The sequence below is a fragment of the Balaenoptera musculus genome, chromosome 19, assembly GCF_009873245.2.
Source record: "Balaenoptera musculus isolate JJ_BM4_2016_0621 chromosome 19, mBalMus1.pri.v3, whole genome shotgun sequence".
NCBI classification, from domain to species: Eukaryota; Metazoa; Chordata; class Mammalia; order Artiodactyla; family Balaenopteridae; genus Balaenoptera; species Balaenoptera musculus.
Window position 1 is genome coordinate 29,608,362 of NC_045803.1, and position 576,716 is coordinate 30,185,077.

At 40.6% G+C, this 576,716-nt stretch overlaps 3 protein-coding genes across 5 annotated transcripts; 2 read left to right on the top strand and 1 right to left on the bottom strand.

Moving 5' to 3' along the window:
- Nucleotides 1-23,285: 23,285 nt before the first annotated feature.
- Nucleotides 23,286-121,259, bottom strand: RPGRIP1L (RPGRIP1 like). Of its 2 annotated transcripts, XM_036835103.1 has the most exons (26): nucleotides 121,194-121,259; nucleotides 118,492-118,583; nucleotides 116,604-116,748; nucleotides 110,034-110,332; nucleotides 106,677-106,779; nucleotides 105,220-105,363; nucleotides 96,164-96,269; nucleotides 94,048-94,194; nucleotides 92,668-92,741; nucleotides 86,645-86,784; nucleotides 81,835-81,941; nucleotides 81,566-81,616; nucleotides 80,705-80,884; nucleotides 80,070-80,187; nucleotides 73,571-74,023; nucleotides 70,610-70,761; nucleotides 66,092-66,470; nucleotides 62,700-62,887; nucleotides 62,504-62,584; nucleotides 61,097-61,198; nucleotides 60,500-60,662; nucleotides 59,385-59,458; nucleotides 41,707-41,890; nucleotides 32,643-32,727; nucleotides 27,184-27,317; nucleotides 24,023-24,706 (listed from the first exon to the last, which is right to left on the bottom strand). In XM_036835103.1, exons 2-26 carry the CDS (start codon nucleotides 118,574-118,576, stop codon nucleotides 24,594-24,596), a joined length of 3,807 nt encoding a protein of 1,268 aa, XP_036690998.1. In that variant the 5' UTR covers nucleotides 118,577-118,583; nucleotides 121,194-121,259; the 3' UTR covers nucleotides 24,023-24,593. The 2 variants fall into 2 exon arrangements, with proteins under 2 accessions (XP_036690999.1, XP_036690998.1); XM_036835104.1 differs by lacking the exon at nucleotides 32,643-32,727 and having other exon boundaries at nucleotides 23,286-24,706.
- On the top strand, nucleotides 66,905-68,197 carry LOC118885911 (heterogeneous nuclear ribonucleoprotein A1-like). Its single transcript, XM_036835105.1, has one exon. The coding sequence runs from the start codon at nucleotides 66,905-66,907 to the stop codon at nucleotides 67,889-67,891; it is 987 nt and encodes a 328-aa protein (XP_036691000.1). The 3' UTR covers nucleotides 67,892-68,197.
- Nucleotides 121,260-121,409: 150 nt separating the features above from the next.
- On the top strand, nucleotides 121,410-485,786 carry FTO (FTO alpha-ketoglutarate dependent dioxygenase). 2 transcript variants are annotated; one of them, XM_036834210.1, is made up of 9 exons: nucleotides 121,410-121,619; nucleotides 219,419-219,496; nucleotides 233,740-234,367; nucleotides 249,964-250,107; nucleotides 270,124-270,203; nucleotides 277,475-277,618; nucleotides 283,728-283,847; nucleotides 327,465-327,589; nucleotides 485,463-485,786. In XM_036834210.1, the coding sequence occupies exons 1-9, from the start codon at nucleotides 121,533-121,535 to the stop codon at nucleotides 485,614-485,616; spliced, it is 1,560 nt and encodes a 519-aa protein (XP_036690105.1). In that variant the 5' UTR covers nucleotides 121,410-121,532; the 3' UTR covers nucleotides 485,617-485,786. The 2 variants fall into 2 exon arrangements, with proteins under 2 accessions (XP_036690105.1, XP_036690106.1); XM_036834211.1 differs by lacking the exon at nucleotides 485,463-485,786 and adding an exon at nucleotides 330,414-330,461 and having other exon boundaries at nucleotides 121,471-121,619.
- The last annotated feature ends 90,930 nt before the right edge of the window (nucleotides 485,787-576,716 follow it).

Below are 576,716 nucleotides of genomic sequence, written 5' to 3' on the forward strand. Positions count from 1 at the left end.
CTCCATAGAGTAGTATCTACTGATACATTTTTAATCTCACTCTTTTGTTATCTACAATCAGCTGTCCATTCTTAATTTTGGATTTTAATTCTTGGTTCTAGAATTTCCACTTGGTTCTTTTTTAATCGTTTCTATTTCTCTGCCTAGATTTCCTATTTGTTCCTTTGTTACACAAGCACACTTTTCTTTACATTACTGAGCATAGTTATAATAGCTGCTTTAAAACCCTGTCTGAGAATCCCAACTTCTGGGTCATTTTAGGGTTAGTGTCTCCATTGGTTACCTTCTCTCTTGAGTATGGATGACATTTTCCTATGTCTTTGTAGGTCTGGTAATATTGGATAATATCCTGAATATTATGAATGATAGGTTGTAAAGACTGTGAATTCATTATATTCCTCTGAAGATTCTTGATTTCTTTTTTGTTTGTGTGTCTACTTAATGAGCAGTTAATTTGGGTGAATTCAAACTCCAAATTGTATCTCTTCTGTGGTGGACAGCAACTGAAATCTCAGTTTGGTTCTTTTATCCTTAGTTGGACTGCTTGAAATCTGCCCCATGCGTGTGTAGGTCAGAGGTAGCCAGAGATCTGAGTAGAGTTTGTACACTAAATTTAGGGCTCCCCCTCTGTGGATCACTTCTTTTCATGATGTTCCCCCAACTTCCCGCTTTCTTTTTTTTTTTTTTTTAACATCTTTATTGGAGTATAATTGCTTTACAATGGTGTGTCAGTTTCTGCTTTATAACAAAGTGAATCAGTTATACATATACATATGTTCCCATATCTCTTCCCTCTTGCGTCTCCCTCCCTCCCACCCTCCCCATCCCACCCCTCTAGGTGGTCACAAAGCACCGAGCTGATCTCCCTGTGCTATGCGGTTGCTTCCCACTAGCTATCTATTTTACGTTTGGTAGTGTATATATGTCCATGCCACTCTCTCACTTTGTCACATCTTACCCTTCCCCCTCCCCATATCCTCAAGTCCATTCTCTAGTAGGTCTGTGTCTTTATTCCCGTCTTGCCACTAGGTTCTTCATGACCTTTTTTTTTTTTTTCTTAGATTCCATAACTGCTGTGGTCACCCTAAACTCCTCTGATTATTCATGCCTCTGAGACTAAGTGTTTGAGGTTTAGCCAGATGCATAGTAGCTGACTAAGGCCTGCCCTCAGGCAAAGAGCTCTCTCTCTCTCTGTGTGTGTGTGTGTGTGTGTGTGTGTGTGAGAGAGAGAGAGAGAGACAGACAGACAGACAGACAGACAGACAGACAGAGAGACAGAGAGAGAGACAGAGAAGAGAGAGGGATATTTCTCTAGTTTTTACCTGCTTTGGGACTTTCTCCAGCGCATTCAAATATTTGGGTTTTTTAAATATATTTATCCAGAGGTTAGTTTAGTTGTTATTCTGCCCTTACCACAGTGTAATCCTCTTTTTACCTTTTAAGAATATAAAATCTGATAAACATTCACAGTTCTTTTTCCTTCCATTTCATAAAGATTTTCTCTGTGTGTCTTGTGTTCTAGCTGTGTCCCTTCAGAATATCCATACTGAATCATTCGATTCTTCCCTTATTGGGGAGGAATGTGTGCTTGAGAACCTCTCTGTGTAAATCACAAGGGATCTTCTGTCAGCTCTGAGTCTCTCCTCTGCGGAGGACAGGGTGCTGCCAGGTTTGCTGGCTAATGTCTCTGGTCCTGCAACATCTTTCCTCTTATTTATCCACTACAAGTTACTGCCTGTCTTCCAAAGTTAAGTTCTCTCTAGATTACTTGGGTCCAGTGTGACAATGGCCCTGAAACCTTACCAGCTTCTGACTGTGGAAATAAAAAATGGAAAATAAAAATAAAAGAATCACAGTTTCAAGGTACAGGTAATTTGAGAACCATTTAGTCAAATATGCTCATATTCAGGTGGAGGTGAAATGTCCAGGAAGTTGGGCTAATTACGGACATGTGGTCAGTTAGGAGCAGAAGTGGTGAACCTCGTTCAGTGGACTCAGCTGTCTCTGTTTTCATACAGTTTGAAGCTATACTTTTCTACTGTCACCCAAGACTCTTATATGAAAGAGCTTCTTAATAACTAAACAGCTCCAGGGCTTCAAAGAAGCAGAATGTGAAGAAAAAATGGTAGGCTATTCCATAGTTTTAAAAATAGACTTTATTTTTTAGAGCAGTTTTGGGTTCATAGCAAAATTGAGTGCTAAGTACAGAGAGTACATAATTGTCTTCCCCCATTCCTCCTGCACATGCACAGTCTCCCCTGCCATCAACATTTAGCCCCTGAGTGGTACATTTATTACGTTCGGTGAACTTACATTGACACATCATTAAGTCCATAGTTTACATTAGGGTTCACTCTTGGTGTTGTACATTCAATGGATTTGGACAAATGTATAATGACATGTGTCCACAATTATAGTATCATACAGAGTAGTTTCACTGTGCTTAAAATCCTCTGTACTCCACCTATTCATCCCTCCCTCCCCCCCAACTCCTGGTAACTACAGATATTTTCTCTGTCTCCATAGTTTTGCCTTTTATAGGATATCATATAGTTGGAATCATACAGTATGTAGCCTTTTCAGATTGGCTTCTTTCACTTAGTAATATGCATTTAAGTTTTCTTTGTGTCTTTTCAAGGCTTTCATGGTTCATTTCTTTTTAGTACCGAATAACTTTCCATTGTCTGAATGTACCACAGTTTATTTATCCATTCATCCATTGAGGACATCTTGGTTGTTCCAAGTTTTGGCATTTATGAATAAAGCTCCTATAAACATCCGTATGTGGGTTTTTGTGTGGACATATGTTTTCAACTCACTTGGGTAAATATCAAGGAGCTTGATTGCTGGGTTGTATGGTAAGAATACGTTTAGCTTTGTAAGAAACTGCCAAACTGTCTTCCAAACATTCCACCAGCAATGCTTGAGAGTTGCTGTTGTGTCACATTTTTGTTAGCAATAGGTGCTGTCAGTTTTCCAGATTTTGGCCATTCTAATAAGTGTATAGTGGTAACTTGCTGTTATTTTAATTTGTTGTTTTATGGTAACATATGATGTAGAGCATCTTTTTGTATGCTTACCTCCCATCTGTCTATCTTCTTCGGTGAGGTTTCTGTTCAGATCTCTGGCCCATTTTTAAATTGGGTTGTTTATTTCCTTATTGTTGAGTTTTAAGAGTTCTTTGTATATTTTGGATAACAGTCCTTTATCAGATAACTCTTTTGCAAATATTTTCTCCCAGTCTGTGGTTTATCTTCTCATTCTCTTGACAGTGTCTTTCACAGAGCAGAAGTTTTAAATTTTAATGAAGTCCAGCTTATCAGTTATTTCTTTCATGGATCATGCCTTTGATGTTGTGTCACTGGTTTTAGTAACAAAAACAATGACAATAATAAGACTAACCCAAAGTGGGAATGTCAACTGCCATAAAAGCAATCATTTTATATCAACTAGAGCTCCATGGTAATGTTTTACTTGGCATTTGAGGATCCTTCCATGCAAATCATTCCCATGGACATGTAATGTGAAAACATATATATTTACAATTACTTTGTAAATACTGTAGCTATTTCAAGTGAGATGTCTGCAGTAGAAATAGATTAGGCTGCATACATGAGTCCTGACTTGGGATTAGCAGGCAGAAACCACTCTTTGAGCTGCTGTCCCTGACATTTCGCTTGAACTGAAAGCCAGGTAGTTCTCAACACAGGTGTTTTTCCATTCCCTTGGAAACTAGTAATAGTGTTCTATAGAATGATGCCCTCCTTCACTGTTCCCAGCAGCAGAGACCACAGCTGCTAATGACTGTACTCTGCAGACATGTTAAACGTGAGGATTTGTACTAGGAGTGGCTATGCCATGGCAAGAAATGACGATGATAGTAACAAGACAGTCACATTCCAAGGAGTTGGACTCCAGTGAAACACATGTCAAGGAGAACTTTGGGAAGAGAGACTGGCATTCCTGATCCAAGAGGTACCACAGCCGGGGTGTTTATCAGCCAGTGAGCTCAGATGGATCAGTTACGTGAAGAAGGACTCCAAGGAAATGGGGGACTTCTTAAAGGTGACATCAGGAACCTCCAGAGCAGCACCTTCACGGTATTCTCCTGGTCAAAGTAGTCACAGGCACAGCCCAGATACAAGGGGGAGGAAAAATAGATCCTATCTTTATGGGGGGAGTTTGTGGCTATCATTAACCTACCACATTTAGTAATTTCTTTTTCTTTTTTTTTTTTTTCTTTCTGCCTATTAAGAAGAGCCCAAAATAATGGCACACCTGTGGTTTCAGAGGGACCTTACTGTGTTGGGTGAAATGGTTTCCCTCTCAGGAACCAGGACCTCACAGACATGGGAAGCACATATTCTGCAATCGGGTTACGGGGAGTGGTGGTGAAGGGGACACTCCTGCTTCTACCTTTTGGTTTCTGGAGTCACATATTTTAGCCATTGGGGACAGAGGGCCACACTAGCTAGAGACTCAGTACATAATTTGTATCCCGGAGGACAGTACCTCAACTTGCTCAGTTGTCTCTAAGAAGGAACTTCAGCTGGGCCTGCAATAGGGCATTCCTTCGTTCTCGGAGGATCGCTGCCTCTGGGCACTGCAATATTTGGTAGAAGCAGTCACCCCTCCTCTTCTGTGAAAGGAATCCCTTGAGCGGAGGCAATGCGATGTGGGATCTCATCTGGTAAATCACACATTCTGTTTTTTTTTTTTTTTTTTTTTAATTGGAGTGTAATTGCTTTACAATGTTGTGTTAGTTTCCACTGCACAATGAAGTGAATCAGCCATATGTGTACATAGATTCCCCTCCCTCTTGGACCTCCCTCAACCCCGCACCTCCACCCCCATCCCACCCATCTAGGTCATCACAGAATACTGAGCTGAGCTCCCTGTGCTATACAGCAGGTTCCCATTAGCTATCTTGGTAAATCAGACATTCTGTTATCCCTCCAATGGTGGTACTGGTGGAGGCATTGTGGACAGGGAAGACAAACACATATCCAGAGGAGACAGCAATTCCAGGAAGAACAAATTCCTGCCCCCTCCAAAGTGGAAAGAGTCCATCATAAGCAAGTTGCTATCAGTGGCTGGCTGGTCTCCTTGAGAGATGGTACCATATAGAGGGCTCAGTGTTAGTCTGTGCTACCGGCAGCCTGAGCAGTAGCCAGGACCAGCTGTGGTGAAGGGAGGCCATCATTTGAGCCCACACACATCCATCCCTGTCCTTTGGGGCATCCTGAAGTGAGGCTTGGTGTGGCAGCAATCCACTTTGAGCTCACATCAACAAACTGGGCCTACTCATCCATAAATCAAACTCAAGATTTTTTTCTCCCTGATATCTGGTAGTAGCAGAGGCCCTTCCTGACCCATGAGACCATAGGTGTGAGTCAAGGACATGGCATTGGTGTAACCCAGTCAGGTGGCATGGGAGTTTGGGCCATTTGTTTGTAGATCTTATGAGCACTCTCTGGATTGCCTGATCCCAAAGGTATCATTTCAATCATGCAGTGGATTGCTGTAGCATGTGTACAGGCTAAGTAAACTCCTACAGGTGTTCACAGCTTTAGAGAAGTCACGGAGCACACAGCAAAGAACACAGTATACACCTCAGGCAAAATGCTGTTACAGTGAAGTGAGTTTCAAGCTGTCACAGAACTGGCCACCAAAGCCACAGCTGGAATCTGAGATGCGGCAGCACGGATGTGAGGTGGGGCCCCAGAGGCATCCAATGTCTTTGCACCCCATCTGCTTTGGTTCTGATTTAGATTCTCTGCCCCTGATTCTATCAATTTTTGGAGAAAACAGAAAGGTCAGATGGGGAAAGCAGAGCAAGAGATCTTGGAGGATCTCTAGACATTGAAAAACCACATGACACCCATCATACATTCCCTCTGTTAGGACACTTCATGTCAAGTTTTACTTTGTTGTTTGTGGTTCCCAACTTGTGAAGCTTTTATTTCTATATAAATGCCCGATTTTATCCCCTTTTGTATTCCTGTAGAATGATTTTGGAGCTCCAAATTATACTCTTTTGCAGTTCCTACTGATTTTTCTTTAAATTGAGAAATCTGTTCCATTTACTGTAGATCACTATACTTATCAGTATAAAACCCAAGGACATTCAGTTGGTTCCTGACATCAGTCTCCAAGTCTCCAATTCCTCATTCTTAAGAAACTGATAATAACTCTAAACCAACGTTACCAAGAGGTAAGTTATACATCCTCCTTTAGTGTTTCTCACGTTGGCCTTGTTCTACTCAATGTATGCTAGAATGTGTCCTGGTTTCTGGGTTTAGTTTCTGAGTCCTTAGTTGTGGTTTTAATTAATGCATCCCTCTTATACTCCCACCCACCCGCCTGCCCTTGTCTTCTCCCTCCACCCTTCCAAATCATTGTTAGCACTCTGATGTGCATCCTTCCATACATTTTCCCATTCTCCTATAATCTTTTATCTATGTATACATAGTGTCAGACAATGTTCCCATTCTTCTTTGCTAGTGGAATCCTGATTTTATTTGCAATACAATGTGCTTAGTCTGGCAATGGGTCATGATTGGCCCAACGCAATAATGATAATCCTTTCCTCATATTTCCTGGCTTACCTTGGAGCTAGAGGTAGCCACGTGACCCAATTTTGGCCAATGAAATGTTAGTGGAAGTTAGGTGGGTTTTGCTGACTCATTTGCCCTTTGCCCACACGCCACAACTAGAGAGAAGCCTGCACGCCGCAACGGAGAGCCCACATGCTGCAATGAAGATCCCGTGCCGCAACTAAGACTGGATGTAGCCAAAAAAAAATTTTTAAAAAAATCACTTAACTGTATAATTTAAATGGATGAATTTTATGGTATGTGAAATATACATGTGCATGTGCCTGTAGGTGCTATTGGCATCTTGTGGCCTTGCAGTGATAAATCAACATATTAAAGACGGCGGAGTAGACATATAGAAAGGATCTGGGTCTTTCAAGGCCATACTAAGCTACCAAACCAATGCTAGAAGCTGTCTACGTCTAGACTATCAATCATGGAAGAAAAAGAAACCCCTATTTGTTTAAACCACTGTTAGTCTAGTTTATTGTTATCTTGTAGGCAAAAGCATTTATGACTGATACAAGTTGCATATGGGTGAACACACAAATCTTTTGCTCTTCAATTTATAAAAGTATGATCATATTATATATATTTCTCTTACTTTATGGTATCTTGCTTTAGATCCTTCATAACACATAATATAAATAAATAAATAAATAAATAAATAAATAAATAAATAAATAAATAAATTCTTTGAGAATTCCCTGGCAGTCCAGTGGTTAGGAATACGCGCTTCTACTGCAGGTATGGGTTCAATTCCTGGTTGGGAAACTAAGATCCCACATGCCATGCAGCACGGCCAATAAACAAACAAACACACATAATCGTGATCCAGTGGCTAAGATTCCACGCTCCCAATGCAGGGAGCCTGGGTTTGATACCTGGTCAGGGAAATAGATCCCACATGCATGCCGCAACTAAAGATTCTGTATGCCACAACTAAAAAGATTGCACACACAGAAACATGATCCCGCATGCCCAATGAATATCCCGCATGCTGCAACTAAGACCTGGCACAGCATAAATAAATAAATAAATAAATATTAAAAAATAAACATAATACATAATAGAAATCTCTCTAAGTCAATGGGTATAGCTCTAATTTATTACTTAATACCATTTTATTAATTATTTTGGATAGATAATACTAGCACATGGTTCAAAAATCCAAAATGTATAAATGGAAAATGGTGTAGCCGCTTTGGAAAACTGGTAGTTCCTCAAAAAGTTAAACATAGTTACCATACAATCTAGAAATTCCACAACTAGGTATATACCCAAGAGTAATGAAAACATACCTCCACAGAAATACTTGTACACAAATGTTCATAGCAGCATTATTCATAATTGCCCAGAAGTGGGAAAAAACCTAAATATCTATCAACTGATGAGTGAATAAACAAAGTGTACTATAGTCATACAATGGAATATTATTTAGCAATAAAAATGAATGAAATACTAATGCATGCTACAATGTGAATGAACCTTGAAAATATGTTATTTAATGAAAGAAGCCAGTCACAAAACCACATATTATGATTCCATTTATGTGAAATATACAGAATAGGCAAATCCATAGAGACAGAATGTAGATTAGTGGTTACCTGGGACTGAGGGTAGGGAAGCTGGGAATGGAGAATGATTGTTATGTATTGGGTTGGCCAAAAAATGCCTTCGGTTCTTAAAAATAAAAGACACATCTTTCATTTTCACCAAGAACTTTATTGAATAACGTATCCACCCTTTTCTTCTACTACCTTCTGCCATTTTTCAGGCAACTTCATAATTCCATCTTCCCAAAACTTTTTATCTTTTTGAGCAAAGAACTGTTCCAGGTGCCTTTTACAATCTTCCAGGGAATTGAAATTTTTTCCATTAAGAGAATTTTGTAAAGACCGAAATAAATGGAAATCCGAAGGTACAATGTCTGGTGAATATGGCGGATGAATCAGAACTTGCCAGCCAAGCTGTAACAGTTTTTGCCTGGTCATCAAAGAAACATGCGGTCTTGCGTTATCCTGATGGAAGATTATGCATTTTCTGTTGACTAATTCTGGATGCTTTTCGTGGAGTGCTGCTTTCAGATGGTCTAATTGGCAGCAGTTCTTGTTGGAATTAATTGTGTGGTTTTCTGGAAGGAGCTCATAATAGAGGACTCCGTTCCAATCCCACCATATACATAACACCACCTTCTTTGGATGAAGACCGCCCTTTGGTGTGGTTGGTGATGGTTCATTTCGCTTGCCGCACAATCTCTTCTGTTCCACATTGTTGTACAGTATCCACTTTTCATCGCCCGTCACAATTTGTTTTAAAAATGGAACGTTTTCATTACGTTTAAGTAGAGAATCACATGCAGAAATACGGTTAAGAAGGTTTTTTTTTGCTTAACTTACGTTGAACCCAAACATCAAAGCGATTCACGTAACCAAGCTGGTGCAAATGATTTTCAACGCTTGATTTGGATATTTTGAGTATGTCGGCTATCTCCCGCGTGGTATAACATTGAGCATTCTCAATTAATGTCTCGATTTGATTGCTATCAACTTCAACTTGTCTACCCGACAAAGGAGCATTGTCCAGTGAGAAATCTCCAGCACGAAACTTCACAAACCACTTTTGACATGTTCGATCAGTCACAGCACCTTCTCCATACACTGCACAAATCTTTGTTTTGCGTTTTGGTTGCGTTTTTACCTTTCTTGAAATAATAAAGCATGATATGCCGAAAATGTTGCTTGTTTTCCTTCCATCTTCAATATTAAAATGGCTACACAAAAATTCATCAATTTTGGTAAGTCTTTTAAAATTCATGCTGATATGACAGCTGTCACATACAATCTAACAAAATTGTTTCAATGAAGTTAAAGACAACTAAGTGCTACTAGAGCCATCTTACAGAAAAAATCGAACAAACCTTTTGGCCAACCCAATATATGTGTTTTCTTTTTGGAGTGCTGAAAATGTTCTAAAATTTGATTTTGGTGATCATTGCAGAACGCTGTAATATGTTAAAAATCACTTAGGGACTTCTCTGGTGGTCCAGTGGTTAAGAATCCGCCTTCCAAGGCAGGGGACATGGGTTCAATCCCTGGTAGGGGAACTAAGATCCCACATGCCGCGGGGCTACTGAGCCCGCGCGCCTCAACTAGAGAGCCCACGTGTCGCAAACTACGGAGCCCACGCACTCTGGAGCCCACACGCCACAACTAGAGAGAAGCCTGCACGCTGCAACGGAGAGCCCACATGCTGCAATGAAGATCCCGTGCCGCAACTAAGACTGGACGTAGCCAAAAAAAATTTTTTTTAAAAATCACTTAACTGTATAATTTAAATGGATGAATTTTATGGTATGTGAAATATATCTCAATATAGCTGTAAATAATATACAAATGGAAGCAAAGTAAAAAGTAAGGTTTTTTCCCACCTCTTCCCCTAGCTGCCAATTCCGTTTCCCAGAAGCTACCACTTACCAACTTCTTATAGTTCCAAAGATATTTTACTTATATTCAAGCACATTTACATATGTGTTTTCCTTTTTTAACATCTTTATTGGAGTATAATTGCTTTACAATGGTGTGTTAGTTTCTGCTTTATAACAAAGTGAATCAGTTATACATATACATATGTCCCCATCTCTTCCCCCTTGCGTCTCCCTCCCTCCCACTCTCCCTATCCCACCCCTCTAGGTGGTCACAAAGCACCGAGCTGATCTCCCTGTGCTATGTGGCTGCTTCCCACTAGCTATCTATTTTTACATTTGGTAGTGTATATATGTCCATGCCACTCTCTCACTTTGTCCCAGCTTACCCTTCCCCCTCCCCGTACCCTCAAGTCCATTCTCTAGTAGGTCTGCATCTTTATTCCCGTCTTGCCCCTAGTTTCTTCATGACCGATTTTTTTTTTTTTTTAGATTCCATATATATGTGTTAGCATATGGTATCTGTTTTTCTCTTTCTGACTTACTTCACTCTGTATGACAGACTCTAGGTCCATCCACCTCACTACAAATAACTCAATTCTGTTTATTTTTATGGCTGAGTAATATTCCATTGTATATATGTGCCACATCTTCTTTATCCATGCAGCCACTATGGAGAACAGTATGGAGGTTCCTTAAAAAACTAAAAATAGAACTACCATACGACCCAGCAATCCCACTACTGGGCATATACCCTGAGAAAACCATAATTCAAGAAGAGTCATGTACCAAAATGTTCATTGCAGCTCTATTTACAATAGCCAGGACATGGAAGCAACATATGTGTTTTTACGTAATTTATTGCATAAACTGTTCTTTACCTTACGTTTTCACTTAAAACTGTATTTTGAACACATAGACACAGAGAGGAGAATGCCCTGTTAAGACAGGAGCAGACTGGAGCGATGGGTCTACAAGCCAAGGAATGCCAAGGACTTACCAGTGACCACCGGAAGCTAGGAGACAGGCATGGAACAGATTCTTCCCTGAAGTCTTCAGGGGGACTATGGCCCTGCCAACACCTTGGTTTCAGACTTCTAGCCTCCAGAACTCTGAGTAAGTTTCTGTTGTTTTAAGCCAAAAATCAAACAAAAATATATCTTGGAGAGCATTCCATATAAGTCATCTTTTAAATAGTGGCATAATATTCAGTTTCATGACCATAAGATCCATAATTTATTGGATGAATTCCCAATTGGATATTTAGGGCGTTTCCAATTTTTCCTTTTTAAACAAATAATGAAATAAAAAACGTTGTCCAATATTATTTCTTATATTTGCAAGTACATCTCTGGGATAATGTCTTCAAAGTGGAATTACTGGATTAAAAGACATGTATGTTAAATTTTGATAGAACTGCCAAACCGATCACCACAGCGTTTGTGGGAAATTACCCTTCTGCTAGTGATATGTGAGTGTGCCTGTTTCCTATAGCCCTGCTAGCACTATAAAATTTTTGATCTTGTCAATCTGGTAGTTGAAAAATTATATCTCATTGTGGTTTTTATTTGCATTTTTTTTATTATGAGCATGTTGAGTATCTTTTCCATGTTTAATACCATCATCGATATCATTACATTCAATAATGTTATACTCACTTCATTAAGTCAGTTGAAGTTTCTTTCCTGTAAATTGTTCATAACATTTTTACCCATTTTTCTACATGTTGTTGTTCTTTTTCTTACTGTTTTTAGGAGCTCTTTATATATTAAGAAAATTAGCTATTTGCTCCACTTTTAGCAAATATTTTTCCAAGTTTTTCATTTGTCTTTTGATTTTATGACTTTTTTTCTTTGGCTATGAAGAAAATTTTATTTTTGTGTAGCAAATTTATTATTGTTTCATTTCATAGCTCCTGGATTTTGTGTCCTACTTATAGAGGCTATCCCCACCAGAGATTGTAAAAATAATTATTTATTTACTTCTAGGGCATTTATGGTTTCATTTTTTACATGTATATATTTATAGAATCCATTATGCTTTAACATATGAGTAGGGATCCAATAATTTTTTTTTACTAGATGCCCTTTCATTGCTTCCAACATCATTACTGAATAGTCTACCTCTCTCCATTAATTTAATAAGCCACCTTTGCTGTGCCAACTTCTTGTATGTATTTGGGTCTGTTTCCAGATATTCTGAGCCACACTGCATTTCTGGAATAAACACCTCTTGATCATGGTGTATTTTATATATAGTTAAATGTGGTGGTCAATTCTATTTGGTAACATTTTACTTGGGATTTTTGCTTCAATATTCATAAGTGAGATTAGTTTCTAGTTTTCTTTTGAGTATGTGTGTGCAGTGTTTATTGGGTTTGCAAAGCAGTGATATATTCACTTCTTTAAAAGATTATGGAAATTTTCATTCTTTTTATATCTCTAAAACATTTTGAATAGCATTAAAATTATCTAGTCTTTGAAGGCCTATGAGAATTCATCTGTAAAACCTTCTGGGCCTAGTGCTTTTTTGGGATTAACGCTTTAATAACTATTTCTTCCATGGAAATTGATCTTTTAAGCTTTCTATCTCTACTAGGGTTAATTTTGTTAAGCTGTATTTTCTAGAAAATCATCCACTTCATCTAGGTTTTCAAATGTATTTGCATAGAATTGTGCAACTTAGATTCCTGACATTTTATCAATAGAATAGCCACTGATTCAGTAGTTAATCTCCAGTTTTCATGTTTTAACCTGTACTTGTGCTTTCTCTCTTTTATAAAAATTAGATCTATTTTGTTGATTTTTTTCAAAGAAAGATCTTTTTATTTATTTCTACTATTTGGTTTTAAACTCTTCGGTTTTATTTATGCTTTTATCCTTGCTATTTCCTTCTCTCTACTTTCTAGATTTCCTTTTTGTTCCTTTTCTAATTTTTGAGATAGATATTTAATTCATTTATTGTTACACTTTCATTTTGATTCTTATAAATATTTAATCTATTTTAAATAGATTAAATATTAAATTTTAAAGAGAATTGCATTCTTTTTACCTTTGCTTTAATTGTATCTCAAAGACTGATATATAGTGTTCTTATAATCATTATTTTTAAAAGAAATTGTTCAGTTTCCATTTATATTTCCCTTTTGACTAAAGAATTGTTTGATAATTTAAAATTTTCCAGATGGAGAAGACCTCGTGCCTTTTGATATTGATTTTCAGTCTAATTGCATTGTGATAACATAATGTTGTTGGTTTGCATTATTTTTATTTGAAAGAACTTACTGATGTTTTCTTGGTGACCTCACATATGGTCAATTTTCATGAATGTTTCTTGTGTATTTGAAAAGAAGAAATATTCTCTTTAATAAGGGTGAAGAGTTCAATATATATTGATAAGATTTACCTTGGAATTATGTTGTTTAGATTTTCTATATATTTATTTATTTAGCCCATTTGCTTTGTCTTCAACTAAGAATGGATCTTACAAGTCTCTTCTAAATGTATTTCCATGTGTTTCTCTTCTATATTCTGTATGAAGGCTGCTGCTATGTTCTTTGATACATAGTTATTAGTAACTTCTATATCTTCACTGTGAATTATGGCCTTTAGTTTTATAAAGTGTCCTTCTTTGTCTCATTAAGCCCTATTCCCTCCATGAATTTCATCTTGTCAAGATAACAAGTTCACAGTCTCTGATTTCTTTATGTGCATTAGCCTGGTTATAATTTTACCTACCCTTTTAATTTTATTACACTTTGTTTTAGGAGTGTCTCTTACAGTACAGAGTTGAATTTTGCCTTGAAGGACAATCTGAAAATCTTTTCTTGTAAGTTAGTTAAGACCATTTACATTTATTGTTACAACTTAAATACTTGATCTTATCTCTGTCTTATTGTTTTATGCTATGTTTACTATGTGTTTTTCATTCTCTGGGTTTTGTTTTGTTTTTGGTTTTTTTTTTTTTCCTTTTTAGTTTAAAAAAAATGTTGGTGATTAGATGATTTGTGGTTCTTGTTTTAGTAAGTATCTTTCCACTAATATCGTTATATAATGCCCGTGTTTTCTTTATTTAGGTTTCAACTATCTGATATGTCTGCTGTAAGTGATATCTTTGACTCTCACCTATAATCTATGTGAAACCAAAATGAATTATTCTACTTTCCCATTTCTTTTTCCCTTTTCCCCTCTTAAAAAAATGGTGTTATATCTACTTTGTCAGAGCACATAATTATTTGCTACATACTATTCTTCCATCTTGTCCCCACCTGTGGTTGGTCTAAGATCTATAGTTAAATACAGTCAGTGCTTACCACCAGTCTTTTAAACAGTTTCCTCATTCATCTCTTAGTTGGACAAAGGTGGTCTTCCAGTAGATTCCTCAGGAAGGACTCATTAGTACAATATTCCCTGAATCCTTGTCTAAAATTGTTTTTTCTATAAACAAGCACATGAAAAGATGTACAACATCATTAGTCACTAGGGAACTACAAATCAAAACCATAATGAGATACCACCTCACACCTCACAAGAATGACTATTAAGAATTTAATATTTTAAATCTTTGCAAGTGTTGCAAGGATGTGGAGAAATTGGAATGCTTGAACGTTGCTAGTGGGAATGTAGGATGATGGTTCAGTTGTTATGAAAAGCAGTTTGTCAGTTCCTCAAGAAATTACGTAGAATTGTCACATGACCCAGCAATTGCACTTCTAGATTTATACCCCAAAGAGCTGACAGCAGGTACTCAAACAAATGTTTGTACCAAAATGTTCATAGGAGCAATTCTCACTTAGCCAAAAGGTAGAAACAACCCAAATGTCCATCAATGGATAAATGGACAAATAGTGGTTATTAACACAATGGAATATTATTCAGCCTGAAAAAAGGAATGAAGTACTGATACATGTTAAAATGTGGATGAACCTCAACAACACTATGCTAAGTGAAAGAAGCCAGACACAAAAGGTCACATATTGTATGATTCCATTTCCATGAAATACCCAGAAGAGGTAAATCCATAGAAACAGAAAGCAGATGAAGGGTTGCCAAGGGCTGGGGAGAGGGTAATAGGGTATAAATGCTTAATGTATGCAGGGTTTATATATTGATGGAAGCGTTTTGAAACTCTATAGAGGTGGTGGTTGCACAACACTGTGAATGTATTAAATGCCACTGAATTGTTCACTTTAAAATAGATAATTTTATGTTATGCGAATTTCACTATAATAAAAATTGGTTTTCTAGAGCCTTGATATTTGAAGGATAGCAGAGTTGGATTAAAAAAATCCTTAGTTCACACTTCATTTGAGTTTTTTGATGAGTATTTCACTACTCTTGCTTTTGTGATTTGCTCTTGCAAAATCTAATGCGAACCAGATTTTGTTTTCTTTATAAATGACTTTTTTTTTTGCCTGGAGGACCAGAGGATATTCTTTCTTTAACTTTAATGCCTCCTTGTTTTGTTAGGATATGTTTCAGAGTTGACTGTTTTGAAACAATTTTCATACATGGTGGACCCTTTCAGTATGTAGATTCAGGTCTTCTTTTATTTCAGGAAAGCTTACTTATGTTTGCCTGTCTATATTGTAGCTATCATTTTCTCACAGATTCTACCTATTTCTTTAATTTCATTTTCTTGGCTCCTTTCATTTCTATCCACTGTCATCCTTAGTCTACTTTCAGTCATATTTATTTTCCCTTAGGTACATTATAATTTAGTCATTTCAAGGTTAATTTTTTTCTTTTTCTTCAATTTCTTTCCTAACATCAGTTCCCATTTTATAAGTTTGTCTAGTTTGTTTTTAAATTCCTGATCTGTTTTTTTTCCTATCTGCAATTGCTTTTTAAATTATATTTAATTCATGTTGGAATACTGTATTACATTTTCTTTTGCATCAGGCCTGGCTTTATTTCTTCTGGAGTTTTGTATCTACTGAAACATTTTTCTTAAACTTAAAAAAATTGAAATATAACTAAGTTCAGAAAGTAAATATCAATAGCTGATCACCATGCTTCACTTTTTCCCCCCACCATCTTAATCCACCATCATTAAGAATCTATCACATGCTAGGGTTTATCACAACTTACCATAAATCATGTCATCCTTTTTGCCATTTGATCAGTGAGTGACCCAGTTTCACAGTCCGATCCTGATGTTCCACTTTCTAGGGCCATTTCTGGTATCTACCCTTAGCCTGGGTTCCCCCAAAGCAGGGTCTGAAACAAGGGCTTGCATGCAGGTACTTTATTTGGGAAATGATCCCAGTGAGAGGAGAGAGGGTCTGGGAGGAGTAAAACAGAAGGAAAAGCCAATGCAAAATTGTATTATCGGGTTGTTCACTTCTATGAGTGATGGGGCTTATTCTTGCTGCAATCCTATACAATGCACCTCAGGGTTTTCCATCAGAAGGATGAAAAGGGGGAGTATTTATCCACTGGCTCCTGACTCCTATTGGCCAAGAGTTCCCCTGGGGAGTTAACTTCCTTGGTTGTGAATAAAAGATGGGAAAGGAGAACATGAGGTAGGGCCCAAGAAATATTTCATACTATTTTCTAATGGCTTCCACTCTTTCAGTTAAGAAGTCGGCTCTCAGTCTTAGTGTGTCTTTTGTCTCTGACTTTTAAGATTTTGTCTTGTCTTTGGTTTTCAACAGTTTTTCTATGACGTGCTTCAAGTAACTTTGTTTATCCAGCTTGAGTATACAGGATTAATTCATTCTTGTAACTGTGTAGTCTGGAAAATTCTTAGCTATTATTTGTTGGAATATTGATGCTAATTCTCTTTTTCCTCTATGGGACTTCAATTATGTGTACAGGCCTACTTAGTTTTTTTTTTTTAACTGTGCTTTGCAGATATTGTTTCTTCTTTTTTTTAAACAAATTGAAGGTTTGTGGCAACCCTATATTGAGCAAGTCTACTGGTGCCATCTTCCCAACAACATCTTCTCATTTCATGTCTGTGTCACATTTTGGTAATTCTCACATTTCAAGCTTTTTCATTATTATTGTATTTGTTATGATGATCTCTAATCTGTGATCTTTGATGTTACTATTGCAAAAAGATTATGGCTCACCGAAAGCTCAAATGATAGTTAGCATTTTTTAGTAATAAGGTCTTTTTAAAAAGGTATGTACATTTTTTTTAAGACATAATGCTATTGCACACTAAATAGACTACAGTATACCGTAAACATAATTTTATATGCACTGGGAAATCAAAAAATTTGTGTGACTCACTTTATTGCGATATTCACTTTATTGTGGTGGTCTGGAATCAAACTTGCAAGTATCTCCAAGGTATGCCTATATAACTTTCCACACAATCCCAAGTCTATTAACTGCCCCCTCTTTTTTTCTTCAGTATTTTCCATTTTTCTTCCCATGCATCCAAATTGATATTTTCTTTCTTTTTTTTTTTTTACAGTTTCCTCTCTTCAATTGTGTCTGATTTGCTGTTGGATACTGACCTAATGAATTCTTAGTTCATAGATGAAGTTCCTGGATGATGATTCCATTATCTGAATTACTTATGGGTGTTTCACTTGTCTGCTGTCTTAGTCTTCAGTCATGTGGTCTTGTCTCCTTATGTGCCTAGTTAATTTTATATGTGTACCAAGCACTATACATAAAAAAATGTAGAAATAATTTGAGCCTGGGGGATTTACTGGGGCTCCTAGTCCTCAGTGGACCCTAAATTACAACTTTTATTCTTCAAAGCCCTGTGAGTCTGTTGGAAGCTCTATTCAGCTTCTTAGCCTCTTACCCATGCTTTTAGATTGCAGTTGCATCTAGGAGAAAATCAGCCTTCCTGACTGGCTCACCTTCCCAGATCTTGTTCCTGTAATTCTATTTATTTATTTGTTTATTTATGTATTTATTTGGTTGCACCAGGTCTTAGTTGTGGCAGGTGGGCTCCTTAGTTGTGGCATGTGAACTCTTAGTTGTGGCATGCATGTGGGATCTAGTTCTCTGACCAGGGATTTAACCGGGGCCCTTGGCATGGGCAGTGCAGTCTTATCCACTGTGCCACCAGGGAAGTCCCCTTGTTCCTGTAATTTCTTATAGCCTAGGTAAAATGAGCTTTCCAAGTTGTTCTTAACAAGAAGCGTGATCCAAACTATCAAATTTACAATTACTGGGGCTCCATCCTGCTGAAAAGTTTTCTCATTTTTGTTCTCTTTTTGTTCTCTTATGGAATATGGATGCAGGATTCTATTTTTAATTAAAAGTTGTTTTGGATTTTCCTGTACCAGCCAGGGCAGATAATCATATGGGTGGGGGAGGGGTTTGGGTGGCTTATAAGATTTCTTAGCTCAAGACTGTCCTCTTCTGTTGTTACAGTGAAGTGCAGTTTTTAAAATAAATGACCTTCTATTAATATTGACACCATTTAATGATACTATCTTCTTTCCCTGGGGCCCACAGTTTCAGCTGGTTCCTTCTTTATTTTACTACTATGCCTCCAAGGGAGACTTCCCCCTTCCAAAGTGCCTCCTTCTCTTCCAGAAGAGGTGTCTTTCCAAGGCTGCTACCTCTGGTCCTCTGCATTTCCAAGCCCCTTCCATTCACTTCCCCAGTAGCCAGCACTCTGATCCACCAGGCCACAGACCCATCCCCAGCATTTCCTCACTCAGGGTGGACCGTCTCCTGGGAGAAACTTAGTTGATATATTATCTGTGTTCTGCCACCACTAAAATCTTGTCGCAGGCTCCTCTCTTACACGTAACCCTTGCCTTTCTCACCCTCTGGCGTGGGCTTCTGAGCTGATGTTTAATTATGTTCCCCACTTACACATAAAGTGAAGTTTGTAGGATTTTCTGTCTTCTGGTTATGATGTAAGAGTGGGTTATCCCTTGTCCTACTAGAATCCCAAACAAAGATAACACATATTTTTAACTTTTAGATAAAATTATTTTTTAGCTAGCCTTTTACTACCGATTTCTAATTTCATTGCATTTTGCTCAGAGAAACAAATTATAAGGTTTTGATTCTTTGGAAATTGAGGCTTCCTTTGTGGCTGAGTGCACGGTTAGTTTTTCTTTGAATGTTCTGCCTGCGTTCTACATCCATTTGAGCTTAGTGATCATACGAAGCAAATCTTCTAGACTTTTTCTTATTTTTTGATCTCTCACTCTCTGAGAATTAAACTATTCAAAAACATGTAGTCACTATAGTTCTGTCACTTGTTGCTTCATGAATTTTGGGGCAATACTGTGAGATACATTTACTCAAGTTCACTACATCTTTGACCTGTTGCTCCCTTTACCAGTATAAAATCTTCCTTTGTCCCTTGTTTTCCACCTTGGATTCGATTTTGTCTGATATTAAAACTGTCACCCTACCTTAATGTTTACATATTTAATACATCTATGTCTTGTTTTATAGCTTGTCTTCCCTCTCTTGGTTAGAAAAGTCTCCCCAACCTCTAGGTTGTATTGTAGTCTCTTAAGTCTTCTTCCAAAATTTCTATTTTCCCTATTGTTAACGAGGCCGTGTAAACTGCGACAAAACACATTTACAGAAAATACAGCTTGATTTTAATGATACATTTCCTTAAAATTTCTTAAAAACTCCTTATGCTTCAGCTCCTTACCAGTGATTCCTGAGAGCTTTCTGAGTTACAGCCTCTGTTACTTCACTGTAAAAAGGTACAAAAGAAGCAAAGACACAAAAATTAGCTTGCTGTTTGTTTCCTTAGTTTCATGATGGCTGACTAAGAGTGCCCCTGTCATGTTAAGGGAAGTCTTAACACAAAGGAACATTTTGGGAAGGTCACAGATGACCTTCCAAATTTGGGAAATTGTCATAGATGCTGGTATCTAAAGAAGTGGTTATAGCACCAAGAAAAGAGGAAGGAAAAAAATGTGCTTTACTAATAACTAAAAATGAGTAGGGGGGGCTTCCCTGGTGGCGCAGTGGTTGAGAATCTGCCTGCCAATGCAGGGGACACGGGTTCGAGCCCTGGTCTGGGAAGATCCCACATGCCACGGAGCAACTGGGCCCGTGAGCCACAATTACTGAGCCTGCGCGTCTGGAGCCTGTGCTCCGCAACAAGAGAGGCTGCGATGGTGAGAGGCCTGCGCACCGCGATGAAGAGTGGTCCCCACTTGCCGCAACTAGAGAAAGCCCTCACACAGAAACGAAGACTCAACACAGTCATAAATAAATAAATAAAAGAACGTGAATTTCTAAAAAAAAAAAAAAAAAAAAGAGATGCCTTTTAAAGAACTTTGCCTCTGGGCATCTTTTGAAAAATGAGTAGGGGGATAGACAGGTGGGAGGAGATGTTGCAGCTGAATATAGGTGTGAAGAGAATAGATGACAGAAATATAAAGATCAAGATGTACATTTGGGGGCTTCCCTGGTGGCGCAGTGGTTGAGAATCTGCCTGCCAATGCAGGGGACATGGGTTCGAGCCCTGGTCTGGGAGGATCCCACATGCCGTGGAGCAGCTAGGCCCGTGAGCCACAACTACTGAGCCTGCGCGTCTGGAGCCTGTGCCCCGCAACAAGAGAGGCCGCGACAGTGAAAGGCCCGCGCACCGCGATGAAGAGTGGCCCCCGCTTGCCGCAACTAGAGAAAGCCCTCGCACAGAAACGAAGACCCAACACAGCCAAAAAAAAAAAAAAAAAAGATGTACATTTGATTTAAAAAGAAAACTGATGATGTTCAATGAACAGAGAGGTGATGCTGCTACGGGGATGAGAAAGGTGAATCTCAATAAAGAGTGAGAGAGGGCAAAAAGCAGAGGAAAAGCCCAAAGGTATCTACCATAGAAAAGAGGTCATGTTCTAAGTCTGAGGGACCCAGATTTTACTTCAGAAAAACTGAAGGAGAAACATGGTTTAAACATATTAATCAATGGTATATGGAAAACGAAAGGGCAAGAACAAAAGGTGTGATGACAACAGGAACACGGGCCCAATTTCCCAGCAGGTCAGACTGTAAGGTGCAGTCCACTGGTGGTACTTTCCTTTGAAATAGAAGTGAAGATTCTATCTTGCAAGATAAAAGAGATTAGGATGAGGAGATGTTTTCTAATTCTGTATTTTCAGTTTTTAAAACACTTGTTTCCATAGCTTTGATACTTTTTAGCTTTCTGGTTGACCTGCAGGTTGTTTTTGTTCTGAACAAAGGGGAGGTAAAGCTGCATTTGCTCCCATTCATGGATCTAATTAGGCATGTTGCCCAAACTATAATAAATCATGGATTTAGTTTTTCTTTGTTAAGGTAGTCAGAGGCCTTCAGGCATGAGTGACTTATTAAAATGTACTCTCATAGTTGGGGATGAATGATCACCCTGGTATTGTCAATCACTCAATAATTTTATATCCCCAAAGCTCTCCCTTGGTTGTTCTGTACTACCCAAAAATGACATTTTAGTCTCGTATTATTTGTTCACAGACGTGATTCACATTTTGCTATCTAGAGCATAAGGAAATCATTCTAAATTCAGCAATAGTGCCAGTTTGACTGAAAAAAAGTTATTTTCCATATCCACCGGAATGTTAATCGGATTCTTGTTAGAACATGTGTAAGAAGTGGTTTTCATTGTCACAGCTCTTGATGTCAGATTACTAAAACAACTTATGTTTTGCTGTGGGAGCGCGGGTGCACGCAGAGCCTCCCCAGTCACATGAACGCTCCCAGCCCACACTTCATAATACACAGAAATTATTTGTGTTTTGTGGTAACGACTGAATGGCAGGAACAGCAGAATTTCAACGTGGCTGTTCTTTATTTGATTAAATATATTCTCTATTTATTCTTAAAAAAAACTAATTTAAGTTAAACGGCAATAAACCATGATAATTTAGAAAACATGTTGAAACTGAGAGTGAAGAGAAATGTTCTCTACGTAAACCACACTGTAAACCATAAAACTTATTTTTGTCAACTGCTTCTCATGACAGTGGCTAGGAATTTGACATTTCTACTACAGTAGGCAAAAAAACATGTAAAATATACTCTCCCACATACCACATCACATCTCTATTTATATTTCCAAACTAAAAGCATTTCAGCCCCCAAAAGTGCTGAGTGTACTGTGTACGTTTACACCAAGAGCTGTAAGTTCGTACAAGCCTTACCTTAAACCGGTGTATTTGTCTGGCCAGGCCCCCTGCCCAGCGCCAAGCCATACTTAATGGATCAGGCTTAGCTCACCAAGAGAAAACTGTTGCTCTTGGTCCTAAAAGGTGGGGAACTTTTCAGTGAACTCTGGTCAACACAAGACAAAACAAAAAACTATTCTCGGGCAGATTATGAAAACCATTTGAAGCATCCAAGACCACTTATCCACTTCAAAACGTGTCAGCAGCTATTCAACTACTTATGAAAATGAGTTTTGTGAAAATTCATGTAGTTTGAGGCCGAGTATTCTAAAACTAGAAAAGGAATCTTAAATAATCTGTTACGGTACACATGAAAGTGACAGAAACATGGCTAATTCTCTAACGTTAGCTGAGGTATACATGCTATACAGTTGACTAGATCTCAGAAGATTTATAATAAAAACTTCCCCTTTCCACTTAAAGATCATAAGAAGTCAGCACAATCTGGTCTTCTCCCTGCTGAAAGGGTATTTAGTTTGGGATGTAATGTTTTAAAACAATAATACAAACCTCCTGGGAGAATACCACAATAAATGTCTCAAAAACCACTCAGTTAATCCCAGGGTATAATCCGGCTGTTTTAAATTACTGCAGGGAATATTACGGGCCTTAATGACACTGTAACTGCTTAAAGCCAAAGAAAGCTAGAAAGAGAGGCCAAAAAGATGAGCTCAGAGCCAGCTGAAGTGACAACAAACATGTGGCTGTTTACTAGGATTGGAGAGGTTTAGTCTGCAGATGTTTGTGGTCTCTAGAAGGTTCCAGAGGAATGAGTTGTTATGAAGATTTGCAGAGTTTGATGAGAGCAAGATTATTCTTGGAGATGGCAGGCCCCAGACAGGGAGGCCCAATGGTAGAGACAGAATTTATAGATTTCTGTGGTCAGATCATACTCTACTGGTTCCACAATGTACATCAACAAATTAATATTGTACGGATGTCATTTCAAAGCCTCCTAAAGACGAGAGTCATTATTGAAGCCATTAGAGCACAGATGGTTCAAACTATATGCAGATATTCATACTTGCATTTTTTGCATTATAGCTGCTTTTTTTTTTTTTTCTGTTGAACTGTAATGAATTGTCTCATAATCTATTCCATCTTCTTGCCATTAGCAGGCTTTGAATGTTCACAAATAGGAGCAAAGAACTCATTTTCCAGAGCTTTAATCACACAAAGAGGGAATGCCTAATTCTCTAAATGAAATGGTCTGTGATCACTGAAGCAGAGATTTAATATATCACGGCAAATTAGGTAGATTTTAATAAATTACTTATCTCCCTGAATACTTTACATATGCTTAAGAAGGAACATAGCCTGTTTGCAAACAGTGAAAACCCACAGCCTATAAAAATCCTTTGAAGAAAATGACAAATAAAAAAGTAAATTAAAAAATGAAATGCATTATATCCTAGACCTCTAGAGACAATTCCTTTGCAGCATTGATTCACAGCTCCATTAAAAATATCAATTAAATCCTTCAGTGAGATTGAGTAAAAGCTAGAAAATTAACTTTCTGAGCTGCTTTTCGAGGATCTGGTTATCCAGATACACCCTAGCATTGTACAAGCTTGATGTAAATTTAAAAAATGATAAAAAGATACTCCTTTCAGGTCTAACTAAGCATATCAGAATTTGAGGCATATTTTTAATATTTTCTTTCTATGTCATAAGCTAAGTTTTCAAAGTGTAAATTTCATGTATCTGTCTCTTCTTTACATACACACATTCCTGGATCCCATATTACCATTACAAATACATGAAAACAATACAAATAAGAAGAACTGTAATTTTTAAGAAAGAAAAACAAAAAACTTGCAGTAATTTAATAAGTTGGTGCCAAGTCTCATTCTTTATATTTAATTGATAGAAATGGCATGCATCAAAGAAAATGCATACTGAGCTTTAATGTGCATAAAATGGATATTACCATTTTAAAGAGGAAGATTAACACATTAATCCAAGTAATTTTCATATATTGCTTCTAATAAAATCTTCACAGTGCAAAACTCTTAATGAGGCTAATAATACACATTCCATTTAGTGGGACAATTAGGGATAACATAAAAGTATTTCTTTTTCATAGGTTTTCTAAGATTTATGCTTTTTGCTTATTAAAAATAAAAATGGGAATTGCATTTCAGTTCTTCATAAGAAAATGTTGAAAATGCAAATAGCCTTTCTCATGTTATCATGTAGGTATAAATTATTGAGAAGGTGTTGCCCACTGTGCAGAACTTAAGTCCTGAGGGGGTGGCAGTCATGGGAAGGAGGGAATAGAAAAATAAACAAATGGAAAAAGTATACAAAACTTGAACACTTCAAACCCAGGCCTCTCCCCTCCCAGCTTCCCATGAATTATAGATTACATACACCAGAGTAATTACGAAAATCTCATCTAAGTGCTTTCATGTGAGCATTTACTCAGGAGTAGGAGATGCCTCTGGAGCAGTTTCTTTCAAGCCTCCAAGTCATCTCTGTATTGCTCGTAGACAGACCGTAGGGCATGGAGTGCTTCGACAGTTACCCTGAGCTTGCCAATACCTCCACCATCTGCTCGAGCGTCCAAAACTAGGGAGAGGATAGCAGAAAAGTGTTAATATCATTCAACAGATATTTCTTCAGAGAGCCTAGCTGAAACAGTAGTTGAAAAGATGAAAACAGCTCTACAGAAGTCCAAAGTTCACTGGTATCTCAGAAATCTAAAAATCAAAGCTTGTCATATGTGTATGAGTGTGTATACACATTTCAGATGTACTGCATGTATGTATACATATTGCTTGTAGAGTTAAAACTAATGATCTAATCCTGAAGTTTACCCAGTGGAAAGGCGATAGGATAATGATTCCCACAGAATCAGAGTTTCTTAGTAGGAAATAAAAGTCTAAAAGGGATCAAGATAAGACAACGAAGAATTTGTTCTAACATACCGTGTTAACAAATATCAGAATGGCAACTTACTGTAAAGAAATTACATGATCATAATTTGAAATGGTTATTTATATGTTTTTAAAGATTTTTTTTTGATGTGGACCATTTTTAAAGTCTTTATTGAATTTGTTACAATATTGCTTGTTTTGTTTTGGTTTTTTGGCCATGAGGCATGTGGGATCATAGCTCCCCAACCAGGGATTGAACCTGCACCCTCTGCATTAGAAGGTGAAGTCTTAATCACTGGACCGCCAGGGAAGTCCCCTGGAATGGTTATTTATCTTTCTAAGGAAAACATTCCATTTAAAATAGATTATATGTGAAATTAGAAAAAGTTAAACTGGCAGACCCAGAATCTTAAGGTCTATGGATTGGCTTTGAGGGTCTATGAACTGATGTTGCAAGAAAGTAGATGTAAAATTTTGAGCGTCTGTGGGCTTTTCTGGGAAGGAGGCGCAGCTTTCAGTGGTGTATCAAAGGCAGACAATTTGATAATTCTCTGAGCTCAGTGGTGGGGGCCAAATGGGATGCTGATTCAGACCCCAACCCTCTGTGAACGGTGATACCTACTAGTGACTCAAGGCCAGAATTTTGGACTTTGTAAGTCTTGACAGCACTTATGAGTCTATATAGTTTCCTATGTATTTTCCTTGTGGTTTTCCTTGAACTTTTAGTATGTGTGTGTGTTTAATTCCAAGAAAATTTGTAAGGAAACCTTCAAATAAAACTTAGTATACAAAGACTTAGGTGGAGAAATGAGCAGGCAGGGAGATTGCAGGGGCACAAATGGTCCCCAGCGCACTGCCAAGCCTTCACCTCTTCTTTGGAACGTCTCACTTCTATGTCTGGCACAGAGCAACGCATTAAAAGCCCAACCTGACCAGCGTTTAATTTTCTGACTCTTTCCCAGAACAAGGCCACAATAGCTGTCTCTATCAGACCAATATGATCATTTGTGGTCTTGCAGAATGAGAAGATGGCTTTTGAAACAGCACTGACTGTAGAAAAGATAAAGAATATAAAGCACAGATAATTTTGAACATTTTTGTCAGACTCTCTTGGTTCTGGGTGTTTTTAATAGGATTTAGGTTCATATTTTAATCCTCTCATCTTTTTCTTCTGTGCCTGCCAAAGTTGTGATATGTATAGTTTATAAAATTTCCCAGAATAGGTTTCTAATTTGGTTACTTGGTCTAATTTGGTTAATTATTTGGCTTGATCCTGACTTTTGAGCACTTGACACACATCCAGGACAAGCAGCTTGACATGTGAACCACAGCTGAACTATGGTGTAAGCAGAGTGCCTGGTACTTAAGAGGTGCTCAGTTAAGTGTTCATTTAATGCATGAATAAATGAGTAAACAAACCGTGTACATTTTTCCAGTGATGGATGGCTCTGCTGACTTAAGAAATGAGATTAGGACTCAGCCTCGTTTCCTCATTTACTGTACAGCCCAGGCCATCCCTGATTATTATTTTTAAAAGTCTTGATTTCATAAAGTACAGTGCCTTCAGCATGTTCTAAATATGTTATATAAGGATAAGGGGTAGAAATTAGGCATTGTTGGGACTCACACCTGGTGAGGTGAAAATCTAGGAGAGCACTTTTTGTCAGGAATCCCTAACTCCTCCCTGAAGCCTGATGAGAAGCAAGTGACCAAAACTACTCAGTTATTTGCAGTGACTATATCACGGGACTGTAACACTGAAGTAAAGAGAAGCCTTGCAGAACACACTATAATGATCACTCAGAATAACATGCTTTAGCTGAAATAAGGGTTGACAGCATGAGGCTTCTATAAACAACATTAAAAAAAATCCAATGTCCACATTTTTGTCCCCCACAACCCCCCCAATACTAAGAAAATGAATAATTCCTTGAGAAGCGCAATTAATTATTTTTAAATTTCTGTTGATTCAAAGGAAGGCAGAGAAGGAGGGTAAGGGGGGGATGCAGGGAGAAATTCCAGCCTCAACAAAACATCAGCTTGAGTTGCAAAGGATTCAACCAGTGTGTGACTCAACGTCCCTGCAGCCAGCAAAAAGAAGGTTTTAATAAAGAATTTGGATTTCAGCAATTGCTGGTTGTACAGATTGAGCAATACTTCCACCCATACCATCAATACTTTGCTCGATGATGTCTCTCCCTTCCCGAAACATGTCAGCGAGGTCAACGTTAGCAATGCCGATGTCCTCACACTCCAGATCCTGCTCATCCTCTGGAGGGTCACTGACCACAGTGAAGCGAACGCTGAGAAGGGAAAGAACAGAGAACACCACTACAAAGTGAGAAAGAAAAATCACAAATGAAACAAAACTCCTGAATGGGTTTTTATCACAAACTGTGAAATCTCGGAGTTTCCAATTATTCCAATAAAAAGAAAATTATATAAGTTATTATATGAACGATTAGATTTATTATAGCACACCCAGACTTCACATGAACACTAATTCACTTTTCTAAGCACTGATTATCATTTATCACTAGAATCTGAGAAAATTACTAGGCGAAGAGAAGAACCAGATGTTCACTCTATTATACATTATCTGATCATATTTTGACATGTCTACTTTTAAGGCTAAAAGGATCAAGTGAATAAAGACCAGGGAGGTTAGGGAAGCTTTTTCAACAGAAATGCAACATTTTCTATAGAAATGCACAACTTTGGAGTTTCTACTAAGCAATTTAACCAACTGTGTTCTATATATTCTTAATTATGTTAGCTAAATGTTGTAGCTCTACCCAATAGCTATGCGAAATGTTTGTATTAGTTCAGCAATCTTTCAACTTACAATCATAGCATCCAAGTTTTATTTTACTTTTAGACATATAATTGGAGGGTTCTGATGGAACTGATTTGAATTAGTGGCTTGTGTTGAGGCCAAACACACTTGGACTGACCAAATGACAGGAATTTACAGTTAAGTACTCTTTTGATATGTCTTGGCAGCATAGCTTAAACCACGAATGCTTGTAAACGACCATTTTAACCATTTTCAAAATCTATCCATCCCAAATCAGAAACAAAACAAGAAACTTGTTTCTTAGATAACACTGTTAGGTAAAAACCTAAGTCTCTGGGATGTCATGCCGTGAAAAATATGCACGATTAAAATCCTTTCCAAATGCTTACAGGTAAACATGACAATATTTTAAAATAATTTGCTAAAAGTATTCAACATTTCATTTCTTTACTAAGTCTCTGTTTTTCGATAGCAATAAATTCCGATCAGGAAATAGAAAGATGGATATTTTATATGATGCATAAAATAGAGAAATTAAGATTAAGTGGTTAAGGGCATCCGTTCTGGGTTCAAATTTCTGCTTTCCTATTTATTAGCTGTGTGACCTTGTACAAATTACTTAACCTCTCTGATCTCGGTTTCCCTATCTGTAGAATAGTAATGATTCGCTGGGCTCTTGTGAGGATCAGATGAGATGATACATGTAAATGGTTCCTGGAACACATTAAGCACTGAGTAAATGTTTGCTCTTTTATTATTACTATTTTTAATCTAGGTAGAGCTCCTTAAGCTTCTACATTTCTAAGGGGAGAGAAAAAGAATGCATGAGAAAGGCTTGTCTCAATTGAAAACCGAGACACCCAAATTATACAATGACTGTATCACTCATTAAACAAGAAGAATGATGATGAAAGATATTGTCCTAAAAGAAGGAATTAGAAGTGATATTTCATGCACATTTTACACCCACAAGACTTACAGAAAGGATGGAGGCTACAAGATTGTAATAATAATGTTAAGTGTTATCCTTATATAATGTCTCATATCTGAGGATAATTATCTATATACTTTACAATGCATACCATTACCTCCACTGAATATATGAGAATTCTGAGACAAAAACAAAAACAAAAACCTTCCAAATGCCAGAGAAAGGGTTAAAAACAAAAAATGCAATATTTCTGGTTTAAATTCTACAGAGAGCAAAATGAGATGTCAAATACAAAAGTAAGAAACTAAAGTTAGGCTCTAAAGGGAGGAAGGTACACTAAAATAATTTAAAAACTACAGCTTGGCTTAGGCTAAACTGTACATACACATACATGGACACACACAGACACATCTTATCTTACCTTGAACCCTGCCAAAACAAAGAGACGGAGCCTTGCTTTACGTGCTGAAGAGGCTTCACTAACCAGCTTAAATGTCATCTCCTCAGGTTTGCCTTCATGTTATTATTACTTTTTTTATTCCTACTTTTTGTTTTTGGCTGCGCTACAAGGCTTGTGGGATCTTAGCTCCCTGACCAGGGATCAAATGCGGGCCTGGCAGTGGTACCGTGGAGTCCTAACCACTGGACCGCCAGGAATTCCCTTTATGTTATTTTCCATTTTAGCAGCTTGTTTAGCTTTCTCTTAGTACCTATTGTAATATGTAATTGGTTGATTTGTTTACTTGTTGTCTGTCTCCTCAGTGGAATGTATACTCCATGAGTGCAAAGATTTCCTCTTGTTCAGCATTTTAGTTCCTGATACTTAGGTAGGGATCATAAATATTTGTTGAATTACTACATGAACTGCAAAATGGAAGTCCTAGTTGAAGGCTGGCTCATTTGGGGAAGGTTGACTGGAGAAGGCAGGCCTTGGGCTGGGCCTCAAGGTTTAGACCTCAAATGTCACCTGCTGTCATTTAGGAAACCAGAAGGCACTGAAACTCCTTAGATCATTTAGCATTTTTGATTCTTTCCTCATTCTGAAATAGTTCGTTTTTATATGAAACAGGATAGAAGAGCCTAAGGGCTCACCTGTGAGTTTTACATACTAGAGTGCTGATAGTTATGTTGGATCTGTACAGTAGAACACCGTGAAAGGGAAGAAATGAAACCAAAAAGGAACGTTAAGTCGGTGTCAAAACCATGACTTCAAATAAAGAATTTCCAGACTCCCGTCTCAATGTGTTGCCTCCCTTTTAAAGGGACGCTTGTATATTTGCAAATATAGCATGGGGCAGAATGCAAAGGTACTATATGTGATTCATTATACAATGCACATCATCTTATGCGTGTCAGAGAAGATTGGCCAAACTTATCTAACTGTGGCTCTATAAGTTATCACCAATGTTCAAGGGGGCTACTGTCTGAGAAAATGAATTCTTATAAACTAGGAGGTACTTTAAGTAATGTGACCTCAGAGTACTTAAGGTGAGAACACTCACTGGAATAACAGTTGTCTTTTGGTTGTGGAAAAATGTAAATGTAAACTCCTTTTTTTTTCCCCTTAAGAAAATGATACTGTCAAGGGAGAGAAGTGGGACAGGGCTGTTCTCCCATGACGGCCCCATCCCTCCCCTGGCAGTCCGAGGAGCATGTGGCCGGAGCTCCAAGCCCTCAGCTGTCATCAGCCCCGAGCCAGTCACTCTGCACCTGCAGTGCCTCTTGCAGTATCTCTCTAAAATGACATGAACATTTGTGCCTCTGTGGGCATTAAGAAATTTTTAGGGAAACAATGATGGGAGAGTGGGAGCCATTACAGCTATGATGGACTTTTTTTTTATTTTTAAAGCTCAGTTCTGGGCAGTGATGACCCAGCTTCTTGACCGCAGAGAATCAGATGACATGGCCAGTGCTGTTTAATCACTAGTGACCTGGGATACCCCAGGGGGCTGGTGGTATTTGAGGTGGCCTTGAAAGAAGCTGAAGTATACAAAGTAAGTAAAACCTGAGTGATTATCTACCGTCCTGGGAAAAACAGAACCTCAGGGCAATTAATAGGGTTTTCCTACTCTTTCTTCAGAATCAAGATCCAAGGAGGGACTTCCCTGGTGGTCCAGTGGTTAAGAATTCTCCTTCCAATGCAGGGGACACAGGTTTGATCCCTGGTCGGGGAACGAAGATCCCACATGCTGCGGGGCAACTAAGCCCACGTGCTCTAGAGCCCACACACCACAACAAGAAAGCCCACGTGCTGTAACTACTGAGACTGAGTGCTGCAACTACTGAGCCCGCATGCCACAACTAGAGAGCCAGCACGCCAACTACTGAGTCCGTGCGCCACAATGAAGATCCAGCATGCCGCAACTAAGACACGACGCAGCCAAATAAATATATATTAAAAAAAAATCCAAGGAAATAATACCTGTATTTCAAGGAGTTAAAGAAAAAGCCACTGTCAGATCCTAAGAGCTAAGAATTTCAGTTTCATTTCATGAAACAGAAGATCAGATGCTAGTTTGGAAGCTCTTTTGAAAAATATAATGTCATTAACGTTCACTTCCTGACCTCTAGGAAACAGATGAACCTCAGTCTCTTTCTCAGGTGGGGGAGGGGTAAGTGCTGGTTTGAGGCAGTGAGAGGCTGTGTCACTGATGGGCCATAAAGGCAAGGAGAAGAGGACAATGGGGAGATAAAGGGTCCACCCAGGCCAACGGGGACAAGCCAGCAGAGGGGCGTTGGCGAAGCCCAGCTCAGGGGTTGATGGGCAGCACTTCGATAACTCCTCAGACTGCATGGATGGGAGCTCACTCAAAAGCACGAACTTATTTATTTATTTAAATTTATTTATTTATTTATTTATGGCTGTGTTGGGTCTTCGTTGCTGTGTGCGGGCTTTCTCTAGTTGTGGCGGGTGGTGGCCACTCTTCATTGCGGTGAGCGGGCTTCTCATTGCGGTGGCTTCTCTTGTTGCGGAGCACAGGCTCTAGGCACATGGCCTTCAGTAGCTGTGGCTCGCGGGCTCTAGAGAGCAGGCTCAGTATTGTGGCACACAGGCTTACTTGCTCCGTGGCAGGTGGGATCTTCCCGGACCAGGGCTCGAACCCGTGTCCCTTGCACTGGCAGGCGGATTCTCAACCACTGCGCCACCAGGGAAGTTCAGCAAGAACTTATTAAGATCAGGTTTTTTTCCTTCTCGAAAGGGTATAATTTCTCTACTGACCAAAAATGCAAAGTGTCCTGTTCAAGTTTGCCCCCAAAAAGCATTAAAAATAACATGAAATGATGAACTATTAAAAAGTGCTAGTGAGGTAAAAATTAACATGAAAGGCTGATGAGCTATTACAAATAATAATATTACTACTGCTTATAATGACTGCAATGAATACTTACTGTGCACTTACTCTGTGTCAGGTGCTATTCTATCCATCTTACACATATCATCTCATTTAATCTTTACAACCACCCTGTATTATCTCCATTTTACAGATGCAGAAAGTGAGGCACAGGGTGGTTGTCTGAGGTCAGACAGCTAGTAAGTGATAGAACAAGAATTTATATTCCAGCCATTGAGTCCAGAGCGCCCCCTCCTGGCAATCACTGTTAGGTGCTTTACAGTTATACTTGACTGACAATGGGATACTTTATATACTACACTGTACAGTCTTTTGGTTTGCAAAGCACAATAGGATCTTTACAGTTACTCTGTATGATAGGCAGGGCTATGATATTTCTAGGAGGAAAGAGACCCAGAGAGGTCACATACTCATTCAAGGACACTGAGTGAATCAGGGAAGTCAGGTGTTCTGCTTCCTCATCTTGTGCTTTTTTTTTCCCACCACACTAGGCTACAGAGATCTACTTTGTATAAACCACCAGATAATTTAGAATGCTTAAATGTACCTTCTGTTAGGCATCTCTTGTTTAAGTAGTATAGCTTTTAAGATGTCTCTCTTGGCTTGGTTGTTTTCTTTATCCACGTAGATCACTAAACCAAAAAAAAAAAAAAATCTGCAAAAAGTCACTCAGGAATATGCTACATTAGTACCATTCTGTATTTGTATAAATACCTGTTTTTAGAGACGCAAGTCATACCACCTCACTTGTACGCATGGGAAAAGAAAGCTGCGCTGGAATCCAGAATCAAATCTGAATAGTCATGTGATCTAATGTCATGTCACTGGCAGGTTTACGTGCACACTGTCAGAAAAGATACAAGCAACATCTAAGAGTGCCACATCGCTGTCACTGCCTGTTAATGGCAGTGGCAGTCGTGACAGTAAAAGCCAGCGGTCTTTATTGCTTTGTATTTGAGGGATTTACTGCATTTTCTTTCACACAAGAAGCGAGTGATATGATAATGTATGGCAGAGAGCTTGTCCTTCCTGACAGTCCTGGTAATTTAATACTTCTCTCCTGCCACAACATGCAATAAAAGAGGCATCCTAGCGCATTGGGTTGAGGAAATCCACAGGCTGGCGCTTGCTGGTGGCTGGGTGTGGGGGTACGGGAGAGACCTGTGGTGGAAGCGAGAGGCTTTTTTAGGGTGTGAAGTTTGTCTTTGGTTTTCAAAGGTTCATGCTGGCATGCAGGAGTGTGGTTAGACTTTACTTGGCTGAAATATACGATTAGGTAACTCATCTAAAGACCCACCAGGAAGAAGACAGTGAACACATTAAACTGTAAATGTCTGCACTTTGGGAAAATGATATCTCAGAGTGTGAACACTCTAATTTTCATTCTGATTATTTTTTCTCAGCTTGGCAGCCTTTCAGCCATGCGTTAACTTCTGAAGACATTTCTTTTTCAGGTGCCATTTTGGAGTTAAAGTCTCTCCTGTAACCAGATCTCAATTTAGCGATAATCCCTGATCAAAAACACACAAAGGGTGAAAGATACCATGACAGTTCCAAAGCCAGGTTCCGTTGGGAACAAACATATTTCATACTGAGAATGTTTCCCTGGACGATTTGAGTTCAATCTCAAATTATGATGCTATCAACTCATTTAATCGTTGGCTAGTTGAGCAAATATTAGCCGAGGGCCAGGGATGGCACATGCGGGGCACTGAGTGAGGCACAAAGGTCTGCGTGGAGGTGGGCTGGTAGTTTAAGAGAAGGAAGAACCAAGGTCAAACAGCAGCTCTTAGCTTTTTGCTCTTTGCACGATACCATATTAGTAAATGTGACCGATGATACAGGTTACTGAGATTTACAGGAATCAAAAAAGACAAAGGGTCCTTGTAAATTTTGTAAATATAGCGTTTTACTTATCAATGCTAAAAAGGCATGCTTTTTAAAAAAGTCATGCTTTTCCACTAATGCTGGGAGATGGGACCTCATTTGGCCACCAGTACACCAAGCTAAATTTGAACTTTTTTTTTCCAAATCGGAATTTTTTGTTTTTGCTGTTAATTACCAATTCAAGATATGGTAGACCATATCCTTTCTGACTTCAGAGTTCTAAAGCTTTTAAGCCATAGTGGCCTACATTTCTTTTGTGATCATTTTTCTCAGTTTTACTGAGATATAACTGACATATCACATTCTATTAGTACTAGGTGTACAACATAATGATTTGATATATGCATATATTGCAAAATGTTTATCATAGTGAGTTAACATCCATCACCTCACATGGTGACAATTTTTTTTACTCTCTCAGCAACTTTCAAATACACAATACAGTGTTGTTAACTACAGTGGTCTACATTGCTTGAAGACAAGGGTAATCTCAGTGATTTAAAAAAAAAAAGACCGAATTCAACATCTAGCATCCAAATAGTCTTTCAATTAAACTAGACCAGTTCTGATGGATCTCAACAGCTTGAAAAAAATTTTTTAATGTGGTAAAATATACATAACATAAAATTTACTATTTTAACCATCTTTAAGCATACAGCTTAGTGGCATTCAGTACATTCACACTGTTTTGCAGCCATCTCCACTATCCATCTCCAGAACTTTATCATCATCTCCAACTGAAGCCACACGCACTGAACAGTAACTTCCTACTCCCTCCTCCTCTCAGCCCCTGGTAACCACTATTTTACTTTCTGTCTCTATGACTGTGACTATTCTAGATACCTCTTAAAAGTAGAACCATATAATATTTATCCTTCTGTGTCTGGCTTATTTCAATTAGCATAATGTTTCCAAGGTTCATCTATGGCATGTGTTAGGATTTCATTCCTTTTTAAGACTCAGTAATGTTCCTGTAGGTGCATGTATATACACATACACACACATACATACAAACACAGCACATTTTGTTTATCCATTTGTCTTTTGATGGATATTTAGGTTGGTTTCACCTTTTGGCTATCGTGAATAATGCTGTGATGAACATGGTGTACAAACATCTGTCAGAGTCCTTGCTTTTAATTCTCTGGGGTACATTTCCAAAAGTACAATTGCTAAATCTTTGGCAATTCTATGTTTCACTTTTTTAAAAAAAATCTTTACCATTGAAGTTGGTAAAAAAATGGTAGAGTTGGGACACCTTCTGCTTCATCCAGTTGACCAGCACACTGTATATCCTATTCTCTTAACGAAGACAAAAATAGTGACGGCCACCATTTATTGAGCGATGTTTATTATGTACTATGTACTACACTCAATACTTTCCTTACTGCAATCACATCTGTTAAGAACCATGCTGACCCACATTTCACAGATGATTAAGCAGACCCAGAGAAGGTAAGTAATTTGCCTCAGGTTACCTAGTCAGAAAGTGGCAGAGCTAGAATTTGAATCCAGGAAGGTCTGCCCCATGGCCTGCCTTCTTAACCTCCATGCTATACTTTCTCCTTCTTCCACATGAAGCCAGAACTCTTCCTGCTGTTTAAGCTGCAACCATGTTGTTAGCACAGACTGGAATGTGAGAGAGAATTCCATCACTGTATCAAGAGAAGCCAGCTCACCCTCCTTTCACTCTTTCTTAAAGGGATATTGCTTTAGATATTTACATCTGGTCCAGGTGTGTTAACCAATTCTCTTGACTGAACACTTTCAAAAATTCCTTTTCGACAAATAATAAACGCTGGAGAGGGTGTGGAGAAAAAATAACCCTCCTACACTGTTGATGGGAATGTAAAATGGTACAGCCACTATGGAGAACAGTATGGAGGTTCCTTAAAAAACTAAAAATAGAGTTACCATATGATACTGCAATCCCACTCCTGGGCATATATCTGGAGAAAACTATAATTTGAAAAGATACATGCACCCCAATGTTCATTGCAGCACTATTCACAATACCCAAGACATGGAAGCAACCTAAATGTCCATCGACAGATGAATGGATAAAGAAGATGTGGTACATATATACAATGGAATATTACTCAGCCATTAAAAAGAATGAAATAATGCTATTTGCAGCAACATAGATGGACCTAGAGATTATCATAGTAAGTGAAGTAAGCCAGAAAAAGACAAATATCATATATTGCTTACATGTGAAATCTAAAAAAAAAGATACAAATGAACTTATTCACAAAACAAACAAACCCACAGACATAGAAAACAAACTTATGGTTACCAAAGGGGAAAAGGTAGGGGGAGGGATAAATTAGGAGTTTGGGATTAACAGATACACACCACTATATATAAACAACAGGGACCTACTGTATAGCATAGGGGACTATACTCGATATTTTGTAATAAGCTGTAGGGGAAAAGAATCTGAAAAAGATATCTATCTGTCTGTCTATCTATCTATCTATCTATCTATCTATCTATCTATGTATGTATAACTGAATCACTGTGCTGTACACCTAAAACTAACACAACATTGTAAATCAACTACAAAAAAAAAAAATTTCCTTTTCGAAAAAACTCAAGCTACTTACTGATGAGTTTGGTTCTCCAAAAGTGTACCAAATTAGAACTACACAGCTCTCCTGCTTGCACAAACAAGGCCTAGACTGGGGATCTTAATCTATCCTAATGGTTCTTAGTCTTTAATGCGCATCAGAATCCCTGGAGGACGTGTTAAAATGCAGATTACTGAGCTCATCTTCAATTTCTGATTCAGTAGGTCTGGGGTAGGGCCTGAGAATTTGCATTTCTAATATCTTCCCAGCTGCTGCTGCTGCTGGTCAGGATACCATTGAGAACCAACGTTTAGGCCCAACACTCCTTTGCCTGATTTTTGAAAAGGATCAGGAACTAGTAAACATTTTTTGTGTGTTAAACATGTGGGAGATAGAGACACTTTGGTTATCCTCTAATTAGGTCATGATCCCAAGGACATCCATTTGTGTTCTGAATTAGATGGTTAAAAAAAAATCTATAATTTCAAAACTTGAAATACATCCTTTAAAAAGCAATTCTGGGGTTTCCCTGGTGGCGCAGTGGTTGAGAGTCTGCCTGCCAATGCAGGGGACACGGGTTTGAGTCCTGATCTGGGAAGATCCCACATGCCGCAGAGCAGCTGGGCCCGTGAGCCACAGTTACTGAGCCTGCGCGTCTGGAGCCTGTGCTCCGCAACAAGTGAAGCCGCGGTGGTGAGAGGCCCACGCACCACGATGAAGAGTGGCCCCCGCTTGCCACAACTAGAGAAAGCCCTCACACAGAAACGAGGAACCAACACAGCCATAAATAAATAAATTAAATAAATTAAAAAAAAAAATGCTCGCCTTCAATTTAAAAAAAAAAAAAAAAAAAAAAAGCAATTCTGGGGCTTCCCTGGTGGTGCAGTGATTGAGAATCTGCCTGCTAATGCAGGGGATACGGGTTCGAGCCCTGGTCTGGGAAGATCCCACATGCCGCGGAGCAACTAGGCCCGTGAGCCACAACTACTGAGCCTGCGCGTCTGGAGCCTGTGCTCCGCAACAAGAGAGGCCGCGATAGTGAAGAGGCCCGCGCACTGCGATGAAGAGTGGCTCCCGTTTGCCGCAACTAGAGGAAGCCCTCGCACAGAAACGAAGACCCAACACAGCCAAAAATAAATATAAATAAAAATAAATAAAAAGATTACTATAAAAAAAAAAGCAAAATTAAAAAAAAAAAAAGCAATTCTGGTGAATATGAAATGTATCAGAACTCTCCAAAAGTTAAGCTATTTACCTTTCATTCTCATCAGAAATCACATTTGTTTAGGACTTGCTAGATTTTGACATAAATTTACTGAAAGCATATGTCTCAAACAAGATACAAACCAGTAGTCCAAATACTTGAGTTGATCTTGAATTGTCTACCATTAAAAACACATCCCTCACTTCTGCAGGCTGGAGAAATCCTTATTTTCTTTATCAATGTCATTTGGCAGAAGAAATGCAGATGGTTTAATTATATAGAGGGTTGATAACCTTGAAGATAACTTTTGTGTTAAAGTGTTATCATCCCCCCAGTCCTTATCTTTGCCAAGTTTTTCCTCCCATTAGTAACAAAATCTAAAGTTCTGCATCCTTTTCATCTTCTGCATTAAACTTTAATTGTTCCAACAGATAGACCGTTCAATGCTCAGAGACTAAAGGCCTAGATCTGTATGAGTCTCATAAAAACTTTGGATGATTTCATTAATCTTTTTTCTTTCCACTGTCAACTCCCTAGAAGACTTTATTCAGCCCAGACAACATTCTGTAGACCTACCATTAATCTTATTCTTTTCCAAACTATTTTCTTGCTTTCTCAGCATTCTCCAAGCAAATTTTTCAAGCCCAATAAAATACAAGTGTTTTGTTCTTGCTACCAGTGTCTAGCAAGTTAATTCAACGTTGATTTTTTTTTTTCTTCTAGTATTAGTAGCCCTAAGAAGATATATATTTTGTGTATGTGAAACTGGTATTAACACCTCTTAACAAAGAGACTGAATTAGGCTATGAATAATCCTGGGGATCACTAGTCTAAATCTCTCATTTTATGTACCTAATTTAGGCCTCAGTATACAAATCCCTTTTGAATAGATTCAAGTCATAATGCAGGGTAAAAATCATTGCAAGGTTTGGTTAACCTCTCGCCTGGTATGGTGTTCAAATAGGAGACAGCATGTACTAACTGTCCTTTAAATTTTCTGTCTCAATTATAACATCAGTTTGGAAATAAAACTACTTTCATTAACATTTAATAAGATTTGGAAGATGTAAGCCTACATTTATATTGACCTTTTATATCAAATAACAAGTGAATGGTTAATCATTACAATAATTAGATGAGTGAGATAGTTACTTATTAACCAAAGATTTAAGGAGCTTCTCCTGCAATGAAGGAGATGCAAACATAGTAATTTAAAAATAAACACTTTCAGTATGTCCTACTTAAGTGAAAAATAAACCTTCTCCAAGGTTAATGTTATTTCTCAGATTTGCTGATGATCTAGGACTTCATTTTTTCAGATACAGTAGATATAAAACAGCATTAATTTGCTTCTAAGCACAAAGTACATTCCTCTCCCTTCCCACCAGATAAATATCCTTAAAATTCTTTTCAATTAACCTTGAAAATTCTATATAGTCAAATCTCAATAGGTAGGAATAGAAGCTGCAGAAAGGTACAGTAAACACTTCTAATGAATTAAATTCTAATAGATTACTGGTTTCCTTGTTGCTATCAAATGACTAATTCATTAGAAACATAAGCAACTCTTAAAATACCGTTTAGATAGTAGGGTATCTTGCAGTAAAAAGAAAACATTTAAAACAACCATATCAATGCCAACCAACCAACCAATAAACCAACAAAAAGCCCCAAACAGACCTAGGTCACCATGTGAGAATGTACAAAATTCAGGATACTTGAGCATGTATCACAGGTTTCATCCAAAGAATGATTTGCTTTGCTCCTTAAGCAAATGGAAACCTCTGTTCTGCTGCATGGCCAAGCGTCTCAATGTACAACCAATTTCTAAAAAACAATTTTGTTGTCAGTCCAACCAAACAGTCTACTGCTGCCCTTTACAACGAATAATACAAAAACCAGAAGAGCTTGTCTCTTTTCTTGGGTGGTACCTTTGTTAAAATTAGTTGACTAGGGACTTCCCTGGTGGTCCAGTGGTAAAGAATCCGCCTTCCAATGCAGGGGACGTGGGTTCGATCCCTGGTCAGGGAACTAAGGTCCCACATGCCGTGGGGCAACTAAGCCCACGCTCAACAACTACTGAGCTTGCGCGCCTCAACGAGAGAGCCTGCATGCTGCAAACTACAGAGCCCACGTGCCACAACTAGAGAGGGAAAACCCGCACGCCACAACTAGAGAGAAGCCTGCACGCTGCAAGGAAAGATCCCACATGCTGCAACTAAGACCTGACGCAGCCAAAAAAAAAAGAAATAATAATTAAAAAAAAATTGAGGAATATTTCAAAAAAAATTAGTTGACTAAACAGTTTTTTCATTACTAATAATATTGTAATTATGGCTTACTTTTCTGCTACTTTGCAGTTAAAAGATCTCTAGGAAGCTTGAGAAAATATTTTTGGAAATGTTCTATTAGATCAAGTCAATGATAGGAAGGAGAAATCAGATTCTTGTCCTGACCACGTTACTTATTTCCCATGTGACTTCTCAACCCACCTGTTATCACAGAATTATAGAATCTGAGCTGGAAGGGTTCTTAGCACCTTATTCAATAGATAAAACAGGGAATCATGAAATTGAAACACGTTGGCCAAGTTCTCGTAACTAGTAAGAATTGTAGATACGAGGAAGACTAGACCAGATCTCTGGATACTCATGATTACTGTCTAAAGCAATGAGCATGTTTCTAAAAATGCCAACTGCAAAACAAACAAACCAACCATGAGCATTTGTAATCCTAGTGGTACAATAGCATGATTATACATGTTGATTAAAATGAAATTTATAAAACTGGTGAGAAAAGAATATTGGTGTTCAACTAGCATGAGATGGCCTGTTTTGCTAAAGATAATGCAACACTCCATCTTTCTGGTTTGTTTTAATATAGGGCTTTTGAAGAACTTAATAAGCACTTTTAACTCAGGGTCATGGCAGCTTGATATGATTTTTTTACTCCCCTCTAATTATACACTGATATATACTGTCCTTAAAAACGTCTTAAAGTTGGTTGATCTAAGAATTTACAGGGTGCCTATTGGGTCTATACTGGTCTAGCAGACTTTCATATCAACTAGCTGATAGGTAAAGCCCTAAAAGAGGAAACCTGCCTGCTGCTATGAAGGGATGTGTGGGCTAAAAAATGAAAAGGTATTGTAAGAACTTATATCACTCAATTAAAATCCTGAGCATCTAGACTCTGGGAGGGATATACATGTATATTGTAAAAACATCTATGTGATGACATTGAGCAGAAACACAGAAATAATTAGGCCATTAAATTGTTAGAATCATATGATAAAAAAACTAGTACTTTTATTCTCCTTGAAATATCATATTTTTCGATTAAATTCAGTTGTAGACACAGGTGGCATTTTTCTATGATACAGCAGGAACATCTAGAAACATTGTTTTCCCACTGTTTTCGTTTTCTTTTAACTTCAGCATTACAGCTGTCCCTCAGTATCAGAGGGGGATTGGTTACAGGACCCCCGCAGATATCAAAATCTGAGGATGCTCCAGCCCCTTATATAAAACGGTGTAGTATTTGCATATATAACCGGTGTACATCCTCCTGTATGTTTTAAATCATCTCGGATTACTTATAAAACTTAATACCATGTAAATAGATGTAAATACAATGTAAATCCTATGCAAATAGTTACCGATGCATGGCAAATGTAAGTTTTGCTTCTTGGAATTTTCTGGATTTTTTTCCCCAAGTATTTTCCAACGTATTTTAGTTGAATCTGAAGATGTGGAACCCATGGATACAGAGGGTCAACTGTACCTTAAATTTAATTTCTTAATCCTTATGCTACAGGTTTGACTATTATTAATCTATTCTGACAACACTTTCATGATTTTATGTGAACATTAGAGAAATGTACTTTTTCCTTGTTCCTTTGGCTTCCTTCTTTCATAGATAAAAGTTTATATTATAAATACCATACCTACCATTGCTATAGTTATAGTAGACCCACTGCCCACTCTTGGGTTTTGGAAGTGACACAGGTGTCTCTTCAGCAGGAAGACTGTAGAATCGGCACTCAATGAATAGTCGCTGGATAGTATCATCTGCAGTTACTGGAGAATCATTAAGGCTTAGAGCTATGATCTCAATCCGAATTTTTTCTGATGGCTGTTTAAGGAGCAAAAACAAAAAAAGATACAGAACAAATAAAACGAACAAAAAATCCTTCACTCTTTTCCACTATCAATTTTAAATAAAACATAAAGGCAGTGGCCTTCACTGATTTCTTTTTTGGAAGGTATTGTACCCTACTGTCTAGTTACACATGATAGATTATTCACGACAGAGAGAGAGAGAATGAGCTTCTAATGCCCCAGGGTTTGAAGTTAACAGTGTCATGGCAATAGTCTCCTGATTTACATTTGAGGCTATAAATACCACACTAGTAGTCCATCAGGAATGAAGATTATGAGATCTTCATCTCCGATTACTTTCAGAATGACATGTATCAGTTGGCCTTGTTTCAAACTATGTAATGAAATACATGTTTATCACTGCTTTTATTTACTCTACGGTACCTGAGAAAGTTTTGGTTATTCAGAGATCAAAGCCTGTTGAATACTTTATAGCTACTATGCTAACATAAGTAGCTATATGAATCCATATTAACTAGGGCTACAGTTCATTCTCATATATTCTGCCATAACATATTTCATTCAATAAGTAGTAAGTTTTCAAACAAAAGAAAGAAAATTTTTATCAAATTTAACACATTTTCTTGTAATTTATTTTTATCTCATTTTTACAGAATTAACTAAAAATATATATTTGTGTAATTTTCATCTCAATCCTTATTTAATAGATTTTGGTGTCACAAACATTATATGAGAGTCACATATGCTTCCTTGAGTAATAATTTAAAACAAATGATAGACTATGACTTAAAAATTAGATCATACCAAGATAATTCCTCAGTTAAATGTTTACATTTAATTTTAAATGTTTACAATTTAAAATTTGTTCTTTATTCCCCCTTACTCAATCTCTCTTTATTAAATTCAGAGGCATCCTACTATAAATTATATAACTTAAAATAATAATTAAAAATCCTGATACTAAGACGTGCTTATATAACCAACTTTTAGGAATTCATTGTCAGATGTAAATCAGTATATAAATTCACCATAGTGATTACTATTTTGATATTTCAAAGTATATAATATAATTAATCAAATTGAAAAGCATAGGTACCCTATTGTAAAAATATTCCCATAAAGAACAATTTCCATTGCTAGCAAACCCCCTCAATATTTGATGAAGTAATTTTACCCCCTTCTTTCAAAAGACATTTTCTTTTATTATGTATTCTAAGACACTTTAACTAAAAACCTAAATCTGAATATTTCAATAAGGTTATTTTATTATTCAGTAGATTCATGGAAATTTTACTAGGATGACAGAGAAAATTCCACACCATTCTGTCTCCACTAATACAGGTACAAGGCTGCAGCTGGCAATATTACTAGGATTAGCATAGTATGATGAAATATTTAAAGGAAAATTTTTTCTAAAACCTAATAAATCAAATGACTGCCAAATGTCATTAAAGTGATGGTCTTTGACTTGAATATGCTTTTCATATTCAAATTTGAAAAGAAAGAGATGAAAGCCTGGAAAGGTTACTCGGTTTCAACTAATAACCTCAAGCCCTCTCCGTTCACGTGCATAAAAAATGAAGTTGGCTCTATTGTCTAATCTCACTTCAGAAAAGCCCTTCTCTGCTTGCCAAAGACTAACATGGTAAAGAAAGTATTTTAAATGATATTATTTTTCCTTAAAATGTATTGTGGTTGTCAAAATAGCATGCACACACATATTTTATAATTCTGGCTCAACTGCAGCACAGTGCATAATTAAGTCTTTTACATAACTTGTAATTTGACAAACTTAGAATTGTTATGACAATAGCATAAAACATTCCTGCTTCTGCACAAAAGAATCATTTTTAGAAAATAGCTATAAAAAGGCAAAAGAGGTATACATGGTTATTTCTACATTGTGAGGAGAGGAATTTAAAATTTATCACAGAACCCAGTGAAGAGACAAATTAACTTTTAAATAGCAGGGGAACCAAATTTATTTAAGTGGTTTTTAAATTAATAATATATTAACTGTACAATCCCCATATGAAAACTTGCATTACTGTAAGAACGAACTTGGGCTGTCAAATAAGCCTACATACAAAATATAATTCTAAATAAATGTAGATACCTGGATCACAGTCAGACAAACAAAATACCAAAACCAAATAAATAACCAAAAAGAAAAAAAAAACTTTAAAATTATTTTTAGGATGTCTATCTTCTTTCTGGTCTAGATTTTTTTTTCTGTTATTCCCCCCACCCCGACCCAGCCTCATTACCTCTAGCATATGTCCTTTTTAATTCTCTAACTTAACTGACAGAGTTATTAGTTATCATTTCTTTGTTCCTTTGATGCTACATGAATCAAACTAAAATAAATCCAAAAAGGGATAAGTTCCAAACAGTATATATCTAGGGAAGCACACCCTGAATAAACAATTTCTAAACATTATAAATTTTGGCTAATTGGGCTAGCCAACTTATTTTTCAACCCTGGAACAATTCTGGTTGTTCTCATGGCTCTGTGAATCAAAAGTTCAACTAGATTATATATGAAGATTTTCAAGATTAAGAAGCACATCAACTGACTAGCAGACAACTCCAACTTAGTGTCAGAGATGAACTCATGATCTCTTCTCTCTCCCAGTCTCATTCATCCTCTAGATATTTGTTATCTCAGGTGATGACATCACCACCATCCACCTGGTCACCCACAACCAGGAGACCTTGGAGCCATTCTTGCCAATCTCCATTTTCACATCCACCATATCCTATAGATCACTCATTCCTGTTCACTTTAATTCCTAAATATTTCAATGTTTCACTGAGTTACAGAAAGCTTAAGATATTTCAACATTGTGTCAGCTACTGGAGATATAAACACAAAACAAGATGTGTTTTTTTTCCTCATTTTTATCTCTAGAGAAACTCCTTCTTTATGTTCTCACATGATCTGAGGAAGGAACGAATTCAACAGTTTCCTAGTATTAGAAAGTAGTTTTATAGAGTAAGAAGGGAGAAATCAGAAGGAATCATAAAGAATAACTGGTTGGCAGAACTGTAGGCAGACAGGTGGGTGGTACGAGGCACTAAGTTCAGTTACAGAGGGACTATCATCTTGTTTATGGCATCACTGGTGTGGTGTGCAGTACACACTCGAAAAATAAGTGGCTCCATTCTCATGGCTGTAAGAGAGGTGAGGCACTCCTTCCTCTCTACTTGCTTGCCTGCAGCCTCAACTCTTCTTCTGGTGGCAGAGTTCTTTCCCTAAAAACAAATCAGATATCACCTTTCTGCTTGAAAACCTACTACCCCTACACTCTCGCCATTTCCCCAGACCTGTGGTGTACTGTTAATATTGCTGAGCTTTTGCATCTGAAATCTTCTCTATCAGACAAAATTCCACTTATTTGAGGCCCTGGGCCATGCATGTACTCCTTTTATGAGAGCGTGACTGATTTCCAAGACTGAGTTGCTTCCTCTTCTGGGCCCTCACTGCACTTTTTAGTCACATTGTATTGCATGGATTTGTTTACATATGTGCCTCTCTCTGTAGACTGTGAGTTCCTGGAGGCCAGGACCATAACTTATTCATCTTTTGCTATTTAACATCCTCTCTAGGATCTGGCTCTCAATACATACTTAATGATATAGAGTCAAGGGACGCTGAATGTCCTCTATCTATTCAGAATATCTTTTATATATTGCCAGAAATATGTGAGGCTGCAATTATTAGTGTTTTCACCTTTAACAAATATTTATTGTATCTACTACGTTTTGGGAAGTTGGTGATTATTAACTGTTGAAAAGTGTATAGAAATCTTGTCATTCTAGATTTTAATTAAATAACACTATTACAAACACCGATCAATTTTGTAGAATCTAGGGGTAGGGTACTGTTGTTAGCTCAACTTCTCTGTATGTTTGAAAATTTTCATAATAAAACACTGAAAAAAGTTCAGTTAGGAGAATTGGAAGGGGTAACAATATACTGTTTCAAATGACAGTGACTGAAGCATAGCCTTTTAGATGGATGCAGAATAATGTCTGTTGAGGATTACTAGAGGAATACAACTGGTCACACCTCTGTATTACACCCTGCTCATACATAGGTTAGCCAGCCAGTATAGGCTTTGGGCTTTTCTTGTTTTGTTTCTTTCCTGTGCGTGTGAACATGTTACTAGGTGTGATGCTACTTCTCAGTACTGTTTTTGTCCTCTTCACCAGTTATCCTATTAGCTTCCCTAGTTAGCGAGATGTCAGCATCAACATATAAAAAGAGCATTTAAAATTTCTGATTGTGGTGAACAGCAGTAACAGAAATCACTCAAATAAGAACTGTGTGCAACTTCTTTTCAGTTGTCTGTATAGATGGACACTATACTTTATGTGATTGAATGATCTAGAAATGTGATGACAGCTTGTATTACTCTCAGAGAAAAAAAAACATTAAGAGTTCTCATGATTTTGGCTCAATTCCACTACTGCTTCCTGACTGATGTTATAATTCACATTTTAGGCCATATTTCTCTATAGTATTTACTTGGGCTTTTATTGGCATGCTTAAATTTTTTATGTTGTACTTCAGAAGATCATGCTGAATTCTTCCTCTGGTTTCAACCATCACAGCAGCCACAATGGGGTTGGATTGTTAGGCTCCTAAAAACTAATTCAACTTGACAGCCCTTAAACACAGTATTGCTTAACTGAGAATAGCCTCTGATAAAGGTTTGGAACTTGCTTCAGTCAGTTAGATTTAAATCTCACTATGGTGAGATTGCATGTGAGTTTTATTTCATTCTTAATTCCACAGTGAATAAGCATTTCTTTAACTTTTTAAACTATAAAGAAAATAATTTGGCATATTCAAGTACTCAACATCTTAAACAGATGTTACCTTTTTGCTGTATCTGATTTAAATCTTTTTGCTGTTACTGTGGAAGAAATAAAATATTTCGGATACAGGGAAAAGCGCCCCCTCCCAATTCCTTTCCCCTTCTTCCTCATTTCCCCCAGAGGTAACCACTATCCTGAAGTTGGTGTGTATCATTCCCAAACAAGCTTTTATATTTTCTACTATGTATGTATATATATATAAACAACATATTATTTTCTGTTTTTAGATTTTATATGAATGGTATCATTGTCTATTAATCATTCTGCAATTTCTTCACTCAATACTATATTTTTGAGATTTATTCATGGTTATAATTAAAATCTAATTCATTAATATTAACTGTTGTATAGAATTCCATTTATATTGTCTATATAATCTCTAGTCTATTTATTTCTCTATTGATGAACAATTAAGTTGTTTAAAATTTTTTGCTATTACAAAGAATGTTGCATTGAACATCGTTTTATGTTTTCTTGTGTATGCGAGTGGTTCTCTTGGCATTGCTGGGTGATAGGTATGAGAAAGTCAACTTCGTAGGATTATCAAGTTACTTCCCAAATGGTATATAAGTTTACATGAGTATTATTTTATCAGCATAAAAATACTTTGTAGGGCTTCCCTGGTGGCGCAGTGGTTGAGAATCTGCCTGCCAATGCAGGGGACACGGGTTCGAGCCCTGGTCTGGGAGGACCCCACGTGCCGCGGAGCAACTGGGCCCGTGAGCCACAACTACTGAGCCTGCGCGTCTGGAGCCTGTGCTCCGCAACAAGAGAGGCCGCGATAGTGAGAGGCCCGCGCACCGCGATGAAGAGTGGCCCCCACTCGCCGCAACTGGAGAAAGCCCTCACACAGAAACGAAGACCCAACACAGCCAAAAATAAAAATAATAAATAAATAATAAATTAAAAAAAATACTTTGTATATGTGTATGTGTGTGTGTAAATAAATATAATTAAAGCCTACCTATAGGAGCCAAGGTATGTAGAACTTGGTACTTTATAACAAAACAATAGACATAAAATGGAAATGCAAGGTGATGATCTATGTCTATGCCCTTTAAGAATAAAAGTTTAATTGAAGTGAGCTCTAAGACAAGCTCAAAATAGTTGGTTCAAAAAGTCAAACTGGGACTTCCTTGGTGGTGCAGTGGTTAAGAATCCGCCTGCCAATGCAAGGGACATGTGTTCGATCCGTAGTCTGGGAAGATCCCACATGCCACGGAACAACTAAGCCCATGCGCCACAACTACTGAGCCTGCGCTCTAGAGCCCATGCGCCAAAACTACTGAAGCCCGCACACCCTAGAGCCCGTGCTCCGCAACAAGAGAAGCCACCGCAATGAGAAGCCCGTGCACCGCAAGGAAGAGTAGCCCCCGCTCACAGCAACTAGAGAAAGTCCGTGCTCAGCAACGAAGACCCAATGCAGCCAAAAGTAAATAAATAAAATAAATAAATTTATTAAAAAAAAAAAAAAAGTCCAACTCTCCATTGGTACTGACAGAGCCATACGTAAGTAGGGTAGGATGCATAACGATTAATGGCCATTCTTACAACTTTTCTTCAGGCTGGGGGCTGGCACAGTCACCTCAAAGACTCAAAAAAAGTCCCCTAGACCTCACAGTAGGCTCCAAAGCTTCTACTTATTGGGAATCAAATCCACTCTTCATACAAGTTTTGATTGAAAAGTCTTTGATTTTTAAAAAAAAATAGCTCTTTGGGAGAAATAAGAGTAAAGAGAAACTCCAACTGTTGAAGTAATAATTTTTTTTTTTACAGAGATTATTCCATTTTCATAGTTTTAATAGTTAAGTATTTATTTATTTATTAAGTGACACCTGAGCAGCTGATAAAATGACACCATAAAACAACAAAAATCATACACTGCATGTTGAATAATCTACCATTATAAAATTAAAACACAACAATTAATACAGAAGTAGTAATTTAATATATATTTCCGACATACTGCTTACTATTTCTGTGATACTTTAGATCCCTACTTCACTTCTCAAATTGGGAATTAACACACACACATACAAATAATGGTAATAATGTTTTTAACAAACAAAACAAACCTAATCCAGTTTCCATTGGTGACAGTAATCTTTCTTTTCTCATGTGTTCTGTTAAAAGATACTATGTTGAACAAATAATATAAATAGTGAAAACTTCAGTAATGGAGATCAGACTCGTGCTAGGGTTAAGAATACTTATTTTTAGAACACTGTCTCCCTTATATACCATGTAAATTACTGTATCTGTAATGGTCAGCAAATTACAGAAGCTTGTTACCGCATGTTCTAAAGCGATGATTGGAATATTTTTTCCTGTCCTAATACACCTGAGGGATATGACACATTTTCATCATTAAAAGTGACTTACTATGGCAGTACTGTGAAGGAAGGAGAGAATTTAAAAAATGACCCTCAATTTCAGGTTATTTTGATATGCTATTCCACTTTTACCATCATTGAGAACAGATGTTATAGAACAGTGGTTCTCAATTTTTGTTGCACATTAGTACCACTGGGGGAGTTTTAAACAAAATTCTGATCTAACTGATCTGAGTGGAGCCTGGGCCCTGGCATTTAGAAATGTTTCCTAGGTGGTTCTAACATGCAGCCATGGTGAGAAGTACTGCCTTTCCCTAAAGCTGTGGTTCTCAGATTTTAGCACACCCCAGAATGACCTGAAAGGCTTGACAAGACACAGATTTCTGGGCTCCAGTCTCAGAGCTTCTGATTCATTTGGTCTAGCGTGGGGCCCAGGAATTCGCATCTGTCACAGATTCTCAGGTGATGCTGGTGCTGCTGGTCTGAGGACCGCACTTGGAGAAGCACTGCTCTAAACCAGAAAAGACTCGCCCTGTATTTGCTGGCCCTTTCTATTTATAGAAAAGCTTCTACAATTCATATTAAACTGTTCTTTAGTTACTATTTAACATTTTAGTACAGAATTAGCTAACAAATTATTTCCTTTTTAGAAGCAATCTATATTCATCACTAAAAACAATCCAACAATATAAATCCTAAAAAGTAAAATATAAAAGTTCCTTGTTTCCACCCATTCTTTAACTCAGGGATTCGCAAATTTTTTTCTGTAAGGGCCAGAGAGCAAATATTTTTCGCATTGTAGGCTATATGGTCTCTGTTGCAAGTACTCAACTCTGCTCTCGTAGAGTGAAGTGGCCACAGACAATATGTAAATGACGAGTGTGCTGTGCTCCAATAAAACTTTATTTATAAAAATAGGTAGAGGGCTGGATTTGGCACATGGGCCATAGTTTGCTGACCCTTGCCCTGACCCATGTCCCAGAGATACTCATTGCTAACAGTATTTGGATTATATACTTCCAGACATTTTCTTTGCTTACATAGACCTAAATGTTATATCTGTATGCTCATATAAAAATACATATGTATGGGGCTTCCCTGGTGGCGCAGTGGTTGAGAATCTGCCTGCCAATGCAGGGGACACAGGTTCGAGCCCTGGTCTGGGAAGTTCCCACATGCCACGGAGCAGCTGGGCCCGTGAGCCACAATTACTGAGCCTGCGCGTCTGGAGCCTGTGCTTCGCAACAAGAGAGGCCGTGATAGTGAGAGGCCCGCGCACCTCGATGAAGAGTGGCCCCCACTTGCCACAGCTAGAGAAAGCCCTCGCACAGAAACGAAGACCCAACACAGCCATAAATAAATAAATAAATAAAATTAAAAAAAAAAAAAAAAGACTGTAACCTTAAAAAAAAAAAAAAAAAAGTATGGATCCAGTAATCCCACTACTGGGCATATACCCAGAGAAAACCATAATTCAAAAAGACACATGCACCCCAATGTTCACTGCAGCACTATTTACAATAGCCAGGTCATGGAAGCAACCTAAATGCCCACTGACAGACGAACGGATAAAGAAGTTGTGGTACATATATACAATGGAATATTACTCAGCCATAAAAAGGAATGAAATTGGGTCATTTGTTGAGACGTGGATGGATCTAGAGACTGTCATACAGAGTGAAGTAAGTCAGAAAGAGAAAAACAAATATCGTATATTAACGCATGTATGTGGAACCTAGAAAAATGGTACCGATGAACTGGTTTGCAGGGCAGAAGTTGAGACACAGATGTAGAGAACAAATGTATGGACACCAAGGGGGGAAAACCGCGGTGGGGTGGGGATGGTGGTGTGCTGAATTGGGCGATTGGGATTGACATGTATACACTGATGTGTATAAAATTGATGACTAATAAGAACCTGCAGTATAAACAAACAAACAAACAAAAAAACAACTAATACTAAACTTTCTTTGGGTTATTTGTATGGAAATATGTTAACATAAACGTTTCAGACATTACATGAAATTTCTAAAAATCTTGTATGTTCTGGTATAATGTTATAAGTCATAATTCTAGTTATTACTTTAAAATGTATACCTCAGAAATAACTAAATTTCCTTGTCAATTGCATTATTATGAACTTTCATCAAATCTTTAACCGTGGTCATTTTTAAGTCTTTTGTCATTTACAGACAGTTCTGGGTGTACTCTGATGCTTTTGCAAAAATGTTCCTATAAAAGGGTTTCATCTTCAAGGAATTCATGGGAAAGACTCTGACAAGTACAGGTTTCTGGTAACTGACTATACTGCTGAACTGAATGAATAAGCATTTTCAGAACTCTAATGGAAAACTGATGAATTCATAGAAGTGCTAACAAAAGATCAAGATGAAAAAAAAATTAATTACATGGGACTGAGTGAACTGATGAGGATCATTATAATTTTTGTGACTTTCTGTTTGAATAAAAAAAAAAAATTCCACAAGGACTCAGAGGCAAAAAATATACAAATCAATTTTCACTGCAAAGTAAAGGAGCTGTTACAGTGGAAGATTCCTGGACTGAATGTCAATATTATGTCATAGTATGAGTGTGTTTCGTGTTTGGTAAATGCAATCATTGTTGCTTTTGTTGTGGTCGTCCACTTACAATGCTTGGTGTCAGTTTATCTCTTGTAAAAATAAAATACAGTGTGTGTGTGTGTGTGAAAAAAAATACATATGTATGTATGTACAAATATACTATGTATGAACAAATATACCTTTTTGTTTGCTTCTTTTTAAATGGAATCATCAGTGAGATATTTCTTATTCATAAATTTGACAAGAAGTGTGATATGAGGAAACAGTAATTTCTACACGTTTTGTGTAAAAATGTTATGTATAATAACACTTAACCTGGAAATGTCTGTATTAGCAAAAACTGATAGAAACCAAAGGGTCCACCAAAAGGTGCTTATTTAAATAAATATGGTACACCTATACAATGTAATATTATGCATATGCGAAAAAAGAAATAGAGTATACTGCTATGGAAAGATGTCCGTGGTATATTAGTAAGAGATAATTAAGTTACAAAATATAAAAAATAGTTTTAAAGGCAATTAATATCAGGAGAGTAATCCAGCATTGCTGGTTATCTAGCTTAAGCGTCCATATGTAAAACAGTGGGAGGGGCTTACTCTACCCACTGATAGGATATCATCTTTGATTCTGAAGTGATTTAACAACGTATAATACCCTAGTGCTAAAAGCGGTGAGCTGCTTTATGCATTTTGCTTTTCAAAGCTTTAAAACATATTTTGCTGGACATCATTACTGCGATCACCTGGGAATGCCAGCTCACGTTGTTCAAGAGAACCTGGCATCCAGGTGGAACTGCATTTTAGTCCGATTGAATATGGCAGCTTTTACAAAACTGCTATTAGTAGGAACGGAGAAAGATGTAAATGTGCATTGCACAAAAAAGATCATTACTCTTTAGCCTGTGATATCCCATTCTCACCTGTGGGCACACTTTAAGAAATCTGTGAGTTGAAGGCAATATATTTAGTTGTAAAAATTGAAAGCTGCATTGCTTAAATGGTAAAATTAGGAATAATGTGAAAGAAGGATTGATAATTCTTTTTTTTTTAATGCTATGGCAGATGCAAATTTTCGGTTTTGATGTCTATTTTGAGGACCTAAAACAAGGCTTTTAATCAATGTATTATACATCAAATTGATACTGTTAACTTCTGATTATTCAAATTAATAAAATATTCATAGAGAAATGTCCAAAGTTTTACATTTCTCAGACTCTCCACCCCCAGTAATTATCATGCCTAGAAGCTTTTTAGTAAAAGCAGCAGTCATCAGGCTGACGGAATCTGACAGGCCAGCAAGGCCCAATTACACTGGTGCTCTGTGGCACTTTGATGTCCTGGAAACGAAGAGAGATAGGGGCAAATTGGGTGGCACATTATGTTAATGACTTGATTTAATCCAGCCACTAAACTTTATGTAGCCTGTTAAAAAAGATGCTAACACTAATTATGCCACTTTGGAAAGGAACGGAGGGGACAAGCATTTCATTCTGACAAAGTGAAGCTCATAAATGTTGTAAATGAAATGAAACAAAATGAAGTAATCTATGATTAATTATACATCACAGACATGAAGAAAAGAGGAAGAACCAAGTAATATGTCTAAGTCCTGGGAAATCTGTTAGATTCCATTTAAGGATCAACATTTCTAAAACATAACTATGAGCTGTCAGATTCTGTAACATGAAAAAAAGAAACTGAATAATCTTAAGTTGCTTACACAGTGTAGTAGATAATTGAAATTCATAGCGTAATTGGCATAAATGATGTTTATCTAGGACACTACTCTCCCTCTCAATTTTGTGACATTATAGCTATAGGTAAAGGCAATTTAAAAAATTTCTACAAAGTGGAGGTCACCACAGAGTGGGGTTATTTAATTACTTTTTAACTAGTCCCTGTGCCTCTAAATCTATTCTTTACTTTATTGATAGCATGATCTTTTAAAATGTGATCCAAGAGTGCAAGCTCCACGAGAGCAAGAGACTTACTCCTCTTATTCACTGCTAAATTCCCAGTCCCTAGAATAAGGCTCGGGACACAGAAAATGCTCACTAACTACCTGTTTAATGAATGACTGATCTTCTTCCTCCTCCCTTAAAAATCCTCATTGGCCGCTCGTAGAACTTCAGGATAGACTTCAACCTCCTCAGATAATACACAGAAGCCTCAATGCTCTGGACATGACTATCTTTTCAGCATATTCTCCTGGGGCTCCCCATGTGTGCCATAGGCTTGGCCCATCCTAAAACCGCTCTGATTCTCAGAACAAGCCATGCTCCACATTCTCTCAAATTCTTATGCTTTTGTTTCTTTGGCCTATAATGTCGCCTCCTCTGCTTCCACTAATTCCTAATCATCTTCAAGTCTTGGCTCAAGCTTCACTGACCCTAGGAAGCCATCCTTGATGAGGGTCCCTCATGCTGAGTTAGGCACTCCTCCTGAAGGCTCCCACAGTAGCTGTGCATTCCATTCTCCTAGCGCTGACCACTGCATTGTAATTGTGTTTGCCCTAGACTGTGAATTTTTTGAGGCTAGGGATTGTTTCTCGTATAATACACAGTAGATGCTAATGAATAAAGAATTGCTGTGAGAACTATAAGGAGATATTACATAGCATGTGCTTAGCACATATTAGACATTCAGTAGTACCTTCCCTTCCAAAGAAAGCTATGTATTCCTGTCCTGAGCTTTGTACCTGAAGCAGTTCTTAAAGAGGAGACAAAAGAAGAAACTAATGAGCCACAAGTATTTTTAGGCTTAAAAGTTAATATCAACAATCAGATAAAATGACATCCTGTGTCTCCTGGTATCATGCACTGAAAAGGACACAGCGTTGCTCCTGTAGTATTCCTACCAAAACGAATAACCTGAATCACACAAATCCAAATTGAAGGACATTTTACAATATAAATGGCCTGCATTCTTAAAAAATGTCAATGTTACGAAAGACCAACTCAATGGAAGGCTGAGGAACCATTACACATTAAAGGGGGCTAAAGAGGAATGAAAACTAAATGCAATGTGTGATCTGGATTTGATCCTGGACCAGATTAATAACATGCTATAAAGGATAATACTGGGACAACTGGCACAATTTTAATAAGAACTGTAGATTCCAGTATTATTGTTCTGAAGTATTTAGGGGTGAAGGGGCATGATCTCTGCAACTATCAAATGATTCATTACAACTATGTATGTAAGAATGTGTGTTTATGATGTATACATACTGCATATAAGCATATATAGGAGAGAGAAGAGAAATGATTAAAAAAAGAGTATAAGCAAATGTTAACAACTGATGAATCTGAGTGAAACGTATTCAGGAGTTCTTTGTACTGTTTACGGAATCTTTAAAGAAAAAGGTTCCATGACTCATATTAAACGATTTGTAAAAGTAGCACACAGAAAAACTGGTACAATCACTAGAAAATGCTATATTTCAACAATATGATGATCTCTTATTTTGTTCCTGTGCTTACAGATTATACTATTTTACTGTATTTGTTATATAATTTAACAAAACTAAATTTCACCTATGAACATAAGATTCTGGTCATTACCTTCTACTAAAAGTAGAATTTTTAAAACCACATGGGAGCTGATTAATAGCTACCAAGGCATAAAGCATTGCTTAAAATAGCTGCTTGCAGCCGCATAGCACAGGGAGATCAGCTCGGTGCTTTGTGACCACCTAGAGGGGTGGGATGGGGAGGGTGGGAGGGAGGGAGATGCAAGAGGGAAGAGAAATGGGAACATATTGTTTATGTATAACTGATTCACTTTGTTATAAAGCAGAAGCTAACACACCATTGTAAGGCAATTATACTTCAATAAAGATGTTTAAAAAAAAAATAGCTGCTTGCTTTAAATGATATTCACACTTCTGAGACAGCATCTAAAACCATTATAGGAAGTCACATTTTGGAATGGTAGTGAAGGCTGTATTAGGCTGTAGCAAAGTAACACAAATTACTTTTCCGGAAGTAAAAAGGAAAAAGCCCAGTTTACTACAAAGGAAAAATATATGTGTACATTAGAATTAATTGAATATTTTAGAGGAATAGCTCTTTCACTAAACTTCTTGGTTAAATCAAAGTTCTTTATTCTTAGTTAAGAGCACTGTATAACTGCACTGAGATGCTAGCAATGTTGTCAATATATACATGATTCTGTTGAAAGTCTGATACAGGACTTCTCAACCTCAGCACTACTGACATTTTAGGCCAGACAGTTCTTTGTCGTGGGTCCTACGCTTTGCAGCATGTTTAGCAGCAACCCTGACTTCTAACCACTAGATGCCAGTAGTAGTCCCTCCCAGTGTGACAACCAAAAATGCCTCCAGACGTTGCCAAAATGTCCCTTGGGTGGCAAAATTGCCCCCAGTTGGAAATCACTGGTCTAAGATGACATAATTTAGATAACATTTCTCCATACTTTGAAAGTTATTCTTAGATGATGAATACAATGTTTAGAAAATAAAATTAACTGTTGCAATGCCTCCCTAGTCTCTCTTGGATAAAATCCAAAACATTTAGTCTTCACCATTGTAACTGAAGTCTTCTATCCCTTTCTACAGAAAGGCTGCTCCAGTTAGTGTATTCTTGACTTCTGAAACATAATGTGCATCCCTGCCTGCAGTAAAAATGCACATGATTTTCTCCCTGCTGCCATATATCCGCATCTTTGAGTTGTCACAGTTAAAGCAGGACACTCCTTTCTACTGTGTGACTGGCCACAGCTGAATGGGTCCAAGGAGCACAACTGATAAAGATGGACCCAATCCAGAGGCTAGACGTGGCTCATCAGATCCTTCTCCTTGGGGCTGGGCGTTCTGTGTGGCTATCTTTGGGCAGTAAGCAAGTGAAGCAGAAAAGGTCAGCTTAAAATGAGAAAAAGCAGACACGAAACTATGAGAAAGAGGGTGGGTGAGCCAGCTTGTGGGCATATCCTTAATGAAGTCTATTGAAAAATCACTCCAAATTTCTCCTTCCTCTGAACTTCCTTAATTAGTGGCATGATTGTCAGCAAGTCAGCTTATTTCAAAATCTCAGTTTACTCATTTGGAAAATGAGGAGGATAGGCCCCAAACAGCTTTATTCTTTAGCTCAAATATCTATTAGTCATTGGTACTGTCTCCTGACATTGTTTTATATTGTAATTTAACTGCTGAATTACTACTTGACTTTTTCATGAAAACATCTTCCCAATGAATGTAATGTTTCCTGAGGGCAGGGCCGGAATACTGTATCTACCTCCTTAGGGAAGAGTGATCACAAACTGCAGATGGTGAATCCCTGGGAATCGCTGAGTTATAACAAGAGAGATAAGTACTGTTTGTAGATTGGCTAGATAAATATACCCCTTGGTACTAGTCCTGTAGACCCTAGGACTGATTCAGTATCTCATATGTTATATGTTATGTTCGAAAGGCTAAACAATATAGCCTTTCAAAAATCGTGATGAAAGTAAGCAGAGTCTTGCAGAACTACTGAGAAAGAAATGTGAACCATGTGAGAAAGAGATATCTGAATCAAGCTTGCAGGCTTACTACTCTTGATGTAATGAATGGACTGTTCTTAGTAAAATGATGTGATGGTTAAATTTATATGTCAACTTGTTTGGGCCATGAGGTACCCAGACATTTGGTCAAACATTACTCTGGGTAAGTCTGTGAAGGTATCTCTGGATGAGATTAACATTTGAATTGGCAGACTGAGTAAAGCCGATTATACTCTCTAATGTGGATGGGGCCTCATCCAATTAATTGAAGACCTGAATAGAACAAAAAGCCTGAGTAATAGGGAACTCTTCCTGCCTGACTGCCTTGAGCTGGGACATTGGTCTTTTCTTGCCCTTGAACTGAACTGAAACATCTACTCTTTGTAGGTCTCCTGCCTGCCTGCTTTCGGACAGGAACTCACACCATGGGCTCTCCTAGTTCTGAGGTCTTCCAACTCAGACTGGAACTAAGCCATTGACTTCCTTGGGTCTCCAGCTTGTAGACTGCAGATCTTGGGACTCCATACTCTCCATAATCACGAGAGCCAATTCCTTTTAGTAACTTTCTTTCTCTCTCTCTATAAATATATCTTATTGGTTCTGTTTCTTTGGAAAACTGACTAATACAAATGGCTAGACAGCTAAATTCCACACAAGAGGCTCATTTTCCCATTGATTCCCATTATCAAAAATTTCCAGTAGAGGGTAGAGAATTTCTCTTCACTGAAATAATTTGATTTATTTTGATAAAATAATTTAACAATTTCAGATTTGATAAAGCAAACGAATTAAACTGAATTGAACTAAATGCTATAATTAAGTCTTCAGGCAACCATATGCAAGATTCCTTTTTTAATTTATCAATTTTGAACAATAATGATTCCATATATCAGTACACTATATGTTAGATGATGTTATTATAATTAATAATTATATAATAATAATTATAATAAAACTTTGGACAGATGAGTTCTGTTTATATTTATAATCATCTGTTTGTATTTGTCAATCACAGAAACAACGGATTTCTCTATTTTATGGAGGCATCTGTGACAGCGGAAATGTTCTGTTTTATGGGTTTGATCTGCAGAGAGATTAAGCTAAGAATGTGAGATTTTAAGAGTTGAAATAAGTATTGCAATTCTTAAAAATAGAGTAGGGGCTTCCCTAGTGGCGCAGTGGTTGAGAATCTGCCTGCCAATGCAGGGGACACGGGTTCGAGCCCTGGTCTGGGAAGATCCCACATGCCGCGGAGCAAATGGGTCCGTGAGCCACAACTACTGAGCCTGCGCGTCTGGAGCCTGTGCTCCGCAACAAGAGAGGCCGCGACAGTGAGAGGCCCGCGCACCGCGATGAAGAGTGGCCCCCGCTTGCCACAACTAGAGAAAGCCCTCACACAGAAACGAAGACCCAACACACCCCAAAAAAATAAAATAAATAAATTTTAAAAAATAAATAAATAAAGTAGAAATTCTAAAGAAAAGGAATACAATGAATCATTTCAGGAAAATTAATGTAGATGAATAGAAAAAGCTAGCACTTTACTTACATTTACTTTATAAAAACTTTTTCTCCCCTTACAATGAAAAATGCTCTGGTAAGTGGGACACTTCCTATGTAAATTAAAGTATAATTTTCTTCTCAAAATTTCAGTTTACATACTACTTTTCAGCAACGTGCTACAAAACAAGCGAAGTATACCTATATGAAATTAATTACCTTCTAAGGGTTTAATTTTTTGGCAGAATGAAATAACTTTAATAGCTTATCAGTGACATATTTAGATAACTTACACATGTGAATAGTCTATGAATTCACATGTGTAAGTTATTATAGTTTTAAATGCAATCTCACATTTTGAATTCTTTAAAGTTCAGATTTGATTTAATACATCTTTGTATAATGGTTCTGAAAAGGAGTCAGAGAAGTCAGCTGGTTTTAGCAAGTAACCATTGAAGCTGCTGATGTTAGGTACTCTTAAACATGTAAGCAAAAATAACGCTTACATGTTATGGTCTGTTACATAATGAAAGTGTAAATAAAATTTTCTTGCACTAGATGATTACTTGGATAAGATTATGATAACACATTAAAATTTTTCCAGAAATATTCTGCCTTAAGAGTTTCATACATGAAGACTGATAAACTATGAATGAAAAGCAGCTTTATTTCAGAACATTTCTGGTTGATATCAGGTTACTGACCTGTTTGATGCTCTTGGCGATAGGACCTGGAATAAAACACTCATCACTGTCAGAAGCTGATCTGTCTTCTTCATCTGTTGAAAAATAAAATTTTATTGGTTTAAACCTGTTAAACCAATTATATTTGCACCTTGTGACATGGAGAGAAATAAGCATACATTACAAGGATAACCTTAAAAGAACAATATGGTAATCATGTCTGGATTTTTTTAGCAGTAAAGATATTTATATTACATTTTAGAAAAGAGAAAAAAATGACTGAAAAATTCCAGGTTTAGTTTTAGCAGAAACAAAGGAAATAAGAATGTAGCTTGTTCTAGTACAAAATTAAAAAAAATTTTTTTTAAAGAGAAGAACATGGTAATAATGTCTAACAGTCTAACCAATACTACTGTGTAAAAATCAAGTTATTCCTACTATTTAAAAACATTTTTAAAGGTTTTACAGCTTTGTTGCAGTAAACTGACATAAAATAAACCACACAAATTTAAAGTACAAAATCTGTATTTACATTCTGAAACTATATATTTTGACAAATATGTGACTCTGTGAAACCACCACCACAATTAAGATAGTGAACATATCTATCACCCCCCAAAATTTCCTCATGCCCCCTTGTAATCTCTTTCCTTCTGCACCTTTCTATTCCCGTTCGTCCTTCCCTAGGTAACCACTTAAATGCTTTCTGTCACAACAGATTAATCTGTTTGCCTTTTCTAGATGTTTATATAAATTAAATCATGATGCAAGTTGTCTTTTATAGGTCTGAGTTCTTAGTTTTAATTTTTAAAAAGTGAAGTCCTCTAGAATAACCCAGATAATAGTACTGAACCCAAAGAGGCTATAAAGTCACTTAAAATATAAACTGGGAACATGGTCAGCCACAATACTTGCATTCTGTTGTGGTGCTCCAAGTTGAAATAAGAAGATATGCAACAATTCCACCTGACCACAGCTGACTAGACTGACCTATATATCCCATCATTTCTGTCAAGAAACAGCTGTCAGGAAGTACAGTCACTGTTAAATGAAGATGTTCTATGAGGCATGCACACTCTAACAGATTAAATAAAACAGAGTTAAGGAAATAATGTTAATTTAAAAAAGAAAGTCACCTTCTGGTTCCAGTTCTTCAGTTATTTCTGTTTCATCTTCAGAAGAAGTCAAAGTTCGTTCTGCAAGCTGACCCTCAGAGAGTAAAGACACATCATCATCTTTTCCTTGTTGCACTTTCTCTGTATTCTCTTTTACCTTATCTACACTGCTTTCCTGAGAAACCTGAAGAAATAAAAGCACGCTGATATATTATTGCTTAGATCACATTTATAGCATTCTTGCTGAAGCACTTGAATGATAATTAAGCACGTAAATATGCACTACATGCACTATATATATGAGTCATTAGAAAATAATCACTGAAGCTGTATGAATGAAAATATGCAGATAAATTAAAATGTGATTATAAACTAAGAATAAAAAAGCATTAATCTCAAAATGAATTTTACATTATACTTTAATTCACATATGTATTTACTACCTACTAATGTCTGCTTAATTGTAACTGTTATACTTGTCTTATTTTTGACATTTCTATTCCAAGGAAGTCATGTATAAAAATAGGATCAACGATATGATTTCTTGATCCATGTCAATGCAAAGACAAAGTCTTTAAAAAATAAACCTTTCAAGATAATTTTAATACAAACACATACCTCAGGAATATGTGAAACAGTTGGCATATTAATTTCTATTTCTGGCGTATGTTCCACTTCTGGTGAAATTTCCTTCGTATCTTCAGGAGGAGTACAGGTCTCCTTACATTAATGTGAAAACATGCATGTATGTTATTTTGTATTTATTATTAAATCCCAAATCATGATAAGACTTTTTCACACACACACACACACACACACACGCACATGCACACTTAGGATTTACTCTCTTAATGATTTTCATATATAAAATATAGTAGTGTTAATTATACTTATCATGTTGGACATGACATCCCTAGTACATCCTTAGTACTTATTTATCTTATAACGGGAAGTCTGTACCTTTTGATCACCTTCATCCAATTGTCCCTCCCCCATCCCCTGCTTCTGGTAACCAGAAATCTGATCTCTTTTTCTATGAGTTTGTTTGGTTTTGAAGTATAATTGACTTACAACACTATGTTAGTTCCTGTTACATAACACAGTGATTCTCTATTTCTTTACATTTCAAAATGATCACTACAATAAGTCTAGTTATGATATGTCACCATACAAAGATACCACATAGTTACTGACTATATTCCTCACATTGTACATTTCATACCTGTGACCCATTTATTTTACAACTGGAAGTTTGTATCTCCTTTCCTCTTTCATCTATTTGTTTCTCCCCCCCTACCCCTCTCTCCTCTGGCAACCACATTTGTTCTTTCTATCTGTAACTCTGTTTCTGTTTTGTTATGTTTGTTCATTTGCTTGTTTGTTTTTTTGGATAAGATCTCTTTACTTAGATACAGATTGAGAAGAGAAGAGGTCTAGGTCTGAAGTTTGACTGCTGAGGTACTTCAACATTTAGAGTTATGGTCCAGGAGAATGAGAAGAATAACTGGCTAAATTGGAGGAAAACTAGGAAGGCATGGTATCCCAGAGGCCAAGAGTAAAAGGAGCAAGTATTCCACTGTGTCAAAAGTTACTGAGATATTAAGATGGAGACTGAGAATTGGCCACTGTGAAAAGTGGCAAAGTGAAAGTCATTGTGACCTTAGCAAGAGTGGCTTTAAGGAGGAAAAGTTTTACTAGTGTGAGCAAGGAACAGTATGAGGAAAGGAAGATGGAATTAAGACAACTTTTTGAAGAGTTTTGTTCTGTTTTGCTTTATGGTAAATGGGGGCAGAGGATTTGGGCAGTATCTGGAGAGAGATATGGGGCCAAAGGAGGGTTCAGATCAAAGAGCAAGAACATTTAACACTTACATACAGTGCCAAATTACAAAGGTAACATTTTAAGGGAAGAAGAAGTATTTTATTTATCTGTTTCCATTTAAATCAGGGAGGGTATACTATATCATTTATTCCGAATATTTGTTATGGGAAAAAAAAATTAGTATTTTGAGTGTTTACTACTTACAGAACGCTGATATGGTGTGATATCCACAAAAGATACCTTCTTATCTTTAGGTGTTAAACGTCTTGGCTTAGGTGTTGGTGCCTAAGATAAACCAATATGTCAAACTGAGAATGATGAACATAGCTTTCAGATTTTTTTTTTTCTCTTTTATGTGGCTATTTACTTTTATAGGAAATTCAAAGTCACTGTTACTCACTACTAGTGTGCTAACAGAGGATGTTGGAGGTAGTCTTTGAACAACTTCAGACTCTTCTTTGTGTATGAAATTCCCTAAGTCTTCAGTTGTTATGGATCCACTTGGTGGAAGGTAAGCAAATTTCCATTTCAATATAACATGGATGCTTCCTGCAGGATGCTTTTTATGATCTGTTAACTCAAATATTCCTGTCAAATTACAAAAAGAATTTTAATTAATGCTAGAGTGAAGTTTTATTACCACAAAAATTAAAGAAGAGCAAAAAGAACTACCCACAACTTATTAAAAATAAGTCTGGCTTTTACTCACAAGTCAAATGACTTGAGAGAATAAAATAAGACAAAAAGATCTATGATAGGTTCATCTCTCAAGCAGACTGCTTTCAGAAGTTAAGGCCTCAGAGATAATACTGATTCAAAGATGAGATAATTGACTTATAAATATTTTAATTCACTGAAATTAAATTCAGAGATTCTTCAGAATTCTTAGCCTTCCACTAAGATATTATCTGGGTTATAGCTCAGATAACAAGCTTCATTTTGACTTGATATTCTTGTGTGTCTGTAGAAAAATATATTAAAACTTCAAAATTTCAAATAATTTATGTATCCTAAGGAGTCTTTATATTACTACATAATTCTAATTTTAAATACATTTTACTGGGATTTGTTAAATTATTCCAAATTAATAGTAGCACAGCAAAAAATGTCCATAAAATAAACAAACCACCCAAAACATATAGCAGTAACAAAAAGTATCACCTAGCTGAATACATAATATTGAGTCACAAATTTTAATCATTATACTAGAGTTTTCAGTATGAAAATCCCTGACGTGAAAAAAACAAACCTATATTTCAAGCATAACTTTTGTTTATGGGTATCCATTACTTGGTTCTCAAGTGTTTGACCCTTCTTTTAATGGCTGGCTAGGAAAGAAAAAACTAAACAACTCTAGACTTTAGGTAGCAAAAAGGATATAGGTGGAATATAGGGAGGTGAGAAACTTCTACTGCAGGCACAGGTGAGACTTACAGAATGGCCGAGTGAAGAGATCAGTAAATATATTCCACAAAAAGCAATGATAACACTGGATAAAATGAACAGAAATAATCATTTAAGAACTCTGGAAACTGATCAAAGGTGTACAACAAATTAAGAAGCATTTATTTAAGAAAATCTACTGAACCTCAGTAAAGACAGTGGGAGTCAGAAAAGACACTAGTACGCTACTTGTCCCTGGCTGAATGTGAGACTTGTAGACTGTCTGAACTTTGAATGCATTACCCAAGCCATACACTGATCCACAGGCAAAGGGTGGAAGCCTGCCAGCTCAAGTTGTTTAAACACAACTCTCAACAACCACTGGCTGACCACTAAACTATGTTCAGGCTTAAAACTAAAACAAGAATAAAACAAGCAAACAAAAACTTAGCAGAGACATCAGTGGCTATAGTGAGGGAAAAAGACTACAGAAGTAGTCCAGGTGAGTCACCAAACAAACAACAACAGCAACAGGAACCCTGTGGAGGGCTGCAATCTAGAGATGCTACAATATAGTGTCCTAAATGTCCAATTTTAAACAAGAACAAAAATTCATGAGATATGCAAAGAAACAGGAGACAAAATGTCATCCACAGATACTTTCTGAGGGCATCCAGATGTTAGACTTAGTAGACAAAGACCTCAGAGCAGCTATTACAAATATGTTCAAAGAGCTAAAAGAAACCATATTTAAAGAATTAAAGGAAAGTGTGATGACAATGACTTATAAAACAGAGAATATAATAAAGAGATAGAAATTATAAAAAAAGAGAACTAGAATATATTGTACAACACAGGGAATATAGCCAATATTTTATAATAACTATAAATGGAGTATAACCCTTAAAAACTACAAATCACTATGTTGTATACCTATAACATATAATATTACATATGAACTATATCTCAATAAAAAAAGAGACAGTTAAAAAGGAATTCTGGAGTTAGAAAGTATAATTACTGAAATGAAAAAATTCAACAGAGGGGCTGAGTAGGAGATATGAGCTGCAGAAAAAAGAATCAATGAACCTGAAGAATGATCAACAGTGATTATCCAATCTGAAGAGAAAAAATGAAAAAAAATCAACAGAGCCTCAGAGACCTGTAGGACACCATTAAACATATGAACATGTGTAACAGGAATGTAAGAAGGCGAAGAAAGGGCAGAAAAAATAACTGAAGAAGTAAGGGCAGAAAACTCCCCAAATTTGGTGCATAACAGTACCCTACACATAAAGAAGCTCAAAAGATTCCAAGTAGAATAAGCACAAAGGGATCCACACCTAACTACATTAGAGTTGAATTGTCAAAAGCCAAAAAAAAAAAAAAAAAAAAAACTTGAAAACTGTATCATGTAGAGGGGAACCATAATAAGATTAACAGATGATTTCTCATTAGAAACAACGGATGCCAGAATCAATTGTCTGATGTACTCAAAGTGCTTAAAGAAAATAAACCTGACAACTAAGAATATGATATCCAGCAACACTATCCTTCAGAAAATAAAAGCTAAAGTATAAAGACATTCCCAAATAACAATGATTAAGTGAATTCATTGCCAGCAGACCTGACTTACAAGACATATTAAAAGAGTTTCTTCAGGCTAAAATCAAGTGACACCAGATGGTTACTCAAATCAACATGGAGGAACAGATGTGAATAAAGGTAATTACATAGGTAATTATAAAACACAGTATAAATATGTTTTTCCTCTTAACTGATTTAAAAAACAACTGTATAAAACAATAATTAAAAAATTATAATCCTGGACTTATAACATGTAAAGATAAAAAAATATATGAAATAGTAACACAAAAGAGGGGGAGGAAATAGAGCTATTTGGAGTAAGAAAATGACACCAGACAGTAACTCAAATCCAAATTTGGAAATAAAGAATACCAGAGATGGTAAATATGTAAGTTAATATAAAAGTCTCCTATAATTATATATATTCTCCCTTCTCTTAAAGGACAAAGTTATATAAAGCAATAATTATAACATTGTACTGTTGGGTTTATAACATATACAGGCATATTATGTACATATATATGACAACAATATCACAAAGGAGGGGGGAGGGAATGGAATTATACTGGAGCAGACTTTCTAAATTTTAATGGAGTTATTAGCATTAAGTTTGACTGTGGCAAGCTGAGGTGCATACTGCAATCCCTGGAACAACTACTAAGAAAATAACTAAAACAATATAGTATTATGGGCCCAAAGTTTAAGATTATCTGAGAAGGTTAGGAAGATTGTTACAAACAGATCATATCCATAACACTGAGGTATAATTTAGGTGGTGTTTTCTTTTTTAAACAATTTCATGGATTCAAGAAATAGGCTTACCTGAAATACACCTGTCATGTGCCAATGAAATCAGAGGCACATTGACTTTTCCTATGTAAATATCCTCCTGGGTATCACTATCATCAAACACATAAAAACTCAGAGACTCTGACTTAAGGTATCGATCCAAATCCATATTCATTGGCACTGGGAAACACATATGATCATCAAACTGTGGATCACTGCTACTGGGAATGATGGCTGTGTCATGGTCTGCAAAGTCAGAAAACTTGTACACAACATATGGGTGTGGCTGAAGGTGGCTTGCTCGGGACTGCAGGTGGCTGCAGCATCTCACTGTAACATGAAGTTCATTTAAGTTGCCATCTGTGGAATCAGTAGAACCGAGCTGAGCAGTTTTGGGTGCTTGCTGACTTAACTGGAAAAACATACATATTTATATTATAGTAATAATACAGTGAAAAGTAAACAACAGCTGCCAACCCCCAAACAAAATAATTTTGTAGATGGACAAAAAGCTGCAGATTTTCACTTCAAAGTGAATTTCTCAGTAAAAGACTCTTGACTCTTATTTAAAACCAATATTCTCTAGAACGTATGTACGGATGCTATTAGCAGCAAATATAGAAGACTGAGCATACATGTAGAGATTGCTGTTAAAACCAAATAAAGCCAAGAAAATAGTTAATCTGATGTTCTTTAATTCTATTTAATAATTAACAGGTGAAGTGAGCCGTTAGGTCCAAGACAAATGTCCCCTAGTTCACAATTTTATTAAGAACTACTCCTTCCTTTCTGCCCGTGGACGCTGCCAGGTAAGCATCGTTGATGTCTCCCCCCTCCACTGCCGTCATGTCTAAGTCAGAGTCACCCAAAGAGCCCAAACAGCTGCGGAAGCTCTTCATCAGAGGTTTGAGCTTTGAAACAACCGATGAGAGTCTGAGGAGCCATTCTGAGCAATGGGGAGCGCTCACAGATTGTGTGGTAACGAGGGGTCCAAACACCAGGCGCTCCAGAGGCTTCGGGTTTGTCACGTATGCCACTGTGGAGGAGGTGGATGTGGCCATGAACGCAAGGCCACACGAGGTGGATGGGAGAGTTGGGGAACCAAAGAGGGCCGTCTCAAGAGAAGATTCTCAAAGACCTGGTACCCACTTAACTGTGAAAAAGATTTTTGTTGGTGGCATTAAAGAAGACACGGAAGAACATCACCTAAGAGGTTATTTTGAACAGTACGGGAAAATTGAAGTGATTGAAGTCATGACTGACCGAGGCAGCGGCAAAAAGAGAGGCTTTGCTTTCATAACCTTTGATGACCATGACTCTGTAGACAAGATTGTCATTCAGAAATACCACACTGTGAATGGCCACAACCGTGAAGTAAGGAAAGCCCCATCTCAGCAAGAGATGGCTAGTGCTTCATCCAGCCAAAGAGGTGGAAGTGGTTCTGGAAACTTTGGTGGTGGTCACGGAGGTGGTTTTGGTGGGAATGACAACTTTGGTCGTGGAGGAAACTTCAGTGGTCGAGGTGGCTTTGGTGGCAGCTGCGGTGGTGGTGGATATGGTGGCAGTGGGGATGGCTATAATGGATTTGGTAACGATGGAAGCAATTTTGGAGGTGGTGGAAGCTACGATGATTTTGGCAATTACAACAATCAATCTTCAAATATTGGGCCCATGAAAGGAGAAAACTTTGGAGGCAGAAGTTCTGGCCTCTATGGTGGTGGAGGCCAATACTTTGCCAAACCACAAAACCAAGGTAGCTATGGTGGTTCCAGCAGCAGCAGGAGCTATGGCAGTGGCAGAAGGTTTTCATTACTGCCAGGAAACAAAGCTTAGCAGGAGAGGAGAGCCAGAGAAGTCACAGGGAAGCTACAGGCTACAACAGATTTGTGAACTCAGCCAAGCACAGTGGTGGCAGGGCCTAGATGCTACAAAGAAGACATGTTTTAGACAATACTCATGTGTATGGGCAAAAAAACTCGGGGACTGTATTTGTGACTAATTGTATAACAGGTTCTTTTAGTTTCTGTTCTGTGGAAAGTGTAAAGCATTCCAACAAAGGGTTTTAATGTAGATTTTTTTTTTTTTGCACCCATGCTGTTGATTGCTAAATGTAATAGTCTGATCATGATGCTGAATAAATGTGTCTTTAAAAAAAAAAAAAAAAAAAAGAGCTACTCCTTCAACCATTCCAGTTATTCTGATCATACCGCATTCTTAAGTGAGAAACCAATGAATTTGATGGTACCCACCCAGAGAGTTGATTTTGTTATATTTGGGTTGGCCCTCATCCTGAACCAATGTGATCTGGGGAAGCAGATACCTGAGGCCAAGGAACAAGAAAACAGAGTGAGAGATAAACCTTGGAGGGGTAAAACCTTGGATTGGAAGGACATTTCAGAAGAGAGATGAGCAAAGGGAGTTGTCAGGCAGGGTCAGAAACTACTCTATGGCCCTTTTTGGGACTATTACTCAGGCAGTCAGTGCACAAGTATTCTAGCAAACACCTGCATTGACTAACTGCTAAGCCTTCCATAGCTGATGTGATCTGGGACAAAGAATGTAGTGTTGCAGTGCCTTGTGGTGTTAGATAATTCTCTACCTTCCATATAGGGACCCCTCTTTCACTGCATTTTTGAATCTGGATTGAACATCTGGACCTTTTGATTCTAGAGAAGTTTATTGGAGAAGGAAAACAGAACCGAAGTCATAATCTCCTTGGTGGAGACATCTGGTGGTGTGGAGAGGGGAAATCTGAGAAGGGAATCACAACACTGCTTTCCCAGGGCTCGTTTGCATCCGGCTATAGAAGACTGAGTGGAAGGATTTACAAAGTACCCCCTCCGTTTCTCCCCCCCACCGAGTCTACCCACAAAAGCTGAAATTCCAACAGTAAATGACTCATTCAACCCATAAACTGGGAGTCTAAAACTCTTTAAACCACAAAAATTAATAAATCATGTGGTTTCTCTATCTCTAATTCCCTTTTCCATAACAGTGTTTCCCAAAGTGTGTTCTGAAGAATACTAGTCCAGAAGGATGATCTCTGGGAAACGGGTGCCATTCTTTAAGTTTCGGAATCAATGTGATATTAGTCATGGTTCTTTTAATTGAAAGTTATGGAAACTAATTCCACCCAGCAAATACAATGAAAAGAGACTTTTATATAAGGCTACAGGGTTATTTCATAGAACTGTGTAGCAGAAATGTGGTCGTATCCAAGGAAGGTAACGGGACTGGAAAACTACAGGAATTTACTCTCCATCTAGTTTCCGTTTTTCTCTGTACGCTTGCTCATTATTCTCTTTCCAGTCCCATTTTCTTTCCTTTGCCATTTAACATGGTAGCAGATGGCTGTCCCACAGCTCCCAACTTTACACGTTCCAGGCATGGAGAGTCTTGCTTTCTCTTGATCTCAGAAAGCAGAATCTGATTCGCTCAGCTGGGGGCAGGTGGATATTCCTGAATCATTACTCATAATTGGGTGGAGTGGGAGAGAACAGGATCACCCAACGTAAAGCTGGCCACTGGGGGCCCAGCCCCATGGATTAGAAGAGGGCAGGTCCAAATGAAAAAAGAGAATCATGACTTGAACAGACATTCCAAAATGTTTCTACTATATTCTATCCGTTTGTTACTTAACATAAGTGTATACTTTATGCTTCTTCTTGAGATTCACGTTACACATGAGAAGCCCTAAAGTCTAGGATCCTATTTAATGCTTCTCAATTCAGTGTTTTCTGCATTTATTGGATCATGGAATTCTTTTGGAAATATGGCTATTAAGACTCCATGAAACATAGTTTGGAAAATGCTGCTCTGAGGAATTGCATTCATACTTCTAATTCTCAGGAAAAGAATATTCATTTTATATTTTACTCTGCATTTCAGAAACCTAAAAGTTTCTGAAACAGCTTGGAAGAAGTTGGAAACAGTTGGAAAAAAGGAGAATAACTGAAAGTCCAATAATAGCTATCCATTTCCTTAACAGTAGAAATTGTAATGAAAGTCACTTGATGTGTAATAATAGTATTGCAATTCTCTTTTTCGAAAGTGTCCTGGATAGCACAAGGGAGTTCCTTTGTGGTAAAAGAGCAATTCTGTATCTTGATTGTGGTGGTAGTTACATGATTATATACACATGATAAAACTGCATTGAACTCTGCTTCTTCCTACACACACACACACACACACACACACACACAAGTAGTCGTGCACATGCATGCGCACATAAGTGCATGTAAAAACTTACAAAATCTGGATAAAGTCTGTAGCCTAGTTAATAGTACTGTACCAATATCAATTTCCTGGTTTTGATACTACACTATAGTTACATAAAATATTATAATTGGGAGAAGCTGGGTGAAGGCTACATGGGACCTCTGTACTATTTTTGCTACTTCCTGTAAGTCTATGATTATTTCAAAATAAAAAGTTAAAAAAAGCCACTTGATGGCTGTGAAAGAAAATGATTTCGGTTTAAAGCATGATAATATAAAGAAATACTATAAAATTTCTGTGTCATAAAAGGGTCGTAAAGTCAAACAAGCTTACCCATTGCATTTGCTCTGGCCCCTTAAAATTTGATGTTATATATCCCAAAGCCTTTGCCCGTTCTCGATAAAGTCGAATTGCTTGATCCATGGGAACTCTTAATCGGAACCAGTATTCCACCGTGCCAAAATTGGGGATGTCTCCTTTAGTTCCTACAAACCAATACATAACTCACTGTTAAAATAGTCCCATAAATCACAATATATACCAGTAAAAAATACATCAATGGTATTATACATTAAAACTATAAATTTTATACTGAGTAAAATAATATATGACTTGCACAAATGATGTGTGATTGGCAAATAACAGAGATAAAGAAAATAAAGTTACTTCTGCAAGTACGAGTTCCACCGTATGTTAAATATTATTAAAAAACTATGTCAAACTACATTTGAGGTAGTCCGGTTTATACTATTTCAATCTTTCTAAAATATAAAGAAAAATCTAAACATTGAGTCAAATACTCCACGGATTCTTTCTGATGCTTTTTCTTTTTTAACAAGTTGCACTCAATGTAGTCTGACAGATACAAAATGAAACCTCAAAATTATGAATGGAATATGAATTCAACTTTCGAGAAATCTTTGGCACCTTCCCATTTTCCTACTGTGCCGTAAGTATAGGGAAAAACACCATAGCTATGTCAAATCTATACCGTATGTAATATACCCTCGCATGTCTGCCCTGTACACCCTCTTGCTGGGGTTGTAGTTGTAGTACGCCTTCTAACTCAGGCAGCTCTTTCTCTTCCTCTGTGACGATTTCCTCTAGGGCTCCCAGGAGACTTAAGAGCTCTATGCTTCCTTTGCAGAAACGAAGAAAGATGTCCTCATTAGGGCACTGACTGCTTTGGCACAATTGGCAGTTCACCAGTCTACTTCTCCACCACACTAAGTTTTTTGAGGGCAAGTTCTTCTGAACCATGTGACTATACCACCTATGCAATCAATAAAATAAAATCCCTCCCCAGAACCTGAGTCACCTTCCTTCCTTTTTTTCTTGGTCACTTAAAAAAGTTTTCCTTTTTAAAAATTTATTTATTTTTTGAATTTTATCTTATTTTCTATACAGCAGGTTCTCATTAGTTATCTATTTTATACACATCAGTGTATACATGTCAATCCCAATCTCCCAATTCATCCCACCACCCCCACCCTCGCCACCCCACCTTGGTGTCCATACGTTTGTTCTCTACATCTGTGTCTCTATTTCTGCCTTGCAAACCGGTTCATCTGTACCATTTTTCTAGATTCCGCATATATGCGTTAATATACGATATTTGTTTTTCTCTTTCTGACTTACTTCACTCTGTGGGACAGTCTCTAGGTCCATCCACGTCTCTACAAATGACCCAATTTCGTTCCTTTCTATGGCTGAGTAGTATTCCATTGCACATATGTGCCACATCTTTATCCATTCGTCTGTCAATGGGCATTTAGGTTGCTGCCATGACCTGGCTATTATGCACCCTCCTTCCTTCTTGAAAAGGTTTCTTCACTTGGCCTCTAGGATACTGTATACTCTTGGTTTGTCTCCCACCTCACTGGCCACTCCTCAGTTTCCTTTGCTGGCTCTTCCTCTTCTTCCTGAACTCTAAATTTTGGAGTCTCCCAAGGCTCAGTCCTTGGTCACCTTCTCTTCTTTATGTATACTCACTCTTTACGTGAAATTATATAGGCCCAAGGCTTAAAATATATTCTGTATGCTAATGAATCCCGCTTTTATATTTCTATCTCTGACCTTCAGACTAGTATATCCAACTGCTTAGGTGACATTTCCACTTGGCTGTCTAATAGGCAGGTCAATCTTAACCTGTTCAAACACAGTTCTTAGTTTTTTTCCTCAAATTTGTTCCTTGCCCAGGTCTGTCTCGATAAATGGCCTCATCATTGTCCCGGGTGCTCACACCAGAAATTCTCGCCTCCTTTGTTTCCCTCATTACTCTACATGCAATTGTTGAGCACGTTTTCAAGGAAGAGTTAATCAAATAGACACTGAATATAACCAATTCTTATCACTACTTTCATTACCGTCGTAATCCAAGCCACCAACATCTTTCCACAGATTAATGCAATAGCCTGATAATGGTCCTATCTTCTTGCTTGGCCCATACAGACTGTTCTTCCCACAGCACCCAGGGCGATTTTTCTAAAACCTATGTGTGATCACGTTACTTCTCTCCTCAAAACCACCCAATGACTTGCATCACTCAGAGGAAGAAAAAGTCCAAACACCTCACCATGACCCACAAGGCTCTACAGTGAGATCTGGTCCCTGCCTATTGCTTTAATCTCATCTCTGCTCTAGCCACTGGCCTCCTTGCTGTTCCTCCAACATGGCAGGTCTGTTCCTCCCTCAGGCCTTTGTACAATACTTGCTGTTTCCTCTGCTGGAAACATTCTTCCCCTGGATCCTGACGTGGATCTTTATTCAGGTCTTTACCAATGGCACCCTGTAGGGAAGCCCTTATCTGAATTAGCAACCTTCCATCTCTCTCTTTAGCCTCTTGCCCTGATAATTTTTCTTCATATCTAATGATATGTTTATTTGTTTTATGGCCCATCTTCCCCTCTAGAAGGTAAGCTACATGAAGGTAGGGGCTCTGTCTTATTTACCACTGATCACTGTATTCCCAGTGCTTAGTAACAGTGATAACATGATAAGCTCCTTAAAAAACTTTGATAAATGTACTACAATTAATGTTTAATCAAACAAGGATATCAACATGGTAAATAAACATTTGTACTAATAAGCTTTAAAAAATTAATAGCCATTGTACTGACATTATTAGTGACATTTAAGAGAGTCCAATCAACTGTGGGCAGCTATATCAGATAACGCTGTCCTTACACTAAAGGCACCTTGAATCTGAGAGAGAAGATACTAATGTGGAACACCATATTAATGTATAAACCAATCAGTGCTTCAAACAGCCAAAGTTTGTAAGATTGTACTCACCAACCAAACTTGCTGTGCAAAATATTCGACCGCTTTTTTCTAGAATTTCATGGAATCTCAATTGACATGCCGCGATTGTTTCATAATCTGTGCTGTAAGCCTGGTGGACCTCAAGAGTAATAGTATTTTTCTGAATGTATTGTAAGAATAAGTCATTAACATGAACGAGATATTGAGAAGTAAAGTTATATTCTGGGTGAAGGCCCCGCACTATGGGAGTTGTCTGTAGTTCAAAATCATAGAAAGCATAGGTACAGAAGGTGACAGGCTCTTTATCTCCAGATGCCTGTAAAACTTCAGAAGAAAAGGTTACTTTGTTGATATGGATTTCAAGTAGGTTTTCGCCTCGTTCTAAGTGAATGGTTTCATCAAACTCATCAACGGAGTCATCTGGCATGATTTCTGGTTTAAATTTGTACTGCTTGGTGCCATACGCAATATCCTTTAATTGGGCTGCAAGAGAAGACACACAGTTTCGAGGTTTTAAAGTATTGACATATAAAGATACAAACTGGCTTTTGAAGTGGTAGGAAGTCTGAGTGCTTTTGGTGTATAGTCTCAATCTTAAATTCTATGACTATACTGTTTTTCTGTAAATGATGCTGTATTATAAAGAAATCATCATTTATTTTGACATCACTTATTAAAAAAAATTACAACTTAAGGGGTTATTCAGGCTATACCAGAGAAACAGAAAAAGAAAAAGAAAAAAAAAAAGGCCCTTGAATGAACAGCTGAGGTAAATATTTAGATTTCACTGCTCCTTTGCCTCTGCTCTATTATCTTCTCTCCTATAAAGTCAATTCCTCTTTCCACTAGCTCCTTCCCTTCAGCTTATTAAAATATATATTTTTCTACTTTTGGGGAATGATGGATATATTGGTTATCTTGATTATGGTGATGGTTTCATAGGTGTATACATAGGCCCAAACTCACCAAATTGTGCACTTTAAATAGTGCAATTTAAAATGTGTTCATTATACTTCTAAGAAGCTGCTTTGAAAAAAGATATATCTCTTTATAGATTAGAACATTCCCTCATACCATATAGAAAAATAAACTCAAAATGGTTTAAAGACATAAATGTAAGACCCAAAACTATAAAACTCCTAGAAGAGAATAGAGGCAGAACACTCTTTAACATAAGTTGTAGCAATATTTTTTTTAGATCTGTCTCCTAAGGCAAGAAGTAAAAGCAAAACTAAACGAATTGGACCTAATTAAACTTAAAAGCTTTTGCACAGCAAAGGAAACTATTGACAAAATGAAAAGACAACCTACTGAATGGGAGAAACTATTTGCAAATGATACGACCGACAACGGGTTAATATCCAAAATACATAAACAGCTCATACAACCCAGTATCGACAAAACAAAAAACTCAGTCGAAAAATGGGCAGAAGACCTGAATAGACATTTCTCCAAAGAAGACATACAGATGGCTGACAGGCACATGAAAAGATGCTCAACATTGCTAATTATTAGAGAAATGCAAGTGAAACCCACAATGAGATATCACCTCACACCTGTTGGAATGACTGTCATCAAAAAGTCTACAAACAGGGGCTTCCCTGGTGGCACAGTGGTTGAGAGTCTGCCTGCCAATGCAGGGGGCACGGGTTCAAGCCCTGGTCTGGGAAGATCCCACATGCCGCAGAGCAACTGGGCCCGTGAGCCATAATTACTGAGCCTGCGCTCTGGAGCCTGTGCTCCGCAACAAGAGAGGCCACGATAGTGAGAGGCCCGCGCACCGCGATGAAGAGTGGCCCCCGCTTGCCACAACTAGAGAAAGCCCTCGCACAGAAACGAAGACCCAACACAGCCATAAATAAATAAATTAAAAAAAAAAAAGTCTACAAACAACAAATGTTGGAGAGGATGTGGAGAAAAGGGAACCCTTGTGCACTGTCAGTGGAAATATAAACTGGTTCAGCCACTGTGGAAAACAGTATGAAGGTTCCTCAAAAAATTAAAAATAAAACTACCATATAATCCAGCAATTCCATTCCTGGGTATATACCCAGAAAAAAATGAAAACACTAATTCAAAAAGATAGACGCACCCCAACGTTCACAGCAGCACTATTTACAATAGCCAAGACATGGAAGCAACCCAAGTGCCCATCAACAGATGAATGGATAAAGAAGATGTGGTGTAATACAAAATGGAATATTACTCAGCCATAAAAAAGAATGAAATTCTGCCATTTGCAGCAATGTGGATGGACCTAGAGAATATTATACTTAGTGAAGTAAGTCAGAGAAAGCACATAGTGTATGATATCACTTATATGTGGAATCTAAAAACGATACAAATGAATGTACAAGTAAAACAGAAACAGACTCACAGATATAGAAAACAAACTTGTGGTTACCAAAGGGGAGAAGGAAGAGGAGGGACAAATTAGGAGTATGGGATTAACAGATACAAACTACTATATACAAAATAGATAAACAACAAGGATATATTGTATAGCACAGTGAGTTAGAGCCATTATCTTGTAATAACTTATAATGGAGTATAATCTATAAAAATACTGAATGACTATGCTGTACACCTGAAACTAATAATGTAAATCAACTATGTTTCAATAAAAAATAAAAAGATGTATCTCTTTCTAGATACACATTTCCCTCGCCATGTTACATCCAAATTTCTAAAAAGAGTAATGTATACTTGTGTCTACAATTCCTCATCTAACAGACTCTTCAACTTCCTGCAAAAAGCATCTGCCTTATTTTTCTCGTGAAACTACTCTAGAAAAGGTCACCGATAACTAACCAGTTTCTAGATTGAATGGTCCTTGTGTTATTTGAGTTCTTTGCTTAATTGACACTGATGACCACATCCTCTTTTGTGAACTTTTGTGAGCTTTCATGTCATCGTCTGCCCTGCTTCTCCTCCTACCTCTCTTATTCTTTAAGGGTTTCTCTTTCTCTGCTAGTTTGCTGGGGTTCTGTTTTTATCCTCTTTTTAGTCTACATATTCTCATGAGTAGTCACACCCCCTTTTATTTATTTGAAATATAGCTGATTTACAATGTTGTGCTAATTTATGCTGTACAGAAAAGTGACTCAGTTATATACATATATACATTCTTTTTAAAATATTCTTTTCCATTATGATTTATCCCAGGAGATTGGATATAGCTTCTTGGGCTACACATTAGGACCTTGTTGTTTGTCCATTCTAAATGTAATAGTTTGCATCTACTAACCCCCAACTCCCAGTCCATCCCTCTCCCCCTCCCCCTTGGCAACCACAAATCTGTTCTCTACGCCTGTGACTCTGTTTCTGTTTTGTAGATAGGTTAATTTGTGTCATATTTTAGACTCCAGGTGTAAGTGATATCATATGGTATTTGTCTTTCTCTTTCAGACTTACTTCACTTAGTGTGATATTCTCTAGTTGCATCCATGTTGCTGCAAGTGGCATTATTTCATCCTTTTTTATGGTTGAGTAGTATTCCATGGTATATATGTACCACATCCTCTTTATCCATTCATCTGTTGATGGACATTTAGGTTGTTTCCATGTTTTGGCTATTGTGAACAGTGCTGCTATGAACATAGGGGTGCAGGTATCTTTTCGAATTATAGTTTTGTCCAGGTATATGCCCAGGAGTGGGACTGCTGGATCATATGGTAGTTCTGTTTTTAGTTTTGTGAGGAACCTCCATACTATTTTCCATAGTGGCTGCACCAACATACATTCTCACCAACAGTGTACACGGGGTCCCTTTTCTCCACACCCTCTCCAGCGTTTGTTATCTGTAGACTTTTTAATTATGGCCATTCTGATCGGTGTGAGGTGGTTTCTCATTGTAGTTTTGATTTGCATTTCTCTAATAATTAGTGATCATAACCCCTTTTATGACTTCTGTTACTATCAATATACTGAAGACGCTCATATTTCTATTTTTAATTCAGATTTCTTTCCACAATTCCAGACCCACACATCTAGTGGCTTGCTGAGCCCTCTATCTAGATATCCCCTAGGCACAACAAACTCAATATACCCAAAGCAGAATGGCTCATATTGTCTTCTAGTTATTTCTGTACCTTGAATTTCAAGTGATGATGTTAGCCTTCATCCAGCTGCCTAAGCTAGATATCACAGTGTCATCCTAGGTTCCTCTTTTTTTTTTTTTTACTCTCCCCACATCTGTAGGGTCACTGCTATTCAAAAATATTTCCTAAGTCTTCAGCAAATTTGTCCCTGTCCTCTGCATCTCCACTGATGCTACCTTACTTACACCCTCAGTGTTTATTACCCAGATTATTAAGGGAACCCAATTCCTTCCTTCCTTCAAATTTTACTCATTTTTCCCAATACCTATAGCATAATCTCCAAAATGAAGTTCTGGGTGTACTACTCCCTACCTAAAAAATTCCTTGGTGCTTCTCTAGGTTAATAAGGTTCAGACTCATCAGGGTGGCAAACGGGGTCTTCAGGATTTGGTTCTTACCAGCCTTAAACCCAGGTTCTTCTCCATTTACTAATCCTGAGTTCCAAATAGACAGATCCACATGCATTTTCTCAAATGAATGGCAGTGCTTCACATTTAGGGCATTTTTACCTGCTTCATCTACTTCCTGGAAAGCCTTTCATTGTTTTTACTTAGTGGTGAATTCTGTCATCTTTAAAGCCTCCAAACCTACTGTGTAGGGTCCTCCCTGAATCTTCAGGTATAAATAGGCATTCTCTCCTCAGTGTTTCCTTGGTAGCTTTTGCATTTTTCTAACTTCACACTCTTCACAGTAAAGTATAACTGTCTACTTACTTGTTCACAACTTATAAGTTCCTGGAGGAAAAAGCCCGAGCTTTTTCCCTGTTTGTATTCTCACTGCCTAGCACTTTGCTTAGGATACATTAGGAACTTGAGCATGTTTATGGAATCAATCAATGAATTTAGCACACAGATAAAATATATTGGTAAAGACCTAGTGAGGCTTGAAAGGAATGAAAATCTCAAACTATGTGACCTCCCTGTTATTCAGGAAAATTTCATTAAGTGAATTTTTATTGAGTACTACTTGAGATAAAAGGGACACACTGCTCTTTGGCTTTGGAAAACCCTGTTCAGTCAGATGAAGATAGTCACTGAACCCTTCTACTTAGAGCAGTGGTTCTCAGAGTGTGGTCTGGGAACCTCTGAGGGTCCCTGAGACTGTTCTGGAGGTCTGTGAGGTTAAAACTATTTTAAAGATAATACTAAGATGTTATTGGCCTTTTTCATTCTTAGTCTCGTACAAGTGTATAATAGAGTTTCCCAGAATCTATGTGATGTGTGATATCATAACAGATTGACTGCAGAAGCAGATATAAAAACCCAGCTGTTTTCTATTAAGACAGATGCTGAAAAGATTTGCAAAAATGTTAAACAATTAAACAAATTTAAAACCATGTCGCTTGTCTACTTCTTTGGTATGGAAAATATACCTATTAAAAAATAAAACTGTAATTTATGTTAACATGTAATGGGTTAATTATTATTATTTTAGCATGCCAAATATTTTTTAAATTTCTCATTTTTAATTTCTAATATGATAAATATCATGAATATAACCCATATAAACATAAGGGCTTTTGGATTCTCAGTGATCTTTAGGAGAGTAAAATTACTGCTGGCATAGATCACTGAATTTAAGTACTGTATGGCAGGGAACATGAAAGAGAGACAAAGTACTTATCACTGTAGAACTTACTATGTTGCAGTCATAGAGAATATGCAAAACTGCACCGGTGAAGAACACTTACATAATACAATCCCTAAACATATTTTTTGAGTACATGAGAGTAAAAGTGGCAAGTGCTGAGGCAGTGTTTTTCAAAGTACAGTCTTACACCTGCATCTGAATTGCTTGGAATTATTTCTAAATATATAGAATCAGAGACCTCAAGATCTCCAGGGGTAGGGCCCAGGAAGCTACCTTTGAAACAAGTTCCCCATGTAATTTTCTTACTTGCTAAAGTCTGAAAACCACTGTAAGGGCATTTCAAGTAGAGGGGTGGCTAGCAGTAATTGGAGCCAGCTTTCTGGCATGGGCATGCATTTAGTTAGATTTTGAAGCAGGGAAGGGTATATCTTGGAGTCAGAGTAGAAAGGAGGTTCAGATGGAGCAGACAAAGCCCTGGTGGTGGGACTGAACAAGATGAATCTGACAAAGAGCAAGCAGACTTGTTTGGCTGAGATGCCTAGCTTGCTTAGAAGAGAAATTAGAAATGATGTGGTTAAATTTAGTCTGTGGTACTTTATGAAGTACTTTGAAATCTTGCCTGCAACACCGAATTCAAAAAGCAGTAGTGAATTACTAAAAATTCTTGAGTAGAAAAGTATCAGATAAAAACAGCCTTTCTGATAAATTATTATTATAGTTAATAAACTGGGAAAAAAAGAGCAAAAAGAAAGTGTGAGTGTACATTTGGATGACATTTTCAACTGTTGTAAAAATCCACTCCTCTAGTTACTGTGGACAAAGAATTGTGCACGTTGTACCTTCTAGTTTCTGGATGCGTGCAGCCCTGATATCAAGAAGGTGGACATACTGTTCCACTCTGAGTTCATAATCTTGCTGCAAATTTTCCATCTTCTGGGTCACTGCCTCAACTTCCATCTAAAAAAATAGAGATAACAAGTTTCATTACTCAGGATTTGTTCCATTTTCATTTGTTAAAGCAACTATGATTCAAGCATTTTTTAGATCCTGGGGATACCGGGAGCTATAAGCCGTTGTTTCCTGACTTCAAAGAGCTTACAGTTTAGAAAATTATGCTTGGCAGTGTTCATTAACCAGGAGTAAAACCCACAAAACTCTGGGTCCCTTTTAAGGAGTGGTGCCCCATTTGTTAGAAGCTAATATAACAGGCGGCTGTGGCAGGACCAACTGCAGAGCGTGCCGGCGTTGGTGAATACGTCGCCATGATTCATTCTCTAAAACCAGGCACTGAAAAAATTACTTGTTTTAGAACTCGTTAGTCGGGAGTATCTAGGTACAAGGCTAAATTCCAGGCATGTGGTAACACATGATAATAGATTATAACAGACGCTAATACATGATACTGCTTTGAAATGTAAATCATCAGTAGAATATTATGGGAAACCTATCCTCCCGATTTAGTGTATTATATTACCTGATAATCTTTATTAATTTTATGTTGCATAATTAGCATGTTTCTTGTCTTTTCAAGCTCTTGCACTGTTTCTGCATGAGTTGCTTGCAGCTCTTTCATGGAGCGTTCTAGATCTTTATTAATTTTACTGTCTACTTTCTCTAAAAAAGAAAGGTCTCCATTTTTTTGTGATTTTTGAGCCTAAAACAAAAACATATTTTATTACCAAAACAAGAGTTTCTAAAATGTAACTGTGAATTAATATGGATATAGTAAGAAACAATCATTAATTGAAAACAGATATATTTCCATCTTCCATTAGGAATAAAGCAGTCCTGATATAGAATACATATTTGGGTAGACATTTGGGACAATTACAGAGAAATAAAAAAACAGTTTATTACTTCACAAAGTAAAAAAGAATCATGTACGTTTATTTCTAGTCTTCATTTGATTAAAATCTATACCATGATGATCTAAAAGGAAAGAAATGTACTTTCTGTGTCTTCTTGTAAATAACAGAATATTCTAGAACTGGAAAATATCTTCTGGTGACATATATAATTCAATATTTTACTTAAGATAATAGGGTGCACCAAGGTCTCTTAGGACAGAAAATTGCTGGCTAGTTTTATAGTGGGGCATATAAAAGTAAAATGTTTGTTATAGTTGGGGAAAGTGCTTTAAATAAGAGTTTTTGAGGTCTACTTTAATGTAATTTTGATGTCATTATGAAATATGTATATGCTGTAACTAAATGTCACCTGACCACTTTTCCTGAATAATTCATTCTCCAAGTATAAAGGTTACAGATAAGGGTCATCATTATGCTGAAACAGTTATATGTAGACATGAAATTCATGATGAAGTTTAGAAAGTTACCTTTATAAGCAGGAGAGCTTCACTCAATTCATCAGCATTAATATCACTCTCCTGCAAAAGACAGATAAGTAAAAGCTCACAGTGGAAAGTGCAAGAGACATTCCAACTATGTAGATTACCCTCATGGAACATAAACTGCAAGATACCATGAATTAATAAACTAAGTTATCTATTTGTATTCCTTTGCTTTGTGGTATAGTGTTTTCTTTACGTATAAAATATTTAGATAAAAATCTGGAGTTCGTTTCCTAAATAAGAAAATAGTTCACCTGGTTGTAAAACTTCATGCGGTTTTTAAGTTCATCAAGTTGTTGCTTTTGTTCCAGGTACTGTAACTGTAGTTCTCTATTTTCTTGAATGATTTTCTCATTTTGGTCTTAAAAATGAAGTAGACACAATTTGAAAGGTAAGTGAGAATGAGGTATAAGAACACATTTTAAATTGACTTAATTCATGATACACAGCAAGCTCGATCTAGCATTGTTCTGGCCAGAGAGGAAATTGAGCTAGCACCTTAGACTAAGGCAGTGGGGAAATGAGGAACAAATGAACACTATCATGTGTCTACCATATGATTCACTTGCTTATCAAAAACTTAGGACTTAGTTTCACAGTATTAATGTAAGGAAATTGTGGCCTCTGGAACTTCAAAGGAACATTCTATCTAAAATACCTAAGAAAATATGCTTCTAAATCTATGATTTTTACTTACTTATTAAGGGTCCTGAAAGGCATGCAAAAAATTTTTTTCTCTTTTAGTTTTTTCTAATTGACTTCCTTGAGTTATCTTTTCCTAATTCAGCATAAAGTCTTTTTATTAAAACAAGATAATTTCTCTGATAATAACTCTGGAATTATGGAATTATAATCAACCCCATTTTTAATAAATCTGTTAAGAGAGGAGAAATGGATTCTCAACCAGTGCATGGTAGTATCAATAATAATTCATGTGTGTTCTTTATTCACAGAGTTCACACTATAAATTAGGAATGGAGATAGGTTACGTTTGCCTATGTGCTCATTTGCCATGACCCACAAGCAGGCGTATAGGGTAGAGCTACAGAAGATGGCAAATCCATAGAGAGACTAATTTTTCACTCTCTGCATTAAACATGCTTAACTGAAAAAAAAGAAAGCATAATAGCTAGCTAACAAATCTACTCTTTAGTCCTATGTTCTTAAGTGTACTTCTTTACTAGAGTTCATTGTGGTGGTCAAGTATTCTCCTTTGTTGGCTCCCTGTGGACTGACTCTAAACCATGTTATCCAAAGTGTCTCTACTAATTTCATCGTGCTCACAAAGATTTATGATCATCATTCCTTTTCTTAAAAAAAGGGAAATCAACGTATTTGCCAAGAATTCTTTACATGAATACATTTGCACACTGACTGCATTTTATACAAAAATATGTTTCTGACTTTTATAAAGCTTTGTGTTCCCAAGCCAGAAATGCTATATGTAAGTAAAACCTGTAAATTACACAGTTAAGAAGAAATGAACTAAATTTGAATAGTTTTAATATAACATACTTCTGGCAAACTAAAAAGTAAAAAAAAAAAAAAAAAAGTTACCCTAGGGTATGTAGAGCCATTTTAATATCAAATATGTAAATATTTTTCTTATTGATAAGAGGTTAGAAGGTTATCCTAGAGTACAAATTACTAATATTCAGTGAATTAAATGAAAGAATTTCCAAATGTGAACAATATTTGGAAATTTTTAAGGGAAAGATCAAACATTTATCTCTAAACTAAAAATTAGGATTAATAATAAATATGAATTCTTATGAGATAAACTTGCTCTTTTGGTTAGAGAGTAGAGTAAGAACGTGGAACCCTTTATTTGATGTTGATTAGGTTAAAACAACATCCAGATAGAATGACTAGGTAACAAAAAAGGAGGTGAATGTAGTCAGCAAGAAGTAAAACCAAGGTCCTGAGGATAATGTAATTTCCTTCTCTGGCTAGTGAAACTTTTAGGGGTTCTGAGGGGAACCAAAAGTGTAAGGACATGACCGTTCCATCTTCATCCAGACACAGTGTATATTATTCCTATGCTGTCTTCTATGCTTTCAATTTTTCAGAGCAGGGTCCTGAGAATAATACGCTACTGGTATAAATAAACTTACTCAAATATTTCTTCCTTTTCTGATTTTTCGTTCAACAACTATGTTCCCACTTAACTGGTATTTTTAAAACCAGGGCTTTATTAGTGGGAAAATAACTTATTAGTGGGAGAAGATATTACTGAGCACCAGTAACTTTCTCTCTACTGAATTTTATGTAGAATTATCTACTACATTTTTCCTTTCTTAAACTGTTTACTGGGGATGTCACTCCTGGGACTTTAAAAAGTATGGAGACATTATAGTTCAAAGAGGAAATAGACTTGCTGAATTATAATATGAAAAATCAAAGCACCCTGTACAAGATGAAAAATAACCTCCTTACCTTATGATTTGACAAAAAGCAGGTTAAGCTAAACAGCATTTTATTCAAATGAGATAACATTTCACTCTTTTAAAATTATGTTCTTCAAGCACACCATTAATAAGCAGAGTGCAGAGAACAATTCAACTAAACAATTTTCAGAGCTCCTTTGTGCTAATATCTTCAGCTGTGATCAATATAACCATATGCATTATGCTGAATTATGCATTTCAGCTAAAGATAGAAAGGAACTTTCAAAAGCAGGCCCTTAAACACATGCAGTTAATTTAAGCATTAACCAAATGCAAACTGCATTTACATATCCTTCCCCCACATATTCGCACAATCTGAAACTAATTTGTACCTTGAATAAAGAGGTGAGTATTCTCTAAAAATAATTTGCCAGTTAGATGAATGACTACAAGAAGCCAGGGAAACATCTTCTGGCAGAGAACACTTGATACATGAAAAGGTAAATGTGTGAAGAGACTTCAAAGTAAAATTAAACAATTTTGAAATCTGTAATACAAAAAAGCAACTTTCTAAATATTAAAAGATTTCCTTAAATAGACAACTTCAATTTTTTGTTTAGTATTTTCCTGGAAAAAATTGTTTAAAGGCTGTATTATTTTTCTTATAATCTATTTTAGCATTTTCACAAAGAAACAAAAACTGAAATTATTAGACCTGTAAATTTCAGGTATGCAAGCAAAAATAACTAAAATAACAGTTGCATTAAAAAGAAAGATTCAGTTATAGCAATTTTTCTTAAGAAAATAATCAGATAAATGTGTAAAGATTTGTGTAGAAAGATGTTCAGGGTACTTAAAAAAGCTGAAGCTATTTAAAAATTCAACAAGAGAAGATTGTTAAACAATCTATGGTACATCCTCACACTGGAAAACTATGACACCCATTATAAATGATGATGATGCGGATTTATATTTTTACTGAAGGAACGATTTCACAATACAGTAAATAAAAAAGCACATTATAAAATTGTATGTATACATATAGAAACAACTCTGGAAGGACATATATAAAAATATTAATAGTGATAACCTTGAGGGTTGTGGGACTGAAAAGAACCCCAGAATTAATCCAACAGTAATAAATAGGTTTTAAAAATAAAAGACCACCAAGATTCTATCCTCTTAAGAGTTTCTTACCAGAGACCAATTCAAATGTGTAAAGATAAGAGTTTTGGAATTTTTGATATCTAGGGAAGTACAGAAAGCACAGAAACAAGAAAGGTTTATTTCATTTCTCTTTCCTTAAGAAAGAAAAGAGAGAGGAAATACAGAGCACTTCCACTTCAGTGGAAGAATTTATTGAGCAACTACTAAACAAAGCACTGTGTTAGGTATTTAACACTACATATTAAAGTTAGGAACTAAGAATCTTTGACATAAAAACTTTAAAATATCCACCCAGTCAGAAATCATGTCATCATTTTATTCTACTCACAGTCTTCTGGAGAAAATTTCATAAACCGTCTGTCATCATTTAAACCACTTGGTAAATAAATACTGCACACATATTTCATTGCAATTAAGACCCCATTGATTATAAGATGTGTTCCAATTTCAGACTTCTTAAAATGATAAAAAAAGTTACACCATAATTTAAAAAATTTTATCACCTATAAGATGCTTCCCAATTTCAGAGATATTAAAATGGGAAAAAAAATCTTTAGAGTTAACGAAATATGGCATTGTGATCTAAATCAATATAGAGAGTACTGACTAGATATGTAATTGTTTTTTTAACTGAGTCTGCATTAAACTTTTAAATGTTCTCATGCAACTGAATTGCAAGTGTTCAAAAGGAGCAACCTTATTATCACATCGCTGGGTTTACCTACTGGCTGAGCAAACAGATGCAACACTTGGAGCAATTAATTCACTTCCCTGATTGTGCATTTGTGTGTATATGTGTGTATAATATAGTAGAGCAGACATCTACTTTAATTATAATTATTTTCCTTCTGTGAGACAAGAAGGGTGAGATCTGGGAATCATAACATGTAACTTGTTAATGATTATTATTTTAGCAGGGACATCTTGACAAGGCTTCTTTATTTAAGTTCTCTGTCACGGAGCAGAATTAGCCATCTCACTATCAGATCAAAAACAGCCAAGCAAGACTTCTGCCGTCCTCGGCTCTCTTACACTGCCTTTTTTTTTCCTCCACTGCACCTGCCACCACCTGATGTGATCGCATATTTATTTACTTACTGCCAGTTTCTCCCTCTTGAATTTATGCTGCATGAGGACCAGGTCTTTGTTTTAGTCATTGCTGTATCCCCAGAACTTAGAATAGTGCCTAGCACATACTGCTGCTTAATAAACACTTGTTGACTCTTGAATAAATTCAGGAAAATTAAACAAATTAAAGACAACCTGAACAAGAGTAACTCTGAGAAAAAATAATTCCTTTGGCATATACGCTAAGCTGAGTAAAGGGAAGTTTTGAGCAATCAATAAACTCATAAAAGCGGATGACTGTTAATATAGGCTGTGTCCCTAGTACGCAGCAAGGTGCCTGGCAAAACAGCAGGCACTGTAATAAGTACTTATCAAGTCAGTGAATAACAATGAATAACACACATGTCTGAAACGAGTAAGTCAGTAGTCATTTTATATGTACCTCTTTCAGTTTTTAATCTGTCAAGGATTTCAGTTTTGTCTGCTAAATCGGATTTTAAGGCAGTCTCGAGTTGAGCAATCTGTACTTTCAGCTGCTGTTCCTTTAGCTTCCATTGCTCTTCATGGGCAGCACTGAAGGCACTGCAAAACACACGCGACAGGCAAGGAGAGCTTGGAAATCAGCTCCAACCGAAAATAATAAAGAGAAAAGCTTTTAGTGGCACAGAGACCACTGTCATCATGTCTTAGGAATTAAGTAAACATATGCTGGTCTGCTGCTGTTGAAACCAAGGCGCCTTTCTCAGGCTGCGGTTAGGGAACATGAAAGAGTTTGTGGGATGAGCAAAGGAACTGGCCTTAATTTAGAGCTCTAAAGTCAGAAAAGTTGGCAGTGTGCAGCTTTTGTGGGACTAGTAAAGGAATTCAGATACTGTACATACTCCAGAGGAATCCACAGTTCCAAACCTCAGCAGCAGACATCGGACAAAACCATTCTCCCCACGAATAAACCCTAATACAGAGAAAAGGGACTCCCCACCTGATCTTTAATTCCAGAATTTGAAACTTTTAAAGAGTCTGTGATAATAACATATTTACAAAATACTGGCCACAAAATGATAGCGTTTTGAATTATAAGACAGCGATTCTGATATTAAGAAGCAATGATCATGCAGTTTTTGTCCTAAAAAGCAAACAGCAATAGGCTAAGGACAAACGGTTTTACTCATAACACATGACTGGGGTGAAAATCCAATAAGAACACCTTGATAAGAATGATGTAGATAGAATTATTATTCCTCAATAAAAGTGTAGCAGTTTAAAGTATCATGAAAATCTACTAATGATCAGACCCAGGATGTTGGAAGAATCAGCTGAAAAATAACTAAATGGTATGCGGAAGCTATACAGTAAACATTCGTTTAGGCCAGTGGTTCCCAAATGCTGGCCTACATGAAACACTGGTGCTAGGTTAAAAAATGCAGATTCTGGGGCCCAGGGATTCTATAGTTTCCCCAGGTGATAGCCAGGTTTTGGAAAACTGATCTTGATCTGTATTTCAGCAGAAAACTATTATCTGTGAAGCTTGATATGACTGAATAATTATCAGCAGCTTTGACCTTCTACTTATTTAAACCCAGTAAAGGAACCAGAAATTTACAAAATCTGGTTTTGTACCCATGATGAAGTAAATGGAAAAGAAACTTCTTATTGAAAATTGCTCTTAATGTTTGCTCCCAGCTAGTCTGAGGTTTATTCCAAAGAGATACTTTTCTGGGAGGCATAGCTTCAAAGAACAAACAACTGTGTATTTTATTTACAGTCTGACTGTTTTTATTGCATTTAAAATAACATGACCTTAAAATAAATGGAATCTAGAAGTTTCTCTAATATGACATCTGTTTCTTCGATCAGTGTTCTCATTTCACGTATGGAACCTTAAAAATACATGGATCTGGTATACCAATGTTTTAAGCTAATTTTATCAAAGGTAGAGTTACCTAGGTTTAAATGAAATCCAAATATGTACTTTAAATACTAAAGTAAAGAATATTCCCTTACATTTTCATTTTTTGATAAAGAACAAATATATTTCAAAGTATATATACCAAACACATACACATATATACATACATGTGAGTGTATATGTGTGTATGCATGTGTGTGTGTGTCTCTTATTATTAAAAGTATGTACTACCCGGAAAAAAAATTAGCATGATGAAATAGGCACAACCATACATTATATCAGCCGCTAAAAATTAGAAACAGTAGTGTTCCAGCAGCATTAGTACCAGCAAAAAAGATCACCAACAGTTAATTCTGGCAGAAACATCAGAAGCTGTATGTGTTTAAATTAAGAACAATTTAGCAGCCTGGTTTTTCCAAACCACAAAATACTAGTGTAAATCAGCATAAGTCACTCTGAATTTAGTCCACTGCTATCTTCCCTCTAAATTTAGGATTACATTCCACTGGAGTTTCATGAGGAATTCCTTTTGAATTTACTGTATTCCTCTATGCTTGGAGCCATCTGTGTAACTATAAATGGTAAACCACATCTGGCTCCATTTTCTTTGTAGAGGCTGTGTACATGATTAAATCTGCATATGAGAACAGTCTTTGAGAACCTTTTATTCATGAAAATGTTTTTGTACATTGCCTACAGTGACAACTGAGGAGGGGGTCATAGTTGGTCTTTGTGCACGTTTCATTGTTACATTATGTTGCTGGAGTGATAAAATATCAATCTGCAGTGGAATGCCCATTGGTTCCTGTGGTCATTGGCATGTCCATTGGCAGTCCATTGGCAGTCATGGGTCAGCATACTGTAAATACACACCCTTGATCAACAACGTGATAAGATAAAAAAAAGAGATGAAGAATTCATCTCCACCCTAAGGTCTTTTTTCTTATGGAAAGAATTCCTTTTATTCCAATGTTCAAGGGTATCCTAATGTGAGAGATAGGGAAGAATAAGCTCTAATCATCCATAAAGAAATCCGTAGGTACTTTAGTTAGGCCTAGTGGAAATTAAATGCATATTAACATGGGGATATTTCACTTACTAAAGGAAAAACGATGCCCCAAATGTACTCAGTTTGATTTCTGGGAAGCACGAAGTGCTCATTTAGGATCATATGAGCTTTCATGTCTCCTAGAAGATTGTAGGGGACAGGTGTTCGCGTTACAGCAGCGGTCCCCAACCTTTTTGACATCAGGGACTGGTTTCGTGGAAGACAATTTTTCCACGGACAGGGGTGGGGGGTGGATGGCTCAGGTGGTAATGTAAGCGATGGGGGGCGGCAGACGAAGATTCACTCGCTCCCTGCCGCTCACCTCCCGCTGTGCGGCCTGGTTCCTAATAGGGGGTTGGGGACCCCTGCTTTACAGAAATGGAGCACAGAGAGTCTACGGGTGGTCAGCAGTGCTCCCTGAAATTCTGGATATTAGATGACTATCACATTGTAAAAACCTGAATCATCCAAGTCTTAAAACAGATAATATCATCTTCAAAAACTGGACCAACTCTTCTTTTAAATAGTTATTAGATTAGTGTCTCTCAGGGAGTTAATACCTTAAAATCACCTTTAACAAGAGTCTCTGGATTCAGACTCAAATTGACTGAATCTGAATTGGATGGTATTGGGGGATGGGGAGGAGGACAGGTGGGGAGGTTTCACAGGGTTGGTGAAACCTCCATTTTACTGTTTTCCAGGTTACTGATATACATTATAGTTGAAGGACTATTGCATTCATCAGCTATATCACCCTAAAACTATATACTAACTTCAAAAATGGGACCCAGCTGTACTATATTATAGTATAGAATTTCTCTCTGACCAAATAGAAAGACTTAATTGCAAAAATTTTATTCTGAGTTTTTTAAATGAACATTTCTTAAAGTTATACTTATTTCTTGGCATAGTATCAAACATGCTATAACATATTAAAAAAGGCTCATACCAAATACTAACATGAAGATTTTACCTTACCAGATGATTCTCTAATATGTCATATGTCAAATAATAAACACATTCAAAATATCATTTGAAAAAGGAAGATGAGAATGCAATCTGCACATCACATTTTCTCCTGAAACTAGCCAATTTTGAATACAAACAAATGCTCTCCTTTTAAAAACATGCTATCACTATGACTAACCAAACAGGGAATATATGTAGTTTGTGATGAGTATTAGTTATTTGGCAATGATGAATAACACTGCCATGAAATACAAGAGCTGTAAAGAATCTTGGGGAGGATGTTGATTTTTGTAGAGTTTTTCCAACTATGCTTCTGAAAACACATTATATATTTAAAAAACTGTATTAGAGAATTTTATAGCTCTATTTACTATCACATGTGCTTGCTGGGTTTTGTACCTAAGTGACATTTTTTTTTGACACAAATGTTTTGACACTCATTTATACACATTTACTTCCATACACCTCACACAAAATTCAAGTGTAAGCAGCATAATGAAGTCTGTTTTTAATGTGACAGGAAAAAAAAGGTTGCTCAAGCGCAAAACATTAAAAATAAAAACCCTTCAAAGTCAGATTTACACTCTTAGATCATCTTCTAATATGGAAAGATAAAGTTTCATGGTGATAAACTAAATATGAGAAAAACATGTCTTCTTAAATTTCATTTATGCATTATTCCCAACTAAGTTTAATGTTTTTTATTACAAGAAAGTACTTTCAGTAAATTCTCAAACTGAGGGGAAGCAGAAAATGTATAAGTAATGACCAAATGGCACTCATATTCCTGTATTAAGACCATGTTAAATTACTTGAAATTACAAGATGTTAAGATAAATAGAAATCAATAAAAATTTTCTAAATGTGTGACAGTCCTGTTTATTCCATGAATGTTTCCCTTTTGCATATACAATTTTCCATTGCAATTAAAATCAGAGATAGGCACAGAGAAAAAAAAATTCAAGTTTTAAAGTCAAAAGAAATGGGTTTTAGTCCTGTACTGGAGTCTCAGCAACGCTGTGTGACTCTGTACAAGTCTCTTAATTTTCTTGAGTCTCAATTCCCTCATTTATAAGATATGGGGATAACATTATTTCTCTGCCATATAATATGGTAGCGGTTATGATCTCTCCGTATAATGAAATTTTAAAATTTCAAACATACAACTACTAACTACTTAGGTTATATATCACTATAAACCTATGCATTGTTCTATAGAGACAGAAATACCATAAAATAGGAGGTTATAATAAATGCTTTAGGTAAAATTAATCAGGGCTGATGAGAGTGGGACCAGAACAAAGCACTGAGGCCAAATGATCTGTGAGGGGGTGCAAGGCAAATTCCACATAAAGCTGTTAGCCAGTCTATCCTTGCTGGAGAGCACAGGATGTTACTTTAACTGAGGTCTCAACCCGCTATTGGTAACCCTTAATATAATGAGCCCCTGTGCAAAGATAATCAACATTAGTATAAGCAAACATACATGATACATACCGCTGGAATGATGCGTAACATTAATTTAGTTATCTCTTCAAAGTAAATCAAAATAAAAGCCTCTCCCTACATTCTTTGGTATAATTGTTTAATTTATAAAATGTAATTTAGTTTGCAAAACACATCAAACATAAAACATGGTTAAAAGTTAAAGGTATAAACTGTAGATCAGATGGCTATTTTCTGATGTTTCCGAATATGATCAATTAGAAGCAACTGTTGAATATCAGCTCTAACATATATATTTCAATATATATAAAATTTACTTTCATGTAAACCTGTATTTATCATTTATCAGTATCATATACTGAAAAGACTTAAAAATACACACACATCTGTATCATTTAAGTAAACTTCGCTGTGGAGTAGAATTCTGTTTCTAACATTACCAGAAGGGATTAATTTTTAAAATACCATAATTATGAAGCAGATAAAAAAAGAAAGTAAAGCAGCTCTTTAAATTCATCTTAAGATAAAGATGCGTGTGTTTTCGTTTTAAGAAATAGAAAAAATTGTAAGCAAATACCTTTGCTTTCCACCAACAGAATCACACGAAGCTAATAGGCTGGGTAGCCCAGCAGAAGAAACAAGGGCTTGGAGAGACCAAAAGAGGTTCAAATACAATCTCTACTACTTCCCAGCTTTAAGAACATAGGCAAATTTACTTAATTCTCTTTTATTTTCATTGTCTGCAAAATGTGCATTAATAATACCTACATTTCCAAGTTGTTGTGAGGAATTTATAACGATGTATGCAGAGTATTTAGCATAGTGCCTGCTAGCTTACAGTTTGCGTTCAATAAATGATAGCAGTTGTTACTGACAACAAAGTGATATGGTTTTCTTAGTAACAGACTGCTACTCAGGTTAAAGAACTTATTACCAATCTCTTAAAAAAGCTTATTTTTCTTTTATAACATACATAGATTTCTTGCAATCATCTGTTGCTAATTCTTTAATCAGTATTAGGTATTCTGATATCCAATGTTTTGATAGAAAAGATCTCAAACAAGAGAAGGAGAGAACACACGGAATCATGATTTACCTGTTATAAAGTTTATCATAGTTTTCCTTTAAAAGTTCCCGTTCCTTTTCTAAATCGTTAATTCTATCCTGCAGCTGAAATGAAAAGAAAATTACACATTAGGTGTATAAAACCATGTGGGGATTAAAAAAAGCATGTGAGGAGGCTAACATGTCTTGATTTCTAAATTGCAGCTGTGAACTAGTCCACTTATATCGTCTGTATTTAATTTAGCATTGTTTTTCTTCCAAGTTGTTAAGTAAACATGAAATTAATATTTCTGTTTTAATTTAGTAGGAACGTATGCACTGCTTTATGGCAACATGTACCAAAATTCAATAAAGAACGTGTTAAAAGCTTGCTATTAAGTTTGGGGAAACATAATATTTTTTACTGTCCTCTGCGATGAATTCCATCATTATATTCATTTTGTGTTAATTTCCAGTTGGCTCCCCAAAATAAAAGGATTAACTTTTCTTTTGGTTTGTGGTTCAAACAACTTGTGTCAATCACTATTTACTCTGAAAACACAATTTCTCATGTTACTTGGAATTTACAAAGAGCCAGTAGGACATCTTTCAAATGATATGAACAAATAAAATCGTTTTATACCTGTTTTATCCCAATGAACAATATTTTTAGAAATAAACTCAGGGTAATAATTATATCTTGATAACTAAAATGTAGCTTTCTGTATTTATGTCTAGTATTTGAGTTTCATTCACCAGTATATTTTGTTGTTACAACCTTTTCCCATGGATCAGAGTACTCTTAAAATTCATTCTCTTCTCAAAATCCTTTTGATGCTAGTGTGAGACACCGTAAAAGATTCTTCCAAGACGAGAACAGAATGTAGACATCTTATTTCATTTCCATTCTGTTTAAGGACAAGTTTAACAGACTGCAGAAAAAGACTGTGCTAGCTGGGAAACATGAGAAGCAACATGAATAGGAAGATGAGTTTTGAAACAACTTCCTAGAAAAAAAAAATTCTCAAAATTGCTGATGTTGGAGGGCAGAACATCCTTCTCCTTAGAGACAGATCTGTTCCTATAATTGTTCTGACATCTCAAATGACTAATAAGCTGTTAAGGCTGAGAAAGTTAAGTTCCTCAGGTAATCTGGCATTTGTTCGTTTAAAAATGTTATGGTTTGCTGTCTCCTCAAGGATCCTTAATCCTTTAGATAAATAGTGGATCTCAGCACATTTGCAAGTATTTTTAAGTTCCGATTTGCCATGCACATAATATATTGACTATATTTTGCTATGCTCAAAGTGCCATGCATGTAGTTTAGGATTTTCAAGTCAATATAATATTTAAAATGTCTCTATTTTACTTTTTCGAAACAGTTACGCAGAAGTGTTAATGCAAAGGATGGCTAAACTTTTTGGGAGCTTACCTCTTCTATTCTTCTTTCAGAAAATGTCATGGAACGTAACTGCTTCTCAAGACTGCAGCATTTTAAACGCTGCTCTTTAAGCTGCATGTTTAGCTGATCTCCATTTGCCATCAAGGCATCATGGCTGATCCGGAGAGTTTTTTGCTTCTAAAAAACAAAAGGAAAATTCTTTCAAAACTATTTTTGGATTCTGCTTTGAATGAATGATTACCATTCCATAAATGAATTTACTCCTGAAGTCCATGTTATATTGTTTATTCTTTATCTCACAAACAATGTATATGTGCTACTATATTAATGTGCCATTATACAATGTATAATGTCTCCATAAAGGATACTCTTGGCCAAAGTGTATCATGAGGAAGAAAATATTTTAGCACAGAGTCACACAATGTAGGCTGTTTTTGTCCTTTATTTTATTTCCTCCTAGTTTTCTGACTTGTTGATGGTGACCAGTGAGTAAATTAGTTTTAGCAAGTAATTATTTTTTCTTTTTGCTGTGGTTACAGTGGTTGGACATGCTGTCTAAAAATGCTGCTGCATGGGTTAAAAATAAATGCTGACCATAGATATTCAAACTGAAAAGATCTGTCACCACACCATATAAACAGCCTTGGAAGGTTAGCTTCTAATTGTAATACAATTAAGAATTTCAATTCAGTAAAATAGTTACTGAAGTCTTCTTAACTTTCAAAATTGACCTATTTATGAATATGTTTTAAATTCAATTTTACATACTTACACTAAGTCTTTTCATAGAGTCCATATGACCATAACATGTATGCCTTATCTGCTAATTAAAATCATTAAATTTTCTATTGAAGTCTTCAATTGTTTAAAAGAAACACGGCTATTGAGCTACTTGAGTCCAATTTTGTTAATCTTGCTTATAATCACAGGAACAGTATCTTTAACCAGCTTTCTCTGTGCTTCATATCTCGGTGAAGCTGTTGGTCTGAACCTCTCAAATCTCTACCCAAAAGAGGTACCTGTGCTACCGAAGACACTTGATATTCCCGGTATTTAAAACCAATACCTGGAGTCACTATTAAATGGAAATCAAAATAGTCAAAGTGATAAAAAATGCAAAATCACTTTTTAATTCCTTTCTTAATGCTGCCTTTTAGAGATGGCTTTCAGCTACATGTATTTTTAAAGCTCCCTCTTCCATCCATCTGCAGACAGTGTTATCAATCCCACCTCTCTAATTAATTTCTCTTCATACACCGTCATATTTATATGGAAGGTAGTGTATTACTTTGACATTAAGGAGGTACCTGTAGGGACGAAAACATGACCCAGAGTATGGCTGAAAAATATTTATCTAATTCAATAGTGAATTTAGGCTTCAGATGACCCGCTTTGCATCATTTACTGCTTTCCTTGTTTCAGTACTTCAAAGAAAGTACTGCTTAATATGAATTCTGCTCATCTGGAATGTTTTGGAGTTCATTAACTCCAGAACCTATGTTAATTATGCAGTGCCAATAAACAGGAGTCCTCTGATGGCACATTCCTGTGCGGCCATAGTCCTTGGTAAAACAACCATGGGGATAAGAGTCTCAAGTACTGTCAACCGAAAGGTTAGGATTTAAAATAAATACACTGACAGTTGACATGAGGGGTATTCAAATATTTTCTGATACTGGTAGTGACAAAACAAAACAAAACACCACATATCAAAAAAGATTTAACAGAACTTGATTATTAATCTATTCTTAACATTGATCTATCTTGGATATTTCAAAATGCTTAGAACTGAAGATATATGCAAATACATCTAAACTTTCAGTGTTATGTGCCCATATGATTTCAGATAAAAGGAGTTAAAAATAAATTTTCTTGACATGAGATGCTTTATGATAAATGTGTTTATTATTTTAAGATGACACAGATATTTATAAAAAGTCTAAGCAGTTAGTTATTTCTTTAGTTATTAAGTTATAAATAGTTAACCATACAGGAAGTGAAATTATACACACTTGAGAATAAAAAGAGCAATCTTTAAAAACTACTTTTAGTGTTATGACCATTCTACTTAAAAAAAAAAAGTTGAACACTATTTTCGAACCTTGGTATCTATGTATCACCATAATAAAATAAATTATCACGGTACCTCTTGAAGCTGAATAAATTTTCCTTCCATTACTGAAAGAGCATTGCTTTTCTCCACTAGTTGCTTATGAAGCTTAATCATTTCTACGTTGTCCCGAATGTTTGACCTTCAATGACGTATTTAAGAAAAAGAGAGAGACAGAATAAAAAATGCAAGACAAAAGGAAAAAAATCTGTGGTGGGACTACAATTTTTCATTGAATGTTACATAGAAAAAAATTTACACACTTGCATATCAGTCACTGAGGTTTTTAGTTTATTATACACTTAGGATAGATTTATTATTTAAAACTAACCAGTAGTCATTCTTGAACTTTCATAAATGCACAGACTCTCAGAGTTTGAAGGGAGCCCCAGATTTGACGACTTTTGTCACTTCTACAATGACTGATAATATGAATTTAATATCATTTTACAGTGTCCTGAAACTTGGTACAGAGGACATCAGTCTTTAGCACAGCCATTGTTCCACCACCAAACTTCAGACATATTTGAAGGAGGACTATCATACTATTTTTCACTAAATGAAAAATATGCCATACAGCCACTCATCTTCCCACCACTCCCTCGAAACAAATGGTATCATAAGATTACCATTTATTGGAGTTTCCTCCTGGAGTTCAGACTTTTCAAAATATTTCCAGAAAAAGTGACTTAGCATTTTATACTAATAATGCCCAAAGCTGGCATTTAAATATGTTGCAGATGTGCCTTTAGCTGTAAGAGATCATTTAACGTCCACAGGGTATATAGAAACTCTATATGCTGCAATACTAGTTTGTATTTTTCCTACTGAGATTAAAGCAAACGTACAATTTAACAGGAAGATCTTGTTAAAGGTTAATCATAGATCTAAATGAATACCTGTTTTCAAAAGGCATTTATTTTCCTGACAGAGAAAGGTTCCTTAATTTAATACGTTTTACATTCAAAAGTACTTTAAAAATTGTGAAGCTTGGTTTTAGACTTCATTTTCTAAGAAAAATAAACAAAAATTTTAAGTTCAGAAAATTATTTCAGTACTTAAAGTAAGTAATTTTACTTCCAAAACTTATCTAGTATACACATATTGGAAAAATTGTCACAACGCCCTACTGGAACCAGAAAATGGACTACAAAGCTCACACATCTGTAAACCAGCTGAGGACCTGAAATACTTAATTTTCCTCTTTGATATTTGAAAGTTCATTGTATTTTGGCATCGGACAGTTAGTTGTCCTCACACAGAAGATAAACAAGTCCAAGAACCTGGATCTTGCCCAGGGTACAGTCTTAACACAATGTTAAAATAATTATGTGTCTAAAACATGTTATCTAGTAGTACTGAGCACACATTCAACAGTACACTCACCAATATTCCCCTCAGTATTATTTTTACTCACTAAAAAAAAATAAGAAGAAGAAGATGAAGGGTAAATATATTTTGAGTAGATCTCAAGAAAATATTCATATTTTTTCATATTTATTAGTCAAAATAGAACTTATCTGTTTTCCCCAGAATTACTTGGTTTGACTGCTCAACAGTGAGTGACATTTATTGATACAGAAGGATAGAATACTATTCAAATAATTTCAAACCTCTTCTTACGTTTTCAGCTGTACCTGATATTTTATTTTACTTGTTTTTAAGCATGTTAAATTTTCAAAAAGATATATACATGAGATATGCTTGAATAGTAACTATTACTTGATAACATTAACAAAAAATTAAGCCCCAACAAACCATTCAGTCACATAGGGTCATAGAAACAGCAGGTTTTAATTTTGAATTTTCTTTGTAAGGCAAAGGCCAGTAAGTTGTAAAAACTTTCAGTGGTCTAATTGGTGGATGCTTTCTTGAATATTTTCCTAAAGTTCTCGGAGTTTAAACTTTTCAAAATATTGGCAAGTAAGGTGACTTAGTATTTTATACTAATGATGTCCGAAGAGTGGGCACAGATATAACAGAAGTAGTATTTATAAAAGAGCAATAACAATGTGGTACTTTAAATAAAAAGTCAGTTCGCTAGAGAGTATACCTATTTTGGGATGACACAACACCTGCAAGTCTTTAATAATTATTTTAAAGTGTCAGTTTTAGGGCTTCTATACATAATAGTCATTACTATGATGGGATATTTTTGACGGCAACAACGCTGTTAAGTTGAAAGTGCAGAGTCAATGACATAAAGTACATAAAAGTTAAAAGCAACATTGTGATGAATGTGGCCTGGTCTTCAGGAAGGTGTGCAATGAAAAATCATCTCAAACCTGCCAATCAACATTTTTACACAGATGAAATATGGTAAAACAACGAGGGTGTACGTGAGAGAGGAAAGAGGGAAGGAGCTGCCACAGAAAAGTGAGAAGGATGTTGGAGGCAAGAGGGAGCTAGAGTCATTGCTAAGTGGCCTGTCCTAGACCTCTCTGCATGTGAAGGAAGGCCTCAGGTTGGTTTCCTCTGAAGAAGAGACAGGGCTAATTTTATGAGCAATATTTTATGTGACCTCCACATAGTATTTTCCTGCCCTGTTCCATGCACTATGAAGGGAACATCAAATCTTCAGGATGATGACATTCGAACAGAAAGAACAATGCACAGTAAAAACATTCAGATGAACTCTGATGGTCATGTACCAATTCATACATGCTGCATTACACATGGTGAAATGATCTGCAAAGGGATATCAAGCATACTAATTAAGTGCTTTGTAAAAACAAATTTCTCAACAAGGATTTTGAAAAAAACTATAAAAAATTAAGTTGGAAAATGTGGGGTTTTTTCTTTTTCTTTTTTTAACAGACATTATTTAGAATTACGCTCAAATCTTCTAAAACTATGAGAAGAGCTGTTGGCCCATCTCTAAGATTAAAAACAAACTGAAATAAATTAGATTTTATCTTGAAAAAAAGTAATCCAGCTCAAAAACCTATGTGCCAAGTTTCTCTCATATAATTTGAAACAGTCAAGCAATAAACTCTGAAAGAGGAATTTCTAATGGAAGCCTTGAAAACACTTGACTCCAGCTTTGCTACTGGGTGCCATAATAAATCCAGAAACTTAAAACCTCAGATATACTGGAGAAGGAAAAACTTTCAGTGGTGCTATGTAATGTATAGTCTAATATGAAAGCTTAAGAAGCCAAAATCTTTGCTCCAGTGAAAGTTTCTAATACTTCATTTCCCAGGCACACAATTCATCCCCGCCGCAACCCCCATCAACATTTCATTCTTTGCTGCAGTAAGGATTATGAATGCTAAAAAAAGCTTCTTGATTTTTTTGAGGCAAAAATGTTGTTAATATAGTACTTTAACACCATTTAGAAGGGAAGGTTTTAGAATACAAAGGTAGGCTATGAGACTCTGGAAATTTGTTAGGTAAGATATTTATGAGATAGAACGAAGAGGTTCTTTTTGAGTAACAGTTTTAGGGTGACTAAATTTGGGGGATAAGGTTGAAAACAATCTGAGGATTAAAAAAACTCTACAGTTGTGTTTTTTTTTGGGGGGGGGAACAGTGGCAGACTCTCTAAGTATATCATTGAGAGAAGTGTAGATCATTCATAGCTCTTATTAGGGATACACAGATAACAATAAGGTTATCACTTATGAATAGAATTGTATGAGGTTGCTAGTGAATTAAATGGAATAAGCTTCACTAAAATAGCCAAGCAAAGTCTATTTGAAAGGTAATGACCTTGCTCAAAACTGCTGCTTTAGTTCACAGATGAAAATAATGCTCCCTGATTTAAGATTGCATAAAGGAAGACGTTTGTATGTGTATGTTTATTTGCCTCTGGATTGTATCTTTCTTGTGGTGTTGGGTCAAAATATAAATCAGAACTCAATATTTTCTTATTCTTAAACACACACAAGGAATGGAGGGGGACAGTTATGTAGAGCTTTCTACGTGTACATAATCTCACTCTTCTGCAAACGGAGGGAGCACTCCCAAGGACCAGTTGGGGACAGGAGGAACCCAAATCCTGGCTCATCTTCTTCAGGGGCCATTTTGAAGGTCAAGTTTAATGGATTCTGACTAGTAATGGGAATTTGAGAATTACATTAAAAATATCAAAAAGCCCAATGAGAAATGTAGACTCACTGGCAAGTAAGCTGTAAAAGCGAACTAAAGGTTTTATATTGTTTTTACTTTTGGATAGAATTATAGCAAATCGGTGCAATAATACAGGCTATTTCACAATTATCAGAAGCAATGATTAGCATGATACAGGTCTTGGATGAAAAAAAAATACAAAATTTATTAAATTAATACATACTGCTTACTTAGGAGGCAAAACCCTTCAGAATCCCAAGGTCTCTGGGGATAAAAGCATCTGGTTTTAAAAGGTAGGGAACCACTTACTCATTTCAACCTCTTCATTTCACAGTTAACGTAGCTAAATGAGGCTTAGAGAAGTAAAGAATCTGGCCAGAGTTCTTATGTGAGAGAGCCAGGTCTAAAGAGATAAATTCTTCCTACTCTTGTAAGTTGCTTCCTTCCTCTGAGATGTTCCTAACTTTTAGCTTTCTCTCCACTCTCACATACACACTAATACACTAGTTACTATTAATTTTGATAATTTCTGTGGTTTAAATAAAGTGCTCGGGAAACATGCCAAGCAGCTATCACAAAAAAACTTAGATAACATTAATAATAAAAAACTTGGGGATAAAAGACATAGTATTTGAGTGTGATAACTTTTCATTAGGCAAGTTCTAAGGTATTCAAAACAACAGTAGGAACTTGTTGGATATATTTTTAAAAAATGACAGATTACCTCCCTGTATAATAGTCATGTCTGCATGGTTATCCCTCGCCCCAGTTACCCTTCTATCCAAGAGCCAGATGTGCCCTCTAAATTAGGGGGCTGGGCAATCAGACAAATCCAAATTGAGGGGCATTCTGCAAACAACTCTCATCAATGGGCTGGAAAAGACTGCAGAACCACTCTAGAATAAGGGAAACCTAAAAGTCATGACAATTAAATACAATACATGACACTTGATTGGATATGGGATTAAAACAAAGGAAAACAAAACAGGGATTTCCTGGTGGCGCAGTGGTTGGGAATCCCCCTGCCAGTGCAGGGGACACAGGTTCGAGCACGTGCGGCGGAGCAACTAGGTCCGTGTGTCACAACTACTGAAGCCCGCGCACCTGGTGACCATGCTCCACAACGGGAGAGGCCACCGCGATGACAGGCCCGTGCACCGCAGAGAGGAGTGGCCCCCGCTTGCCGCAGCTAGAGAGAGCCTGTGTGCGGCAATGAAGACCCAACGTAGCCAAAAATAAATTAATTAATTAAAAAAAAAAAGAGAAACAAAACAAAAATAGCAATTAAAAAAACAGCTATAAAGGCCATTATTGGGACAATTGGGAAATTTTAATATGGACTGTGTGTTTAGATGATGCTACTGGTGCATTCATTGTGAAATGTCCTGAATGTGTGACAGCTGTACTGTGGTTATGTAGGAAGATGTCCTTGTTCCTAGAAGGTGCTTAGAAATGGAGAGAGGGTGACATGATATATGCACCTAATGCTCAGAGGGAGAGAGAGAGAGAGGGAGAGAGGGGGAGGGAGGGGAATGGGCCTGTGCCTGAGTGGGCAGAATGCAGAACAGGCTGTGTCATTCACAAACATGCCAAGGGGTGAAAGGTATGTGTGTTCACACTACTATTCTTACAACTTTGCTGTAGGTTTGCCATTTTTCAAAATGAAAAGCTGGGGAAGAACTTTGAGTGCCAGGAAGTAATCCGCGTCTGTGCACAGCTGGAAAGATGGAGCCCCTAAAGCCAAGCTGCTTTGTATACTGTGCGGCTGCAAAAGGCCTCTGTGTTTTATGACTTGACAGTGTGCTGTCAACCAAAGGGAAGGGGGCAAGTCAGTGTCTGAAATATTTACGGGTTAAATTTCCTCCACTGGGACATTATGGCACTTACATGATTTCTAATTAAGAAGGTAAACACCCTAACATTTACTTAAAAAAACACTTAGTACAAACTAGTTACACATTTGGTAAGAGTATAAATATTTTTGGAGTTGAAAAAGTCAGTAAAAGGTAAAATCATCCTGATTTTAATGTTCATGTACATGTGTTCACTGGTTACTGCTTTGCAGTTAATTTAAGATGGCCTTTTTCATAAGCAGAAAATGTGCATTTTTATATTGTTTAAATTTTAATATGGATTTTTGTTCAAAACAACACAGACATTCAGGCTACTTGTAAATGATACAAGATTTTTTGCTAATGAGGCATTATGTAGAACATATGCAAAAATCACAACTCAGTCTTCCAAAATAGACCACAATAACAGGAAAAGACATGATTTTAATAAAAAAGAGCAGCACTGGGCTTTTACTTCAAAGCAATTAAGGGCTTTGGATAACCAAAAGTTTATGTCAAGCTGATGCCAAACCAAACTGGTCTATTAAACACATACTACGAAGAGTTTCTGTAATATTCTATGAAAAGGCTCTTTGCCATAAATATCAAGCACCGCACTCTGAAGATTACAACTACGTTAGGTTCATGTTTGAGAACAAGGAGTCCAACATTCAGATCAGACTTCTAGAATTTCAAATCTGAAATAATGTATCCATGAAAGAGAAGTTTAAATATGTTTTCCATTTTGTGATTTTTCTCTACAGTAAATTATACCAAGTTTTATATTCTCCCCAACATTTTTCAACAGTTTTCCATTAGTCTCAAAAAAATTTCTGTTACACATAAAATTTTGAGCTATGTGTAAACATATAAGAAAAAAAAAAGACTTGAAGACCCTTATTTGAAGTCATTTCTTCAGTTTTCAACAACTGTATTTCAAGAAACAATATGTTATTCACCATAGGTACCCTTCCTTCTAAGCAAATAACCAATAATTTTCAATTTTATAAAATCTGTAAGGTAGGGTACAAATTGCTTTCATTCTTTGGCCTCTGCAACAAAAGCTTCTTTAACTGTAATACTCATTTTGTCTCTGCTTCTAATTCTTGATGTGACAAAAAATAGACTGCTATGGAGTGAATGACATAATCCCCTAAGGTTAGCCTTAGTTTAGTTTTTAAGGTAAACTCTTCTATGTGTATATGCTGATGTTTTCTGCTGAAAATACTTATACTAGAAAATATGCAGACCCATCTATGACTCTAGTTCTTCGGCTGTTCTAGTCCTAGGACTGAAGAACTTTTGGATTTCCCTTTCAATTAACACAACACTCTAGTTCTTAGATGATCATATGCCTTTGGAAGAAGGAACGGCCAACACAGGGTCGATCTTACTCTTTGGCAATTTAAGAAATATAACAGAGAAAGTAGTCTGATAACCTTGTACTCAGCTGTTGAGGAATGGGCTCCAAGCCTGGGCTTGGCCTAATGCAGAATTTTTATATTCAGATAATATTTTAAATACGGCTGTTGGCAATTTATTAAAGTCACCATATTCAGTGTTGGGGTCTTCAGCACTGTTCCTCACAAGGAACCATTTATTGGTTTTCCAAGAAGGCTAGGTCTATTCTTAGGGGGAACATGGATAACTCCTAGGTATTTAAAACCCTGGTTCAAAGCCAGGGTTCAAATTACATTCCCTATTACAAATATAATTCTAAAAAATATTCATTTTTCTTTTGCCCTGCACTTAGAAGGGTATATTAATGTCACAAAATATATAGAATTTCATTACAAAATTTAATTTTACACATAACTTTTTAGGAACACAAATTAGTAGAGATAATATTAACCTTTTAAATCTTTGAAATAAAAAGCTTTTCATATATTTTTAGCCCACTTTATTTTTTTAAAACAAGTCTTCTATTATGCATTTTAGCTTTTTCAAATATTACTATGTAAGGTTTGCTTGTGAAAGAAGAAGTAAACTCTGATTCTGAAATGAAAAAGTGGAAAATCATACTTGGTTTTTCTAAATGAGAACCTACTCACATAAGTATGATATCACACTTGGTAAGGGAAAAACAAATAGAGGATCTAGGTCTGGTTTAAAAAAATATTAAGAGAGAAATAAAAGAGACATAAAAGATATAACAATCATATGCAATGTGTAGACCTCATTTGGATTCCAATTCAAACAGCAGGAAGTCATCATTACAGAAGTTTGAATATAAACTAGTTATTAGATGGTATAAAGGAATTGCTGTTAATTTTGTTAGGTGTGATAATGGCACGGTGATTACATTAAAAAAATTCCTTATCAGACAGTGATATATACTGAAGTATTTACAGGTGTGATGACATGATATTTGGCAGGGGCTAATTAATTAAAGAAAATGAAGGTGAAGGGATAGATGAAACAAGATTGGGTAGCATGTTGATAATTGTTAAAGTTGAGAGATGAGTACATGAGATTTCAATATACTACTCTCCGTACCTTTGAGCATGCTTGTTCCAAACAAAAAGAAAAGGGCCATAAAGGAAGAAAATAATTCAAGGAAGAATATGGTAAAAAGATAAAATCTTGTTGGAAGCACAACGTGGAAGCACAAAATGAGAGAAGAGGTATTAGGAACCAACAAATGACAAAGGAGGACGGAAAAGAAAATACTATATATTATCAAACATCAAAAATGAAGAGGCAGCAAGGAGACTACTGAAGGGCCCCACTGTCACCCATAACAATCAGCAGAATTCGATGCAAACTTTGAATATTAGGAGAGGTAACATCTTTGTGGGATGAAAAAAATGGGGACTGTATTATGGAATGTACTACCTTTTAAGGTTGGGAAAAAAACTTAAATAAGGTTGGGCTTATTCACAAGGTATGCCAACAGCTGAGTCCCTGTCACACATATTTTTCTTGGTAGGTACAATCAAATGGTATCAGAACTTCCTACCGGCTTGGTAAATGAGCAGAGGAAACAAGATGAGGCAGAGTAGGTTAGGGAAAAATGCCCTTAGACTTGAGTTGTTGATAGCAGTTAGTAGGTCTAGAGTAGGCTTATATGAAGAATGTTAAGTAAAAGCATGATTTTTAAATAGACTAGGCTTATCCTTCTGTGGCACATGATAAAGTATTTTAAACTAATTTTGACCTTATCAAAGTGATATTTCTGTTTTAACATACCTTTGATCTGTAGCCTGCTGTTCTCGAAGCTGAAGAAGAGATAACTCAATTTCATTTTCTTTTCTCCTCAACTGAGTTTTCAGGATCTCAGCCAAGTGCTCTAACTCTTCTATCTGGCCTCTCTGTGACTGAATAACATTTTCTCTGAAATAAAGAATCTTTACAAGAATTTGCAGCTTGAGGGAAAATCTGTAGTATATAAGAGCAGTACAAAGAAAGTGCTTCATAGTAAAGGGCAAGCAAAAGTTAAAAATTTTAGCTTAAGTGCCCCGGCACATAGTGAAATAGTAGCAGATTAAATGTGATGATTTGGAAGTACATATGGAAGAATTCAAGGTATTGCTTTATATAAGATAATGTCCTAGGCAACGGACTGGACTGTGGTTCAATTCAATGCAGTATTTATTGGTCACCTACTAAGTACTCTGTGATCTGGTCTTCTTCAGATAATTTATGTGCCTTTGTTCTTTCATATGCACACCTGCTTATACCACCCAAATTAACACTTCATAGAGAGAAGGCAAGAAATTTGCAAAACATAACTTAGTGGTCTCTGGTTTATATTTTATCTCTACCATGTCTGGCAGCATCCCAGTGTACCGAGCCTCAGGACTGGTCTGAACCCTTGCTTTTCCACTGACTAACAGGAAACAAGGTTAGGTCTAGTCTTTTAGTTTTATTCTTTCACAGGCAATCATTACTGTAACTGGTATTTAAAATATTCAAAAGTAAAAATTTAAGCCAATATTATTCTTAAGCAGCTATCTAAAGTATGATACTCTGTCTCATGCTTTCTCTCCTCATTCAAAATTGTTACTTTTTGATGATCCAGGTGAAGGCCTTATCTTCACTTGTGTGACTTACAGACACTGAGATCACCATGAGGCTTTGATTAACTGGAAAAGTAAGCTAAACGTGGCAGAAGTAACTTTTTTGAAACCACAGTATGATGAAGAATGCGGTACCATAGAATCAGCATGAAACAAAATCTGAAATCCATATGTATTTGATAGCTCCAAACTTTTAAGCCACTCCCTCCAATTCTTTTTTCTTTTTTTAAACCACAGAAAGGCTAATTAATTCATGATCTAAAAAAACCCAAAAAACAAAAAAAAACTACCTGTAATTCTTCTGAGAATGAAAATGTTGCCTCTAAAGCTTATACTATTCTAAATGACTGGGCTTTACGCCATTCCATTGAGGGGGAAATTATAATAATAAAGAGGACTCTTCTCTAAACGCTTCCACTGAGGCAATTGGTTAAGTTTTTCATTTACCTCATTGTACTGGAAAGATGTTATATAATATCTGTTCTTACCTCACAGATCTAGCTGTATTTTAATGGAGCAAATTATTTGTACACAAACCAATTTTGTTTAAAATAAAGGCAAGGGAGGGATCAAAAAAGACATGATCAATATACAGTGTTCTAAAATGACCACAAAAAGAATACATACAAATTTCTTATTTCTCCTCTGGCTTCTTCGAGTAAACTGTTGCCATGTTTTGTAGGCATGGGTTGCAGAGTTTCCGCTACATCTGTATCTTGGAATTTAATACCTAAAAATAAATTAATAAGATGATTAATTAGCGAAGTTATTTAGAAAAGAAGGACCCTTGACTTGCTATCGTAAGGAAATATGCAATACAATAAAGTCTCTTAAGTACTGAGAGATAATGCGCTCCATAGTACAGAGAATCAGACATACATCGCCAAAGGAACTGTTAGATCTCAGCCAGCAGTTGGCATTAAATAAAACACAGCAGTAAGTATTGCTCATTTAACAAATTCTACTATGGAAACCAAATTACCCAGAAGTAGTTTTATTCAACTTAGATTTAGAACTTCCAAAGTAAATTCTGAAAGAACCAAAATTTTAACAGGTCTTTACAATATAAACTGAGGTATGAAGGAAAAAGTTTTCAGAACCGTGATTTTTTTTTTTTAGTATTTTTGATAAAGGTTTTTTGATTTTTAAATTACTCATTCACACCCCTTGACCTTACATTTTGAACCTTACCTTCATTTGTGTGATTCACAGATACTGTGAGCGTAAGTCAAAATGTTTCCTGTACTTTGATTTATTCTACCTCAGTAAGAAAATCCATATTTAAACAAAGGTAATTTGAGAAGAGATCATCAATAGGATTCCTTTAAATAAAACATTTTGCTGCTGCACTTAAATATAATTTTTCTTATAAAAATAATTACATTTTTTTGTAACTTACAATAATTTTGTAAATATTGTAAATTACAATAATTTTTACAAGCCTGGTCCCATTGTTAAAAACGAGACATTCTTTTAATTATAGGAGTTACTTTACACTTATAGAATAATTAGGTTATTAGTTTTAGGTAAATGAAGTATGACAAATAATTTAGATTTTTAAAATGGAGAATAATTCCAGACATAAAGGTACAGAAAAAACTCATTCTCCTTATAAAAGTTTACTTTTTAAAAATGAGAATTTTAATTAGGAAAAATGGAACTATCATTTGCTATTTCCAAAACTTTCAACATTTATCGCTGTAATCCAGAGTAAAGAATGGAACAGGCCCTGCCTAAAACATTACAATAGTTTACTGTGTTAAAATTTGCCAATTATATTATTTTGGCAGTAATACTAATTCTTAAGCTTTTCCTACATAAATCAAGGAAAAACTAAACATTACTACTAGAATTTAAAAAAAAAAACACTTATACTCAAAACATATCTTAAAACTTACAGTCTCATGGTGATTTTCCAATGGCTATGTTTAAAACGTACACACTTTATAATCTTTCTACTGGTTCTTCACAATAAGAATTGTTTCTACACTACACTGATCACACCTTAGGCCAGTACTTTCTATCCTTTATGCTGACAAGGTACAAATAGGAAACGATAATATTTGTACAGCAGCTTTGGGGGGTAAGACTGCTTGTGGCCCAAGAGGGTCAGGGTTCTTGCCCAGCCCCTCAGGCTGCAGTATTTCTGACAACTCTGGTCTAAGTCCCAGCCTCAAAGGCGGTCTTGAAGAATTTATTAAGGCTACTAAGGTAGCGATCTTGATAATGATGCCTCAGGTTTACACAGAAAGATAGAAGTTAGGAAAGTATTCATTACTATTTAATCCTTTGTGCAACTTCTATGTCCTAGATTCTGTACCAAACAATGAAAAAGTTCTGAATTACTAACAGTGTAAATATAAGGAGAAATTTAATCTATGTAAGTAACATTTTAAAGGCTCTTCTGTTCTGTGGCTCTTCTACAAGGAGAAACTTCCACCAAACTCTTCTATTTAAACAGCAATTCATAGCATCAGATTAGCTTGCCATGTTAATCTAATATTTGGGCATCGTTTTTATTTAGCATAAAAGACCTTGCAGACCACAGGGATCATCTTGCCCAACTGTAGTCACAGATGACAAAACTAAGGTTCAGAGAGGATAAATGACTATTTAAAGGTAAAATATATTGTTGTGGATCTACCATCTCCTGACCTTTCTTCTAATCTGGTGTTATCATTCCATTTTACAGATGTGGAAAATGAGGCTCTGGGAAGTCAAGTGCTCTCTTCCACATAAAAAGTTAATTAGCAGCAGAATGTATTTTTGATTTATAATTCATTATGATTACTTTGGTTATATTCAAAGCCTACTGCCAATCTCACGTAGCTAGGAGTAGCCAAGCTCTTTTATCCTGGAGCTGCCTCCTGCCTACCGTGGAGGCCTTACTGACTTCAAAGGAACTCTGTCTAGGGAACATATAGTGTTAACATTTTGGCTTGAACAGAAAAATAGAACAAATTTTTCTCTTTTTCTGTTCAGATGGTGTTTTTTGTTCCCTCAATGAATTGAAAGTTTTACATGATTTTTTTATTTCCCTAAAAATGTTTGGTCTTTAAGTGGAGCACGTTCCAAGCAAAGATGAACTAGAACTAAAATTCTATTTCCTTCCCTAGTAGTTGAAATGAAAAAAGTATTCCTTAAAATATTTATTGACTTTTTGCTTCATTATAAATAAAGTTTGTCTGTGGGTGGAGGAAATTGGGAATTTTCAATAGAAATACTTAGGTTCTGTCTACAGTATTGAGTCTTCTATATTCAACTGAATTGCTTTGTAAGCTGGGTAGGTTTTAGGTGATTCATTTTCAAGATGAGAAAAGTGATTGACCAATGATCATTTTTTGAAGATGGAAGAGACCTTTATGGTTGCTTGCTCAAATCCTTTTATTTTATGTGTAAAGAAAACTCAAGTTCAGAATGATTAGAAGACTTGTCCAAGGTCACCAGACAGCAAGCAGAGGAGCAAGAACCCAACTTTTTAAACGCCTAGTTAAGTGCACACTCCACTGTCAAGCTGCCTCCACACCATGAGGAAGATTTAAACAATTCTGTAAAATTTATAGAAGGCCTTTGGACGAAGAACCTAAGTGTGATCCTTCAGAACAACAGTGTGACCATATGGGCAAATTAGTGGTTTCTCTATTTGCCTGAGTCAACGAGATTTCCATCCATAATATAAAAAACCAACTCAAACTAAACTAAACCCGTAATTTATGTAGTTTCATACATGCTTCTTTTATTAGTTAGGATGAATAGTTATGTTCAATGTTTCACTAGACAAATTTGAGCATGATCTAGTGATCCTTATATAAAATGATCTTCATGTTAATGTGATTTTATCAAAGTCAAAAAATGATTTCTCTCTTTCTAAAGACACTCAAAAACAAGAATAGTACAGAAATAAAACTCTGTGCGTATGTACGTATGTGTGTGTAAGACAAGTTATTAACTTAAATTTAGGATTTAATGTAAGCTTTAGTTTACCTTTCCTGGGGCATTCCTGTAAGCCTGCATATTCATTCACTTTTCTACTCCCAGTGTTAACGCGAGATTGCACATAACTGTATGGAGTTTGCCTGTGACCCTGGATCTGAAGTTGCTGTTTGGTTGAAATTAGTCTGTTTTTGAGGACTTCGTTTTGTCTTTCAAGCTCATGAACTTTCTCTTGCAGCCGCTCAATCATTTCTTCCATTTCCACATCTCTTCCCAGCCGCTTGGGGCCGCCACCAACCCGTTCATATCTTTTCTTGTCATTAACTAGCCGTATTAACTTGGTGGCCATTCTAGGGAAATAATAAAAAGATGAAAAGGAATGTGAGAAGTCAGCATAAAATGCATTCTGTTGAAAGGAACATAATCACTGTGAAGACTTCAGTGCAGAACCTGAATAATAAATTTCAGGTTTTGATGTAACTATTACTGCCTGTGAAGAATCCTTTGATGATAATTGAAACCACTGGGCAACAATCTGCTTTATAGCACTGACAAATAACAGTTTCCTAAGGCTTATCATTTAAGGTTAGTAAAGAGAGGACACATATTTACTCCATATGTTCCTCAAATGCAATTTTTAACGCATGACCTTATGTAGGAATGCTGTATGCACTTAAATGTAGCTACAGATTGTGGATATGGTGGGTTATATCTGCAAGCCACAGTAAGTTAAAACTTTTCAAAATTGTATTAAGACTATGCAGCATTTAGGTGATGTATTGTTTTCAGTTTCTCTAGGATTAAGACGTATTACAAATATAAAAATGTTAAAATGCATAGATACATACATATTAAAAGCCCAATGAAAAATTCAAAAGAAACCCAAATGCACCATTAAATGTTGCTTAGTGCTCAAGAAACATGCCTGTTTAATGGTAGAACTTAATTAGGTACAGAATGTATTATTTCAATGGTACTTTTAAATTTAGACATACATTGTGCTTTTGACATCTCAGGAGTTTATACCTTTGATTCTTTTAAGTTTTGATAAAAACTGGTTAGACAGAACAAAAGACAGAAAGGGCACATGGGGGTGATGTAATATACACGTACGGAAAACATGCTTGACAGTGAATGGAAAAATCTTGGCAGTACAAGAAAGAAAAGGTGGCTTTGATGAGAGACACAAGTTCAAGACTTTACAAAATTGGTCGCACATCTTCAATAGCTGATTCTAGTTTATAGTGAATCTATTTTTATAAAGACCCAGACAGGAGATTGAAAATAAAAACACACTTCATTTTTCTTTAAACGGGGTTTTGCTTTATTTTAGCATGGTTATGGACAGAAGCTTTTACTTAGGAGAACAAAAGTGAAATAAAAAAACCCCTTAATAGCTTTGGGATGTCATAGAACAACCTTTTTTTGCCCTAAGCAGAGTCCTCTGTAAAAGCAGTAGTAATACATGTCTATCTACACTTCTGGCTACTCGGTCTACAGCATGCGGCATCAGGGGAAAGCTATGCATAACATAATCAGTTAAGATTGTTTTCTTTTTCCCTTGAGGCACATCCATTAAACATGCTTTATAAGGGATATAGGATAATAAAAACCAAGATCCAAGAGTACCACAAACACCCTAGTAAAGTAATCAATGGATTAGTTCCTTTTCCACCTAATCCAGAGAAGGATATATCATTGAGGAATCTGGGCAGGTATCATAGCCCAACAGAGCCACACACTCTACCTAGCCCTTTAGGACCCTGAGCCCCACCAAATGGCTTATCCATAGAAAGATGGTAGCCATTTAAATGAGATGTCAACCTAAATATCTGAATCTTCTGTTACACAAAGACTTTCACACAGATAGAGATTACATTCAAAAGAAAGACATAGATTTAAGCAAAGATCAATAAAACTAAAAGCTGGTTCTTTGAGAAGATAAACAAAATTGATAAACCATTAGCCAGACTCATCAAGAAGAAAAGGGAGAAGACTGAAATCAATAGAATTAGAAATGAAAAAGGAGAAGTAACAACTGACACTGCAGAAATACAAAGCATCCTGAGAGATTACTACGAGTAACTATATGCCAATAAAATGGACAACCTGGAAGAAATGGACAAATTCTTAGAAAGGCAAAACCTTCTGCGACTGAACCAGGAAGAAATAGAAAATATAAACAGACAAATCACAGGCACTGAAATTGAGACTGTGATTAAAAATCTTCCAACAAACAAAAGCCCAGGACCAGATGGCTTCATAGGCGAATTCTATCAAACATTTAGAGAAGAGCTAACACCTATCCTTCTCAACTCTTCCAAAATATAGCAGAGGGAGGAACACTCCCACACTCATTCTACAAGGCCAGCTCCACCCTGATACCAAAACGAGACAAAGATGTCACAAAGAAAGAAAACTACAGGCCAATATCACTGATGAACATAGATGCAAAACTCCTCAACAAAATACTAGTAAACAGAATCCAACAGCACATTAAAAGGATCATACACCATGATCAAGTGGGGTTTATCCCAGGACTGCAAGGATTCTTCAAAATACGCAAATCAATCAATGTGATAAACCATATTAACAAATTAGAAGGAGAAAAACCATATGATCATCTCAATAGATGCAGAAAAAGCTTTCGACAAAATTCAACACCCATTTATGATAAAAACCCTCCAGAAAGCAGGCATAGAGGGAACTTACCTCAACATAATAAAGGCCATATATGACAAACCCACAGCCAACATCGTTTTCAATGGTGAAAAACTGAAACCATTTCCTCTAAGATCAGGAACAAGACAAGGTTGTCCACTCTCACCACTATTATTCAAGAAGTCTTGGAAGTTTTAGCCACAGCAATCAGAGAAGAAAAAGAAATAAAAGGAATCCAAATCGGAAAAGAAGAAGTAAAACTGTCACTGTTTGCAGATGACATGATACTATACATAGAGAATCCTAAAGATGCCACTAGAAAACTACTAGAGCTAATCAATGAATCTGGTAAAGTAGCAGGATACAAAATTAATGCACAGAAATCTCTTGTATTCCTATATAGTAATGATGAAAAATCTGAAAGAGAAATTAAGGAGACACTCCCGTTTACCATTGCAACAAAAAGAATAAAATACCTAGGAATAAACCTACCTAAGGAGACAAAAGACCTGTATGCAGAAAATTATAAGACACTGATGAAAGAAATTATAGATGATACAAACATATGGAGAGATATACCATGTCCTTGGATTGGAAGAATCAACATTGTGAAAATGACTCTACTACCCAAAGCAATCTACAGATTCAATGCAATCCCTATCAAACTACCAATGGCATTCTTCACAGAACTAGAGCAAAAAATTTCACAATTTGTATGGAAACACAAAAGACCCCGAATAGCCAATGCAATCTTGAGAAAGAAAAATGGAGGAGGAATCAGGCTCCTGGATTTCAGACTATACTACAAAGCTACAGTAATCAAGACAGTATGGTACTGGCACAAAAACAGAAATATAGATCAATGGAACAGGATAGAAAGCCCAGAGATAAACCCACGCACATATGGTCACCTTATTTTTAATAAAGGAGGCAAGAATATACAATGGAGAAAAGACAGCCTCTTCAATAAGTGGTGCTGGGAAAACTGGACAGCTACATGTAAAAGAATGAAATTAGAACACTCCCTAACACCATACACAAAAATAAACTCAAAATGGATTAAAGACCTAAATGTAAGGCCAGACACTATAAAACTCTTAGAGGAAAACATAGGAAGGACACTCTATGACATCAATCACAGCAAGATCCTTTTTGACCCACTCCTAGAGAAATGGAAATAAAAACAAAAATAAACAAATGGGACCTAATGAAAGTTAAAAGCTTTTGCACAGCAAAGGAAAACATAAAAAAGACGAAAAGACAATCCTCAGAATGGGAGAAAATATTTGCAAATGAAGCAACTGACAAAGGATTAATCTCCAAAATTTACAAGCAGCTCAATATCAAAAAAACAAACAGCCCAATCCAAAAATGGGCAGAAGACCTAAATAGACATTTCTCCAAAGAAGATATACAGATTGCCAACAAACACATGAAAGGATGCTCAACATCACTAATCGTTAGAGAAATGCAAATCAAAACTACAATGAGGTATCACCTCACACAAGTCAGAATGGCCATCATCAAAAAATCTACAAACAATAAATGCTGGAGAGGGTGTGGAGAAAAGGGAACCCTCTTGCACTGTTGGTGGGAATGTAAATTGATACAGCCACTATGGAGAACAGCATGGAGACTCCTTAAAAAACTAAAAATAGAACTACCATACGATCCAGCAATCCCACCATGGGCATATACCCTGAGAAAACCATAATTCAAAAATAGTCATGTACCACAATGTTCATTGCAGCTCTATTTACAATAGCCAGGACATGGAAGCAACCTAAGTGTCCATCGACAGATGAATGGATAAAGAAGATGTGGCACATATATACAATGGAATATTACTCAGCCATAAAAAGAAATGAAATTGAGTTGTTTGTAGTGTGGTGGATGGACCTGTCTGTCATACAGAGTGAAGTAAGACAGAAAGGGAAAAACAAATACCATATGCTAACACATATATATGGAATCTAAAAAAACAAAATGGTTCTGAAGAACCTAGGGGCAGGACAGGAATAAAGACGCAGAGGTAGAGAATGGACTTGAGGATATGGGGGAGGGGGAAGGGTAAGGTGGGATGAAGTGAGAGAGTGGCATGGACATATATACACTATCAAATGTAAAATAGATAGCTAGTGGGAAGCAGCCACATAGCACAGGGAGATCAACTCGGTGCTTTGTGACCACCTAGAGGGGTGGGATAGGGAGGGTGGGAGGGAGATGCAAGAGGGAGGAGATAAGGGGATATATGTATTATGTATAGCTGATTCACTTTGTTATACAGTAGAAACTAACACAGCATTGTAAAGCAATTATACTCCAATAAAGATGTTAAAAAAAAAAGTTTGAAGCAAAAAAAAAAAAAAAGACAGATTTAATGTGAAAAAGCAGTCATCATCTAGAGAAAAACAAACAACTCCAATTTTTAAGGCAAGAGCACATCCATAGAGAGCCTTAAAATTCCTTCAAAGATATGCAAGTAAACTTTGCCAAGAAAGGTAAGATTGCATCTTTTTGTCCAGTAATAGCAATAATTTTCATTTGATTATTTTATATTAATGAAATAAGTGATCGGGTAAAGTTTGAGTACTTCTTTAGAAAGGTGGTTTATCAAATCTACATTCATACTAAAGTAAGTGATTCTAATTATATCTTAAGGATAAATTTAAAGGTAGTTCTATCCATGTATCTAGGTAGTGCCAGTGGTGTGAACCTGAGAAGGAAATTAGAGCTTTGGGTCATAGTGGTCATTGGATCACTACCCTCAGGGCTGAGTAAAATAAAATTCCAGGAGGTTAAATGGCTTGAACACACCATAGGCGAGTGGCAGAGAGACAAAGAACACATGTACACCACTTGACTCCTAGCCCAGTCCTTTTTCCATTAAACTACATAGCTCATTATTAAGTTGTTTTCTATTTTCTGGCTAGGACAAATTACTAATGAGGTCAAGGCTGTGAATTTAATTCTTTTACTGACCAATTAGGTTTACAAAGGAAAAAAACTCTTCAGTGGTCACAGACTAAATGCCTCATTCAGACAGGGTGACGGCTGTGTTAGTGGTCAGAAAAAGAAACAGGCAAGTGAGTCTTGAAAAAAGCCATCATCACGACTCAAAAACCAACTCAAAGCTCTGCACAAAGCAGGTCAGTGGGTCATTAAAACAAAGTCCACAGAATAGAAACTGACTAGAATCACTCCTTTAGAGGCTAAGTTCCAAGCGGAAGAAAAACCCCCTATCTTCTTTGTTCAATCCTTGTCTCACCTTTCCATTGAACCTAGAACATGAATATGAATACAGATCTGTTGATGCTCACAAATGAGAATGAACTTTTAATGCCACACATTCAGAAGACAGTCACTGTTCCTGAACAAGAAGGAATGAAAGCTATCTACTCTGAAGAAATAATCCCTGCAGAAATTTTTTGCATACAAAAGTGACCCTGTTTCCTCAGAAACAATAGATTCTTTGAAATAAATACAGATTCTAGATTAATCCAAGCAAAGTAAAATATGTTCCAGATAGTGTAGTGATGTTCTCATTAGTAAACCCCAAATCTTAAAGGAACATGCATCCTAACAAGTTAGAATAGCTACTTACTTTTTAAAACTTTCATTTTAAAATCAAGACGTTTAGAAAACAGATGTTTTGGCCATTTGCTTATTAAACTATAAAAATTAGAGCAAAAGTTATTTAGAGATATGATACACTCAAGGCACTCATAGCTATTAGCTCTTTCTTTCAAATGGCAACTTCAGACATAATAAACACTCATAATCTTCTTGGTTTATTATCCTAGTTTGTAAGATTTTCCATTTTTAAAAACTGTACTGATTTATAACCTGCCTTGCTCCGAAAAAGATTCAAGGTGGGGTTTTCAATTAAGTTTATAGAAAAGCATATCCTCCAAACTTTACAGAGTCAGGAAAAAAAAGCTAAAAGCTTTTTATCATAACCTTTTAATTTTATCCTCTTGCTTGCGGGCATGCTGTTTAAGTAAAATGTTCTCATCATGCAAACGCAAAAATCTGTCTTCCAGTTCCTCACGACTGATACGTGACACTGCCTGGCGAGACTTCATTGTCCGTGTTGTTGAAGTTTCTGCAAAAATGCCAAGGTAATTAATAGGAGGATTACTTAAAATAGCCTCTAAAAACAATAACTGTTGATATTAACATAATCTCTGATGCACTCATCTCAGGTTTTTTTCTTTGTGACCTACAATTAAGACTGCTTTAGAAAATGTTATAGCATTGTTCACACCACTGATTGGAGGTAAGAACAAAAGTCTTTGCTATTAATACTTTATATGCAATATTAAGGATTTGAGCAACAATCGTTTCCAGTCAAAAAATGTATTCAAATAACAATGTAAGACAGAACTTACATCAAATAAGAATGAAAGATGCAACTCTGATCCAACAAAGACTTTTCAATTTATATGCTGAATGTTGAAAAAACTAAATAAAAAGTCAGGGTATCTGGAAGTATTTTTTTTCAAAGGTAAGAGTTATAACAATAACAATATGATTAAGATATTTTTCTGAGCTATGACTTATAGAAAATAAACAATAAAATCTGCAAGACCAAGCAAACAAAAACCTTCACAAATCATTTATAAGCTATCATATATTTTTAAAGAACTTTTACACCTTTTATCAGGTGTGTATATTTTTTTTACATATGCTTAAATTTGATATTTTCCTGGGAAGCTGGTCAATTTTCAACAGTCCTCCAAAAGAAACAAGGAACAAATGGACAAAGATTAAAGCCCTATGAGGAGGTTACTGAGGGCAAGAATTGAACTTAGGGTATCAAATACTAAAAAATAGCCTTGTACACTTAAAATTATTTGTATTTTAATCCCTGATACTCCACCAAAGATCTAAAGCAAAGCTTATACATTCTTTTTACTTTTTAAAATTTTTCTTGTTTTTTATTTTTTACTTTTTTTTTAATATCTTTACTGGAGTATAATTGCTTTACAATGTTGTGTTAGTTTCTGCTGTATAACAAAGTGAATCAGCTATACGTATACATATATCCCCACATCCCCCATTCTTTTTACTTTTAACAATAAAAGCTGTATAGTCAAATTTATCTTTTTCTGTGGTAGTTCAAGGTGGCCACTTGCAGGTGTTTTGATTAACAAGTGTATGAAAGAAGCCTTAGTGGAATATATTTTACATCACAGCCTTCTCAATGACAAATGCTATGGCATGACAGAATGGCTGACACACTGTACACACAAACAAAAACACAGCTCTACACTCTATATTGTTCCTTAAAGCAGTCCTTTTCTTTCTCAATTTGAAAGTGCTTTTTAGCTCTGTAGCAACCACTAAGTGATAAAAGGACAAAGAAAACTCTAACGTGTATTTAATTTGATAAAACAAAGTCAATATCACTTGGCTAAACAAACCATTTTGAGATACTCTACTTGAAAGGCAAAAATTTTTAAATATGGCATTTCCTCCCATATAAAATTTAAGCCTAAAGAAACATTTTAATGGCGAATGTGATTTAAACCAGGCAATTTGGTTTGGAGGCTTGGTACTCTCTGTGTCGTTTCTACTGATGTGTGGAATTTTAAGAAGATGATTTATAACAATTCTTTATCAGAACAGAGGGGGATTTTACATTTTCTATGAGCTGTTGATAATTGATGCAGGCAGTAAAATACCATATGTTGTTCTAAATTCTCCAACTTCTTGTTTAGTCCAATCAAGACTATATAGTTACTTAAATGGCTTTGTTGGTACGAATATCAGAAATACTTTAAATTAAAAGTAAAGAAGTTACTGATCAAAGTTCATAATGGTAATAAATAACAGCTGGCTGTACCTTGTAACCCTCCCATTCCAAAGAGATTTAGACCTGTATCTTTCACAGGCAGGTCTCCTGCAGTCTCATCAGTTGGACCAGACATTGCGTATCTGTGGAGAAAAGAAAATTCAAATAAAATCTTTCCAAGTTGTAACATTAACTATGCAATGGAATGAACCAAATAAATGAATAAGGCACTAGAAACTTTAATGGACATCTTATTGCCCACATGTGCTGCTTGAAGAAGATGAAAGCTTCTATTTTAAAAAGTAATACTACATTCAATCATGGAGCCAGTGGTCCTTTCAACAGTATATTTCCTATAGTTTGCTTAGGAAATGAGGTAAGATTATCATTCTTCCTTTTCTCTTCTTCTTCTTCCTCTATCTGAAACAAAAACAAACTCCCCCAAATTTAAGAAATACCTCCTCTCCATCCTCCATCCCCTTCTCTGCTCCCCAAAGAAAGCAGGTATTTGGAAAAAGCTCAAGTCAGGAACTTGATTCAAATGGTTGTTTCTATTACTTACTGGCCGGTCAAGTCACCTAATCTCGCTGAGTTTCAGCTCCTTAATTTAAAAAATGGAGAGAAAACAATTCCTATCTCACAGAGTTATTTTAAAGGTAAGTGAGATGGTAAATTAAAGGCATTTAGCACATTTGCCTGGGATGTTAATATCACTTGAATATTAATCTTCAGCTTGATGCACAAAGGAGTGGGTAGTTCCAAGTTTTCTGAAAGAGGTTTCATAAATTCACCAGCTGGGTTTGCTTTTGTTGTGTCCTTTGTTGCCATGAGGCCTAGGTCCCTACCTCCTAGGAAGTCCCAGGGCTTCCTACCTCCACATACATGCTGTCTAGCTAATTCTGGCATTTTTACAGTTTCTATTCTTTACAGAGATGCATCACAGTAACTTAGTTTTATATGCGGATGTGAGTGGTCCATGCAATGTTTAGTAAGGAAAAAACTTAGGACAATGAAGATGTCCTAAGGCAGAGGTTCCCAATCTCTAGCACATTGGTCCTAGAATGTAAAGTCTGAGAGAGTAGCAAGCTGATTTGTCTCGTTTACCTCTGTATTCTCAGAGGTTGGCACAGAGCTGGGTGCATAGCTGGCATTCACTAAATAGTTGTTGAATGAATGAATGAATGAACGGAGTCCTTGGGGCTTCAGGGTCTGTGGAGCCAGAGATGGTTTCCAAAATCTTGTATGCATATGTATACATGCATCATCTTTTAGAGAGAAGGTTAATAACTTTTATTATAACTCATCAAAGATTTCAGACCAGTGCATTTTTACTGTGACATAAACAACTAATAGACATATGCCTGGGAGATCATCTACTTCTTTTGGAAACACTGCCACAGGAGAGGTCAATTTAGGAACCAAATTAGCAAGAAGTTTAAACAGAGGACACTTGTGAAAATGATAACTTTTCCATGATAGAGCTATGGTGGCTTCCATAATAACAATGATGATGATGATGGTGTTAACATTTATTGAATGCTTACTAAAACGTGCCAGGCACTCTTCTAAGTGCTCTGCTTATGTGAATTAATTAAATATCTCACAATATCCTTGTGAGGTTGTTACTCAAAATGTTTCCTACTTTACAAATGAAGAAACTGATACACAACTTAGGTAACTTGCCCAACGTCACACATCTAAGAAGTAGTTGTCTGATCCTATTTTTGACTGTCACAGCTGGGAAGCAGGGGACCAGTGTTACTGGCATCTAGAGGCCAGAGATGATCCTAACTATCCTATAACGCACAGGAACCACAAAAAAAGAATTATCTGGCCCCAGATGTTAATAGCGTCGAGGTTGAGAGACCTTGCACGGTGCTGCGATGCCTCACCAACACCGTGTCATGCGACCTCTCCTGGCTCACTGTGTGCCACTCACACTGTTCTCTAGGTTCTTCAAATCCATAGTACCCTTGTCTTGCTCAAGGCCTTTGCACTAGCTGGCTCCTCATTCTTTGGGACTCAGCTGAAACGTCACTTTTCAGAGAGGCCTTCCCTGAGCATCCTATGTTAGAATACTCTTCCAATTACCGCGCTGTTTATTTCTTTACAGCAATCATCTCGATCTGGCAATTATCTAACTTACTGGTTCATTACTACTTCCTCTTCACTAATAGAGTGTAAGCATCTTGAGACCGGCATCAGTCCTGTTCACAGCTGGTCGGGAACAGCGCCTGGCACAGGGTGGGGCGCCAACATTAATGTTTATGGAATGAATAAATGAATACTTGGCACTGAGACTAAAATAGTAAACAAAGTCTCCACCTTCATGAGTTAAGAGGTTATGGGTCATCACGATAAACAAATAACTGTAAAAATTAAGCAAACAATAGGTCACTCAAGAGGCTTAGGGTTTCCCAACCAACTCCTAATCCAGGGCAAATAAGCGAACTGTTTGTGTGACCTTCTACTTGAAGAAGGACCTGGAGAAGCACGGAAATTAGCCTCAACGCTCATCAGCTAGGGTTTAGGGCTGGGACAGAAAATTTCAAACCGGTGCTGGGGGGTGGGGACAATGGGCGGGCGTGTGATTCGGGCCTGAGGAGGTGGAGGTTGTCTCAAGCCTGGCTTCTCTTCACGCGAGCAGAACTCCAGGGCTTCTCCAGGCCGTAGAGCAGACCCCAGGACCCCGGCCCGTGCTGCAAGTAGAGGGGCAGCAACCTGCGCCCCATCTATTCCCCGGGAGTACTCACCGCCACTCTCTCCCCGCCGCTAGCTACCGTTGCTATAGCGCCGACGGCGTGTGGGGCGGCCGGCCGAGAGGAGCACGGGAAAAACATGGCCGGCCCCGTTGCCTCCTGGGAAATGTAGTTCTCTTCGGGCCCTAGCACGCCAGCTCGCTGCGCAGGGGACTACGCTTGCCCAGCTGTCGGACCTGGGAAATTCTCTTGCTCCCAACCCCGAGGCGCATTCCGGCGTCGCCGCAGTGCATCCTGGGAGTGGTAGTTCCCGCGCCTCCAAGGGAGAATGGCGGCAGGCGGGAGCAAGACGCAGAGAGAACTACATGGAGGAGGCGGGGTGTAGGGCGAGGAATGTACGCGACTAGCCGTGGCGAAGGCTGCTATATCGGCAGCATGAAGCGGACCCCGACAGCCGAGGAACGAGAGCGCGAAGCTAAGGTATGTCGGGCTCTCCGGAGTCTGGGATCTTTCGGGCACTTGTAGCTGGGGGCTGGGAACCGGAAGGGCTTGGTTGAAAGGCAAGCGGACCCACGGTCTTAAGCCAAGGGATGACAAGGCCTTGTCAGCAAGGGAGCCAGAGACTTCGGGGGCTCTAAATTCGTGCTGCTTGGGATGCAGGCCTGGTCCTGTTGGACCAGCTCACATGAGAATCAAGACAGCATTTCCTTGTCCTGCTTCTGCACCTCCTTCCTTGCTTAAATTTGTAGCTACCCTTGTGCCTCAGTTTACCGGACTCTCAGATGCCTGTGATCATATCAGTTGTGCTTTCCTCTTCGGTAATGATTTCTGAGGACTGACATCGATTTAGGTGAAATAATCTGTGCGGTCAGATGTGTGTATTTGGAACAGTTGTTTTTGTTGTGTCTTCGGCCCAGCGGATATGGATCTTTAACTACAATCCCATTTTCTACTTCTGGGGTTCACCCTGTAGCATTTGCTCTTCCATGAGATTACGATAATAATAGTCATAGAATTTTTCTTTTTTTTTTAGCATTTATTACGTGTCAGGCTTTGCGTTTTCATAATATTTATATTATTTCATATTCTTATCGCAACAGATTGCAAGATAGATATTATACAGGTGGAGTATCAAGAGTCCTGTTTTACAGATGAAGACTTGAGGCTCAGAAGAATTGAGTGTTTCCCTCATTCTGCAAATCAAGTCCTATTGATTTGTCTAAATATATTGGTAATCTGGTCACTTGTTTCCATCTTCACCACCTTGGACCAAGCTACCATTACCTCTTCAATGGACCGTTCCAGTAGTCTCCTTATTGGTCTATATTCACTCTACACCCAAACACTCCTTGCTCCCCTTCTGTCCCTCCTTCCACACAAGACTCTTCTCTACACTGTGGTGTGTGAGCTTTTCAAAATGCAAATCTAATCATGGCCCTTTCCTTCCTACATCCTCTGCCAACCACCTGTTTAAAAATATTTCATGGAATTCCCTGACAGTCCAGTGGTTAGGAGTAGGCACTTTCACTGTGGTGGCCTGGGTTCAATCCCTGGTTGGGGAGTTAAGATCCGGCAAGCCTCGCAGTGCAACCAAAAAAAAAAAAATCTATCATGGTTTTCTGTTGCTCTTAGGATAAAGAGGAAACTTCACATGCCCTACACTGTTTTGCATGGTCTAGACCCTACTTGCCTCATCCACAGCCTCAGTAGACATGACACCCTCTCTGCTCTCTGCCCATCAGCCACTTTGGCCTTCTTAGAAGTCCCTCTGTCCTGTGCTTTATGTGGTTACAGGGCCTTTACACGTGCTATTTGTTGCTCACTCTGTATCAGGCAATTATAGGACGTGAGAACCATTGGTAAATGAAATAGACACTGTTTGTGCTCTCATAGAATTTAGAGTCCTACAAGTGAACTCACTTTGTCTTAGGACAATACCTCTATGGAGTTAAAACATAAAATGTGCTCTATTATGACCCGAGTTATAACAAAGTTTCACCAGGGACCTGAAGTTTCCATGCTTGAGTCTGTATGTGATAAAGGCAGTATATAAAGATGGGTACAAAGGGGAAAGATCCTTCTGCATTAGTCTACAGCAGTTCCAAGAAACAGATGTCACACGGTGGTATTGTGTGTGATGTCTTTCTTACCTTTTGGGTTTACAATGAAAGTTATTCATTTCTTCTGTAAAGACTTACTTAGCACCTATTATTTGCCAGACACAGGGATTCTGATTTTGGCTAAGATAGAATCCCTGCACAAAGGAGCTTTTATTCTATTGAAACCCTAACTGTTGCCTGTGAGGTAGTTGTTAATGTCATTCACACTTGATGGATGTTGAAATGGAGGCTTGTAGAAGTTATAACTTGCCCAAGGCCACTTGGTTGCTCTGTGAAACGAGGTTTTCTGACTCCAAAGCTTTTTTTCCATTTTCTGCTTGTAAAACATGTTGAAATGATACAGCAAGTTGTCTGCCTGTTTACTTTAAAAATTTCTTTGATCTTTATTTAAAATTTATTTATGAACTATTACTGGCTGGAACAAAGTATAGGAAATTAAGTTTTAAATCTTAAATATAAAACGATAAAATGTTCATTTACTCATGAATTATCTTTTCTTTTTCTAAAGGAGGTGTAATTTACGTACCGTAATGTGCATCCGTTTAGTGTACAATTTGATGAGTTTTGATGGATAAAAACACCTGTGGAACCACCACCACAGTTGATACAGAGAACATTTTAATCCCTTCTAACAGTTTCTTCTTGCTGGTTTGCAGTCAGTCTCTTCCCTCCGCTTGGTTCCCAAGCAACCACTGATAGGTTTTCTCTCACTGTAGATGAAGTAGTTTGTATTTTCTAGAACTTCATATAGGTGGAAGTATACTGTATGTATTCTTGGGCCTGTCTGCTTTCAATCAGCATAATGATTTTTGAGATTGATTCATGTTGTTGCGTGTATCAGTACCTCATTCCTTTATATTGCTGATTAATTGTCTACTGTGTGGCTCTGGCCCATTTGTTTATTCATTCACGAGTTGCTGAACATTTGGATTGTTTCTGGTTTGGGGCTATTATGAAGAAAGCGGCTATGACCATTCACGTATAAGTCTGCATTTTCATTTCTTTTGGATGAACACCCAAGAGTCCACTTGGTGCGTGCTATGGTAGTTCTGTGTTTAACCATATAAGAAACCGCTAAACAATTTTTCAAAGTGATTCTCCCATTTATATTAGTTTCCTAGGGCTGCTGGCACAGGTTCCCACAAACTTGGTGTCTTAACACAACAAAAATGTATTCTCTCACTGTTCTAGAGATATGTCTGAAATCAAGGTGTCGACGGGGCCTCTGAAGGCTCTAGGGGAGAATCCTTCCTGGTCTCTTCCAGCTTCTGGTGACTCTAGGCATTCCTTGGCTTGGGCTGTATAACTTCAATCTCTGCTCTAGTCTTCCATGGCTACCTTCTCTGTGTTTCTGTGTCTTAAATCTCTGTCTCTTTTCTCTTATAAGGACACCAGTCATTGCACTGAGGACCTGCCCTAAATCCAAGATGATCTTAATTTCATTATCCTCAAGGTCCTTAACTTAATTACATCTGCAAAGACCCTTTTTCCAAATAAGATCACATTGACAGGCACCGGTGGTTAAGACTTGGACATATCTTTTGGGGGATGCTATTCAAACCCCATACAACAAACAACAAAACAAAAAAAACAAAAAAAAAACAACAAACAAACTACAAACAACTTTACATTTCCGTCAGCTGTCTGTGAGAGTTTTGGTTGCTCCATAGCCACACCAGTACTTGGTATTGTCCGTCTTTTAAATTTTAGCCCTTCTAGTGGGCGTGTGGTGGTATCTCATTGTGGTTTTAATTTGCATTTCAGTGATGACTGATGAGGGTGAGTATCTCTTTGAAAAGCTTTTTTCCATGTTGTAGTATCAGTACTTTGTTCCTTTTTGTTACTGAAAAATGTACTATTCCAGTGTATGAATGTACCACATTTTGTTTAATCCATTCGCCAGTTGATGGATAGTTGGGTTGTTTCCACTATTTGACTATTATGAATAATGCTGCTATGAACGTTTGTGTTCTACTTTTTATATGTACAAATGTTTTCATTTCTCTTAGGTAGATATCTAGGAGTGGAATTGCCAGGTCATGTGGTAAATCTGTGCTTATTTAACATTAAAAAAAAACTGCTCTACTGTTTGTTATGGTCTGAATGCTTGTGTCCCCCCAAAATTCTCTTGTTGAAATTCTGACCCCCCCAGGTGATGGTATTAGGAGGTAGGGCCTTTTGGAGGTGATTAGGTGGTTAGGAATGGAATTAGTGTCCTTATAAAAGAGGCCTGAGAGACGTCCCTCGCCCCTTCTGCCATGTGAGGGTACAACATTAAGTTGGGAGTCTACAACCAGACGAGGGTCTTCACCAGAACCCAGCCGTGCTGGCACCCAGATCTTGGACTTCCAGCCTCTAGACTGTGAGCAGTAAATTTCTGCTGTTTATAAGCCACCTAGTCTGTGGTATTTTGTTACAGCAGCCTGAATGGACTAAGACATGGTTTTGCAATGTGGATGCACCATTTCATATTCATGTTTGAGGGTTCCAATTTCTTAACATCCTCAATCACTTGTTATCACTATCTTTTTGAAAGTGGGTGTGAAGTGGTATCTCATAGTGGTTTTGCTTTTCATTTCTCTGATGTCTAATGATGCAGAGCTGCTTCTCGTGTGTTGGTTGATCAGGTATATATCTTCTTTAGTCAGGTGTCTGTTCAGATCTTTTGCTCTTTTTTTTTTTTTTTGGTTGGGTTATTTGTGTTCTTAATATTAAGTGTTACGAGTTCTTTATATTTTCTAGATATAGGTCCTTTGTCAGCAATATGTATGGTGAATATCGTCTCTCATTCTTTTAGTTTACTTAATAGTCTTTTGATGAGCAGGAGTGTTTAATTTTGATATAGGTCCAATTTATCGATATTTCTTTTTATGATTCATGCTTTTTGTGTCATATCGATGAAGTCTTTACTTATCCTAAGGTCACAAAGATTTCTTGTTTGCTTTTTTTTTTTGGCTGCATTGGGTCTTCGTTGCTGCGCGCAGGCTTTCTCTAGCTGCGGCGAGCAGGGGCTGCTCTTCGTTGCGGTGCGCGGGCTTCTCATTGCGGTGGCTTCTCTTGTTGCGGAGCACGGGCTCTAGATGCACGGACTTCAGTAGTTGCAGCACGTGGGCTCAGTAGTTGTGGCGCACGGGCTTAGTTGCCCCATGGCATGTGGGATCTTCCCGGACCAGGGATCAAACCTGTGTCCCCTGCGTTGGCAGGCGGGTTCTTAACCACTGTGCCACCAGCGAAGTTCCTCTTGTTTGCTTTTTAAATTAAACTTCTTACCCCTATAATGGGTAATTGCTTTTGGTTTTCCTTTTCTCTTTGAAATAAGTTAGAATATATTTTCTTCTTGTGATTGCTTATGTCATAGACTTTTATACAGTTTCCAAGTCTGGCGGGTGAATAAAAAGGTTGGATTAAATAGTTAGCTTTTTATGATAACATTTATTTAATTTGTGTTAAAACATGAGGGTACCAAAGTATATTCATGCATTTTTAAAATGAATTTTTTTACAAGGCATGTAGTGGAATAGTCCAGATTAGTATTTGATAGGCTGAGTTAGAACCATGGCCTCTAAAATTTTTTTTGCTGTTGGACAGAGAGTTGGCACCCTGTGCCTCAGTTTCTCCAGCCAGAAAATGGAGTCAAGAATAGCTGCTTCTGTGAGTTGCTGTGAGAATCTAGTATGATTAGGTTTGGCCATTGTGCCAGGGACAGAGTAGGTATGGCTTTGATTGAGGGTTGCCCAAAGAACCCTTTGCTGATATAAGGCTGCCCCCATATTTTTTTAGATGATGTAATTTATTATTTTGAAATGATTTAAAATTTATAGAAGAGCTGCAAGAGTAGAACAAAGAGCCCTCACAAACCTATCATCCAGATTCAGAACTTGCTCACATCTTGCTACATATGCTTTATAGCTCTCTCTCTCTTTCATATAAATACATGAACTATTATTATTATTTTTTTATGAACTATTACAGAGTAAATTGGAGACATCAATCCTCTTTACCCCTAAATACTTCAGCATGTATTTCCTAAGAACAAGGATGCTCTCATATATAAACATAGCCAGTTGTCAATTTCAGAAAAAGTTAACATTGATAAAATACTCTTATTTAATCCAAAATCCATATTTAAATTTTGCTAATTGTCCTAATAATATCTTTTATAGCTTTTTTTTTTTTTTTTCTGGTCCAGGTTTCAATCCAGGGTCATACGTTACCTTTAATTGTCATGTCTCTGGTCTGTTTTAATCTCCTTCAATCTGGTCTCCTTTAATCTCCTTTAAATTGGTTCCTCATCCTTTCTTAGTCTTTTATGACATTGACATTTGTGATGAGTAAGGCACTGACCTTTGTGATGAGTACAGGCTATTCTGTTTTGTAGAATGTCCCAGTATTCTTTTTTTTTTTCTTTTTGCCTTGCTGTGCTGCATACGGGGATCTTAGTTTCCCGACGAGGGATTGAACCCGAGCCCCCTGCAGTGGAAGCGCAGAGTCTTAACCACTGGACGGCCAGGGAAGTTCCCCTGTATTCTTATTTGTCTGATATTTCCTTATGATTAGATTCAGAGTATGCATTTTTGGCATGTATATTTTTAAGGAAACATAGGGGCCACTAGAGATCACAGATTTACAACTTACACATTCATCCTGCCTATGAAGGTGTTTTATTTGGCCCAAATGAACTGTGTTTGAAAGTTTCCAAATTATTTTCCAATGTTTAAAAGTTGAGAGATTTCACGTAAAAGTCTGGATGGCTGGCTTTCTTGAAAAACTAGACTATCTGGCAACACTGGGCATGCATTTCATTAACTAGAGCTGAACAGTGGCTGCCTCTTTAGATGAGAATGTACTTTCCATTCTGCCACACTCCAGCATTGCCCATTTAGTCACAGTAGAGTGGTTTAGAGTGTGAGGCTTTAGAGGCAGATCCCGGAATAGAATCCTGCTCCATCATTTGCTTTAAGCAACTTAACTTCTCTATACCTCTGTTTCCTCATCTGTAAAACTGTGGTGCTAGTTATGATTGTGATGAGGGTGAACTGAGATATAGGTAAAGCACCTAGAACATTGTGTCGTTGTTCTCACCGTCATCTCACTGTCATCATCATTACCACCTGTCTAATCCCAGTAGATATTTAGCCTATATTCAGGCCATTCATTCTGTGAACTTATAGTATATGAGTGTCTAATCGGGCAGATTTTCTCTGCTGGGGTCACACTAACTTCTTACCCATTCGTCCCAAATGGTACTAGTGATGTACCACCCTTGGAAGAATTGAGAACATAGTCAAGCTATTTTCTGTGTTCCTTGGTTCAGTTGAGGAACCCGGTTAAAAGTGCCAAGTAGCGTACTCAGCACTGGGGACACATGGGTAGATATGGCAGATTTGGTCCCAAGGGACTGGCTGCCTTTCCATGGAGGATAGATAATTAAGCAAGTACCAGCAGTAGAGTGGTGCGTTTTACCATGGGAATGGGACATGGCAGCAGGGAGGATCTACTGTGGTATGGGGGTCATGGAATTCCTTCCTCAGGAAGATCTATTTAACGTGGTCTAGGGGTCATGGAATTCCTTCCTAAGATCTCTTTAAGGATGTATCCTTATGAGAGGCCCAGGACTCCTTTAGAGGTTGTTCAGAAATATTACAACTGTTCTTTAGTTCTGGAATGAAAAGATGTGGGTGTTGAATTCCAAGCTAGTGCCAAAGGTTCTTATGCTGGCTTGGGTGGGATCATCATTTTTTAAATTATTGAGAATAGAAACAGTTTAAATTTATTACTGAGAGGGTTATACTTAATGGGAGCATAATAATTTTGTTTGAGAAATGTACATTTTAACTTTACAGTGGAGAAAACCTGGCAGTCACTACCTCAGCCAGGTGATCAAGGTCAACATCATCAGTGGCAACAAGTCATGTTGATGACATGACCCCTTGATCTGTTTAATTAATAATAAAGTGATTAAAATGGTAAAAAAATGTATATTTTTATTAGTGAAGGAATATATCCAGAATAGATAAGCCTGCTGTTTCAAATAAAAATCCTTTAAAAAGGCTTCCATTTTTGGTGATAATTGTCTTAATATCATTTAACAAGATAAACCTTAAGTTATAAGGTATAATGAGTTATAAATATAATAACTCAATAAAAGGAAGTTTGTTATTTATGTATGTACCCACTGGGGTTTTTTTTTTTAACCTCAATTTATTTTATTTTTTGCAGTTTGGCACTTTAGTGAAGTTCTGAGAAGGTTCTTTTGGCCCCTACCTTCCTCATGGGCCATCCTGGATTATTTCACCAGTTTATCTGATGGTAATTTAGGAAACTAAATGTAGGACATTTTTGGTGGTGGACCAATGACCAAGGAACTTAAAAAATTGAAACTTCACCTGACAAATTCTACTCTGTGTTTTTTCCCCCAAATCCATCTTTATCTTTTGCTTGATCTTTCTTCCAGAGTATGGGTCAGCCTTTAATCATCATTTAATAGTTTTGATTGCCTTCTCTAGGTAGAAGAAAGGTCAGTTTTATTTGCTCATAGTTTTGAAACCACTTTAAATACCTTCCTTGAGTAGTTAAACCATTGAGTCACAGTGAGCTCTTATTACTTTCTATTATTTCCAGGTCTTTTTCTTTCTTTTCTTGTCTTTTTTTTTTTTTTTTTTTATTCAACTATAATTGATTTACAAGGTTGTGATGGTTTCCGGTGTATAGAGGCCTGTTTTTTCACATTCTTAATCTTAGTGTTGGTTTTGAAAACTAAATCTTGTCATTGGAAAAAAAGTCTTAATACACTTTCAACAATCATTAACTTCTTTGAAGATAGTGCATTGGTGTCTGATTCATCCTTCGATCTTTCCAGTGTACCTGGTAGAGGGTCTTGCACATAAAAGAAATGTATAAGTATCTTTTGAATGAAGAGTGAATGGTCGAGAGCCTCAGGAGTCTGATACATGTTACATGTGACCCTTAATAATTATCATACTGGCTCCTTGGCTGCTGATTGGATTTATTGTGGCGGAGTTTAGCAATACAGGTTTTGGCATTTAGACTGCAAGCATCAAGAAAAGTTAAAAGAAAGTTAGAGACCGTGTCTTTTTACTTTTGTTATCACCATTGTATCCCTTGTACTTAACATGGTGCCAGGCACATAGTAAGTATTCCATAAATATTTATCAAATGAATGAATGGATTCCCAAGAGCATTGCCTGTTATTGGTTGTTAGGCTTTCTACCAGTGAGAGAGGGAACCAGAACCTGAAAGAAATAAGGGAAAATGGTTAAATACTTAGGAATTTCAAAATTACTTAGCATACTATAGATACAGGTATTAATTTTGAGAAACAAGACTCTTCAACACATGCAACTTTCAACAGTTGTTTTCTAGTATTCTCTTTCAAATTTTAAATGCTAGCTTACCTTCCAGGTATAGTGTATTTTGTTGCGATTAGTTTATTACGGTAGATTTCTTGATTAAAGTTATTTTTAAAGTGTGACTTTCTAACGTCTTGAAGAAAAGAACTTTATAGTTGAGATGGTACTTTTGGAGCCTTAAAAAAAAGGCACAGTTTGGAGAAGGCGAATTTAGAGTTCTGCTAACCTCATTCACTTATTAACCTTTGGTTATAAACTGATTTTGGATTATCTTACAAAATTGTCTCGCTAGTTGATTTTCTAGTGTAAGCTGGGAAGAACCTGGGGGACTGTTGGGTTGGGTCAGGACATGTTCAGGAGATTAAGATGTACATTGGTAGGAACTTGTCTCCAAACATTTGCCCTTGGCATTGTGTTTCTCTGCAAGACCAGCACGTGTTTGAAAGCTGAACCTTGAGCATAGGTTTGAAAGCCTATATAGGCTTGTGTTTTTGTTTATGCTACAAGCATCTGTCCTGTTGCCATGCCCATCATGTATTTGCCCTGTAGTTTTGGAAAGGACCTGCCTGTGAAGTGACGTGCCTTCCTTTATGTTAAAGAACCACCCTGTGGATAAGGATCTAGGTTGAGACCTTTACATCTGGTAGAAACACATAGAAAACTCAGTTTGAAGGACCAAATTATGTTGCATCCGGTCTGAGGAGGAGATTTGTTGCCAGTGCGTGAGTGTTTTCATAACTGTTTGTGATCAGAAAATTCAGAGCTCTGATTTCTGCATTAGCCCTAAGTCTGCCCTTTGTCACCTTCATTTAGCGACTGGATCATTCAAGGCTGAGCCTCAAGGGCCAGCATATCTCCAGTAATAATATAAAATGGGCTGATGTGGCAGCCTTAACTCACTCTGCTGAATTGGGCATGATTAAAGTCTCAAGGCTGCATTAATATGGATTTTCTCTTTCCATGTACAGCAGTCCTTTATCTCACTGTTTCCCAGTTTGCCATTTTTTGAAAACAGAGGTGGAAAATTTTGCTGATGATATTTTTTTTCTGTCAGCACGAATGTTCTGCTGTTCCTTTCTTTTTTTTCTTTCTTCTTCTTCTTCTTTTTTTTGCTTGAAAATAGCACCAGGCAAACGAATGCAGGCATTACAGTTTCCGTGGGCTCCAGCCTGTTGTCATGTCAATCTTGTTATTTAGGTAAATAGTGTGCCATTTTTCGCCGACTCAGCAGCCAATATGCTGCGAGCAATTTTTGTTTCAGTCACATGATTGGCTGGGAACACTATAAATGATACAAATAATTGGGAAATCGTAGTCATTGTTCTCGTAAAACCTGATCCTGGTGTTGGAACCAGCCAGGCAGAGGGGTTGTATATGCAGCCCCGAAAGGAAAGGATGGGTAGCCAGGGTGCCCAGCTTTTAAATTCATCAGACCCCTGCTGCTTAAATTGCCCCAGCTGTTAATGCTGGAACCATTACAGTAATGGACTCAGCAAATGAAGGGGAACGGAGACACGCACACTTTATTACCAGAGGGGCAATTTTCTTTTCATCTGTAATAGCAGCGGTGCCTCGTATTGATCAGCCCATCAAGATACTAATCCTCTGTAAAATTACTCGTTATAACTGAAAATGTGTTAATCCAAATCAGTCTGTGTCCCGACTGCCTACTTACTATTGAATACAGACTATCAGATGGTTTATTTTTCATGATTTAAAGCCTCTGCCCTGGAAATGGTGGGCGTTTCCCTGCAACACCAAGTGCTTAATCTTAGCTCTAGCCCAGGGTTGTCTTTTTGTTTTAAACAGAACATCACCCACTTAATTAAGGAGTGAGTGTCTGTCTTGCTGTCTGAGTTATGCTGGTGTTTTACGTTCTTCTGGATTTATTAAGCATCTTGTTTTACATTCCGTCTGTGGTTTGTGCTGTAAATAAAAATAGGCCCATCTTGCACACATTAGAAATTTGCAGGTAGCAAAATGTCAATAAGTAGCAGGGATGGAAGCTTCTTTGATTTACACTTCAGGCACCAGGTTGTGCTTTGTCGATTGAACCCATAGGCAGGATGCATCCTGGTGTCTGCTGTGTAGCAGATGTGTTTTTGCATCGTTATCTGAGAAAGTTTATGGTTATTTCTGCCTCCTTGGTTCAGTAGATTGCCTTTTAGACAATGAGGCATAGCTACTCCGGGCCCCCCCCGCATTGTGTTTTGTGAGACATGGCTATAGCTAGATATTATTTTAAGAAGACCTGTTATAACTGAGTTCTGTCTTCCTTGATATTCAGAATTTTAGGAGTTACTCCTTAAAACTTTCATTTTTTTATTCATTATAGTCTTCATGTACATATATATTTATTTGTACACAGACTCTGATGCCCTCTTGGCAGTATTTTTATTTTCTCGAATATATTGTCATTGCTCAAAGCATTTGTGTGGCATTCTTCATAGAGTTCATTCAGAAATTCTTAATGAGGACTTTCTTTGCCAGGAATTGTGTTAGGGGCTGGAGATTCAAGGATGAAAAAGAGACAGTCTTTGCCATTGAGGACCTTAGCTCAGTTGGAAGATAGGCATGTGAACAAATAATTACAATAATGTAGTATTGTAAATGTTAAAATCCACTTGTGAATGTAGTTCCTGGGAGCAGATATGAGTTATGGGCACAATAGCAAAATCAGCTAATCGATTTTTCTTGCTATGTTACCAAAAGCAGAATTAAACAATTTAATCACACTTTAAGACTTGCATCTGAATGATTCCCAGCTGTTTGAAAGAAATCTCATCTTTCAGGAGACTTGTTTACTGCCCTCTGGGGACAGTCAAAAGAAGGCTTTCCAAAAATGTTATGCTCAGTGACCGCATCTTTGGCTATGTGTTGAGTTTCCCATGGAGATGACTTTAAAGGGGATAGTGCTTACTTGATTGCTTATGTTCTGGCATTATATTATAAGTCAGTCTTGTTGCTTTAGAATATAGTTTATCAAGAGAGACAGTAACCTGTCCTGGTTAAGAGCATGGATTTTGGCCAGCCTGCCTTGTTTTTCCCCTAGCTTTCGTTATTAGCTGAGCAATCTTGGGCAAGTCACCTAATCTTCTTGAGCCTCAATCTTCATCTGTAAAATGGGGATAATAATAGTTGTGAGCATTAAATGGTTTAATATATGTAAAGCATTTAGAATAGTGATGGGCATATATAAGTGCTATGTATATAAGCATTAGCTATTATTACTGTGAATGTGACTGTAGGTAATGAAATTATTTTCCACATGTGGCTTATGAAAGGCAACTTTGTAAATGTATGACCACAATATGTGTGGCATATAAGATGGTGAAGCATTTCTTATTTAGAATACTATTTTCTTCCTGATTACATAATTTGTTATTTTAGAAAAATTTAAAAATATGGAAAAATACCAAGCAGGGAAAAAAAAGTCTCCTATAATCCTTTAGAGATAACCACTGTGTTACTTACAGTATTAGTATATTTCTTAGAATATTATTATTATGCCTATTATATATACAATATGAGCAGTATGATCCTAATTTTATCTAAAATATATTTATGATACATATTTATACAAGAGATATTTTAAACAAAAATTGGAATCATAATGTGTATATTTTGTACTCTGGTCTTTTTCACTTACCAGTATCCAGTATATTGTGAATATTTTTCCATGTCATTACAATTATAGTATAGTATTTCATCATATGGATTTTCTTTCTGCTATTATAAATTATCCTTCAGTGACCATTCTTGCACATAAATCTCTGCGCAAATCTCTGGTATTTTCTGTAGGGTAAATTAAAGGAAGGTGAATTGTCGGGTTAACATTTGTAAAGATTTTTGGCTTGTATTGTCAGATTGCCACCCAGAGGGGTGATGCCAGTTTCCACTCTAACAAGCAGTGCATGAGAATTCATGTTTGGTACATCCTCTCCAACACTGGGAACTGTCATAAGATAAAAATATTTGCCAATTTGGGAGGGATGAGTAGGAGCTCATTGTAGAACTAATTTGTATTTTCTTAATTACTAAGTACTGTATGGTTGAATTTACTCCTATTGTGTTTATTGGCCAGATATAGTTCTTTTGTGATTTGTTTATTTATATAGCCTTCATTCATTTTGCTAATGTATGTCTTTTCTTATTGATTTGTAAGAACACTTTATAGATTAGGGATATTATCATTTGTTACTCATGTGCTGGAAATATTTTTCCTCGTTTGTTTATTGCCTGCCTTTTACTTTCGTATTTTTGTTATTCAGATTAACGGTCACTTATACGTCCTTCTAATAATTTTACATTTTAATTTTTTTCGTATAATTCTTGTAATGCATCTAGAATTTAGTTGGTGTATGATATGGGATAGATGTCTAATTCCTCCTAAATGATTAACCAGTTATCCCCACTGCATTTATTGACTAGATTGAATGCCAAAATACTCAGATCTGCTTTTTATTCTGTTTCCTTTGTTTTGTCCATTATTCTGACACACCATTTTAATTACCAGAGTTTTATGATACCTTTCAGTATCTGGCAATACAAGGCCCCCATGATTATTCTTTGTTTTGGAAGTTCCTTGACTCTTGCACTGAGAAGGCAACTTAAATTTTTTTTACAGAGAAAGTTAAAAATCACTTTTTCAAATTGTCCTGTATATTCCACCAACCCTTTGGTATTTTAATTGTTATTGCATTAAATTTAGAGTGTAATTTGGAAAGAACTGAAATACTTATGGTAAATAAATTTTCTTATTTAACAGTGTTATCTGCCTTTACATTTATTTAGGCTTTCTTTTATGATCCTCAGAAAGTTTTGTAATTTTATTCAAGTAGGTACTATTTATTACCTTCTGGGTTTATTCCTGGGTATTTTACATATTGGAGTACTATTTTTGGTTACTATTGCAAATGAGATATTTTTAAATTATATTTTTTAAGTGGTACTTGAGAAAGCTTTTCTTGTATGCTATTTTTATAATTGGCCACAATATAGAATGCATCCTTATCATTCTAACTTTTTTTTTTTTTTTTGGTTGATTTTCTTGGGTTTTCTAGGTGTATAGTAGGTAGATAATTTAATCATTTGCAAATATAACTTGGTCTCCCCCCTTTCAGTAATTATACTCTCCTCTCCTTTTTTTCTCTTGTGTTATTACGTTGTCTGGAACCTCTAGTGGCTATAGCAGATAGTCATGCCTTTAATAGTGATGCTTTGGGATTCTAGTATTAAGTATAATGATAGTTGTTGGCAATAATCTTTGATTTTTAGTTTATTTATTTTCCCCCCTAAGGACTGAGGTTGAATTTTTATTGAATATTTTTTTGACATCTATTTAGATGGTAATGTCTTTACTTCTTCTACGGATAAGATATAATCTCTTAATATTGTTTCTAATATTGGTTCCTTGTGATAAATCCTACTTGGTCACATTATATTGGCCTTTTAGCATACTACTGAATTCAACCTTTTTGTATTTCAATTAGGAAAGTAAGATGGGTCTGTAGCAGTGATTACCAAGGAAGCTGGAAGGTGGTACCCCTAGGGGGAATATCATAATCTTCAGTGAGGCATATTTAATATACATGTTAAGGTCATTATTCATACTAGAGTTAGTGAAACTTAATAAAGCTCTTTTGGCTAATGTAGAGGGAGGTAAAATGGGTAAAAATATTGAGAAATATTCCTTTTTGTGGTTTGTTTTGTTAAGTTTTGATGCATAGTTAAGCCTGTCATAAAATGAATTGCACCATTTTCCTCCTGTGCTTTAGAGCTATTTACAGAACACCAGCATTATTTATCCCTGGAAGTTTGAACTAAATTAACTTGTAAAACTCATCATGTGATGTTGGGGAAGATAATTTTTGGATAACTTTTTCAATATCTTTTCTAGTTAATGGCCTATTTAGTTTTCTTTTTGAGTAAATTTTGGTCATTATGTTTTCTCAGAAATTGAGGTTTCAAATTTATTGGCATGGTATTCAACATAACATTCTCTGGTTTACTAAGATAGAGTTGAGCATAGTTTCATAGTTTAAAAATTCCATATTCATTTTATATCTCCTTTTTAATTATAACTTTCTGTACACATATATTCTCTTCAAAAATTGATTATATTTGTTTTAAAACTAGCTCTTGAATTTGTTTATGCTAATTCATTTATCTCTGCTTCTTTCATGTTTCCTTCCTTATGCTTTTCTCAAACTTTTTGTTTTTATTTTACTAAATTCTTGAGAGGAATATTTAGTTCATTTATTTTCATTCTTTTTAAATATGGAAAGCACTTCAGAATCTTAAAAATAATTTTCTGTGTTTTTATAGCAATTTATGCATGTTTTTTAGCACTTATCATTCACTATTGTACTGATTTTTTGTTAATCTCTTTCTCTCCTTAGTTTTACAGACTACATTGTGTTTACCTTTGTACTGTAGTGCATGTAAAGTTTTGAACACAACACTCCCTAAATAACGTTTCTTGAATGAATATCAGCCTCTCCCATTCTCTCCTTCCCCCCGCCACAGGAATTAACCAAGTCCCAAACTTTTCATTGTGTTGTGCAGACTTCAGTAGCTCTTTACATGAGGTAGTAGCTGCTAAAGTGGAAGGAGCACTTCACTGGTAGTTAGGAGGCTAAACTTCTGGTCTTAACATGTCACTTACTAGACATGCATTACCTGGTATGAGTCCCTCAATCTCTGTGATGTTTCCTCATCTTTAAAATGGGGATGATCATCCTCTCCCCTCTCTGCTTCATCTGAGTTGTTGTCAAACAATAATGAATATAAAAGAACTTTGAACATGAAAAAAGTTATATAGATGTAAATATGATTTAAAATAAAAGGCTTTTAGTATTCTTGTCTTATCCACCACTCTACCAGCCCCACTTCCCAACAGAGAAATTATCAAGATTTTTGGAGCAGAAACTCTTAAGAAATATGTGTGTGCATTATATATTGTATAAAATATATAGTGTCCTCTGAAATATCTACCACAGAACTTTGTTGGCAAATATAGAGTAAATATTTGTTGATTGAATGTTTTCTGAGGCTCACTTTTCAACTGCTCATTACCGAGTGATCCTTAAGTTTGCGAAGACCAAGGAGCCCTGTACCCAACCATGGAATTTCTAGTTTACTATGAAACAGAAAGCTTCTAGTTTATTGGAGTGACCTAGACAGTTGAATCAACACACAGTTAGTGAAATGGGTGTGCATTGTTTGAGGACATAAACTTTTTGTACAGTCCTATTTCCTCTGCAGAAGAAAGCTACAGACATACTTTCTTCCCAAACTATAGACTAAAAAGCTAGTGTAATCTACATAAATTGATAACAAATTATAAAATTGATAAAAATTCTTTTCCATTTTCATAAGTCTGAGAGCAGTTGTTTTAAAAATATTCTTATTTGACGGAAAAATAAATGTATGATTATTTCTTCCCTTTCAGTTACTGTTACATTACAATTTCATTGCTTCCCTTGCACTGAGATTTATTTTAACTTATTTTGTTTATTGCTATGGAGGGGTGATATTGTGTCACCGTCTCTTTTACTTAAGACTTTATCATTGTAAATCAACTTATACTTCAATTAAAAAAAGTGAAGTAAGTCAGACAGAGAAAGACAAATATCATATGATATCACTTATATGTGGAATCTAAAAAAAAATGATACAAATGAACTTATTTACAAAAGAGAAATAGACTCACAGACATAGAAAACAAATTTATGGTTACCAAAGGGGAAAGAGGGGGAAGGGAGGGATAAATTATATAGGTAAATTTTACCTATATATAAAATAGATAAACAACAAGGACCTACTATATAGCACAGGGAACTATATTCCATATCTTATAATAACCTATAATGGAAAAGAATCTGAAAAAGAATATATATTACATGTATATATGTAACTGAATCACATCGCTGTACACCTGAAACATTGTAAATCAACTATACCTCAATAAAAAAAATAGTCTTTACATGTTCTTTGAGGAAATGAACGCCAGCTGATAAGTCAGTCTTAGATGAACAGGTTGCTTTTAAATTGCTAAATGCCATCCAAATACAGAGTGGTAGTATTTTTCTGTGTAATTGTTAAATATTTTCTTTAAAAATAGCACTCACTGAAGGGTTTCATGAACCATTGAAATTTTAGTATCGTGGCTTCTAGTGGAGCATGTGAGCATATAGTACTCCTCCTATGCGCTCCACTCCCCCACCTTTTTTATTTTTAACAATTGTTTTTGTTTTTATAATTTATTTAATTAATTAATTTATTTATTTTTGGCTGCGTTGGGTCTTTGTTGCGGTGCGTGGGCTCCTCATTGTGGCGGCTTCTCTTGTTGCGGAGCACAGGCTCCAGGCGCGCGGGCTTCAGTAGTTGCGGCTCGTGGGCTCAGTAGTTGTGGCTCACGGGCTCTAGAGCGCAGGCTCAGTAGTTGTGGCGCACGGGCCCAGCTGCTCCGCGGCATGCGAGATCCTCCCGGACCAGGGCTCGAACCCCTGTCCCCTGCACTGGCAGGCGGACTCTTAACCACTGTGCCACCAGGGAAGCCCCCCCCCTTTTTTTAACAGTTCATTGCAGCTGGATAAAGTTCATATAACTTTAAAAACACAGATACCGTTTAGGCTACTTTTAAAGATTCCTGTGAGACTTTATATGTCAAATAATTGATGGCAAATTCTGTTTGGTTGTTTTTAAGCTCAAACTCTGAGGATTTACAAAAAAAGTTTCATGTCGGAGAACTAAAAACTAATGTGATGATGATGTATTAGATCCGCCCATGCCTGAGGAATTGTCTCAAGTTCCCCCTCTTTCATGATGCTTTTGAGGATTAGTCTCTTCATCTCTTCCTTTCCTGACCTTATTTCCTATGTCAAAATGTATGGTAACAACAGTAGGTATGCCTGTGGTACACTTGCTGGTGTGTGGTACACTTGCTGGTGTATGGTACCCGACATCTTGGCATTTGGTCATATTAAATTTGGCATTTTATTATTAATTGTATCTATTAGTGTTTTATGTAATTATCTTTTTCCTAGGGAGATCATAAGCTCCCTCTGGCCAAGAACCATGGTATAAATTTGTTTTATGTATCTCACAAGGTACTAAAGATAGTTGGCATTCAACATTTCTGGTCAAATGGAAGCATGTACGGACTGCAAGGTGAAGTTGTTTGTTTTTTTAACTTTACAGAGCATTTATTTATTTTCACCTCTCGATTTGTTCTCTATCAACAATAGAAAATATTTTGTTTAGAAACGTTTTGTGTAAAACCATATGACAGAATAGATCTCAGGGAATTGTATTTGTGGACTGTAGGAAAATCTTAGAGTTTGGTGGCCCTTTACCTGTCACTGTGTTTTTTTAAAAGAGTTAAATCCGAACCACGTATGTGTCCCGATTCATTTTGCCATTTCATCTACTGCTCTTCCTCCTGTTTTTATTTAAGACTATAAAGTTACTTCAGTGTAAGTGCTGCTGTCACCTTTGCCCTTAGCTAATCAAATAGTTTACCTTGAGGGAAACATTTATCTCCCACTTTCATTATTATTATTTTTTCAGCTGTAAAGATATATATTTTATGTCTGCAGAAAGCTGTAACAGTGAAACGAGGTATTGATCTGCTGTATTTAGCAATTTCTTTCCACCTTGCCATCAATAGCATGTCAGCATCTGTCTGTACCGTGGTTGACCTCACAAATGGCTCTTTATGTTCCCGTTGGATTCAAATGATATAGTATGCTGGAAACTAAATCAATGAATGATTATAAAGTTTTTAGTACTGTTTCATGACCCAGAGGCAACCGGTACCCTTTGCAGATGATAGTTCAGTGTACAATGAATACGGTCAAGTGTGTGTGTCCGGCTGTTGTTCAGCCGAAAGGAGGAAAGCAGGGCATCCGCTTGGGTTAACTCATCTTCTCAACCAAGGATCTCACAGCACTTAGGCTCTTGAGTGAAGCATCTCGCCTTACAGAATCAGACATAGAGAAAGCAGTCCCTCCATTTAGTTTAATATTCCCTCCCCTCCCGCCTGCATGTAACAGTGTTTCTAAAATTATTTGAGCTTTAAGCATATAGGTTTTTGCTTTCATTTATAAAAGAAAGATAAAATAAAATGGTGTGTCACTATATCACTGAGGACCTAACAAAAAAGGCACATAGTAAGAGGAGGGCGAGTAACCTTGGTCTAGGTCTAATGGGACTCTCATCGGCTGCTATCGGCACCTGGAACAAATACCAGGATACTGCTGTTGAAGCCACATTCTTCGGCCTTCATCCTACTTCCGGGAGGTGCGCTCACCTTCACTGATCTGTGGAACTTTGAAATAGTAGGAGTCACTAATTTGACTGCTTGTGAATGTTGCTGAATCCAGCAACATTTAAAAAAAAATTTTTTTTATTGAAGTATAGTTGATTTACAATGTTGTGTTAATTTCTGCTGTGTAGCAAAGTGACTCAGTTATACACATATATATATTCTTTTTTAATATTCTTTTCCATTATGGTTTATCCCAGGACATTGAGTATAGTTCCCTGTGCTATACAGTGGGACCTTGTTCAATATTTTTTTTGAATCTTGCCGTATCTTGTTGTATATATGAAAGAACCTTTTAGATATTGAAATTTGGGATATGTGGAAAGGTGGGGGAGGATGATAGGGAGTGAATGGAGAAAGCGGTACAGAGCAGTTGTCACCCTGATCTTTTGGGGATATGAATCAAATGTATTTCTTTCCAAGAAAATGCCATTTTGACGTATCCCTTTGTTCATCAACCCAGTAGAAAGTTTGACAAAGGGTCTTGAGGAATTCATTTATTCATGCATTCCTTAGACATTTATTGAGTATCTACTATGTCCTGGGCTAGAGAGATTGGATATGAGGGCGAGTCCTTCTTGAACGTTCGTGAAAGACTGTCATGCTCAGCTTTATTAAACCCAGAATGTGTGTGCCTGCCTTACCCCTACCAACTGCCATTACTCTGCCCTCCCCGCATAAGATATTTGAAGGGGGGAAATAAATGACGGACCACAGGTCAATATCCTATGTGTGATCTTCATGAAAGTGGGGACCCCTTCATTCAACATCACAGAGCAGGAAAGCCTGAGGAGGGAATTTAGCCTAGCCCTCTGAATCTGGGGTTGACAATGACAGATTCAGGTATCACACCCTCTTTTTCCTATAGTATTGACTTTGCTGATATTGTAATAATTCGAGCATTGGACTTATCCATGTAAAGTTTTTCTTGGGATCTGCTCAAGGATCTGCCTCTCCTGAATTCTTAGTTTACCTTTGTTACTCATTGTGAATCTGTGACTGGTTAAGCTGCTAATCTGTTTTTGAAGCCATTTAAATTTTGGTTCTTTATTATCCCTTAAGAATATGAGTGCCATTAGTTGACTCTGTAGAACCTAAAGGAGTATTTCCTTTAATGTGTCCTGTATCAGTTCACATTAAAGTTGGAGATTTGCAACCCAGGTCTAAAATAAAAGGATATGGGGAAAGAAGTTCCTGTCTCTGAATTTAGTCTTTGTGATTTTGTGTACCATACATGCCTGAGTACAACGTAAGGGATTTTCCTCCTAAAATTATCCCTCAGGAAATAAAAGCCATCTCATATCCAAATTCTTATCAGGTCTCTTGTATTGCAGAATGCTCACTTGGTTGCTTTATTTTGAACAACAATAGGTAATTGCGGCTTGAAATATTTTTCTCAATCAGAGCTATATACAATAATTAAAGTTTATACACCATGATTTCTGGTTTTGCCTGAGAGTGAAAGGTTGGTACATGCTCATATATTACTTAAAATAACTTATGTTTGGTTATCTGCAGCTCTGTATTAGAGACTAGGTATGTTCTTGTTGCTATAGAGCAAAGGGCAATTAGTTGACCTCTGTCTGTACAAGCTTTAATATCGGGGTGTCTTTGTAAGCTTTGTTCTTTAGAGTTGATAGGTTATCTCCTCTCCCCAGGCTTCATTAAGGAAGGGTGGGTGATAGTGATCAGGGCTTAAAGACTGACTTTAGTGCTGCAGTTGGTGTAGACCAACACCTTCATAGCAGGTTCATTTTCAAGTTCACACCTCTAAGGCTGTCTCTGATGAGGGCCACTTATGGCTCTATTTGTGGATAGAAATCCTATTGTTGGTGAAAAGGGTGTAAGAAGACCTGTTTAACTTAATTCTTGATCCTAGCCAGTCACTTTTAGTGACAGTCCTGTGGCTTCTGAATAAGATGAGACATTTCTTTTTACTCAGTAAAGATAAAGGAGAAATCTCTTTGTTAATATGTGTTAACACACACATCTGAGTGGGGTCACATAATTCCACTGTATAAAAAAGCAATAAGATCTCAAACTTAGAATTGTAGAAGGATGTATTTGTGTTGTGTGCTAAACTCGGAATCATTTGTGAACTATATTCTTGGAACAAACTCAAAAAATTATAAAATGTTTTGATAAGTTACTGTGTACTTAAAATTATGTTGCTTTCATTAAATAAAATTCTCTCTCTATACAGTTACATTCTTATGCTCTCATAGTAATGTGATATTAAGCTGAAATAGTTCCTTTTTAAGATTATTTTCTTTTGTAGACAGTTAGGAACTTAACTAGAAAACTGGCACCTGGGTTCTTCTGTGCCATTTTGAATGATATACTTTATTAGAAACTACCTAAAGAAGAATAAATTAATTTTGCATTTTCTTTCCTTTTTATAGGCTCTGAGAGTGTGTATGTGTCTGAGACTACATCGGTGTCTAAAAGCCTAGCATGCTTAAAACCATGGCTGGAGAGTTATGCTTAACTGTATACTTTACATGCATTTGTGATTTGAAATAGGGAAAAAAAGTCAAATCGGAGACAGCTTGAATGGCATACTGTCAGTTTGGAGCTTCATGAATTGGCAGTGGTCTCATTTAGGACCTTCAGATGTGTCTCTGCCTGGACAGAATGAGACCGTTTTGCATGTTCCGGAGGAGACAGTCACTCCTTGCTGCTTCACAACAGGCAGTGGTGCATGACAGTTGCCCTTCATTGCTGGCTTCTTGGAGCTTAACCTCTGACCCTCCACTTAGTCGCTGTGCAGCGGTTGGAGCAGGTTGGAGATGTTGGTGAATGACGGGCATTGGCCTGCAACGTGCTTGTCATTATTTGACTGTCAAAAGGAGCCTGCCATTGGTTTCCATCAAGGTTTGAAACCTCTGTGCAGCAGTCCATTTTACTTAACTTCCAAGGCTGTCAACAGCATGATCAAATGTGCATAAAAAATCAGAGTGCTGAATATATCCTCAATCAGAAGATCGGAAGTTTTTCCCTCTTCTTTTCTCTCTCTCTCTTCCTCTTTTCAGTTTTCTTTTGGTTGAATATATTCAGATGACTTTCACAGGCCCAAGAGGTTGAATCCGTTGGCCACCGTAAAAAAAGTGAACTGTTGTCTCCGGTGGTCTGAATTTCATATAATAGCACAATGTGAATCTGAGCAGCTCTGCCGGTTAAACTCTCAGACTTGTCTTGCATATTCTATCAGCTTTCGGCCATTGGTTTAAGGGAGTGGATGCTAGCCCAGTGGTACCTGGGGTTAGCTGACAGGATGAAACGTTTACGTGTTTTTTTGTTTGTTTTTTTTTTTTTTTAATAGCTACTTTATTTATTTATTTATTGTTTATTTTTTGTCTGTGTTGGGTCTTCGGTTCGTGCGAGGGCTTTCTCTAGTTGCGGCAAGCGGGGGCCACTCTTCATCGCGGTGCGGGGACCGCTCTTTCATCGCGGTGCGCGGGCCTCTCACTATCGCGGCCCCTCCTGTTGCGGGGCACAGGTTCCAGACGCGCAGGCTCAGTAGTTGTGGCTCACGGGCCCAGCTGCTCCGTGGCATGTGGGATCTTCCCAGACCAGGGCTCGAACCCGTGTCCCCTGCATTAGCAGGCAGACTCTCAACCACTGCGCCACCAGGGAAGCCCCGTTTACGTGTTTATGTAATTTTGGGTCAGTTGGTATGATTTGTAAAGCAGGAATTGAAATTTAAAATAAATAATGAAGGGAGGATAAGACCTTTTTTTTTCTCGTCATGGTAAAGAAGGTCAAACACAGGAATTTAATTGGCTGTGACCAAGTCTTAGAAACTTCAGAGGTCAGTCTTAGGCAAGGTGTTTCTTAGATAGAAAAAAATATGGCGGTGAAAGCCATCTTTTCTTATAAATCGGAGACTCTGAATTAAAAAGCATCCTAAAGTGGAGAAGGATAAGGGAAAGCCTAACAATATTCTTAAAGTATATGAAAAATTCTGGTAACTAAACTTGGTTTGCTTCTAGCGTTGTGTAGTGAATGGGGTGGGAATTCTAATTTTGCTTCTGCCATATCCAACCGTGTCACCTTGGATAAGTAAGTTAACCCTTTAGTCTCAGTTTGTTCATGTGCAGAAATGGGGGGGGGGTACTAATGTCTGGTGAGGGTGAAAGGAGATTCTGTGTGAAAAGTACTTGCTTTTTTGCAGTACTCTGAGCCCCCCATAGGTACTTCCTGATTTCCTTTTTGTCCTTTTGTTTGCAGGGAAGATTTATTAAATAGTCCTAAGGCAATGCTTGGGCAGATAACATACTCTAGAACTCAGGACAGTCAATCTTTGTGTTTCAGCTCTTTCCACCCCACATTACTGATTTTAGTTCATAATACCACGTTTTAGTCAAGCACTCAAGTCACAGATCTGAGCGGCCTGCCTGCCTTCTCCCTCCTTCCCGCCTTTGCTCACTCCACAAATATTTTTTGAGCTCTACTTGTGTGCTGGGCCGTGTTCTAAGTTCTGGAACACAGCCATGAACCAAACAGACTGGATGTACCTGCCTTCATGGAGCTCAGATTCTGCAGCGAGAGACAGAAAATAAGTAAGCAAATAACTATTTTTTTTGGTAGTTCTATATGCTGTGAAGAAAAGTAAAGCAGGGTTGTTTGGGTTGTCGGGGAAGAGCTCTCAGTGGAGGGGTCTTTCAGCTGAGAACTGACCTGGGGAGGGAGAGGGCCCTGGGAAGATGGGGGAGGGGCTTCCAGATAAAAGGGGGCCGCACTTCTCTCTCCTGCTCCTCAGCCAGTTGGTCACCAAGTTTTGGCCTCTGTCCTAATGTCTTCCTGCCTCCCTCCCTCCCTCCTTCCCTCCCTCCCCCTTCCCTTCCCTTCCCTTTCCTTCCTTCCTTCCTTTCCTGTCTTCATCTTCCTGTCACTCCTGTGTTCACGCCTTTTTTATTTCCTTAGGCTCCTAGCCTGCGTCTCCCTTGTCTCCCTTCCATCAGGTTCCTCTTTCTTGCCATCTTTAGACATGTAAAGTGGCCATAACACTCTACTATTTACAGTTTCTCAGAGATTTGCCACTGGCTGCATGTTAAAAATTCAGGCCCTTGGGCTGGGCTTGCCATATGAGGTCCCTATTGTTTCAGCCTCCTTCGTTATCTGGGCCTGACCCCTGGCTCCCACCCTCTCCCGCTACAACTTCACACCTGATACCCCTGCTGTAAGAACTGTAAGAACACGACACCTCCCTGAACATGCTAGGCCTCTGTGCCTTGACATATGCCTTTCTCTCCCTGGACTCTCCTCCGCCCTCATGGCACCTAGAAGATGAGGAAATGAGGTTTCTTTCTGCAGTTTCCTCGAGTGCCACCTCCCTCTTCTGAGGCTTCTCTGGTTCTGCCACCCTCAGTGTTTCATATACTTCTTAGCTTTGACCTCTCTATACCTTTTGTCCATTTAGATGACTAGTCTTTGAGCTCCTCAAGGGCAAGGACTGAGTTTTCATTCGCTTCTTGTATTTTCAGTATCTGGCATAGTGTCTGGAACAAAACAGACACTCAGTAAACTGTCATCTGTTGTGGAGTAATCTACAGAAATACTTAGGGACAGATTTATCATGGAGTTTATGTATGATCAGAGTGGATATATGCCTTTCGAAGACATCTTAGGTCCAAATATTCCATTATTTGGAATTGGATTTCTTCCCTCAGTCCTATCTCAAATAACCAATATCATATTAAAGGGAAAGGAGGATGGAGCATGGACACATTAGAAAACAGAATATTATATTCATTTCCTAATAATTACAGTAATACTAGTGTATAGTGTCAGCGAGTAAGTTAGCTCCAGATAAATTTTTATGTTGCTTTTTTAAATAATCCAACATGCTATGTGTCTTTTGCCAAGGCAGATAGTACTAAATTTAGTATCCAATTCAATCAATAAGTAAATTTTATAATTTATCTAATCCATCCATTTATCTTTACATTTTCCAGATGACACTGCAAAGAGTTGTCACGAATTTTTGCATTTTTTAATTATATTAGAAGCATTTTAATGCCAAAGCGTGGTAGACCCATCATATGGGTCTAATAATTAATTAAACAGTTCCTTATTGTTGACCACTTGGCTTATTTCATTTAGTTTTATTAGCATAAATAATGCTGTGTTTGTTCAGATGTCTTTATGTGCATTATTTATATATCTTTTAATGAATAAATTCCTAGAAATAGAACAATTCGGTCAAAAGATAGGACTATTTTTTAAGGCCTTTTGATGCAAATTATCTTCTGGAAAAGGTATATAAATCACTGTCAATATAGGCTGTAAAAGGTATCTTGTTTGTGTCTAGTGTGTTTCTTAGATTACCTACAAGTGAATTGGGGAATCTCATTGGGCGTTTTAAATTTAAGAGGTCATCTAGTGGAGAGTGCAGTATGGCTATTAAGAGAAGAAAAAAGAAGAGAGAGAATGAAAGAACAAACAACAAAATCTCAAGTTTTACCCTTTTCAAAAGGTGTGTAGGCTCTGATGCGCTGATTTGCAGACTGTGTCCTGGGCACTCCTAGGACTCTGCTGCAGGAGGTGGAGGCCTGCGAAGAGCTTGGCTTCTTTTTATGTATTTTTTATGTTTATACTTTTGGGTAAGATTTCTTTCAAATTAATGGTTCAAAACCTAAAAAGTTTGAAAGCTACAGATTAGTAGACCTCTAAGTTCACTAGTACTATTTTCAGACAAGTGATTCAAAATGGATCTTGTTCCTGCCTCTGCTTTCTTATTTGAGGAGTAAGTGTCCTGATTCACTGTTGCTTTCTTAAAGGAACCATCTTGCTAGCCTAAATGAGAGAGGAGTAACCTCCTGAGTTAGGGTCCCTCCTGCGCTTCTCGGCTTTCCCGATACCTGGTTGACATCTGTGTGGTTAAGACCATGTGGTGTCAGATCACTTCCTGGTTCCAGCTCCAAAGGAGGAGCTGGGAAATAGCTGTTTTAGTCAAGGTACGGGTTAAGGCACCTTAAGGCCAATGACTTCTTATCTTGCTTTTATTAGCAGTGGTGTCAACATGCACTACAATGTCAGGACTTATCCTCCTTTCTGATAAAAGGAAAATGACCTGCCTGGCCTGGATGGAGAGAGAGGTGCCCGAGGCACACTGTCACCTCTCATACTAACAGCAGGCATTAAAACAAACAAAAAGGCCAGCAGATTTTCTGTTTACCCACGGAAATGTTTGACATTTTTGGCTCCCAGTGAAATGTGCTGGGAGGGGAAGGGGGAACGTTGTGATGGCGGAAGGAATGAATGAATGAGGAAAGGAAGGAGTCTGGCTTCTTAGAGATTTGAGTACTCAGAGGGGCTCAAATCACAACCTTGTAACAGTCTGTTGGCAGAATCCTAAGACCTCAAACCCTAGAGGGAATTCCTCTTTCAGTCTGTTTTATTTAACCTTCATTTATTTGGAGCCAAGATCTCTAACATGGCTTGGCTGACTTCTCTAAAGATGAACTCAATACAGAGCTACCTGTAGAGTTTACAGCCCTGGAGGAGATGCCCGCCTGGAAAAGTAGACAGCGAATTACCCATCCTCAGTGAAGGAGGACTTTTTTCCTCACTTAAATGTATTTTACTTGCTTGGGTTTGAGGACAGAATCTGAGAACTCTTGGAAAAAGCTGTAGCTATTTGGCGATGTTTGATGTAATTTAAGGCTTTTTTAAGACAGTAACTGTGGTTTAACCTGTCATCTTGAAATATGAGTTATATGGAGATAACACAAAAAGTGATACGTGACACTTCTAGGTGTCTCGGGAAAAGGCTGAGTTTGTCTCCTGTCTACCACGGCAACACTCTTGAGGTGTTACTAAGAACGTTATATAAGGATTTCCTCTAGAACTTTAAATCTTAAAATGAAACTTACTTAAGCCAGAATAAAAGAGTTTTGTATTAATGGAAGACTGATTGGAAATAAGGTAGAAAACACACAACAATAACAGCAATAAAACAGACAGTACTTAAGCCACGTAATAGAAGCACAGGGATCCTACAAACTGAAGGTATTTTTGGAAGTTTATTTAATTCCCTCATTTGAATCAACTCATGACAAATCATTTTTTTTTTTTTTTTTTTTAGCACTTTTCTTTTTTATAGCTACTTTATTTATTTATTTTATTTTATTTTTGGCTGTGTTGGGTCTTCGGTTCATGCGAGGGCTTTCTCTAGTTGAGGCAAGTGGGGGCCACTCTTCATCGCGGTGCGGGGACCGCTCTTCATCGCGGTGCGCGGGCCTTTCACTATCGCGGCCCCTCCCGTTGCGGGGCACAGGCTCCAGACGCGCAGGCTCAGTAGTTGTGGCTCACGGGCCCAGCCGCTCCGTGGCATGTGGGATCTTCCCAGACCAGGGCTCGAACCCGTGTCCCCTGCATTAGCAGGCAGATTCTCAACCACTGCGCCACCAGGGAAGCCCAACAAATCATTTTTTAAAAATGTACAGAATGGAAAAGTACTAAAAGAGCATCTTTTTTGGTTTAGTGGTATTACCAGGTCAAGTCTAACAATGAAGTTTCCCGCCCGACCTTTTCTTTCTCCTTAGTTTTGCACTTGTTAACATCATTTGTAAGTGGTAAAAAAGCTGGATAATGCCACAGCTTCAGATTCTTGATTTCTGGTCTATTTATTTAGGTTTCTTATGAATAAGAGATTGAATCTCTTATTTTTTAAAGGAAGTAATTTGTATTCCTAGCACTGTCTATTCTGTTCTTCATGTTATGAGCCTTCCATACAAAATTTGAGAGCAATAAACATTCTGTGGTGAGGTAGGGACTCTTTAATGTTTCCAAAATGACAGTTCTCTTCCCCTAGAATAGATGAGTGTGGTGTTCGCTTGATTGCAAATCGCAAATGTCTATAATTCAGGTTGAGTGGCCAATATCACATTAGAGTAGATGTGTGTTGAAGAGTTTTGTGCACTTACTCAGTATGAATTTGAAAAACATTGGCTGCAAGTAACAGAATTCCCATTTAACAGTGGGTTAAATAGGACTTGTCTCACATCATAAGCTGTCTGAAAGAAGGAAGTTCATTTGGAGCAGTGGCTTAGTAATATAACCAAGGATGCTGGCACTTTCTAGTTTTCTGCTCTCCATCTTTAGCACATGGACCTTTTGGTCTGCTTAACCTAGTGATCACAAGATGGTTGCACTAGCACCACTCATTGCATCCTCATATTGAAAACTGGAAGAGGGTGGGAAGATAAAAGGGAGTTTTTATATTAGGTGGAAAATCTTTCCCACAAAGCTCCTAGCAGACTCCTCATTATGCCCTTTTGGCCAGATTTGGATTGCTTGGCCATGCCTGGTTGCAGGGGAGACTGGGGAGTCTAGGATTTAGCAAAAGGGAATGATATTTCCACGTATTATGGGTGAACGTTTGTGTCCCCTCAAAATTTATTTGTTGAAACCCTAACCTCCAGTGTGTTGGTATTTGGAGATGGGGTTTTGAGGCGGTAATTAGGCTCAGATGAGGTCATGAGGATGGGGCCCTCATGATGGGATTAGTACCCTCCTAAGAAGTGGTATCACAGAACTCACTCTTTCTCTCTCTGTGCATAACACAGAGAAGAGGTCATATGAGCGTACAGTGAGATGGGCTGCCTACAAGCCAAGAGAAGAAGCCTCAGAATGAAACCTACTTTGTCAGCACCTCGATGTTGGATTTCCCAGCCTCCGGAATGCTAAGAAATAAAGTTCTGCTAAGCCACCTAGTCTGTGGTATTTTGTTATGGCAGCCTGAGCTGACTAAGGTACCATGCCTGGCTTGGAACACTCAAGATCCATTTCTTGGAGTTGTGCTCATTGCTGCTCTGTTAGGGGCAAGGAGAAGGAAGAGCTGATGAGGAAGCAGCCATGGTTTCTGCCACACTCAATTAGTATATGACTGGGAAAGAGATTTTTATCTTTTATTCCGGAATGACCAAGGGGTGTGGCCCTTGTGACCGTTTAATATAACCTTTTGGGACAAATACATATAAAACCAGGATTGGAAGTTTGCATCAATCACTCAGCACATTTAATTAGCACTTTCAGGGGGTACCAGGTTGTTGCTCAAAGCTGAGGATCTTTTAGTGAATAATATGGACAGTCCCCCAAACTCACAGGGCTTATAGACCAGTAGGACAGAGATTAGGAAATAGTTTCAAAATAGTGGCATTAGTGCTCAGAATGGGGGCCAGCAGAGTTTGCTGTGCAGTGAGTGGAAATCAGCTAATACAGGCTCAGGGAAGGCCTCTTGGAGGGGGTCACATCCTCGCCCACGTCCTGAGGCTCAGGACTCAGTTCATCTCAGAAACTGATGAACTGACCACCCTCTTTTTGTGTAGGTTCTCCTGGAAATCAAGGCAAAAACAAGTTGGCCGTTCCTGTGGACACAGTGCCGTGGAACTTGAGAATTCCATGCACTTCCTGGAGTGGGCAATTCAGTCAGCAGCTCTGGAGGCAGCATAGCACAGTGGAAATAACATCTCGCCTTTGAAGCCAGACAGATTAAAGATGCTGCCTCTAACTAGCTGTGTAAGAAACAGGGTTTCCCTGAGCCTCAGTTTCTTATTCTAGAAAATGGAGTTGATACATCGCTGTGTAGATGCCATAGTAGGAATAGTAAGCGCCGATAGGGCACTTAATATGTGCAAGACACTTTTCTAAACATTTTATCTCACTGAATACACGTGTTATCCCTATGAAATAGGCCTTATTATTATCTCTGTCTTACAGATGAAGAAACTGGGGACAGAGAGATTAAATCATGTGCTCAGAGATCTCCAGCTAGTAGCTGGTAGAGCTGGATTTGAACGCAGGCTGTCTGGCTCCTGAGTCCATGCTCTACGTTATACTGAGAAAAGTCAGTTGTACTCTTCTATACTCCATTCTATCGGGACAAACCAAGTCAAACCCCTAGCTTAGTGGCAGTTAGTAATTTCTTCCCTTGCCCAAGTCAGTATTGCTTCCTTTCCGGAAATCTTGGGCTACCCTTCCTTTCTTTCGCCATCTATCTTCAGTCCGTGACTTTCAGTTTGTCAGCAGCTGTAAAATCTGACCCCTCCTCATTCCAACCGCCTCTGCTCCAGTTTAGATGATCTCAAAATTCCTCCTTCCAGCAAATTTGCAGCAGCTTCCTAGCTGGTTTTCTTGCCACTCTCCTTCCCTTCTTTTCAACATCCACCCCCTCTTCTTGCCAGTCCATCTTTTACTTAGCTAACAGAATGGATTTTCTTACTATTTGACTCTGGTCTTAATTCACTGTAGGTCTTAGTTAAATGCATTCCTGTTGCCTATAGGATAAAGTCCAAGTGCCACAGGTGCATGCGTGTCCTTTTGCTTCCAGGCTGGTATCTAACTTAACCTTCCCCTCCCAGCTCTGCCCCTCTCTGCCTCCTTCCTTCCAGGCCCATCTATTTACTATTGATTTTGTCAGGGAGACCCCCTTCAACTTCACTTCATCCCTCCAACCCACTGTCCTCTTCCCTCCCTGCAGTTCATCTGGGGGAAAATCCAGTGCCTTCTCAAGATTTCGTTTGAAAGTTTCTGCCTCTGCAAATCCTTCCTTCTCTTGTGCCCACTTACCAGTTTAGTTTCTGATCACTCACTTTGTACTTCACCATTGCATTGGTGTAGTTGGTGGCTCTTTGATGGTGAGTCCTGGAGAGCAGGGACCCTGTCTGCATGTGTTTCTATACAGCACAGCACAATTTTTGCCAACAGAAGGGCTATCCTGATACTTAGGGAAGGGTTGGTATGATGTCCTGCGAATATATTTTTCATTTTGCACGATGGACATATTTTACTTGTTTCTCTGTGTGAGGGAAATTCATATGTGTACACACACACACACACACAACACGTGCGTGAGGGTGCTCCTTGTTACCCAGCAGCAATATGACCATTTATTTTATGTGTGTGGTGCCTTCTAGGGAAACATATGTTGTTCTCTTAGGTTGACTTTATGAGGAAAGAATGATGTCTGTACCGTTTTGCATGTACTTTTTCCAATGATTTTTATTTTTTCATCTTATTAATAACATTCACATGTAAAATATAATCACATTGTACAGAGGGATTATGATGGAAAATAGCAACTCTCCCCCTTATTCCTCCCCAGCTTCCCCACTTAGAGATGACTATTCTTTTTAAAGGAAAAGAACTTCATTGAGATATAATTTGCATACATACAGTTTACTCATTTAAAGTATACAGTCCAATGTTTGGGGATTTTTTGGTCTATTCACAAGGTTGTACAACTATCACTGCTGAAATCTAACTTTAGAACATTTTCGTCTCCTTTGAAATAAACCCTGTACTCATTAGCTGTCACTCCCCATTCATTCTTTTTTTAAAAAATATATTTATTTATTTATTTATTTATTTAGGCTGCTCTGGGTCTTAGTTGCGGCATGCGAGATCTTTGTTGTGGCATGCAGGATCTTTTCGTTGCGGCATGCAGGATCTTTTTTTTTTTTAAGGAATTCCTTTATTTTTATTATTTATTTATTTATTTATTTATTTTTGGCTGTGTTGGGTCTTCGTTTCTGCGCAAGGGCTTTCTCTAGTTGTGGTGAGCGGGGGCCACTCTTCATCGCGGTGCGCGGGCCTCTCACTATCGCGGCCTCTCCCATTGCAGAGCACAGGCTCCAGACGCGCAGGCTCAGTAGCTGTGGCTCACGGGCCTAGTTGCTCCGTGGCATGTGGGATCTTCCCAGACCAGGGCTCGAACCCGTGTCCCCTGCATTGGCAGGCAGATTCTCAACCACTGCGCCACCAGGGAAGCCCCAGGATCTTTTTGTTGTGGCATGCAGGATCTTTTCGTTGCGGCATGCAGACTTCTTAGTTGTGGTATGCGAACTCTTAGTTGCGGCATGCGTGCGTGATCTAGTCCCAGGGATTGAACCCGGGCCCCCTGCATTGGGAGCGTGGAGTCTTACCCACTGGACCACCAGGGAAGTCCCCCCATTCATTCTTATATACCACTCATCCCCAGCTCTAAGCAACTGCTAACCTACATTCTGTGTTTATAGATTTGACTGTTATAGACATTTCATATAAATGGAATAATATAATAAGTGGTTTCTTGTGACTGGCTTCTTCTAGTAAGCATAATCTGTATGTTTTCAAGGTTCGTCCATGTTGTAGAATGTGTGGATACTTCATTTCTTTTTATGGCTGAATAATTTTCCATTATATGGATATACCACATTTTATTTACCCATGCATCACTTGATAGACATTTGGGTTATTTTCACTTTTTGGCTATTATGAATCATGCTGCTATAAACATTTGTGAACAAGTTTTCATATAGACACGTTTTCATTATTTTTGGGTGTATACCTAGGAGTGGAGTTACTGAGTTATATGGTAACTCTGTGTTTAACGTTAAAAAAAAAATTTAATTAATTAATTAATTTTTGGCTGCCTTGGGTCTTTGTTGCTGCCCATGGGCTTTCTCTAGTTGCGGCGAGCAGGTGAGCAGGGGCTACTCTTCGTTGCAGTGCACAGGCTTCTCATTGCAGTGGCTTCTTTTGTTGTGGAACATCGACTCTAGGCACGTGGGCTTCAGTAGTTGTGGCATGCGGGCTCAGTAGTTGTGGCTCGCGGGCTCTAGAACACAGGCTCAGTAGTTGTGGCACACGGGCTTAGTTGCTCCGCAGCATGTGGGATCTTCCCGGACCAGGGTTCGAACCCATGTCCCCTGCATTGGCAGGTGGATTCTTAACCACTACGCCACCAGGGAAGTCCCTATGTTTAACTTTTTGAGGAATTGCTAAACTGTTTTGCAAAGCAGCTGTACCGTATTACATCCCCACAACAGTGTAAAAAAAAGGTTCTAATTTCTTCACATCCTTGCCAACACTTGTTATTGTCCATTTTTTACCTCTCTCATTTAATTCCCATGGTTCTGAGTTAGCCAGAGAAAAATATTCTTACTGTTATTTCATAGATGAAAACTTCAAGTCAAAGGACAGATGAAATGAGATGCCTAGTATGTGTGTGAACAGAGGGGAGGAAGAGGCATGGATAGTTCAAAACAGCAAATCATCCACAAGTAATTTAGAAGTTTTTGAATTAGCTACTTATGTTGGAGATCACATTTCCCATCCCCACTTTTTTTTTTTTTTTTATATCAGCATGGTTGTATTATTTTGCCTGTGGTAAAAAATATTGAGGCATAATTTACATAACATAAAATTCACCATTTCAAAGTGTATGAGATGACAACTCTTATTCATGCTTATTTCTTAGTGCTTCTAATAGTTGTCTTGAAAAATATTTGCATATGCTTAAAAATACCTTTTTTTGTATTAAAAAAGAGGGAGAAATACAAAGTGTGATCTCCAGGGAGCCATCCTAGATGTACAGAAGGGACAAGAATAGAAGGACCAGAAGGCAAACAAAAGTCACCTGCTTTGAAGGAAGTTAGATAATTACGTTGACTTTCTTCCATACCTTAGATAGAGCCTTTTCAAAATTAGAGTGAGATGCCTGCCTTGCGTTCTGACATGAATATTTAGCACCGTCATCTCTAACCCCTAGGATCATCTGGTAAATGTTAACAAGAAGCACCCGAACTTGTGTTTTCCCCGTCGTACTGTTTTTCTACAGGAATGCTGACAGCTAGAATGGCTTTATGACATGGTGCCTACAAAGCTGAAAGTTACACGTGTAGTTACCTGGGTAGGTGTAGAGTGTATTTTTTTAAGCGCTGGACGTAGTGACTGGATGTCATTAGTTACATCAGTTTTATAATCCTGAAGAATTTTACATACAGTTTGACGAAAATTGCAAAGAAGAATTTTATCGTAAATTATATTTTCATGTTATGCTTCCACTTAAGTGAATAGAATATTTTCTGAAAATATGAAACTTGTAACGTACACCCAGGATTGAAGAAGTGCTTTATGTTACATTTTCCGGTTTTTCTTGTGTTTCTGCTCAGCATGGTAGAGTTATTTTTTGTGGGAACACAGCACATTTCTTGGTAGGTTTCCCCAGTCTGTTTCAATGCTCCATCTCATATCGTTTGTTTGCAAATGAATACATGGTTTCTCTCCACTTTGGAGAATCACTAGGGCCACTGAAAATGGTATCTCTGGCTGAGCTGACAGTTTTTATTGCTGATCTGGTGGGACCCAGGTCAATAGACTTTTTCAGTACATTTCAAAGTCACAGTGTCTCCCAAGAAACTTTGTCCTCCTTCCCCTGCCCACCTCATATGGACAACATTTCACTGCATATTCTCATTATAAGATACTTGATGGTATATTCAGACAATGCTGAAAAGTTTCAAGAAGAAAGTAAAAGTCTTCCTTAATCTTCCTTCTCAGGCAAGCATAATCCCTGTGACTATTTTGGTTTGTAACAGAGGTTAGTCAGCTACGGCCTGGGGGCCAGATCTGGCCTGCTACCTGTTTTTGTACAGCCTCTGAGCTAAGAATGGTATTTACGTTTTTAAATGGTTGGGAAAAAAATGAAAAGAAAATAATATTTCGTTACATATGGAAATAATATGAAATTTAAAATTTAGTTTCCGTAAATAAAGCCTCCTTGGAACACAGCCGTGCTCATTTATATTCATATTGTATATGCCTTCTCCCAGGCCTCCAAAGCCTGAAGTATATACTGTCTGACCCTTTACAGAAAAACATTTGCTGACCTCTGGTCCATAACCTTCAAGACTCTTTTTCCTGTGCATTCGTGTGAGTATTTGTGTGTGTGTTAAACAATGCAGTCATTCTGTGTGCTTTTGTAATCTGCCCATCCGACAGAATATCATGTTGATCTGTAACTTCTGTTGAGTTCTTTTTTTGTTTGTTTATTCCATTGAATTAAAATCTGAGACCCACTGCTTTTCTTTTTATGTTTATATCATATAAACCCATTAGGTGTTACCTGGGAACAGTAATAATAATAATAGTACTTACTATATCACTTAGAATTGATTTTAATTGTTTAATGAAATAAAGGTTTATTTATTTGAAGGTCATGAGCACCCAGCATCTTTTAGCATCCTGTTCTGCCATTCTCAGCATATCCTCTCAATGAAAGATGGTGAATAGACTCTGTCATTGCTGTGTGACAGATTACTGCAAAGCTTAACGACTTGAAACAACAAATATTTATCCTCTTACGGTTATATTCCTGTGGGTCAGGGATCCAGACACAGCTTAGCAGGGTACCTCAGGCTCAGAGTCTCTCATAAGGAGGCACTCAGGATGTTGGCTGGGGCTGCAATCATTTTCAGACTTGATAGGGGTGGAGGGGATCCGTTTCCAAGGTCACTCTTGTGGCCGTTGACAGACCACACATCCTCACTGGCTGTTGGCTGGAGGAGATGTCAGTTCCTTGCCACGTGGGCCTCTCCATAGGGCAGCTTACAACATGGTGGTTAGCTTCCCCCCGAGTGTCTCTGAGAGAGAGAGAGACAGAAGACACACACACACACACACACACACACACACACACACACACACACACAAGAAGGTACAGTCTTTTTTGTAACCTAATCTTGGAAATCATGCCCCATCACTTCTGTAGTATTCTGTTTGTTAGAAGTGAGTCACTAGGCCCAGGCAACACTCAAGGGGAAGAACTGCACGAGGGTGTGAGTACCAGGAGGCAGGGACTGTTGAGGGCCTTCTTAGAGGATGCTCACATCATTCTGCATGAGGTTTATTTAAAGGTGGATCCTTTAGACCATCAGGCATTGGTCCAGGCTGGAAGGGGAGGGGAGAAGGGCTTTTTTAATTAGGTAAAAATTAAATAAAAAATTAAAATCAGTAGTAGACTTGCACTTGAATTTCATCAACTAGAACGATGCCACATGGCTACTCCAGCTGTGAGGAAGTCTGAGAAAGCAAGCTTTTTGAGTGGATCCGTTGTTGCCCAGGTCAAAATCAGGATTTTATTAACAAGAAAAATTGTCATAATAGTTACTGGGTGGGCAGAAGATGGTATCTACTATTCCTGCTTTCTAAGGTGGTTGTAAGGGTTCAGTGAGGTAACAACCCAGCACTTGTCTGGTTTATAATATGCCCTCAAACACTGGCTATGTTTATTGTTACTCCTTATAAATTATATAGTATAGTTTTGGGAGTTAGTTTGTTGATATAACAGGATCTTTGTGCACTGCTACTGAAAGAAGTAGCGTAGAAAGAAGAAAACATTTATTGAGCACCTAGTATGTGCCAGTCATTTTATTAATATATATTAATGTATGTTATCTGATTTAATCTTCATATTAAATGGGTATTATTTGTCCCATTTTACAGATGAAGAAGCTAAGGCCCAATAGTATTAAGTAGATTGTTTAAGGAGCACATTCCACTGGTGTGCCTTGAATGGGTTATTATTGGTTGTGGAGCTAATGGTCCCCTTAGCTCTTGGAGTGGGTAGGTGGGGACTTTCAACTCTGGCCCCAGCAGCCTCTTCTGGTTACTCCAGTGTGCTTTGCAAATATCCTAATTTTCTGCGTGCTTCGTGTTGTGGAAGAGGTTAAAAAAGTATTGCTCGATGAGTAGGAGGCAGAGCTGGAATTTGAACCAGATGTGTATAACTCCAGGAACCTGTCTGCTTTCCTTGACTGATTCCGTCTCAATCTATAGAAGCAGTAAATTTTAGTTAGGCTGATATAGGAGTTAAAATGCAGCTTCATTTAATATGTAAAGTATTATATTTCTTTTATACTTAACATTTCTCTCTTGCTTTTTTTTTTATTATTATTTATTTATTTGGCTGCGCCGGGTCTTAGTTGCAGCATGCAGGATCTTTTTTTTTAGTTGCGGCATGTGGACTCTTAGTTGCGGCATATGGGATCTAGTTCCTTGACCAGTGGTTGAACCCGGGCCCCTTGCACTGGGAGCAAGGAGTCTTAACTGCTGGACCACCAGGGAAGTCCCTCTCTTGCTTTTAATTGTCATATCACATGCTAAAAAGAGGTTTTCTTGGATCATAAAGTTATTTGACATTATTTGCTGTTTAACTGTAGCCTGAATGGAAGCTCACTTGGCCACTAGGTGTCTCCTTTTGGTTCTGTCGCTTCTGTTGCCACACTCTTTGAAGGAACCCGAAATGGATGTAAGGAAGATAAGATAATAACATTAAGAAATGAATGGGACCTGCACTTTGATCATCCCAGGTGCCTGATTTTTTTCTCTTCTCTACTTCTGTTTCTCCTTGCTGATATTTAGTTAATAGATTAATTCTCAGGAATCTGAGTCTTTGATATCTGTTTCTCATTTATAAAAGTAGTAAAGTGGGGAGGGGGAAGAACGTCTGTGCTCATCTAGATAATAAAATAATTGTAACATGTTTGCAGAGAATTTTAGGAACAATTTTAATATCATGGGAATACTTGTGTTACTAGGCAAATAATAATCGTATTATTAATAAATTTCCCTGTTCTTTAATATGATAATACTGGCTGTCACTTACATATATTATCTTCTGTGATCCTCACAGGAACCCTACATGGTTGCAGTTTCCCCCGATTTTACAGATGAGGACAATGAAGCTTAGAGAGATCGGTTAATTTGCCCCAAGTTTAATGGAGCTTTGTTACTTTCGGGTTTTTCCCCCTCCATTTGGAAGTTGTTCATTCATTATAGCGGTGGGGAGAGTTTGACTTAAGCACTAAAATTTAAAATTCCTATAGAATAATTGAGCAGAAAGCACTTCTGGAACCACGGTTGTGAGGGCAGAAATCCATTTTCTGCAGTTGTCTTGTAGAAGCGAGCTCCGGATGTGGGCTCCCTTCAGGAAGGCTACAGGCTCTTTGCAGCATTACAAATTGCGTACACTCAGGGATCACTTCCTATCACTTGCCGACAAATGCAGCACCCATTATCATAGAAACAGCTGGGCATTTGACAGCTCAGGTTCAGACCCAGAGCTTCATAGGATGGAACATTCTTCCTACTCAATTAGGGGCACACTGAAAAGATGGGAATGCAGCTAGGCCTGTGGTTTTCTTTGAGACTGCTGGCTGATAGGATCTCTTTTACCTGAATTTAGATTCCACACTAATTTCCGGAGTTGTCCAATTGTCTTAAAAAAAAAATCAGCTCATGCTAGGTTTTCCTTAGTCTCGAATAATTTAATTGTGCATAGTCTCTCTCCATTTGACTCCCCAGTTGTGCTGGTGATTTCTGCAGACCACAGGAAAATGTATAACAAATGTGAGATGAGAGAGGCTTGTCAGGCAGGGAGCACTTTCTCCGGGAAGTTGGAGCTGGGAGTGGGAGCGGTCCCCAGCACTAACAGGCACACCCCCAAGATCTGCCCCCGACACTGTCAGTCCTCTCTCTTTGTTCCCTTTCCCAACTCACTTCCTGCCAGGGATTTGTGACATATTTCCTAGCAGATCAAATGAGCCCCAGACACCTGATTGCCGAGTGCTTCTTGTTTACAGTTGCTTTCCAAGGACACCTAGACAAGATGGAAAGCTTAACGCACAGTAATTAAATTTGCATCTGCTCTGTGACAGGACTCAAAAGAGTTTTTTCCCCCCTCCACATATGAATCTCATTGTAGAGCTCCTACTGTCTTTGACCATACAACATCTGAAAAGGCAAGATGTGGACAGGTAAACAAACATTGGTTCAGTCTACTGCCTGTCATTATAATGATGAATATTAAATAAGATCACGGAGATCCCTTTCTTACTTGACTTTCTAATCTTCACCTACTTGTTTAGCCAGATTTATAACTGGTTTTAAATATAAGAACTGTAGCTTAGAGGTGATTTTTTTAAAAAATATTTTTAAAGGAAAACAAACATTGCTGAACAATTTGGATTGGTTTAACACCCTTTGGGTTGTACATTTCTCACAAATGCTAATGAATAATTCAGCAAGGCCAAACACAATCTGCTGGTGGTATCCAGTGGTATTCACACTCGCTAATGAATAATTCCTTTTGGCTTTTATAGAGCAGCTCTAAGGAGTGACTTCTGAGACTCAGATGGGTTATTATTGGGCTATTTGTCAGTGTCCTTGGGGCATTGTGAGCCAAAGTCCAACTTGACTACCCACTCCACATACCTTCTCTGATTCTTCTGGCAAACAGGCAGCTCTTTCTGTCACAGCCTTTTAGCTCTCAAATGTTGCTATGAAAGAGGCAATACTGTAACAGGATTCAGCTCCACCATAATTTCATTGATTCAGTTCCTTCAGTATTTCATTCAAATAAAGAAGTGTTTATTAAGCACCTTACTCGATACAAAATACTGAGCATGGCATTGTGTGTAAAGTAGATTTTGTGTGATGTGTCCTCAAAGGGGACATAGGGCATATGGAAGAGGCATGGGGTCTGGTAGGACGATCTCAGCGTCTTTCTGTCAAAATGATCAATTACCATTTTCTCATCATGTTCTCAGGTATGCATTTCAATGCATATTTGCTGTTGGTGGTGTTGTGTGAAGGTTATATTGCTTTGGATGAGCCTAAAATTTGATTAATATTGGAACTGCTTATGGGATATGCCCTATAACATCACCCCAGAGCCAACTGGGTAAGTGACCCTTGTTCATTTCTGCTGCACTGAAGTCAGGAATGTGGTATGACCTGGCTTTACTAGACTGCAGAGTCTGAGGATGGTGAATGGGGATTGATTTATGCCTGAGTAGTCTATATACCGTACCTCAGCAATCATACTGCATAATGTATAACTGTGAGATCAGTGAGTCACACCCAGCCTTGGTGAGGTTGTCTCTGGCATCCTGTATCTGCTTCAGCTTTTTCTATTCAACTCCTAGTTTTTGCTCTTCTTTGTAAGCGCACTGGAAGATCACAACTTCCAGCTTCCTTGCAGTTAGGTGGAATTATATGATTAGTTTTGACCAATGAAATGAAGCGAAAGTGATAAGTATCATTTCCTGGTCAAGACATTTAAGGGCTGGTGTACTACTTGTGTGTTTTCCCTTGCCCTGCTACAGTGACCTTGGAGGCTGTGTGTTCCAGATGGTGGGATCTTCATTAGGCTTGGTCCATGAATGACTGTGTGGAGTCGAGCCCTCATTGGCCCATATTGGGCAGGGAACTTGACCAAGAAAGACCTTTATGTATTAAGTCCCTTAGACTGGGGAGTTTACTCACAGTGTAGCCTAGACCATTTTCACTAACACAGAGGGATTAGTACAGGAAGAGATGTGTGTGTGCATGTGTATGTATGTGTGTGTTACCTAGGGCCTGGTATTCAAGGTTTCAGTTACTTTTGCCAAATGTAGTTTCAGTTGGGAATTGAAGGGTAGACCTAATTTAGGGACAGGAAGAGTTTATTTCATCAATTACCAAGGCATCTGTGGGAGAAAAAATACTGGTATAAAGAGAGTCGTGGAAATAAAAGGATAATTAGTGAGAGGAGCCAGAGTTGAGTTGAGGCTATTATAACTCACAGTAATGAATTTTAAATTGTATCTAGCATGTTTAATTGGTAAGATAGTGAACCTGTAATTTTCCTCTTTGCTTATAGTTTATACTAGGGCCTGGCTCTTGAGCTAAGAATAGTTTTCACATTTTTAAAAGATTGTAAAGGAAAAAAAAAGAAAAATGAGAATATTCAGCAGGGGCCATATGTGACCCACAAAGCCTAAAATATTTACTGTCTGGCCCTTTACGGAAAAAGTTTGCTCTCCCTTGGTTGATACCCTTAAAATCTCTGCATACAAAAAAGTGTCACACATTAAAAAAATGTGAGTTCCTAGAGCATGGAAACTCAAGGGTTTTATTAATCTTTGTGTCTTTCGGCCTAGCAGGGTGCATAGAACATAGTACAAGCTCAGAACAAGTTTACTTTATTGAATTGTACACAGAACATGGGAGTTAAGACATTTCAGAGCATAAGAACCAAGAAGAAATCATGGAAGTTCGTAGATCTGAAGGAATAGAACTTTACCTCCTCTGTTCACTTGGCTGGTGACATTTCTGGATTTGTTTAAACCTAATATGTATGGACATTTATTTAATTTTCATATTCATTTTCAAATAAATGCCATCTTATTTAAAATGTCATTTTAAAGATACTGACGTCTACTCTGTCATCAAAGTACTGTTAAGAGTCTTCTTGTTAATCTATCAGGTGTCAATGTTTTGTTTTCTTTCCTGGGCAACATTCACATTAAAAAAATTTTTTTTTTATGCAAGTTTCTATCGGTTCACTCACTGATTCACTCATTTGCTCACTCATGGATACATACCCACAAGAAATGAAAACATGTCCACTTAAAAACTTACAAATGCTCATAGTAGCATTATTCATAATGGCCAAAAAATAGAAGCAACCCCAAATGACCATCAACTGATTGGATAAACAAAGTGTTGTGTAGCTATATGATAGAATATTATTCTGCAACATGAAGGAATGAGGTACTGATACATAGTACAACATCAGTGAACCTTGAAAGCATTACGCTAAGTGAAAGCTAAACACGAAAAACTACGTATTATATGATTCCATTTATATACAGTGACTACAGTGGGCAACTCTATAAAGAACAGAAAGATTAGCGATTGCCTAGGGCTAGGAACGGGGTGAGATGGGAGTTGTGGGTGACTGCTAATGGGTACGGGGTTTTTTCTTGGTATGATGACAAAGTTCTAAATTTAGATTGCGATGATTGTTGCAAAATCTGTGCATATACTAAAAAACATTGAATCGTACATTCTAAATGGGTGAATTTTATGTTATGTGAATTATATCTCACTAAAGATATTAACAAAATTATTATGGAGCCGATTGCTCATTTTCTAGTAATGCTGCTGATTATACACCCTCTTATTCAAGCAACAGTCAGGGTTTGACTCTTGTATTTTACCTTCTTGAATTAAAATCTCCTAGAAACAAGACTGATTTATATTCAAATCCCCTTTGACCCAGCTATTCTACTTACATGAATTTATTCCACTTTCTTTACTGGCACATGTGTACAAAGACATACGAACAAGAATATTCATTGTGGCGTTATTTGTAGTGGTAAAACATAAGAAAACAATCTAAATGTCTATCTGTAGGGGACACGTTAAAAATATTAAGGAAGATGTAGCCGATGAACTACTCTAGTACCATTGAGAAGAAACAGTTCTATATGTACCAATATGAAACAATCTTCAAGATACTTAAATTAAAAAAACAAGGTACAGAATACTTGTCACTCTTTGTGTAAAATGCTTACATAAAGGTAGAATATCTCTGGAAAGATTCAACAATAGTTACTTCTTTAGGAGGGAAAGTTTGGATGTTCAAGTAATAGGAGAGAGACAGACTTTTGCAGGGTTAGACTTTTTTTAATACACTTTCCCCCCCCATAGTAGCAGTATTCATAATCACCAAAAAGTAGAAACAACACAAATGTCTGTCAGCTGATGAATAAACAAAATGTGGTATATCCATATAGGCATGTAAGTAGAAGAGCTGGGTCAAAGGGGATTTGAATAGAAATCAGTTTCGATTCTAGGAATTGTAACTCAAGAGGGTAGTGTTCAAATATTATCAAAAAACTTTGTGAAAAGTTGATTTCTATACTACGGCTCAGCAACCAGCCTTGTATCTGTTTGTGCCCATCGCTTTTCAATCCATGTGGAATAATTTGTTTTAAGACTCATTCCCGCCCCCGCCAACCCTACCCCTCAGCCACTAATGATGGAGCAATTATGTGGTTCCACAGTAATTTTAACACCATCTTCTAACCCAGCTGTGTGGTGGCAGTGTATCTGCAGGGCAGGAATGTGGCTTACAAGGGACAATATCAGGTTGCCCACAATTATTTTAATGTCTCCTGTGAAATGATAAATGAAGTTTACAGTTATAATAAAAGTAAACCAAGTTCCCCCAAGGTATAAAGAGTTTGCAAGGAAAATTCATGTAGTCAGATATAACTTTTTTTTTTAAAGCATCCTTCATTGGGAGTTTGAAAACCTATCTGCAGGGGTTTTTTTTGTTTTTTTAATGTAGGCATTTATTTGATGAAGCCCAGTAAGGATGAATAAAGTATGAAAATGTTATAAGATTTATAGCTCCTTCTCTAGGAACTTACACTTTTTGGGGTTTGGTATAATTGAAAAAATTCTTCCAAGTTTTGCATCTGTGTGCATGCTTTATAATACTAACTTCATGTAATTTACAAAATATTTGCTGGGAATTTTCCTGGTCTTAGGAGGTCCCATAATTTGGCTGTAACTCCTGCTTTTATTATTTGGTGCCACTTGGGTTCTTGTCTTTCCCAATCACTGTACATCCTCCAGTGAGCCCCACACGTACTAGGTAAGACTGCCATCTTGGGAGGTGAGCAGTTTCCATTCACAGTATATTTGATACAGTGCCCACGCCTATAATTTAGATGTCTCTTTGAAAGAGAGCACATTGGGCTCAATCTCACCATTTCCTCAGCTGGGAAATGTGGCATTGTAGAAGCAGTGCCCCTTCTCCCTATATCAGAAACTTTCTGCTCTCATATAAAGCTAGGCTTTCCATGTTGTGTTTCCTTCTAACTGTAGGCAATCTGGCTGCTGTGGTTTCATTTAAAAGATACTCCCCTTTCTTCATGTTCCTGCTGCTTGCTGCCTACTGACCCACAGCTAGAGGCTGCTCTTGCTGTGGTTTATCTGTTTGCATGACAGGGCACCTTCCCTTATGCCACCGATGTCTTCGTTTATTTTTTATATCATATTTGTATTGTTAGTGAACTGAGGTGGGAAGTGTCCATGACTTAAAGAAACCCTGCTGTGAATCCTCTTATAATCCCCTCTTTCAAGTAGGTCCTATTGACGAATTTGATGTTTAGATAATTATTATTGTATTATTATTAAGTGTTATCACTTACGGGTTTATACAAACCCATCTATATGTACTGTTGAGTCTCTAAAGAACCACATGGCTTTTCTGAGTCAAACTTCCCCGTAGTACAGCTGAGGCCCAATGAAGCCCAGAGAGTTTGTTGGCTTCTTCAAGAATACGAAGCTGCTTAATTACAGAGCTGAATCTGTAGTATAGAATTCCAGATCCAGAGCTTGGATGAATTATGACAAACGGCACTCTGTTCAAATACCTCAGCAATGAAAGACTTTGGAAAAAAATGATGTTTAATTATTTAAAATTTTATTTACCTTCATTATAATCAAAGGAAGTAACAAATCTTCTTGTAAAATATTTCTGATAGTCTTTATCTTTCAAAATTAATTAATTAATTATGGGTGCACCGGGTCTTAGTTGTGGCACGTGGGATCTTCATTGAAGCATGTGGACTCGTAGTTGCGGCATGCATGTGGGATCTAGTTCCCCGACCAGGGATCAAACCTGGGCCCCCTGCATTGGGAGTCTTACCCACTGGACCGCAGGGAAGTCCCTGATAGTCTTTGTTCTTCCACGTGCCTCTACAACTTACCGATAGTCTGACAATATATTGCTGATAGTGGTTTTTCCTTTTGATATTATTGTTAGATGTGACTGAAGACGAAGTTGGGCTGGAACAGTTGTGCAAACACCGTTTCAGATGGCTATAGGCAAGCCAGAAGCCACATCTTTCCTGAGTTAAAAGGGCTGACCTTAGTTACTACTGCTAGTTGGTGTGTACAGCATGTTTTAGAAGAAGTAGTTATTTTTAGCCGATTGACTATGACCAAGATTAATAGCTCTTGAAAGGGCCATAATGAAAGACTGCCCCAACTGACTTCTACATTATTCTTTATTTATCCTGCTCTCATCCCTGTCACCTTTAGGCATCAGCCAAATGTCATTTGTGTGAGATTTGCCCCTTGGATGTGAAAGGCCTCTCTTTCTTAATGATGGGAGGTGATTGGGCTGCAAGGCTGAAGTACTTGGACAGTTGACACGACCCAGGGGAGAAGCTTCCAGGTCTGTGGGAGTCACGGGAGCAGGACACTCACTCCTGGGGTGGGGGTGGGGAGAAGAACATGAGAATATTCAGCTGTCTGATCCAGATCATTGAGATAGGGCTCTGTTGTCAGGTCCGTATATCTCAGTGGCTCTTCTGTTTGGAGCATTTGCAAGTTCCTTATTCTGAAGAAGATTTTTTGCTTGACATTATCAACTATCTCTAGTTTTATAAAACTAGGAAATCTCTTTGTGGTAGTCACTGCAAATTAACTCCCAAATCCCTTCTTGCCTCCTTCTGTCATGGACTTTTCAGGACAGTTGGCTGCCCGGAATACAGACTGCATTTCCCAGCCTCCCCTGCAGCTCGGTGGGGCCACTGACCAAGAGGATGTAGCCTGTGGTCGTTTCTGGGATGTTTCCTTCAGAGAAAGCTGGTGTGTGCCCTTTGCCCTTTTCTTCTGAGGCCCTTTTTTAATCCTGCTGCTTGGAATGTAAATGCTGCATTTGGATCTTGAGAGTGAGGGCCAGTCCTTAAGGTGGTGGGCTGGAAGGGGCTTGAGTCTCTGAGGACAGCATGAGAACCGCCATACCAGCCTGGTGAAGCCACTGCCATTTTGGATTTTCTGTCACTTGCAGCCAAACCTAATCCTAGATCATACACGATTTCTACACATTGCAGAAGAGGAAGAGAAATCCCAAGCCCTTAGATTTCCTTCTGTCATCCTGAACATTAATGTCAAAATTCAAACAGATCCCTAACTCTTCCTTCTTTCAGCTACTACAAATTAAAACAACCTGTGACAATGATAATGCATTAATTTATTTCAGAACTGAAGACCTGAGAGTATATGAGTATGAAAGATATATGAGAGATAGGGTAGCACCAAGACTGGAACAGAATGTAACTCATTTAGGAAAGTGATAACCAGGGCTGATCTTAATGGCCCTCTATAAGAGCCAGGTCAGGGAGTCCTCACTGCCTTCCAGTGTTGAAGCAGCAGCAGCTTCTTTTTTTAGATTATTGGAGGGCCTTAGGGATGTAACTTCATCTGCTTTCTAAAGGACTTGGGGAGCTCTTTAAAATTTTAGGTTGCAGTGTCAAGTCTGTTCAGTGCCTTCAGTTCCTTTGCTGGATACCGCTGTTTATATTTTGCCTGACTCATTGGTTTTAGGCCATAATATTTGCATGTAGCCATCCCTTCTCTAATATGATCTATATTAGATAACATGTACTATATTAGCTATTGTGCATTGCAAATTATTATTAACACACCCTTTTAAAATAGATGCTGAGATGTGTAATTACTTTTCATGATTTTTTAAACTTTTGGAGGAGAAAAAAACAGCTATTTGGTTCAGTTGTTCTTATTAGCATTTGTAACCTGAACCAAGAGAGAGGTTTTCTGTGCCATGTTTTTCCTTGCTGTTTCTTTCCTTTTCATTTGAAGAATGGCAGGGTCTTGTCTTTTGTTCACACAAGTAAAAGTCCATTCAGCTGGAAAACAGAATAGTGTGCTCTTTGTGTACTCAGAGCATCTGAATGCTTGTGGTCCCACACTAGTTGCTGTTTAACCACAATAAAATTGTGACCAAAGGAGATAAACATTTAAAGGATAAATGACAGGGCTGTTAATCCAAAAGCCAGTTTTGTAGCATTGTTGTTTTTAGCTAATAGGTATATAGCCAGGAGTCACGGAGATGACTTTTAACTCAGAAACAGAGCAAAACCTGTTTTCCAACCAGTTAAAAAACGTCACTGGATATTTTTTTTTTTTTTGTCACTGGATATTTTTAATGGCCTATCATTTTGTGTTTTAAAAAGTCACTTGAACATGTCTAAACTGTCTTCAGAAACTTCTAGGAATTTTCCTTATGTGTTTGCTGATCTTGGTCATGTCATTCATATATATATATATATATATATATATATTATGGAAAATATATAAATTCATATATAGTATGACATACTCTCTCTCTCTCTCTCTCTCTATATATATATATATACACACATAAAATACTAAGTCTATTATCTAAGAAAAGAGACTTTAGGGCTTTTATAAGTCTATGAATTCAAAACTTGATCTGTCTTTACCCCTATAAAGCATGATTTGCCTACCCTTTGGTGAAGGAAAAGCATTTTTGAGAATTTCCTTTCCCTATCAGAATGCAAAGGACAAATCTCTGTTCCTTTCTCTCATGCCTCTCTCTCTCTTCCGTTTCCTCTCTTTCCCTTCCTTTTTTTTCTTTCTCTCTTCTCTTCTCCCTCCCTTTCTCTCTCCCCCTCCCTTCTCTCTCTTTCTCTGTCTTTCTGTGTCTGTCTGTCTGTCTGTCTCTCAGCTGAAGTTCCGCACTTGGGCATATGGCCCTTTGAGAAGAGCTGATTCTGGTTGTGGTGAGGGGACTCAGCTTTTGGAGGGAGGTTTATTTTGATACAGGGTTTCACTTTTCCTTTGTTGCTGAGTGCTGGGGTCTGTTTTGTCTGATTTTAGTGTTATTCCATTGGCTGGATTATTCAGTCAGCTCTTTTCCAGGATATCCCAGAATAAAATAAAGCAAAGTATATTTTACAAATGTATTTTCCTTTTATGCAGTGACATCTCATTATAGCAGGAAGCTTACACTTTACCTAGCTAGGAGGGACAGCAGGGCCTGGCGGTGCCAGTGCTAAAGTAAGAAGTACATATACCACCTACAGGGGCCAGCTGCAACTTAGCTTCAGTGTGTGAATGTGGGCCCAGTGTTTGCAGATACTCTGATTTTTCGAAGTTGAAAATGTGGATTTTTATTACTAATTGAAATTTCAAACCATATGGTCCAAATATATCATATTTACTTCCTCAGACTGGAAGCCAATGAGGGTCTGCCCTTTGTGGTCTCTGTTAATTAGAGAGATTATATAATTGATGTCACCAGAGAAGGAGATGTGAGGATTCCTTTTCAAGGAAGTTGACCAGCCCAAAGAAAAATATGTAGGTTGACGTTTGGGGATATCTAAAGAAAAGGCCAGGTTTCCATCGTATAACCCTACAGCAGGGTCCACCAGTTGACAAACTCATTTTCTGCACACAGTGCTTTCAATCCCATTTGGTTTGCCTCACTTGAAATTATGAACGGATAGGCAAGGATCACGAAACACTGTGTGTGGAATGCCTCCAACAAGAATGACAATACAAGGCAAACAACAGAAGGAAGGGAACCCAGAGAAATATGACAGTGTGGAGAACAGAAGACAAAACTTCAAAACAAATGATGACTAATATTTTTAAAGAGATGAGGAAAGATGCTACGTATATGAAACAGGAATAGGATATTAATAAAAAGGAGCATTCATATTGTTAAGTTTGTTAGTTGTGATAGCGTATTGTGATTATATTTTCTAAAAAAGGTTGTCCTTATGTATTAGAGGTACATACCGAAGAATTACAATTGAATTATGACGCCTGAGGTTTGCTTTGAGGTAATTCAGAAGGAAAGGTGGGGTAAAGGAATAGAGAAGTTAAGATTAGGAAAATGTTGATAATTGTTGAAGCTGTGTAATAAGTACCTGAGGGCTTATTATTTAATTCTGTTTTTGTGTGCTTGAAATTTTCCATTGTAAAATGTTAAAAAGTGGGGGGAGAGCCTTTAGAGACCCAATTAAAAATATGATAGCAAAAGTTAAAATTTCAATAGGATTAGAAAATAAAGTAGAACTCAGAAAGTAGAACAAAAAGACAATGCAATGGAAGATTAGAGAGGAAAGATACAAAATTAGGGTCAGTCCAAGTGGTCCAGTATCTGATTATATGGGTTGTAGAGTAAGAACCAAAAATATCAGAAGGGAAGAAATTATCAAATAATACAAGGTAATTTTCTTGATCTATAAGACGTGAATTTTGAAATCAAAAAAGCCCACTGAGTATCCAGCCCAAGAGCTGAAAAATGACCCTAGCAAGGCCCTCCTTCATGAAGTTACAGATACCCAGAGAAGAAGAGAAGGCCCTAAGAGCTGACATGCAGCTCTTACTTATGCCCTCAGCTGGGCTGGGTACTTAGGCTCCAGAACTCCCTGTGCCAACTGCTTTCAGACAGTAAACCATCTTTTGCTTGGTCAGGGCTGTGTTGGCTACCTGATGATTGGGATTCAGAGAAAGGACATGCTGTCTAATTTCTGTTCGTAGACTTCTAACCAGGCTTCCTGTTTTCAGCTCCACTTCTGAAATGCACCTGCCATCAGAGGTACCTGGTCGCTGTAATTCCTGAGCCTTTCTGGAGATGGTGGAATGAATCAGCTCCACCCTTATTCATCTTCCCCTTTCCTTCCTCAACCCCTGCCCTGCCAGTAGGCTTCAACTTTTCCTGTTCTATTACATTAGTTAACACTCCCTTTTCATCTTCCAAAATGTGGGGCTGACATCTTTTATCTGCTGTTATCTTTTCTCTCATTTGCTTCGTCCTTGAAGATTTGTGTTGTTGTTTTTTGTTTTTGTTTTTTGGCTTATTTTGTTTTGATTTCTTTACAGGCATTTTTGTGAGATTTTGGGAGGGAGCTAAGAGCATGTTTTGTATCTGCCATGTTTAACCGGAAGTTAATTTGTTGTGTTAATCATTCATCTGGGTATCAGAGTTTCTTTTCCTAAGGTTTATTTGAAAATCAAATTAAGAAAACAAAATGTAATAAGTAGAAAATAGTTTCTTCCTTGACTACTGTTGCTCAGATTGGCTTGGGTCTACCTACTGTGGCCCTCGAAGACTCCCGCTCAGTTTAGCAATGAATTTCATTCTGTTTTGGGTCTCACTCTATGCACTCAATGTGTGCTTTGTCACCTAACTAGGTTTTGTAGCCTGTGAACATAGGATGATGTTGCAGTCTGCTTATGTATTCCCTATGGCTCCTGATGAATTTGAATTCAGTACTTGCTGGTCAAAATATATACTCAATTTTTTTTTTTATTACTTTGCTTCTATATGTGTTTTATATGATTCTGTTTCAATGTCCTCTCAACCTATTGCTCAGAGGTCAATAGGAAGGAGTAAGCATAGTGAGTAGGCTTTGGGAGTAATATCATTCAGTTAAAAATATTATTGGCCTACAGCTTCAAAAGTATTTCACTGAAATTGCAAATTTTCAGTTGTATTTAGAAAGAGGCGAACTGGAGACCTGACCAGTCATTATACTGAAAAAGGGGAAATCTGGGACTTGAGTTCTGATTTTAGACTTCCGTAATAGTCTATTTCACAGTGCATTTGCTTAGTGACCGTTACCTGTAACCAGGTACTTGCATTCATCTTAGCTCATGCCTCTCAGCCTAGGATAGCTTCAGTTGTTGAGAGTATGCCTCTCTAGTTTAAGTAACAATTCTGTCATTTTCTCTAAAGTCACCTTTTTTATTAAGGAAACTCTTTAATAGGTCCACATATTCTGTAGTTATGCATTTCTGTGAGTGCTTACCAACCCCAGCACAGTGTTTAATAAATTACTGAACTTTGAAGAACCTTTGAGAAGCAAGGGCTTTATGTGACTGAGCAGCAGACATGCAAAAACTCTATCCTCCAGAGTATCTAACAGACAGAAATAGAGGCTTGATCAGACAATATAAGCATTGAGTGAATCATGGTAATACCATGAAATATTTACATCCGGAGAGCATGCTAGGGTGGGAAAGAGAGTAGGTGGGTTTTTGTCGTTTGGCGTTGAACCTGATGCCAAACAACTCACCACTCTATGATCGTAAAAGCAAAACAGAAAGAAAAATAAAAAGAGAGAGAAAGGAAGAAAGGAAAAAGAAAATGAAGGGAAAGAAGAGTTGTTGATTTGGTGATATTTTGTTGTTTGCAGTAGCTTTTCACAAGAGCAAGGCTCCTTTTGTAGACAGTAACCTTACAAAAAGCCAAGTTTTAATCAGTCCTTAAAAGAGACTAAAAAGTCATGGTTTCTTTTTTTAAAAAAAATTTATTGAAGTATAGTTGATGTACAATGTTGTGCTAATTTCTGCTGTATAGCAGTGATTCAGTTATACATTTATATATTCTTCAATTATATATATATTCATGACCATATAAAGTCATGGTTTCTTGCCATCAGAAGTTTAAGGTTTTAATTTAATCAATATCTCATTATTAAACTTGCCTTAAAAGCCCTCATTTTATTATCTGTAAAAACAGAGACTTGAATAGCAAAGAACCAAATATCCTAATATGTTATTTTCAAACAATATATGTGATTTATCTATTTTTTATGCAATGCTATTTTAAATAGGCTTGTGTCATATTTATTTAATAATGATCCACAGAGAAAGTTAATATAATGGCAGCAGTATATGGATTACTTAGGAAAGGTTTGGGAGATATTTATCTGAGCTGATATATTTAGAGAATTTTGAATAAGTTCCAGTATAGAAAAGGGCTATAGTGAACATGCCAAGCCAATTTGTTTTGCCACTCTGCCAGTACTTTGCATGTAAATTTTTCTTATAGTGATAAACCTTTTTAGATTTCATGGTATTACGTAGTATTATTGAAAATATTTATTGTTGATGATGAATAAATGTTGACAAGAAATAATTTGATTTATTAAATTTAATTTTACACATGGTGTATGTAAAAAAAACCCCACAGATTGTGTTTGGGAGCTATTTTAATGTAGTGTTTTTGCTTTTGCTTTTTAGCAGTATTAGAATCAAATCATGTAATAATAAGGAAGCTCAGATTGACCACAGACATTGGCCTTTCAAGGGGATCATCTGACTTTGGTATCTGTCCTGAGCTCTCTGGATGTTTGAGATGAGTTATGCTAAACAAAATTATTTGTCCCTGTGATCATATTGTCCTAAACTGACAAATTTCTGTCACTTGTAAAGCCAAGGTAATAATGTTGGAAGGGAAATTTGGTGAAACTTTCCTTTACAACTGTAATATTTTGTCCATAAATTATAAGTAAGGGAACTTTTAAAGGAGTTTCCTATTTATAATGTGGGATTCCATTGCATACAAAGAAGTTTATGGTCTAAGGATCCATTATCAGTGAAATGTGGTATGGACCTATTTGTAAAAGGATGTATTAATCCCCAAATTGAAACAGTAGAAGTAAGATAATATTGGTATGCTTATTATTTTTGTTGCTAAAATGATGACTTGGCAAGAATTGGGATTGTAGGGTTTGAATGATGTGGATTTAAATCCTGCCTCTGCCACTTATTTGTTTGTCTTCTGGCAAATCATGGGCCTGACTCAGTTTTCTCATCTCCGAAAGTGGGGTAATGATAATTTACGTCCCAGTGAAAAAGCTTCTAAGCATTCAGCACAATACTCGGTATGTAGGATATACTCCATAAACGTTAGCTTCTTTTCCTTTCTTCTTCAGTTAGACTCAAAAGGTTTTATCTAGGAAGTGAGGAAGTGAGATGTTTAGAAGTTCTTGATTGATGGAGGGAGAACTACGTGAGATTGGTGAGAAGTGTGTGTGTGTGTGTGTGTGTGTGTGTGTGTGTGTGTTGTGTTGGACAGATAGGGAAAGGAAGGATTGAATTCACTGATCTGTAGAGGCAAATGTGATATTGGCAATTTGAGACTTCTTCTGAACTTCCACTGTCATTATTTGCTGCTCAAAATTGGGCTAGAGAGCATATGCACAGTTGAGAATTTATTTCTTTGTGCGTCTTCTTGAACATCTCACTCTTTTCACATGCAAAATGTTAGAAATGTATGCTATTTCTATAGGACACGTGTAGGGCACGTCAAAGGTTTACCTGTTCTTAAATTCCATCTCTGACCATATATGCTCAGTGCTATACTGTACTCTGGGAATTCAGTGGTGACAAACAGACCAAAGTCCCTCCTCTGATGGAGGTTAACATTCTATTAGAGGAAGAAAGGCAATAAACAATATTTAAGATGATAATGAATAAGGCCATGTTTACTAGATAAACAGTATGGTACAATGACTGAGGGAAGGGACCTGCTGTGGAGAGAGTGGTCTGAGGTTGGCTTTTGATGTGAGATCTGAAGGATAAGGAGGGTGTTCATTCCAGCCACAGGGGCATGGCGTGTAGGAGGAACTCAGATGCTCAGTGGCCAGACATTAAGGAGAAAGAGACAAAAGAGGGAAGGAATGAGGCCAGATCACTCTAGGGCCTCTAGGCTGTGGTAAAGATTTGGGTTTAATGCCAAACCTGATGGGAACCCATTGGAGGGTTTGAAGATGGAGTTTGTGTGCGCGTGCGCGCGTGTGTGTATGTGTATGTGTGTGGGGTGGCGGCATCTGATCTGCATTTTGTCAAGATCACTCTGGCTGCTGTGTGGGGAATAGTGGAGGGCCAGGGTAGAATTAGGAAGAGAAATCAGGGGGAGAGCTAAGCTGATAGCTTGGCCCAGGTGGTGATTATGGAGGTGGAGAGAAGGGGGAAGGATTTAGAATATATTTCAGAGGCAAAGCTGACAGGGTTTGAAAGGGTTTTGAAAGAAAAGAGGAATCAGGGATAAATTCCACGTTTTGAGCTCGATGGATTGCACTGTGACCATTTACTGAGATCAGAAGACTGAGGAAGAAGCAACCGTGGGTGTGAAGTCAGGTGTTCTCCTTTGGACGTTCACATATCTGGGGCCGTCATTTAGGCTGTGGCGCAGGGAGACTCTGGAGGTCGGGGCTGGAGATAGAAATTCTGAGTCATCAGCGTAGAGCCGATGGGTTTAAGCCTGGGAGCTCCTCTCCTCGTGAATCCTTGTTCTTCCTTAGGTTGTAAGGAGTTTTTAGGACCCAGCTTTCCTGAGCTAGTGTTACCCCTTCACCTTTCCTGTCTGTGGATTTCAGTACCAGACTGTCTCCAAACCCCACAAAAGTGTTCCTCCCAGGCAAAAACAGAAGATGACAGACACCATGAACCAGATTTTCCGTGACAGACTTATAAGGAACAAGATCATCTCATTGTTCCTCCTGCTACTTAAAATAAAGGTAATATTGATTTTAGAGTAGCAGTTCAGGTCCTAAGGCGTGATATTGATTAGGCGTCTGATGAGAATTTGCAGGGTAGCCTTCCCCAGACCTACAGCTACAGGGCATCTCCCCACTGGGTCAGGCCTCTGTGCTGACCTCCACTGTTACAAGCGGTGTTTTTCTTAGGAATTCTTGGCCCTGTTTAGTCTAGGCACTGTCCAGAAGCATTTATTTTACCTGATGGATGGCTCAATCCAGCCTGTCTCTTACCTTAATCTGACCTCAAAGATGGGAACTCTTTTGTTCTTAGTAAAAATGAAGACTAATTTTGACACTGTTTAGAATTACTTTCTTCTCAGTAGCAGTAGAGTTCATGTTGAATCTTTTGCTGTGAAACTTCTTATTAAAATGCTGTATTCTCACTTACCTTTTTTTTTTTTCCTGCTACTTTGGAACAAGGCTCACTTTATCTTTATGGATTTTTTTTTTAAACAGGAAAAGGTGCCTCTTTTAAAGATGCCATAATGAAACCCATGAGACTCCTCAATTTTAATGTTGCATCAAGGAAAGTAGTTTCCTTGTGGTTATTGTGATGTGGTGTCATTCAACATACTGCATTTACAGGTTAGGTTTTATAATATTTACAAGTCAGGTTCTGAGGATATTTTGAACAATTTAGTAACAGTCAAGGGATAAATTGTTTACTGGCCTAAAGGGTATAAAGAATCCCTAGAAATCATCCAAAAATAGTAGTTTCATATTAAAGTTTTGACTTTCTACTGTAATAAGACATGTATCAATATTTTCCTCCTGTGTCTGGAAATTCTTGCCGGATTGTTCATGGGGTTGATTTGAGGTTTAAAAGCGTTAACACAGGCTAAGGCACTTAGTATAGTGCCTGACACGTAGTAAGTGCTCACTGATGTTAGCTGTTATTAGCTGCTATGATGAGATGTTAGCTGCAGAGTCCTTTTCTGTCAGCCCCAATAGCTGGCACAGGCCTAGGCACACAGTATTTAGGCCTAGGTACAGTACTTAGGTAGATGTTCAGTGACTGATTAATGTCTCTAACATTTGGGATTTCCTTCCACACTTGCAGTGTCAGAGCCAATTTTATGTCTTTTCTAAAATGATCTAAGTGCCTGACATCCTTGGGTCCTTCACTTGGTTACTCACAAAAGCAGCTGCATGAATTTTGGCCATTTCCATGTCTGCCTGTCTTCTCTGTTAGCTGCCAGGTAGAGCTCTGGTTTCAAATTCTTTGCAGTTAGAAGAGATAATATATATTAACATTTCTAGTGCCGTACTGGGCACAGAAATAGGTAAATGTCACTTGACTCAGCATCATGGCTGCTGGTCAATTCTGCCTTTAGGGAGACAGTTCTGGGAAGTGGGGTTGTGGCTTCCTATGAGGTAGAAGTTAGATAGTTATGTCTTATCCTAGTAGTTGGTACCAAGGGGATCTTATACTTCTTTTAAATTCTCTGGTTGTTGCACAAAGGGGCAAATCTGTGCAGCAGAACATTGGTGGAATGGGCAGGCAGCTTCGTAAGTGGAGAAATGGCCTCTGTTTGGCTCATGAGTACAGAGTCATTTTGGGGGTGGTTCATGAGTCATCTGAAATATGCATTTAATCTAGACTTGTGGCCTGTTGGTGAGGCTGCTGCTTTTTTATGATCTCAAATGTCTTGTCCATGTCAAAACTTGCCTTATTTCTCTGTTTACTTTGAATCAGGAAAATGTTCACGACCACATTTGGAATTCCTCATCAAGTGTGTCTTCGGTCACATCACCCCTGGCTACCACCAGTACATGACTGTTTATTTTGGATGTCCTTTTCTGATGTTCAGCTAATTTAACCCACAATGAAGTTAATCCTTGCTTCTTTGGAAGAGTACAGATTTACTTATTAGCTGCTTCCAGAGATATTTGCATTTTCATGCCAGTGAGTATATAATTCCACTGACTTTTGGACCCATCTACTCACATATGCAGTGGATGGCTTTTTAAAGTCAGGATTTAGATAGAGCAAATCATAACTGTCCTGAGTTATCTGAAGTCCTCTTGAAGGTTAAAAATGAACATGTATGGGACAAACATGGAGGAGTAGTGTTGAATATTCTGTTGGCCCATTTATCTTGCCTTCTTGTGCAAGAGAGAGAAGAAAATCAAGCTACTTTGGAATTCAAGTTTTTACCTCTTTCTCCATGTTTATAGCATTCTGACTAAAAGCATAGATGCCACTTCCATATACTACTTGGCTTTGAGTCCTGGCTCTGCCACTTACTAGTTGTGTAACCTTGGGCAGATTACTTAATTTCTTTCGACCTGTATCATTATCTGTCAAGTAAGGATAATTATAGTAACTACAAGGAGGGTTGTTACGAAGATCAAATGAGTTAATTTACATAAAGCATTTAGAACCAAACGAAATACATGGTAACTGCTATACAGTGTTAGCTATTATTTTTATTAGGAATTAGTAATTGCACAAATAAAAAAGATGAAGGTGTAAATCATTAAACAGGGTCATTTATCTATGGGACGTTTAGGCATTGTGTCTAGCCTTGCAGATTTATGTTAGTTAAGGTAGGTTACCACTGTAACAAAAATCATATCAAAATACTGTATAATGGCTTGAACATAATAAAAATGTATTTCTTGCTGATGTATTTCTATTGCTGATGTAATGGTAATGAGTAGGGAAACAGGTTGGTGGGATGGCTTCCTGCATGCGTTCATTTAAGGATGCAAGCTGAAGGAGGTTCTACCATCTTCAGTACATTGCTTGTAAGGTCACCTGAGGTTATCTCCATTTTAGCCACTCAGAAGGGGAAGAGAACATGCAGAAAAGTGCTTAGGAGTTTTGTGTGGACCAAACCCGGAAATGGCACTCATCACTTCCTTTCACGTTCCATTGGCCAGAACTCAGCAGCTTCCAGTCTCGGCCCCAGAGTTTTTCAGGGGTCTATAAAAATGTACGAGACTTGAAAAACATGCATTGACTCCAAATTATAAACATAAAATTGCAGAATTGAAATGAACATGTGTTTCATTCAGTTTTTATAAAAGGTAGCCTCTGTTAGCTCCATAAGTTGTTACATTTAGTATTCATCAAATGTTATTAAATTTGAGATTAATTTGTAAGTTGGATTTTCTGATTTCTCAAGAATTCCCAAGTATGCCCGATGATTGTTGAGATTATAGTCAGTCATAAATGAGCTTCTGAAAGTCCAATGAATTCAAATGGAAAATGTTAAAAATCCCCTCATATTTTTCTATTGCAAAGAAACTTTAATGTGACATATGGGTACAACTTAATATGTTTATTTGGCTGTTGAGTTGGGGCCTTCAAAAGTATTAGTGATCATGGCTTAGATGATCTTAAAACAGTCCTGTTGTTGAGTCTTAGTGTATGCTGACACATTTTAGTCGCTTTGAAAAGGTATGTGATGGGGTTGACTAAACACATTTTGCATTTTGAACTCATGTTTTCCCCTTAGGCTCTTCTCTCCACCCCCTTCATTTCTAATAAAATATTTGTTGCTGTGATATCTAAGAACATAAATTATACTGCATTTAATAACCCAGGTTCTTGGTCTTGGAGATGCCAGAGAGGAAAAGTGCCTTCTCTTTTTGCCAGTCATGTTTGAAGGCTAGGGTTGGATTGGTCTTCCTTTTGAGTCATCCCTGGCCTCTTGGACCATGGTGTCCTCTTCCTGAATTTTCCTGTTCTTCCAAAGTGAGGCACTTCTGAATGGGCATTTGGGAGATGTAGGGTTTTTTTTTTTTTAATACTTTTTTTTCTTTTGGCTGTGCCACGTGGCTTACAGGGTCTTAGCTGCCCAGCCAGGGATCGAACCTGGGCCCCTGGCAGAGAGAGTGCCGAGTCCTAACCACGGGACTGCCAGGGAATTGGGAGGTGTAGTTTCAAAAACCACTTCTTATGATGGATCTTGTCATGGGTTATTTCATTGAAGTAGCTTTCAGTTCTTCTGTTTTTTTTGCTCAGTCCTGCCAATTGGAATTTGATTCGTTGATTATAAAAACAAAATGTCCAGAATAGCTCAGAAGAGACTCTGATGTAGGTTGGAGCTATGGTATAGACCTTCTTGAAAGGGATAGGCAAAATAAGAAATAAGGCCGTTGCTTCTGATCAGGCATTGCAGGGACCCCTGTGAGTGGAGCATGGGGGAACTTCCCTCCAGGAAGGGAGTGGGAAGTGAGCTCATATTTCTTGTTCCTCCCGCAGTCATCTCCACTTCAGTGGATGGCAGCTTCATGCGTCCAGTTGCTCAGGCCAAAAATCTCAGAGACATCCTTGACTCTTCTTTTCATATCCCATGTCTTATCCGTTAGCAAATTGTCTCCTCTGTCTTCAGAATGTATTTAGAATCCAGCCACTTCTCACAACCCCTACCTCTGCCTTTCTTCTCCAGGCTACTGGCATCTCTCTCCTGGATCCTTGCCATGGCTTCCTAAGTAGTCTCCCTGCATCTTTCCTTGCCTCTCTCTATGTGCAGCAACCAAAGCAAGTATTTAAAAAAAAATTCACATCATATCATTCCTCTGCTGAAACCTTTTTATGGTTTCTCGTAATGTTACAATCCAGCAGCTCCACTCCTAGTTACCCAAGATGAATGGAAATGTATGTCCATACAAAACTCACACGTGAAAGCTCATAGCAGCATCACTCACAATGCCAAAAATGCCAATATGCCAAAAAGTGGAAACAACCCAAATGTCCATCAGTGATAAATGGACGATCAAAATGTGGTATATCCATACAGTGGAATATTTGGCAGTAAAAAGATGAAGTACTGACACATGCTACAACATGGGTGAATTTTGAAAACATTATGCTAAGTGAAAGAAGCCAGTGACAAAAGGCCACCTATTATATGATTTCATATCCAGAATAAGCAAATCCATAGAGACAGAAAGTAGATTAGTGGTTGCCAGGGGCTGGGGAGAGAGGAATGAGGAGTGACTGCTAATGGTACAGGGTTTCTTTTTGGTGTAATGAAAATATTCTGAAATTAAGTTGTGGTGATGATTGCATAACTGTGCATATACATTCTGAATTATAAACTCTAAAAGGGCAAATTATATGGTATGTGAATTACATCTCAATGAAACTGCTATTAAAAAAAAAAAGAAAAACAACCACAAACCCTTCTGGCTTTCTGTATGATCTGTCCCCCCTTCCATTCTGTTGTTAGACAAGGCAACTGCTTCCTGCCTCAGGGCCTTTGTACTTGCGGTTCTCTCTTAGAACTTTCTTCCCTCAGATATTTGCATGGCTGGTCACCTCACTTCCTTTTGGTCTCTATTTAAGCTTTACATTCTCAGGAGGCTTTCTCTGATTACCCTAAAATAGCACTGTCCATCTCATTGCCTGATGGCCTTCTTTATTCCCTTTACCCTGTCTTATTTTTCTTGATGTCCTTATCATCATCTGGTATAGTATATATTTTCTTGTTTGTTTTTTGTCTATCTTCCTCTATTAGAATGCGAACTCCAGGAGACAGTGACTTTGCTTTGTTCATTACTGTATCTGCAGCAATGTAGTTCAGATCTCTTTTCACCATTAGCCTGAGAAAGAAATGGATTTCTGTGGCACTGTTTTGGGAATACACTATATTTGTACGGAGTAGTCAGTGTATCTATCTGGTACAATGTTAGAAGTTAACAGCCTGGAAACAGTCTCTATGGGAAGGGTAATTTTGGGTCAGAGGGTGGAATGGAACTCCTCAAAGTTATTGTCAGATAACTTTTCCTATAGATTGGTAAGTTTTCCTACCTTCTTAAAAAATCATTTGCATTATGCTAATATATTACGTAGAGTATGCTAATATATTACGTAGAGTATGCTAATTTTCCTCTCTGCCTTATGGGTTCAAGGCCTTTGGTTTTATTTGGTCTTAATTTACTACCCCTCTGCTATCTTTTCCAGAGGTGGAGAAAAAAGAAAAGAAAAGAATATATGTGTGTTTTAAAAAGCAAGTATTTAGTTTGAGAGGCCTTCAAAATTCCATATCTTCTATTCCTGTTTCCTTTTCGTACTTCCAAGCTTAGGTTAAAGGTATCGCCAGTTGCCCTAACTCTGCAACTTAAAAGGCACAAGTCACTAGATGGCACTGAAGCATCGTTTTTTCACATAGCAGGGTCCTGGAACCCTTGTGTTATTGCTTCAGCCGACTGGCTTTCTAGGTGTCAGGGAAATTGTTTTATTGGTAGAGGGCATAGTGTAATATATTCATCTCCACCCCTAGGCAGCTATTTAATACCCTGAAACATGGCCCTCTTGTGGCCATGGCCTGTTAACTATGCTTATTTGGTGTAATAATTAGCAGAATTTCTCACTAACAGGGGTACTTACCAACACCTCACATCTTCCCTGTACGTGATGGATTGTACATTCTGCGGGAAAAGTTGGGAAGGTCAAAGCTTAACCTCTTTCTAACAGGGCTACTTTCTGCACATTTGCTCAGAATCGGTTTATATTAACTTGGCTTTTGAGCGTCTTCATACCGGAGTTGTGAGTAAGGTAAACATATTTGAGCTTTTATGTAATAGCCCAGTGACGGTTTGTAAACACAACACTGTTAATTTTCCAACTCTTAGAATGATAGGAAAATAAATGAATAGCTGCCTGAATGGTTGGATGACACTTGCTACCCAGACTGTGTGTGTTGGAAGCGTGTCATAGGAACAGTGGGTCTGCCACAGACACCACATTTTAGGTTAAAACTGGAGAAGAAAATTACACATGGGATTTTAATTTTTTCCATGGTTGTAAGTTAGGCCCCATTGAATTCTCTGCGGTTTTACAAGCCCTCTTAGGCTCCTAATATTTCCACACCAACAATTTTAACATTTACTTTAGGACATGGTTAGAGTTAACTGACAGAAGACCAAACAAGAGAAAATAGGTTTAAAGCAGGAAATACTTTAGTTGGACCAATAACTTACCACCTCTCTGACCTTAGGCAGATTGTTTACCTTCTCTGTGCTTTGGTTCTCTCAGTTTTTAGAATTAAGATGATGATACCCACCCTTTTGGTATCCTTTGCCAGGTAAAATGAAGTGAAAACTCTTCAAAATGTCTTTACTCATATTCGAAGCTCCAGATAAATGTAAGATGTTGATATAATTCCTTAAGAAAGCTAAGAGGATTTTTCTTTGTTGATTCCCAAGATGAGTTGTGGAAATCTTAGAGACTGGATTAGCATAGTCTGGGGTCTCTGACTGCCGCATCTGTGCAGGTAATACCTATTTTCTATGCTCTGCCTGGCTTTGTTCCCAAGTTTTACTTACATTTTTAAAACTATGCATCAAATGCTTTCACTTAGTTGTTCTGCCCTTATTTAAACCCGCTTATGTGTCTGCATTTAGTTGCAGGAAGCAGAAATCATGTAAGATAGGGAAATAGATTCTTACGAAGTCATTGAGAGGACCAGAGAAATGGAAGGCTGAACCTCTGGGGGTGGTTCTGAAACAGACTGAAACAGACTGGCCTACCAGGTGGACTGCTAATCTGTCACACTCAAGAATCAGGGATCAGGAAGCCATTGGATAACCTCAGAGCTATTGGCCAGATCCTGGAATGCTGTTGCAGAAATCTTCAGTGTTTCCACGACTGTGTTGCCTACAGAAAGAGTCAAAACAGCAAGAAGATGGCCTTCATTTTATTTCTGCCTTCTGAGTCTCATATGGAGCCTTGTAACTGGTAGAGCCATGTCCTCATCCAGAACCCCTAGCTGCAAAGGGGAAATGTCGTTTTTAGCTTTCCATCCTGTGCAGCGCAGGAAGGCGCTGTGATAGGAGACCGGAAGGCTGCTGAGCGCCAGTCCGTCATACCCATGCCCCTCTCCCTCGGCACGTTTAAAATCTCACATCTTTACCTCCAAATCCGTATTTCATTTACAGCCTAGCACAGCAAGAAGTTTAGTAGGCCTTCAGTAGATGTGTTGTTAGTGACCTCGACTTCTTTATTTCTGTGTATGGTCCCACCTTTTTTTACACTCTTGGCACCAGGTTAGGTTCCAGATTTACCTACCTCGATGTAGCTCTTGGTGCTTTTTCATTTCCATCGCCATCTCCTTGTTCAAGCCCAGCTCATGTCTGTCTGTGCTTTTTAGTCTCCTTATCTGGCCCCCCAGCCTCTTGTCTTGGTTTCTTTTAACTAGACCGTATTATTAATAGATTAACGTTTAAAAAACAAAACAGCAAATAAAATAGCTCATTTCCATTGTGTTCCTGTCCTTCTCAAAAGCCTTTTTGTGGCTCCTCATTACATGTAGGATGGACTCTAGACCAGTTAGCCTGACTTTCAGGACCTTCCATAACCTGGGTACAATCTATCATTCTAATGTCATCTTCCATTTCCCCCCTGTTGAAATGGAATTTTAAACAAAAGGTCCAATTACTGACGTCTGAGAATGTCCTGTCCTTTACTAATTTTTCAGCTTTGCTACCCTTAGTACCTGTATTTAATTTTCTACTTTCTTCTTCCCATTTATTCATTCCCTTGGTCATGTTGGTGCGTATTTTTTTTATTTTGTCCTTTCTTCACACTTACATAGCACAGTTTACTTGGGCTTTTTTTTTTTTTAATTACCGGTATTGTTAGTTTTCTTTCTGTGACCATATATATCCTCTTTTTTTTTTTTTTTTTTTCCTTTCACGTAGACAGTATAAATATTTGTTATGGATTGATTGACTTGTTGATTCTTCATGGTTTAGACATTTACTTGCCTGGGAAAAGGGGGATGGTGAAGGGTTAGTGCGGAGGCTGAAGCAGTGCTCTAGCTGTGTGATTTTGTCCTTTTGATTTCCTATGAAAGGACAAATTAACTATTTGCTTTGAGCAAGCTAATGCCGTGTTTTGTGGATTTAATGTTTGAAAAGGGCCCTTGGCTGGAAAGCCCTGGAGCTCTTTCTCCCTGTTTGCCAGGCTGGATGAGCTCCATGTCTATACCACTGCATGGCAGTTTGCTTAACAGGGGGTTGTGAAATAGCAATGGAATTTGTCTGTGGTTTCTTGCCAGAGAGGAGGAGGAGGAAAGGATTTGGAGTAAATCAGACATGCAAATTAGCAAGGCCCATGGGCCTTAAGTAAATTGCACAATAGAGTCCAAAGAAATTCAGTTTGTCTTCTTCCTGCTTTTTGTTTGTGCAGGGTGTGTGTGTGAAAAAGGCAGCTATTATATATTTGTGGTAAGCCAAAAATTCTTAACTTACTGGCTTCAGGAGCCTTTTAGACTTATATAGTCGTCCCTCAGTATCTGTGGGGGATTGGTTCCAGGGCCCCCTGCAGGTACCAAAATCCAAGAATGCTCAAGTCTTTATATAAAATGGCGTAGGTTTTGCATATAACCTAAAAATTTTGCTTTTTGGAACTTTCTGGAATTTTTTTTCCCCCTGAACGTTTTTGATCTGTGATTGGTTGAATCTGCGGATGCAGAACCCATGGATATGGAGGGCTGACTTTACTGCTAAAAATTATTGAAGACCCCAAAAAGCTTTTGTTTACATGGGCTATATCTATTGATATTTACCATATTAGGAACTATAATTGAAAAATATAGACATATTTATTAATTCATTAAAAATAGCAAAAAAAAATCCACCACATGTTAACCTAAATAATATTTTAATGAAAAGTACATATTTCCAATACAAAAAATTAGCAAGAAGAGTGGCATTGTTTTATATTTTTGCAAATCTCTTTAATGTCTAGCTTAATAGAAGCTGGCTTCTCATTAGGTGTATTTTGTTGCAGTGTGTTGGTTTGGTTGAAGTATATGAACAAAATCCAGCCTTACACAGACACTGATGGAAAGGGGAGTATATTAACTGCTTCCTCAGCTATGAAATGTGAATATTCTTCTTTGATATTACGCCAAAATTCAACAAGTCATAGTTTCTTAAAGGTTATTCTCAGCATAGAGTCTGAGACCATAGCAATTATCTTTTCCTCCTCTGTTATATTGCCTGTTGATCTGTTTCACACTTTGGATGGATCTCTTACTCATGCATGATTTTGTAACATCAGGCTTTAGTCAGTTGGAAAATTACTGGTTCACTAAATTATGCAGATCTTGCACATGTGGACACATTTCATTATACAATGTCAGAAGTCACATTCATTAATATCACCACTGATCTTATCAGAAAAGTCTTTAAGTATTAGGAAGTTGTCAAGGGCAAGGTGAGAAATACAGATTTTCAAAATTTCCAGTTTTTGCTTGAAAACTCAGATTTCATCATTGGCAGCAAATGTGGCCAGTTGAAATGACAGGCTCACTTCATTAATTTTTTTAAATTAATTAATTTATTTTTGGCTCTGTTGGGTCTTTGTTGCTGCGCACCGGCTTTCTCTAGTTGCGGCGAGCGGGGGCTACTCCTCGTTGCTGTGCGCGTGCTTCTCATTGCGGTGGCTTCTCTTGTTGCGGAACACGGGCTCTAGGACGCGTGGGCTTAGTTGCTCCGTGGCATGTGGGATCCTCCTGGACCAGGGTTCGAACCCGTGTCTCCTGCATCGGCAGGTGGATTCTTAACCACTGAGCCACCAGGGAAGTCCCTCACTTCATTAATTTTTGAGAAAATGTTTGCCGGATTATAAAGTCTGAGTAACCATGTTTTGTTTGTCAGTCATTTTCTCAAGTAAAAATGATGTTCCATGAAAAAAGTGGCTAGTTTAGTCCACGACTCAAATAATCACACAAGTACTTTTCTTTGAGACAACGATTTTACTTTGAAGTGCTTCTGTATACTTCCCATTTTGTTACACAGAATACTAAAAAGAAAGACAGCTTACTTCACATATGAGATTTAATAAAGTTAATATTTTCTTACTGCTTCATCAGGGGCATTCTCAAGTGAAACTAACTTTCTTTTCTCTTTTTACTGGACTGCATGGTGTGAAGAATACAGTGATTACCAGTGCAGTTTGGTGCTCTTGGCTTGGTTTGTGCTAAGGTACCTGCAGCATTACTCACCATTCTTTTGAACCATCTGTGCAAACGTCAACACAGTGAAAAAAGCAAATGATAGTATTATGAAAATAGTATTGATCTTGCAGATCTTTTGTTGAACCATTGCGCTAGAGCAATTAGAAGATATGAATGGTTAAAAATTCAAAGAACGGAATAAGAGTTTTATGGGTTTTATTGTTTTTAAATTTTATTTATTTATTTATTTTTGGCTGCGTTGGGTCTTCATTGCTGCGCGTGGGCTTCTCTCTAGTTGCAGAGAGCGGGGGCTACTCTTCGTTGTGGTGCGCCGGCTTCTCATTGTGGTGGCTTCTCTTGTTGCGGAGCGCGGGCTCTAGGTGCGGGCTTCGGTAGTGGTGGCATGTAGGCTCAGTAGTTGTGGCGCATGGGCTTAGTTGTTCCATGGCATGTGGGATCTTCCCGGACCAGGGCTCAAACCCGTGTCCCCTGCATTGGCAGGCGGATTCTCAACCACTGCACCACCAGGGAAGTCCCGTTTTATGGGTTTTAGCTTCAAGGCTAATTTCTTCTCCACTCTGGATCTTTGCCTGAGTGAGGCAGTGCAGAGGAGAAAATTTCTCTCCTCTTCTGGGCTTGCTTTCAGCTGAGGGTTTAATTCCTGGAGCTTGAGTTTTTTGAGTTTAGGAAGCACAGGGAGATTCTCTATTTTCGGTGATTATTAATGTTTACCTTAGATCAGTTGGTTGTGGTTTTTGTTGTTGTTAGAGAAAAATATATAATAAGTGCTATTTTTGAGATGACTGAGGTCACCATAGGACTGCCTGTTTGGGACATTTTTGAGGCAAGGCTTCTCTAAAAAGAACCTATTTTGGGCGACATCTGAAAATTATTTCAGTCAGTTGACCTCATTGACAAGCTTCTGATTGTTGTATTAGCTTGTTTGCTTCTTTCTTTTCTTTTCTTTTTTTTTTTAATACTTGGAAGGTAATCTTTCTGCTTCTTGAATTGCTATCAGGCTGTCAGATCTCCAAAATAGCATCATCCCGTCGCTGGGGTGAATATAGCCTACACTTGAGACAGCAATGAACCGATCCTGTAATAGAAGAATCCCAATTTTCCAGTTTCTTTTTTTTCCTTTTTTTTTTTTTTTAACTTCTTGGGTGGTTGGGGCACATTATTGAGACAATTATTACATTTACTCAAGAGTTTGTCTTTTCTATTAAAAAAAAATTCCATCTAAGTGCCTCACGGTGAAGAGGAGATTGTGTAACTGGAGTCTCCTCTTAACTGGTCTTTATTGTTGAAGAAGAGTAGTTCCTTTGTGTTTCAGCTTGGCACACAGAAACGGTTTTAATTTAACAGTCCAGCTCCTTTAATAGATCAATTCTCCATTGTGTTTTGAACTTGGTGCATTCCCAGGGTACTCTCTGAGCTATGGGCTTCTTTGGAGAAATTGGGGCGGGGGTGTCAGGGAGGCTTAGTCATTTGGGGTATGATTTATAGTTTTATCCCAAGCCTCTTACTCATTCCTGTTAGACAGGGAAGATAATTAACGTATGTAAATGTCTGCTGTGTGTCCGATACTCTACTAGGTGTTCTGTCCGTCCTCATCTAATCCTCATGGCGTCTCTCTGATACATCCTGAGCTTGTGCGCTTTTTCCCACCTTTATTATTACTACTGTAGATCAAGTCTTCATTTATCTCTTGCTTGGACTTCCATACCCCCAAACTGGTCTCCCCACTTCAACTTTGCACAGGCTTCTCCTTCTCCACACATCAGTTGGACTCAGACTTTAAAAATGTAAATCAGATTGTGTCACCTCCCCACTTAAAGCCCTTCCATGACTCCCCATTGCTCACAGAGTGAAATCTTTGTGCTCTGGCCGACAGCGCCCCACGCCATCTGGCTTCTGCCTGTATCTGAGAACTCATCTACCGCGCTCCCCAGACTCGTCCACTGTGCTCAGACCCGCTGGGCTTCTTTCTGTCCCAGGCTGGTTGTTCCTCAGGGCCTTTGCACCAGCTGTTCTTCCTGCTTGGAACACCCTCTTTAGATCTTTACTCTGGGCCTGGCTTCTTTTTGTGACTTGTGTCTTACCTAAAATGACACCTGCTCAGTGTAGCTTCTCTGACCAGCCAAGCTGCAGCAACCTCCCTCTATTTGTGTCATGCATTTTATTTGCGTTAATTTACCTGGTGTAGGTGTAGAATGAGGTTCTGCTGCTGTCAGATGGTCTGGGTTTCAGTCTTGGTTGGCCCTGCCACTCACTGGCTGTGTGACTTTGGGCAAGTTACGTAACCTTTTAGTCTTCTCCTCTAGAAAATGGATATAATAATCTTATGTCCCTCCATTATGAGAATTAAATAAGTCAAGATATAATAGTTTCTGACACATTGTATATGCTCAAGAACCGTTAGCTATTATTATTTTAATGTGACTAGTGTTATTAAAATCATTTTATATTTTCTTATTTATTTATTTGGCTATTTTTCTCTTCCACCTAGAATATACACTTTATGAAGGAAGGAACCTTATCTGTTACATTTGCAAATGTACCCCTAGAGCTTAGGACAGTGCATGGCACAAGTAGGCACTAACCAAAAATTTGTTGGTTATTAAAATCTGAAACATCATTATCCCTGTTTTAGAAATTGTATAATCAGGGTTCTGACAGGTAACATTACTTACCCAAGGTTAATCCTGATTCCAAAGACCACGTTCTGTCCATTACACCAAAATACATTAGTGTATATTTCTTTCCTCCAAATTCTGTCATGTTTGATACATGATTTTCAGGTTGCCTTTTTATACATCCTGATATGACTCATGAAATGAAAACAACCGTTTCTGTGAATATGAGGGGTCAAGGCCAAGAGTTGAACCCAGAGGAAAGTTCAGAAGGTGAGATATATACAAACCCACCAAATTCAAGGGGTGGGAAAAAAGTTACCCGACTCCTGCCTTGGGGATGTGCAAGATAGTGACCTGGGGATTGGACTGCCTGAGGAGATTCATGTGCTTTGACTTCTTCAGGGAAAGAATTTCTGAAATCATAAACCCCTACTTTGGGCTCTTGTACTTCTTCTGTCATCTTATCCTAGTGGGGCGGAGGCAGAAGTTGAGAAATGGCAATGTTGGCTTCTGCAGCTTCTAGGAAATTGTGGGCTTGACTCTGCCTTTGCCCCTGATAGAACATGATGATAGTCCTTGGGGGCTTCACTGACTCATTCTTTTAAACAGCCTTTTTCTATTTATTTTTATTTTTGGTAAGCTATGAAAACAGTGTGAGAGTGCATGACACGCAGGAAAAAATACAGACTTTGGCCATGGTCAGATCAAGGTTCAGGTTTCTGCTGGGCCACTTCTGGGCTGCGTCTTGGCACGTTAACTTCTCTAAACCTCAGTTTCCTTGTTTATATAAAGGGGATTCGCATGACAACTCAAAGAGAGACCTTGCCTGAAGTGTCTTGTGTCCTTCTTCAGTATGGCTCATCGACCCTTTTGAGAATTTAATGAAAGCTATGGGTTTTCTCCTTAGAAATATGCCCAGACACCCCAAATTTGGCATTTAATTTCATAGGGTTCATGGAGCCTTTGAGACCCAGGTTAAGCATGTCTGCACCAGACCAGGGTCCTGATGGTTATGGGAAGGGCGTGTGTGTGTGTGTGTGTGTGTGCGCGCACGCGCGCTTGCTTTTTTTCCTTAGGAACCAGACCAGTTTGCTTCCTGCAGTCTCTTATTAATGTTTGTTGAATGAGGGAATTTAACTAATTTCTGAATTCCTTAATCACCTTGAGCTTGATATTTGGTTTCCTTTGCCCTAGGGCCGGTGATAGTGCCAGCTTCATAACTTCGTCTGGGCATGCCAGTAGCCACTGCACTGTGGCAATAAATATCTGAGCTTGTGGTTTTTGCCTTAGGTAAACTGTAGAGGTGGAGTCAGGAAACGCCTAGAAAATATCCTTGATTTATAATAATGTGTAAATATCACGAGCCAACCCTTGAGGGGTGGTACCTGAAAATATTTGGACACTAGATTGGGCCTGACCATCACAGTATGTGAAATTTTGCTCATATGTAGAATGTAGAATATAAAATCACAGGGCTAGAAAGTCATAGAGACCACTTAATCTAATTCCTCCAGATCGATGAAGTGATTTGTCCAAGGTCAGTCAACTGGTGCGGTGGCAGAGGTCAGGGGCATGAAACTCTCCACCTAAATTCATCCTTTACCCCCCACCAAGAGGGTAGTCTTCACCTCCTCTGAAACCAGTGCCCTCCGCTGTCTTCCGTGTGGTTTAACAACCTTTGCGACTAAATGCAGCCATGTTAATGCTGAGTGGTATCACTGTCTGAAATTGCCTTATTTATGAATGTCTATTCCCTGTCTCTTTCTCCTTCTGCCCCAAACATCAACCCCACATGGACAGGAATCTTGTCTATCTTATTCAATTCAGTATCTTTAGAGCCTTACATACATAGTAGATGTGTCATAACTTTTGGTTGAATGAGTGAATAAGGAGTTTTCCTGGCAGTTCTTGTAATAATATCAGAAGAGTTGGGATTTCACCTCATTTTCATCAGTAATTTAGCAAACATTGATTGAACCTACTGTATGTCACACACTTACAGGCCCAGGAATGAATGAGATATGGTGCCTAGCTTCAAGAAGTTATAATCTAAATACAGAAATAACGAAGTCAAGAGCAGCAAACCAAATTTGGCCAGCGATATTTTTTTTTTCTGAATATAATTTGAATGCATGCTCCATTATTTCCTGTGTCTTTTACTCACCTGCTTTGCTCATTAAACTGCCTGGCTTCTGATGGTATTTGAGTTCACGTTTTAGGTTTTATAGATCAGTAGTTTCTAAGTATGGTAGATCATCACTTTATCTCAGAAACAACACACACACAGAGGTACCCAGACCCTGTCCCTTTGGGCTGGGGCCTTGGAAGCTGTACAGAAAAACAGTAACTCCGTAGGCAGTTGAAATGAGTAGCCAATCTAGCTAGATACCTCTGCTTTACAGGTAAATATGAGTACTTGTCTTAGAACCCAGACCTGATATTCTACATTAATCACATTTCCTCTTCCTCAAAGATATGTATGTTCTTTTCAGTACATGCTTCTGTTCTAGGGGCCTCTGGAACAGTCAGATCATGTGTTTGCTGTCTGAACACTTACACTCTGAAAACTCCTTGAAGTCATGTAGACAAATGAATGTAGACATCAAACAAATAATCCCTGAACTGGTAATAGCCCCATTTGACTCTTCTTGTGTCTTTTCATGTATGGGGGTTATCTCTTTGACTAGATGCCAGCATATAAATTGAGCGTGCTTTGGTTACATGGAGACGTTCAAGAGTAAATCCTTTTTTTGTGGAACAAGGGGGCTGCATTTGTGGTTTTCCAGGATTCCTCTTCCTTGACTTGGCAGTCCTATCTCAGCAGACCTGAGAATAGGTGAGCTGTCAAGGTGTTGGCAGGGAAAGGCTCCTCTGGGTGGGACTCAGGGCATCCTACCAGCCAAAAGCAGAGGAAGCTTAAATGATTTCACGTTTGGGCTTTACTTATTATAATTGCTGCAAGTGGTAAATTGGGTGTGACAAATCTGACAGGTAATTGCCAAGGGGGTTTCATTACCAGCCATGGAGTAGATAAATGATGTTCCTTATGTTAAAAAGCAAAATCAAACTAAAGAAAGAAAAATTAGACTATTTGGAGTGAGAATTCAGAAATAGTAGATATGTTCACGCACATCAAAACTGTTTCAAAACTGGTAACTCAGTTCGCTTCTCTCTGTCAGGGTGGGGTGGCGCAGAGAAGTTGTGATTGATGAGAAACTGTAAAAGAGGTTAGGATTGGTAAGCAAAGTTTCTTCTTCTAGGATTGGTACATATTAAGTAGCCTTTGGAGAACACTCAGCTCTAAATACCTGTGTTAGAACTAAGATTTTTGACATTATTATCGCCTGTGTTTTACTTATATATATATATATGACCAGTCTCAATAGATTTCATTCATTGGTAACTTGATTGGCTTAATGAAAATATTTTTAAAAGGCATAGTAAAGCACAGCAGTACAGCTTGAGGATCACATGACTGCAGTGTTTCATTCATTCAATAAATATTTGTTGAGTGCCCACCTTGTACTGGGTATACAGTGATAAACAAGGCAGGATGGCAGCGTATAAGGAAAGGGATTTTTGCCTCATTGGTTTACTAGTGACCTAGCCTTGCACAAAATAGATACAAAATAATTACAGATGGTCCCCAACTGACGGTGGTTCAACGTACGATTTTTTGACTTGACGATGGTGTGAAAGCCATGCACATTCAGTAGAAACTATACTTCGAAGTGTGAACTTGGATCTTTTCCCAGGTTAGCCATATGTGGTACGATCCTCTCTTGTGATGCTGGGCGGCGGCAGCGAGCTGCAGCTCTCAGTCAGCCACGCAGTCACGAGGGTAAATAACCGATACACTTACAACCATCCTGTACCCAGACAGCCATTCTGTTTTTCGCTTTCAGTACCATATTCAATAAATGACATGAGATATTCAACACTGTTATAAAACAGGCTTTGTGTTAGATGATTTTGCTCAACTGTAGGCTAATGTGTTTTCTGAGCACATTTAAGATGGGCTAATAAGCTATGACGTTTGGTAGGTTAGGTGTATTAAATGCGTTTTTGACATGATGTTTTCAACTTAACAATGGCTTTATCGGGATATAGTCCCATCATAAGTTGAGGAAGATCTGTCCTGAATGAAGGAAGAAAGGAAGATAGACTTGATCTCTGCTTTCATGGAGCTTACAGTCTAGCGGGAGAGACAGACAAAAAATAAGCACAAATAAATAAACAGAATATATGATAGATAGTGCCTGGAGTGAGGATGCTGATTTTGATAGGCTGGCCAGGAGTGGGCTGGTTTAGGAAGAGACCGATGAGAGAGAGACAGTCTCGCAAAGCCGGGGAGGAAAAGTGTTTAAGGAACAGAAGGAAGACCTGATGACTGGTGAGTAGTGAACGAGGGGAGGCTTGTGATGGCGTGGAAACACAGGCAGGGGCTGTATCGCGATAAGGGGTTTGGATTTTTTCTGTGTGTACTGGGAGCCCATGAAGAAGGTAGAAGATTTTAAGCAAGGGAATGATCTGATAGGATATGATTTTTTAGAGAGGTTGCTCTGACTGCCGTGGAGAATAGACCATAGGCGGGGAACCAGAGGAAGACCAGGAGAAGGCTCATGGAGCGTGGTCGGCAAGAGGTGGTGGTGGCTTTTGCCCCAAGGGCGTAACAGTGGAAATGGAGAGAAGTGGGTGGATTTGGAATGTATTTTTGCAATAGAGAAAATTGGTCAGCGGTCTCAGAGAGTTGCATGAGAAAGTTGGCACACACAGAGGCACACATTCTCTTTTCATGATGAACATTCTTTAAAAAGCATTTGTTGGATTATGGGATTATTATTGCCATACATGAGAAAATGACTGTTTTTGAAGTATGGAGAGCCCTAGGAGAGGAGAAAGCTAGCCGTGCGTGTTGCCCAGGCTGGTACACAGCTCTGGTTCTGCGGGTCCAGGCATTTTTGACAGCGTGGATTCAAGGAAGAACGGCAACACACACTGTGTATCTTTTGGCAGATCAGAGCATAACGAAAATAAAATCAGAAAATTCGACTCTGGTTCTTGAAGGAAATAGGATTCAGAAGAGATTATCTCAAATCTAGTTTATGAGATAATGTGCTCTCTTATAAACACAGACATCGGTTATGCATTTGGAATGTCTGATTTATTCCTCTGGATTCTTTTTGACTGCTGTGAATTCAGTGATCCACTTGGATAGTCTCTGTTACTGTGAAGTTTTAATAGGTAACAGTCAGAAACGGAGGGGGAGAACATAAAAGCAAACTGAAATGCTAATAGCTGGTACTCTGAAACCATTAACTTGAAGCCGGTTCTTCCTGACCTAATGTTGGAACGTAAGGTGGCAGAGAGGCTGAGTGTAACTTGTGCACTGGTTCTTTAGAAACATCATCCTCAAAAGAATCACGCACCTTCAGTTTCCAGGACAGCAGCCTTTGCTTTACAACTTGCATGTCTTTGTGGAAGAGCTTGAAATTCACACCATCACCTTATGGATCAAAGAGTAAAGGTGAAAACAGCCCTAATGTTGTTGGAAGAGGCAAAGTAAGACAAGGGGTTCCTCTTAATGCAAGATGCAACCAGTATTTGCTCCCTAATTTTGATTTTGGTGGTCATAAAAATCAGCCCAGAAGCAATCCCAGATAGAGGTCATCTACTACCACATTTTACAGATAAGGAAACTAAGGGTTTGCCTGACATTAAACATTAAGTATACAGGGACCTGTTGGCCCAAGGAAAATAGAGCAAGTAGAATTTTAAAAACAAAATTAACTTTCTTTTGTGTTAGATTTCATGAAATCGTTCATTTCAGGCTGACTCATACAGTTTCAGCAGATTAAATTTGAGACCTAATGTTGAACAGAAAGGGGAATGACATTGATAAGAATGGATGAGATTAATGCTATGTTGGCAGGTGACATTTTTTTCCTAAGCTTTTGAGTTTTTCTTTTTCCCCCTCTTTTAGTTCATCTGCAAGTCTGGCATATTAACTAATCATATAAACATCTTTCATCTTAAGTCTAAGTCTGTATAGTGTGTCCCTAGCAGACTAGGTGAGTCAAGTGAAATTACACTTCAGTCAAGCCAAAAAATAAAATATCAGAGAGAAGACAATTGAGTCTGGACTCCGTAGTTGAGTGGTGAAGGTTCAGACCAGTCAAGGAGACTGAATTATTCATTGTTGCTGGTTTATGACAGAGCAAATCGAGATATGTGTTACGCTGATTCCGTGTGATTGGGTAATTCTAGGGCTGGCCCCTCTGCTTCCTGTCCCACTTGAGTCTCCTTGCTTCCCTTAACCATAAATTGTGGGTATTCGGAAATGCCATGCTTTTGTTGAGAGTTAGCAGGATTGGCGTGAAGATCAACAAGAAGCAAAGTGGGTCACGTTTCCTTCCCTCAAGTGATGTTCTGTCAACATTTATAGAATATGTGCACTGAATTAGAGTCAACTGTACAGATTCCTGAGTTTAGGAAATTATAATCTGATGGGTCTTCTTCAAATTTAAACCTTAACTAAAGTTTGTAAATTCTTTCTCTTTCATCTTTGCTCTTTCTTTACTCTTGACCTCCTTTTACCTCTTGGGCTACGTGCTGTTCTGCTTTTGATACAAAATTGACCTTATTCTCGTTCACCCTCTACCTCCATTTCCCTGTCTTCCTGGAAAATAACTTGGTACTGGATGCTTCTTCAGTCTCATGGGGGCAGTTACCTCCCAGGGAGTAGGGAGAGCTTGGGCATGTGTCTCTTACTTGTTCATACACTGTGCTCTCTCAGTCAGTGTGCAAATACATTGTATTTTCCTATTCAAGCCTATTGAGTAAGTAATAAGAACTAGGTGCTGGAATAAATTAATCACAAGCCAGATTTCATTTTGGAAATGAAATATTTTGGTTTAAGACTGTAGTACATTTGTAAAGCTGTAATATATTGCAGTGATGAAAGCTTCTTAAAATCTGTTAGAGCTGTGCACTTTTAAAATTGTTCATTACTATTTGTTTTTTGTATGTGTGTATGTGTGTGTATGCTTATTTACATACATACAAATATATGACTACGTCTATGCTCATTTAGATACTACATAAATAAAGATATTCTCTGAGCCAGGACTTTATGTGCCAACTTTAAGCCTGAATTGAATTTTACGGATGAGAGAGATACCCTGAAAATGGAACCATTGGCATAACCTTGTGTGTAATCCTACTCGCAGGCAGAGCTGTAATGATCTGTAAAGTAAGCTCAAGATCTACAAAATGTTCAGAGAACACAGGCAAAAGCCTTCCCCCCACTCCGCCCCATGAGCTAGGTTGTTCTCCAAAAGCAACAAGTACTACTTGTCTTTTCAGAGAGCTGTGATGAAGCCCTAAGACTCTTTGCGGTTTAGACTTCATGTGAGTATGATTCCTCTGTACCCTCAGCCTAGAAAAACTTTACAGGCTCTTGGAATTTGATGAAAGTTTCCTAACTTTGAAGCTCAAGAAGGCTCTCATTTCTGATTAAGCAATTGTTAACATTTTTTTTTTTCTGGCCTAATTCCATGATGCGAAAAATCATATGTGGTTGCTCTATTTGGAGAACAGTATGTGGCCTCAGATGCTTAAGATCATATCTAGTTTAGAAATCATGTCAACTGAAAATGTGTGCTTTTGGTCCTTTTTTCCCCAGCCTTCCTGAACTTTTTGATTTCTTCAGATTCTTCATATTCTTTTTTTTTTTTTTTTTTTTTGCTTTCTGACCTTCACACATACTTTTCATAGTATCTGGAACACTTTAAAAAAATTGTGGTAAAATACACATAACATAAAATTAACCATCTTAACCGTTTTTAGGTGGACAGTTCAATGGCATTAAGTACCTTTGCTTTGTTGTGCAACCATCACCACCATCCATCTCCAGAACTTTTTCATCATCCCACACAGAAACTCTGTACCCATTAAATACTAACTCTCAATTCCCCCCTCTTCCCAGCCCCTGGAAATGACCATTCTATTTTCTGTCTCTATGAGTTGAGACTCTTCCAGGTACCTCATATAAGCAGTTGTCCTTTTGGAATGGCTTATTTCACTTAGCATAGTGTTCCTCAAGGGTCATTCATGTTATAGTAGTATCAGAATTTCCTAACTTTTTAAGGACGAATAATATTCTATTGTATGAATATATCACATTTTGTTTATCCATTCATCTATTGATGGATACTTGGGTTGCTTCCGTCTTTTGGCTGTTGTGAATAATGCTGCTATGAAAATTAGTGTCCAAATATCTCTTTGAAACCCAGTTTTCAGTTCTTTTGGGTGTATACCCAGAAGTGGAATTGCTGGATAATATGGGTATTGAATTTTTAATCTTTTGAGGAATGGCCAGACTGTTTTCCATCACGACCTGCACCATTTTACATTCCCACCAACAGCGTACAAGGGTTTCGGTTTCTCTACACTCATGCCAACACTTGTTATTTATTTATTTCTATTGGTAATAGCCCTTATCACTGGGACGCTTTGGACCACCTTTCCCTCTGCTTGGCTAACACCTACTGGTGTTTCGGTTCTCAGCTCAGATGTTAACTTCTGGCAAGCCTTCCCCCAGAGCTCTGTATCCTGTCTTTTAAGTTAGGTGCTGTCGTCTTTGCTTTCTGTATCATAGGACTTCCTGCATTTGATTATAGTTTGCTTGTTTAATTTTCTGATACTTCTACCATGTGTTGGGTTCCATGATGGCAGGAATATCTATCTTGATAGATCTGACATGATCACTATTACCTCCTTGGGACCTGGCTCTCAGTAGAGGCAGTGGTTGGAATGTGCATCTTTAAGTTTAAATAAATATTCCCAGTGTACTGTATTATGCAGCCCGGGTTTAGTAGATAAACATGTGAATTCAAATCCTGGCTTTGACTTTTACTAGCTTTGAGATCTTGAACCAGGTATTTTATCTAAGTCTTGGTTTTCACTTCTTTAAAATGGGGGAAATGATATCTGCTTCATCCTCATAAGACTTTTGTAGTGATTAAAAGTTAGCATGCCTATTACAGTCAATAACCATGAATGAAGTGAGTGAGAAGAAGCAGGGGAACAGAACTCCAACATTTTCAGTCTGTCTGGCGCTGACATTAAGATGAAAAACAGGAGAAACAGACTTCAGGAAGTTAGGAAAGGAAGACGTTGACTTTGATTTTGAGCTTATGGAATCTCGGGTGCTGGTGGGACTTCCATGTTGTAATATCCTGGAGATAATTTGATGTAGGTTTGGGTTAGAGATGAGGATTTGAGCGTTATCTGTAATGAACTCATTTTAAGAAGATGAGATTGCTTAAAGGAAGAATGTTTTGTTGAAGGGGAAGAAGGAGAAGGGTAGGGGATGTCTGCTACTCAGAGCAGAGGAAGAAAGACCTGAAACAGAGACTGAGAAGAAGGGAGGCTAGGCTAGAGGAGTAAAAGGGAGGAGATTTTATAGAAACCAAGGGAAAAAGAGGATTTTGAGAAAGGAATGCATGTACCTAACTATGCTCAATGCTTCCCAAATGACTGAGAGGATGAGGCTGCATTTTAGCAAGAGGATTTGGTCACTGATCTTGGGAAGAATCATTTTAGTAGAATGACAGTGGTAGAAGCTAGGTCATAATGGGCGTTAGGGCAAAATGAGACAGTGAGAACTTGGGTCATTTATCTTAAATGGTTCTTCAGGAAGTTTGGTAGGGAAAGAAAGAACACATTGGGATGGTAGCTGGGGTGAGAAGTAGGAAAAGCCAAGGAAAGGTTTAATTAATTAATTAGCTAATTAATTAACAATTTCTTAGGGTGGCAGTATTGTTTTTTTTTAAGTCTGAGATAATATAAGCACAAAGGATGAAGAGAAGAGACCTGTGGAGAGGAAGAGGTTGCTTGAGGATATAAAATAGAACTGTGTAGACAGGCACATGACCCCAAGGAAAGCAGGAAGGAATGGGACCATGAGGACAGGCAAAATTATTGGCCTTTTTAGTCTATTTTTTTTTTTAGTCTATTTTTAAACTTTTATTAACATGTAAAATTAAATAAAATGTATTAACCACTTACATAGTGTTTATTTTCTACAAGGAATTGCACACACATTTGTTTCTTTACAAATAATAACCCATTTAATTTAATCTTCATAACAACCTTGTGAGGTAGGTACGATTACTATATCTGTTTTATAGATGGGGAAACTGAGGCACAGAGAGGTTAAGCAACTTAATCAAGGTCACACAGCTAGTAATTGGCAGGGGCAAGATTTGAACCAATAAGGTTTAGAGCTTGTGCTCTTAACCATTATTTTAGGCTGTGTCTCCCGCTTTTTTGTCTTGTATTTGGAGAGTACTTAAAGAAGTATCTTTATGTCTGAAGTTAAAATCTGAATAACTAAGTGGGAAGACTGGTCCTCTGCTTATTATATCTCAAATTGGAGTTTTATATATATTTTACAGCACAGTGAAATTAACACATGTGTTGGTTAGGTTAGGTTGCAAGCTTTAGTGTATTTGCAAAAGAAGAATAACTTTATTAGAATTATTATTTACTTTTTATCAAGACAAGCCAGCAGTGGTAATTTCTCCTTAGTGACATAATCGGAAAAGGAAACTTGCGAACATTAAATGCACATATTGAAATACGATTAAATGCACGCTGATGAAGTTACAGAGTTTTGCTCAATACCTCAATCAAGAAATTTTGATAATAAAGAGTGTGTATTGACTCTCCGGAATCCTGGGAATTCATAAATGAAAGCAAAAAGAAATATCTACTTTGTATTATAGACCTGAAAAATAGTTATTAAATAATTTATTCTTTTAGGTATTTTTTCCTTTACCTTTTCATCACTGCTAGGCAAAAATAATACTTGCTATAGCTGTGTCAGCAGCTAAGGGATTTCTATTGTTGTTGTTGTTAAAGTAATATATCATGTCTTGTATAATTCAGTTGTGGCTACACAAGGGGAAGTGTTTAATGTTTGTTTATGCCGCACTTGCTGTGGAAACCACAGAGATCCAGAGATGGACAGTGGAGGGCTAAGGATAATTAAATGGACAGTCACTGAGGTCACTTACTGATGTCTTTACTGCAGCACCATGTACATTCTGCTTTCCCATGGCAGGTTGTTTGATCATGGTTTAATAGTTAAAGCTTTGTAAAATTACAAAGAAGTCAGAAATCCTACTGGTCTCAAGTGTTATTATTTACAGTTGGACTGCTAGCAGGAAAGTGCTTAGTTTGATCAGACCGATGCTAAGCTGGGCAAGACACGTGGTGAAATCTCAGAGCTCTGTCCTCTGACCTTGGAGTAGACTACTAAGGTATCAAATTTCCAGGTGGAAAGTTCCCTGAAGATTGAAACATGATTGAGAGAATTTGACTTTTTCAACTAAACAGGTGTGGCCAAGAGGAGAGTTTTTCTCCTCTTGGAAATGTAAGGGGTCCATTATTAGGTCCTTGGAGCTAGAATGAAGGTACAATGGCAATGAAAGAGTTTTAATTAATCTGTTATCTCTCTTATGGTTTGGAATGGTATTGCCCTTGCTCTTGTATTCACTTAAAAAATTATGGGCAGTACTTTGACTGTGGAGAAGAATCTTGGGTAAGTGATTATCTCTGTTTTCAGTAGAATATGTGGAGGTGGCTCAAGGAAATTATAGTTTATAAGGCAGCTACTCCAAATGAAGTCCAAAGACGTTAGAATTCTTCTAAGTCATTAACCCTGAGTGAAGAACCCAACCTTTTGTTAAAGGTACTTATTGCTTTGATATTAATATTATATTCTTCACATGTGTAAACTGCCCTTCCCCCAAATTTCCAGTCCATTCCCCAATCAGTTCCCGACCTTTATTTCTTTTTAGATCCTGTGTAGCTGCTTTTTATCATAGAAATTTTTCTTTTCAGGAAACTTTCTTCCCTTTTGAAACTTGGTCTACATTCTCAAAATTGATGATTGTAGGCGGGCACTTACGATCAAGTTGGTGAGGTAAATAGGTCTTGATATTCAAATTATTATCTGAAGAGCTAAAGTATATATTTTTTTACCTGTGGTTTCACTTATTTAAAAAAATTTTGCCTCAAAGAGTAATTTATGAGATCAAGGAATGCTAACTTGGTGGAATACTTGGGAAAGTATGAGTTGTAGGGAAAGGTGCTGTCTTAGGGAGGACATTTAAAAAGTGCTGAAAAATGTAGTTTTATAGCTTGATGCAAGAGAGGTGAACTCCTCTCTTGCATCAATTGATTAGAAAGGTGCTCATAATGAAACAATGAAGGAGAAATGAATTCTAACTAATCAACTTGCATAAGACCCAGATTCATTGTCTTTACATGGACACAAGTATAGATTCTTAGATTTAGAACAGCAAAAAACAAAAAAACAAAAACACACACACACAAAAGACAAAAGGCATGAGCAAGCATTTCACAAAAGAGCTACTGCAAACGGCAATTAACGTATGAGAAGTTACTCAACCTGAATAACAATCAAAGAAATATAAATTAGGATGAACTCGTTTTTTCATTTATCAACTTGCTAAAGGTTTAAAAGTTTGATAATAACTGGTATTTGAGTATATGAAGAAATGGTTATTGTCTATTGAGGGGATGAAATGGATACCGTTTTCCTGGAGGGCAGTTTCACAATCTGAATCAAGAGGCTTTAAAAGAGCATACCTTTCGACCTAGTGGATCTCTTGCAAAGAATTTTTATCATAAAGAAGTCATCTGTGCCTTCTTGTTAAATGGTGCAGTTAAGCTCACAGTTTATGTATGCCTTCCGCTCCAAACAATGTCAATGACAGATAACACATTGGAAGAATAAAGGGTAATAAAAGAGTCATAGCTGGGCTTACAGGGAGGATATTGTTGACCAGAAAGAGAACAAAGCGTAAAGGGATAAGCTGGACTGAAACTATGGTCCTGCAGGGCTTCTGGTGTGGAAACAAAAAGTGAATTTAGGTCCTATGGGTCATAGGGACTAAGCTTTACCACTTGAGATGGGACCAGAACTACTCTTACTGTGTGAAGCCAGGGGTGGAGGTGGAGTTGTACTTCTCATAAAAGGAGACTGAGGGCTTCCCTGGTGGCGCAGTGGTTAAGAATCTGCCTGCCAATGCAAGGGACATGGGTTCGAGCCCTGGCCCGGGAAGATCCCACATGCCGCGGAGCAACTAAGCCCGTGCGCCACGACTACTGAGCCTGCACTCTAGAGCCCGCAAGCCACGACTGTTGAGCCCACGTGCCACAACTACTAAAGCCTGCGTGCCTAGAGCCCGTGCTCTGCAACAAGAGAAGCCACCACAGTGAGAAGCCCACAGACCACAACGAAGAGTAGCCCCTGTTCACTGCAACTAGAGAAAGCTGGCGCACAGCAACGACGACCCAACGGAGCCAAAAATAAAAACAAACAAATTATATAAATTTATTAAAAAAAAAAAAAAAGGAGACTGAAAAAAGACCACAGTGTCAGGAAGATAGCTTATATGGAGCTAGGGATTTTGAGGGACAGAAGATAGGTAAACCTTCAAGAGTAGAAATTGAATCAGACTGATTGATTGTGGAGTGATGGGGGGAGAGAATGTAGTGCTCCAGGGCACCATTTGTGAGGCTTGGTCCTGGACTGGTTATATAGGGTCCTAGCGGAGGAGACTGCTGAACCACTGTGGAGGGAAAGGGGAGCACATGTGGAGGTGGGGGGGAAGCAAAGACAAAAAAACTGTCCACTCAGAATTAGCCTTCAAAACAAAATACTGAAATAATTAAGGAAAACAAGTGCAAAGAGAATCAACAATGTGAATAAAAATTCATTCCAGATGAGATTAATTTTATAGAAAAGTCAGTCAAAGACTGAAATAATCATGTTCAAGGAATTCAAAGGGATAAGAAAAGACATCACATTGATAAAAATGAGATTTAAAAATGCCCCCAAATGCAGAAATGGAACAGGAACAGCTTTACATGAAAAAGAGCCAGGTACAAACTTTGGAAATGAAAAGTATAGTCATAGAAATAACAAACTCAGTAGATGGGATGAACTTTAGCCCTGATACAACTAGAAAGAGAATTGATGAATTGGGGGAGACTACTGAAGAATTCACCCACAATGCAGCATAAAGAGACAAAAGATTGAAAAAAAAGAGAGAGCAGTTGGGAGACTTGGAGGATAGATTGAGAGATTCCACCAAATGTCTAATAGTAGTTCCAGAAAAGTAGAATGAAGATTATGATGGAGAAACAAAATCTGAAGAACCAAGAGTTGAGAATTTTTCTTATTTAAAGAAAGACATGAGTCTGATACTCTGAGCAATACCATCATGTTGAAACTGGAATGTGAGGGATATAAAGAAAAAAAAAATCCCTAAGAGATTCACACTCCAAAAATGCAGTTTATATACAAAAGGAAGGTTCTTATTAGTAACAGTAGATGCTAGAAGACAGGGGAATAAAGTGTTCCAAGTGCTAAGGGAAGATTATAGTTAATTTCAATTTTTAAAATCCAAGTAGTATGAGGAAAAAGTACAGATATTTTCGGCCATAAAAAAGACTGGGAGAGTTACCCTCTGACTCTCACTAGGAAAAACTGTTATATGTTGCAATTTAGCAAGAAGAAAAGTGAACCCAGAGGGAAGGTTTTTAATACAAGAAAAAAGGGTGAGCATAGAAATTGATAAAACATATTGGAAAATTCACTTAATTATTGGTTTAAAATACTACTTTTCTGTTTTAAAGTAAATACAAAATCAGAACTGTAGGTAACAATTATTAATGAGAATGTGAGAAAGGAGGAAGTAAACCATGTGATCTGATGTCAGAGACTCAAAAGAAGACACATTACTAGTATCACTAAGAATAATATGAAAATATGATACATTTGAGAACTAACTTAGGTGAAATAGATATCTAGAAAAATATACATTACTTAAATTGCCTCAAGTAGTAGAAAGTCTGACTAAAGCAATGAAAGAAACTGAATGATAATCCAAAGTTTATGCCCCAGATGACAACAGGTCCAATTTTGCATATGCCATATTATCCTCACTTTCCCCCTTCTCTTTTTTAAAAACGTTTTCTTGATAAGTGTTCACACGTGTATATACTTTTTAAACCACCACCAGAATCAAAATGCTGCACATATTCATGACACCCTATAGTTTCTTTGTGCCTCTTGGTAATCCTTCCCTCTTCCTTTCAACCCTGGCCCCAGGCAACCACTAATCTGCTTTCTGTCACTATTGATTAATTTGCATTTTCTAGAATTTTGCATGAATGGAATCATGAAGTATGTACTCTTTGATTTGGCATGGCTTCCTTCACCCAGCGTAGGGTTTTGAGATTTATCCATGTTGTTGCATGTATCAATAGTTTATTCCTTTTTATCACTGAGTAATGAATTTTTGTATTGATATACCACAATTTCTTTTTGTTTTTCAATATACTACAATTTCTTTATCTCTTCACTTGTTAATGGACATTTGGGTTAATCCCAGTGGGTTGGCAGTTACAAGTAAAGCTGCTATGAACATTTATGTACACGTTTTTGTATGGACATGTGCTGTCATGTTGCAGGTATATGCCTTAACTTTTTAAGAAATTGGCAGATTGTCTTCCAGAGTGGTTGGAACATTTTATTTTCATGAGAGCAGTGTATTAGAGTTCTAGCTTTGAGAGTTTTGAAAGTAGAAGTTGGTGAATTTGATGAAGTTTAGTTTATTTTTCTTTTGTGGATTGTGCGTTTGGTTTCATATCATCCAGAATACAAGAAAACTTTGCCTTTGATTACCCTAAAGACTCAAAGAATTTGTTATATGTTTTTCTACTAGTGTTATAGTTTAGGTTTTATATTTATATTTTTGGTTGGGTTTTATATTGATATATTTATTCATTTAGAGTTAATTTTTATATATAGTACAAGTTGTGGATTAAAGTTCTTTTGTTTTTTAAATATGGATACCTAATTCTTCAAGTACTATTTGTTGAAAAAATTTTCTTTTTCCGTTGAATTAACTTTGAATCTTTGTCAAAAATCAATTGACCATAAATAGGATGGACTATTTTTGGATTCTCTTTGTTACATTTATTCCAAAGTATTTTCCAGATATTTCATTGTTAGTGTAAAGAAGCACTATAGATTTGTGTGTGTTGATTTTTTACCCTGCAACCCTACAGAATTTGTTTATTGGTTCTAACAGTTTCTGGTGGAGTGTTTAGGATCTTCTGTACATAAGATCATATCATCTGCAGAGACAGCTTTACTTCTTCCTTTTCGATTTGGATGTCTATTATTTCTTTCTCTTGCCTAATTGCTTTGGCTATGGCTTCCAGTATCATGCTGTGAATAGGAGTGGTGAGAGTGGGTACCCTTGTCATGATCTTAGAAGAAAAGCTCTGAACCTTTAGTATGATGTAGCTGTGGGGTTGTCCTATATGGCTTTTTTTTTTTTAAATAAATTTATTTATTTATTTATGGCTGTGTTGGGTCTTCATTTCTGCACGCAGGCTTTCTCTAGTTGTGGCGAGCAGGGGCCACTCCTCATCGCAGTGCGAGGGCCTCTCACCGTCGTGGGCTCGCTCGTTGTGGAGCACAGGCTCCAGACGCGCAGGCTCAGTAGCTGTGGCTCATGGGCCCAGTTGCTCCGCGGCATGTGAGATCCTCCCAGACCAGGGCTCGAACCCATGTCCCCTGCATTGGCAGGCAGATTCTTAACCACTGTGCCACCACGGAAGCCCCTATATGGCTTTTATTCTGTTGAGGTACATTCCTTCTATACCCAATTTTTTGAAGAGTTTTTATAATGCAGGGATGTTGTATTTTGTCAAATGCTTTTTCAGCATCTATTGAAATCATCATATAATTTTTATCTTTTATTCTATTAATGTGATGTATTACATTTATTGATTTGCATATGCTGAACCATCCTTGCATCTGAGGGGTAAATCCTATTAGGTCATAGTGTATGATCTTTTTAATGTGCTGTTGAATCTGGTTTGCTAATAATGAGTTTGGGAGTATTCCTTTTTCTTTAATTTTTGCAAGAGTTTGAGAAGAGCATTAATTCTTCTTTAAATGTTTGATTCACCAGTGAAATCATCTTTGTTGGGAGGTTTTTGTTTACTCATTCAGTCTCCTTACTTGTTGTTATTGGTCTCTTCAGATTTTCTATTTCTTCATGATTCAATCTTGGTAGATGAATGTTTCTAGGAATTTATCCACTTCTGTGTTATTCAGTTTGTTGGCATATAATTAATCTTAGTAGTTCTACGATCCTTTGTATTTCTGTTATTATTTGTAATTTCTCTTTTTTCATTTATAATTTTATTTACATCTTCTCTCTTTTATTCTTAGTAAGCTAAAAGTTTGTCAATTTAGCATATCTTTTTAAAAAACCTCTTGGTTTTATTGATTCTTTTTGTTTCTATTTTTTTTTCTTTTCTGGTCTCTCATTTATTTCTGCTCTGATCTTGGTTATTTCCTTCTTTCTGCTAACTTGAGCTTAGTTTGTTCTTTTTCTAGTTCCTTTAGGGGTAAAGTTAAGTTGTTTATTGGAGAGCTTTTTGTTTTCTTAATGTATGCATTTATCACTATAAACTTCCTTCTCAGAAGTGCTTCTCCTGCATCTCATAAGTTTTGGTATGTTGAGTTTCCATTTTTGTTTGTTTCAAGATAGTTTTAAAATTCTCTTTTTATAGCTTCTTTGATCTATTGGTTGTTCAGGAGTCTGTTTTTTAATTTGCACGTATTGGTGTATTTTCCAACTTTCCTTCTGTTACTGCTTTCCAGTTTCATACCATTGTAGTTGGAAAAGATACTTGGTATGATTTCAGTCTTCTTAAATTAGCTAAGACTTGTTTTATGGCCTACCATACATCTGTCCTGGAGAATGTTCTTTGTGTGCTTGAGAACAATGTGTATTCTGGAAGGAATGCTCTGTATATGTATGTTAAGTATTAAAGTATACTTAAAGTATAGTTCATGTCCAATGTTTTCTTACTGATTTTCAGTCTGGATAACCGATTGTTGAAAGTGCAGTACTGAAGTCCCCACTATTATTGAATTGTTGTCTGTTTTTCTCTTCAGATCTGTTAGTACAGTTGACCTTGAACCACATGGATTTGAACTGCACAGGTCTACTTTTATGCAGATTTTTTTCAATAAATATACAATCAGCCCTCCATATCCACGGGTTCTGCATTCACAGATTCAAGCAAGCATGGATTGTGTACTAAGTTTGTAATCTGTGGTTGGTTGAATCTCTGGATGTGGAACCCATGAGTACAGAGAGCCAACTATGGGACTGGGCATACTCGGATTTTGGTTTCTGAGATGAGTCCTAGAACCAATCTCCCATGGATACCGAGGGACGACTGTATTTGTTTAATATATTTAGGTGTTCCAATGTTGGGTATATATATATTTATGATTGTTATATCCTCTTGATGAATTTACCCATCTATCATGGGTAAATTTATCTCTTATTGCTGCTTTTGAGTTAAAGTCTATTTCATCTAAGTATAGCTACCCTATACCCTAAGTATAGCTCTCTTTTTGTGTTCTTAAATCTTAAGTGTATCTTTTGTAGGCAGCATAGAGTTGTGTATTGTATTTTTTTTAAATCCATTTTCTACTCTTGTCTTTTGTTTGGAGAATTTGATCCATTTACATTTATTTATTTATTTTTTAAAATTTATTTATTTATTTATTTATTTATTGCTGCATTGGGTCTTCGTTGCTGTGCGCGGGCTTTCTCTAGTTGCGGTGAGCGGGGGCTACTCTTTGTTGCAGTGCATGGGCTTCTCATTGTGGTGGCTTCTCTTGTTGTGGAGCGCAGGCTCTAGGTGCGCGGGCTTCAGTAGCTGTGGCTCGAAGGCTCTAGAGTGCAGGCTCAGTAGTTGTGGCGCATGGGCTTAGTTGCTCCGCAGCATGTGGGATCTTCCCGGACCAGGGCTCAAACCTGTGTCTCCTGCATTGGCAGGTGGATTCTTAACCACTGTGCCACCAGGGAAGCCCCTCCATTTACATTTAGAATGATTATTAATAGGACTGGACTTACCAATGCCATCTTTTAAATTGTTTTCTGGCTGTTTTGTAGTGCCCTTGTTCTTTTCTTCCTCTCTTGCTGTCTTCCTTTGTGAATTGATGATTTTCTGTAGTGGTATGCTTTGATTCCTTTCTCTTCATGTTTGTGTATCAACTGTAGGGTTTGGCTTTATGTTTACCATGAGGTTTACATAAAACATCTTATAGATGTAACAATCTATCTTATGCTGATAAGTTGCATATAAAAACTACCCTTTTATTCCTCCCCTTTTATTTTTCTGATGTCAAAATTTGCCTCTCTTTGTATTGTGTATTCATTAGTAAATTATTATAGGTATAGTTTAAGAAATATTTTTACTAAACTATTTCAGTCTTTATATTAGAGATAAGTGGTTAGCACATCACCATGTTACAGTATCAGAGTTTTGATTTTTACTATGTATGTTATCAGTGTGTAGTGTATTTTTGTGTTATTAATTTAGTGTCCTTTCATTTCAGCTTACACAATTCCTTTCAGCATTTCTTGTAAGGCAGATCTAGTAAAGATGAATTCCCTCAGCATTTGTTTGTCTGGGAAAGTCTTTATTTTTTCTTCATTTTTGAAGGACAACTTTGCCAAATAAATTCTTGGTTGGTAGTTTTTTTCTTTCAGCACCTTGAATATATCATCCCACTGTCTCCTGGTCTGTAAAGTTTCTGTTGAAAATCCAACAGCGTTATGGGGGTTCCCTTGTAGGTAATAGGCTTCTCTTGTTGCTTTTAAGATTCTCTTTGTCTTTGAGTTTTGACAGTTTTTTTTTTTTTTGACAGTTTTATTGTAATGTATTTTGGGTTAGATCTGTTGGGGTTGAATTTGTTTGGGGACCTATGAGTGTCATGAATTTGGATGGCCAAATCCTTCCCTATATTTGGGAAGTTCTCAGCTATTATTTCTTTAAATATGCTTTCTGCCTCCTTCTCCCTCTCTTTCCCTTCTTGGACTCCAGAGGTTCACAGACTGCTTCTCTTGATGGTATCTTCACGTAGGTCTTCTTCACTCTTCTTCATTATTTTTCTTTGCTCTTCTCTGACCCGATAATTCAAAAGTCCTGTTTTCTCTTCACAGATTCTTTCTTCTGTTTAATCCATTCTGCTCTTGATACTCTCTGTTGCACTTTTTATTTCATTCATAATTTCATACTTTCAGCTGTATTTTTCAGCTCCATAGTTTGGTTTCTTATCATTTCTGTCTCTTTGTTTAACTTCTCATTTTGTTTGTGAATTTTTTTCCTAATTTCTTTGAATTGTCTTTCTGTATGTTCTTGTAGCTTATTGAGCTTCCTTAAATCAACTGTTTTGAATTCTTTATTGGGCAAATCGTAGACCTCCATGTCTTTGGAGTCAGTTACTGGAAAATTATTGCTATCCTTTGATGGTGTCCTGTTTCCTTGATTTTTCATATTCCTTGATGTCTTACATTTGCTGTCTTTGCATTTGAAGTAGCACTCACTTCCTCTAGTCTTAACTGATTATTAACTGACTGACTTAGTCTTAACTGACTGACTTCCAGAGAGAAATTAACTGACTAACTTCCAGAGAGAAGTCTTAACTGACTGACTTCCAGAGAGAAATTCCTACTGTCTGCCATGATAGGGATTCTGAGGCTTTCTCAAACCTTCTTGGAAACCCCTGTCCCACATTTCTTGCTCCCTTTTGTGGCAGAATTCTTAAGCTTGTATACCTTCTCTCAGTCCTGCAAAGCACCAGGCTGAGTACTGACAGCCTCCCTTTTGCTTTTCCAAGGGCAGTGCTGAATGCTCAGATTTTGTGGTCTCTCTCCGGTCCACAGATTCAGAATGGCTTTCTGAGCATGCTCACTAGAGAGCGTGCAAAAGCTTGCTCTCACCACCATCAGGAGTGTGCATACCTGCCACAGAATGGGAGAATGGGAGTGTTTGTGAGTGAGGCTTATGGAGAACTGGCAGTGCCCATGGTCCAATTGGGGGATCAGCAGATGGGACAACTCTAGTGTCTTGTGAGTGGGCCCCTTGATGGAGTCCATGATGTGGTTAATAGGATATATGTCCCTTTAATACATTCATTCCAATCCCTGGCTGCTGTTCTCTCAGCCTCTCACGCTCCCACCCCGGTCATGCAGCTCATGATTTAGTGAGAGAGAAATGTGCCTCTTTGGTAGCATCCCACACAGCTGGAGGAGCTGACTACCCACTCACACGGTTTCACTTTTTACTCTGGGAGAAATCACGGGCCAAGACGGATTCTCTTAGCACTGAGCTGTGCTGCCTTGTGGGAGGGGTGACGTTGGTAAGTCAAACCATTCCTCTTACTCTCTCCAGTGTGTCCACTCTTGGATATTTTTGCTCAAACACTGTGCTGGAACTTCTCCACTGAACTCCTAGACTTCCACAAAGGCTTTCTTTTCTGTGGGTGATTGTCTAAGTCGGTGTTCCCCAGGGCCTCCTGGACCTTGGCTGAGAGGAGCTGGAGCCCATTCCTGGGCCACTTCAGGGTCCACAGCTGGGATCGAGGTCTGTATGCCTATTTCCTGACTCACAGGTTGACAAGACTTCTCCTGGGTCCCTGGAGTGTGATGCTGGATCTCACAGCTCCCACAGAAGGCACTTTTGTCTGTGGCTGGATGCCAAATTGTCTTTGTTGAGGGGGGGCATACAAAGTGATGTCTTACTCGGCCATGTTCCTGACATCATTCTCCCCCAGGCAACATGTTTTTTTTAATGATTTGAATCCTTTTAAATATAGTGATATCAAGATATGGTCTGTCTTGGCAAATGTTCTATGTGTATTTGAAACAAATGTGTATTTTGCTGTTTGGTTAACTGTTATATAAATGTCAATTAGGTCAAGTTAGTTTATGGTGTTGTTCAGGTCTTCTGTATTCTTACTAAGTGTTCTGAGTACTTGTTCTGTCAATTATTGAGAGAGGGGGGATATTGACTGTAATTGTGGAATCATCTACTGTTGGCCCTTGAACAACATGGGTTTGAACTGTGTGGGTCCACTTATAATGTGGATAGTTTTCAATAGCAAATACTATAGTACTACATGATTCTTGGTTGGTTAAATCTATGGAAGCAGAGGAACCACGGATACAGAAGGCCGACTATAGGTTATATGTGGATTAACCCCTGTGTTGTTCAACGGTCAAGCATATTTCTGTTTGCTAGTCTATCAATTTTTGCTTAATGTATTTGATAGACCTGTTATTAGTTGCATAGATATTTAAGACTGGTATGTTCTCTTGATTAATTGTTTCCTTTATGATTGTGAAATGACTCTTTTTGCCTCTAATAATATTTTTTGCTCTGAAATCTATTTTGTCTAGTGTCAGTATAGCTACTTCGACTTTCTTTTGGTTAGTATTACTGTGGTAAATATTTTTTTTCATCCTTTTACTTTTTAAAATCTTTTTTTATTGTGATAAAATATGCATAAGACTTTTTAAAGTGTACAGTTTTGTGGCATTAAGTACATTCACATTGTTGTGTCCATCCTTTTACTTTTAATTTGTTTCTTTATACTTGAGGTCAATATCTTATAGGCAGGATATAGTTGGATATTGATTTTTAGAATTTAATCTGACAGTCTCTTCTTTTTAACTGAATTGTTTAGACTATTTACATTAAATGTGATTGTTTATATGGTTGGATTTAATTCTACCAGTTTACTTTTTGCCCTTTGTTCTCTTTTATTCTCTATTTCTGTCTTTTTGGTTTGATTTTTCATGATTCTGTTTTATCTCCCTTGTTGGCTAGTCTCCTATAACTCTTTGTTGTTATATTATGGTTGTTTTAGGGTTTCTAGTATCCATCTTTATCTTAATAGATTCTTCCTTGAAGTAGTACTATTGCACTTCACATGTAGTTTAAGAATCTTACAATATACTTCCGCTCTGTTTTAACTGTTGTGTTATTGTTGTTATATGTTTCACTTCTACATATATCATAAACCCAGCAATGTACTATTATTTTTGCTTTAAATAGTTGTCTTTTATAAAGATTATATAGTAAGGTATAAAGTCTTTTCTATTTCAAATGTAGTTATTATGTGTGATGCTTTTTATTCCCCTGTGAAGACTCAGATTTATCTAGTATCATTTTCTTCCTACCTGATGGTCTTCCTTTATCATTTCTTACCATGAAGCACTGCTGGTGTTGAATTTCTACTCTTATATATCTGAAAAAGTATTTATTTTGCCTTTGTTTTTGGAAGATATTTTGGCTTGGGATAGAAACTTAGTTTGACAAATTTTTTTTTCTCTCAGTTATTTGAAAATGTTTCTTCACTATCTTTGGGTAACATGCTTTCCATGAGATATTTCATGTTATGATCTGTTCCTGTGTACTTACTATTTCTTTTTCTCTGACTGCTTTAAAGATTTTCTCTTTTTCACTGATTTTAAGTAATTTGATTATATTGTGCCTTAGTGTTATTTCCTCATTGTGTGTGTGTGTGTGTGTGTGTGTGTAGTTCTTTGAACAACTTGAATCTGTGGATTTATAGTTTTCATCAAATATGGAAAATTCTTGGCCAGTATTTTTCTTTCTCCCATTCTTTCTCCTCTTCTTTGATGACTCTAATCATATGTATTAAACTGCTTAAAGTCATCCCACAGCTCACTGATACTCTAATAATTATTTTTTGCCTGTGTTTCCTATTGGATAATTTCCACTGCTATGTCTTGTTTTCACTATTCTTTTCTTTTGTGATATCTAACCTGTTTTGAATCCTATCCAATATATTTATATTTCATCTCAGACATTGTGGTTTTCCTGTCTGGAAGTTTAATTTCTTTTTCTCTATTAACCATGTTCAGTCTTTTCCCAACTTCTTGTACTTATAAACTACAGTTATATCACTATTTTTAATGTACTTGTCTCCTAATTCTGTCATCTGTGCCATTTTGGGGTCGGTTCCAGTTGACTGATTTTTCTCTTCATTATCACTCATATTACCTTGCCTTATAGTCTTGTCTTCCTTTCCATGCCTTGTAGTTTTTGATTAGTTTGATCTTTTCAGTCTTACTCTTAAGCTGTTTAGAAAGGAGTAGAGCAGTAGTCCAGGGCTAATTTTATACCACTATTGAGGCAAAATCCTCCTGAGAATTCTTCCTGATTTGTGGATTATGAGTTTTTTTTTTACTCTAACTGGATTTTTGGTCTACTACAGCATAGGCTCCCATTATTAAGAACTGAACAAGAAATGCTAAAAAAAAAATTCTTGAAAAAACATTGTAAAGCTACCAAAGCAACCAGGACTTGAGAGTCCAAAAGTAGTGGTTATAAGCATTGGTTTTAAATTTAAAAAATAGAATTGATTTTAATTAAAATTACTTAAAATGTTTACATTTACATGTGTTTTTTTAAAGTGAAAGATTGAACACTTCTTGAAAGATCAGATTTCTCTTGTTTCAGGGTTGTGTGGTGGAGTGTAGTGGGAATGACCTTTATACTTAGGGAATGAGATTATGAGTTGTGACCAGTAGTGTAATTTTTTGCCAGTCACTTTGTATCTCTGGATGGGCCTTTGTTTCTTCATCTGTTCTAATATTTCACAATAATTTTAATTTTTATCACCAGTGTAGTTAATCGAGGCATTTTATATATATAAAGTTTTATGGAGAGTTTTTATACAGTTCTGCTGTAGTTCACCCAGGGAAATTAATGTCTGAATTTCTTATGTATATGGCATAAAGTATAATTTGATGGGTTACACATAGGATTGCTTATAAATAATTCACAACTAATAAATAAAACTGTCCTTTTCAGACATGGGTAAATAACAGTAGCAAGTGGTTTCCAAAGTGTATTGAGGGTTTTTTAATGTGCTTGGCAATGTTCTTAGATCTCTACATGTACTACTTCATTTATACGTCACAGGGAGATACACCAGTCCCAAATCATATATGTACGCTGGTAGTACTGGTATTAGAACTAACAGTTAGGCTTCTTAGATGCTCATGCTTTGTTATAGACCCCTTCCTCCATTTGCATGCCATTTGCTTAATATCTGCATAGTTTATAGTTTATAAAATGCACTAATATATATGATTAATTTTATTTCATCTTCACAACACCCTGTGAAACAGGGTTTTACAGATGAGTAAAGTGAGGTTTGGAGAGTTTGATTCAGGTGTGGTACCACATCTAGGAAGTGATAGAGTCAGGATGCAAATTCTACTCTTCCCTCCAAATTCTGTTTATTTTTACCGTGCCGTATTTTCAGTGAGTAAAAGAAAGCAAATGCTCTTTGTTGAGATACTTTTTTTTCTTTTTAAAAGCAAATATGGAATATGGGTATATGAAATATTTATTTATACTTCTTTTGGCTTAGCTACTTCTCACTCATCTTTCTGGTGTTAGTTTTGATGTGTCTTCCTTGGGGAGATTTTCCTTACTTATGCTCTGCCCAAGGACTAGGTCAGTTTTCCTACTTATTATTTGAAACCCTCAGAAGATCAGGTGCTTATTTTTATATTGAACATTCATAAGCCTTTATTTGTGATTGTATTTTGAAGACTCAGACAAAATTAATTTTTTACTGAACCTGACAAAATATGATTCATAGTTTAAAAATTCTGTGGAAAATGAAAAATGGATAAAGAATAAGGGCTGTTAGCATAATCTGACGAGGCTGAAGAGACAGCAGTGGGATGGAAAATACACTTCATCTGTGAAAGATACACCTTCACATTATGAGTCATGATCCAGTTAATCTTTTTAGGTAATAACTGTAAGATTCGCAAACTATATGTCTATTTGACAAGATACGGAAGCTCAGATACAACTTAACTTTTCACAGTGAGTCAGAAGCTTATTAGGATTAAAGTTTCTGACATCCAACCTTTATGGTTTTGAGTTGCAATGTGTTTTACTTAAGGCCTTGTGTCTGTGTACCCTTTCCTTGCAGGAGCTACGGAGGTGGTTGTAGCCCTCATGGAGGGGTCTTCAGTGCTCCTCCTGCAGGTGGGAGAGCCGAGGCTTTGCACTCCCTCTGGCTTTCTGTGTGGCATGTGTGAACACCTTGATGTATTTGACACCAGGGTGACAGCAAAGAAGCTGTGAGCAGAGCAGTGTGCTGTAGGGCCCAGCTGTGTGGATTTATCTGCATCTCAGGCGGAGGAGCAGCAGTTAGCCAGATCTGACAGTCAAACATGAGCGCCTTCTGCCTCCACTCCAGAGTGCATTTGAATGTCGTGTGTGTTTACTGACTGCTTGACATTTGACACAAAGAAATTGTCAGAGCTGTTTCTCTTCCCCCTCTTCACTCTTTACTGTGCTAGTCTACAAGTCTACCCCCGAAATACTTTATCATGCATCACAAAAGTATGCACTTTCTAATGTAAAGCCCAAAATCATGTCATGTCATCTTCATCTTTGTATTGAATTCCACGTGAAGAATTAATAGGTAATATACTTGAGTTGATAATTGGTAATATGTTGAATAGGTGATATGTTTACAGAGTTCAAAAATCAAAACAATACAAAAAGAAATACTTTGTATAGTCTTACTCCATCCCTGGCCCCTTCTAGTTGTTTCCCACCTCTGCCCCTGAGAGAGGACCACTTGAGTAGTTTGTCACATGTCCTTTAAGTTTCTTTATGCAAATACAAGCAGATATTCTTTCCCTTGCCTTTCACTTCCCCATGCGTCCTGGAGAGCTCTTTGTTTCACTAAAGGGAGCCTCCTCATTCTTGTTTACTGTTGCTTTGTATTTCATTGCGTGGATGTACCAGCATTTATTTAACCATCCTCTGTGGATGGACACTGGCACTGTTTCTAATCATTTTTTTATAGTTGGGATATAATTCACACACCATAAACTTCTGCCTTTTAAGTATGCAACTAAGTGGTTTTAAATATGTTTCCAAGCTTCTGGTCTACAAATAGCGGTCCAGTGAGTAAACTTGTACATACATTCTTCAGAACATGGTACAAGTAAGAAATTAAAATCCTTAGAAGTAGGATTTTGGGATCAAAGGGAATGCATTTGAATTTCGATAGGAGTTGTCAGTTGCCCTGCATCGGAATTATACCCTTGTGCACTCCTGAGTATGAGAGGGCTTGTTTCTCTATAGTTATGCTCAAAGTGGCTATGCCTTTTTATAAAGCAATCTTAATTTTTAAGAGATGTGTGATGTTCATGAACTACCAGTTTAATCTAATAATCATTCCTGACTGACTTCACCAAGGCAAATATGACCAAAGGTTCTTTTTAAGTTGATAAATAGTGCTATTTATAATTGATCTCATTAGTTAATCAGTAGAATTACAGGTTGTGAATGTTGATGTATAGAGCAGATTTCATCTGTGTGGCCTTAAGTTGAGTGATTTCCTGACCCCATTCTCTCCTGTCATAGAGATATAACAATGCTCACAGTATTAAAATTAAAATTCCCAGTGGAAAAGACCACTTATATTCTGCTTGCTCTATGGTAGGAACATTCTTGTAGAATTTTATCCTTTCGGATACCTGCACCCCAGTGTTCATAGCAGCACTATTTACAATAACAAGACATGGAAGCAACTTAAGTGTCCATCAACAGATGAATGGATAAAGAAAATGTGGTGTATATATATATACGTGTATATATATATATGTATGTGTATATATATATATATACACACACACAATGGATTATTACTTAGCTATAAGAAAAGAATGAAATAATGCCATTTGCAGCAACACAGATGGACCTAGTAATTGTCATACTAAGTGAAGTCAGACAGAGAAAGACAAACATCATATGATATCACTTAGATGTGGAATCTTAAAAAAATGATATAAATGAACTTATTTACAAGTAGAAATAGACTCACAGTCATAGAAAACAAATTTATGGTTACCAAAGGGGAAAGGGAGGAGGAGGGATAAATTTGGAATTTGAGATGAACAGATACAGACTACTATATATATAAAAAAGAATTTTATCCTCTTGATACAGCCTTCCAGGTTATAATGTTTTCTGTCTGTCTGATGCACTGGACCTCAACTGAGCTGAGAAGTGGTTGTTCTTATAATAATTTTACTGAAGTATTTATTATAAGTGGAATTTCAGCCTCCAGTGGTGCTTGTTCATCTTTGGGACAGGTCTCTTGCTGTTTAATCTGGTCAAGGTGGAATATGTAATTCCTAATAGAAATCTGTACCTTTGTGTTCCCTCTTATATGCAGATTAGCTTTATGGACTCTCCCGAAGAGATTTTAAGGTGGTATTTGTAAGGTGGAGCCATCTCAAGGTCTGAGATATCATGTGCATTTTAATTGTTCAAGCCTTTAACATTTTTTTAAACATTAAAACTTTTTTGGGGGCATGTAAGTGTTCTGTCTATAGAAAGGACTGGTAAAAGATTCATAGGAAAATGCAGGTTTTCCTGAGCCTGAAGTGAAAATTGAGATATAAGTTTCGATTAAGTTCGTGATGGAGTGCATAAATGTGCAAGTATAGGCATGAAAACATCATTAGTTCTTTCTGTGTCCCAAATAATGGCTAATGTGGAAAACAGATAAATCTCTTAACCAATGATTTATATAAACCAATGATTTGTGTTAGTATTATAGGCCCTTTGTAAAGGAAAACTCTTCATAGTTTAACTGGTAAGCCAGTCTTATCATTACAGATGGGAAAGTACCTTTTAGACAAAGCAGAAAGCTTTAATTATATAAACAGACTAGAATTTTGCATAAGAGTAAAGTTTATTCTTTTGCCTCTCTTAGGTCAACTTGTTGCTATTTTTCTATTCCCTCTTTTCTTTATTCACTTTGGATAATTATACAAAAGATCCAGAAAGGACTTGAGTTCTGCCTGAAGGGGTATTTGCTCTGGACTACTCTGTGATGGGTTAGTGTGAGAAGGCTGCCCAGAGATGCGAGAAGATGATTCTCAGGGCCACCATGTCTGGTTGAGCAGGTTGTTCACTGCATAAAGACGGTGCCCATTGGGACAGGTTGGGGCTAAAATCCAGTTTGTGGTCTCCAAGTCATGCTGTAGGGAGTAGGGGGGCATCAACCCAGGGTGAGGCACACCATTTTCTAATTCTTATAAAAGTGCCTTAGTGGCTGTCAACAGCGTGAGTAACGCGTTGCAGTTTTATTTGTTTCTGCCTTTTCTGTTTTTTTTCTTTCAGAAAATTTCTATAGTATATAGATGATTTCTATGTGTATGTGTGTCTGTGTACACACATATATATATGCTATTTATATGCCACGTACACACACACACATATCACATATGCTTGAATATAAGGTTAGATATTCTTTGAAAAAAATCCCTCATAAGGAGGGTGTCATCTTGTATGTATTTGGTTCCTTATAAAGTACTTTATAATGCGGGGTCCTCACTTAGTTACCTTGTTTGAACAGCACGGGTACTATTTGGAAGACATAGTAGCTTGAAATGGCCTCAGACAACACTAGTGTGGGTGCTTGAAAAGATTTCTTTATCAAATTGGAGAAGAAAAGAAGCAAAGATATTCAAGATACATTTAGTAATTATTCTAGGGATGAAAGATCACTTTTAAAAAGTAATGTGTAAGTGGATATGATCTCAAATAAATGTATACAGGATGAATAAATTCTCCAAATACCCTGACGTTATGTAAATGGATACTTGTGGCTTGGTTGGAGAGTTTCAGTGATAGTAAGGATTCGAAAACTGCTGTGTCTCGAGCAGATTATACAGACAGGAAGATTTGTTCTGGAAAACTGATTGGATAACTCAATTTGAGTTTGATTGGATAACTCAAAAGGTGACTCTAGTGCTGAAGAAAAAGACCCTGATGTTAAAGATACACGTCAAGAGTGAAGCAAATTGCTTCCTGAAATGTGAGAGTGAATAAAATGATTATGTCTAAGTTAATGTTTTATATGATGTATAATTTAAATGCATGTAATTAAATTAATACATTTTATAATTGACTTTTGAATAATTTCTCTCTGGAAAAGTTTCTACATTCAAGTTGGCTAAATTTTGGAGGGTAGTCTCTTATGGGAAAAAATAAGGGATTGTCTTACGTTTTGGGTCAGTTTATATTCAGTCACCTGTAATCATTATTATTTTTAAACAGAAACTGAGGCTTCTTGAAGAGCTTGAAGACACTTGGCTTCCTTATCTGACCCCCAAAGATGATGAATTCTATCAGCAGGTAAGGTCTTTTAATATTTGTCAATTTGCACTGGTTTCTTCCTGCTCTACCTTATTTTACCTATGAAGTCCACTGTGGTCTAGAGAGGTTAAATGAGAGGTGAAATGGTCTGAGTTGGTCATCCAGTGTCTCCTCACCCCCAGAATATATAAATTCCTGCACAATCTGCTTCCTGCTCTGAACTTAGTGCTTTAGCATAGTCGACTGTCTTTTCTTCCCCAAGCATTCTGAGTTCTTCCTCACTCCTTGCCTCCTCTCCTTCTGTTTCTTCTGCATAGAATATTCTTTTGCCCCTTATCCTGTTGCCAGATGACTAATTTTTCAAGACTTCACTTAAACATCGCCTCCTTTGTGAAAGTTTCTTTACTTACCTTACCTACTAATAGAATTGATTGCACTCTCCGCTGTGCTCCTTGTACCTTATAAATAACTTGATTGTACCTATCACATTGTATTGCAGTTGTGCGATTCTGTGTCTCTCCCTCTGAATTAGTCAGCACTCTTTCAATTACAAGTGACAAAATCACAAACAAATTCATTGTGACAAAAAAGGGAATTTATTGGCTTACTTAACTTAGATGTCAAGGAGTACATGGCCGAATCCAGTTTCTCTAAAGATGTCATCTGATCACTGTTTTTCTGTTTCTTGGCTTGGCTTTTTTCTCTGTGGCTTCATGCTAGATCAGCTCTCCCCTGATAGTACAGGAGGACTCTGACAGCCCAGGGTGTATGTGGTCTTAAGCACATAGGATCTTAGAAGAAGGCGGTGATTTCTTTTTTCCTGGTCTGTCTGATTCCCCCGGTAATGGTCTCGTTGGCCTGGTTAGAGGCATGCGCCTATCCCTGAATCGGTCATTGTGTTCAGGGGAGTGAGATGCTCCTGTTTGCCTGGCCTAGTTTCTGCACCCACTCTTGGCGTAGTGTTGGAGTATGACCATTCCCACTCACATTGCATGGAGTGTGAGTCAGAGGTGGATGGTTTTCCCAAAGGAAAATTGGAGCCCCGTTCCAAAGAAGGAAAGAAAGGCATGCTGAGCAGTAAAAATAGTACCTTTTCATCTCTTCTTTCCTACTAGAATGTTAGCTCTTGGGGTATAAGAATTGGGCCACATCAGCTTGGTTTCTCCAGCACCTAGCATATGCTTGTCGTGCATATAGCTGATTCTCAGTAACCATGGAAAGAAGAGAGGAAAGAATGAGTTTACCCATCTAGAATCCCAGGTCTCCCGTGCATTCTCAGTTCCAGGACATCATCTGTCATCTCCACTGTCATTAGAACTTCACTACCTTTCACCTGGTCAGCCCTTTTATGGATTGCTCTAGTTTTCTTTGCCCCTCTTTCTTAATCCTTAAAGCTGTAGTAGACTTTTTTTTTTTTTTTTTTAAACCAAAACATAAATCCAAGCATGTCAACCTTCTGCTTCAAATCCCACAATGGCTGTCTGTTGCCCGGCTCCTGCATTTCCAGCCTCGTCTTCCCCATTTTTTTACCTTTTTACCCACACTGGGTTTTGGTAGTAGCTCAGACTAGCTGTGCAGTATTATATTTTGGGTCTTCCTGCTACATCCTTTCCATCTTCCTTCCTTCGTGAACTTCTGTGTTACCTGTTATTAGTAACAGCTCACGTGTCATCTCCTGTAGGATGCTTCCCTGACACGTCTATAGCCCAGAGGTTGTCTCTGCTCCCTCTTGTGTGCACTTGTAGTACTTCATGTGTACCTTAATTATCTCAGGTAATTGTAATGATTTCTTTATATGCTCCTTTCCCTCATTCTCTGTACTGTATATAGGGCCTGGCACCTAGTAGGTATTTAATTAGTTTGCTTGAATGGATGAATGAATTAATGTATGCATTAGCTCATTTAAAAAGCAAGACATATAATAATATCTGGTGTGATTTTAATTTTGTTTTACACACAAATACTCCTCCCCAGGGAGGTGGCCTCTAGAACAATCTGCGGGACTGATACAGAAATGTTATATCCCAGACTGGTAGACTTTTCTCTTTTGAGCTTTTCTAGTTTTCCAAATTATCTAAATGAACATGTATTCTTTTGTAATCAGGAAAAAAATAATTTTAAAAAGTATCCTTAAAACAGGTAAACCCCCCAAATGTAATCAGTTCTTAAGTCCTTGCTAATATTTTCATAGATGGGAGCTTTCTGGTACATGATAATGCACATTATTATAAAGCAACTTCTGAGCCTTTTTAGCTTTTGTATGGTGAAAGTAGTGCATGAAGAATTAAACACCAAGGAGCCCAGGTGCTGTGAGCCAGCCGTACGCTGAGCCACAAAAGGAGACTCCAAGGCAAACAAAACAACTATCAAGGCTTCACTTTTAAAAAAATTTTTGAATCTTATTTTATTTATTTTTTTATACAGCAGGTTCTTAATTAGTTATCCATTTTATACATATTAATGTGTATATGTCAATCCCAATCTCCCAATTCATCCCACCACCACCACCGCCCCGCCCCGCCACTTCCCCCCTTGGTGTCCATACGTTTGTTCTCTACACCTGTGTCTCTATTTCTGCCCTGCAAACCAGTTCATCTGTACCATTTTTCTAGGTTCCACATATATGCGTTAATATACGGTATTTGTTTTTCTCTTTCTGACTTATTTCACTCTGTATGATAGTCTCTAGGTCCATCCGCATCTCTACAAATGACCCAATTCCATTCCTTTTTATGGCTGAGTAATATTCCATTGTATATATGTACCACATCTTCTTTATCCATTCATCTGTCGATGGGCATTTAGGTTGCTTCCATGACCTGGCTATTGTAAATAGTGCTGCAATGAACATTGGGGTGCATGTGTCTTTTTGAATTATGGTTTTCTCAGGATATGCCCAGTAGTGGGATTGCTGGGTCATATGGTAATTCTATTTTTAGTTTTTTAAGGAACCTCCATACTGTTCTCCATAGTGGCTGTATGAATTTACATTCCCACCAACAGTGCAAGAGGGTTCCCTTTTCTCCACACCCTCTCCAGCATTTGCTGTTTGTAGATTTTCTGATGATGCCCATTCTAACTGGTGTGAGGTGATACCTCATTGTAGTTTTGATTTGCATTTCTTTAATAATTAGTGATGTTGAGCAGCTTTTCATGTGTGTCTTGGCCATCTGTATGTCTCCTTTGGAGAAATGTCTATTTAGGTCTTCTGCCCATTTTTGGATTGGGTTGTTTGTTTTTTTAATATTGAGCTGTTTATACATTTTGGAGATTAATCCTTTGTCCATTGATTCGTTTGCCAATATTTTCTCCCACTCTGAGGGTTGTTTTTTCGTCGTTTGTAGTTTCCTTTGCTTTGCAAAAGCTTTTAAGTTTCATTAGGTCCCATTTGTTTTTATTTCCATTACTCTAGGAGGTGGATCAAAAAAGATCTTGCTGTGCTTTATGCCAAAGAGTGTTCTTCCTATGTTTTCCTCTAAGAGTTTTATAGTGTCCAGTCTTACATTTAGGTCTCTAATACATTTTGAGTTTATTTTCAAGGCTTCACTTTTATCTTGCTAATAAGACCCACAACAAACCTGATACCAATATCTAATCACTTTAAGTGCACCTTATAATAAGGGAGTGCTTCAACCAAACCTTTGTAAAGTAAATCTGTTCTCTTAAAAGATGAAGTAAAAATACTTTTTAATGACATGAATAAATAAAAAGTTTAGACCTGACATTGGGTCCCTTAAACAGGTCCTAGCCGCAGGAATGCCAACCCAGCTGCCAGTCATAAAAACAAGACTTTTTGCAGGGTCCATATTGGGTCTGTTTATTGACCCTTACGAGGTGCCAGGGACTGTGCTGTGTTGGATGAAGGCTGTCACATTTCATCCTCACAGCAGCCTCATTCATTCATTCCACAAATATATATTCAGCAGCTACTCTTCTTCAGGCTCAGGGTGTTTAAGGTAGATACTGTCATTCCTATTTTACAAATCTGGCAGAGCTTGAGTTCAAGCCCATATTTTTTGACTCTGAAGACCCAGGCTCTTTCTCCTATACCGCATGCTTCCCAGTATACCGTGCTCAAATTCACAGTGCCTTCAGAGAAGTTTTTTGGTTTCTTCTGATAAGATCGTAGAGAAAACCAATGAAAGAAAACAACAACAGCAACAAACTCAAAGCAGAAGAGCAGAGAGGACCTCTGTTGGTTTACTGTAGAGCACAAGGAAATGAATTACATAGAAAACAACCTCTGGATTCCAGATACAGGAGTGCTACCCCTCTTATCCTGGGACAGTGCCCCCCTCCTCAGCATTCCCTGTTTTGTGCTTTCCATCTGCCAGCTTGTCCTCACTGCTTTATATGTATTTGCTCATTCAAATCTTATCACAACCCTCTGAGGCAGGTTGCTTTTAAAACTCCGGTTTAGAGATGAGGCCCAGAGGCACCGAGAGGTTTAAAACTGTGTTCAAGATTTATAAGCACGAAGCGGCAAAGGCCAGGATCGAGGCTGTCTGGGTCCCGGGTCTGACTCCTAAGCGCTGTCCTACTGTGTCTCTTGGTGCTTCTGGAACTGCTTTGATTTTATCCCGATGATCCCAAACCTCTGTGTCCATCCCTTTTCGCTCTTGTGACCTGTGGGGCTCCAATTCCAGCTGCCTGCTGGGTGGCTCTACCCAAAAGTCTTGCAGAGACATCTAACTCAACGTGATCCATATGCATTCATTACTTACTTAATTCAGCAAATGTATTTAGCTCTCCCACTCTGTGCCAGGTAATGTTCTAGACGTTAGAGATGAAGTTGTGAAAACCGACAAATGATTCTTGCCTTCTTTGAGCTTATTTCTTGTGGAGTCTGGTAGGGTTGGGGGGTGGGAGGGAGGGAGGAGAGATTAAAGAAATAACTGAAAGATAAATATCGGAAGGGAGGACTGGTATGGAGATAAGTAAAGGAGGTGAGGGGGGTAGAGAGTATAGGTGGGGGATTGCAACTGGGGCGGTCACAGAAGGTCTTCCTACAGTGACATTTGAATGAAGACCTTATGGAGGTGTGGGAGCAAGCCATGTAGATACTTGCGGGAAGAATGTTCTGGACAGAGGGAACAGCAAAGCCTCTAAGATACGTTTGAGGGCAAGCAGCTGAGGCTGACACATCTGGAGGGAAGTGAGAGAGCTGGGGAGAGTAGAAGGAGGTGAGATCGGAGAGCAGTGGCCCAACTCTACAGGAGCTTGCCGTCTACAGTGAGGACACTGGCTGTGACTGAGTGAGAGGAGAAGACGTGACAGGGTTTGGAGCACAAGTGCGACAGGATATGACTTACATTTTACAGGGATCCTGCCTTCCATTCATCCCCTTCTCTACTGACATCCCTGTTGTTCAGATCGGACCCTGGCTGTCCTCAGCTTCTCTCCATGGCTTCCCTAAGCCCTAAGTGGTTTCTTCTTTTCCAGTCCCACCGACAGACACTGTATGAAATCAGGTCCTCATCTGTCATCTTCCACAAGCACAGTTTTAAGAGTCTCCTAGTTGGTGTTCCTTGTGCCCGCCCCAATGCCATCAGAATTGTGTTCCGATAAATATGGCAGACTTGTCACTCCTTGCTTTGTAAGTTTTGTTGGGTCTCTCTTGCCTCTGAGGTCAAGTTCAAACTCCTCTGCATACCCTACAAGGCCATTGACTGTATGGCCCCAAACAACCTCCCTGGTCTAGTCTCCACCCCATTGCCTGACATAGTGTCCAGCCTCAAACTCCTGTCATACGGAGTTTCTCACTACACCTTGGCTTTGCTGTGCCTGTCATCCTTTCATGCCCTTGTACCTGTTGTCCCCTGGGTCTAGAGTACCCACATCCCCTTTTCTGTCTGGTGAGTATCTACTCATCCTTAAAGACTTTGTTTAAATACAGTCCCTTCTGTGATGATACCAGGAAGTCCCACTTGTGTAACTTTCAGAATATATTAAAAATTGGAACGCTTCTCACTACCTCTGCTGTGTGCACCGTGGCCAAAGCTACCACCATCTCTTTCTCAAATGGTTGCCATGCCTAACTTCTTCTCCTGCTCCCACCTCCAGACTGTTTTAACATAGCATCAGTAGTAGTGTTCTTCTTAAAACATATATCAGCTCACTAGACTTGCTCAAAGCCCTTCAGTGGCTTCCCTTCTTTGCAGAGTAAAAGCCTAGGCCCTGACAGTCACTTACAAAGCAGGGCAAGATCTGGCTCCTGACTGCTTCTCTTCTCTCATTTCCTGCTTCTCCCCACCTCCTCCTCTTCCCACTCTGGCATTCTTGTTCTTCCTGGAATCAACCAAGCACACTCTTGCCCCAAGGCCTTTGCACTTAATGTTCCCTCAGCCTGGAACTCTCTTCCCTCCAGGTATCTGCAGGGCTTGTGTGCTCATTTCTTGCCTTTCTCAGCTCAGATGTCACCTCATCAGAGGCCTTCTCTGCCCATCCTGTGTAAAATAGCGACAATCACCCCTGGCACTCCTATCTTACTTACTTGGGTTTGTTTTTCTCCATAGCACATATCACAATCTAAAATACATCAATACACAGTAATACAACAATACACAATCTAAAATATAAAATAAATATATTTCATTAAACAAATAAGTAAATACTAAATAAATAAGTAAAATTCTATATATATATATATATATATATATCTATGTATAGAATGAACTATGTATACTATATACTTTTACTATATATATAAATATGAGCTCCCGGAGAACATACAGAAGTTTTGCTTTCTCCGTATTCCCAGCACCTTGTGCTTTGCAAATAATATGTGCTCAATAAATATGTATTCAATAAATGAGAATTATCCAGACTCCCTTCCTAATAATTTATTCCCTGCTCCCATAGTAGTATGTTCATACTTCTGTTGTGAGAAGTCTTAAATCTCTAACTCTTGGTCCCTATTTCTCTTTCTACTGTTAAACTATGAGATGCTATGGAACAGGACCTAACTTGTTTTCATCATTATACTTACGGCACTCATACAGTGTTTGGTACAAATGGATATTCCATAAATTTTCCATAAACAAAAAATGAACTACTGAATGAACGAGTGAACACACATTTTGTGTCACTTTGTAGCACATGACACGTGATCACGAGACTCCTTGTGAGAGCTGTAGCAAGGCCTGGGCTGTGACTTGGGAAGAGTGCCTGGTTCTTTTGGGAGGCAGCTCAGCATCTTGCAGCTGGGGACTAGGCCAAATAAATGTCTAGCCTATTTGTCTTGGGATGGCTGCCAAGTCATAAGCAATTTACAATGAAAATTATATAGAAAATATGATGACTGATATAGTGCGAATTTCTGTAGAGTGCAAAATATAAAGTATGTTAACCAGCAAAATCTGTTAACAGCCAGATTAGAAATATACTCCCATGAAATCAGAGTATCCTAGCACTTACATAAAGTGCATTTCCTGGGTCACTTGAAGATTTTAAATTTTATTTCACTCTCTGAAAGGTTGAGTTCCACTGGGCTTCATTTAGGTGAGCCTCCTGTAAACTGGTATCTTATTCATTTAATGCCATGTCTGGCTTCTCCATATGATGAAATTGTTTCAGAACCATCCCTTGATACGAGAGGAGGAGGTAGAATTTTTATATAATGGTTTAAACTAGGTAGAAAATAAAGCTTATTCTCCAGAGAAGCTAACATTCTTTATCTTTTAGCCATTGATAAAGACTTGGCATGTTGGCAATTTATATCTAAAATACCATTCCAATTTACAAAACAGAAATAGACTCACAGACATAGAAAACAAACTTATGGTTACCAAAGTGGGAAGTGGGTGGGGGAGGGATAAATTAGGAGTGGGATTAACAGATACACACCACTATATATAAAAGAGATAAACAGCAAGGACCTACTATATAGCACAGGGAACTATATTCAATATCTTGTAATAACCTATAATGGAAAATAATCTGAAAAAGAATATATACATATATATGTATAACTGAATTCACTTTGCTGTGTACCTGAAACTAACACAACATTGTAAATCAGCTCTACTTCAATTAAAAAATATACCTTTCCAAATACTTACTAAACTATATAATCGTCATTTATGTCATAGAATCTTTTGTAGAGCTCAAGAAATATATTATGTGACCAGACAACTACTAATATAATTAAATGACTGTATACTCCCTGGAAAAACTTTAATGGGATTAAACAAAAAAAAATTCTAACATATTTGAAAATGTACCAACAGCTGTTCCAAATTATCATGTGATATCTGATGTTCTACCTGTACCTGTCCAAAATGGAAAGTGAACTTATTTGTTTGACAGGGTGAACTAATATTATTTAATGTTCATTTCTTTTCCAGAGTTACCTGTTGTTGTCTTTAAAGAAAAATTTGACAAATACCACATGGCACTTTTATGTGCCAGGCACTAATCTAATAACTTTATATACAATAAAGGGCATTTAGGCTTGGGGATTTTCTCTCTTGCATTTTTTTGGATATTATGACAAAATTATCCAGTTATTGTTATTGGTGTTCCCTGTGGTAAAATCAAAATTTCCTAGAGCATTGAGCAACATTCCAAGTCACATTTAGACAGTAGCAGAAGTTATCTTGAACATTTTTTAAAATTTAGAGTCATCAGAAAGAATCTCTTGGCACATACGAGAGATGTCGTGAAATTAAGAATTTTCTAATGTAACATCTTTTCTGATTTAAAAAGTATTCTACATTTATTTTGGAAAATTTGAAAATTATACAGATGTCTAAAGAAGAAAACTAAAATTACACCCAAGTGCATTACCCAGAGATAACCACCAGAAACTTTTGGCAGTATTTTTTTTCCAAATCTTCTTTTCTATGAGTATTTACATATATACTTTTTTTTTTTCTTTTTATGAAACTACGACCCTATTGTCTAAGTATCTTGTTACTGATTTCTTGTATAGCAGTATTTTGTTACTTAACGTTTTTCATAAAACATATAAAAATTCTTCTAAAATATGTTATGTTAGTATTTCATCACATGAATGTACCATTTTCCTCTCTTTGGGCATTTTGGTGGTTTTCAGTTTTTAATTATTATAGATAACAGTATGGTGAATATCCTTATAGTCTTGGTACATTTCTCTAATTATTTCCCTATGACAAATTCTTGGAAGTAGAATAACTAGATGAAAAGATATGAACATGTTTAGGTTCTGATAGATCTTGTCCAATTGGCCTTAAGCAAGGTTGTAATAATTTGCCTTCCTAATTGCAGACTATCAGAGTATTTGATTTTGTTCTCAGCAACAATGTGTATTACCATGATAAAATTTTGTTTTTTGCAAACTTGATAGGTAAAACTAAACTAAATGTAATATAATACAAATAAAATATGAATTTGTGTTTTTTCTGACCTGGTGCAGTTAAGTTTTTTTTTTCTGTATTTAATTGAGAGCCTTCTCAATTTATGTGTGATTTTTTCTGTTGATATAAATCTATATATTTACATCAAAGAAATCAGGAAACACTAAAAATCAAGGCTGATTTTTTTTTTTTCCCCAGAGAGCCAATTGCTAAAGATTTGGGCACTACTGTATATGCTCAAAATTTGTTACTGGCGGGAGTATATGATCAAAAACATTTGGACGGGAGAAAAGATCCTTCCTATACTGGAATAGGCTGGAAGGAGAAAGCAGATTTAAGTTCAGATAAGATTGTAAATTTGATAATAGGTAGATGACTGAGTTTCAGGGGGTCTCGCAGGGGTGAAGGAGGGACACTTAAGTGAAAATATAAAACGAATCACTAGCTAAGAATGTGTGCCGATCATTAGGGCTGTTTGCCAAATGGTTCTCCATTCCTCCCCCATCACCCAGCTTTTGGGTCCCAAAGTAGAATTACAGTTCTGGGCCCTCTCATATTGGATGAAACACGTGACTGTTTCTGTCCAGTGAGAAATGATAGCCGTCACTTCTAGCCTGGAGTTTTTCATTGCCATTGCCAGGCCCTCCAGCACACTCTTTTTCCGTTTGCATTGTAACCATCTGGTGGCTGCTTGGACCCCTGCGTTACTACTTTAATGGGTAGTGACTCTCTGCCAACCCACAAATAATATGTGAAGTGAACAAGAAATATTGTTGGGTGAAGCCACTGAGATTTGAGGGTTGCTACTACAGCATTGTCTAGCCTATTCTGCCTGATCCAGAATGCAAGAAATAGTAGAAAGGATGCAGTAAGTTTGAGGAAGTACAAAGAAGAGAAATGAATTAGTCAAGTCTGAATGTGGGAAAATGACTTTACTAGGAAAGCATAGTAGGACTGCCCTGCTTCTCAGAGTGCCTGTGTGAGGTGTGTGATCATAAAGTGACAAAAAGCAGAGTTAGGTGGCACCACTATCAACTGTCACTGAGACCACCAGGGATCCATTTAGGATTTCTGGTTTCTATACCTCTTTCATCCCAGTAGAACAACAGAGACAGAAATATACTTTCTGTTTTCACAACTCATGAAGAGTGCAATGTAATCTAGTAGCAAGAGACAGAGCATTCTGGAGCCACGAGCAGTAACTCTAATTTTGTCGCTAAACTGGCGATTCTCGGAGCAGGTCCCTGAGGCCTCAGTATACTTGAAGGCACATCTAACTAGCAGCAGTGATTAAAAGGAAATTTCTCTGTACTTTCTTAACAACTCCAGTGTTCTTTAAATAATCCTTAGTATGAAATATTAAAGAAAAGTAAGATAATTCCCAAGAACTTGGTTTTGAAACACACTCCCTCTGGGACTGAGAGAGGAAGAAGCCTGGAAATAATACAGACACATATACATACACTCTTGCTGCTATTGTTCAGTACAGACTGGGCCTGGAGACTAGCGAAGATATATTTAATACAGGGGAATTATAACTCTAAGGACCTGGGAAATTCACATAACCATATGAGTATCACATGTAAATACCTTAACATTAAAAACAACACTCTAAAAATAAAACAATAATAATGACATGGGAAAGTATTCAAAAAAATTTTTTTTCACTGATAACTCATGTCCCTCTCACCTCTGACCACATCTGCTTCTTTTCCTATCGGCCTCAAGGGCCCAGCAGTTCAGTAATTCATCTTCAAGGCAGGCTTTCCCCCGCAACTCCATACCTGGCAGGTCCTTCGCATCCTCTTGGTCACTTTCCCAAAGAAACCTTCCCTGAATTTCCAGCCTCAAATAGTTATCCCCCTGCTCGAGACACTCAAGGACTTCGCTCCTGTAGTTAATCACCGTCTCTTCTGTACCATCAACCTCTTCTTCTGGTATCATTCCCATGAGTATGCTGGCAAACCCTAGAGTATCCTTCCCTCTTCCATTGTTAAAGATCGTCCCTTGGTCTAGCGTTCCCTTGCATCAACAGCTCCATTTTTCTCTTCCCTTTCATAGCAAAACCATGCCAACAGACATATAAATGCCATCTCCACCGCCTCCTCTTTCGTTCCATCATCAGCTGACTACCATCCGACTCTCATCCCCCTCACTTAGCTGAAGTTGTCCTTGTCATTGTCATCAGTGATTTCCGTGCTGCCCAATCTAGTGGATAATTTCTGTCCCCATCTCACTTGGCTTCTCAGGGGCAGCTGACATAGTTGACTCCTCCATCTTTCTTGAGGTGCTCCTCTCCATTGGCTTCTGCGATAATACACTTTCCTGGTTTTCTACCTCAAAGGTTTCCTCTGTTGAGCCTTCCTCCGTGACTCAGAAAATGGCTTTGGGTTCGCTTCTGTGCTTGTGCTGTTCCCCTAGGAGATCTCAGCCATTCCCAGGTCTTAAATATCAACTGTGTGCTGTGCTGACAGCTCCCACCTTGATTTCCCTAGCCCCACTGTCTCCTCTGGGCTCCAGATGAATCTATCCAGTTGCCTCCTCATCTCCATCTGAAGATTTCATTGCCATCTTAATGGCTACAGCTTCAAAATGGAGCTCCTCATTCCTTCCTGTTCTTCTCCCTGTTTTGTTTTGCCCCAGTCTTTCTTATTTTAAAAAATAGTAGGGCTTCCCTGGTGACACAGTGGTTAAGAACCCACCTGCCAATGCAGGGGACACAGGTTCGAGCCCTGGTCCGGGAAGATCCCACATGCTGTGGACCAACTAAGCCCGTGCACCACAACTATTGAGCCCGAGTGCCACAACTACTGAAGCCCGTGCTCCTAGAGCCCATGCTCCACAACAAGAGGAGCCACCACAATGAGAAGCCCTCGCACCGCAACAAAGAGTAGCCCCCGCTTGCCACAACTAGAGAAAGCCCGTGCACAGCAAGAAAGACCCAGTGCAACCAAAAATAAAAAATAGTAAATAAAATAAGTTAATTAAAAAAATAGTAAATTGCTTATTCAGTTATTAAGTCCAGAAATCTGGAAGTCATCTGTAATTTCTTTCCCTTCATCATCCCTCACATCTAATTCATAATGTGTCTATTTGCTCTGCCTATAAAATACGTATTTTAGCTGTCTGTTTATTTCTGTTTCTATTTCAGACCATCATCACTTTTCTCCTGGATGGTTGTAATAGCAGCTGATAGAGTTTTCCACTTTGACATTTGCCTCTTTCCAATCCATGCCCAATATTTTAACTGAGTGATTTTTATAAAATGTAAATCAAATTGCTCTTTGCCCTTTGAAGTCCTCCATTGCACTGAATCTGGGGTCAAATCCAGATTCCTTACTTTGACCTCCCAGGCTCTGTGTGATCCAGCTCTGCCTTCTTCTTCATCCTCATTGCATGTCACTCTGCCTTTGGTTCTTTTGCTCTGGTAAAACTGGTCTTCTTTTTGTCTCTAGAATAGGCTGGTCTCCATCCTCAGTGCCTTTGTATTTTTTGGTCCCTTTTATTGGAAGGTCTTTCTCTAGTTCATCATGTGGCTGGTGCCTTCTTTTCCTGAAGAGCTCAGCCTAAACGCCAGCTCCAAGTGAGAGTTTCCTACTCTAATGACAGATTTCCCACTGGTTTGTTTCTGTCCCAGTACTTAACACAACTTGGGATTACTTTTCTTTATTTACCTGATTTGGTAGAAAGCTCTGTGAGGACAGGAACCTTATCTCTGTCTAGTGTTTGGTAGGTGCTCTATAGACATAGTTGAATGAAAAAAAAATGTATAGAAGAATAATGGTCTTGCCCTGTTTATCATATGAACGATTACTGAATGAAGATATAGAAGAAAAGTGTCAAAAATGGTAGGCAGCACAATACTAAAAAGGTACCAGTCAGATTACACTTTATAGGGGTAAATGTGAAATCCTGTGCTTTGGTTTTAAAAAAACTCAGTTTCACTGTGTAGAATCAGGGAACTCTGGCTTGATGCCAATTCACATGTTAGAGCCAGAAGTGGTAGCTGAAAAGTTAATGAAGTCCTAAACTGCATCAGTAAATCCCTGTATTTCTGTATTAGAGGAGGGCATTATCTTATAGTACTCTCCTCCAGTGACACCAGTAGAATTATTACAACTTTCTAAATTGCAGTGGAATACCTCATTCATTCATTCATTCATCCATCCAGCATTTACGAAGTACATTCTGGGCACTAGTATTATAGCTGGGAACAAAATTATCACGGCTGTTGTGTTCATGGGACTCAGTGTCTAACTCGCAAAGTGAAGTGATTTCTCTTTCAGTGGAAGCGTTGAAGCAGAAACCAGTTCGTCATTTACTGAGAGGCCATGCAATCTTGTGGTTAAGAACTCATGCTCTGGAGCTCGACTCTGGGGCCCCGGGGCTTCAAATTCCAGCTCTCCTATTTCTCAGCTATGTGTGACTTTGGGCAAGTTTTTAGAATGTCTCTCTGCTTCAGTATTCTCATCTATGAACTAGAGATAATAATAGTACCGCCACATAAAGTTGTAAGAAGTAAATGAGTTGGTGTGTATAAATCATTTCGAAGAGTACACAGCACTCAGTAAGCACTTAAAAAATAGGTATCAAGCAGTTAATGAATAATGTTGTGTTTTTTTGGAGGACCAAAGGCTGGAAGACAGGTTGAGGTTGGGGAGAAGTGGTCATAGCGGGAGCTGGGGAGACCACAAAGACCAAATTATTATCATTTTGTTTATAATTGTTTGCAATTGTTCGAGCTTGGACTGAAAACTCCTGGCTGGAGAGTTGATGACATTTGTTTTATTTAGTTTTCTATTTTAGGCTAGAGAGGTATGAATCCTGTTTAGAAATACCCCCCGACAGTCCTTTTTTCTCCTAAAGCTTACAAAGAAACACATACTTTCGGAATTAGTAAAATTATAGCTATCCATAAATGCATATTTTGCTTCACTTTTGTTTTAGTGGCAGCTGAAATATCCTAAACTAATTCTCCGAGAAGCCGCCAGCGTCCCCGAGGAGCTCCATAAAGAGGTTCAAGAAGCCTTTCTCACGCTGCACAAGCATGGCTGCTTATTTCGGGACCTGGTGAGGATCCAAGGCAAAGATTTGCTCACTCCAGTCTCTCGCATCCTCATTGGTAACCCTGGCTGCACCTACAAGTACCTGAACACCAGGCTCTTTACGGTGCCCTGGCCAGTGAAAGGCTCTGACGCAAAGTACCACGAGGCCGAAGTAGCTGCCGCCTGTCAAACCTTCCTCAAGCTCAACGACTACCTGCAGGTAGAGACCATCCAGGCTTTGGAAGAACTTGCTGCTAAGGAGAAAGCCAATATCGATGCCGTGCCAGTGTGTATAGGTCCGGATTTCCCCAGGGTTGGCATGGGGTCATCCTTTGACGGACAAGATGAGATAGACATGAAGAACCGAGCAGCCTACAACGTAACTTTGTTGAATTTCATGGATCCCGCGAAAATGCCATACCTGAAAGAGGAACCGTATTTTGGCATGGGGAAGATGGCCGTGAGCTGGCATCACGATGAAAATCTGGTGGACAGGTCAGCGGTGGCAGTGTACAGTTATAGCTGTGAAGGTACAGTCTGCTCTGTGAAGAAGCAGCCCCGAACGTAACATGACCAGAGTTGCACAGGCTCTGGAGATATATGTGGTCGTGTGTGTGTGTGTTTGTGTACGTAGGTGTTGAGTGTCCTTCTAAGGTTTGCCACGCCCATATATCTACAGAATATGCCTCTTTCTCATCCAGCTGTGCTGTCTGGCTCATCGTTATACTGTGCTCAGATAGCATATTTTCATGCATAAGCACTACTGTCGTTGTCTTTCCCAAGCCCAGGAGAGCAGCATCTTGGTTTCACACAGCCAACTGCCTTTCTGTAAAGCTCAGGATGGATCGTACCGTTGCTATAATTAACTTGCTGATAAAGGGCCGGGAAAACAAAAATCTGTCAAATCCTTCCAGATTCCCACAGGTGTACATTTCCAGCCTTGCCAAAATATTTTATTACGGTCGACATCACTGTCTTGAAGGGAGTGATTTGTCAAATGTAGACTTGTTCTTAGCTTCCTGCAGTTTTCACTACTGCCCTTACTCTCCAGAAGCAGCTGAGGTGGGTTTTATAAGCCGACAGGCCTCTATTTTCAGGAAACTCTCCAGCCCCACCTCAGTTCTGCAGTTTTAGACCTGAGAGGGTTGCTGTGGCCAACTCGTTCTTGCAGTTTCTGAAATCTGGTGCCCTTGGAACAGAGATCACAGGCTACCTTTTTTATGGTCTGCCCAAATTTTCCTTCTTTGCTTGCTCAGGTTGTGTGTGTTTAAGGTCCCCATTGCTTTTCAGAATAGGGTTATAAAAAAGGTAGGTGAACATATCAAAGACAGAGTGACCGTTGCTGACTTTCTCTGCCTGATCATTTGGCAAAGGAGTACAAGAGGTAATATTGGCTCTTTTGCCTGTTTAATCTCTTCCTGTTTATTAAAAGGTGCTTGGAAAAGCAGAGTTCTGTTGGGTTGGCCAAAAAGTTCGTTTGGGTTTTTCCGTAACATCTTGTGGAAAGACCCGAACGATCTTTTTGGCCAACCCAATAGATATCCCATCAGGGAATCAACTGGAACTTTTAAGGGTCATTGTTTTCTGAAAGCTAGTTTTTAGTTGGATTTTGTTGTTATTTGACTCTTATTTACTAAAACGACTATTTTGGAAAAGGGATTTTAAATAAGAAACTCTCCTGGCTCTCTCTAAATATCTTACCATTTCCCAGTCTCAAAAACTCTCCTGGCTCTCTCTAAATATCTTACCATTTCCCAGTCTCAAAAATGTTTTCTAAATTTACCTTATGTCTTCGGCCGGAAACAAGGAACTAGTTTAGCGGTTAGAAATTTCACCAGTTTCCCTGGCATCTCAAATAATGATGCTGACCCAAGAAAATTGCTTGAAGGGGATTTGATGCTGTCCTAATGGAAAGAACCGTGATCCTCTGATCTTTAATAAGGCCTTGCCAGGGATTTAAGAACTATCACATCCAAGAACTCTGATGTGAACGAACAATGGAGTTTGTTAGTTTCTTTTTTAAGGAGGCAACTCTCTGAAACCGAGGTGGTGGTATGTGATAGCTCAAACAGCTACAAAGATGTCTTTGTGCTCCCACAGACTTTCAGCCCTTCTGTTTAATAGTCCTATTGTACTTCCAGAGCGTGGGTGATCAAATAGTTTTTGAAACCTGGAATATCTTGCAGAAAGGAATGAAAATTTTTAGTGAATAGTTTCTGTGGTCGGGAGTAGTTAAGATTGATAAAGTATACAAATATACATAAATACATAAAGCTTTATCTTTGCGGTTATCACCTAGGTGAGGGAACTGCAGAATTTGAATCTGTAGGAGCTGGGTAATTCCTTTGTTCTCTTAACCCCCGAGGTTCCCAGAACTCTATCCCATAATAATAGCAATACTGGGAGCTCTCATTTATTGAGCACCTACTATGTGCCAGGCACTGGTAGAAGCATTTTACATGTATTAACCCATTTTATTTTTACAACAACCCTATGAACGAAGTACTACTGTTATCCTCATTTTACAGATGAGGAAACTGAGACACAGAAGGATGATGAACTTTTCCACGGTTATACAGCTACGAATTAGCATAACTAGGATTTGAATGCAGACATTCTGGTTTCAGAGTCCTAACAGCTAAGGCTAAATGCCTTATGAGCAGGTATTTCCTACCCCTGCAGTATAGTTACCTGTGGGAGTTTGGTTTTTAAAATGTCTACCTCTGGAAAGGTTACGGGAATGTTCTACTTGCTCTTGTTTGCAGGTCCTCATGCCCTCCCTTCTCCCTGGCACCTCACTGCCCTCTCCCCACAACATCTGCTGTAGCTTTCCGTTCCTCCTCTCAGATGACCGGGATGCATTAGACTAGGAAAGGGAACCTCTCTAGGTCTCTGGCTGTGTGTGTCATGTTGGGTCAGATGGTTTAAAAAGCATGTGCCTTGAAACGTTTTCTGGGTGCCATTTCTTCCAGGTGACAAGTGCTATGTTTAATTCTCTGGCCTCTTTAGAATCCTGCCAGAGGTATGGTAAGGGTGAGCTCGAAGGGAACCATTTCAGTTCAAATCATGATTGGGGTTGGGAAGGGCCTAAAGGGGGCAAAGAGAATGGAAATTTCAGACAACTGTACTGTTTTCTGCATCCTTGAACATGTTCGTTGAACAGTTGCTAAGGGAGGTTCAGGTAGCTGTTCTAGACAGTATGGAAACCCCAAAGGTGAATCAAGTGCCCTTCTTGCCTTGAGAGGATAGGTGAAGTAAGGTGTGCTCTGGTGGTTATAATTATGAAATGATGAAGTGTCAGATCCGGAAGGGACTTTTGAACTCAACTAGTTCAGCCTCTCATTTTACAGATGAAAACACTGAGGCGGGGAGAATGGGAGTGATTTGTCCAACGTCACATGGTTACTTAGTGAAAAGGGAGTGTTACAGCCACAGGAGAGGTTCATGTAAAATGCACTGGGTATCCAGAAACAGAAGTGATTACTCCCTGCTGAAGTTAAATTCAGTTGAAGCTTAAGATCTTTCAGGACTTTGCTCTCAATACCTTTTCCCAGTGAAATCTTCATGTAGGTTTATAATGAGCCAATCATCCCTCCTTGGTTTATTTCTGCCAGTAGAGGTCATTGAGAAGTAATTGGTATAGGATACATGTATCATTAATTATATACTAAATTCATTGACTTCCCAAGCAGTGCTAGTTAATGGCTATCTCCAGTAGGAGGATTGAAATAGTACAGTTTTTAATCAGGAATGGCTTTAGGGAACCATGTGTAAATAGGCAGAGTATTTGATTTTCCTATTCTAGCTTTGCTGGCAATTGCTTGTTCCTCCTAGATATAAAAAAACAAATCTTGCAGGGAAGATATTAACAACCCATGGTTTAATATAGTCCTACACCTTGTTCTTTGATTCGAACCCCTTCAAAAGGATCACCGAAACAGTTACTGTTGGTTACTATTTTTGTTTGTTTGGAAGGAAATGTTTTCTGTGATACGGTCTTCATAGAAAAAAAACACAATTCTTAAGAATTTTAACTAGTGCCAACTATTGCAGATTCTTGGTATAATTTCCCAGGTTTCCCATGAAGGACAAAGGAGGAAAAGGAAGAAGAGGCCCATGACTCCTGTTGAGTATGTAATAGGCTAGAAAGCAGGGACTTTGCAATAATTTTCTTGGAACTCTAGGATTCCCATTTATGTCTCTGACTCCGGAAAAGTTGAATCCACTGAAGGATGGAAACTTGTTTCCATAATTCTTAACTCTATTTCGAAATGAGTAGCTTTATATTTCTTAGCAGCCTTTGAGACCATGAAAAGCTAGAGTGTAATTGCAACTAGAAGTTTTAGAGCACTCATAAGTAAAAAAAAATGCTTCTTAATGTTTTTATTAGTTTCCCAGCAGCCCTGTCTATGGTCCCAAAGTTCATTTGATCTTGTTTGTTTCAGTGTGTCATGCCTTATCTTTGTTATTTTTGAAGTCACTTACACTGCTCAGTAAAACTTGTTTGATAAGTCGCATTTTTTTTACCCCTGTGCAATTATTGATATTTATTCAATTAACAGTAAGCATCTACTGTTTGCCAAGCACTCTTCTAGATGCTGAGCATGCAGCAATGAACAAAAATCCCTGCCCTCATGGAGCTTATGTTTTAGCAAAGCGAGACAGGAAAGAAACAAGTAAGCTTGTATAACAAGGGTGAGGCGCAGGTTTACAGTTTTAAATGGGAAAAAGTCAAGATTCCTTTAGTTGGGTAACATTGGAGCAAAGACTGGAAGGAGTGAGTGAGTGAATATTGAAGGCTCAGAGATGGAACATGACTTTGGGATGTTTCAGAAGCAACAAGTGTGAATAGAATAGAGGCAGAGAAAAAGAAAAGTCACAGAAGTGAAGACAGATAGGCAAGACTAGGGGCGGGGCGTGGCGAAAGATAGGGCCTTCTAATATTGTACAGTAGTCCCCCCTTATCCACGGGGGATGCGTTCCAAGACCCCCAGTGGCTGCCTGAAACCGCGGATAGTACTGAACCCCATGTAGACTATGTTTTCTCCTATGCATACATACCCATGATGAAGTTGAATTTATAAATTAGGCACAGTAAGGGATTAACAACAGTAACTAATAATAAAATAGAACAGTTATAACAACATACTATAATAAAAATTCTGTGACTGTGGTCTCTGTCTCAAAATTTCGTATTGTACAAATTTAATACCTTGCCTGTCTGAACTAAACATTTATCACGCACTGTCGCCGTAACTTTTGCAGTTTGCGGTGCAACAGCAAAACTAGTGCGAATTTCTTTTTCCTTCTTCACAATTTCACAGGTAGAAGATTTGTTCTTACCATAGATGTTGGCAACCTCAGCGTACAGTTCTTTTTCTTTCCATACAAAGTCGAGAACTTTCACCTTTTCACGTAAAGGAAGAACTTTACAGCTTCTCTTTGGCATGTTGGAATTGCCAGCATCGCTACTCCTATGCTTCGGGGCCATTGCTAAGTAAAATAAGGGTTACTGGAACGCAAGCACTTTGGTACTGTGACAGTTGATCTGACAACTAGAGGGCTGCTAAGCAGGCTACACTGGACAAAGGGGTGAGTGACTTTCCAGGCAGGACAGAGCCAGACGGTGCACGATTTCATCATGCCGCTCAGGACGGCGCGCAACTTAAAAAACTTATGAATTGTTTATTTCTGTAACTTTCCATTTAATATTTTCAGACTGCAGTTGACTGCGGGTAACTGAAACCACAGAAAGTGAAACCGCAGATAAGGAGAGGCTACTGTAATACAAATACTGGGCTTATACTTGGAGTGAGATGGAGAACCGTTGCAGTTGGGAGCAGAAGGGAGGCAGCAGTAGAAGCAGGGGAGCTGCAAGAGGCCATTGGGTAATCCAGACTAGAGATGGTGGACCAGGTTAGAAGAAGCAGAGGTGATGAGAGATGGTTATATCGAGTCCCATATCTTTTCACCAGAAAAGAGTGGCAGTGTCCAGTGCCCGTGAGAAAAGAAGCCTAGCGGTGACATCTCCTAATTGTCAAGAGAAGGCTAGGCCAATAAGAATGCCTGAACTTTTTTTCCCTCTCTCCATAACTTTATTGGGGTATAATTTACATACGATAAACTGCACATATTTAAAGTCTACAATTTTAGAAGTGGGATGTGAAGTTTGAGGTGGCTCTTCAGAAAAGACCAGCCCAGGTGTTCCTTCTGGTGTTATCCCTTCATCATAATCCAGTCTCCTCTGTTGGAGTTTTCAGATTCCTGCATCCCATGTCCGTCGCTTTCCTGATTTGTTTCTTTATTTTGGTGGAGCATATCCTCTAATGGTTTCTTGAGAAAGGGTGCTTAGAAGGTAAATTTTTGAGACCTTGAATGTCTTAAATTATCTTTATTCTACATTAACATGTGTAGATACTTTAGGTATGGAAATCTTGACAGGAAATAATTTTCCTTCAGAATTTTGAGGGCATTGTACCAGTGTCTTTTATCTTCCAGTGTTCATGTTGAGAGCTCTGATTTTTTTGTTTATCCTTTATGTGACTTTTTTGGTTGGATTTTTTTCCTAATGTTTTATAAGTTTGCAGTGATATTTTTTTCATCCATTATAGTGGCATTTGGTAGGTCCTTTCCATCTGGAAACTCATGTCCTTCAATGTGGGATATTTTCTTGAATCACTGTATTAATGGTTTCTTTCTCTCCAGTTTTCTCTTCTCTCTAGAATCCATATGGTTTGGTTCTCGAAACTTCTGGACTGTTTCCTCTAATTTTCTTACTTATTCTCTTATTTTTAATCTTTTTGTATTTTTCTAATATACTCTCAGAGGTTTTCTTAACTTTATCTTCCAACTGGTCTATTGAGGTTTTTCTTTTTTAAATTATTGAAATATTACAAACATAAACATGTAGCTTGGTGAATTGTCACAGACCGAACATATATGTGTCACTAGCTCCCAGATCAATAAAGAAAACATTAGTACCCCAGAAATGCTCCCTTCCAGCATATTCTTTTCCCCAACAGTAACCATTTCTTGACTTCTAAAGCCATGCATTAGTTTTACACATACTTGAATTAGAATTGTAAGCTCTTTGAAGGCATGGTTTGTGTCTTGATCCTTCTTTGTATGTGCGTAGAATGCAAAATCAGTAAGTATTTTTTTGCCCAAAATCCGTAGGTATCTTTTGTTCTTGAGTAGTTTGTGCTGTTCAACTACATTGTGGCCACTGTCCAATAACTCTTCTGATTTCTGCAACTATGATCTCTGTTTAGTATTAGGATTCTTTTGATTGCAGATAGCAGATACTTGACCTAAACAAGCTTAATTTAAAAAGATAAGGAATTCTTTTATTTAATACTGAGTCTCACTGGCTTCAAGTGCACCTTATTTTGATAGTAATGTGTGGTCAGTTTCAGACTTCTTCCCCTTCATATTTTGGCTCTTTTTGAGCTGTAGCTTTCTTTTCGTGAGGGAAACAAACTTCTTGTGGTCCCCAAATGACCACCTCCAGCTTTTGTGGCCACTCTCTTTTTCAGGAGCTTTGGGAAGGAGAGAAACTGGGTCTTGGACATGTATTTTGAACCCTGGATAAAGCTTTGCCTGAAGCTGGGTTAACAAACCATTATTCTTTTTTGATTAATCCAGTTTGATTCTGGCCTTCTATGCTGTTTACAACATCAGGGTTTCCTCTAAGGCTCCATGACTCTCTCTGTACCTTCCTGAGGTTGCCCACAGGATTGCAACCGCTATTGTTCGAAGCTTTGGTTCGGGGAATGTATTATTTGAGAAGTCTTTCTGCTTCCTCTCCTCATTTCGTATTTTATTTCAAATAATGTCATGGTCTTAAAGCTTTAGCCAAGAGCCCCCAGAGCAGTTTTTCTCTCCTTTTCTCACTTTCCCTTTATTCCCCCAAGTCCATGAAACATGATATAATGAGGTTCTCCTATGTATGTGAATATTTATATCTTAAAAAAACTTTTTTTTCAAATGCTTTATCTGAAAGCTGACAGAGACAGACATCATGTTGAAAGGCTTCAGATTTTTCAGTATTTCTCCTGAAATCCTAGAAAACTTATAATTAATTTTATAATTTATCTGTGTCAGGGGACTATGTTTGTCCTGATTGCTTGTTTCGAGACATGTTAGAGCAGCTTCTTGTTATAGATTCTGAGCTGAGACTGATTAGGCGTTTTTTTTTTTTTTCTTCCAACTTCTGAATTCTCCATTTCTTCAGACCGTTCATTCCTCCGTGGCTGAGTAATATGCTCTGTGTTAGCAGTCAGCTTGACTGCTTGTTCCTCCCAGCCAATGAAGGAAAGCGTTTTTAAATGGTAGAGCTCTTTCAGGAAGGCTTCTTCCTGACCCACCCTTCTTTCTAAGGGATAGAATCCTTCAGGAGTGTTTCCCAAATGTTCTCTGGCTTAGGCCATTTGCCATGACTTTGGAAACCTCTCCAGGACAATTATCCAAAGTCTGTGCACAGAAGCATCTACCTTCCCGGGGGATCATTCTGAAAAACAGATCTGACCCTATGAAAAAGTCATTATCAGTGTCTGCCACTGCCCTCAGTATAAGTCTAGCTTGCTTACCATGATTCACAAAACTCGCCATGTCCTGGCCTCTCGCCACCTCTCCAGCCTCTTCACTTGCAAATCCATGTCCTTCATGTAATACTGTTACAACTCAGAATCAGTTATGTTCCTAAACACCCACCATACCATTTCCCTTCTAGAATGTGTCTTCCCAAACTCATACCTTCCCCATTCACTTTCTGTCTCCATTTTTTTTTTTTAATTTTTATTTATTTATTTATTTATTTTTGGCTGTGTTGGGTCTTCGTTTCTGTGTGAGGGCTTTCTCTAGTTGCGGCAAGTGGGGGCCACTCTTCATCGCGGTGTGCAGGCCTCTCATTATCGTGGCCTCTCTTGTTGCGGAGCACAGGCTCCAGACGCGCAGGCTCAGCAATTGTGGCTCACGGGCCTAGTTGCTCCGCGGCATGTGGGATCCTCCCAGACCAGGGCTCGAACCTGTGTCCCCTGCATTAGCAGGCAGATTCTCAACCACTGCGCCACCAGGGAAGCCCCTCTGTCTCCATTTTTAAAAATGATTTCTTGTCCCAGGCGCTGGAATGTCACGGATCAGTGCTGGACAGAGAAAGTATCCTTAGGCTCCGTACACCAGCTGACCCTCTGCAACTTCTGGGTTTCTCCTGCCTCAATATCTGTGACGTGGATAGGAAGGGACCTGCTATTTAAGCCCCTCTAGGTATAGGGTTAAGGAAACAGAAAATAGTTGACAGGTCCAGAGTCTTAGAATTTTAGCACTTGGCTAAGGGAATAGGGAATAGGAAATAGGGCTATTTTTTAATGCGTGGTGATGACGAATATATATTTACATATCAGGGAAAGTATTGGTATACATTATTAATGGTATATGCTGTTAAATGTGGTAGAAAATTTCAAGTGATATATTTTACTTGATTGGAACTGCCATCTCTTCTTTCATGCTCAGGCTTCTATCTTTGTTTTCTATGAGACACTGTTTGCATACAGCTTTGTGAATGGAAAACAAAATATTTGATGGCATTTATCTTTTATTAAATGGAATTAATTTTTTCTCAAAAACTAGTTAGTATAAACAAATCAAACTGGTTAACTTGGAGGGGGCAGTTTTGGACATTTTAAACTTGATGTTTAAACTTAGTCTTCTTTTGTATTTTGTCACATCTTTCACTTTTTTAGTAGTTTGGTTAGTGGGAGCTGGGAATGCACCAAACACATTGAGATACTTAAAATTGTTTCAATGTTACTGAAGTTCAAAGGCAAGTAGGAGCCAATTGCCTCTGCTTGTTTCCAAAATAACATAGGGGAACAGTAATCAGTTGCAGTTGCTATAGGTAATTACAAGTTGATTTTATTGAGAAAGTGAGCAGCACTGTATTTATGCAAGAAAAAATTTATCAGACGTACAGCTTCCCTCCTCCCTAGCCAGCTGACGGAGGAAACAAACTTTCAACAAAACATTATTTTAATGAGCACATTGCAAAGGTGCTGGATTTATGGGAGACATCAGGCAACACTGATTGCAATTACTGTCTCTGTTTGTTGTTCAAGACTTTATTGGTGCCATATTGAGAAGAGTGTGAGGATGAGATTTAGAGGGGAAAGTAGTCAACCAGTCTGTTAGCCTATAAAGATGATCCCTTTTTAGAACGTCCATACTTGGTGGCATTAAAACTACCTGAAGGGCTTCCCTGGTGGCACAGTGGTTGAGAATCTGCCTGCCAATGCAGGGGACACGGGTTCGAGCCCTGGTCTGGGAAGATCCCACATGCCGCGGAGCAACTGGGCCCGTGAGCCACAATTACTGAGCCTGCGCGTCTGGAGCCTGTGCTCCGCAACAGGAGAGGCCGCGACGGTGAGAGGCTCGCGCACCGCGATGAAGAGTGGCCCCCGCTCGCCGCAACTAGAGAAAGCCCTCACACAGAAACGAAGACCCAACACAGCCAAAAATAAATAAATAAATAAAGTGTAAAATTAAAAAAAAAAAAAAACTACCTGAAAATCATTGTCTTTGTAGTTTAAAAATCATTTGTTTTTAAAGTTAAGTTGTCGTTGATTTGACCAGAGAGGGACATATGAAAAGTCGTCTTAAAATGTCTCTATTCTTTTTTCTTGGGCTACTTGCTACATCTGTTATCGTTAGGACCCTCTAGAATGAAGCAGCCTGCAAGCCTTGGGGTATCACACATATAAATATTGAGTTCTCATATCAATATTCTTTTGTTAAATTGATCTTATCAAATAATTTAGCATTAAATTGCTTTATTATGTTGTATGCTGGTATTAGTCACATGACATTGCTGCCAAAGTCTTGACTCCCTGTACACCAATGCCGAAATGAGATACGGAGACCGTTTTGGAGGGGAAAGAAAGGGTGGCTTATTCTTTGCCAGGCAAAGGGGGGAACACAGCAGGCTAGCTCCTCAAGAAGTGTGCCCCCTCCTTGGGGAATAGGGAGAGGTCTTATAGTCGGGGCTCGTGGTCAGGGGTATGCAATAAGGATCAAGGCAGTAACAGTCTTGCATTTTTCTTTCTTCTGCAGAGTTTCAAAAGGGTGGGGGTGCTGACGAGATTAGGGTGTGTGCAGGGTCTCCAGTGGTCTCCTAATCTTGATGAGCTTCTCTGGTCCCTTTAGTCTTGCCTCAGGTGGTTTCCCGGCTACTCCTCCCTTGATTTGCAACTGTTTGCATCTGCCCTTTGGAACTCAGAGAAGGTCATGGAGGCTGGAGTCTTGCCTATAAGAAATGGGGGACAAAAAGACCTCCATGCCTGGGAGCCCCATACAGCCCCGCTCGGTTTCAACATTAGTACGTGTTAGTCACATTGCATCATTATTACTTTATTTAGCCTCGGCTTCCTCACTAATATGTGGTGTAGGCATCTCTATCAAATCACAGATATCAAGACTCTAGAGCAGCAGTTGGCAAATGTTTTCTGTGTAAAGGACCAGATAGTAAAGATTTTCAGCTTTATGGGCCTTGTGGTCTGTGTCTTAGCTGCTCAACCTTGTTGTTATGTGTGAAAGCAGCTGTGGACAGTATGCAAATGAATGGTCCTGACTCTGTTCCTGTTAAACTTTATAAAAGCAGGGGATAGGCCTGATTTGCCTGTAGGCTAGAGCAAGGTTCTTGGACTTGAATGCCTGTAGGGGCTAGGCAGGTACTGCAAAGGAGTCAGGTGGCTGACTGGGGACTGCCACTAGTGCCTTGTCTAAGACGGGCAGCTACTTCTTACCTACAGCCACTTGTGACTGCCCCAGTGATATTTGAGCTTATAATTCAAGAGTAGCTGGAAACTGGTATTTTTACACAAAGCACTTGTATCAGTGGGCAACTAACCCTAGATTTGTTCAGAAAATATAGTGAAGGTCAAGCTATATATCTTCGTGAGCTCTTTTCTGGTCCATAGGCTCTAGTTTTGCAAATTCTGGTATTTTCAGGTGTAACTGTGTATTACGTATAACTATATAGTATGTACAGGAACTTCCTGGAAAATGTCATCGGACATGGACAGCAAATATCTAGTTCTGATGCTGCTAGCTCCCTTCAAGTGCCTGTGACAGACATCAGTCATCAGTCATCCCACTCTTTCCTGCTGAGCCTAGAGAAAATTTCAGAGTGATTCTACACCAGTCCTCAGAAAAGCCACAACCAGTGAATTCGTTGTGTCCTCTGATATATAAGGTATTTGTCACTCCTGTTCCAGAGGACTCTCTTTAAAATGTTTTTGGGATTAACCTAGAAAATGGCTTTGGACTTTTTAATTCTATGACTTTAAAGAAATCTAGCTAAAAATTGCTCTTAACTAAAGAGTATTTGAGAAAATATGTATCAGAAATAACGCATATGACAAAAGGTAAGATTCTGTTCTATGGCAGTATCAGATTTTATTTTATTGAATAAATTTATTTATTTTATTTATTTATTTTTGGCTGCATTGGGTCTTCATTGTGGTGCGCAGGCTTCTCATTGTGGTGGCTTCTCTTGTTGTGGAGCACAGGCTCTAGATGCGCGGGCTCAGTAGTTGTGGCGCACAGGTTTAGTTGCTCCACGGCATGTGGGATCTTCCTGGACCAGAGCTTGAATCCGTGTCCCCTGCATTGGCAGGCAGATTCTTAACTACTGTGCCACCAGGGAAGTCCCAGATTTTAGATTCAAACTTAGAGAATTGAAGATCTCCACAGTTGCGTGTGTCCGTAAAGGTTCTGGTAGCATTCCTTCTTTGAAGAGACCATCGATGAACTTGGATTTCTGGTCTGATTTTTTTTCACCATACCTGTGCAAAGTAATGGGAACAAATAGTTATAAAGGGGAGTTTCTTTTTCCTTTCTCTTACTGCCTCTGACCCTGGTCCACAGTTACTGGAGAGTAAGATGTTCAGAATTTAGGGACTCTGTATGTGAATATGTGCCATCTGGGAGCACATACTTTTGGATTGTGTATGTGGCATGCACATGATGCAGCCTAAGTAAAACATGCTTTATTGTCCATTTTGATGGCATAAAACTTTACATCTTTTGTACTCTGCCCTCTGTGAGTCTAAACCGTACTTATCTTTCAAGTTTGATCTTCTCCAAGAATTCTGCTCTACCCATTCTAATCCTCATTGAACCTATCTCTTCTCTAGATTTCTTTAATATTGAGAACTGTCCTAATTTAGCAGTGTCACACTTTATTACATTATTTGATTTAATTTGCATTTGTCCCCCCCCCATAATTAACATTTTCTTTTCCTGCCATCTAGCATAGTAAGGACCGTGAATGGTGTGAACTGAAAGAACATTTTGTTTTTAAGCAGGCAATTTAGTATAGATGTTCATTGGATGCTTTTTATATGCCAGTCACTGGGGCTCTAAATGTGGATGAAACAGAAAAATGGACCCTGCCCTTGAAGACCGGAGTCTAGTGGATTAAAGTCTAATGGAATTTAAAATGTTCCCTTTTTTAGTAATCAGTGATGAACATTTACAACTCCCCTGGAAGGAAAGCTCCCCTGGGCCTAGGTCTTTGTTTCATTTACTGATATACCCCAAGTGCCCAGGTCAGTGCCTTGTATACAGTAACTGCTCAGTAAATATTTCTTAGGTGAACTTTTGCAAGTTTTTATGTAAGTGCAGGACTATTAGTGTAGGTGAACCATAGTGTGTGCCTTCCACTTCCTTTACGTCTCTCCCACTCCTCATCCCAGCCATGTAGTTCTCTGCCCAGAAAAGTCAGTCTTGACTTTCCTTCCAGAAATATTATATGTACGTATATGCACATGTGTGTGTTTGTATTTTTTACACAAATTATAGCCTATTCCTTTCTTTCCCTTAAAAATATATCAGATAGTTCTCTATCAGTGCATACTCATATTACTTTTAGTGGCTATATAGTATTTATTACTTGGACATTTCATAATTTATTAAACCAGAAACTTATTGATGGATATTTAGGTTATTCTGATCTTTTGCTCTTATAAACAGTATTACAGTAAATATCCTCGCTCAATTTGCGACCTCTGCAAGTAGAAATTTTAGTATACATTCCTAAGAGTGGAATTGTGGAATTCTTATAAGTTCAAAGGGTTTATGTATTTGTAATTTTGATAGGAATTGCGAAATAGTCTTCTACAGAGAATATGAATGTGCCATTTTGCTGCACTCTTACTAACACCATATTTTATCACAGTGCTTGATTTTTTTGTGATCTGATAGGTGAAAAATATCTATTATGGCTTTGTATTTCTCTTACATAAATAAGTTTGAACATCTTTTTATATGTTTACAAACTCATTTCATTTTATGTGTTCTGTCTTTATAACTTTTGCCCATTTTTCTATGTGATAATTGATCTTTATCTTATTGATGTGTAGGAGCTCTTTGTATAGTTAAAAAAAAATTCCATGTCTGTGCTTGCTTGTTTATATTTCTATGTGAATTATAGAATCAGCTTGTCTAGTGACCTGCCCCACTCACCTAAAAAATCAATCCTGTTGGTATTTGTGTTGTGTTTGTGTCAAATTTATAGGTGATTTAGGGAGAACCGGCATTTCCATGATGTTTCGTCTTATTTCCCAAGAACATAATATGTCTTTACATTTGTTTAAGTGAGTCATTGTTGTGATAAAGGGCATTGTCTTAACTTTGGGACTGTTTCTAATGTTTCCCTATTAAAATATGCTGGCTTTGGGATTGAGATAGATCTGTATTGTATCATGTTAAGGAACTAGCCACCCATTGCTATCTTATTGAGGTTTTTACCGTGAAAGGATATATTTTGTCACATACATTTGTGTAATTCTGGTGACTCATATATCTGTTGTTTGTTTGTTTTCATCTATGAATATGATGAATTTTAAGTATAGACTTCTGCATATTGAACTATCCTTGTACTCATGGAATAAGTTCTACTTGGTCATGGAAAGTTATCCTTTTAATGTGCTGCTAGATTTGGATTCTGTTTTCTTATATAGATCTTCCATGACTTACAATGGGGTTATCTCACAATAAGCCCATTGTAAGTTGAAAATATCATAAGTCACAGCTGCTGCATTTAATACACCTAACCTACCGAACATCATAGCTTAGCCTAGCCTGCCTTAAACCTGCTCAGAACACTTATATTAGCCTACAGCTGAGCAAAATCATCAGACACAAAGTATATTGTAATAGAGTGTTGAATATCTCATGTAACTTATTGAATATTGTACTGAAAGTGAAAATGAGAATGGTTGTATGGGTACAGAATGGTTGTAAGTGTATTAGTTCTCCACCCTTCTGATCACGTGGCTGACTTGGAGCTGCCTCTGCCCAACATCACAAGAGAGTATTGTTCTGCATGTCGCTAGCCTGGGATAGGATGAAATTCAAGATTCAAAGTATGGTTTTGACTGAATGCATGTTGCTTTCACACCATTGTAAAGTTGAAAAATCGTTAAGATGGGGACCATCTGTACTGTATTTAAGAATTATGCATTGATTTTCAGATGTGAGACTGGTGTGTGTGTGTGTGTGTGTGTGTTGCACGCGCGTGCACATGCGTGTGCTTGCTTTGGATTTTGATACATATTTTGTCTTTATGAAAAGAATTTGGACACTTTTCTTTTTCTGTGCTCTTGAACGATTTACAGTGGATTGAAATTACCCACTTCTTAATTTTTTGATAGAATTCTCCTTTGCAGCTCTCTACTCCTGTGTTCTTTGACAACTACCCCTATACCTTCTTTGGCTTTTTTTAGCTTTTCTACCTCTTCTGGGGTCAATTTTGGTCATTAATGTTTTCCTAAAAACCTATCCAGATTTTCTAATTTAGTTACATAGAATTGAACAAAATAATCTTCTTTCATTTTCTTTGGTATCTGTGGTTATTTCCTCACCATTTTCAGATTTTTTTGATTAAAAAATAAATGACATGTTAAAAATATTCTAAAGAATGTGTTTTTTAAAAAAATATGACATAAAAAGAGTATATAGTTCACTTATCCGTATTTTATTAAAACCTCAGTTATTCCTAAGGTAACTGTTATGAAACCCAGAACTTTAGATGAAACATTTCCTTTCTGAGAACTCTCTTCTCTTTTGACAGGCCCTGACGAGGAAAGTGAGGATGACCCTCAACTCGAAGGCAGAGATCCTGATATTTGGCACGTTGGTTTTAAGATCTCATGGGACATAGAGACACCTGGTTTGGCGATACCCCTTCACCAAGGAGACTGCTATTTTATGCTTGGTAATTGGGAGGATCAAAGCTATACTGATGCTCTAGTGTCTAGGTTTTAGATTATTGGGTACATATTTTGCATATGTCTTTTAAATTAAACTTTTCAGGTTTTTTATAGTGATAATAAAACATCTACATGTGACTAGGTTTTTTTAAAAGATACTGCTAATTTTTATTTTTATTTTTTTGAATTTTATTTTATTTTTTATATAGCAGGTTCTTATTAGTTATCTGTTTTATACATATTAGTGTATATATGTCAATCCCAATCTCCCAATTCATCCCACCACCACCACCACCCTGTCACTTTCCCCCCTTGGTGTCCATACGTTTCTTCTCTACATCTGTGTCTCTATTTCTGCCTTGCAAACTGGTTCATCTGTACCATTTTTCTAGATTCCACATACATGCATTAATATACGATATTTGTTTTTCTCTCTCTGACTTACTTCACTCTGTAGGACAGTCTCTAGATCCATCCACGTTTCTACAAATGACCCAATTTCATTCCTTTTTATGGCTAATACTCCACTGTATATATGTACCACATCTTCTTTATCCATTCATCTGTCAATGGGTATTTAGGTTGTGTCCATGACCTGGCTATTGGAAATACTGTTGCAATGAACATTGGGGTGCATGTGTCTTTTTGAATTATGGTTTTCTCAGGGTATATGCCCAGTAGTGGGATTGCTGGGTCATATGGTAATTCTATTTTTAGTTTTTTAAGGAACCTCCATACTGTTCTCCATAGTAGCTGTATGAATTTACATTCCCATCAACAGTGCAAGAGGGTTCCCTTTTCTCCACACCCTCTCCAGCATTTGTTGTTTGTAGATTTTCTGATGATGCCCATTCTAACTGGTGTGAGGTGATACCTCATTGTAGTTTTGATTTGCATTTCTCTAATAATTCGTGATGTTGAGCAGCTTTTCATGTGCTTCTTGGCCATCTGTATGTCTTCTTTGGAGAAATGTCTATTTAGGTCTTCTGCCCATTTTTTGATTGGGTTGTTTGTTTCTTTAATATTGAGCTGCATGAGCTGTTTATACATTTTGGAGATTATCCTTTGTCCATTGATTCATTTGCACATATTTTCTCCCATTCTGAGAGTTGTTTTTTCGTCTTGTTTGTAGTTTCCTTTGCTGTGCAAAAGCTTTTAAGTTTCATTAGGTCCCATTTGTTTATTTTTGTTTTTATTTCCATTACTCTAGGAGGTGGATCAAAAAAGATCTTGCTGTGATTTATGTCAAAGAGTGTTCTTCCTATGTTTTCCTCTAAGAGTTTTATAGTGTCCGGTCTTACATTTAAGTCTCTAATCCATTTTGAGTTTATTTTTGTGTATGGTGTTAGGGAGTGTTCTAATTTCATTCTTTTACATGTAGCTGTCCAGTTTTCCCAGCACCACTTATTGAAGAGACCGTCTTTTCTCCATTGTATATCCTTGCCTCCTTTGTCATAGAATAGTTGACCATAGGTGCATGGGTTTATCTCTGGGCTTTCTGTCCTGTTCCATTGATTTATATTTCTGTTTTTGTGCCAGTACCATATTGTCTTGATTACTGTAGCTTTGTAGTATAGTCTGAAGTCAGGGAGTGTGATTCCTCCAGCTCCATTTTTTTCCCTCAAGACTGCTTTGGCTATTCGGGGTCTTTTGTATCTCCATACAAATTTTAAGATTTTTTTGTTCTAGTTCTGTAAAAAATGCCATTGGTAATTTGATAGGGATTGCACTGAACCTGTAAATTGCTTTGGGTAGTATAGTCATTTTCACAGTATTGATTCTTCCAATCCAAGAACATGGTATATCTCTCCATCTGTTTGTGTCATCTTTGATTTCTTTCACCAGTGTCTTATAGTTTTCTGAGTACAGGTCTTTTACCTACTTAGGTAGGTTTATTCCTAGGTATTTTATTCTTTTTGTTGCAATGGTGAATGGGATTGTTTCCTTAATTTCTCTTTCTGATCTTTTGTTGTTAGTGTATAGGAATGCAAGAGATTTCTGTGCATTAATTTTGTATCCTGCAACTTTACCAGATTCATTGATTAGCTCTAGTAGTTTTCTAGTGGCATCTTTAGGATTCTCTATGTATAATATCATGTCATCAGCAGTGACAGTTTTACTTCTTCTTTTCCAATTTGTATTCCTTTTATTTCTATTTCTTCTCTGATTGCTGTGGCTAGGACTTCTAAAACTATGTTGAATAATAGTGGCGAGAGTGGACATAATTGTCTTCTTCCTGATCTTAGAGGAAATGCTTTCAGTTTTTCACCATTGAGAATGATGTTTGCTGTGGGTTTGTCATATATGGCCTTTATTATGTTGAGGTAGGTTCCCTCTATACCCACTTTCTGGATAGTTTTTATCATAAATGGGTGTTAAATTTTGTCAAAAGCTTTTTCTGCATCTATTGAGATGATCATATGGTTTTTATCCTTCAGTTGTTAACATGGTGTATTACATTGATTGATTTGCATATATTGAAGAATCCTTGCATCCCTGGGATAAATCCCACTTGATCATGGTGTATGATCCTTTTAATGTGTTGTTGGATTCTGTTTGCTAGTATTTTGTTGAGGTTTTTTGCATCTATATTCATCAGTGATATTGGTCTGTAATTTTCTTTTTTTGTAGTATCTTTGTCTGGTTTTGGTATCAGGGTGATGGTGGCCTCATAGAATGAGTTTGGGAGTGTTCCTTCCTCTGCAAGTTTTAGAAGAGTTTGAGAAGGATGGGTGTTAGCTCTTCTCTAAATGTTTGATAGAATTCACCTGTGAAGCCATCTGGTCCTGGACTTATGTTTGTTGGAAGATTTTTAATCACAGTTTCAATTTCAGTACTTGTGATTGGTCTGTTCATATTTTCTGTTTCTTCCTGGTTCAGTCTTGGAAGGTTATACCTTTCTAAGAATTTGTCCATTTCTTCCAGGTTGTCCATTTTATTGGCATAGAGTTGCTTGTAGTAGTCTCTTAGGATACTTTGTATTTCTGCAGTGTCTATTGTAACTTCTCCTTTTTCATTTTTAATTTTGTTGCTTTGAGTCCTCTCCCTCTTTTTCTTGATGAGTCTGGCTAAAGGTTTATCAATTTTGCTTATCTTCTCAAAGAACCAGCTTTTAGTTTTATTGATCTTTGCTATTGTTTTCTTTGTTTCTATTTCATTTATTTCTGCTCTGATCTTTATGATTTCTTTCCTTCTACTAACTTTGGGTTTTGTTTGTTCTTCTTTCTCTAGTTCCTTTAGGTGTAAGGTTAGATTGTTTATTTGAGATTTTTCTTGTTTCTTGGGGTAGGATTGTATTGCTATAAACTTCCCTCTTAGATCTGCTTTTACTGCATCCCATAGGTTACGGATTGTCGAGTTTTCGTTGTCATTTATCTCTAGGTATTTTTTGATTTCTTCTTTGATTTCTTCAGTGATCTCTTGTTATTTAGTAATGTATTGTTTAGCCTGCATGTGTTTATGTTTTTTACGTTTTTTTCCCTGTAATTGATTTCTAATCTCATAGCGGTGTGGTTGGAAAAGATGCTTGATATGATTTCAGTTTTCTTAAATTTACCGAGGCTTGCTTTATGACCCAACATGTGATCTCTCCTGGAGAATGTTCCGTGGGCACTTGAGAAGAAAGTGTAATCTGCTGCTTTTGGGTGGAATGTCCTATAAATATCAATTAAATCTATCTGGTCTGTTGTGTCATTTAAAGAGTGTGTTTCCTTATTAATTTTCTGTCTGGATGATCTGTCCATTGGTGTAAGTGAGGTGCTAAAGTCCCCCACTATTACTGTATTACTGTTGATTTCCACTTTTATGGCCATTAGCATTTTCCTTATGTATTGAGGTGCTCCTATGTTAGGTGCATATATATTTATAATGGTGATATCTTCTTCTTGGATTGATCTCTTGATCATTACGTGGTGTCCTTCCTTGTCTCTTGTAACATTTTTTATTTTAAAGTCTATTTTATCTGATATGAGTATTGCTACTCCAGCTTTCTTTTGATTTCCATTTGCATGGAATGTCTTTTTCCATCCCCTTACTTTCAGGCTGTATGTGTCCCTAGGTCTGAAGTGGGTCTCTTGTAGACAGCATATATATGGGTATCGTTTTTGTATCCATTCAGTGAGCCTGTGTTTTTTGGTTGGAGCATTTAATCCATTCACGTTTAAGGTAATTATCCATATGTGTGTTCCTATTACCATTTTCTTAATTGTTATGGGTTTGTTTTTGTAGGTCCTTTTCTTCTCTTGTGTTTCCCACTTAGAGAAGTTGCTTTAGCATTTGTTGTAGAGCTGGTTTGGTGGTGTTGTATTCTCTTAGCTTTTGCTTGTCTGTAAAGCTTTTGATTTCTCCATTGAATCTGAATGCGATCCTTGCCGGGTAGAGTAATCTTGGTTGTAGGTTCTTCCCTTTCATCACTTTAAATATATCCTGCCACTCCCTTCTGGCTTTTAGAGTTTCTGCTGAGAAATCAGCTGTTAACCTTATGGGAGTTTCCTTGTATGTTACTTGTCGTTTTTCCCTTGTTGCTTTTAATAATTTTTCTTTGTCTTTAATTTTTGTCAATTTGATTACTATGTGTCTCAGTGTGTTTCTCCTTGGATTTATCCTGCCTGGGACTCTCTGCGCTTCCTGGACTTGGGTGGCTGTTTCCTTTCCCATGTTAGGGAAGTTTTCGACTATAATCTCTTCAAATATCTTCTCAGGTCCTTTCTCTCTCTCTTCTCTTTCTGGTACCCTATAACGCGAATGTTGGTACGTTTAATGTTATCCCAGAGGTCTCTTAGGCTGTCTTCATTTCTTTTCATTCTTTTTTCTTTATCCTGTTCCGTGGCAGTGAATTCCACCGTTCTGTGTTCCAGGTCACTTATCCATTCTTCTGGCCTCAGTTATTCTGCTGTTGATTCCTTCTAGTGTATTTTTCATTTCAGTTATTGTATTGTTCATCTCTTTGTTTGTTCGTTAATTCTTCTAGGTCTTTGTTAAACATTTCTTGCATCTTCTCGATCTTTGCCTTCATTCTTTTTCCAAGGTCCTGGATCATCTTCACTATCATTATTCTGAATTCTTTTTCTGGAAGGTTGCCTAGCTCCAGTTCATTTAGTTGTTTTTCTGGGATTTTATCTTGTTCCTTCATCTGGTACATAGTCCTCTGCCTTTTCATTTTGTCTATCTTTCTGTGAATGTGGTTTTCATTCCACAGGCTGCAGGATTATAGTTCTTCTTGCTTCTACTGGCTGCTCTCTGTTGGATAAGGCTATCTAAGAGGCTTGTACAAGTTTTGTGATGGGAGGGACTGCTGGTGGGTAGAGCTGGGTGTTGCTCTGATGGGCAGAGCTCAGTAAAACTTTATTCTGCTTGTCTGCTGATGGGTTGGGGCTGGGGTCCCTCCCTGTTGGTTGTTTGGCCTGAGGCAACCCAACACTGGAGACTACCTGGGCTCTTTGGTGGGGCTAATGGCAGACTCTGGGAGGGCTCACGCCAAGGAGTACTTCCCAGAACTTCTGCTGCCAGTGTCCTTGTCCCCACCGTGAGCCACAGCCACCCCCTGCCTTTGCAGGAGACCCTCCAACACTAGCAGGTAGGTCTGGTTCAGTCTCCTGTGGGGTCACTGCTCCTTCCCCTGGGTCCTGATGCATACACTACTTTCTGTGTGCCCTCCAAGAGTGGAGTCTCTGTCTCTCCCAGTCCTGTCGAAGTCCTGAAATCAAATCCTGCTAGCTTTTAAAGTCTGATCCTCTGGGAATTCCTCCTCCCCTTGCCCAACCTCCAGGTTGGGAAGCCTGACGTGGGACTCAGAACCTTCACTCCAGTGGGTGGACTTCTGTGGTATAAGTGTTCTCCAGTCTGTGAGTCACCCACCCATCGGTTATGGGATTTGATTTTATTGTGATTGCGCCCCTCCTACCGTCTCATTGTGGCTTCTCCTTTGTCTTTGGATGTGGGGTATCATTTTTGGTGAGTTCCAGTGTCTTCCTGTTGATGATTGTTCAGCAGTCAGTTGTGATTCTGGTGCTTTCACAAGAGGGAGTGAGAGCACGTCCTTCTACTCTGCCATCTTGAACCAATCTCTCCAATACTGCTAATTTTTAAAATTGCTTTTCTTTTCATTCCCAGTGTTTATGGAGTTCCCCAAATATGCTAAACAGTTTTCAAGATTTTTCATCAGTGCTACTAAATCATCTACGTCAACTTATCAGTGTGAAGTTTTAAAAATATTTCCCTATCTATATAGGTTTTTGGTGAAAGTTTTTTCTAGTTTTGAATTTAGTTTCTTCTCAAAAACAGCTGACCTGACAACACAGCCTCCCTCCCACCCCTCACCCCCCACCCCAGTTGAGTTTCCCTCATTTCCCTCATCTAGTTCTTTGGGAAGCAGTAATTCAGCTGTGGTCAGGCTAACTGAAGCTGTGGAGTTTGTGGAGCTTTGCTTTTTGTTTCTTTGCTGTAAGTTTTTTGTTTTATTTTTAGACTTTCTCTTTGTTTTCTGATGCACAGTGTGCAAACAGTATCCTTTTTTCCTCGCAAAGCTTCTCAGGGTTTATTCTGTCCTTGGCTCTGATCTGATTATTTAAGGTTGATCTCACTCTTACCTGCCTGGGGGAATCTACTCATGTGTTTGGTTTTAGAGCCAGGAAGCACCAAGGCTCAAACCGAGTATTTATAATAAGAATTATCTCCCAATTAATAGAGTGTTTGTAGGGGGTCCACTGTGTTCTATGTGCTGCATAAGGTTCTGGAGTATTGGAGATGGATAAAACTTGGTCCTTGCCTTCTAGGAATTATGAGTTTGGAGTGGCCCTTTCGGACATTACATCATTAAGTATTTTCCAAATTTCAGTCATTCGCACATCAGCTTCATGGTTTTTGCCATATCCATGTGCTACCCATGCTATTATTACTTATGTAATATTTCTCTCTAGATTAACTCAGTTTTTTTTCTTTCGTCAAAATGAATTTATTTTGGGAGATTTTATATCACTATCTTAAATGGAAAACCAGTATCACTTGACATAATTAGAAGAGTTGTTAAAAAAAAAAGAGTTTATAGAAAGAAAGTAAAACAGAATTAAGTGCCCACCACTTTTTGCTGAAGGTCCTGAGCCTCAGTCCTGTTCTGTCTTTAGTAACTGTTATGAAGAGGTGTTAACTGGATCATGGTACCAATCTTGGACTTTGTCCTTCATGTCAGCAGGAAGATTGGAAGATCATTACATAGGGAATTACTTTCTCCTGGTACGATTCAGTGGTAAATTCTTCAGTTCTTCTCATGGATGAGTCCTGCATTTGTTACACACTGATCTAAGTAAGCCCTAAATCTCTTGCCTTCCATTTGCATGTTGCTTTCCAGTTTACAGATCAATTTCACATAAGCAATTTCATTCAGTCTCCAAACAGCCTTGCCAGGGAGAAGGTGCAGGGATTGTTCTGTTCTTTTGTAATTTGCCGAAAGTCACTCACTTCATGTGAGGCAGAACAGGGACCAGTGTGGGTTGCAGGTTTCATATATGGTGCTTTTCTTGCTCTAAAAGAGACCATTTAGGTTGGATCCCAATTCACTGAAATCTCTAGGTGGGAACGCTTTTAGGGTTAAGATCATCTCTTTGCCTGCCCCTCCGCTGCTTGCCTCAGCATCTGAGTTTGTATTCTGAAGTCTTTACCCCATTGTTTTGAGCATTATTTGTAGGTAGAACAGATTATTAATTCATTTTTTAATATACCACCTGGATGTGGATATTTACCGTGAGTATAAACGGGTGATAGTTTCAGCCAATAAACCACTTTCCTTTTGGATACTCTGTTGGAGTTTCTATGAATATTTTGCACCTTTAAAAGAAGTGAGAGTCAGAATGGTGCTATTTTTAATAGCTTTATTGATTTTCTGTATTTAAAAAAGTACAAAAGTACTTCTGTACAAAAGTAGTAAATACACATGGTAAAGGCTCAGCTACTTTCTATTAATAACATCTCATGTGTTCTTTTCTGATTGAAAAAGTAATACATGCTCATTGTAGAGAAAAGAAACTCCGAAAAGTATAAAATGAAAGAAGAATATAAAAATCAGATTTATGCCTATTTTAGTACATTCCTTTTCAGTCTTTTTCCTATATGTGCATATATACGTATCTGGAATAACAGTAGTATATGAATAACTTCTATGTTTATTGGGGACTAATGACAAGTCAAGCCTTCTTGGAATCTTCTCAGTAACCCTGAGAAGTAGGTGTTAGCTATATTGAGAAAGAAAAATTTAAGGTTAGAGCAATGTCGTTACTTAGCCATGGTTACACAGCAGGTAAGAGGCGTGGATTGAACTTGTCACTTTAGCCCACTTGGGCTCTGACACCTGTGTCAGGCCATCCCCTCCCCACCACCTGGAGTCCCTCCTCACCCCACTGCGGCGCTGACCCCTGCTTTGGGCTTCTGTGCCTTCCTCCTCCTCCCTCAGCGTGATGCCTAAGTTGTTCGGAAGGGCACAAAAGAAGGTGACAGTGGTGGTGTGTTTGCTTCTTTCTTTTCCATTTCCTTTTTAAAAAAATTTTTTTTAAATTAAAAAAACTTTTTTATCATCTTTATTGGAGTATAATTGTTTTATAATGGTGTGTTAGTTTCTGCTGTATAACAGAGTGAATCAGCTATATGCCTATGTATATCCCCATATCTCCTCCCTCTTGTGTCTCCCTCCCACCCTCCCTATCCCACCCCTCTAGGTGGTCACAAAACACTGAGCTGATATCCCTGTGCTATGAGGCTGCTTCCCACTAGCTCTCTGTTTTACATTTGGTAGTGTATGTTATGTCCATGCCACTCTCTCACTTCATCCCAGCTTTGCATTTCTTTTTAAAATTATGTTCTTCTTGGCTCAGAAAAACATTAAAAATGAAAATATTAAATAATTATGTTGTCCTTTAACTTATATATTATAATGAATATACATTTTAAAATATACATGGTTTCCCTTTTTCTGTTGTAGGTGATAAACAGAAGTATGTTATTATTTTATAGGAGCTGATATCCAAGACATACTATCTAGTCCTGATTTCCCAACTCCTGTCCTCAGATATAGGTGAAATAACTGATAACCTACTGAACTGGGCCAAGCATAGCCCACTGTACCCAAAGTTTGTATTTAGAATCTATTTTCTTATTAAGGTGTCATGTTTGATTTCTAAAATGAATTTTCCCACACCTCCTCTTAGCCAAAACAAGACAAAGATAAAAGCAACCGTGGTCTAAAGCTACCTTTTCTCTTTACTTTTTAAAAGCCAAATACTATAAAGAGCCTTGTGGAGGGACCCCAGCCCTGTGCTGATATCTGAAATCTGAACTTCATAGCACTTATGAAAAGGAAACAGTTTAGCTCAATTTATAATAATATATTGGTCTGCAGAGGAAGTGCAGACTGAACCCTGCTGTCTCAAGTAAATACTCCAGGGGTGTCTGATGGGGAACGTGTCGGGTGCCTGTAATAAATCCACTGCCTGTGGAATTGAGTGAAGGCCCTGCTTGCAGTGCCTGAGGACACGCTTAACTGGGGTTGTCACGGTTTTACTTTTAAATTGGAATCTTTGCCCTAATCTCAGAGTTAGACATGACCAGATTTGCAAACAGATTTACAATTTTCACTAATTTTCCAACCAGGACTTCAAAACACACTTAGAGAAGAAAAAAAAACACACTCTGGTTTTTCTCAGAGTAGGATGATTTACTTTGCCACAGATGTTTTCCATAGACTGAATGCAGCCAGGGAGTTAGGGACTTAAAGGTGGCTTGGAGACAAACTGTGGGTTTGTTTTTTTGTGGAACAGATTATACAGTTGAAGGGACATCAGCCAAATTATGTTCATTAACCAGGAGCTGAGTGTGGAGGTGGGATGGTTCAGGACGAAGGTGAGTGCTAGATGAATATTTTGGGCAATGCCCCCCCCCATTTGTTATCATTTTTTACATGACACTCTTCAAGACTCTGTTCTATCTCCTCTCTTTACTTTTGTTTCCTTAAATCCAACTACATCTCATTTTCACATATGTGTCATTACTATACCCATCAGCTATTTCAAAGCTTTAGTTGCCAAGTAAAAATTCCATGGCAAAAAAAGAAAACAGCAATATAAATTGAAATGCACAGTATTTCTTTTTTGGGTTGGCATTCCCTCACCAGCAGTTCAGGGTAGAATAATGGAAAGGCCATTTCCCATCAGGTGACCAGGTTCCAGACTCCCCTCTTGTCCGTTGGCTGTGCATTGTTAGTTCCCCTCTGAGCCTCTGCCTCCACTGAAAAACTAGTGCTTCACGATACTTGCTTCCCAGGGTTATTGTGAGGCCAAATCAGAAAGTATATGGGAAAGTGCTTTGTAAACTACGACTTGAACATGGCGACTCATTATGAAGGCTGGGACCTGGGTCATGGTGTATTGGAGAACCAGTGAGGGAGGGGGTGACGGAAGATTGCTGAGTGTTGTGTTCTTACCCTGCTTCATGCCCTGAGTTTAGCCAGCTTTGCACCTAACCATTCCATGTATATATGTCCATAGCCATATAAAGGAACTACAAGAAAGGGAAATCTCCCCAGTTGATTCTTGAGGGTGAGAAGAGTTGACATCTGGCCATTGTTGAATCAGGGCTCTTGGTAACCACAGTCTTACTTTGGTGGGGGCCAGGTTTACTTACAGAGCCTGGCCCATGGATTTTTCTAGATGAGGTTCACCTTCTCTGAAATACCTATGTCTTAGAGCAGCAAGTCCTGGCGCACCGTGAATGTTTGATGTGGTATAACCTGAAAATGTGCCACGCTTCTATTTCTGGAGCCAACCCGAGCCCTCGGGTTGGAGCCCGTAGCTCTGTGAGCAGGAAGAACAGAAGCCTCTCGGAGTTTACCTGAGGCTCCTCTGGGACTTCGCTTGGAGACCATAGTATCTTTGTAAATCCTCCAGATGTCCCTCAATCCTGCCCTGATTTAGACCTTTTATTCAAAGGAAAAGGCTTTTGTTATTTCTTCCTCTGACCCCATTCCCTTCCTCCTCCAACCTCTGACTGACCAACTGAAGTAAAAAGTACCTGTAATATATGGCTTAATCATAAATTCTGAATAATTATACTTTATTACCTCTCATGGGTCTTGAAACCGTAGGTGCTACGTTCTGCTTTCTGCCGAGGCACGGGAATAATACAGAAACAGTAATAAATTAGAACTTCAGGCTGCAGTCAGTAAGCTTGAGGAATTGGCATTTAAGTGGAAAGTGCTTGAACAGCCAAATGAGCACCTGTCATGTTTATTTTCGCTTTGAAAAGTAGGAACATGACAGTATAGTTTCAACCGCTTGTCCAATGTGAACTTACTGTGTTCTCCTTCCCTGCTCAGCAACTGCAGTATTTGCTTCTTGCTGTTCACTTTTTTACAGGGTTGAGGATGTGTCTCTTCTCCTGAAACTTTCGCTCTAAAAGATGCCCCTAAAGGCTGACGTTTTCAAACTTGGGCTTTTTTGACTTGATACCGGATTTTTTTGGTATTCAGTTGAATTGGGGAGAGGGCACAGCAGGTGTCATAGGCTCTGAGGATAGGAACCTGAGTGTGTTCCTAGGTACTTGGAAGGATTTGCCTCTCTTACGCTTTCTTATCATATCCAGTCTTTTTGCTTATTTCTGTAGTATTTATGTTGTGAACTTTACTTGAAGCGCATGTGATGAGTACCTACTGAGGGTCAGGCACTGTGCTGGAGGCTTTGATATATTTCATTTATTTCTCATAACAAGCCTGTCAGGTAGGTAGTTGTCCCCTTCTGAGCCCCATTTTTTCCCCAGCAAAGAAAATCGATGGGGATTGACTGCTAGTGGGTACCTGGTTTCTTTCAGGGGTATGAAAATACTCTGAAATTAGTCTGTTGTGGTTGCCCAGTCCTGTGAACACACTAGAAGGCAGTGAGTTGTTTGGTATGTGGATTACAGTTCCATGAAGGCTTCTTTAAAAAAGGAAATTGAGGCTCAGAGAGGTAAAACCACTTGTTCAAGGTGACATACCTAGTGAAGCTTGTGTTTGAATCCAGGTTTTTCTGAGACCAAAGCTGTTCTTTCTTCCACTTGGCTAGCTCTACTAATTATATAGTCATGGAATCTTTTTTCGTTAAAAGTGTGGAAAAAAGAATATTAATTGAACGATTAATAGATGAATGCACATATATTCTGCACATATATTCTTAGATTCAAACAATATGGAAGTGTATAGAATAAAATGTGGAACTACTCTTTTACCTTCCTCTATCTGGTCCTTTTGTAAGCCTTAACATAAATATAGTTATGTTAAAATATTTACATCTATGTTACTGCTGCTTTTTAAAAAAAAACACAAATGGGACTTTATATATGTGTGTGTGTGTGTGTGTGTGTATATAGATATATTACTAGAATACTTGCTTTTTTTTTAACTTAATATGTCCTGGAGATCTTTCCTGTCAGTACCTCATTCATATTATTGTTAGTAATATATTAAAAATAATACTTATACTAGGAAATAAAAATTCAAACAGTGGAGCTTGATCTAAAATGTAAAGTGAAGAGCTCTTTGCCATCTACCCCCAAGTTCCATTTCTTAGAAGTAACTACTTTTCACTGTATTTGCATTTTATTCTTTTAGTGATTCTCTCCTTCTTAACTCATAAAATATGCTTAATACTTCAGTATTTTCACCAGCAACTTTAAGGACTATCAGTTTTTTCATGAAGGGAAATGTGGAATCGGCTCTCTTATACTCTTTCTTACTCTCGCTAACTTTTGTTAGTTAACATTTTAGGGTTTTTTCTGTTAATTGATTCCCTTTGTACCAAGATACAGATGCTCTCTCTTGACTTCTGGTATTTCAGTCGTAGCATTACTTTCACATTTTTGAAGTTCATAACGATAACGTACTGATCTGTAATTTTGATGGGACGACCATGCTTCCTTTGTATATGGATTCTGAAATTTGAAAACCCGTACCTCACAGTGCTAATGTGTGTGTTATTAACTGTAGAACCAAATGGAGTGACTGGATGCATACATAGAAGTTGTCATCCACTGTAATTATTAAACCTCTGTCAGATGAGAGGACACGTTGCAAATGTCAGGTCAAAATTTTCTACCTCATCAAAAGCTCGGAATCATGCTCCATTCTTTAGCTAGCTTTGTATTTGAACCATGACTTTCTTGTGTTGCTCTCCCTTTCCCCGGGACTTCATCATTGCCTTTCTGTATTCTTACTGGTGGAAGAGTCGTGCCATAGTGATAGCTCTGTGCCACTAGATGTTTTGTCATACTACTTATTTAATGCTTTGATAAACACTGGCTTCTTCAAACCCACCTGGCACAGTTATCATATTGAGATTTCTTCTCGTTGCACTCCTTGGCAAATTCCATTTTTACTTGGGTCCTGTGTCTTTTGTCTTTTTTGGAATTTTCTAAAAATGCCTTCTGTCTACTTTAGATTCCAGAAAATGTGTACCCTCTACAGTACCTAACACAGTACTTTGAATATGGTAGGTTCTTTAATAAATATTGAATCAATGAGTGAAATGAACGAACCAAGGGTTGGCTTTTCTCCCCTTCATTCATGGCAATACAGGCAAAAGGAAATATTTATTCTATCCTTGAAAGCTCCTGGCTGGAAAGGGTTTTGAAGACCCTCTGCAAAACAGATGGCCATTCATCTAATACTCTGGGGTCTCCAGAGGCAGCGTTTAGAATCTTCCATGACAGTCTATTCCTTCAGTGAACCATGCTTTACTTCCTTGTGGCTAATCCAAATAGCCATGTGGCAACACAGAATTTTCCAAAATGACACAGTGTCTGGATCAGTCTGTACATTCTCATTCACGTTTTTTATAAGAAAACCACCAAAGGTAACAAAAATGTGTTTGTTTTTTTTAACTGAGGATGGATGTGTTACTATGAATTATGAGGTCCTTTTATTCTCTATGGTTCATTCAATCAGTCACACTGTATTGAGGTAATTGTACATCTGGGTTGGGTAGGTAGAGTTTTCCCCTTTGGCTGGCAGTCTTAATATGCCCTCTTTGGCTATTGTGTTATCTCTATAACATGACTCCTAAAAGCACGAGCTGTGGGAAGGAATTTTTTAGGCTTTTAATTTGATTGCATATCCTGTATGCCCTCTTTGCCACTTCTGTAAAGGCAGTGGAGGAATGACCATGAATGAAGCCTTTAAAAATTTTTATTTATTTATTTATTTTTATTAAAATTAAAAAATTTATTTTATTTTATTTTACTATTTTTTTGGCCATGCCACGCAGCTTGTGGGATCTTAGTTCCCTGACCAGGGATTGAACCCAGGACTAGACCAGGAATGAATTTGACTTTCCTGAATCAGTCAGTCCCTGCAACAGATTTCAAGGCCAGACTGTATACCCTATGATGGCAGATTCATTAAACTCTTCCTGTGGAATAATTCTTCTAGGCCCAATAACCATTTAAAATTTTTAAAAAGATATAAATTATAGTCCTTGGTGAGTTCATTATAGTGGCTTTATCCTAAAATTGGTCCTGGCACAAACCTTTCTCCTTATATTTGTTCATACTGTTCCTTCCACCTTGTCATGTTTTCCCCTTGTGAGTTTACATGTGTAACTCACCTATTTAGGGGTGACATTAAAAAAATTTAATACCCACAATGGCAGGGGCACCAACTATTCATTGTGTTTGCCATAACTCTCTTTCCCCTCTGGACTGTAGCAATTGATATAGAAGTCTTATCTACTAGAGCTAAGCTTTTTCAGAGCCAGTATTATATTATATATATTCTTGTGCTATACACAGCACTTAGTACCTTGTGCAGAATAGGAACTTGCTGAGTATCTGGAGAGAACAGCCTTTTTTTCCTCCCTAAGTGTTAACCAGAAACCATAACTATCTTCCTCAGTTGTCAGTGTAAAATCAGATGCGAGATAGGAGTGACTAAAGAGAGAAGTCAAAAGGTATATGAAGGAACAGAACTTAGAGGTTTAAGTGGCTGCTTCTGTTTCATTCATTAACTTCATTTTGGAAGTTCTGGTGCCCAGAGTTCACCGTAGTAGAGGGTGATGTGATGGCTCTGTGTATACAAAATAGGGAGAGAAGAAACTTCATTCAAATTTTCTGTTATCCTAACCTCTGTTCCTTCTCGTCTCTCCATTTCCACAATCCCCTCTGCCCTCCTGTCTCTTGGGAAGAGTTGCCACCTGGAAGAGTAAAGGCAGCCCTTCCCAAAGTGGGATTAAAGTTCTTTTTGCCTATTTAGAAAGCAAGAATGAATGATTAACCTCAAGAATGTATTCTCTTCAAAGCCTAACTATAAACTAAGCATTCCGTAAAAGTTAATTTCAAAAAAAAAAAGAGAGAGAAAGGTGTGTACCCTGAGGTCATCTTCACCTCTGTACTTGTTTTTATGAAAGAGTTTTTAGTCCCCTGGAAAATTATATTGGGGAAGGTTTAAAAAACTAACCAAAACTCTTATCACCCACACTGACTGCAGTGTTCTGTCATTTTTATTTGGGGAATGAATATCTCTTTTCTGAGGATCTCTTCATTGAACATTTCCCTTTGGATTTTTAAAAAATCATCATACTTACTGTTCTAGTTTTTTATTGCTAGGTACAAAAGTAATAATATACGTCATCCAGTCAAAGGTGCTATCAATTTTAAGATGTATTCCAAATTCAGAGATGTTAAATATGAAGAAAAATTAGAATTGATGGTCAATGTAGAAAATTTACAAACTATAAGAAAGTATAAACTGGATAACAAAAATACATCATAATATCACCACACAGAGATAACATCATTCATAACTATTTGGTCTAATTCCTTCTAGTGTTTTTTCCTATACTTGGGAATATGTTTATTTATTTTTTTAGAAAATTAATATCACGTTAGGTATAATGTTTTATATCTTGTTTTTTCCAATATTTTTATATCTTGAACATTTTTCCCTATTAACTATTCTTTGAAAATGTGATTTTTAAAAAATGCCTTAAATAGTAATCCCCTAGTTTTCTCATGCCATTCACTTCCAGTGCTTTGGTATCCTATATATCGCCCTGTGAACATCTTTGTATATACATCTTTGTCTGCACCTGTAAGTATTTCTCTAGGAAAAGTTACCAGGAGTGGGATACCTGGGTGAGGGTGAGAGTGTCGATATGTAAAGACTGTCAGACGGTTAATCAGAAAGACTGTTTTCAGTTTACCTTCCTACCTACAGTGTATGAAACGTGGTTATCAGTTACTTCTACCAGCCTATTTATCTCACCCGAGGCAACACTGGGCATTACGATTTAAAAATATTTTTGCCAGTTTAATGAGTGAAAATAACATGAGTGTGACTTACTATACCTACACATATTCATATCTCCTTGAATGGATATACGATTCTTGAGTAACAATCTTTCCACCTTAAAACTCTATAGATATTGTCCCCTTGACCTCTGATGTTTGATGTTAGGGAGATATCTGAGATCATCTTCAAATTGATTATATTGTGGCAAACTGTGTTTTTTTCCTGTGGACATTTGTAGTATTTTATATTTAATTTTTGAACAGACTATGTTTATATACTTGGTCAGCCATTTTGTAGTACAGACTCAGGCCTTTTCACAACTTTGGAAAATATTCTTCTGTTATTTCTTTGATTATTCTTTCATTTCTCTGTTTTCTGCTTTCTTCCCTAAGATTCCTGTTATATCTGTTTTGGCTTCCAGAATCTGCCCCTCATGTCTTATTTATTCTGTCACTAGTTTTTGTTTTCCCTCCAAGTTCTGGGAGAATTTCTTGAGTTCTCATTTACTTCGGTAATTTGATTTTTCTGCAGCATGCCTTCTGTTGTTCACTCCAGCTATTATCATTTTAAATGAAGCCATACGTATTAAAAACAAGTCAACTCCAAGCAACCTTTCCTGATCTCGTGCTGTTCCATCCTCACAGCTGCTTGCCCCATTTTCACAGGTGCAGAGTGCCCTCTTGAATCAAGCGGCTTCTTGAAATACTGAGAAGTTTACAAAATTTTTTTCTGTCCATTTGAGTAACACCTTTTCCGGAGAGAGTTTCTGTCAAACTGGTTCCTTTCCTTAGAACTGTAATACTTTTGCCTGAGTCTAGTGATTTTTCCTTGTCTGTTTTTCCTTATGGAAAAAGGACTAGCACCGGCTGATAGGCAAGTCGGTGTTAAGATTGGTTCTGTGAAAACTTAGTATAGGTTCCTGACCAAATCCTTCACTTGAAGGAGGAGGAAGAAAATGCATCTTTGCAGGGCCAGATGAGAGAGTTGATGAACTGGAGTGTACTGAATGACTTGTTTTTGTCTTTGCGTGGTATAGATGCTCACAGTATGGGCAAACCCTGGCAGCTTTGGGACCATTCCTGGCATACCTGCTCGCTCCAGTTTCTTACCTCCACAATGCCTGGTTCTCTTCTCAAAACGATGACTTGCGCCAGCAACACATCTGAGAGTCTATGGGTCCCACGGGTTGTGTGCATTTAATACCGTCCTGCAGAGGCTACAGGCCTCTGGGTGCCCTGTAGCCTCTCCTTCCCTTCTGCTCTGCACCTTCTGAGCTAGAGGGGGAGTACTCCTCTCAGGATCTGCTTGATATATTTATCAGGATGCTGCCCTTTTTTTTTTTTTTTTTTTTTTTAGTCCCCCTTTGTTCCTCCACTATATCCCATGGCCAGCTCTGTTCTAACACTTAGCCAGTTTCACCTCATTCATGTCATGGTAAAATCCTTACGGACAAGATCATGTCATTCAGCTCTGCATCTCCAGAACTTAGTACAGCTTCTGCCATAAAGGGATGCCAGATAAATAAATTAGGGCTAAATGAGTGCTCTTGAATTGGGGTCCCCAAATGATACACAAGCAGCCGCTTTGGTCAGCATTACCCAGGGACAGTGCCCCTCAACCCTCCTCTGCATGAGAATCCCCTGGGACAGTTTCAAGAATACAGTGCCTGGGCCTCAACTCTAGAAATTCTTTTTTATTATTATTATTATTTATTTATTTTTGGCTGCGTTGGGTCTTCTTTGCTGCGCGTGGGCTTTCTCTAGTTGAGGCGAGCGGGGGCTACTCTTCGTTGCAGTGCGTGGGCTTCTCACTGCGGTGGCTTCTACTCTTTGTTGCGGAGCACAGGCTCTAGGCATTCGGGCTTCAGTAGTTGTGGCTCGTGGGCTCAGTAGTTGTGGCTCGTGGGCTCTAGAGCACAGGCTCAGTAGTTGTGGCACATGGACTTAGTTGCTCTGCGGCATGTGGGATCTTCCTGGACTAGGGCTCAAACCCATGTCCCCTGCATTGGCAGGCGGATTCTCAACCACTGCGCCACCAAGGAAGTCCCGCCTGATTTTGTTATATTCTTCTAAGTAGTGTTGGACTTTGCTCTAGTGAGTAATTAAATTATTTGGAATAAGTTAGATTCTTTTGAGGCTTGCTTTTAAGCTTTTAAGTGGATCTAGGGCAGCCTTTAATATAGTACTTATTTAACGCTACTACTAAGATTATGCTTTTCTAAAGACTCTATTGTCTCAGGTAGTAGGAACCATTCTGGCTGCTGAGAACACAGAGTATTCCTGGCCCTATGTGAGGTCTGAGATTTGTCTAGCCTATAGCTTTCTGGAACTTCTTTTCCTGCCTGTGGGAAGTTTTCATTCACACATGCACAGATGAATACGTAGCCAAAGACTTGAAGGAACCCTTCTGTAGATGTCCGCTTAGTCTCTCCCTGTGTGGGTTCTTCTGTTCCAGTATTCTGCCTTACAAATCCTTGCTGCCTTGGCCTTCCTAAACTGGAGTCTCTGTCTTCACAACTCAGCAAGAGAGAAAACTGAAAACTCTGAGTTCTGATATCCCCATCCCTACTCTGTGACTTTGAAACTGTTTCTAGCTAGTAAACTAAGGCTCACCTATTTTATTTCTCCTATCTTTGGGGTCACTGTTTTCCAGTGTCAGAAACCTTTGTTTCCTATTTTTGGTCTGTTTTATAGTTTTTTAGGGTAAGAAGGTAAACCTTGTCATGGTTACTCCATAATGTCCATAAGCAGGAGTCCTGCAACTGGCATTTTGCATTTCCTTTCTTCTGTTTAGAGGTAATTTTATAGGTTGTTTTTGCTGACATGTAGGGGGTGTGGTGGTCTTTGCTTCCTAGTTTAAGTCATTGTCTTTCTTAGTATCTTGCTAAGAAGCCTCTGTTGCTTACATAGGAAATCACGTGTTGCTGGGGACAGTTTGGTTCTCTTCTTTGTAATAGAGGATGCGACGTCCTAAGCAGAGGTGTTAACAGATTTTGCCTCACATGTGGCATCATTTCTTAGAATACTCAACAACTTGGCCATTGGTTTTTCTCCCACTGCATGTGGTTTTAGGCATATTCTTCAGCTGATGAATTCACCACCTTCTCCATTCTTGGGTCGTGAATCTGTAGGCTTGAATTCTGTTCTGAGAGCCAAAGCTTTGCAACATGCTGAGTTGGTTGGTTTGCTGCCTGGAAAATTGTTAGGGCAAAATTGATACTTTGACTGGGGAAGGAAAGAGGCAGATTTTCAGATGAAAGATGTTCAACTCCAAATAATACAAAAAAATTTTGGCTTATTCTAAAGGCATGGGTAGAATTAGATGTATCATGAGAAAGGGAAAGAAGTTCAGCCCATAAATAGTGGTGAGTGGGTATCATAAGGCTACAAATAAGTAGGGTAACCCTATAGCCTGTTTGCTAAGGACAGTCCTGGTTTATGCCTGTTGTCCTGAAATAATTATTAATAACATCCCCTTCCACTATTGAAAGTATCATGGTTTTTGATGGTTTTATACCATATGACTATATATATATATGTCATCCTACTTACAAAGAATGGTTTAAAGAATACATGGTAATTGTTAATTCTTTGGTTCTTGTCATTCTTCTTGAATGATGGATTTACTGTTTACTTTGTGTTTTAGTGAAATAGTATTCAGTGACTGATAAGTGTGTGTTGGGTGTTTTTGGGTTTTTTTTTAATTTTTGGTATTTTTCCTGCAGATGATCTCAATGCCACCCACCAACACTGTGTTTTGGCTGGTTTACCACCTCGATTTAGTTCCACCCACCGAGTGGCAGAGGTAAGTGTAAATAAAAATGTGACTCAAACTTAATTGGATGTGACAGAAGTGGTTGCATGAGCAATTTATCATAGAACTTTGGAAGAATATTTGATAGGAAAATTGCTTCCATCTAACTAGACTTTAGCCTCTATTTACTTGCTTTTTTAGCTTTGAGTTGTGTTGGATCCAGTTTTTAAAAGTGTGTTCACAGCCTGGGATAAGTATATTTTGCTTCTTTGGGGTTATGTTTCTTGGAAAAGGTGCCAGCAAGAGGGCACCTTGGCAGGTGTTGCTGGTTAGAGATTTTCTAAGGGGTTTGTATCTGTCAAGGTCAAGGGCAGGAGATGGCCAGAACAAAATAGTAGATTTGTGTGCTTGTGCATGTGTTAGCTGTGACTGGCCTCAGATGGTTGAGAATTTATATTTCCCTTAACTTTTGGGTCAGGCTTCTAGGCATGTGAATGTAAATTAAGGAGAAAGTTACAGTGGTGCCAGGGAATTTCCAAACTCCCCAGTTGTGTTCCTAACCCAGACTTTATTGCTAAATTCTGCCACCACTTGCAGTGGCTGATAGTCAGCTGATTAGACTAGTTCAGAATGGAAACTTAAGAGATGAGGGAAGCCTTTAGTAGTCACCCTGGAGTATTGTGTGTGCTCAGTTAAGAAGTGTTCCAGAGGGCAGGGGAATGATCATGAAAAGGATTACAAGTTGACCTCGTATCCAAGCTTGTTATCTGTGCTTTGTTTTTATAGCTTGACTTTTCATTGTACCACAAGGGGACCAGTGTGAGAAAGTTGGGCAGATGGAATACAATTAAGTGGCGGGGAAGCACAAGCACAAGACCTTTCCAGTCCTGAGACTGTGTGAGTCTATAAGGCAGTGTCATGTCTTTTGGTATTTAGGTAGCTTTTCTAGTGGACTGGTCATGTTGCTAGGTGGCAGAGAGGACACGAGTGTCTGTTTAAATCAAGATGCCAGCAAGCCCATCAAGCGTCCCTTCCCCCTTTTCTCCCTTTCTTCTCTCTTCCATTCAATCATTCATCTAAATATTTGAGTGCCTGTTCTATGTCCAGCAGCAGCACTAGAGGCATGAGAGAGAGAGAGCCATCAACATGACAGGTATGGCCACTAGCTTTGCTGAACTTCCATTTTAGTTTGAGAGACAACTATTAAATAGATTAAAAACACAAATAATTATCTTAGAGACCTAAAAAAGTAAGTTCTGTTAGGAAGGAAGAAAGGAAGGAAGGAAGGAGTGAGTGAAGGAAGGCAAAAAAGAGTGAGCAAGCATTTATAGAGCATCTAATATGTGCTTTGTATTGTACAAAAAAGACTTCATTTTTTGTATAACACAAGATGATATAGACATCTGTCTTTCTAGCTAGAACTCTCCCAAGAATTCTTTAGAGTATGTGGCTACTTATGTGTATCTTTGCACCTTTCCTAATCCAGTCTGGAAAAGTGGACAAGATGATTAGTGCTGTGCTCAGAGGGTTGGTACAAAATGATGAATAAGAAGTTTCGCAAAATGTATTTGATAAGGATAACAATCATATCTAATTCATAGGGTTCTTGTGAGGATTAAGTGAGTTAATACGTGTAAGTCTTTTAGAACAGTGGCAGGTATAGAGTATGCATTCAAAGAATGTTAGCCACTACTACTATTATTAAATTACTACTGCCTCTATGACTACTGCTGCTGCTGCTGCTACTACTATTACTACTACTGTCTTTTCAGTTATCCTGATGAAAAGCTAGTAGGAGGCAGGAACAACAAAAGCTCTTTGTGTGGAAGGCTATTCTGTCTCTATTTATACACTAGAATGTACGTAATAAAGCAGGAGAACTTAAGTCATCAATGAGTCTTAATTGGAAGAGTTGCTATTAACTGAAAGCTACTACTCAGAAGAAGGGAAGTGATTTTAGTTCTTTCATCCATTCTGCAAACTTTCGTTGAAATTTCCAGTGCTCAAGGTATCCTTTTAGACACTTGTGAACACGCAGAGTGCAGAATAGAGAGTAGCAAACAGCATAAGCCTTCACGAGTGACATGACATGTAAGACTTGAACATGTAGGGATTAGGGGATTTTAGGACATTTTAAGACATTTAAGAGTCCTCATCCCATTAGGTGGAAATCTTGTGATCGGATGGGATGGGGATACAAAGGGAGTATTGAGTGGCTCAACTTTGACTGAATCCCAGGATGCCAGAAAGGGGGTGTTGGCAGATAAAGGCTGATCCCTGAATGACCGGATTGTGAAAGATCTTGGATATCAGGTTAGGTGTGTTTTAACTTAAGTTGGTTCAGGTGGGGGTTATTGATGATTTATTTATCGCAGTAGTGACATATTGGAGATATCTTTAAGAAGATGAAAATGATAGAGACATCAATTAAACCTGTTGGTCTGAACTAAGGTCATGGCAACAGGAAAAAAAGAAGAAATTCCCTTGACTAATGTAGGAGACATAGTGACAGACTTGGCAACTGATTGAAGTGGAGGGAGGAATGTAAGAATGAATGAGTGAGTGGATGAATGGATGAACAAATGAATGAATGAGTGAATGAATGGACACACTAACCAAGTAACTCTTTATTGGATGCTTGTCATGCACTGGGCTTTTGGGAGACTCTGAGGTTTCAAGCTTGGGTGATTTGGAGATGACATTACCATAAGTAGAAATAGGGATCTAAGACACGAAGGGAAGACAGTAGTTCAGTTTTGAACAGGCTGAATCAGAGCTGCCAAGAGGAGAGGTCCAGCAGACAAATGGAAGTTTGGGACTAAAGCTTGTGAGAGATCAGGAAACCTTTCCTTCTCCACCTCCTATGATAAATACACACATTCAGAATGCAGTTTGAAAAGTACCCCTCTGGCCTTATTTCCTTTTTTTCCAAGTGGACCATCTTAACTAAAGTAGCAGTGCTTTCAAAATATCCTGAGGTTTAGCTTTCTCTGCTTTAGTCATAGCTGTATTTGTATCTTCTAATTTTTAGGCAAAATTTTGAGCATTAGTTAATTTTTAAAAAAGAGGTGGATATGCATAGTGATAATAATAATATAATCCCAAATCTGTATCTTTTATATTATCTCTATTTCAGTTCAAGCTTATGATACTTTACTAATTAGACATACATAATGTGAATGATGTGACTATCCTGCTTTCTATATTATAGATCAGGATCAGCAAATTCTATGGCCTTTGGGTCAGCCAGCTCTTTTTGTAAATAAAGTTTTATTGGAACACAGCCACGCTCACTTATTTACATATTGTTTATGGCTGCTTTGGAGCTACCATGGCAGAGCTGAGTAGTTGAACACAGACCTTATGGCCTGCAAGCCTAAAATATCTACTATCTGACCTTTTTAAGAAAAAGTTTGCTGACTCTGTTTTACATGATTCTGTGTATACAGGCTTTAAAGTTAAAAGGAATTTTTTTTAAAAATCATCATTTTAAGGTTAACTTTTTATTTCTACCAAAAGTCAAAAATGATAGTATTCAATGCTGGTAAAGTTACAGTGAAACTGTATATTCGTACGCTACTGGTAGTTTTTCTACTTAGTATATTTTTTGGAAAGCTCTATGGGGATATGTGTAAAGCCCCATAAAAATATTCATATCTTTGATCTCATAACACTGTTTTGGGGAATCAAACCTAGGAAATAATTCAAAGGAAGTATATATATAAAGATATTTATCTAGTATGATTAACAGTAGTGAAAAGCTGGACAGAACCTTAATGCCTTGATTTTACGTGACTTGCTAATTAAATTGTTAATATCACCTCATTGAGCAGCATCGACCATGGTAGTTTTGAATACTTATGTACAAACAGTGAAAAGTAGCATGTACATTGATATGTATATATTCATTACAGCTGTGTGTGGATGAAGAATTACACGCAATAAAAATAATTAAAATAGAGTATGGCGGCAGGATTATGTTTTTATCTTACTTACAACTTTTAATTTCATCTTATATTATTGTTTTCAGTAATAGAAAAGGGAAAAGATTTTTTTCTCCAACACTATAGTTAACATTATTGTTTCCCTCAATACAGAGAGGAAAAAAATCCATGCAACTTTATAGCCCTCACTTGTTCTACAAATGTCCTTTCCTTCATACAGTATTAAATTAGACTTCTTTTCTGTGCCAAACAAAATGATTCGCTATTTTCTGCCTGTTCACAATATGTAGGAAACAGATTGTCTTAAGGAAATGATGTTCTGAAATTCATTTTAGTTAATCAGAGAAGAAATCTATTCAGTTTTTGGTTGCAAAAATGTGACTAGAGTATGTCTGATGACTCTCGACCTTTATTTGATTTTAGTTTTTTTCTGGTTGTGACAGAATGTTCTTGGGATGCAACACAGAATATATGTTTTTTTAAAATTTAAATTCTATGTATAATTATATTTTGAATAGGTAGTTACTCAAATGGTTCAAAACTCAAAAAGTACCTAAGAGTGTACAGTTAAAGCCTATTTCTCCTCACACCAGCCAGCTCCTCTTCCCCAGAGGCAACCAATGTTATCAGATTTTTGTTATCCAGGCAACCAATGTTATCAGATTTTTGTTATCCTTTCAGTGATACTTAATACATATTTAAGCAAACACATATGCGATTTAAAAAATTTCTTATATAAATGTTAGTCTACACACTATTCTGCACTTTTTGTTTTGTTTTATTTTAGTAAACCTTGATGATAATTACTTAGCAACATGCAATTCTTAGGGTAGGAAATTTTTTTTTTAAGATATGATACCAAAAGCATAAGCCATCAAAGAAAAAATAGGTGAATTGGACTCTATCGAAGTTCAGTCTTTATGCGTCAAAGGGGACCATCCCAAAAGTGAAAAGGCAGAATGGGAGAAAATATTTGCAAATCATACATCTCACAAGGTGCCCGTATTTAGATTTATATAAAGAACTCTTACAGCTCAATGATTAAAAAGACAAATAATCCAACTTTTTAAACAGGTAAAGGATCTGAATAGACATGTGTCCAAAGGAGATATACAAGCGGCCTATAAACACATGCAAAGATGCTCATCATCATTAGTCATTGGGGAAATGCAAATCAAGACCACAATGACATACCACTGCACACCCGCTGGAATAGGTATAATCAGAATCACAGTGACAAGTGTTGGTGAGCATGTGTGGGAATTGGAACCCTCATACATTGCTGGAGGGAATGCAAAGTGGCGCAGCCACTTTGGAAAACGGTCTGGCGCTTCTTCAGAAGGTTAAATTCAGAGTTACCCTATTGCCCAGCAATTCCATGCCTAGGTAATACACACCCAAGAGAAGTGAAAACTTGTACGTGAATGTTCATAGTAGCTTAACTCATAATAGCCAAAAAGTGGAAACAGCCCAAAGGTTCATCACCTAACGAATGGAGAAACAAAAGGCAGCATATCTGTACAATTGAATGATTATTTGGCAATAAACAGGAACGGGGTACTGACACATGTACAACATGGATGAACCTTGAAAATATCCTAAGTGAAAGAAGCCAGTCACAAAGGACCACATATTGTACGATTTCATTTATATGAAATATCCAGAGTAGTCAAATCTATAGACCCATAAAGTAGATTAGTGGTTGCCTAGGGCTGGGAAGGCTGGTAGAAATGGGAGGGGGTGACTGCTAAAAGGAACAGTGTTTCTTTCTGGAGTGATACAAATGTTCTGAAGTTAACTGTAGTGATGGTTGCACAACTCTGTGAATATACTAAAAGACATTGAATTGTATGCTTTAAGTGGGTAAATTTTATGACATGTGAATTTTATATCTCAATAAAACTGTTACCACTCCCCATGCCCTCCCAAAAAACTAGGCCTGATTATAGGTTCTTTACATCAGATGAACTCTAATCACCCAGGAAAAATATATATATTCCCCCCTCCTTTTTTTTGGTTGCAAGCATGGCTCCACCAGAGTTCGTTTAACTGGTCTTTTGTTGATGGGAAATTTTGTGTTGTTTTTAATCTTTTATTATAGTAGACGGCATTTCAATTAATTACCTCTTACGTAGGTTACTCCATATTTGGGAAAGTAAAGGTGCAGGTAGAGTATGTTTATAGACAGAATGTCATTAAAAAAATGTTGTAGTGTTGTCTGTGGGACAAAAGTGAGTGGTAATTCATTCCCATTTCTTGTTTTTTCTTTGTAGTAAATTGGAGCCACTGCCCTTCTGCTCCCCACACTTTGGGATCTTCCTATTAAAATACATATTAGTCAAGCTTCTGTTTTTGGCACAGAAACTTCATTTTTTTTCCCCAGGCATGCCCAGGTCACATTGTATAAAGTGGCAGTAACTGTGCAAAGAATTTTTGTGCCAGGGGATTAGCCTTCAAGGTTATTTCGAAGGGATCCATTTAAATTGTAAATATTAAAATAAAAATACTCCGGGGAGACATTTCCCTTATTGGGTCTAAAGGATATTTACAGCGGGCGTTTTCTCATTCTGGGAAATCGTGTCATTATCAAAACAAACGGATGCACACTCCACCTGCATCCTCTTCTTTTCTGACATATGCTCATTCAAAGAAGGAGTTTGTCCATTTGACCTCTGTTTTGCTCCCACAGACTTAGAGAGGGATGGACTAGTTATCTGTGCCTTTGCTGATACCCAGGTGCTAAGTTATGCCTTTCAACATGCCTTGAGGGTACGAACCACATATTCTCCATTATTTGAAGAATCTATTCTGCCAAAGCAGACTTGCAACTGCCTAGTGTATGCTTTTCGCAGAAAAGGAAAATGAGTTCTTTGCCCTGTGTTTATAACTTCATTTTTTTCCCCATTGCTGTTCTATTTTGTGTGCTTTTGAACCAGTTCTACAGTCTGGTTACCTTTTTTTCCTCATTGTTAGGTGCAGGGCACTTGAGATGAAGTCAGGGTTCTTGACTTCTTGGTTCATTAGTTACTCCTCCAATAACTACTTATTAAGTTTCTTTTATATTTAAGACTCAGTTCTAGGTGCTGCAGTATATGTATAGTATATACATTTTGAAACAGGGCTTTAGCCTTCAGGGAGCCTACTCTTTGGAGATATGAAGCCCATGTAATAAAAAGCAGCAAGATGAGTGACCCAGGTGACGGCCAAGCTGGCAGCACAGAGCCCAAGGAGAAAGCTTCTAGAGTCATTCTTAAGCTGAGAAGCATAGGCTGACCTGTGAGGGTGACAGGTCCGGGAATGGGACAGACGTCCTAGGAAGGGAGGCTTGGTAACCTTGGAGTTTGCTTACCATCTCGGTGGCTGGTTCTACCTCTGCAGTGCTCGACGGGGACCTTGGATTACATCTTACAGCGCTGCCAGTCGGCCCTGCAGAATATCCGCGATGAGGCGGACAATGGTGAAGTCTCTTTGAAATCCTTGGAGCCAGTGGTTTTGAAACACGGAGAAGAAATCCACAACGAGGTAAGGACTTTCAAGAACTGTGAAGATTCTCTCCTACTTGCGAGCTAACAAGTTATGCGGCCACAGTTTGCTATGAATATAAGAGACAAAGGGTGGTTCATTACTTACAATAGCAGTAGCCAGGGCATCAGCATTTTTGCGTCAGTTCTCCAAGCCTCTGTTTCCACAGTGGGCTGGATAGCATGTGCACTTGGAGGGGTTGTGTTCTAGAAGAGGAGCCTGAGCTGAGGTAACCCGACTCTTCCATGATGGGCAGTAGGCATGTCTGTCGTTTGCTCCAGATCGAGACACAGCTTTATCCTCCAAGTCTGTTAGCAATCCTACCCTTTATTCTGGAGGGAGAAACTCTATCTTCCAAGCGTGTTCACTATAGAGACATCCTTGCAATGAGAGTGTGAAGCAAAGGGCAAGATATGTAGAAACACAAACAAGAGACCCATGAAGGATAATCTTCCAGCAAGGACTGATGGAAACTGAAGGTGGATCCTTGGAGCAGGTGGACCCTACGAGCCTTGCCTTTTGTTTAGGAAATTAGTAGCAATTCTGAAGTCTGTGGGACCAGCATGTCTGGATCCCATGAGTCAGTGTTTCAAAAACTTTGTTAGTTTCATTAATACGTTTTCAATTTTTGCTCTGTCTTTGGACTACATATATTGTTATCTCTTCAATACTTTTAAAAGAATCAACTCATTTTTTATGTAAATAAAATTTTTTAAAAAGGAAGCTTTATATTACCACTTTTAAGTGGAAAGCTGGTATCACTAATCAAAAGAAAAAGTAACCAGAAAACTCTAGCCTGTGAAAACAGCAATGTTATACTATTCCAGCAGATGCTTTTGGCTGGAGAAGGTTCTGAGCCTACAGTCTCTATTCTTCATGTTAAGAAGGAAGATTAGTGCACAACTTCCTACACTTTCTAAAAGTCATTGAATTCTACACTGAAAATGGGTGAATTTTATGGTGGGTAAATAATACCTCAAAAAAAAAAAAACCATTGAAAGTCAAAAAGAGATTACCAAGTGGTAGAGAATCTTTGAAGATTATCATCAATCAAAGACTTTTTCTTTGATATAATTAGAAGGATTGGTGGAGAATTGGAATACAAAAATGTTCTCAATCATCTCAATAAATAATTGCTGAGCATGCACAAGGCACTCTTTCTGGGTGCTTTCGGATATGTTGGTAAATAAAATAGACATTCTAGTGCAGGGAGATGACAATAAATAATAAACACACTGCATCAGTTTATTATATAGTATGTTAGAAGTTGATAAGTGGTACAGGAAAAACCAAACAGGGCAAGGTAACAGAGATTGAGATAAGCAGAGAACATTCCCGCTGACAAGATGTCCTTTGAGCAGAGACTTGAGGGAGGTTGAGGAAGGGCGCCATGTGGTTATCCGGGGAACAGCGTTTCAGGCCAAGGGAGAAACCACTGCAAGGGCCGTGTGGGTGGGAGAATGCCTGGCGTTCGTGGACTAGTTCAGGGACAGTCCGCTGTGAGTGGTGGGAGTGAGGCTGTTAGTTACAGAAGATGAGGTCACGGAGGTGGTGTGAGGGGATGGGGAGCTGCAGATTGTATCAGTCGTTGGAGGTGTCTGTAAGGACAAAGACTTTCCTTTTTACTCTGAGGGTAATAGGGAGCCATTGAGGGTGTTTGAGCAGAGGAGAACAATGTTCCCACAATACCATGTAATATCTTTAAAAAGATATTTGCTTATCTTATGAGCTGCTCCTCGGCTTGAATAGAGAGGTCTTGAATCTGAGTAACATGTGTGCCAGTCTTCTCTAATCCCCCAGTCTTTGATTCTTCAAGGTCATCTTCTTACTTTCAGAATGAATTCCACATGTCAGGGCACATCATCAGATGCTCTCCTTTTGTCATGCAAGTTGGCATGCTCATGCTCTTCTGGGTTCTGTTGTTGAATGAGAGCACACATGTCTATAATCCTTTCCACGGTTCTTATTGTTTGCTTTCCTCTTTCTTAAAGGCCATGTGCCTTTGCTGGACTAATTATAGGATGAAGCCCTTGGTTTCACGTCTGCAGACTTTTGGGCTGTGTCGGTTTAGAAGTGGTTGGTTTTCCTTGTCTTAGATAGTTTCTAACTAAACAATTTGGGGACTTTGGAGATTGGAACTGAGTACCTTAAGAAGATTTTCTTTTTCCAATTTAAGATGCTTAAAAAGATTTTTGGTCAGGTATAAGCAGAACCTTCCTCTGTGTTTATAAAGTAGTCTGTTTTCCTTCTTAAAAATCATAAAATATGGAATTCAGTCTTGTCACCTAGTAAATTTCCCCTCGGAAAATGTACTATTTGATGCCATCATTTGGTTCTCATTTTGTTCTGATCAGACCTGCATCTTCCTTACAGCTACTGGGAAAGGGCTTTCATTGGGTAGCTCTTTGTAGATTGGACCTTAGCATCTCTTCCTGGTCTAATGTCTTTCTCCGTGAAAAAACTTATTTCATTTATTACAGTGAGCACTGACCCCAATGGGCATGTTCCCACATCTCGAGGGAAATGCATAAGCTGACCTGGGACCAAATCAAGAACCCAAACTAACTTAGCAGAAGTAGGTGTCATTTGCTTATCTGTAAGAGTGTTGGAAATGATTTCCAACTGTACAGTGATGTGGTGACTCAGAGATACGGTTTTGGAATCTTACAAACTTTGCTCCCCAATGTCTAAGTGTCCAGTGACTAAGGTTCAGGTAGATGGGTGGATTCTGTTTGTGCTTCCCCTTCAGACTTTTTCTAGACATTTCTAGGAGAAAATCTTTTCTTGATTGACCTTTTTCTTTTTGACCATTCCATGGAGAAGGCAGGTGCAGGTGAAATAGGAAGGTTCTAGAGATGTTTCTCTGGGTCACAGCTACGTAACTAACACTATTGTGAACGTGTGTTCATTTTTCTCTGATGATTCAGAAGGCCCTTCAAGATCCTGCAAGTTCCCTAGGCTGTCAGTGTGCCTTCTGATACCTGTGGGCATTAGGTATCTTTGTATTGTCACTGCACCAAAGACTGAATAATAGTGAATTTCCATTAAGTGCATGTCTGAAACCTGGGAGTTTGTTTTAAAAACATCATGAACCCTGAGAGCACCTCAAGAGAGTTCCGGAAGCTGTGAGCCTCCCGGGAGGGTCTACACTCCGGAGAAGGGATGAAGACCCTCCTCCCGTCATGGCTAGCACGTTATCAGTCAGTCAGTATGGTGAGACTGTGATTCTTTTTAGCCTTGAAGTAATAAAGCTTCTGTTCTGTTCTGAATACTGACCCTTTGGTTTTCATGCGGCATCCACCCTGCAGCTGCAGCTTTCCTTCCTCATCCCCAGAGTTTGGGGTGGAGGGGTGCATACCTTTTTTTTTGGTAACTCAAACTGAATCAAGCAGCTGGAAATATTTTTTGCTTCCTTAATTAATTTTAAGGAGGGAGGCAACTGCTTCTCTTGGCAGTGTTAGCACTGGTGAGGGTGGCACTTGATGAATATCCTGTAATATTTTTTGCCCACAACATCGAAGTGAAAAAGTCAGGTTATGGAGTTGATTAAAATACATGCCAATGGGTTTGATGCCCACAAAGATTGTATCTCCTGGGCAGTACTTCCACCCCTGGAAAAAAACTCTGTTGGGAATAAGTTTCAGGGTTGAACTTTTCTGACTGGCCTCAGTGGAACGGGGGTGAGCATGAATTGACATGATTGTTAAAACTTTTCTTGCTCAGAAGATTTCATAAGATTGTGAGATTCTTGAGGACAGTAAGTGGTGGGCCTTGTGGCCTCATTTGGTCTGTTTTCTTAGTATCTACCAAGTGCCTGGCGTATGGTCGGCTGTTCATTATTAACCCACTTAATCCTCACCACAAACCTATGTGGTGATTATGTAATTATCCTTATTTTACAGATGACAGAACTATTCAGTAGTGGAGCCCAGATCTGAACTGACTCCAGAACCCTTATTCTTAACCATGACACTGTCTGCTTCAAAAGATAGTTGGGCATCTAAGGAGGAAGATAAAGTCATTATTTACTAAAATGGACAGGGTCTTTCTTTGCTCTCTTGTCCAACAGCAAAGTTTCCAGGTATGCCCCTCTCCTTGCTTCTGAGTTTTCATTTACTGAAATCCAGACTCTATTGTACCTTTAAAGGCTGAATGAACTAATTACATATGATAATTATTTTGTTTCCTGGGATATCATGGTTGCCAAGGTTTATATGTTTTGTTCTTATAATGGAAAAAACCAGCCCAAAGATAGAAAAACCCTTTCAGCTCTCCCAAACATAGGGCTTGATGCTTTGCTGACAGGTTGTTCCTATAGTGTGAACAAATTTTATGTGAAATCTATTAAAAAGAACTCTTTTTTTCTTGTAACAAATAATGTTGTTAAACCTGTATCTAAAGAGAAGTTGAACTACACTTGTATTCATTTTCCTTTCAAAGCAGTTAAGTTTACCTCTGTTAACCACTGTCTTTTAATATCGAAGATAAGGTTTAGCAACTATTGTCTGAATATTGTCTACATTCCTTTTTTTTTTTCTGTTTAAACAGCTTTAACTGAAATCAGTTCTACATATCAAACAAACATTTAGTTAATGTAAACTAAAACCCTTTCATATGACTTGGTGTTCTCAGGTTAGTTATTTGAGCCATTTTCACCATTGTTAAATCTTCACAAGTTGCTTTTGTTTGCCTCATGAAAGTTCAATATGGATAAACAAACAAAAAAAATTCTTTGTGGTAACAGGTGAAGATTATGATAGCTCTGTGCCTGTATATGGAACATGATTACCTTAGCAAAGCCAACCTTACTCAACATTAAGCTGTGAAAGCTCTACATTTCTTTAGACAACAGAGGTAGAAAGAGCTTTGGGATGAATGAAGTTGTACTTTGATTGTAAAATTTGATTTTCAAGTTGGGGATGAGTGAAAGAAAATAGATAGGAAACAATTTCTTATTCTTTCAAAGCTTTACTCAGCCTCTCACCTACACATATTGGGATTATTTCAACTGCAGGAAGCAGAAAACTCAACCCGAACTCGTTTAAGCACAAAGGGCTTCAGGAATAGCTTGATCAAGAGTCAGTTGATGCCACCAGGACCCGGTTTTTAACTGTTCATCTTGCAGCTGCTTCCTACTGTGTTGCCTCCATTCTTCCCATTCTGCAAAATGTTTGAAGAATCCTCTTCCTGTATCTTCTGACAGTCTCAAGACTTATTCTGATTGAACATATGCCTGTTTCCCCCAAACCCAGTTATGTGACTAGGAGAAGTGTGGTGGGCTGATTGGCTCAGATTGGGTTGCACGTTCCACTCCTGGTATAAGAGCTGGAGCTTTACCCAGACCACATGAACTGAGACTGGGGAAGGGAGTGGATTATCAAATGAATAATGGGGTTTGGCTAGAATAGAATGATGTTAAGGAGGCACATATTTGAAGTTTACCACAGTAGGTTCATAGGAAGGAAAATAAATTATTAGTGTCTTTACTGTTCTTTTTACCTATTGTCATTTGCCCTGACTGAACTGAAAGTGACAATTTAAATGGCTCTGTAGGTTTTATGCCACCATAATTAACTTTATATTGTTCATGTTGTCTGAGTTGACATTACCACCAGCTCCTCCTGGCCCACGGGTAAATTCTTTGTTTATTTTAGATCTAAGAAGCTTAAAATTGATATCTTCTAATATGTGACTGTGTTTTGCTCTTAATACTAGTTCTTTAAGAAAGATATTTAATGAAAACATATTTTGTTTGATTATATCTTTCCCATCCTACACAGTGCAGGCCGCTGTCAACTTTAGGATCTCAGGATTTGTTGTTGATTGACTTATAGTTTCCTCATGTCCGAGTGATGAATGTGACTGAAAACCCCCTCCCCAGCCTGACCTGGGTTGTCTCAGTAAGCTTTAAGACTACTCTCTTCCTGACTTGCAAAGAGGCTCAGGAGATTCCAAGTTATATTGGGAACTGGTTAGGCTGAGCTTTTCTCACCTTTTCTCACCCTATGGCTGTGAAGTTACTGGAGGAGAACTGAGTGACGAAGTTTACTGTCCTTGATTGTCCACCACGGGGGCATTATAACCACAGGCTTGTCTTTATGATCCCCAGGTCGAGTTTGAGTGGCTGAGACAGTTTTGGTTTCAAGGCAATCGATACAAAAGGTGCACCGATTGGTGGTGTCAACCTATGACTCAGCTGGAAGAGCTGTGGAAGAAGATGGAAGGCCTGGTAAGTATCTGGGACCGGATTTCCCGGGATGTTGTGCTCCAGCAATCCTCGGCTGCCTGATTTGCATGGGTAAATGCAAGAGAAAGACAAGTATCATATGATATCGCTTATATGTGGCATCTAAAAAAAAATGATACAAATGAACTTATTTACAAAACAGAAATAGACTCACAGACATAGAAAACAAACTTACGGTTCCCAAAGGGGAAGGGGAGGCGGGGCTGGATAAATGAGGAGTTTGGGATTAACAGATACATGCTACTATAAATAAAATAAACAACAAAGACCTGTGTAGCACAGGGAACTATATTCAATATCTTATAATAATCTATAATGGAAAAGAATCTGAAAAAGAATAGATTTATTTTTTATTTTATTTTATTTATTTTATTTTTGGCTGTGTTGGGTCTTGGTTGCAGCGCGTGGGCTTTCTCTAGTTGCAGCGAGCGGGGGCTACTCTTCATTGTGGTGCGCGGGCTTCTCATTGCGGTGGCTTCTCTTGTTGTGGAGCACGGGCTCTAGGCGCATGGGCTTCAGTAGTTGTGGCTCACGGGCTCTAGAGCGCAGGCTCAGTAGTTGTGGCGCACGGGCTTAGTTGCTCCGCGGCATGTGGGATCTTCCCAGACCAGGGCTCGAACCCGTGTCCCCTGTATTGGCAGGCGGATTCTTAACCACTGCGCCACCAGGGGGGCCCTAGATTTATATATATATATATGTATAACTGAGTCACTTCGCTGTGCACCTGAAACTAACACAACATTGTAAATCAACTATACTTTAATTAAAAAATAAATAAATAAAGACAAAAATTTCTAAATTAGTGAGTTAGGTTACTCTTGGTAAGGTAGTGGGAACAGCCAGGGATTTTGTCAGTACAAGCTTAGTTCAGTGCAATGAACCTTTATTGAGCGTTTCCGACATGTAAGGCACCGTGTTAGACATACACTGGGCAGCGACGATGAGAACAGTACAAGTCCTAAACTTCATTTGCATTTTCATATGCACCAGGCACACTATTCTAAGAGTTTTCCCTATATTAACTTCTAAATTTCTTACAACAGTCCTGTGAGATGCAGAAACTGTTATGAACCTTAATTTATAGACATGAAAACCAAGCCCTAGAGAAATTAAGTGCCTCGCCCAAGGTCATGGAGTAAGTGGCAGAGCGAGACTGAAACCCAGGCAGCCTGGCTCTGTAACTTGTGCTCTTAACCACTACATTCCGTTTAACAAGGAGAGAAGCATGAATATAGCCAGGTGTTGCATTAGCTAAAATGAAATCCTGTAATAGAGATTAAAAAAAAAAAATCACCATCCAGAGGCCGGAGTATTAAATTCGGAGCACTGGAGCTGGGACAGTTGTGAAACAGCAGATGTGGCTTTTGGGGACCTTGGGTGGGGAGAAGTAGGGTCGGATAAGGCATTCAGAGAGAAGCATTAGGCCCCGGGAACTGTAAAAACAAGATCAGGAGTGGGGAAGTACAGTGTGATCAGAGCACGGGATTCAGGGGATGTGTAGTAGGAAATGTAGCTAGAAGGCAAGTTGGGGCCACTTGGAGTAAGTCTGAATTACAATAATAGTAATTATAGCAAATACTTATGTGATACTTGTTAAGTACCAGACACTATTTTATTTAACTTTTATGACAACCCCATAAAGTAGGTATTTTTTCCCCCATTTTACACATGAGGAGACTGAAGCACAAAAGGTTTACCTGACTTCCTCAAGGTCATACAACTAAGTTGGGGAGCTGGGATTAGGACTCAGGAAGACTGGCTCTAGGGTCATGCCGTGTACCACCTCACTGTTCTACCTCCAAATCGTCAGGTTTGGAATGTAGTGGAAAAGTGATAAAAGCCTGCTAAACTCTTGAGAGAGTACCACTGCACAGACTTTGAGATGTGCTAGAAACAGTGAACTGATTTGCAGAAATGGGTAGTTATTGCTAATCCCTATTTTATAATAATGAAAATATCACGTCACAACCCTGAAGGGGCCCCAGTTCGAAAGTCTGGGTCAGAATCCAGAAGTCTCTGCTTTTCAGACATTTCCTTAAATCTTTAAACCGTGCCTTTTCATGAATATATGTCGGGGGGAGGAATACTGTAATCCTTTTAGTGTACTAATAGTATCACAAAAATGGATTTCTCCGAAGACTTGAATCAGTGCAAAACGGAGCCTTGTAAAACTGGGTTTGGAGGTAATGAAAAGTTCATGCTGAAATTTCCTCAGTTAGTTCTATTCCTAAAATTAGCCTGTGTAGAGTATGCTCCATTTTTATGGGATGTATACATAAAGGCAGCTTCATTTTTAGGGAATTTCTTTTTCACTGTGTAATTCTGGTTTTGTTTGCATCTGAGTTAGAACTTCTTTACTTGCCGAACCTTGACACTAAGACATCAGTTTGACTTCGGGATTGTAATTTGACAATTCTTTGAATTAGAGCTGGCAAACTCTAACAATTAAACAATTAGAGTTGGCAAAATAAGAAAGAAACTCACTGATTTTTTTTCTTTTATGTTTTTGTATTGCTTTTGTTCAAGGGCTTTTTTTTTTTTTAAGTGAAATCTTTGGTTTTGTGAGCTTACCAGTGATGTTCATTATGAATTCACTTAAACTATTTAGTTATTTATATATTTTTTAATTTGGCGGTGATGGCACATTAGATCGACTGTCTCCCTTTATAACTCTTGTGTAAAAATACTAAAAAGAAGAACAGTCTTGGGAATTCTCCAGAGCGAGTTTCCTTGCAGTTGGTGTGGCATTACTAAGTGTTCTGAGTGAAATCAATGGCCTCTGTGTCTCAGCAAGTCTCAGGATGATCGTTATCAGCAGAGTGAAGGTTTGGGCCAAGATAAAAGGAATGGCACTTCTAAATTAAATTTCAGCTTCAAGCCTTTTTTTAAATGAGTTTTAGCAAATTCATAATAATTTACTTTTGCTATTGGAAGAGACAGAAGAGAATAATCTTTGGGCAGGTCTATGGTTCTGTGGCTGTTAGTGCAGTGCCATCTGGTATTTGTGTGTTCTGGGTGGAATTGGCACTGGCTGGTTACATTCCTACCTTGTCCCAGCCCACCTCATATTTTTTCAGTTGTGAGCAGTAGGGGGCAATGTTGAGCTACCAGTTTGAGGCCCCCAGATGCTAAGCCTTTCAGGAAAATGCAGACAAATGCACCATTAACTGTCCAGAATTATCCCTGTTGCTTCAAGTTAGCTGTAATCTCCAAGATTCCATAACACAGGAAATCAGTTGTGGGTTAACAAATTCAACAGCAATTTAACATAAAAAGTGCAGTGTTTGGTGCACATTTGGATTCTATAGAATTAGACTAAGCCAAACGGCCTTTCTGAATGTACTCACTTTGCTTCCAGGGAATATACGACTCAAAATGATGATCCTTTTAGACAAATGATTCTTCTTTATCGTTATGCTGCTTTGAATTGTAAAAATCACATGTGTGTTGTGGAAAGATTTCTCTAATTAATGTATTTTGTCTGTTCTGCAACATAGCATTGATCTCTTTTGGCGAGAAAATAAAACAAAAAACCTCGGGCAATATGTACGTTACTTTTCACCTTTTGCTTGTGATTAAAGCAACCTTTGACAGCCCTCATACCAGGGAAGAGACTTGTGTTGTAATTCCTCTCTGTCTCTGTGTTCATTTTTTTCCTTTGTGGTTGGAAAGGTGTAGTCTCAGGTAGGATATAAAAGAAGAACGGAAAATGAGCTTTGAAATCACATTTCTTCCATTAATGGTAATTGCTTCACATGTCATAACCAGTCACATATTTTAAAAAGTTTAATCAGCTGTGTCTAAAACTCCCCTAGCCTCCACTGCCAATCCCCTGTTCCAGCAAGCAACGTTTTTTTTTTTTTTTTTTTGCAACGTTTTTTTTTATCACACTGTTTATTCTTGCCGTTTCCCTCCCCGAGGATAGTTTTACTCTGGGCATGCTCTTGTGATGTAAATGTTAAACCTTATATTTGAATGACATCCTGATAAAATATCACATTTTCCCCGAATATTACCTCATGAAGTTATGAGCCATTAAGCCCAGAGCACCAGAACCCTTTCTTTCAACCTGGGAAGTTAGCCTAGTCCTGTCTCTCATTTTGCTCTTCAGGAAGGTATTAGGACACTAACACTATTCAAATATTTGTATTTGTGTTTTATTTTTTTTTTTTAAAACCAGCCCACCACCCCACATCCAAGATGAGCGTATTATGGAGAGACCGTTCAGGATAAGAGAGAGTTACCATTTGAAAGAAACTGTACAGGCTTTGCTTTCTGGGTAAAAAATATGAAAAGCCGAACTCTCCTGTGAGGTGAGGAAGCCTTGCTGTAGCCAGAGATTCAACGGATAGGCCATTTGTCTCTTAGGCTCTGGTATCGCACTTTGCGAAACTGACATTTATTTTACCTATAAAAATGTTTTAACACTATTGAATTCACAGTGATACAGAAAAGAATGCTAGGTGTGATGTCCTCTAAATTGATGACATTTATTCATTTCCTTTTGACCTTAAAAAAAAAAAAAAAAAAAAAGGTCAATTTGGTATAATTCAATAAAATATTCTAGAATACTTTCCAGAGTAAACATTTTCAGAAGTACGGATGATTTTTGTACTGGAGAGAAATTTCCTCCTTCTTTTTTCATTGCTTTTTTTTTTTTCTAGAAGACAAGGGTAGATCTTGATCGTTTTGAATGTTTTGAATTGCATTTCCTGTCCTGACAGCTCCTCGTGCTGGGATAGCAGTGCATTTATATGGCAGTTGGCCTTAATAACCTGTATTGACTTTAGTGGGTCAGAGCCAAGACTGGATTATTTTAATGTATCCGTTTTGAAACAGTGTAAAACACAACATATAATTATGTTAGGTAAGCTATCGGCTACATTGAATTCTACCCATTTATGTTAAAATTTGGCACGGGAGAGCAGAGAGATGTGGAAAACGAGTAGGTGTTTTATTTAATACTGTTACCAGTTTCTTGCTGTTAAAGTTTTAAGAGAGAAAGATAGTTAAGAATGTGAAAGTTGTCCTTTAAGAGTTAGTTGTAATCGTTTAGTTTCAAGATGAGTCATGCCTTTCAGCTTGTCATTCTGGCCTGTGTAAATCATCTGGGAAAGCTCAGGCCATGGAACCTGCCCGTTGCTGTCTGGCTGAGCCCTTCTTAGTGTAGGTTACACTAAGGTGGGGAATGATTGGGCCGAGGAGCAGTTTGTTTGTTTTTGGAGAGATTAATGAAGCTATCATCACAGTGCTTTAGATTAAATTCTTTGTAACTGAATAGAGGAGCAAGGCTGCTTTTTCACATACTGAAATATATGCGAGGTATACTGGTTTTTGCCATCATATTATAGTTCAGTTAGCTAAGTTCATTTTAAACTTTCTTCCAAGATTAAAGATTTTTGGGGGTGTGAGGAAGAAAGTGATATAAATATAAATGTTAATTTTTTGTCCATATTAACGGTGGAGTCATCAACATATATATATATATATGTGTGTGTGTGTATGTGTATATATATATATATATTATATTTATATATCTCTCCCCTTTAACGTTAATGTATATACTAAATTATATTTGCTAATATTAATCCTGTTTTCCATTTTTCAGAGTTAGCATTTCTGATATAGGAGCAAAGTATATTATAGTAATTTAGGATCTGGTGTGAAATGTCGAGTGGTTTTAAATGAAGATTTAAACTCCCTTTTCCCCTTTTTGACTGGTACAGTGCTGAGTGGCTCAGGAGAAGCACGGATTGGAGGCAGGTAAACAGTCACAAGCACCCAACAATTCAAATTATGTTTGCAGACTCTGAGCTCTGGGACCCTCTATGTTTGTTTAGCTTTGGAAATTTGGAGAAAAGAAAAAAGTCACTTTTCAACTATTGTGGCTTAAAACCCTTGGCTCACATTTTTTCTTACCTTAAACGTGTTCACTGAAGGTTGGTTCTTTTCCATATGCCTCCCTCTCCACCCCTACTCCAATTCCACACCTCTGTATTATTCTATTAAGAGTAAAATATCTGGGGGGAAATTGTACATATAATTTAGCAATGAATTTCGAACAGGTTTTGATGCCTTTGATTGCCTTCTGGATTTCTCTCAGATTTTTCCAGTTTTTTCCTTTGTTGCTGCAGACTTAATAATGAATTAAGAAAAAAAAAAAAGTGTTGTGAATCCTGTCTTTTTGGGAAGAAATTTACAATTCCAGGAGAATTCAGGCTTAAGCCTCAGAAACAGAATGTGCATGGAAAGCACAAAGGACTGTGTTTATGATTCTCTTTGAAGTGTTTTTGCAACTGGATAAGGAAAATTTCAGAAACCGTCTGATAGTGTTCAGGGTAAATACTTAAACCCCTTTAGAGAATTTCACACACAGATACTGTGCAGCAGAAAAAAGGGATACTTATGTTTCTTAAAGCTACTACAGCCTACAGCTTTGTACTTAAAGACAGAGGTGTTGAATAGAATTCTACTGAGGATACATCCAGTGACAATATCTCCAGGAACATCAGAGCAAACCAGTGGGTAGGACTTTCTGTTTTTAACCCTTCCATGAGCTGTGTGAGAGCTGAGCTTTATTGGTACCAAGGACTAGGAAGTGCCTGTTACATTCCAGGAATGTTAAGAGGATTGTTCCAGTGCCTCTGCTCTGCTCACCATGAGAACAAGGCTAAAAATGCTGAAGATGGGGCTTCTCTGGTGGCGCAGTGGTTGAGAATCTGCCTGCCAATGCAGGGGACACGGGTTCGAGCCCTGGTCTGGGAAGATCCCACATGCCGCGGAGCAACTAGGCCCGTGAGCCACAACTACTGAGCCTGCGCGTCTGGAGCCTGTGCTCCGCAACAAGAGAGGCCGCGACAGTGAGAGGCCCGCGCACCGCGATGAAGAGTGGCCCCCGCTTGCCGCAACTAGAGAGAGCCCTTGCACAGAAACGAAGACCCAACGCAGCCAATAAATAAATAAATAAAAGTCATTTGTGAGACAAATATTTAAAAAAAAAAAAAAAAAATGCTGAAGATGGTGAGACAAAGCAGCAGGAGCCGGGAGATTCCAAGGGAAAGCCTTGCCATCTCTCGTAACTCTTATTAGTTTGTGGAGAGAAAAACGGAATAAACAGCCAAGGTTTCTATGTGAGCCTGGTTTCATAGGCTTTAGCTAAATTTTGTTAGCATTTGTTACTAAACACACACACACACACACACACACACACACACACCCATTTCACATATGTTTGATATATTTTTTAAGTAGACAAATTCTATTGTTAATATATAATTTTAACTACACTGGAATTCAGATGGATGTAAAGGTGTGAAGAGCCCACTAGTTTTCCCTGGGGAGCTATTGGAGCCTTGGCTGCTGGAATTTATTTTGGATTGCTTTGACTAGCAGACCATCGTAGCATTTCAGATGTGAATTCAGAAACCTACGGACCAGATTGGGATGGTAGGAATTTCCATTTTTCCTAGAAAAGATAGAGCATAAAACAAATGTATACTTTATTTCCTCTGGGTTTTTTTGGGGTAGGGAGTGGGACAGTAAATTCAGCTCTAGTCTGTCATTTATCTTTTTATAAATATCTTTGACATATTCTAGAAGAAGGTCAGTCTAAAGGAATGAAATGATTTAAAAAAACAAAACAAAACAAAACAAAAAACCCGACAGGCCTACGATTTTGCAAGGGAAGCAAGATTTCCAAAGGCTATGTACCAACTGTTGGGACTATTAATCAAGGTCTTAGGATCTTATTTCCCAAGGTGGTTATTGAATGGTCCCTAAAACTGTTCCCTTCTGAAGAAAAGTGTTTAGATGATCAAATGAGAGAGTTTGTAAAATATAAAAGTACTATACACATGCAAGTCATCACCAGGAGTGATTTTAGAAGGAAGTGTAAACAGGTGTCAATTTTGGACCCCTTACTTAGAGGTCATTTGACTGAGTCTCCTTAGTGCCAGCATCCCTCCCTGTTTCCCATTTCCCTTCGTCTAGAACTAGGGTCAGTCCTGGAGCTAAAGGGACTCACAGTGGTCTGGAGCTCAGGGCTACTCTTGTAATGTTTCTCCTTTACTGTGGGCTAAATACTTTGGGAGGCAGGGCTGGGAATCTTTCCATATTTTGCAAAAATGTCTCTATGGACAAATGTGCTCCAAGTGCCGAAATCCCAGAGAGCTCTGGGAACACATTAAGTCGACTCTTTTGTGCATTAAGGGTAACATAACCATCATCCTGCTCTCTTCTTGTTGACATCTGCAAAAAATGACTTTTTTTTAAACCAAAGGAAACTGATACGTTGCCTTTTCGGTCTTCCTGAAAGAATCTCTGTGATCATTTGTAGATGATACTTTTAACACAGTCTTTTCTCTAACACGTAAATTATGATCAACTTTTTGGTATTTGCTTACACAATCTCAGCCCATCTGGAACCATCTGTGACAATCTCATTTGTAAATTTTTCCTTGATGTGTATAAAAATCTCAGATAATCTCCAACTTGGTTTTGATTGATTGACAAAATTAGCCTTCACATAAAAATCTGGAGTCTTATGGCCATATTCAAAATTAATTTTCAGTGTTCAAGACAAATCTGCTCTGGTTATAAAGACCTGGAACAGGTGGTAGCTTGATAATATATATCCCACTAACTTAAATGTTATTAATTTAAATGAGCACTTATGAAATTGCCCAGAATTATGCATCAGATCTTCTTTAACAGATGTTGAGGGATTAAGAAGGCTTGTATTTTATTTAACGTCATAAACTTCTCATGCAGTTACCAGTGAATTTTTTAACGGACGAAAGTAGTGGGATATGCCAGTCCTTGTAATAAATTAGTATTTTCTTGGTACTGGGATCTCATATCTTGGGCCACCTGAACCGTAGTTGGGAAAGGTGTGCCCTCTTCAGCCATCTAGTAATAAGTATCTCAAATGTAACAAATCCAAAACCAAACTCTCGATTCCCATAACTCCCCCTAGCCTTTCTCCCAGTATTGCACATTATTGCACAGCCAGAAACCTTGGAGTTGTCTTGATTTATCTCTTGATTTATCAGTGAATCCAGTTAGCTCTATTTTCAAAATAGATTCATGATCTAACTACTCTTTACCACCCTCTCTGCTACCACCTTGGTGTAAATAACCTCCCTGTTTCTACCACTTATATGTTCACCCCTGTTAGAGTGTTCCCTTCAAGTATGTCAGGTTATTTCACTGCCCTGGCCCAAACTCACCATCCCGTTCAGAAATCCAACTTCCTTGTGAGGGGCCTAGTGCCCCCTAGGATCTGTCCACCCACTCCGTCCTCTCCCCACCTAAGTCTTTTTCCCCCTCCCCCTCCTAGCCTTCTTTACTGTCTTTAGAGCATGCCCGGTTTCCTCCTGCCTCAGGGCCTTTGCATTTGCTGTTGCCTCTGTCTGGCACGTTCTTCCCTCTCCTGACTTACTCTGTCACTTCCTTCCCAACTCTCTGCTCCTGTCCCTCCTTGGAGAGGGTTTTCTCTGACCAAGCTCTCTCTGGTTGCAGAGCAAGAGTGACATTGTTCTGCTTTCCCTCCTACTGCTCTCCCCTGCCTGCCGTGATACCATGTATGTGTTTACGGTCTGCCTCTACTTATAGAATCCTCACGAGGGCAGGGACTTTGTTTTATTCACTATTGTTTCCCCAGCTCTTAGAACAGTGCCTGTTATTTAGTAGGTAATCGACCCCTCACTTGTTAAAGAAAATCAGGAGTTTGGGATTAACAAATACACACCAGTATATATAAAATAGATAAACAACAAGGATGGGCCTGCTGTAGAGCACAGGGAACTATATTCAATATCTTATAAATAACCTATAATGGAAAAGAATCTGAATAACAAAATATATATATATACATATATATATATATATATATATATATATATATATAAAACTGATCACTTTGCTGTATACCAGAAACTAACACAACATTGTAAATTAACTATACTTCAATTAAAAAAAAAAGAAATGGGGAGTTCCCTGGCAGTCCAGTGGTTAGGACTCCACGCTTCCACTGCAGGGGGCCTGGGTTCAGCCAAAACAAAACAAAACAAAACAAAAAAACGAATTCATGTTGGGTCAGCATTCCAGCCTTGCCATTTCCTCACTTTCAGGCTCAATAGCATAGCCTTCAATACATTCTTTTTAACTCTGTACATTTTCCTCCAATGTTAGGTCCTGCTTCACAGGAATATTTTGGGGTTAGTTTTATTTTTAAACCAACGTAACCCTCCTAGCAGTACCCCCAAAACGTCTTGAACATTAAAAAGTAATAATAATATCAAGAGCACAGAGGATATACCAGAATGTTCTGTTTTATGCCTTTGGCATTTGCACTGTGAAGATGGAGCAATCACTGGCGAACAACTTATGCGAATATGAAAACTCTTTTTTTAAAAAAATGAGAGATGTAAGTAGGTTATTAAGTTTCCCCGAGTAATAGTGCTGTGAAAACTTAGAATCATGGTGTTTTTGCCTCATTTGTTGGCATTCTCCGTATTTTAGACTTCCCTATTCTTGAAAAACTTAATAGAGTACAGTTGTCATCAAATTAAATGAGTTCCCCAACAGAGCTTGGACTTCTCATGACTAATTTCCCAAGTTAGATAGGGAAAGTGGCGTGAACTGGATAGGTGTGGGGTACAGAACTAGGGAAATCTCTGAGGGGCAAACTGACTTCTGCTCGACAAGCTGAAAACTGATTAAAATATTTATCATCCTTTGGGTATGCAATAGCTTTTGATGATGGAAGGCATGTTAATATTCATCTTTGCTGCTTGTCTACCCTTCAGACAGATCCCAAGAAAGGATGTTCAGATGACCAGTTTTCTCTCCTCACCAGGAGTCCTTGAGACCCAGTACAGCTTGGAACCAAGAAATGCCTTGTGATGTGATTGAGCTTTTTCCTCTGGGGGATGGGGATGGGAGGAATACAAACCAGGAGAGACCTTTGGACTGGAAAGCTTTAAAGGATTACTGCTTTCTCACAGGAAGTCTTTTGCCAGAACAAAGGGAGAAGCTTGGTCATTTTATAAGCAGCAGAACTGCCGAGGCCAAGTCCATGAGGCTGACTTGGCTCCTTGGGGCAATCTAAGCCTTACAGAGGATTTTGGGGTAAATGCCATTGGGGGCTGGAGATTCCCCTCTCCTTCCCCCTTCTCCTCCGTCTTTATTGAGGAAGTTGTTTGCTGCTGATGCCCAGGTCTTCTGACTGGTTCTTCTGGAGTGCTCCATCTCGTTCTCATCTTGAGACGGAATAAGTATAGATGGTGTCCACTTAGGCAGGCACGCACAGCATAAGGTGGCCTGCTGCGGTTCTCAAGACCTGTCTTTTTTTTTTAATTGAAGTATAGTTGATTTACAATGTTGTGTTAGTTTCAGGTGATTCAGTTATATATATATATATATATATATATATATATATATATACACACACATACATATATATACACATGTGTGTATATATATATATTTTTCTTTTTTAGATTCTTTTCCCTTATAGGTTATTACAAAATATCGAGTAGAGTTCCCTGTGCTATACAGTAGGTCCTTGTTGGTTACCTGTTTTATATATAGTAGTGTGGGTATGTTAATCCCAAACTCCTAGTTTATCCCTCCCCCCCTTCCCCTTTGGTAACCGTAAGTTTGTTTTCTATGTCTGTGGGCCTATTTCTTTTTTTCTTTTTTAACCTTTTATATTTTATTGGAGTATAGTTGATTAACAATGTTGTGATAGTTTCAGGTGTATGTGAGTCTATTTCTGTTTTGCATGTAAGTTCATTTGTATCTTTCTTTTTAGATTCCACATATAAGCAATATATGATATTTGTCTTTCTCTGTCTGACTTACTTCACTTAGCATGATAATCTCTAGGTCAAGACCTGTCTTTTAATTTTTTCTTTTTTTTTCTTTAATGGGAGAAAGAATCTGGCTTATTAGTTTAGTTAATGAAGCAGTGTTGTTTTCTGTCTTGATTGGAATAGCCTTGATTAATATTTTTGAAGGCAAGTAAGAGCCCTGAAAGAAGCTGACCTTTTTATTGAGCTGTCTGAAAAACCTGGCAATTGAATAGAATATTCTCATAAAAGCAGCAGTATGTGAAGACACTTAGTTTCTGTCTTTAAAATCTGAAAATTCAGAATCTTCCCCCTTTTGCATTTTAGTTTCTATTATTCCATGCTGAGATATTTTTATGAAAGATACCTTAGAAAATTGGACAATAATGGTATATTTGAAAACTCTTAAAAGAGTGAAAAAGAAATGTTTTTCTTCACCGTAGTCATTTAATCATTCATCTGCTCCACTTCGCATAGTGTGAATTTATACAAAAAGCGAGGACTTGTGTCTCCCAGGTTGATAAGGCACAAGGCAGTAAGTAATTCAAAGGGAGGAAAAACAAAGGAGAAAAGTGAATTCTGACAGAGACCTTTGGGAATACAGAGGATTTTGATAGCTAGAGCCAGGTAGAGTCTGCAAAGATGGCCGAAGCAGAGACACTGTAGTGGGAAAACACAAGCTCTGCTCACAAATTTGATTAGACTGGATGGAGTGTGGTTTGGGTGAGTCCAGTAATGAGAGAGATTAGGAAGCTTAACAAGGACCTTCTTTTTCTAATGCATTTCTCTGTAAGGTAAGGCACTCTCACCCCTTAATAACTGGCTTCCTATCAAAGTCATGGGAAGCAAAGTGCTAAACATGCACAACTAAAAATAAAATGAAACTAGTTTATTATCTTGCATTTGCAAAGATTTTACTTGGGAAACAAGTCAAGATTGTATTATTTGCACTGACTCCAAGACCTATTTGCATCCTGAATACAGCGAACAAGCAACACTACATTTTCAGAAGGAGAATTACAAATGAGTTGAGGCTTTTTCCAACCAAGGTCTTTTTTATCTTTTTTTTTTTTTTCCTCAAAAACTGAATACCGGACCTACTGTATAGCACAGGGAACTATACTTAATATCTTATAATAACCTATAATGGAAAAGAATCTGAAAAAGAATGTATGTGTATACATATATATGTAAATAAGTTTGTATATATCTGAACCACTTTGCTATACACTTGAAACTAACACAACATTGTGAATTAACTATACTTCAATAAAAAAAAAATTGGATACCAGCCTAATAATTTTGGACTTTGGTCAGAGGCAGGTCTTCCCTTGTGGGAACCACCTGTGATTCTCTTCCGTGTTTAGGAACCTTAGGTCTATTTCCTTTCTTTTCTTTTTTTTGGATATTGGAATTGTGGTTTGGAGGAAATGACATCTCCATTGCCTTTTCTAGAGGCAGCAGTCTTGAAGACGTAAGTACTTGCATAGAAGTATTTTGAAATACAGTCAAAGTGTCATTCATGAGTTACTTGATTTGGTTCAGGATAGCAGGTGTGGTAATCTGTCATTTCCACCGCTGAAAAAGAGCGTTTTCTTTCCCATGCGTATCTCCCCATTCTTTGGCTAATAGCTCCAAGTTAGTGATTGTGCACTCCACGCTGTCCTGCATTTGCCATTGCACTTTGGCATGTCAGTCACACCACTTGAAAGACGGAGTCAGTGTTCGGAATGTAAATGGTGGCTGTTCATTCTGGTCTCTCCCACCTTTATATATAGATTTCTGCTAGACGTTCACTTTTTCCCTCTCTGTGATGTTTTTATTTTCTAGTGACTACTTTGATTACTTCCAATGCACGAGGTGTTAATTCTTGAGTGATTAATAACTCTCTGTGAGTTTGTTCTTCAGATGCGAGCTTCTGCAAGATTGCCTTTACTTTGATTCTGTTTGGGAATCTAAGGTCTTGAGATAATGTAGAGGCCACCTTATTTATTAGTGAGATGGAGAAATGGCATTATAGGGCTACTGTTTATGTACCAGAGAACCTCATGAGAGAGTCACACCCAGGTGGTGCTTTCCTAGAGAACCCAGTGGACTTCGTACTTTTCAGAATGCCTTCTACTTTGATATCTCTTTTTTCCTCACAGTGCCAGAGAAACTGGTAGCAGAGATGTAGGCAGATTTGTCATTGTCTTTCCAGGCTGGAACATTAATCCCGTGCCCTTTATTTTTTGACTGTACCGTGGTACCCACACTGCTAGGCTCTGACAAGCTGAGGTCAACTGCCGCGGAATCCTGGAGCATCAGAGTTGGAAGGGACCCAAGAGATGGTCACCGCATTCTCTTCTTTTTGGCAAAGGAAGGGCTCAGGAGGTCTTGGGGGCAACAGAGCCAGGTACTGATGGACATAGAACCCACATTCCCCAATTCCCAGTTCAGCATTTTCCACTGTGCGCTAAGTCTCCCGGTGTCTATGCCTTCTCTGATGCATTCACCAACTTTCGGCTGGATGCTAGTAACAAAATATGATAAAAGGAATGTTTCTCTGGAGTCTTTTCTCTGCCTGTGTTTGGGCCTGGCATATCAAAATTAGGCTCTTTCGTGTTGAGGGAAACAATTGTTTCTGTTCATCCAGCGTCCGTTCCTCCTTCTCTAACAGCCTCTGGATGTTCTTTTGGGGACCAGCTTCTTTTAGTGGATGCAGGTGGAGTTGCATTGCCTTCGTCTGGCTACTCCACAAGCACGTGACCTGAGCTAGGTCTTTCAGATCAGCTCTCCCAGGACTATTTGCTGACACGTGCACATGGCGCAGAATTCAAGAAGTATCAAAGCATATACAGTGCAAAGTAAGTCTTTCCCTCCACTCACTCTCCCAGACACCCATTTCTTTTTCCCCAGAGGCTAGCACTATTCACAAAAATTTTTTTGTACCTTTCCAGAGATATTCTATATACTTACAAATATTTATGTGCTTTTTTTTTCAAATGAATAAACACTGTATCTTAGAGATCTTTTCATATTTGTACATTCATTTAAATAGCTGCATAGCTTTTCATTGTATGGTGTCATAATTTATTTAACCAGTCTCCTACTGTATTCAGTCTTCTGCTTTTGTAAATAATGTTTTAATGAATATCCTAATATAGGCATACCTTGGAGGTATCGTGGGTTCGGTTCTAGACCACTGCAATAAAGTGAATTTGCAGGAAAGTTAGTCACTCAGGTTTTTTGGTTTCCCAGTGCATATATAAGTTATGTTTACTGTAGTTTATTATGTGAATATTTTTAGAATCGTGTCTAAAAAATGTACATACCTTAATTTAAAAATACTTTAAGGCTAAAAACTGCTGACTATCGTCTGAGCCTTCAGTGACTTCAAAAGTCATAATCTTTTTGCATTAACAACATCAAAGATCGCTGATCACAGATCACCATAACAAATATAATAGTAACGAAAAAGTTTGAAATATTGTAAGAATCACTGAAATGTGATTCAGAGACACCAAGTGAACAAATGCTTTTGGAAAAATGGCTTGCTTGATGCAGGATTGCCACAAACCTTCAATTTGTAAAAAATAGTAATATCTGCAAAGTGCAATAAAGCAAAGTGCAGTAAAATGAGGTTTCCCTGTACAGAAGGTTTCCACATATAACATCTATGATAATACCTAGGAGTAAAATTGTTGGATCAAAGAATATGTGTATTTTCAATTTTAAGAGAGAAGATCAAATTGCCTTACATAGGTAGAGTGTATAGCAGAATTTGTGTGTGTGTGTGTGTGTGTGTGTGTGTGTGTGTGTGTATGCCTGTGTATTCATATGTAGAGTTTATGTGATGCAGTGCCTATTTTCCTTACATCCTTACCAGTGGCAGTATGTTAACACTTTTTGCAATATGATTGATGAAGAATGGTTCCTGTTTTGTTTATGAAGAAACTGAGGCTCAGAGAGGTTAAGTGACTTTGTTAAGGTCACAGAAGTAGTGAACGACAGAACTGGGGTTTGCAGTTAGCCGAGGCAGTCTGGTTCCAGAGTCTGCTCTCTGAATCACTATAATAATCTTAGCTAAAGCTCCATTCTGTTACTTGCAACCAAAGAATCCTAACAGATTTCGAGGTTCCAGCAAGGAACACTCATATTTCCTTGGCTGGTAAATGTGGGAAATTGTTCTTTCACCCTGGAGTTGTCTGCCAAATCAGCTGAATCAGTCCAGGTGATCAGAGCAGTTACTCTGACATCCAGCGATAGCATTATGCAGTGGAATTGAGTTTTATACGGGAAGTAGGTGGCCCTTTACCCTGCTGAGTCTTAGGGTCCAGTGCCATAGCTCTTTTCATCAATTGAAGGGAAAGGGGGGGGGGTCTCCTTGCCCCTGGAGACATGGCACGTTACCTGATTTTCTGTTTAGAGTTACATTCCTGTTGGATTCTATTCAGGTCTGAGTTTCGGTGGTTATGTTCTGCTGTGATGAGCCTCCGTGGCCTCTCCTGCTCACCTTCATGCTTCCTCCGCCTGTCAGGCTTCATTAGGTCATTTAAACGATGACTCACTTTCTGTTCTGGGCCCTTTTCTGCTTGGCCATGGAACTGTGAGTTCAAGTCTTCACCCTGCACACACAGTTTCTAGGTAAGAGTTTATTGCTAGAAGACTTCGGGGAGGATTGAGATGATTGGGGAGTGGTTAGAATTGTATTTCCAGGTAAAGGCAGGGATGAAAAGGGGTCTCAGGAGGGGTAGAGAGCTCTCCTTTGACCCTTTCATAAACTGCGTCAGTAGACTCTAATTCTCAAGAGTCGGGTGGAGTCCCCTCTACCACTCTGGGCCCTGCTGGGTCACATCTCTTGCTGTGTTGTAAAGTCAGGTTCTACTGCTGATAGCATGGCACATGGTATCAGTCACCAAGTCACGTCAATTTGAGCCCCTTCCCCTTTGAAGTAGTCAAGCTTAGATACTTTCGGGTTAAGAGCTTTAGCTCTCAAGTTAGTCGAGTGTGAGCCCTGGCTCCATCATTTAGGAGTGTATGATACTGGGCAGTCACATGGGGAGGCTCAAGTTTCCTCATCTGTAAAATGGGCATGATGAAAGTACTGCCCTATCGGGATTGTTGTCTGAGGTAACAGGTGTAGTGTTTCGCACGTTGCCTGGCATATTTTTAGCATTATTGTTTTGAATCTGTCCTCTTCTTTCATTCCTCCTGCCATCTGCTAATTCACTGCCCCCTCACCTCTCACCTGAGTCATCCCTCCAGCTCTCGCAGACTCTCAACTCATCTTATGGTTACATATGCCCTAGAATCGATGCTTTCCATTCATGTCTCTGTTCAAAAGACAGCTCAGAGTGGCCCTTTTCTTTCCCTTTTTACTCTGCTTTATTTTTCCTCAGAGCATTTATCCCTATCTGAATGGACGTCTTATACATTGATCTGTTTCCTATGCTAGAATATAAGCATCTTGAGGGCAGGGACTCTGTTTTGTCTCTGCCACGTTCTCAGTGCCCATGTGTCAGAACACAACACCTATTTGTTGGGAAAGTGAAGACACACATGCTTTGTGGGTGCAGGGTCTCTCTTAGTCACCTCATTTTATGTCTTTAGTGCTTCGTACGTGGTATTTGTTGAATGGCCTGCTGTCCCTTCTTCTGGGCTCAATCCATTTTACAAACTCCCTTGTTTAAAAACATTCGAGAATTATCCATTACCAACTGCAGAAACCTTATCTTTTCAGTCTTGTATGGAATGTGATTTCTCTGCATTCGAGGCATTCACCATTAGGTTGTACATGAGAGACACCTATGCAGCTTTTCAAGGATGTGAGCACCATCTCCAGGGACTTGGGTTCAACAGATGTAGCTTTCAATCTTGGCTGCACGTTTGAATCATTCAGGATTAATTTTTTAAAAACATCACGTGGGTTCCACCTCCAGTGATATTGATTTAATTAGTCTAATCTGTGGGCCCAGTGGATTCCAGTGTACAGTATTGCCAAGTTGCAGTAGGTTTAAAAAGCCTCACAGGTGATTCTGACATGGGTTCGCGGCTGAGAAGTACTGTTCAGCAGGTAAGTATCTGACCTCTCACCAAATTTGATTTGATTGAATGGACAAATACATGAACGTATGAGCCAATTAACAGGAAAGATGTCTCACTTTAAACCAAAACAAATGTATTGAGTGCCTGCTGCATTTCCTGAATTCTGTGGAGGACTCAGAAGGGAAACAGCCATCTTTGTAATTGATATACAAGGTGGAAGGACGAGGATGTCGGTCAAAGGTACAAACAGAGATGTGAAAGCTTGGAAGATGGTGGGATACACGTGGATGGGTAGGATTTCGGAAGTCTTCTTGATCAGCAGGGACTTCTGAATTAAATCTTATAGAATGGGGAGAATTTTGGCAGGTGGTGATGGGGATGGGAAGAGAGTAGACATCTCTCATGGAGGGAATAGCATGTGTAATGGTTGAGGATGGGAAAAGCAGGTTATAGTCAAGCCTCCTAAAGTGGGGCTGGCAGTGCCCCAAAGCTAGTCTCCTTCTAGAGTTCTCTAACTCGGGAAGTGGTACCACTACCCACCTCGCTCTTCATGAGAGAAGCAGGGAGTCATCCTTGAGACTTCCTTCCCCCTTCCCACCCCTCATATCCACTCTGAGAACTTTTATTCCTGAAATATCCACTTTACATCTCTGGTGCTACCAGTCTGGTCCAAGACACTATCACCACTCCCCTGGGCTCTTGCAGTAGCTGCTCTCTGGTTTCCTGTGTTCTTCACACAGCAACCAAGGGCAGTGTTTTCAAATGCAAATCTAATCATGCCCCTTCCTGTGTCAACTCCTCCATGGGTTCGAGTTGCTCTCAGGGTAAAGATTAAAATATTTTATCCTCAGCCCACCTCTTTTGCCTTTCCTTCCCTCCAGCCACTTCACTCTCCATATTTCTCACCACCCTGGCATTTTCTCAACGAAGCCAATGCATTGTGCTTCCTTCTTCTTCAAGGCCTTTGCACACATTGTTTCCTCTTCCTGGAATGTCTTCTTTCACCAAAACATAGGTGTAGATTACTTCTACTCTTTTTTCAGATCTCAGCTCAGTTTGCCGCTTCCTTAGGAAGGACTCCCTTGACCTGTCCAACTGGTCCGGTCCCTGTGCTGTCCTTTCCTGTTACCTCCATGAAAGCCACGCCCAGAAGCTCGAGCTTTATTCTGGAGGCATTGAGCATTTATGGCAGATAGAGCTTAGGAGCGCTTATCAGTTTCATGAAGATCCAGTGCTGCTAGAGACATTAAAATAGATGAAGTGATTTTGGGTGGTTAATTTGTGAATCTCATTAACCATCATCCCTTGGCAAAGAACAGGGAATCGTTGATCATATTGTAAAATAGAATGTGAATAGCCATGTGGTTTCTTTGTACAGATTCCTCCCAATTATTGGCATATAAGCCAATTCCATAGTATTAATTTGGGTACTGTTCTCTGCAATAAGACAGCCCTCGCCAAATTTTCTTTTTAAGAGGCAAGTCGAAAATGTACAACCATTCCGGGTAAGCCTCCTGGTGAAGCCATTGTCCAATTCTTAACAGTTATGAACAGATGAGTGAATTGATGAGGATGAGGGGAGGATAAGCTGCCTCTGGGTGAACCTCAATTATGCCTTCTGTAACTATTCCTTTCCTAATTTTAGTATCTTCCAAACATCATTCACCTTAGACTTTAAGAAAGGCCAGGGTTCCTAGGGGTGGTCACATTTTTCTCTCCCTTGCCAGACATAAGCAATCCGGGAACCTTGGCCACCGACCTCTTCCTGTCAGAAAGGTCAGGAGCCTTTGTCCTTGGTACTGCCCTATGCTTGTCTAGGTTGAGAGTCATGTGACAAATCAGGAAATATCAAGGGCCCATATATTTTGGCACTAGGAGCCATGCAGAATCTCGACAGTCGTTTCAACAGTGTCATTTAGATGCCATTCATTCTTGTTCTTCTTGTGTTGATGCCCAGAGTCACCATCCAGCTTGAAGGGACCAGGAGGGTCTCTGGTCCAGGGTATCCTTGGCACAGATACAAGAATCCTCATGCTGACTGAGTTGGAATCTCCTGGTGAGAAGTGATTTGTTGTCCTGATTAGAATGTAAACACTTGTTGCAGTTGAGTTTTGTCTCTCATGTGAGTTTTATTATAGCCTTCTGTGTTTATAAACATGTCTCGAGCATGAGGGAGAAATGTGGTAACTTTCAAGCCCCCAAGAGAGTATCCATTTGTTTTCTCTATGGCCTGAAATTAAGATAACTTAGCATCCTTCTCTGAGAGTCCCATATCCCTCTTGCCTTGACCGGCTGGCCTGGGATGGTGCCCAGATTGCCATTTCCTAATTGTTCCATCTTCTTCTAGTAGGGTCTGTAAAGTTTTTTGACAAAGTACTTTTTGTAGTCAGTTGGCATTTACTAGAGGGGTGCAAAGTCCAGGTCAGGCTTCAGCCGAATGCAGCAAACAGATACTGATTTTTTTGTTTGTGTTTTAAGATTTAACTTAGCAAGCAATGGAGAAAATCAAGAGTTGCTACACCTGTGGAGCTTACATGCATGTTAAGGAAGTGGATGTACACATATATAAGGCATGATGTGGAGTGTCAAATGAGAGGTGGAAACAAAATGTTGAGAGAGAGTGCCCTGGAGAATATAAGTCAGATTGAGAAAACTGGGGTAGGTTTAATGGAAGAGGAGGTTTCCTTTTCATTGTACCTCGAAGAGTGAACTGACTTTTGATAGGCAGAGTTTTTGCAGGTGAAGAGGAGGGATGGGCCCCATTTTAGGCAAGGGCTAAAGCTCTAGAACACTAGGGTGGGCTTGCAGAAATGGCAGAGTACGTTGTCACCAGTGCTTCGAGTACCTATTGGGGGTGGAATGGAAGAGAGAGGGGCAGCCGCCTAGGAACTAGAGAGCAAGTGAAAAGGAGAGAATGGGGCCAACTTATGAAGATCCTTGAATGGCATGCTTAGAAATCCGGCCTTTATTCTGGAGATCACGGCGGGGGGTGGTTTCAAAGATTTTTGAAGAGGATTCATTTTTCTAAAGTGTAACTGGCAGCAGCACAGTGGGTAGATTGTAGAGAGGAGAGGCTGGGGACAGGAAGACCTGTTGCAGATATTCTGGTGAGCAGTAACGAGGTTCTGAACCAGGGCGGTGATAGAATAAAAAGAGGGATGAATTCCAGGGTTTTGTTTTGTTTTTAGAGAGGTACATAGAACTTCATAATTGGATGTTAGGGATGAAAGATGAGGAAGAGTCACGGGCCATTTTGCACGATACCGAGTCTTAGTTACTAGATGGATGAGGATACCATTTACGGAGCGAAGGAACAGAAGAGGAGGACGTGTAGGGCCATACTGAGTTTGAGGATCCAGTGGAACATCTAAGAAGATCTGGAAATCTCAGAAGGTCTGAAGTGTGGTCGAGTCAGACCCAAGTATAGATTTGGGAGTTGGATTCATGTCTTCAGTAGGCATTCCTTCCGCGCCTGTCACGTGCCAGGCGATGTTCTCCCATATGTTCATCCACGCTTGAAAGCTCCTGACACATGGCAGCCATCTACATGGAGACACAGCGGAAGGAAGTGGAGTGAGGGAGCGAGAATGCAGGTGAAAGATTCAAGCAGCATCACAGGCGGAGTGTGGGGTGACCTAGTATAAAGGACAAGCACAGGAGAGCCAGTGAAACAACCAGAGATGGCAGTCAGAGAGGTGCAAAGAAAACTGGGAGTAGATGGTAGAATTGAAGGAAACATAGTGTCAAACCCCATGGAGAGATGATTAGGGTCAAGAGCGACCCTACTTTTGAATTCAGCATGGAAAATGCCGGTAGGACGGTAAGGACAGAAGGACAAGGGGCCTCTTCTCAGGCCCCTCAGTTTGACCTATAGCATCCTTGGAAGACAGAGCTGCTCTGAGAAACTTCCTCTCAGATCAGATCACAACAGTGTACAGATGGGGCCTTGCAGTTAGCTGTCAGAATTCTGAGTCCCTCCAGCAATCAGCCTGTAGACCTGCAGTTGCCCAGTAGCTGACTAAATAAGGGCTGACTTAAAGCCATGAACATTTTAATTTGCAAAACCATTGTTGTATTCAATCACAAGTGGGGGGCAACTTAGCAATGCATCTCCAAAATGGCACTGGGCGCTGGCCATGGCTTTTACAATTTATGTTGAAAACCAACATTGACCTCTGTGGCATAAAAAAACAGATTGTTGAATATTGTGATTAATTTGGTCTCTAAGGCCAAGGAAACCGTTCATGCTGTATATCAGTTGTAAAGTTGTGGTGGTAGTTATGGGGCAAAATGAAAAATCAATACCAGAACTACAGGATCGCTCTCTTAAAATCCAAGAGGCGTTTTGTTGCAAATTGCATGGAAGAAACTGACCCCCAAAGGGACAGACGTACCTTCTTTATTGCACAAGTGTGTGTCTATTGTGGAAAAGCTGAGGAAAAGGGATGGGTCTTATTAGAGTGTAGCTGGGGTACTAGGAGAAGGATCAGATTGTTGCAATTTCGAGTAAAACCTCACTTACAGTTATGTGTGTCCTAAGGCAACCTCAACTAGTAATCTCCAGAAGGGTTGTGTGGCCAGAAGCCAGGATTACCTGGGTTACACTTTAGCCTCTGCTAATCACATGCTGCTGTTAGACAAGTCTCTTGCCCTCCCCAGTGTGTTCTGTGGTTTTCTGTGTTACGACTTCAGAGATGCATTGACATACTTGAGTGGAAGAGGAGTGTCTTCCATTAGCATCATTATGAATAAGACACCCAAGGGGCTTGTTTACGTTTTCCATGCCTCCAAGTGGGAATATACTTCTTTTCTGTCAAACCTCTGTGTTTAAGGGAGTGGGTGGGGGATTCCTTTTGGTTTTTTGCCTTTTGTTTTGGCAAAAGTGACTGATCCCTGCTTGCCATGGCAAAAGAATCATCACCCACAGACTATATTAGACACGTAGGATGTGGAGGGTAGAACCCTGTGTAGGTAGATAGGAGTGTTGAGAGCCAGGAGATGACCTGCTCATGGGTCCAAACGTTGGCAACAGTGCCATGGCGAGAAGAAGAAATCTCAACATCCAGGGAAAGGTTCATTCTGGGAGCCTCCCTGCCATTTTCGTAAGTCAAGCAGGAATTAATTAAGTATGATGCATGAGCCAGTTGAAATTTACTACCAGCTTCTTGGCCTAGTACCTTATAAAGTTCTGTCCTTACAGATCAGGTTTCACATTGAGGTCAGAAGAATAAGATCCAACTTAAAGAAAGAAGAGTTAGTGGAAATGCTAAGAGCTCCTTCCAGTAAACTGTACCTCCGTTGGCCCCTTTAAACCGCTTCTGTTCTACGCGACTTACAATTATTTGAGTGCTAGGGTTTGCGGTGGGTTGCCTTGATGTACGGACCGAGGTGATGATTTGTTTCTTTTCCCATCTACTTTGCGTCTCCTCATTTCAACTTAAGAAATGAATTGTGTGGCCTTTTATAATATAGAGATTTAGTGCAGCCATTTTTAAGTCCCTTTTTGTGATCTCAGGAGCTGACTCTTTGCAAAAGAAACACTTCTGTCTTGTCAGAATGACAGTGATGACCCCACAGTTTGGAAAATCTCCAGCAGCTTTGTTCCCTGAAAAAAACGAACTTGATTTGATGAATAAAATTTGGGTGTATTTGATGACCCAGAGGGCAGGAAAATGTCCTTGTCTCCGATGAGGCTCTTACAGTCAGACACAGCGAACATCAGGGAGAAAATAAACCTTAATCTCCGAAGGAAAAACCCTGGAGCATGAAACTGTTCCCACTAGAAATGCTGTAAATCTTGCAAACCATGTAGGTTTTCTGTTTGGGGCAACATCAAAGGCCAGCGACTTTAGAGATTAAAGTGTGTTTGACAAACAGAACTTTCCCCTGCCCCGCTCTTTACGAGATTTGGCCTGTCTCTTGCCTTTGCTTCACCTCCATAGGGCTTCCTTTCTTCCCAAGATGTGGGAAGTCTCATCTCCTCAAATCTGGGGCAGGCTGCGATGGTTTGTGCCTTAAAAGGCCGTTGTAGGCCCAGGTGGCGGGCCCTCAGCTTTCCAGCATTTTCCCGCCCCAGTGGTGGACAGCACCTTCTCGTGGTCACTTCCCAGGGGCCCTCTTATTTGTGGAAGAGTTTCAGAGCCTTTTGCTGACTCTGAAAGATCAAACAGCAGGAAGACAGTGGTTTTCCTCAACTGAGACAAAGGAGTTAGGCTTTTACCTCAGAATTTCTGTTTCTTTTCAAACCGTCTTCTCTGCTGTCTCAGAAGAAATACTTGTGTTTTTTGTTTGTTTGTTTGTTTTTCCTTGACGTGTTTCTGTGCTGGGGATGTCTCCATGCTTTCTCTTTTGCAGATAGGAAATAGGTGACTGACTATATTTTTGTTCAAATAAAGAAAAGTTCTTTTCGGATAAATTATCTCTTAACAGAAGAAAAACTTTCCTTCAGTAACATCTTTTTTGGAAAGTAGAGTGTGATAAGATTTTGCTTTAAAAAGAAAAACAGAAAACAACTATTTTAAAGGAATTGGGTTCTGTCAAGTCAAACGTTCCGGCCTCCTGCCAAGTCCCCTGTAAGGTCTGGCCTGGGGCTGCTTCTCAGGGGGGTCAGATAGCAAGTGGAGGCAGACTGGGGAGGTAAATGGCTTTAAGGGTAAACCCCACAGCGTAAAATCTCGTTACTGGAAAAGCACTTTGTGGTTAAGGCTAGGGACTCCCAAGTGGAAGGATGGCGATGGTGAACGGTTAAGGGGCTCACTAAAGTATCTTAAATTGTCTCCGTTAAACACGTAGCATCCTTAGAGGTCAGGCAGAGCTGAACCTTGGACAGCTGTACGACAAGCATCTGAGATTGTTTTTAATTGTGTCCCCTTTCTCAAACAGCAGTAATTCTTGTTGATATTGTCAAGAACCTTTCCACCGAGCACAAGCACACCATACTTGAAGGTCAGATGCTTAACCCTTCTGCATGGTTACAATGAAAATGGACCCTTTTGTTTTCATTAATGTATCCCCCAGCCGCATACACGGGGAGAATGGGGGCCTCAAGCGCTCACCAAGCTGAAGTAACTTATTGTCAGGGTGCCACAAAGAGAGCATATTTTCGTTTTCATCCAGCAGTTGCTCCGCCTTGGTCTGTGCAGCCAACCACGAGACAGTATGCCCATTTATCAATGGGCAGAATTTTTGGGTACCATTTTGTTCCTCTGACCTGTGTTTCTTTTTACTGACCCGACCAAATTGCTTAAAACTTTTCCCTTTCTGCTGTCAATGTTTAAAGCTGCTTAATGTCTCTGAAGTGATCCCCCCCACCCTTTTCTTCTAACACTTTACATTCCTGTTTACCACAGCACCGGTTACTGTAGCGAACCACGAAATTGCAAATGTTATGAGACTCTTAGTGACTGATAATACTTTATGAAATATAAATAGAGTATCTGCTGACTCCAGGGTGGTGTATGAAGGTGAGCAGGCCGGTGATTCATGTATATTTATTCACATATATTTGTTTGTTGGGGGCCAATCAGGAAAGTACGTTGGTGTGTTTGTTAGGCAAAAAAAAAAAAAATCTCTCTTTTTCTGCTCCTTAAGAGTTAACCAAAACGAAAGGGACCAGTTCAGCAAACATTAAATATGAGCCTGAAACATGAAGGCTTCATTGTTACTGAAACAAAAATACCGCAGCAGGTGGTAGACTTGAACAGGAGGGGGGAGGAGGTTCAGTTGTTGCCCATTTTTCTAATCCTTTCAGAAAACCCATTGTCTAAACCCCAAAGTTAAAGTGTCCCTGCTCAGTCTCACGGAGACAATTTCAGCATGAAAGGACTGTGCCCATCACCGGTTTTCTACCACGGTTTAATCTTTGGGTATGGAATGTATAAGCACTAAACAAGGCAGGAGAGGCAATTATCTCTATGAGATGCGCCAATAATATCTGCTTCTCAAAGCATAAAACTGTCCTGAGTGCAGCCAGTTAGAGTGAAGTAGGGATTCGTGCCAACAGCAGTAGTAGTATTAGCAGGTTTTAGATTGTATCACTCAAGACAGAAGTGTGGTTTCTGTTGTCTTTGGGGCTCTCAAAGCAACTTTGTGGTGACCACATTACCTTTTTAAAGCTAAGGTTAAGCCCCTCACAGTCTGTACCTGTTTATATGAAGGTATTTCATTGAGGGTGTAGCTTTTAAAAGGTATTAATTGAGAGAGTGGCATGGACATATATACACTACCAAATGTAAAATAGATAGCTAGTGGGAAGCAGCCGCATAGCACAGGGAGATCAGCTCAGTGCTTTGTGACCACCTAGAGGGGTGGGATAGGGAGGGGGGGGAGGGAGACGCAAGAGGGAGGGTATATGGGGATATATGTATACGTATAGCTGATTCACTTTGTTATAAAGCAGAAACTAACACACAATTGTAAAGCAATTATACTCCAATAAAGATGTTAAAAAAAAGATTAAAAAAATAATAATAAATAAATAAATAAATAAAATAAGGCACAGGGATGTAATGTACAGCAGAGGGAATATAGTCAATAATATTATAATTACTGTGATGTAAAATCCGTAAGAACATTGAATCACTGTGTTGTACACCTGAAACTAATATAATGTTGTACGTGAACTATACAGTATTCAATACCAATAAATAAATATATAAAAAAATAATAAAAGGTATTAACAATTGAAGTTGGAATAATTGCTTTCTTTCCCTAAAAATGAATGGAATGTAGTTTCTAGCTCTAGAACTCAGAGTTCTCTAAATGGGAAGCATTAAAAGATGAGTTGAAGGGGGGCTTCCCTCGTGGCACAGTGGTTGAGAATCTGCCTGCCAATGCAGGGGACACGGGTTCGAGCCCTGGTCTGGGAAGATCCCACATGCCGCGGAGCAACTGGGCCCGTGAGCCACAACTACTGAGCCTGCGCGTCTGGAGCCTGTGCTCCGCAACAAGAGAGGCCGCGATGGTGAGAGGCCCGCGCACCGCGATGAAGAGTGGCCCCCGCTCACCGCAACTAGAGAAAGCCCTCGCGCAGAAACGGAGACCCAACACAGCCAAAAATTAAAAAAAATAAAAAAATAAAAAGACGCTAGTCCCTGTGACCTCAGGTCCTCTGTCTCTGTGTCTAAGTGGAACTTCAGACAATCAGGAAGTGAGCCACTGCTTCTTCCACAAGTAGAGACCATTTCTGAACCCTAGTCTGTTACTGAAATCATTGTCAAAAACTTAACATCGTTTACCCCAGTTCTGCTAACCACCCTTACTCTGCCACCCTCTGGCAATGAGATCCTGGACCAGTTATTAAGCACTGGTAAAATGGGTTTGTAAATGATACCAACCAACCTTGTAAGGTTGTTGGAAGGATTAAATGAGATGCTGTATCCCTGCCTCTTAGGAAGTGCTCCAGAGTCATTACATAGTTTCATCGGTAGGGGAGTGAACTCTGCTACCAGCCTGCCTAGGGCTTGAATCCTGACGCCACCACTTATCAGCTGTGTGACTGAGACTTAATATTTTTGTGCCTTGATTTTCTTATCTATAAATTGGGATAATAATAAAACCTGCTTCACCGAACCGTTATGAGGATATAATGAGGAATACATGAAAAGCGATCAGGACGGGGCCTGGCATGTGGTAAACGACCAACTAGTGACAGTGTTTGTGGTGGTTTTCGTTATTGTTATTAATACCTTTATGATTATATTTTATGTAGCCACTGAAATGTGTTTTTCTTTTCATAGCTACTATTAATGCATTAGTAATATGTACTTAAATTGCTGGTATGATAGGCACTTAAATAGATACTGAATTCCTATTTGAGAACTGTATCTCCCAACTGTGTGTGTGTGTGTGTGTGTGTGTGTGTGTGTGTGTGTGTGTTCTCTGAGTAGCTATGTGCCAAGTAGCAAGTAATGCTGACGCTGAAGGCTTGGTAGACAGTGGTGTTTACAGAGAGTGGTCCAGGCAGGGACTGCATTTGTCTTGAGTAGATGTTATCTGAGGACAAGTGCAGCAACTCTGCCCATGTGACTTGAACTGAATTATCTTTCCCTCCCAGATTGTTACTTCATTTAGAGTTTAAATAGTCACATTGTCAATAGCCTGAGCTGCTTCATTACAGCAAGACATAGCTCTGACCTCAGGAATCTTAAGAAAAGTAAGATTTTTTTTTTAAGGGTGGGCAGATATACATGGTGGAATTTATTGGTTCTCTCTTTGTTTTTACAGGTCCACATTTTAGTTTTCATTGCCTCAAAATGAAAAGGATAAGAGTACTTAGTAGATCAGGATTAAATGATAATGTTAAGGTTATGCCCAGTCATGAACAGGACAGTCTAGTCGAGTGGAGTAACTGTTTTATTAATCAAAATCAGTTCTAAGAGCTTTATTGAATTCAGCAGTTAATTTAGGTAACCCCATTGGTCACCCTCCAGCCCACGTATATATTTTATTTACCTACCTAGATCATAAGCTCCTGGGGGCCAGGTACAGTGGCCTTGCAGATGACCGCCTTATAGTAGAGACTCAAGTTGATTGATTTTTTACATGGAAATTTGCCTTCAGAACAGTCTGTTCCATGCGTTCTATGTGTATAAAATGTGTTGGGCCTGGAGTTGGAACACCTGATTTCCAGTCATAGCTTGACTCCTATACTAATTTTGATATTGAATGAGTTATTTAATGTAGCTGAGCCTCAGAATTCTTATCTGTAATAATGTGGTTAATAATACTTGCTCTACCTAACTCACGTAGTTTTTATGAGGATTACACGAGATAATGTTCATGAAAGCACTTTGTAAAGTGTCTGTTTATACATGTGTTAGCTTTGGTCCCTGGAGTCTGAGGCATGGGTTAGGTTTGGCTCTATTGCTTACTAATGGTGTAAATTTGGCCAATTACTTAACCTTTCTACACCCCAGTTTTTTAAATCTGCAAAATAGAGATAATAATACTTTTATCTCATAGACTTATTTTTAGGATTCAATGGTATGATGCATGTGAACAGCACCTGGCATGTAGTAAGTGCTCAGTAATGTTAGCTGCTGTATCATCACCATCATCACCATCATCATCATCATCACCATCATCACCACCATCATCATCATCATCACCATCATCACCATCACCATCATCACCATCATCACCATCATCACCACCACCATCATCATCATCATCATCACCATCATCATCATCATCATCATCATCATCACCATCATCACCATCATCACCATCATCGTCACCATCCAGACGGCATCCGGGTTAGAGATACTGGCTTAACCGGATAGATGGTTAACACTGAACAGGGAGAGAGGGAAAAATAAAGGCTGAGGTAGTAGAAAAATGACGATCAATTTTAGTAGCTTGGTCAGGCACTATTCTTTAAGGGCCTTATGTATAAAAATTGAATCCTGTTAATAACCCTTTGAAGTGGGTGCTAGAAATACCCTCATTTTACAGATGAGGAAACTGAGGTACAGAGAGGGTAAGTCACTTGCCCCTGGCCAACTCAGCCACGAACGCAGTTGGACTCGAGAGCCTGTGTTCTTTCTCCCCATCCTAGAATCCACAGGGGAAGAGAGACCTCCTGACTTGCCCACTGTAACATCCTCTTCATTACCTGCCCCATCAGCTTTGCTTAAATTTGGGTTCGGTGCCATCCAGTTCCCAACTCAGACAGGATGACATTTAAAGTGCAGAATGGGGTGTATGTGTATCATTTCCCCCGATCTTCAAGTCTGACATATATGTTTCTCTCATACTCCATACCCCTGTCTGCTAAATGTCCCACTAGCATTTCCAGCTTCACGTGTCTAAAACTGGACTCTTCCCTAATTTACTCTCTCCATGCCTCAGTTAAAAAATAGAGGTGCCACTTACAGAGTTATTTTCTCAGTGAAATGAGATCATGTTGATAAAATGCTTGTTGCGATGCCTGGCACATAGTAAGCACTAAATGAGTGGACCCTGTGCTGTTACTACCACTTTGTGGGGAGCAGTTCTCAAGGCCTGGGGGCAGTAGAAGGATCTCCGTGGGACATTCTGGCTTCACTCTCCAAAGCAGTTAAATTTCCCATTAGGGCTTTGGTTTGGATATTACTGAGAGAGGGATGGGCAGAAGGTGGGGTGGGGGGAGCCGATATATACAAAGGAGTGAATTACAACAAAGAGCCTTTTCTGCTTCAGTTCTTGTGTAGAAAACATATGTTCAGTGATGCAGGCAGCAGTTGGGTTAAAGACACACTGTAGGGCTGCAGACAAAAGCCCCACACTCTTCCTGCATCACAATGTTTCCAAACATATTCACTTGTCTCACTTGTTAGCGACTGAGCTGTCAGCTGGATCCTCTTGCAAGTGTGATTTCTTTTTCCCGTTCCCTTTCAAAGGCCTCCCCCCTCCCCTCCCTTTCTCCCCCAATGTTTTACACTTCATATAATCCAGTGTGCATGACAGACAACTTCAGCCTTTGTGCTACTGATGTTTGAGGGAAGCGGGGAGCTGATCTGATGGAGATCTTGGGTACCTTTTCACTGGCCCGAGGATTGGAAGGCGCTAAGCCACTTTTAGGCCAAACATCATCCGTGGTTCAGTTGCTTAGCACTTGGTGTAGCTAGCCATTCTTCACCTTCAATTAACAGTTCTGACAACAAATAGATTAGCGCAGTGAGATCCTTAGAAGCGGCGGCTGGGAATTAAGGGCATGTGTATGTCGTGGCGGCACTGGGAGAGTTCTTGCTGTTATTTGTGGAGTGAATACATTTTGACGAAAAGACAAAGATAAGGCAAGGCACTGCTGAAGTAATTGGAGAGAAGTTCGCTGTCATTCTGGTATTCATTATGTGAGATGTATATATATGTCCGTACTGAGTTCTAGGTCCAGGTGGTATCGCTCTGTGCCGTGGCTGTCGTTTAAACCTTTCCTTTTTCTTTATTGAAGGTTTTGCAGCAATGGTAGGTTTGTTTCCATGGATGAGACTTTAGAAAGGTACTTTTATGTGTATTACTTTTTATTAGGTATATGTATGTAATATAAAGTATTACACGTAATACTTTTATGTATTATCTAGTAGGGCTTCCATTGCAGTGAACAGTCAGCTGGAAATATAAAGAATTAGCACACTAGTGCTTCTGCCACTGATTTGTATTTACTCTTGGGCATTTCACTTTCCCAGTCTCAGCTTTCCCCATCTATGAAATGGGAATCACACTAACATCACACATTATAGAGCATACTATAGTAAAACAAATCACTGTAAGAATGGTCAATGAAAACACTCTCTTGTCTTTGTAGAAATCTTGTGTTGTGCCTTCATTGCCACACCACTGAGTCACTTTCAAGGCTTTCGCTTCTTCTTTCTTCCAAGAGTCTTGCTCAGACTCTCTTGTGTCACGATATTGTTTATTAGTTGAGTGGCTCATCCTAGAAAGCACCAGCATCTTCCGAGGAAGGCAAGGCAGCGGGGAGGCAGGGAATTTCCTATTGGCTTAGAGCTCTACATGGGCTATTAGCTCGTTTCCGCGGGAGAGGCAATTACAACCCTGCTAATGAATAGGCAGTCAAGTGGAATTTCCCATAGATGGTGTCTTCTGGTGTGAGGACAATTTCAACACCTCAAAATCCTGAGACATGAAACATTATATAAATATTTTCTAATGAAAAGCGCCAACAAAGTCACCCCCGCCAACACATGTCAGAACTGACAAAGGAAACTACTGATGGTATTACAGTTTTTAGTGCTGTCATTTGAAAATCCTTGAAAGAAAAACATTGTGGAAATGTATATCTATTCCCCTTAGACAGAAAGTTAACAGTCTGCAAAGATTTTAGTAATGGATAAAGCTAAGAGGCTGTAAGTTGGGATAGAATTGTACCTGAGGTGACACCTTCCCATGTGGCCTGGAGGGGAGTGTCACCCAGGGCCAACAGTAGAACCACTGGAAAATAAATGGATTTTCTTTCCCACATTGAACGGATTCATTTCACAGAGTGATGGGAAAGGGAGGTATGGGTAATAAGAGTGTGTGTGAGAGACTTTTCCCCCTAGTGTATAGGTTTTGTTTTTGTTTTTTTTTTTTCCTGTTTTGAAGGAAAGTGAATGCTTCAGAGGCTAGAATGATTCCTGGGCTCTCTTGGCAAGAATAATTATGCTGTTTCTTTCACCTCTCTATGAATCAGCTTTATTATATAGACTGCACGTAATAGTGACTAAGTGTAGACTGTACTGAAACAAACAAATCTATTAGGGTCCTTGGAAAACAGGGGGAAAAGAACAATGATTTTGTAAACTCCATAAAGGTCAAAAAAAGGCTTTCAGTAAGTATGCAGAGACTAGAAATCAAATCCCATTTCCTATCATAAGAAGCCCGTTGTTTTAGCCCCAGTAGTTAATGTACTGTATGTGAAAGATTTAAGACTGGTTGGAAAGCTTGGCTTCTGTTTTATTAGGCTGCTATTGAAAAGCCAACAGCATAACTTCGACTAGGTGCTTTGAGATTTCTTAATGGGCTGTCAGGGGCAAGACACCAGGGCGGTGCCATACTAGCTCTTTCCTGTACATTAAAACAACGGGGGCCAAGCGATCACATACAGAAGTATGAATGACTTGATGCTTTCTGTGTTCCATATGGCCAGCCATGTCTTTGGCAATTAATCACGTACAAAATCAGTCGAGTGCTCTCTGAAGCCTTGAAGTCAACATTTAGTTGTGCCCGTGCCAGCGGAGGCAGTGGGGTTACAGGCGTAAAATAGCAGGATAAGGGCTGCTGGCTTCTAGAAGCAACACTTCCTTTCCTCTTCACCTTTTTTTCCTTTTCTTTCTTTCTTCTCCTTCCTTCCTTTCTTTCTTCCTTCCTCCCTCCCTCCCTCCCTCTCTCTCTCTCTTTCTTTCTTTCTCTTTCTTTCTTCCTCTTTCTGCTTACTTTTTTCCTCTCTCTGTTTCTTCCCCTTTTCTCTCCCCTTTTCTGTCCTTCTTTCTTTCCTTCTTTCTCTTTCCTGATTTCTCTCCTGCTTTCTTTCCTTCCTTCCTTCTCTCTCTCTTTCCTCCTTCCCTCCCTTCCTTCCTGTCTTCTTGCCTTCCTTGACAAACACCTGGATCATTTTTCACCACTATCAGAAACCCCAGAGTTGCCAGCTTGGTTCTGAAGTCTAGCTTCTGCTCACTGCTTCGGCACCCCAGGTTCAGCGTCTGGGGCAGGCTGTCTTTTTCTCCAGCAGCCTGGCCATCCCAGCGGTCACCCACACGGCTGTCCTGAGAGTTCATGCAATACCAGACAGGCTTCTGTGGCTCTGGAGCTTTTAGTGAAACACATCAAGTGTAGTGATTTCTATACTGGTAGGAGGAGAAAAATGGGAAGTACTATGAAAGTGCTTTGGGAAGAAAGTTAAGTAATTATGCAGATTCACTGCTGTGGTATTTTAGGATTTAAAAAAAAATCGGTATCCGTTATCTTCTGTGATCTTTTTTCCCCATACAAAATGCTGCTGATGACAGTTGTAACAACTTCTAATATCTATTGACCATTTTGTATGTGCCAAGCATTGGGCAAAGTGCTTTTGATGGATGATCTCATGTAATCATCACAAGAGCTCTAGGTGTTATTACATAGACCCCTTGACAGATGAGGAAACTGATCAAAGAAACGTTTTCCCTGAATTCTTTCCCCATAGACATTCGTGATTATTCTCAACTAGCTCCCACATCCCAGTAGTACACAATGGAAAAATGCCAAAATATGTCTTCCAGGTACATTTTTGAGGATTCATTTGGTAAACTCTGCTGAGATGTTCATGCACATAAAGTGGGTCTTTGAGATGAACTGAACCAAGTGTCTCTTTAGGTGGGAATAAAAGGCCGCATTGTTGGCAGCCTCTTAGAGACCTCTGCCTTTGTGCCTTCCTTTCAAGACAGCCTGGCTTATCTCCTGCTTTCCTTGGTAAGACTGGGAGGGGTGGGGGAGGGGAGGGATGAAGACGGCAGCCTTAAGTAGTCCAGTAGACGGGGCACCCAGTGGTGACTTGGTGTTATCTCTTAGCCGAGGTCATCCAGGATGTGTCTTCTCAAATTCAGGAAACGGGGGGAAGAAAGTTTGAACATTGTGTAAACATTAGCACCCCCAAAACCTCTTGCTCCCGGAGAGGGAGATAAAGTAGGCAAAAAGGCTGAGAGGAATGTTTATTTGTTCTGCTGGGCTGTGGATCCAAGCGCGCTGGAAATCTTTGGCGGTACCCAGTCCAGTTTAGAAAATGTGAAGGCGTCACTCAGCATTGAGCTACAGAGGCCTCACAAAAGAGCCATCTGAAACTGACAATCAGTAAATGAAGGAAGACCCGAGATCGACCTCTCTTTGATGGGACTAAGGCTATCTCAGTGGGTTCTGTGCCTTTCTTCTTTTTTTTTTTTTTTTTTAAAAAAAAAGGGGGGGGAGGGGGAAGAAAGAACGAAGAAGAAAAAAAAAGTGTTCCTGAACTTTTGAAGAGGCAGCCCTGGTTGGGTTTTTGACAGCCCGTGGCAATGTTGATGTGAGGAAATAGCTTTCCCAGCTGATAACATCTTAAACCAAGTTTCTTCACAAGTTGAACCTTTAGCCCTCATTATCAGTCAGAGCATATCTTTGTAATTTGTGTGTGCAGAGGGGAAATACAACCCTAACATGAGGCAGCTATGTATATAAAGAGTGTTAGGAACGGCGTTTTTCCCACCATGACAGTAGGACTTTTTTTGGTGGTGGTGAGCGTAGGGAGATGCTGGGAAGGTGGGAAAGGCATGCACTTCTGGCATCCTGGTGTTTATATGGCTTTTGAAATTGGGATAACAGCAGCAGATTTTTTTTTTTTAAAGTGAACTAAGCAGAGGGATCACCAGCCATATTTGTAGACTGCCTCCGGTTTCCATGTATTTTCTTGGACAAAGTTCTCTGATTTGTAAGAAGGATGGATTAAGATTAAGTCTAGGTTTTGGAGTTGAAGGCCTATCGGAAGCTATTACTCCAGATCAGAAAGGAACCAAAAAAATTAAAGACTTACATACCATTATTAGTAATGAGTAAATACCGTAATGCTCCTTTTAAATCTCAGAGTGATTCCTGTCTGAAAACCTTATATGCTACAAATTCTGCATAATGCATGTATGTTCATATGTGTTTTCCTTATGATACCCTACAATCAGGACATATTGAAAGTTACTGATCGTAAAAATATAGCCAACAAGAATTAGGTGAATTGCTCAGTTTTAACTGAATGAATTCCGAATTGGGGGACTTTTTCCAAGAAAGATGTGAACTTACACCTAAAATTTAAGCCTTCTTAGAGCCTTATGTTGGCTTTCCTTTTCTCTTTCTTGATCAGTCTCTGTCTCTCTCTCTCTCTCTTTCTCTTTCTCTCTTTCTGGTTCTGGAATTTTTACTTAATCTTTTATGCATAGAGTTTTGAGCCAGGAGAAGCTAAAGACACTGTGGAATTCTTGGAGGTCCTTAGAAGGTGGGTTGCCAGAATCCAGAGTAGTTTTCTCTACTGAAATGGACAGAGTGAGACTTCTTCTTTTGGCTTATCAGGAGGGTATGCATGGATTAAATGTTATCGTAGCGTCATAGTAAAACTATCTATTTCTAGATACATCCATCCAAATGAATATTGCCCTTCTAAGTAGTCACCTAGGGATTGCAAATACTTAATTTTTCTTGATGCTTTTGTTTAAAAATAGGTTTTGTAACTTTCTTCTTAGATTTATCTTCAGGAATAGTTTGAATGATACCAAAGCTTGTTTCACATATTGTTTTTTTTTATCTTGAATAGTACTCTGTGACTGGATTGTTCATCTTATTCACCAGACATGTCATTTGGCTTTATTTGTTCAACAAGTATCTATCAGGAGTCCACTTTCAGGACCTGGCACCAAACTTGGTACCTTGGAGGATATTAAGAAGAAATGGGTATGGACCCTATCTGTTCCCATAGAGCTCACACTCTGGAGGAGGCAAGCTCTAGTGAATAATTAACTGCAATGGAATGTGACGTGATTTGTGAGATGCTCAGGGGTGACACATAAGAAGGGGTGACCCACTCTACTTAATGTGGTGGAAGGTCGTGGTTCCTGCAAGACTTCACAGAGGAGGTGTTATTTGAGATGTTTCTTGAAGAATTAGTAGTTACTGGTAAGTTATACAACCAGGTACAGGAAATACTGTAGTCTAGAATAGTCATGTATTTTCAGGGAACTGCAATTAGTTTTATATGGAATAGAAGATAGGAGGAGCTAAGATTTGAGAAGTAAGCAGGGCCTATATTAAGATGAGTTCTTTTATTTTTATTTTTTGGGTTTTTTTTCAGATTAAGGAATCTACGCTTTAAAAAAAGTACTTTTTTGTATCTCTCAGATGCAATAACTGAAGACTACATGAACAGAGCTGCTCTGGCTTAGGTGGGGTTTTGGAGGCTGAAACTCCTTGTCTCCTTTGACACTGAGATACTCCTCTTGTAGGAGGTAAATTCATGAAAGGGGTGAGGTTGACCCAGAGACTCTAGTTTGGGCGCCATTTCATGGTCCAGATGAGAGATGGCCTGGACTAAGCCTATGGCAGTGGGGAAGAAATAAGTCTAAGTCATATTGAACAGACAGGAATAATAGGTGTTGATGTTTAGGTATAGGGAGGGCAGAGAAAGGAAGAGGAGGAGACTGGGGTGATTCCTAGATGTCTAGTTTGGATGACTGCATTGATAGTGGTGTCATTCGCCATTCTAGGGAAGTAAAGGGAGAAGGAGCAGGTTGATGGAGAGCAAAAATTGCAGTTCAGACGTGGATGAGTTGAGGTTGAGGTGGCATGTTGGAGGTGTATGTTGAAGGAGAGCTAGCCGATGGTTGGCTCTATGGGGCTGGAACTCAGCAGAGAGGTCTGCTTGTAGGTAGAAGTCTGCATGAAGTCGTTGGCCTACAGGGACCCGTTAAGCCATTGGAGGGGGAGGTCACCCACAGAGAGCGCAGGCAGCAGAGAGGAGAGGAGAACCAAGGGCAGAGCCCTGGGCTGACTGCAGTTGAGGGTTTCAGAACGAGGAACCCCCCCCATAGGACACTAAGAAGGACAGGACAGGTGTTGGGTAGTGGCCTCAGAGAGAGACAGGTCTACTAATGGAGTGGGGTCCAGTGAAATCAGGACTGATTCTAAAAATAAAACCCAACCTCCAGGGATCAAGATTTTCTCCCACTAGGGATACGCAAAGGAGGATGCCTCTGGCTTCTGGTAGAGAGGCTGTTCAGTGGTTGCCTGATTTCCTTGAAATTTTTTATTTCAAGTCGTAGACACTTTAAGGAATCCTCTTGCTAAAATAGCAGAGCTTAGCACAAGGTTGATGAGTGCCTTTAAGATGAAACTAAACAATCATAATCACAGTGGCACAGGACTGGGCAACTAGTCCTCACGGGAACCCGTAGGGAGGCTCTGTGGTCATCTCCATTCTGCAGTTGTGGGAGAGGCCACAGCTAGGAAGTGGCAGCTGGGATTTGAACAGCCAGCTCTCTTTAGAATATTCTTAGTCTTTTCCTGATAGGCCAGCATTTCCATAGATTTTGGTTGAAACAGAATCACTAATGAAAGGAAATTTAAGCTCCAGAGCATGATCCCTAAACCTATGGTTTACTTTCCCTATGTTTTGGGGGGAGGAAAGGGAGAATGTGTTTCGGTAATAGCATACTGTTGAAAAATTGGTGCTTGTTTGAAGACAGTTCTGTGTTTCTACTGATGGTGAAATGGGCTATTAACATTTCCTGTGTAAAGCCAACCCTTGAGGAGCCAACACTATTATAAGGATAAAAATACCACTAGTAATTTTTATAAAAAGAATGCCCTTTGACACTCTGAAATTTCTGTTTGTGCAAGGACTTCTTTTCACTCTAAATGTTATGAAATATTTTATTTTAGGGTCTGAGTGCTCAATCTAAGTTCACCCATCCTTTTCCAATACCTAAAAAAAATTTTTTGGAACAGAATTTGTAATCCAGATATGTTTTTCTATATTTTTACTAACTACTTATCTTTTAGACATATTTATATGTAAATTGTTCTCTGCAGTCTTTCTTGTCCTAAAAATGTGATGAGAATGAATTTTAAAAATTAAAGTTTATAAAATTTACATACAATAAAATCGACTTTTTTGGATATACAGTTCTATGAGTTTTAACATATGTATAAACTCCTATAACCACCACTACCATCAGGATACAGACTAGTTCCCTCATTCCAAAAATTCCCTCACTGATTTGCTCCCTCTTCCTATAATTTGCCTTTTCCAGAATGTCAAATAAGTGGAAACATGCGGTGTTTTATCTTTGGAGACTAGCCTCTTTCACTCAGCATACTGACTTCGAGATTCATCCAAGTGGTTGCATATATCAATTGCTCGTCCCTTTTATTTGCTGAGGAGTATTCCACTGTATGGATGTATCACAGTGTGTTTATCCATTTACCCTTGGAAGGACATTTAGGTTATTTCCAGTTTTTGGCAATTACGAATAAGGCTGCTATCAACATCTTTATGCATGTTTCTGTGTGAACATAAGTTTTTATTTCTTTAGGTAAAGCCCTAGAAATTGGATTGCTGGTGATATATTAAGTGTGTGTGTGTGTGTGTGTGTGTGTGTGTGTGTAACTTTATAAGAAACTGCCAAACTCTTTACCAGAATGACACTCTTTTGCATTCCCACCAGCAATGTATAAACTCTTAATAACCTGAATACTCTTTTAAACACTCTTGGCTTGAGGTTGGCAAATTGTGTTTCACAGTTCCTTAGGCTTTTGAAGAGATATCCCACGACAAAGGGAGGACCTCCAGGTCCTCCATACCTTCAAAGTTTCAAAGAGAACTGCTCCAGTTTGTTTTATATATTGAATTTCCTATAAGAATACATTTAGGGAGAAAAGAGGTTAATCTGTGAAGTACTGGAAAACCATTGAGGTAGGGCAGTGCATCCGGAGCATGGGATGTGGACCATGGTGTTACCCGGGGTGCTGCTAGGTGGCGCTCCAGAACTCTGCACGTGGTGAGGACAACTCGGAGAAGGTGATTCCCTTTTCAGCTCCTTTTCAATTCCTGTAATTGTGGCAAGGAGGTCTTCTTTTAGACTGATATGTCTCTAACATTCTCCTGTACTTGTTCATGTCTTCTTTTACAAAGAGGAAGCTGGGTTTAGTCTCAGATCCTTCAGCAAGCAACAGTATCCATCTAGAATGAAATAAACGTATAACTTTGATATTAAATATTATATACTTTATGTACAAATATGGCAAGAATTATGAGACTGAGCTAGAATGACTAAAGTTTGGGAAACTCAGAACTAGGGGAGCTAGTTACTTAAATAGACCAGGAAGTGAGTCCTTTTGTGAAGTGAAGAGAGCTCCTTGGTAGAGCACATAACTGTCTCTTAGTTTATATATTTTATGAGTTTTAAGCCTATATGATAGTAATTTCCTAAAAGAAGACAGTCTTCCGTTGCTCTTTGTTTTTGCAATACTTGTTTTTCAAGTTCCTGCTTTTATTACCGATTTGACAAATATTTATTAAAAGTCATTAGGGGAGCAGTGGGGATACAGTGGTAACTAAACAGACACGGTCCCCTGCCCTCATGAAACTCACTTTCTTCAGTCCTTCCTCCTTCCCCTCTTAGAGGCTCTTCAGGATCCTTGGAAAACAGGGCTTCTGGATAAAATTTAAATTATGTGAAAGGCAGAGAAGAGATAAATGACTTTTTTAAAAGGTTATTTTAATACAGTCAAATGGAGAAGTAATTTTATTTTCATCATGTCTTTGGAGCCATCTAGATGTATATTTTGTTTTCTGTTTGAAGCATTTTTAGGTAAAATAATATGTACCTGCAGACATAGTGATAAACTACATGACTTTCTGAGGTTCCTTCCGACTTTAAATACGTGAGGTGGGGTGTCACAGACAAGGAGCAATGCTGTTGATGCCAGGACCTCTCCGAAATTAGACATCTTTTACATTAGAGGTCGCAAATTGGCAGCTGCCTGAGTTCTGTTTAGCCATTGTTGTTTCCTGTTTGGCCCACATGGTATTTAAAAAAATTTGGGGGGGAAGGAGGGGCGATATAGGGATGGGGGAGCGGGAGGTACAAACTGCTGGGTACAAGATAGGCTCAAGGGTGTATTGTAGAACATGGGGAATATAGCCAATATTTTGTAATAAATGTAAATGGAAAGTAACCTTTAAAAATTGTATAAAATGCAAATCAGTACTACAATGAGGTATCACCTCATACCAGTCAGAATGGTCAGTATCAAAAAGTCTACAAATAATAAATGCTGGAGAGGGTGTGGAGAAAAAAGAATCCTCCTACACTGTTGGTGGGAATGTAAATTGGTGCAGCCACTATGGAGAACAGTATGGAGGTTCCTTAAAAAACTAAAAATAGAGCTGCCATATGATCCAGTGCATATATCTGGAGAAAAGCATAATTTGAAAAGATATATGCACCCCACTGTTCATGGCAGCACTATTTTCAATAGCCAAGACATGGAAGCAACCTAAGTGTCCATCGAGAGATAAGTGGATAAAGAAGATGTGGTGTATATATACAATGGAATACAGCCAAAGAATGAAATAATGCCATTTGCAGCAACATGGATGGACCTAGAGATTATCATACTAAGTGAAGTAAGCCAGACAGAGAAAGACAGATATCGTACAATATCGCTTATATGTGGAATCTAAAAAAAGAAGAAAATGATACAAATGAACTTTTTTACAAAACAGAAATAGACTCACAGACATCGAAAACAAACTTATGGTTACCAAAGGGGAAAGGGGGTGAGGAGGGATGAATGAGGAGTTTGGGATTAAAATATACATACTACTATATATGAAACAGGTAACCAACAAGGACCTACTGTATAGCACAGGGAACTATACTCAGTATCTTGTAATAACCTGTAATGGAAGCGAATATAAAAAAAGAATATATATATTTATATATATATATGTATATATGTATAATTGAATCACTTTGCTATATACCTGAAACTAATACAACATTGTAAATCAATTATATTTCAATAAAAATTTTAAAAATAAAAATAAACCAAATTTGTATAAAAACTAAAAATTTAAAAAATTAGTTTCCAACATTTTAAAATTACAAGTTTTCACATTTAAAACAAAAACAGATTTCTTGTTTCTTTTGAAAATTCGTGAATCTGGCACTGCCAAAACAGCTTTTCTGAATGGCACAGTTGGCTGGGACTGAGTAGTGACTGTCTTTTTAGATAGAGCATATGCTCTCTTCAGGAACCTTGCTTCACTCATTCATGTTACCTTTCTGGACCCAATGGCTATTTGAATTTGCAACCCTGCTTTAGATATTGGGAGCCTGGGCTTCATGCCATAGAATCGCCTAGAGAAACCCAGCATTCCTCCCTGTGCTGGGGGGCTGAAAGTGTTGCCCTGGGAGCTCATAGAGTATCCAGTTGGTTATATCGCCGGTATAGTAGCCGTAATTCTGGGTCCAGGAGGAAGAGATCAGGGTCCTTTTTCCTGGCTAATTCTTGTCAGGTTATCGTGGATCCTTCCTTTGCAGTGAAGATACTACTTCCTGTGTTACCTGTTTGTATCAGTTAGGGTGCTTGATTGTAAGCAACAGAAACAGATTCTGGTGAATTTGAACAAAATGGAACTTTATTGAAAGGATATTGGATAGCTCAAGGTATCAAAAGAAAGAATGATCTGGACTCAGAAAGTTCAGGAAACCAGGAATAATTTGAGGACCATGGGTGGTAGAAACTAAGGAAATAGATAAATTGCCTCCACATTTGTTTCCCCTTTCTTTGTCATTCTTAAGTGTCTAAAGTCCTGGAAAAGAGAATCAGGTTGGCCTGACCCACATCCTTGTTGGGGGAGAGCAGGACACTTTGGTTGACAGTGATTACTGTCACTTCTAAGATTACATAAAAGACTTCCCCACAAGGAGATCTGGGTGCTCTTCTAGGAAAGCGGGACTGGGTATGGATGAAAGGCAACCAAAACAGCAAATGTTCACCACACCTCTTCTCAAGGTTGTCATGAAGATATTAAATATACACTGTAAAATGTTATAGAGGACTAAGTAAGTAGTATTTCAAGATCCATGAGAATCAAATTTTGAGTGTGCTTTTCAAGTAAATGAAGGTATTGAAATCAGTTAAATAAGAAATACACTGAGTAATTAGAACAGAGGAAGTGGCAATTTTATTCCTTTTGGCAACTGCTTTGGTTATAACATCTCCAAAGAAGCCCCGCTACCTTTACATGAAAAACAACATTTATAAATCTTAAAGGTTTCTACTCCAGTTATGTGAAGATAAATACATGTGATGAAAAGTTCTGTGATTAAAACTTGAAAGGCATTTGCTCACTCAAATGTCAAGTACCAGTAGAATACTTTCCATTGTTTTCTTTTTTTTTTTAAACCCAGATTTATAGAATTGCCATTACATAATGCTATCTTTTTTTTTTTAATTTTTATTTTATTTTATTTATTCATTTTTGTCTGTGTTGGGTCTTCGTTTCTGTGCGAGGGCTTTCTCTAGTTGCGGCAAGCGGGGGCCACTCTTCATCGCGGTGCGCGGGCCTTACACTATCGCGGCCTCTCTTGTTGCGGAGCACAGGCTCCAGACGCGCAGGCTCAGTAATTGTGGCTCACGGGCCCAGTTGCTCTGTGGCATGTGGGATCTTCCCAGACCAGGGCTCGAACCCGTGTCCCCTGCATTAGCAGGCAGATTCTCAACCACTGCGCCACCAGGGAAGTCCTCCATTGTTTTCTTAATTGTTTTTCTAGTGTCACAGACATTTGCATGTTTAAAATACACATAAAAAGAGCCTACAGAGATGAGCTGTAGATAAAGTTGAAATGACAGTTTCAAATTTGAGTTTTGATGTAATTAATGCTACTTGTTAGAGTAAGCAGGGTGTCACGTGCTTGTGCTTTGACTGCTTGAGTGTTTTTGTACTCACCCGTGAGCCTAAGTTTTTTTTAAGGACCACAACAATAACCAAAGAATAAATGATTCTTCCTCAAATCATAAGTCTACTCTGTATAAGAATCCCTGTACCTACTATTCAAAATATGTAGTGGATTTTCAAAGCTGGAAAGATATTCATGGAGATACACTGTTCTCTGATTCTTGTGCTCTTAGTGTTTCTTTCTTTGCAAGCTCTTGATTTGCAACAAGCATGTAAAATGAGTGAACCCCCTCCTCAAAAAAAAAATTCCTGGCATGGATGGAAATAGAAGTTAATGATTCAAATAAGAAAGACAGTGCATAAGCCTCAGCTGGGTGGCAGGAACGAGAGAGAGGGAAAGTCAGGGACTGCTCTTTTTTAAAAGGCCAAACAAACAACTCATGGTAAACTGTACGTGAAAATTATTTCTAATAATAGCTCGTGGTAGGCAGTTCCCAGGATAAAAAAGTCGTTGGTGCACTGAGAAAATTAGAACGAGAATGCACAGTATCTTGATGTGTTACTTAAGGCAATGGAGCTTTAGAGTTTACCTTATGTGCCATGTACATTGATTAAATACAAAATATATGCTGGCCATTTTTGACCATCATTTATTGTATTGATTTGTTAGCAGGGGAACTGTAATAAAAAAACCATTGATTTACTGTCCTTATTTGCTTATGGGCTTTTTTTTTATTATTAATTTTTTTACTTTCTCTTTCTCTTTTGGGGGATCATTTCTTCTAGACAAATGCTGTGCTTCGGGAAGTTAGAAGAGAGGGGACCCCTGTGGAACAAAGGAATGAGATCTTGACGGCCATCCTCGCCACACTCACCGCTCGCCAGAACCTGAGGAGGGAATGGCACGCCAGGTTTGTTTTATTACGAAATGGGATTTGTTGTCCCTGGAAAACAAGAGCTTTCTTTGGCTAAGCCCTTCCTGGCGGCTGGTCTCATCCCTCTCATTGGAGGGGCCATGAAAAAGAAGCAAGTTACAGATGCTTTCAGCCAAAGTTAGCTTTCCTACACATGGTACCTACATTAATTGTAATGATCCATGATGTCATCTGTATGCATGTATGATTTATCCCCGAGTATAACATTTAGCAGAAACGTTTGCATCTTGAGAGTACTGTAATTTAAGTACCTGATGTTGAAGAACCCTTTTAATCAACCATCTAAAAGACGAGCATTGCTGTTTAGTTAGAGCAGATGTCTGGGAAATCCACACGGTACTCTTACATCACTCGGGAGGCAGATCGCTTGAACTTAGTCTATTCAACAACCCCATTTTCAGAACTGACCAAATAGAAATGACTTTGGCTTCAGCCTAGTTTCTTTGCACATGGACTTAGCTGTGGTTAGAAAGCTGTTACGGGTAGCAAGTTTCTACAGACCATCAGTTTTTACAGAATTGGTGCTTGCATACTAAATGCCACGTTATCCTGCTCTTCTTCGCACAACGGTTGGTTGGTTGGTAGAAGCCTGGAACCAGTTCCCTCAAATGTTAGAGTTATCCTTCAGATGCATAATGTGTATTGTTGAATTACCATCTGTCTCTAAGCAAGAGGTAGAGGAATCAGGAAAATTATGCTGGATTTTGTGTCAGAGTCTTATTCGATGCTTAAAAATTCTGTGTGCCTGGGAGTCAAGAACATTTATTGATAGCCATAATATTCTCCAAATGAGTTCATGCCACAGAATTACAATAATTGATGGCTTTACTAGTAACAATTCTCATAAAAATAGATTTGCCTGAACAAGGCTGAAGTGGAGCATTTTCCAAGGAAGGAGACAGCTAAGAGTACGGACTGTCCGTTCTGATTGGGTGTCAGAAAGCTGCTTTTTCACATATGTGTATTGTCTCTGAATTTAGACTTGCATTGAAACCATAATTTTAAAATTCCCAGTGACATTCTCCCCTTGCCCCCTTTTTTGTAGTGTGGTCGGGGTAAATGACAGTTTCAACTACAGTCATGAAATGACTCTCAATCGAAGTTTCAGTAATTAATTTTAACATTTTCTTTGTATTACAGTTTAAGTACGTATATTCACTGAAGTATGGATATTTTATTAAATAGGGGAATATCCATGAGGGGACATCTAAGAGGCTTCTCTCTCTCCTTGACCTTTTATATCTTTTCCCCTGGTGATTTTTTTTTTTTTTTTTTTTTGACTGCGCTGTGGGGTTTGTGGGATCTTAGTTCCCTGACTAGGGAGTGAACCCGGGCCCTCGGCAGTGAAAGCGTGGAGTTGTAACCACTGGACCGCCAGGGAATTTCCCTGGTGATTCTTACTAAATAGGAAAGGGATAAAGAGAGAGGTGGCAGGGGGAGAGAGAGAAGGAAGGAAGGAAGGGAAGAAAGAAAGAGAGAGAGAGAGACCCCTGTAAACTCTCTCCCATCCCCCCAACCCCTCCAAAGACAGCACAGCTAGAGGAAATGTTGAGAATGGATGTCTTCAGTTGAGTGCATTTGGTTTGTTAACAATAATTTCCTAATACACCAACTCATCAGACAGCGTGGCCAAAATGGCCTGTTTAAAAGGAGTCTGGTTTCAGCATTTCTGGCCCTTAACTGCTAACAATTTAATCAGGAGCTGGTGCCAGAGCTGAAGTTGATGTAGTCTAGCATCTGAAACAAAACTTCTCGAGTCCTTTGTGGTAGGGGAGGAGACAAGAAAGGGCTTAGCAGCTGACACTCTGCAGACCTCCTTAAAACTAAACACCTGAAAGAAGATTTCAAGCGGGTGGTGTCTTGAGAGCTCAGAAGGAAGTGTCCTCAGAGTATTAAATAACCATAATCCTTCCCCCTACCCCTTCGCCAGCGCCATTTGATGTTTCCCATCCCGGTGACCTATCTAAAAGACTCATCCATATGATCTGTATAAACAGACAGTTACCATACACCTTTCTTTTCCTCATCAAAGCTTCCTCTGGCCGTCTGGAATCGGGCATCGCCTCGAGTAGCCATCAGGCGTGTGGTGGTGAAAGTTATAAAACATCCACTGCAGCGCTGACCGAGCTGCCAGTGTTTCAGACGCTGGCCTATTGTGTACCTTGGAATTACACGAGGAAAAATGTGCTTTGAGAGATAATAATTAGCGCTCGCCAAAGGCCAAGCAGTGGGTTACGGTATTTTACTTTCATCAAAGCTATCAGGGGATCCTTTAGATTTAGATAATAGAAATTTTTTCCCTCTGAAAGTTAAATGCAGATGACTCTAATTACCTGATATTGCACGTTAGAGAACGCATTAGGAAGAGTACAACTTCGAGAAATTTAGGTCACCTGAGACTCCGCAGCTGGCAGTAGCTTTAGTATAAGTCTGTTGTAGTAAAGGTTCCCCCCACTTCAGTAGGTTCGTTTATGTTAATGATATTAGGGAGACTATATTAAGTGCAACTTGTAACTTGGTTTTAAAATATTTGTCTCTCTCTCCCCGGCCAGGAGCCGAGCCATTGTTTGGGACTCACTGAAGTCTCTTAAACTGAAAGCATATGTTCCCTGTAATTTAGCTTTTGGAGGAAAGTGTCAATTCTGCGTGACTCGGGGTAACTGAGTTTGTCACAGTGTCACACAACCCTGGGATTCTAGAGGGACATCTGAGTGCTGTGGGTTTCCTTCCCCAAGCCCAGTAATCCCATAAACAACCCTCTCCAAATAGGCTTATTAGGGCTGTCTATTCACTTCCCCAGAGTTGAATGATCCAAAGCACTTCGGGAGAAGCCGTGTGAATGCAGGGTAAGTGTTAACAGAAGTGGTACAGAATTTCTGAAGATTTGGCTTTGTTTATACAGTCCACTCTGCCTGATGGACAGCTTGTTATAGCTTTTAAAGAACTGGGCAAGCCCTCTGATCTGACCCCTTCTTGACCTCTGCAGCCCAAAGGTCAGTCTGCAGCTAATAAACTCGGAGGTTCTTAGGGTCTACTGTAGGAAAAGGCAGAAAAAGAGCAGCTGCAAGGGCTGAGTGTCTCAGGATAGGCTGCTTTAGGGTCACTCTCTGATAATGAAAATGATTACCAAATTATATGGAAGTTTAACCGCAGTAGTGAGTGAGAGGAGGGTGGAGCCCAATGTATTAGGTTTGATAAATGAACTGTGAAGAGGCCCATCTGGCCCTCAACATCTTTTCTCCCCCTCTTTCCCTACCAAGGGGAAACATTTTAAAATAACAGCAGTACATATAGACTCAATGACCCATGCAAGGAGCTGGAATGGATTAAGATTTAATGGTGACAGTGGAAGAAATTATCATTTGAAAAGTGCACTAAAGAAAAGGTACAGTTCAATGTCCAGGCCTGAGTTGTTTTTCTAAATAAGAAATAATAAAAATCAGTGCCTTTGTTTATTTTGCACATGTCACAATGAGAAGCAAATTATTTTTCTCCTGCTTGCATGCCTAGTCTAGAGAATGTAACTAAGTCAAACACTAGCAAAAACGCTTTACAAAAAAATTGTGATCTGTTTCAGCATCTGGCCACTGAAGGTTATACATTCTTTTTTCTTTTTTCTTTTTGATACTTAATATACATGTGACTCTTGCACACTGTTTTACTACCACACTTGGCAGTTTTTCTGTAAAAATAAGAAAGCACCTAATGTTAATTGAGTAGATAGTCTGTTCCTTTCTTTATTCCTTTTTCAAAGAAACATCATAGCGATGCTCATTAGTGCCAACAATGGGTCGGTCACAAGCTATATGTTCCCTTACTTGTTAATGGATAAGAATAATCTATTTAAAGCTCTCTCCCAGCTTCCTGTGGGCATTGAGGGTCCTGGTTTCTGACCAGTGACATTGGCATTCACAAATCTCCGTGCTCTTCTTCGAGGGCACATGCCATGCCTCTACTTTCTGAAAGAGAACAATTTTATTCCATGAGCATTTTCGTATACTTTGTATGCCTACTATATACAAAATACTGTGTGAGGTGCTGTGTATGAGATAAACTCTTAAATTGTGCTCAGCGGCCAATTTAAGAATTTATCTGGGGATGAGAATTTAGCAAGTTCCTAGAAAGAAGCTGTGAAAAGCAGTGGAAAAGAAAGTGGTGGAGCCCTCATGACCACAGCAGAGTGGCATGTTGCTTTTGCCCTCCCAGGAAAGTATTTAACTGTAGATGTCTCTGAAGTCTAGCATTGCCGTACTGTTGAAAATCCCTTATGTTGAACTCTATTGTCTACATGATACAAGCCTCACCCAGACAATACTTACGTTTAAAATAGAAATAAAAACCTTCTAAACATTACCCAAAGTTAGCATTTTTTTCATCTTAGGTTTTGACTCAACTGTGTATGTCCATGGGGATTTACAGTGAGCAGAAAGCTGGGTGAAGGATAACTCGGGGAGCTGAGGAACGCTTCTAGAACGAACGAACTGCACCTTTTAACTTTAAAGCACTCTCCTTTAAATTTTTGCTCAGTAAGGTGCAAATACAAAAAATAAGACGAAAGCCAGGCCATTCGGGGGTTTTTGAGAAGCCAAATTGAGATGTAATTCATATAACATAAAATTAATCATTTGAAAGTATACAGTTAAGTGGGTTTTTTTTTTTTTTTTTTTAGTATATTCACAAGATTGAATAGCCATCAGCATTATTCAGTTTCAGAGCATTTCCATTACCCCGAAATGAAACCCTGGACCTGTGAACAGCCACTCTCAAGTTCCCCTTCTCCCCACAGTCCCCATCAACCACTTTCTGTCTAATCTGTTGTACCTTCTGTCTCTATAGATTTGCCTGTTCTGAATATTTTCTATAGATGGAATCATATAATTTGTGACCTTTCGTATCTGGCTTTTTTTATTTAGCGTAATGATTTCAAGGTTGATCCACATAGTAGCATGTATCAGTTCTTCATTCCTTTTTATTGCCAAAAAAATATTCCATTGTATGGATAGAACACATTTTCGTTGATCCAGTCATCAGTTGATGGACATTTGGGTTGTTTCCACTTTTTGGCTCTTACGAATAATGCTGCTGTGTACATTTATGTACAGGTTTTTGAGTGGCATGTTTTCACTTCCTTTGAGTGTAAACCTAGGCCTGGAATGGTTGGGTCACATAACAACTCTATGTTTAACTTCTTGAGGAACTGCCAGACTCTTATCCCCAACTGCTGCACCATTTGACATTCCCACCAGTAGTACACAAACGTTTCGATTGTTCCACAGTCTTGCCAACATTTGTTCTTTTACCTTTTTTAGATTATAAACATCCTAATGTTATCTCATTGTGGTTTTGATTTGCATTTCCCTGATGACTAACGATGTTGAGCGTCTTTTCATGTGCTTGTTTAACACCATTAGTTTTTTATTAGGAGATTTTAAAACATGACAGACTTAAGGACTTATTCCTTAAGTGGTAAAGAAGTCACGAGCCTATTAGGGGTATTTGGCTAATAAGATGGATGGAGCTCCAAACGAAGCTGGCATGAGTGTGCAACTGTGCCCATCTCCCCATTTCCATGGCTAGGTCTGGCCCTTTATTTATTTGCAGGTGGCCCACGCGCATATTTTGTTTGTTTGTTTCTGTAGACCCCCCACTTCTCCCTTCTACCACTCTCTTTCATTTCTTTCATTGTAGAATCTCTGAGCATTGCACACTGGATAGGAATGTAGCCTAATTAAGTGGAAACTCTCCACCTAAGTTCTTAACTTCTAGGCCCAAACAGGGCTTACTATATTCCCGTAGTAGACAACTTCATTTGGGTCCAAGGAGCTTAAAATGGTACTGAGAAAAGTTTTTTAAACATGTTTATGGCAGTTTCTTAGCAAAGCTTTTAGAACTACTTCCTTCTAAGAGTTAAAAGTAATTCTCTAGACCTAGACGTCTTTATAGACATGTCTTCCCCATATTGGGCTTCGGCTTCTCAAAAAAAACTGCCAAGTTAGCATCTTTTCTAGACAAGTAAAACAACCAAACATCTTCCTATTGACCATCTCGCTCTCCTCCACAGCCCCAGCCATCACCCTTTACCTCCAGGATGGATCCACTTTAGACACCTTTGTTAGGGCTCCAAAATCTAGTTGTCATAACCCAGACCTTGTAATGAATAGGATTTACTTTTCTAAGCGAATCACCTTCAGAACCTTGATCTGGGTGCAACAAGTCTAACGGTTTGTGTAAATGACTCTGTGGATTGACTCTGGTTCTAAGGCCAGCACATTACGGTTTTCTCCATGGTTATCTGGTCTCTCCTTTTGTCTCCTGGCAGGATTGAGTTCTATTCAAAACTGACAGGTTGGCCCAGTCCAGTTGCACAATTATAAACTATATTTACTGAGTGCTTGTTATGTACAAGTTAACTGTGTTCGATGCTGCGTGAAGTGGCAAGATGAGTATGAAACAGCCTCAACTCTGAAATAATTTATAGTTTAATGTAGGGGAGGGCAAGGGGAGAATAATAAGAACACAATGGCTAGCATGCAGATTTTCATTCTTTTTTTTAAAATTAATTAATTAATTAATTTACTTTTGGCTGCGTTGGGTCTTTGTTGCTGCACGCGGGCTTTCTCTAGTTGCGGAGACCGGGGGCTACTCTTCGTTGTGGTGCGCGGGCTTCTCATTGCGGTGGCTTCTCTTGTGGAGCACGGGCTCTAGGGCACGCAGGCTTCAGTAGCTGTGGCACACGGGCTCAGTAGTTGTGGCTTGCAGGCTCTAGAGCGCAGGCTCAGTAGTTGTGGCGCACGGGCTTAGTTGCTCCACGGCATGTGGGATCTTCCCGGACCAGGGCTCGAACCTGTGTCCCCCACATTGGCAGGCGGATTCTTAACCACTGCGCCACCAGGGAAGTCCCCAGATTTTCATTCTTTTTTGTGTGTGGCACTGTAGGAAACTGAAGGATGACTTAGCAATGGAGTCTCGTCCAAGGAACTTAACAGTTTGATAGACGCTTATGAGAAGGAGTAACCCAACATGTATTATATGTGTACTTGATCCTGTGTTTACATGTTTGTCTCTCCTACCAGAATGTAAGCTCCTTGAGACTGGGTATCTGGCTGTGCACCAACTATAAAACCTGCACCCCGGATCATTGTAACTTTAAGCTGTCTCCTCCGTTAGAACGGTGCCTGTGTGAGCCACATCCTTGCTGCCTGATCGTCTCACATCCCCTGTGTCTAGAACAGTGCCTGGCACTCAGATTGATTCAGTGGCTGACTGAATAAAAAAAGCTTTCTCCTCAACCCCCTCCTGTATTTATAAGTATATATGTGTTTCTTCTTTTTTTTTTTTTTTTTTAATTTAATTTATTTATTTATTTATGGCCGTGTTGGGTCTTCGTTTCTGTGCGAGGGCTTTCTCTAGTTGCGGCAAGTGGGGGCCACTCTTCATCGCGGTGCGCGGGCCTCTCACTATCGCGGCCTCTCTTGTTGCGGAGCACAGGCTCCAGACGCGCAGGCTCAGTAGCTGTGGCTCACGGGCCTAGTTGCTCCGTGGCATGTGGGATCTTCCCAGACCAGGGCTCGAACCCGCGTCCCCCGCATCGGCAGGCAGACTCCCAACCACTGCGCCACCAGGGAAGCCCTGTGTTTCTTCTTAATTTGAAGAGGAATGAACGTTTGAGACACTGCCAGCGGTGGAAAACTTGAAACTGGATGTAAGGAGAGCTCTCTGATAGGCACTTCTCTGGTATTTAGCTCCCAACACAGCACCTCTGACCCTTGCTTCCAGCGTGAGGAAGGAAGGGCGCCATGGGCACAGGCTGACTTGGGTACTTGAGGAAGAGCCCAGGGGTGAACAGCATGGAACTGAGCTGGGTCCAGGACAAAAAGACATGGTTTCCTCCCTGAGCCAGCCATTCCTGAGTCCCTGCCCTTCCTGGAAGTGAAATAGAATGAATGAAGAAAGGAAGAACAGGGGGAGGGAGCAAGGCCTCCCTAGGGGCATTTCTCTGAATAAAGGAATAGGTTTCAGGCCAGGAGGGACAAAGCTGAGGCTAAATATGGCTTCGAGTCCATATTTCAAAGGACAGCTGCTCCCTGCTGGTTATCTGCTGACATCCTGATATGGCTTTGATGGTATCAGTACAGTGATGAGCTCAGTCTTGGCGACTAGGCATTGGGGCCAGAATTTGTTTTCCATCCTAGAAGTTGTGGTCACAAAAAGTGGAACCACCAGCCTTGAGGATGGGCTATGGGATGATGAGACTGATGTAATTATCTTCTGAGACAACACGTGGTGAGTCATCTGACCATGTCACCTGCTGTCATTCATGCTACAGAGAGTGGCTGCTGCTTCTGGCCAGGTTATTTGGGGACCAAAAGCTGTGGCATTTCCAGTTCAGTAGCTGTCTCCTGTAATGAGCTAAATTTGTGTGCAGCATTGTGGGTGGGAGTGAGGAGTAAACGAAGAAGATCCCAGGGAGCAGCGGGGAGGCTCTGGCCGGCTAGTTGCCATACATGTCTTTCTTTTTTAATGCATCTGCCCCATCTCCTTTAATAATTGCAGTTTCTGCTTTCTGCTGCCCTTAGCAGAAGAATGTCCTTTGTGTCTCTGAACCAGATGACTCCATAAAATCCAATAACTCCATAAAACCTCCTCATAAATGTGTAGGAATTGAAACATTGTATAAATTTAGAGCAAGGATTAAATGAGTCTAGAGATAGGGTTACCTTTTTTCCAAGATACAGCGACTTATCTTAAGGAGGCAAGTGTTGTTAATGTTATTACCATTGTTACTGTCATTATTTGAACAGTTTTACGGGGGACAAAAGCCAATTGACTTCTGCACATCTTATTTATAAAATCAACACCTAGGCTTCGGTATAAGCCCTGCTTCTGGCAGCTTTCTATGACTGGCTGCTGGCTGTTTCTTAGATGCAGTGCTTCTTCAGCTTTTTGAGAAAACGTGGATTCATTCATTTATTTATTCAACAAATACCTATTAAGTGCCAGCTATTTACCAAGCACTGTTCGGGGAGTTAGAAACACAGCAATGAACAAAACTGATGAGAATTCTTCTCTCATGGAGCTTCTATTCTAGTGGAATGACAAAAAGTGTTTTCCTAAGTGGAACTCTGAACACTTCTTTTTAAAAAAATGCGCGCAGTTGCCACGTCCTGCCTATTCAAACACTCAGAAGAACCAAAATGTAGTTATTCGGTGGAGATAGAGATAAAATTTTCTCTTCTGATGTTCCTCCTAAGGTGATCACTTGTTTTAAAACTTGTAGCTATGGGCTTCCCTGGTGGCGCAGTGGTTGAGAATCTGCCTGCTAATGCAGGGGACACGGGTTCGAGCCCTGGTCTGGGAAGATCCCACATGCCGCGGAGCAACTGGGCCCGTGAGCCACAACTACTGAGCCTGCGCGTCTGGAGCCTGTGCCCCGCAACGGGAGGGGCCGCGATAGTGAAAGGCCCGCGCACCGCGATGAAGAGTGGCCCCCGCTTGCCTCAACTAGAGAAAGCCCTCGCATGAACCGAAGACCCAACACAGCCAAAAATAAAACAAAAATAAATAAATAAAAAGTAGCTATAAAAAAGAAAAGTGCTTTTAAAAAAAAAACAAAAAACAAAAAAAAACCAAAAAACTTGCAGCTTTAGTTCTAGTGGGTCAGATTTGTGAGATATGAAGGGAATATCTGTGTTCTGAGGTTCACCATCCTTGGGAGTCCACAGCATTAATTTCTCCTTAGATAGTCCACACCTTGGTTCCCAGTGACTTTAAAACAAAAGATGTGTCACCTTAAAGATCTTCACTTTAAGGAAGCCTTAAATTCAGGCCACATTATATTCACAAATATCTCTTAAGAGCGAACGGGAGAAGGTGTACGTATCTCATCGGTGTTGGCGGAGGGGGGGATTCCAAGTGACAATGCACTCCAGCACTTGATAGATGGTGGTCATGGTCACTGTGAGTGTGCTGTCAGTCATGCACTGATTCTGCAAATATTTGTCGCGTGCCTACCTGGTACCAGGCACTATTGTAGGCCCTGAGGTTATAGAGCTGAGTAACACTTCACTAGGTGAAAAAACAGCATAGTCTTAATAATGCAATGCAAGAGATTAAGTCAGGATTTTGGGGGAAACCCTTGTCCCAGGGATGAAAGTGGCCAGTTCTCCAGAAGTGTTCTTCTGCGACTCATCATATGCCTGGCCTTCGTGAGGAGCCCTGCTCCGTTGTGAGACTGTGACGGCTGCAAGTGCGTAAGAGCTGCCCGTCTCCAAGTGCGAGTGAGAAATAGGGGAGAAATCTGTATGTGATTATGGGTCATAGGATAAATTCTGGGCTGTCTTCTCTCCAGAGAGTTCTCCATGTTAAATGGGGGAAAAAAATGCATAGAGGTATAGAGGTTGGGAGCATAGATGCTGAGTCAGATGGCTTGGGTTTGAATCTTGGATCCACTTCTGTGACTCCAGGCAAGTTACAGTGAACTCGACAAGTTACTTAAGCCCTCTGAACCTCAATTTTTCTCATTTGTAACTTGCCTGAGGGGATAATAATAGAACCTATTCTTTAGGGCCGATTAAGGGATTCCATGGAAAACACCTAGAGCAAGCACCTGTCGCATACTAGGTGCTCAATAAAAATTACCCCTCTTCTTCAGATCACAACAAACAAGTGAAGAACAGTCCGAACCAGACTCACCCAAATTGGCCTCTCCTTTGAGAGAGTGCCCCCATGTAAAATCCAAGCCTCCTGGTATGGGCTTGATATTGCTGAGTTGGTGAAGGAAGGAGCATTAGACAGAGCTCATCCTGTGTCAGGCCCTGTCCTAAGTAAGGACTGTCACATTGAATTGACAGACAGAGGTCTGAATACCAGTTTGAATCCCGTCTCCAGCTGGCTCTAGACTCTGGGCATGTCACAGACACTGGATGTCAGCAACTTCATCTGCACAAGAAGTGGCTTGATCCAGGTGACCTCGAAGGTGTCTTCCAGCTCTGACAAGGTGTGACCCTCTAAGTTAGATCCCAGGGAGTCACTAAAGGTGGGGTAAGTGTCACTCCGGCTGGCTTCACCTTTCTACCTCCACCGTCCTCAAAATCTGCAGTTGTCCTAATTTTAGCAATACTAGCGGCTAACATTTAGTGAGAACTCACCAAGTGCCGGACAGAGTCGTAAATGCTTGAGGAAGTGAGAAAAGGGAGGCAGAGAGATGCAGAGTCATTGCCCAAGGCAGCACAGCTAGTAGGTAGTGGAGATGGAATTTAAGCCAAAACAGCCCAGCTCAGACCTCTGCTGTGTGGCCACAGCCGGAGCAGTAACAAGGCTTTCCTCTCTGTCAGCCACTCACGTGTTCTCGCAGTGCTCGACCTGGGTCTCGCAGTGTAAGGGTTAGAAACTTCCCAGGATCCTTCCCAGCGTGGAGATAGGCAGGCGTGTATCTGTAAATGTTTATTTCCTCTGGTACCTAAACACATTTCACACTTCTTAGTTGTGGAGGCATCTCTCTCTCTCTCTCTGAGGAAGTAGTTTCCAGCTCATACTTTATAAATCTCCCTACCATAAATCTTGTAAAGGAAAGTTACTACCTTTATAGCTATGTCATCTCTTTTATACTGGTTACAATCTTTTAGGAGGTGGAAGAGTAGGGGCCCAGATGAGAACATCAAAGTTTAGCCTCCAAGAATCTGTAAATCCTCTAAGTGGAGGAATTTCGGAGCCGGGTTATAGTCAAGGCTGATTTGAGTAGATTCCCTTAGGCTGAACAGGTAGGATTTATCTTCTCTATAATGGGTTAATCACCGCTGTACAGTATGTTTATATCTGGGAAACAATTTACTGCACGTGAAGAGCAGTAATTTTATTTTATCTCAGGGGTGTCCCTAATGTATTTTACAACTTTCCTCTGTCAGGTATATTCCGGGTTCTAGATAAAAGTTTAACTCTGGCTTTCAGTTGAGGAAGTGAGGGCAGGGTGGGGCGCGGAGGGGGTGAGGAATAGCTCTGTCGGCCTGTAGGGGACACTGTTGCATCATTTATCAGAATGATTTTCACCATCTTGTCCCAGGACAAAACAAAACAAAACAGACAAATCAAACGACAAAAATAGATCAGTCACCTTAACATTGCTTATTGAAATTACTTGAGTGATTCTGGTGTGTTTAGAATATTAAGTGTTTTGGTGGTATAGCTCAGGCAGCTTACTATCCATGCAGGAAAGGGATAGTTTAGTGTTTCTTTCCGAGAGGGGAGTGATTGACACGCCTTTTCTTACTAGCTTTCTGTCCATCCTCTTCTCTGGACAGGGTGCTACTTTGTAGTTTAATAAACTTGAGGTTTAGTGGACCATCTTGATTTTTTTACAAAGATAATGCCCACGTTAAATTGAAATGCTTCAATTCTATTGTGTTCTGAACGAATATCATAAGCCTTGGGAGGGCATTTTGGAAGTTCTGATTCCCTTCTTTTTATCCAGATCTTTATCTTCACTGAATAAGATGTGGTTTACTGAGAAAATGAAGTCATGTCTACGAGACAGGCTTGTGGAGGGCCCGGTCTGAACTCTGAGAAGCACCTTCCCAGATTCTCGGCCCGCTCTGGGTTTGGCCTGCCTCTCTTTCCAGCCTGCCGACAGCCTCTGCATCCGTGTCCAGGTGCCTCGTGGCCTTGCCAGAAAAATCTCCACCCCTCCGTGGCCAGCTCTGGCCTCTTCCCTCCCAGAACAGGAGACCTGGAAGGCGATTGTAATTAACCCCTGGAAAGCATCGGTTTTGCTAAGGCAGCGTGTGCCGTAATGATACTGTTAGCTCGCCCCCTTTCCAGTTTCACCATCAATTATGCCATGTGTTTCATCCAGTTGGTGCTACCCTCCCAGTGTTAATTATAACCTACAAGACTGTTACAGTTAATTTTATGGCAAGCATATTGTCTTTTCAAGGCTCTGGAGCAGCTCATAAATTATCTTGAAGGTAAAATGTAACTTGGGGAACCAGTTATGAAAATTCCATCCATCTCGCTTAGGAGCTGCAGCTGCTACTGTCAGCTGCCTCGCTGCCGCATTGTGAAGGAATTACGGTGGGTCAAGTTTAAGAGGGGAGGCCCAGGCTGTCACTGAGGAGGAAGGCTGTCCTGGCCCTGTCAGACAAGTACCTTCTGCCAATCCCTGGTGGTTCCACTTTGCAGGCTGGAAGAGGCAGGCAGCACAGGTGAACGGTCCCCAAGCTGTCTGTATTCATTACTTTACAGAAACTTGTTGTAGGCAGGCAGGTCCGGAGACCTCGCCTCTTCTCTGTTGTCTTGATGTTAGGCATCATCTGCAAAGTGTGAGAGAGATAACTCTATAACTAACTCTGGGCTTGGTTCCGGAGAGCCCGGGAGGAGAGAGGCGGGAGGCACCAGGGGCCGTGCCTCCCAGCAACCTCACGCTGGCCACTCTGGGTGATGCCCGTCTGGCCAAAGCCCTTGGCTTCAACAGGCATTTTCTTTGTGGTTATTATTTTGTATCCAATCTGATCAAGTGAGATTTCGCTGTGAACAAATGTCCTCCTAAAATTGCCTACTAAATAAATTAGCAGGTTCTCTTATTGGGATAATAAACACCCTCCTTTTCTGTTTCCTCACACTAAGTAGAAGCTTTACATTTCAGCCCTTGGGGCTTTGGCATTATTATTTTTAATGACTTGAACACAAGCCTTTCATTTAGCTTGTTTGTATAGTTACTGTAAATGATCTTTCTGCTGTTGGGTCTTCATTTGAAATTCTGCATGTTATGCGCCCTTTAAACGCTTTGAGGGGGGCCTCTGAGAATTGGGAGCCGTATTAAGCACAGCATCTTCCAGCCAGCACTGAAAACAGACCGTGGCAGAAAAGTCAGAGAGGGTGTATTAAGAAAGTACGCGTGCATGTGGAAATCTCAGGGTGAGCGTGAGCGAAGCAAACACGAAGAGTGCCGTCTCGGTGCAGGGTGACAACTCTGCATGGTAGGTAAAGTAGGCCTTCCCTAAGCTGTTGATTTCTCCCTGTGTATTTTGGAGCATGTTCTGTGTGTTCACACAGGTACTTGCCTTTGTACCAAGGGCCCCGAAGACCATTATACCTGGGCTGCATGACTAAGAGAATGAGGCCTGGTTTTTGTTTTGGTTTTTGTCTTTCTTTTTTTTTTTAGGTACTGTGATTCTTTTTCTTTTTTTTTTTTTTAAGTAGAAGTATAGTTGATTTGCAGTGTTATTTTCAGGTGTCCAGCAGAGTGATTCAGTTTATATATATATATATATATTCTTTTTCAAATTCTTTTCCATTATAGGTATCACAAGATACTGAGTATAGTTACCTGTGCTATACAGTAGGTACTTGCTGTTTACCTTTTTATATGTAGTAGTTTGTACCTGTTAATCCTAAGCTCCTAATTTATCCCTCCCCTGCCCTTTCCCCTTTGGTAACCGTAAGTTTTCTGTCTGTGAGTCGATTTCCATTTTGTAAATAAGTTCATTTGTATCATTTATTTTAGATTCCACATCTAAGTGATGTCATATGGTATCTGTCTTTCTCTGTCTGACTTCACTCAGTATGATAATCTCTAGGTCCATCCATGTTGCTACAAATGGTGTTATTTCACTCTTTTTTTATGGCTGAGTAGTATTCCATTACACACACACACACACACACACACACACACACACACACCCCACATCTTCTTTTTCCATTCATCTGTTGATGGACACTTAGGTTGCTTTCATGCCTTGGCTATTGTGAATAGTGCTGTTGTGAACATTGGGGCACGTGTATTTTTTTGAATTAGAGTTGTCGTCTTTTCTGGAGAGACCTGGTTTTGAGGAGTTAGGAGGGCACATGAAATGGTGAAATCATGCCCGAAGAGCCACTGGGCTTTCTCAAGGAAGTGTTCTTCTGTTCTTCGTTCTCAAAATGATAAAACAACTTAATACTTGGGTACTTGTGAGTTTTCTAGTGAATTCAGACAAGAGGTTGCAGACTCAAGTGTCTACAGGGCCCGGCAGATAATCTAGACAAATGGAGGCAGAGAGGTGGGATTGAAGTGAATGGGGAAGTTCACACCCTATCTGAAGTGGGCAGCAAGGAGGCTGGACCCGTGTTACTAGGTCTCCTACATTAGCAAGAGAAGGGGAACATTCAGATCATGTGTGTTGGCTTATGAAGTCTCCTAATGATTTGAATGTTAGCAATAATTCAGAGATTTGTACCTGTTGTTCAGGCTGATCATTACATGTCTGCAGGCTGGATGGTGTGGTGGCTAAGATTCTGATATAGAATGCAAGTCCTGCCTGCTCTGAGTGAAAAATACCCGCAACCTTCTCATACTTCTGGAGAAGAGAGGCAGTGACGCTGGCCGGGAGACCAGGATGCGATCTGGGTACTGCCTCTGCGATCTTGTAACATTGTTCTGCTCTATGTCGGTCCTTGCTTGGAGGAAATGTTTGCACGTACTTTTTGCCTTTAACTTGGCAGTCTTTCATCTTTCCTTTTACAGAGGAAGCATATGAGAGTTTTCGAAAGTGAATGAGGGGTATACGGTGCTCATTGTCACCATAAAAAAGGCGTCTGCAAAAATGTTGGCCGTTTGGAATCCAATGAAGAGTTTGGTTCTCAGGAAGGAAGGGCAGGGACTCCATTGCTGGTGATCACCATTTCTCCTATTACACGCTCGAGTGTATGCCTTATCCCCAGCTCCACCATGGGGGAACCCAGCTGTTCCTTCATGGCACAAAGATGTCATGTGGTCAGAATAATCTTTCAGTTTCATTGCTCAGACTGATGGCCACATGGAGGTATGGTCAGGGAAGTTGTTAAATGCATGTGGGTTTGATCTTCTGGAGAAGAGGAAAACATAAAACGATTTCTTTCCTTTAATAAAAAGAAAAAGGTAAGCCTAAACCTTGGCTGCCGCTAAAGTCAGCTGTTACGCATGCGTGATTCAATTTCATTGTAAATATTTCATAAGGGTTATTAGAAGGGAGCCCGGCTGACATCACAGCCCCAACTCTACCAGAGGAACCATTTCACTGAAATAAGCCAACGTTTCTAAAGAAACATGAATTTCTAATGTAAAGTTAACATCAGGTCGGAAAACCCTCTGGAAGAAATGTTTATAATCTCTGCATTTATGGATTTGCAGTTTGTACAAAACACTCCCAAAGAGGCTTTATTTTGGTTAAATAAGACCAGCTTGTGAAATAGTCTGTATATCCAAATCCATCCTAACCCAGTGTCTTGGCAGGCTTTTATATAAATAACGTCTTTTCCAAAATGTGTGTATTTGAAAAAGGAAGAGGAAAATTAAGTGGCAAACTGTGTCTCTGGGTTGCCATAAACTGACAGAATCTTAGAAGCAGAAAGCAAAGACTGACAGCTCATTCATTCTTTGAGCAAATTACAGAGCTGTACATTAATTTATGGATTTTGTTGATGCATGGAAGGTTGTAGTGAGAGGCAAAATGTTTACCCTAACTACTTTTCCTTTTTTTTTTTTTTTTTGGAGTAGAAGTTTGTTTAAGCTTTTTTTGGGGGGGGCTATGTCACACAAATTATGTATGAGTTTTAGAGGTATTTGGCAGAAAAAAAATGAAAGGATATTCACATTTTGTAAAAACTTAATCTGCATTCACAGATGGTCGTGTTCAGGTGCTATTTTAATTATGAGGTAAAAAACAGCCCCACACAGTAGGAGGTCATCTTAATAAATGGAGAGCCGCTTTTGTCTTCAAGCGTCAAAGAGCCTTGTTACAGAGAAATTTAAATACTTTATGCTACAGGGGAGAGTCTCAAAATGACCAAGATACTTGGAGAAAGCAAAATGATGGACTCTTCTCGAGATCAAAGGAGTCCACTAGACATGTTTTACCAGCGTGTAACTTTGAACCTCCTTAACACTGGTCATTTTAGCGATGGCTTTTCCAGTGATAAATGTCCACCATGGATATCTTCATGTGATCAGAGGGAAAATAAATAGAACAAATTGCAACTATATCTTTAAAATTTTAATCCCAATGGAAGTATTTCTTTACGGTTCTTCAGCTCCAAGGGCTGCTTTGCCCTTCAAGATACAGCGCCCAGAAAAACCAAGAATAATTCAAATGCTGCTGTAACGTACAGCTTGCATTAATAACACACAAATAGAACAGTCTTCTTATTAAATATCAGTCATATATTATAATAATGCTTTACTGTCCTTCCCTTAGTGGGGAATTATGAGGACCTCATGTTAGGACCTCAGTGTCCTGACATAGTTAATTATTCATGGGTAATGGTTTTCAGCCATCGCTGTTCTGAGGGATGCAGCTTTGTTGTTGAGGGCTTATTAAGTGTTTGCAGACTCAGGTGCAGTGCACCTATGCACTTTCCTACAGAAGCAAACAGCTGTGTTTTCTTTACCATATTATACATCACAGAGAGCATCTCATTTATTATAGCTGAGCTAATGGTACAAGTGCAAACCTTTATGTCCTGTCCTATACAGCGATAATACATTTGCTGTAGAGATGTTCGCCTGATTTTCATAAGTAATTAATCTTTTCTGGTACCAAATGTATCACAGGAAAATGGGTTAGCACGGGGTCAAAATACATTTAATCCGGTCTGCAGAGATTGGAGGAGACCTCTTGCGTATGGCGTCGTTTTTTCTTTCACAAGGGCCTCCCCCTGTTCGCAGTCTCCCCATCAGCACAATGCTCGCATTACTAGGGACTTAGGCTAATGAAAGGGAATTCTTTTCAGTCCTTCAGCACCGAGACAGGATTCCGACTTGAATATGCGCTAAGTGAAGTAAGCTTAGTGACAGTCACCCACGTTCGGTCCCTTGACAAGGCTGTGTATTGTCCACGCAGATAGTGGTGGTGGTTTCTGTCAAATCTGAGATGTCTCCCAGTTCATGCAGAGGTGTGCCCTTCGAAAATGTGCCAAGGCCTCGCCCAGAGGCCCCTGAAGTGTAACACACAGTGCACAGGTGGCACAGAAGATGATTTTGTAATATACCGAAGAATACTTTGTATTTTAAAAGTTAGGTATTTTGCTTTAGATTAGAAAAGTGTGATTGACATTTGGATCCATGGTTCCCAAGTCATACTGTTGAGGACAGGACTAAAGTCCGTCTTTAAGTTGGTTTAAAGAAAAATTCTGGAAATATAATAGTGTAGGGTGGTTCATGAATATCGCTGAAAATCATGATGGTGGATCACGTCATCAAAGGTTAGGAAGTGCTGACCTTACAAACTGAAGGGATTAAGAAACAAGTATCTTAATCATAATTATGCTATTAGTTATGAAGTAGATGATGATCATCGTCATCATCATTAATAACAGCAACTAACTTCTAATGAATCTTTACTACATGCCTGGTACTATTCTAAGTGTTTTCCCCATATTTCCTTGCTTACTTTTCATGCCAACCCGTATGTAGATAGCTTGAAACTCAGAAGGTACCTCAGTTAAGGTAGCTAAGACCCAGAAAGGCTAGGAATTTACCCAAGATAACACAGGTTGTAAGTGACCAAACCAGGACTTGAGCCCAAGCAGTGAGGTTCTGGTGTCTTCTTTTTAATCATTGCCTTTTCTACATCTTGATGGGTTAAGAAATATTTTCCTCTGTCTGTTTTCTAAAGAGGAAAGGTAGAGAAACATGGAAACATGTAACACTATATATAATTATATATATAATGTAAGTAATATTTAATTTGTATATATTATATATATGTGATGTGTATATATATATATATGTGTACATATATATGTATATGTATAATATTATAATGCAGTAGTCATCCATGTTTTGTGAAAGCTCTAACCTATGCTACTGATTGGGCCCTGCTTGGTCTATATTCTGAGCCCTTGGCTTAGCTAGCATCCTGGATGCTTGAACAGATGCCTTAGAACTTGAAATTCTTTATTTGCATGAATGAAAAAGGGGGGGCAGGAAGATTATAACCCTATTTTTTCAGTTACTGCCATAGAAGCCTCTGCATATGTACTATTAGGGGATAAGTGACACTTATTTCTTACCAAACAAGGGCCTAGGGAGCAAAAAATCTTTGGCAACTTCTCATATTTCCATACTTAGAAAAACATCATAATTCTTTCACCCGTTCACTTCAAATATATAGAAACAATGTCTAATCTTGCCCTAAACTTAAAATAGAACTCCTCAGCAAATAGCATGGTGAAAGACAGAGAGTTAACCTGTGACAATTAATCTCAACTCTTAACAAATGAAATGAATAGAAGATCAAGCCCTCAGGACCAAGATGTAAGTAGGAATTAGGTCTCCTAGGTCCCAGAGCAAGACTGAATGTGCACATTTGACGTTCTTTTGTGACTCTTGGTTTATCTTGACTTCAAATTCCAGAAAGATGCTCAAACAGGCAAGAATTCTCATCTGATATTTTTCTGAGCCAAAGTGCTTCGTTTTTTTCGGTAGTATTTATGACTAGTCACATTGCACAAGGAAACTTTACTTGGGTGAGGTGTTAAGGTGCGGAGAAATGGGTAATTGGGCCACTTAGAAAACTGTCCAGTAAAAGTTTCCAAGCCAACATCCCCAAGGGCCAAGAGTCATCATGAACAATTACTTGAGAATTGTGAGGTGCTCAAAGAGGAAAATTGCAGAACAAAATGGGTTGAAAGAATGTGTACTCTTGTCATTTCACGTTGAAGCCAGGGGCTAAAACTCATGCCTTGCACCATTGTAATCTACAGCCATTTAATTTGCTAACAAGACTTAACTCATCAGGATCCGCAGCCTCCTCCTGCAGGATAATCAAAACAAGAAGCATTTGCCTCTGGAGGGTAAACGTTGTCCATCTTTTATTGTCCAGCCCCACCATTTTCTTTCTGGCAGGCTGAGATGAAACAGAAAGCTGATATTTGGAGCCACTGGAATTGTAGGCCTTGTAATTTAGAAATATCCATTTTATCCCGTGTAATTTCTTCCCTAAGATTCCTCAGTCTAAATCTGATACAGGTAGGAGCCAAGACAAACAGTAACCATTTATAGTCATCCAGACCAGTTTGAATTTCACCCTAATGTAAAGCAAAGAGAGTTTTTGGCTTCATTTCAGGTGTGTAACAGGGGTAGAAAATGCATTTAAAATTCAGCAGCAAATGTTACCATATGTTTCCATAACAACTGCAAACTTTTATGTTAGAAAAGCAATAATATAAACATGGAGAAATCTTAGAACAGTAAACTATTAATTTACCAAATATAAAAAAATCCAGCATGAAGGGGCTTTTATAGCCATAGAGCCATGAGGGGGCCCAGCATCCTGTGAATTTCTCCATTATGTGGCAGAAAATGCTGCCGGTCGGTTTAAATGAGCAAATCTTTTAAAATTATAGGTACAGTGTCAGTTCTCCACAGTGCATTTTTCTGAAACAATGTGTGATGGTGCCAGCTATGGCTGATTTCTTTTATCATACTGAGCTAGTAAAATACCCTTTAGTAGCTGCCCCCAATGCACATCTGTAAAATAACTGCATTTTTTTCCTTCACCCATAGCGTCAAACTTAAAAACGAAGGCTAAGGTCCTATATAAAGTGTAGTGCCCGGGAGCTGACTCTAATGCTTGTCAAGGAAAAGGGGTTCATCGATTGTTGATATATATGAAGAAAGTTCACAGTTTTCTCTCTAACTCATTTTGGAATATCAAAGAGACGAGGGAAAAGGGGGAAAAATGGATCTACATGACCACATCTTAAGAATAAGGAGTTAGTTGAGTTAGAGTTGTTGAAATCACTGCCAAAGGAAATGCATAGTTCTCTGATTTCTCTGGGGGGCAAAGACACATCTTTTAAGGGTTGTGTCAGAAACATAACAATGTGTGGATGGGTCTTTCATTCGAAAAGAAGCATGATTTTTTTTCTTCCCCTGAACCTACCTCAGAGTGTGGATAGGGTTTTGAATCTTCTTCTGGAACAAAACAACGTTACCTTGTCATTTAAGGGAAGGTGATGCACCTTGCCCAGGCTTGAAACCTGGGATGATGAGATAACTATCATTGAACATACTGATCAGTGAAGGTCAAAGAGAAAAGAAGGTCAAAGGGCGGTAGGCTGCCCTAAAAATGAAGTGCAGAACTCCAGAGGGGGCGCACATCCAGGAAGGCCCTGGTGCAGGTTCGAGAAAGGGCTAAAATTCTCAGAATTTCAGAAGGTGGAGCAAAGAGCCTCCACCGTTTCAGCTGGGGTAGGGTGTGCGGCTTGGCCTCCCTGCAGCCTTCATGATGGAACTCACAGGCTGCTGAGCCAGAGGAGGCGGCAGCAGGGCTTTGGTTAAAGCAAAGCTCAGAGTGTTAGTGGGCCAAGGAGAAGGCAGAGGCTAATGTTTAAGGAGCTGAGGAAACCTGGCTAAGCAGGAGTAAGGGTGAGAAGCATGACCAAGGGGAGAAGAAGATGAGATGGGGCTGGAGAGGCAGGAGGGGTCAGATCTTAGGGTTGGGGTAAAGATTTCATTCCATCATGGTGTTTGCTGTCTCCAAATAGAAGTGGATCCAAATTCCATTTACAAAGCATTTGGAAAGTTTCCACTGTGTGTCCAGTGCTGTGATAGGTCTTCAATCAAGGTTTAAGGTAGTCATCAGAAAGCAGACAGAATTGACTATGAGATAAATGCCAGATTAAATGGCATCAGCCATAAGTAAATCATGAGCTCTTTGAAATAAGTAGTCATTATGAGTTGGGAAAGTTTTTATGGAACGAAAGAAGGAGTCAAAGTGGAGCTTAGCAAGTATTGAGCACCTACTCTGTGTTGATGCCTTTATATGTATTTTTGTGTTTATTTCTCCCAGTAATCGTACAAAGGTTGAGTACTACTGCCTCCATTTTATAGATAATGAAACTGAATTCAGAGAAAATTAAATAAAGATGGTTATGCACAGAACTTCAACTCAAACCGATTTAACATGTTAGAAGAGCATCAAAACCTAAAAACCACTAACCTGAACTAAAAGTGTTATGGGTTTTTGAATAGCCCTATGACGTATTCATTCTCTCATTTGCTCAGTCACTTGCTGTTCATGTGCTAAAATGTCAACACAAAAGGATCTGTGTGTTTGTTTTTAGGGATGTGGGGAAGAAAGGGGACTCTACGGAGATGCTGGCCTATTATGAAGCCAGTCTCTGGGAGAAAATCCTCTCACATAGAGTAGGCAGTGGCAGCTACTAAGTGGCAAGGAAAGCAGACCTAGTCCCCGGAGGAGGAGAGGAGAATTAATGGAAGAAGTAGGTGTCAGGTGTGACCTTGTAGGGTTGAGGAGAGCACCAGGGTGGAAAGACCCTGAAGACATTGGAATGTAGAACACATTATCACTGGTGTTATTTCCTGGAGGCAAGCAGAAATGCCATAAAAGGAGGCATAATGCAGCCATGAATCACCAACATTTTCCTCTTTGGTCTGAGAATCTCTAAACTACCCTATTTAAAATTTGTTTCCTAGGAAGTAATTGTTTGCTTCAGGGGTCCTGTCCTTAGGTTATCTTTTGAGGGACAGCCCTGGGTGGTGGCAGGTCAGCCTTAAGGTGACCTTTTTTCAACTGAGGCCATAGCCCACAAACATTTTCTTCTCCCCTGGCTTCAGCTGGCTGGCATTTCTGACAGACGTGTAAACAGATGCCAGCATTGTTGCTAATGACAGGTGATTATAAGAGGCATGGGGGCCAAGGTAATTAAACCACGGTTTGACAGGAACATTTGGCCATGTAATATTCAGCATAAGCAATAGCTTTGCAATGTGCTTTTTTCCCCACTTGGTTTGGTAAATAGAATTCCTCTTTATTCTTCAGAGCGTGGTGCTTTGAGATCTGAAACTGTCCTGCCCGAAGTTTTCATGGTTCATTATAGGGCTGCAGAAAATGGTCACCCTTGGACCGCGCAGGGATCCAGACAGGGGCTAAGACTCTAGCCGAGGTCTGCTCTACAGCAGTAGTGGGAATAGAGTCTGTGACCCTATTGCTAGGATTGTACTTGACATACTATTTTGTCCAGTTTGGTCGTGGTAATGCCTTGAGAGAGAAAATGTGAATTATTTTTATACCACTGTCATTTCAGCTTCTCTCCCTATTGCCAGGATTTATCTGATGTTGCTTCCAGGGATCGAAAGATAGCTTCTTCAATTCTTGGGTCCTCTCAATTCCCACTACTGGAACTAGGAAAAAAATCTGGAATCACCACTAACCCGTTGTTACAAGGAATGATAAGTAGAAACAGTCATCAAGATATGGGATTTGTTCATTATTCATTAGATTTAAATGTAATATATATTTTTAAAAACCCACTTGCATTCTTTTTGCTGCCAGGTATTAGCGATGCCTGTAGAGACACTTAGAGACGACCTCCTGCTAACTGCTGATGGCTTCTAGCTTATGATTCTATGTTTGAGGGAATCTTATCTTCTATTGGATAAATAGCAGACCTTCCTAGACTTATATTTATAGTTTTCACTACTGTACTAGCTATATGAGTCTTATTTATAGTACGTGTAGTAGCATGTTCTCTTTTAATAAATAACAGCCAACATTTACTGCTTATTATGGTCCTTGGCGCTTGTCTAAAATGGGAACTTTTTCCCAAGCAGGTTAGTTCATTCCTTTGCTGCAAAACCAGCTTTTAATACTCTTGTGTAGTGTGTACCTGGCAATTTAAGAGATCAGTGAAGCAGACCATTCAGAGAAGGCCAGATTACTGGCTGGAGAGCTATTTCTTTTCTTCAGCCAGTTTTGATTTTCTCAGGGGAGGGGTAGAGGAGGAGATGAACTGGTGAGTACAGTTTGGTTTATGCCAGAGGAGAGCTGAGTGATTGTGGCTCTTTGTGGGCTGGCCCCCTCCAGTGTGGAAAGCTCGCGGCCAGCTTTTACATTCTGCTTCAGGCTGCAGTCAGTTTCTAAGCAGAGGCTTTTTTAAAGCTTTGTCAGATAGGTTAAAAGGTGTCCCACCTCCAGTGTATTAAAAGAGAGAGAGAGAGAGATGAAACTCACTAAGCCTGCCATGTTCCCTGTAAAATATCAAGTCAAAATGATTTTTAAATCCAAAGTTACTAGGCTTAGGGGGTGCGACCTTTAGTGAAAATAGCCTCCGAACCGGGGAGGAGAGATCTGTGCAAAAGACAATTGGCCCACAGGCTAGTGGCCTTGGGAAAACTGCGGCTGAAGCCGAAGTGAGTTGTCTTGTTTCTCTGCCTCAAGGCCAACAGAGCACCAACCCCAGGTAAATAGCCAGCCTGCGTCCTGGGCCTCTGGATTCACCGTAGAGTTCCAGGTAGCAAAGCCTGGGCTCAGCTCCTGGGGGCTACAGGGGTGAATAAGTCACGGTCTGGGCCTTCGGGAGGCTTGCATCAGATGAATACTACTGCCAGGAGTAACACTAATTGAACTCCTACTAAAGCATCCAAGTGCTTTACATGTATCAGTAATGCTTTTAATCCTAAATAATATTACTACGAGCTAGTTCTTACTGAGTGCTTCTCTGTGCCAGGCATGAAAGTTTTAAGTGCTTTATGTGAATTAATTCAACTATTACAGTGGTCAGTATATATATATATATATATATATATATATATATATATATATATATCTTTTTTTTTTTTTTAGCATCCCTAATTTTAACAAGGGGAAGCCAAGGAAAAGGTTGTTAAGTAACTTTCCCAAGGACACAGCATTGGGAGGCAGAGGAGCTGGGGTGACAGAGCAGGAAGTCAGGTCACCAAGCCCGAGCCCAGGGCCCGTGTCCTCAGGACCAGCATCAGGACCACCTTGTGGGCGTGTAACACAGGGATTGCAGGCCCTTTCCAGGTGGGGCTTGAGAATCTGCACTTCTAACCACTTCTCAGATGCTGTTGGTGCCCACAGCTCTATGCCAAGTGGAAGAGCACAGTGGAAACCAGCAGCGAAAATGAGATATTGTATTATTGATATAAACAGAGTGCTTTGAGAATACCAATAGCAGTGATAGTATTATTGTTGTCGTTGTTTTATCATCATCATCATTGTCATTAAAGCAGGCACTGAGTGGTTGCTTTTTACTGGGCACCGTCTTGAAACCACGTAAGCATTGTAACTGTTACTACGGGCTATCTCATTTAATCCTCACAACAACCATGTGAGGTAGGCACTACTGTTAACCCCATTTTATGGCTGAGGAGACTGAGGCACGGTGTACAAACTTGCTTAAATGCCAGAATGAGGATTCACACTACCCCGGGGTCATTCCAGAGCCCAAGCTCTTAACCACGAAGAGGGTGATGTACAGCTAAAGGGCATCAGCCACCTCCATAGAGCAGGGAGCCCATGAGTGGGGCCCCGAAGGAAGAGGGAGTGGGGGAAAGGCTTCCCAAATGGAATGGAGGTGTGCAGAGGCCCAGGGGCTGAACGTGCGAGGCGTGATAAGGAATGAGTAACATGGAGCGTTCTGTGTAAACTGCGTGGGAAGAAACGCAGCATGGTAAGGCTCGGAAGGTAGGCCGAAGGCCTTGAAAACCAGGAGTCGCTGGCACTCCAGAGTGGACTTGCAGCTTCTGAGCACCTATCAGACGCATCCTTTTCTCAGAACTCATCCCGAGACTTCCAAACAGTGATGGAGTCATTCTTTGTTCAAAGTGCTGCTGGGCCTCCCTTGTCTGCCTTTCATAGCTTGAAAGTATCCGAATACGTTCCGAGAAGAGTTTCATCTCTAAGGTCTCTAAGGTTAGTGACCCCGTGACAGTGGCTCATGCCCTGCCAAGGGACAAGTGAGTTCTGTACACCAGCCACATCAAAACCAAACGGGCATGTGCGCGTGCATGGCTGTAAGTGTGTATAAATCCACATAGCACACTTAGAAAAGGCCTGCCGTGGCACTGGTGCAATGGTATCGTCGGAGCTGCCAACTTGTTTTATTTCTGATCTCGCCTGGCAGCCCCTGGAGAAGAGGAAAGTATGAATTTTTATCTCCCATTGACTAGACTTTCATTATATCGTGCTTACAGACACAATGTCAGCACATAAAATGTTAAACATCACTGGTCTGATAGAGGCTCCCATTGTCTTAACTCTGGTGCTGGGGGAATCTTGCTAGCCTTGCCGTAGTGGTTCTGTCAGTGTAATATGACATGAAGCATTTCTCAGTAATGACAGACATTGAATATGAGTGACAGGAACTCTGACCGCCAGGAGTGGGTTCAATTACCAGAGACGGGAGTTACCTGAGATAAAACCAAAGGGCCCACTTGTGCTTGGTTTCGACCCCTTGACTCCCAGATCCAGAACAGCCAAGACAAATGGCTGATTAGCCAGCCCCTAACCCTCTTTTTCAGTGATAAACTTGTTTGGATTTCTCTGTCCGGGGGGAAAAAAAAAATCTATGGGTGGCGTGTTTCTAAAGGAAATATGATCAGAAAACAGTAGGGCTGCTTGGTGCTGGCCAGTTTTGTCTCTCACAAGCATACAACCAACAACTGTCACTCTATCTTGGAATGGATCTAGGACACAGTGTCCAGAAATCAATACAAGATCAATGATGGCTTGGCTGTCTGAACCCCACCTTTCTCTGGCGCAGCTCCGGTGCACCTGTAGCCAAGGTGACGCCAGTGTCAATGAGAGATCCTGCCATCAGAAGCTCTCCTTTTTTCTTTCCTGCAGGCTGCTTTGCTCAGCGTCGGGTGCCACTTTATGCTTGTTTAGAGACCACTGCTTCTAGCCCGAAGATAAGAGTTCTAGCGAGCTAGCCAATTAAACTGTCGCAGGCCGCCCTCACTTGACTAGCTCTGCAGAGTCATTTAGCCAACAGACATTCCTGACTATTAAAGCTCGTAGCAGCATGTCTCCAGAGCTGGAGATAAAATGAATGAAATTTGTTATTCTGGGCTGACACTTGATCCCAGCTGTTGAACTAATGCTGTTGCACCTGAAGTTTTTCTTTATGGTAATTGCTGTCTGTGTTATTATTTCATAGACTAAATTGGAGAAAATTGCAACAGGTATTAAATTCTTGGAGCTAATTCATGGGAGTTCTATTGTGCATTCTTCCAAGGTAGATTCCAACTTCTGTTCAAGGCTGGGAAGATGGATTTTGCTAGCCAGATGCACGGGCTTGTGTTTCATTATTATCAGAGGCTTTCCAATTTTAGGTCTGGTCAGGCATTTATCAGCTTTACCTGAAATCTGTTTTTCAATCTACTTTTGTTATTAATTCAGTCAGCATATGTTGGGACGGGCCCTGGGGAATTGTTACGATGACCAGTATCGTAAGTGATTTGCACCAGTCTGATCCGTGACGCATCCTTGGTGGTATCACTGAGTCTCTTGCATCACGTATGCTTAGGTAGAGGGCAGTGTGAAATAAGACTTCTCACAGGGCACCTTTGGCATCCACCACTCTAAACTTGTAGTTCTTGAGCACCTCAAATAGTACCACTTCCATGAGAACTCATTGAAACAGGTATGCTGGAGATGTGGTGTCCAGCAGCCTCCCAGCGCATCTGAATCACTGGTCCTCACTGCCCATTCATGCTCACTGTCACCTTATTTGTGTTAACCTCTTTCACCGGGTCTCTTCCCAGAGTTAGGGGAAATCGTCTAAATGTAGACTTTCCATAGTAGCATATGAACCATATTCAGAGTTTCATGTAATCCCCGAGGGCTCTGTTTCTGTAGTAGATAGTACAGGAGACCATTTCTTTTAGAGCATTTACTTGTTTGCTTAGCTTGTGGTCAGAGCTAATGGTGAAGGCCCCAGACAGGACCCAGAATGAGAATTTTGATCTGATTAGTCATAAAAGTACCGTGCTTGCCTTCAAGTGAATGCTTTGGGGGAACAGAGACCGTGATGATGTTGTCACTTTAATTTCTCCCCGAAGACCATGACATAGCAGGGCTCTTTCAATTTCAGGTACATACTCATATCTTTAGAATCCAAAGACTTTGTCACTGTCCCCACTAGGAAGCAGTAGACAGGCTCCACTCCATATTTTGACTGAAGGCAAATGGGAGAAGCTTGAACCTGAAAGTAATGGAAGATAGACATAGGGATTTGTGATTGTCATGATTATGCTTCATCATTCTACCCCCATTCCTAGGGCTAGTCTATAGACTAATTCATGGGTCCCCTGATAGAAGGATATCTGGGAGGCCCATAAAAATTCATCCAAAAGTCCTATCAGGTACTTTCTCTCCCCATGTAGACATCTGTACTTTGACTGCTGATGGCTAGTATCAGACTGTCTGTGGTAGAGGATTTATATTGCAAGTTGAAGTCCGTTTAGTTCGCAGGATATCAGACATGCTGAATGTATGGTGGTCCACATTATTTCAGATATGCATCAGCTTTATTTAAATAAGCTATTTTGAAAATTCAAATCTGCTGAAATTGATTTACTGTAATTTATAGCAAAGTTCACCATGAAAAAACCTGCATTTTCTTTCCCCACTGAGAAAATGAAAAAAATATTAGTCTTTCATTGGTATATGAAATGTATAGCATATGTGTAGAGTATTAAGTATAGAATATTTTTTTAAATCCTGGGAGATTTCTTTTCTCACCATCAAATCCACTAGGAAAAAATGGGCATTTTCATCAAAACTAGACCAAGACTAATCTTTGTTGTAGTTGCTTAAATTACCAAATGTACAGTACAACAGTTTTGGGTATTTTTAAGCAATATATTAACAAGCAAACATTGACATTCATTTTTGTCTTTGGTATTTGAGGATCTTAATGATACCACAGTAACACAAGTAAAAGCTGTTATGTAACAGCCGCACGTGTGCATTTCAGATCCAGAACTCATGCTTCTTCACATTTCTGCCTCTGTATCTCACTAGTGTGAGTGATAAGCTCTTCTCTCCAGATCTCACCTGGACTTATTGTTCTATATCTTTTGAATTACTGTCGGGGCCTCGACTGTTTGGCCTGTTTTGTGTGGATTGCATGGGGAACATGGTGGCAACCTCAGCCAGTGAGCCTACCTAAGAGCTCGTCTGACAGCTGGTTATTCTAACAACGTATGTAAAATAGGAGTCAGAATTTGGAAGGCTCCCGAGATGAGGGCAGCAGAGAGGCTGACTGAGATTTGGGCTCTCCGAAGGCGAAATTAAAGGAAACCAACCCCCTTCTCTGTAGTACTAGGATTCAGACACCTCTAGACAGGTCACTAGAGTAGAAAGATTCTCAAGATGGCAAAGATTTGGATGAGGGGACACTAGTGCATAAACAGGAAGGACTCTTGAAAGTTTATCCAGCAAATCCTGAAATGATTCCTTTCTTCTCTCATAGACTCGAGTTAGAGAGCGTCAGGCCTTAGGTTAAGTGACTTGAATTCCCTGTCACAACTCATCTCATTCACCTGAGTTCAGAGAGGTTTTTCCTCACTTTCCCAATGAAGAAACTGGGTCTCAGAAAGCTAATGTGGAATAATTCCCAACTCACATTTTTAAAGTCATTTAGCAGGTGGGACTCAAAGCTGGGTCTGTTGCTTCTGAAGCCATGGTCACCAGTTTTAGGTTTGTGCCTCTGTGAGAAGACTTGCTCTTATCTTGGAAAGTAGTAGAACTTTCAGCAAGGAACTTGAAGCAGATTGCTAAAATTCCCCCTAGTTGTTCCTGATAATAATGCCAACCCAGTGCTAAGCTTTCAGTCACTGCTGTGAAAACTAAACCATGCCAGGATATAAAACAAAGTGTAGTTCTTCAAATATAAACTTTAAGCCAGTTTTCATAAAGGTGAGTTCTTTAGAATTGGCAGGGATGCCACGTGGATCACAGTAGGTCTTTGTCAAGGCCAGAGGTTGGCAAACTTTTTCTGTAAAAGGTCAGATAGTAAATATTTTAGGCCCCATGGGCCACTCAGTCTCTGTCACAATTGCTCTACTCTGCTGTTGTAATGCAAAAGCAGCCATCAACAATATATAAACGAATAAGTGGGGCTGAGTTCCAGTAAAACTTTATATACTAAAACAGGTGGCAGGATTTGGCCCTGTTTGCCAACAACAGGATTTGGGCCTTAGTTTGCCAACCCTTGGCCTAAGCCTTGAGGAGGACTTATGTTTAAGGGAACACAACCAATGTTTTATTCTCTTTTCATTTATTAGCTGATATGTAGATTGCTGGTGAGGGAGATGTCCTCTCAGCATAGTTTGAACCCTTTCCGTTGGCTTGGATTTTAAAGTTGTTTTCTTTCTTTTCTTTTTTTTAAAAAAAAATCTCTTATTTAAGCACATGTTAAATGTGTCCATGTTCTTTCCATTAAATATCTTGGTGCCTTCCAGACTTCAAATTGCAGTGAATTTATCCCCAAAGGATGTTTGGTATCAATTCTCAAGATGCAATTTGAATGTAGTCTGTTTCTATAATGGAAGCAGGATTCCAAATCTTCATTATTTAAGTTCCAGAGAAAATAATGAATCACTGAAATGGCTATTACTCAGCACTGTTAAGATATACTGAATCCATTGTTTTCTTGTCTTATAGCTTTATACCAGCTCAAGAATAAAGTAGTGTAAAGATTTAATTTTAGGGCTGCATATGAAGCATTAGATTATGATTTCTAGTTAAGCCATGCTGAGTTCAGATTATATTATAATGAAACTTTTTTTTTTAACTCAGCATTTTCCATAAGGTAAAACTAAAAACAAACAACAACCCAAAAAAACCAGTTTTTGAGTCCCAGAATCATTTACCCTGACAATTGTAATAGTTTTGGGTACTCCATTCCTATAATAATGACCCCCTTTTATAAAATATTCCATCATGTTGTCACCATATAATAGGGGTTAGTGGCATCATCTTCTTTGACAAAGAGGGAATTAGTAGTGGTACTAGTGTGATAGCGGTAGTATTATTTAACTGGTGGTGTGCTTGGGCAGTTAGCTTTGCTCTTTGAAACTCCTAATAAAGGCATCAGTGGTATCCTCATCTTCCCCACCCAAGGGCAGCTATGTTGGGGAGGAGGGAAGTTTTTAGAAGGAATTACATTTCAACACCTCGACTTCTTGCTACCTGCCAGAAGTGCACGCTTGCTACCCCTACTATTACTGTTAAGTAAGGTACTTATGTTCTCCTGATTTATCCAACACTGTACGCGTGAAATATTTAGTTACCCTCACTCTGTCTTTCCTCTGTGTTTTCTAGAGCAATAACACAGGGCAGTATGCATTTTGCAGTGAAAAACCCTATTATCTTGGATGAGCCATCTAACTTGTCTGACTTTCAGTGTCCTCTTGTGTAAAATCAGAAGAATGATACCAACCTGTAATACCAGACTTAGTGGGGATGTCTATTTAAGTGCTTTGTAAATTGTGCTTATCACCTATGAGTTATTTTTGCTGTTTGACTAGCTATCTGGCCCTGCATTGTTTAGGAGACTCCTCTACCATCATTAAAATAGCTAAATCCATAGCCTATTCCTCTTGGAATGTACTGCATGGAGTTGCCCATGTGAGAAGCAGTTTAATTGCAAGTCAACCAGGGTTGCTCCATAACCGAATACCAGGGGGCACTGTTCCCATTGTGTTGAATACGTGGTACCCCCAGAAACACAATTTCAATACTAAAATCAACGAGTAAAATGCCAAACACCTGCCCTTGTAACTTCTGATTTGGAGCTCATATTTGAAACTACTGTTTGTTTTCTCAGCATATGACATTTTAATATATAGAACAGAGCTTTCTCTGTTACCCCCCTTTCAGGATCTTTTGTTGATCTTGGTTTCTGTTGCTCTGGAGAACAACTGCCTTCCAAAGCTCCTTAAAGTAAATCTCATGTATGCCCTTAGTCTATATTTAGAGTTGGACCAAACCAAGAATAGCCTCTAAGTTGGGTGACCGACTGGCTGTCATTTACATGTGATGTGACCACAAACAGAAAGAAACTTAATTTTAATGTATGTAGATGTGAGGGACAGGTGGATACAAACCGTAAGACTCTAGTACCTTCTGCCCATATCAGATGAGCTTACACCCTTCCCAAAAAGCCAGCCAGGAAAACATATGATACCATTTGCAATGGTAGAATGTTGCATGCTGTTCTTCTGTAATTATAATGGCCTGATCCATGTGGGGTGGGTGAGTCTTGCTTAACAATCATTAATCTACTGAGTCTTAGTATCAGCAGCCCATCTTGAGGAGCAGCAGTACTTGGCTGGATGAGTAGGGCTTTGATTTCATTGTAATAAGGATAGCTTTGTTAAAATTCTGCTGCTCGGTGGTACCCGAGGATTCTGGGAAGAGAATCCTTGTCTTTTTCTTTTCCTCTTTTTCTTCCCCTTTTTCTGCGTGGTGGGGATGAATGGTTTCTGTCTCTTCCATTCCCTAGGTTACTATTTATGCTCTCCCTTGATCTCCTGCTTGTCCCTTTATTTCTCCACGTTGTGAAAGTTTCTTTCTGTGTGACCAGGAGTCTGTTTAGCAGACCATATTGTGAGTGAAGGGCCAGCGTTTGTTGCCTGATTTTGGCAATGCTGGGCAGTCAGCTGGGATGTAATTAAGACTCTGAGAACAGGCTGTCTTCTCCACGGGAAGGGCATGTTAGATGGTGCTGGGATTTGGGGCTGTCAGTTTGGCCAAGGCTGGAGACAGAGAGCTAGGGACAGAGATATTTCCTTTCATTTATAATCCCTTTATGCACAGTGTATGCACTTGGCGAAGTTTACATGTAACCTAGTGGCTGGAGCTTACAAGCCAACGCAGTGCAATTAGCATATGTTACATGTATATTTCAGTAATATTTTAAAGCAAGTGCATATTTCCAAAGTGAATTATGCATGGATGACAGCAATAGGGTTGTGTTGCACTGGGTGTCAAATCCCACAACTTTTTGTCGAGACCGTGGATTTTACACTAAAAAGGCAGAAAGACTAAACGAAGTAAAACAGTTTTAATTTTTAACAGTTTGGTTCGGCCCAAGGAGCCAGGCTGTGACAGATATAACTGACATTTGAATAATTGGATTAATTTAGAGAAGGGCAAATCCGGTTTTGACGGTTGCGCTTGTGTGTATTTTTTTTTTTTTTTTTGCAGGAGTGGAGTTGTGTGGCTTAGATATGCACTTTGTGTGATGCCAAGCAAAGCTTGAGGAAACTCCACAAAATGATTAAAGTTGTCATTTAATTAGCTTGTTTGCATATATATGTGTATGTGTGCGTGTGCATTCTTCATATGTTATATAAAAGAAATCCGCAGTATATACTTCATTCACCTCTATCAGTGGCATACATATATATATATATAAGCAAATTATATGTGCTCTTGGGAACTTAGGAAATAGTTTGAGGAAAATATACACCATTTCAGAGACAGTGTAGAAAACGTGCAGACAAGGAAACTCACCATGACATTGGCAAGCCCTTTTCCTCCCCGTACCCTTGTGTTAGAAACCATCACAATGCAGCAGAAGAAAAGCCTAATTTGGTATCTGGGGTGATCAGTAGCCAAATTCCATGTGGTTAAGTCCTCGACCCTAAATTCCTTCAGCTTTTGGTGGCTCTTTTAGCTTCTTGTGCGAAGATCATCTCAGCAACTTGAAACCAAATACAGCGCCACAGCACCCCCCATCCCCCCGAAATTCTGTTAATGAAACATGCCATCTAAAACCAGCACGCTCAGGCTAGACCTTGCGGCAGGCAGTCTTGAATTGTGGCTCTGGGCTGGTTCTAAGAGCCTTTTCCCCAGCAGGACATTAATAGACATTAACACCCAGGCAAGAAGTGTTGATGTGCGGTTTATAATGTTAGCACCCGGTTAGGCAGGTCTAACACATGCTGTAGGAATCTTGTACCGACACATGTGTGTGGGGAGTCAGATTAATGAGGACCATAAAAGGAGAGACATTCCACACGGGCTGGGGACCTCATCCTAACCTCCTTTCACCAAGCAAACCTGGTGCTCGCCTGGCTGGAAATGGCCAGTTGGATGTTTTCAGTATTAACAAAACATATATACACTACTGTATATAAAATAGGTAAACAACAGGGACCTACTGTATAGCACAGGGAACTCTCCTCAATATCTTGTAATAACCTCTAAAGGAAAACAATCTGAAAAAGAATAGATATATATATGTATAACTGAATCACTTTGCTGTACTCTTGAAACTAACACAACGTTGTAAATTAACTATACTTCAATTAAAAAAGAAGAAGAAATAGAAAAAAAGAGGAGGTTTGGAAGTTGTGTTTTGCTCTCTTGTTATGTGATCATGGAGCCCAGAGTGCGAGTCAGCACTTGCCATTAAAACCCCTTCTCATCAGGTGCCCTTCAGGCTGAGAGGAAAGGAAACTTTCACACAATTCACAACCTGACCGCGAGGCAGACCTTATTATTTTCCTCCTTCGGTTTTCCCCGGCTCTTCTTCAAGTGTTTCTGGATGGTTCGGAGACACTTTCTGGTTTACTTTGTAAATGGGGCAATGAAGTGTTCTTGTCTCCTGCCTGGCTCTCCTTAGGGGATTCTCAAAGCCTTTTAAAATTGTGTGTTTTTCTGGGGCAGCCTTGAAAGTCCCAGGAGTGAAGTTGCCATCTGTCCTTTATATTAAAAGAATCTTCTGTATTGTATACCTGATGGGCTTGTCCCAGAGATAGATGTTGTTAATTAAAGGACAGCATTTGTCCTTTATCTGAAATAAATCTTCTGTCTTGCCTGAAGAACAATTTTCCGAGCTTTAGGAAACAGTTAAGGACATTCTGCTTGGCGTCTCCGTGTTTGCTAAAGGTCCTCAGTCCAGAATCACTCCCTTGGCTTTTACTTGATCAGACATGTAGAATAGTAAAGTAAAAAAAAAAATTTTTTTAATTTTTTGCTCGTTTTCTAACTAATTTATCTACCAAGATTCTAGCTTTGGCAGAGGCTTATGTAAATGAGTGTAACGTATAGTGTTAGTGGTAATTTGTGACTTTTTGGTGGAGATTTACAAACAACAAGCTCCCGGCCGTTCTTTTCATGCTGTATCTTTATGCAGTAGATAATGATGGCACCTATACCCTCCAATGCCACCTCTCCATTTTGCTACTGCACAGGCTCTGTTCCTATACCCTCTGCCCCTGGGAAAAGAAAAATGCCAACATCTGCCCACAGCAAAAAGAGCCAGAGTTCTGTCAGATCACAGCTCAAATACGTACAGGGAGAAAGAAAGCATCTTCTTTAACCTGCTGGCTCTCTGTCTCAAGAAACTCAGAAAATAACTTGGATTTGTAATGTGGAAAGGCATCTCGGGCAGGGTGGCTGTGAACTGATGTCTAAGGTGTGTTAGCCTCTGTAGTCCTATTAAGCTTAGAGAAGGAGGGTGGCCAGAGCCTTGCAAGGGACTAGCTTCAAGGAAAAAAGGAGACCGATTATAGCGGCAGAGACATTGCCTGAGGAACACAGCCAGGGTCAAGAGTCGAGATGGGTCCAACTGTCCTTTTGTTGGTACGGAAGACCCCGGAATCGCCTGTGCTGTGCATGGTGAGGAGAGTAGTGGATTGGACCATGATTTTCTGGTGATGTAATGGTCCAACCAAAGCTTAAGCTTAATATGCAATGATTCACCTTTAAAGGGGGATTCAAGTTAGGTACCATTTCCCATCATCTGTTCTTTTTCTTTTTTCTTTTTTCTCTTAATCATACAGAGTAGGAATCGGGCAGGTGACATGATAGAGTGAAGCAGGCTTCGGTGAAAAGACAAACAGGAGTTGTGGCAGCCGTGACAAACAGGCCAGCACTTACACTGTTTGCAAGGGCCAGTCGCCTCTTCACTCTGACCAGTTGTTACCTTGTGGGAATGTGAAGAATGCTCAGAATTTTCAGTAGGAGCTGTGGATGTCAAACTGTTTGAATTTTTTAATATTGGCAGATAATTCACTGTTTTAAAACCGTATAGGCCAGATCAAATCATCTATAGTAAGATGTGCTTTCTGGGTTGCTAGTTCTATTAATGTTTTGGGGATATTTCCCTTTGAGTCTTTGTCTCCCGCATATGCATTTTATATGCATGTTTTAAAATAGTTGTAATCATAGGAGCCTGTGTTTTCTCTTACAATTACAGGCAGTTTCCTTATAAGGCTACAGGACATTCCATCAAGGAAATGTACTGAATATGCAAAATCATTCCCCTGTTGGACATTTAAGTTGCTTTTGATTTTGACACCATTACAAGTAATGTGGCAATTACATATTTACTCATGCTGCATTTTCCTTATTTTGGATTAGTTCCTTAGACTCTGAAAGGAGGATTGCTTAATCGAAAGATACGAATGTTTTTATGGTTTTCAGTAAGTATTGCCAAATTGCTTTCCAAAAGTGTTGCACCAGTTTGCACTAGAATCAGCAAAATCGGAGTATACCAGTTTTCACTGTATCCTTGCCAGCATTATTATATTTCAGAGATTCCCCCATCCCACCCCCCAATTGGTGGGTGAAAATTAGACCTCATTGATGTTTGAATTTGTCTTTATTTGAGGGTTTCCCATAAATCTGTTGACGAATTGTATTTGTTCTTTTAATATCTGTATTTTCTAATACAGATATTAAAAGAACAAATACAATTTGTATTTGAGGCTAAATTTTGTTGAGGTTTTGTTTGCTTTTGTGTGTGTTGTTTAAAGTTGTCTCTGTTAACAATTGATAAGTAATTTGGGAAGGGAGAGCCTCCTTGGCCAGGCCCTCCTCCAGGGGAAGCCCTATCTCAGCACTGTTGCAGCTGCTACTTTTAACTGTGCATTAACTTGGACTTGAGCCAGGGCCCAAGCAGGGTCCCCTTCCTGAAGAGGGGCTCTTGTGTGTCTGGTGAACCACAAGCTCAGGGCTGTATCTGCCAATATGTTTTGGCAGAGCCCTCTAATAAAGTCCCATCCGCACTCTTCTATGAGATGCAGTTGCAAATTTGAATGATGATTACCTGAGGCCCTTTTTGGGTAACAGCTAATCTCCACGTCTTAGATGGTTTTTGCCCGTTGCCTCCCCCCTTCCGTCCTTCACCACTGGGCTTCATGCGTGTTCTGACTACAGCATAGATGATGTATAATCTGAGTTTCTTATAGCATGGTCTAATGGAAAGGGCCCTGTGCCAGTAATATAGAGACAGGGGTTCTGTTATTGGCTCTGCCCTTTGTTTAATAATAGCTTACCAACAACAATTTATTGAGTGCTGAAATACTTTTTAGCATTCTTCATATATTATTGAATCTTCATAACAATCTTACCAGGTAGAAAATATTATTATTCCCGTAGGGGTGAGGAAACTGAGGCTCAAAGAGATGAATATTTGTCTAACATCAGACTTCATTTTTCTGGACGAAAGTGAGTTTTTCATTACTCAAGGTCTCAGTCTTCTCATCTGCAAAATGGAGTTACTTCTCTTTACCTCATAGCGTTGGCATGGAACCAAAATGATGTCCTATATATTATTAAGTTGCATTGAGTATTGAAACCCAGGACGTGTAAAAAAAATTGTAGTTATTAACTTGTTCACCTCTCTGGCCCTCAGCTTCTTCATTCATAAAATGTATCTGCTGGACCAGATTATTTTCATTGGTTACTTTCAGCTATAGCATCTCCTCACTGGCTGCAGACTCAAATCTTGGTGGGGGCAAAACAAAAGCCTATGTGGTTCCTGGGGGCTGTGCTGTGTTTACGATTGCATCCGAAGTCAACTCTGCATGCCAGGGCTATCCATCCCTCTGAGCCATTTTTCCTGGGAAGGAAGTACAAAGTTTTAAGAAGGAGGAATTTCACTCTTTGCTGTGCACGGAGAGTGCAGGAAAATTCTCATAATGGGGTAGTTGAGGTACCAGTGTCCACTGGCTGCTTTAAAGCCATATGGGACTGCTTACTTTGGCTCTGAGGATACTGCGACTTCTTAACTATAAAAGTGGGAATATACCTTATTTCTGTTTTTCCTCATACCTTACCCTCAGGTGGGAACTTGATTAACCAAAGTGGTTAATGAAGAAAGAAAGGCACTGAGTCAACTCCACACAGAAATGCATTCAGGTTTAATTTCATACATACCATTTTTTTTAAAAAAAACAGGGGTTCAGGATCCCATATGGCGCTTAGCCTCCTAAACAAAGATCATCAGCCCTAGACGAGAAGCAGGTGGCCTGGCGTGGAGAGCAGAGGTTATTTTTGCCTCTGGGCTCCTGCCGTTTCAGAGTTTCACAGTGGCGAGGCTACACAGCAGGAGGCTGACCCCAGATGCTCCCCCTTTGGTGGGGACGGAGCAGGCCCATGGCCACTGCCGGGTGTGAACTTGCTCAAATGTAGGTCACAGTAGCCCTCCCAGAGAAGTGTCTGTCTAAACTCACTCGCCTTTGCTACTTAATTGCTACTTCCAAACCTGATGCATTCCAAGTGAAGTCACAGCCTTAATTGTTTCACCCATCTTGTGTGCCTCCTTAAAGCCTGCGATGATGATATTTTGGCATTTTCTTTCAGGTCAACTCTTGGGCAGCAGGTTGAGAGGACTTAGTTTTGAGGGTGGTGTTAGGGACCAGAAGTTTGGGAACTTCGCTTCTCCTTCTGACTCTGCCTCTCCTTAGGGTTTAGTTTCCTGACTGGAGTCTGAAGAGATTTTTAAAGTAGGTCAGGAATTTCACATTCAAATGCTGATGGGCAGGTAACAACAGGAGTGAGAAGGGAAGAGAAAGAAGAGGGAAGTGACTGTAAAGGAGCATGAGGGAACTTGGGGGATGGGGTGGACATGAATACCTTGATTGGGTGATAGTTTCATGAGCATATACATTTTTCAAACTCATTGAACTTATTACTTAAGATCTATGTGTTTTATTGTAGGTAAAATAATTGTAAAATAAGTAAAATGGACTACGTAGTGAACTGGAGAACACATACTTTATTTAAAGGCAGCAGTGAAAAAAAACCACTATAATTACAGCATATTTTTCTACTATTTAATCAAATTGAGAAAATAAAAGTAACATTTGATTCTAGGTAAATTTATGTTTATGAATAAAAATCACTGACGAAAAAAAATTTTTTATAGATTTATTTAATTTATCTATTTAGTTTTTGGCTGTGTTGGGTCTTTGTTGCTGCGCGCGGGCTTTCTCTAGTTGCGGCAAGCGGGGCCTACTCTTCATTGAGGTGCAAGGGCTTCTCATTGTGGTGGCTTCTCTTGTTGCGGAGCACGGGCTCTAGGCACACAGGCTTCAGTAGTTGTGGCACACGGGCTCAGTAGTTGTGGTTCGCGGGCTCTAGGGTGCAGGCTCAGTTGTTGTGGCGCACGGGCTTAGTTGCTCCGCGGCATGTGGGATCTTCCCGGACCAGGGCTCGAACCCGTGTCCCCTGCGTTGACAGGCGGATTCTTAACCACTGTGCCACCAGGGAAGCCCCGATGAAAATTTAAAAATAAATAAATGAAGGCGACAGTGATGAGCTCTAGCCAATTGCTTCTCTGCAGAAGGTGGGCCTAGCGTGGCTACATTTTCAAGAAAAGTCAGAAATTTAGATATTTTTATAAAATCTCAGGATGTATAGATTTGTGGGCCCTGTTTGGTCAAACAGAGCATCAGTTTGTGCTCTTTGAACTAGAGGCTTCTTAAATTTACCCTAAGGATCATTTGAGCTCTAATATTGAATGATTCTGGCTGGCTATGAGACCTTGAACCAAAAAATATACTTAAACCTTAAATTGAAAATGAAAATTAAACTTCAGTTGTCTTCACCTATAAAATGTTGATAATTCATGGCTAATCTTACAGGGATCTGGTGAAGAGCATATGAGTTACCTTTTCCAAAACCGCTTCGAAACATGAATAAGCAGCGTATAAATCCAAGTCACTATTACCTTTGTTGTTATTCTAAAGAATACTTAAATTTTTAGAATTGCTACTGTTCAGAATTGAAGCACTGAGCTTCTTCAAGGTGGCTAGTAGAAACATCAAGAATTCACCAGGAGTAAATATGGCTTGCCTGCAAATGAACGTGCAGACTTCTCATTATTCTTGGAGGGGAATGTTTCTGTGGTGTGTGAGAAAAAGAGAAGGCGTTTCATTTGTGCAGCTGCTCATATAAATTGCAAAACCTCTGGGAGCTGAAGTCCAGGGTAGGGCAGTAGCATATAAGGAAATGCAGTTGATGCTGTATTAAAGATTCCTTGTCGCAGGCATTTACTGCCCAGGAATCGGAATGCTCTATCTTGTCACTGACATTTTGTGAACAAGCAGCCTGTATTGGATGGTGATAAGTGGATTATCTTAAATGTCATTCTGCACTGTTTTAGAGTTGCAAGGAGAGTTTTGATATTGAGTTGTTGGTTAGTATATTCTATACCAATCCTTAGGATGAAATAATCTCCTCAAGTTACATCCAGAAATGTCAAAGTTGCTTATTTCTTCAATCACCCATAGCAATGTTTCCATTACGAGGTATGCAGAGAAGATTGTGTAATAATGTCAAACTATTTATAGAACGTTTCCTAGGAATCTCTACTCTCCTTGAGTTGTTTGTGTATTTAATACTAGAGATTTGTTTTTTATATTTATGTATAGTTTTCTATTTCTAAATTGACTTCAGCTGAGGTTTGTTTCACTAGTCTTTATAGAGAGTACATTTAAAATTGATATTAGCATTCAAAAACTAAAACTAAGGCCAGTCTAACCTTTTCAAAAATATGAAGATTTACTTCATATGGTTTCAAATATTGTAATATTCTTCTGCGTGTGTTTTATGTGTGTTACAACTGTGTGCTAAATATTATATGGATGTTATAGTCATAACAAAATTTAAATATGCTGTTATTTAGGATCAAGTAGTATATAGTACTTTGACCAAAAAATCTGTTATTTATTTTATGCTAATTTATGCATCATTTCAATTTGTAGTATTTCTTTGAAATTCCAGGTTTAATCAAATTAATACTACTACACAGAATGTAGTCATTTGTATAAAGATTTGGTCCAGTGGATTTATCTGGAAATACGTACAAAGTAGATTTTGAAAGCATTGTCTCAAGTTTTACCTGGCAAAGTTATTCTAAATGTTGGCTGTCTTCCCTAAAGATAAGATCTTTCTACACACAGATATTGAAATTATTTAATACGAAATTATTTAATATGTAGTGACTCCCTTTAGCCCCTCTGTACTCTACTAATCTTATTACCCCTAACCTTCTTCCTCCACAATCCTTAAAAAAGGCATGCAATGTGTATTTAAAAGAATCAAAAATATATAAATAATAACATTAAGTTGAACCATATAAAATTACTATTTTTGTAGATCAGAACAGTCACATAGCAGCAATATTATACAACTCACCCTAACCGTTAATATTTGTATTGTGTTTGCTATATGCCAGACATGTGCTGATGTATATTAATTCATTTTATTGATTATAGTATATCTTATGAGTAGGTACTATTATTACCCCGACTTACAGATGAATAGCTGAGGCACAGATTGATATAAATAACTGTTAGAACCAGACAGCCTACCTCCAACGTTTGCCTGTAATCATTGTTCCATGCTGCCTCTGCAGAAAGCAAACTTCCTTTGGCTCCCCCACCAAATATATTGATTTCCCCTGCAAAAGTCACATAATCAGCTGGTGTGTATCCTTTTAGAATAGATCTGCCTCTTATGTGCTTGCTCACATTTATATATGCACCAATAGAAAATACATGGTATTATTCTTTTCATTCTTTCTTTTTTCTTTCCTGTGCAATGTCTTGTCTTAATTTCTTCCTTTCCTCATTCATTCCTTCTTCCCCTCTTTCTGTTTATTTTTTACAAATAGTGCAAACCATATAGTTCTGCAACTTGGGTTTATTCACTGTAAACTAGCTTAGAAAGCTATTCATGTTGCTACATAGAAATCTAATTAATTCATTTTGACTGCTGCACGATATTCCATAATATGGGTGGTATATCCTACCTTATTTAACTGCCTTGCTATTGATGATGTATGAATTCTTTTCTTTTTTTCTTTTTTTTCTCTTTTTGCTGTCAGAAGTCATATTGTAATCAATGCCCTTCTTCATGCCTCTTGGTCCATATATAGACCATATATTTCTGTGGTGTAGATTTCAAGAAATGGTATTAATAGGTTAAAGTGTGGATACATTTAAATTTTTAGTAACTGTTAAATCATCTCTAAAAGAGCTGTGCCAATTCCTATTCCCATCAACTGTGTATGAAGAATTGGTATCAATTATTCAACCTTGATATTTTTGCCACTTTGATAGATGAAAAATTCTATCTTGTGGCTTTAATTTTGCATTTTCCTGATCACTAGTGAGCATCTTTTCACATTATTATTGAACATTAAAATTTTTCTTCTCATATTGCTTGTTCATACCCTTTATGCATCTTTCTGTTGCTTATCTTTCTCTTATTCATTTGTAGTTCCTTATATGTTCTGTATATTAATTCTCTTCTGTTTGCTGTGTTTCAAATATGTTCTCTCAGTCTGTCACTTATTATTTAATTGTGAAAATTTTATTATGTTATCTTTTATTTTAGATGTGTCTTAATATGTTATTCATTTCAGATACTGTTGTCAAATATATTATTCTTTTCCTTTATAGTTTTTGCATATTATATCTTTCTTAAGACTGCCTTTCTTACTCCATATTTTTAAATAAATTCATTTTTATGTATTCTAGTGCTTTCATAGTTTTGTTTTTTAATGTTTACCTCTTTAATCTACCAAAATTTTACCTTTGTGACTGGTTGTTAGGTAGAGGTTAACTTTACTATTTCTTTTTTCCAATGGTGAAACCAATTGGCACAATAACATTTTTAGAATAACCTTTCTTATCTCTATTAATTTGAAAAGACACTTTTATCATATATTAAATTCCCATAAATGTGTATGTCAGTTTCTGCACCTCTCAATACTGTTTGATTTATATTTTTGCCTAATTACCAAAATGTTATGTTTTGATATATTGTAGGGCCAGTGGGGCCCCCCCCCCATTTTCTTTTTATACTTTTGTTGATGTTCTCATGCCTTTTTCTTCCAGATGAATTTTAGGATCAGTCAAATTTCATTTAAAAACGTCCCATTGGCATTTTTATCATGAGTGCATTGAATTTATATATTTATATGTTAGAGAACGTTTAAAAAATTAAGTTTCCTCATCCATTAAGATGATGTATCTCGTATTTATTTATGTCATCTTTTGTGTCCTTAAGTAAAGTTTAAAATTTTTCTTCACATCTTCTTAAGTTTATTTCTAGATATTTCATAGTGTCTGTTGATATTGTGATGGAATTACAAGTATGTAAGCTGGCTGTTGATTTTTTATGTTTATTTAGTTACCTTATTAAACTCTTTTATTAGTTCTAGTAGTTTTTTCAGTTGATTCCCTTGAATTTCTAGGTAAGGAATATCTAAAATAATAATGATGTTGCCATTTTCTTCCCAACACAGGTACTTTTAAATTTTCTTTTTTCCTCTTAGCTGAAATTTTCAGAATAATGTTGAATAGCAGTAGGAATAGTAGTCTTATATTTTTCCTGTTGGTAATAAGGATAGTTCTAATGTTTTACAAGTAAGTTTGAGATTTGCTGAGATTTCTGTTTTTAAAATTTGTGTACCCTATCTTTTCACAGAAATATATTGTTACCATTTTCTCACTCTCCCTTACTTGATAAAGGTAAATATCCTTTATCAAGTAAGGGAACTTTTGTTCTCTTTAGTGGATATTGCATTTAATCGGATCCTATTTTTTTAGGAGGAGGTTGTCTATTGAGATGATCATATATATTTTTTCCTTTAATTTGTAAACGTGGTATATTAGATTATTAGATTTTACACTGTTGAACATCCTTGCTCTCCTGGAATAGACCTTACTTGATCCTGATGTAATGTACAGATGGGCTTGATTTGCTGGTATCTTATTTACTATTTTTATATCCATATCCATAGGTGAGATTTCCCTATAGATGTGTTTTCCTTCTAGAGACCCTAGTTAACAGGCCTCAGTAGAGCTCACTCATTCCTAACCTTTCTGTGAAGTTGACCTGTTTAAAGTTTGTCCAAGGCTTGATTGGCTTTTGGCTATTTTAGCATCAAGGCTTTTGCATGCAGCTTCCCTCATGCCTTGAACTTTATTTCTATTTATAGCTTTTCAGAGTCAAGGCATGAGTTTGCTCTTTCAACTTTTTTTGCTCTTGCCTCCCAGCTTCTTTATGGAGAGAGAGTGTATTTCATTGAGTGTATCTGTATATTGACCGCTTTATTATTTATCCTGCTTGAGGCATGCAAATCTAGAATCTATGGGTCATCTTTAATGAACATATCCTTAATTATAATTCCTTCAAATATTGTTTCTGGTCTATTCTCATCTCTCCTTTTGGATCTTCGATTACGTATATATTAGACCATCTCACTGTGTTCTATATCTCTTACCGTATCTTCATTATTTTTCAACTTTCTGTCCTTTTGTAATTCATTTTAAATATTTTCTTATGATCTGTATTCATATATGGTTTTATATATAATTTATGTAGGTTTATAAATTGTTGTACTGATAAAAAAATAGTATTTCATTGAAGCATGATACTGCACCTTTATGAAACCTGTAATTGCCCCTTTTCAGTTGGACAGTATAAATTTTTCTCTATCTTCATTCTTTCCTTGTTAAGCTAGTTTTATTTATTCCTAAGTTATATCAAATGTTTCCCTAGGAGTAGACATTTCCTATTTTATAGGGAGAAACACCCGGTTTGGAGAGGACAGTATTATGTAGTTTTTTTTAGGAATGTCAAACATTTGGCATGCCTAGCCCTACACCCTCTTCTCCTGCCCACAGCTGATATCACTGATCTTAATGCAGGTTTTCCTCCTGAGCTTTCTCAGCAGCTACTACTGGCACTTGAAATTTAGATGAAATCTATTTGCCGTTCCTAGAATCATGGAAACGGCGTAAATTGGAAGGCAGGAGTCCTAGGCTTTTAGTCTCTAACTTGCAGTGTGGGATCAAGCCATTGCAATACTTAATCTTCGTTTCCACATCTATACAATGAAGAAAAAAAACCGGGTGATCTTTAATGGATCTTTTGTTTAGAACATTTTCTGATGCCTTTTTACACACTCCTTCAACATTATTCAGGGCCCCAAATGTATATATCTTGAAGATTTGTAAATCTTCACCCAAATGTACATTTGTAATTTTGATATCACCGTTTTCCTGTTCAATTACACATTTTTGAGATTCTAAATACACCTGCTCTTTAGCTAATTCCTTTTTTGTTGTTTAATACTTTCTGCTACTCTTAAGATTGATAAATGCTCATTGTAGAAAATTTGAAAACTATAGAAAAACACAAGAAGAAAATAAAAATCACCCATACACATACTATCCAGAACTGTTAACATTTGGTGTAGGATTAGGAATGTTTCTGTTTTTAAAATTTGTGTACCCTATCTTTTTCACAGAAAATATATTGTTACCATTGTCTCACTAATAATTTCCCTCAAAACATACAATTTATTTAACTACATCTCTTTTGTTTTTTACTTTTAAATATTATGACATCCTTTTATAAAAATCTTTGATCCTTTATTGAACAGATTTCTAGATATGAAGTCACAAGGTGGAAGGGAATGTACATTTTAAGTCCCTAACAAATCATAGGTACTTCATAAATAGGTGTTCAGTGAATTTTTGAATAAAACGTTACCAATTTGATTTCCAGAAAGAGGGTACCAATTTACATTTTCATCAATAGTTTTTGAGACTGCCTCTCCCTTCTCATGTTTGGGAGCATGGAATAGTACCATTAAAAACTTTTTTTTGCCGAGTTTATGGGCAAAAGTAACATCTTATTTCTTTATTGCTACTGTGGTTAAACATGTTTTCATGCTTATTGGCCATGTTTGTGTATATATGAATTTCTATGCCTTCTGCCCATTTTCTCCTTCCTTGGAGACATACATGTTAATGATTAATAGCTACAATGCTCTGAATGCATTATCAAGGTGCTACTGTGTAATTTACAGTGGAGCTAATCTTGGTCTTGGGGGGGGGGTGAGTCGGGGGTGGTGGAATTCCCAATATAGAGGTACAGAAGAAAACTTAAAAAGTCTCTGTACATCTGGTAAGACTTTACTGTCGCTGAACAATAGTTCTATAATTAAGGAGTAATAAGATGGGATTAACGTATACACACTACCATATATAAAATAGGTAACTAATAAGGACCTACTACATAGCACATGGACTCTTCTCCAATACTCTGTAATGACCTATATGGGAAAAGGATATAAAAAAGAGTGGATATCTGTACATGTTTGACTGATTCACTTGTACAGCAGAAAACTAACACAACATTGTAAATCAAACTATATGCCAATAAAAATTAAAAAAATAAAAATAAAAAAATTTTTTTAAAGGAGTAATAGTAGTCTTCCTAGCCAACTCTTGGTAAATTTTGAAGCTCCTTCCATGCTTGCACCCTTCTGGGAGGCCTTCAGTTTGCGTGTCTCCTTGGGAGCTTGTTTGATTCCACAGGAAGCATTAAGCCAAAGCATGTTTCCTCACTAAGTCAGATCTCAGGACCTTAAAACCTGGCTTCCAGATTATGATGCTCACCGGTTTAGAACTCCACTCACGGCCCTTTGTGCCAAACGAAAGAACCAAACCTGCTGATTTCAGCTCCCGGTGTGCCCTTTATGAGTCAAAATATGAAGAAGACAGAAGCAGTCCCCCCTGAACTCAAGAAGAACTGGTTTAGTCACGAAGAGAACCACATGATTTTGCTCTTTTCTATTGTGTCTCCTACTTGTTTTCAAAATAGATATCTCTTGGTTTCTTCCTCATTCTTCTAACTCGGTGCTAACTGGGGTCATTTTACCAAACAGTTGTGAAACAGTCACTGACCTCTGCTTTCTGGGTGAGATATTTGACAAGACTTGCTACCTGGAAACCAGAGTGGCTGAAAAGAGACCTCTTGATGCATCTTTCAGGTTCAGTACTAGGCAAACATGTTAGACTCTGCATTCGGGCTCCCAGCAGAGGGGGTGCTGACATGAGGGGGGAGGGGCTGACTGAAATCCAAGGCACCCTCCCCTCTGCAAACTGGACTCTGTTGCCCACATGGGCACCTTTTGCTTTCTTTCTTTCTTTCTTTTTTTTTTTGAATTTTATTTTATTTAGTTTTATACAGCAGGTTCTTATAGTTATCTATTGTATACATATTACTGTATATATGTCAATCCCAATCTCCCAGTCATCCCACCACCACCCCCGCCTCTTTCCCCGTTGGTGTCCATACGTTTGTTCTCTACATCTGTGTCTCTATTTCTGCCCTGCAAACCGGTCATCTGTACCATTTTTCTAGGTTCCACATATATGTGTCAATATACGATATTGTTTTTCTCTTTCTGACTTACTTCACTCCGTATGACAGTCTCTAGAGCCATCCACGTCTCTACAAATGACCCAATTTCGTTCCTTTTTATGGCTGAGTAATACTCCATTGTATATATGTACCACATCTTCTCTATCCCTATCGTCTGTCGATGGGAATTTAGGTTGCTTCCATGACCTGGCTATTGTAAATAGTGCTGCAGTGAACACTGGGGTGCATGTGTCTTTTTGAATTATGGTTTTCTCTGGGTATATGCCCAGTAGTGGGATTGCTGGGTCATATGGTAATTCTATTTTTAGTTTTTTAAGGAACCTCCATACTGTTCCCATAGTGGCTGCATCAATTTACGTTCCCCACCAACCGTGCAAGAGGGTTCCCTTTTCTCCACACCCTCTCCAGCATTTGTGTTTGTAGATTTTCTGATGATGCCCATTCTAACTGGTGTGAGGTGATACCTCATGTAGTTTTGATTTGCATTTCTCTAATAAGTAGTGATGTTGGGCAGCTTTTCATGTGCTTCTTGGCCATCTGAAGTCTTCTTTGGAGAAATGTCTATTTAGGTCTCTGGCCATTTTTGGATTGGGTTGTTTGTTTTTTTAATATTGAGCTGCATGAGCTGTTTGTATATGGGGAGATTAATCCTTTGTCCGTGATTTGTTTGCAAATATTTTCTCCCATTCTGAGGATTGTCTTTTCTCTTGTTTGTAGTTTCCTTTGCTTTGCAAAAGCTTTTAAGTTTCATTAGGTCCCATTTGTTTATTTTTGTTTTTATTTCCATCACTCTAGGAGGTGGATCAAAAAAGATCTTGCTGTGATTATGTCAAAGAGTGTTCTTCCTATGGTTTCCTCTAAGAGTTTTATAGTGTCTGGTCTTACATTTAGGTCTCTAATCCATTTTGAGTTTATTTTTGTGTATGGTGTTAGGGAGTGTTCTAATTTCATTCTTTTACATGTAGCTGTCCAGTTTTCCCAGCACCACTTATTGAAGAGACTGTCTTTTCTCCATTGTATATCCTTGCCTCCTTTGTCATAGATTAGTTGACATAGGTGTGTGGGTTTATCTCTGGGCTTTCTATCCTGTTCCATTGATCTGTATTTCCGTTTTTGTGCCAGTACCATATTGTCTTGATTACTGTAGCTTTGTAGTATAGTCTGATGTCAGGGAGTCTGATTCCTCCAGTTCCATTTTTTTTCCCTCAAGACTGCTTTGGCTATTCGGGGTCTTTTGTGTCTCCATACAAATTTTAAGATTTTTTTATTCTAGTTCTGTAAAAAATGAGGGGCACCTTTTTATAATTTGCTCAGAGGTGCCAAAAAGGCTTGCCGAAGCCCTAATCAACAGTCTCTACAACTCAAGGAAGAACCTCTTCTTCCAAGCAGGTTAGGATCCAAAAAGCTGTCCATAAAACCTTGTGTTTGTAAATCCAAAGTGGAATGAGACAGCCACTGGTAATACAGTCTGTTGAAGACATAATTTTGCTCTAGTATTTAGGTTTGTTCTTGTCAATAAATCTAAATAGAAAGTTCTTAAGTTCTAAATACAGTAGAAAGTTTCTTAAGAAACTGTATTTAAATAGCTCAGTATACAACCGGTATATTTTTTATGGCAACATTGGGGCTTTGTTTGTTTGTTTCCTGAAGCGACCATAACTAATACAGGATTAAATGCAAAAACTGTTTTCTGCTACAGCTTGGCATTACGACATTCTCAGTTCCCACAGAGTCGTGTTATACACAAGTCTAAACAGTGTGTAGCCAGTTTTCCTCACAATGAGATAACAGGGTTCTCCACAGTATTTTAGGCCTGGCAAGCTACGATTAAATTTGGAAGTAAAGTTCTAATGGCATCTGCAAGTGAAGGCCCATATTCCTTTGTGTTCCCCAAATCGTCACACCAAAAAAGAAAGAAAAAAACGAAGCCACTTTCCCCTGAGTAATGTCAGTAGACATGGAGGAAAACCTGAAGCCTTTCTGCTCTTAAGAGCCATTCTGAGCCTAATTTCAATATCACAGTCCTGAATCTCATTGAAAAATTAAGCAAAGGCTCACCCCCACCACCCTCTGTGATTAGGAAGCATTAGGAGGGAGGTATTGGGGGGTAAATCTCAACCTTATTCTTGAGGTAGGTTGAGGGTCGCACTCTTATGAAAGAGCATGGCACGCCTCAGGCGCACCATTTTTCTTTGTCTGTCCAAGTTGGTGAATATGATGGAGTAGAGCGCTTTATGTGAGATTCACATTTTCCTTTTTCATGGGGGAAATTAAATTTTAAGTCATTTTTAGTAGGCGTTTTGTTCAAATACCATAACCAATGAACAGATGAAGAAAGACTTATCTTGATGGTAGTCATGTGCTCTCATGTTATAATCAGAGGGGTTTCGGTGAAAAAGCTTGCCTTTAGAGGTCAGGAGGCTTCATTCTCTCCCACACCACATCCAGAAGTTACCGTTATAACACCTGCTCGTGAGAACTTGTTTAGCCTCACTGGTACAAATTCGCATCTTCCAGTGACAGAAGGCTCAGAAATATCACTCTCTTGGAAGCTCTGCCCAGGAAACAGTTTTCTAACTGGGCTTTGCAGCTGTTGGAGCTTCATCACCTTTCACCTGAATGTCTACTATGTTTTGCAAATGAGGAGCCGGTGAGAAAGATATGCAGCTCGGAGCTGGCAAAGTTTTAAGTAGGTAAAGCTTGTAGTATTTAGATCATAGCCCGAAACTACTTAAGGCTTCTGCTAACATGGAAATCAGACTCTTTACTGCTGAGAGATTGGATATTCAGATAGATTTTTTATGAAGGAAATAAATATTTCAACATGCAAACACTACCCAGCGGGTAGTGATGCTTCAAAACAGGGTCAGAGGTCAGATTTTTTTCTGTTTGCTTTTGGGATGAAAAGTTGAAAGGTATTGCATATTACTACCTACCTCGAGCCTCACATGGTAAAACAATTACTGCTAGCTGGTGCAAAATATGTACATGCATTCTGTGGTCAAAGATCCTGAGATTTCTCTCTGCGTTTTTTCTGGTCCTCATTATAAAAATATATCATGAGGAATGATGGGGTTTTCTCCATCATAAGTGTAAAAGAGTCAGGCTGAAAATTCATGTCGGATAGTTCAACTTTTAACAAACTTAATTTCAGAATAATAATTAAGAATAAATAAGAATACGATGGATTTTTCCTTTAGAGAATAGTATAGTTCATTTTCATGGTTTGCCTTTAAAACGTGCACCAGAGCCCTAGGGTACTGGATCCGTTTTAGAGGAGCCGCTGACCTAGTGGTCAGCCAGTCTGAGTGGATGGGGGCCCAGGATGTCTTCAGGCAAGCATAAGGGACGGTGGCACCTTGTTCCGCAACTCAAGCACGGATTCAGTGGAGTGGAATTTTGGTCATAGTTGGAATTGCTAGATAGGACTTAGAGCTTCTGAAATCCTCTTTTCTCTGCCTTCAAGTAGGGAAAAGTAGTACTGGCTGCGCAGTGAATTAGTAGTCACACAAAATAACAGAAATGGTAAGCTGGGATCTATACAGGAGCCAGCAGGCAGTGTCAGTGAGGGAAGCAGGCCAGGTGCCATGCGACAGGGAGTTGCGGGGACCAGGCGGAGCCAGGAGGCGCAGCTTCGCTTTAAGGAGGACAACCAGCCGCCCTGAGGGAGTGCGGGCCCACTGTCGTGGACTTGCCAGGTTTCTTTTTTCTGACGGAAGCCGGAAATCCAGATTTTTATATGAAATGTACTTATAGAAACATTTTGGCAACTAATTTTTTTAAATGTTTTTAAGCATGTTGAAGGCTGGAATTTACCTACAAGCCACATGTTTGTGACTTCAGCTTTCAGAAATTACAGAATGTGGAGTCAGGGGCTTAGTGGCAATACCTTCTCCTTCTCCAGGGGAAGTGTTTATAGGCTGGTGTATTCAGAACGATGACTGTTCTGTGGTTTCAAACCTTACCGCAAAGAATGCAGAGTTACTCTGAGATTGAGAGCAGCTTGTCACATTTACATCGTTGCTTTTTAATGACATAGGTCTTTTGTCAGGGCCGACTTAAGGGAGTCGAGTTCCAGAAATGTTTATAGGGCAGAGCCGCCCTCAGCTTTCTCTTCTTACTGACTTTTAACCCATCACAAAGTAATTACTTTCTCTCCTCCTCCCTCCCATCAACCTTTGGAATGTGGTTATTCTTCAAAGTTCATTCAGAGGCAGGACATTATTCACGTTTCCTTTCCCAGAGCCACTAAGCATCAACAGAAGATAGTGTTTGTACCGCAGTCAAACAGATAAATCATCACTTAATGTGTGCTTTTGAGTAATGACTGGTTTAGTAATGATCAGATAGACAAGAAAAGACCTTGGCTAAGTCAGTGATGTTATGACATGATTATTTTAATAATTGTTTCTTTTGGTTTCTTTTGGGATGTCTAGCTGGCATCTGAGCTTCTTGGGCAGAGAGTGTAGTGAAATATGTTTGTTTTTCAGGGCAGAGAGGAGTGGTGGTGAGCAGTGAAATTACAGTGTGTCCTCAGCTACCATTGATATCCTTCCAAATAGATGAAGTTTAGTTTAAAACCTGCCATTAATTCTTGGCCTCTGGCAAAAGTGGTACAAGGTTGCCTGTTTGTTCCAGTGAGTGTATGGGGTTGGGGAAGGGGGAAAGGGCAGCAATTAGTCAACGACATTTATGACCGATTTATAAAATACAAATGAAATAATTGGTTACAAAATCATGACAAGCCTTCACTTGCCTTTTGCAATTGTGTTCTTACCACATTGTGAAACTTTATGAACAGTCTTTGCAGAAATCAAACAGCAGCCGGTCTGAAGAGATCAAGCCAAGGCACTCGACTTGGGGAATAGCTATGGGACAAGAAGATTCTCAAAGTATGTTTCCCGTCCTCTTCACAAATACACCTCACTGTTATTTTAGATCCAGAGACAGTCTCAGACAGGGAGTCACCACAGTTTTGGTGTAGCAGACCTAGCCAGGGAAAAGAAAAAGAAAATCTTTTAAATGCATGGAAGCCCTTTGAAGTCCTTGCTAAGATTGAAGTTCAGGGTGTTTGTAGAACGTTAGAGAGAGACAGTATACATGTCCGTAGCCCTTTCTTCACCCATTAAAATGTGTGAGGTGGTGTTGAGGAAATAAATGCCAAGATTGACACCAAATTTGGGCCCCGGGTGATTTTTCTGTTTTTCAGATCTCCTTTCAGATCCTTACCTCTAACCCTTAGTCTGTCCATCCTTTCCCACCTTTAGAAAGAGGACATTGGCTGAATAAAATGAAAAGGGGAGCCAGAAGCTAATTATGTGTTTAAAGGTATATTGAGGTATCATTTGAAGCTCATTTTGAAAAGAATTTGTCCATGTCTTTGTAAGGAAGTTCTCAGCTTGAAGAGTATAACCCTCAATTTTAGCAGAGATGTTCCATTTAGTGTTTTTTTTTTTTTAAATTCTTCTGAAACATTTTAGACCCACGATCAAAAGGGCTGACTGGATCTAAGTCTTTTATTTTCTACACTCCTGAGCAAAATTCAGAAAAACTGGCTGGTCTAGTTTAGAGAAGAAAGCTAATGGGGAGGGGGGGGGGTACTTTCAAAATGCAGTCCTACTCTAAATCCTCTGCTTTTAATGATAGACTGTTCTAATTTTGAAATAAGTTTATATTGCTCTAACACTCTAAAAGTCCAGTTTTCTTCTCCGACTCCTTAAAATAACAAATCATCTCCAAACGCCTGAAATTCCCTTTAGTTAAAAATGTGATTGAAATTGAAAAGGGAAAGCTAGGACTGGACATTACCCTGCAAATCTAGGTTAAACCGGGTTGAGTTTTTCCAGAGTCCACCGTTTAGGATTTCAGCCGTCCCAGACCGGCATGTGGTGTTTCCTCTGCTCCTTTGTGAAGACTGACCATGTGTTCCCTTACCCGTGCTCCTAAGCTGAATATCATCGCAAATGCTCTGGATCCTTCTGCGGAGAGCCTTTGTGTGGCACACAGGAAGGGATGGGTCATGAATATGCAATGCCTGATATGTAATGTTGTCTTCTTTTAAAACTACAAAAAGAGTGTTCTGATCTCCAAGTTGGGAGCTGATTTCTGATTTCAGCCTAGACAGGTCTGCTTAAAACTATAATCAAGCTGATTGTATTGCCCTGGAATTCTAATTTCCAATTTAGGGTTTTGCTATATAATCTCTAGTAGAGTGTGTCTAATCTTCATGAAACCCAGAGTCTTTATAAAAACTCAGTGGATTTTCTTCCACGGGTCTAGGCTGAGCTGTAGAGACATTAAATTACTGAGTAAATGAAGGCAGTGTTGTTATGTCACTGTCTTTTTGAAAGACCAACTCAAATTCTATATGCTGTAGCTTTGATCCTTTTCATTTAATTCTAAGTACACTTGTTATTATAGTAACTGTTGTTTGTATGTTATTTTAGCTTTTTACTTAAGTAGCTATTTAGCAATTTAAATGAAAATGTAATTAGGTTACATCTGTTTTACATGCATGTAATACCACGCAGATGTAAACTTCTATTAAAGCCATATTTTCTTTTTGGCAAGGAAAGGCAAAAACAAAATTGCACCAATCATTGGAGTACATCTTGCTCTTAAAATAAAAGAACTGTATATACAAAGCGCTACGCCATTATTTACATGGTGGTGAGAGTACATCACTTCAGTTTTTTAAGTAAAAGAACAAATGCCTTCTATTTTATCTGGATACAGAGTCTAAAATGACAGTGTAGCTTCCCCCATTCTGTGGGTTTGTGCAGACAGGGTTGCACCCATCTCCACATCATAAACACTGGCTCCTATAATCCCACGTGCTGTGGAGTCAGAGAGCCGCAAGAGTCTAACTTAGCTCTGCTTTAACTGACTTTGGTGAAGCCACTTTACCCTTCTCTATTATTAAAAACAACCCCAAGAGTAATAGTATTTTCTCAACCTGCCTCATAGGCTTGTTGTGAGGATCAAGTGAGATAATGAGTGAGCATGTATTTTGCAAAGTATAAAATGTAATTGTTAGAGAGCATTATTAGTATATTAGTCCAAAGACAACATCAACAATAAGCCCCCTTCCTATTCCCCCCACATTTTTGTGTGTACAGTGGGGATTGAACTCAGAAATTAATTCTCTTGTTTTGGGAGCCATTGCCTCTCTTACAGCCTCTTAATAGGATTTATAAAACATCATTTCAGACAAAGTCATTTATCTTATTTGCTAACAAGATACAAAATTTGGACTGTCTGGAACCAGGTAATATTTTAAGAGTTGCCCATTTGTTCCATACATGTTCAGCTTTTCAGTGCAGTAATTTTTAATGGTGGTTTTTATAGCATCAATAAAAATATTTTCATATAATTCTTCCTTGTAAATATGGTTAAACTTTTAGCTTTCTGCTACTTGGTAACATGTTAAATAACTTAATGTACTTTCAAACTGATTGTTCAATGCCAAGACAGTAAGAAGCCAAGAGGAGCCAGCTTTATAGCGTTGCTCTTTTACACTGAGGCCCTAAGCTGAGCTATGAAGGAAAAAAATTCCAGCAGAGTTTGCAATATCCAACTTGTTAGAGTTTTTCCATCTCTGATTTTGAAAGAGGGAGCATGGGTTATATTGCTAACAGCTCTCTCATACCTGCTTTAAGAAGATAGTATTTTAGATGGCAAGGAAAGGAAATCTTCCATCCATGTAATGATCTGTGTACCATTTATTGAGCACTTACTGTATGCCGAGTGCTATTCTAAATGCTTTGTATATTATTTCATCCTTTAGAGCGAACGCATGGAGTAGTTACTGTTGTTATGCCTCATTTTTTAAATGATTTTTTAAATTTACAATGTTGTGTTAGTTTCAGGTGTATAGTAAACTGATTCAGATATATATCTATCCAGATAGATATATATCTATGTATCTAGACATATCTATATATCTATATCTATCTATATATATAGATATCTATCTATATCTATGTACCTATCTATATCTACCTATCTATCTATCTATCTATATTCTCTTTCAGATTATTTCCCATTATAGGTTATTACAAGATATTGAGGGTAATTCCCTGCGCTATACAGTAGGTCCTTGTTGTTTACTTATTTTATATATAGTAGTGTGTATATGTTAATCCCAAACTCCTAATTTATCTCTCCCCCCTACCCCATCTCTCATTTTTGAGGTGAAGAAATTGAAGTCTAGAGAAATTAAGAACTTTCCCAGGGTTATATAGCTAATAAGTGGTAGAGCTAGGATTTTAACCTTGGCAGTCTGGCACCAAGGCCTAGATTTTTACTCACTCTACTTCTCCATACCTCATGTAATACTAGGGCTTTTGTTGTTATTGCTATCTCTTTGTTTTTACTGGTTCCATCATCTGAATCAAGCATCTGTGACCTAGAAAGACTCTTAAGAGAAGACTTCCCTTCCTCCCCAGATCCCCTTTTCCCAGTTCAGAAAACCGTATTTGAAAGACATAGGTGCCACAGAAATAAAAATAAATAAGACATGGTGCTCATGGTACTTAGAGTTTAGTTCGTGAGGGGTTTGGGTAAGGGATATGGAGAAATAGACTGCCAAGGAGGATGGAACACATACTAAATAAAGATTCAGCTGATGCGCTCAGGGAGCACGGATCAGAGAGTGATCAAGGTCAGGGGAAGCTGCACTAGACCTGGGCCTGGAAGAATGTATACGATTGTGACAAGCAAAGGACACAGGTGGCATTTCAAGCTTCAGGAATAGAATGAGCAAAGACTTGGAGAAAAGAAAATGCAAGCTGGCCTGCTGCAAGAGTTAAAGCGAGAGATGGTGAAGCCTCAACTTGGGCACCGGCGGGAAGAGCACAGCTCAGGAAATAGAATGACCTTGCAAGGGTAGGGGGATGGGATATGGCAATTGATTAAAGAAGGAGGGAGAGGGAGAATTTGAGGAGCTTACTGGGGTCTCCGGCCCAGTAGGCTAGTGGTAATGTTCATCATAAAAGGCAACTCAAATTCAAGAAACACTCATATAGTTAGAGAGGCAGAACCAGGTAGAAGGTAAGAACATGGACCCTCTATTCAGAGAGTCCTGGGTCGGAACCTGTCCTCTACCACTTACTGGTATAGTGACTTTGAACCAGTTACTTGTTTCACTCCCAGTTTCCTCATCTCTAAGATGGAAATAATCTTAATACTCACTCTGTGATACTGTTGGGGAAAAGCTAATAGCTGTAGAATGCTTAGCACAGTGCCTCATAGCACACGTTAAATAATTATCAGTTACTAGCCTCTTGCTTTGGGTGAGTAGGCTTTGAATCCCCATTTGATAGATGAGGCTACCAAAGTCTGGGTAGGCAGAGTCACTTTCTAAAGTCCTGCATTCAGCGAGGGCTCGCCAGGGTGAGTAGAGACCTATACTCTTGCCTCTTGGTGCAGTGCTCTGTCCTGCTAAATTCTAGGTACCTCACACTCAGTCAGTGTCAGGCTGAATCTTGTGGTGGTGTGACTTTGACCTTCTTTCCATAGAGGATGACGTAGCAGAAGCAAGTACTGTCTCCTCTCATCCCTTTACGGCCATTGGTTGAGCGTGTATTATGTGTCTAGTGTGCTATTACATGTTTTGCCTACATTTCTAATGACAGATGATAGATTTAAATGTTCTCCCTTTGCTTTCTTTTATAACTTAGGCATTCACGTTTCCAGAGTCTTTTGGGTCCACCGAAGGCAGTTGTATCCTTCTGTGTGTGCCCTGCAGAATGTTCATGACAAAATAAATTTGTATTTCTTGATGACTTGCTGGTGCAGGAAGGCCACCCAAAGCGTACCCTTTTCTGTACCCTAAATCTCGGTGTGTGTCCTTCTTTTTCTCCTTTTGTGCCCAAGTTAAGCTATTAAGTGGGTAATACACTGTTAAACCCAGATCATGGTGCTTGGGAAAACAATGCCTGAGACTCATGAATAGTCCTCACTGTTAATTGTTAAGCTGCTTCTGCCGGGTGGTTGACCTCGCAGCGTTTGTGTTGTGACCGCTCGTTTGCGTTGGTGAGGTGAATGCCTGTCTGCCGTGATGGCAGGAGTCAGATGAGTCTGGGAAGCCTGGACACAGTATCAGATCATGTTTCACCCAGAGAGCAAGACTGATTGATGGTGTTACATGAGGGTGAGTTGGACCCGGCACCACTGTACCACATGCTTTTTTATTCCCTCCTCTGCTCAGTATGCAAGTACAAACAGCTTTAACACAATTTTTTACCTAGAAAGGAGCCTGGGGCTGCATCCAAGTACATTTAACATATGAAAATTGAGCTGCTTTGAACTTGTATGTTTTTGATAACTGCTTGGTATGCTTCCTGGAGGATCACCTGTAGGCTTTTCTTTCCAAATCCTAATCCCTTTGATTGAGTGCCAGGATAGATAACTCTCATTGAATCACTCCAGTCTCATAATTCTTCCTTCATTCTGAGTTGAAAGGGAACAGCTCCAGATTCAATAGGCAAATCCTCAGATTTAGCTAAAGTCATTCAAACACTTTAAAACTAAAATGGTTTTGTTCTAAAATAGGGTTCAGATGGGCTACTGAATGTTTGCACAAGCTAGTTGCTGCCACGCACTGCGGGATGGGGTGGAAAAACACCCTCGTCTCCGCCTCCACCGCCACCCCCCCTCCCCTTTTGCTGCCTCCTTGACCGAGGATTAAAAGGAGGACAACTTGGAGAGTTTGAAGTTTCAAAGCAAGTTGACGTGATTGTTTTTCAACGTGGGCATGAGAACAAGCTAGACGTTTCTTCTTTTCTGTCCTCCCTAAGACCAGGCTAAACATTCCTGCTCTCTCCTCCCAACCCCCTTTAGGAGGAAGGAAAACAACCGTGTTCTTTTTATCTTTACAAATGTGCCTGGTGGGGACTAATCTAAACCAGTTCAAGATGCTTTTATTGAAAACTGTTTAGGGGAACGGAAGGTGCTGCAGAATTAGAAAGAAAGTGGCATCTGGGCCTCTTTGCCGTCCTGCCCCTGAGCTTGCTGTCTGTCTCTGTCTGGCCCTGTCTCTCTGTCTCTCTGTCTCTGTCTCTTTCTCTCTCTCTCTCTCTCTCTCTCTCTCTCTCTCTCTCTCTCGGCACTAACCTGGATTTCTGCTGAGATCTCTGTTTCGAGTCTTTTCAGGGATCATGTTTACTCAAAGATGGTTCCTTTCTGCTGAACATCCTGTGTCTGTCCTATTTGGCCAGAGAGTGCTTCTGTTGGGAAAAGCCATCCTCTTTCTCTTTGTACCTAGTGCCCTATTTCAAAAGGAAGCCTGAAAAGTCATTTCCAGGTTCTGTGTGTGATTGGGTCCTGCGTGGCTTATCAGAGTGAATGTTCCCTCCTGGGTGAACAATCCTTCCCCTTCTCTTGGCCACCGGATGAAGAGATGGGCCCATTGTCAGAGTACTGGGGATCTGAGGCGAGACTGGATTTATTCTCAGGTTGAACTTGAAGCAAGACTGGATTTATCCTCCCCTGGCTAGTTTCCCACTTCCAAAATGAGGGTACTTCACTAATCGTTGACACCTAACCTTTGTCAAGAACATGGTGTATTAGTAAAGTGAAAGATGTTATGTGATTACGAAAAAGGTCAAGACCGGAATCTACCCCATAAGGGAGGACAAAATGATTCAACAGTGATCCAGACCGCTCCTCATCTGAACCCATTTTACAGTCTCCTCTTGGACTACACGTTCCATCCAGATCTGTACTAGGACTTGACCTTGCCTAGCTTGTGAATTTCGACCCACTGATGGTATAAGTTTATTAACAGCCTTGTTCATTAGATCCTTCTCCTGTTTCTGCTTTTCTGTTTCTCTCCCTGAAAGGTCTTTATGACATTGTAATCATTTATAATTTTAAAGTGCCTCTAATAATGCCTAAAAACAGCGCTTGATTTTAACGAGTGCCGCTTAACCATAGAAGGGTTGTGTCTGCGTCCCTGTCAGTTCTTACAACGATACTTTGGAATGAAAGTAGAAAGTTTATGACACGTTTGATTATATTCCTAAACGTGAAAGAGGATTCTAATTTCAAAATAAGTGGCTATACTTTTTAATTCTTATTTAGCCTCTGTAGCTGTTTTAATATCCCTTTTATGGTTGACTGGTCAAGGTTTTAAAACAAGTTCTTCGGGGACTCCATGCCCATTAGTCCCTGGCCATAAAACCTGAACTTGGCTAAAATAAAACATGATGCCCATGGAGCAATTAAGAGGAGAACTTTCAGAGATGACTGTGAATATGAAATGCAGTGATTTATTTTATTAATGGATTTGGGGGAAAACCAGCCCACCTCTTTTAAGCTCAACTCTGTGTATTTGGGGATTTTTATATTTTTAATTTATTTCTTTGTTTCTCTCAGGGCAATAGGGGGTTCCATAGCGGGCTCTTAAGGTATAGCAATCCTCCTTTCGTAGCCTACTACTTCTGAATATGAGCCTTTATTTTTTTACTTTATGTGGAAAATGGGGGTGACGTCACTTAGGAAAGCACTTTTCCCCAGAGTGGTTTTGGGAACCAGAATCTGGTGATGTGCTATTTTAAAAAGCGATAATGTAGTAAAGCTAGGCTTTGTGCTTTAAATAATTGCAGGATTTATGGGATCTATCCCTAACCTGTTCAGTTTTATGGAAGGACAAAATACAGGTTTTCATTTCATCAGAGTTTCTTAAAAACCTAGAAACACAGTTGACAGTTATTTCTCTTACATGATAATAAAGTCTTTGTTTATTAAACATAGTTTGTAATGTTTTAGGAGTGCTGCAATTTAGTAGCCATTTAATTTGCAAATGGGATTGGCCTCTCTAACCTTTGAAGGAAAGAGTTACTTTTAATGCTTTAAAACTTTCATTGACTCTCAGTTGCCAACTAAAGGTTAAGGTAGGTTCAGGTTGTAAGAAGCTTCCGTGCCTTCCAGCCTCCTCTCTGTTTCCTCTGCTACTGCCCCCCCCGCCCCCCCCCCCCGCCCCAATGGTAGGTCTGCTCCAGAGCATTTACTGTATCCGCGATTTTCCATCTACTGTACTCTTAGGTTTCCATTCCTCTGCTCATGTTTTCTTCTCTCCTTGGAATCCTTCCTTACTTTGTCTCCTCCACCCCACCCCACCCCCAGCAAACTGCACTTTTCCTTTGCCTCCAGTGCAGATGTTTCCTCCTTTAAGAGGCCTTCTGGACGCAGTATTTAGGGCTTCCTCCTAACCCCGGGCAACACGTGTAAAATGTATGCGGCCGCCCTGTGGGCATCCTTCCCCTGCCCAGCAAACTGACCACCTCTCTGGTCCACGGCACTTTCTACAGATCTTAATTCTTGCACTTACACGTTAAGCTTATTAGCTGTTTGTGTAAATGTTTGTCTTGTTCTCCCGAAAGTAAGCCACTTGAGGGCCGAGGTGGCCGTAACTCTCTCTGTGACCCAAACTGCCACAAGGGAGAGGCACAGTAACTCTCAAATGAATACATGAACGAATGTTTTCTTGCTTGAAGAAATGTCAGGAGATGCCTAACCTAAGAATCTGGGTGGACAGAAGCACTTTTTTTCCACCTGTTTTAAAAGTTATTAATCAGCCCACATGACACTGCTGAGGAAACCTCGTATTAGAGCTAATGAACATTAAACTCAGAGATCATCAGGAGCTGGCCGGGAACCCAGGGGCGGCCAGTGAGAAACCTCGGCCTAGAAACTTGAATCTCCCCCGTTTCACGGCCAGATCCCCTGGCAACCGCACCAGTGTTGTCCTGGCAGGCACACTTTGTTGCCTGTCGGGCAGCCAATCCCCTATCCCTACCCTGCTTCTTCACCCCGCTCAGAATCGAATTTTGTTCGGCTGGTGGATAGAGGGCCCTTGATTTCAGGGAGGTTCAGCCCCTCTGCCAGCCCCAGAGGGTACATCATAGTTGGGTTAAGCAAGCCATGGCATTAGATGCTCACTCTCCCAGCCTCCCTTGCAAGTAGGGGACCATGGGACAAGTTCTAACCTATGAGTTGTAAGGCAAAGCCTGCTAAGGCTTCTAGGAAGGATTTCCTTGCTGGTGAAAAGACAGAGCCTTATCCTCTGCCCTTTCGGAGGCTTCCTGCCTTGGTACCCAGTGAGAGGACACGATGTTGGAGCTTCAACAGCCAGCTTTCAACCATAAGGGGACAAGTATGAGGGCAAAAAGCTATTGCACTGGTGTTGGTGGAATGGATGGTCAGAAAGAGCCCGGATCCGTGATGAACAACGTCCAAACCCCACCTTGGGCTTCCCTGGTGGCGCAGTGGTTGGGAGTCCGCCTGCCAATGCCGGGGACACGGGTTCGAGCCCTGGTCCGGGAAGATCCTACGTGCCGCGGAGCAACTAGGCCCGTGAGCCACAACTACTGGGCCTGCACTCTGGAGCCTGTGAGCCACAACTACTGGAGCCCATGCTCTGCAACAAGACAGGCCACAGCCATGAGAGAGGCCCGTGCACCGCAACTAAGAGTGGCCCCCGCTTGCTGCAACTAGAGAGAGCCCATGTGCAGCAATGAAGACCCAAAAATGCAGCCAAAAAAATAAAAGAACAACAAAAACAACCTCTCACCTCCAGATTTCTTCTTAAATAAATTAGTATCCTGATGGTTGCAGCTTTTGAGAGTTAGTTTTCTGCTCCTTGGAGCAGAGCACATCCTAGCTGATTCAGTTGCTTTTAGAGGGAAAAATAAAAATGAAGACAGCATCCTAAGAGGAAAGATAGTAGCTGGATAAAACGTGGAGAAGTCTTGACAACGTAGTAGCCGAGAAATTTGGTGGCATGTACACCTGTACACTTCTATTAAGTGCAGGGGAGACCCACTGAGAAGGCCTGCAACGTTCATCATTCAAGAAACATGAAAGAGTGATCTCTGATATTTCTGGCACTGGGCAGGAGGTGGACAGGTTCTATCCTTAAGGAACTTCTGGTGTCTAGTAAGGGAGACCGGTGAGTAAGCAGGCGGTTAAGAATGTGATCGTTGCTATCTTTTGATAGGGGTGCATTCAGGGAACTTTGGGAAATCAAAGGAGGCCATGGAACCCGTGATAGGCTGGGGAGAAGGAAGGGTCAGGAAAGGTTTCCTGGAGGTATTAATATCTGAGTCTTGAAGAAGGAATAGGATTTTGCCAGGCAAAGAATGGTGGGGAAAGGAGAGAAGGGGCACTCAAGACAAAGGGGATGTGTGCTAAGGTGAAAAGGCACGAGAGAAATGCAGCATTTGAAAACCGCAAGTCTTTTGCCCTATTTGATCTAGATCTTTCTCATTAAGATTTGGCAAAACTGATAAGAGCTACAAATATTCTGTATACTTTTGGTATTTGAAAATATTCTATAGTAAATTTTAAGTGAATAAATGGGAGGTGAGAGATGAAAGCATCAAGTATAAAGCATCATTTCCCAATGCGTGCCCCTCATAACTCTCAATCCTTGGGATGTTAAATGATTTTAAGCAGAATAAAAGAGGGGAGTGGTTTCCATAGTCAAATAAATTTGGGGAACATAGGGTTAAATAAAATTGAATAGTTTTCATTCCTGCAACAATCCCCAAAGCCCTTGATACTTTCGTGTTAATTGTAACTCTCCAAAAGGAGGCTACCGCCTGGAGCATTTCCCCAAATATATTTGACCATACATACACTCTTTTTTATATAACCCTCTGCAGAACTGAGGCTTTGGAAAGCGTTGGTGTAGACTATTCCTACAGAAAGCTCGACTGAGAAAGAAAGTATAGTCACAGGGTGACAACTAGAATGGGGTCTGAGTAAAGGGAGACATTTCATAAGATGGGAGAGTCATGAGCATGTATATGCCAAGGGCGAAAAGCAGTGGTGAGGGAGGTTATAGACACTGGAGCATGGGCGCATTATTGAGAGGGCAAGCAAGGTAGTACTTGAGGTTATAAGAGGGATGGAATCTTAAAGGACTTCTGCCAGCATCTCTGTTCAAGATGTCAAGATTGTTGTAATGTGTTTCCATGTTCTAGGAGCTGATAAGACTGTAGATCAGAGACTACACACACACACACACACACACACCAGAGACTACACACACACACACACCAGAGACTACACACACACACACACACACACACACCAGAGTCTCCTTACTGAATTTAGGTATCAGTTGCAAGAGACAGAAAACCCAACTCAAACTGACTTAGGTAGAAAGAGTTTAGTGGTTCACACCATCGAAAAGTGCATAGTAACTAGCTTCAGGCGTGGCTTAATGCAGGGATTAACCGTATCATCAGGACCCATCTCTCTGCTCTTAGTTCTTCTTAGTTGGTTGCATTCTTAGTTTCCTCATAGCTCCTGGCAGCTTTGGCCCTTTCTGTTTGCAAGATGGTTGCAGCTCCAGACTTCACATCTACCATCACACCACTAATCCTATAATAGAAGAAAAACTTTTCTTTCTCAGAAGCCCCAGCTCCTTACCGTGCCTCCTTAGTCTGAGTGATTTATGAGTCCTTTCCTGAATCAGTCCCTATAGCCAGGGTCTATAAAATCAGTCAGTGTCCAAGCACCCTCACCATCCCCCCTCGTGAATGGTGCTAATTCACAAAGGAAGACCAAGAATTCTGTATCTCAAGAGTGGAATATGTTAAAAAGGTAACTCCCTCCCATCTCCAAAGAAAGGAAACGAACTCCCAAAACAGAGCCTTTAGATTTTACCCAAGATGATTTTAAATTCTAAATGTTGGAATGTGTAGGATCCCAGATCTGACAGCATGAATTAGATCCCTCCGTTTGGAGCACCCAAGTAAACGAAGGGTGTTGACAGCTGTCGTGGGGAATGCTGACTGATGCTTACTGAAGAAGTCCTGCAAGAAATCCTCTTTAGAAAGAAATAAAAAGCAGTTTTTGAGAACCCAGCTTTCACCAAAGACCAGAACCTGTCAGCCACAGGCAGAAGTCATTAGCAGGATTTATACATGCCCCTATCCAGCACTGAGTCAAAGGGAGATACGCCAAGGGGATTTCTCTCTTCCGGAAACCCACCAGAGGAATGAGGAAGACTTTCCGGGTAAAGTTTCAGAGAACTTAATGCATAAATCCCCTTAACAAACACTGGGATTTGGGTTTGTAACTCATCCCTCTCAGCTTAGGTCCTGTGGAGACAGGCTGTCATGGCTGCCATGGGACCAACACAACCAAATCGAGGAAGAAAGGGGTAGAATTTATGGCAACAATATGGAAACTGCTGAAAGTGGTGACTTTTTCATAATGTGGCACTGGACGCATTTTTGCTTTCAGGACACTTGGTAGCCCTTGAGCTGTTGCTAAAGACCCCCTGAAAACAGCTGGTGGCTGGGTGGTAAGTGTTGTCCCCTCTCTGTGATTTACAACTCTGTGACCTTCATTTCTCCTCTGATAGAGACTGGGCCATGAATTGGCCGGATTTTCCCGAACTCTGTGGCAAGTGAGAATGGGAAAGTCTGGATTCTCTCCATGTCTGAATCACAGAAGATATCATTAATTTGCTAAGTTTCTGCCTCACAAGGAAATTTTAAAAACCAACACACAGACATTTCCCCCCACCTCTGGATTGACAGACATTCTTCCTAGAGGTACCTCTGGTTTGGAGAAAAGCAGCCAGAATTTATATCCAGACAGCGTGCCATGATCTCTCTTTACCTATTTGTTGCATTAGATATAAAGTCAGAACAAACGGTGAGTCTCAAAGGAAAAGATCCAGAATGCATCCTGACGAATAAGAGCAGGAATGATCTTGCGTGATGAATGCTGTGCTCTATTAGTGCTTTGGCCGTGGATTTGGCCACCATTCAACAGCCTCCACGGCCAGCTTTCTACGTGCTTTTTCTTTTCCTCCTCCTGTTTGGTTGCAAACTTATTTTGACTGAGGATTTACTTGTCACCTCATGTTTACATTTCAAGTTATTGCATTAAGAAAAACACGGGAGAAAGCAAACAAGCAAGTATATTCCCACAGGTCACCAGGCGTAGAAATCATACTCAAATTTCAAAGAAAAGGAAGGGGGTTGGGCTGGAGAATGGAGGACAGATATATTTACGGGTCAAAAAAAACCCTCCTAACTTTTTGGGCTCAAGTCAGATCCTGGATTGTGGGTATTTTTCTCAGCTACTGGTGATTCCTGGGACTGCTAACCAGGGGAGATTCTGGTCCAACTGAAGTTGCCATCCCACAGAATCATGCTACCATTCTGATTTCTCTGACTATTAGTGACTGCAACAACAAAGAGAATAACTCTGCTTTAAGAACTGTTTCCACAGTGTCTCTAGGGGACAGGTTTGCTTTGGTCTATAAATACCCCAAAGGCAAGCTGAGACGATGTAAATTAAAGAAATAGAGCCGGTGACAACCAACTCTGTGGTTTTATTTGATTTTCCAAAACACATGTCCATCAGCATGTTGTAGACAACACAATATGATTAAAGCACAGCAATAATCACCCATGTATTGCATTTTAATTGGTATAACGTGTGATGTATAGTAAAGTTGGAACCACTAGGTATACTTTTACTTTTGAGCAATTTCTTTGATTCATCAGACTTTCTAACAACATAAAATATGAGTCAGGAAGTCTGCACTCTGAGCTGGGCTCTGCCCCTCATCAGCCTTGTGACCTTGGATAAGTCACTAAATATGTTTGGATCTCGTTTTCCTCGGCTTTAAAATGAGTGGTTTATGCTAGATAAAAATCTAAGTAGTCTTCCCCTTTCAAAAAAGTCCAAAACCTTTTCTAGTCTCTGGAATTTTATTACTGAATTCAGTAATCTTAAGTCTCTTTAGCAATTGAGTCTCTTCCTTTTTAATATATGACGAAGATGACTTTTGTCGAAACTTCGGATTTTTTTTTGAAACTGATTTCAGTAATTGCATCACACATCACACATTTTTTAACTAGCTTATATTAAACAAGAGAGAGAGAAAAAAATAGCAATAACAATATAGTTTTTTCCCTGACATTCCATTCCATAAGCATTTGCCCTGGAGTAAATGTGAGATAGAAGTCAGAAATCTGTGCCTGCTTCTCAGAAGGTGAATATTTTCCTATTTTGAGTGTGATTCTAACACCTTAAAGACGTATTCTTTTGGTGCAATATAGCCCCAAAACATAAAGCAACTGTTTGTTGCCTAATTGAACATTTGGTGCTTAACTGAAGAGCCATATCTGTTCCAGTGGTGGAGGGAAACCTAGCTGTGTTGGACTTAACTGAAAAATGATATTGACCTACAAGTGACAGGTAAATATTTGAGTTCAACTTGGAGGGATTTTTGAGTGTAATTTTGAGTCTTCCTAATTTTTGCTTTCTCAGATGACTTTAGAATCTGATAGCCCTCCCCTTTGCCCTGCTCCCAAAGCATAAGATAGGACTCATTGATAAAGACCATTAGATTTCATGCTTTTTCTCTGCTTCCAATTGGTCTGAGAAATGATAAGAGTGGAGTAAGGAATGGGAAAGCGTGTTAATCCCACCCACTGTACTTTATGGCTTTTAAGGCTACTGAACTAGCCTCCCAAGACTTAATCTTTCTCAGTGTCCCTTGGGAACTTGCCTTTCAGCATGTGGTCACCAGGTTGTGCTCTCAGACAACATGTAAGCCACCAGCTTCGTGCTCAGCCTTCCAACCCTGGTAGAATTTGGCCTCAGAAGGGGCTTCCTTGAGGCCAGATGATTGGTAATATTGTGTTCCAAACACTTCAGGAAAAAGACCACAAATTTCTACTTGAATATATCCTTTTTACCACCCAAAAGCAAACGAATGGAAGAAGACGAGGAGAAGACACCATCAGGAGTACTATAGTCTTTTTTTATCTGGTTATGAAGCTGCATGCATTTTTAACCGATTCTAAGCAAAATTATATATTCTACTTTAACCTCTTCATCCTTATATTTCCCTGGTGGCCATTTCATGGAAGGAGATTTCTACTGCTCTTGATATTTACATTACAATTCCAGAAGCACTTCAGACCTTCAAAGCTCTTAATAAACTGTGACTTTCACAATTATTTTTAAAGCAGTGATACTTTAAAAAATTTGTTGTGATCACTTAAAATCGTATGTCATCATAAAGACAAATTATAACAAGTGTTGATGACGAGAGGGAAAAATTACAGCCCTTTGTATTGCTAGTGGGGATATAAAATGGGGTAGCCACTTTGGAAAACAGTCTAGAAATTCTTAAAATTGTTAAACATAGAATTACCATGTGATCCAGCAATTTCACTCCTAGTTACCCAAGAGAAATAAATACATATATCTATACAAACTTTGCACACAAATGTTCAGAGGAGCATTATTCATGAAGGCCAAAAATGGAAACAACTCAGGTGTCTCTTGAATAATGAATGGTTAATCAAAATGTGGTATATCCATACAATGGAATATTATTCGGCAATAAAAAAATGAAATAACAACACATGCTACGATATGGATGAATTGTGAATTGCTAAGTGAAAGAAGCCAGTTACAAAATACCATACAGTATGATTCCATTTATATGAAATGTCCAGAATAGGCTAATCTGTAAGAGACAGAAAGTAGTGGTTGTCGGGCTGGAGTGGGCAGAAACAAATATACTAAAAGTCACTGAAATATACTCTTTAAGTGGGTAAATCATATGGAATGTGAATTATATTTCAATAAATATAATTAAGAAATAGGCTTAGAAAATGTTTAATTATCTTTACTTAGCATGTTACATCTTCAGGGAAATGACCCTATTAAAATTTTGCAAGTAAAAGCAACAGAATTTCCCATGTTGGGTTATTCTTTGGCTATAACTATCTTCCAAATCAAATTGAAATTGATATTTCCTCATCATTACTATGAGCTGAGCTACTGCATGAAAGTAAGATATAGCTGTCAAGTAATTACAAAACACCCATGTTAGGCACCACATACTATTTAATGAATTTGCACCCTTAACCAAAGAGGAGAGAGAACAAAATGGGATGTCATACATGTACATGAGAATTTTCCCATAGGCCAGATGAACACTCTTTTGGTTTTGATACCAGGCACCAGCTCTAATATGACGAAGCCATGTAGCCTGATGACATGGAAATTCAATGGAATGCCTTAGCATTATGGGTTATCTCCAGGCAGAACCAGATTTCTTGTCTTCACATCAAGGTAGATGTAAAAGGGAGGAGAACCTATATTTTTATGTGTGTGTGTGTGTATATAAAATATTATATTATTAGTTATATTACTATATTGATAACTATATAACATAACTGTTTCCCAAGCACTATGCTAATATAGTACATGTAGTACATATTACTTGTATATGTACTCATTTAATCCTCATGAGAGTTTTTTGAGGACGACATTATTATCATTTTGAAGATGAGAAAACCTGAAGAGAATAGAAGTTAAGTAACTTGCCATGCTTACCCAGCTAACACTCACTCATGATTCATGAGGCATTTACCAAGCAACTACTACGTACGGGCCTTAAAGATACAAAGAAGGATCAAACACAATCCCTGCCTTCAAAGAACTTAAAGAACTGTGCTGGAGAAGAATTTAGTTATGTCATTTCAGAGGTAAAGCAACTCAAATTGGGGAGTTTTTGGGCATCTGTCTTAGGACTGTATGGCCAAGATAAATTGATAACATAAATGTAAGCATCAGTGTACAAATGGGAGGAAGTGTCATGGAGAAAATTTTATTAAATGTGTCTAGGACTCTTGGGAACTACTTGTTCATTATTAAGTTCTTTGATGACACAGACCATTGCTCAAGAATCTCTTCCCAGAGAAGTTTATAAACATCAAATGGTTTCATGATGAGTAGTTCCAGAAAGGGTTAAAGTTAGCTTCTCTGGGACACATAATGGGAAAGTGGCTGAACATGATTTCAAAGGGATTTTTTCGGAGAGAATTCCAATTACAGAGAAGTAATTTCCCTTTCTAGCTTACTAAGCTCTCTTTCAGACTAATGCAGTTTCAAGATTCATATCCCTTCTCCCCTTATTTCAACAGATATTTTGAATATGGAAATCTTGTGTCAAAACTTAGCCGAAGCCTTCATGAGGCTTTTGAAAGGCTAAGTAAGAATTCTGTTTCTAGGAATAAAAAGATTCTGATCAGAAAGATTCTTTGCCGGCTAGAGTTCCTTTTTTGGATGGTAGTTCAAGCAGTCTTTAATCATGTTTTTGTTGATTATTTATTAGCTTCCCTGGGAAATCAAAGACTCGGTAACGTAAAATGTGTTTTCCTTAAGATATTTTATGAATCAGAATCCCCAGTAAAGAAATAATGGAAAATACATTTCCTTTGCTAATATGGACTAATTGGGAATTAAAATACCTTCCTCTGGTGAGTGCCCCACATGGAAATGCTAAATGACCCAACTGGCCCAATTGTACCAACCACGGTTTCTGTACACCCAGACAAACACAGTTTGTCTTTGCCACCCAGATGAAACTCTTATGCCACTGCTAGATAAAGAGAGTGTTTTGTCAGTAAATCAAAACTGCAGAGAACTAGAACTAATTTAAGCGAAAGGATAGGCTCCAAGCCCAGCTGTGTGGGTAAACCCACACTGAACCAAATGGGGGAACTAATGAAACCTAAAACGTGTGTATTCCAGCCGTCAGCCTAGCGGCTATGTAACACAGGCTCGCAGGGTTTGTCACTGTGAGAAGCGTGAAGACTAACTTCCATCTTCAGCCGTGTGGGGCTGACAGCCTTTGGCAGTTTTGGCCAATACCACGCTTGCTCTTGGGGAGCCAGCTTTGGCTAGCTTCCTGTTGGAGGTGAGTGGAAGTATGAAATATACTTACTTATACAGATCATCCTGATCAAGTGGAATCAAAGGGCATTTGAAAAAACAAAAGTCTACCAAAGTAAAACACGAAAGAAATTTGATGCATTTTATGCTGTTGAGGCCAATATAGTTTTGGGAAATAAAAGATGGACATCCCTGAAAAACGTAAAAACAATTCAGAGTAATAAAATATGTGTGTGTGACAGAGGCAAGTGGACCATGGTGGTAAAGGGCACGACTCTGAAGTCAGATGGTCTGAGTTCAAAGCCCACTCTGCCACTTACTAGGTATGAGACCTGGAGCAAGTTGTTTACTTGCATCGTCCTCTATAAAATGGAGATGATAAGAGTACCCGCCTTGTAAGGTTGTTGTCAATTAATAGATACAAAGGCGTTGAGAATGGTATCAGGCATGTAATAAGCGCAACATAAATTGGTTGGTATTATTATAGATCAGAAGCCACAAGCTCGAATGCTTGCAATGCCCAGGAGCACCGGCACAGTCCCCACTGGCAACAGAGACATGGCCTAGTGACGTGGAGCAATGGAGAGTGGTGGGGACAGTGGCGAACTGTTCTTCAGCTACAGTCACCACTCTGCTCTGCGCTGGATGTGGCCGTACGGGAATGCTGGTCCCGTGTTGCTGTATCTTCTGGTATGTCAGAGGAAGCTGGAAATCGGGATTTTACTGAAAATCTCCCAACTCTTTTCAGTGTGGTTGATTTATTTTAAAACCCTCCACGAGCCAAATAAAACACTGTCTGCAGGCTGTGGGCCACCAGCTAATGACCTCTTTGGTCTAATAATGAAACATTTTAATGTAGCTTATGGAAATCCATCTGATGAATTTATTGTCACACCATGAAACAGGTTCATTCTGAAGTCCGGAACTATCCATCGGGCTCCTATTAAGTGTCCGACCTTGTGCCGGTGCTCAGGCTACAGTAGAGGCGAAGACAGATAATCCAAGGAAGGCACACACTTTACAAGGTTTTTAAATGAAGAGAAAGCAACACCTGGCACTTAATAGATACTCGATAAATGTAGGTTCCCAGCTCCTTCCATTACCTCTGATAAGTCTAGACCTGATCCACTGAGTGTTTGGGAGCTAACCTAGGTTTCTGGGTAATAATCGTGTGATGCAGTTAAAAGCAAATGAACCTGCCAACACTATCGCAGAAACACTCTACTAAAGCGCTGTTCCTCTTAAGTTTCCTGCTTTTTCTTTGGTTCATCATCCTAACTCTTTTACTTGACAGCGCATCAGTACTTAGGAACTTGGGCTATGATATTTTACAGTTATTTGCACGTTGCTCCACAAATTTTTCTATTTTCTTCGAGAGTACGAGCTTCCTTCACGCTTCCAAAGGGTGTCCCGTGGGACACTAATCCTGTGAGCTAATCCAGTGTCATTTGAGAAATAGGGAATATTATATATCCCCTCCTCTTTCTTGGAGATTCACAAAGCCCATTAGCAGAGCCCACTTAAGGCTCTGAGGAAAAAGTGCAATTTAGGAGACTACTTGATAAGCATTGTCTCAATTACTGTTTCCCAAATGTATTTGACCAAGGAACCCCTCCTCCTTTTTCCCCCCAGTTAATGCATCTGAATATGCCTGGTTACTGATACTGTTTGACCCATTGGGGGAAAAGCTGGATTGCCAATTGTAGTTCCTGTTAGAACTGTAGTTTCCTCCAATTTCTTCCCCACACCAGCATCCACAGATAAAGGTATCTCCAAAGGCTCAGACTTTATTTTCAATCCGAGTGTGCCAGTGGCCATCTTGTTGCTGCCTAGCAATTGAACTGTAAATTCCTTGAGGACAGAGCCTGTCATCCTCGTCCTCTCCCCAGCACCAAGCACAGGGTCCTTCCACAGTGGGTGTTTAGTAAACGCACATTGAATGCTGTGAGACTCCTTTTGTCACTATGGTGTTTTAACCAACCAGTGAATGGCCCCAGCAAAAAAAAAAAAAAAAAAAAAAAGCAATATATATCGCAAGAGATGTTAACAATAAATGAATTCCAGTAAAGAGTAGGTGGGCGTTTGGGGGTCCCATTCTTTAACTTTTCTGCACGTTTAAAATGATCTCCAAAATTTAAAATTCCTTTCAATTCAAACTGTGTTCTTAAACGGTGTAAATCATACCCTGATTAAAAAAAAGCAAACAAACAGATTGCAAGGTTTGGCAAAGCTGAGAGATAGGAGCAAGAAAGGAAAATGAAGGATGCCCATAAACAGGTCAAGAAAAGAGGATGGAAATTTACTGGGGAGAAGAACAAGTGAGCAATCAAATCAGCAGGTTGGGATTTTTCCAAAGATCTGTGCCTGATACTGGTTTCAAGATAGTATCTCCCAAGAGCCCAGTTCCCAGGCTGCATTCCACCTCGGGTCAGCCCGGGCCTCCCAACAAGCCTTGCGCTGGTGGTATCTGCCAGTACATTCTGTCTTCGCAAGCTGTTGAGTCCTCCACTATCGCCCTGTCCCCAGCGCCCCTCCCCCCCCCCCCCCCCCCCCACATACACATCTGGCCTTTCTGCTGTGAGGCCAGTCCAGTCATCTCCTCCACCATCATGCAGCTTCTTCCGTGACTCGCCCCACCCAGGCACAGTGCTCAGTGCTTCATGTCAAGCCTCAACCTGACCCTTCTTTGGAGAAAGAGGAGTTAGCGTCAGAGTTGAGGGCTCAGCTGTAAAATGGCATTTCCCACCCTCATCAGCCATTGAGGAACCAGAGTTTATTTTGGACCATCCCTGTGAGCTTTGCGCAGACCCTAACGGCAACACTGAGCTATTGTCCCCATTTTTCTGAGCCTCAGTGGCTCTAATATGTCTTTTTGGTTGTGGGCAGCGTGCCGCTCATTCTTCGGCTTTAATACAATTCCTTCCCTCCTAGCTCTTCACGTTTGTAAATCTTCAGTAACACATACGTGGGAAATCAATATGACATGCCCCAACCCAGTTGCAATGGTCAAAGGAAGACCATCCAAGCCTTTAACATCAGTCTTGTTGACACTCATATTTTTACATCCAGTCCCACTTCCTCACCTCCTGTGTTTTATGAACGTGAGTGATTTAGGACAATGAAAGTCACAGGATTTTAAATAACTTAACTCCTAGGTGTGTTTGGTATGGAAACAAAGATAACCCTGTTCAAGAGTGAATCTGTGCCTCTGGGTGAATGGCCAGGTGTTCTTTTAACTGAACTGTGAGACTAATTTCTTCCTGGCCTCTGGAAACCAGCTGAAGGAGTGGGCCAGCTGGTATATCTTCAATCTTGCATACCAACATCTTTCCCTGATTCACAGATTTCCTTTATCCCCAGCACTTCCTCTGGTATGTGCATCCCTGACAGTAAGCGATATCTCTTATTGAATTTGGGCATGATATCTCTTATTGAATTTGGGCATTTTTAAGACGTGCGTCTTTTGGAGGGGGAAGTGGGGAAGGAAGGAGGGTGGATGGTTACAATAGAACATTTCCAGAGGGAACCTCCCTTTAATCTCACTCACCTCTGACTCTTGTGCATCAGATGATCTCCACACTCATAAGGGGGTGACACTGAAGTCATTGAGGATAACATTATGCACATGAATATTTCAGTGATCTCAGAAAAAACAAAGTTAACTTACATCCAGTTGTTGTAATACCCATGACTAGGAGTATAAAACAATAAGAAAGCTATGGAGATTGTTATCGAAAGAAGTTTCTTTTGGAAATTTTCTGAGAACTTTCAGTTGCAAAGCACAGCTTCTTTTTCTTTTTTTTTTTTGTATCTGACTTTCTTTTTTAATTTTTATTTTATACTGGAGCTTAGTTGATTAACAATGTTGTGTTAGTTTCAGGTGTACAGCAAAGGGATTCAGTTATACACATACATGTATCTATTCTTTTTTCAGATTCTTTTCCCATTTAGGTTATTACAGAACACTGAGCAGCGTCCCCTGTGTTGTACAGTAGGTCCTTGTTGGTTATCTGTTTTAAATATAACAGCATGTACATGGCAATCCCAAACTCCCAATCTATCCCTCCCCCCACCCATCCGCCCGGCAACCATAAGTTCATTCTCTTAAGTGTGTCAACTGACTCACTTTCAGTGATTTGAGATCTGGAGAGGCCCAGAGATTTACTTGGTGAGTCACAGAGCAACTCTTGACATTAGGAAGCAGAAGTCTGTACCTGACAGTCTGGTGGTTCTCAGAATACTAGATCATATCCATAATTTATTTTTCCCAAATAGCTGTGACATACAAGATTCTCCATGCACTAGCAAGGCTATTTGAAGATCACGGGTAAGTGATAGAGGACCAGTGGTGACTTGAAGCATGTCCACTTTGGCAGTGTGCACCTGTGGACACTTGTAGTATAATCTGTATCGTATCTTACAAAAATTCGAAAGGAAATACAGTTTTCTTTGCTAGTGATAGATGGGCTTTGGTTTTCAAGAGCCTGCAGTGCTTCGGTGGAAGGTCTATCTGTTTTAGAGAGGAAATTTACAGGGGCCCCCCAGTGTGAGCTGCACGAGGAGGCAAACTGGGGAACCTCCTTCAGTCCGGTGTGTGTGAGAATTTTGGCCCACCGAACTGAGTCATCACTCCCACGGCTCAGCTGGAGAATGCCATTCTCATGTCATTGGCACGAGTCTAGCTTGCCTGAATTGTGTGCTGTAAGATGTGCATGGGATGGGTTTTCAGGCATTTTTAAATGGAGAGAGATGTCCTGGATATTTCAGCTGCAGAGGCCCTTGAACTGGATGTTGTCAGATATTTCCATATTACAGAAACAATGATGTTTCATGTAGAGTATTGTAGCAACGTTCTCTCCTAAGAAGGTACATCCCCTGTTCTGTTTACACACAGAATTGTGTGTTACAGCAGGTCTTTGCACTTGGTGGCAATTGTAATTTTTGAAGTAGCACCTTATAAAGCAACAGAGATTCATTTTCAAGAGGGAATTTCCTGTGGCTAAGAACTAACAATAAAATAATAAAGCAGTGTCCAGAGCAGAAGGGACTGGGACCAGAGCAGAAAGTTTAGACCAGCTTTTAACAAAAGATTTAAAAATTTTAAGACTTTGGAAAAATTCAACTTAAAAGATAATGTGAATAATGATAGCAATCATGTTTCTTGATTGTCATATGCCAAATCCTATGCCACATGCTTATGTAAATTTTTAAATTTCATCTTCACAGCACTCTATGAAGCAGGTACTTTGTTATCCCTATTTGCCAGATGAGAAAGCTGAGGCTTCACCGATTAACTTAGGGTCAGACAGCCTCCAGCAAGTGGGGAAAACAGACTTCCAGCTCACGCGGTCAGCCTCAGAGTGGTTGCTCTGGGCTATTTTTCTATCTTACCTCATATATCATTTCTTCCTACCGCAGAGGTCACAAACTAAGAGCCAGGAGGCCAAGTCTAGCCTCAGGTAACAATAGTAGCCATGGAGCAATTACTCTGTATCAGGATTACTTTATGCACCTTCCTTTATTCCTTCATTTCATCCTCAAAACAACTCCATGAAGTGGTGGCAATTACTATCCCCATTTAAATGTAAGGAAAAGTGACATTCAGATTAAGTAATGTGTCCCACATGTTAGCACAGCTAACCTCCAACTCCAGACAGTCTGGTCCCAGAATCCATTCTCTTAACCATTATGTTAAAAAAATGCAGTTGTTTGCTAACTTTTTTTTTAATAAAAAAATTTTTTTAATTGAAGTATAGTTGATATACAATGTTGTGGTAGTTTCAGGTATACAGCAAAGTGATTCAGTTATACATATATATATTTTTTTCTTCAGATTCTTTTCCCTTATAGGTTATTACAGAATATTGAATATAGTTCCCTATGCTATACAGTAGGTCCTTGTTGGTTATCTATTTTACATATAGTAGTGTGTATATGTTAATCCCAAACTCCTAATTTATCCCTCCTCCCCTTCCCCTTTGGTAACCATAAGTTTGTTTTCTGTGTCTGTGGGTCTATTTCTGTTTTGTTTATAAGTTCATTTGTATCATTTTTTTTACATTCCAAATATAAGGAGTATCATGATATTTGTCTTTTTCTTTCTGACTTACTTAGTATGATAATCTCTAAGTCTATCCATGTTGCTGCAAATGGCATTATTTCATTCTTTTTTTAATGGCTGAGTAATATTCCATTGTATAAGTATACCACATCTTCTTTATCCGTTCATCTGTCGATGGACATTTAGGTTGTTTCCGTGTCTTGTCTATTGTAAATAGTGCTGCTATGAACATTGGCGTGCATGTATCTTTTCGAATTAGAGTTTTCTTTAGATATATGCCCAGGAGTGGGATTGCTGGATCATATGGTAACGCTGTTTTTAGTTTTTTAAGGAACCTTCACACTGTTTTCCATAGTGTCTGCACCATTTTACTTTCCCACCAACAGTGTAGGAGGGTTCCTTTTTCTTCACACCCTCTCCAGCATTTATTATTGTAGACTACTTGGTGATTGTCTGCCAACATTTTAAAACCTGGATATTTCATACAAGTCTGACTGCTCTTGGAAAAAAAAACAACAGAAGATTGGACAATACTGGTACCCTTCCACCTGGCAACAGTCACTTGGCAGCAGTGGGTAGCTGCCCGTTTTACAGGGGATATCTCTTGCCTGATTGCTGCTACCCCTCACTTTTGCTGTGTTTACTCTTTGGTTGCCCACCTGGGCTTTGGGGGCATTTTATTTTGCATTCCCGATCTATGGTCTCCCTAGTACTGGAGGTGCCTCTGCAGCAACCTAAATGTCTTTTACTGTAGCACAGGGTATTCTGTGCATTTCTCCCAAATAACAACAAATTCCTCCTCTCTGCCTTCCTCCCTGTCCTCTTCCCCCAATTCCTGCAGGTCTAGTGTTTGTGCTCAGTCAGGCGGGGAGCACGTGAGGTTTATAACGTTTTCTCTCTGCCTGGTCCACGGCACTCTGGTGGTGCTTGGTTGGCAATGACCGAGGTGATAACAGCATCTCCAGGCTTTGGCACGAAGCTTCGTAGGCTGTTGTATGACACAGAGATACCCAGCCTCTGTACATGTCAGAGCAAAATACAACTCTGACTTCCAGAAATGAAGAGAGAGATTTTGGCAGGTACATGCCTCCTTCTAAAACTAGAGATTTAAATATTTTAAAAGGGCTTCTCCAAGAACTCAGTCTTGATTATTTGTTTCATGTTGGGCCCAACCAATGCATTATTGGTAAGATAATGAGTGGCATTCACCCAAGAGTAATCCTTTCAGGGATTTTGATGATGCAGTAAATCATGAGTGTAAAGCCTGAGTGGTTTATGCCATTAAAACCTCAAGATAGAATTAGACTTGTAATCACCACTTGCCCATGTTTTGTCATTTATGATAATTATGGTAGTAATAATCCGTGTATTGTTGAGAAGTAGCAGTCAGAAGCATCCATCAATTTTTTATCGACACCAAATCAAGTTGATACTTCATCTTTGCTGCAGAAATGTAGATTGCACCAATTAGTCTAAAGAAATTGGGCAGTCATTAGCAATGAAGTCAGCAGTTAATCTACAGGACATTTCTGGCCCCTCTGATGCCAACAATCCCTCTTAATTATGTGGAATATCGTGAGCTTCTTTGGGATTCTGTCAGTAGTGCTGTTGTTAGCTTAGAACTAGAAGAAGCATCTATGTCCCTGCTTTTATTTTTTTATTTTTTTAAATGCCCTAATACCTTGCGGTCCCCACCTTGTACCCCTCTGTGCTTCTGGGCAAATTTATTCTGAAGCAGAACACTCGAATCAAAGCAGTTGGCATTTCCTTTCTCTTATTTAGAAGTAGGAATTTTCCCCAATGGGCTTCTTTCAGTGATGGTGTGTTAGCTCACCATCCCATACTTGTTAACTATTATTATTCACCTTACCCAAATCATGGAATAATCATCTCTTTAAAAAAAAAAGGAAAGAAAGAGAAAGAAAAGTCAGAATTTAGAGGAAAAAATTCCAACTAGTTGTGAAGAAATCCTGGTGCTAATGAGCTTTCTGCATCTGCCTCAAGTCTTTTCCCCAGGCTAACCCAATCTCCCTCTCCAGACATTTTCAATCAGCGTAGCCCACAAATTGTACTAAGCAGCTGAATAATGCAGGGTAGAAATTTCAAATATATATATTTTTTCTATTTAGGAAATTTGGAAACAAAAGAACAGGCAAAAATAACTCACCCATAATCTCCCACCATGACACCAACTCTGTAACCATTTTTTTGTTACACACATGTTGAGCTCTTAAACCTACACGCATGTTGAGCATTGTTGTTTTAGTGTTATTATTATTATAGTCTTTTTTTTCACTTGTCATAATTATTTTTCACTTTACTAACAGTTTTAATCATCATTTTTAATGGAGGCATAATACTCTGTCAAATATAGAGTATATATGTCTCCATGTTTTGGATTATTTCCCTGAGATAAATTGCCCAAAGTGAAATACTGGATCAAAATTTATAAGCTTCTTTATAACTCTTGATACATATTGACAAACTGCTCTCCAAGAGGATTATACCAATTTAAAAAACCCCACCAGTAATGTATGCAGATACCAATTTAGTTTTCATGAATGAGATTTAAATTCAGATGTGTTGTTATGCTTGTAGCTAAACTAAGAATATAAATGCTAGCCTTCCATAATGGTCAAATGGGTACAGTATCAAATTGTGCTCTGACTCAAGTTGGCTGAAACAAGGGTGATTATTATCTCACATTACAGGAAGTTCAGAAGTAGGACAGCTGTAGGTTGATATGCTCATAGGCCCAATGATGTCACTGAATACCTGGATTCTTCTAAGTTCTGCCACTGGAACCTTTACCCTTATGCTGGCTTCCTTTGTGTTTCAAATGGCTGCAGCCGCTCCAGGCATCACATCCAGATGTAGAAACAACGGCAATGGAAAGACATCAACCCTTCTAGTGTCTCCTTCTCCAGAGTGCGAAAATGCTTCGAAGGAACTCCCAGTTGACCTTCCCTCTAGTCTCATAGTCCAGATCTGGGTCACATGTCTCCTCCTAAACCAAAGACTGGCAAGGGAAGTGGAAACACCATGATTGGCTTATTAACCAAGACTTCCTCCTGAGCTGGCATTGGAGTCCATTTGCTCTGAATGTTGAATAAAATAGAAGTTCTGTTAGCAAGGAGCAAGAAGGAAATGGTTGCTGGGGAGGCAACCAACAGTACCTCCCACAGACACCATGCTTTTCTTTCTTCAGTCTCTGGCACACTCTCAGAACCACTGGGAATTCTTTAGTAACAGTTCACGTATTTAATGGATATATGCAAAATGTATGCAAGTACTGGGCTTTGCCCCGTACTGGGCAGTACTTGTAAAGTCCTCGTGTACGGTGGTGTGTTTCCTTTACATTTTCCTAAAAACCGACCTCAGTGCTGAGCCCCGAAGACAGAAACCGGGAACTCCTCTATTTTTATATACCTTTGGGGCCGAGGTCTCCTATGGGGAAGAGGTAGAAATTGGAGAATTTCCTGTTCGGTAGAGATTTGACATCTAGTAATGCCATAGTCAGGGTTTCTGCTGAGACTGAAGGTTTACAACCTGATGAAACAAGCCTTGCTGTCCAGTGTGAATGTCTCAGGCTCTGTGCATCTGATTCCACTGCACAGCCCAGCATGGTGAACGTTTCATTCCTCATTAGCACCTCCAGGGGAAGACCAGGGTAGAAGAGGGGGATTGAGGAATTCAGGTCAGTCACATACTTCTTGTTTTATCTCCTTGCAGAAAATGGCTGAAATTCCTGCCTCAAAGAGTATTTTGAAAAGAATCTAGTTTATTTCTACACCTATTTCCCCACTCATGGTACAGATTATTTAGGAACATTGTATTTTAGTGTAAAATAAATAAGAAAAAAAAAATTTTTAAGCAACAACAGAAAAAAAAAAAAAAACCCATGTTCCTGGGTTGAAGAAACCAGCCTAGATGCTGTATGCCTCAGAAAATGTACTATTTTGCATTTCATATATACAGTTGGTCATAGGATACAGTTGTTGTCCCTATATTAGTGCCTGACTTGCAAATAGTGTTTGGCCTCAGGGATATTAAGGTGATCTTGGATCAAAGCTGCCCATTCCTTCACCCAGGTAGATGAGGGCCCCAGAGGTACCCATTTCCTACCACACCATGATGGAGTCATTGCTTCAGTTGTTTTTCTGGGTGGGGATCAAAAAAAAAAAAAAAAAAGAAAAGGAAAAGAAACCCCACCTACTATTCTTGTGTGCTTTTTGTTTTACAGTTTCATAAGGATTTTTACAACATAATTACATGTTCTAACTATGAGATTACATACATTTCCACCACTTACATAATCAGGTGTAATTATACCAACTGCTTGGACAGACAGTGATAAAGCACTTGAAGCAAAAATGACACAACGAAATGCTATTTCAAAAAGGCTTTGGGAGCGTGTGCTCCACAGTCCCCTAAAAGAGGTGGATCAAGATGAATGTGATAGCCTTCACGTAGCTATTAGCGTTTTTATAGGTTATGACACCGAGAATGATTTGTATCATTTGGTAACTATCCTAGAGCTACTTGTGCAGAAGCTGGTCGAGTTCTGGTTTAGTCTCCTTCTTGGCCTCGCCTTCTCTCCCTCCTGCCCTTGGCACTTCCTTCCCCTCTTCCCTTTCTACTCTTCTGTCCTCCTCCCTACCCCTTCCCTTCATTTAGGGACCAGGAAAAGGGTTTGAAACTGTAGGCTAATGGAGAGAGATGGCATAGATTCCTAGGACTTCATCTCTCACTAAAGTGATCCATGGATGAAAATGTTTGAAGGCAGCTGGCTTAGAAGGGAGAATGTGGTCCTTAAAATTTTTCTAACTTACTCCCCAGAAGGTAGACTGGATATAAAGTCAAGGTCCATTGGGTTTCACAGCCTTTTTTTTTTTTTTTTTTTTAGCGTGGTGTCATTGTTATATAGGAGTTATATAGGAGACAAAAAGGTCGAGAGAGGTTAGCAAACAGATTACAACGTATGTAAAATTAGGAGCCTTGGAAATGAAGAATAACAGACAATTCATTAGAAACAGCATGCTAGTTTATTATAATTGTTTTTTCCATCGCTGATAACAAAATATAATGAAAGGGTAATTTTTTTCCCAAGTCAACTCCTTTCCCTCAGATGCTTTTTTCAAGAAAAAATTTTAAGCAAAAGGTTTTTTAAATAGATTTTTAAAGTTTTCTTGGGGGAAGGGGGGGGCTCTTGTTACATTATTAGGGTTTCTCCAGAACCGTCATCATTCACCTACTGAATTTTTCTTTATTAAAAAATAAAATAAAAACAAATCACCTGTCCTAAGTTTGTAGTTCAGAACAGTTTTGGGGGACTAGTTCATCACGTTCTCCTAAGGACAGTATCTCCTAGGTGTGCTGCCCTTAGTCCATATGGAGCAAATTAGAGAGTGAAAGAAAGGAGTTGCCACTGTTTCTGATTGGTTACGGTAGTATTGGAAAAAAAAAAAATTGACTTGCCCCTCTCTGGAGAAGAAAGATGGATAAAACGCTCTTTGAACACGCTAGGCTTTTTTCTTTTTTTTTTTTCCAGTGTCGGTACAGAAGGGTTGCATTTATATTTGGCTTTCCAGACCTGTCTCTTGACCTTCTAATTACTTTATTTGAAACAGCACTGAGGGTATAATAAACCTGGAGGTTGCCTCTCCTTTGCTTTATCGTAAATTAAAGCTGCCGGTTGGTTGAGGTGAAAGTAGAGGCAGAATGTTCATTACCGCTCAAGTGACGGCTTGTCAATAGCAGTGCTTTTTAGTTTGTTCTAGTCAGCACTTGCTGTGCATTTTGTTGGACCACTGGGAAATAAATACAACAAGATTATACATTTGGAATACCACAAGAGTTCATGAAGAAAAAAAACACACAAGTGATAAATTATACACTCCGTAGAAAGTGACATGCTATCTTGTGCTATTAACAACCACAGATAATTGCAACGAATTGTAATTGCACTTTGCAACTTACAGTACAGTGTGTCCAACATCAATCTTAATAGTGAACAAAGCAATTTATATTAAAACTTAATTCACTTGGTAACTTTTGGCTGTATACGCGGGAGCTAACAGATGTAGCTTTTCAGAAAGTTCAAAGGCATTTGAAACGTGGCAAGAAATGCTAATGCAGTAAGCCTTGGAGAAATATTGCATTACTCCTTGTAATGAAAACAAATGTATGTCATTATCTCCCAGTTTGTGTTTATTTAATAAAATATGCAGTTTGCACATTGGTGAATTCAGTGTTTCTGAATGGGTATAGAACGATGTTCTATTTGGAATCAGAGGCCAAATAGGACTAGCAATTATGTGTCTAGTATAAATAGTCTGCTTTACTATTTTAGTAGAATGCACCTTAATGCTTCGGTGGGTTTTGTATGAGGTGTAACAGCAAACTGGCGTAACTTTATTCATGACTTTCCTTAGATTGGATGTCTTTGAAGCAAGAAAGGGAGATCTCCCGGAATTACTTAAGAGAACAAGCATATTTGTTTTGTGAGCTTGACTGATAGCCAGTAGAGCAGTTGAGTGAAATCTCTAAACTGATTAGGGCTTTAGTTCAAATAAACTTCTACCTTTTTCATTAATTTATTCCTTAATGCTATTTTGCTGCTTTTCTACCAAGGATAATAACCTCACACTCGCTGACCTCCATGAGTGGATGACCTGGAGCCCATAACTAATCTTATTTATTCTCCTGACCAGCCGAACTTCATTTACCTTGACTGGATAAAGAGCCTTGCGTGGCTAAGCTTCCCTTCCTTCGGAGCTTTCTAGTTAATCTACAGTGAAGGGGTGACGATAGACTTTCCCAATCAAGATCCAGAAGCATCCGGGGGCAGTGGAAGCTTGGTGCCATTTCTCTTCCTTTCTTGGAAGCATTTTTCCTGCATCATTTTTCACCCTTCTTGAGATTTTAAAAATGATAGAGAAAAACTGGAGGCGGGGCGGGGGGCATTTAGCCACAGTCCCACTGTCCTAATACAACCATTTTCATTTTGAAGTTAATTTCCAGCCATGGGCCATATGAATACAATGTTGAATATAGGTGTCATTGTTGAATAGGTATAATTTTGTATTCTGCTTTTTTGTTTAACACCAGTGTTTCCCATGTTGTTTTATAATTTAATAGTTATGCATTTTAATGATGATAATAATCCATTAAGTTTCAATAGTGTATTTTATTTAAGCAGTTCCCATTATTGAAAAGTTGGGTTACTTCTGCTTAGTTTCACTCTTATGAATAATGCTGCAATAAAAATCTCTTTAGGTGTTTTCTTCATTTAGATTGTTTCCCTGGAATATATTATTAGAAGTGTACTTACTGAGTAAAAGGTATAAACATGTGTTTGGCTTTTTGCCTTACATGACCAAATTGCTTCCTGGACTAGATACAGTATTTTATGTCACCACCCGCAGTGTAGGAGGAATATACAGTTTTATCTCAGCAGTGTTGAGATTTATCCTGGTTCTTCTATGTACAAACTAAATGACATTGGGCAAGTTCCTTAACCTCTCTGCCTCATTATTCCCCATCTGAATAGAGGAGATCATAGTAGTACTTACGTCATGGATTATTATGAGTATTATATTTCTTTATATATTTAAAGTTTTTGGAACAGGAAGCAACTAAAGGTTGCCTTTTATCAGTATTACTATTGTATTACTAAAATTACACTTTTCTCCTAATTTAATATCACCTTCTATTTAAGCTGCAGTTTTTAAAGGAAACATTGTAGTAGTCCATTGGCGCTGAAGTTGTCAGTAAACTCCGTAATCAGCAACTTCTGTCCGTATTCAATGAAAAATTTAAATTGCTTAGGCACTTTAGCCATTAGGAAGAACTCTGTAGTAATGAGTATAAAGCTGCCTATAAAGCAGAGGCTTTTGGAAGCTCCCTCTCTTAATTTATAATAATAAAATACCTCTTATTCCAGAACTCTCTAAATGGGCCTTGAAGCTCAGCTGGGGGAGGCCAGAGTATCTTGATGGCAGTCCCACTAAGACTGCCCACTACTGGGGGGGAGCAATTTCCCAAAAGAAAATTGGAGTCCTATAACTAGAAGTAATAAGAAAGGGAAATGGAGGCTGTACAGCTAAAAATAACAAAGATATACTGAACTTTTAAAAAACTGTATTATTGGAAATTCCCTGGCGGTCCAGTGGTTAGGACTCTGTGCTCTCACTGCCGGGGGCCCAGGTTCAATCCCTGGCCGGGAAACTAAGATCCCACAAGCCAGCAGTGCAGCCAAACAAAACAAAACAAAAGAACTGTACTTGTAAGTTTGTGCTTTATATATAATAAATGTTTTAAAAAAATCCAGTGCTGGCTTAGCTGAAATCTTAAATAAACAAACAAATAGATAAATAAATAAATAAATGACTGTATTACTATAGTGCATCCTCAACTATAGGAATTATATATTTTCTAATGATTAGAAAAGCAACTAAATGATTACAGACACCATAAAGTATCTGGACCACCCAGTGGCCATTGCGTATGACATTAACCCTAAAGATAAACATAGCTCAGTTTTATTAGTCGTTGTGACATTGAGGACTCATAATAATCAGGCATTTTGTAGGAGAAGTGTCTCACGTTTGGCTGCAAATATCGCAGACCTGAAAGACAGTGTCTTCAACCTTATAGGGATTTATATTTCCTTCATTTGAGAGAAACCCACAAAGACTAGGGCCATTATGGGTGCTCCACGACACCACCGATGTTCGCGGTTCCTTCAGTCTTTCTGCTCTGCCAGGCTTTTGAAGTGGCTTCTATTTTCAGGTTTCCTTCATGGTCACAAGAGAACTGCTCCAGCTCCTAATGTCTCAGCTACATTCCAGGTTGGAAGAAGGAAGAAAGGGGAGAAATGCAAATGTGTCTGGCAATGGAATCATCCCCTTCCCCCCCCTTTGAAGGAACTTCCCCAGAAGCCCTTACCCAACAACCTCCACCTAGATGCCATTAGTCAGAAGTTCATCACTTAGTCACACCTGTTGATACAGGAAACAGAAATATTTTTCAGCTGAGTACAGTACTGCTCCCAACAAAAGCAGGATGCGGTAAGGGAGGGGGAAGAGGAGGATGGACGCTATAGGAAGGGGACCAGCAGTTTCGGATGCAGCCCCCTTGTGGGGAGTAGACACCCTTCAGCTCTCTCCTGGGAGTCCCTGATGTCACCAGTATTAGAGACTGGAAGCCAAGGGAGTTACAATGAAGTGTTTTCTTGGGTAGGGAGAGAAGTAAGTGGATTGAATGATGAAAACTTTAGGTCATCAAATAAAGTTCCAACATTTTCTTCTTGCCCCAAACATTCACAACAAACTCTGTGGAGTAGAAATTGAAGGCAAATGTGCCATGCCATTTTTCTTTAGCCTTTTTGCAATGCAACAGGGCAATCAATACAAATCTTTGCAGTAATCATATATTGATTTTCCTAGACTATAACTCCATTTAAAGCACTTTTATCCCCAAGAGTAGAAACATTGGAGGCTATCCGAGGAGGAAGTAGGTTTCCTTGACCCCATCTGCAGTGCACAATTGATTAACAGAGGGTAGTTATGAGAGAGAGAGAGCGAGAAAAGAAAGAAGTCACCGAAAGGTTAATACTAGCAAAAGAGAAACATGATTATAGGACGTTAGGCTTCTGGAAAAATCATAAGGTCGGGATAAGATAATGATAGCGTTGAAAAGTCCACGAGATTTTGAGTACTTAACATCCTCTTACTGTGTACCTCCCACCCCCCAACAACCACAGCTGAATTTGGGGGACTGACAAAGCTGTGAATGGACAGGAGTTGACGGATAGTTTAGGTTCGGGCTTGGGATGAGCTGGGTTGAGAGATACCAGCGGAATGAGAGATACCGTGATAGTCTTTCCTGAGTCATTTAGTCACTAAGTACTAAACTCACACTTTAATGTATATCATATGGAGGGTTTCCTTGCTTCAGACAAAGCTAAAAGAAAAAGAAAGAAAAATATTTTAAAACACTCACTGTAATCCCTTTTCTTAAGGAAACAAAACACAAAAGTACTAGTTCTTTCCCTCCTCCTCATCATTTCAATTCCTAACAATAACAAAAAATAACATCCACCTTCTGAAAATCCCAAGAGTTTAGGTCTGCTGAATATTTCTATGCACAGCTGTCTTCATCCCAGAGACAAGGAGAGTAATTGGATGGTGACGTTGACAAAGGCAGGCCAATTCTGCTCTGCCTCTGGCCTGAGTAACTGGGATGTCACCGAACTGAGGGTGACGCTTCCTGCAGCAACCCCAAGTTCCCAGCTCTTACACATTCCTTGCTGGAAAGGCAGGAGGGCGCTCTGGGGTTCTCTTGTTTGCAATATATTGTTCCTAGTGTATGTCTCTCCCTTAACCCCTCCTGTTTTTGTATCAAGGCTGGGTTCTCACAAACAAGCTCTGTATTAAACTAAAAGGTGCACTGTAGCCTCATTATCCTTCTCTATATGCTGTACTTGATACTGTTTATTTTACTAGCAACTCAGGAGTTTGTGTTTTGTTTTGTGTTGGGTTTTTTTTTTTGTTTTTTGTTTTGCTTCAGGCAAAGCAACTAGTATACATTGTCAGATAAAGTATCTTATCTGTCAGCAGCACCCTTGTGAATTAATCATAATTCAATAGGCTTACTAATCAAGATTTGAGATGCATGTTTTGATAGAGCAATCAGAGATGTCTAATCTATCATTAGTTGACAGTCACTTCAGGCAGAGTGTGAACTTGGCAGTAGTTAAGACTTGTCTCTGATCCCTTTGGCTTGGCCCACCAGTTGGGTAGCATGGCTGATGGTAGCAGTGGACCCAGGCATTGAAGCTAATTAACTTCTGCTTCTCATTCCCCCAACTCCTCCCTCCCCTCCCACCAATTTTCAGAATAGGTGGGGTGGCATTCAGCTCCTGTGAACTTCCTGTTCATGGGATCAACAGATTTAAGCACATGGTGTTCCCTATGTCATTTTTACCTGATAACAAAGGTGTGCCAAGCCCAAGTGACACATCTCAAGGGTGATTTATGATGTCACTTACAAATGGTGGTCAGAGAAAAACATAAGTGTAATCTATCGTTAACCTTTACTGATTACAACCCTTGTCACATCATGTGTCACTAAAATCTGTACCCTATTTGACTGAGTTGTACATACTTGGGGAGGATTTACAACGTAGCTTGCACATTTGTTCAATTTGATAGTCTAAATGAAAGCTTTTGTTGTAGGTTAGTATTTTATTGTACACAATGTTTTAAATTCTGAAATAAGATCCTGTAGTAGTAAGTTACACTGTGTATATTACATGGTAGTCACTCATACGTTACTGTGGGAAAATTAAGGATGGGATGATTTTGTGGAGGAGTCTTTTACCAATTTTTCTTTTCCTCCCTACATTTTTATGAGCATAAAGATAATGCTTCCTCGTTGTAAAATGTTTGGAAAATTCCAGAAAAGTCTAAGGAAAAAGAATTTTAATTTCTCAGAATTCCATCAGCACTGAGTTAATATTAACAGTATATCATCCTATGAAAGTTAAATAAATAACAGCACAAATACCTCAATGAGTGATGGCCTGACTCTGTCATCAATAAAGTATAATTCTCCCTGGCATGCTGTTCTGGAATCTGTGGAACACCAGAAGAAAATCCAAAGGAATCCAGCAAGATGAAACTCACAGGGTTTCATTTTCTGCATGAAAGGCATGTGGGAAAGCTCATTTAGGCTGTTAGTGTATCCAACATGTTGAAAGTGACAACTTTTCAATTTCACAGGCATGTCACAAGCCTTCCTAAATGAATGCTAGTCACACTTTGAGAGAGTGTAGCTTGGGTGATTGAGACAAGGAAGAGTGGAGAGTTACCTAATTAGACTCCAGGTATAATTACGTAAGGCGTTCCAGGCAGCAGTGTGCTGTGTGTTAATTAACTTTCATGCTGAATGTGCAGTAGCACTTGAACAAAGAACAGTTCACAGAGGAAGAAAAGCTTCCTCACGTGCCCTAGCTTTAGTTATTTTCTTCCTAAAGCTACCTTCCCTGTCCCCTTTTGTTAGTTGAGACATGAGGCATAGGGCAGGCTATTTTGCAAGAAGTTTATCATTTGGCCCTGTAACTGCCTACTTTCCCATCAGCAATCTTGTGTCCTAGTCCTCCTTGGTTGATCCCATTCCTGTCTCCAGGTAACAACAGTGGGAAAGGCACTGGTTAAAGAATATTCTTTCTTCTAGTAAATTAGTCCGTGGTTTCATTTATGCTGGCCTCTGCTGTCTATTGCTGCCCGAGTTCTTAACTAACACGATAAAGTATTACACTCTGTAAATCCATATAAATCAACTCTACATACTTGCATGAGAAAAGATTTCAGGTAATCAATGAAGCACTGTGTATGGATAGGGGCCAATTAATTTTCCACTCCTCTCGCGGTCCTCAAGTGGGAAAATCCCATTTTGAGGTTCTCTGCTCCTTCTAATCCTGTCTCCTTGACATCTCCTGGTTTCATTTTGCTACTAATAAAGTCTATATAGGATGACACACAGGACGACCCTGTTCACAGAGGAGATGAATGGTACTTCTAGGATTCTCTGTCCGATAGCATGAAATTAACACAGATTAAGGACTTACCCGAAATGTTAATAGGTCAGATTCAACACCTTTTTAAAATTCTGGTACCTCTTACCAGTTACGAGAAAGAAATGCTTCAGTTTTACTTAGTACTAATAAACGGTCTTGATTTTTACTGTCTTATTGGAAGAAAGGAATGATGAAAACCTTTGTTGGATAAAAAGCATCCTCTGGGAGCCCTCTGACTGGTTGGGAAATGTTTCCAAGCAATGCAGCCCTAGTGCAGATGAGGCTCGCTTACAGTTGGACAATTTGAGTACTCCCTTTCCATAATTTTCGGTTGGACATCTAGTGTCCGCATTGTTTTATTCCCCTCTAGCACCCAGTGTGGACCAGATCAGCCCTTCATAGTCAAAAACAGAGCAGTCAGTTTTGACCGAGCACTTGCTCTTTTCAAGATTAGGTTTGGTGCATCAGGAATCCAAAGAAGTCTAAGACATAATCCCTGTCCCCAGAGAGTTTACCATCTGTTTGGGAAGAGAAGACACAGAAACATGAAAAAAGAAACTCTAATAAAGGTCTTAAATAACAGTTCAAGACAACACTAGGAAAGGTATGTCACATGACAATACATGATTGTCAGATGCACTTACAGATTTCTCTTAGAAGAAAGATATTCTTAGACCCTTCTAATAGTAGAGGCTCATAGATACCAGTTGTGAATCCCTGAAATATTAAGAAAAGCAGTACTACTCTATAAAAACGCTTTTCAGTTTCAAAATGTCACTGCTAAAGAGAAATCTGGTCTATGTAACTGGTAGAATAATTATTTTAGATTATCATTGAAATGAAGGCATACAATTTACAAATTCTGATAAAATTCATGGACCTCTGAGAAAATGCCAGGGGACCTCACAGACCCAGACGATAGATAGTCATTTCATTAGCAAGGTCCAAGTTCAGATGGTGGGTTCATCTCAAGCCAGGTAGATCAGATTTTCGGGAATAGTTGACTTTCCAGTTGGGTAAAATGTAGACGGTTGGGAAGAGGTCATTGCAGTTAGGTAGAATTCATTAGGAGGATCAGGATAAGATAGTAATTTAGTAAACATAGCCTAAAGTAGTTAGGCTACCTGGCTAAAATAGAAAGTTTCAGAAACTTCGACCAAGAGAGAGATACTAAGAGATGGCTGAGTTCTGGGAAGCCTTCAAAGGTTTCCAACGCTGAGAGTGACATGATGCTGGTGATATTTTAGGAAGATTAGTTTGGTGGCAGGTGTACAATGAATTGGGTTGTTCTTGTTTAAAGGAGTGTATTTGGAGTAAAGCAGTATTCTTGAAATAACATGAGGTGGGCATGTACTAGGCAGAGCAGTGATACAGAAGAGAAATATGAATTTCAACGGACTTCTAATGTGAGAGAATTTTATACCAATTAGTTACAAAGATGAAGAAGGGGACAGAGTCAAGGGTGATTCTCGATTTCAAACTTAGAAATAAACAGACATTTAGAGGGAGGGGGTTGTGTACTCCAGCACTTAGTTTAAGTACAGGGAGAAGTTTAAGGATACAACCAAGTAAATAGCTATTGATAAGACCTAAAATGCAAAGAAAGTGGCACTGCCTTGACGTTCTCCTGGTTGATAAAATTATGAAATTATCCCACAAAGGATTACTTTAATCTTCATGTCAACTCAGCGACCTGAGATATAAGAATACTTAAAGTACAAAGCCAGTAATTGAAAGAAAACAGATTTCCAAATGTTTTCGCGATTTTGATATTTTATTGTGGGTTAATAATCGCCTTAACTATCTTCTTACAGGGCTTGTGTTTAAGGGCTTGTTGATGCTTCTACCAGTTGACAGCCAGATTCCTTCTTTGCTTCTATTTAGGTTAAGAGGTTTTCATATCACCTTGGTTTTCAGAAACTGACAAATTGGCCAATGACCTGTCAGTTCCCGAGTGACTTTCTTTCACCTGCTCACAGAGATAGTGTTGTCTCTGAAGAACTAGTGCTTTTCTCGTAATGTGACTAAGCCTCTGTAATCCTTGAAGAATTGGCTGCTTTCTGTCTAACAGAGAAACGAAGTTCAGGCTGTGGGGCTGGTAAATCTCTGGGGCAACGTCCTCAAGTTTGAAGAGTGAGGAGAAACGGGGCAGAAAAACCCTGTATTTCCTGCCAAGCCTGTTGCCTCAGTCTAGGAATCTGGATCCAGGCAAAAGGTTGAGTTGAGTACAGACAGCTGTCTAGTTCTAAAACTGTCTTTATGAAACTTGCACTCCTCCCATTCCAGGCAATAGGAAAAGTTCCACATTGGTCAGAAACATATGAGTCCTGTGAGCCCCGAACAGTGTGACTTTTTAATAGGTGATGGCCTTTAAAGTCCTTACAACTTTCCAAGTGTCTAACTTATGATGCATTCAGTGTTGTGTTGCCTTGTCCACATTTTAGCCATCTCAGCATCACTTCTGAGTGGCGACGGTCAAAGGTGTCTTGCACGGGCCCCTTGGCACTTTGAGGAGACATAGCAGTGCAGACCAAATTCTGAAACCATTTAAAAATCTGAAAATAAAAAATTAAAGCTGGTTATTTCCCTTATTACTGAATGGTGTATGTGAAATCACCTTTCTAAATAGACTTTACATTAAACATTGGCTTTCCTCTCTCTGGGAAGGTAGATGTTTGTGTAACAAGGAAACAAAGCTGCTCTCAACAGCACTTTTCTAATAAAAGATCCCGTTGCTTTTCCATCTTAAAACCAGAGTTTAAGAGCTTTATGATTCAAAAATGAAAAGAATTCCCTGGCTATATAAGAAAAAGAAAGAGTGATTGAAGATTTGAGCCAAAAAAAAAAAAAATGTGCCTCACTTTGCCATCTCAGCACAGCCTGTTGGCATGAGCACATTGGGAGGACAAAGCATTTATTTGGAAATAATCATTTCCAGTTCTGCTACAGTCATTATCCCAGAAGTTTCCCAAATGCTCTGCTGTGTATAGTACTGTACCCTGGAACCTGTTTAGCCACAGGTGGGGAACGAACTGAGCTCTCGAGACCAGTAGGATGGTGTGAACATAAGACCTGGTAACAGAGCTCTTTTAGTAGTTTTCGGATCTTGAAAAAGGTCATTAATGCTTTCAAGCCACTAAAGTTTCTCTAATTCTTCTGGAGCTATACTTTTTTACAATCATAGTTTATGTTTTCACAGAAATTGGCTTGAAATAATTTCCAGTGATAAGCTGGTGTCTGTAGCCGTGTGTATTAGGCACTCACCCCTCATTGGCAGTGTGTGCTTAGGAAATGAAGCACGTTGAGTCACCAGCAAAACATAATTGGAATAAATCCCTTTCACAATAATAGTACGTGGTCACCGTTCTAAACAGAGAGAGTTTGGGATCATCCATTTGCTATCATTTTTGTGTGTTACTGTAACCACCGAGGTCAGAAAATGCAGAGTTGGTTCCGAGTTTCTCCTTGTGCTCGGAAAGAATTCACACACCTCTCAAAGCGACTGATAGTCAGCAGGAAGGGCCTTATTGACGGAACGGGATCTGATTTGTCCATTTTGTTATTTTGGCTGTAAAACATGTTCTCTTTAGTCAAATCGTCTACTTTTATTTTAAGGTATTCCTGAATGTAAACTTGCAAGATAACTTGCCACATCAGTACTGGATTGGTATAACAATTAAAGCACCAAAAAAATAGGTGTTGTTTCCAAGACCACATAGCTATCCAGACCATATCCAGAAATGAAATGAGACCCCCTATGAGGCCTCTTCTTCATTTTGGTTGGGGGCAGTCACTGGGGTTCTGGCCCTTCAGTCGGGCTTTTGGTAACATGAAGGGGGGGCGGGGCGTTCAGCTGAATGCATTGTCGTCACTGGATGTCCTGGAACTATGTCGACACGTGACTTCCCAAAGATCTCTTAACCAGACACTGGTTCTCACAGCTCCTCCCCTGGGAGCCAAGGGTCTTTAAGGTACTTTGAGGGGAGGAGAACAGTTAAGAGGTCTAATCCATAACTCTAAACCCCCATGCTTGGGGGAGCTCATTGACATGGTAGGTTTTAAGGGCTCCTTTGGAGCCGTTAGGGTTTGTCATGCTGAGGCCCACTGGAGAACACTTAATTGTAGGTCATTGTCCCAGTGTGTTACAAGGGTCTTTAACAAAGCAGCTTTCTGCCACTTATGGGAAACCTTGGGAACGTTTTGACGCAGACAAACCCAAGAACATTCTTTACGTTTGTGCTGAAATAACTGGAATTGTCAGACGTTTTTGTATCTTGCCCTCACTTCCTCCCTCTTTAAACGAAACCACAGTTGTACATTGGTCCCCGGGTGTGGGATATATATCGAATACATTTCTTTCCCTTTCCAGTTTCTTTGTTTTTGAGGTTGGGATTTGTGGTGGTGGTGGTGATGGTAGAGATAGTATAATGAACAAACACAGTTATCACATCCAGGGGCTGCAAAGTTTTAATTTAGAAACGTAATAGAGATCACGTTGTTTCATATGGAACCAATTCCTCCTGGCTTTCTTCCCCCGAGGAGTGAAGGAAATATCTCTGCTATATGGTTAAATACCTGATAGATTAAACCTGCAGATAGGTGGGTAGATGAAGGCAAAGCACAAAAAAAGCTCATGTTTTCAGCTGTCTATCCTATTTTAAGGTTCCAATCGCCCCTCAGTATTCTGAATTTAGCACATTAGTCCTAATCTAATTTTTTTTTAAATAAGTTTATTTATTTTGGCTGCATTGGGTCTTCGTTGCTGCGCACGGGCTTTCTCTAGTTGCGGCGAGTGGGGGCTACTCTTTGTTGCGGTGTGCGGGCTTCTCATTGCGGTGGCTTCTCTTGTTGCGGAGCACAGGCTTTAGGTGCACAGGCTTCAGTAGTTGTGGCACGCGGGCTCAGTAGTTGTGGCTCACGGGCTCTAGAGCACAGGCTCAGTAGTTGTGGTGCACGGGCTTAGTTTCTCCGCGGCATGTGGGATCTTCCCGGACCAGGGCTCGAACCCGTGTCCCCTGCACTAGCAGGTGGATTCTTAACCACTGTGCCACCAGGGTCCCAGTCCTAATCTAATATTTAGCTCTTTAATGTTTTCAACATTCTGGCTGGACTCAGTTCCCAGCTTCCGTGTTACCTATCTCTGTTAACATCTCTGCATGCATAAGAGGGCAGTCACTAGGGCTGGACTGAGGGAAAACAACCAGAAGACCAGACCCCATTTCTTGGGGCCAGGAATCCAAGTCCCTAGCATTGAAGGCAGAATGAACTGAGAGGATCCCTGGGTCATAAAGATAGATCCAAGGGGTCAAAACCGAAAACTGGAGCCTCATTTTGCCCAGAACTCCAAGCTCATTCAGAAACTGGTTCGTTTCTGAAAACACTGACGTTTTGAGCGTTCTAGCTCCTTCTCATGGTTTCCCACTCTGTCATACAGAAGTTAAGGCGTAGGGTCAGAAATAATTCACAGGTAGTCTTTGTGCTAAGCAAGAGTCTGTGGATTGAGCTCTAGCTCAGCCAGGACGTTTCCGTGTTATTTGGGTTTTTACAAGCTCATTGCCTGTGTTCCTCTCCTATAGATGGAGCAAATAATACTGCTTTGTTTCTTTCCTTTTAAGTTACCAAGAGGTATGTAGATGTGCAGTAATACTGAGGACACTTCACGGAGACTGTTAACTATGAGTGCTTTTTGCTAGGTGAGATATACACGTGAAATGAGGGGCGTGACTGTTTTGGTAGAACTTGGTCAGGGATACAGAATATCTCATTAAACCTGATCTTAGGAACAGACGTGGGTGGAGGTTTCTGTCTTTGATTTCTGCATTTCCCTGCATGTCTGCTTGCTCCCTTCTTTCAGCACACCAACTTTTGCTGTATCTCTGTCCACATGGCTGAAAGATGGCCACCACTTCTGGAATAATCCACTCTGGCTCAGGAAGGGGGGGGATGGTGAGGCCACTCTGAACAAACATGACTGCCAGGATCCTGCTGGTGAAGCCATGTGTGTTGGAGAGGTCAATTCCCATAAGGGGGGAAGGAGGGACATAACCCAGTGTGTTTCCGCCGTACCACTCCTGTAAGGGGTATGTTAAAGTGTACCTGTAGTTCCTTGTATTCCTTAGAATAAAGTTGCTTTAAGGCATGAACATAAAATTTTAGAGCAGGAAAGGATTTTAAAGTTCACCCAACCCTACCCTCTGTGTCTCACTGAGGAAAAAAACTAAGGCAAAGGGAAAGTGATTAATTTCCCAGAGGTCCTAAAGCTGGGGAATAGGGTCCAGTGCTCCTGCTTTTAGGCAAAATCATCTAATATATCCTTTATTCAGTCTTCTTCTGCTGTATCACAGCTGCACATATTTCAGATGTTATTTTTTCCTATTGCCTAGAAGTTTTTGGATTACAAGGGATTTATATTTATAGTCCCTTATTTAATAGATGGTTTAAGTTTTTATAGACTCTTCTACTCTAGAAAAAACATAGGTAATGTTTATGAAGACAACATGGAAGCATGGGGAAATGCTTATGATGTGCTATGAAATGAAAACAGCCAATTAATGATTATTTAGTCTTTATGTTCAAAAATATGTAAAAATATGCATGTGAATGTCATCGAGGTTTATTAGAATGGTGGTATTATGTATAACTTTAAATTATCCTCAAAGCTGTCATTATTTTTAGAATTTTAGAAAGCACATTTAATGAAAATACACCCTACTCTACTTCTCATCTTAGAGCTTCCTGAACCTGTATACCTAATATTCTTGCTCACGGAAGTGAACTTGCCCTAATATAAGGCCTATATTTTTTGGCACCACTGGAACCTTTATTCCAGTAGTGAACACATCAAAAATGAAATCCTCGTCGCGGTGGCTACAGCTGCATTAAATTAGGGTCTAAGCGGAGACTTGGCCCCAGAAAGATGACCCACCAGAGGCAATCAGAGGATATTTTCAAGCACGAATAGAATCAGAATCTAGGAGTCGGGAAGAACCTCACGTCATGTAACTTGACCCCTGTGGGCTTCGGAGCCGGTGATAGAAGCATGGAACACTTCAGGTCTGTAGAGGCACAAGTTTGGTTACAATCCAGGTAGAGGGCTCTCAGTGCAGTGGCCCCTTGGTGAAGCGCTTTCTGCCGTGACACCAGATGCGACAAGATTGTGTTCCACTTGGGAAGGGCCTTCCCCACTCTCTCGGTTGCCCTCACCCCGCAAGCCTCGCTGTCTACTTCTGACTGTAAAACTGGGGGAGAAAATCCAGTCCCTTAGACACCATGAGATTTTTCATCTGCCCTCATGGCTGTCCACGTGTAAAAGCAAGACAGGACAACCCGAGCAGCCAGCAGGGCTTGGGAGGGCAGGAGGGCGCACCTCGGAAAGGGGGGCCTTTTGCTTACACGCTCCTTTTCTTCTACTTGAAAAGGGCAAACTGGATTGTCAGGGAGGATGAGAAGTGAAGGGAAGGGATCAAGAGCCGAGCTGACACTACACGCGTCACACCTGTCAGGGGCCTTTAAGCCATTAGCTCCCAGACTCCAGGAACCTGCTCCTTCTAGCTTTTTCTACAGCATGTAACGGCGCCGCATGGTTGGGGCTTAATGAAGGTGTTGTTAATGAATTTGATGAGGAGGACAGGCTGTCAGAGGCGCCTCTGCTTCTCCAAAAGTAGGAGAATCTTTGTTTCAGAGCTGATACAGAGGGATGGAGGAGAAGGAACGATACTTTGCCTTCTGGAAAGAAACTATGTAGAGTTCGAGAGAGAAACCTTAACACCTCTACAGGATTATCAAGCATCTTAGCCCTACAGGAATGATCTGGCCCATTCATTCATTGACTGATTTATTCATTGATTTATGTTTTTCTTTCAACAACCTTTTACGTCTCCCACTGTGCCGAGTACTGGAGAGACAGGACCTTGGCCTCATGGAGCTTACAGGAAGACCTGTCCTCCACACTCACTCCACTACATATATCTTGAATGCTTAGTATATTAGGTAACCATACAGAGCTACAGACAAGAACCAGACACAGTCCTCGAGAAGTACAGGTGTCAGGGAAGGATCCTAATCGTAATCTCTCCAGAGTTTTTTAGTCGCTTGGTCACTTATTAGGCCTCTCACTTCCTGTAGGAATTTGTTTTCTTAGTTGGGTTCCAATCTGCCTGCTCTAATTTAAACTTGCTTTCTTCTGGTCCTGGCCAGCCCTCAGTGTGCAGGGTTGCCATCGGTACCTGCTGTTCAAGGCACGAACCAACAGTTCTCACCTTGGCCACAGTTGCACTTAGCGGCTCCTCCCCGAAACTGCATTTAGCAGGGGTTTTGGGTTGAGCCTTGGCAAACTTCAATTCAAATCAAAGCTCAAACCTCCTGACTGGTGAGTGAACCGCTTTGTTACTTACGGTGAAAAAATGGACTTAAATAATCCTTTTAGGGACACAAGATGCAGTGGCTTGACCTTCTATTCAGATTCTTTTCTTTCCAGTAATAATGGTTTCAGGTCAACATCTCTTTACATTTGGTTAATTCCATTAGGATTACTCCAAAAGAAAGGTTCCATCCATGGCTTTGAAACCCAAGTGGGATGAAGAAAAATCATTTACGTGGTCAAAATTTCAGTTATACTAGCCAGATTAAAGACTTTCTACTGAATTAAAGAAAAATTTGACACATAGATGATTTGAGACTAATTATTGAAGCACGCAGAGAAATCTTCCCTGAAGTTGTGTACTTCCAAGCTCTCTTGGTGCTTACGTGTCAGTGGGAGAGAGCCATATTAAACAGATATATAAATAAGATCATTTCAGATAGTGACTTAGGAAATGGGGGTAGAAGGGTGGAGGAAATGGGGGTAGAAGGGTGGAGGAAATGGGGGTAGAAGGGTGGGTAATGTTAGAGAGGTCAGAGAAAGCTTCTCTGAGAGGTGACATTTAAGCTGAGATCTGAAAGACCTAACGACATGGAGTTAGTGTTCCAGTCAGAGGGACAGTAAATCGGAGTTTCTGAGGTAGGACTGGCCTTGATGTCTTCAAGAAAGAGGAGGAGTGTGGAAGCAATGTTCATGGCGGAGTGATAGGAGATGGGAACAGTCAGAAAGGATGCAGGGCCACAGGAAGAAGTTTCGATTGTATTGGAAGTCCAGAGAGTACTTTTGAAAGCGAAACACAGACTTTTCTAAGCCATCAGCAAAGGGAAAATGAGTGAGGTGTGTGCTTTATTTAGGACTGAAGAAGAAAGCGCTGTGGTTTCTCCCCTTTTTGTACCTCCACATTGAGTTACACAAATATTAGTAAAATCAAATCATATTTACAAAAGTGCTTTGAAATTTTTAGAGCACTATAAATTTAAGGATGTTGTTATTAAATTGTTTAACATAATTGAGGGTATTATTACTTTACGGTAGAAGCAAATTGTCCCTGTTAGACCCACCTGGCAATTCCCTGAGGCCTACCTTGCTCTGAGGACTCCAGGGCTGTTTTCCATACCTCGTGAGGGTTTCAGGGAGGAGGAGTCCCACCATTTAGACCCACAGACGCTGAGGAGAGAATCCTGGTCTGGCGCACTGCTCTCGTCTGAGTCTGTGGGAGCAAAGGTGAAGCCGTCCTGAGGCTGTGATTCCCAGGTTGTCTCCACTTCTGGGGCCACACGAGCTAAATGGAAATTATGAAAATATCCAGGGCAAGAAGCTAATAAATAAGAAGTGACAGGCATCGCATACTAGGGGATTATTTGACTCTCCTGCAAGACCCGCGATGAAGGTTGAGGGCGTCTAATCATCCCCGGTAATGTGCTGCCTGATGAACTCCTGATACAAAAGGAAATCTGCTCTATCGAAAGAACTAACGAGAAGATTGATGTACCGTGCCCTTTGACGTGGGATGTTTCTAAGAGCCTTTTTGTGACCTTTGGTTTCTAAATGTAGTCCTTGCCTGTGATCTCTAGAAAAGATAAAGGAATATGTTCCAGGTTTGTTCAGTGGTACCAGGAATAAGGAAACTAAGATTTGCGTTACAGGGGACTTCCCTGGCAGTCCAGTGGTTAAGACTCCAAGCTCCCAATGCACGGGGCACGGGTTCGATCCCTCTGGTTGGGGAACTAAGATCCCACATGCTGCACAGCGCGGCCTAAACAAACAAACAAACAAACAAACAAAAGATTTGCATTACAGGATGGTGATTACCATTCATGCTGGCTCTTGTCTGGGCCTGGCCCCGTCTGTGGAAGGCCCTGGCAGGGATGCTGTAATCATGTACTAAATGAAGGCAAGAGTCGTTTTGCTATCTTTTTACTAAATAATTCCACCAGTGTTGCCCAAGCCAAAAGTGTGGCACAAATTAATTGAGCAAAAGAAGTGATTTGCATACAGTTGTTTTTTCTGTTCTTATTAGGATCAGAAAGGGCAATTGGATGAAGATCATTTCAGGGGAAAAAAAAGCGTATGTTACTTATTGTTTGGGGTGAATGCTTTTAGGAGAAAAAAGGGGATGCCGCGTCCTTAATAACTCTGGCACGCCACACCAATTCTGGTCGGCCTGTTAGATTAAACACGAGCACTCTCTCATTATTCCAGCAGCCTTGGCTTCCCCTCCAGCTTGATATGTATTCCACGCACAGTCAAGCCTCTGAGTTGACATCTTCTTCTAAAATTGTTTGGCTGTAATAAATATAAAACTTTCACCACCGATGTAAAGCATTGCTGGTTGGCATCATTTCCTACCCCCTTTTAATTATTCCTGACACTGTGGAGAAACATCTAATATAAATCTGTAATGTGTACTGATGACAAACTACACGGTTGAAGGACCATGTAATTTCTCCACAATTAATTAAAGTGCATGGAGATTTTTTTCCCCCCCTCTTTCTTGCTTTCTTTCTTTTTCCTTTTTTTTTTCTTTCCCCCAGCAGCCAGATGCCACCGACTGGCTCAAATAACACTGCTGTCAACTGTAAAAAATTAAGATCCAAACCGTAAGAAAGGTACTTAGATAAAGAAACCAGATGCCCGGTTATTTGTGATCCCCGCACACATCTTGATGTAAGCCGCCATTGTTCAACATCTGTATTTCCACAGCCTTAATTATGTACTTAACTCAGCAAGTCTGTCAGCAGTTGATTTCCACACGTATCGTCACTTTGCTAAATCTTCTATGAGAAAATTGAACGGTGCCAATCAGCCAAGGGATGAGAGACACTAGAAGATCTTGTGCAGAAAGAGGCTGCTGCCTGTTCACGCCCGTGACGCCGGCTGGTGTTTATGGGCACGTGTGTGTGTGTGTGTGGTCACTCGGAGAGTGAGGGGAAAAGAAACGCTCGGCTACCACTGCAGGCTGATCTGCCACCTGGAATGGATCAAAAGCAAATTAATTTTCATTTTCAATTAGGAATACAATTAAATCCAAAGTGGTGAGGGGGGGGAAATTGTAATGTTTACATACCGCCCGGGTGGTGGGAGGGCGGGAGGGAATACCAGGTGACGTGAAATACAGGTCTTTGTATCTGGGCGTTTAATTCATTCAGGCGTTAGGGGGATGGCTGGGGTTGCCGCCGCTGCCACTGCGTCTCACTTCCCCAGGAGCGCCGCCCCCTCCTTCCCCTCAAGCAGAGTTTTCGGGAAAGGGAAGCGGGGAAGGCCCGTCAGGGGGTAGAGACTGTAAGAGGTCCCTCCTTGGGGCCCTGCCCTCTTGCTCTGCCGGCTCTTTTCCCAGGATTCTGCAGCGCATCAAGGACGCGGATGTTTGCGTGAAGAGCCTGAATTCGGAAACAGGAATTTGGCCTTGCGGTCTGTCCCCAGCTTGCCGGCTCTCAGTGTCCAAGCGGTACCTGGCAAGTGGATCCCCCGTCTAAGTCTGGCCATCGTCAGAGATATTGAGTGATTGTGTGAAAGCAGTCTGGCCGCTGAATACCTCGTGTCACGGGATCCGAGAGCTCTTTTCACTTGACTTTTCCTCTACATTCAACTGTTGCCTTTTGTTGGAGTAACGGAGCGGGGCGGGAGGAGGGGGGACCTGTGGCGGGGACAGGATGCTTCCCGGCTGCCTGGGGAACAGTTGGCCCAGTGTGTTCATCACCAAGGGTGGTAACTGGGGGAGCTCTGACCCCTGTTTTAAGGCAAGTCAATTATTTGTCAATTATGAGATCTAGAAATCCAGATAGGAGACTCTTATGAAATGCTCGGCTCTGTGGTGTGGGGGCGGATAAGATAACAGTGGTCTGTTGACTCTGAAGCAGGAGTTTCCTCCCTGTATCCACCTGTCTGTCTCCCAGGGCAGTCACATTAGGCTTTGCCCTAAGCCTGCTGCTATTGCTGATGAGAATCTCCCAACTATCTGTCTCTGAGATCAGCCTCTTTGAAAAAGCAGAGCGGGTGATAAATATTTCGTCATATGAATAACAATGAAGATAGCTTCAGATAATAGCTGACATCTTTCTAAAATCCTCCTGGGTGATGGATTAAGAGGAAGAGAAGGTTCTGGGTCATGGAAACAGCTGCTTTTGGTGAAAGATTCTCCAAAGCAGTGTGGTGACCACAAATCCCCAGCGCTCCCGTCCATATTTTACTCCGTGCGACCCCACCTTCCTCGTCCCAATGCAAGGGTTTACGTTACCTCCCTTCATGGTATTTGTGCTTTAAAAGAAGATTTTATTACTTCTGCTACAGTGGAATTTCTCTCTTTACTAGACAGTTGGCATGACCACAGCCTGAAACCGCGTCGGGGTGGTCAGCATGCTGGGATCTGTTTTTCCCCCCTTTAAAGCTATTCTCTTCTTTTCTTTATTTTTTAAAAGGGGGGGGAAAAAAAGCTTCAACAAATCAACAGAACTATTAACTTTCTGATTTATTTGCTAGAGAGCAAAAAAAAAAAAAAACAAACTCAATGTGAAGTGACAGAAACACCAGAACAGGCAGTAGGAAAACATTCTACGTGCAAGATTCCAACTGAAGTCACACCACAAGCAGTGGTTTATCTGGAGATAGACATCTTCAATTTCCTGATTGCACAATAGCAATGGGATTTCTTCTTCCTCTAAAAAAAGCATGATCCATAAGGTTGACATAAAAGTTTTCTGTGCTTTGGGTTCCCCAAGCTCCTCCTCTCAGGAGCAGGCTTCTCTCTTCTCCATTGCTAACAGTTTTCACCACTTCTCCTTCAAGGGCAGAGGTCAGTGTCGCTAACATGATAAAGGCCAGAAGAAATCTTCACAGGAGCCTGGGAGATTAACTCTGCCCACCTGGCAGATATCATGGCATTTAGTAAATAGATTCCTCCACCATCAAGCGAAATAGCACTGAGAAAATGAACCTGGATCGGTGATCTAATAATAGCTGCATCTCTCGCACACATTATCGCTTTGCACGTGTCTCAGGATTAGGAGTTTCGAAGGATTTGAGACTGTGGTTGGGGACAGTTCAGGACGGTGTCAACGTTTGTCCCAGCTGGGCTTGGGCTAGGCTTTGCAGTTAGCTGACCCGCCCTCCTCACGAACTGGCACAAGTGATGTGTGGTCTTCAAGTGCACATGTCTTCCCAATGCGCTATATTTTTCCTCGCCCCTAAGTTTCTGATGACCCATTTCTGAGATGGAAAGTTCTTGGCGTTGGCCTCTAACTTACATCACTTTTGCACTTCAAACTGCCCCGTGATCTCAAAAGCAGTCCTCATTTTTAAATCACTCTATATATCAATACTTCATTTGATTTCACAGAATGTTTTAAAATTATATTTAAGAGGCAGCCTCTTTCATCTCATGTTCCCTTGGCTGGGAAACAAAGGAAGTCTCTTAAGAGGTGTTTTACATTTTATGACTATGGAGAGAGAGCACAGTTCTTTAATAGGCATATATGTAAGAGAGTTCCACATTACAGGTTTTCAGAGATTAAAAGTTCTGGAACAAGGCCGTTTGACAACATCTTTGAAGGGCAAAGGAGCAAACAGAAACCTCAGAGGTTTGGATGCCAAAACAGAACACTCCCTAAACTTGTGGGCAACAGGAGCTTTTCTGAGATCATATTATTCTCACCGATAACAGCGTTCTGCCTTGACAATGGGTGAGGGCTGTGCAAGATGGACCATTCTTGTCTTGTACTTCATGGTTATGGGCATGTAATGTGTTCTTCATTGAGCCAGGCAATTGACAGAGACGCCAGTGCATTTAAGACTTGAGTCTACTGGAAATGAGACTTGCATTCTTGCCAGAAATGGATGCTTTTCTGTGTCCACCACTATCACACATCTTGATATTTTTTGTAATCCTGACTCTTAAAACAATAATATCAAACAACTCCAGGGGAAAAAAAGTTAAATATTTCCATATGAAGAGCTGATTAAATTTGTATGGTTTTCTTTTCAGTAAAAACTGATACGTGATGAAACACAGTACAGCTGGCTGACTGGTTGGGACAGAAACTCCCATGTCTTCTGATCTTTCTACCAGCAATAAGGGCCGGTGCCCAGTGACCCGCCATGCTGTGCCTGGGGTTCTGAAATGCCCATTCCCAGGGCGTCTGGACCACAGAATGCAGCCACTAAACCGAGTCAGCGGTCACCTGGTTAGGTCTTTCCTCGTAAGTCATACGGTTCTCCCCTGTCCTTTCCTTCAAGGGCAGGCTGAGTCCATGGGAAGCGTTGTGGTTGACAGCGGACAGGTGATGTTCTGTCAGGATTCTTTCACTTGAAACTGGGGGGAAAAAGCCTGGCTGGGAAGTGTGGGGAGGTAGCGGCAAAGATGATTTATTGGCTCATGTGTTTGGAAAGGTCAAGAATATCTGACTTTAGGGCGGTATGACCTTGGGTTCAAATGAGTGGCCGTGGTCTGTGTTCTGCTCCGTGTAGCTGCTGCTACCTCTTTGGTGTTGGTCCCACCGTGGCGGCCAGCAGCTCTCGAGGCTCTGTCCTTCCGAGTTCATACCCCATGGAGTTCCCAGCACATGTGCCTTGATGGAAGCTAGGGGAGCAGGGTGATGCCAGGACTGGGGGTGACTGCACTAGAAGCCCTGGGGCTGAGAGCCCCAGGAAAGCTTTCCTGGAGGGCAACTAGGAAAAAAGGTCACAGACTGAGTTGGTGACAAAAACAAGAGTATCCCTCACTTGTGCCAAAGGCCATTCCACCAAAACAGTAAGACAGGGAAGTAGACCTCTTGGATCAGGAAACTTGAGTGTCATAGAGAAATCGCATTCACTGCTTCTGTTTCCATTCCCTTTAAAATATGAATAATAAGGGGAAAGGGCTGCTCAGTTATTCGTGTGGCTGTACAGGCTTGACTCTTAATTTTCCCAGGGCTCGGAGTGGGTAGGTCTCTTCTGCTGCTGCCAGCAGTGGCCAAAGGTGTATTTTTGTTCAGCAGATGTGAGGGAGATGAAACCATCCTGCCATGTCTGTGCTTAAAAAACGTGTCCATCTGGCCCCTCTGCAGACAGGAAGTTGCCAGAGTCAGGGACTTCTCTAGGCTTTGGCCAGCTTTGACCCTTGCTCGTCACACTTTCTTGGAGCTCTCCTTGATCTCTAGGATAGCAAGGCACCTCTTTTGTCTTTATTCTCCTCGTTCCTCTCTCTACCCAAGCCTCTTCTCCTCCTCCGGGTTTTCAAAGATCATCTCCTGCTGGGTCTCAGCTCAAACTTAACTTGGTTCCGTGGCCTTGCCACGAGAAGCAGAAGCGCCCTGAACCACCTGTGATAGTAGCGACTCTTTCCCTGAGTGAGGTCAGGCACTCAGAAAATGGGTAGGCGATATTTGCAGTGGGTCTCCTGTAGACTCCTCAGCCGGGGATGGCAAAGGTCCTCCAACTCAGAGACTTCGATTTTGTGTTAGAGAAAAAGACAAGCTTGACTCTCAACATTGGGGAGGCTCCGGGGAAAATCGTGTGTGCCGCTGAGCTATTAGAGATCTCTATTTGTCAAACGGAGTGTTTACTGTGGGCTCCCTTACAGCCCTCCCAGCCCCGCTGCACCAGGAGGAACCTGTCGACAAACAAAGCGTTTACCCTCTGAGCATTTCTTTCTAATTAAAATTTTCCATATACCCAGTACACAAGGGCACGTTTGAAATGTAAATTTGTCATTTTCGTAGGCGACTTAAATCAGCTCCACCTACCTTGAGACTGGTTTCTCCTTCGGCACGAGGCTGCACCTTCCTAGTTTCCCTTTGGTCTTGTGCGGCTCACGCTCCCCGTGTACTTAGACCCTGGTGTGGTTGTTGTTGTTTTCCTTGAACACTTTCTGCAGTTATTTGTTGTAATTATCAAGTTCATTTTTCCCTAATAGATGTGATTCAGTATATTTAGCACTGTGTAATGAGTTTTCTGCCTGGTTGAATCTTAGCTAATAAGGAATTCCTTAGCGGCATCTCTGACAGCTGCTGCGGATCCCAGGTCTGTGCGGCCACAAGAGACCCCTTCCATGAACTGCTAGCATTAGAGAAATTAACTCCATTACGCTCACCATAAAATTGAGGCTGAAATTTGATTACCGATAGACCCTCAATTCAACTAGCAACTGTAAAAATGGGTGGTGCCACTGGGGAGAGAGGTGAGTGAGTGTGAAACGCCGGTGTCCACTTTTCCGTCAGTGCGTGTGTTCAGATATTTCCAACCATACCTCCAATTTACCCCCTGAGCAGGACCAGAGAACAGTGCCAAGCTGGTGGCTTTATAACCGCGCACTTTGGTGGGTATGAGAGACCGGAAGTCTTCGTTACTGCCGTGATGGTGGTACCTTATTTTTAGTGCTTCTGCCTTCACTGAGCTAAGAAACCTTTTGGTGTGTTTTTGGCCATCGAAACTACTTGCCATTGTCGCAGGCGGTCCAGATTTGTAAGGCTAAAGTGCTGAGGACAATTAGTAATTGGTGACTGGCTGCTATGATGTATAGTTGCTTAGCAACGGTGTCTGAATTAAGTCTCTGGAAGGGGCATACAGGAAGAGACAAGACAGGAAGATGAAATAGGTACCATTTCGATGTGTAGGTGAGTCGGTAATGAAAAAAGAGTAAAAGGTATTTGTAATCATAGAAACGGCTGAGAGGAAAATTGGGGCTCCAGGAGAGAAAAGACGGAACTTAGTTCCTCTCTTGCTAAATAAAATAAGAGTAAGTGGCAGTCGAACCAACCCCATTAATTTAAAAGCTCCTCCTCTTTCTTTGACACTTTACTGTGATTCCAACACAAGCAGAACTCAGGGAGCATTCTTTACCCCAAATGCAGCATGAAAATTCATGGAAGGGAGAGATGGAGACTTGAGTTGTGCCTGATTCTTGAAATCTTTAGGACAAGCTTAATTTAGCGTTAGTTCATACCAGTGAACTGGGATTAACTGGGGGACAGGGCCCAGTTTTGATTCAGCCCTGCTGCGGTAGCGGGGGGATTGCTACTCAGGAAGCCAAGAACAGCATATCCATTTCATTAGACTCCGCTGAGTTCAGAGATTCAGCCGACTAAGCCATCACCCTGAACTCCCTGATTTAGTGAGCTGGTTTAGCCTCTGGAAGGCCAGATGAGCCAAAGAAAGTGGAAAAGCAGTAAAAGACCTTGATCCAGATACGGAGCCTTGTTAAGGGGCTGCCTTATCTATACAAGGAGCTATGTCTGGAGGTCTGCAAAGGTCCACGACTCATTACTGCTAGTGAGGGCTGTTTTGCAACTAGTGTTGAAACACTGAGATAAAGAAAGGATATATAGGAATTAAAAACAGATAATGTAAACACTAACAAAGAGTCTTAATCCCCTCAACTGAGTGTTTTGCATGTTTACCTCTGATCAGAATTCTTAATAATATTGAGTGAGTTGCAATTCAATAAAGATTCCCTAGGAAGAAAGAAAGTCGATCCTTGGATTAAAAAAACAAAACAAAACAAGAAAAACAGAATCCCCCCAAAACTTAACACTCACTGTCTTTCTATTATTTGAAAAATAAAAATGAAGAAAATTTTAAATAGTAAATAAATGACACAGGAAGGTTTTGTTTTGGCTTAGTTGGGTTCAGATCATTTAGGGGTACAATGCAATCCCCCATTATCTAGTGATTAGAAGGGCATCTTTAGGGCTCAGAAAGCAGATTTTCTATCTCCACCTATGACTTGTTTTCCCTCTGAAAAATGAAGGTGTTTTGATATAAAGTTATTATTTTGCAATTGAGCAAGTCTTTGCCCTCCTGGCCTGAAGTTCCTCGCTGGAGAGAGGAAGCTGATAAACATCTCTGATTCTTGCCTGCTACCTATTAAGGGCTCACCCTCACTTAAAATCCAGCACTCTATTTTCAGGACAATGTATAATTATTTGGGAAAAATCCAGAATGATGGCTAGGGCATAATAATAGCACGTATAAAAAGACAATCTGTCTAACGGCCTATGGTTCCAGTTTATATATCTTAAGCTAAGGGTGCCCTGTGCTCCTACATTCCCACCACTCTACGTAATACTCATATTCTAGTTTTTTAACACCCAGCTTTCCTACTGGATTGTAAACTCCATGAGGGCAGGAGCCATGTACCTTGCTTTCCACTGACCATTGTATCCCCAGCACCCAGCACAGGGTCTGTTACATAGAGGGAACTCAATAAGTGTTGGTTGAGTTCATTGTTATCTTAGAATCTAGCAGTGGTAGCCAACCTCCAAGATGGCCCCCGGTGATCCTCAGCTCCTGGAATTCACAGCCTTATCCTCTCCCTTTCAGTGTGGGCTGGACTTGGTGACTTGCTTCTGACAAACATAATAAGGGAGAAAACTAGGTCATAAAAGACACTGTGGTTAATCTCAATCTCTTTCTGTCTGGACCACTCACTCTGGGGGAAGCCAGCTGCCATGCTGTGAGCAGCGTTATGGAGAAGCCCTCATGGTAAGGAACTGAGGCCTCCAGCCAACAGCCATGACAATGAGCTTAGAAGTGTATCTTCTAGCCCACATCAAGCCTCAGATGACTGCAGCACCCTCTGATACGTTGACTGCATCCTTGTGAGAGACCCTGAACCAAATTCCTGATCCATAGAAATGCTGAGATAATCATGCTTATTGTTTTAAACCCCTAATTTGGGGGGTAATTTGTTACACAGCATTAGATACTGAATATACTAGCCAGTTGCCACAGGCATCACTTCATTCACTTGTTCATTCAGGGATTACTTGTTGAATGCCAACTCTGCCAGGGACCGTGCTGGATGCTGGGAATAACAAGACAAATAAGGCAAGGTCCCTGCCTTTGAGAGCACTGAAGTGCTGTCCATTTAGATGCAATGGGCATACAAAGGAGAAAGCTCGAGCAGGGTAGGGTTGGGGGGTACCTAAGACTGACACAGTGGTCTCTCAGACACACACAAGTACACCACAGGAAACACTTTTTCCCAACTGTACCTTAGCTTAGCCCAGCTTTAGACAGTTTTAGCAAACTTTGTTCAGCATTGATCTATATAGCACTGAGTCATTACAGAGCGGGTCGGCCACTACAGAAGAAGCATCGGAAGATTTCACCTCTGGGGTGTGACTGTCCCATGCTGAATTTGACTCATTTTGAATGGTTCTTCCCAGTCTGTCAGTTTTATTTATCCCTCCTTGATTTCTCTGTCACTAACACTCTATTATCCAGGGGTCTTTTGATTAGAAACAAATGGTTTGATTATTTTTAAAAGGACAAAAAACCATGAGATTATTTGAATGCTTTGTGTGTTTGCTGGATGTATAAGTGCAGGTTTCACTGTGACTGGTGGCTGAACATGGCAGGTGGAAGAGTCATGCCTGGGCTCACCAATGGAATACTTGTAGAAAATGATGAGAAGATAAAGACATCAGCCAGTATAGCCCTGATATATTGATGGTCAGTACTAAATCACAGTGGAAGGAGCACATGTCCATAGGGACCCTGCTCTAATGGCCCTTAGAACGGCTGACTCATTAGTAGACCCATTTCCAGGACCTCATGCTCTAGGCTAAGCAGAGCTTGCCCTGTGCATGGATGGTGCTGTATGGCTGACCTAGGGCCTGAGGATGAGTGACACAGGTAGAGGGGAGAATTCACTTTGCAATAAAGCAGCAGCTCTGCCGGGCCTGGGTCCTCTACCCTCTAGGGGCTGGGGCTCAGGAACGAGAAGTAATAGGACCGGCTACCAGAGAACCCCAGTAATACTATCAAGATGCTCCCAGGTTTAGAGATGACTCCAAGGAGGAAGGAAGCCGACATATTCTTTATCCATTTGCCGCAGGCCACAGCGGGAAAGCAATAAGATGCTGATACCATCCTCTTGCAGGTATAACTGATCTGAGGGGGAAAAGGGAGGCAGTCTAGGAGAGACAGCAAAGATTATTTGGGCTTTTCCCACCTCCTCTGCACAAACAGGAGGATGAAGGAACAATTGCTAGTATTCAGGGCCTTTATTTGGATTTTTTCCTCCCCTTAAAAAAAAAAAAAAAAAGCTTCCTTTGTATGCTGCGGCAGTGTCTGTTTTTGTTGTGGTGGTTTGTTGTTTTAAATAGGAGAACTTGTGAAATGAGACTGCATGAAAGATGGACTTGTTTTATATATGGGATATTGCCTGTCCTTCAGATCTATGTGTCTCGCTTATGGAATGAACCAAAGTAGGAGAGATAAACTAATATTTTGTATAAGCTCAGCCAAACAATACAGATGATAAAGATGTTTCATCTTCTTATGCATGCAGAAAATATGAAAAATCGTGGTTTACACATATTGGCTCAATTCAAGTGTAAAATTGGGCCCCTCGATTGCCCTGGGCCACGGCGACTGTGTTAAGGAAGCTCGATTTACCTTGCAGCCGAGTGAAAAATGATCAGAATATTAGACTCATCTAGCCCACATTAAGGAGCCATTGCATTTCCCGACAATTTTATGCTATCTCAATATGAAAACAGAGCAATTTCAACTCATATCAGGTTATGATCGGCAATTACAGTTGCATAATTCACCTAGTTGCCTCTTTGCAGGGCCTTTATTTTCCCTCTTGGTGACATTCCTGAGAAAGTGCCTGATAAAAATGTCATATATCATCCCAGCTTTAGAACTCGTGAGGGGGTAATCTGCTGTGCCTTGCTGAGTCCATATTCATCACTGGATTTTTGACTTGGAGGGGTCATGACACTCATAATTTCCTGTTTGATATTGTCCTCACCGGCTCTGACAAGGGCTGTAAACGCTGGGTTGTAGGCAGTGGTTAAGCCCTGTTCCAGTGGGGCTCATCACCAGCAATAACAGTGCATTACTGTGGCTCGTGCTGTAGTTGGCCGTTTCGAAGATAATTAGATTTGATGTCAACATTTCTTTATCACCTGCATCCTTTTGTGCATCTGTGTGTCAAGTTGTTATTTCCGGATTTATTAGCACCCTCAGAGCTCCTCTCTATCTGTCAGCCTGTGTGCTGTTTGTGGTGACAGTTGTAAAGTTAATTACTAGTACTAATGAGCACCGAGCTCTTGGTGGACATGGCGTTTTGGACATTTAAAACTATAATTAGTTGGGTTTTTTTTTTCCTTGTGTAGTGCTTCAGTGCAGAAAAAAAACTGTTTAAAAAAATACCTTCCGTTCCATTTTGACATTCTGTGTGCAGTCAACTTATCTTTTATTCAAAGGCTCCAAAAAATTCAGTTCTGTTTATTTTTCAAATAGACTTCCTTTCCATTGTAACTCCATGAATAATTTCTCTCATTCCTTACTTCTCTTTCATATGACCATTTCATATGCCTTGAGAATTAAGGCTAGTGATGGTGGAATGATCAAAAAACATACTGGGAAAATGTTGACCTCCACCCAATCAGTAAGTAGGCTGCAAATTTTCGCCTCATAACTCTCCTCTTTTCGAATCTCACTCTGGATTCAACTGAAGGATTCAGTGACTGGCGAAGACTGGATAAAATTGAAAGAGCAATAGATAGTTCTCTGGGTGGCTGGATCCTACCTAATAGCCAGTGTTTATGTAGTATTCATTCCATGGCCAAGAATCATGGTACAGCTCCCCTAGATTCATCCTTGCAACAAAGCTGTGAGATCACTACTGTTATCTCCATCTTAGAGATGGGGAAGCTAAGGTTGACAAAAATTAAGCAACTTACCCAAGGTCTCACAAGTAGGAAGTTGCGCTGAGATGTGAATCCAATCAACGTAGCTCGGAGCCTGTGCTCATAACTACTCCTCTAAAGACATCAAGTATGCTTTCACGAAAAATTAGCACACTCCTGGGGGCATGTATTCTAGAACAACAAAAAGCCATCACTTACTAAATCAGATGGGCTCATTTGTATTTCACTCCCAGTCATCCAGGGATGCTAGTTTCAGTGTAATGGCAATTATCTGTGGCATGTACTTTATGGAGGTATTTTGTTTGGTCTGCTGCGGCGGCAAAGCACCACTCCCTTGCTGCTATTCATATTTACTTTCTATTCATCATTATCTGCCATTTTGCTAAATAACTATCCTTCCCGGACATAAATCATCTATAAAAATACTCTGGCTCAGAGGAAATTTCGCCCTGGCACTGCAATGATGAGATAACTATTTTCATCTCTTGTTGAAGCATTGAGATTTATTGGCTTTCGATGGGCAGCAGACCAGGCATCACTCTCTGCTAAACAGACTCCCACTTGCATTTATTCTTATTGCATTTAGCGATTCAAAATGGAGCGCTCGGGATCCCTCGAGGGTCCGTTCCCAGCCTGGGTGGGGTGTTATTACTTTATATTAGATAAGGGAAGGACACACAAAGAAACATGTGGCGATTTGGATGATTTTTTATTTCCGTTTAGCAGTGATGACAGAATGTCATAGTGAAATGACTTCAAAAGTCATTTTTCCCCACTGCCCTGGTTCTGCAGCCCTGTCCCTTGAGGGCTCTTCCATTGTACAGTGTTATTAATTCTGCTAACTTTCAGACTTCATTGCTGACAACAGGCCTCTTGGCTTTCGCAGCCTATTACATTAAATTTCCCATCAAACCATGTCAGCCTCTGAGGTCACAGATTTCGAGAGAAGCTTTAGATATTTTGCCATCTGACTTCACGGGCAGGTGTTTTCTAAATTGCTTTTAGGTTTGTTTTTCCAGTGTCAGAAATCAGATTGAACTTATTTAAAAAAAACTCAAGACAGTGAGCGCTCATCAGGGTAAGAACAAAGCGGAGCGCAAGGCACGTCTGAACTGGCGCGTGTTTGTGTGTGTGCGCGTGCCCCCGCCGTGCACTGGTATTCCAGTTGACCTTTCGGTGGGAAAGCAAAGCCTTCCAACTAGACTTCATCCCCGACCCCACCTGGTGAGTAGCGTGTCTTGTTGACTATCTATTTTTTTATTTTTTTAGCAACTATCGAAGCCCCCAAATAATAGTGTGACCTCCCTGGTGAACCGAGCTAGGCTCCACTGACCTTGATTTTGGAGGGATCTGTGAAACTGTTGGGTGGCATTAGAAGGTCACTGGGCAGGCCAGTGAAAGGATTGTGGGCCTGGTTTAGGACCATCATGGCTTAATGTGGAATCCTCGAGCAAGTTCCCAGTGGCAATAAAAACTCCGTGTTCCCCTTCCTGTGTTAATTTCGCCGTGCTGTTGTGGGATTAAAATAAAGGAAAAGCAGAAACCTTCCTTCCGACTTACATGGCCACAGGCACCATGTTGCTGTCAAAATTACATTCCGAAGGAAGCGTGTGGAGGAAAATGGAACCGGGGCTCCATCTCAAGACAGAAAAGAAATGAGATGTTATTTTTGAAGCAGTCAGCTCCCGAAAATGATCACAAATCATTTGGCAAATCCAGCCTGCCCTCGAAGTTCTTATTTATTATTAGTTCCAGTTAATATTTCTGCTCTAAAAATGACAGCATTCAGATCTCAGCTTGCCATGGCCGCGCAGATTGACAGGCTTGGCAGGGAACAGCCTCGTGGTTCCCTCACTGTGTGTTGTCTGTGTGCCGGGGAGGGTGGCCAAGTGACAGGCCTTGGGAGGAGGGGGCAGGGATCCCCTGTCGGGCCTCCGCCGTGATAGATGTTCAACACTTGGGTGCCCCACCTCCGCGCAGGTGACAAGAGCGTGTGGGTGCCTGGTGGGAAGGGGTGAACGCTGGCCCTGCCCCCTTTTCTTCTCTATAATTTTGAGAGATCACGCATCTCCCCTGAACCCATCATTAGCTAGCTGTCCCTGCAGGAGGAGGTGGTGGAACCAGGCTCGGGCCGGAGAAGGATGGGCAAGGCGAGGTAGTGTCACCGCGCTTCCCCTGCTAGCAGCCATAAGGTGAGAGAATCATTTGTGGCACTCTGGGGACAGTTTTGTCACCCTGACAGTAATGCTGTTATGCGCCGGCTTGACACACAGGATGAATCCATAAAGACAGATAAGTAACTGTGAAAGTGTCTGGGGATCAGGCTGAGTGCCACCACTCACCTGCAGTGACAAATAGATAGTCATGAAGGATTGGAAATCCTGCCCGACACAGAGATCTGTCAGCAGAGAGATGGACGGCAGCCCCGCTGACACCGGCGGCTGGAGTGACGCGTGCGTGTGCACGTACGTGTCCCTGCAGGGGGTGCCAGGAGGTTGCCTTCAGAGCCTTGCTGGGAAAGGGGGGAGGCTTTTCCCAGGGGGTTGTCTGTTGGTGCGGTTGCAGGGGGAGAGGATTTCAATGCTCCATCCGTATTTTTCTTGGTGAAATGGAATTGTGCGTGTTGTGTCTTTTTATTGGTGAGTTCAGGCATATTTGGTGAAGAAGGCTGTGTCTAGTTTCCATTTTCCCTGGGATTTTTTTTTTCATACCAGTAGGGGTCCCCATCTGCAAATCGAATGAATCCAAGTTTTGATAGTTAGCAAAATATGACTGCTAAGCTGTCGGTGTGAGGGGCGCCAGGCAAAGGGCAGGAGGAAGTGGGGGGGCGGGGGGGCTCAGATTTATCTTTTATGCTGGAGAGGTTTGTTAGTTCTGGCTGAGAATCTGCTTGTCCTCACTGAAAGAAATTCGGAGGGAATCGCTGGCCAAAAAAAAAAAAAAAACACCAGGCTGTATGCTGGGACTGCTATTTCCCAGTTGGGCTGGAGACGCAAACAGCACTGTGTGCTCCAGTGCTGAAATCCGGTGTCGTTACCGTGCAGGCTGTGCCATCCTTGTTTTAATTATTCTTGAGGTCATGAATGCCGGGCTGTGCCCTATCATCCTCCTGGATAGTTATGAAAGAGACGTGAAGTGACAAATAAGCATACATGATAAGAGTAAAGACCGCCTTGGGTCACCATCAGGGGTTGGAACAAAAGCCATTTAGAGCTCTTGTCTTCCATTTACCTAGAAGGACGATTTTGATCCCAGGGTTGAGCGTAACCATACCAAGGGTTTCAGACAGGGTGGGTTCTGTGTCTTACGTGCAGGTGGGCAGGAGAGGGGAAGGAAAGCAGACCGGTGGTCAAGCGTCTGTTTTTCTGTAACGGTGATCAGGATTGCTGGTGTTGATAAGATACTTGGCTACAGGGTATAGAGACTCATCTAGCAAATCCTTGTTCTGACTGTTTTAATGTAATTATTTTTGAAAGAAAGGAATTACCATAATATGCTCTTCCCCCCCCCCAAATGAGTCCTCTTGCCCTGTTCCTTTGCTGTCATTTTTGCCACCTACCTTTGTTACAGGTGGAAGTGTGCTTGATTCATCTCACCTATACCTACCTACCCTGTTAATTTTACTTCTAGGAGCTTAATATAGAGCTCCTTCTATTTCTGGAACTCTCGTTTCCTCAAAAATGGTTACATGTAGCTTAAACTATTACTACTACTAATGCTGCTTCTACTACTCTGATTGCTACTACTTCTATCTGAGCTGTATTGTATATATTTAAACATTTATTCCCCTGGCCAGGCAGACTCTTGCAACCAGATTTTTCCTTAGAAAACCCTGGGGCCTATTTGTTGGTTTTAAGATTCTTTATTTTAGTTTATAATTTTGGGAGGCTAAGGATGTTTTTAAGCCATTCAGCTATAATGAAAACGGTTTTATTTTTTTGACCCCAAGTTCTCAGTTTGACATGTTCTGACCCTATCATTCTAACCGTGATTTAAATTCTGAATTTCCAGGAGCCTTATTAAAGATGTCAATTTGTGCCCCACAATGGTAAATGTTCCTGTGAACTTTGACTCCTAAAGGAAACTCTATTTTAAAAGAATAAAAGATTTTCCTGATAAATATGTTCCTCATTTTAGGCTAATACTTTCAGTCTGAATGCTGGAATGGGGAAGGGCCAGCCCATTCCCTGACCCCACTTGCTCCCTCATTTTGTGATTCAGTGCTATTTTACAACCCCCGGCATTCGATTTTTATTTTGCCAAGATCACTTTTGTAAAGGGATATAAATCTCTCAGTGCACACCTGATTAAATAGGCCTGTCCGTGAATTATAAAGAGGGTAGGCCACTTACCATCACAGGGCTACAGGTGAGCCTGCCAGATACCCAGAGCTCAGGAGACTGAAGGAAACTCTTAGCTCTTTTTGTTCGCTTGGGAGCCAAGGTCACACTGCTTCTCAGGGCCTTGGCGATGAAATGCGAGCCGGGGGCCTTTCCCTGGCTACAGATCTTCTCGCTCTGGATTTGCACAGATTCTCCTGGAAGTTGTCCAGCTCCTACCCCCCTATTCTCATTGGATGACCACAGTGGCCACTGCCAGTGGGACCCTGAGGCCAGGGAGAGCTGAGTTGTGCTAATGCTGGTCACAGTGACCCTTTCTGTTCTCCTTCTATCTGCTGCTTTTCTGTCTGCATGCCAACTTGATGGTCAGGACGCTGACCACCAGAATGTGTCAATAAAAATGTATCAAATGATGCTAGTTTCCTCAGTTTTAGTTCCATACCCAACTTCTTAATGAGAGTGCTTTGGGAGAGGAGTTTCTTCCGGAGAGTTTAACTTACCCTATCACTGACTCTTCACCTGGTCAGACTACTAACAGAGATAATTCAGCCACCTTTACTACCTTCCCAGGAATTGAAAAGTTCGTTTGGTATGAAGATATTATTTTTTTAAACTGATGTGCCCCGCCCATTTTTGTATCGTGCCCATCAACACTTTGCATTACCTCAGCCTCCTCAAATCCTCTTCACCGTCCCCCTCTGGTCTGAGTGATCGTCAGGGACCTTGGTGTGTTTGGAACCCATGGACCAGCGGCATCTTTGGAGACTCTCAGGAGGAGACCTGGTTCCAATAACTTGCACAGCAGTGCTCTTCAGGGTTGACTAACCACTTTTGCACACATTGTTTCTCTCGATCCTCTTGAACATGGTGAGGTGACTAGGCAGCTTTCATTGGCCCTGCTATACCACGGGAAAATTCGGAGGTGGAGAGGTCCCACTCCTAAGTGGCTGGGCTGGAATTCACCATTTCTACTGTCCCAGGAGATCTGTGGGCAGTGTTTCCCAGAGTCTTTATAGCCGTCCGTGCAGTAGGCGGGACAGGTGATGATGACCCACTTTGCAAGTGGGGAGGCTGACTCGCTCTCTTGGGAACACAGCAGATGACAAGTGACACAGCTGGGAAACATATCCCAGACCTTCCAGCTCTTAGACCAACACCCTTTCTGTTACACCGTGATTAACTCCACAAACAAGAAAATCTCGGACTTCCCTCGTGGCGCAGTGGTTGAGAATCTGCCTGCCAATGCAGGGGACACGGGTTCGAGCCCTGGTCTGGGAAGATCCCACATGCCGCGGAGCAACTGGGCCCGTGAACCACAATTACTGAGCCTGCGCGTCTGGAGCCTGTGCTCCGCAACAAGAGAGGCCGGGATAGTGAGAGGCCCGCGCACCGCGATGAAGAGTGGCCCCCGCTTGCCGCAACTAGAGAAAGCCCTCGCACAGAAACGAAAACCCAACACAGCCAAAAATAAATAAATAAAAAATAAAAATAAAGGAATTCCTTTAAAAAAAAAAAAAAAGAAAATCTCAAGAACAAAACTACTCTTAAGTCTTTGTAGAGCTTCACCCTTCATATGATTCCAAATTCCCATGTCAATCAAGCTGCAGTTCCCTGGGGGAGATCTCGCGAGAAGAAGGTCTCCTTGGGCTGGCTGTTCAGACCAGACCGGGGAGGGCTTAGCAGCGTGCCCCACACCTAGGGGACACTCACCAACTTGTTGGCATTGGAGATGCTGAGGATCTGGACCCACGTGCTGGCACTACTTGCCTTTCGCTGACTCATGCCCTGAGCATTTGCAGAGTGCATGGGCTGTAATGCGAAGATGGCGTGGATGCATGAAAGAAGAGTGTCAGGTGTTGCTAACGACTGGCAGGAAAGATGTCTGCGTCAGTGCGGACATGCCGCGAGCACAGCCATCTCTCAGAGCGGATACTGAAGGCACGAGAGAGAGCGAGCTGGGGAAACCTCCCATCCCTAAAGCCCTTGCTGGGGTCTTATATCGCAGGGGAAGCTGCAGCAAGGCAGAGTGTGCTGCATTCGCAAAGGTCAGGCTTTAATTACATGCACAGTTAAATGGAAGTGCTGCAGAGAGGTCACACTCATATTTCTTCGGCCTTCATTAATGTTCTTGCTCTGTCACTTTCTCTTTCCTCGGGTTTGTAAATGAAAGTTCCTTTAAGTACATTTAAAAGGATTATTTATTTTTAATTGTTTTACCTCTGGAGGGAGAGGTTACCTTTTTTTTTTTTTTTTCTTTTTTTGAGCAGTTAAAAAAAGAAACTTCACCTATGCATTTCTTGCTAATTTATTTCAAAGGCTGTGCTTTTTATAGTCTTATCTACTAATGCCTTTGATTAAAACACAAGCAAAAACCAGCCAACATGAACAGGTTGAATGCCACATCTGTGCAGAAGATAGCAGCTCACTTATTTATGGCTCAAAGAAATGGAGCCTAAATTAAGCTAGCTATTGCTGGAGAGTGGATAAGCGGCCATTATGAATTATCCTTAATTATAGCGATTTCCTAAACTAATAAACCTGCTAAATCTTTATTGCAAAGGTTAGTTTACGCAGTGCGTATAAAATCCGCATGTGCTTCACATCAGACACCAGCTGTCTGACAGTGTGTTCCTATTTCCGTGAGTGTTCACATAAATTTTATGTAGGTTATATTAACAGTCAGTCCATATCACTACGCACAGATGCCAGTAGACATAAAAATTGCTCTCTAGTGAGCCTAAATATCCCTAGAAGCTAGTTGTGTCTAATGTTCCATGTAGTATTTGTACGTGAAAGCACCAGATTGGAGGGTTATTTACAGATGAATATTTCAATCCAGTTAGTTCATATAGGCCTACTTAGCCTTCGTTGCTGGTTTATTTGTATGCTAAATAATTCACCAAAGGTTCTTGTTTACTTTCTTTAGTAGTTTCTATGAAATGCAAACAAGGGAGACAACTTTAGGTTTTCAAAAGGCTAAGCATCTCTGTGTTTAAATGCAGGTCAGAGCAGCAAATGCAGTCTTGCCGACGGGCTGTCACTCAGTTTTACCCATTCTTCTTCTTCTTCTTCTCCTTCTCCTTCTCCTTCTCCTTCTTCTTCTTCTTCTTCTTTTTCCTTCCTCCTTCAGATATGACTGGAGCTTGCTACTTTCATAGGAATTTTTGGCTGGACTATCTTTAGTCTAAATGTGTCTTTTTCAATACCTGCTATAGGCTGCCTTCAGTTTACAGAAGTAACCACCCAAAGCCAGCAGCAACGAATGCCTCCTTGGCTTCGAGAAGCTTCCCCACAGTCCTCTGGGCTGACAAGAACAGGTCAATTCTCGGCTACTGAATGCCCTTGTTTTCTTCCTCTTTTTCCTTTTGCTTTCTTTCTTTTTTTTTTCTTTTTTCTTTTTTTTTTCCCCCCTTTTTCTCCTCAATGATTTTTTCTGGTACATTTCCAAATCCCAAGATTTGAAAGGACAGCAAGTAGGACCTTTCTCTTTTCCTGGAAAGCTCCAAGCCAGACCCACCTCTGTCACCCTGAAGGACAGAAGGGCAAAGTCCACATCTAAATGATGTAGCCTTTAGTGGCCCTCAGAGCATATGCCCACCTGGGTGGGAAGGATCGTTGTCTTCCATGGTGACAGTTACCTGGCCCTATTGTTCAGATGTTCCCGTGGCTCAGTTTTTATGTGAAAAATACCTCTCTGTCCCCCACATTCTGCAGATGTTTCTGATCCTAAACATTTGCCCCTGAAGAGGTTGGAAAATAGCCTCCTTCATTTTCAGCCAGGCGCTGCCAAGATAGTGAGAGGGTTCAATAGCAGTGCTAACTTTTTATTTAATAATATTGATTTTATCATTTTTACTACTTACAGTGGGGACTGGTCTGCTGATAGTTATTTGACCTCCCTTTGTGCATGGCTGTGGAGTGCTTCGTTAAAGCTATCGACCTACCTCTCTCTTCCCCCCATCCTCTTCCAGCAGCCCATCTCGGCAAATAATATTGAATGCAGTAACTGTTGCCTGATATTGATTTCAGACTGTGTTCATCACACCCTTCCCAGGGCCAGGCAAAGAGCCTCAGCCTCCGTTCTGTAAACCCTTGACTGCTGTAGGCTGAAGTATCATTTCCATCTTCTAAGCAAGAATATCAACCATATATGTTTCAAAAAAAAATTACCCAAGAAAATGAAAGCGTTTTTTGATCTTGATTATTTTTTTGCACATACATAATTAAACTGATCTCTTCAGTTTTATGCTGAGCTCTTTCTGTCTTTTTTTTTTTTTTTTTAAGGAATACTAAAAGATCCAAGGATCCCTGAGCTGGTAGAAGGAACTCTGATTATATTTTAAGCTTCTGGGATTCAGAGTTTGACACATTCAGCCAGACCCAGGGCCTCTTTGACCTTCAGTTTTCAGCCAGCTGGGGCTGTTCTCAGCACCTGGGCCTGAAAAAAAAAAGTTCCAGGTTTCACCTCTGTGGAGTCAATTGAGGTGGCAGCACATTTAAAAGAACCAGGGTTTCACATTCAGGGAGTGGCCAACTTAATATGGTGATTATAAACATCCATAGGAAGGACATGACGTGTAGTCTGGGTGGGTTTGTATATTCATTGAGAAGAACACCAAACACCAAGCAAATAATACTGGAAATCATAAATTTTATAGACAAAAATAAATAATAATAATAAGGCAATAGAGAATTTGCACCAAGAGTGATTATATCTGGGTGGTGGAATTATACATTATTTAAGTTTTCTTCTTCAGGCATTGGGCATTTCTACATTTTCTACATTTTCTTTTGGAGTTAGAAAAGGAACCCTACTCAGAAGTATTATTTTTCAAAATGGAAAGGTTACTAGAAGGATTGGAACTCCAGAAGATTCCTGTCTACCAAAGTGAATACATTAGCCAAGGTTGATATCGACTCAGTGGCCATGCTAATCTCTGCTCCGAGGGAAGCACAACAGACATGACTCCTATCACCGTGCACCTGCCAGTTTGTATTTTGTGAATCCGATAGGGATTGAGCCAGCCTTTGCCACTGAAGTGTAAGGGCAAAATGGTTAGGAAGAAGGGCTTTGGAGTCAGACAGACCTGGGTTTGATTCCTGGTTCTTTCTCTTGCCAGCTATGACTTTGAGCAAGTTAACTTACTCTGTACCTCACTCTCCTCATCTGGAAAATGGGTTATTGAGAGGATGAAATGAGATTCTGTGTGTAAGCTCTTTTTTTTTTTTAATAAGTTTTTTTGTTGTTTTTTAAATTTATTTACTTACTTACTTATTTATTTATTTATTTTTGGCTGTGTTGGGTCTTCGTTTCTGTGAGAGGGCTTTCTCTAGTTGCGGCGAGCGGGGGCCACTCTTCATCGCGGTGCGCGGGCCTCTCACCGTCGCGGCCTCTCCCGTTGCGGAGCACAGGCTCCAGACGCGCAGGCTCAGTAGTTGTGGCTCACGGGCCTAGCCGCTCCGCGGCATGTGGAATCTTCCCGGACCAGGGCTCGAACCCGCGTCCCCTGCATTGGCAGGCGGATTCTTAACCACTGCGCCACCAGGGAAGCCCTGTGTGTAAGCTCTTAACATAATGCCTGGCATCTAGTACTCAGTCAATAAACCGTAATCGTCATGAATGGCATCTGTATAGCAATTTCCTTATCAGACCAGAGCCCGTAACGGAAATTAGCATACTCACAGTCTACAGAATGGTGATTTTTTTTTCCCCCTTAAGCCCAACCAGCAAGACTCAGATGAGATCTACCCAGTGTCTAATACGTATCAGATTTCCAGGACAACTCTGATTTCCACTCTTTGATTAAAGGCAATTCATTTTTCATTGTATATCTAAAAGAAATTTTGTTTTTATGTTTTCGTTAAGATTTTAAAATAAACATTCGTATCAGGAAATAAAAACTTAAAGGTCTTTATTTGTAGTTCTGAAAATATAATCACCATACTGAGAGTTCTTTAGCATAGAATGTACCCCTCCCCCAAACAAATGTACACGCCTCCTCTCTGAAGCGAGGATTCTTCCAGAGAAACGCTAGACAAACGTAACTGGAACCCTTAGACTGTCATCTCATTCTTGTCATAGGGTCAGTTTTGCTATTCTATTTGTACAGTCAGAAACACTCTCTAATACCACGGATGGCATAGGATTCTTCCCTGCAGGCAGCCATCTTCAGGGCTGAAAGCAGAATATAAAAAGCAGCTAAATTAGAGACTTTACACAGTTGCTGGAACCAGCTTAATGAGAGACAGCGAACATTTTGCAGGCTACTGAACTTCTGAAATGTGACAGTCCAAGCAAATGAAATCATGGTACCTCTCATTGTAGTTTAATTGGACTCAAACTTGGCACGAGGGGCTGCTGAAAGCTGTGTTCCAGGAGACAGACAGGAATCGTGCACCAACGAACTGAGCCCACACCACGCATCTTACAACCGTCTGAGCTCCACACGGCTCTCAGGACTGACTCTTGTGGTCAAGAGAGAGAGAACTGCGGCGAATAAAAGCAGAGATGATAAGGCGGGCCAAATCCTGGCCTGGTGAATGGCATACCTGTCACCCTGAGTTACGCACTTGAAATAGCTCAGCCTCGTGGCAGCCCATACAGGCCAATTTATTTTAAAGAGGCAAAAAGAAGTGAAACAAACTTAGGCCCTCTCTTCTGCCTGTTAGGGTGTCAAGATATCAGTGTCAAGGAGTCCTCTTAACAGAAGGGTGAGAATGAGTTGGGCATAAACACTAACAAGAGAAGAACTAAGCACGGGCCTCCTGTTGAGTGGAGCTAAATGGAATCCCAGTCGAGTTACCCAAAAAGCAGAAAATTACCATAGCTGTCAGGAATGGGCCCAAAATCCTGTCAGGCTACAGTCAAGGGAACGGAAACTACATGAGGGGAAGGTGCATTTGGAGGAGGGAACGATCTGAAGAAGCAGATCGTTTTACCATCTGCCTGTCTGGAGTCAGGAGGCCCTTGGAAAGCTTAGAAGGGTCTCTGGGCTTCCTTGTTTTGTTGCTGTGTCCTTTGAGTTCTCGGAGTTGAAACTGATTGTATGATCCCAGCCTCTTCTGGTATAACCATCCCACCTGACCACTTGAGTCCATGTTTACTGTTATTATGGCTTTAGGTTTTAGCCGGTAAGGCTAGGGGAGTGGACAAATTGGGTGCCGGCATGTAACAGACCATCCTGGACATTGATTTTTGAAGGTTCATTAGATAAATGCTGACATCACAGATTGATGTCTCTTTAAACCAGTACCTACTGCAGGACCGTCTAGGGAATCAAAAATATTGATGTAACGTGTTTGAGCGGAAGGCCCACTGGAGAATTCCCCTGCCCAAATGGGATTCATCAATTTAGGCTTTCTTTAATTATTCTAATTTGGTGCATCCCCTGAGTTTGTTTGCAGATCTGGTTTTCATGGGGAATGCTGCTCCTACTTTAGGGGCCAAGGAAGGCCAGACAGGGTGTGCGTATCTATTTTTCATTGTTGTTTTGAGCCGCTGTTTAGTAATTAAAATTTTTGATCATAGCCTAATTTTCCCATACAGTGTGGCCATGGAGTTGACAAGGGACTGATTAATGGGCCGACCCTGGGGCCAGGAGGCTGCTGGGTTGTTCTCTTGTGGAAGGCATGCCGGCAAAATAAAGTTGATGGTTTTGTTTGTGTTTAACCCTTCACCTTGGCACCATCAATAGATTGAAGACATCATTTGTATCTGCAAGCGTTTCTTTAATTAAGACCTTCTAAAAATCTTTCCTATTGATTCATTCCATTATCCTATTGATTAACTGCAGTGGATCATGTACTTGGTCTTCAGTGGAAGGCAACAGTCTGGGCCGGCTGTCATGACTATAGATGCAGACCACAGGCGGCTAGCACACAGTGCCCAGGGCTGGCGGGAGTGCCTTGCGTTCTAATGAGGCATCGTCAGTGGCTCGGTGGGGCTCGCTGGACACCACGGAGAAAGCCAGTTGTCTCCTGCTGGAGGGCTGGCCAGGCATAAAGTATGCCTTCTAATCAGTTATAAATGCAGCCGCTTAGCGAGCTGTGGGGAGGGGGGGGGGGGTAACAGGCTTGAGTGGGGAAGGGAAAGACAGATTCTGCTCTGCATCTGAATTTGGAAATTTGAGCTTTGAAACAAAAGCAAACTCAGAAATCTTGGTGTGAGTGAGGCATGGCTCAGAGACGGACTGTTCATCTTCCTTTGCCCAGGCTACACCCGTGTGCCCCCTCCCCCATGTTAATCAGCCTCCTCGCCAGACTGGCTACAGGTGCCACAATGGGTTTCCTGTTTTAGAAGAGCTCCCCATCTCCTTAGTTCAGAAAGAAGAGCTGGCCACTTTTCCCTTCTGCCTAGACGTGAGTCTGAACCATCCCCCAGTATTAAAAATGAAGAAACCTGCAGCCGAGCTAGTTCTTAAACTTTGCGTTTTGAAAGCTGCCTTAATATTGATGGTCATAACGAATTATCCTGGCTAGAGTTGGAGGAGAGAGGAGTTTACAAGGCTGGGGTTTGGTATTCTGTGATACGTGAGATAAATGAGATAATACACAACGTGATAAAGCATTCAGCACATAGTAGGTGCTCAGTCAATAAACCAGTAACTGTTGACCTGCCCAAAACTCATTTTTCTTCCTCTCGTACATGTCCTATTCCATTCCTCATCTTCAAATAGACCAGAATAGATGGCCTTCTCAGGAGTCAGGATGCCTTTCTTCCCGAATGGAATCCAGCAGAAAAGAAAAAATGTAGAAGCACAGTTGCTGGACAGGAGGCAGACTGAGTTAGAGAAGATAATAGGATGTCTCTGTGCTCTGACTTTGTAGTCAGCAACTTCATGAATTTTCACTCTCAGAGTGAAAAATCCTAAGACTTCGAAACATCTCACCTAAGCAGGGTCGTAACGGTCTTCATCTTCACGGTCAAGCTTGGCCTGGGATTTCAGTTAATGTGTGTGGTCCCCAAGTTCATACCAGGGCTTTGTAGGCCCTGAAAAAAAGAAGTCAGAAAGTCCCTGTGTGTGTGTTTTGGGGTTGAGAAGGTGGGTGTGGGAAAGCTGACGCTGGCCGGGAGGAACTCTTCTTCTGAATATGAGTATTTAAAATAAGAATTTCCCCATTGATAGAATTTTTAAATCAAAATTAAGCCCAAATCCCTTGCTGATTTGTGTTTCTCCTGTCGACTGTTAGGACAGCCAGTTGTTTGTGCCAGACCAAATGCTCAGTTTCCCTTGGCACCAAAGGTCATGTTTCAGGTGTCCTGCATTCCGTCCAGTGCGTTAACATTGTAAAATGAACAAACTGTTTTCTCAGGCCTGGGGCCTGACCATCCTAACGGCCAGTTCCACCCTTGTCAACTTTGAAAAATGCCTTATTTCCACGTATCTGTAAAATTTACCCTTGTGTAGATACCCCAGACTCTTCTTCTTCTTCAAAGAAGAAACATATTTAGATCTAAATGTATGTTCCATAAGGGAAGTTATTTCAAAAGTAGGGTAGGAAACATGTTAAAATAAACAGTATTTCTGAGTTTGCTTTTTCAGTGAGCATGTTTTAAATTATAACATGTAATCTGCACTCATCGAAATCATTTTTTTTTTAATTTAAAGATGTATAAAACAGAAAAGAGACGCCTCCTATAATCCCACCACCTTGAGGTAACAACTATGCATGTTTTTTTAGTGTATCGTCTGCCAATCTTTTTTCAATGCATTCATACATACATATGTATATACTTTTTAAAAAATTGAAGTATAGTTGCTTTACAATGTTGTGTTTCAGGTGCACAGCAAAGTAATTCAGTTATATATATATACACGTATATATATTCTTTTTCAGATTCTTCTCCATCATAGGTTATTACAAGATATTGAATATAGTTCCCTGTGCTATACAGTAGGTCCTTGTTGTTACATATATACTTTTTAAAGCAAAATTAGGATTTCTTTCACTTACTGTATCATAAACATTTTTCATATCTTTAAATATTCCCTGGGAACATGATTGTTCATAGAAACTAGGATTCCCTTGTATAGACATGCCATATTTATTTAATTCTTCTCCTATTGTTGAACACTTAGGTTGTTTCCTATTTTTTCCTTATCATATAAAACACTGGGATGAGTATCCTTGTATAAAAATTTTGTGTGAATTTTTATCACCTTAGGATGAATTCCTAAGAATTGAATTCCTGAGTCAAACAATATGCACATTTTAAAGGCTTCTGACACATATTGCTAAAATATTCTCCCAAAAGGTTGAACCAATTATATAGCGTCCACCAGTAGTCTATGAGCAAGCCTGTTTTCCTGTGCCTTTACAACAGCACTGGTAATTGTGTAAGTGTCTGTGTGTGTTGTGTGTAAACTGTTTCAATTTGATAGATTAGGAAAACAGAGTCTCCTTGATTTCATTTATGTTCTTTTGATTACTAATGAAGTAGCAGTGTTTTCTTTTATTTAAACGGCTACTTACATTTCTTCTTTTGTGAAATATTTGTCCAGGTCTTTTGCCCATTTTTATTGACGTGTTTGGCTTTTTCTAACTGATTTGAAGAATTATTTTCCAACAATTTAGTGTTTTGATTATTGAGATCCAGCCACACATCAACTGAGCAATTAAAATCTCTAAATAACATTCTCTGAATTGTCAAACAAAGGATTCGTTCCCAGTGGGAAGGACTTTTTTTGAAAGAAGTTAGTTTTCCCTGTAATGTCTGTGCCAATAAATGGTCGCACTAATTGGAATATACAGAAATATTTTACCAGTTTAACAATGCATGACACCCTAATAAGATTGTGATGACAAGCTTTTCTTTTTATGAAAGGTGATGTTACTGCATGCTCCTAATATACATGGGCTCGTGTGTCTTTTTATGACATGTTATAAATGAAATGTTTAGTAGAAATTAATCTGCTTTCCCCAAATCTTTCCTGTATATGAAATTATTTTTTCAAAGCAGGACAACAGAATCTTGAGTTCTGTCGTTTTTATTTAAGTACTTGGAATAATATATTTTAAGGCATCTTGGAATGGAATAGAAAAGGATCACAATTAAATGCATATTAAACTGCTTGTCCCAAATCCCACTAATCTGCCACTAGAACGTGTGAAGCCAGATTCCCCGTCTTGCCCTAGCTCAGGTGGCTGGCTGAGTGCAGGCTTGGGACAGTTAATGACAATCTTCCAAGACAAGCAGGACTTAACATCAATATCCCTCTCCCAGATAGTCTATATGCTCTGGAGGTGGTGAGCTCTGTCAGGGTTTTGATGATTTTATGATGGCTTGTGTATATTTACAGTGTGTTTAAAATGCTCTTTTTAATTATCATTTGAGTGACAAAGCTTAATCTTTCGATCTTTATCTGCACCTCCTGCTGATGTATGTTTGTTGGGTAACTAAAAAGCGGAAATTTACTAACGCCCGAGCTCTATGCCAGTAATAAGACTGAGGAGTCAATAGATGATTAACCTGCCTTTCTCCTCTTTATGAGAATAAAGGAGTCACTTTATAAAATCTTTGAAGATGGCCCAGATTTTTCAAAGCAGCATCCTAGAAACATATAACAAGCCATACAAAACTGGGCAACATTTGAGTTGCACAAAGCAAGTATGTATGGTAAAGAATATAAAAAAGTCATTTGAATACTGTTCTTCAAACACACTGATATAAACCCCCCATTGAAACTATGTCCTATGCATTTCATATACACATATATGTTTACATTTATGAATATATACAACACATGTATGTATATATGTGTGCTACGTATATGTTATATACATACAAATTATCTTGTGGAGTCAGGCAGCATGTTTGATTGGATACGGATATTTTGTTAGATTTTAGGGGCTAACTAAATAGGATACAGTCATCATTTAGCCTAACATAGCTGCATCTTAAAATGTTCCCTTTGTAGTATTTCATTTGAAATGGGATGAAAGGCTGCGGTTATTATCCCTTGTTGCAGATGAGTAAAGGCACATGTGTTAATAATGGATGCTGAGGATTTAGAATTAAGTATTGAACCTCTGTCTTGGTTTTCCAGAAAGATGAGGCACAACCACTACCCTTTTTGAAAGCTCTTGTTTCTGATAATATTTATAGGTCAAAATTTTAAGCAAAAGCAGAGGAAAACAATTTCAGGTAACTGGCCTGTGTGATTATTGACATGTGCGATTCTCTGATAAAATTAATGAGCATCATGGTCAGCATATATAAAGGAAACTGCAGGCTGCCTAAGACTCCTCTGAAAAAAATCTTAAAAATCGTGGATTGATTTGCAGATTTAGTGGGATATTAAAAGCTGATGTTGTGCCTGAATAAGATAAGCATTCTATATTAGACTGTCCTGGAGAAAGCCCTCACATGGCTAGGTGATTTTATTGACATCTCAGAACTAAAGAACATAAATTCTGCTATCGGGGAATATACTGTCCTAAGAAATAGACATCATGAATGCCAAAGTCGCCTCTGGGAGCCCAGCAGACACAGTGTGGAGTCAGATAAAGCATTAAATCCCAGAGCCAGCCCAACACCTGCAGCGTTGTCACCTCTTTTAACCTTGATGTTGGTAAGCTTGGCCGCCATTTGTAACCCGTCCACTCCCGCAAGCAGTTGGTCGCTAGCGTCCCCGGGGAGTCATACTCAAGGCCAAGTATGCATCCCTAGCTGCCCCCTCTCCACCTCACCCCACAGCTACTCGTATCAAAATGATGCGTATCCTGTGGTTGCCGCTTGGAGATTTAGGCAGCAGCGGGATGTTAAGGAGTTTGTGCCAAGAGTTCAGCTAAACAGGAAAGAAAGCTTATCAAGTCCCCTCAGTCAGGCAAGTGTTCATGTCCAGAGAACTCGTGAAAGGCAAAGGATGGTGAGATGAAAAAGGCAGACAGCAAGGGCACAGGTAGGTGAAGGGTTTGGTATGGTGAGCTGAGTCCGAAGGAAGAGGCGAGCAAAAGGGCTGGAGGCCAGAATGGCAGGCAGTTGGATCAAGAATCCAGATTTAGTGGATTTGGGAAGAGAAGATGAAAGACTCCAACTAAAGTTCTAGGCCAAAAGGGGTCTGGAAACTGGACCAGAACGTCTTAACCACGAAAAGCCGAAATAGTTAAGAGCTGGGCAGTGACGTACCAAGGGTGGGGGAGCGGGAGGAGTCCACCCCAGCTCTCCCTCCACCCCCTTCCGTGCCGGCAATAAGGGCCTGTGTTGTCCGTAAAAGATGGAAAAACAATAAGAAAATGGACAAGAGTCTGTCTGCTCTTCGAGAGCACCATTCTCTGCCACTTCTAAACGACAGGCACGTTAGAATACTCACTCCTCTCTAAAAAAAGCTTGTGTTGGTCTAACGTCCATACAATTTCTGAATGACTCCTGACGTTTACTCATGTATATATAAGCTTTAAATTAGCACATTTTAGGGACATATCGTTTAATGAATATTGTATTCCATACAGACATTCATTCAGAGAATTCTCACTTATGCAGTCAGCAGCTGACACACATGGACTCAACTGCACCTGTTCACCTCAAGACTAAGTTCATTACTGGGGACTTCCCTGGTGGTCCAGTGGGTAAGACTCCGTGCTCCCAGTGCAGGGGGCCTGCGTTTGATCCCTGGTCGGGGAACTAGATCCCGCGTGCTGCAACTAAGACCCGGCGCAACCAAAATAAATAATAAATAAATATTTTTTAAAAAGAGTGAGTTGATTACCATTTAGAATTGACTGAACCTTGCTTCAGGTGTGGTGTATGTCTCCAGCCACTATGGTGCCACGTATTTCTGTATCTAAACAGTAGATGGGAAATAAACAGTAATAGACAAGAGAAAGAAACAACAGTTGGGGTACTTAAACTCTGCCATACCATGTGACCACTTGAAGTTTTTATTTTTGTTTAAAATTTAAAACAGTGAAACCGTTTGCAAACCACTCTTTGTAATAGTTTTTATTTGGTAAATGAAAATTTCAGTTCCCTATGTAAAATATTTGACTGGATTTGAATCATATTTTTAAGTTACAATGTATTCTTTAATTGTTCATTGATTATTTTAAATTGAAGACTAAATCAAGGAAGTTATTATTACTGATTATTATATGATAGTTATTGAGAAAATTTTATGATATAGAGGCAAGGGGTGTGAAAAATGGTCTGCTTCAGCTGTCAGATATGCTAAGCGTGTCCCTGGAGATGGGATAGTGTTTATGAGTACCTAGTGAATTCAGTGCCTGCTGACATAATCAATGATAATAAGGAAACATAGGCATAGGATGACCAAACCAAGAATGAACTTGATTCTGGGCTTTGTGATCTGATATCTTCTGATATTCTCTGGGTCTGAACTGACCTCCAAGTGGAGCCAGCGCTGATACCATGGAAGGAAATACATCCATCAGTTTGCCTGGAGTTAGAGAACATAAACAAATGATGGACAGACAGGCTGATTGTTGTTGATGGTCACCCTGGGAGAAGCATGTAGAATCTACCAAGGAACTCCTGTGGAGTGGGGCCACTCATGAGACAATACTGAAGCCCTTCTGAACCAAGGCCCTTCTGAACTGAAAATTCAGAAAGCACAATGGCAGCATCGTGGAAGATGCCAGACAACCAATGGATGGCAAATGGCCACAGAAACAGGCTGGCTCTTTTACAGCCCAGTGACTGGAGTAGGACCTGGTAATAGAGATGAATGAAGCAGGCCAGGCATGGAGAGGTGGGATTTGATTCACACTGGAGCACATGTGTCCAGCCTAAAGGGGACAGCCGCTACTCAGCTCCCGCCTATTGCCATCCTGGGGGAATATTGACCCAGCTAAGCAGATCTTTCAGTTTTTCAAGCAAAGCCAAACATCAGGATTGTTGAGCGAAATCTCTAGGTTTCTTTTTTCTTTTCTTTTCTTTTTAAATAACTAATTCACTTTTTTTTTTTTTAAAGTACAAAAGCCAAGACTGTCGGGACCAACATAAATGTCTGGGAGCAAAATGTCACCCTTGAGCCACCATTTTCTCCCCTCTGCACTGGAGCCTTAAATTGTTGCAGGTGGCTCTCACTACCAACCATAGGCTGACCTTCACGCTTTGCAATACTAGAGAGGGCTAAGAATCACGTTTAGGAGAAAAGTAGAGGCACTTTTGACTAATGATGGAACGACTGTTGCAAAAACTGTCACAGCGTGCAGCCACCAAGCGCCAGGGAAGATAATACACTAAGAATAATAGCTGTCATTGATTGAGCTAGTGCCTCTGTGCCAGGCACTGTGCTATTACACCCTTCACACCCGGGACCTCACTGAGTCCTCACAGCAGCTCCATGAAATAGGTATTTGTATCCCTACTTACTGATAAGGACACTTAGCAAGGTTTTGTCCTTTTCCCAAGTTCAGTCACGCAGTCAGGACTCCACCCCATGCCTCTCTTGGACTTCAAAGCTCAGGATCTCAGCCACTGAGGCGAATCTGTCAACAGTGAGGGGACTCGTAGCTACGCCAGGACGTCGGAGCCGGGTTGCCTTGAATATCAGTTTGAAGCGCCCATCACCCAGGAGCTTCCCTGGCAACACAAAGATAACAGACTCGTTCTGTGGTTTTTGTCACCTGGTCAATAATTGTTTGAACACCAGAGCTGGCCATTACCCTTGTCCCGTTATGGAAACTTCTCTTTAACAAAACCAACGAGAGACGGGACCGACTTAGGCGCAGTTGGGCCCGGAGCGCTTGCGTCAATGTTCTCCTGCAAGAATATGCTTTCACTTACGCATTGCTTGCTTAATAGACCACAAAAGTCAACATCCCTCTGGAAGAACAGCTCGTGCTCAGAGACTTCACAGGCTCCAAAAGATCCTGTTGAGGCACGTTGTTGTGTAAAACCCACAAGTGGAGCAGAACCCCATGTCTCCTCATTATAATGTTAATATTTAAGAAAGCTTCAGAGATGGCCTCTGTGCTTTCTACCAAAAAATGGGTTGGGATTTTTTTTCCCCCCTTTGGCTTTTCAGACCTGGAAGCACATCAATGTTTTTTTTTTTTCAACAAAAGAATGTGTCTCTTGTCCCTGGGCATGGCAAGGCTGCAGAGAAGGAGAAGCCAGCTTGTAGAGGGGAGGGAGGGGAGGTGACTGATGGAAGTTAGTGCCCCTTGGAAAGAGATACAGGCACAGGGGCTCGCGGGGCTGTCTCATGCCCCCCTTCCCAAAGGAGGCAATGAGATCTTATTTCAGATGGTTTTCTTACGGTGTCCTCATTCCATTTTCCAGGAACCCTGTGGCAGGTCCGTAATTTCTCTTGTCCTCCAGCCCAGTCTGGGGTTGGGCTTGTGTGAGTGGCTGGGCCAGCCGTGCAGGTATCAGCGTGGCAGACACAGAAGTGAAATCCAACCTGCCACCCAACCAGGATGCATTCTTGAGTGGCTGTGTGGCCCCGAAGTGCCCGATAGCAACCACCCCCCTCCACTGCTTGCCTCTTGTGCACAATGTATTGAAATAAGCGCTGACCGTGTTCAGTCCATGCCACGCCCTGCCCTGGTGTCAGTAGCCAAGAGGAATCAGATTGGAACCAAAAATAACAAGCACTATAAATCATCAGATGCCCCCAAACACTGAGGCATTGTTTGGAGCTTATGGCATGCCCAGGATAGTAGGAGGCATCTAATCAGAAACTCAAAATGAACAGCCCTGCGGAACAGATGGGCAAATTCTATGGACTTTCCTTCCTTCGAGAGAGATGGGGCCATTATTTAAATTTATATACAGCGGAACCCCATCCTGATGATTAAATCTGGATGATCGCAACATCCAGATGCATTAAACAGCGACCTTCTCAAATCAGACTTGAGCAGAGATGCCACATGGCCATGGCCAAGGACACAGGGTTCATTTCCTAGGCATGTGAGTTTTGGTGCTGGGCCAGTTAGAGACACAGCAGAAAATAGACTGATTTCCACCTGCATCTGCGTGCCCCCTTCAGAGCGGGGGAGTTAATGCTTCTACTTCAGTTAAATTCCACCCCCGCTCTGTGTATCTGAGAAATTATTTCAATCAGAGCTATGCAATGTCAAGGAAAGAGACATGGCATATAGGAAATTGAACTGTTGAGTCCCGGGTGGTGTCACTGCCTCTAAGGTATCCAGCTGCTTTCACTGAACCTGTAGAAAGTAGATCACCGATGTTTCAAAAAGTGTGGCTCCAGTGCCACTTAATTCTTGCTCCAGAGGCTGGGAACTTAACACGAGCAACTTCACGTGGAAACCAACATTCCCACCAATATAAAAGTTTTATGTAGGAGACGTGACCTCAAAGGATCCCCATATTGAGTGAAATCTGGGGGGCTTGGGACGTCCAGTTCAGGATTCTGCGTCTGGTTAAAGTACTTAGAAGCTTAGGCATATACGCAAAATGTCCTTAACATCACCTTCGTATGTGCTACGTCACTCTTGATCCATTAATTTATCATACTCTTTTTTTTTTTTTTTTGAATTTCAGGATTCCCATAGTCTATAATGGTAAAATTACAATTGGATTTAACAGATTTAGGGGCCCATGTTGTTTCTCAGACAATTTTAGGAATCCTTAAAAGTCACTTTCTCATGATCAGCAAATTTTAGTTTAAAAAGTTTATGAGGTGGGAGGGATCATTCTTCATTCAGGTTCAAGGACCCCTTTTGGTTGCAAAAGACAAAAGAAAACCTTTAAAAACAAACTTTATGAGAAGGGAGAAAGAGTTGCAGCTTGGGGGCTTTTTTTTCTTTTTTTAAATTGGGTTTGCCTTCTTAGCTCTTACCTTGAGCAGAATACAGAACACGTCACGTCCACCTATTTTCTTAATTGTAAAAAGTAAATACTCTAAAACGTATTTTTTCAAATTGTGATTACGTTCCAGTGGTTTCTGTGTAACATAGATTAGATTTTTATTAAGGGTTTTATTAAATAACTGGTGTTTCACCAACATCTAATTAAATCTTCTATCTAAATTGAACAGAAAATTAGGGGCGAAAAGAAAGCATTTGTAGCAGACTTTATTACAGATAAGACTATTATTTGTTCATCTTAAGAATTTGAGATCAAATTTACACGCAGCAGCCTCATCAAATTTCTTTTCTGGGCTGCTGAGCCCTGGCCCCTTGAAAGCAGCCCATTATCTTCCCGCCTCCTTTTTATTATAGTGTCCTGGTTGTTGGCAACTCGCCCGCTGTTTAAGGTTACTTTCATTAATTAACCGAAAGTTAATTTCTTTGCAAGCAAAATCTCTGATCTCATTATGTTGTCTTTAAAGCTGAAAGCTTCAGGTTTTCTGGTCTCCTTTGATGGCACAATAAAAAGCATGCTCTTTATCTTAAGGGAAACTGTCTCCAGGGTTTAATTTAATAGTCCTTGAAATAGTTACAGCACAGCCAGGCCGACTACAATAATACGCCCCTTTTAGAAAACCTTGGCTTTGTCATGGTTAAGAGAGCCCAGTGACCGGTACAGATGTGGACTAGGAGGGCTCCGTGTTCACATAAGTTCCGCATTTTACCTCTTTAAGTCCCATTTCTACACCCCCGATCTATGTCCTGTTGCAGAACAGAACAAACACCAACAGCAGTGTTCCTTCCAAAGTGTGCCATCTTATTCTCTGGGAGTTCGGGGGGTTGACATTTCGTCTGTTTGCCTTTACTGCATTTGGTAATGCTGTCTTTTGTTCCGCTGGTAGAAATGAGGCAACGTCGGGTGGTACACAGAGTTTGGGGTAGTGGTTTGGAGCCTGGCAAGCCTGGATTTGAATCCCAGTCTTTCCTTGGAGGAGCTCCATGTCCTTGGATAAGTTATTTAGCCTCTTTCTCTAAGTCTCAATTTCCTCATCAATAAACTTTAAATGATTATGCAGAGTTAAGAAAGTTAAATCAAGTAACTTATCCATAGCAGAGACTTAAATGTTCAGAACGGTCCTGTTCTAGTCTTTACCAGCTACAAATGTGTTTCTCGATTTGGGGTTCATCCTGTTATTTGGGAGCTGGCATCCACATTGCTACAACAGAAGCAGCAGTTTGGGGGAGATGGTCAAACGCCACAGAGCGTGTTTGGTGTGGATTCAATGAGTTGGGTTCTGCCTTGCCCCGAATGCTCTTTTGTAGATGTGGGCACGTGAAGAGCACGTGTTTTCTTTGTCTCTCTGAGTTAGCCTTCATCCTCAGTGAAGAAATCTGGTTACTTTCTGGAGCATTAAATTCAGTGAGTTGAGAGGGGCCAGAATGTCTTTTCAGAGCCGCCAGGTGTAGGTCACACAGAGGGAAGAGAACTCTTCAGGTGGCTCAAGTCTCAGGAGCCATACAGGTACACAGAGAAGCCATTTGTATTCCACTGAGTCCAGCAATGTTACACACACGCAACTGGGATTTACAGAGGCTGAGAGGGAGGGCTGCCGAGAGCGGGTAATGGCATGACCCGACATGCTGCTTCCGAGGCCTGGGAGACTGGGTCTGCGCCACTTGCATATGTCCCCCGTACCTGTTCCTGATGAAGGGTGCAATTGACTCAAGTCAAGCAGGTCAAAGTCACTTAGGCAGAAAATCCCAGGTCTTGGGAAGAAAAGTCCTGTGCCTCTGGGGCCCTTGGCAGAAGTCAAAGGCCCAAGGTAATGTATTGGCAAAGATCCTGTCTGCTTTGGTGCATTACTTACTGCTCCCCCATGCTTTTAGGCAGAAATATTGTCAATGCTATTGATTAGTTGATCTGATAATCCGGCAAGCTCCCTGATGTGTTAAATTTCCTACTTTTGGATGACGGTAAGTGTGGGCAGAGCTTATGCTTCAGTTGGGGGGAACTCTCAGTGGACCTTGCTTAGACACCGCTTCTACAGTGAGATTGCTACAGGCATGACAGTTCCGATTATTCTTTTGGCTGTCACACTTAACCCTTCCCGAGACCATTTTTCCCTAGTTACCCACATTTTCCAGCTTTACTTTAGATTTGGAACAACAGTTTGCCTTCTCATTGGGCCTCTAGGGTCTCTTGATTTTTTTTAGTGTTTATTACATCTATGTGTTTAGGTTTTTATTTTTCAGTTTTCTTTTCTGTTGTGAGTGCACTCTATTCTCTTCATCTTCCCCTCCTTGACACACCCTCTGTGGCAAAAATCATCTTTGCCTTTCTCCTCATCCTGTACTGATCTTTAAACATTCCATCAGCCATATCCCTCGCTTAAAAAACGCATAGCAACTTGATGAAAGGGATGCGTGGTGTGTAGGTATAGAAAGAAAGTCTTTGGTAAAGGCAGTGGAGTTTTCTATAAGGAGCAGAGTGATGGTAAATAAGCTAGCACCACATCGTTGCAATTTGTTTGTAAGTTGTTTGTTTAGATCCTGGTCTGGAATAGCTAGAAACTTTACTACCCTCTGATTTGTCTTTCTTTACTTGTTATTCACCCGACCCTCTCTTTGGCTTCTGTCTCCAAGCTCTTCAACCTTGTTGAAAGGGCATCACGGTACCCTTGGAGATCCAGGCCACCACTTGGATAAATTACGCCTTCAGCTGTCGGGGTCCACGGTGCTATTTGTTCTGCCTTCCAGCTTACTGTGCTTAACATCAATTGCATTCTCCGCCTTGGTACAAAGAATGCAGGATGACTACTTTCATCCCCTTTGCAAAATAATAAAAACAACAACAACAACAATAAGACCTCTGAGCAGAGAACGTTAAGCCTCATTCAGATTTTGTAAAAGTGGAAAACGAATCATAAATACCTGAGAAATGAGGTTCATAATGGAAGCCCCAAGAAGCCCTTTAACCTGGGCAAAATCCTATAGCACAATTATATACAATTTCACACTTGACTGGGACTGTTATTTGAGCAAAAATAACCATTTTTCTCCTCGCACTAAATGAGCCACGAGAGCCACGTATCCAGCTGCAGAAAAATGTAGGATCGCCCGTTCAGTCTGCATGTAATCAGCGTACTTGATGGCAAGGACGTTGTAGGATCAAAAGAGTTAATAATTGAATCCTGCCCACAGCTACCACACACACAATTAAGGGCAAGATTAACAGAGATGAAAAATTTATTGTGAAAATGCAACACTGGTCTGCAAAACAAAATGATTTCAACCGAGCAGTTGTTCTGTTGCCATAATCCTAATGATCAACTCTATTACACTAATAATAGGAGAAAAACTAATTGCAGCGAGGACAGGACAAATCTTTTTTAATCTGCGTTGTCATCCCAACTAAGTCCCAACCCATTTGTATTAACCTTTGCTGACAGAGTCACATGATGGACATAATTTCTCATAATTTACCAGCTATGGATCTAACCTTTCTTCATCAAATATTCATAAAGGCAGGATTCTCAATGATTTTCTGTCTCTCTTCATATTTACAGCTTGTTGTCTTCTTACTTTCTACAGTAATTTGGACACAATTGAAGTCAAATGGAATTAAAGTTAAATGCCTTTAACAACTAAGGCGCCTAAAATTAGAGATTTGGGGGAGGGGTCATGAACTGGAGGGGGAGAGCTTGTGTTCCTGAGACCCTTACACATCCCAGAGGAGTTCCAGTGGGCTGCCCTTCCCCCAAAGGGAAAACGAAATCAGCCGGAGAATAAAATGCCATTGCCCTCACTTGGCCTGCTGAGCATGCACTCTTGGGCCTGTAGTTCGGGATGTTCTGAGGCTGAATTGACCAGGAGCCCCATGCCTTCGTCTGTGCACAGGGCTTGCTGGGAACCTAGGCTGCCAGGACCAGGCTCTGTCTGAGCATGTGTGCCCAGAGGGGCCCGAGAAACATGTCAGGGGCTGTAATGGTGGACAAGAAAAGTTGGTTGGTACAGTTACTTAGAAAACACACATGAATATCTGAAACCCTTCCTGAGAGCATTTCTGGTAGAAAAACATCTGTTTCCACTTTGCTTCTTTGTTGCTTTGACAGTTTTCTTAAGAGACATGTAGATGAAAGAAGTTTTATAAAGCTTAGGTGTTTAAAGTAAGTATAGCCACCGGTCCTTTATTTTTCCTCTCCCCCTTGAAAGGCTTCAGTTTCAGTGAGATGGCAGAAGTTTGGGGAAGATGAGATAGTCTAGAGAAATCACTTTTCTACTCCAATCCTCAGAGGACCCCACCTTTACCAAAACAGCTAAGAATGTTGTAGGTAAATTCTCCCTTAAGATGCAAATTAATTGTTTTACCTGGTTGACTTCAACTTCCTATATTGACTAAGCCAAGAATTTGCTTCTTGCTGAGTTCCCAGAATTCTGATTGGTAGAAAGGAAGTTAGACCTGAAGGCAGTTATATTCTTTAACAGCTGATTCACATCCCTAGCTCTAAGGTATCTGGTTTTCTTCACCATCAGTTAGCATCTGTATTTTAAATTACACAAGGAATACACAAATACATATACTTTATTAAAAAATTAAAACTTTATAAAGTACTCTTTGACCACTACCCCCAGTCTCAGACGTCTTGCCCTTTCACATATTTTTCTGTGCATTTATAGACATATAGATGTACTGTAGACAAGTATGTTTTCTTTGTTTTATATAAATGGTCATTACAAATAACCATTGCCTCTATAAATCAATACTACCCAATTTGCTTTTGTTCCTCAATAATATATCTAGATCTGGAAATCTTCCTATGTTAGAACATGTAATATAAATCTGTTCTATTTAATTGTTGCAGAGACGTCCATAGGTTGGATATACCATAGTTTAGTATCGTTCCCACGATAACGGACATTTAGATTGTTTCCAGTTTCTGAAATTATAAGCAATTCTGCAAAACACCATTAGCTGTTTGGAACTGAGATAGAGCATGTAATTGTTTTAACAGCATGCTGGCTTTTGCAAATACAGTGTTGAGAATGTTTACAGTGACCCGATAGCTCAAAATACTTTTTTAATGTTTTCTACCAAGCCAAGTTTCCTTTCTGATGGGAAAGACCAAAACAATTATGAGACATTTGGTATCATGAGTACCCCACAAATAAATAGACATTCCAGACAGCAGTGAATTAAATGTTTTCAACAGGGGAAAAAGTGATAATCAGCTGTCAGAAATGCCCAAGGAAAGCTTGTTATACAAGGAGACTATCATCGAGGTGAGTTTCCTGTTATACAGATTGAGTTATACTGAAGGTCAGACGATGTCCCCTGAGCTGCAGCTGCATCCTGGGAAATTCTCCTCCATGGTACTGGGTTCTCCCTTTGCCTTGTTCGCCAATACTCATGCTATAAAGAGGTGTCCATGAGTATGATAAGGATGGCTTGCCAATTAGGATATGCATACATGCATGGTCTTAATAGCCATTCCTAAGTCTCTTACAAATCCAATAGAAGATGGCAGGAAGTTCTTTTTAAAGGACCAAAATCTTTTGCCAGAAGGTTTGAGGGGTACGTCCCATGAAAATTTTTCCTAGGAATCTCAGATACTGTCATTCTTCTGGACTGGAATTGGATAGATGCTGAGATGCCCACCAGTTCCCTCTGGGTTAACGGAAGAAATAAGGCATGTACACAGTCAGATAGTACACATTTGTAGAAGTGCAGAATGGAAACTTCCAATCTGAGTGAGTGTAAAGATTTTTTAAATAGTTTTTTTAAATTATTTTTTAAATAGTTCACATTAATTACTGTTAGGTTTAGGGAATAACTCAAAGTTGGGTTAACAGTGTTGTCAGGTAGAGGTTTTACTTTGGTGAAAACCAACAACTGACTTAACAATGGCACATAGATGGAAAAGATCCTTCAAGAGTTCATAAAACATTGGGTACCTCTTATTCCTGCAACTCCATTTTCAGGGTGTTAACTGGCTCAGTCTGTCATTCTATACTGGGCACTCTTATCCTTATCTTATAAAAGGGGGAGTTGAGAGATTCTGTCAAAGGTTAGTAGAACCTAAGAAAAAAAGAGATAAATTCATCAAAAATTAAAAACTTTTGTGCATCAAAGAACATTGTCAAGAAAGTGAAAAAAACCCTACAGGATATGAGAAAATCTTGCAAATCATGTATCTGATAAAGGTTTAATATCCAGAATATGTAAAGAACTCCTAAAACTCAAGAACTAAAAGACAAACAACCCAACTTAAAAAAATGGGCAAAGGACTTGATTAGACACTTCTCCAGAGAAGATATACAAATGGTAAATAAGTTCATGAAAAGATGCTTAGCACCATTAGTCATTAGGGAAATGTAAATCAAAACCACAATGAGAGAGTACTTCATACCTACTAGAGTGGCTATAATAATTTTTAAAAATAACAAAATAACAAGTGTTGGCAAGGATGTGGAGAAATTAGAACCTTTGTATGTTGCTGGTAGAAATGTAAAATCATGCAGTGCCTTTGAAAAACAATTTGGTGGTTCCTCAAAAAGTTAAATGTAAGATTACCGTATGACCCAGCAAGTCCGCTCCTAGGTATAAACCCAAAAGAATTGAAAGCAGGGACTCAAACAGATGTTTGTGTACCAATATTCATCACAGCATTATTCACAATAGCCAAAAGGTGGAAACAACCCAAGCGTCCATCAACAGATGAATGGATAAACTAAACGTGTAATATACATGCAATGGAATATTATTCAGCCATAAAAAGGAATGAAATTCTAATACATGCTATAATCTAGATGAACCTCGAAAACATCATGCCAAGTGAAATAAGCCAGACACAAAAGGACAAATATTGTATGATTCCACTAATATGAACTATCTAAAATAGGCAGAACGTAGATTGGAGGTTACTGGTGCTGTGGAAAGGGGGGGATGGGAAATTGCATAATGAATTTCTGTTTGAGGTCATGAGAAAATTTTAGAAATATATACCGGTGATGCTTGTACAACATTGTGAATGCAATGAATACCACTGAATTGTACACTTAAAAATGGGTAAAAAGGCAAATTTTACGTTATATAGTTTTTACCACCATAAAAAAAGTTAATGGAACCAGATATAGAATTTAAGCATATCATCTAATGTTCCAAAGGTATCCAATTAAGGAACTAAAAATACAGAAAAACACTATTTGCTACATAACAGATCACCCCAAAACATAGCGGCTTCAATCAACCACAGTTACTATTTCTCATATAAGTCTCTGTTCTTCTGTGGGTTGACTCATCTGGATAGAAGGTTCTTCTGCTGGCGTCACTGAGGGTCTTACCTGGGACTGTAGTCAGACAGCAGCTGGAGCAGAAAGGCTGGGCTCAGCTGGGGACTCTGGGACCGCTGGGCCTCCATCTCTCGACGTGGCCTTTCCGTGTGGTCTCTCCTGCAGGATGCCCAGACTTCTTGCAGTGAGGCTCAAGATTCCCGAGAGCACAAAAGCAGAAGCTGCCAGGCTTTTTAAAGGAACTGTTCTAATGTCACCCATGCTGCAGTCTGTTGTTTAAGTCAGAGGACAAGGAGGGCCAGCTGAGCCTCAGTATATGGGTGAATCCTGGAGGCGTGGTCCGCTGGGGCCGTGTTTGGAGGCTAGTTACGACAAACACCATTCACACGTGCACAGAATAAGGAGAGTCCAATCTTCATGTCACACTGCAGGAAGCCAACGGATGATATCTGAAATTGGAAAATCAAGGAATAAGAGTGTGTGCCTATTAGTGAGAGATAACAGAAGGTAACCACCATTGGAAACAAATCCAGGGGTGGGATGAACTAGAGTGGGGGACTCTTGCTTTTTCACTGTATAAACCCTTCTGTATCATTAGGTTTAAGACTGTGAGTGTGCACTGTCTCAATAGCATGGTAGGGTAGTGGTTGAGAGTATGGCTCTGGGACCAGACCTCCTGGGCTCATGTCTTGGCCACATCACTCACAATCTCTGTGACCTTGGGCAAATTGTATTACCACTCAGTTCCTCAGTGTTCCCATCTGTGAGATGGGGATAAAAATCATAACCTCATAGGGTTATGAGGCTAAAGCACTTAGAATGCCATCTAGCAAAATGTAGATCCTCAAATAATGTTAGCTGTTAACAATTATAACATTAAAAAAGAAAAAGCAAGCAAACCCACAGTTGAAGTAGGCATCCCAAGATTCTAGTCTCCTAACTCTGCCACAAATGAGTTGAACAAGTCTGTTAACCTCACCTTAAAACTGAGAGGGTATAAGCTAAGATGAGCTCCTAAGAACAGAAGTTCTGTCAAAGCTGAAGTCTAGAAGAGCTAGCCATGACTGTCAAAAATTACCTCGCTGAAAAATGAGACTCCCCTCCCTTTTAGGAGAGAGCTTCAGATTCTTCACAGCTGAACCTGTTCCTTTATCCTCAGACTCTACCCACTATGGAGGCATAATTCACAGCCTTACTCGCTGCCTGTCCAAGGACCTTTCTCCTGGGAAAGAACTTTATAAATCATTTTAAGTTAGTGGCCATAACTCCCAGGTGCTTACATGAGACCAAGTGGAAAAGGACACTAACTTGGAACTAATTAAATCGCTGCTAGTCTGTATTTGCTGTCCTCCTGAACGAATCTCTCCCAGAAGGCTGGTCCTGTGGTCAGCCCTGGGTGAGACTGTAAAGAAGGTAAAATTGGGCTCCCGAGGAACACCACCCCCCGTTCCTCTCACCCCAGGGAAGTCAGAGCTCATGTGCTTCTCTGCCCTATCAGGAAGCAGCATGATCTCTCCGAGAGGTGACTTAAAACAGTCTCCTCCTTAGAAGCAGTTGCATTTTAAAATGCCTTTCCTTCTTTTCCCCATACACTTGGGGGGAAAAAAAAAAATGAATGAATGGTACACTTTCTGGCATGGGCTGGAGGCCAGAGCAAGAATTGTTTTCCGAGGGAAGGCTATCCTGGAACCTGTCCCTCGCGCCACGTGGGCAGGCCACCTGCCGATGATGGCACTTCCACAGACGACCCTGGCCCTGTAACTTACAGGTGGGTGCCTTTGGGCACTAGGACCTGGGCAAGTCCATCTCCAGCTAGAAAGAGCAATTTAAATTAGGAACAGCAAGTTCCTTCCCATCTCACTCGAGCTCCCCTATCAGCTAGGGCTGCAGAGAAAGCATAATGGCCCCTCAGTCTGTGCCAACTCCCAGGTGGTCTTGACTGCAAGACCGTTCTTGCAGAAAGTGTAAATTCTAACTTAGCAGTCGGCTGCAAAGCCTGGCTCCCTGGCAGGCCAGGCATGGGGACAGGAGGTGACAGCCGCTAATCAGGTCCTTGCTGTGCCGTCCTGACTCACCGCCGAGCCCTGGCCTGTTCCTAGCTGACCCCACTCCTGTCATGCTCAGCAAGAAGCTCAACTTCTCCATTAATCGGCCTGTTCGCAGGAGCCGGAAAGGTGACTCGTAGCAGGCCTCCTGTTCCCAGCCTCCTCTATAAGGACATTCTGCACAAGCAGAGTCATTCTTTGATTCCCTGTGACCTTCTGGATTTTGGCAAATGAGAAGGCGCCTGGGATCCGCGGTGAGGGCCTAAGGGTGTCTTTCTTGCAAAGAGACACTTTCCTCCTCCACCCCCGCCCCCTCCCCCATCTCTCACTGGCACGAGGCAAGGACGTGGCCTCACTCATTTTCCCTGTTGGGAAAAGCCTTCTTCCCGGAGCCAGGGGGCTTTGGGATGAGATGGCCGGCACTGGTCCACACATGAGTATTCACCAGAGGTGACTCCGGGGGTCTGTGGCTGCCTCGCCTTGACAGATGAGAAAATGCTGCCTAAGTGCCCTTGCCAAGGTCACCCCACAAGCAATCACTGGTGCTGGGAGAATGCGCTCACCCCAGACAGCGAGGGGACTACAGGCCCAAGCTGTCAGAGCCCTGGAGTGGGAGACTGCACCAGCCCGTGGAAGACGAGAGCGTACAAGACTGTAAAGTAATAAATAGATGATGGCCGGTCTCTCTGCCTTGCTTGCGCCTCGGAGATGCCCGGGTGGGAACGTGGTGGCTGTGATGATTAATGAATCAACCCACCCAGTTAACCTGCAGTTTGGAAGCCACGTGCAGCCCTAAGACAGTCTCTGGGCAACTCATCCTTCCTCTCCAAGGCGCCAGCGGGCTTTGGTCTGCTGCTGGCGATGCCGGCAGCCCAGCAGAATCTTCAGTTGGAGGATTTCAGAATTTGGTCCGCTTTCTATTGAAGTGCAATTTTTTAAAAAGTCCTTTCCAATCCAGTCATTTTAGAAGCAACCCCTGCGCTGACTCAGAGGTCTGCTCGGTCTTCCGTGGCTCTCGGCATCTAGGGTCACCCCTTCTTCCTCCGCCTGAATCCACGGCCCCCAGAAGTAAATGAACAGCCTAAATTGGATGTGAGTTGCGTTCTGAAGATACGCATCAGGTGAACTTAGGAATACAGGGAGGCTCGGGCGGTACTTCTTCTTTTCTCTTGCAGCACAAAGGGGAACAAAGCATCAAAGCTGTGGGGATGGTCAGGTTCAGCGCTGCCCCCTCCCTCTCAGCCGGCTTTGGGTCGGGGGGGTGGGCATCAGACCAGGGAAGAGTCTTAAGGAGGGTATTTTGCTTCATCCACAGAGCACCACGAGTAGGGTGAGCATAGACGTTTACTCTCATGAAATGACCCAGTTCCTAAAGGAGTAAGAGGTTTTCTGCAAACTATGGGACTAGATCCTGTCACTTCCCCGTTTAAAGCCTCCAGTGCTTTCCCATCTCGCTTAGAATAAAATCAGTCTGTACCGTGGCTTCCAAGACCCTGGTCCTCTCTGACCCCACCTCCTTCCTCCCTTGGTCACCCTCCTTCAGCTACAGTGGCCTCCTTGCTGTCCCTTGATCAAGCCTGACTCATTGTCACCTAAAATCCTCTTCCCCCGATAGATGCCTACTGCTTCCACTCCAGCCACAGCCCTTCCCCCACCCCCTCCATTCGCTCACTTATTCATTTCCTGTTTGATTCGCTCCAGAACATTGATCTCTGGAAGACATTACCTTAATATCTATTTGCTTACATTGTGTGGCAGAGAATACTAGTTTCTCATCCTGCCCTCATCCTTTCCTTCTTCCTGTATAGAATCCCAGTTTTGATGGAGGAAAGAAGAGGGTAGCACATCCAGTTAAAAACCTTCAGGGACTTCCCTGGCAGTCCAGTGGTTAAGACTTTGCACTTCCACTGCAGGGGGCATGGGTTCAACCCCTGGTCAGAGAACTAAGATCCCACATGCTGTGCAGCCAGAAATAAACAAACAAAACTGTAAAAAAAACCAAAAAACAAACACACAAATAAAAAACCCTACACTTCTCAGCCTCTTTTGCAGCCCAGGGACTGAGTTCTAGTCAGTGACATAGAGGTGGAGGTTGGTTGGCTGTCTTCCTTAGAAAGAGGAGGTAAGGGCGTATTTTACCCCTCTCTCCTTTCTCCTGCTCCTGCCTGGGAAACCAGATATGGTGGCTAGAACACCTGGACCATAAGGTGACCTCAAGGATGGCAGCCATGAGCTAAGAATGGCAAAACAAAAAAATAGTTGCAGCAGCCTGGGTCCTGGATGTTTCAGGTGTACAGCAAAGTGATTTGGTTATACACATATTTATGTATATATCTTTTTTTTTTTTTTTTTTTGGCTGTGTTGGGTCTTCATTGCTGCGCACCGGCTTTCTCTAGTTGCAGTGAGCGGAGGCTACTCTTCCTTGCGTTGCACAGGCTTCTCACTGCAGTGGCTTCTCTTGTTGCGGAGCATGGGCTCTAGGTGCGTGGGCTTCAGTAGTTGCAGTGCGTGGGCTCAGTAGTTGTGGCTCGCGGGCTCTAGAGCGCAGGCTCAGTAGTCGTGGTGCACGGGCTCAGTTGCTCCGCAGCATGTGGGATCTTCCCGGACCAGGGCTAGAACCTGTGTCCCCTGCACTGGCAGGCGGATTCTTAACCACTGCACCACCAGGGAAGTCCCTATATATTTTGTAAATTCTTTTCCATTATAGTTTATTGAGTTTTCCTCCTTCTTGATCACTGAACCCAGCAGCATAGATATTTATGTGGGTAAAAGCAATTTTAATTTCTAAATGTTAGCTGCAGAAACAGCATCATTCAGTTCCTAGGGGTATAAAATGCAGATTTGCTCTGGCTTTAAGACGAGGAAGTTTCTGACATCTTTGGAGTTCAGCGGCCTTGTTAGCATAGCAATCCTGATGCTACAGTTGCTTTGACTTCTTGCCCTTCTACCGAAGAGCTACAGTAAAATATAGTTTTATTCCTATCATAAAACATCCATAGGCAGATGGAGCCGTTTATTATCTCTAATCTTGAAATGGCAGCTTAGAGAATCCAAGGATTCTTGGGCTAGGGTGGAACAGTGCCCAGAGGGGTCCATGATACACGTACGTTATCTTGAGGGGATAAGAACTTGCCTGCAAAAATACTTTTTGAGTCAGAGTAACAAGGGCTGGTAGTACTTCCAATTCTACCAATAGAGGAAGTGCAGTTTTGTAGAAAAAATGCTGAACTAGCAAATGACCTAAGTTTCAGTCCCAGCTACGTGTCTCAGCAGCCATGTGACCTGGAGCAAGGCCTCCACATCCTAATCTCCCCAAGTGGGACAGCACCTTTATTTCCTACCCTAGTAGTGAGGGTCACATGAGATAAGGTATGTGAAGGTAAACCATAATATTTATATATAAAATCTCAGCTTTTTAAAGATGGGAAGAACCTTAGAGATTGTCTAACCCAACCTTTCATTTTACAGATCTGAGTACTAATGGCCAGAAAGTCAAGGTTTTGCCCAAGGTCACAGGATAGGGTAGTGGTGGAGCTGGGTCTTGAATTCCCAGACCAGTTTTCTTCCTCTCATCTCATCCTCTTTGTCCATGGATGAGATATTGTTATTATTTCTCCTTTGGTTGTGCCTTGTACATTTACTGTCATTATCGTAAAACTGGTGATATTGCAGAGAGATTAGTCCTACCTTAAGGAGGTACAGTTGGAAGTTCAGACGCAAGTTGCTTTCAGTCATCTGTGCATCGCACCGTATTTACTGTGGCTACAGTGGGCCAGACTCTAGGCTTGGAGGATATAGCAGTGAGTACATCAGAAATCCCTGCCTTCAGGGGGCTTATCTTACACACACACACACACACACACACACACACACACACCCTAGATGGTATCAAGTGTTGTAGAGAAAAATGGGGCAGGAAAAGAAGATGGGGAGTGGGGAGTGCTGGGTTAGGTAGGTAGGAAGGGGAGATGCTGGTGTCTTACGTAGGATAGTCAAGGAAGGCCTTACTGATTGGATTACGTTTAAGTGCTGACCTGAAGGAATAGGGGAGCGAGCCACATGGATATCTTAGGGGAAGAGTGTTCAAGGCTGAAGAAACAGCAGGTATTGGAGCGCTCTGGAATACCTGAGAGTATTCTTTGCCTGTTCAAGGAAGAGCAAATCAGCCAATACGACTGGAGCAAAGTGAGTAATGGGACAAGTGGAGGGAGAGGCCAGAGGATGGGGGGTGGCCAGGTGGGGGAAGGCGTAGGTCATGAAGCGACTTGCGGACCATTGTAAGAATTTTGACTTGGACTTGGCTTTTAAACGGGTGCAAAGCAGAAATTCTTCAGAAGACTGGGATGCCCTTGATCAATTGACCTTCTGTTTTGACCCACCATTTTCTCTCTAATTCCTCATTGGGACTGCCCCCCACCCCGTTGGTTTGCGGCTCCACCGAGTTTTCTGTGTAAGTGCTCTTGACCTGTTAGTGAATGTTCTTAAACGAGAGAAAAGAAACCAAGGCCCAGTAGCTTCATGTTCTGTATAAGGTTAAAATAAACTTGGGAGATGCTTCTCGGCATCCAAAAACCAATTAAGCAGGTTACTTGGGAAGTATTTCTGAAAACAGCAGCACAGTGGAAATAGACTTGACAGGTGAGCAGATGGGAGGACCATCAACTCAAATTTATTTCACAGCTTACAACTCAAATGAGCATTCCAAAGTCAGAACAGCTGGCCTTTTATTCTGTAAGCCACTGTCCTTTGCTTTGCTCATCTCAAGAGTAGGAATGGATTATGCTCCAATGGAAGTCTGTCCATCGGTCTTTGACTTTGCAGGGGAAAATCCTTTGTAGAAAACTAGCTCTTGATGTAAATCAGATTTCTCTGTAGTGTCTGCTTCTTTCATGGGTTATGAAGTTTCTGGATTCTAGAAATCAATGGCGTTGGCCACTTAGCCTTCATTTCCATAACTGTATTCATTACCTCTGTGACTACTGTTATCTGATTCTGAGTAAATGGAATTTAACCAAGTAATCAAAAAGCAAAAATCTTCAGATTTACAAGAAGAAACATTTTTTAAAATGTTATAGTGCATCTGAAAATCACAGCTGCCTTGAATTTCTGATTGTAAGTTATTCTGGAATCTTTCTGAAGTTTGAGACTGTCCCGTGCAAACTTTGCTTAAGTTTCAAGCAACAGGGAAGTCACGAAATTTGGAAAGGGTTATCTTTTGTCAATCATGGTCCTTTGTGGGGTACTGTGCTGACAGAGGATGGAGGAGAGACCGTATTCTATGGCTGAAAGGAGGGCTTGATACTACCCAGTGGGGATTTTGTTCCAATAATTGCATCAAATTGGACCTTCTGCCATGTTGCAGGTATAGCATTAATATTACTCATTAAGTCATATGCCTGTAGGCTTCCCTCCCAATGGCAGAGGCACTGGCAGAATATATTTTCTTCCAAAGTGTTTGTTTTCATTGTTGCCCTTTAAAAATAATGAGTTCATTCTATTCCCTTGCAAGGAAAGTTACTCTAGACTGCTTTGAAATTGTATATCTTTTGTTGAGCACCTTTCTGCAGTGGTTCCATAGCTTTGTGTGCTGGGGAACCCAACCCGGCCTCTCTTAAAACTCCCAACCAAGCTGCCTCAGACTTGATTCATATAATCGTCCAGCCGATTTGACCTTTATATTGTTACCCTTGGCCAGGTAGAAGTCATGCAAGTTTCAGATGACCCTATCATGTGACCAGAGATCAAAGGTCAGCAGCTCCTAAATGTTCAGCTGTCAAGGTAGCCCATTCATCACTCTCATTATGTAACTGACAAGCTGACAAATGAACCTGGGGATAAAATTGTTCTCAACTCTTTACCTCCTGGATTTACACCCCCGTGTTGGGCCAAGCAGTCTCCAATGTTAAGTGGTTCCACGGGCCTGCTGGAGTCCCTGAAGTAGGGGGAGGGACTCCAGGAGGCCTGTTCTCTGTGCCAGACCTTGTGAAGTCACCAGTTACCTACTTAGGGAGCCAAGCTGCAGGTCTACAAGAACTGACCCTGAGCCTGGTATCCTCTGAAATGGAGGTGAGTTTAATGTGAGTCCTCTGTGGACCCAAAGACACCCACGTGTCCCCCCCAAACCACATACCACCTTCAGCATCTTTGTGGTCCTTTGTGGTAGGTTAAGATGGTGAATGTTTTCGCAAACTGGCTCAGTCTGAAGAGTCACGTGTGAAAATTCACATGGACAGCACCCTCCTCCCGGGAGTCTAGCTTGGGGCTAGGTGCCTTTGGAAAACTGTTTATAACCAGGACCCAAACTGATTCTCTTGGTGTCTATATTTTGGAACAGTACAAAGAGCTTGAGATTAGGAATCAGACAATTTTGCCAAACCCTGACTCTATCCTTTCTTTACCTGTGAAATCTTGGACAAGTTATTTAATCTTCTGGACCTCCATTTTCCATTTGAGGACATACGTTTAATTAGAAAACTTATACAGTGCCTGACACTTAGTAGATATGTTGGGCTATTTTTAATGTTTCTATCAGCATTATTACTATTCCTTTGGTCTGAGAGGAGATGTCATCAGGGAAGCATTGGCATGAGATAGAATTGCTTTATAGTATCTCCCATAGCAACAAAAACCTCTGAAAAACTTATAAGGGCAGAACAGTAAGGAGATGTGAGGATTACACAGTATAATTACACGGGTTGGGAAGAAACCCAAAAGAAGGCAGCAGTTAGTACAGTAGAAGGGAAAAGGGCATGGCATCCCCCTGGACCCCGAAAGAAAGAACAGAGATGCCTATAAGCCATTCTGTTATCAAAAAGTGTCCCTGATTTTTATACCAGTAAGAGGTCTTGTGACCTTGTCTCTTCATCTCTTGACCCCTTGGAGGTACTATCTGAGCATCTTACCCCTCACCCCAGGGGCCTCTCTTCTCTGGTGGAGCCTTTGCCACAGGTCAGAGGAGCTCTTAGCAGTGATCTGGAGTGGGACAAAGCCCTGGTTCCATATGCCAGGAGGACAGGGAACCCTGGTCACAGGAAATTTCTTCTTGGATCCCAGTAGGAACTCTAAATGTTCATTTTCCTTAAACAAAACCAGACACCCTGCTATTCATGGCTACTGGGCTATATAATATATTAATATTATATTTCAGAGAAATTATAGGTAATATTGGTGTTGAGGAGAAGAATTAGGAGCGATGAGAACCATTATTTACATGGAAAATGGTGTGTTCCAAACAAATGTGGAGAGCACAGCTATTTGCAGCAGCTGGGCTTGGCCTGGGCTATTCTCTGTGCTACTCCCTTCTCCTCCCAATGAGGGAACAGTATAGGTTCACAGTAGGTACTCCATAAGCGTGCTGATTGATTGACTGAGATCTAGACAGCAGGGTTTATCCATACTGAACAGCACAATGATTTCTTGCAAAGTGGCTGGTTATCCAGATGGCTGAATGGCATTATCCTGGTATTCAAAAGCATTTGGGGGATATTTGGCTTTTAGAGCAGCTAAGCAAGCTCTTCTATCAGGCTTCTCCGTTCTTCCCTGAAATGTGAAGCCAAAAGTAGATTTTTAAATAACCAGAAGTTAAGTCAAGATTCTCAAGTGGTCATGGCTGAAAAAATACTACCTGCTAAAAAGGTATATTGACCCACCCCACCCCCCCCAAAAAAAAGCTGACCCATGGGCCAAAGTGTGGCTTTTCCTCACTCTGATGTGTGTTGACTTTACTGATCTGAGAACATTAACGTGTGAGTCAGAGGCAAGAGGTTAAAAGCCTTTCAAAGAGAAAGTGAGAGTGTCCTTTGTTGGAACTCACTCAGGAGTTGGTTGTGCTTAGTGGTTCTGCAGTAGGTAAACTGAGTTATACAAATCAAACAAGCTGATTTCATACAACCACCTTAGTCAGAGTAGACCATCGTGATTCGTATGACAGGGCAGCTCTTTCTTTGTCGCGTTGTCCACAGAGCCATGATGGCAGTAACACAAAGTCCAAGAAGACAAATTATAAATTCATTCACTCACTCTTCTCTTTTCAAAGCATTTAGAGTCTCAAGGGTAGATGATTATAAACAGGTCTGCATGCTCGCCTCACCTCTAAGACAGATGATGTGGAACAAAGCCTGGTGAGACCATGAAAATCAGTACAATGGAGTGGCCTCTTACTCAAAGTGAGATTTGAAATGTGTTTTGTTTTTTTTTTAATTAATTAATTAATTAATTAATTTATTTATTTATTTTGGCTGTGTTGGGTCTTCGTTTCTGTGTGAGGGCTTTCTCCAGCTGTGGCGAGCGGGGGGCACTCTTCATCGCGGTGCGTGGGCCTCTCACTGTCGCGGCCTCTCCCGTTGCAGAGCACAGGCTCCAGACGTGCAGGCTCAGTAGTTGTGGCTCACAGGCCTAGTTGCTCTGCGGCATGTAGGATCCTCCCAGACCAGGGCTCGAACCCGTGTCCCCTGCATTGGCAGGCAGATTCTTAACCATTGTGCCACTAGGGAAGCCCCTGAAATGTGTTCTTTAATGTAGACATCATGGAGAGTCAAAATTATTCACGGAATCCCTTAAATGGTACATAAAGTACTATTAGGGAGTTAGATCCCGTGTTACATGAAAAAATACTTCCCTTTTTTTTTTTTTAATAAATTTATTTATTTTTGGCTGCGTTGTGTCTTCGTTGCTCGCGCGTGTTTTCTCTAGCTGTGGCGAGCGGGGGCTACTCTTCGTTGCGGTGCACGGGCTTCTTGTTGCGGAGCACAGGCTCTAGGCGCGCGGGCTTCAGTAGTTGTGGCACACGGGCGTAGTTGCTCTGTGGCATGTGGGATTTTCCTGGACCAGGGCTCGAACTCATGTCTCCTGCATTGGCAGGCAGATTCTTAACCACTGTGCCACCAGGGAAGCCCCAGTACTTCTGTTTTAAACACTGGAATAATTCTGTGTGGCAAGATGCTGCGATTCTCCTGGGCCCAGAGAAACTAAGAACGGAGAACATGCAGGTCCCACGTTGGTCTCGAGCTCCCTCCAAAGCATAGAAGGCCGTTGAGATCGTTGCCCCTTTACATCATTATTTCCCACTTTTTTCATGCTGGTCCTGGCAGTTGTGTTTTGCAGGTTAAATGTAGGTTTGATGTGATATCACATCAGGGTTTTCTACTTGAGTGAAGCCTCTTAAGCCTTGGTGCTGGTTTACACTGTTTGAGGGAATGTATTGTGATGTGGCTGATACCCTAAAACAGCCTTCTGTTTGACATGAGCCAGGATGACAGTCAACTCCTCACTGTAAATGAAAATTCTGGAAAAAAACTCTGACTTGGAGAAGACTGGATATTTTCTGATGAAGTTGTGAGTCTAAATTGCTCTAGTCTTTTGGGACTTTCCTGGCGGTCCAGTGGTTAAGACTTTGCCTTCCAATGCAGGGAGTGTGGGTTCGATCCCTGGTCAGGGAACTAAGATCCCACATGCCTCGTGGCCAAAAAACCAAAACATAAAAAACAGAAGCAATATTGTAACAAATTCAATAAAGACTTTTAAAACGGTCCACATCAAAAAAAAAAAAAAAATCTTAAAAAGAAAGTGTGATGTCTTTCACACATTTTTTTTTAATGCATTCTTTTTAAGGGCTATGTGATATTTCATTATCTGGATGCACATAGTTGATTCTTTTTTTTTCACAGTTATTTTTAAGCATTACAAGCCCCCGGCCAACGTCGCCTAATCTGCTGTGTTTTAAAAATAGGACTTGTGTCACATAGGAAAGGGCTACATTTGTGCAGTAGTTTACATATTTTAAAGGGCTTTTATATACATTATTTAATTTTTATCTTCACAAAGTCCAGTGAAGCAGGGAAACATGAACTTCGTGTAACAGTTGAGGAAACTAAGAGGTTGAGAGATTTTTCTCAGGGTCACTCCAGGAATACAGTTGACCCTTGAGTAAATTTGAACTAAGAAGGTCCCCTTATACATGGGTTTTTTTTCAGTAAATATACAGTCAGCCCTCTGTATCTGTGGATGCAGAACCCAAGGATATGGAGGGCCAACTGGACGGGATTTGAGCATCCATGGATTTTGGTATGCAAGCGGGGGGTCCTGGAACGAGTCCCCTGAAAATACTGGGGGATGACTGTATAATTAGAAGTAGTTTATGCTCTTAAAAGATGGAGATGTATCTTTTACTTCTATAGATGATAGATGCTTATGCTATGAGAACCTCAGAGTCATTAGAATGAAGAGAAAGTTTTGTCAGTCATTTGCTGTAATTATTGTCACAGGAACATGAAAACAAAAAAAGCATTTTGCTCCTTTCTTTCCCCGGAAATGGTTTGGGATCTCCTGAATATCTACGTTTGGCAAGAATAGCTAAGTAATCAGGGGATAGCACCCATTTTGGTCCAAATGGGAATCCATGAGAAAGATGGAATGTGGTGGAAAGGACAGCCAGCCAAATGTCCAGGGTCTGCCCAGCCCCCGCTCTCCCACCTGCCGTTGGATTAACCTGGGGTAAGGTAGCCCTCACGTCAAATGTGGTTCAGATACCTACCTCCCCATCTCTCTCAGGTTATTGTGAAAATTGAATAAATCAGTGCTGCATATTAAGATTCTTCGGGACGCTTAAACAATATACAGAATGTACTAATTTTAATCAAGAGTTACTCTCTTCTTTCACATTGAAGAATTCTCTCTTAGGAGTTCGTTTTTCTTGTCTCCTCAATGGCCTGCGCTTGGTAATATTTCTCCATCAAGTTCTAGTTTTTTGTACTTTTTTTTTTTTTAACGCTTGTTTATCCCAATGAATCTTTTAGCAGGAACCATTTCTCCCGAAATCTTTATCATTTTCATCAAGAGTAATGGAAATGTTACCTGTCCTTCTTTATTTGTTGCAAAATTTAGGGACGAGGAGGAAGACCGGACATGTTTTCTTAAGATCAATGGCCAGCACATTACTGTAAAACCTATTGATTAAAAACACAAAGTATAATGTTAGTCATTTAGTCTGTGAAGTGATGCAATAAGGGAAGAAATTTATTCTCTGGCTCTTGCATTAACCTTTTATTGACTGCTTGCATACCCATAATTAACACACACTTTAGCTGAAGTGGTTAATTTCAGCATGGCGACCAGTGTTCACTAATGTAGCCGCGGTCCTCATCCTCCAAATGTTAAGTGTAGCCCTGGGGGAATCAGCAGGCAGTGGGGCCCTGCGTGAGTTACACCTGGGAGAGGAGAGGAGGGGAACCTCTGGACAGTCGGCTGACAGGCCAGCCAACGTGACACCGTTCAGCTGCTTCCTGTTACGTCACTAGGTCATTCAGGGAGAACCATTCCTAAGTAGCAAGAGTTTTGAGGGTAGCTATAGAGTCCTTTGAATTGAAATAGTGTGAATTTGGGAGGGAGAGAGATGAAGCATATATTATTTTCCATTGCGCCCCTTGCAATGCTGCATAAAAGGAGCAGGGTTTTCTGAGTAGATCTGAGTTTATTTGTTAACCCTTTAGGATGGGAGTAGAGAGCACAGGGGAAACTGTAACTTTCTTACTGTTTAGCTGAGTTTCTTACTGTTTGTCTGGGTTCAGAATGATCTGCTATCCTTGATAAGGAAATTTTTAGGGAAATTTTTTTAACTTTCTTTAGAAAGGTCATCCAGCTCTGGTCATTAAAACTGGCTTATTTTTGCGCAAAGGCCAGTGTGGGTGACACCAGCGCACTCTTGTTTTCTGGGTAGAAATTTGTGCCCAGTGGAAATATTATTCGAATCAAAAACAAAAGCCAGGGATTTCATGCTTTCAACTCAAGTGATCTCTGCACACACTGTACTGTATCAGCAGCGTCTCAGTTTGGAGAGAGGACTATCAACATGCACTTGGCAGGCAGGGCCATGGCAGTGGATGTTGTAGAAGGCAGGAGGTCACTGAGGGGTGGGATGCGTGGCCAGCATATCAGCCAGGACTCTTTGGGTTGCAAGTGACAGAAAAACCTAACTCAAACAGTAACAAGCTCATGCAACTGAAAAAGTCTAAGCATACCTAGCTTCAGGTGAGACTCAATCCAGCTACTCCAACCATATCACCCAGGACCCAGCCCCTTGCTGCATGGTAGCAAAATGACTATGGTGGTTCCAGATCACACATCCTAATAGTTCACAGGCCAGGAGGTAAGAAAGTCTTTTCCCTTAGTTCCCAGACCAGTCCTTTGACTTACTCTCTCAATCTTGCCCTGGAGTGGGTCACATGCCTCCCCTAACCTACTCCCTGTGGCTGGGAGAGTAGGATGTGCTGATTAGATTAAACTGGTCAAGGCTCTCCCCTGGCTGTAGAGGTGGAGCCAATCAGACTCAAACCACGTGGCCAAGCATAGGGATGGGACGGATTCCCCACAGGAAACTTAGCATCTTCTTTGTGGAAAACTTGGGAAAAAGACACAAGACAGCCAGTGTCCACCACCGTCAGGATTCCTAAAACATCTCCTAGGAGAACTCAGGGCCCCTTGATTTTGCGAGAACTACAGAGTATGCGTGCTGAGAAACAATCCAACTTTATTTCCTAGAAATGCCAAGTCAGTCTGAAACAACTGCCGCTCAGACAGTCCAACGACAGCACCTTTTATGAATTCTGGGTCTTCAGGAACAACTGCTAAGTCTTTCTGAGTCTGAGCATTTTAGCCTGTCACTGGAGAGTTGTAGCAGCTTCAATACATAAGCCTCAGCGTCCTGGAATGTCACATTGTGATAGGATCCAGCCACAGGCTCAATCTGATTCAAGCCAGAAAGAGCTGCTTCTGGATCTCCAGAGCTTCCCCCAGGCCAGAGGCCACCCAGTCAGTTAGCTGGAGGGAGGGGACAGTCACAGGTGCAATAGGCAGCCCTCTCGTTGGCATCTCCCATTGTCACTGGTACTCGTAGTAGAAGTAACAATAGCAACAATAGTATTTAATAATTATTGAGGGCTTACTATGTGCCAGGCACTGTGCTAAGTATTTCACATGTATTAATCCATTTAACCTCCACAACAAGCCCATAAGTAATGTACTATCATCATCATCACCATCATCAGTATTCCCACATGACAAGTAAGAAACTGAGGCTTAGTGAGGTTAAGAAGCTTGCCCAAGATGTCGTGCCCCAGGGAAGCAGCAGCTCCTGGTGTCCAGAGAACGTCTTTACCACTGTGCTTCCGCATCTTAGGAAATTAAGATGGAAGAGAGGCAGAATGAGTGAATTAAGCAGGAGAAATTGAAACTCAAAGGGAGATACGCCTTCAAGTCATTCTCAAGCCTTTTCTTTTTCAGTCCCACCATCCAGCATGATGTTGAATTGGACAATGTGCTTTGAGTTGGGGGCGACTGTCCTTCCTCGCAGGTGAATACATTACCTCAACAGCAAGCCCTCGGTGGGGCGCAGTCGTGACCATTGAGAAACTGGCGAGGAGCGCTGGGCATTAAAGGAAGAGTTTTAAAGTGATCTTGAAAGATCTGAATTAAGGCCCTGAAGAGACCACACATGGGGTTCTAGCTCTAGCCCAGAGGGAAACAGTGGGTGGGTACGCACAGCTCCTAGCTCCTAGCCTCTCAGGGCCGGCATGAGAAGGAGGTAGTACCCACACCAGCCAGTCCTTCCGTGGGAAGAACAGTAGGAAAATCAGAGCAACTTCACCCAAAAGAAAACTGAGTGGGCTTGGGAAGCTTGTACAATACAAGTGTAAGCAAACTTCTGCAGCAGGTGTTAACGTTTTTAATACTTTCTCAAAATGAGGGGGCAAAACCCACTGACAGGTGAAAAAGCATCTCTGTTGACTTTTGACAAACCTTATGCTATTCGAGGTACATCAACACTTATCACAGCCCTTTAATCTGCCAACCAGGGTAGTGTGTGCACAGATCATTTACCCGCCGTGAGATGGAAATGCTCAGTTTGGAATAACTCTCCCTACCTGGTAAATTGAGCCTTACCCTCTGATTCTGAGGCAGAGAGAAAGAACAATTTAAAAAGCTTTGCAGAATTCCTTTGTAATTAGTCGCAGCTTCCCTTGAATATGAATTTCCTGCAGCCCTTTCACGTGATTTAGAGACTGTCTCTAGAACTGCGGAGATCCAGCCACTGCGGTGAGTGGCAACGTCTCAAACACCTATTATTATTAAGTAGTCTGCAGAACGTGTCTCTCTTCTTCAGTTTCGTGTGGGCTTATCAGTGCAAACAGTTTAATATTTATGCTAAGAGGATTGTCAAAAGCAGCTTCTGTTGCTTTAATTCTTGTTTTAAATAAATAATGAGAACATTTAAACACATTACTCTTCTTGGGGCCCTGAGGTCAGCTAATCTTATTATTTATGAAGTGATGTGCTACATAATAGTACTTAGTGCATGTTAACAGACGCTATTATCAGGGCCCGATGCGGAGAGCTGAAGATATATTGGAATGTTATGTGTAATGTACGACGGATTGAGTGCACAGGATGCCGGTATAGCAATTAACCACCCGAGAAAATAGGTGTAAAGTTGAAGTATGTTTTCCCGTGGGGATCCCCTCACCATTAATAATTCCCCAGAGGAGAAGATGTCCTTTAGTTAGGAGGCTTCTCGACCATCAGACTTGGAAATAGGTCCAGGATGGTCCATTCTTTGATCTCTTCATCATAGTTAGTCCCACATGGAAGACAGAGGATGGGTAGGACCCCTTTTTAATTGATTTAGAGAACAGTGCCAAGAAGGTCGGGTGGGGTGGGGAAGGACCATGCAACTCTCCCAGATGTACTCAGAGTATTTCTGAGTACATCTCAGAAATACTCAGAGTATTTCTCTTTGGTGCATGCGCTGTCACCGCCACGTGCTCCAAGAGAGTAGAGAAATTGTTCGTTTCTTATTGCAATTTGTGTTTTCTTCTGTCTGATCCTCACTTTTCAGATACATAAAGCCAAAGCCACTGAGTTTTCCCAGACCAATTTCCAATAAGCTGTGGTCTCTCGGCAAGGTAGATGCCTGCCAGGGTGCGATGACGTCGCCCCAACTTTTTTCCTACGAGGCTATAATTTAGTTGCATATGATAATTAATTTCTCTACTATTGATGAATAATCCATTTAATAAAAACCGTGATTTAAGTGTTTTCCTTAGGGAGTCACTCTTGCTAGCCTCTTAATTTAATTTTGTGGAAGTTTTCTCCACCTATTCATCAGTGGAAATGATTATTAACCTCTATTTGCATATATCCTTATAAATCGGTCTCTCCTTGGAGTGCCTTTTTCTGAGCACAGCAGGCTGGGACACTTGTAAATCTCCGGGATCTCCAAAGTCAATCCCGGTCTGTAATATTGTTTAATCTATTCTTGGACGTTTTAATGCAGTAAATTCAATTTAATCTTTCCCAGTAATCTAGTAATACATGGAAATCCCACAAACATTTAAATCTGATAATGGCTTAATCACACACTTTAAATAACAGTCGAGATAATGAAAAAATAATTCACCATTTTAAAGGCAGAGTAACTGAATTTCCCCGATGATTGGCTCCTGCAAAGCCATTAGAGGTAATACAAATCTGGGCATTGGAAAAAAAAGAAGTTCCAGCACCATAAAGAACAATTCTTCCTTCTTATAAACACACCTGCTTTCTGCCGCCCAAACTCACCCTTGTGTACCATCACCACCATCATAGCAGATCGTCACTGGGGCATTTGGCAAGGTCGCCCCAAGTTGCCCATGGGTTTGGGTCTTCCAGGCATTTCCTCTCAGGGAGTAACTGCCTGTTCTTAACTCTTTCAGGTGCCAGTCCCGAATTGCCCGAACTCTACCCGCGGATCAGAAGCCAGAATGCCGGCCGTATTGGGAAAAGGATGATCCTTCGATGCCTCTGCCGTTTGATCTCACAGATATCATTTCCGAACTCAGGAGTCTGCTTCTGGAAGCCAAACCCTAGAGAAAGGGCACAAGTCTTAGGTAGAGGAACAAAGGCTGTTTCTGACTTCTCTCCTCCAACCTTAGGCAAGGGGATTATGGGTAGACTGGGCCTTGGGATTGTAGACCCTGGGTCCCAGTTGGAAACAGCTAGGGAATGGAGCCCATGAATATTAAAATGTTTAAAAGTGACACAGTGTTATAGTGATTTGGTATTAAACAAGAACCTCCAACCCCCAAAGCTATTCCCCACTTGGATTTTTAATGTGAGCCATTCCACTCCCAAGGCCTGGGAAGCGACCAAGGTGAGCCTGGCCTGTGGCAAAACCTAACCTACTTTCCTCCTTCCCAAACCTTTGCAGAGACTCTGCAAGGGGATGACTCTCAGGTCATCTAGAGGAAGACCGAATTTAGAGACATTTAGCCTATTTTCTCACCACACCCTTTAGAGGCTATGCTGTTCAATATGGTAGCCACTAGGTAGATGGGACTCCTTAAATTTAAATTCCATTTTAATTGTAATTAAAAATTCAGTTCCTCAGTTGCACGAGCCACATTTCAAGTGCTTAGTAGCCATGTGTGGCTAGTGACTGCTGTATTGGACACAGAACATTTTCATCATTGTAGAAAGCCCTCCCAGACAGCACTTATATCAAAAGTTTGAGAGCGGGAGATTCTGTTTTCCCGTTCTCTGTAGCTGCTCTCCCCACAGGCGAAATAAATTAAAAGAGAAATGCCTCGTTGAAGAATAGCCTCTTTCCCTTCTCTAGGGCAGCCTGGGTTATGAGCCCTGTACTCTGCACATAAGAATGGAGCAGCGTTGAAGATTAAAATAAAGTTGACATCCTGTCTTTAGGAAGTTTCCCTGATCTAATGAAAGAGACAAAGTCCTATTTACATTGCTTCCTGATTTTAGCCGGCATACTACATTTCTTTTTATAATTCCCCCATTCGCACATAACGATGGGTAGAATTGAGGCTTGAAGAACCCTAGTGCCCATCCTGATGATGTTGGAGCACCAGAGAGACGATGAAGAGGTTAAAACTTGGGCTTTGGTTTTCGAGTACCTGGATCTAAATGCCCAGTAGCTTGCGACTTTTGGTGTGTTACTGTGCCTCGGTTTTCTCATCTGTAAAATGGGGATACTATAGGCACCAACTCATAAGGTGAAGATGAAATGAAATAACTTAGCTGCAGACTTAGAACAATTTCTGACACATAGTTAAATACCCAGTAAATATTAGTAGTATTATATGTCAGTAAGTGACCTGCTGTAGGCATTTTCCCCTCCCTTCCTCAATCTTGGTGCCAGTTTTGTCTTGTGATGCCATGAACCCACCTCTCCCTTTTGGGCCTGGCTCCCACCCTTTGGTGACCCTGGAAATCATGAGAATAGTTAGCCCCTCTCCCCAGCCTGTCACCTTCTTTGTAGTTGTTTGCAGTAGTTGGGAAGCTGAGGCGCTTTTTTGCCCCTTGAGAGGTGCGCTGAGAACCATGCTCTCTCCCGCCAGCAGAATCTCACTGGTTCAAGGTATGGGCTCATTCACAGGGAGTCAACCCCAGGGAGTTCACGTCACACAAAGCAGGCGGGGTTTCCTCATCTTGAGACTCTTAGTAGACATTGGATGAATTCCCTGATGTCTTTAAGCCTCAGTCTCCCCGTCAGTAAATGATGAAGCGCTGCCTCTCAGGGTTGTGGGAGAGATTAAATGAAATCACGTAGGTAAGGAGTGCAGGGCACGCAGAAGTCACCGACGGGGTGGCCTCGGGACCGTCTAGCCTAGTGTTTTATTTCACCCCCCCCCCAGTGTCTGTTCCTTGTCACTAGGTGCCAGTATTTAAAAATTGGGAGATTTCATGTAAAATAAAAATGTGTGCATCCTCTTCAGAATTCAGAGCATCTGGCAGCCCTAGGCCTCCATCCTGGCATGGCAAAGAGCTAGGTAGCATCCTCTCAGGCAGGGCGTGAACCCTCTGTGGCCCCCGTTGCTCCCAATTACCATTTATTGTGAACCTGACTGGCGTTACGCCGTCGTGTCGGCACCCTCCAAACCTGCTTGCTTGCGTCCCTAGAGTAGAAATGAATAACAATGTTGAGTGCTTTACCCCAATATATGTGTATTACCATCGAGCTATATTTGTGGACTGCTTGTACTAATAGGTCATGTACATCATAAAACATGCATAAACAATAAAAATACCGAAAGGATGAGATAAGAAACCAAGAGGGGTCCTGCTGTTTTCTCCTTGCACAGCAGCGGGTGGGCCTGCTTCCTTGGCCTGGGGGGCGCCCAGGTGGACGGAGTCATCAGAGTCCTGCAGGTGGGGAAAGAGCCAGGGCTTGGAGAAACCACTTCCAGGAGTGAATCCGAAAGGTGAGATCACATTTGCTCAGAAGAACTGGTGGCTTTCGCTAAGCATGAGCTCATTTGTGTTTAAGGGTTACATACACTCTCTGGGGAAGTTTCAGGTGGGTAGAAGGAGGAAGGGCAAGAGATGATTAAAAAAAGGGGCTGCTGGGGACGCTGACACCTCGGTTCCTGCTTCTCCCCTGGGAACTAGTAAAGGACTTTCCCTGGGACACGGGCCATGTGGATGGTGGAGGAGAGGGAAGCTTTGCCCCTGGGACCACCTTGAGTCAGCGGTCCCCACTGCTTCCTGTAAGGCTTCCGCATCCCTCAGTCCCAGCTATCTTCAGAAAAGTGATCTGAGGAGATAGATCCCTTTGCACTAAGGTGCTACTGACTTCCCCTCCCACAAACCTTTCTTGACCGCCTACCACAGCTCAGCAGCGTGGTGAGCCCTGGGCATCCAAGGACAGGTGCCTGCCTTCCAAGGGCTCCCGTGTACCTGCCCCCTTGCCAGTGCTGGGGAATGTAGTGACCTGAAAGATATTTAACTCTGTAGTGGGGAGACAGGCAGTAAACCACCAAATAAATAATAAGATGGTTTCAGATCATCTGAAGTGCCAGAAGGGGAATCCACTGGGTGAGGGGACGGAGTATAGCTGGGGACTGAGGAAGGGTGGCATGGATTAGGAGGTCAGGGAATGAGGGTAACGGGGGAAGAGCTTCCCAGGAAAGGGAACAGCGGGGGACGAAGGCCCGAGGCTGGAAGGTGCTTAGAGCAGGATGTTCAAGGAAGAAAAAGGACCACTATGGCCGAAGTAGAGAAACAGGGGAGAGGGAGGGAGATGCAGCTGGAGAGGAGGAGGACCAGCCTTCGGATTTGATGTCAAGCGCCCCAAGAAACACCGAGGGCTCTATGGGGGAGGGGTGGGAATAACTTGATGTGAGATTCTTTTGCTTTTAGATGATCGCTCTGGCTGCTGTCTGGATTCCAAAGGGTCTCAGTCCAAAGGCACTGCTTTCTAACTGGGAATTCCCCGCATCCTCGGGCCAGATCTTGAGATGGGGAAGATGTCCTGCCAGCCCCTCTGAGTGCATGAGGTGGTACCCCATCCTCCTTTTGCTTCACTCCAAGCAGCACCCACAGCTCTGCACCCACCCCACCTGCTTTCATGGGCAGCCTCAGCCCAGGGGAGTTCACTAGACAGAAGAGAGGGCGGGGTCATGGCATCGCTCGTGACACAATTTTAGTAATAAGCTTCCAAATCCGTCACTAAGCGAATCGAGGGATGCTAGAAATGATATTCCATCGACCCTATTGAATGGACACTCCACATTCCGTAGGGTTTTTTTGTGTGTTTCGAGGGAAGGTATTTTTGAATGCAACTTTTTTTTTTTCCCCTGCTCTAGTTAAGGCTGATTTTACCACTGGGCAAATTGCATACATTTGGATCCATGCCACGCTAAATACTGTTTATTTTGGAGATCTGTCAGAGGCAAGCCCATGGAAGACAGGGGGATTCTTGTTTGAAAAGGCAATTCTCATCCAAACAGATTGAGAAGGAGACGAGCCGTGCAGATTAAAATGCACTGAAGTGGTAATGCCGTTTATCCAGTTTGCCTTTGTTACTTTGTGATTAAATGGTATTTTTAATTAAGTTTCATTGGGAGCCATAGGTATCTCGGTGGTGAAATCAATTTGACAACCATAAAGGGGGAGGGAAGGCCCAAGAGTGCTGGTAGTGATTGCGGCTGCAGGGAGAGCCGGGCAGCTTTAAGAGGCTGGGGCAGGGAAGGGGAGAGGCCAGAGAGGCGGTGGGGGGGGATGACGTCCTGCACGATGGCCAGGGTGTCCGTGGCTGCTGCTTCTGGGGAGCCGATTGCAGGGATTGTCAGGAAAAGGGGTACACCCGGCGCTCTCGCTTACCCAGGAGACCCCAGTAGATTCCCAGTCTGCCGGGGAACTCCAGGAAAGGTCCAAAGGGTCTGTTTCTCGTTTCTCCCTTATTAACAAGGAGAAAGGGTGAGCGCCCCCAGACCCCGTGCTGCAGCCTGGGAGGACCAGACCTCACCCCAGCCTGGCTCCCGAACAGGGCTGTCCCACCATCCTTCATCCCGTCAGCCCTGTTCTCACGGGACAGCGCCCCTTCCTTTCTCCCAGGACCCTGTCAAGGCAACACGATCGGTCGATTGATCTTCCAGGTATCAGGCCCAAATCCTCCTCCCACGACTGAAAACTAGTCCCCTCGGCACCCCTGCTCTATCTATCCTATCACCATCGATCAGGTTTTCAGAATCTTCTGATTTCCTGGGTGGCAGGAGAGGCTTTTGGTTACAGAGTCCTGGTTCTGTATGTGATCCTAAGGCCAGCCTCCCTTTGAAGCCTTTGTTTTCTTGTCTGCAAAATGGAGATAATAGTAGTGTATCTACCACCTAAGGTTGTTGTGAAGATTAAATAGTTGATGTGTGTATAAAATGCCTCCAGCTGTGCCTGGCATATACCGGTCTTCAGTGAAATACCAGCTCTAATGATTATTATCCCGGTTTCCTGTGATAACAGTTGTAGCTTCATTACTTGGGCAAATCACTTGACCTCTCTGTGATTCAGTCTTTGTTTCTGTAACGCCTAGCTCGTTGGACTGTTCTGTCACCGCGATGATTCACATTGTGTCTCCTACTTAGTACCAGAACAATATGTTACCATCCCATTCTATCCCATTTGCTTCTCACAGCTTCCATTTTTCTCTCGGCAGATGGCGTGGACCTTTTTATAAATGAGATACTCTGAAAAATGATTCCTTCGTACTCCCCATTACTACAACAGGATTAGGTCACCCTTTGCAATTTTAGATTTGCTTTAAAAATTCTTGCCGTCACCTTTTAATGGATGATCTGTGTTCAACAATTGTTTATTGACTCTGAATGTCTAAGTACCAGGGTCAGTCTATTTGCAGGGGAGGGAAGCATTAATTAACTCCCAGCATCCGATTCAGTGATTCTTTTCCAATGATGCAGTTTGTGACTTTGCTTGCATTTTCTTTTCATCAGTCCTGAAAGAATCGAGGTAAAATAGTTCCCCCGCACATGAGTGTCAAGCTAAATGGATAACAGCAGATACTGATCTGTTTGCCTGTCTGCACTTGCCTTTAGACAAAATTCATCAATTTTACAAAAGCTACTGACTAAACATGGCACCAGTACAAATAAGCGCTTCTAGCATGAGGGTTTTCCCGTTGTTTTTAATCTGGTAAAGTGCTGAGGCTTCCTGCTGAGAGATGGGAAGTGCTGGCTTAGGACAGCACTGTGCCCCACAGATGGGGACCAAAAGGTCAAGGCCATTCTACGGGAAGTTTAGGAAAAGCCCGGTGGTTCCGGACCCTGTGTGCTCAGAGTAATCCCAACCCACTAGGTTAGTGACTGCCACCGGAAGCTGCTCCCCACTCTCATATTAAAGATTAAATAGACACCACAGATGAGCTAGCCTTTAGTGATGCCAGTTTCAAAGGTACCCGTGCTTGCCCTTCCCAGCGTCCCAGACAGGAGAGAGAGGGTCTGCAAGCTGCATGAAACTGACAGGAAATACGAGCGCTGTGAAGCCAGCACCTCTCCCGACGGCGACATTTGGAAGGACTTTGTAAACACCAAAGCCCTAGGCAAATCCAAGGAAGGAGGATTATTATTACTTATTTTGTGAGACCAGTTTCCTTTGGGTGCATAATGGAAGAGTTTGCGTCCCTTTATCACTTCTGACCAGGCAAGGCCAGTCTGACACCTTAGTGACCTATGGCTCCCTTTTGAGGCCGCAACAAACAGCCAGAGCGTGGTTGCTCTTGCACAAGAATAGTCTCAAAGAATATTGTTAAGGCCTCTTCTAAAATTTTTTCAGACACCATGCACCCCGCGAAAACACCTTTCCTGAGTCAAGGAGTGTTCAGCCCTTGCTAAGGTAATCTTGGGGCCTCGGGACGCACGGATACAGGGAGCAGACTTTCATTTTTTTCTTTGCAAATCTGCCGTCCCCAACTGAAAATGCTTTTTATCCTTTCAAACAGGGAATTCAGATGTTCACTTTGGAGCAAGCGCAGTTAACCTACCAACCCCGGAGCCCTGAAAGGGCTGAGTCAATTTCTCAGGGCAGCTCCAACTCCTGCTCGTAACTCATCCAACACAGAAAACAGTACCTCTGGTCACCTTCCCGCCCCTGCCCCCAGCTCTTCAGACAGAGATTTCCAGTTGATTACGCCTTGATTAGAGTCGGGAAAGAAGCAAGCCAGGTATATAGGATTCCCATTGTCCTTCCCTCCTCTGCTCCCGACCAGGGTCAGGCTGAGAGGGGTCTCAGTGAACACTGAACAATCAAGCCCTGTTTACCATGGACGTTTAGTTTTCTTTTCTCCAAATCAAAACAGAGTTTAGTAGGCAGCGTATTTCATACATGCCTCTTGATCAATGGAATGATCTGTCAGAAGCCATTAAAGCCCCCATTAGCTTGAATGCATTCAAAGCTAAGCTATTGGATCATTTAAAGGCCGCGGTGATTGTTTTTAATATACTGTACGTTGATTTCTCCCTGTGAGCGACAACATAAGTTTTGAAACTAACTGTGTATGACTAAGGCTTCATTTACTGTCTCCAGTCCTCTGCAAAAAGCATGGTTTCACTTCGACCAGAAATGTCTGTGTATAGTTTTTAAAGAGATGCAGACCCCGGTAGATTTCCCAAGGTTTAGACTGGGTTGGGTTGGGTTTTTTTCTTTTCTTCTCCCCCAAGCTTTCTCCCATTTCTTTGTGCCCACTAAGTGAGCTGTGCGTGCAGAATGGGAGGGGCACCCCTGCCAAGGATCTCAAGTGGAAGGCGGTGTGGGAAATTTTCCTGAAAGCATGAAGCCCCAGTTGAAGCCAAAATCGAAGTGAATTTGACAGCCTTGGGCCGGCAAAAGTCTGTGTCCAGCACAAAGCAACAGAAGTGTGACTGTGTCGGGGCATCCTGGCTGGGGCGTAGTTTGTTGAGTGGAAAGTGGAAGAGCCCACCTTTGGCTGCCACATTGCCATCTCTCGGTAGGTTGACCCTTCTGTGCCTTAGCCAAAATGGATTCTTCTAACAAACGCTCAGTGATTCCTTCCTAAATACCAGACTCTGTGCTAGGAGCACGAGGTTCTGTCCTCAAAGTCCCATTCTTAACCAGCATTTCTGGTCTCAGTCCCCTTGCTTATTTTAATACAGAGCCTGAGAATAAAAGAGTATTTTAGTCAAAGAAGCAATAGTTACCATATTTGCAAAGACATGTAGCCCAAAGAAAAGTTTTTGTACTTTGCACCCATTTTACAGATGGGGCAATTAAAGCCTGGGTGAGAGAAATTAAGTTAGTTAAGAATTACAGAAATGGGTTTTCAAGTTTCTGGTATATCTTGAGGTTTGGGAAGAATATGAACATTCTTAAACCCACCTCCCAAATAAACCTAAAGTATTTCTTCTTCCAGAAATACTTCCAGAAGTATTTCTTCTTCTGGAAGAAGAAAGTGGTTCCACCTTCTTTACAAGTACAAGAATGACCTACCCTTCCAGTTGCAGGCCAGAAAGGAGAAATTTTGTGAGTCTAGAAAACAGTTTATGTGCCATTCATTCTTCTTCTCTTGGGCCACAAAGGTCCACAAAATTTTGGTGATATGAACTACCCAAATAAGCCATTGGAATTTATGGTGCAGGATACTAAAATCAGAGGCCAAGTTTGATCATCCCAAACACTGGCAGGTCAAGCAAAAGTCACAATAGTAAATTCTAGGGCAGGAGTCAGCAAATTATGGCCCACTGCCAAATCTGGCCCACCACCTGTTTTTATAAATAAAGTTTTTTTGGAACACAGCTACACTTGTTTGTTTACATATTATCTATCCGTGGCTGCTTTTGCACTCCCAGGGCAGAGATGAGTATTTGTAGCAGAGACACGAAGGCTAAAATATTTACTATCTGGTCCTATACAGAGAAGATTTGCTGACCCTTAGCCTAGCTCAGAGGACTGCTCTGTCGCCTATGATCCTTCATGTTAAGTGATTCACAACATGTCTGGTACTTAGTAATTACTCAACACATACGAAAGATGACGATAAATCTTATTATAGTGTCCCAACCAAAACACTCATGCCAAGACCACTCTCCATACAGCAACGTGGAAGAAAGCATTCAAGGGCAACACCATTAAGGGACAAAATAGGAGAGGAGCAAAACCCATGGCTCTTCCTGAATTAAAGGAGCCCGAGTGATGCAGGGAGGGGACCAGGGGAAGCCATCACGAGAGGATGGAGCCGCCGCCTGCCTTTCAGGGTCAGGCAACTTGTCTCAAAAGAGGGCAGGTCTTCAGGGGAGCGAGCTGCATCCTGATATTCCCTGAATAGACAGGTAAAGAATCTTTCTGAGCACTCCCGAGCACTCCTGCTCCTGTAAAAGTGCTAAGATTATTCTAATGCCTCATTAGGAGAGGTGGTGATCTGGTCTACGATTTTTCTTTTTGAAGGTGGGTAGCGGGAAGCAGAGGGGTGGTCTATGCTTTCTAGCTTACAGGGCTGACTGATGTGTCATTATAAAGGGTCAGTAAAACACAACTACTGCTTATTCTGTGGTTGACTTATCACCCAGAAGGCTCTGGCTCTTCGAGTTTCTATGAAGGAATTCACAAACGCTCATTTTTGTTCAGACGTTGTAATTGTAACGAAGTTGCGAGGTGAGCCTGGCGGTCCATTGATTTCTCCTCCATCCGGGTGCTGTCCGTTCTTTTCACTTCCTTAAAGCTTTTGCGTTTTGCCCCTGCCGTCCAAACTCTCCAGGAATGCCCTGGGTCTTTACTGTCACACTGCCTCTCTTGCCACCTAAATCCCTGAGTCACTTGTAAGTCACTCCACTTTCATTTGTGGATCATTTTCATTTGTTCTGTCACCAGCGTGTTTATAAATACTATTTCACCTGTCAAATTCGGTTTCCATATTGAACTATAAGATACCAGAAGGCAGAGCTCACAAGAGCCAATCTTTACTTCCATTTGATTATATTCCATAATACTCAGAATAACACTTCATATCTCCCAAAGCATTTAATATTTATTAGCTATCAATCCAGCTAAGTTTTATCTGACACATAAAAGGTACTCAATAAACATCTGCTGGCTGGCTGTTTGCTAGAGCAAAAAACTCTATCCTTATCATCCCCTGCTTTAAAATCCCCCCCAGACCCCCTTCCCCTAAGATCTTCTGGCCACAGCTTACAAGGCTATTTGAAATTTACCCCCAACCTCTCTTTCCAACTTCATCTCCCAAATCTTACTTCTCACCTTGTTCAAGCCACACCTATTTTTCTACCGCGGCCTGAATTCTCCCATGGCTCTGGCCCTGTGTCTAGGTGAGCTGGCCTCGAGCATGGTGGGACTTAACTGCAGGCAAGAGGATAAAGCTGAGAAGGGGTGGAGCTGGGGAGGATTTGGTCAGCAAAGTTAGCGTCCCAAAGGGGCATTTGATCAAGCAGGCGCTGCCATGAGAGCCAAGCGTCTGAGCTGGTGGCTGGGACATGGCAGCAGGGATTATAGGGGGCTCGTTTCTGCCTAGGATTAAAGGGGGCAGAAGAAGCACCCCCAGGAAGGAGCAGACAAGCCCTCCATGCGGGGTCAGGGCCCGGCCCAGCTGCAAAGCATTCAGTGTAGGGATCCAGGCCCAGGGCAGCTGTGAGAGCGAGATGACAAAAGACAACCTGCCTTGGCCAATGGAGGTTGAGGGAAGCCTGGAAGAGCTCAGTGGACATGGACTTGGGGCACTGAACTTGGGTTGGTAAGATTAACCTCAGATCCCATTGGCCTGGGGGCATAAGGCTACTCTACAGTGGTGTCACGTCATAAACATTTACTCAAGAATTCAATTCTCCATGCACTGCAAACACACACAAACAAAGGGCAAGCAGCATAATGATTCCATCCCCAAATGGCATTCAGTTAAGTGAGTAGCCCGGAGTGTGGGGAGATGGGGGACCAGAATCCTGTTTCCTCTTTTGGGAAGGTACCTCACGGCCTCTAAAAACAAACCAACTGAAAAAAATCACGATCTGTTCCAGCAACGGTAGGAAAAACTGTCCAGACATTTCACCAGAGAGGACGTATGGGTGGCAAATAAGCCCATGGAAGGACGGTCAACACCATTAGCTATCAGGGAAATGCACATTTAAACCACTGCACACCTACAGGAACGGCCATAATTTTAAAAGTAGTGATAACTCCACATGTCGGCAAGGATGTGGAGAAGCTGGGGCACCCTCCACTGCTGGTGGGAACGTGAAATGGTACAGCTACTCTGAAAAACAGTTGGGCAGTTTCTTGTAAAATGAAACATACAATTACTACATTACCCAGCAATCGTACTCTTGATCATTTATCCCTGAAAAATGAAAATGCCTATGACTGTTCATAGCAGCTCTATTCATAATAGCTCCAAACTGTAAACAAACTACAAAGGGTGTAACTTGGGTACATCCATGCCATGGAATACTTCTAAGCAATAAAAAAGGAATAAGCTATCGATGATACACACAACAGCTTGGATGGATCGCCAGGGAATTATGCTGAGAAAAAAAAAAAAAATCCGATCTCAAATGGTTATATGCTGTAAATGTATGTAAATAAATGATTCCACTTCTTATATAACCTTCTTAAACGCACAGAAGTATAGAGGTGGAGGGCAGATTGGTGGTTGGCAGAGGTCAGGGATGTGAAGTGGCTATCAAGTCTCCACAGGGAGACTTGTGGTGATGGGACAGTTCTGTATCTTGATTGTTGGTGGGGGGCGGTCACGTGAGTCTACACACAGGATAAAATCGTGTAGAACTGTTTACACACATGCACACACAACTATTGAAATCTGAATCAACTCTGTGGACTGCAGCAATATCGATTTCCTGGTTTTGATATTATAGAACAATTTGATATTGTATTACAGTTATCTAAGGTGTTACAATCCCGGGAAACTGGCTAGAGAGCACAGAGGACCCCCCTGTATATTTTTGGGGTAACTTCTTGTGAATCTATAATTATTCCCAAATAAAAAGATTTTAAAAAACTGGCCAGGCTGGACAAAATAAAAGGTAGTGTGCCCATTTCCAATGTGCCACCTCCCTAGGGAACTCTCAAGAGTAATTGTCACTGTAAATGATTTCTTGTACATAAGATGCGACTGCACTCTTGAAACTCATAGGTCGCTCATGCTTGTACCTTAGCACAACACCCATCCCTCGGGATCTGGCTTCCCTTGGGCATTGCTGCCATGTCCTCATGAATCCTTCTGGAAGGAGAAACCTCTCCCCATTCATTGGATGAGACTTTCAGGCAAGGTCACAGGCACATCTAATAATGTGAAATGACCTTTTAACCAAACATATTTGGGATACATGGGCCTAGACTGTGCTCCTAAGTGTTCTTTGAAACCCGTGGCCAGAAACAATACTACCATATGGGCCAGGCACTTTTCTAAGTATTTCACATGACTGTCTCACAAAATTTTCACAGCAACCCCATCTGGTAGTTACTATTGTTTAACTCCATTTGTCCAGGTGAGGAAATTTAGGTACAGAGAGGCTAAATAACTTGCCCCAGATCACACAGCTTGTAGCTGGCAAAGGCAGGATTCCAACCCAGGGAGTCTAGCTCCAGAGCCTGAGCACTTAACCTCTCTTTCCCAGGTTGACCTTGGCACCATTCTCAATTCCATCCAAGTTAGTGGTTCCACCAAACATAGAAGATACCGGATCTGGTAAAGGCAGGAGCCAGAGTTACTTCCAGACACTGCCACATAACAGCAATGCTTTATAGCAGAGTGGTTAGATACCTGGGCTTTGAAGGAAATCATACCCAGATTCCAGTCCCAGCAGACCTCCACTACACACACACACACACACACACACACACACACACACACACACACACACAGGGCTGTGTGACCATGGGCAAGTTGCTTAACCTCTCTGTGCCCCAGCTTCCCTTCTGTTAAATGGGACTACCAACAGCACCTGTGACATAGGATTGTTGGAGAGTTAAACAAAAGAGAGAGAATGCACAGAGCTCTTAGCATAGCGCAAGACTCAGAGTAGTTGCTCAAAAAAGAGAAACCTAGACTTTTGAGGCAGAAACTTTGCTCTTTAGTGCTGGGGAGTAACTAGGGAAGGGGGTCAGGTTTTCCATGAGCATTATTGTAAAAAAGAGCAATTTCTGATCCCTGATGAAAAAACAAAGGTACCGTCTCAAGGATCCAGCACTTTGAAAGCAGTCCAAGTGCTTCGTAGTGTGGCAGTGGTCTAATGACCATGTCCCCTCTGAACAAAGTTGTCAACCTCTTTGGATGGGACCACCTGTAAAGAGGGCAGGGATGCTAAGGTCAACTGATTCATAAACCATTCAAGAAGCTACTAAGGTAGGGTTTAGGTGTGAAATTGATAAGTAACCCACACTCCAAAAAATTTTTTAAAGAATATTCTTAGGGCTTCCCTGGTGGCGCAGTGGTTGAGAATCTGCCTGCCAATGCAGGGGACACGGGTTCGGGCCCTGGTCTGGGAAGATCCCACGTGCCGCGGAGCGGCTGGGCCCGTGAGCCACAATTACTGAGCCTGCGCGTCTGGAGCCTGTGCTCTGCAACAAGAGAGGCCGCGATAGTGAGAGGCCCGCGCACCGCGATGAAGAGTGGCCCCCGCTTGCCACAACTGGAGAAAGTCCTCGCACAGAAACGAAGACCCAACACAGCCATAAATAAATAATTAATTTTTTAAAAAAGCTGTTAAAAAAAAAGAATATTCTTAATATTCTTTTAAAATTTTTGTTCAACTTCATAGAAAACTGGAGGAAACTTTTTCCCCTGGAGGAAACTTTTTTTAATTTAATTTTTATTGGAGTAGAGTTGATTTACAATGTTGTGTTAGTTTCAGGTGTACAGTAAAGTGAATCAGTTATACGTATACATATATGCACTCTTTTTTTAGATTCTTTTCCCATATAGGCCATTACAGAGTATTGAGTAGAGTTCCCTGTGCTATACAGTAGGTTCTTATTAGTTATCTATTTTATATATAGTGGTGTGTATATGTCAATCCCAATCTCCCAGTTTATCCCTTCCTTCCCCACCCCCCACCATCCCCTGGTAACCATCAGTTTGTTTTCTACATCTGTGACTCTGCTTCTGTTTTGTAACTAAGTTCATTTAAACCCTTTTTTAAGATTCCACATGTAGGGCTTCCCTGGTGGCGCAGTGGTTGAGAATCTGCCTGCCAATGCAGGGGACACGGGTTCGAGCCCTGGTCTGGGAAGATCCCACATGCCACGGAGCAACTGGGCCCGTGAGCCACAATTACTGAGCCTGCGCGTCTGGAGCCTGTGCTCCGCAACAAGAGAGGCCGTGATGGTGAGAGGCCCGCGCACCGCGATGAAGAGTGGTCCCCACTTGCCGCAACTAGAGAAAGCCCTCACACAGAAACGAAGACTCAACACAGTCATAAATAAATAAATAAAAGAACGTGAATTTCTTTAAAAAAAAAAAAAAAGCAAACTGGGCTATTCATTAAAAAAAAAAGATTCCACATGTAAGTGATATCATATGATATTTGTCTTTCTGTGTCTGACTTACTTCACTCAGTATGACAATCTCTAGGTCCCTCCATGTCGCTGCAAATGGCATTATTTTGTTCTTTTTTATGGCTGAGCAATATTCCATTGTATATACGTACCACATCTTCTTTATCCATTCCTCTGTTAGTGGACATTTAGGTTGCTTCCATGACCTGGCTATTGTAAATAGTGCTGCAGTGAACATAGGGGTGCAAGTATCTTTTTGAATTAGGGTTTTCTCAGGGTGTATGCCCAGGAGTGGGATTGCTGGGTCATATGGTAATTCTGTTTTTAGTTTTTTAAGGAACCTCCATACCGTTCTCCATAGTGGCTGCACCGCTTTACATTCCCACCAACAGTGTAGGAGGGTTCCCTTTTCTCTACACCCTCTCCAGCGTTTATTGTTTGTAGATTTTTTGATGATGCCCATTCTGACTAGTTTGAGGTGATACCTCACTGCAGTTTTGATTTGCATTTCTCTAATAATTAGTGATGTTGAGCATCTTTTCATGTGTTTTTTGGCCACCTGTATGTCTTCTTTGGAGAAATTTAGGTGTGAAACGTTTATTTTTGCTGTCACCTCATTCATTTCATCTCCTATGACTCTCTCCACCTGCACTCCTGCCCCTGGTTCTCTCTCTCTGCATCATTCACTCTGGCTTCCCTGCACAAGTTCTCACCCACCCCAGGGACTTTACACTTGCTCTTGGCTCTGCCGGTACCCTCTTCTTCCAGATACCCACACAGCTCCCTCACCTTCTTCAGGTCCTTCTTCTTCGACTGTCACCTTCAACATGAGGTCTTTCTTGACCACCTTCTATACAACTGAGTATTAGGATTTTCAGCATTGGGTCCAAAATAACATTTTAAAATAACAGCTTTATTGAGCTATGATTCACATACTGTAACCAAGATAACAATTTTAAGATTGATGTTCATCTTTCCCTCATCTAGTTTTATGGATTGTATTGAGTGAATTCTAAAATGGCTTTTTTTTTTGCAGTTTTAACGTCTCTGACATCAGAGTGCATCTCATGATGGCACGTCATAGTTTAATTAGCAGCATTTTATTTTTTCTTTCGTAGCGATACATAAAATAACAGTGTAGCTTATAACCGAGGGCCTCTTAGCATTGATGAAAAGTGGCATCTAAAATTTCCATCACCATTTATTCCAAAGATCTCAAAGTACGAGCTTCAGCCAGACTGCTGATAAAGATGTAAAGTACATTATTAAATTGCAATAAAAAGAGATTCCATTTGGGGTTAGCGTCATTGGGGTGGAGGCATTGATTCCGCAGTTGCTTCTAAGTTCATCTGTGCTGGAGGGTGGATAATGTTTTTGTTAATTTATGAGTCCTGCTCTTCTGTTTAGAATCTTTTCCTTGTCTTTCCTCCTCCTCTCTCTCTCTCTCTAATGCTTGCCAGGGGATTTCTTTTCTTTTGAGAACGTTAAAAACAATCATAATGAAAAACCTTCACAGTGACTCAGTCTTTGAAAACTGACATCAAGGTGAAAGTCTAGTGGAAATTTGGGGCTTGCTGGGCTGCCACGGGCCGTTTGCATTTAAACAAGTTGTGACTTTGATTTAAGGATTTGACTTGATGGGTAATATATCCAAAGCAGGAGATGATGTATATACTGTTTCCATCAGAAATATCAAGTTCCGTGTGTGATGTGTTTATTTCTCTAAGTGGTTATGTATTTAATAAATAATGTGTTTCAGTGGGTATTATTTTCATTTCAGTCTGTAATACCTCCACAATATGTCTCAAATTTGGGGGTGAATGACACGTCATAAATTATGAGCTGTTATTAGCTGCTTTCTCATTGCATCTTAATTATTAGGCTGCAAAGAGAGGGCAGACTTTTATAAGCATTCATATTTTCTGTTTACAAGGCTTTTACTGACGTCTAATAAATTTAATTACCTCTAATAAGAAGAGGAAATGAAGTTCTATTTAGCAAATTCATAGCTTTGAAATGCATCTTGTGGCTTTATGAGCACGGCAACCTCCAGGAAGGTGAATGCCGTTTAAGAAGCCGTTGCTGGGTTAAACTAACTGCAAAACTGTTAAATTATTTTTGTTTCCATTTTATTGCTTAACCTCCAGGGTAAACTTCAGGCTACCTGATAAAGCAGCCACTCAGGAACTTTAAACTTTACATGCTTTGCCCCACAGGGCCGAAGCCGACTCCGGTATTAAAGGTACATTTTTCAAACATAATTTTAGATTTGGAAATTGATTGTGTCTTGACCTACTTATTTCCAAGAGCTGTTCATTCCTGACTCCTTTGTTTTGCTCGTATTATAAATCTATTGTTCTTTCAGGAGGGCTCCCAGCTGGTAAGGGGGTGGAGGGAGGGGATCAATGCGGTGAAGATGGACTCATTCTGCCAACACTTCTATCATTTGAATCAAATCCACAATTAACCGGACTCAGGCTGCAGAAAAGACAGGCTGTGATCTCTGATCAGCTGCTTCCTACAGAGGATAGGAGCGGAGTAGATGGCTGGCTTATAAAGATTATGTTTGAAGGAAGAGGGATCCTATAAAATATTTAAAGACTTATTATATAGGACATCAGATAGTTAATTTGGATTTCTTTTTTGGTCGGACAGCTTCCCAAATAATGCTTTTTAGGCGTCTAGATTTTCATTTATTGTAGCATATTGGCAGACAGACCCTTTGGAAAAACCATACTACTTCTTAGTGATTAATGCTTTGCTTTTCTTGGTCTTTCTTAAAACCTAAAAACAATCCAGAGGTTAATAGGAAGGCCTTGTGAATGAATAAGTGTCTCTTAAAGGTGCCCTCGGGCCTGGAGTCTCTCTCTCTCTCTGTGACTTGGCCGCGCTGCTCTGAAGCACTCCTTGGGGCTTGTCCTCAGGTCTTTCTTGGTCCTCACCGCACACTCTCCATCCCTCCATTTGGTGAGTCCTCAGCCTCACGACAGCCTCAGAATCCTGTTCTTTCTCTATTTGCTGACCCCTTATTTCTGCTCCTTGCTATTTCCCCTGGGACAATGGCAGCAGCTTTCCCAGGGGTCTCTCTTCCAGTTTTGGCCCTTTTAGTCTGTTACCCACAGCAGTGGCCAGAACCAGCTTCCTCTAAAAGAAGAAACACTTGTGACCCAGCCCTATCGGGTACCAAAACGCCCTTCTAGTCTCATCTCCCATCTCTGCACCCGACTCCTCTCCTCCCTGAGTCCCGCCAAGCCTCTGGTTCCAAACGAATGGTGCTTCCTGTTTCCCAAATACACCTGGTCCTTCTGGGAACCAAACAGATCCCATTGGTACATTTGCCAGAGAGGTTTCAGTGGAGATTGATTGCAATGGATTTAAGAGTGAAGACACAGTGGACACTGTGGGTAGACCATTTCTCTGTTTCAAATAATCTGTATTAGAAAAGAAGAAAAGAGAGGGTTAAGGAAGGGTATTTTTAGCATGCGTTATATGCAAACCGGTCATTTCAATTTCTTCTTCTGAGAATTGCCTTTTCCTATCCTTTGTCATTTAAAAAAAATCAGTCCTTTTTAATAGATTTCTTTGTATATTTTGGATATTACCCTTCTCTTGTATGTGTCACAAATATTGTGTTCTGGTCTATCATGTGTCTTTTAATGTTGTTTATGGTATCTTTTATCATATACGATGTATTTTATCATATATGAACATTTGGATTTTTAATATAGTCAAATCTGTTCATATTTTCCTTTATTCTTTTTTGTTTCTGTCCTATAAGCTCTCCCTATCACAAATTACTCTTTGTTTTCTGCTGGTGCTTTGTTTTGTTTTGTTTTATGTTTTTATCTTCAAATCTTTAATTCATCTACCATCTATTTTGGTGAATGATGTGAGAAAACGTTCTGGCTCTTTGTCCCCTCCCCACCAGTGTGTCCACTTGCCTTATAACCAGTCAATGGACAATCAGTGATTCCTAAACTGATCTGAAAATTCATCTTTTTTAAAATTCTAAATTCTAATTTTTAAAGGTGAATCATTTTGAGTATGTTCACACATATGAAGCAAGGCCCTTCGGACGTCCTTTTCCCTCTGGCATGTGCTGCTGTGTCAGCTGGAGTCCCTGAATTAGGATGAGCAGAGTCTCCCTGCTAACCCATGATGGATGTGCAGCATGAGTGAGAAATTTAGGGAGTGTTTGTTACCTAGCATAACCTAGCCTATCCTGATAACCCATGATGGATGTGTAGCATGAGTGAGAAATTTAGGGAGTGTTTGTTACCTAGCATAACCTAGCCTATCCTGATAACCCATGATGGATGTGTAGCATGAGTGAGAAACTTAGGGCGTGTTTGTTACCTAGCATAACCTAGCCTATCCCAACTGACACACCTTCTGCTCTCATCTGAATTCTGATCATAACTGTATTCCTAGAGGAAAGGGAAGGGAAGCTTACTTTTCAGTTACTGAATTCCTTTTCTTTCCTTTTTAGAAAAAATTTTTTGTAGCAAAACATACATAACATAAAACTTACCAGTTTAACTATTTTTAAGTGTACAGTTCTGTAGCATTAAGTACATTCACATTGATGTACAACCATCACTACTGTCCATCTTCAGAATTTTTTAATCTTCTTATACTGAAACTTTGTACCCATCAAGCAATAACTCCCTATCCTCCCCCATCCCCTAGGCTTTGATAACCACTGTTCTACTTTCTGTCTCTATGAATTCAACTATTCTAAGTATCTCATATAAGCGGAATCATATAGTATTTGTCTTTCTGTGCCTGGCTTATTTCACTTAGTATAATGTCCTCAAGGTTCATCCATGTTGTAGCATGTGTCAGAATTTCCTTCCTTTTTAAGGCTGAATAATATTTTGTTTATCCACTCATCCATTGATGGACATATCTCTTCCAGTCCCTTCTTTCAATCATTTTGAGTATATATCCTTAAGTGGAATTGCTGGGTCATATTGTAGTTCTGTTTCTAACTCTTTGAGGAATCACCATACTGTTTTGCATAGCAGCTGCACAATGTTACATTCCCACCAGCAACAAACAGGATGCCAATTCTTCCACATCCATGCTGACACATTGTTTTCTAATTTTTTGTTTTTTCTTTTATATTAGCCATGCTAATGGGTACGAAGTGGTATCTCACTGTGGTCCCAACTTCTTTTTGACTCGCTCCTTGCCACAAGAGAATGAAGCCATATTTGTTGTCCCTTCGAATGGGAAACATGCATTCAGCTTGGCTCTAGATATGAAAGCAGCCCTTAGCAAAACTCTGATATGGCTGAATTCAGTCTTTTATCCCTATTCTTCCTGTGTTTTTTGCCTCTTTCCAAATGCCCCTTCTGACAATCCCTCTTCCTCACCAAAGTACTCATTCATACTAAGAAGAGAGTGAGAGTGAGACCTCCCGGGAGTATTTGTTGTTTAAACACAGCGAGGGGTTCACCCAGAGAAATACTTTGCTGAAGGCACAAGTACAAAATTCAGTGAGGGAGATGTTTGAGGCACCCCTGAAATCACACAGACAAGAATGCCTCACAAAAAGGATGCCTCATCCCCACAAACCACATCCTGAACCATGACTCCATCTAGTCCTTGTGCTGCTGTTTTGTTTACTGTATTTGGAGTTAGGCTCTCTTGGATGTGCTCTTTATTTTGGGTTTGGTTTTTTTTTTTTTTTAGAATTGAGTTTTTTAATCTTTTTTAAAAAATTGAGATAAAAGTCACATAGCGTAAAATTCACCTTAGAAACCATTTTAAAGTGTATAATTCAGTAGTTTTGAGTGTATTTGCAATGTTGTGCAACCATCATCACTTATTCTAGAACCACTATCTGATTCCATCACGCCCCCCCCAAAAAAACCCATGCCCATCAGCAGTCGATCCCAATTCCCAATCCTTTTTTCCCCCTTTTTTTAAGTTGAAATATAGTTGATTTACAATGCTGTGTTATTTTCTGCTATACAGCTAAGTGATATATATAGGTATGTGTATATATATATATATATATATATACATATGTCTTTTCTTTTATATTCTTTTCCATGCTTTTTAAGGGACAGCACGATTATATGACTTTATCCAGAAGTTTCCCTGTGACCACATAAAGCTCAGCTATAAAACTCAGCATCTTTATTGGAACTAAGCCTTTAACTGGGCTCCTAACATTCTGAGAAGTTCTTAAGACTCTGACAAGTGATGGGTGTGTGCAGAACCTTGGAGGACTGATGTGGGCACTTAGAGTGGAGCTAAGGCTCCACCATGGAGACCCAGGCTCAGGGTGTCCGGTCAGCCAGGCCTGTCGGATTCCATCTTCAACTGTGACATCATTGGCTTTGGCAGTGCTCCCGAGTGACAACCAGAGGGGCACCGTGGCTCCTTAGCAGGGTGCCTTGGGGCCCAGACACTGGGGATGCTGCTTCCTGCCGCCTGTGGGAGGTCCAGGCTTGGAGCTGTGGCCAATGAAACTGGGGCTGTAGGAGGGTTGGACTCCCCAGCTCTGGTCATCTCTTTGCTCCTAAGTAGCTCTGGTTGCTTTTGCCTTTGTTTGAAGGCCAGTTACAGGAGGTGGCCTCGCCAAACCTGTGGGTCTGAGGAGTGGGGCAGGGTGGGCTGCCTTCTGTGGCACCGACAGCTGCCAGGATAGGCAGTCCTCTCACCGCCCCTTCTCCTCTAGAGTATCTGTGGGTAAGAGCCCTGCTAAGTGTAGACCCCTGCTTCGCCTGCCCCACCTCCACTCCACTTGAGATGCCTCTTGCTTTGCTCCTGGGCACCTCCTGAGGTCCCAGGGCTGCATCTTCTCCTGCCACAAGAAGACCCTTCCTGGGGAAATGCACTTTCTTTTAGCTTCCTGCCCACAAAGGAAGACAAGGATCCATCCCATAGATCCTCATAAGAAAGCAGAGATTGCACAGCAATGATGAACAAGGGTTGCGTCAAGGTTGATGATACCTACGGGAACCAACACCAAGAAGGAAACCCTAAAGCTGAAACACGGATTCTCTGCACCCAGAAGCCAGCAGTCTCTCAAATTCACCAGGGGGGTGTACTTGCCAACTCTCCCCTTTACCCCTCCCCACTTTGCCACCATATTGTAGGTGCTAGATTTTCTTCCCAGGCAAGGAGCTCCTTTCTAATGGTTCTCTCTTTCCCCATCTCCAGACCCAAGGCCTCACTGCTGACCCCTTTTAAGAGAAAGGATTTTGTTTTGATTGGTTAATACCATAATTATCTGCAGAAGTAAGCCCTGTCCTTCATGAAGCCAGCCTTTAATACGAAGAAGCAGACATCTTAGCATTTCTTCTGAAGCATGTGTCTCCGGGTGACTCCATTCCCACAGCACAGGAGGGTCTTACTTAATCTCTACATGAATAAACTCACCCACCAAGCGGTCCCTCCAAAAATGGGGGTTACCCCAAAGGACAGTCCCAGCGTCCACTCTTGGAACTACCAAGAGTTCAGAAATATTGGGGTCCAGTCTCAGACCGCCCTGCTAATACTTCCTAATTCTCAACCTATAGAGTAGCCAGGTTCTCCACAACTGCACGGAGATATGAACCAGGTCATTAGACTGAATCCTGAAGAACATTTCAACTCAATGCCAATAGGCATTCATTGAAAAACTACCGAGTATTTCACTTCCTGCCAGGTCCTGTGCAGGATTCAAGACTCCGGCCTGGACAAACCTCCAGCCCAGTTTGAGTAGGAAAAAGGAATAGGATGGAAATCACACAATACGATTCATGATCAAAGACCAATTCAGAAAACGAGACGTCAGGAAACAGGAAAAGTGTCATTTGCTCTGGGAATTCTGTTACGGAATCCTGGAATTCTAGAGCTAGAAGGACCCTGGAAATCAACTGTCCCAATTTCTTCACTTTCAAGGAAGGAGGTTGAGATCCAAAATAGTTGTATGACTTGCCCCAGGTCATACAGCCAGTAAAGTCAAAACTGGGCCGATCACCACGATTCTTAATTTCCAGACTTTAGTGTGGGTCATGGACGAAACGGATGCTCTCAGGGGATCCTCAATGCCTGAGGTTCTAAGGGACACAGAAGGCTTTGCTGATCTTCCTTAAGCTCACTGGGGTTTACATTAACTGGAAGCAGAAGGAGCTTACTTTGTCTTTAAAGACTCAGTTCTGTTTCGTTTATGACAGGACCGCTAGCCTGGGAAGAAGGCAGCAGCGTGACTGATCTTCTTACTCCATCTCATCCCTTCCGTCCACCAGCAGACTTCCCCACACTCAGCTCTGGTCAGTGCCATGGCCCTCTCATGCTCTTACAGTAACTTCCATCACCTTCTTGGGATCTGCTAAAGTTAGCAGTTGCACCCTTCTCTAGGTTAAGTCTGACTTTGATCCTTGTAATCACTGCCAAAGAGTTTTTCTTTAATTGAGATACAATTCACATACCATAAAATTCACCCTCTTAAAGTGTACCATTCAGTGATTTTTAGTACATTCTCAAAGTCATGCAACTATCACCACTATATAACAGAACATTTTCAACAGTCCAAAAAGAAACCCCATACCCGGTAGAAGTCATGCCCACTCTCCCCTTTCCCCAGTCCCTGGGGAAACCACTAATCAATTTTTTGTCTCTATGGATTTACCTATACTGGACATTTCATATAAGTGGAATTATAAAGTATGTGGACTTTTCTGGGGGTCTTTCACTTAGCATAATGTTTTCAAGTTTCATTCATGTTGTAGCATGTATCAGTACTTCATTCTTTTTACGGTTGAATAATATTGCATTGTAGAGATAGACCACATTTTGTTTATTTATTCATTAATTCATGGATATTTTAGTTGCTTCCACTTTGGGGCTCTTATGAATAATCATGCTATGAACATCTGTGTGCAAGTTTTTGTGTGGATGTGTTTCAAGTTGTCCTGCATATATACCCGGGAGTGGAATTGCTGTTCATATATTAACTCTATGTTTAACTTTTTGAGGAACTGCCAAACTGTTTTCCAAAGCAACTACACCATTTTATATTCCCATCAGAAGTTTATGAGGATTCCAATTTCTCCACATCTTCACCAACCCTTATCATCATCCGTCTTTTTGATGATAGCTGTCCTAACGGATATGAAGTGGTATCTCCTTGTGGTTTTGATTTACTTTTCCCTAACAGCTAATGGTGTTGAGCATGTTTTCATGTACTTTTCCTCCATTTGCATATTATCTTTGGAAAAATGACTACTCAAACCCTTTGCTCACCTTTTAATTGAGTTATTTCCAGTTTTATTGTTGAGTTATGTGTTCTTTACATATTCTGGATACTAGTCCTTTATCAGACATTGACTTACAAATATTCTCTCATTCTGTGGGTTATCTTTCACCTTCTCGAGTCTGTCCTTTGAAGCACAAACATTTTTAATTTTGATGAAGCCCAATTTATCTATTTCTTTCCTTTGGTTGCCTGCGTTTTTGGTGTCCTATCTGTTCAAAGGCTTTTAAGAGCCCCTTTAATTTCCTGTCCAAGACAAGACTGAGCAACATTCAGATGGTAACTGCACATCTCTGCTTTAAGGAAGGATCTTTTCCTGTTTGAGCCGACCAGGGCTCTCAAAATGCTCTTGAGGGGGGATATGGAGGGCTTGCACTGCGGACACAGCTGGGAAACTGCTCCCGAGGTAGGGAGGGAAGATGTTCAGGGAATAAATTGTGGGTCAGGGTGATAGCCAATTAGAGCTCTCTTTCACCTCACTTGAGAGGAGCAACTAGTTCCTATTTACTTTCAAACTCCTTAAACAATAGATAGAGACAGGGACTTCCCTGGTGGTCCAGTGGGTAAGATTCCGAGCTCCCAGTGCAGGGGGCCCAGGTCCGATCCCTGATCGGGGAACTAGATCCCACATGCATGCTGCAACTAAGAACCCACATGCATGCTGCGACTAAGACCTGGCGCAGCCTAAACAAATAAATAAATAAAATATTTTATAAATAAATAAATAATAGATAGAGACAGATATTGAGTTCTCCTTTGTGGGCTTTTACAAATGTTCCCTTGGCCTCTTGCCTTTTGGTCAAGGTTAGACTGAGTGACAATTTTCTCCTCCATGAAGATCAGGTTTGGATGGCAGAGAGCCCTCCCAATTTGACCTTGAATCCAGGTCTGTGGTAGGTTCTGCTAGTCTTGATGCCTCGGGGGCATCCCCTCTGTCCTACTATCTGCAGGGCAGACGGTCTGGGTCACAGCAGTCCTGTCTCTTTGAATGACCAGTAATGGCTTTTGCCCTCCAAAAGGCTACTGATTCTGACAAAGCCTGCCTCTGGGCTCTGATGGAATTCACTCATAGAGCCACTTGGAGTCCTCAACGGGTCCTTCAGAAACCCAGTCTGTCCCAGAGCAGGAAGGACCCAACAGGAGTCCTGGGAAGATGGCGGTACTCTGGAATTTGGGAGATGCCCGTGGTCTACTCAGGGACGCCATCTTGCTCTCCTCATCTGACATCCGATGTGTGGGGTCTAAGGTCCCTCTGCCAGCTTCCAACCAGCAGCCCGGGCACAGCCAGAGTTCCGGATCTGTACTGAGAATAAATAAAGTAAGGCCTTCAAGGAGGGACCCCTGGCGTTTTTCAAGTGGGGCCCTTTAAGTCCACCTCCTTGTGGCTTGGCCAGCGGATGTGCCCTTGAGTAGAGCGTAGTGACAGGGAGACAAGGCAGGGGTGGGCTGAGAAGGTACTTCGAATGGACGTGGAAAGTATGATGAATTCGCCGCCTAATGAGATGGATCTGTCATGCCCCCAGCCTCATGGCCGCGTCCCCAGGATGGATCATGCAATTGATAAGCGGGAGATGAAACACTCTGCCTCCTTCTCATTTATTAGGACTTAGAGAAAATGAATCTGATTTGGGGCTCTCTGGGGTCACCTTGGGCTCGATTCCTTTTTAGCTGGGAGGTGGAGGGTCTGAAAAGGTTAGCTGCCTGTTCCCAAAGCTGTTCACCAGCGAGCTCAGAGGCTCAGGAAGGGGCGGGGGGCGGGGGGGGGGGGCCACAACATTAGGGAATGAAGTTCGCCGTCTGACCCCACCGGCCATGAAGGTTAAGGAGCTGGTGACAACTGATTTCTCAAGTGCGTTTTGTTTGCAGATGGCTTTCTAGCGATTTAGGTGGGTCGTTAGAGGATCAATACTTTTCTCAGGAGTCTCTGAAATCCCTGGCTGCTTGGTAGTTGAGCCGAGGCAGTGATTTCTAATGAGCACCTGTGCCCAGTGGCGGGGGAGCCTCCTCGCTACGTTTCAGCTACCGTCTGACGGTCCGCTGGGTGCCACGCGGTGCTGTGGGTGTTTTGTGAGTGTGTGTTATCCGTTTGGATCATTGTGTAGCTGGAGTTCCAGGAGACTCAGGGATTGGGTGTCTGGACCACAGTCATTTAGTCAGATTGCCTGAGATGGAATGTTCTCTCTCTGCCTGTGAGCTTATACACCGTACTCAGCCTTCCTAAGCCTCAGTTTCCTCATCTGTCAAATGAGATAACACACGCTAAGTCCATAGCTCTGTGCCTGGAACATAGTCAGTACTCAATAAATGACAGCTGACCCAGCTTGTCTGCCTTCAGAATTCATGGTTGTTTTTTTTTTTTCCATAATATCACAGGAACCTTGAGACGGGAGGGAAGAAGTGTGGTTGGATTTTGAAAATGTGTACATTTCCTTCGAGGGTGTACTGACTGATGGTGTTATTTCTGGTTGAATGTGACTTGGGAGAGCCCCACAGGCCACTGATCTGGTCAGGATGGCACAGTAGGTAAGTGCCCAGGCTCTAGAGCCAGGCTGCTCCAATCCCAGACCCACCACTCACTAGCTATGTGACCTTGGGTAAGTTAGGTAACCATTCTGTGCTTCTGAGTCTTCACCAAAACACAAAGATAATAATAGCCTCTACCTTTTGGTTGCTGAGAAGATTAAATGAGTTAATACCTGCAGGTGCTCAAGGAAGTTAGCTGTTATTAGTACCATCTTTTTACAGGCTAGGAATGGAGGCATGGCCATTTCCTTTGCCAGATTCTTAATAGGTCAGTGGTTGAGTTCATCAGGGTATAAGCTGCTGCTTGAGGGCTATATATTAAACATAGGGAAGAAGTTTCTGATCTCAGTGAAGGTTACACACAGGGACAAGGAAGGGAAGGAGACTAAAGAGATTTAGAAGGAGGAGAAGAGGAGTGACATAGTGAGGAAAGCATTGATTGGATGGGGTCGGTATTGCATGGGGTCGGGACTGGATGGGGTTGGGATTGGATGGTGTTGTGAGATCTGGGTTCTTCTACAGCTGATGCCATTAGCTAACTAGGGGACAGTGGGGGTCCTCACCAGACACAAACTCCCTGGGAATCGGTTCCTGGTTCCTTCAACCATACAATGAGAAGGTTGACTAAAGTCATTCCATTTATTTAGACATTATTCAACAAATATTTGTCAAGCACCCATGTGCCAGGCACTGGGGATGCATCAGAGAAGATAATTGTCCCTTCTCTCATGGGGTTTGCATTCTATTCTGGAGTGTAGGGGGCAGACAGAAAGTAAATAAACCAGCAAACAAGATAATTATAAATGGATGAGAGCCACCTTTGTACTGAAATAGAGCTGGTGGGGGGAGGGGGATTTGGTCAGGGAAGGCCTCTCTGAGCAGATGACATTTGTACTGATTCCTGGAGAAGTCGCCAGATTTGGGGAAGAATATTCCAGGCAGAGATCTGGAGATGGCAAAAGAATGGGCATGTTTGAGGAAGAGAGAGCAGAGAAGTCTGAGCTGCAGTGGAGAGACGTGAAGAACTTGGGCCACGGAATCTGTGGGCAGGACAAAGAGTTAGACTTTTCTTGTAAAAACTATGAGAAATCTTGGAAGGGGGTTTAATCTTGGGAGAGGCATCATTTGATTTTCACTGCTTGAAAAACAGACCAGCTGCTGAGTGGAGAAAGGATGGGAGAAGAGCAAGAATGCAAACTGGGAGCAGAGTGCTGAGTGGTCCAGTAAGCAAAGGATGGAGATAGTGGCCATAGGGATGGAGAAAAGGGGGTAGTTTTGAGACAGAGTTGACGGTAGAGATGGTAGGACTTGGTGCAGATGGATGTGGAGGCTGAGTGAAAGAAGGTAATCAAGGACGACCCCTCAATTTGGGGCCTGAATTCTTCCAATTTTACTAAGTTATGCTGCGGTAACAAACAGCCCCAGAATCTCAGTAGCTTAAAAACAGTTTTATTTCTCACTTAGGTCCCATGTCAACTGAAGGTCACTGTGGGTTGCTGAATCTGCTTCAAACACATCTATTTCATTGCAGGATCCAGCCTGAAGGAGCAGCCTGTCTTCTGGATAGATTAGAAAAAAAGGAAGGAAACAAGCAGAAACACACATGGCTTGGAAAACTTCTGCCTACCTCACACCCTCTCACGTGCCATTGGCTAAAGCAAGTCACGTGGCCAAGTCAATGTCAAGGGCAGGTTGTATACTCCTCCCACAGGGCACACTGCAAGTCTCAGCTGGGGAACGGGACCCCAGAACCCTCCGGCAGCAGGGGAGTGACCATCTGGGAGCAGAACAAAAGCTGCCGCAAGCCCTGGGCTAGCAGCTCGTGCCATTTATTGAGAGCAGTGATGGGAGGAGGTAGGGAGCAGTTTGGGGGGACAATATACAACTGTCCCTTCACTTCTCATCATCTGAGTTTCCAGCAGGGACTTCGATCCCACATGAATTGAATGAGTCGGATATGAACCAGCCTGGGAGAGTGCCTGCCTTAGAGGAGAAGACAGACTGGATATTCTAGAGACCAGAGGGCACCCAGGTTAAGTTCCCTCAAGAAAAAGGCCGGTAACCCAAGCCCTTCTGCTTTGTTCAGCCACTCATTTCAGCCCTACCACCGAGTCCTCGGGAGTGAGCTGGGGTCCCCCCTTCTTTGTTCTCTCTCCTCTACTCTGGGCTCCGGGTTTCCAGGGCCTCTGGGGAGGTCAAGTGCTTGTTCCCTGCCTTCCTTTTCAGAGATCAAAAAATGGTTCCCTGGTTGAACAATGGCCCTACCATCTGCGATATGTTAACTGCATAATGGAATGTAACTCGAAGGGCTTTTAAAAACACAAAGAGAGATTTTCTTGTAACTAATCGTGATGGATGGTGAGTACGGTCGGCCCAGGAACATAAATCTTTGTGCCAAGCCTTGAACTAAAAAGCCAGCTCCAGAGTTCAGAGTGCCTTGTCCTCGGCCATGGGCAAGTCTCGTGGGAGAGGTTTGGAGACCTCATCTGCATTAAGAGGGCAGACACCCTCCCTCCCCGGGGCCCCTGACTACCCAGTTCCAGGCCCCTTCGCAGTGAAGTCACTTGGGCTGCCTCTGCTGGAGTGATGGGCTGCCCGTTGCATCTTCTGCGGCTCCCATGAGTGTGGACCAGGAGACAGGCTCCCTGGGGAGGGACAGGGTAGGAGCGGTGGCCACTCCCACCACTCTCCCATTTAATTAAAGGAAAGAATGAGTCAAAGACCAGGGCGAGCTCTCAACAGAAAAGTTCACGTGTTAGCTGCTCCTGTTAGTTCTGGTCACTCTTTTAGAACCATCTCAGCTCCCATGAATGTAGCCAAGGCTCTTGCTTCATAAAGGTTATTAGTCAGGTCAAGGTACTATGGTCATTGGTGAAGGAACAAGAACACTGGTCTTAGAGTTAGAAGTTCTGGGTTCAAGAGTCAGCTCTACCACTCTGGGCAAGCCACGTAACTTCTCTGGGCCTCAGTTTTCCCATTGGTCATCTGTTAAATGGGCATAATAATACCTGGGCTACCTAATTAAAAGGGTTAGTGTGAGGGGAGAATGAAATTATGTATGTCTCAAAGCACTTTGTGAAACATGAGACTGTATGATTTTTATTCAGTATGAATTTGGAAAAGAACTCAAAAATCATTCCTAGATTTTTTTTTTTCTGGAAAAACAAACAGACAAAAATAAAACAAAAAGGAAATGAGGAAACTGGGTTGGCTTCACTTTCAAAATGGAGATATGGCTTGGCTTCCCGTTCCCACCCCCTGCCTCCAATTTTTTTTTTTTTTTTTTTTAATCTCTAAACTCAGCATTTTGGAATCTGAGAATGAAGATGCTGAATTTTTCATATGGGGACTGTGAGAAATTCATGCTTTGAAAAAGTATGACACGTTGATAACTTTTCTGTGGGTCTTTATCATGCAACACTTTGTCTACAGGGCAAGGGGCCAGAGCCCAGGGGCCACAGGGAGCCCCAGAGATCAGGAAGGGCACATCGATTTCACCCCGGTGACACTTCCCGTCACTGGTAGTGGCTCGATAGTCATCGGAATCTTGAAGAGGACAATGTTCAAGTGCCCCATTGCCCACTTCAGGTCGTCCTCATCCTGAGCCCGGCCCTTCTGGTGTTAGGGGTTCTCCTGGACTCCTTGAGTGTCTAGATTCTTCTCAGCGTTCCTCCGTGCCTGCCATTCAAGGCAGGCTCTTTGTCACTGGATGGAGTATTTTTCACTCTATTTCTGCAGCTTCCAGAAGTTCTTTAAAATTTGAGTCCACTGAATTGCATTCTTCTGTTTTCTAGGACAGCTACAGATTTTTTCTTATTCTTAGATTTCTTCAAAACATTCTATTGGGATCTTGGGAATGAAGGGGAGATCATTGGTGGGTTTGATTCTCAGTCTTAAAACCACCTGTCAGGAGCTGTATACATTTTTTTGAATTGATTAAGGTTAATATTGGAAGCTAAAAGATAATTATTGCAAATGTTCTATGGAAAATTTAAAAGACTATGGTGTTCCTTTGTAGGGAGTAAAATTTGATATGTATATATTAAATCAACCTTATTATATTATTCAAATTTTTATATCCTTATTTAATACTCTTGAGTTCTTTTGTTTTAGGATTATCTCATTAACTAGCTTTTTTTTTTTTACTCTGAGAATCTCTGAATTTAATAGAGTTAATTCATTTATCTGGTTTTGTATATAATAGTTAATCTATTTACTTATTATGACTAACATTTGGTTTTCTATTATTTTGTGTTTTTTTTAGGCTTATTTGCTTTCCTCTTTTCCTTTTAAAAAAACATATAATGTTTAATTTCTTCCTTTAATTAAAAAAATTTAGAACGGACCCCATTTTTGTTCTGTTAGTGGCAATCTTTAAGTTTTTCAAATACATTTTTGATCATTTTTCTCTGTCACTATAAATCGGTATCTCTCAAACTTTCCCATGTGTATAAAAGAAAATGTCTTGAATTTGTCTTTTACCCCATTAAATTGATTTTCTGCAGTATCCAACCTGCTGTTCAGATGATGGTTTTTAATTAATCAATTGTGTTTTTTCTCCATTCACTCTACCCTTACCTCAGATTGTTTCTTTCTCATCCTGCTTGCTCTACTTTCTGGATTCATCGTCCTTTGAATATTGTTGCGAAAGGAAATCAGAAATTTCCTAAAGCTGTCTATTTCTTGCAGTAAGTCTATATGGCGAGAGAGGGGTTTTTAATGCCCTTCAGGTGGCCTTTTTCTCAAGCCTGCAGGAGCTTCAGTGTCCAGAGCCCTCTCTGCCCATTAGCAGGAGGCTGGCTCTCCCTGCCATCTCTCCTCCAAGCAAGGACAGTTCTGTGGACTGTCCACAGAAGTAAGGTTTCCTCCACTTACTTCTGAGGCAGCTGCTCTGAAATAGGAAGAGGGATGGAGAACTGGCCTCCTGGACCCTTCCGCCATGTCTGTGGTCATCCTTATGAAGAACAGTGAACAGTGATATATGACTGACAAGATGACACCAACCAACTGTACTGATTCCTCATTGCCTTGTGGGAGAAACAAAATAAAACCATACAACATCACTCAATCAGTTCGGGCCTGTCTCTAGACCGTGGGTATTCTCTGATCTCATACAGAGTTAACGCTAACAGGTTTCTTTCAGTGACAAGTTTGATCTTTTTTTTTACATTAGTAGATGCAGCATCTCCTGTTCTTGAAATTCATTCATCAGCAATCATTATGACTTTGTACAAAGATTCAGTCCATTATACCAAATACACAGTGGTCTTACACTACCATACAACTGGAAGCAGCCTAGAGGTCCAAAAATGAAGGATTGATTGATTGATTAAAGCCTGGTGATGCAGTCCTTAAAAATAAAGCAGGAGTATTTTATGACATGGGAATATTTTCATTGTTTAGCAAGTAAAAAGTCACAAAACCTTGTTTGATCCCATTTTTGTAAAAATAGTATAAATAAGTGTGTGTGTGTGTGTGTGTGTAAGACAGAGAGAGGAGAAAGAAATAACTGAATAATAATATACCGATACATTAATTTCTGGGTGAGGTAACTACAGAGATTTAAACTTTTTTTGTTTGTTTTTGCTTTCCTAAATTCACCTGTATTCTCTTCGTTGCACGTATAATACTTTGGTATTAAGGGAAAGAAGATATTTTTAAAAAATCAGTTCATTGGAGGATTTCTGGGAACCCTTATAGACATTATCTCTGTATTAGATGATTTTGCTATTGTCCTGCTTTTTCCCCCTCTAACAGAACAAAATGAGAAAAGCTGGATATTCTGGACATCCTATTAATGAGAAATCATATTGATATTCATTATGATAACCCTGTTATATTGGAGGGTTCTGAAATAATTTCTGAATTATCAGAAAAGAAAGGTATTGATATAATTCTCTTCTTGTTGTATGTGCATTTAAAGTTTGTTTTTATTCCTTTTCTGAAAGCTGGTGAGCCATCTATGTATGTTACATTCGTAAAGTGATGGAATTCTTGAACTAGAAGGGATCTTAGGGGCAGTGGTCAGCTGGAGCTGGTTTGAGATGGCTTGAGGCATCTCATCCCAACTATGTATTCAGTAATGTCAAACTGGTAGCTTGACATCAGCAACAGTGGGAGTATTGACACCATGGGAATGGGCAAACACTACCAATCAGGGGCCTTTCCCCTCCAAGAGCCAGTTGTTTTTCACAACACCATCACTTTAGGGATGAACTAATCCACGAAGGAACCGGGGCTGAGAGAAGTGAAGTGATCTGCCCAAGGTCACATGACAACTTGAGGACAGAGCTGGCCTGACAGCTGGGGCCTCCCGAATCCCTCCAGCTTCCAAATATCCCACAAGGGCTCTGCTAAAAACGGCACAACTCAGGTTTTGCCAGGGCTGAAGAGAAGCGTTTTCATTTCATTCAGGAGCAGGGAAAATCTCACTTTTAGAGTCTAAAGAAAAATGAGCCGAGTGTCCATAACCATTATTTTACTTTATGCGGATTCACAGACTTGGAGTGATAACTAAAGACAATTAATCTACATGGGACACTAAGCACTTATCAGATAATTGTTTAAAAAAAAAATCTTATATCCCTGTATTAGACAACACAATATTCTTACCATTTGTGCAATGATTTGTTAATTAAATTGCTGCTAAAGCAATATTTATTTTTCACCTTAAAATCAGCTGAATATCAATCTACAGTCAATACAATGCTGCCTGGAGGCATCTCCTGCTTCAAATTTGCTTCACAAATCTGCTGCAGGTAATTTATACCCGGTCAATAAGACATGTTTCAAAAGCCACTTTTCCCTCCCAACAGGCAGCCCTGGTCTAATTTACAATTGGATAAGGACTAGCAAACTATACACACCTGAGTTAAATGTAATTTGTAATAAGATTTTTTTTCTTTTAAGCAGTAGTGAAAGATTTGATTTCATCTGTTCGGTATGCAAGCAATCTTTGACTATTTCTGAGCCGATAACTGGAAACCATAAGATGCTTTTGTTTCCCTTTTTGTTGTTGTTATTTGGGTGGGGAGGGGGACCTTCAGGGACGGTGAACATCGTAATTGCCCTCTCCAGTACATGTTTGCGGAATCCACCAGTAAGAAGGAAAGGGGTGATATGATTATTTGGGTTTATTTTGTAAGGAAAGGAAGTCTTTATTCCAAGACAAATCCTCCCCTTGTTCCCTTATATTTGGGAAGAGGCAGAGGGAAAGCAAGAGCTGTCAAATTTTGGCTGAATGAAAGACTTACAAATTAATCCCAGGGCTTGAAATCTCAACAAAGGTTGAAACCTGTAATTAGTGTTAGAAACTGCAATTAACTTATTCGGCAGCCTTGGTGCAGTTTGGGTACATCTTCCGCCGCGGGTGGGTATCATCATTAGAAACCTTCTCTGGGAAGTGGGTCTCTTAGCTCTCACCCTCCCATTTCATTCCGCCAGCTGCCCATTTGATTGGTTAAGTAGTTTGGATTGCACAATCCTCTCTTTTTCTTTCGGATTGATGTGTTTATTACTTTTTGTGACAGTGGCTCCCAAGGCAGATGTTCAATAAAGGGGAAAAAAAAAAAATCTGATACAGACCCAAGTCAAGAGAGAAGTGGCAGAGATTGCAGAAAATTGGGAAAGTTATCATAAGCATGGAGCTGTTATTGGCGATTTTGCTCCCAGCGTTTGTAGTCGTTGTGTTATTTACTCTTCTCCGGCGGAAACCTAGCGGGGAATTATTGAAAGCCGAGTTTCCCGAGTTTTAAATTGCCCTGTTCTTTGTGCGCATCAAGCCAGCAGCTCATCAAAGGGAGGGATAAACTGAAGCTCTGAGAGACGGGAGCTATTCTGTCTCTCTGCCTCTCTTTCTCCCTGTCTCTCTGTCTTTTCCCAGAATGAGAAGAACGGACTTAGCTTCTTAATGACGACGAGGTTGTGTTTATTTGACGGCACCAGGGAGCAGGGTCAGGCTTGGGCGTGACTGTGACCCTCATCTTCAGGCTTCCTTGGGGCCCCGACTCCCCATCCCTACCTGCCTCTATGGCTCTGCCAGCCCCCAGTTCCCTGCTCTACTGACTCTCCTCCCTCCTCATCTTTCCCCACTTCCTGCTCATTCCCCGCTCCCAGGAAGATTTACCTGCCCTAGACATCTGCGGGGGACCTGGTGACAAATCCATGAAAATCAACTTCCTCTGATTATTTTTAAATTGAAGTATATAGTTGATTTACAATGTTGTGGTAGTTTCTGCTGTACAGCAAAGTGATTCAGTGTTACGTATATATACATTCTTTTTTTTAATATTCTTTTCCATTATGGTTTATTATAGGATACTGAATATAGTTCTCTGTGCTATACAGTAGGGCCTTGCTGTTTATCCATTCCATATATAGTAGCTTACATCTGCTAATCCCAACCTCCCACTCCATTCCTCCCCCAAGCTCCTCCCCCTCAGCAACCACCAGTCTGTTTTCTTTGTCCATGATTCTGTTTCTGTTTCATAGATAGGTTCATTTGTGTCATATTTTAGATGCCACATATAAGTGATATCATAGGGTATTTGTCTTTCTCTTTCTGACTTACTTCACTTAGTATGATAATCTCTAGTTGCACCCATGTTGCCGCAAATGGCATAATTTCATTCTTTTTTATGGCCGAGTAATATTCCATTGTATATATATATACCACCTCCTCTTTATCCATTCATCTGTTGATGGACATTTAAGTCAAATCGACTTCCTCTGAAACCCTCTGTTCTCTCCCCACCCCTGATGTAACCGAAACCCATTCAATCAGGTGCCTACTAGAGACAGGGCCCTCCATCAGCATTTCCCCCAAATGGGCTTTGAGGCCCCGCAGGTTTCCAGGTTTTCCATAGGCCCCCGTCTACGCAACTGCTTCTCAGTCCCCCCAAAGGCCATTTTTATCAGATTCATGCCCCTTCACCTGCTTCTTAGTGTTCTTCCTCTGCACTGCACAGGACGTTCTTCATCTATAAAAACTCCACCACCGGAGAACAAGAGCATCTCAATCTGGCGGTTAACTGCATTTGGGAATATTAGACCCAGATAAATATGTTTCCAAAGGAGCTTCCTCTCTTGGCCTTTCCTAAGGCACGTCCACTCACACAACTCTGTGAAGGTCCAGAGTAAGAAAATGTGCTTCATGTTGGCTTTCATCTGGTGTTTCCCAAAATTATCTGGCCATTTAAACAATCATTCTAGAGAGATTGATTGAATGGCCTATGTGACAGGACTCATGCTAGGATCTAGGAAGACAATGTGTCAAAGAAAAGGTAGTCTCTCTCCCTCCCCTTAAAGAACTCTTCCTTACCTCCCCCGCACAACCCAAGATAGTCATTTATATGAATCCAATGTTCCACGGAGCATAACGCTTCCCTTAAATCAAAAGAGTGGCTTTTAATGGTGGAATTTTGAAACATGGTGAATATTCTGGGGCAGGAAGACCCTTAAAATCACACCCATTAGAGAGCAGCTTACTTTTCTTGTATAAAGACCTACTCCTTGTAAGTTGGTGCAGGCACTGTGGAAAACAGTATGGAGGTTCCTCAAAAAACTAAAAATAGAGTTACCGTATGATCCAGCAATCCCATTCCTGGGCATATATCCAGAGAAAACACTAATTCAAAAATATACACGCACCCTTATGTTCACAGCAGCACAATTCACAATAGCCAAGACATGGAAACAACCTAAATGTCCATCAACAGATGAATGGATAAAGAAGATGTGGTACATATATACAGTGGAATACTACTCAGCCATAAAAAAGAAGGAAATAATGCCCTTTGCAGCAACATGGATGGACCCAGAGATTATTATACTAAGTGAAGTAAGTCGGAAAGAGAAAGACAAATACCATATGATATCACTTATGGTATATGTGGAATTCTAAAACATGACACAAATGAACCTATCTATGAAACAGAAACAGACTCATGGACATAGAGAACAGACTGGTGGTTACCAAGGGGGAGGGGGTTGGGGGAGGGATCGATTGGGAGTTTGGGGTTAGCAGATGTCAGCTATTATACACAGGATGGCTAAACAGCAAGGTCCTATTGTATAGCACAGAGAACTATATTCAATATCCTGTAATAAACCATAATGGAAAAGAATATTTTAAAAAGAATGTATATATATATATATATATATATATATGTATAAGTGAATCACTTCGCTATACAGCAGAAATCAACACTACATTGGAAATCAACTATACTTCAATAACAAAATATATTGATAAAAAAAGACCTGTTCCTGAGAGTGAATGAAGCTTGCCATGATAAGAATTTAAAGCACTGGTTGACGGAGATTGGAGAATTCCAGAACTTACTTTCCGCCAAGCCCTCTGGCCCAACCAGAGTTCTCCCGCCTCTCCACTGAATCCTTCAGAAGGGGTGGGAGACTAGAGCCTGGGCTGAGGCCAGATAGCTGGTGACCACATTATCACTCACACTCTCTCCAGGGGAGCCGAGACCCGTCCAGCACAGCGGGATCAATCTGGCTGGCTTTGGGTATTTATCACGGACAGCAAAGTGGCCTTGGAAAGGCAGAGCAGAGAAGGATGGCTTTTCTCTTGAGAACACACAATAATTTGAAATTTCAGCTTTAAGAAAGAAGTCGAAACATAACAAACCATGGGGTTATGGCGGTTCCCACCATTTGTAATTGAAAGATTAAAATCACTGTCAATCCCGTTCCTGCTTTTTCTGTCCAAAGTGGCTTTGTAGTTAGAGAAAGGTAATCCATGAGAAGGTAATGTATGTGGGCATGGGCACACAGATGAAATATGAAGCGTGGCTATGAAATAACAAGAATGATGGTTACAGGACACTCACATCCCTTAAATATAATTCACGCATCATTGCTCTCTTAGTGCCGAGGTTTAACTCAAGTCTTTGCGAAGCCCCTTCAGCATATGGAGTGAGTGCAGTGAGGGGCCTGAAAGCTGTTTGAAGACTGAGACTCTTTGTCAGTAAAAAGCTTAGTGTCTCTCCTGGGAGGGTGTTATGAGCTGAATTTTGTCCCCCTCCCCTCCCTCCGCCCCACCATTCATATATTGAAGCCCTAAACCCAGTGCCTTAGAATGTGACGGCATTTGGAGGTAGGGCCTTTAAAGAGGTGATTAAGTTGAAATGAGGTCTTTAAGGCGGACCCTGATCCAATCTGACTGTCATCCTTATAGAGAGGAAGTTTAGATATCAGACACGTGCACGCATAGAGAACAAGACCACGTGAGGACACAGCAAAAAGGCGGCCACCTGCAAGCCAAGGAGAGAAGCCTCAGAGGAAACTAAACCTGCCGACACCTTGACCTTGGACTTGCAGCCTCCAGAACTGGAAGAAAATAGATTTGTCTCATGTAAGCCACCCAGCCTGTGGTACTCTGTTAAGGCAGCCCTAGCAAACAGAGGGGAAACTGGCTTTGGGTGCAGAACACAATTATAATTAAATGTCAGACTCTTGCTAGAGAAAGTAAATGTGCAGGCAGTGAGGAAGGAGAGAGAAGGGGAGTCAGCTTGAGCAAATATCCAGGAGGGGTGATGGACTTTCCCCACAAACCCTTGGGCAACCGATAACCCCTCATTCTCATCTGGGAGATGCTGGCGTAGACGGAAGCAACCTGGGAACTTGAGAGAGAGAAACATGTGGGTAGCACAGCTGGTTTCCTGAGTGATGGCAGTGAGTCCATCGATCCTGCACTACTGCCTTTTTTCAGATAAAAAGTGAGTTTTTGAACCTATGGGGGGCACCACCCGTCAAATATTTTCATTTATTTCCAACCTCCACGTTTGACTACTTTAGGCTCAGAAAACATTGGTGCTGGTATCTGTAGAGGTGGAATGATGGAAGGGAGAGATGTGAAGACTCTCAGGTACTCATTTCAAAATAAATTTTTTTTAAATCAAGAAATTGCCAGACAGCCAAATGATCAGCGGAAGCCTGGAGATGGAATGGATATTTGGTTGAGGCTAGGAAGAAATACGCTAAGTAGCACTGGAAAATGACCACTTTTTTTTTAAAACAAACCTCCCTCGGTTGTCTGCATCATATAAATCTAATAAGACAGAGTGAAAAATATTGGATTTATTTTTACAAGTTAGCAATGACCTTCCGACCTTCTGAATGGATTCACTTCGCACGGTTCCTCTTAAGGGCCTTAGGGTGATGACTAACTCATAAAAATAAATCCAATATTTTCCCCTTAGCCATGTCATAGCCAATGTAGGAATTCAGATGATGGGGCAAGGGAGGTGGGTTTTCATTTCGTTTGACCTCCCATTATGAGAGGTGCCGAGCCCTCAGCCCTGGCGGGGCCTCCAGCTTCCTACCCTCCCGTAACCTGTGTACGAAGGAAAGAAAAACAAGGTACCCGTGTTGGGACCAAGCCCAGGGCTGGGCGTCATGGGGATGTGGGGGCCAGACAAAGGGGACCAGCATACCTGGAGGGAGACACCTGCTTCTGGCCCGAGGGGAAAGGTGATCGTCTCCCCCTCATCTGTGTGTGGGGAGGTGGGTTCTCATTCGTCAATGAGAAGAGAAATCGTACCTTTGAAGAAGGGTGTTTGCAGGAAAGGGGATTTGGCCTCATGGCATAGTCTGGATTGGGTCTTCATTAGGCCAGAAACACCACCTGGATTGGAGCCTTGACCCTTGTCACTACCAGGGACCTTGTTGATCAAACAAATACATCCAGGCATGGGATGGGTCTGAGGATGTGGAGTGGACAAAACCAGATACTGTTCCTGTCTCCGTGGGGCCTGTGAATGTGAATGCAAGATTCAGACAGTCACCAAATAAAGTCATCACAAACTGAGATAAAGTCCCAAGGAGGGCATACCCGAGTGCTGGGGAAGCCAAAGACGGCAGGGCCCTGCCTGTAGGTGGGAAGAGGGGCAGTCCCAGGGGACTTCCTAGAGGAGGAGGCGGTGGAGCCGAGAGATGACTAACAGGTAGTGGGAGGGTGGAAGAAGAGGGACCAGCATCCATGGGGCAGGTGGGGTTCCCCGAGAGCAGGGAGACTCCCACCTGCAGAGGGAAGGGAGGGAGCAGCCCTGGGCGGAGGGAGAAGCTGAGCTGCATGTGTGGAGGCCTCAGGCAGCCCCCAGGAGCTGGTCCTAGACTAGTCCTGAGTGGGGATGAGGGTGCTGGGCCTATATACGCCCCCCCACCGGCCCTCGCAATTGCTAGTCACTGAACGTAGGCCTCTCTGGCGAGGGCGCGGGGTCTGGCTGAGGCAGCCCGGCTTCACCCGAGGCATGGCTCTATTATTTGGAATCAGGCCCATGTCCTCCTTGTGCCTGTTGATTTCTTTCTGCCAACACCACTCTGGACCCAGGGCGCACTGGAGCTTTGTCTGCTACCTTGTGAAGGAGTGTTTCTTTCTCCTGTGGACGAATCCCCCCTCGTGTACCATGCCATCCTTAGAGAGCTCAGAGTTTGTCTCTCCTCCTGGGAGAGGCTTTTGTTGCTTTCCCCTCAACAGGCTTTTTGGTTTTCTGAGGGTGATAGCGGTTGTTTCTCTATAAGAGGCTCAGGGAAGCCAGCCTGGGGGTGGGAGGGAAGGAGGGGATGGCCAGTGAAGCTGTGTCTGCCAGCATTTTATACCACCCCGAGGAAGTGTCAATCGTGCATGCCAAAGGGGGGCAGGCCACTGAGACGGGGAGCCTACAAAAGGATTCTTCACACTGCTTTGGGGCCACCGCCAGAGTCTGGGCCCCATCCATTAGCGAGGTCCGCCTGCCTGCCTAGTAGGGTAGCAAGACACACCATCTTTTTTTTTTTTTTTTGGTCACACCCCGAGGCTTGCAGGATCTCAGTTCCCCAACCAGGGATTGAACCCAGGCCACAGCAGTGAAAGCTCGGAATCCTAGCCACTAGGCCACCAGGGAAGTCCCAAGACACACCATCTTTTATTCCCCAGTGCCTGCCTGGAGTTCTCCCCATAACCAGGGCTCCATTTACAATCAACCACTTTTCGGTGTAGCAGAGACACGTAACAGTTTGGGGGAGGACACGGCAAAGCGCCACAGCACTATCTTATGTAGGTAACGCTTACTTTCATTTGTCCCGAAACAACCTCTTCCAGCCTCGGGGACCCCTCCTATGGTCCCGGCGAGCAGGGTTACTTGGTATTCACCCAGATATGTGCTTCTGGATGTTTCATCCTTTGATCCCATCTGTTCTCAGCCTTTCTCTTTCCAGAATGATGCCGCCTACTGTAGGGTCTTCATCCAACAGAAGTCCCGTGGCCCCTGGGCCTCCCCTGCATCTGTGCCTGTTTGGTTTTATTTTTCCCCCCTTTAAAAAAATGTCTATCTTTTCCCTAATTATAAAAATAAAACACTTTTTTGGGGGGGGTTGGTAAATCTTGAAATAATTCATGAGTGTATAAACAACACAGATGGAAGCTGATATCTCTCTTAGGGTTGAGAGTGAGAATTGCACGTGACACCATCTGGGCTGGAGACGTGGAGACAATCAGGGTTTTCTACGAGGCAGGTGGCTCAGAGAGCAGCAGGGTCCCGTGGTCAGCATCACACACCTTGTGTCCGGGGGGCCTCCCCTCAAATCCTGCCCACTCCACTTCTCCAGCTGTGTGACCCTGGGCCAGTTATGGGTCCTCTCTTAGCTTCACTTGGAAGATTTGGTGACGATAAAATAAAATAATAGAGGTAAGCTCTGGGAAACAGTGCTTAGAACAGGGTGAGCTCTCTGAAAATACTAATGTGCCCTAAACTGAACTCATGGTCAACCCATAAACATGGTCCTTTTCAGCACGTGCACCTCAGTGAATGGTACCACTCTCCACCCAGAAACCAGGCATCATCCTTGGCACTGCTTTCCCCTTCATGCCCCGTGGTCAGCACAGCTACGGGTCATATTGACCTCACTCCTGCTCTGTATGTTTGACATGCATCCCTTTAGAGCCTTCTCCATCCAGCTGTACCCCACAGGATTACTGGAGCCCCAGTACATGGCTGGTGAGAATGTCAGATGGTGCAGCCCTTGTGGGAATTGTGAGCAGTTCCTGAACAAGTTAAACATGCAGTTTTCATAAGACCTAACAGTTCCACTCAGAGATATATACTCAGAAATATTGAAGACAGGTGTTCAGTCAAAAATGTATACAGAAATGTTCATAGCAGTTCTATGTGCAATAGCCAGAAGGCGGGAACACCTCCAGTGTCCATCAGTGGATGATGGGTAAACAAAATGTGGTCTCTCTATACCATGGAATATTACTTAGCCATAACAAGGAATGAAGGAGTGATATATCCTATAGTATGGATGACACTTGAAAATATTATGCTAGGAAAAGAAGCCAGATGCAGAGACCACATATTGTATGATTCCATTTACACAAAAGGTCCACAATAGGTAAATCCATAGAGACAGAAGGCAGATGAGGGGTCACCAAGGGCCTGGGGTGAGGGTAGGGGACATTGGGGAGTGAGTGCTTAATGGGTTACTGTTTGGGGTGATGAAAAAGTCCCAACACTAGAAACCGGTGATGGTTGCAGAGCAATGTGAATGTACTTAATGTCACTGAATTTTATACTTTAACATGGTTAAAATGATAAATTTTGTGTTATGCATATTTTACCACAATAAGAAAAAATGATGTGCCCTTTGACCAAGGCCTCCTCATTTCTACCTCTCCACTCTCCAGCCATACTCCTGGCAACCACCATTCTACCCTCTGCTTCTATAAGCCTCACCATTTAAAATTCCACATGTAAGTGAGATCACGCAGCCTTTGTCTTTCTATGTCTGGTTCACTTCACTTAGCATAATGCCCTCTAGGTTCATTTATGTTGTCACACGTGGCAGAATTTTCTTCTTTTTTAAGGCTGAATAATATTCCACTGTATGGATAGGTCACCATTTTCTTTTGGCCAAAGAGTATGATGACTGAGTCATCTTTATGCAAGATAACTGAGTCCTGGGGATCTAATGTACAGGGTGGTGATGATAGTTAACAATACTGTATTGTATAGTTGAAATTTGCTAAGAGGATAGATTTTAGTTTAAATCCTCTCAACACACACACAAATGGTAACTCCGTGAGGTGATAGATATGTTATTTAGCTTGATTGTGGTGATCTTTTCACAATATCTACATATATCAAAACATCAAATTTTACATCTTAGATATATGCAATTTTTGGGTATTTATTTATTTATTTTTAATTTTAAAATTGAAGTATAGTTGATTTACAATGTTGTGTTAGTTTCTGGTGTACAGCAAAGTGATTCAATTACACACATATATATATATATATTCTTTTTCATATTCTTTTCCATTATAGGTTATTACAAGGTATTGAGTATAGTTCCCTGTGCTATAGAGTAGGACCTTGTTTATCTATTTTTTATATATATAGTAGTGTGTATCTGCTAGAGATATATACAATTTTTATATATGAAGGTGTCGCAAAAAAAGTTGTTAAAAAATAGTGTGTAGTTTCTCTGAAATCTATGTTTAACTGGGCTTCCTGTATGTTATTGGGCAGTTCTGTCTCAGCACCCATGGTTCCCATGGCTGCAGGAGCTCTAGGGCCTTCTTCCTGGAGGTCTCTGCCCCACCAGGGAAGCCTCTCTCCTCCTTTGGCTCAATCCCTCCCTTCACCTGCTGCCCGGATAGGATGGGGTGTTGGTCTGAGATTCTGCCCAGCCTGTTCCTCTTCTGTTTTTGCCTCATGGTCAGCAGTGACCTTGTTGCCTTGTCCCCTTGGTTTTGCCTGCAGGGAAACCCCCAACATTGTGGAGAACTTCATACAATGTCTTTGGGCTAGTGGAGTGGCTCATCTTGATATGGGGTAGTGGGGCGGGGGGGGGAATTTTGAGCTTCCAGAAGCCACAGGCCCTCCCTCCACGTCCTGTGTCTGGTTCCAGATGTTCAATTATGGGCTCGTCTTTCCCAGAGCTCCTGAGCTGCACTGGTGCAGGTCAGAGCTGGCTGCCCCCTCCATCCTTATCTTTAATATAAGCAATATCCTCCCAGCCGGAGCTTCTATGACAGCAGTTTGCTTCAAGAGCACAAATTAAAGTGATGCCACCCAGGGCATGAATGGTCTTAGCAGAGTCGACAGGGGGAGCATCTGGCATCCCTATTTAATATGAAGAGTGACTAAGCAGAGACACTGCCCTTGCAGCCAGGCCTGGTCTGAGTACCAAAGAGATGGCAGGGAGAAAGGGGGGGAGGGACGAGCTTGGAGCTGCCGATCACCTGAGGCATGGCTCACGTGCCCGCCCTGTGGGGCTGTGGGACAGGAGGTAAAGGTCAGGAACTCTCAGCAAATATTTGGAGGGCTGTTCCCACGCCTGATGGGTTTGGACACAAGGTAATCCTCTTCTGGAAGGGGCCCGGTAATCCCTGAGCAAATGCCGGCCTAACCGGTAGCTCCCTGGCTGAGCCGGCCCTTCTCCCCTGGGGCATCAGCAGGGAAGAAGGTGAGCACCCCAGGCTGGGGCTTGAATGGAGCACACCTGCCAGGGAATGCTTTCATGTGAGACCCACAGCACTGGGGTGTAGTAGGGATGGGGCTTTAGAGATGAAAGACGTGGTCCCCAGAGTTTGATGGGGGAGCTGGTCTGTAAGCTCCCAGAGGGCAGGAAGCGTCTCTCCTGCTCACTATTGGATCCCCAGGAGCTAACACAGTGAATGAACGAATGAATGAATGAGTGAGTTGCAATACAATGGGGCTTCTTCCCCATCCCATGGGACCCAAGGATGGCTTCCTGGAGATGAACTTACAGAGCAGTCAGAGAGAGCTGGGCAGAGAGGTGATGGAAGGGTAAACCCGGGCAGAAGGCACAGAAAGATGTGAGGGTCCCGTGTGGTGTGAGACTTGAGGCTGGAGCCTGGGCAGGACCAGGTATGGAAGGACCTTGCAGGTAGTGGTGAGGAGCTTGAATTCCTTCTTGAAGCTCCCAGAGGATTTTTAAGTAGCAGAGCGATGAGGTCTGATTGGCATTTTAGATCATCTTCCTGGAGGATGTTTCCTCATTCTATTTATTAAGACAGCTGAAAACAAACCCCTACTCTACACCTTATATCGTGCTGGGTCTAGACTGGTGCTGTCCAACAGAAACATAATGTGGGCCACATCAGTAATTTTACATTTTCTAGCAGCCACATTGAAAAAGGTAAACAGAAACAGGTGATAGACTTATTATTTTATTTAACCCAGTGGATCTGAAATATCATGATACCTTTCACGTCTTTTTGGTTCTTCATCTTTGAAATCCAGTGTTTCTTTTACTCTTCCAGCCCATCTCAATTCACACTTGCCTCATGTCAAACGATCAGTGGCTACTATACTGAATAATTCATGCAGGTGTAGACAGGGGTACAGGTGTAGACAGCGGTGTACGAAACGATCATGGTCTCTATCCTCACAGAGCTCAGAGCCCAGCAGAGAAAAGCCATAATTAAATGAGCAAACAAAATAGTACAATGAAATTCACAGTGGTGCTGAGGGGGTGGAGGGGAGGATCGTGACACCCAGGGACGTAATTCAAGCAAAATTTGAGTCCTTAAGGATGAATGGGGGTCCATTAAGTGAGAGGTGGGCGTTCCTGGTGGGCAGAACCAATGTATGAGGGGCTGGTGGCCACACTTGGGGAGCTGCCCTAAGCCCAGGGAGCATGGCTTGAGATGAGTCTGGCAAGGCCGGCAGGACCAGATCAGGTCAGCCTCCAGCCACGATGGGCATTTGGACCTTCTTTTAAGAGCAGTGGGAAACCACCAGAGGGTCATAAAGAAGCAGGGAAGTTACCATGACCAGATCCTTACAAATACGTCACTGGGGTGGCTGTCATGCGCACGTGGATGGGGGGGTGGGGACGGGGCAGGCTGAAGAGGACAGCCTGTGGTCTGCGGCATGCATGGGAGGAGAGCGGGGGCGCTGAAAATGGGAAGTGGTGGAAGAAACCAGGAGAAAGCCAGAAGTTAGAACCAACAGGACTTAGCAGTGGTTTGGAGGGGTGTGTGCAGGTGGGGGGAGCAGAGGTATGGTTTGAAAGAAACGGGAGGGGTGAGAGTTGATGACTCCCAGGTTTCTGGTGCTGCTTCTGAGATCGGGAACCTGAAAGAGAGGCAGATTTGCCGGGGGGAGGGAGGGTTCAGGAAGTCATAGGTTCAGTTTCAAGTGTGTTGAGTTTGAGGCACTTGTGAGATCTCCAAGATCTGATTTTGAGTGACAATCAGTAAGGCCAAGCTTGGGAGAGAGTTCTAGCTGCACAAGCAGATTTGAGAGATGGTCCGTACCTACATGTGTGGTGGGTAATGAAATACGAAGGAACAGGAATTAAAGACATAGAAATACATCTAGAGCAGTGGTTCTCAACCAGGGGTGATTCTGCCCTCCCTGCCGCCCCCCGCTGCCCAGGGGACATTTTGGCAATGTCTGGGTACATTCTTTTTTTTTTTTTGTCAATGAACACTATTCCATTTATTAAAATTAATGACAGCATAAGAATAGCCTATCATAAGCATCATTCTCAAATATTAACTTATTATTTTGAATACTTTATGTTAAATTATTTGTTTCAATAGCATTATGAATTTATGGACCTTTCATAGATTCAACTACTTTTAGTAATCCATAATTGTTCTTTTTTGTTTTTTTTTAACATCTTTATTGGAGTATAATTGCTTTACAATGGTGTGTTAGTTTCTGCTGTATAACAAAGTGAATCAGTTATACATATACATATATCCCCATATCTCCTCCCTCTTGCATCTCCCTCCCACCCTCCCTATCCCGTCCCTCTAGGTGGTCACAAAGCACCAAGCTGATCTCCTTGTGCGATGCAGCTGCTTCTCTGGGTACGTTCTTGATTGTCCCAATCACGGCGTTAGGGGTGGTGCTACTGGCATCTGGTGTGTAGAGGCTATTTTTATCAGACTAGGAAGCAGGAGAAAAGGCATCAGATCGTAAACTCTTTGAGGACCAAGGCATACCAGACCTTTTCGAAGCAAAGGAGAAAAACTTGAACAATCCTTCACCCAGACTCCCTCCCAGGATTTGGGGTATGATGCAGGCAAGGGTTAGGTAATAAACTCCAGGGAAACATTTTTTTTCAAGTCCCCTGTTTCATCTTAAAAAATCAATAAATTTAAATTCTAGTCCATAATATATCACTGTGTATTTTAATATAATAATAAAATTTTATATTCTTTTCTAGCTGAGTTACCTGATCCCTCCCCAACCCATTAGTTTTCCCAAGGCTCTGAGATACACCACCATATAACCCCAGGAGAGCAAGTCCAACTTGAGATGAAGTCCAACTTGATTCCCATAAACACCCACATGGATACCATCTCCCTCTTGGACATTTGACAGATTCTAATGATGCAGGGGAATGATTAACGGATGAAGGAAGAGCCATGGAGAAACTCATTCTGGAATAAAGAGTTCTCCTGGGAAATGGGAAGGTTCCTGAATTCTCCACAGCTTCAAAGAGAACTTGATTTTATTTTTCCAGCTTGCAGAATTTTTCTAAATGGAGTTTTGGTAGTTAGCAGGAAGTGTTGCCAACTTATCTGGGGGCACCTATTGGAGGTGCTTGATGTAATTTCTGTTTGGCAATGGTGTAGCCCTCATAGGTACTGAAGTTGGAGGCGTTTGTTTGCCTACTGCAAAGCCATCCATTACAGACACCCTCTGCATCAGCAGACATAGCCGAGCGAGCTGGCTGTCAGAGCCTCCCAAGAAGGATGCCAGGAGGAATGGAATGTCGGAGACAATGTCCTATTCTTTGTCTCTTGAGAGAGAAGTCATCCCCAGGTGGCTCAGGCCGGGATGGAGTTGACTCTTCTCTGCCACATCACACGCACTGCAGTTAAGTTTGTCGAGATTCCAAACAGGGATTGCGGTTCCCTCTATGGAAAACACTGTCTGCCGATTTTTCGCTCATATGAACAAAATGGCTCCGAATTTACATAATTAAAATGCCAGTGTCTTTCGGATCACAACAATGGGTAATTAACATTGTTACTTGTCGGCTGAGAAATACCTCGGGCGGAGGCTATCAGGGCCCAGCCGTTTTATTTTGGGCCACGTCTCATGGACAGTCAGGGCTAATTGAACCACCCCCATCTCATCGAAAATGAATGAAAAGAACATTGAACGTCGCTAGCCCGGCTTGCGATCCACACAGAAAGGCTGCTTGCTCAAACAATCCCGCGGGAGATCAGAACCTCAACCCTGCGTCGAGGACGACGGCCTGACAGTCTAATTTAGAAGCGTTGCTTAAAATCTTAATCAGCGCATTGAAATTAACAGAGGCGAGTTTCGACACCATGTTTGTGGTTTATGGTTATCATTTTTAATAAACGTTAAAATGTTTTTACAGGTGTGGAAAGAGGCACATCTCTGGGACACTGATCTCCTAGGTTGTACTCTCAATCAAGAAAAAAAAAAAAATGTCATCGTCAAGAATGAAGACGTAATATACTCATCAGAGCTTGCCTTCCTTTTATTTTGTGGTTCCGGGAAAGCTATCTGCAATCCTAAGCCCCCGTCCATCTTCCCGGCACAAGTGATATCTTGATTGACACATCTCCAAATAAGCTTGTGAATAGCTTTCCGTATTAGCCTCAGAATAATTCAGATGTCAAATTACGGCTCGCAGACTCCCTGACTCCTCTCGAGCTCCAGAATGAATTTTTTAAATATTTGGGAGAACGTATTAAATTTTGTTCAGTTTGGGTCAAAGTTCATATCATTTGGTAATAAAGAGCCACAGAAGGTGTTTGCACAGCACTGGGGGCTGCACTGATTTTATTTTGTGCGACAGCTGCAGGTCAGGCTGACCCTTGGTGAGCGGTTTGGAATTTGTGAGCCTGCAGCTTTCGGCACCTTTTGCAGTTTGCCGTGGGTTTCCTTTGGACAGAAAAGGGAACAAGGAAAGAAAGAAGGCAAAAAACGCGACTCATTCTCTCTCTGTGCGCAGGAGTCCTGGCTGATGTCATCTCTAAACATGCAGCTTTAATTGCTCCTCTCGGCAGCAACAAGGGAAGAGGTGATGTTAGTTCCGTGTTTTCATCACTGTTGAAACTGCACTGCCGACCCAGCCTGGATTCCCGTCCTGCAAACCGCGCAGAAGCATCTCTCACCAGCAAGAAGGCAAAGCAGTGCTTGCCGGGCTGATAATGGCCACTTTTCACAATATTTGTTGAATGCTCTGTAACGTGTGGCTGAGAAAACTCTCATTATTACTGGCTGTTTGCGCAGCTGTAAATATTTAACCAAGAATGCTACCTGCTTTGTGGAAAGACTTGCTAATTACACCTGCCTCTCTCTATAATTACATGTTGTTGTAAAAATTCCAGGCTAATGACACAACTGTGTCTTCCTCATGCAAGGGGTAAATTTATACCGAGGACGGCACTTGCATTTCCGTAAGCAATTAACCTACACGTTTTCATCCTTGTGTTTGCCTGTGATTTTATTGAAATGAAAGATAATGAATTAAATCCAATTACAGCAAGAAGACAGCTCGCAACTGGATGGCCATTGTGAACCACGGTTCTACTTTGCAAGCAAAGTGAGGAAGAGCATGATGTTCCTGCTTAAGACGGTAGAAGCATCCCGATAAATTAGAAATAGCAGCCTGATAGCACAGACCCTGCTGAACAGCCCTTATTGGAGACTGGGGTCCTCTTGACAAAATGCTTCTGGAAAAGGTGCATATTTCTAGTCTGATGAATGTGAGGTACTGCTCTTGGCTTGTAGCCTGATTATTGGTGGAACATCTCTATAAAAAATGTTTCCCCAGATGCCATAATAAAGCCCAAGACGATAATCCATAGTTCACAGGGTTTGCTGGAGGGGGGAGAGAGAGAGAGAGAGAGAGAGAGAGAGAGAGAGAGAGCGCTCTGGAATTCAGGAAATAGGAGGCAGGTAATATTCTTATCTTATTACTTTAAAACATGGGCATTCCTATTCTTTTGGAAATCTTAGCTCTCCAGGAGATGCAGAGAGACGTAACCCCTATCTAGGCTACAAAAAAAAATGGCTCACTTGCTTTAATCAGGAGACTGTTCAAAGATGCAGAGCCATGCTTCCCGAAAAACAAAACAAAATGAGTGGCTTGACGGTACAGACTCTTCCCCAATCAATACATCTCTACATCTTTATTGCTTTCTTTTCCTTTTTTGCTCCCTCACCATCTTTTCTCTCCACCCCTCTTCTCCCTCTGGATAAACGCAAACACCTCCAAGTGTCAAAAGTGGAGACGTGACCCATCCTTTAACCGCACAGGGGCCGTTGATGTTCTGAGCTCTGCGTCATTTCAGACACAAACACATTTCCCAGGATTACAGCCTCCCCAGAACAGTTTTAAACCTGATGATGATGAATTCACTTATTTATTTAGTGGTCATGACGATTTCTACTAACACTTTGGTAAATATGAGGGTGATGGCATCATTATACCAGGCAGGGAGAGGAAGAGCGGGGACAGACCAGCCGGCCGGGGAGCGGGAGCTGACGGGCTGCCCTGCCCAGCCCAGCCAGGGAACTATTCTCTTCGATTTCCTCTCAGTGGCTGGGCTGGAGTGTGGTTGCCTAATGGTTTGCTGTCGATACAGTAAAAATGCTTACCCATCTTTATATCTGATCCATCTGAGAGGGCCCTTTACATAAATGGCCTATGCCGTTTCTTTATTTTCAGAAAAGCCAATCAAATAAGATTGAACCACACAGGCTGTTGGTACAGTGTTTTTGGAAGCGTGTGTGTTTTTAAAAAAGCACACTGATTAATTTTGAGACACAGCATTTTGTGTTAAGTTGTCTTTGACTATTTTCTTCCTCGCTGTTTTTTTTTTTAAAGGGCTCTAAAAATCAATGCCACGTTTCACTACCATCCATCTTTATATAGTAATAAATTAAGTGGGAGGTATTGATATTTTTGACTGAGCTTTTAAAATTTACATACTAAATGACAATTATACCCTTGCGGCTCTTGATTTCTGCTGCTGTTTACTGCTTGTGACTTGGGAAAGAGGCGGTTGAGTTTCGCCTGTTTGCTCTGATGTTCCTGAGGGTTCTGGCACCTCCATCCATGGCTCAGATAGAGAGCAGTCGGAAACCTGGTCCCAAGGAGGCGGGAGCTCAGAAAAGCCTCGCCCTTCTGCTGTCTTTCTTGTTCTCCTGAAGAAGTTCTGCAGGGACTCAACCTAAGACAGGCCAAATGACCTCAGACTGGGCGATGGATGTGGTAGAGCTGAGCTTGGGTGATACTGAAATATTTAATACTGGTGGGCAATGGCCCCCACCCATCAGCACTGGGCTGGGATGTCCTGGAGGTCCTTCTGCTTTGCCAGATGTTAACCCTTTAGTTGCTGAATTAAGGGAAGGGAGGAGGCTCCAGGGAAAGGCCAGGGCAGTGGACAGCAGAGGGCTTGGGGGAAAATGGCTATTTATCAACTGTTGCAAAATATGCCAATATTTAATGTCAGTGCCTACTGGGTGAATTTTAGCCCTGGATATGAACCCCTGCACATACACAAATTTAGGAAACTTGGGGAAGTCTTGGACGTACTGTGCGCCCTTCCCATTCCTTAAGAAATAAATAGGGCTTCCCTGGTGGCGCAGTGGTTAAGAATCCGCCTGCCGATGCAGGGGACATGGGTTTGAGCCCTGGTCCAGGGGGATCCCACATGCCACGGAGCAACTAAGCCCGTGAGCCACAACTGCTGAGCCTGTGCTCCTAGAGCCCGGACTCCACAACAGGAGAAGCCACCGCAATGAGAAGCCTGCACACCGCAACGAAGCTCGCTGCAACTAGAGAAAGCCCATGTGCAGCAGTGAAGACCCAACGCAGCCAAAAATAAAATAAATAAATAATGAATTAAAAAAAGAAAAAAATAGGCTAGAATTTTGAAACCTTGACATGGAGGCCTGGCTTCCCTCGTGCTTCCAAACTATTTCTGATAAACTCTGAGTTTGGGCAAAAATGTAGACAACCACCACCTGCCCTCCTCTGGCCTTCGCCCTCCCTCAGGATAGGTTAAGGGCATCTTCTCAGCATTTGGCAAATGTTCGTTCTGAAGCAGAGGGAAAGCCCTAGCAGAGAGGGAATTCAGGGAGCAAGGTCAGGCCCGCTATATAATTTTATTTTAGGAAACTAAATCCCTCTAGATAATCTGAGTGCTACCCACAGGTAGATAACCAGGAAAAAATACCAACACACTGGCACCAAAGCCTCCACTGCATTTAAATGATTATTTGGGGGACTGGGACAGCCTTGAACTGAACAACAGTTTATTTGCAGAGATTAATATGTCAGTAATATTGATTGTCAGAGGCCTGCTTCATTCTATTGAAGATTCCACAAGCCACAGACAGCAGTCACTCAGGCGTGATTTTTCCCTCTAGGATTTCTAGCATGTTGAGGAGGCAAATCCAGGAGATGCCGAATGGCAAGTTCTGTCAAACTAGATACTGCCGGGCTGATCCCCAGGGCAAGGTGCGTGGATTTTGTTTACACGTTGCCAAGGCAGGCATCAGTTGTTTGCTTACATGCCAGGGTCCTTTTTTCCCCGTTCTAAGGCGGGTCACCCAACGGTCCAGGCACCTATCGTGTACAGGAGCCGGTCGAGCTTTCCAGAATCAACCCTGAAATCATGATGCAGGATTATCCAAATATTAAGGCTGCTGAAAGTTGGGTTTCTCTGATTTCCTGCTGCACGGAGTTCGCTCCGTTACATCCAACCGTCCAGGAAGTGCCTTTGCAGGAGTGTCTGTAAAGAAAGGATGGAACATATGAGAGGTGTGGAGAAGAACTCACTTTCATCAAAGGATCAGCTTTCAGGATGGTCTGGGAGCCCAGAGCATTATTGTATTACACACCGCACTGAAACGCGCCTTGTTCTGACTTTTTCCCCTCCCCCCGCCCCCCTTTTCTTTGAGGGTTTTGGAAATAAAAGAGTTTTTCTTCCAAATTGAGCTGGGAGGCAAATTCTCAAACGCTGTGATAGAAAATGTTAGACAATATTTCTTACCGGAGCTATTGACATTTTGGAGAGTTGTGACACTTTGATTTTTCTCAAAACATATGGATCAAGCCTAGCTGCCTTATTGGACAGGAAGTCCGGATGAAAGGCCTTCCTTTATCTTTCTTTGTATTTTCCCCCCTCTGTTTGTTCGTGGCTTTCTCTCTGAATAGAATCGTGGTTTTCTTAAGCTGTCCGGGGAGTCGTTATTGCCTTACTAAATATTTCATGGTGCACAGCACACCATACCTGCCAACTGCCTCTTATTTGTTGTCAAAAATAAAGGGTTCATCCTTTGGAGGGGGAGGGAGAAAAAAGATAGCAGGTTTCTCCTATTGTTTTTATTTTAAAGTTTCTCGTAGGCACCCCATGCATGGGAACACTGGAAATCTGAGAAGGATATTTTTATTTGCCGGGGATGCACGGCTGGCCACTTATTTATTTATTTGCGGCTTATTTATTTAGTTGCCGCGCGCTCTTTCCTATGATTCCCAGCACTTGTTTCTTGGCGGTTTCCCTTCCGATTTGTTCAAAAGGGAAAAGTTCAAAGCGGCTCTGTCAGCTGAGGGAGAAGCCTGCTGAATACTAACCCTCCAGCGCCCGCCTGCGCTGACCTTGAGAGAGGGGCCCTAAACGGTTCCATCGCAGACCCGCATGTGTGTTTTGTTAGACCGGGTCGGGAGAGGTCAGGGCTCACCTGAGGCCAGCAGAGCCTGGCCGACCTGCCCGAGCAGCGGGGTAATGCATTTTTAAAAGGGACATTCTCGCCTCTGAATGGGCCTAATATGGTCTCTGTTTAAAAACCTGTCAGAATCCCAAGCACACACTCCATAAAATATAAATAAGTACTTACTGTTTGCAGATGTTGCTTGTTTTTTCTAATGTTTGTATTTGAAGTCTGAGAATCCTCACTTCCTGTCAGGCTCCCCCACGCCTCTCTCCTCCGGTTTCTGAAGGAACAAGGCGGAACTTCAGATCGCAATTTCTCAATGAAGACACCGTCTGTCAAAGCTGTCAGCGTCCCTGGCACAATTAATATTCCCTTTTTCTTTCTTTCTCTTCCCCTTCGGCCCCCCAACACTGAGGTTTCTTTCTTGCTACGGCTTTACCTGGGCTCTGGAGAGCCGCCTCTCTTGTCAGCAGCCTTTGAAAGAGGCTTGAGTCTCAGGAAAGTGTGATTTTGGAGGCTCTGAAGGGTGACGCTGGAACCCGATAGGCCCGTAATCTGCATGCTGAGATTAATTGGAAAGAATTAGGGAAGGGACCATGGGGAACCTCCATCATCGTACCTGGGGAAATTTGTAGAGGGGGCCTCACACGTCTTTGCCATCCCCATCCCAAGAGTCCCACTGATAAATTCGTGGTGCAGGTGTCTGATTAATTTATACGCGTGTTTGGCTGCATCCGGGCCATCGGCCCCTGAGTCTGACCCACGAGTCCTAGATTCCTCCGCAGTGGTCTTCCTCTTGCTTCTACTGAACTGTACCAAGCTCACCCCCCAGCTCCAAACCCGCTCCAAAGACGCTGGGTGAGAGCCCAATGCAGAAGTCAACTTCTTGCTCTGCATCTGATGTAACCTCTTCTTTCTCCTCCTGTCTCCCTTCTTAGTTATTGCCTGCTGCCCTGGTGGGGACTGTGGGTGACAAGTGGGAGACCTGGGCACAATTTGCTGCATGACCAACTCAGTAGGTCGCTTTTTCCGGAGTTCCCGAGGCACAGTGCATGAAGAGGGCCACAGAAGTTGCCGTTTGCTCTGTAGCCCTCCCAGGATTCACACCCCAACGTTTTAATAACCCACTCTCCGTGGCCCCCGCCACGTGTACTTTAGAAAGCGACACATGAGCTCTCCCTGCAAGCCTGTGGACTTGCTGAAATTGGCAGTTCCAGCTTGTATTTTTTTTTTTTTTAATTTTATTTATTTATTTATTTATGGCTGTGTTGGGTCTTCGTTTCTGTGCGAGGGCTTTCTCTAGTTGCGGCGAGCGGGGGCCACTCTTCATCGCGGTGCGCGGGCCTCTCACTATCGCGGCCTCTCTTGTTGCGGAGCACGGGCTCCAGATGCGCAGGCTCAGTAGTTGTGGCTCACGGGCCCAGTTGCTCCGTGGCATGTGGGATCTTCCCAGACCAGGGCTCGAACCCGTGTCCCCTGCATTGGCAGGCAGATTCTCAACCACTGCGCCACCAGGGAAGCCCATGTATTTTTTTTATTTACTTATTCTTTCCCGTTTATGCACTCCTCTAGTTAAAAAGCCCAACACGGCCCTTGTTTCTCAGCCCCTTTCTTTCTTTACCTAGAAAGCGGCAGTTCAGAAGGAACCCACTGCGAGGTCCCTGCTCTGTCTGCACATCCTCTTATTGCTTACTTGCCCAGTTTTGAAGCCAACGGTCATCAATAGCCTCAAGAACTGAAAGCTTGTTGACCCGGACCCAAATTACTGCTAAGAATCAAAAACTCCCCTTCACCTACTTTAGCCGGAGATTCATGACAAGGCTATTCACTTGCCATTTGCTTTCATATCTATTATTTTTAAATAAAGAAAGAAGAGAAGAGACGGACGCCAAGCCTTCCCTCGTTTCTACACCACTTTGGGAGGATATGATGTCGGACACACGCCCAGGACAGCGTGGCTTCATGCTCGAATCGGGCCGGGAGAGTTCGCTTCATCTTTAAAGCACAGGAACCCTAAGTCAAGATGAAAATCCTACAGCCCCAAAGCCTTACCAATGGATACCATTTGAAAATGGGCAGCCGGAGAGAGGCTGGTGAGAAAGCTGACTTGATGACTTTTATAATAGCAGAACGTTTAAGGTTATAGAAATAAAAGGAAGAGGATGAAATCGGGCGCGTTGATCTCTGCCTGCAGGCTCTCTCAGCTCACTGGAAGCTCCAGCAATTATTTCTGCTCCGGCTTTCCCCTCCTTTTTTTTCCCCAGCAGTCTGTTTGAAACGAAGCAGAACCGGGCATGGCAGGCTTATCAGTGTCGTTAGCTGACAGGGCGCCCAGCACACCTGCTTTTACTTGCTGCCATTTCAGGCACTAATGCCACAGAGAATGTTGCTTGGGTCCTTATAATGTGTAAAGATTCATTTATTTCACCTTTTGAACCTGCCCGACCCCCTGGGCTTGTGTTGGGGAGGAGGCAGAGGGCTGGAGAGGGTTTTTTTCCTAGCACTTAGAAGAAGCTGGCAATTAGGGGTCTGGCCCCGGGGCTGTTGCTATGATAGAAGCTTAAAAGAGAAGATAGGGGCTCAACCAGGGAGATGCTGGGAGTCAGGCAGGGCTTGGGCCACCTGAAGGGGGCTGGGGGATGGTGCAGAGTAGAATTCCCCCGCCTGCTGCTTCCCTAGCTCCGCGGTGTCCCATGTGCTGTGCTATTTTGACACCTGGGCGCCCCTACCTTTGGAGACCTGCCTCACATCACACCGCACGTATTCAAATGCATCTACTTCTCACTGTCACTAAGATTGTTGACAAGATTTTTAAAAATCATTTTGCCTTTGAAATGATTTGGCCATGGGTACCTCATTTCATTTACAGTGGCTGAGATTTCCTGGCAATCATCGAATGCACCTAGGAATTCCAGCAAAGAGAGAAATATCTACCCTTCAAACTGTTGTCCAATATAACGGAATTTTTATGAATACTAAATGTAGCCATTAATGAAGTTGATATAATGTTAAGTTTTGCAGACATTTTAATTAAACACCTATTCATTTCAATTTTATGGTTTTCTTTTCGTATTTTGGAGCCAATAAATGTAGTATATATATTTTGGTCTCAAACATTTTAATAGGTCCCAGAAAAGGAAAAGCTGGTAACCCCAAACCTGATGCCCCAGGTGCCTAATGATGATTTTTTCCCCCTTTTCCTTCTTTTTTTCTTGCCTTCCTTTTGTATGGGTTTGACTGATGCCCTTTCCCTCCTAGTAGTCTTAGTTCAAGGTCTTCGTTTCCTAGGAATAAAAACGTAGTTCTTGTTGGTGGACATTACACTCTTTTAGGACTTTGACTCTGGTTGCTTCTATATCATATCTCATGACTAGTACTGGAGAGAGTGGGGGCATATTCCTCAACTTCTGTCTGGAAATCTGGAAGTTCCTTCATTTCTTGATGTTTCCTTCTTTTCAAGAGGTTGATCGAGCACCTCTGTTGATTGTGTCTTGGTAGCATTTCCCCCTTCTTCTGTTAATAGAATTCCAGTTTCCTCAGGAAGAGCTACCCCTCCCCAGTGATTTAGTCCATTGTCTCCAGGAGAGGTCAATTAGAGCATCCCATCACCCTGGCCACAGTTATTGGTTTCAGGACTTCTATAACTATTTGGAAAAAAAGAGCCTTCTTTTTATGCAGAGATTGCAAGCTTAAGGATCTGCCAGGAGAACCACTGTGTAGACAATAAAGTCAATGCAGAGAAAAACAGTGTTAATAGGTTGAGATAGAAGAACTAAGTCTTAATGATATCATGAAAGCTCCTGGATCCAGCCATGCCTGAAAGCCATAAAACCATACCACCCCTAAAATAATTGGTTAGATGAAACCAGTTCCTACTTTGCTTAGACCAGTTTGACTTGGGTAGCTGTCACCTGTGATCAAAAGAATCTTGACATATTCTGTTATCACTAATGGGGCAAGGCCAGGAGAGAGATTTCATTTCATCTCCTCTGTTAGGAAACAATTTGAATTGGAAAGTGAGACTGGTGTGTGTTGGAAGGATGGGGAGGGTAACAGTGTTGCAATAAGAAGAATAATGTTGTGGACCAGGCACTGAGCTCCTGTCTCCCAACAACTCTCAGAAGTTCATTGTCCCCATTTTACAGAAAGCAAACTGAGGCTCAAAGCCACCTACCTAGGAAGAACACAGTCTGACTGGTTTCAGACCTGTTTCATTCTAAAGTAGGGCAGACCAACACCTAGAACAAAATGTTTGGAGCTCATGTTTCTAATCCTTAGGCACGAGGTCCTGGAGGCTCAGGACCTACTGTTGGTTCCTTTGGTCTTGCATTAGATATTCCATAAAGTGTTTGTGCTCATCATACCACTTTGTTCTCACTGTGCCCCATGGAGCTCCTACCATTAAAAATTCCATTCCTTTGAGTCTGGAAATTTTTTATACTATTTATAATCTTCTACAAATTTGCAAATTCCAGTTGATATTTCAGGTATTCCGACTCCTTGGGGTGAGTTTGGGGAGGATGAGAGATGAAAGCAGGTATCAAAGAAAGAAAAACTCGAGCTTCCCTGGTGGCGCAGTGGTTGAGGGTCTGCCTGCCAATGCGGGGGACACGGGTTCGAGCCCTGGTCTGGGAGGATCCCACATGCCGTGGAGCAACTGGGCCCGTGTGCCACAACTACTGAGCCTGCGCGTCTGGAGCCTGTGCTCCACAACAAGAGAGGCCGCGATAGTGAGAGGCCTGCGCACCGCGATGAAGGGTAGCCCCTGCTTGCCGCAACTAGAGGAAGCACTCGCACAGAAACGAAGACCCAACACAGCCAAAAAATAAATAAATAAAGTGAAATTCTTTAAAAAAAAAAAAAAAAGAAAGAAAAACTTGCCTATGTCCCAATCGTTTCAATACTTGGCCCTACCAAAGGGAAACAGGCCAGATCCTTACCTGATAAAGAAGAGGTAAGTGTCTGGAAGAGGTGGGTTCTGGATTATTCTGCCTGTTTTGAGTCCTGATGTGATTAAATTCTCTTTCACATAACGCCCCTCTCATTCCTCTCCTCCATCCTCCCACCTGTGGCTCTGAGAGCTCTCAATCAGCATCAAAGCCAAAGAATCTCATAACACATCTTAGGAGGTGCTTCATTAAAACCGATTGCCTTGGCTTCTGGGTTCTTCTATTGCTGAACTACCGATAGAACCCAACCGAGTCTTTGACCTTGTAGTGAGGGCAGGTGTGTGTGCAGCCAACGTCCTTGTTTTCCAGGCACCCCAGGTGGGGAAGGTACTAACCAGAGGGTCTCAGTAAGAGCAACAGTCTCCTTGCTCTAAGTCTGCTTCTACCAGTTCTATGGACCCTCCACCCCCTTAGACTCATTCCAGCTCGTTCTGGGAGTGGCCAGAGGGGCCACTCCAGTCTTCTCAGCTACCATCAGGAGTCCACCATTTTCCTTGCATCCTACTTTTAATTGTTTTGCTGCTACTGCCACTGCTAAAGCCACCACGTGAAGTCTTGTCCCATTTTCTCACTGCGTACGCAGGCTGTCCTATCTCCCAAGTTCATTCATTCCTCTAATATTCTCTCCTTCCCTTCCCCATACTCTGTGTCTCAGTTACAGAGGAGGTCTAGTCTATGCTTTCAATATTTTATGGAACTCGTATGAAGCTTGAAGAAGCTTTTTTCGTTAGCTTTCTACTGAAGCAAATGTCATTTCCCTCGTAGCTCTTTTCATTTTACTCACTCTTTCTTTTGGCTTCTTATTCCTAGAATTCAGACATCCATTCCCCGACTGGGCTGGGTGGCAATCTGAATAGTAGACAGCCTTCCTCTCCCACACTGACCCACTGTTCTAGCACCGTAGGTCTGCACTCGGTTCTCATTTCCTGTAGGATAAGCTCTTTCCCGGGAAATCCTAGGTCCAGTGAAGCTCACCTTCCCTGCTCTGCTGAACCCAGGGTGAGTTTTCTAACTGAGGACATCATTGCTTTATGTTCTGGGGTCCTCTTGAAATTCCAAAGAGCTCATGCTAGAAAAGGACCTGCCCCTCAAACATAAAACGGACTCCTTTGTTATTCCCCAAGTTAATGATTTCAGGGGTTCAGCATCTTTTGTGAGTGCATGACTTTCCAACGGTTCTGTTTTCTACTCTTGGTAGCAAAATATCCCTGGATTTTTGATAAGATTTGTTTTGTTCTTAAAAGCTGCAAATTCCAAGTGGAACCATCCATTAGTTGACTTCTATCTGAATCCCTTTCCTGGTGAAATTTCATTCTCACAGATACTGCACAGTTCAAATTTCATAGACTTGAATTCTGAAGATTCTTTGGGATGAAAACATTCTTAGTCCAAAGGACTGGGAAGTAAGTATCGCTTCATATAGTCTGGGCATGTATATGGCTGCGTTGTGAATTAATACCTGTCGGACCTTGTTATTGCGGAATAGCTGTGGCGAGGTGATGACCATCATTCCTTTCACCTATTACCTTTTTTATTTGATTTCATTTAGGCTTTGGCAAAGGTGAGAGGACTGACTCGTCTTTCCCGTTTATGTTTGATATACAAAAGCCCCCTGAGGGGAACTGATGCTAGCTGAAATCATGTAAATTAAAGAGGAAATCTGCCAAGACACCTTGACAAACTCAGAAATGAGAATATCTCACTTGAACTGTTTGCTCATTCCCATTCTTGGCCCTTGCACTCATGATTAGTAGTAGAGGTCTGGAGAGGGCATGGGGCAGGCGTGGTGCTCCTAGGGAGTGGCTTTTTAATTCACAAGTGAATTGGTGGTTAAGGTTTAGTGTCTGTGAGCAAAAAAGCAAAGTCTGGCTTAGCAGATAATTTAGAATAGGAAACCAACTGAATGATGAAACTTCAGGGTTTATCAACTTAAGAATCCTCCCTAGACCTGTGAAAGTACTTGAAATTATGAGCAGGGTCATTCAGTGAGGCATGGTGGTAGGTGGGGTGTCCCCTGGGAAAGAGGTCATTCTAAGTGAACAGAGACTCCAGGGCAAACATTTGGTGCTGGGACAGAAAGCAGCATGGTGTCCTGGAAAGCAATATAAGTTCAAATCCCACTACTGACGTTTACTAGGTATGGGACTAATTGTAAAATAGACATTTATCTCTTATTACAAAAACAATAATTTTTTTTTAATAGAAGCAAAAAAAAAAAAAAGAAAGAAAAGGGAAAACACACTCAATCTCTCTCATCCAGAAAAAATCTACTCTTACTTCTTTCATGGCTATTTTCCAAATCCTCTTTTATGTATAGACACATGTACCTACCTATGTTACGAAAAGAAGATTGCACATGGCATTTTGTAAACCCCTCTTTTTTTTAAAAGATTTTTTTTTTTTGATGTGGACCATTTTTAAAGTCTTTATTGAATTTGTTACAATATTGCTTCTGTTTTATGTTTTGTTGTTTTGGCCCCAAGTCATGTGGGATCTTAATTCCCCGACCAGGGATTGAACCCACACCCCCGGCACTGGAAGGCGAAGTCTTAACCACTGGACCACCAGGGAAGTCCCTGTAAACCCCCTCTTTTAATGTTCAATTCCAAACATTGTCAGCATCATTATTAACGGCTGCTCAATGTCCCATCTTATGGACATACTTTAATGAATTTACTGCATCCCCTCTTGTTGGACACATAGGTTGTTTGCAAAATGGCTGTGATGTATATTTGCTGCTGCGGGTAGGAAGGGAGGGTGTGATATGGTACACTCGGGTCATGGAATTGCCTTCCCCTTCCCCCTTCGAATAGACTCAGAAAGGTGAGATAGGTCCTCCAGGTGGCACAGCTGGCCAAGGGCAGAGCTGAGATGGGAACCCAGACTTGGGTTCCCACTGCATCACACGGCCTCTTGTTTGAGGGCTTCCAGGAGAGAGCGAGCATGCCCAGCAGGGTCAGCTCACCTGGAGTGAAGAATGCAAAAGGAGAGACCTTCTGGAGCTGACATGCTTCAGGGCACCAAGCAAAGCTGAGTCACTGTGACCTGGACTTGCCAACCTCTGAAACTGCGCTTTCCAAACCAGTCTTGGGAAGAGAGTCTGCTTTCTTGTGAAAGTTATGCTCCAAGCTCTATTCAGGAAGCTGTCTCAGATGTCTTGCTTGGGAATCCTTGATCCTCAGGTCACCCCCGTCTCTACATTTGGGGTGATCACTTACTTCTCCTCCAGGAGTCTTCAGGGGAGAGAAGAGACCAAGGCCACACGTAGAGACAGGTGTGTGGTCTGTGAGTCACAAGGAGACACAGGGGCAGGTGACTGAGCTGGTGCTGACTGACACTTTGGAATCTGCCTTTGGTGCAAGGTGGGGTCTTTGCTTCTTGAGCCCATGTCTGGCCTTCAGTGTCCTTTCCTCCCAGCGATATTGTCGTTTGAGCTGGAGCTTTAAATAATAAAAGTTACCAGCATTCATAGAGAGGCTTCTGTTTTCTAGGCACCCGGTGTGTACTTCTTTGGCCAAAAGAGCCATAAGAGGATAAGACTTATGCACTTCATACGCATTAAGATGGCTATCCTCCAAAAACCAGAAAACAAGTATTGGCAAGGATGTGAAGGAATTAGAACCCTTGTACACTGCTGGTGGGAATGCAATATGGTACAAATGCCATAGAAACAGTATGACAGTTCCTTAAAAAATTAAACATAGCATGACCATATGATCTAGCAATTTCACATGTGGGTATATATACCCCAAGTAATAGAAAGCAAGGACTGGAAGAGACGTTTATATACCCATGTTCATAGCAGCATTATTCACAAGAGCCAAAAGGTAGAAACAACCCAAATGTCCATCAGTTGATGAATGGATAACAAAATATGGTCTATACCTACAAGATAATATTATTCAGCCTTAAAGAGGAATGAATCTGATACATGCTACCGTTTTGAAGACATTATGCTAAGTGAAATAAGCCCGACACAAAAGGGCAAATACTGTATGATTCCACTTATATGAAGTGCTTAGAAGAGTCAAAATCATAGAGAAAGAAAGTAGAATGGTAGTTGCCAGAGGTTGGGGGGAGTGGAAGGTGGGAAGTTATTGTTTAATGGGGACAGAGTATCAGTTTGGGAAGATGAAAGGCTTATGGAGAAGGATGATGGTGATGGTCGCACAATAATTGTGAATTGAGTGCATGGAATTGTATACTCAAAAAGGGTTAAAAAGGTAAAATTTACGTATATTTTACCACAGTTTAAAAAGTTACTTATTCTTTTCATAACTGAGGATACAGGCTCTAGGAAAACGGGAAGTAGCACAAAAGTTTCACCTTGTGAGGATTTGGGGAAATTCACTTCCCTGATGACTTTTTCAACACACACTCACTGATCCTCTCATGGGGGAAAATCACTCACCCCTGCTGTGTGCTGGGGACTTGAGAGAGTGCCAAGGAGCTCCCATTTTAACTGGGGGTGGTGTGGGGAGAGGGGGAGGATGGGGAATGAAGACATGGGGTCACCCATGTGTTGTAAGGCAGAATGTCACCAGGTTGAGGAAGGTGGAAATGGGCTCTGGAAATGCAGGGAAGTGGGGACTCACTCCTGCCTGGGGAGGCTAGGAGATCCAGGCGTGCTCTACGGAAAGGAGGGGTAGGCTGTTGATAAGCGGAGCTGGAGAGAGGGGGTTCCAGAGGGATACAGTGCTGATAGGGTAACATGAATGAGAAGCTTAATAGTGTCTGTTCCATGCCAGTGCATTCTAAGCACTTGACACATGAAATCTCATTTTATCCTCATAACACTTGAGAGAGGAAGGTACTTTATTATCCCCATTTTACAGATAAGTGAAAAGAAGACCAGAGAGGTTAAGAAACCTGTCAAAGTTCACACAGCTAGGTTTAACAAATACACAGCTTGGAGGTGGGTGGTGACCATCCACATTTAGGGATCTTCAGGTTGGCAGAAACATGGGGTGGTGGAAGAGAAATGGTAGAAACAAGACAGGCGAGTGTGTCAGGGCCAGATCCCTTTGGACCTTCAATACAGGATGATAGGTGGACATTGTTTTAATAAGCAAATACATCAACTTGTACTCTCTTCTGTTCCAAAAAGAATCTGAGAGATGGTAGCAAGCGGAAATCTCTGCGGGGCAGGTGAGGGGACTGGACGCCAGTGGTGGGTAGAGTAGTGTCAGGGATGGTGGTGCTCAGTGTTACTGATTACAAATATTAATTACTGTGGTAGCCAATCTGCAAGGTGGTCCCCAATGATCTCTGCCTCCTGGCATTCATGCCCTTGAGTTATCCCCTCTCATACTGAATAGAAATGACCCGTGTAACCAATAGGATATTATGCAAATTATGATGTGCAACTTCCAAGGCCAGGACATACAAGACACTTGGCTTTCATCCTACTTTCACTGGGATCCCTTGCTCTGGAGACAGCTGGCTGCCATGTTGTTAGGCTGCTCAAGCAGCCTGGTGGAGAAGTCCACGCGGTGATGAACTAAGGCCCCCTGCCCACAGCCATACCAGTGAGCCACTTTGGAAATGGGTTCTCTAACCCCAGTCACACCTTCTGATGACTGCAACCTCATGAAGACCCCCTGGACCTGCTCTCAAATTCCTGACCTGGAGAAACTATGTGAGATAAGAAATGTTTATTGTTTTGCTAAGTTTAGGGCTTAAACATTACCCCAAGGTAATTTTTTAATGTAATACATATGCACTAAATAGTTAATGCAATAACTAAAATGACTCACTTTCCGACCCCTGCCTAGACTGCAGTGTTTCCTTCAGAAGGGAAACATGCATAGGTTATTGGTAGCTGAAAGTTTAGCTGAAGGAATATTTCATTTCAGCAAGGAGTAAAGGGGGATCACAGAATAATTGTTACATGCTGATACAGTTAAGTCCCCTACATACGAACGAGTTCTGTTCCGAGAGTGCGTTCTCAAGTCCAATTTGTTTGTAAGTCCAACAAAGTTAGCCTAGGTACCCAACTAACACAATCGGCTATATAGTACTGTACTGTAATAGGTTTATAATACTTTTCACACAAATAATACATTAAAAAACAAACAGAAAAGATAAAGAAAACATTTTTAATCTTACAGTACAGTACCTTGAAAAGTACAGTAATAGAGTACAACAACCTGCATGCAGGACCTGGCATTGAGTGAACAGGCAAGAAATAAAGACACCGTACCACTGTACTCTACACAGTACTGTACAGTAAAGTGCACAAAAGCACAACCAGTTGTAGAGGATGCACGCACGTGACAACGTATGCCAGACACATGAACTAACTTACATGATTGGACATGCGAAGGTACGTTCACATCTTTGAAAGTTCGCAACTTGAAGGTTCCTGTGTAGGGGACTGACTGTATTCTTCATAACCTAGAGACTTGCCCACCGTTGCTCATACCTGGCTGCCAATTGCCCCACACAGATGTGGCTATGCCTTCTGGGTGCGGGGACCGATGGAGATGTCAAAAAAGAAAAGATACCGTACACAGCTGGGGAGAGACGGAATAAAGAGCAGCAAGGAGCTTCCTTTCCACTCCAGGACTGCAGGTCTATTCCTCCCAGGCTCACTTAGCCTTCCTGCCTGGTTACCAGCCACGCCCTCACTGGCCTGTGAGCTCTGTGCGGGCGGGGCTGAGATGCATTGCCTTTAATGCTCCAGTCCTTGCTTGGTTGGAATGTCCTGGATACATGACCTTGTACTCAGCCAGGCCCCGGTAATGGACCATAAAGTTGTATCCAGTTATTTTGCCGTTGTGAGTAATGCTGCCATGAATATATTCTGGAAAATTTTGGCTGGTCTCTCCATAGGGTAAATTCCTGGTAGTGTGTATCTACATAGGATGCTCTAGTTCTTAATTTTCTGAATTTGGGGAGATACCATTACGACAGGAGACACAGGAGTTGTAACGGGGGGGCGAGCAGGTAACAATCTGAGAGGCGAAAATCTTGCCCTGAGGCAGGGGAATGGAGGAGAGGATTTCTGGAGTCTCTTTCCCCTTGTTTATCCCAAATATGTGCCACATTTTAAACAAAGAAGGGCTTTAGGGAGCGGGGTGTGGCCAGAAGGAAGGGTCCATGCTACTTTGGCCAGCTTGTCAGCCATACACCATGGCTCCTGCATGTGTGTGTGTGTGTGTGTGTGTGTGTGTGTGTGTGTGTGTTTGAGTGTGTCCCTTAGGCACTGTGTACCAACCAGTGTTGACCCCTCCTCTTAGCCCGGTTCAGCCTTGACCTCTGCAGAGTCCCTGCACTGCCTTATGGTGTCACGAGAGCACATGTCCTCCTGGAGGGAAGGCCCGAAGAGGCCGGAGGCTGAGGAAGGGAGGCCTGGAGTCAGGCAGGCTGGCTTCCCAGGGGTCTGGAGCTGCACACGCACAGGGGCCTGTGGGTCTTTCTAGAGAGCAGCTCTTGAAGGCCTGGCTTTTGTGGACCTGGCTTTCCATCCACTGGAAAGGAAAGGCCGGGACAGACACTGGAGGAGCCCCCAGAGCCCCATATGCTGCTGTGGCTTCCGACAGCACAGGACGACGCTCTGGTTCAAGGTCAGGAGGGGTCAACTCCTCTCCGCTGGATTGAGGTTTGAGAATCCACTGGTTGTCAGGAGTGAATAACACGAGCCAACTTGGGAGGAGGCTCACCACATTTCAGACACCAAGGCCAAATTTTCTAAGAATTTGCGGGTGTTGAGTTTTCTGTCCCACCCTCTCCCCACCTCCATCTGTCTGTGTCACTCCCTGACTGTGCCCTTCACCCCAGCAATCTGGTCTCCCCCTCCTTCCTCTGGATGCCAGTGGCGCATTGCTCTAAGAATGGGAACCAGACTTGGGTGACCACCGTGTCCAATGACGTTTACACGAATGGGGGCCTCTAATGCACACAGCATGGCCTCAGACGTGCCCAGACGGGTGTGGTCAGCCAGCATGTCATGGGCTCTTTGGGGAACTGCCGCCCCTCCCTAAGCAGCCATGAAGCCACGGCTGTGATAGCAATGTGGGTCGGGAGGTGTCTGGAGGGTTTCTTCCTGGGTGGTTCGTGGGCCTGGGGTGTCAGAGAATCTGGGATAAAGGCTCTGGGGATGCAGCCATGGGAAACGGCTTCTCTGAGGCCACCTTCTGGAAAGCCTGTGTTCCATCCTGGCAGGTTGTCCTGTCCCTCGCCCAGCTGTGTCTGCGTACAGTTCCAAGCCAGACGCCCTGCTGTCAAAAAAAAATATAAAATGTGTAAACTCTTTTTTTTAAAATTTGCAAGGTGCCTGTGTCTGGGCCCCAGAGCTGCTCCTCCTGTGGGCTGAGACCCATCTTTGGATGAAAGTGGGTCCTTAGCCCATCACCAGAAGAGGGAAGGAACTCTTGGGATGGGCCAAGGGGTGGCCGCTGGAGCCCTAGTGGCCGGAGCTGCGCAGGCAGGGACCTGAAGAGAAGCCTGGCTTGTGTCTGGGGTGGCCACAGAGGGAAGAAGGAACAGAAAGCTGATGGCTCCCACATTTCCTCTGACTCGCCGTGACTGGCCCAGGAGTTTGCTGCATGGGGCAATCCACAGACACAAAGACTTTCGAGGGGCTTCGAGCCACATTTATTTCTGTTGGTCTGCCCCGTCTCCTTCGGCCTCCCCACCCAGCCACGCAGCCTCCAAGGGGTGGGAGATAGATGATCCGACAGCCTGCGTGAAAGGCCCTTTTGTGCTCTTTGGCTGGAAAGGTCTCTGATGCGGCTCAGAGCTCTCTCGGAGAAGGGGATTTGTTCCTTTAATTGATAATGAGTATCAGAAAGGTCATATTTACATGATGAGCTGGGTGGGAATTGTGTGCGGGCCAAGGGGGGCAGGGGGAAACTCACAAAAATAAATGACCTCCAGCTCCCTGTGTTTGTGGCCGCTGGAGGTTCGGAGAAGGTGGGGAATCTAGGGAGGCCGAGAACTGAGAAACAGAGGAAATGAAGCAGGGCAAGAGGGTGGCGGGAGAGGGAGAGAGGCAGAGCCAGAGGAGAAAGGGGACAGAGGGAGGGAGGGAGGAAAGACAGACCCAGGGGGAGGGGGCCCTGAAGGAGAGAGACAAGGGTGGAGGCCAGAGGTGGAGGCTCAGGCAGATGGGGGAGGCAGAGAGCCGCCAGTGACCCAGAGCGGCCCTCACTAGCTGTCTTACTAGATCGTTGTCAGTGTCGCTCATGGGAAGAGAGCGAGCCACTCCCATCACAGAAGCCAAACCATCATCCTCCTGGGGTCGTTTCTCAAATACCCACTCTGTGACCCAAGTGAACGTCAAAGATCATGTCGCAGTTCAGAGTGCTTCGATAGTTGGCCATTGACCTCAGGAGGAGCTCTGCAATACGACTCACCAGGCCCGGGGTGACCTGGCCCTTGGACGCGATGCGTTTCCCTGGCCAGCCCCCAACCTACCCCCAAAGCCCTGCCTGATTCCTGAAAATTCCCTCTGTGTCATGCCATCCCCGGCCTTCCTGATCCCCGGCATCTCACGCTGTGTTGTAATCGCCTGCTGAGTTGTCTGCTCTCCCGTGGGACTACTTGCTTGGAGGGTGGTCACCACGGCACATATGCCCATGGTCCCGGCTGTGCGTCCCTATGGGGCGGCCCTGACCCCAAGTGCATTGAGTGGGTGGCACCATTTTAATCTCTTCTAGCAGAATCCCCAGAAAAGTGTCTTCCTCCCTATTCTCATATGCAGGAGCTTTGCGATCTTTTGGGGAAAAGACCTTGAAGAATGGCGCATCTAATTTTTTGTTAGAGTCTCGGTGTGGGGAATGGATAAACCCACTGAATCTCAGGTTCCCTCTGGCTGCATTCTGATTGGAAGAGCATCCACAGGAGAGGTCCCCTGTGGCCCAGGGTGCCGACAGGGCACTCCCAGGGATAGATGGAGAGCTTCTTTTCTCCTGCTGACATCACTCACGACACTCATGGAAGGATAGGAATCTGTCACGGGGATAAGTCTGTCAGCAGGACCGTCACGGAAAAGCCCCACCCCCAAGTCTGACCCAGGCCCCCCTCCTGGCCTTGACGTGTTTAACCTTCAAACAATGTCATGCTTCCTGATGTCACTGGCAACAAAAGGGGAGAGTCAGCGATTTGGGGACACGGTTTCCAGCTGGTTCTCTGACTGAGGAGCCCAGCATGGCATCAGGGGCAGGTGATGAATTGCAGGGGAAACCCAATCTCCATCCACATGGGAAGGGGGGGAGGTTAGCAGTGCAGGAAGAGAAGGGGGTGAGTGCGAGAGAGAGAGAGAGAGAGAGAGAGAGAGAGAGAGAGAAATGAAGATCTGGGGGGGATGGAGGAGGGAAAGGGGGGCCATGGACCTTATTGTTTTCCAGACAGAAGAGGGGAATTATTTTTCTTCATTTTTATAAATAATATTATTTTTTCTTTGAAAATCTAAAATCTAAGCATTATTTTTGTGTGTATTCTTTTTTTTTTTTTTTTTTTTTTTTTTTTTAAATTTTTTTTTTTTATTTATTTATTTATTTTTAATTTATGGCTATGTTGGGTCTTCGTTTCTGTGCGAGGGCTTTCACTAGTTGTGGCAAGGGGGGGGGCCACTCTTCATCGCTGTGCGCGGGCCTCTCACTATCGCGGCCTCTCTTGTTGCGGAGCACAGGTTCCAGACACGCAGGCTCAGTAATTGTGGCTCACGGGCCCAGCCGCTCCGCGGCATGTGGGATCCTCCCAGACCAGGGCTCGAACCCGTGTTCCCCGCATTAGCAGGCAGATTCTCAACCACTGCGCCACCAGGGAAGCCCGTGTGTATTCTTTTCCATAAATGGCATCGCACAATAGTCATTTATTTCTGTCAGATGAATTTGGCCGTGGGAGAGGGGAGAAACGGGCACCACTCTGGTCATCCCTGTTACGTGGGCCAGTTGATGGCGTGGAAGTTCTCAGCCTCCTTCTGCAGGACAGCTTGGGAGTTAAAGGCGGGGCGGGGGAGATTTGAGCATCTCTGTAAGGGACCAAGTGTGTTTCATCGTTTCACGGCGGAGTCAGGCAGGCAGGAGCAGCGTTCATGTGTGTTACTACGTGGGATTCCCTGTGCCTGTTACAATCATTCATTCTCCAAATTTACGGAACTCCTCCTGTGGGCAGCAGCGTGGTTCTAGGAACTGGGCATAAAATGGTGCATAAAGAAGACAGTCTGTTTATTACATTGTATAATAACATCCTAGATTTTAAAAACTTATCAATGTTTAGTGGTGCATTTTATTTTTTTATTATTTTATTTTTTAACATCTTTATTGGAGTATAATTGCTTTACAATGGTGTGTTAGTTTCTGCTTTATAACAAAGTGAATCAGTTATACATATACATATGTTCCCATATCTCTTCCCTCTTGCGTCTCCATCCCTCCCACCCTCCCTATCCCACCCCTCTAGGTGGTCACAAAGCACCGAGCTGATCTCCCTGTGCTGTGCGGCTGCTTCCCACTAGCTATCTATTTTACATTTGGTAGTGTATATATGTCCATGCCACTCTCTCACTTTGTCACAGCTTACCCTTCCCCCTCCCCGTACCCTCAAGTCCATTCTCTAGTAGGTCTGTGTCTTTATTCCCGTCTTGCCCCTAGGTTCTTCATGACCTTTTTTTTTTTTCTTAGATTCCATATATATATGTGTTAGCATACGGTATTTGTTTTTCTCTTTCTGACTTACTTCACTCTGTATAACAGACTCTAGGTCCATCCACCTCACTACAAATAACTCAATTTCATTTCTTTTTATGGTTGAGTAATATTCCATTGTATATACGTGCCACATCTTCTTTATCCATTTATCTGTCGATGGACACTTAGGTTGCTTCCATGTCCTGGCTATTGTAAATAGAGCTGCAATGAACATTTTGGTACATGACTCTTTTTGAATTATGGTTTTCTCAGGGAATAAAATATGATATAATCTATTATAAACGTCTGCTTGTTGATCTATTTAATGGGAATAAAGATAATAACAGCTCTCATTAATTGACCTCTCACTGTGATCAAGGTTTGCCTGTTTCATTTTTTTAGGACTATCAATAATTTTTAAAATTTATTTTTATTTTTTTATTGAAGTATAGTTGATGTACAATATTATATAAGTTACACATGTACAATATAGTGATTCACAATTTTTAAAGGTTACACTCCATTTATAGTTATTATAAAGGATGGGCTATATTCCCTGTGTTGTACAATATATCCTTGAAGCTCATTTTATACATAATAATTTGTATCCCTTAATTTCCCCCTATATTTCCCCTTCCCCCTTCCCTCTCCCCACTGGTAACCACTAGTTTGTTCTCTATAAGTGTGACTCTGTGTCTTTTTTGTTGTATTCACCAGTTTGTTGTATTTTTTAGATTCCACATATGAGTGATATTATATTTGTCTTTCTCTGTCTGTCTTATTTCACTTAGCATAATACCCTCCAAGTCCATCCATTGCCTGTTTCATTTGATTTAATCTTCACAGCAGCCTTTTATATGGATATTTAATATTCCCATTTTACATGCAGGAAAACTGAGGCTCCTAGAAATTAAGTGGCCAGAGCTAGGACTGGAATGTAAGACCAGCTTTTGACACGAAAACCCATGGTTTAACCACAGCATTTATTATGTGTCAAAGGGACTCAGAGTGTAAAACAGTGGGCCCCCCCTTGGACTGTGCTGGAATTCCTCAGGCTGGATACTTGGGAATGCCTGGGATCTGGGAAGGGATGGAAGGCACAGTAGGGAAGCCTGATTCCATGTAAGATGCCCTGCAATGAGTCAGTCCTTGCCTTTTGATTTAATCCTTCCCCCAATGTGTGTTCATCATGTAACTCAGGAAAGATTGGTATTCGGGGAAGGAGCATCGAAGATGGTAATTAAACTGTCCCCATTGACACGCTCAGGCTCTGAGAACAGACCCGTTTGATTCCACGAAGGAAATCATTGGTATTTTAACAGGAGGCAGGAAACTTTTGATTAGCAAGTGATAGATAAACAGATCGATGCCTTTTCTGGCGACATTTTCAGCTTCATTATTGTCACTGGAAAAAGCTGGGGGTGGGATGGGGGGAAGCAGATGTGCGGAAAGATGAGAGGAGGTCATGGTGGGTCCTTCGGGGCTTGAACCAGGGAGGTGCTGGGGAAGGGGCAGAGCTGGGGTCCCAAGAAGAAGAGGCTGCACATCAGTCCCACACGGGGGCTGTGGGAGAGGAAACCCACCGCTCCTGTAAAGCCTCCACTTCTGAACTGGTTCATGAGTGGTCCCCGCAGCAACATCGCTGCCCCACAAGGGCCTGCTGGGATTCTCCCACCCGCCCGGCTTCTTCCTGATTATCTGAATCTCCGTTCCAAAGCACTGCAGCCAGCTCCTCTGCTTTATTGCCGCTTTCTCAAGGTCAGGAGGAGTTAAGACCAGAGATTATACTGTGTCAGGCGTGCCTTTTTGAAATATGACTCAGTGTAATCTCTTTCCACACCAGAGGAGAGATGCCAAAATCGCACTTCAATCTCTAGCTCGCAATGGACTTACTGGGATTTTAGCAGGGCTCTGGCATGGTAAGACTGTTTCTTCTCTCAGGGTGCCCGTTTACAAACCTTGGTTAAGTGAGGCCATCACTTAGCAAGGGCAGGTTTCCAGATGTCATGGACTCTGTGCCCAGCAGACAGAGCAGGGGCCAGGCCACCCAGCGCCCTTGGTCCTGCTGCCCGTGCAGGAGGTAAAGGTGGGCTTCTTGGCAACCACCTCTGCTCCTCACCTGCAAGCTTTCCATTCGGGGTTTTGGAATCAGCCACACGTGAGCTCAAATCCCAGCACATCGTTCTCAGCCTCAGTCTCCTCATCTGTAAAATGGAGACAGCGTGCCCGCCTCTCAAGGTTCTCCTGAGGCTTGGGGTTAATGCTGGAAAAGCACCTGGCCCTGAGTAGGTGCTCAGTGAATGGGAAATCCGTTCTGCTTTCCCCGATTTTGGCCTTTGTGTTTTCAGATACCTGGTGGAGGGTGGGGGAAGAGTAGAAGGTAGTTAGAAAATTCCATGAGGTTATGAACATATACAGCTGTCCATATCTGCCAACCCCTTCCTCCCAAGCACGTTAGGGACGTGCACCAGTGATAAGATGGCCCCCAATGACATTGGGTCTCTGTGATTCTCTCACCAAATGGCACATGTGCCTACTGCCATAAGGTGGGAGGAGATGGGGATTGGAGGGAGCCCGGTGGCCAGAAGGTGGGTGCTGGTGGTGAGAGGGACAAGCCTGCTGCCTGGGAGTCAAGATCCCCAGCCTTGGTTTCCTGTTTCAGAGTGTTGGTTCCTTGAGTTTTCCCCTCTCCCCTTCTCTTTCTTTTGCCCTTCTTCCTCCTCCTTATCATCTCGCCCCAATTTCCCCCCGCCTGTGCTCCTGTTCTGCCCCTGAGAAATCTGTGGGGCACAGCGGATTACTGTCGGGGCTTGGGAGTCTGACAGCTCTCCATCAAATCCTGGCTCTGGGAGCCGTGAGTGCGGGTGAGTCCCTTAGCTGAGCCTCGGTTTCTCCATCCGCAAAGTCCATAGCCTCGTGTAGCTGTGAGGAAGTGAGGTGAAATCATGAGTGCAAAACACTTAGTTCACTGCCCAGCCCAGGGTGTCAGCTCCATAATGCAGCTCCAGAGGCTGCTGTTCCTACTGACCCTCGGTTTCTCCATCCGCAAAGTCCATAGCCTCGTGTAGCTGTGAGGAAGTGAGGTGAAATCATGAGTGCAAAACACTTAGTTCACTGCCCAGCCCAGGGTGTCAGCTCCATAATGCAGCTCCAGAGGCTGCTGTTCCTACTGACCCTCTTCCCTACTTTGTCGGGGCTTTGAGGGATGCTTCCTTATCACCTGATGAGGCATAAGTAGAGACAGAGTTAATTGCGATTCTTGGGGAAATAGTCTTTCCTGAGCCGGAGCACCGATGACCTTTGCCATAGCCACTGGGTGTTTACCTTGTTGTCTGGCACATCCATTCCTTCTGTCTCCTTCTCCTCCATTTCTGGTAAGACCGCTGGTTTTACTTCTGGTCGTCACCCCTCCCCAACCAGCGGTGCTCTTGGTAGGACCGTCAATCAAGGTATTCTGCCAATGGGTGGGGCAGTGACTCAAGCCAGTGGTATTTCCCCCTGCTTCTTTGGGGAGTACTCTGCTGTTTCTAGAAGACAGCTCTGGCTGATGCTGAAGGAGAGGCCGTGACTCTCATCTCCAGCACGGGGAGCAAGCTGGCTCCTGAACCCCCCTGACCCTATTCAGAATTTCTAATTCCTTTCTTCCCTCTGTTTTAAAGGCGTTTTTTGCAAGTTACCCAAACCCAAGTCAAACTAGCAAGAGAGGAAATATTTTGCCTTAGTTAACTATAATGTCCTAGAAGACTGCTTCAGGCACAGCTATATCCAGGGGCTAAGACAATGTCACTGGGACTCTGTCTTCCTCTGGCCTCTCTCAGCTCTGCTTTTCTTTCTTTGGCTCCATTCTCTTGGTAGCAAGATGGCGGCTAGCTGCTCCAGGCTGACCTCCTGTACCCTCAGACACAAGACCAATGAAAAGAATGTTTCTTTCCTGATCTCGCTAATGATAATCCTGGAGTTGACTCTGTGTTGCTCTGGTTTGCCCAGATTTGGACATATGCCCATCCCTGAGTCAACTCCAGTACCTAGAGTCAATCCCCAACAAGCTAGGAGGAGTATTGGCCCTGCTGCTCTCAGTCCTAATCCTGGCATTTATTCCAATACTCCACACATCCAAACACCGAAGCAAGATGTTTCGACCCTTCAGCCAATTCTTATTTTGAGCGTTAGCGGCAGACTTACTAATGCTAACGTGGGTCGGAGATGTAATGCTCAGACTGGTCAGGCTGAGGTCACGGAACGGCTCAGAGCTGGCCCCACTCAAACTGCATGGACAGAATGTGTGATGGATGGTTCCCGAAAGCAACACCAGATGCTGTTTCCAGAAGAATGGGATGGGTGCCGGACAGGCAGATGTCTGCTACTTGCCTTACCGCCAGAGCCTAGTTTGGGGCAGAGATGGTGTCTGACTCTTTCCTATACAATTAAGGCAAGAAGAGAATTTCGTTCAGGTCAACCTTGTCCAGCTCTTGAGGTGATATGTAGAGCCTCACTGACGGGGAGCCGTGGCTGTGGCTTTTCCTTTTTCCTACCCGACCAAATTCTGGCCTTACCTTGCAAGCAGCTAACATAGGGCCAGGGAAGGAACCAGTATGAAGACATAGGGTTCCAGGTGGTGGACAAAGAAGAGGGAGACCTTCTCCAACTCCCTGAGCCATGGCTCCCCGGGGCTTGGCACCCATCCTGTGCCCACAGCCTGACAATCTTGGCTTGCTGGCCAAGAGGTGTGACCGTTTCTCTAGTGCCCATGAGAGTGGCCATTGGTCAAAGAGCACTCAGTGAGTACCTGGCAGGAGATCAAGAGCCCATGAGATCTGGTGGGAAGAGTCAAGCATTTAGCATCTGGTTACAGCCAAGGGTTGGATTCAGATCTGGACTCTGCCACTTTTCCAGGCAAGTATTGTAGCTTCTCTGGGCCTCAGCATTCTCGTGTGAACTGGGGTCATAATGGTGATGGTATGGGTGGGTAACACTTGTAGAACATGTTGTGTGCTTGCTGCTATGGACTGAGTCGTACCCTCCCCACCCCAATTTACATGTTGAAATTCTAACCCCCAATGTGACTCTATTTCCATATCGGGCCTGTGGGGAGGTGGTAAAGGTTAAATGAGGTCATAAGGGTGGGGCCCTAACCCAACAGCGTTGGTTACAAGAAGAGGAAGAGACATTGAATTTCTCTCTCCTTTTGAGCACAGAGGCCGAGTGAGGATGCAGTGAGAAGGCAGTTGTCTGCAGGCCAGGAAGAGGGGCCTCACCAGGAACTAAATTGGCCAGCGTCTTGATCTTGCACTTCCCAGCCTCCAGAACTATGAGAAATAGACTTCTGTTGTCTAAGGTACTCAGTCTATGTATTTTATTACGGCAGCCTGAGCAGACTAATACACTTGGCTTTGTTTTAAATACTCTTTCTCTCTCTATATGTAATTACCTCATTGAAACTTCACGGCAACCATGTACGCAAGGTGCTGTTATTGGTATTTTATAGATCAGTTACAGGTATTGGAAGCCCAGAGAGATTAAGTCACTTGCCCAAGGACACCCAGCTAGTCAGTGGCAGGCAGTTTGGATCCAGAATCCAAGCTTTCACCACGAAACTACTTAGTTACTTTTTGATTTACTTAGTCAAGGCTTGGTGTGCAGAATAAATGAGATACTACATGTAAATGGCTTCTCAGGGTGCCTGGCATGTGGGAAATGACGGAAATTCCTCACAGGCAGGTTGGCCATCATGCCCCGTGCCTGCGAGAGCTGCATGGCAGGGTTTCCACGGCAGGCCTTGCGCTGCTCCCAGCTTCCAACAGCACACATCAAAGACCCGCCGTGGGAGGCTCCTGTTTGCCCGTCTCACCCATCACCAAGCAACACGATGCCTTGGGGAGGCTGAGTAAGCACATATACGAAATGAAAATGGTTTTAGAAACAAAGAGCCACCTCGGGAGAGGTGTTTGTCTACGGGGCCTTGTGATTCTGAGGTAGCTGGCGGTGCCGAGGCAGTTGGCAGTGAGATGTTATCATCAGGCTGGGTGTGGAGACAGCGTCAGGGCTCAGAGGCTGATGACCTCCCCACCTGCTTGCAGCAGCTTCAATCCCAAAGCGTCTCCCTTTTCCTGACGGCTCTGGCAGTGGGGGTGGGGCAGCAGGGGCCAGAAGTGCTGGGGTTAAAGACACGAGAGTGTAAGACTCCTGGCAGCAAAGGCAGGGGGCTGGGGCGGTGGGTGGGGCTGACCACTCAGTGCTGGGGGTCCTGATGGACGTTCTGGTTCAGTCCACGGAGCCAATCTTGAAAGCACCCTCAGGACACGAAAGCTCAAAAGGGACAGTCCATTTCTGAGACCATCTTCCATGACCTGGGGAGGCACCAGGCTGGAGAGAAACCCTTCAAAGTCTCCCACCCTCCTTTCTCAAGGTGACCCTGGCCTTGAATGAATGCTCTGTCTCATTCTACCCGTGATGGAGGGTGGTTATTAACAAAAGTGGGACTCACCGCTGATTACCTTCCCCACCCCATTAATTTTCATTTTCCCTGGATCCTTCGAGGCAGGTGGTGGGCTGAGGCAGTGGGGTGTCTCCTGGTACATTTCAGTAGGTGAAGATTTGCCCGTGGAAGCAGTTCTCAGTACTCATACTGCATCAGAAGAACCTGGAGAGCTTTTCCTAACTCCAGATGCCTGGGCCCTGTCTCTAAGAGACTTAGTTTCAAGCGTGGCCCAGGTGATTCTAATATATAGCCAGGGTCGAGAACTACTGATCCATGGCCTCCTCCCCTTCATGCAGATGAATGCATGACTTATGGACCTCCCCCAAGTAATCTGTATTTTAATACTGCATCTGGTCAACACAAAGGAATGAATCCCTAATGGTGAAATATAGAAGTGGAAGTGGCATTTTGGGCAGGGTGGTGATGGTACCCTTATCTCTTGAGATGTAAAAGTTCCTCTGCAACTCACAAGGCAAGCCCTCATTGCCATAATTTGCACTGTTGCCTATCTTTGGAGGGGATGCCCTGCTAGGAATTAAACTTGTGTTTTTCCCTTTTCTCCACAGGAAGAGTTCCCACACATAGGGACAGAATGGACATCCCCTAAGTAATCTGTATTTTAATACTGCATCTGGTCAATGCAAAGGAATGAATTCCTAATGGTGAAATATCTGGGAAGTGGAAGTGGTGTAACCTCCTCGGAAAGATCGGGGAAAGGTAACTAGGCCAATTGCCCTGAGAACAGAAGCAACCTAGCCAGAGTTGGGTGTTCACTGTGGGGCAAGGGGGTGGTGGTCCTGAGTCTGTGGGTGGTAGATGAGGGAACAGGCCCAGGTGGGGGCTCACTGGTGGTTGCAGGCACCCATGGGAGCTCAAGCTCTACACAGTAGGCCAAATCTGGGGTGGGTTTCCTGCTTTGCTTTCTTCTGCAGAGAGGTTGCAGAGAGGCCTCTGGTCACATTTTGAGCCCCTCATCCGTGAGCCCTCATCTTCGGTACCTGGTGGCCGTTGACTTTTCTCCTCTCTCCTGAGCTCACTGAGGCTACTTGCTCCCCCTGTAACTGGTGACCAGAACCACAGGTCACCTCCTGGGTTTGTGAAGGGTGGGCAGTGAGCAGTGCGAGAGCTTTAGAGACCTGTGCATGCCTGGATTTCAGGGGCGGTGCTTGGGCAGATGGGGCTCTGGGGACTATATTGCTTCTTTTTCCTTTCAGCAAGCTGGGTCCAGAAGAGAGAAGAATAGTCCCCACTCCGGGAACCCTGGAGCTGAGTTCCCCTTCCCCATGAGGGCTCTTCTCAAATGGCTGGAAGGGGATAGAAGGAGCCAGAAGTGGGTGAAGGCGGTGGAAGGGCCATTGGACCACTCTATGTAGGGCTTTGGAAGCTTGGGGGCCAGACCTTCTTAAATGGACCGGATACCCTGATGGTGCAAGTGATATAGGAGGCTTGTGGGTCTTCAGTTGGGTCTCCAAAGAGCACAGGGCTTGAGGTATGGAAGGAGGCAGGAGGAGGAAACAGAAGCAAAGACCTGGCAATGAGTGCTCAACACAGCCAACATCTCTGCTCAAGGAGTTTCACGGCAGCTGGGTCATAATTTTGCAGGTGGAGAAACTGATAGTCAGGTGAGAGGAACCAGGACTTAGGGCAGATGGCTGTCTAGCCACTGAGCTTCCTTCTTGGAGCTTGTTCATTCCTTCATTCATTCACCAGCTATTTCCTGAGCACCTACTGTTTGCCAAGCCCTGGCTACAGAGGGATGGAGGGAAGGGCTGGGAGGTGAACTAGGTAGGAAGTCAGGGAAGGCTTCTCTGAGGAGGTAACACTGGAGCTGAAGCAGGTATAAGATGATATCTATAGATGTAATACAGAGATATATAGACATACATATGTATGGTATATTATGTAATAATACATCACATCACGTCACTCCCCACCAGGTGAAGACACAGGGGAGTCACAAAGAGTGGTCCAGGCGGGGCCACAGCCTTGGCAAAAGCCCTGAGGTCAGAATAAACTTGGTGTGTTCAAGGGCACAGCTGATCGCGTGGGAGAGTAGCCTGCGAGGGGTTGGAGAGGGGGCTGCGGCCACTTCCTGAGGAGCCTTGTCGTTCCAAGTGCAATGGGGAGACACGGAGGGTTTTAACCACAGGAGCATCAATACCTGATGTATATATTTTTTTTAAATAAATTTATCTATTTTCTTTCTTTATTTTTGGCTGCGTTAGGTCTTCGTTGCTGCGCGCGGGCTTTCTCTAGTTGCGGCGTGTGGGCTTCTCACTGCGGTGGCTTCTCTTGTGGAGCACGGGCTCTAGGTGCGCAGGCTTCAGTAGTTGTGGCTCGCCGGCTCTGGAGCGCAGGCTCAGTAGTTGTGGCGCACGGGCTTAGCTGTTCCACAGCATGTGGGATCTTCCCGGACCAGGGCTCGAACCCGCGTCCCCTGCACTGGCAGGCGGACTCTCAACCACTGCACCACCAGGGAAAGCCCCGAGACCTCATGTATAATTTTTAAAAGACCACTTTGGTTGTCCTGTGGAGGATGGATTGGGGCGGGCAAGAAGCAGGGATGGGCTGGGATGCTCCCAGGAGGATTCCCAGTAGTCTGGATTCCAGGTAACACAGGCTTGGTGGCAGCAGTAGACATAGAGAGAAGCGGGCAAATTCACTCTACACTTTAGCAGGTGAGAGGACAGTAATCCAGGATCCTACCCCAGTAGGGAGGCCATCGTCAATAAGAGCAATTCCAAGAGGGTTCCTAAGGGTAGCTGCCTCCCTGGCCTCCCCGGCAGCTCCGGAAGTGCCTTTGTTTTCCATCTGCTGTGGTGTTTGTGATTAAATTGATCTGCATGTAATTGATGTTGCTTCTCGCCAATCCACAAACCGGACTGTATCCATGGGGCCGCATTGCCGTCCACAGCACAATTGCTCAACAAAATCCTCCTCCCCTCCCCTTCCCAGATGAAAGCTGTGGGCGCAACCAACAGCAACAAAAATCTTGGCCCCTGTCATTTTTATGATTCCTGAAGAGTGTCAGCCAGGGTTTCAAGACAACACATGTTCCCAGAAAATAGCCCTGGCTTCGAGATGCTACAGGCATTATCCTATTCAAATCACAAACAGATAAATCATCGCTCCTCACCGTCTCCAGTTAGCCGCTTCGGAAATTAGAAGAGCTTGCATATGCACTGTAGTCGGGTTCTGTCAAATTGGAAATGCTTATGATAATCGGGATGCAGCATAAATGCGAAGTTGCGGAGTGTGTAAATAACCAATTATGAGGTTTTTAAAGGAGAAGCTTGTTTGGTTCTGAGAGACAGATCCTCCCCAGTGGAACTCGCTTTTGCCTTTGCACGATATGGATGCAATTTAAAGTATCCCTGGGTGTTCTCCTCGCGCTATTTATTTAAGGTATTTATACAAGAATAAACTCTATCGAGAGAAGCAGCATAGATTGAGAGGCCCTTGCTGAAGCCAGAGTGATATTGATTACAATTGCAGAAGACGGTGATGTCAGGTCACCTTCCCACCATTGATTGTTGATTGCTCTATAACACCCACTTCTCCAGCCCTCCCCTCCTCCCCTCTGCCAATCACAGCCACATTAATTTTGGGGACAAATTTAATCATTGCTCCCTTGCAGTCCTGTTGCAATTCCAAGTCATTTTTCACACACAGTAAAATTGTGGTCAGGCTGCGGGAAGGGAATTGTGAGAGAAGCAGGCTACTGCAGAAAGATACAGCGCATTTCCATCGTTCAATGAGGAGAGCTGGAAGACTAGTTAATTCTCTCTGATTATGCTACGGCTCAATCTGGGTATTGGGCTGTGCAGAAGAATGCAGGATTGACTCTTTCAACTGCTAGGAAAATTCCCCTGTCTTTGTCAGTCATGGGTGGCCTTCCACCCTCTTGGGGTGTGATGGCAGAAAATAAAACAGCCTGGCAGATGAACTACCTACCTGCTTAACCAGGACTGAGAGCAACAGGGGCCAGACCAGCAGTTTACCACTGTGGTTGGTGTTAATTTCATCACCTCTGTAGCCTGTTTGGAAAAAACCAAAGAGACTAACTAAGCGCTTTGGACTGCAAAGATTTTAATCTTACCAATATAGATAGCCAAGTGAATCCTTAATTAACTTTGCAAAGTAGGATCTAAATCTTTACCAGTTCAAGTTTTCTCAGTGTAATGGAAAGATCAACATCGTGTAGCAAGTCGTCAATCATTCTTTCATTCATTCATTCATTCATTCATTCATTCGTTTTATAAGTATTTTGGTGCTAGGTGCTGGCAATCCAGGGCTGAACAAAACTTGCCTTTATGGAGTTTATATTCTAGAAAGAGCAGTGTTTTTTTTTCTTAATTGTGATAAGAACACAAAGGGAGGTCTATTCTCTTAATTATTCACTGTGCCATATGTTATTGTTGACTATAGATAGGTACAATGCTGTACAGGTCTCTAGAGCTCACTCATCTTACTTAACTGAAACTTTATACCTGTTGATGAATAATTCTCCATTTCCCCTTCACCCCTCCTCCCCCTAGTAACCACCATTCCAGTCTTTGATTTTATGATTTTGACTCTTTTATATACCTCGTATAAGTGGAATCATGCAGTACGTGTCTTTCTGTGTCTGGCTTATTTCACTAGCGTAATTTCTTCAATGTTCATCCATGTCGTTGCGTACTGCAGGAGTTCCTTCTTTTTGAAGGCTGTGTAGTCTTCCATTATACCACGGTTTCTTGATCCATTCGTCTGTCAATGAACATTGAGGTTGTTTCCACATCGTAGCTATTTTGCCTAGTGCTGCGATGAACATAGGCATATACAAACGGCCGACAAGTATATGAAAAAATGCACTTTGTCACTAATCATCAGGGAAATGCAAATCAGAACCACCATCGTCTCACACGCCAGGATGGCTTTATCAAAAAACAACAAAAACACAAACCCCAAAACCAGAAGACAGCAAGTGCTGGTGAAGATGTGGAGGAATTGGGAACACTTGGCACTGTTGGTGGGAATGCGAGATGGTGCAGCTGCTATGGAAAACAGTATGGAGGTTCCTCACAGAATTAAACATAAAACTACCATGTGATCCAGCAGTCACACTTCTGGGTATATATCCCCAAATCCCTGAAATCAGCATCTCAAAGAGATATTAACCCATGTCCGGAGCAGTGGTTTTTAGGCTTTAGCATGTTTCAGAATTACCTGGAGGGGTTGTTAAAAGGTCTGTTTCTGGGCTCCTCCCACCTGCAGAGTCTCTGATTCAAACAGGTCTAGGGTGGTTCTGTAGTTTGCGTTTCTAACAAGTCCCTAAGTGCTGCTGCAGCTGGTCCAGGGAAGCCCACTTTGAGAAGAACTACACTAGTTAGAGCAGTAGATGTCAAGTCTGGTTGCACATTAAAATCACCTTCTGAAAGCTTTGGAAAAATCCCCATGCCTGGGGGCCCACTGCCAGTGATGCTGATTTAATTAGTCTGAGCAGGGGTCTAGGCAGGGGTGTTTTTGAAAAGAGCACCCATCCCAGGTGATTCTGTGCAGTTGGGTTGGAAAACACTGCTTCATTTGCACACGAGGAGTAGAGGATGGAAGGTTTCAGCGCAGGAGCTGCGAGTCTGACAGATGTCACTTGGCACTCTGGTTCCATTCCTAGCCCTGGCAAATGACTTGATCTTTCCATGCCTCAGTGTCCTCATCTGTAATGATCAGAATATCCAATTCGTAGAGCTGTGGTGAGGATTGAGGGAAGTAATATATATGCCTGGCATATAGCAAGCCCTCGATCCATGCTGGCTTTTAGCATTGTTTTTAGAGTGGTGCACACAGCATGGCTCTACCAATTTTAATTTAATTATTCAGTATATTTCCAGTTAAGTTCCTTGCCTGTTAAGATACCAGCAGAGACTTACTTTATTTGTCTTTCTTAGACTTGCCATTTGCCCTGATGCTGTCTAGAGGGATCCCCGCCGCCTTCCTTCCCTTTCTTCATTCAAACACCAATAATAAGGTCCTCATGCTTCTCTGACAGCCCAAACTTCTTAGCAAAAGTGTCTTGTTTGCAGCTGTGGAAACATTCGTCATCCAGTGTAACCAAGCAAAATGCCCCACCCTGGGATGTGTCTAATACACATGCTGGAGATGCGGTGCCAGGAGAGCAAATGGTACCCGAGAATAATTCCTCAAATGAGCCACAGGCACGTAGTGAAAGCTATTGGAAGCCAGAGGACCCATTTTTAAAAATTTGATTGACGGTCAAGTTTACTCCTCTTTCCATCACTTTCTCATGACCTGCTATGGTTTAGACTGTGTGTATTTAAAGTCATTCTCTTTGGGTGGGGAGAGGATGACGGGACCGACGAGAGTTTGGGAAGGAGACTAGGCATGTGCATGAGGGTGGAAGGCATGACGAGGGGACCCTGGGCTGGTCTAGGAGATGGTTTGGGGTGGGTTCAGGGTTCCCAGAGGGAGGGGTAGGGAAGAGAATGTGCTCTCTTGCATTAGCCTTGTTGGACATCACTGAAGCTAAATTTATACATGGCACCCGCTGAGACCAGGAATCCAGACTAGTCTCAGGGTGGGGAAAGCAGGCAACTGGAACAGGACCAGTTGTTCAGAGGCTCTTATAAAACAGTCTGACTTGCCTTTCACTTGGGTTATCTGGGGGACACAGCATCCTCCTTCTGGGTCGTCCACAAAGTGAGGTCGTAGAGCCCAGTGGTCAAGAATAATGGCTCTGGGATCAGAAACAGCCCTGGGCATGAGTCCTTGCCGCCTCCTCTTGCTAGGTTGTGTAACCTTGGGTAAGTGCTTTTTCTGGTTGAGTTTGTTTCCTCATCTGTAAAATGGGTATAATAAAAGTCCAATAGCCAGAGTACAGGGCTGTCACAAGGATTGAATGAGGTTATGTTTGTAAAGTACTTACACCTCCTGGTATATGATAACCGCTGCCCTTCAACCATCCAACAACTCTTACTTAGCCTTACTACATGCCTGGAGCCACTCACACAGGAGCTGGCACACAAGGGTGAACAAGGCAGGCATGGCCCTTGCCCTCCAAAAGCTTATATCCTGGAACAGAGAGGCTGAATAAAGAACAACAATCAGGGGCTTCCCTGGTGGCACAGTGGTTGAGAATCTGCCTGCCAATGCAGGGGACACGGGTTCGAGCCCTGGTCTGGGAGGATCCCACATGCCGCAGAGCGGCTGGGCCCGTGGGTCACAATTACTGAGCCTGCGCGTCTGGAGCCTATGCTCCGCAACGAGAGAGACCGTGACAGTGAGAGGCCCGCGCACCGCGATGAAGAGTGGCCCCCGCTTGCTGCAACTAGAGAAAGCCCTTGCTCAGAAACGAAGACCCAACACAGCCATAAATAAATAAATAAATAAATAAATTAAAAAAAAAAAAAAGAACAACAATCAGTCAATCCATCAATTAAAAAACAAGGGCAACGAGGTGGCATTGAATGCTCTGCTAATAATTAAAATAGGGTGCCGTGAAAGAGAGGGAAAGGGCCCACATTCCACTGGGTGGCAAGATAAGGTCTCTGTGAGGAGGGAACATGGAAGTTGTGACAATGAGGAGACAGCCACGCCAGTCTCTGGAACAACAGCATCCTGGGCAGGGGACCAGCATGTGCAAAGGTCCTGAGGCTGGAGCCTGCAGAGGACGAGCGACAGAAAGGAGGCCAGGGTGCTGATGCAGAGTGAACCAGGGGGAGAGTAGAAGGAGGTGAAATGGTAGAAAGAGGAAAGAACCAGATCGTACAGGGCCTCATGGGCTCTGGGAAGGACTTTGGATGCTCTGAGTGCAGTGGGAGGCCCTGGGAAGGTTCGTGCAGGTGAGGGAGCGACTTGGTATGATTTTCAGTCTCAGATAATCCCTGGGGCTGCTCTGGGACAACAGATTGAAGGGCGAGAATGGAAGCAGGGAGACCAGAGAGAGGGCTCCTGCCATCTTGCGGGGCAGATGCTAGCAGCTCAGCTGCCCCTGTCAACGTCTGCTTTCAGCCTGCCTGCCCTCACTCGGGGTGGGAAGCAGAGAGCAGAGCCTCCAGTCCAATCCCTCCGAAACCTGGCTGCAGCGGCTGGAGAATGGGTTTTGGTCCTCCTCACCGTGCGTCCCCTGGTCTCGGGGAAGCGAGCTGAGATGCAGCTGAAGGGAAGACCCCTCCCATGCATAGGTCCCCAAAGCCCTTCCGGTCCTGCTGGGAAGCAGGACGCTGGTCATCACCTGCCCTGGGGTGGCACCGGGTGGTTTCCAGGGGGTTTCCTGGCTCACTTCCGCCCTTGGAAGCAAACACATCACCAACACGTGTAGGAAACATGTGTGCTCTGCCTTCTGCCCAGACGCCCAGCCAACCATTAGGAAGTTGCTTGGAATTTTTATCCCCATCTTGCTGGGTCCATCTGGTTTGGATACCCTGATGTCTGACTGGCTCCACCCCTGGCCCTCTGGCCCTCTCGCAGGCTTGGGTCTATCTGAAGGCCTCTGGGGTAGAAAGGAATCAGGGACACATGAGGAGGAAGCAGGGTTGCACAGAAAGCATCCCTTGTCCACGCCAGGTGGCACAGGACTCCCTGGGCAGGTGGGCAGGCTTGAGTCTATCAAACCAGACTTCCTTCTGGGGCCCCTACCTCCCCAGCCTGTTTCATGCAACCAGATAATTCGATTTTCCATTGAAATAAATTTCTCCTCTTTGTCTGGTGCCCTATGGAAGCCCCCAGCTTGAAGAAATCCCTCCCCATCCTATGCTTTTTCAGCCCATCTTTGTATTCCTTCGATTTTTATAGCCGACCATTTTGTACGTGAACTAAGTACTAAACAAGCGTTATTACTGCTTTGTGCACCGCACACCACAGAGGCATAAATCCCATATTAACCTCATCCTAAAGACTGGCTGAATGCATTTTAATAAATGTCCCAAATGGTTTCAGTGTCTAGTAGCCAAACGGAATAAAAAATGCACACACATTACAGGATGTTATGAACCTTTCTATCAAAAGTAATAATAAACAGACTGCTTGTTGGGCTTGGTGATTGGGTTACATTTTTAAACAGTATATTGAGAGACAAATCAAGGTGGAGCTGAGATGATTCTGCAGTGAGATCTAAGGGAGCACAGCAATTTCCAGGGGTTTACGACGAGCAGGTAGACATCTCCCTTTGCCTCATGATACGTTTTCATTCCGAGCTCTCATTCTAAACGGTACCAAGAGAAATGAGCAAATTAAGAAATCTCTGCTGCGCTCAGATATTGAATCTAAGCAGCTAGATAAAGGCCGGGACGCACATCATTTGTCAGCAGAATAAAAATTCAGATGAGGTATTTTCCTGATGCTGTGCCAGGCACATTAGGAAAGCATTTTATTTTCATGTGTCAGAGACGGCATACTATTGGGGCCAAACTTCATCAGCGTACAAGGTGTTACTTGAAGTCAGGCACAGCACGGGCTTCTATCCTGGGCAGCCCATGAAGATACGGGGCCTCTGTCACCAGGCTGCCTTTTTCATCCCCAGTCTGGGATTTCCACTCGTAAAGTTTCAGAAGTTAATTAGCCCTTTTGGTCATCAGCCCACGGTAGATAAGATATCCTGCCGGTGGCCATTTTGGATGTGCAGATGGTTTGGTCTGGGCACATCTGTAGGCAATCACTCTGCTTTCTGAGCGGGAATGGTGTTTTATTATGGGATTAGATATGTAATCTTGGATAAATAGTAGAAATGGGAGGACTTCGGTTGGAAGACTTGTTTTCTCTCCCGGAGAGCAGTGTAAATAGCAAAGCAGAAACGATTCGCTCATTATTGAAGCAATAATTGACCTTGCCAGTCTCCTCCCTTCTGGTGGGACCTCAGGGGTCAGCGTCAAACTCTTGGCAAAGGAGGCGTCATGGGGTGCCCGGCCAGGCGCAGGGTATGGGGTTGGTGCGCACTGGCTGGGGCCTCTGCTGAGGAGGTGGGTGCTTTGGGGGTCTGGCCACCAGGGGGTCTGGACTGCATCTCAGTGCCTCTTTGCATTTTTGGAGGGTAGCTCTTCCACAAGCCCCGCCAAACGTCTTCCAAGGGTGAGGATTGCTGAAATGAGGAGGTGGCATGGAGGCGGTCCAGGCTGTTACTGATACCTTTCCCCAATTCTGGTAATACACATAATGATGTTACTCAGTTTTGTTTTACATTTCCAAAACAGATGTACCGAATCCCTGTAAAATGATCTATGGTAATGCATTTAATTTTAATCTTCAATGTTAAAAGTAAAAACTGATCACGGAAAGCAGAAACATGTGTCACTTTACCATAAGTTGGCACAAGACACAGTTTCCCCCTTGCCACTTAACCGTTTGGGTTCTGCTGTCGGCTTTCTCCTGATTTTGCCCTCCTCGTTAGTTTCCTCCTCATTTCTCCAGAAGCCACCCACTGCCGGGTCTCTTCTGCAGCCGGTGGGCACTCCTTGCCTTGGGGTGTCTCCCAGTGTGGCAAAGCTTGTTGCTTTGGGCTACTGTGAGTGGGCTCTGCAAGGCGCATGTCCACTGTGGTTTGGAAAGTTGGAAAAAGAAGTCTCAGAATCTTGTTAGATTGTGAAAAAGTCAATGGAAAATGAGTGCTCCCCTGACAAAGATGCTGGTTAATATTAAAGCAAGTTGGGTAATAATTACCAAACAACTTTATTCATGAGCAAGGGGCAAAGTAAAAGCCCTGAAGTTTTCTTCTAGAAGTTGGTAGTAGTTTCTTAGCAGAGATGGTCAGGCTACTCAGAGGCTCAACATAGGCCGCAATTAGGAAAGTCAACCTGGAAATAAGGAGGGATTCTTGGAAATGTGAAAACAAAGGTGCACCCTCATCGTGGATCAGAGGGGCTTGGAATGGTGGGATGCAGGGTCATAATTTTTCTCCCCGTGCAAAGCAACTGACCCCAAAACTTTGCTCATTCCCAGCTGAGCGTCCCACATGGTGTCAGCTTTTTTCTGAATAGCTCCTGGTGGCCGACACTGAATGGTGTGACATTTCTGAAACTTTACCCTTTGACCTCAAGGTTAAGAAGAGTTGAAAGCAGATGAGCATTTTTTGTACCAGAACTGGGTGGAGGTTGGGGGGGTGTACAGAATGCCATGACCGATGGGGTTGACCTCTTGGGAGCAGATACCCATGAGACACCCCAGTAGATGAATAAGCTCAGGCAGAAGGAAAGGCATACCGGCTCTGGAGACCATGAAAGCCCAGGCAGAGTGTGGGAACCCACAGTGGTGGGTACCACTGGGTGCTCAGCATTAGGCGAGGTAGCAGGGGCCAGGTTACAGAGGGCCTGTGCTAAGGAGTTTCAGACCTGAGCCTGAGGCTGATGGGGAACCTCGGAAGGAAGTGACCAGCGACTTGTGACTTAGAAAGATCTCTTGGACAGCTCGGTGGGCAGGACTGAAGGCACGGAGACCAAAGAAGAGATGCTGGTCTTTTTCAGTTCTGATATCTGTCCTTTGCTCACCTGCAGGGGCATCTGGTCCTCACTGGGCCCCCTGCTTTTGCTCCTTGTTCTTTCCATTGCATCCCTTCCTCTCTGTGCTTTGCATCCAATATTCAGATAACTTCTTTCTCCTTCTGGGATCCCAAATTCGTCATCTTGGCCAAGATCAGAAAGAACTCTTTCCTTCAAGAAGTGAAGTCCATCGACGGAAAGTGCTGAAGGCCGGTGTGGCATCAGAATCCCCTGGAAGACTCGAGAAAACACAGATTTCTGGGCCCTACCGCAGAGTTTCTGATTCAATAGGTCTGGGGCGGGGTGGGGCCTGAGAATCTGCATTTCCACGAGCTCCCAGGTGCTGCCGGCGCTGTTCCCAGTTCAGGGACTGCTCTCTGAGCAGCAGTGACAAGACTCGGTGTCGGCAGCCCCTCTGCATCTTCATCGTGTGTTCCGGAAGCGGCAGAGGGATGGCCAGATGGCCCTGGATGGTGCAAGTGGAGATGTTTTCCTAAGGGAGCTTCAGAAATTAAATGCAAAGGAAGGGTCCTGTGCCCTGGGCCCTGGAGAGCTTGTGTGCTGCTTTTTGGGCTCTTGGGGGCAGAATCATCTCAGCTCTGACCGTGCACGGAGGGTCCTGTTCTTTATCCAAAAACAACATGATGAAGAAGAATTCAATTTGGCAGGGGCATTTTCTGTTGAAGCATACTTTCTCTTAATTTAATCACCCATGCAAGAGCCTTCCAGACATTTGGATGTAAGTTTTTAGAAATTCAGCTCATTTTCTCAGATATTTTCATTCTTGAACATCTGGAGGGGGATGGGAGCTGAGAGGTGGAGAGAGAGACCGTCAGATGGAGAGTAGTCAACTAGGAATCGGAACAGAGATGGAAAAGGTTTTTTGAAAGACACAAAAAATGGAGTTGTGGGAAAGATGCACCTTCTGGAGTCAGGCCCACCTGGTGTGAATATTCCAGACCTGCCGCTCACGGGTGTGTGGCTCTGGGCAAGTCATCTGATTCCCTGAACCTCAGGTTCTTCATCTGGAAAATGGAATCATAACAGCTGCCCTGCAGGGTTGCTGTCAGGATTAGAGGTGACGTACATACAGCATCAAGCACACGTTGGAAGCCCAGGAAACACTCAGATAATGTCATCTATTCTCATAACGTTGTTGTTATTGTATTTCTTATTATTTGAATATTTTCCCACTCAATCTTAATTCGTTTATGTTGCTGAGTCCTGAGAAAATGAGACCATCATAAGGATCATCCCTTTCTCATGAATTGGGAGATTGGGATTGACATGTATACACTAATATGTATAAAATAGATAACTGATAAGAACCTGCTGTATAAAAAATAAAATTCAAAAATTCAAAACAAACAAACAAACAAACAAAATAACAGCCACAGACCTCACTCAAGTAAATGATGGTGGCAGCTGGGTTCTAATAAAACTTAATGGACACTGAAAAAAAAATCCACAAACAATAAATGCTGGAGAGGGTGTGGAGAAAAGGGAACCCTCTTGCACTGTTGGTGGGAATGTAAACTGATGCAGCCACTATGGAGAACAGTATGGAGGTTCCTTAAAAAACTAAAAATAGAACTACCATACAACACAGCAATCCCACTACTGGGCATATACCCTGAGAAAACCATAATTCAAAAAGAGTCATGTACCACAATGTTCATTGCAGCTCTATTTACAATAGCTAGGACATGGAAGCAACCTAAATGTCCATTGACAGATGAATGTGAAAAGAAGATGTGGCACATATATACAATGGAATATTACTCAGCCATAAAAGGAAACGAAATTGAGTTATTTGTAGTAAAGTGGATGGACCTAGAGTCTGTCATACAGAGTGAAGTAAGTCAGAAAGAGAAAAACAAATACCGTACGCTAACACATATATATGGAACCTAAAGAAAAAAATGGTTCTGAAGAACCTAGGGGCAGGAGAGGAATAAAGACGCAGATGTAGAGAATGGAGTTGAGGACACAGGGAGGGGGAAGGGTAAGCTGGGATGAAGTGAGATAACACTGACATATATACACAACCAAATATAAAATAGATAGCTAGTGGGAAGCAGCCGCATAGCACAGGGAGATCAGCTCGGTGCTTTGTGACCACATAGAGGGGTGGGACAGGGAGGGTGGGAGGAAGAGGCAAGAGGGAGGGGATATGGGGATATATGTATGCATATAGCTGATTCACTTTGTTATAGAGCAGAAACTAACACAACACTGTAAAACAATTATACTCCAATAAAGATGTTAAAAAAAAAAAAGAAAAAGAAAAGAATCATCCCTTTTTCTCTTAAAACAATCTGGATCAACAGTCTCCATCGGTGTTCTGAACCAAGGGGCATTAGGTAATGCCTGGAGAATTTTTTCTGATGGTCCCACTGGACACTGCTACTGGCATCTAGTGGGTGGAAGCCAGGGATGTTGCTAAACGTCCTTCCTTGCACAGGACAGCCCTGACACAGAGGATTATCCCGCTTCCAATGTCAGCAGTGTTGCTGTTGCAAGGCCCTAGGCTATTGCTTCAGGATTCTAGAATTTGAAAGACAGAACAGTCCAAGCGACTATGTACTGAGCATTTCCTATGTGCCAGACGCTGGGTTTGGTGTGTCACTCATCTCATGCTTACAGTGACCATGATGCAGGTGTTGTGACTGAGCTGGGTTTGCAGAGGAGAAACCTGATATTCAAATGACAGAGCTGGATTTGAAGCAAGGCCCTCGGTTAACTCGGTTCTCTCCTTCCTGCCCTTGAACGTTCTTTCATTCCGTCAGTGCTCTGGGAGGGTCTGCTCTGCACCAGGCTCTGCTCAGGGCCGCAGGGGCAGAGCATGAGAGAGATGGGCCAGGCGCCTGCATGGGAGGAGTCCCTGGCCTGGCCTGGTGGAGGATGTACATACAAGCAGCTCTGTGACAGTGGCATCTGTTGTCATCTGCACCTGGCACCATGGGGGGGGGGATGGGGGGCGGTCGTGCCTGACCTAAATTTGGGGGCTGTAGGTGAGACTCCCCAGCTTATCTCTGGACAGAGCCCATTTCTGGGGACAGCAACATGAAATAAAAAACATTGCTTAGCCTGGAAAAAAAATGGCTTCTTTCCTGCCCTCCCAATCCGCATCGCTTGCTTCTGCGACTCTGTCTGCATGGAGGAAAATGGACCAGAAGGACTTCTCTGCAGTCGGGCATGCCAATGTTTAATCACTGGGTGGCTTGGGTAGATTGTGTGACCTCTCTCAGCCATGATTTCCTGGTCCGGACAAGGGGACGGACGAAATGAATGCAGTGATTGTAACCACAGCTCACCTGTGTCTGGAGCTTGCTACTCGCCCGTCACTGTTTCCTGGCCATCACCATCACCTCATTTAATCCTTGCAATAATCCCATGAGATCGACACTATTATGCAGAGCTGAGACTAGGGTGAGGCGAGTGCGGCACTCATGGCAGGCCCCCAATTTAAGGGGGTGCCCCAAAACTCAATAATCAAAAAAATATTTTAATGCCGCTTAAAAAAAGTCAATGCAAAAAATTCCTGATGAACGCATTATGAACATTTTAAATAACGTAGCATCCTACTCTGTACTTGTGTGACCCGGCCTCACTCGCCTCACCTTTAATCCTGGCCCAGCGTCATCCCCATTTTACAGATGAAGAAACTAAGTCTCAGAGAGACTGCCTCTCCTCCTGCCATATAATGCAGGGCCTTCTAATTGAAGGGTACTGACCAGGCAGGCAGCCTTCCTTCTGTTCTGAATGGTCCTCTGTGGACCTCTGTTCATCCACCCCTCTCAGGGAAACAGGAAAATAGACAGCAGATAGCAAGGAGGCTGGGGAAGCTGGGCCGTGTCTGTTGTGGTCGATGTTACTATTTAACATGCATCAGATCCCGCAGCGCACTTTGAAATCAAAATGTACCAGGAAACATCCCGGTAAACTTAGCTCTTTAGCCTTTTGGGGGCACCTGGCTGTACTTCAGAGAGAAATCAGATAAAGCAAAGACAAGACCATTGTCAGTGACCCCAGATGGGAAGAAAGGGAGAATTAGACACCAGAAAAGAGCATGCGGCTACTTGAAAGAGATCACCAGGGGAAGGAGGAAGGGGCAACACACAATAATGTTTTTCCTTTTCTTTTTTTTTTTAAATGACTTTCACAAACATTATTTCATCTATTCATGGCA

What these genes read in the sequence shown, in the direction of transcription:
- RPGRIP1L (XM_036835103.1), bottom strand. Translation starts at nt 118,576, where the DNA reads ATGTCTGGTCCAACTGATGAGACTGCAGGAGACCTGCCTGTGAAAGAT. An exon ending in CTGTTTCACATATTCCTGAG is followed by an intron (nt 60,663 to 61,096) that starts GTATGTGTTTGT and finishes TTATTTCTTCAG; the next exon opens with GTTTCTCAGGAAAGCAGTGT. An exon ending in CTACTATAACTATAGCAATG is followed by an intron (nt 32,728 to 41,706) that starts GTAGGTATGGTA and finishes TTTTTGGTTTAG; the next exon opens with TGATCTACGTGGATAAAGAA.
- FTO (XM_036834210.1), top strand. Translation starts at nt 121,533, where the DNA reads ATGTACGCGACTAGCCGTGGCGAAGGCTGCTATATCGGCAGCATGAAG. An exon ending in AACGAGAGCGCGAAGCTAAG is followed by an intron (nt 121,620 to 219,418) that starts GTATGTCGGGCT and finishes ATTTTTAAACAG; the next exon opens with AAACTGAGGCTTCTTGAAGA. An exon ending in AGGAGGGAATGGCACGCCAG is followed by an intron (nt 327,590 to 485,462) that starts GTTTGTTTTATT and finishes TAACTCTTTCAG; the next exon opens with GTGCCAGTCCCGAATTGCCC.
- LOC118885911 (XM_036835105.1), top strand. Translation starts at nt 66,905, where the DNA reads ATGTCTAAGTCAGAGTCACCCAAAGAGCCCAAACAGCTGCGGAAGCTC.